Source organism: Carcharhinus amblyrhynchos, chromosome 1, assembly GCF_965287045.1.
Source record: "Carcharhinus amblyrhynchos chromosome 1, sCarAmb.v2.hapA, whole genome shotgun sequence".
In the NCBI taxonomy this organism is placed as follows: domain Eukaryota; kingdom Metazoa; phylum Chordata; class Chondrichthyes; order Carcharhiniformes; family Carcharhinidae; genus Carcharhinus; species Carcharhinus amblyrhynchos.
This window is the reverse complement of record NC_137324.1, coordinates 164,589,684-165,166,399: the sequence shown is the minus strand read 5'-3', so window position 1 is coordinate 165,166,399 and position 576,716 is coordinate 164,589,684. Positions and strand designations below refer to the sequence as shown.

Genomic DNA, 576,716 nt, shown 5'->3' with positions numbered 1-576,716 from the left:
GCACAATGGTTAGCACTGCTGTCTCACAGCACTGGGGACCGGGTTCAATTCCAGCCTTAAGAACATAAGAACATAAGAAATAGGAGCAGGAGTAGGCCATCTAGCCCTTCGAGCCTGCCCTGCCATTCAATAAGATCATGGCTGATCTGTCGTGGCTCAGTTCCACTTTCCCGCCCTCTCCCCATAACCCTTAATCCCCTCTCTTATCAAAAACCCATCAACCCGCGTCTTAAAAATATTTAGCGAGGCAGCCTCCACCACTTCAACGGGCAGAGAATTCCAGAGATTCACCACCCTTTGAGTGAAGAAGTTCCTCCTCAACTCGTTCTAAACCGCCCCCCCCCTTTATCTTGAGGCTGTGCCCCCTAGTCCTACTGTCTTTTTTGAGCGGGAAGAGTCTCTCCACCTCTATCCTATCCATCCCATTCATCATCTTATACGTCTCAATGAGATTTCCCCTCATTCTTCTAAACTCTAACGAGTACAAGCCTAGTTTATTCAGCCTCTCCTCATAGCTCAACCCCCTCAACTCCGGTATCAGCCTAGTAAACCTCCTCTGCACTCCCTCCAAGGCCAAAATATCTTTGCGCAGGTGCGGTGCCCAAAACTGCACACAGTACTCCAGCTGCAGCTTGGGTCTCTGTCTCTGTGAAGTTTTCACGTTCTCCCCATGTCTGTGTGGGTTTCCTCCGAGTGCTCCGGTTTACTCCCACAGTGCAGAATGTGCAGGTTAGGTTGATTGACTATACTCAATTGCCCCTTAGATGAGTAGGATAAATACATGGGGTTACGGGGATAGGCTTGGCTGGGATTGTTGTCTGCGAGCTTGTTGGGCCAAATGGACTCATTCCTCACTGGAGGGATTCTATGATTCTAGGTTGATTTGAGCATCGACATACTTGGAAAATGAAATGCTAATTTTTCTAAACCAACACCTAAAAGAATCACTTTAAAATGCATTGCTTTTCAGTTCCTTAAAATTGCTGTAGGTTTTACTGCAAATGGGACAGCCAATAAATAGGACCTAGAATAAAATGCCATTGTCACACGGCAAGTAAGCAGTGAGAAACGGCAAACTTTAAAATAGGAAAAAGAATGACAATAAAGTGCAGGTTGCAAAAGCCCTGAGCCAGCAGACACTGTGTAATATAAAGAGATCCATTTGTGCATGATGTGAAATAGCATTATTTTAGAATACTTGAAATTCAAAAAGCATTAAGGACAATCTGTAAAAAGACAAACTTCAATGGATAAAACCTCAGACTGTAAGAGTTTCAAAAAAAAACAATTACACTGCCTCCCCCTGCCCCCCACACACCGCTCCCCCTTCCGCCCTCTCCTTTGCATGTTGTTTCGCTTCTTTACTTGGACCATTATTTGCACCTGGAAAAGTATCTGTCCAATCTTGAGCTTGTGAGCTTGCTGTTTCTACCATCTGCACAGACAACATGAAGAATATGAAGATTTAACAATAGTCGCATGATTTTTAATTTATTTTAATTATACATAATTTCACTCTTCAAGTCAATTTTACAGTTCAGTTTTTATTCAAAATATCTCTAAGCTTCTCTCCTTCTCATCTGTTGATGTTAATCCCCCCATTGACATAATTGTCCACCATTATCACACCCAAATGCTTACCATTCATGTCGGTAGACTGTGTGACTACAGATAGCGTTCCCAGCTGAACCTGATCTTACCTTTATCTTGCATCTCTGCATAGACAGTTGGCTGGATTCTCCAACCTCACCTGCTTCTGGGATTCTGCAGTCCCACAGCCATGAATGGAGATTTGACTGAACGCCAAATTCTCCATCCTCACAGCAGTAGAGGGCCGTGCGAGACTGGAGAATTCTGGCCAGTTCCAGCAGTGACTGTTGGGTACCAACAGGGAGTGGGTGTCTGGCTAATTTTTTCTTCATACACGGGCTGTCAACATTCTGGCTAGGATCAGCTAATTCAGCACAAACTGTGCACTAGGCCTGATTAGTACAGTTCAATTGTTTTTTTAGAGACAATACTAGCAGATCTAATGCAACAAATCACAAGCACTGTGGGATTTGACACGGTTGGGATGTTTCGCTGCTAACTAGGCCTGTCTCTTTATAAAGCAACGGTCAAGAGTAGCACGGTGGTGCAATGGATAGCATTGCTGCCTCACAGCGCCAGGGACCCATGTTCAATTACCAGCTTGGGTCACTGTCTGCATGTTCTCCCCATGTCTGCATGAGCTTCCTCTATGCGCTCTGATTTTCTCCCATGATCCAAAAATGTGTGGGTAGGTGCATTGACCTGCACAGGCGCGGGAGTGTGGCGATTAGGGGAATTTCACAGTAACTTCATTGCAATGGTAATGTAAGACTTACTTGTGAACTAATAAATAAACTTTACAAATGGAAACATGGTTTAAACAGGCAAATTTAGTTGCTTGCAAACATTGATATCAATCACAATAAACATTCAGAAGAACCTATCATTCAATGACTGGCATTATTTTATCACTCCTTTAAAAACTATTTTGCCTCTTTAAGAACGTGTGACAGTTTAAAGTGTGATATCCAGGCCTGCAAAGCAATTCAGATTTGGAACTTAAAACTTCTAATTGCTGACTGCTCATTTTTCACTTCCAGCATGGGTGACAGGCAGATAGAAATCTGATGGGCATTTGGCCATCTGAATCAATTTAAAGGAGGCCTTCTGATTAAATGGGTGCTCAGCATCCCTGCCCAAAACCAGCAGGTGGCTGTTTAAATCTAAATTGAGTCCTACACATGTTGTATGACACCGATTGCAGCTTTCATTGGTATTAGCTGTGCCTCAGTTGGCAGCACCCTTGCCTATAAATTTGAAGGTTGTGAGTTTAAGTCATGCTGAGGAGACTTGAGCACAAAACCTAAGCTGTCATTTCCTGGCAACAGTGTTAAAGTTTATTTTCACAAGCAGGCTTCCATTAACATTGCAATGAAGTTACTGTGAAAATCCCCTAGTCGCTACACTCCAGTGCCTGTTCGGGTACACTGAAGGAGAAATTTAGCATGGTCTACCTACCTAACCTACATATTTTTTGGATTGTGGGAGGAAACTGGAGTACCCGGAGGAAACCCACGCAGACATGGGGAAAATGTGCAAACTCCACACAGACATTGACCTAAACTGGGAATTGAACCTGGGCCCCTGGCGCTGTGAAATAGCAGTACTAACCATTGTACCAGCGCGCTATCCTGGCGTTAGAGGCGTTGGCGAGGATCCCCCGATCTCACCAGTGGTTTGAATTCTCCCGTTTGGCTGCTGTGAATGGAGCTTTGGGTGCGTGCCAAACTTTTTGTTCTCGCTGGCAGCGTTACAACTTCAGAGAATCATTGCCATTATCCTTTGAGTGAAATGTTAAACTAACTCCATATCTGCTCTCTATAGTGGGTCCAAAAGAATCCATTGTGTTATTTCGAAGAGTGGGAGAGTTACACCTATTGACTGGCCTTCTTCTTAAGCAATCCCCTAGGATTGAGGGTGACTTGCTTCCACTCCAATCCAATGGGATCTGAAATAGCTGATAAGTCTAATGTGTAATGTGCAGACTCTGCCGCATGCGGTGCAGGTGGGTATTGAAGGTTTGGGTTGTTTGGAGGCTTGTGCCCTCTATCTGGTGCCTCAACTTCACCTTGGCAAGTTCCTGACAAAGTCTCTCTCTGTGTCCAGTACCTTCCCGTTTGAACCTTCTCCATTTGTCTCGGTCACAGACCCGGGACTCCCATGAGTCAGTGGCCGTGTTTGACCTCAAAAGAGATGCTTTGAGGACATCCCCTAAGTGATTCCTTTCTCCTCCCTGGAGTTTACTGCCACAACTGAGGTCTCTGAAGTTGAATGGTTGCCTACAATGTCCTGGCCAATGTTTATTTATCCCTCAATCAACATGGGAAAAACAGATTTATCTTGTCATTATCATATTGTTGTGTGCAAATTGGCTGCTGTGTTTCCAACATTGAAACAGCGACAACACTTCAGAGAGTATTTAACTGGTTGTAAAGTGCTTTGGGATGGCCTGAGGTTTTAAATGGTGCAATTTAAATACAAGATTTTTTTTCCCTAAATGGATGAAGGATGATTTTCCCCAAGCCTAATTGGAGGTTTAAATACCTCATCCAAGAGGTGATCTTTTGTCTTTCTGATATTTATCCAGACTGACCCCATTTGACACTTTCCAATTATCCTCACTACTGCTGACATCAGAAAATTACATATGGTAAAATAAAACTTCAGAAACAGGGAAGACTACAGCATAAGTAACAAAGCTGTTCAATAATAAATATTTTTCAACAATGTACAATCACTTATCCTTGTTACCATTATTCTACCTGAATAATTATAGAGTGTGGTAAAACCTAGCTGCTTCTATTGCCAGGCATAGAAACGTAGAAACTAGAAACAGAAGTAGGCCATTTAGTCCTTTGAGCCAGAATATTCTCTAGAATATTCCCACACAAAATAACAAAAGCAATACAATAATAATTCCTATCACATGCTTACTCCCATAAAGGGGGGCATCTAAAATTCAGCTATGAACATGCAACAACTATCTTAAATAAAAATGAGAACTTTGCTCCCATTACTGTGCCTGGAAAACAATTCCAAATATTGGTCATCAAATGTTATTTGGTAATACAGAACTTGAGTATTGCTGAAATGTACTCACTAGGAATCTTCGCTGATTCAATGCCTAGGGCAATGGTTTGACCAATCAGGGTCAAGCTGTCTGGTTTAAAATCCAACAATGCAGTTAACTGTCAGTCACCATCACCTGGTGCATTCTCCATGGCAGCCCCTGTACCAGCCAGAGTTCACCTGCAACCAATCAGCACTCTCTTCTCATACAAGTTGGGTGGGATTTTACAGCCTCACTCGAATGAGACCGGAAATTCTTGTCCAAGGTCAACGGACATTTCTGTTGTCTGCCCCTCTTCCAATCTAATTCTTTGGTGGGCAGGGTGGTAAAATTGCAGCGTATAAGTTTTTGTTTTACTGGTTTCTTGTGAAATGTCCTGATGGGTACTAGATGGAAAGCTTTGACATGTTTTTTTTTCAGTGACCTTGGTCATTATTTATAAAAATGTTCTTCCTGTTGCCTACCCTAAATGATCCTTTTACTAATGTTAACTTGCACTACTTACCAGCTATATGTTGAATTAATACTTCAGATATACCTTATTTATTTTTTGATTCATTCATAGGATGTGGGCATTTCTGGCTGGGCCAACATCTATTGTCCGTACATGCAACGCCCAGGCACAAACACAAACTTCTTTCTCTCTTCAAGTGTACATTCAATTCCTTTTCAAAAGTTATTGAATCTGCATCCACTATCCTTTCAGTCAGTGTATTTCAGATGAAAACAATTCATCATGGTTAAAAAAAGGTCTCATCTTGACTGTTTGTTAATTATCTTAGTATCCTTTAGTTACTGATCCTATTGCCAGTGAAAGTAGTTTCTTCTCATTTACTCTACCAAAATCCTTCATAATTTTGAACAATTTTCTTTACCTGCTATACTTGGAGGAAACCAATCCTAGCTCCTCAACCATTTTCAAGTTCTAAAAAAAAAGCTAAAAATGTTAATTTTGTCTCTGGCTATTTCTTGTACCAAACACGTGGTTCTGAATGTGAGTGTTGGAAACTCTGCCCGTGTTTCCCTGGTCATTACAATGTGTTTTTTTAAATTCATTCATGGGACATGGGCATTGCTGGCTAGCCAGCATTTATTGTCCATCCCTAGTTGTGCTTGAGAAGGTGGTGGTGAGCTGTCTTCTTGAATCACTGCAGTCCATGTGCTGTGGGTTGACCCACAATGCCATTAGGGAGGAAATTCCAGGATTTTGACCCAGCAACTGTGAAGGAACGGCGATATATTTCCAAGTCAAGATGGTGAGTGGCTTGGAGGGGAATTTGCAAGTGATGGTGTTATAATTATCTGATTAGGACCCCAATTTGCACTGGAAAGAAGGTTTCCAATCTTTTCAGGCAGATTCTTGGACTGCCCAGCTGTCAATCTCTATGAAGTTGTTGTGGTTAACAGGCGACAATCCTGCCAGTTCCACTTTAGATTCTTGCCACCCCATTCATAGTAATTAATTTTCCCAAATGCAAAGCATCACCACTGAGTTCAAAGGTGGAATAAATGACAGCAACTAGATCACATGGTGATATGTATTTGTCTTTACCTCATGATGGGTTAGCTCACTTAAACCTTGTCACAAGATGCATTCTGCTGAATTACCAATGAGGTGCAGAAAACAATGATTTACCCCATGATGTTGACACACCTGATTTAAATCAAAGAATCCCTACAGTGCAGAGGAGGCCATTCAGCCCATCGAGTCTACACTCATTCTCCAGTAGAGAATCTGGGCCTCTCCCCCACCCTATCCCCGAAATCCTGCATATTTACCATGGCTAATTCATCCAACCTACACATCTTTTGACGCTAAGAGGCAACTTAGCTTGACTAATTCACCTAACCTGCACATCTTTAGACTATGGGAGGAAACTGGAGTATTCAGACGAAATCTATTCAGACATGTGTTGAACATGGGGCACATAGTCAATATCTTTTCCCAAAGGTAGGGGAGTCTAAAACTAGAGGGCATAGGTTTAAGGTGAGAGGGGAGAGATACAAAAATGTCCAGAGCGGCAATATTTTCACAAAGAGGGTGGTGAGTGTCTGGAACAAGCTGCCAGTGGTAGTAGCAGAGGCAGGTACAATTATGTATTTTAGAAAGCATTTAGACAGTTACATGGGTAAGATGAGTATAGAGGGATATGGGCCAAATGCGGGCAATTGCAATTAGCTTATGGGTTTAAAAGAAAGGGTGGCATGGACAAGTTGGGCTGAAGGGCCTGTTTACATGCTGTAAACCTCTATTACTCTATGACTCTATGAAGTCAATTAACTTTTCCATGGTAAGTGGAGCTGAGTCCACGAAAAGATCAGCCATGTTCTTATTGAATGGCGGAGCAGGCTCGAGGGACCAGATGGCCTACTCCTGCTCCGAGTTCTTATGTTCTTATTTGTCCTGCCCGGCATGATTCCCGGAAAAATCTCGCCCAATGTCTCCTTATGTGGCCAACTTCTATCTTGATTATACTCCTCTGAAACATCTTGAGATTGTTTATTATGTAAAAGGTGCTACATAAATTCATGTTGTTGTTCACAATTCATAATACAATAGGGGTACACATTCAAAAATAACATTTATTCACTCAACATTCTCCAAAATAACGTCACTTAAAATGGACGTAATGAATCCTCCAAAGTGTGCCAACTTGTTGTTAATGAATTCATCATTAATTGATGGCATCTTCCCAAAAATAATCACATTTTTAAAGTAAACCTTTTTCTGTTTCTTATGATGATAACAAATGAGATTCCAATTTATTGGTTTGTGCCGGTTGAAATCATAGAATCCTAGAGTTCAGAAGGAGGCCATTCGGCCCATTCAGTCTACACCGACCACAATCCCACCCATGCCCTATCCCCATAACCTCATGCATTTACCCTAGCTAGTACCCCTGACAGTAAGGGGCAATTTACATTGACCAATTCACCCAACTTGCACATCTTTTGACTGTGGGAGGAAACCGGAGCACCCGGAGAAAACCCACGCAGACACGAAGAGAACGTGCAAATTCCACACATACAGTGACCCAAGACGGGAATTGAAACTGAGTTGGAACTGCTCTGTGACGGACGTTTGGTTTCACACTAAAAATTGTTCATTTCCAAAACAGTTACAAAAGTGAGATATTTTAGAAGGGAGAATGGCTGTGAAATTTGCCAGTGGAAGCAGATGGTTTCTTTTCTAATCTCATTCATTTATTAATATGCAGGTGGATGGCCAACAGAAACACATATCAAACTCATATAACTTTATCTGACCTGACAACCCTTCTAACCAACATTCCTAGAGTGTTAGCTAAAACTGCTTTGCTGACACATACATGAAAATCTAATATCCTTACAGGACTCACGTAATTTGCAATATTCTGCTCGACAGGCATTTCTTAGCAGCAAGTGACTTCTAATGATAGTCTCATATGTGGAAACTGGAAGCTATAAAACACCGACTTGTGGTTTAAATGGAGCCAAACTGTATCAATTTTGCATTAACCGTTGAGAAAGGACTCTTTGTGGCTATGGATTTCGTAGGCAGCTATCAGTGATGAGGAACACATTTCCTGTCTCACAAACGCTGTGCTTCACATCCACAATTTGTGCTGAGAATATGCCTCTTTGGCTGAAGGGGAGCCAATTTACGGCAGTTTTTGTAAACATGATATTTTATTTCTGCGGTCTTCGTTACTGAATAAGTCGTGGAAATTTTGAATCAAAAGCAGTGCAGTTTGTAGACCGCAACATAAGAACGTTGACGAAAACCAAATTTATTTTTCCCATGAAGAGTGGTGATTATGATTTCCAAGCAGGTGAAGAATTTGGAAAATAATCCGTCTATAACTCTTACGCACGCCTTTAACCCTTGTTTGCTATTCTCTTTCTGACTGTGTCTTAATTCATCATCTTAAGATTGCATTTCGTACAGTGAGGAAGCCGAGCAATTCTGTGCGTCTCAGCATCATATGTAACTTGATGCTGCATGCAATTCTGTCCCCCTTTTTGTTCTAGACCTGTGTGCCAATTGTTAAAAAAATGTCATTTTTGTTTTGCCTGTATATTATCTTCTCTAATTGTCTGTGTCTTAAGTGCGTGGCATGTGAATGACGTAGCGCTTAAATTTTAGGAGGTGAATGTATGGGTAAATAATGCTCTTTATTTAAACCCATGAAAGCTTGCTACAGTGGTTCAAAATGACTCGTGGGAGAAGGGAAGTTAAGGGCGGCATGGTGGCTAGCACTGCTGCCTCACAGCACCTGGGACCCAGGTTCAATTCCAGCCTCGGTCACATTCTATGTGGAGTTTACACATTCTCCCCGTGGGTTTCCTCCAGGTGCTCCAATTTCCTCTCACAGTCTAAAGATGTTCAGGTTGGGTGGATTGGCCACACTAAATTGACCCTAGTGTCAGGGGGATTAGCAAGGTAAATGTGTGGGGTTACAAGATTAGGTCGTGGGTGGGATTGTGATCAGTACAAACTCAATGGGCCGAATGGCCTCCTTCTGTACTGTAGGGATTCTATGAAATGCATGTCTTGACCTTTTAAAAGCCACAGTGATTATGGACAATAAGGGAAGTAGGGAATTCAGTTTGTCTCGCCTCCTCTGCCCATAACAGAGGATATTAAGGGAGATGAAGAGGGAAAATATCAACTTGTTGAACGTGGAATTAAGCTTGGGATGGCAGGAAGAGAGCAGGAAGTTTGAGGAGTACTGATGGGTTTGGATTGGGAATTGGGAGGGAAGGAAGCTGAGAGGAAAGAAGGGAAAGATGGTACCATGGCAATAGAAGAGAAATGCCAAGCAGAGGCTAAAAGAAAATAAGAATAAGAAGGAAAATAAAGTGGAAACAGAAATGATGAACTAGGTTCGGTTTGGGGGTCCAAACATTCAAACGAATGGACACAGGGAAAGCTCACATTACATAGGCAAGGCTACAAGACATTGTTAGATATAGATCTGGAGCAAAAGGAATCAAAGGATATGGGGGAAAAATGGGAGCAGTTGGATGATCAGCCATGTCGTAATGAAAGGCAGAATGGGCTCAAAGGGCCGAATGACCTACTTCTGCTCTTATTTCCTATGTTTTAATGAGCCAATCCACCACAGTTCCCCATTATTTTACCACCATCATCCACCTTCCCCCCTTCCCACCCTCACCTTGTCCCTGCTTAGGACTGATGGTTAAAATTCGGCCCAGTAAGTCTGGATGTTACTGTTTCTTCACACAGATCTGTCTTGCATCAAATAATGCACAAGCTAAAAACACACGACGTGATTCAACCCAGGAAGGTCTTAGTGACAATGTATGATAATTGTGTCAATTTGTTCTGCATATTCCTTTGCCAGTGAGTATTTTGGTGATGTAAAGCACAAGTGCAAGGAAGTGAAGAGAAGACAATTTTTTACTCAGCAATAATGGCAGTACATGGTCAGAGAAATGTTCTGTCAAATCTGCCAACCCACTTGAATCCAATTGCTGTTAATTGTTTTGCCACTGTAAGTCTCATTAAAGAATGAGAAAAAGGAGAAAAGAGAAATATCTATCCACCTCAGCTTAGCCCATTCCTTTTTCATTTGATGTGTATGGCATAATCACCTTTGAATTAACCTAGTCATTCTCATGGTGCAGGTCGCTAATTCTCACAAATCAATATCGTTCAAGTTTCCCCAAAGGATCGTTAAGCAAAACCCTTAGAATATTAATTGAAACTGACAACTCACAATTAGAGATTTGACTAGTCACATTCCACAGAAGTATCTTTACTAATAGCCATGATGTAATTAAATGGCACGATTGCCTTGAGGGGCTGAGCGGTCTACTTATGTTCCAACAATTCTGTTATAAAGAAAGCTGTCTCCCTTCCTTCATCTCACAATCTCCAATCCCATTAGATACTATTAATAATAATCACATTTATTCAGTTCGTTGAGGATGTAACAGTGAGGGTGAATAAAGGGAGATCAATGGCAGATACATGGGAACACCATCACCTGGAGGTTCCCCTCCAAGCCACTCACCATCCTGACTTGGAAATAGATCGCCGTTCCTTCACAGTCACTGGGTCAAAATCCTGGAATGCCCTCCCTAACTGCATTGTGCGTCAACCACAGCACACGGATTGCAGTGTTTCAAGAAGGCAGCTCACCACCACCTTTTCAAGGGCAATAATGGGCAATAAATGCTGGCCAGCCAGCAACGCCAATCTTCCATGATTGAATATAAAAAAGACTCCACAAGTGTCTCCACTTCCCATTGTATCAACATGCCAGGACTTAGCTGATGAGGCAGGAGTTCTGCAATTGATGTCAACCACTGGGCAAACTAGTCTTTGAGATTACAACCAGCACAGACAACTTATTCCATGAGGCGCAAAGGTCTATTCATCCAGAAGCCTCTTAGGTTGGACATGAGCTGCTACTGTAACATCAAGACTGGATCCAAAAGCAGACCTCAACTGATTTCTACCCCAACTTTTATTTTCTGAAAAAATATTCGTTGTCTGTAACATTATATCAGGTCCCATTGTTTTTCCAGTTGACGACAAGATATCATCCATTATCAATTCTGGAAGATTTACCCAACATTTAAATAAGGCTCACAGGTCTGAAGGATCATTCTTTACAAGAAAGAGTGTTCCCATTCTAAAATGCAGTCCATATATGAAAGAGAGGAGTGGTTAAGCTGATCAGCTATTTTACCTCTGATTTGGAGTTGCTGGTGTTGGACTGGTGTTGACACAGTAAGTAGTCTCACAACACCAGGTTAAAGTAACACTCACCTGATGAAGGGCAATGCTTCGAAAGCTCGCGCTACCAAATAAACCTGTTGAACTTTAATGTGGTGTTGTGAGACTACTAGCTATTTTACCTGTCATGCTTTCATTTAAAGGAACAAGTATTGAGTAAGTATTGAGTAACAAGTAATGCTGGTTTAATTGAAGCTTGAACCTTGCTTCTTTTTCTGTACTGGTGACACCTTTTGGCACTAAACATGAAGTTGCAGTTTAGTAGGTGTTCTGATCTCTTCAGCTGCTGCACAATGTTGGTTGCTGGCAATTTAAAGAGCTTAGTGCCACTTAGCTCAAAGTGCGGGTTTTGTTGGGCAATGGCCTGTAAGGAGTTTTAGGGATAGTCACATTCTTTCAAACAATTGGCAGTTTCTGAGCTGGGTTTCCAACACACACTCACCGATGCAGGTTTAACCTGAAACTTTAGCAAGCAGGGTTTGATCAATCCATTTGCAATATTGCTATGAGTGTATTCCATTGCATTGCTTTGCTTTGCCTCCCAGTCTTAAGTGTCAATGCAGTGACATCAGAGTGTTCATCCTGGATGGAATGGTGGGGCAGCAGTGCAAGACAGGTGAAGTTGGACTGGCCTGTCATCATAAATCTTTCAGCCAGCACTTTGGTTAGGATTTTCAAAGCCAATGCCAATTTTGCCTTCATTCGTACAAGTCACTGGTAGGAACGTGGAGCTAAGTTTAATAAGTTAAGTTTATGCTTATTTATCAGTGTCACAAGTAGGCTGACATTCTGCAATGAAGTTACTGTGAAAATCTCCTAGTAACCACACTCCGCCGCCTGTTCGGGTACACTGAGGGAGAATTTAGCATGGCCAATGCACCTAACCTAAGATTGTCATCAACTTCGGGAAGCATAGTGGAGAACATGTCCCTGTCTACATCAGTGGGGATGAAGTAGAAACGATCGAAAGCTTCAAGTTTTTAGGTGTCCAGATCACCAACAACCTGTCCTGGTCCCCTCATGCTGACACTATAGTTAAGAAAGTCCACCAGCGTCGCTACTTCTCAGAAGACTAAGGACATTTGGCATGTCAGTTACGACTCTCACCAACTTTTACAGATGCACTATAGAAAACATTCTTTCTGGTTGCACCACAGCTTGGGCTCCTGTGCTGCCCAAGACTTCAAGAAACTGCAAAAGGTTGTGAATGTAGTTCAATCTATCATGCAAACCAACCTCTCATCTGACTCTGTCTACACTTCCTGCTGTCTTGGCAAAGCAGCCAGCATAATTAAGGACCCCACACACCCCGGATATTCTCTCTTCCACCTTCTTCCATTGAGAAAAAGATACAAAGTCTGATGTCACGTACCAATCGATTCAAGAACAGCTTCTTCCCTGCTGCCATCAGACTTTCACAGGAGGCTAAGGAAATTTGGCATGTCAACTATGACTCTCATCAACCTTTACAGATGCACCATAGAAAGCATTCCATGGACCTAACTCGCATTAAGTTGATCTTTCTCTACACCCCAGCTATGATTGTAACACCACATTTTGCACTCTCTCATTTCCTTCTCTATGTACAGTATGCGTTGTCTGTATAGTACACAAGAAGCAATACTTTTCACTGTATACCAATTCAAGTGATGATAATAAATCAAAACATATCTAACCAGCGCGTCTGGATGGTTTATTGTTCTGAAGGCGGAGATGACTGTAACTTCTTTGTCACTTTGGTTGAAGTCTGTCAACTCATTTCAGGATGTGGAGATGCCGGCGTTGGACTGGGGTAAACACAGTAAGAAGTCTCACGACACCAGGTTAAAGTCCAACAGGTTTATTTGATAGTAAACGCCACAAGCTTTCCGAGCGCTAGCTGCTCCTTCGTCAGGTGGGTGGAGAGGTGAGAACTCTCCATCCACCTGACAAAGGAACAGTGTTCCGAAAGCTTGTGGCATTTACTATTAAATAAACCTGTTGGACTTTAACCTGGTGTTGTGAGACTTCTTACTAACTCATTTCAGGCCAAGGACTGAACTTCATTAAGGATAACAAGCTGATTTGCAAGCCAGTATCCAACTGTGGCCTCTAATCTGCATGAATTGAATAGATAAGCAAATCTGTGTGTGTTTCAGCCACTTGATTTTAGCATGAACTAAACATATATACATATACCACCAGGTGAGCTGCTTTCTTTTCCTTCTGAAATCTTTCTCCAGGAATAAACTTACTCAAAAATATTTGATTGGTATTTGACTGGTATTTGACCAGTTGGAGTGCCACTAAAATGTAGATTAAAATTAGGTAAAAATAAACTTGACGGTTTGGTTTGTCCATGTTACATTGAATTTACAGACTGGTCGTGAATTCTGGAGAAAATACAGAGCATGAAATTCTAAACAGGAGCACCATCCCAATTATCCTTTCGTGGGGGTACACGGTATCTCACCACTCCTTTGGCATAATCCGTGTTGCACTACTATATCCTTTAAGGCTTCCTTGCCCTCCATAGGACCAGCTCTCCTCCTATCAACCTCCATTGCTTAACATGCTATCCAAAATTTACCCATATACACAACATTACACCAATCATAAAAATTCACTAAGACCTGCTCAGTATCTGTTTGGACAGGTAGAAGGATAATGTGTATGTTTATGTAGTTAAACACTTGCATATCTTTGCATCACAACACATTGTGCACAGACAATGCTTATTATAACTCATAGTTTGCCAAAAAAAACCTTTGAAATGTGCCACAGACACATCAATGATTTCATTTACTGGGGGCTGTCAGTTAAGGACAGGATCTGTATTGTTTCGATATTTTGCACAAGGGGTTTAGTATAATGCACATCACCATAAGTCTACGGCTTGTACCAAATTATTAATGTTAAACCAAAGGATAAACTTATTTTAACTGTCAGCCCCTGCATCAAGGGGTAGTGGTAATGTTGATGGACTAGTATTCCAAGCTAACACTCTGGGGACACGTGTTTAAATCCCACCACTGCATCACTTCATTTCAAGATATTTCTGCCTATACAATTACATTTAACTGTTGGACTGTTGGGGTTAACTAACAAAACTAATTTGATTCCATTTTTAAACTCAGAAGGCATGCTGGGTTAGATAAAAACTGACTGCATTTTTGAAGGGTACACAGCAGGCAAACAATCGCAGCTGCAAGGATTGTTTTCCAGACAAAGACAGACTGCGAAAGACATTTCCAATAACGAGGTATATTGTGGAACTGTGTGTTCAGTTTGCAGTGTGCTTTTAGTGTGTTCAGTGTGATCAGTACAGAAGCTGACAGTAAAGGCCAGTCCCTTCAACTTGCTTTGCTTTTACTTCTTGCTTCTGTAATAATTTCAGAGAATCATAGAATTCCTACAGTACAGGAGGAGGCCATTCGGCCCACCAAGCCTGCACCGACCACAATCCCACACAGGCCCTATCACTGTAACCCCACACATTTACCCTGTTAATCTCCTGACACGAAGGGTTAATTTAGCATAGCTAATCAACCTAACCCTCACACCTGAGGGGTGTGGGAGGAAACCGGAGCACCTGGAGAAAACCCATGCAGACACCGGGAGAACGTGTAAACTCCACACAGAAAGTCACCCAAGGCCAGAATTGAACGCAGAGCCCTAGTGCTGAGAGACAGCAGTGCTAACTACTTTTCTGTTCAATAAAAGAAATTCATTTAAAAATTGTACCGAGTGCTGTCCCCTCGTCTGTTTAAAGGAACGAAAGGACCCGACAATTAATGTCCCTTCAGGGAAGGAAATCTGCCATCCTTACCTGGCCTGGCTTACATGCAACTCTCAGGTGCAACATAGCAATGTGGTTGACTTTTAACTGCCCTCTGAAATGGTTCAGTTGATGGTCAATTAGGAATAGGCAGTAATGCTGGCTGGAGGCAGGCAGGCAACCAGAGAGAATCCCATTCCTTCCAATTCACCGTCCCCCCCACCTCTGCTTAAAAACCCTCTGATGGGGGAGCGTAGAATTTCTGGGAAGAAAGCAGTGTAAGTGGTACAGTAGCAATACGGCTTTGATACCGGACCACTAATCCAAGGGCTTGGATAATAGTCTCAAGGATACAAATATAAGCTCTGACAAAGAGTCATATGGATTTGAAACGTTGACTTAGTTTCTCGCTCCACAGATGCTGCCAGACCTGTTGAGAGTCTTTCCAGCATTTTCTGTTTTTATTTCAGATTTTCAGCATCAGAAATAACCAACTCAGTGATGCCCCGTTCGGTTTCATCTCTTGACATTTAATGGTGTAACCATCACTGAATCCCCCACAGTCAACATCCTTGGGGGTCACCATTGAATAGAGACTCACCACATAAACACATTTGCTACAAGAGCAGGTCAGAGGCTAGGAATACTGCAGCAAGTAACTCACCTCCTAACTCCCCAAAGCCTATCCACGATCAACAAGGCACAAGTCAGGAGCGTGATGGAATACTCCCCACTTGCCTGGATGGGAGCAGCTCCAACAACACTCAAGAAGCTTTGTTAAGCTTTTATTCAATCAAAGCATGACAGTTTGCAAATTTATATTTAGTTTAAGACAAAGTAGATAAAATTGATACTGTGTTGTCCTTACCTGCTCTACCTTTCTGAATTTGCATTGAACATCAATGTCCTCACTATCCTCTATCCTTAGTATTATCTATTTTTTCTCCCCTTGTCCAGTTGCCTCCCACCTACATCCATGACTATTCCAATACCCCTCACCATTTTACATTTCCCATTTCCTAGTCCTTACTATTTGCTTTCACCATGGGAGTCCACATATTCTACATTTTCATTTCCCACCAGGAGGGTTTGAAAGTTCATGTCTTCTTCCTTCAACAGAGGTCGATCCAGTCCCTATACAACACCACCCTGCTCCACCACACTGAACCTGTTCTCATACTGAACAATCTTTCCTTCAACACCAATCAGTTCCTCCAAATAAAGGCCATTTGGGATTGATATGAGGAGAAATTTCTCCACTCAGAGGCTGGTGTGAAGTAATGGAATCTACCATACAAGGCTGTGGAGGCAAAGTCACTGGATGTATTTAAGAAATCAATAGATAGATTTTTAGAAACTATAAGGCATCAAGGTGTAATGGGAGAGGGTGGGAGTATGGTGTTGAGATAGAGAATTAGTCACAATTACATTGAATGTGGAGCAGGATTGATGGGCTGAATGGCCTACTGCTGTTCCAATGTTCTACGTTTCTATAAAAAGTGTTGTTCTGGATTCCTGCATGGGTCCTAGTTGTACTTATCTTCTTGTGGGGTATGTGGAACATTGTTTGTTCCAGTCCCAATCAGGTATGCTGTCGCTCACCTCTTTTTCTGCTCAATTGATTGTGGCATTGACATCATTTCTGCTCATGTCCCGAAATGGACATTTTCATTGTATTTTCTTTCCATATCTATGCCACTTCCTTGTCTTCACATTGTCTATCTTTGACCCTTTCCTTCCCGGATTTCTCTGCCTCCATTTCTGGGGGGAGGTTATCAATCAACTTCCAACTAGAAGGTCAATGGCAGCAAATACATGGGAACACTATCACCTGCAAATTGTCCTCAAAGCCAAGTCATAGTCCTGACTTGGAAATATATTGCCATTCCTTTGCAGTCACTGGGTCAAAATCCTGGAATTCTCTCCCTAATGGCACTGTGGGTCAACTCACAGTGCATAGACTGCAGCAATTCAAAAAGGCAGCTCACCACCACCTTCTCAAGGGCAACTAGAGAAGAACAATAAATGCTGGTCTAGCTAGTGACACCCATGTCCCACGAATGAATTTAAAAAAAACGATATTCATGTATACGCTCATTGATTCCAACAACACCACCTTCCGTACAGATTCCATTCCATTTTCTCAGTGTCTCCATCTCCAACATATCTGTTTGAACAATGCAACCTGCTTCTCTCATCTTTCCTTGTTTTGGGCGGCAGATATTCAGGATTCACGATCAGTAGCAAATTCCATCATGTCTGAGCAAAAGTCACAGACCTGAAATATTGAGTGGGATTTTATGGCCTCGCCTGGCTTGAAACTCTAAAATCCCGCCTGACATCAATGGACTTTTCCATGTTCCGCCCCTTGCGTAGACCTTCTCAGACTGGTAAAATTCCAGCCATTTCTCTTTCTCTCTCCACAGATGCTGCCAGATCTGCTGAATGTGTCCAGCAATTGTCTGCTTTTAATTCCAGCCATTCACGCCTCCTCTAGTCACATTTCTTTTCATTGCTTGTGTGACGCTTTAAGAAATGTATTTTTTTTAAATCATGCTCTCTGCAGTTAAGCAGCTTTGGGTTTTTTTCATTGCTGGCAGGCTGTCTGGTTAGAAATCCTTTTATTGCTGCTTCAATGGTTCAAATGGGGATTTGTTTATTTTGACTCTGGGCCTCGGGTACTTTCTGGGATCTTTTATGGCCCTGCATTGTGAGAGGGAAGATTGACTGACAAGTCAAAGTCAGGTGGTTCCTCCCCAGAAAAATCTAAGGATTCATTTTCAGTTTTAGTTTTGAAGGGGTGTGGACACCAGATTGAAAAGCAATGTTTTGCTCTCTCTCCCTGTTGTTGGGGGACATTGATTGGCATAGAGGATGTAGGGAATGTGTGTATGTGTGTACGTGATGGATGTGTGTTGAGGGGTGTGAGGACTGAGGGCTGTTTTATGTTTTAACACATTTTTACAAAATCTTTGACAAAGTGTTTTTGCACCGAGGCTCCTGCTCAGCCTGCCTCTTATTTGGCAGCTTCCACACTTATTCCGTGTTTGCCTGAGAACTCCCAGTGAACCTCGGCACCCCAGAACAAAATTCCCAACTTCTGAGGCATTTTGCCCCAGGTCCAAAATGTCCCAATCTGCATTGACAAATTGGGAATGAAAACTCAGGCCTTTGTCTTCAAATAATAACATACCCTGCAGTAAAATCAAGTGTTAGTGTGACATTCATCCATCATTGACCTGCCATGCGCAATTCAATGGCTTAGTTCAAGAAAAGTTCATTATTGTTCTTCAATCGTAGCTGAGTCACCATCTTGTTTTGCGATCTTCAGTGACTTTTACCTCACTTGAATGGTGCACTGGTAATCATTGGCAGTAGTTTTCTTTTAGTGCATCTTCCCACACACCTTTTCTTATCTTTGGGGAATGGTTGGGCAGTGACGGAAGGATTTCAGAGCTGGTTACTAGCCCATTGAACCATGTTATGAACTCTCCTTCTGTGGCCAATGAGTCCTGATTTGGACTTGAAACTGGAGCTTCTGCTCCATAGTAGGGGGCGCTACCACTGTGCCTATGGTGGCAGAGTAACATTCATGGAAATTACTCCAGCGCTGATAAATTTATGAAGGAACTAACTGACTCAACAAAGTACTACAAATCATTCAATCCATAACAAAATTCAAACACTCTGGTCAAATTGACAGTATGGAGATGTTTTAACTGATGAACCATCAGGAATTTTCCACAGTAAGAAGTCTCACAATGCCAGGTTAAAGTCCAACAAGTTTATTTAGCATTGCTAGCTTTCAGAGCGCTGCTCCTTCTTCAGGTGAGAAAGTGTGTGATCTGAGAATCAGCACTCTGAGAGCTGATGATTCCAAATAAACACGTTTGACTTCAACCTGGTGTTGTACAACTTCTTACTGTGCCCACCCCAGTCCAACGCCGGCATCTCCACCTCATGGACTTTCCCCCAAAATTTAGTTCTCCTATGCCCTGGGCCTCTGCACATCAGCCCATGTCTTATCAGACCTACCTGGCGAAACACATAAGTGATTTATTTTATTTATTTATCCTGTGCTGATGCTCATAGCTTATAGGATGTTGGTGAGACCACATCTGAGCATTGTGTCCAGTTTTGGTCTCCTTACTTGAGGAACAATGTGGTGGCACTGAAAGGCAGCTCAGAGGAGTTTCACCAGATTGATTCTGGGGATGAAGGGGTTGTCGTATGAAGGGAAATTAAACAATTTGTGTTTGTACTCATTGGAGTTTAGAAATATGAGAGGGGATCTGATTGAGGTATATACAATACTAAAAGTGATGGAGTAAATGTAGACCCAATGTTTCCTCTTATGGGGCAATCTAGAACAAGAGGTCACAGACATAGATTGAGAAGCAGTAGATTTAAAACTGAAATGAGGAAGAACTACTTCCCGCAGAGGGTGGTGAATTTGTGGAACTTGCTGCCCCATAGCGGGGTGGAGCCTGAATCATTAAATGGTTTCAAGAAGGAGATAGACATATTTCTGATAAGGGGATATGGGGAACATGTGGGGAGGTGGATTTGAGACCATGAAGTGATCAGCAATGATCTGAATGAATGGTGGAACTGACTTGAAGGGCTGAATTGCTTACTTCTGCTCCTAATTCCTACATTCCAATGTTCTCACTAATTCATAGCTATTCTCATTTACACCTACCCTACAGCTTGAAGTATGGGTTGTTAATTGCACAACACTTGATACCAAGGGATATTAGTGAAAGATACATTTTATTGCAAGGAGAAATGTTGGATTCCATAGTTGTGAAGAATAATTCGCCATTCAGCCTAACAGTAGTTTATCAACTACTGTCTTATCAGTGTAATACTTGAAGACTATCATCCATCAGTGCTTTTTAAATACAAAATGAAAAAAGTGAATTAGTTTACGTTCACGGTGAACAAAAGCTTTACTGTTAGCAAGAACTTCTGTGAAGCAGAGCATTTAGTAAAACTGTCTTGAAAGTTAAGAGCATATTTCATTTTATACAAATGCTTTGGGGAGCACAACTGTACAAAAGTGCTTCCACACTGAAGGAGCAATCTATAGTCAAATATTTAATTACCCCGATGGCAAGAATTTGGCCACCAGTTAATTATATAATAAGCCACATGTTAGAAATTAAAACTGAATTTGTTCAGTAATATATGGAATTGAATGGTGATTTAATGGTGGAGAGTAGGAATGGAAGCAATTAAGTCATAAAGGGATAATTTGTAAATAATGTATAGTCTAACTGTCATAACTGTTCAATAAAATCTTACATCATTAAAGAGTCTGAATGGATTATGTAGCTAAGGACTGTTTCCACTGAGTTGGGAAAGGAAATCTGCTGACATAGTCTAAATACAACTCAGACATATTAATAGTGTAATTGGCAAAGGGATAGTATAGCCTGTGCCTGAGGTATGTACGTGTTGGATGTTGTACAATAATTCCAGCTTCTTTCCCAGAGTGTGCCCTCGTGGTGTTGGTGACTGGAGAGTTGGCTCATCAAATCCTACTTACGGTAAATGAAGGGAAAAAATTCAATTGTTTCCTTAAATGCCTGAGAAAGAGGAGATGAGAGGTTGAAAATGGGAAGGGAGGAGTACCTCTTAACACCCAAACGTCTACTTCATATGATATTCAGACTGAGTCTGGAGATGGGCAAGCTGCCTAACATGACTGAAAAACAGATAGGTTATAGGATACTGATTGAAATTTAAACACAGATGTACTCAGTTGTACAGAACTTTTTTAAAGTTTATTTATTAGTATCACAAGTAGGCTTACATTAACACTGAAATGAAGTTACTATGAAAATCCCCTAATCACCACACTCAGGCTCTTATTCAGGTACACCGAGGGAGAATTTAGCGCGGCCAATGCACTTAACTGGCACATCTTTCAGACTGTGGGAGGAAACCGGAGCACCTGGGGGAAACTCACACAGGCACAGAGAGAACGTACAAGGCATCTTAATGAACGATAGGACTAACAGTCCATCTCTTTACCAATAAGATATAAGGTTGAAAAATAAATAGTGCAAGGACAGTGTTGGAAGACAAATTAAAGTCAAACCAGTTACAGAAAGAGAAATAAATGGATTGGATTAAGAAAGAGAAAAGAGGCAGAAAAATTCAAATTTTAAAATTGGACATCATTAAAATCTCTAACAACAATTGATTGTGCGCCAGAATGAGATTATTTGAAATTATTTCCATTCTAGGCCAGGGAAGTTGATTGCCAGTGCGTTAATAATGACCACAAGTTATTTAAGCTGTGAGTTGTTAGGTTTAACTTTCTGTAGCAATTTTAATGAGCGCTTATTGAGAAAGTACAATTTTTGAAGTAATGGGGAGACTACACTGGGGATGCTGCTTTTATGTGATCTAACTTTTAGACCCGTTCTGAGATGCCTGCATACGCACTCTGCGTGCAAAAATATCAGTAATTCCGTATTGCACTGCACAAGCCTGTGGCCGGGGCTTAATGCAACCGAAACCCTACAGCTCCAATCGGCGCCTCTGCCTGCGCATGTGCAGAAAAAAAGTGATAGAATGCTGCTCCACTGCCACATCCCTCCCGAGCCAGATACTGCCTCCCTCTGGTCCCCACAGACATTTCCCCACACCCACAATATTACTGGCCCCTTTATCCCCCCAAGCCCTCCACCACCTAGACCAATCGCGGGCCCTTCGTCTCCCACCAATCTCAAGCAGTGTGGCAGTGAACCCACCTCCCCCTCCCAACCGATTTCAAGCAGAGAGCCGTCAGACACACCCCTCACTAACCCTCACTACTGGGGCACCTGAATTGGACTTGTATGGAACATGCCTGTTGCGCACTGATTCTGGATGGATGAACATGGCTGTAAGGAGGCAAGTACTGGTAAAGTTGCGTGTGCAGTCCATTAAGTCAATTTAAATGGCGCTGTCCCAATCAAAGCCATTTTCAGGCGTTGGTAAAGAGGGAGCTGGCGCGGAGGCGGGCGCAGATCATGCTTCTCGTCTCACGCCCAACTTTACCAAGTTTTTGCCCCTGAAAACGGGCGCAACATGATGGTAAAATCAAGCCCTGGATGTATTTTTTTTTACTGAGGAATCCAGATCTGGAAGGTACCTGGTGTGATCCCAGGTCTGTGCTGAGTTAGTTCATCCCAGCTGAGATTAGCATGCAGGAGCACAACAATTGGAATCAACCAGCCCCTGGGCAAGGTAATAGAATATCATGGTTCCAAATTCAGATCATTGCACAGTGATCCTTATGAGAGAAAGTAGGTATAATTGTTTGCTTCGTCAGCCAGCTAAAGTTGAACAGCTTGTTGACAGTCAATGTAACTTAAGCACAATGAATAGTGACTTAGTTGGATGGTATCTTGCACCTACAAAACCATAGCTCACAAATAGCTAGTGACCGCAGATGAGGAAGGAGAAAAATTGAGGGAAAAGTGTATAGTCGTGCAAGGCAGTGATGCAGATTGCAACTATTTTTGATGCTGTTTAATAGTAGAATGTAATATTTTGACTGACGATATTATGCATTAAAGTGAATTGCATTCTGTTCTTGTTAATGCCATGTAATGCATTGGATTATCCTTAGTTCTTGATAATGCAACATAATTAGAATTTAACTTAGATCTGGCATTCTTTGTTCCAGCCGTTTCTTTCCAGTAATGACATTGCTTCATTTGAAGTCCATCAGGGATTAGAGTAGATAGGTGCTAGATGGCCTACATGGACATGATGGGCCAAAGTTCCTCCTTTTGTGCTGCAAAACTCTTCGAGGCAAGAATGCCAGCCAAATCTATCAGGTTTGTTTTCTGAATTTGTGCTGCAGTTCATGCCTTATGTAACAGAGTACACACACCTATTATGTACTCTGGCTGTACATAATAAGGAAACACATTTTCATCCATTAAAGTTAATGTAGAGAAAGCCATGAGTGACATATAAATTCCTCATGTTGTTAAATGAGAATCATAAAATCCCTACAGTGCAGAAGTAGGCCATTCGGCCCATTGAGACTGCACTGACAACAATCCTACCCAGGCCTTAGCATAACCCCATTTATTTACCCTGCTAATCCCCCTGATACACTATAGGGCAATTTACCATGGCCAATCAACTTTACCTGCACATCTTTGGAGGCTATTTAATCTTATGAGAGTTTGGAAAATTATCTCTTATATTAACCTGGAATCCTCCCAACAACAATTATGCAATTCAATCTTCAAAGGAATCTGCATCTTGATTTCTTGCAATCGATGAATTCCAACGACAGGGTCAAAGAAACACAAGAGATTGATTAATTTACTCATTGGTAAAGCTATTCTTTCCTGCAATATGAAAACGACTACACTTCAAAAGTACTTCATTGGCAGTGAAGTACTTTCAAACTTCCAGTGAATGCATAAATGAAAACCTTTCTTTTTATAGTCTGACTGACTGGATGAGTGGGAGTACACAGGATAGGAATCCAGAGGAGTGGGTGAGGTCACAGGGAGGCCATATGGCCCATTCCCAACAGCTGGAAAATTGCCCCCCATTCATGGGTTGATGTTGGGAACCAGCTCATTGACTATAATTAGAGCAGAAAATACTGGAAAATCTCAGCAGGTCTGACAGCGTCTGTGGAAAGAGAATAGAGTCAAGCTTTCAAGTCTAGATGACCAGAGATCTGACGAAGCGTCAACCAGATTTGAAACATTGGCTCTATTTTTTCCCCACAGATGTTGTCCGACCTGTTCAGATCTTCCAGCATTTTCTGTCTTCATTCTAGCATCCGCAATATTTTACTTTTATCATTGGCTAATTAGTTTCATTATTAATTTACTTAAAGGCCATTATCCCTCAGCCCACCAGGATCAAGTGATGGCTCAGGGATCAAATAGGAGCCACATCTCTTTCTTGTTGAAGGTTGTCCCACAAATCCTGTCAGGTTTGCCAGCAGCCTCCGGGGGATGGAGTGGACCTTTTTGCCTGGCAACTCTTGGGGATGGTTTTCTGCCCTACTGGAGTCTTAATTCAGTGGGAGGCCTAACCATGCCCACTTAAGTGGTTGAATTTAAATAGCATTGGGTACTGCTGCGAATGGAGTCACTAGTTTCCTACTGATTTGCCAACTGGTGGGCTGCACCTGCGTCATCTACAGTAAATTCTGCCCATGGAATGTGATCACCATGGCTCTGGAATGATTTTTATGGATTAAAAGTATGTTCTTTGCAATCTCAGATCAGGGCATTTAAATAATAAGGAAATTGTTGTGGAGTTCCCTGATGGCCAAGTGGGTGAATATAGTGGGTGGTGTGTACTGACTCATACAGACTGGAAACGCCCTGATCTAATTACTACTCTCTGCTGAATTAGCTATTGTTCATTCCAGAAGATGTACCAGTTTCTTGCTGTCAGCAACAGCTGTTATACTGGGAAACTAGGATTGTTTCGAGGCAGTTTAGTTTACGCAATAACAGGAACTTGCAGTTAAATATGCCTTTCCATTCCCAATCTCTTCTCGCACCTAATGTTGCACTAAGGCAGACTATTGTCTGCTTCCATTGTTCCATCAGCAGGAACTCCTCAATTGTAGACAATTAAAACAGATCAAAATTAATTCCAACTTCTAAATCAAAAAAAGGGTTTAATAAAGAAATATCATTATTCCAGACTGGGGGCCTCGCCATGGGCCAATCCAAACCCTCACAATTCTCTGCAGGTTCTTACTATAGTAAGTCAGCAGGTCAGCTGACTATTACATCATTCTATAATTGGGTTACTGGGTCAGCTGACCCTAACAGCTTGTTGCCATTGGTTAACTTACATCTAATAGAAAGTTGTCACCAGTTCCATTCTAACATCCATACTTAGTTATTCCTGGAACAGTCGCTAATCTGTCACCAGAGGCTTATAGCTCGAGGGGGCGCCACTCCACACCAAACGTGGCTGACCAGGAGTCTCTCCTGCTCGTACCTCCAGCCATTTCTGTGTTTGGAAGGATTTGCAGGTTGACAACACAACCTGTTTGACCACGTTATGAATACATCTTCCTTGGCTGTCAAGTCCTGGAATGTGACTCGAACCTGGAATTTCTGGCTCCAAGGCAGGGACGCTACTCACTGTGCCAGAAGACCTCCTTAAATAATGCCTTTTGTAAAAATATCTCAATAGAGTATTATCACCATTCAATACCAAGCCACAATGAGGAGATGTTAGGAGAGTTAACCAAAAGTGCGGACAAAAGGTAGGTTTGAGGAGCAACTTCAAGAAGAACAGAGGAGTGCTGGATGGACTGAATGGTCTGTTTCTGCACTGTAGGGATTCTATTCCATTCTAATATCTCAAGATCACAGATTCAAAACCTTTGGCAAAGGGAGATGAGGAACCATCTTCCACTCAGAGTTGTTCGAACCTGGAATATTCAACCTGAAAGGAAATGTTGAATGGCAGAAGCTGATTCCATAAATAATTTTGAGGTAGATAGGAATTTTGAGGGGGTTTGAGGATGAGGAACTCATAAGGTTACAGGACTTCACTCCATGAGCCAGCACAAACCTAATGGGCCAAGTGGCTTCCTTCTGTGCTGTGGATTTCTGTAACCTGTATGGAAATATTTAACTAATTAACTGTTTTGTTGAAATAATATAACAGAGGAACTTCAGCCTGCTGTGATGACAAATTTAATAAATAACACAGAAGAATTTCTACTTGCCGTCTTTGGGTATGGTAGCACGGTAGTCATGTTACAAAACTGGCAATCCTCAGGCCTGCACTAATAAACCATGAGATGTGAATTCAGATCCAATCATAGCTGTTGGGGAATTTAAATTCCCCTAACTAAATTTGGAATAAAAATCTAGTGGGAAATGGTGAGCATTAAATTACCGGATTGTCCTTAAATTCTAATGTCCTTTAGAGAAGGATTTCTGCTTTCCTTACCCAGTCTGGCTGATTTCAGACTGAAAGCAAGGTGCTTGACTCTTAAGTGCCCTCTGAAGTGGTTGAATAAGTAACTTGATCATATGCAAATTGCTGCAATAGACTTCAGTGTTTCAGGAAGGTGACTCACCACCACTTCCTCAAGGGTTACTCGAGATAAGCCATGCCAGGGATGTGGGCGCCACTGACTAGGCCTGCATTTATTTTCTATCTCTAATTGCCCTTGATAAGGTGGTGGTGAGTTGCCTGTTTGAATTGCTGCAGTCCATGTCATGTAGGTAAGAAGTCTCACAATGCCAGGTTAAAGTCCAACAGGTTTACTTGGTAGCACAAGCTTTTGGAGTGTCACTCCTTCTTCAGGTGCGTGAGGATTTGTGTTCACAAACAGGGCATATATAGACACAAACTTGATTTACAAGATAATGGTTGGAATGTGAGTCTTTACAGGAAATCAAGTCTTAAAGGTACAGACAATGTGAGTGGAGAGAGGGTTAAGCACAGGTTAAAGAGATATGTATTGTCTCCAGCCAGGACAGTTAGTGAGATTTTGCAAGTCTGGGCAAGTCGTGGGGGTTACACCCACAGTGCTGTTAGGGAGATTCAAGATTTTGACCCAGCGACAATGAAAGAATGGCAATATATTTCAAAGGCAGGATGGTGTGTGGAATGCATAAATAAAGAAAATTATGCTCACAAATGAAACGTAGTCATTGAACCCAGGCCCTGGTGCTGTGAGGCAGCAGTGATAACCACTGTGCCATTGTCCCTGATACATTTGCCAGACAAAACTTCCCATCATCTTGAGAACCTCTATTAAGTTATATCTTAACCTTCTCTGGCGAACACCTCCTACAAACTATCATCATATTTGAACTCTCTCAACCCGAAAGGTCTCTCCCGTACCCTTTCTAAAGGCTTTCCCTCTGTTCTAAAGCGTGGTGTCCAAAATGGTCCACGAGACTCCATCTAAGGCCTAACTAACAGTTTATGAACTTCTAGCCTGACCTGTTTGGTTTTATATTAATTCCTCTACTTAAAAACCCAAGTTTGCTGTTTTAATTACCTTATCAATTTGCCCCACCATCCCTAATGTTCTCTCTGTTCATTCATCTACACTTCTCAAAATTCTGCCATCAAATAGTATACTGTCTTTCCATATTGATACCCCAAAGTACATCATTTCACACTTCTGTGCATACAAGTCCACCCTGCCAAGCCAAGTTTTCATCGTTTTATTAAGATAGGTTCCAAGACAGGTAACCAATTTAGAAATCCTACAGTGCAGAAAGAAGCCATTTGGCCCATCAAGTCTGCATCAACTCTCCTTCAGAGTGTTTTATCCAGGCTCTCTCCCTAGCCCTATCCCCACAAATCCACACTTTTACCTGGGCTAACCCAACCAAACCACACATCTTGGGCACCTAAAAGGCAATTTAGCATGGTCAAATCCATCTAACCTGCACAATTTATTGAACAAATTGCACACAGACAGAGTTCTCTTCCTCAGGAACCCTGGCTGTTTCCTTTAACACCCGGAGGCATTGAAACGTCTTACTGGCTGCCCTGGCTGAAATAAAGGAAATCAGAGCAAAGTTTAGTTCCCATCCAAGGTTTTGAGGTAGGCCCTGTTTGAAGGAACCTCAGACTCTAATCAACTCTGTCTCCTTTCCTAGCAATAAACTGCTTGGGAATGATTCTTACAGATGCAATGGAATTTTTCTTCACCGCACTTGCTATTATGGCTATTTTCCTTATTTTTGTTATTACAAAATTGCTGCCTACTGAATTCTATTGGCAGCTTCATCTGAGTAGTAAAATAAATGTGGTGAATTCACTGCATGATATCTGCATGGGTATTTTGATGGAAAATTTTGCTGAATTGAGAAAACAATAATCTTACCTTTACATGAAAAGTGAGGAAGGGCTGTCTACAAATAAGTGGCAGGATTCAATGTGCATTGGATCCACGTGTGACAAGGTTTATTCCTCTTCATCAAATGCAGTGAATTACACATCACCTCTGTACCTCTGGATTGATGAATTGATGGCAAGCACAGTGTCGTAGAATTGTGTAGATAGGGGTTTTTGCTGTAATTCAGATTATTTCTCTCTGGCACCTATCAAACCCTAACATTATGGGTGGGATTTTACAGCCTTGCTCGTCCCAGAACCATAAAATCCCGCCGAAGGTCAACGGACCTTTCCATGCTCCTGCCCCTTGCCTGCTCCGATTCCCATCGTGGGCAGGCTGGCAAAATTCCAGCCTACAGCTTCACAGGTCTGTAAGAAGAGCCCCATTTTTAACTGCTTGTCGCAGTGATGCTTTCCCATTATCAGTATCAATCAATGGTAGCATGGTGGCACAGTAGTTGGCACTGCTGCCTCACTGCGCCGGGTCTTGATTCCCGGCATTTTCCCTGTGTCTGCATGGTTTCGTCTGAGTGCTGCGGTTTCCTCCCATAGTCTGAAAGACATTCTGGTTAGCTGCATTGGCCACGCTTAATTCTCCCTCAGAATATCCAAACAGGTGCCGAATGTGGCTACTAAAGTTAAAGTTTATTTATTAGTCACAAGTAAGACTTACATTAACACTGCAATGAAGTTACTGTGAAATTCCCCTGGTCGCCACACTCCGGTTCGGGTCAACTGGCATTGGAGGGGGTGCAGAGGAGATTCACTAGGTTGATTCCAGAGTTGAGAAGGTTGGCTTAGGAGGAGAGACTAAGTTGACTGGGGCTATACGCTTTGGAATTCAGAAGAAGGCTGGGAGATCTTATAGAAACATACAAGATTATGAAGGGAATAGATAAGACAGAAGCAGGGAAGTTGTTTCCACTGGTGGGTGAAACTAGAAGTAGGGGGCATAGCCTCAAAATAAGGGGAAGCAGATTTAGGACTGAGTTGAGGAGGAACTTCTTCACACAAATCTGTGGAATTCCCTGCCCAGTGAAGTAGTCGAGGCTATCTCATTGAATGTTTTTAAGACAAGGATAGATAAATTTTTGACTAGTAAGGGAATTAAGGGTTATGATGAGTGGGCGAATAAGTGGAGCTGAGTCCACAAAAAGATCAGCCATGATCTACTGAATGGCAGAGCAGGCTCGAGGGACCACATGGCCAACTCCTGATCCTAGTTCTTATAATGCACCTAACCAGCATGTCTTTTAGACTGTGGGAGAAAACAGGAGCAACAAAAGAAACCCACGCAGACATGGGGAGAACGTGCAAACTCCACATAGGCAGTGACTCCAGCCAGGAATGGAAGCTAGGACTAGGGGATTTTCACAGTAACTTCACTGCAGTGTTAATGTAATCCTACTTGTGACACTAATAAATAAGCTTTAAAAAAAACTTCAAACAATACTGGCACTGCTACACTCTCCCCCACTTTGGGGCTTGTATTCAAAATGATGACTTTTGGTTATGTGACACACAGAAAAAGGAGATCTTAATTGTGCCCGTCTCAGTCGCCAACCCAGGAGAAGATTGTAAAAACGGTGGGAGTTCACTTAAAAGCAAACGCTCCGAGATTTATAGATGTGATTGATTCCGTCGCTGTTGGGGTAATGGTCCTGTGATGAGATTTCTGCGAGAGAGGCATGATGATTAGTTGGTGTTTATGGCTGAAAAGCTAAATTAAAAGAGAAATAAAAAAGAAGGGGGGGAAACACCAGCAGAAGAAAGAGGTCCGGCTTCGGATTGACAAATGTAATGGATTAGCGGTGTTAGTTACAATTTAGCTGCTCCACACTGCGGGGGCTTGTAACAAGGATATGATGATGCCCCACAAGGAATCCGTGGACCCATAAAAAGGCCGACCTTATAAATCTTTAGTTTTATCAATTCCATACAGAAATCACTGCCCGCGGTGGGAGTAAACCAGCATCTGATAGCCGCACAATTTATTCCACCTCCCTCCCCCCACCCCACACACCCCACCCTAAAGAAAGCTCATCGGGTTAGATTAATAAGTTTAGTAAAGAATTAAATTCATGTTTGGGGCTGAGGGAAAAAAATAAGAGTTCGCCTGCATTAACAAACTTAACAAAAAAAACAATTTCGCGTGGAATTAAATCATAGCGGCTTTCCGTAGGAAGGAAGGATTCAATCACTGTGTTTGTTACTGTTGAAATATTACTAGGGTAATAAGCTAAGGCATTTACCAAAATGCTTCTATGCTTCACTGCATTGGGGGAAGGGGGGGAACTGCTGAAATATTATGGGCTGCTGACACCAGGAACGAAACCACAAGGCACCACGAAAGACTTTTCTAATTGATTTAATTATTTATAATTACTCATCTGGGGTTTATGCGCACTTAAATGTGAGCGAGGGAAAACATGCTAGTCTGCAGCTAATGATGTGTTCCATCATAATTTGCAGCCGCCAGTACTGTAATTCACAGCCGAAGAAGAGTGAGGATCTCCCTCTCCCCCCTCCAACCCCAGCCCTAGCATTAGATTGGAGCCAGTGGTCTTTTTTTTTGTTTTTGGAGAGAGCCCCCCTTCGAACAATAAGCGATTCTTCATGGAGCAGAATCAGTACAATGGGATGCCCTTTGATCTGGCCTTTCTCTCTCTCTCTCTCTCTCTTCCCCCACTCCCCTCCCCTTCCCCACTGTTGTTGCTGATTGAAAGTTGGTCACTGTCATACACAAGGGAGCACATTCGAATGTGGCAATCTGCTGTAATTTACCAGGAGGCTGGCTGGATCGCTTTGTAGTCATGATGTGGGTATGCCGGCGTTGGACTGGTGTAAACACAGTAAAAAGTCTGACAACACCAGGTTTTAGTCCAACCTATTTATTTGATAATATACTCGCAAGCTTTCGGGTTAGCCCCTTCACCTGACGAAGGGGCTAACCCGAAAGCTTGCGAGTATATTATCAAATAAATAGGTTGGACTAAAACCTGGTGTTGTCAGACTTTTTACTCGCTTTGTAGTGCCAGCATCCGTTGAGATTGTGTGTTAAAGGGGAAAGGATTTTCTTTTGAGGGGACGATCCGGCGGCATGGGGTGGGGGGGAATCACTCCAAGAAGTTGTTGCAACATCAGTGGGTCTTAGACCCTCAAAATATTGGAACCAGGGGCATTAAGCAAGAGAGAGAGAGGCCTCCCTGTAGTACAAGTGTGAGCGATGCTTTTATTCCATAGGTATCCTTCATTAATGTCTACTTCAAAAGAAAAGTTGGAGGACTTCAGGACTGACTCTTTTACACATTATGGGAAATAGCTTCAAGCGGGACATGTGATTGGTTATGGAGCTGAATTTAAAAAAGTAGGGGGGGTGGGGTGGTGGGGGAAAGCACCCTCTTCCTCCCGGATGACACATTGTAAAGTGAGGCCCAGTAATTGAAACAAGACGCCTCAAATGGCTTTCACATTGCGAAAGAAAGGAGGGAAAAAAAAGTTGTGTCCAATGTGGTTATTATACACGGCGAACATGTATCACACAGCATGTTTTACAACCACTCATCCCTCCACCCACCTCCCCCCTTTCCTCTCCAAATTGCTACTAGTCTGAAATAACTAAATGAAAACATTTTTTATTGTGTACTAACAGGACTGGGCTAAAACAGGAATCAAACAAGATGGCCCAAAACTCTTGTTAAACCTTTATGACACTTGTTATGCGATTTAAAAGAAGGCCAGGTCGAGGGTGTGAAATAGTCCTGAAGTTGTTTGATCAAGAAGTATAAAAACAACCTTGTTTTTTGCCATTGCTATTTAAAAAAATGTTGACTGTTCTAATAATGTGAAGATTAAGCAGTTGACTTCCTTTTACTAGCTCTTCCTCCCCCCCACCCCTCTTCATCTCAAACCCCTGCCTATACGCTTGGCAGGGAAGCAGACTAGCCATGGGCAAAATGGCTGAAAACCACTTAGTAAACCACAAATTTCAGAGCCCTGGTCACATCTGCATTTTATCAGCTTTTTCCGGATAGTATTACGCCAAACAATTGTCTGCAGATCTGCAGACAGCTGAGACTTTAAAGTGCTGAATTACTGGGAAAATGCAAGAGATAAAAACCAACACATGTATCCTATCAATGTAATGAAACCAACCTGCTCCTTGTGGCATGGCGCTCAAGGACAGTTTCGTTTATCACAAAGTAAAAGGGTGCTATCTCATTTTAACCCCTAATTTGCTGAGGGCGACCGTGATATATTAATGTATTTTACACAATTGTTTTGTTCCCTCAATGCTCCAAACTTCTTTCTGGTTCACACTGTGGTTCGTTGAGTGTCAGCCATTCTCTGACAGCTTGCTCAAGCAACCCATTCTCTGTGCACAAGGCTACATAGCCACCTCAGCTTGGCTAGTCAGATTCAGAGGGCATTGCAGGGTAGACCAACTAAGACCATGCCTGATTTGCAAATCACCCCCCTCTTTCCAAAAGGGACAACAATCTGGATTGTGGGAGTTAACTTGCTTCTCTTTTCCTTCGTCAACCCAGAGTTTGAAAGGCCAATTGTCACCCTCCTTACATACTGCCACCCCAGTTATCTCAGGGACTTGAAGCTAGGGCATTCCTAGGGAGTGAGCCTGAGTGTTATAGATATCAGTACACTTAACCAGCTGAATTATCAAGGGAGTCTAATCATCTCCTTTAATATCCATGTGCAAATCATGTAGTACAACTTCCCAATTACTTCTGTATTGATTGTTTTTTTCAGTGGAATTCTTGAGGGGCAGCATGGTTAACACTGCTGCCTCGCAGTGCCAGGGACCCGTGTTCGATTCCCGGCTTGGGTCACTGTCTGTGTGGAGTTTGCACATTCTCCCTGTGTTTGCGTGTGGGTTTCCTCCAGATGGTCCGTTTTCCTCCCACACTCCAAAGATGTGCAGGTTAGATGGATTGGCCATGCTAAATTGCACCTTAATGTCCAAAGGTGAGTAGGTTCGGGGAATTAGCAGAATAAATAATTGTGATTATTGGGATAGGGCCTAGCTAGAATGTTGTGTTGGAGAGTCAGTGCAGACGCGATGGGCTGCGCTGTGGGGATTCTATGATTCTAATCCTCCTGTGCAGTGTCTGTATCTAACCAACTAAAACAAAGTTAGGCAATGGTACGAGTCAGCTCGTCATTGTTACAACTTGATTGAATTGATCAGCTTGGATGCGGTTTTTAAATTTGTGGGAAATGCAAATTGCTATCTGTGGGAATTGTCATCACTGCCAGTTTGTCTTCTGGCAGATCTGAGCTTGCTTAACCAATCTGATGCTTAGTGGCCTGGATGCTGGCCGCTCTCTGGTGGTGCTTGTGTTTGAATCCAGCGCAGATGGATGGAAAATAAGTCACGTCTGAGAGCCATTGAAAATGTATTTGCCTAGCTTGATCTCAATTCTTAATGGGCACGAGTCCATGACAAAAGAAACTGGCACTAATTGACCATATCATTCAGAGAGGCTGAGGTGGCACAGTTGTTAGCACTGCTGCCTCGCATCACTAGGTTTGATTCCTGACTTGGGTCACTGTCTGGCAGAGTCTCCAAGTTCTTTCTGTGTCTGCATGGGTTTCCTCCAGGTGCTCCAATTTCCTCCCACATTCTGAAAGACATGCTGGTTAGGTACATTGTCCATGCTAAATTCTTCCTCAGCCTACCTGAACAGGTGCCGGAATGTGGTGGCTAGGGGATTTTCACAGTAACTTCATTGCAGTGTTAATGTAAGCCTGCTTGTGACTCTAATAAATAAAATTTAAGACTTTAAGGATTGGTAGATTTAATTGGGTTGCTGTTAATTTCCAGCATTTATTGTCGCTTTATAAGTATGGTCTCCCTGCAAACTCAGGGGATAAAAACATTTTATCTTATTTTGGAGGCAACAGGATCATTTTGCAGGTATGAGGTGAGAGTCAATTTCACACTTGTAGTGGAGGAGTAATACAGCTAATTGTCTTTTACCTTCAGCAAGTTTATTTTATTATTTTTGCAAAAATATACACTAAAAACACAATATTCTGATACAGACCCAGAAGGAAAAACAGTAAAATGGCGGAAATAAGAATATGGTCTTGTATTCTTTAAAATGGAACAACAGTAAAATGGGAAATAAGAATACCAAGCGACCTGAGATTAAAGCAAAATACTGCAGATGCTGGAATCTGAAACAAAAACAGAAAATGCTGGAAAATCTCAGCAGGTCTGACAGCATCTGTAGAGAGAGAACAGAGCCAACATTTCAGTCTGGGTGACCCTTTGTCAGAGCATCCAGACTCGAAACATTGGCTCTCAGACCCGCTGAGATTTTCCAGCATTTTCTGTTTTTGTTACGGCTCTGAGCTGGTCTTGCATATTTTAAATTGGAACACCAGTAAAACAGAGAAGTAAGAATATTGGTCTGAACTGATGCTGTATACTTTAAAATGGAACACCAGTCAACTGGGAAAATAAGAATACTGGTCTGAACTGGTCTTACAGGTTTATCTGGTATCACGAGCTTTTGGATCGCTGCTCCTTCATCACTCACCTGTTGTGAGACTTCTAACTGTGCACACCCCAGTTCAATGCTGGCATCATGAACTGGTTTTGTATAGTTTAAAATGGAACACCAGTAAAACAGGGAAATAAGAACACTGGTCAGAACTGTTTTTTCCTTCTGGAGAGATAAGAATGCGAACAAGTAGTCAAACACTGTGCATTTGAACATGTTCTCTTCTTACTTAAGAACTTCAGCATTAGCTGTGTATAAAAATATTTATAATTATCAAGAACTGATATTCTCATTTTTTTTCAGTCATGGGACATGGACATCACTGACTGGTCAGCATTTATTGCCCAGCCCCATTGCCCTAGAAATAATTGGCTTGCTGGGCCATTTCAGAGGGTATTGATGTGGCTCTGGAGTCAGACGTAGGTTAGATCAGATAACGACGGCAGATTTCCCTCTCTAAAGGACATTAATGAGCCAGATGGGTTTTTCCAACAATCAACCATGGTTTCATGATCATCAGCAGATTCTTAGTTCCAGATTTTTTTTTATTGAATTCAAATTCCATCATCTGTCATGGCGGGATTCAAACCTGGGTCTCCGAAACATTAGCTGAGTTTCTGGATTAATAGTCTATCAATAATACCACTAGGCCATCGCCTCCCCTGAAGCCAAGAAATGATATAATCCAACCAAAACCAGGCAGTTGGGATATTAGGATGCTTCTCAATGTTAAGTGTTTCGCACAAATCCAAACTGCTGTGTTCCACATTACAAAAAAGGGGATTGCTTGTTTGCAACCCATTTGCTTGAGCTACAGGGCACTATTAGTCTCATCCTCTCAAAGAGTTTACCCAGTGCAGTTGAGGTAGCCATTTTTCACATGGGTGTTCAGCTTTGTGTGCCGATGAATCACCCAAGAGATGTTATTCGAAAGTGATGAGATATGAGCAAGTTGTGTAGATTTCTTTTCAAGTTTCTTCCTGGTTCAGTGGGAGGGAGGCTAATTGTGATATCCCAAATAATGTAGCAGAGCTCACTTAGACATTGGGCATGATGGGGGCAGGGGCAGTGTGGGAAATGATTCACGCTGCAAGCTGGCATGAACTGGACACAAAGAACAATCTCTAACACAACAAAAATAGAAAATGCTGGAAAATCTCAGCAGGTCTGACAGCATCTGTGGAGAGAGAATAAAGAAATAGAGATGCTGTCAAACCTGCTGAGATTTTCCAGCTTTTTCTGTTTGAAGTTAAAAAAAGTTTATTTATTATCATGAGTAAGACTGACATTAACACTGCAGTGAAATTAGTGTGAAACTCCCCTATTCCAGCATCTGCAGTGTCTTGCTTTTATGTTAGAACAGTGCCTGTGCTGGAACAGGTAGACTCAAGACTTGATCCATATTTTAGTATGAACAGTGAACCGTGTCAAATTATTACACAACCTCAGGCAAAATAATGGTGAAGTGTTGAACATGTGACACTATGCTGCCAGCAGCATCACTCAAGGAGGGGCAAGAGGTGATCAAGAGATGGGGGGGGATGATAACTGGGGGCTAATGTTTGCAGTGGGCCAGCAACAATCTGCAGTAGTGTTAAGAAAAGGGAAGGATCTTTTTAAAACATGCCCCTTATTGCTGGTCTTTTCTATTGGTCCCTTTAAGAATTGCTATGGTTAGGTTACATGTATACCCTGAGCGTAGCAGGCCTGATCTGCTTCAACCAGTGTAAGCAAGTTTCTGAAATAGAGCCTAGATCTCTTACCACCTTATTTAAGGCGCTAAATGCATATTTTAGACTGCACTTGGGCACTTCTACATAGCTCAAAACAATATGGTTTGGGATATGTTTTACACTGGGATCTTCAGCCCTGCAGCAACTGCTGTACTTGACTGTGCACTTATGGACCAGACCATCCAGAGAGCTGACCTTATAAACTTTCAAAGTGAGTGGAATTTTCACCATCAACAAGATGCCAACGTCCTGAACTTCATGTCCAGCAGCATTGTATGGAGCTCTGCTTCCCCCTTTTCAGATGGTGGGTTAACCCACTTATATTGCTGATTTTTTTATTCAACGCGCTTGATACTGCATCACTTGGGGCAGTGCAACTGGAGAATTATAAATGACTCAGACTCTCAATCTGAGGTCAGTAAGACTCACCCAGGGTTAGTTTTCGTCATGGGAATTTTGGTAACATGAACTAGCACAGTGCACTCTCCTCCAGGTTTCCTAACTTTTCCTGCCCCCTTATTGAGTGACACTTTACCCTACGACCTTTCCCTCTCAGAGCCATACCGCTTTCTTTTGTTATTTACATGGCCAGCTGGTTTTTTCTGGTCTTGTTCGTTCCTATGTTTGCTATATCCATATAAATACAAACCCACACTGCATCAAATGTTCTGAAGTTCATGGCAGGCTCATAAAAGGTAGAGAACTAAAATCAGATTGCAGGCTCCCAGAAACAGTCATCCCTCAATGCCAAAGGTAACTTCTAAGTACTACTGAAATTTCAACAGGTCCATTTTGTAAGGATGTCAAAATTGACAAATAACGAGTAGTGTCAGACTAAATATTATAACTGTCTAACGAGTTAGCTTGATGACAGATTGACAGCCACTTCCATTAATGGGAACATATGCCATTTGCCAAACAGAAATCATCAAAACAGAACTGCCACTGACTTTAGCATCTGCTGGTTTATTTCTGATACTTTTTCAAAGGTTTTCATTTTAATGTCTAAAAACCCCTGGATATAAAAAAAAGACTGGTACAACTTATTGTTGTGAGGCCACAAAGTATTAGCAACACTGTGCTGAAACATTATGCCATCAATTGACAATATGTTTTCATTTCCCAGCCTGTGCCAAAACTATGTTCATAAACTTCGTGAATGACATGTTACTACAAGGGTAATAATAAATGTGGGAAATTAGAGGATAATGAATTATATCTCTATTTAACTCCTACACATTCTCAAACAAAAAGTTACTTGCCCAATTGCACCTGGAGTCTTTTTTTAAACAAACATATTTTACACAATAGTGAAAGAAATATCCAAATGAGATTATTATTATTAACAATAGCCCTTTGTGAGAGATTCTCAAAAGAATGTGAGTTAAGTTTGTTGTTTTTTTTAAAATCAGGAATATGATAATTCAAGCTTAGTTGTTGCAATTCAATAACCACTAAATTGCACAACCAATTATTTTTGACGATGCTACTCCTCAAAGTAGAGGCGGAATGGTACAGTGGTTAGCACTTCAGCCTCACAGCGCCAGAGACCTGGGTTCAATTCCAGCTGTCCCCTTGTTTGCATGGGTTTCGTCCGAGTGTTCCGGTTTCCTCCCACAATCCAAAAATGTGAGGGTTATGTGAATTGGCCATGCTAAATTGCCCCTTAATTAACCCTTAGATGTGTAGGTTAGGGAGATTAGCAGGATAAATATGTGGGATAAAGTCATAGAGGTTTACAACATGGAAACAGGCCCTTCTGCCCAACTTGTTCATGCCGCCCTTTTTTTTAACCACTAAGCTAGTCCCAGTTGCCCACGTTTGGACCATACCCCTCTATACCCATGTAACTGTCTAAATGCTTTTTAAAAGTTAAAACTGTACCTGCAATTGTACCCAGATGCTCTGTCAAAGAATTGGTGCAGACTTGATGGGTCTCCTTCTGCACTGTAAGGATTATACAATGATTCCATGCATCATAATAAGTAGGGATTGTGGAACAATTAGTCAGTCAAAAGCAGACAACCAGAAACAGAAATAAATCCACCCTCGGTGCACGTCAAAATGGAACAATCATATCCACCTGGTAGGCCCAATGTGTTTTTTTCTCAGGTTGATGTGGTAATCTGTATCAAATTTAAACAAATCTATGTCCCTTTTACCAGGAGTAAATAGATACCAGATGATTTCTTCCACATCAGAATCCTACAAAAGTACGGCAAATGTGTTCTTTAATTATTGATGTCCTTGACCGTGAGTGGAACCAAAGAACCTGAGGAAGTCCACAGCAGATTTGAAAACATGTTGCAGCCCCCACGCTCAGGGAAACAGGGGAAACCAAATTTTTAAAACAAACTTTGTGATTGTTTTTATTAAATCAATGATCTCCAATATTGCGGGGAGGCAGAGATAATGAGCAAGCATTGTCAGAGTCTGTACCCCAGGGAGATTCAATGTAACACCAGTGACAGCTCCTTCTTATTTATTGACACTGGTGTGACAGATATGGTCATGTAAAGCCAGGAGGTGACATATGAGCTGTGGTTGCAACTGATATGCTCCACAATATCTTCATGTAAATATTCAATTCTCATGTGCGAATGGCATCTCCCATCTGATGATCTGGGTGTGAATTTGAGACTCTGTGACCCATATAAGCAGCTCAATGGGAATCTCTGATTTGTAACTGAAGGTTGACTGTAGGTACGTGAACTGGGTGGATAATGGAATACCTCCCAGTGGCACAAGAACCTACTCAAGATCAGTTCTGCGATCACATTTAGTTCAGGTCGCTCTTACCTGGGGCGGCACGGTAGTGGAGATGAGGAGAAATGGCTTCTCTTAGAATGTCATATCTTGTGGGAACTCTCTTCCCCAGAGAGGGATAGAAGTAAGGTCAAATTTTTAAGATAGAGGAAGATAGAATCTTGACTAACAAGGGAGTCAAAGGGTATTGGGGGATAGGCTGGATAGTGATGGTGTGCCCACAATCAGATCAATTATGGTCTTGTTGGATGGCATCGAAGGCTTGAGGAGCTGAATGGACTACTCCTACTCTTAATTCATTTGTTTGTTGGGAAGATTTATTTCCCAGACCAGAGAAGTGAGCGTTACTCCTAATATTCAATGCAAATTTTTGGCCTGATACAGGATGTAATGATGCAGAAGTAGAAGTTCCTGAGATAAATATGGTTCTACAATCTACTATTTATTTACTGGTGTCACAAGCAGGCTTACATTAACACTGTTATGAAGATATTGTGAAAATCCCCTAGTTGCCACACTCCAGTGCCTGTTTGGGTACACTGAGGGCAAATTTAGCATGGCCAATGCACCTAACCAGCCCATTGGACTGTGGGAGGAAACCGGAGCACCCGAAGTAAACCCATGCAGACAACATACAAACTCTGCTCAGACAGTGACCCAAGCTGGGAATTGAACCTGGGTCCCTGGAACTGTGAGGCAGCAGTGCTAACCACTGTGCCATGGTGTGACATTTGAGGACTCAGTAAGGAATAGAAAAATAACATGTACCACTGCAACTAGATAATAGTGTAGTCCATGTATTACAATAATTAGAGATCATGGAGTAATTAGTTACTTAAAAGCAGATAGCTGGAAACTGAGTGAGTATCCCAATCTATTTTACAACCAATGAAATATTTTTGAAGCATAATCACTGCTCTAATGTGGGAACCACTGACACCAATTCGTAGATGGCAAACTCCCAGAAACAGCAATGTGATAATGACCAAATAATCTGTTTTTAGATGTTGATTCAGGGGTTAATATTGGCCAACACACTGGGGAGAACTCCTCTGCAATTCTTAGTGTCAGGGGACCTTTTATGTGAGAGCAGATTGAATCTGCCCACTCTGGGGTCACTATCATATTTCTCTTTATCAGCATCAGCATAATGAGGGCCACTTGCTTACTGCAACAGAATGAGTTAGAAGTTCCTGTGAGTGGAAAGATAGAAATTGGGTACAAGACCTCCCCATCTTTCTGCCTCCGCTACAACCCCAACCCGTTTTTCTTGGTCAAAGGCCATTCCAGATACAGAGCCGACCCTCGGGTGGAATTACTGTCAGAGAGTGCCACTGTAAATGCTGTAGCTGGAGCATGCCCAATGGTGAAGTGTGAATAAGCTTATTTATTAGTGTCACAAGTAGGCTTACATTAACACTGCAATGAAGTTATCATGAAAATACCCTAGTTGCCACAATCTGGTGCGTGTTTGGGTACACTGAAGGAGAAGTTAGCATCACCAATGAACCTAACCTGCACATCTTTTGGGACTGTGGGAGGAAACAGGAGCATCCAGAGGAAACCCACACAGACAAGGGGAGAATGTTCAGACTCTGCACAGACAGTGACCCAAGCTGGGAATCGAAACCAGGCCCTGTGAAGCAGCAATGCTAACCACTATAAAGACAACTTCAGCAATCCAAGAAGGTGAAAAACAACCCAAAAAGAGAAGGCAAAAATGTTTTTTATTCGACTTGGACTGAGCCGACCGCCATGATGGTGGGAGGTTGGGGAGAGGAAACCATTTGGGAATGAGAGGCCAAACACCTTTACTCTTACCATTTGCATGTAATGGGTGGACAAGAGTCGATGATGTGATGGTAATGGCGAGGGAGTGGTGATAGCCTCACTATCCTATTTCACCCACAGTTTGTGGCACAGTCTTGCCAAGTTCTGGACAGGATGATGGAAGAGAATTTATTCCCCGTCAGTCAAATTCCATTTTGCATCCTACGGAATTATTATTGGTTCAAATTCTGCAATTTTGCCAAATTTCCCCCGAGGGCCATAAATCATTGTCTGGATCACGATCATCTATTGCTTTGGTGCATTGCATCATCCTTTAATTGTCGCTCAGAGGGCTTCAGTAGTTTCCTCATCTTTGGAATAGCCAATGCTGGAGGCAAAATCTAATAAAACAAACACTCGTGATAACCTCGCATTGCAGGCTTCCCTGAGACCTCTCCATCGTAACTGTTTTTCTTTTCATCCTTATCTCAAATAAAATGATTTACACAAACCTACTGCTCGCTCAGAGAACGCAGTAATTCAGCGTCTGATAAACATCGTATGGAATGGCAGCTTGACTGGGAGTTTGTGATCAGTTTGATAGGGGAGCTCTAACCCTGTATCATTTGTGTTGGACGGGGACACAGTGAAGTGATCATCTTTGAGTGTGGCTGCTTCCAAGAGAGGCTCCCTTATTCCGGGTCACCTACTGATTCTTGTTTTGTCTCGTTATATCATGGTGAGCCCAAGAAAAACCCTTGTGGTAAGAAAGTCATGGAAACAAAACGCAGGGAACAGCTCCGCATTTAGACATCAGATCTATCATAGTACCCTGCAGGTTATAATTATCCCCATTTCACTTACCCAGGGGGGAGGCTGTGCGTAATATTTCTGGGACTGTGAAACTAAGCATTTCTTTAAGTACATGATTTACTCAACATCTCATTTACTTTTTTTGGTCAAACACAGTTATTTAAAATATAAATCAGCAAAGCGTCTAGACTCTGAGGGAACACAACAGGCCTAAGGGATGGTTCAGTGTCTTAACCCTTTAGACACTGGCCTTCTCATAGAAACCCTACAGTACAGAAAGAGGCCATTCGGCCCATTGAGTCTGCACTGATCACAATCCCACCCAGGCTCCACCCCCCTATCCCTACACATTTACCCTCTAACCAACACATCTCAGGACACTAAGGGGCAATTCTTTTTTTAGCATGGCCAATCAACCTAACCCGCATATCTTTGGACTGTGGGAAGAAACCGGAGCACCCGGAGAAAACCCACTCAGACATGAGGAGAATGTGCAAACTCCACACAGACACTGACCCAAGCTGGGAATCGAACCCAGGTCCATGGAGCTGTGAAGCAGCAGTGCTAACCACTGTGCTACCGCGTCGCCCATACTGGTTGCTTCTAAATGATTGTCATTTTTTTGCAATCTCCTCTGAGGGGCTTGGAGACAAAGAAGGTGCAATACCATCACTCAGGTATAGCTTGCCTGATGTGTGTTTTGACTTTTGAATATTTAAGATTCAGAAGGGTTCTGACCACCTCTGTCTGTATTTCAGTGACAAATGAGCTAACTTGAAATAGTATCATTCTGCAAGATCAGGTTTGACCTTTGTGCGGGTTAGTTACTCCGCTAGGGATTCATCAGACCGGACTCAAACCATTTGACCTTGACTTGGAGATCGCCGGGACTATGAAGTAGGAGGTTCATACCAGGCTGTTGTATGTGGTCGCTGTGCACCTTCTGCCCTTCTGTTCGGGATAAGAACGCTCAGCATGTGGGTTGCCCTGATAATTTAATACCATCGGCACATCGACTAGGTCTAGTGAGCTCCAAGTAGAAGTATTGGAAGATCACATTCAGGTTTGGGTCACCCTGGTTCAAATTGAATCCTGTCCCTGCAGTGTGCGGCTGGAAGGGGGTTGGGTAGGGAAACAGTTGGAGCTATAAATTCCCCCTTGAAGCACACTCTTAAAAAAATTACAACTTCTTGTGGCTCCTGAGTATTTTATAAGTGTGCTTGTATTTAAGGGCAAAGGTCATAAGGTGGGTCAGGGGAAGATCTGCTTTCATAGTGATTTCCCCCAGCATGAATTTTATGTTTTTTTTAACATTTATTTTAAATTGTACTTCATTTCAGATTTTTAATAGTCTAACGATACAAAGTGGATTTGACTTCCTAATTTTGTCCCTTGGTGTTAACTCCAACAGTCTTCAAAATGGCCGCTGCGTGTTTTAATTTAGGCAGTGATGTGTTTGTAGACAATCTGCCTAATACCATATTTATGTGGTCATTTATCTCGTTTGACTCACTCGACATTAGCTGGGAGATGAAGCTGCCATAGCAACCCCTTTCATCTCTTATGAGTTTTATTCCTCCCTCTGTTAGCTGCTTAAAAGTTCTGCCGTGGTATTCCATTTATCTCTGAACCCTGCTTCCTGCCAGTTCCCATCTTTGCATTCTTCCGATGGTATCCTCTCGGGCAGCCCTCCTTAATTCCCCTTTGCCATTTGTGCCTGTATCTTTGCCACTCTGAACGCCTTCCCTTTGTATCGCACTGCTCCCTTCAGACTTCTTTGACCCAGCTTTTGTAGTTACTTGTCCTTCTTTGGCTCGGAATGTTCTGCAAGACGGCTGGTTTGGAGGTTGCACGTGGGTGTCAATGCTCAGGCAACAATAGCTAATTCTAGTTCTGATCTCCTGATGAAGGTGAACACCTCGCCAAGGTCATCCCCACACTCCCACTATTTGCCTTCAAACAACCGTGCAACCTCAAACAGACCATTGTTTGCAGCAATGTCTACCCAGTCTTCAGGAGAACAGTGACCCACGACACCACACAACCCTGCCACAGCAACCTCTGCAAGATGTGAGGATCATCGACATGGATACATACTCAGGTGACTCGGCCAACATTGTCTACATCATATGCTGCGGGAAAGGATGTCCCGAGGTGTGGTACATCAGCGAGACCATGTAGACACTACGACAACGGATGAACGGACACTGCGTGACAATCGTCAGGCATGAGTGTTCCCTTCCAGTTGGGGAACACTTCAGCAGTCAAGGGCATTCAGCCTCCAGTCTTTGGGTAAGCGTTCTCCAAGGTGGCCTTTAAGACACATGACAACACAGAATCGCTGAGCAGAAACTGATACTAAGTTCTGCACACATGAGGATGGCCTCAACCAGGATCTTGGGTTCATGTCACACTACCTGTAACCCCCACCATTTGGTCTGGACTTGCAAAATCCTCCTAACTGTCCTGGCTTGAGGCAATTCACACCTCTTTAACCTGTGATTATCCCTCTCTCCACTCGCACTGTCTGTACCTGTAAAGACTTGATTACCTGAAAAGACTCGCATTCCAACCATTATCTGGCAATTGTGTCTTTGACTACATATGCCCTGTTTGTGAAACATACCTCTCCACTCACCTGATAAGGGGCGCTCCAAAAGCTCGTGATTCCAAATAAACCTGTTGGACTTCAACTTGGTGTTGTGAGACTTCTTACAAATTCTAGCCTGACAGCCTTCCAGGATCTAACCATTCATCATTCTTTCTGTTCTTTCAAAGAATTGTGAAACCAATATTTTGAAAGCATCTGACAAGCTGCTGGGATCTCAAGGTCCAAAGTGCTTCTCAGCCAATTAAATACTTTTGAAAGAAAAACAGAGAATGTGGGTGTGGTAGCGTGGCCTGTTTAAAGGGGCATTCCCTGGAGGCTACATGACCAGGCTGAACCCTATGGAGTATTCAGGCGGGAAGATGAGCTAATTGAGTGTGAGGTTTTGTAGCCTGGGCAGGGGTAGGATCCATAGTTGCAGCCAGGGAGCATTTGAGTACAGTCATATGGTTATTCTGTCTGACCCTGTTGTCCTTATTGGCAATGAAGCCTTTTATTCTGGTGCCTCATTGAGTCACCCTTGACTTATTACAGCTGGAAAAACTCAGCCGGCCTGGCAGCATCTGTAAGGAGAGAGAGCAGAGTTAGTGTTTCGAGCCCTTTGGTTCTTTGTCAGTTCTGACTCAAAACGTTAACTCCGATTTCCCTCCTTACAGATGCTGCCAGACCTGCTGAGTTTTTCCAGCACCCTCTGTCCTTGTTTCAGATTCCAGCATCTGCGGTATTTTGCTTACTTGCATACTTGTGAAGTTGAGTTAATATTGTAATATTGGAAACAAATGTTAGCTCCACATCATGAAGGCAGAGATTCCTGACTACCTCCGGAAATTCCAGGCCTTCCTTCTCCCATATTTCTATTATGCTGGTGGGGAAGAACAAAACTAGAGGCCATTGATAGTAAATGGGCAATTCAGAAGAAATGCCTTTAGCCAGAGAGTGGTGAGAAGATGGAATTCGCTGCCACGTGGGGTGATTGACTTATATAGGTGATTTACAGTGAGGCTAGATAAGTATCTGAGGGAGAAAGAAACAGAGGATTGTACAGATAGAATTAGATAAGGGAAGAGGTTTCAAGGGGAGCCTAAACGCTGGTTTGCTTTGTTCCCTGTGTCTTTCCTTCTCTGTTACACTAGCCCTGTGTTTCTTTCTCCTTGATTGTGATTCCGTCCATTTCTCTGTCTATAGCTCACATGATCTCTCAGCTCTCCTATCTGTATCCATCTCTCATAGTGATCTCCACTGCTGCCTTTTTCTATAGCATTGTCTCCCAACTGAACCCACTCAGCGGGGTGATCAATGAATACAAGAAACTGAAGCTCCTCCAATCTTGTACTGCTCTAGAGAATTGATTGGTACATTTCAGAGGAGACCTCGCTCTCTCCGGCTGCCAAGCTCACTGAACAGTTGAAGAGTGCGCGTGTACCAGGCTTATATAATTGAAATGATCAATTTGAGCCATACAAGATTGGGACCGCTCATCACTGGTATCTGAATCTCCCTGTAACTGCAATGTTAAAGTGGCCTTCTGAATGTCCCCTGACGTCTCACTGATTTACAATACAGGCTCATCGTCTGCTGCCATCCTTTTAATGATGTGGAGATGCCGGCGTTGGACTGGGGTAAGCACAGTAAGAAGTCTCACAACACCAGGTTAAAGTCCAACAGGTTTATTTGGTAGCACAAACTTTCGGAATGTCGCTTAATTATCTTGTAAATTGAGTTTGTGTCCATATATGCCCTGTTTGTGAACACAACTCCTCACTCACCTGAAGAAGGGGCGACACTCCGAAGCTTGTGCTACCAAATAAACCTGTTGGACTTTAACCTGGTGTTGTGAGATTTCTTACTGTGCTTACCCTTTTAATGACCATGGCACTCCACGTAATAAAACAAATTCAATTCCTTACTTACTGCTTCCTCCAACGATTTAACTAAACTTCTTAGAAAAACCTCAACCTGCCTGTGAAATAGGGGCCACTGCAAACGTGCTGCTTAGTTTGAATGGACCGGATAGTTCTCCTCCGTGTTCCTGGCCAGTATTTATTCCTCAAACAACATCACAATCTGATTATCTGGGTTTTATCACTTTACTTTTTATAGGGCCTTGCACAAATTGGCTGCTGCATTTTCCTACATTACAACCAGCACAAGAACGACTTCACTGGTTGTAAAGTACTTGGGGACTTCCTAAAATCGTGAAAGTTTCATAAAAAGATCAAAAGGCAATTTCTGCTGATTTTGGCAAAAACTGCTGCTGGCAACATCTAGAAAATATATTAGATTTCAATAACAAGTAATGAATTTTCCTGGTCATAAGAGTCTAAAATATTACAACTGACGGGTGAAGAAATGTCAATTTTCAGTGTATTTTTGTGAATGATTAAACATATGAAAGTTGTGCAAAATCAGACATCTGCTTTGCTCTGGCGGAGCCTGGGTGTTGTCAGATCATATTACAGTTTATGTTAAGAGCTTGTTATTGGTCCATAATACGAGGTGAAAGAAGAATGAATGTGTCAACTTTTAAGGGAATCCTTTCTTTTGGTGTATGATCCAAATGAAAGCAACATTAACTTCACTCTCTAAAAGAACTCCAGCCTCAGGATAGTGCGGATTATGTGGAGACACCATTCCGAGACACTCATTTAACTTTATTAATTGCTCTCGTGCCAAAGTAAAGCTCATGTCTGGGAACTGGGGGGAAAAAAAGTCTTGAATGCTTTTTAGACTTTTTGGTTCCAAACTGTATTCCTCTTTAATTCTAATTCTGAGCAAGCAAACAAAATTAATGGGTGGGACTCTCCCCACCTCCCACTATGATAGTCAATATCCTTTCCCAAAGATAGGTGAGTCTAGAATTAGAGGGCATAGGTTTAAGGTGAGAGGGGAGAGGTACAAAAGGATCCAGAGGGACAATTTTTTTCACACAGAGGGTGGTGAGTGTCTGGAACAAAACTGCCAGAGATAGTAGTAGAGGCAAGGTACAAATTTTGTCTTTTAAAAGCATTTAGACAGTTATATGGTTATAGAGGAGTATGGGCCAAAGGTGGGGAGTTGGGACTAGCTTAGTGGTTAAAAAGGCGGAATGGACAAGTTGGGCTGAAGGGCCTGTTTCCATGCTGTTAAGCTCTATGACTCCTCTATCAGCTAGCTGGATGAAAGCATGGCCACTAATGGTTATATTCCTGATAGCCAATTTGTGAAGGAAGAAACAGAGCCAGCCTATGCTGTGAATAGATTTATTCACAGACCAAAATACCAAATGTATACACCTCCTGATTCCACACTTATCTCCTTGTATGTGCTAAAGTAACATCCACTCCACCTGTATGTACTCAATCCCCGGTAGATAGAATTGACACCAATGATGGCGCAACTGAAATGGAGTACACACAAGAAACCAAACTTGGAAAAACAGTGGAATGTTCCTGTGCTGCCCACCACAGGAATCTTAGGGGTGGGGGCGGACCATGCGACCTCAGGAGGCCACTCCCTACTTTGTCGGTTTGGTAATTTTCCCAAATTTACCAATTTACTTTCACCTGCCTGCCTGAGATGTCAACTTATTGTTGGGTTCTACTTGTGATGTTTTAATGACAATTTCACTGGATCATGCAAAGGCAGTTCACAAAATGTTTGTTAAAGTCAAATAGTTTGAATTCTCTAAATTCTGCGTATGAGTGCAGTTAAAAGTAATGATTAGCCTGAGCTCCGCTGATGATTCAACAGCTTTTGTGGACGGCCCAGTAAGTCACTGAGTCATAAGGACCAGTCTAGTTCCAATTTTAACTCCTGGTTATAACTCAGCGATCGTCAAGATACACATTTGGCTGAGGGAAGAGAAAGATTAACCAGAAACCCTGCTTAAAAAAAGAATGAATGCTTGCTTAGATGTTTGGGTGTGATCCCCTCATGCTTTTTTCTCTCTATTCTTGTCAGAGGTGTCTATTTTACTTTAATTCAAACTTTCCCAGAGAAGCCTGGCTGAGATCTCAAACTCCGATTACAGCCATGGATCCATACCTTATTAATTCATAGTTCAGTGAATTCAGGATCCTGTGTTCTATGCAATTGAACCATCCCGTGATAATCTGTTCTTCATTTTGCCATTTTATTCTGATGACGTTTAGCCAATAAAGATTGGCAAATTTGTTGGCATTTATAAAGACCTTCCCAAAATTCAGCTCAAGGGGCAGCATGGTAGCACAGTTGTTAGCACTGTTGCCTCACAATGCCAGGGGACACAGGCTCGATTCCCGGCTTGGGTCACTATCTGTGTGGAGTTTGCATGTTCTCCCCATTGTCTGCGTGGGTTTCCTGCAATTCCCTCCCACAGTCCAAAAAGTGCTTGTTAGGTGCATTTGCCATGCTAAATTCTATCTCAGTGTACCCGAAGAGGCGCCAGAGTGTGGTGACTGGTGGATTTTCACAGTAACATCATTACAGTAATGTAAGCCTATTTGTGACTAATAAATAAACTTTACTTTAAATATATGCTGTTCTATGCTGTAAAAAGAACCATTCAAGATATGATTTAAAACAATCCAAACTTACATCCACAAACTGTAATAAAAATGTTTCATTTTCATGGTTTCACCAAGGATGCCATTGCCATCATGTGCATAAAAAAGATAAAAACACATTGCAAGGCATTTTATTATTGCGATAACGCTTTCCTTAATATATACAGAGATAACACCATGTGGGCAGGAAATTGTGTGATAAAAAAAGCAGGTCATATTCAGGTCATCTCCTGTAACCTTTGACATTTGTCATGTTGATTGCAACAACCTTTGAAGACATGTTTAATAAACATCTAAACAGACCTGTGGAGTTTCTTAATGAACTGCAAAATGGATAAGCTACACTTTATGGCCAGTATGTCCAGAGCTATCCCATGGATAACTGTGCAGGCTTGGTCTGTAAACAGCTAACCTTTGTTGCATATAGCACAGAACAAATCAAAGCACCTCTTCAAACAGCAGCACATAGTGCCTATTTTTATTCATTCATGGGGATCTGGGCACCGCTGGCTGGGCCAGCATTTATTGCCCATCCCTAATTGCCCTCCAGAGGACATTTAAGGGTCAACCACATTGGTGTAGGCCTGGAGTCACACGCAAGCCAGACCAGGTAGGGATGGCAGATTTCCTTCCCTAAAAGGACATTAGTGAACCAGATAGGTTTTTACAACAAAAAAAATCTGGATTTAAAAGTTGAATGATGACCATGAAACCTCATTATTAGGTTTCTAAATCCAGTTATTTTAAAATACAAATTTCACCACCTGCTGTGGTGGGATTTGAGCCTGAGTCCCCAGATCTTGCCCTGGGACTCTAGATTACCAGTCTCGTAGCAATACCACTAAGCCACCTTCCTGAAATGGTCAAAAAGCTCACTGACTTCAATCTGAAACAGAAGCAACAAAATTCAGGAATGGTCAACATTCAAAAAGTGCAGCTTTAATAGATTCATCACCACAGCTGCTGGTTGAGGAGAAAAATGATGTCCATTCCACTCCTTTCTCAACTTCTTCTACTTCTATTATTCAGCCTCAAACACCACTACCTGACCAAATGACAGTTCTTGGTTGCTGAAAGCTAGGATTGCCAACTGTGATTAGATGTATCCCTGGAGTTTAATCTCATGAGTTAAAGTGAATTTATTAGTGTCACAAGTAGCTTACATTAATATCGCAATGAAGTTACTGTGAAAATCCTCTAGCCACCACGCCCCGGCACCTGTTCGGGTACACTGAGGGGGAATTTAGCAAGGCCAATGCACCTAACCAGCACGTCTTTGGGAGGAAACCAAAGGACCCAGAGGAAACCTATGCAGACTACGCACAGAGAATGACCAGGAATTGAACCCTGGCACTGCGAGGCAATAGTGCTAATCACTGCGACTTTTCCCTATCCAGTGATCAGTCGGCTAAAAAACTCATTACTCAATTGGATGATACTTGACCATCAGCTAATCATTTTCAATATTTTTAAATATCTGATAAAAAAGATAATGCTCAAAAACAGACACAAAAAATATGTTTTAATACCCTGGTGATTTTCCTCCAGAATGTCTTGGAAATTGATCCTCAATTCCTGGGGACTCCAGGCCAATGCTGGTGGTTAGGCAACCCGACTGAAAGCATAATGAAATTTGGTCAAAATTGAAGAGAGAAACAAGAGATGCATTGTTATACCATTGGCTGTGTAATAGACAGGAGTGGGATTCATATAAACGACCCAAATTTCTCCTCTCACTATCATCTGTAAACAGAAAGATGTTAATGATTTCCCCCTTTTCCAAGTGGCTGGTGTATTTTCCCCAACCCTTAAGTTTGGAGTTTTCCAATCCAAAACGAATAACTCACACAGCAATCTCTAAATAAGATATCTCACTTCACTCACGCACAAAATGAGGGAAAAGAGTTTCGTAACATCTGCCCCTTTATGCACTCATACAATGGAAGAGGGATAAGGGAAAGAAAGGAATACAGGGCCAAGCTACAATGAAACAAAAACAAGTTGTTATGTGAGTCCAGAATCAAAAGTCGAATGGAAGGATTCTTCAAGAGGTAAGTTGGGTGATCTACAGAGTCATAGAGGTTTACAGCATGGAAACAGCCCTTTCGGCCCAATCTGTCCATGCCGCCCTTTTTCTTGACCACTCAGCCAGTCGCAATTGCCCGTGCTTGGCCCATATCCATCTACATCCATTTTACCCATGTAGCTGTCGAAATGATTTTTAAAAGACAAAATCTATTACCATCTCTGGCAGCTTGCTCCAAACACTCGTCACTCTCTGTTTGAAAAAATTGCCCCTCTGGACCGTTTTGTATCTCTTCCCTATTATCTTAAAACTACACCCTCTACTTTTTGTCTCCCCCTATCTTTGGGAACAGATGTTCACGATCTAGCTGTTTTATGCCCCTCATTATTTTATAGACCTCTATAAGATCCCCCCAAGTCTCCTATGCTCCAAGGAAAAAAGCCTCTCTTTATAACTCAAACCATCAAGTCCTGGTAGCATCTTAGTAAATCTTTTTTGCACTCTTTCCAGTTTAAAATATCCTTTCAATAATAGGGCGACCAGAACTGTACACGGTATTTCAAGTGTGGCCTTACTAATGCCTTGTACAACTTCAACAAGACATCCCAACTCCTGTATTCAATATTTTGACCAATGAAACCAAGCATGCTCAATGCCTTCTTCACCATCCTGTCCACCTGTGCCTACACTTTCAAAGAGCTATGAACCTGTATCCCAAGATCTCTTTGTTCTATATAACTCTCCCCAATACCCTACCATTAACTGACTAAAGCCTGGCCTGGTTCAATGTACCAAAATGCATCACCTCACATCTATCTAAATTAAACTCCAATTGCCATTCATCAGCCCATTGGCCCAATTGATCAAGATCCCGTTGCAATCCTAGATAATCTTCTTTTCAGAAGTGAGACTTCCATGAGGGGAGAAAACACATTGTGTTGAATTTGGCTTGAAGCCACCAGTTCCAGTGTTCTAGCAGGTCACAGTGCAGATGAGGGCCAGGAAGTTGTACCTGGATAGAGCTCCTGTTGTTACCTGTTCAATGATAAGATGGTTGAGAGCAACAGTCGGCTTGCCTGGAGTTGCTATTCTCTTCAGGGGTCAAACAGAAACGGAAGGTGAGATTGAACAGCTTTTGAATTAAAGGAACTAGGCAGCCTCAGTCTCAGTCATGTGACCGTGTGGTTTCCGGTTGACTAATGAGGCCCCTAGTTGAAATCCATTGTGTTTTGGAGCAGGTAATTGTCCAAGCATTAACCCCACATCAGACTTTAAGCAATCCCTTTTGTCCTGTTCAAAGAGGTTTCGTGCAGCTCCAGGTCAGGGCACTAGTGCTTTTTAAAAGATAAGAAGAATACTGGTTTGTGTGAACATTCAAAATGCCTCTGGGAGGAGTCATGGCTATTGAGTATAAAGCTTTGTCCATTTTTAAACTAAAAATGGTCATTTTCATGGAGTAGCCCAGTTGATGTAGATATGTGTCTATTTTCCTTCCTTCATAACAGGGTTATGCAATGAGGGTGAAATGGACATTTGAGAAGGTGCATGAGGCAGGAACATACCATCATTCAAAAATTTCAGTTTCACCTTAGGCCGCAGTCACGACCACTCCAACAATGGCCTGCACTATCTCCTCCATCAGAATGATGGCATGCAGTTATAGAATAGCTATAGCGCAGAAGTAGGCCATTCGGCCCATCGAATATGCACCAACCACAATCCTACAGGCCCTATTCCCATAATCCCACATATCTACCCTGCTAATCCCCTGACACATGGGGTCCATTTAGCATGACCATCAACCTAACCCACACATCTTTGAACTGTGGGAGGAAACTGAAGCACCAGGAGGAAGCCCATGCAGACACGGGGAGAATGTGCAAACTCCACATGGATAATCACCCAAGGATGAAATTGAACCTGTGTCCCTGGTGCTGTGAGGCAGCAGTGCTAACCCCACTGTGCCACCGCACCTATCCCCAATGGTTAACTGTTGCTGCCACTAATGTGGACCACCTTGTTCTGCAAAAGAAAAGAAAGTATATCAGTGGGTGGGATTTTATGCCCATTTTTGCTGACGGGATCTTCTGGTCCTGCAAGTAGCGACCTCCTTTTGCGGAATTCCTGGTGGGGAAAGGTGTGAACAATGGGAAACTCCGTTGACATCAGCAGGACCTGACGATCCCACCACCAGCCAAAGTGGACCACCAAAGGGCAGCATGGTGGCACAGTGGTTAGCACTGCTGCCTCACAATGCCAGAGACATGGGTTCGATTCCGGGCTTGGGTAACTGTCTGTGTGGAGTTTGCACATTCTCCCCGTGTCTTGTTGAGTTTCCTCTGGAACATCTGGTTTCCTCCCACAGCCCAAAGATGTATGGGTTATGTGGATTGGCTATGCTAAATTGTCAGGGGGTCTAGCTAAGGTAAGTACATGGGGTTATGGGGATATGGCCTGAGTGGAATTATGTTCGGTGCATAATCAATGGACCAAATGGCCTCCTTTTGCACTGTGGGATTCTATGATTCTACCTTCACTGCAAAACATGCTGGGTGTGCTTTGGAAAATCCCATACAGTGAGTGCAGTGAAAGGTAACACAGATGCCAGTGGGTGTGTTATTTTCAACAGTGCTAACTGCGAGGGGGGTTGGTGAAGATGGTGAATGTAAGGTATGAGTCATGGTTGCTACAGATTGTTAAGTCAGTGAATGATGGGGATTTGGTGAATGGAGCAGTGTGTGCGATTATGTTTTGGATTTCAGGATATGTGAGGATGCATTTATTGATCTTCACCATGTGTGTGAGGTCATTCGGTACTGCATCTAGGTCTGGTTTTGATGGCTGGTATTGACCACAATGGTTTCCTGTCCCCATTGGCTTCCCATTATGTTTCTATAGAACCAATGGACCCTCTGGGGTAGGGAGGGGGAGGAAGAGATCCTCCTGCCCTGCTGCTGCACCATAACCTCTAAAATGGCATCCATAGAGTCATTGAGGTTTATAGCACAAAAAGAGGCCCTTCGTCATCCAAGAACCTTCGGTCATGTTTCTGGCCCCTTGTTCCATTTTTCTAGTTTCTTCCTGACCTTTCACTCTCTTTTAACCAATTTGAGTCCCTGTTGCAGTCAGAATGCACTTCACACTTAAAACAGGTTCTGTCTGGCTTTAGGTAGCACAGGCTTGTCTTAAGTGGTGCTAGCTTCATATGAACTTAGGCTTTCCGGTTAGCCATACAGCCTACTCAGCAACCTGTCTAGAGCTGGGCTGCATGGTGCAATCATAGTCAGCAGGTGAATCAAAGTTTGCCTGTGCCTGCATCACTTTGAACAGGTGTGGGCTAATCGCACTACAAGCCTGTACCTGATTTGGGGACTATCCAATCTCGCTTTCAAAACTGGACTTTGTCCTAGGCCCCAACCATCTTCAACTGCTTCGTAAATGACTTTCCTTTCATCATAAGGTCAGAAGTGGGGATGTTTGTTGATAATTGCACAATGTTCAGCATCATTTGTGACTCTTCAGATACTGAAGCAGTCTATGTCCAAATGCATCAAGATTTGGACAATATCCAGGTCAGCTTAGGCTGACAAGTGACAAATAACATTCGCACCACATGAGTACCAGGGAATGACCATCTCCAAGCAGAGAGAATCTACCCATCATTTCTTCACATTTAATAGCATCACCATCACTAAATCCCTCACTACCAATACCCTAGGGGCTATCATGAACAAGAAACTGAACTGGACTAGTCAGATAAATACTGTGGCTACAAGAGCAAGTCAGCAGCCAGGAATCTTGTGGCGAGTAACTCACCTCCTAAGTCCCTAAAGCCTGTCCACAATCTACAAGACACAAGTCAGGAGTGTAATGGAATACTCTCCCCTTGCCTGGATGAGTGTAGCTCCAACAACAGTCAAGAAGCTTGAAACCAGCCAGGACAAAACAGCCTACTTGATTGGCATCCCTTCCACAAACATTCACTCCCTCGATCATTGATGCACAATAGCAGCTGCATGTGCACCTACAAAATGCACTGCAGGAACTCAGCAAGACTTCTTAGACAACACTTTTCAAACCCATGACCACTACCACTTAAAAGGACAAGGGCAGAAGAAACATGGGAGTATCACCAATTGGATGTTCCCCTCTAAGTCACTCACCATCCTGACTTGGAAAGATATCACTGTTCCTTCACTGTCATTTGGATCAAAATCCTGGAACTCTCTCCCTAACAGCACTGTGGGTGCACCTACACCGCACGGACTGTAGTGGTTCAAGAAGGCAGCTCACCAACATCTCAAGGGCAATTAGTATGGGCAATAAATACCAGCCGGGCCAGCAAAGATCCCATGAATGAATGCATAAAACATCCTTGAAGAATTGCTTCCAAATTGTCAACACAGTCAGTCTGAAACAAAGAGAATGTAACTCTGCAGGCAGAATTTTACAGTCACCCACCAGTGAGTTTGAAGGTAGGAGTCTTGTAAAATCCAGCATGTAGCCTGCTTGCTGCCTAATTGTCTGCCCCGAACCTGTGTCCAATTTTAAAAGAGCTTGGCTTATTACCTGTTCAATTGAGCTAGTTTGGGCAAAACATTGGGCTAAATAATTCTGCGGAGAACTCACACAAACTGTGTTGGTAAGTTAGCTTGAGTAACAATTTCTGATGGGAATTTAAATTCAACATTTGGATATTTAAAAGGGCCAGTGGAGGTTTTGGGAAACCTTTCCTCCTTTGGCCCGATTGAGGTACAGTTATTGGACAGTTATTGGCAAATTTAGTGCCTCATCCTACTCCTGCCGCTATTTTACAGGCAGCAGAGGAAGGCCCATATCAAACCTGGGCTGGTTTCAGTCAGAGACAGGGACACGTACTTCCTTTAGGAGTCCTATGTGCTCATCTGAGGTGCCCCCCACCCTGTTCCCATCTCAAAGTCATACTCCCTTTTAACCCTCCTTACAGCCTCTCAAACCCAGCCCCCCAACCTCCCTCATTCCCCTAGTTGCCAGCCAGGCACCACTGATAATCCTGCCTTGCTTTGAACCCTCTTCTTCAGAGATTGCCTATAGTTCCAGCAGTGGCCACCACTCGAACCTGGCACTTTTGAGATTACAGAGCTGCCGGCCATCTGTGATTAGCGGTTCCTTAAAGGGGAACTTCCTTCTCAAATGCGAAGAAGTGGATGGGTGGAGGGCCTGACCCATAGTCAATTGATGTCCCACCAAATGTTAAATGTCTGTGGAGCAACTGTATTAGCGGGGATGGATTCCCTATCAACTCTGGTACCATCCAAAAAATCTTGCCCTATAAGTGGGCAACTGATCTTGCCAATAGTCTGACATTTCAGATGGCCCCAGAATTAAAAAAAGGCAAAAGTGGCGCCATGGCACAGTGGTTGGCCCTGCTGCCTCACAGTGCTAGGAAACTAGATTCGATTCCAGCCTTGGGTGACTGTGTGGAGTTTGCACATTCTCCCCCAGTTTGCGTGGGTTTCCTTCAGGTGCTCTAGTTTCCTCCCACAATTGAAAAATATGTGGGTTAGTTGATTAGCCATACTAACTTGTCCCTAAGTGTCAGGGGGACAAGCAAGGTAAATATAAGAGGTTACGGTCATAGGCCCTGGGTGGGATTGTTGTTGGTACAGGCTTGATGGGCCAAATGGCCTCCTTCTGTACAGTAGGGATTTTATGATTCTATGATTAAAATAAAACAAAGCAGAATGTAAAAGATGAGAATGAATAGAATTTTCAAGAGGCTAAAATAAATAAATGGTTAATTAATTAGCAATGGGCACAGACTCTAATCAAACTAGGGGAGGAATGATGTACAATGAAATGGAGAGATGAAGGAAGTTCCACATCTGGGGCAAGATTCTCTGATCTCATCCGTGGCTGTCTTACTGCCAGCGAGAATGGAGAATTTGGCACTCAGTCAAAACTCTATTCACCGCAGCAGCAATGAAGAATCCCAGCCTCAGGTGAGGCTGGAGGTTTTTAACCCTAAAGTTTATTTCGTTTGCAACACAAATCGCAGAAGGTCTAATGGGAAAAAAAAATGTAAAATGCTAACTCAAATGTTAAATTAGCAAAGGGAGAAAGCATTGAATGGTCAAAAAGTAGTTCTTTCTTGCACCAATTCAAATGTGAAGGCGCACTGGGGAAAATGAGACACTTGTTTAAATGACCATTTAAAAGTGGGGTGGAAAACACAAACAATCTGGAATCAAAAAGCCAGGAGAGTCACATAAAGGAACCATTATGTTACCTACTGAAAGCTAATCCTTCCAAACCACACTGGCATCATCAAGCCTGGTATACAAGTCAGAAGCTATTACCCCTTTCAAGGTTGGGTAGAAACTCCAGCTTGTGGTTTGGGTGCCACCATACTTTCACAGTAATGTCATTGCAGTGTTAATGTTAGCCTACTTGTGACACTAATAAACTTTAAATTAAAATTTACATTTATGTGACCTGACAATGTAAACCTCACAGTTGAATGCATAACCTTACAAACAATTTCCATCTGAGTGTTGGTGAATTATGTCACAATTGTAATTTATTTTTCTGTCCCATGTTTTACACCTGGCAAGTTGATTGGTTACATTTGTTTGGTTTAACTAACAAGGTTAACATGGGTACGTAGAAACCCTTCAGTGCAGAAGGAGGCCATTTGGCCCATTCAGTCTGCACTGACAACAATCCCATCCCAGGCCCTATCCCCACAACCCCACATATTTACCCCACTAATCCCTTTAATCTGCACATTCCAGAACATTATGGGCAATTTAGCATGGCCAATCACCTGACCCACACATAAGAACATAAGAAATAGGAGCAGGAGTAGGCCATCTAGCCCTTCGAGCCTGCCCCACCATTCAATAAGATCATGGCTGATCTGTCGTGGCTCAGTTCCACATTCCCGTCCTCTCCCCATAACCCTTAATCCCCTCGCTTATCAAAAACCCATCAACCCGCGTCTTAAAAATATTTAGCGAGGCAGCCTCCACCACTTCAACGGGCAGAGAATTCCAGAGATTCACCACCCTTTGAGTGAAGAAGTTCCTCCTCAACTCCGTTCTAAACCGCCCCCCCTTTATCTTGAGGCTGTGCCCCCTAGTCCTACTGTCCTTTCTGAGCGGAAAGAGTCTCTCCACCTCTATCCTATCCATCCCATTCATCATCTTATATGTCTCAATGAGATCTCCCCTCATTCTTCTAAATCTCCCCTCATTCTTCACATCTTCGACCCTTGGAGGAATCTTCCTTAATTTTATTTGATTTACTGGGTTTCATGTTAATCACAGTAGCTGAAGCTCTTCTGGCATCATTTTTAAAAAAATCCTTTCACTTCCCCAGCATATCTGCTTTTTTATGTTGCCATAAATTACAAATGAATTGCTTTTTAAAAAAATGTTCCCTCTTCCACACAACTAGGAAGATCACCGCAATTAGACAGAAAGTCTTCAGCCCGTTTGTCACAGGCAGAAAGCTAGCTGTTCGCTTATTTTGAGTATAATTATATTTTCCAGTTCAATGAACAAGGACACAGCTCGGTCACAAAGATCCACAGCAAGCGGCCCATTCAAAAACCCAGGCCCCAGGTTGGGTTTGAAGTATTGGGCTGGCCTTCAGCAACAGAAAGGATTTTCCTCTCCCCCGCCCTCCCCCCCTCTTGGGTAACTTACACCACTCTTAAACGTGTAAGTTTGCCCGCAGACCCTTTCATTGGCGCGCTAATCCCATTACTGACAAATGAAGACGTAATCACAGTTTATTCAGCCTTCATTTGCCCCTTGTCTTCCGTGACAGAATTGGCTGCATCTGACTTGCCATCCCCCCTGTGGCGATATCAAAAGAAAATAAAAAAATGGAAACAAAAGCCGGAGGATAATGTCAGAAGACATTATTACCAACAAAAAAGAATTTATTTCACAACCCTTAGCTGCAATTTGGCCCCAAGCCAATGAAGTGACGTGCAACTTGAATTATGTGAAACATTTTTTTCTCTCCTCTTTAGTGTTACAAATATCATGAGCTGCTTCGTGGACAATAGTGATTTCTTTTCTCTCATGCGTAATAATCCACAGGGTATATTCTTCAAAGAAAGACTTGCCTGTGTTTGCTAGGTAGTAATTTTGTGGCATTAGGGCTGTTCTAACTCTGAATTCTCCGATTGAGTTAATAAGACACAAATTACATGATGTACATGCTAACGGCTCCATTATGTAGCACCTCTGGCTTTTTTCTTAATCCGGTACCTCAATACCCTCAAACGGAACTTTGATGTCCTAAAATTGTTTCGGATTTTATGCCTTGTGGAGATGAGGAATCTGTACTGAATTAACTTTAAGCACTCTGACTTTTTTTTCAAAATCTCTTTCTTTTGAGGCCATTTTAGAGGAAGGTACTGCAATTAAATATCAGAAAACGGGTATAGTTAAATATAGTCTGAAAACCATAATGGGAAAGGTACTTTATGGAACAAAAAAAATCTTCAAGCACAGACAGCACCACCCGACTTGCTGCATAAAGCAACAATTAGCTCTTCAAGGCACTAGTCTTCATTATAATAGATTTCATTATCATTTTTTTTCTTTTGAACAATTATCAGATTGAAAGTTAAGCCACTCTTTTTTGTACCCAGGGTTACTGGCTGCACATATTAACCATCTGAATCAGTTTTTAGGTCAAGTAGTTGCCATCTTAATTGCCATCATGCATTTTTTGGTTTTCTACTAAGCACCTACAGGTTAATGAACAAAAAAAAACAAAAGCGCTTTGAAGGACATTGTTATGGGGTTAACCAAACTGCTGCCTTTTCTTTAGCACCAGAAACCACTTACATCAACAGGGTGAGTTGTATAGAATCATAGAATCCCTACAATGCAGAAAGAGATCATTTGGCCCATTGAACCTGCACCAACAACAATCCCACCCAGGGCTATTCCCGTAATCCCACATATTTACCCACTAATCCCCCCCGACACTAAGGCACAATTTAGCATGGCCAATCCATCTAACCAATTTCGGCCTCTGGGTTGGATTGTGGTTAGTGCGGACTTGATGGGCTGAATGGCCTCCCATCTGTACTGTAGGGAGTCTTTGTTTCTATTTTATGAAGTGATATTTTTAAAAAATGAAGAAAATGTCAACATCCTTGGGGTTACCATTGACCAGAAACTCAGTTGGACTCACCACATAAACACAGTGACTACAAGAATAGGTCAGAGGCTAAGAATACTGCAGCGACTAACTCACCTTCTGACTCCCCAATCCCTGCCCTGCCCACCATCTACAAGGCACAAGTCAGGAGTATGATGGAATACTCCCCACTTGTCTGGATGGGTGTAACTCCAACAATACTCAAGAAGCTTGACACTATCCAGGACAAAGCAACCCGCTTGATTGGCACCACATCCACAAACATCCACTCCCTCCATCACCAACACTCACTAGCAGCAGTGTGTACTTTCTACAAGATGCACTGCAGCAATTCATAAGAACATAAGAACATAAGAAATAGGAGCAGGAGTAGGCCATCTAGCCCTTCGAGCCTGCCCCGCCATTCAATAAGATCATGGCTGATCTGTCGTGGCTCAGTTCCACTTTCCCGCCCTCTCCCCATAACCCTTAATCCCCTCTCTTATCAAAAACCCATCAACCCGCTTCTTAAAAATATTTAGCGAGGCAGCCTCCACCACTTCAACGGGCAGAGAATTCCAGAGATTCACCACCCTTTGAGTGAAGAAGTTCCTCCTCAACTCCGTTCTAAACCGCCCCCCCTTTATCTTGAGGTTGTGCCCCCTAGTCCTACTGTCTTTTTTGAGCGGGAATAGTCTCTCCACCTCTATCCTATCCATCCCATTCATCATCTTATACGTCTCAATGAGATCTCCCCTCATTCTTCTAAACTCTAACGAGTACAAGCCTAGTTTATTCAGCCTCTCCTCATAGCTCAACCCCCTCAACTCCAGCATCAGCCTAGTAAACCTCCTCTGCACTTCCTCCAAGGCCAAAATATCTTTGCGCAGGTGCGGTGCCCAAAACTGCACACAGTACTCCAGCTGCGGCCTCACCAATGCCCTATACAGCTGCAGCAAGACCTCCCTACTTTTATATTCAATCCCCCTCGCTATGAAGGCCAGAATCCCATTCGCCTTCCTGACCACCTGCTGCACCTGCAAGCTGGGTTTTTGCGACTCACGCACAAGGACCCCGAGGTCCCTCTGCACCGTCGCCTGCTGCAGTTTTTCGCCACGTAAGTAATAGTCCTTCCTACCATTATTCCTACCAAAGTGGACCACCTCACACTTGCCAACATTAAATTCCATTTGCCATTTCCTGGCCCATTCGCCCAGCCTATCTAGATCCTTCTGCAGACTCTCCACACCCTCCGCACAATTTGCCGTTCCCCCAATCTTGGTGTCATCAGCAAATTTCGACACCCTACACTCGGTTCCCTCACCAAAGATCCTTAGACATCACCTTCCAAAGCACGACAACTTCCATCTAGAGGGACAAGGACAGCAGAGACATGGGAATGCCACCACCTGGAAGTTCCTCTCCAAGCCACTCACCATCGTGACTTGGAAATGTATCACCGTTCCTTCGCTTGGTCAAAATCCTGGACAATGGCATTATGGGTCAACCCACAGCTTGTGGACTGCAACATTTCAAGAAGACAACTCACCACCACCTTCTCAAGGACAACTAGGAATGAGCAATAAATGCTGGTCAGCCAGTGACGCCCATGTCCCACGTATGAATAAAAACAATGTTAAATAATGTACACGGGATTCAGAGTTAACATAATGTGAGACCTTTGGCACAAATGTTTAAAGCTAAAGGCCGGAATTTTACTGCTCACGTCCACCACAGGAATCAGAGTGGGTGAAGAGCGGATAATGGGAAAGTCTACTGACCTTGAGTGGGATTTGACAGTTTTGGAATGAGTGAGGCCGTAAAATCCTGGCCAAAATGTTTCCTCTTTCAAACAATGAGTGGCCTATTTTATGTCTCTTTTTCCTCCGTGCTCCCATTCCAACTTGAATGATTGTATTTTGGAGAAGGCTGCTTGAAAGGAAAAATTAGATTCTTTAAATGTTTTAGAGTGTGATCTTGCAATGATTGCACTTAGTTTTGATGGCATGCACCCAATGACCTGACAGGGAGAGTCAATAGAAAGCATAAAAGGATAGATTTCAATGATTGGTGGTTTGGAGAAGGCACCAAATCACCTGATCTGGATGGGCTGATGGACGGACAGCAGACATCAATTAGATGCCTCACTGCTGTTCATTCGCTCTGTCACCATCACAATATACCAGTTCACCTGGCTCCACATAATCAATTTCTATTTTACCTTTTTGCTCCTCCTTTGTCCCTCCCAGTTATCGCTCTTTTTCAAATGACACAGTAAGAAGTCTCACAACATCAGGTTAAAGTCCAACAGGTTTATTTGGTATCAGGAGCTTTTGGGGCACTGCTCCTTCATCAGGTGAGTGGAGAGTTGGGTTCACAAATAGGGCATATATCTCCTTACATGGCTTGGTGTCAAATTTTGTTTGAAAAGGGCTCTTGCGAAGCAACTGGGCATGTTTGAAATGTTAAAAGCATCACATATATTTGTTTTTATTCATTCATAGAATGTGGATGTCACTGTAACATGGCTACTGCTTCTTACCCACCCATGAATAGTAAATCAGTGCCCCACCCCTGCTATTTTCTTTGTGTTTCTACTGCCTTCCGTCAAAGTGACTGTGGATAAGCGGAAGATTTCTATGGAAGTTTGGCATTGCCAATATTTTTGAGGATGAGGATAATAAACTCAGGGAGCCTAATCCTCATTAATCTCTCACTGTATTTTCTCACCATCTCTCAATTCCTTTCCTTGCCAAGAACCTATGGGGTAATTTTCAACAAGTAATGATGGAGCATAAAATTGTGATCTCTGGCAGAGAGCAAAGTTGGGCAGTTTCTATAGTGGGCACCTGACTTGCGACCCTCAGGGTTATGCTACAGCAATCAGTCAAAAGCCCACTTCACGCTCCCTGCTTGGAAACCTCAGGAGTAAAGGGCACAAAGTGGCGTGGGGAACTATAATATTGCAGAGGGGGAAGAAAGTGACTGTGGGGAAGGGAGCTGATTCAGGTCAGGGGTCGAACTGTATATCCTGTGACTTTGCCATGAGGTGCCAAAGAGTGGACGTGATGAAAGTAAGACCCGAGGTGTTTAAGCACTGCCGGGAAACAATAAAGGGGTTGATTGACAGATTAACTAAAGCTGCTCAGGTAGAGTACTGGTTGTGTGAGATTTAAAAAAAACGAAATAGGAAATCAGCTCGGGTGGTTGGAAAACTTAATTCTGCTAATTGCTTCAAAGTTGATTTTCTAGTGCCTGAATTTGGAATCTTCTGAACCTGAAGCCACATTCTGAATGAAGATGCTACAATTTGCCTGTCAAAATATTCAATATGCTTTACACAGTCTGCCTATAGTCACAGCATAAATATTACCGAGAATGGAAAGAAGTCCTATTATTTTGGTGTGTGTATTGTTCCTGTCTATAATCATTGTGAAGCCTTCCTTTAATCCTCCCTTCATAATAGACCACCCATGTTCCTGAGAAAGATATACATACGAGGTCAGTTGTAGCCCAGTTGACAGTACACTTTCCTGTGAGTCAGAAGATTGATGTTTAAGTCCCATCGAAGGATTTGAACAGGAATATGAAGCTGCCATCCTAGTGCAGTACTGAGGGTGTACTGCACAATAGGAGATGCCATTTTCAGATGGTATAAGACCATAGGTCGTAGGAGCAGAAGCAGGCCATTCAACCCATCAAGTCTTCTCTGCGTTCAATGAAATCATGACTGATTTGATGTGATAATCCTCCCCCACCTTATCCCCATAAACCTTGATTTCTTATTGATTAAAAATCTGTCTATCTGAGCCTTGAACATACTTAATGACTCTAAAATTCCATAGATTCACTACCCTCTGAGAGAATAAATTCATCCTCATCTCTGTCTTAAATGAACAACCCCTTACTCTGAGATCACATGCCTTTGTTCTAGATGCTCCCACAAAAGGAAACAACCTCCCAGCATTTACCCTGTCAAGCCCCCTGAGAATCCTATATGTCTGAATAAGGTTGCCTCTTATTCTTCTAAATTCCAATGAGTACAGGCCCAACTTACTCAATCTCTCCTCATAAAAAAAACCCTCCATACCTGGAATCAAAGTAATGAACCTTTTCTGGATTGCCTCCAATGCCAGTATATCTTTCCTTAAATAAGGGGACCAAAACTCTTCACAACATTCCAGCTATGTTCTAAATGGTCCCTTGCAAATTCTTAGTAAAACTTCCAATCTCTTTAAAATAAAGACCAACATTCAATTTGCCTTCCCAATTATGTGCTGAACTTCCATGATAGCTTTTTTCATTTTATGCGTGAAGATCCCTAAATCCCTCTGTGTTGCTGCTTTCTGCAGTCTTTTTCCATTTAAATAATATTCAGCTCCTTTATTCTTCCTATCAGAGTACATAACTTCACATTTTCCTACAATGTATTCCATCTGCCAAGTCTTTGCCCACTATAAGATATTGACTTAACCTGCTAGCCTCATCACTTGCCTTCCCATCTATTTCTGTGACACCCACAAACTTGTCAAGAGTACGTTCCCTTCCCTCGTCCAAGGCACTTGTATATGATGTAGATAACTGTGGCCCCAGCACTGATGTCTGTGGCACTTGCGACAGATTGCTATCGTGAAAGTACCCTTCTTACCCTAACTCTCTCTTCTATCAGTTAGCCAATTCTCTATCCATGCTAATATCCCACCCCCAACAACATGGGCTCTTATCTTATTAAATAGCCTTTTGTGTGGTACCTTTTTGAACACGTTTTGGAAATCTAGGTATATTACATCTATTGGCTCTTCTTTATCTATGCTGTTCATTCCCACTTCAAAGAATTCTAATGAGTTAGTACATGATTTCCCTTTCTTGGAGCCATGCTGACTCTATGTAATTTATTTCTAAACGTTTTGCTATTATCTACCCTGAATCTCAACTTAGTTTCAGAACTGGATCACGTCAACCTACAATTGATATTGAGGTGCACACATCACTCTTTTGCAAGTGACACAACACCAGGTTAAAGTCCAACAGGTTTATTTGGTATCAGGAGCTTTTGGGGCACTGCTCCTTCATCAGGTGAGTGGAGGGTTGGGTTCACAAATGGGGCATATATAGACACAAACTCAATTGCAAGATGAATGCAAATGGCATTCATATCACTAGGCAATGGGAGAGCCAACCCGCCATTAATCTGCTGTTGGGAAAATTTCAAACTGTTTTTATGTTGGCAGGTTTTTGACTTTTTTGGCTCCCTTTGAATTCTCCACCCCCTCCACCATGGGAAGGATGGGAGATTTCTGCCCAAAGGGCTTTGCAGGCAGCAGTTTTTGAGAAGTTATTGGAAGTACTCCAATCTGCAGTACAGGGTGGCATGGTGGCACAGTGGTTAGCACCCTGGTTCAATTCCAGCTTGGGTCACTGTCTGTGTGGAGTTTGCACATCCTCCCCGTATTTGTGTGGGTTTCCTCTGGGTGCTCCAATTTCCTCCCACAGTCCGAAAGATATGCTGATTACATGCATTGGCCATGCTAAAAATCTCCTTCAGTGTACCCGAACAGGCGCCAGAGAGTGGCAACTCGGGGATTTTCACAGTAATTTCATTGCAGTGTTAATATAAGCCTACTTGTGACACTAATAAATAAACATTAAAATTTAAACCCAACAATATATTAATATTTGCAATTGGGCAGAATAGAGACTTGTCTCCCACCATTTTAGCCTCATCTCATATCCAACCTTGAGTAAATCTTATTGGAGGTCTTAATTGGTCCCCTGCCTTTTCTGTTGCAATGGGATCTGTCCCATCACAATACCAGTGGAATTATCATCCATGCTGTGCTGGTCTTCCACTTGCTAATGGGGATGCTACTGAGAACATATATAGTGATTCTGATCCAGGGAACTGGATCAATGGTCATAGAAGACTTTCGCAGAAGGCTTAATCTGACCCAGCCCCCTGGAGTAAAATAAGGTGAATACAACCTTGAGTGGCAGTGAGTTGTGGTAACCCAATCATGCCACTGCTACTGGGGTCTCTGGACAGTGTTTAGGAGAGGGAACCTGTAATAAGTCCTCAGAGGCACAAGTCCCTTCACCAAAATTCCTTTATGTGCAAGATCCAACAACACTATACAGAGTGCTCTCAGTGTACAGTCTACACCCGGAGTACCAGAGGAACTGACACTCCTTTTTAAGTACAGAGCATGAAGCTTCCAGATTGGACCATCAATTTAATCAGGGAGTTCAGATTCAAGCAGACCACCTCAATTGCCTGATTTAAATTGTTACAAAACCCTAACCATGGATCCATGACATTGATATCCGCTAAGCCAGCACAGTCCAATGATCAGGTACATTATATTCCTCATCTTCATGCCTTAGCGACATATCATAAGTTACATTTATCGAGAAACACAGTTGCTGTCCCAGATTTTTCCATCAGGGAAATCTTCACAGTGGGGACGGAAAAGTTGATGGATTTAGCAAACTGTTAGTTGACTTTGGGCAGGAATTCCTGGTCCCATGGTGTGGAAAATCTCAGCCAGTGACATTTTACTTTTATATAAATTAAGATACAGGAGGGTAAACATATTCCCAATAAACCCTCCCTGCTCTCAGACCGCAATGCTTACATCTTACATCTTAGAAGATTAGCACAGTAGCACAGTAGTTCGCACTGCTGCCTCACAGCACCAGGGACCTGGGTTCAATTCCAACCTTGGGTGACTGTCTGTGTGGAGTCTGCATGTTCTCCCCATGTCTGTGTGGGTTTCCTCCTGGTGCTCTGGTTTCCTTCCACAGTCCAAAGATGGATAGATGAGATTGACTGGCCATGTTAAATTGCCCCTTAGTGTCAGGGGGATTAGCAGGGTAAGTACTTGGGGTTACGGGGTGAGGCCTGGGTGGGATTGTTGTTGGAGCTTGCTCAACAGGCTGAATGGCCTCCTTCTCTACTGTAGGGATTCCATTTTGGGAAAGATCACTGCAGATTATCATATAAATAACAAACAAGACCTAGAAGTTGAATTGCGCAGGGTATTGTTTTCTCAAGGAGATCGGTGACGATCCAAAGTTGCAACAGAAGTGGACCATTAAAGAAAAAGCCCAAAGCAAGTGTTTTGCCACCGGCATACATCACTGGAAAGAATCAATGCAGGTTAACCCATTAAATGCTGAATGTCTTTGTAGAAATCATAGAAACCCTACAGTACAGGAAGAGGCCATCCGTCCCATCGAGTCTGCACCGACCACAATCCCACCCAAACCCTAACCCCATATCCCTACATATTTACCCATTAATCCCTCTAACCTATGCAGGACACTAAGGGACAATTTTAATACAGTCAATCAACTTAACCCGCACATCTTTGGAGTGTAATCTTTGTAACGTGCACATTTGCTCACCTCCAAAGAACCCAAAGCAGCACATGATACACATATTGTCCACATTAAGCTCCAGGTCTGTGCTGCGTCACATACCAGTGAGAGTGCCCTGTAAAATGTTTACTTACTAAGGCAAGGCTGATCCACCTCTTCACCACCACAGTACTGTCTCTCAGGGCTCCCAGCATTCCATCCACCTGATTCTGTAAGAGGATTAGCTTTGAGTGGCCTTCTTGCCTTCCTAGTTTTGATGTGAAGGTCTGTGGCAAGCAGTGGATCAGTGCCAAAAGTGGGATGTAAGAGTCGATATTAAGAAAACCACTTTGCAGGCCAAAAAGTCTTCGTGGAATCTCTCCCCTACCCTCACTCTTAATCAGCAGCCTTTCAAATAAAGCTCAGTACCTAAGGGTTTTGGTTAATAAGCTCCCCCAAAGATGTGCGGGTTAGGTTGCCCGGCGATGCTGAATTGCCACTTAGTGCCCCAGAATGTGTGGGTTAGCGGGATTAGTGAGGTGAATATGTGGGGTTATGCGGATAGAGCCTGGGTGGGATACTCAGCTGGAGAGTTGGTGCAGACCCAGTGGGCCGAATGGCCTCCTTCTGCACTGTAAGGATCCTATTCTATGATTCAACAAATTGTGCTCAGGAAAAAGAAATACAAAAAACAGGGAAAACTACAGCACATTGAGTGAAAGGGCAGTTGCTTCTGAGCCAGCCTTGCCACTTTTATTTAGTAGGAAATTTAAAAACAAGTAATTCAGCTTTTATTTGCAAAAATTAAGTGGAATTAAGATGACAAATAAAATTTGCTTCACTGATAAAATAAAACTGGATGCCTTTTTATAAGTCCGAGAAGAGGTCACTGCTGAACTTCTGCAACAGAATAACTTGGTTACAACCCTATTGATATCTCCAAATATGACTTTAGTTTAAGTTTTGTGCTACTTAAAGCAGCGACACTGTGAGAAGGGTTGGCACAGTGGACAGACAGAATGGTGGCAGAGAGCAATGGCCATTATTTGGTCCCTTAATAATGCAAATGTTGTGATTATTCTACTGCATGGACCAAAACTCAGTTCAGAAATGAGTGCAGTGCACATTAAACCACTGTAACTGCACTATCAAAGTTCAGCACAGCACTGGGTTTGTAAGGGCTGATATTAGGAAGAAAAGTGCCAGCCCTTTAAGACATCTGGTCCAGAGCCTCTGGTGTGCACGCACTCACAGAGGTCATCAGGTTATACTTATTAGCTGTGACCTGATGGTTTTATTGTCCCAAACTGCATCTTCCTCTCACTGCGCCCCATCCCACAACACGCCATAAAGTAATTTCAATTCCATTAGCTGCCCTCTCAAACAAACAAACAAACAGGCAGTGGTTTGTTTAAAAATTCCAACATGACTGCCATTAAAAAATGTTAACAGTTCCACCCTTTTGAAAAGTTTTTTTTAAACCATAACCCTTTTCTCAGCCTTAAAGGGCAATGATCTGTTTAAGGAAGCTTGCCTTATGAGGAGGCAGAAATTGTGGCTTCATGTTAAAATGTGTCTTTTTTTATGTATAATTCCCTAACTACCCCTGGGTCCACTTACATCACTTGTGTGAAATATCTTCCGTCACAGTTAATTACAGACTATCATGGTCCATAGCCTCATATGTCTGACTATTTATGTGTAGAACTCCTGAAATTGCTTTCTGGTCACTGTGAGTTAAACTGGGGACAACAGCAACACATCATATCCAAAGTTAGTTGAAACTAGATTTTTTTTTGCAAGGTTGAATCTCAATCTACAGCCCAGGAACTGCAATGTCACAAATCATTCATTGTCCACACTTGCACCAATCATCTGTAGCTGTTCATATTAAACAACAGCTTGTTAGAAAATAGCAGTAGTAGATAAAATGGCAGCAGTGAGTAGAGGGTCATAGGTTGGGATGGAGGATATAAGGAACCAAGTGTAGAGGGCATAAAGTTTAAAGTTTATTTATTAGTGTCACAAGTAGGCTTACATTAACACTGCAATGAGCTTACTACGAAAATTACCAAGTCACAACACTCCGGTGCCTATTCGGGTACGCTGAGGGAGAATTTAGCATGGCCAATGTATGTAATCAGCATGTCTTTGGGACTGTGGGAGGAAATTGGAGCACTGGAGGAAATCCACGCAGACATGAGAAGAACGTGCAGACTCCACACAGACAATGACCTGAGCCGGGATTCAAACCCAGGTCCCTGACACTGTGAGGCAGCAGTGCTATTTGGTCTGTAACAATATATGTGAACCTGGAATATCTCTATTCCTTGTACTGCTCTCTCAATTTATGCCCTCTGAGATTAATGCAAGTTACTCAGATTTCCGTTAATCATATAATTGAGTCCAGAGGTGGGTTGAGTAGAATTACTTTTAAGCAGCAAGTTCTAATGATCTGGAGTGCATTGCTTGAAAGAGCAATGGAAGTAGATTCGATAGTAACTTTCAAAAGGGGAATTGGATACATACCTGAATGGGAAAAATCTGTTGAGTTATAGGACAAGGGCAGGGGATTAGGTCTAAGTGGATAGCTCTTTTAAAGAGCTGACACAGACTCAATGGGTCAAATGGCCTCCCTTGGCCTGATAATATGCTATGATCCTACGTGGAGTGGCTTTATAATTTCCACTACATTGTGAGACCATTAAAAATAATTATAGTTTGCCCTTCCTAATAGATGAACTAAAGTAAGGCTATTTTGTTCAAAGATACTGCTGCGTGGTATTTTGTACGAACGATTGAAATACTTTAATTCATCCGAAACATGTCAAATCCTGATATGGAGTCATTTGTGTCCCTTTAGCTCTGAGGCCGAACAAATTTCAAAACAAGTTGAAAGATTTATTAGGTTGCAAAAGAGATTATACAGCACAAACGGGGATTACAGGGTTACTCCAAAATCCCTCTTTCTATAACGCAGCTATCTCATTAACTACCACATGCAGAGTCCCGTAAATCTGTGGTTTACAGCTGTTGTTATTAAAAAGAACTACTTCTGATGCTTCTGAAAAAATAGTGTCAGCGTTATACTCTTACCAGCATTGCTCGGTCATTCTCTCCCATATTCTCATCCTAAAATTCACATGATGGTATTGGTTGCATTTTGATCCTGCCCTTACTCATTACTTGTGGAAATAACTAAAAAAAGCTTCTAAAAGACTGGATGATTTTAGACAATTTTACAGAGCGTTAGCCATACGATATCCTTAAATTCCACAGAGAGATGTATCTTGAGAAGTATTGACATTTTTAGAATGTTTTCACCCATTCCACGTTCACCTTTTGAGCATTCGGCACAAGTTCTCAAACCCAGCATTAGCGAACCTGCATCCGAGCACCTTGTGGCCCATTATATTGACACACCAATCCACTGGCTCACCTGGCCATGAATACAGTATTTGCCTTCCATTGCCATTAACAGATTGCCTACAGTTTGTTACAGTGAGTTGGGAAAACACTAGTGGCTGGAATTTTATAGTCTTGTCGCCCCGGAATCTTGAGTGGGCGAGACTTGCAGAACACAATTCCCGGTTGGCCTCAGGCAGGATTTTATGAGCCTCGCCTGAGCGAGGTCGTAAAATCCCACCTATGTGATCACAGTTGTGCTACACCATTTAGCATCATAATTTAATCTCCCAAAGCCATTATTGTGTCAGCTTCTTTTCCAATCGCTTTCTGCTGCTGTATTTTACCAAGTACTGTTTTTTTCAGACATACACAACCACTTCCGGACTATCACCTCCCATTCAGCAATGTGATTCCCCCAGAGTATATGTTTGGGATTTTCTGGCCTCGCTCACCTGGAAAATCCTGCCAGACCTTTCCATGGTCCGTCCCTTACCCGCTCTGATTCCCGTGGTGGGTGGGAGGGTAAAATTCCAGCCTATTACTCCACTCCCCCCATCCCTTCCACCGTCAGCTCCCTGCCTCCCTCCACTGACATCACCCAGCGTGGAGATAACTTGGGCAGTTGGGTGCAAAGGTGGGGATGGGAGTTAAGAAGCAGGACTTGGGTTGTACGGCAAGAAGGAAGCACCATATTCTGCTTAGATCATGAGACTGGTCAGAGGGAATGATGTCCTGAGCGTGGGTGCTGAGGAGTAAAAGATCTCAGAAGAATCATGGAACTGCTGGGAGTTGGGAACGCTAAGAATTGTACCACTGGCTTGGTCATTCCTGCAGCTTTGCAGGAACTGAATTTTATGGATCCCCAGCTTACTTTACCTCAGTTCTGATGATTATACCTTCAACTGTTAGGATGCAAAGCTCTGGGATTCCATCTCTAAACCTCTCCATCTATGTATTTAAGAAAGAAATAAATACATTTCTAGACACTAAAGGTGTCAAATGGTATGGGGAGAGAGTGGGTGTATGGCATTGAGAAAGAAGCTCAGCCATGATCACACTGGATAGAACATAGAACATTAGAGCGCAGAACAGGCCCTTCGGCCCACGATGTTGCGCCGACCAGTTGAAAAAAAAACAATGACCCACTAATCTAAACCAATCCCTTTTAGTCCATAAACCTATCCACGGATCTCTTAAACGCCCCCAAACTAGGCGCATTTACAACCGCAGCAGGCAGGGCATTCCAATCCCTCACCACCCTTTGGGTAAAGAACCTACCCCTGACATCCGTCCTATAACTACCCCCCCTTAATTTAAAGCCATGCCCCCTCGTGCTAGCTTTCTCCATCCGAGGAAAAAGGCTATCACTATCCACCCTATCTAAACCTCTAATCATCTTATATGTTTCAATAAGATCCCCTCTTAGCCGCCTTCTTTCTAGCGAAAACAACCCCAAATCCCTCAGTCTCTCCTCATAGGACCTCCCCTCCATACCAGGCAACATCCTGGTAAACCTCCTCTGCACCGTCTCCAAAGCCTCCACATCCTTCCTGTAATATGGGGACCAGAACTGCACACAGTACTCCAAGTGCGGCCGCACCAGAGTTGTGTACAGTTGCAACATGATGCTGCGACTCCTAAATTCAATCCCCCTACCAATAAACGCCAAGACACCGTATGCCTTCTTAACAACCTTATCTACTTGATTCCCAACTTTCAGGGATCTATGTACACATACACCTAGATCCCTCTGTTCATCCACACTATTCAAAGTCCCCCCGTTAGCCCTATACTCAACACATCTGTTATTCCTACCAAAGTGAATCACCTCACACTTCTCCGCATTAAACTCCATCCGCCACCTCTCGGCCCAGCTCTGCAACCTGTCTAAGTCTCCCTGCAAACTATGACACCCTTCCTCACAATCTACCACACCTCCGACTTTGGTGTCATCAGCAAATTTACTAATCCACCCAGCTATACCCTCATCCAGATCATTAATAAAAATTACAAACAGCAGTGGCCCCAAAACAGATCCCTGAGGCACACCACTCATAACCGAACTCCATGACGAATATTTACCATCAACCACCACCCTCTGTCTCCTATCTGCTAGCCAATTCCTGATCCAATTTCCTAGACTACCCTCAATCCCATACATCTGCATTTTCTGCAGAAGCCTACCATGGTGAACCTTATCAAACGCCTTACTGCAGGTGGAGCAGGCTAGATAGGTCAAATGACCTACCCCTGTTCCTATTTTCTGTGTTTCTATCTCTCTCCCTCTCTTCTTTCTCCTTTAAGGCAATCCTTAAAATTGACTTAGTGCCTACACATGACAACCCCATGCTCCCCCACCCAGCACCTGCCATGCCAACTTACCTCGTTTCCACTATGGGCAGACCTCAGGACCCATGCTGAGAGTAAATAGAATTCTTAACTGTCAATTGATAAATACACTATATCAAAAAAAACACGGTCATTGATAAAAACTCATTTGGCTAATAGGTACCCTGCTGTGATAATTAGATGTTGTGAAATAAGTCATTCAGCACTAATCATGTCATGACAACCCTCAGGCTTATGTCAACATACAAAGTGAAATAGCAAGCACTTTTACTTTAATATGCCAGCAATTTTGTAATATTTAAAGGCATGAAATTTTTTGGCAGCTCTGGTAACAGCTGTCTTGATAGATCCTTTTGACAATTCTTTTGATAGTTCTAATGAGCTTGATAGTTCCAATAAGTTTGTGCACATTTTATACACATTATGTCTACGTCTGATAATCCCAAAGTGAACCTTACTTCTTCCAAAGAATAACTTATGTCTCTCAAAGGAGCCCTGTCCTCCATGTAAGGTGTCACATATCCAAAAGAGCACCCTGCCACGCCAAAGACCTCTGCCACCTTTATACCTTCCCCTATCAGGTCTAAAGTGCAAAGTTGCATTTTGGACATCTCACTAATGAAAATCAGATTAATCTGAGATACCATCCCACAGAAATGGTAGGTGCCATGTTCTGGGGTTGGATTTCTGGATTTGCCCTCTGCCACCATGTTTGAAATGATGAAGAGATTCTCCATGTCTACAAAAATTCAGTCCTTGATGTCCATTTTTCTTTAATAATGCTCCTGTGAAGCACCTTGTGACAATTTGTTACCTTAAAAGCTGTGTATAAACACAGGCTGTTGTTGTTGTAGACTCTGGCAACATACTCATGCTGGGGGCTGGTTAGACAGGGGTGGTGGGTGGGGTGTCAATGGTGAAACCTGGGAACTACAGGAGAGAGAGCACTAGAACTTGAAAATAAAATAAAGTAGGCTTAGATTAACACTGCAATGAAGTTGCTGTAAAAATCCCCTAGTTGCCACACTCTGGCACCTGTTCAGGTACACTGAGAGAAAATTTAGCATGATCAATGCACTTAAACCAGCACATCTTTGGACTGTGGGAGGAAACTGGAGCACCCAGAGGAAACCCATGCAGGCATGGGGAGAATGTGTAGACTCCACACAGATAGTGACCCAAGCTGAGAATCAAACCTGGGTCCCTGGCATTGTGAGGCAGCAGTGCTAACCACTGTGCTGCTGTGCCACCCAAAAATGGAGAAATGAGGAATCAGAGACAATACTGAATGACCAAAGAGACTTTGAAAATTGTTGTAATTCAGGGAGAGAATCTTGAGCAAAGGAGATGCAAGATTCTTGAGAAGGTTGCTAGGAGGGGTTACTTTGACATTAGTGTTGGGAGAATGGTTGGGGCATGAGAGGATTACAGAGTCAGCAATCTTCCTGGATTGAGGATTGATTGTCCAGGCACTCCTGTCTGCTACCTCATAAAAAACCTGCAAAATTGGCAGAGCTTACCTGATGACAACTATTGCTGTATCCATTTACACCCAACATTTGTTATTATCTGCATGTTAGTTGAGTAGGGAGGATAAAGACACAAACCTTATTGTGGGGGAGGGATGGATGTGCTGAGCACGAGGATTTAAGACACTGATCATGTATTGATTCCAGCCTCATTGGCATGCATTAATTTTTGCCCTCCTTGTCTATGTCATACAGTCCAATAGGTAAGATAAAGTCAGTAAGAAGTCTCACAACACCAGGTTAAAATCCAACAGGTTTATTTGGTAGCATAAACCACTAGCTTTCGGAACGCTGCTCCTTCGTCAGGTGAGTTGGGTTTCAGTTTTTGCCATGGTCTGAGAAGACTACAGAAAATGATTGGTGGTGATTTAACCTGAGAATCACCACACCTCAGGCGAGGGACAAGGCTAAGAAGGGGAGGTCTTCATGCATAATCTCAGCCTGGTACAGGAATTGGACCCGTGCTCTGCATCACTAACCAGCTGTCCAACCAACAGAATTAAACTGACCCCTTATTTATTTATTAATCCAATGGGACCCAAATCATAATGAATGAAAGCAACATCTCTGGTAATCTTCCGACAAAAAAGATATTCAATTTGATTTCCAGCCAAATGGTTGTTTTTAGTTTGAGGTGAAACAAAAAAAAAGGGTGAATGGAAGAAGGAAATAATAGGAAGCAAATGCAAAGAGAAATTATTTAGGGGCAACATGAATTCAAATAAACCATCTTAGTTTAGTGAAATCCTTGTCAAACATACCTTGGTTGCATTATCCTGGTTATTAACTTAAAACTTAAAAGAATAATCCAGGTTGCTTGTATTATATATTTTAAACTTCGGTATGTAATTAAATTGAATCAACATTTTTCTCTCTCAAGTACATTTCTTAGGCTTTGGTCTTATCAACATTTTTAACTCAGAATCTCAGAATTGTTATGGCGCAGATGGAGGCCATTTGGCCCATCATGTATCCATCATTTCTCCAAATGAGCAAAATGGCCATTCCCTTTTCCCCATAACTCTGCACAGTGGTACTGCTCAACTAATTATCTAATGCCTCTTGAATGCCTCAATTGAATGTGCCTCCACCATTCTTCCAGGCAGCGCATTCCAGACTCGTACCATTCGCTGTGTGAAAATGTTTATTTCCTCACGTCACATTTATGTCTTTTGCAAATCACTTTAAATCTGTGTCCTCTCTTTCTTGATCCTTTTACGAGTGGGAGCAGTCTCTCCCTATCCATTCTGTCTAGTTCCCTCTCGATTTTGTAATGTTTCATAACGTTTCACTAGATTAATTCCTGGAATCTTTTGAGTGGGACTTGATTTGATTTGATTTGATTTATTATTGTCACATGTATTAGTATACAGTGAAAAGTATTGTTACTTGTACACTATACAGTCAAAACATACCATTCATAGAGAAGGAAACAAGAGAGTGCAGAATGTAGTATTACAGTCATAGCTAGGGTGCAGAGAAAGATCAACTTAATGCGAAGTAGGTCCATTCAAAAATCTGACAGTAGCAGGGAAGAAGCTGTTCTTGAATTAGTTGGTACATGACATTTTGTATCTTTTTCCTGAAGGAAGAAGGTGAAGAGAGAATGTCCAGGATGCGTGGGGTCCTTAATTTTGCTGGCTGCTTTGCTGAGGTAGCAGGAAATGTAGACAGAGCCAATGGATGTGAGGCTGGTTTGCATAATGAATTGGACTATATTCACGACCTTTTGTAGTTCCTTGCGGTCTTGGGCAATGCAGGAGCCATACCAAGTTGTGATACAACCATAAAGAATGCTTTCTATGGTGCATCTGTAAAATTTGGTGAGAGTCAGAGCTCACATGTCAAATTTCCTTAGTCTTCTGAGAAAGTAGAGGTGTTGGTGAGCTTTCTTAACTACAGTGGCAACATAGGGGGTATTAGGACAGTTGTTGGTGATCTGGACACCTAAAAACTTGAAACTCTCAACCCTTTCTACTTTGTCCCCATTGAGTAGACAGGGGCACATTCTCTAGTGTACTTCCTGAACTCGATGACAATCTCCTTATTTTATTGACATTGAGGGAGAAATTATTGTTGCTGCACCAGTTTACCAGTTCACCAAAACTTGAGTTTTGAAGAAGGGTCTTCATTGACCTGAAATGTTACCTCTATCTCTCCATAGTTACTGTCTGACTTATTGAATATTTCTAGCATTTTCTGTTTTTCTTTTGAATTTGGAACATTCTGATTCAGAGATGAGAGTGTGCAACTGGTACTTTAATATCGGAGCACAGATGGTGAAAGTAATTTTATGAACTTCCTCTTCTGGCATGAACTTTGGACTCTGCAATCATACTCAGAATTCAGGCATGGAGGTCAATGAGGCAAGCAGGACTTCTTATCAATTAAAGTGAATGGATGGAAAATCTAGTTTGGCCTGCTGATTTCTTGTAAAATGTACCTCCATGTTTAGACAGCTATTCTTCCAGAAGAACAGCCTAAAATCTAGACAAGGGCATCTTCCTTTCAGGGCGACTAGTTAGTGGTCAGGCCTAAGTACCCTGGCAGATTGTCCTTCACAACTAACCTAGATACGTCAAACCCTGGGCAGAATCATGTGCTATCCTCCATGCCACGTTTGATGGTGGGGGAGGGCCATATAATTGGATGGGAGGCTGATGGCTAGGAACCATGTCATCTCCCACTTCCACCCTGACTGCCTCCATGGCAGGAATGCTTGTAGATGGCAATTAATGCCCACTTAAGATCACGCACCCCAGGTATTTAAATTAACCAGTGGCGGGAGAAGGGCGGCTCATGCTTGCCATGTAGGACGAGCCCTCCTCCTACCAACAGGAAACCTGTAGGCAAACACTCTAGGGTTTTCTTGTCATGCCCACCATATAGGACAAGGAAACCCTGAAGTATTTGCCTAAAGGCTCCCTATTGGTAGAAGGAGGGCTTGTTCAAAGGCACTCAGTACCTGAGCAAGAGGCCTGACACCAGGAAGGGTGCCCCTCCCCCTCTTTGAACCATCATTCTTCACTTGCCACAGGACTCTACCCACAACCCACTTTCTGTCATCACTCACCTATGGCTTGGTCCCTCTTGCATCCTAGGCCTCAGGTGGGTGCGATATCAGCAACAACCACCACCTTCCAAGAGGCATTGCTGAGTGCAGAAGAGCAGCCGGTCTCTGATTGGCTGGTAGCCCTTGACAGGCAGAACGTACCTCTTTGGAGTCCTTGAATCTGGTGAAGAAGTGTTGCCTGTCATTTGCCCGCATCCCGAAAAGTGGCAACGTGGGGTCTTGCCAGCTCCCTAACCAGCAGCTAAGAACCCCAACATCTCCTCAACATTCTTCTCTCTCTTGTAGTGTTATTGATTGTAATTAAGGTCTCAAATGTACAAGGCATAGATCATGTCAGGGCAAGTATTTCTGACAAAGCTATCCACTTGTACTCATGAGCTGACTTGCATAACTTTTAAATCCGCCAGATTATGTCAATTAATTTAAATCGGTATTTTTTGGCCCGTGTGTTTGTGCACCTGGGGAACTCAAAGGCCCAAGTGTTTAAAACAATCGTCATCTTTTAAAACAAAGGGTGAAATTTTTCCATCTTTCTGCAGAGTGTTGCAACGCAGCTTTCTCATCGTAAGCCTGATAGAAATAAAATCACAAGGAGTAGGTCCCACAATGTCATGCTGATGGGATGAACTCTGATTGAGCCTGCAAAGCCAGCAACTCAGCTTTTTAAAAAGATCGTAAAATATAGACTGACTTAGGCCATTCAGCCCATCGAGTCTGCACCACCATTAAATCATAGCTGATAAGTTCCTCAACTCTATTCTTCCACCTTTTCCCTGTAACTTTTGATCACCTTACCAATCAAGAATCTACCTATCTTTGTCTTAAAATGCACTCAATGACTTGGCCTCTACAGCCTTCTGGGGCAATGAACCCACCCTCTGGCTGAATTCCTCCTCACCTCGATTCTAAAGGGTCGCCACTTTATTCTGAGGCTGTGGCCTCGGATCCTTGTCTTTCCTACTAATGAAATATCTTTCTCATGTGCATTCTATCCAGGCCTCTCAGTATAAACACCGGGGTGCCATTTTTAAAGGCTACTCCGATACAAAATAATAAAAACAGAACAAACCATCCCCAAGCAATCCTCCTAGATACCTCCCCCGGACGCCCCTCCACGCACAACCCTCATGCACTCACCTTCTCATAATAACTCTCGCACAACACGTACTGCCTAGATTTGTTTGTTAAATCCACAATTGAAATGCTCTCACCAAGATTCTACTCAAACAGGATATCTAATGGCATGAAAGTCTCGCCCTTGCTGATTTCATCATTTTACTTTTGAGCATGGCTAATTGTAGGAGCTAGTGGTGGTGCGGTGATCAGTATATCCAGGACATGAGAGACTGTATCTCTTTAACCAATCAGGAAGAATTGAGAAATTGACAAGGATTGAAAAATAAGTTTAAACCAGATTGGATGAATCCAAGGATAAATCAGATACAGCAAGTGAAATAAAGGGAGGGAAAGAAAGATTGTAGAGAAAAAGAAAGAAGAGTAAAAAAAATTTAAAATATGCATATCTAAAATCTCCAACAGCAATTTAGACCAGCAAGTTTGAGACTCCATACTTGTAAAATTTAATTTTCAGTGCCGAAAGATTGTTTGGCAGTAATTAACACATAATACATTATTAAAAGGCAGTTGGACTGAAATAGATAATACTTAATTTTCTTTTGTGAATTTAGTTTATATCTACTGTGTAAACCCTTCAATGCATTTCACAGTCAATGAGGTGCTATTTTCAGGGCGGTAATTGTAGTAAGGCTAAAACTGGAAAGCAAATTTTGGATATTCGGGGTTAACCAGGCAACGGCCCTCTGCCTGAGGTTGTTGTACTACTTGCAAGTAAGTAAACACCTTATCTTCATTTTGTCAGGAAGATTTGGGTCCTTGGCCCAGTTGAATCTCTAGTAATTCAACAGAGTAGGTCAAACATCAATGCACTTTATGGTTTGTGATAGAAGATAGGACTTCTCTCCATAGGGCAGCTTTCGTGACCTTAACATATCTCCGAATGATTTGCAGCCAATTAAAACAGTCACTATTGGAAATTTTAAAAATTATTTTTTATTATTCATTCGTGGGATGTGGGTGTCGCTGACTGGCCAGCACTGATTGCCCATCCCTGGTTGCCCTTGGAGGGCAGTAGAGAGTCAACCATGTTGCTGTGGCCCTGGGGTCACACATAGAGCAGACCAGGTAAAGATGGCAGATTTCCTTTCCTAAAGAATGTTAGTGAACCAGATGGCTTTTTTGACAATTGACAATGGTTTCATGGTTAAAGGGATCATCCAGACTCCTTTCTTTCCTTACAGATGCTGCCAGACCTGCTGAGATTTTCCAGCATTTTCTCTAATGGTTTCATGGTCATCAGTAGATGTTTAATCCCAGACCGTTTTTTTATTGAATTCAGCTGCTGCGGCGGGATTTGAAGCCGTGTCCCCAGAACACACAGCAGCCAATTTGTTCAAGGCAGGCCACTACAAATAATAAACGGAATAAATGACTGCGTATCCCATCTGTTAGTAGTGACGTTTGATCAATCTGAAAATATTTCTAAAATTGGCTGTCTTGCAACTCAATGGAAAAAAAGGGCGGCTGCAATTTTTTTCCTCTTATGCTTGTAGTTGAAGGCACTTCTCCCTCCAATAGATAAAATTACACCATTTCGCAATCCAGCAAGTCCTCATACAGTTAACAAAACCACAATTGCTTGGAAATTGTGTAATTCAGCCTGATGTTAATTGTTGTAATGTACAAAGGGCACATCATTCAAATCAAAAGGCATTAACTGTGGCGGCGTCTGCATTATATTTCAATAATAGTGCAAATCATCACTCCTTGACCTCCAGGCTGCTTTTTAATAAACAAAGCAACTGCTATATTTTGAAGCCAGAATCTAATTACTGTGAAGCAGACTTTATTCTTTCATTTATTCCGACTTCAAACGCAGCATAAGTGCAGCTGCAAAGGCGCTTAACTTATTGGGGACATCAATGAAGTTAATACTAAAAAAAAAGTGAATTTAAGAGCTTTTGAAGAAATCCTAAACTGCTTGCAGTTCCGAGTCAGAATAGCATTTATACTCTTGCAGGATGTTAATTATAGCACTTTAGCTCAGTTTAGCATAGTTTAGCTGAGATGACAGCAGTGAGTTCAAATTCCAGGCTGCAATTCTTATGTTTGTTATATTTGGTTGCTATTGGGGCAGCACGGTGGCACAGTGGTTAGCACTGCTGCCTCACAGCGCCAGGGACCTGGGTTCAATTCTGGCCTTGGGTCACTGTCTGCTTGAAGTTTTCATGTTCTCCCCGCGCTTGTGTGGGTTTCCTCTGCATGCTCCGGTTTCCTCCCATGGTCCAAAGATGTGCTAAATTAACCCTAGTGTCAGGGGGATTAACAGGGTAAATATGAGGGGTTATGGGAATAGGGCCTGGGCGGGATTGTGGCCAGTACAGACTCAATGGGCCAAATGGCCTCCTTTTGCACTGTAGGGGTTCTATGATTGTTAATTACGCTCAATAATTCCATCAATACAGATATGAGAAAGGTGCGGATTTGGGAGTGAATTTCCCAGAGGATTTTCTTGTTCTTTAATCATACCCCTGTTTTGTGGCATTCCTGGAGTTATTTTCACCAAGCTTCTGATCTACAATTGAAACAATCCCCATAGAAATTCTAAACAAAAATGGTTCTATAATAATCCAGTACTGTCAGTGTGGAGCCTTGCTTGAAGAGCTGAAACATCAGGCAGGTGGGTGTTTCGTCCATTTGGGTCCAAGCTGAATTGAGTTTGGGGGAGAGTTTCACTCAGTGCCTGGTAGATGTAGGCTTAGGTAGCCTCCAGTTCATCCCAATAGCCAATATATTCTCCATGAGATATTGGGTATCCCAGCCAGAGAGACCAGAGCATTGCAAATGTGAGCAATGACTTTTCATACTAATGTATGATGGTTTGATGTCGGAATCCAATCTAGGATCCAGTTGCAGAGGGAGGAGCCGAGCCCTAGGTCACAGAGTTTGGGTGTGAGCTTTGTTGGGAGAATCATAGAATCCTACAGTGCAGAAAGAGGCCATTCGCTCATCAAGTCTGCACCAACCACAATCCCACCCAGACCCTATCCTCATAACCCCATGCATTTACCCTAGCTAGTCCCCCGACACTAAGGGGCAATTTAACATGGCCAATCCACTAACCTGCACATCTTTGGACTGTGGGAGGAAACTGGAGCACCAGGAGGAAACACACGCAGATACTGAGAGAACATGCAAACTTCACACAAGCAGTCACTCAAGCCAGAATTGAACTCGGGTCTCTGGCACTGTGAGGCCACATAATGTTGGGATAAAATAAGAAATGCCAAACAGAAGAATGCAGTTCTTGCAGGGATCTCTTCCTTTGTGACTGTGATGTTGAGAGGGAAAGTCAGAGTAGAACAAAGCTGACACGAATTTGTTAGGAACCCGATGCCCCAAATGGTCATGCCGAGGACTAAGTGAGGAGCTATGGCTTTAGTAACTCTGCTTCACTCAGCCTTCTGGACAGACTACACTACCATCTGCATGGTGCTCTATAATCCAGATCTGGTTTTACCATACCTATAGAACTGACGCAGAAGGCAAGGCTTTTCATGAACCGTGGTGTTGACAGTTCTTTTGTGTCAATGGGGTAAAAGTTCACCTTCACCTTCCATCCACTAACCAGGCTGTGGGAATTGACTGACCTTTATGGAACCTGTCTGACTCTCAGTCCAGGATGGCTTGGAAGTCTAGCTTTATAAAGATTGCGCAATCCATCCAGCCATATGAACAGCCAAGGTCTGAGGAGGGATGAAGATGAAAATCGAAACCCAATTTATTTTCAATACAAACAGCACTGCCTCTTGTCAAACTTCATTTATTTAACTTCCTTGTGCAAAACAAACATGTTTAAAACCATGTGATATGATTAACGTAACATGTTGAGTGTCATCCTGTCAAACACACCCTTCCTTACCTAATACCATTTGAATAGCCTCCAGGTGGAGAGGTTTGTTATAAAATTAGCAAGGGAGGCAATGGTTACTAATTGTTTGGAAACTCAAATTTTATGTACATAATTTCCCAATCTACATTGACCTGACAGTTTTAATATTGACTAATTGCTTTATTTCACAATGATTATTATTACTCTTGTACCAGTAAATGCAACTGAACCTGTTCAGGTTCAATGAAAATAAATGAGTGAGTCACAGCCATAAACAAAACTAGTTCAGATTGTGGCCAAGTTTGAATATGATTGATCTAAAAGTACCTCCTTTTCAGCAAAGGCAGAATACAACATTCACACCTTTTCCAAATTGATCAGACTTCTTAGTTTAGTTTATTTATTAGTGTCACAAGTAGGCTTGCATTAACACTGCAATGAAGTCACAGTGAAAACCCCCTACCTGCCACACTCTGGCGCCAGTTTGGATACACTGAGGGAGAATTTAGCACGGCCAATGCACCTAACCAGCACGTCTTTCAGACTGTGGGAGGAAACTGCAGCACCTGGAGGAAACCCATGCAGACACGGAGAGAACGTGCAGATTCTGCACAGACAGTGACCCAAGCCAAGAATCGAACCTGGGTCCCTGGTGCTGTGAGGTGGCAGAGCTAACCACTGTGCCATCCTTCTCTCATTATCATTGTTCTTTTATTATTGTTACAATTAACAGTATAAATCAAATTCACTACAATGTACAATACTGACCCAAAGACATGGGAGCATCTCTGATTCAGTCTCAAATCAATGTTGAGTTAATTGATCTTGGGAAGAATAAAGAAGCATAATATTACTTTAAATGGAGAAAAACTGCAGAAAGCTGCAGCTCAGAGGGATTTGGGGGCCCTCAGGCGTCAATCACAAAAAGCTAGCATGCAAGGTCATAGAAAAGATAATTGGAACGTTGGCCTTTATTTCAAAGGGAATGGAGTATAAAAATAGGAACGTTTTGCTGAAATTACATAAGGTACTAGCTAGACCATACCTGGAATACAGTGAACAGTTTTTGTCTCTTATTTAAGGAAAGATATGCTGGCATTGGAGGCAGTCCAGAGAAGGTTCATTGGGTTGATCCTGGGTATGGAGGATTTTCTTCAGAGAAGAGGTTAAGTTGATTGGGCCTGTACTCACTGGAGTTTAGAAGAATGAGTGGTGACCTTATTGAAACATATAGGATTCTCAGGGAGCTTGACAGGGTAGATACTGAGAGATTGTTTCCCTTTATGGGAGAGTCTAGGGCCAGAGGGCATGATCACAGGCTTAGGGGTCACCCATTTAAAACGTAGATAAAGAGGAATTTCTTCTCTCAGAGGGTAGTGAATCTGAAGAGGTCATTAAGCATGATCAAAGCTGAGATGGATAGATTTTTGATCAGTAAGGGAAACAAGGGTTATGGGGATAAGGCGGGAAAGTGTTGAGGATTACTATATCAAATCAGTCACAATCTCAATGAATGGCAGAGCAGACTCGATGGGCCAAATAGCCTACTTCTGCCCCCATGTCTTATGGTCTTCTGATCTTTTAGCGCTCAGTGTTCTTAACCTATTGTGGAGAAAGATTCACTAGGATCACTATCCTGTCAGCAAGGCATGACTACTGAAGTAAGTGTATTTGTGCAATCTTTGAGTGAGCTCAGAGTGAGGGCTCATTATGAGAAACACCTACTGGGGGCAAGTTAAGAGGGCTGCCAGTGCCTTTAGAACTATATATGAGCATGAGTCATTGCCACTGCTAACATGGGAGGAATAGGAGGAGAAAGCCACAAGGGAAATTGCAAAATAAAAATAACTTGGCCGGACTCCTAAAAAATCATATCACCTGCCAGCTATCTATCATTTCGTCATGGATTAGAACTTGCAACAGTATTCACAGGTTGTTGTCAAATGAGCAGCAAAGACAGATGGAATAGTTAAGCAAAGAAAGAGCTTGCATTTTTAAAAAAAGTTTATTTATTAGTGTCACAAGTAGGCTAACCTTAACGCTGCAGTGAAGTTACTGTTTTTTATAGTGTCTTTTGTGAATTGAGCTCATGCCCCAATGATTCCCAGCCATTGAAGCAACTTTTCTTAAATTGTAGTGTAGCCACTGATATAATATTGTGGATGATAACGCATGCACCAAGGCTGCCCTTCTGTCCTGGTGGAAATGAATGTTTGGCTATTTAGTTGGATGGCTGGCTGGAACGAAGCAGTGGAAAGCGCACAGTGAAGAGATTTGTTAAAACATTACCAGGAATGAAATGGTATTGTCATGAATAATTGGGGCTATATTTTTCAGTAAAGCGAACAGTCCATGGAAAAGCCCTGTTATGACAGATACCCTATAGGAGGGAAGTATAGAAACTTCAGAAGCTCCTGAAATGCTGGCCCCTATTGTACAGATCGTAGAATCATAGAATCTAGTGCAGAAGGAGGACATTCAGCCCATTGAGTCTGCAACAACAACAAGCCCACTCAAGCCCTGTTCCTGTAACCCCACGTATTTACCCTGTTTAGTCCTCCTGACACTAAGGAACAATTTACCATGGCCAATCCACCTAATCTGCACATCTTTGGAATGTGGGAAACCAGAACACGGGGAGAACTTGCAAACTCCACACAGTCAGCCAAGGCCGGAATTGTATCCAGGTTCCTGGTGCTGTGAGCAGCAGTGCTAACCACTGTGTCACCTTCACGTTGCCAATGAGCAGCTTAGTTCCAGCAGTAGTTTCTATACTCTTCTGCTAAGAAACTCTGTGATCCTGTTTTACATCTCGAGTTCACCACACTTTCTTAAATGTTGATTTTAATAAAACATTCTAAGTAATACATCCGTCAATGCAAATTAACTTATAATTAGGTTTCACTTACCCCTTTTCTTTGGAATCAACATGACTTAGAATGCAGTGAGCACAGTGATTGTGAAATTCTGGTTGATATGTACAAGGTGTCACTTGTTCTGGGTTCATATTCCCTAATAGATACTTAAATCCTACACTATAAAGTCTGCAATGTGTGACATTAAAATCTGTGGAAGAATACAACAGAATGAAGGAGCATTAGACCCAGATTAACAAAGTTTTGTTGCATGCTAAATTGCTTTGCTGCTAGCTCGACCATGAGAACTGAACCTGGAAAAGTGGAAGCTGCCATATTTATAAACGAAGGCTGTGCTGCCATAGAAACTATCTTCAAGTTATTATTTTCTTATGCATTTGTCAGCTAAAGAGCTGATTTTTCAGCCTCAGTTGACATTGCAGCCTGTGTTTTAGTGATTTCCAGCAAATAGATGCCAGAGGGTCATGGCGCCTTGTTTTTTTCTTCTGCCTCTTTATATATAGTTACAGCACATTATTACCAATCTGTGAGACCAAACCATGATTAACATTCCAAGATCATCATTCATTTTGACCAATGGCAATCAAGAGCCTTGTTGGCACCAGGTGATAATTGTGTTATGGAGACACATTGACCAATCAGTGCAGCCAGAGTCTGGGCGTGGGCAACAATGGACCACAGGAATGCCGTAAAGAGTGGTGTCACAGAACAGACCATTTAAAGAAGACCTCTGCCTAATATCGGAGGGCAGAAGATTACAAAAATAGCACTCACATCGATGATCATAGTAATAACACAATTGCGCTTGACCTTTATAAACATTACCAGCCGTGAAGGACTAATTATAGTCCCCACATTTTGCCCAGGCTAGTAATGAGCACTTCAGGACCAGTAATGATCGTAATAGCTTGCAAAACAATGCTCTGGAGGTTTTACCATGCTTGTGATTTATCCTAGGTTCCAGCTCACAGCTCAGGGCCAGCAGTTGGCTTGTTGAAAACTAATTGGATGGCAAAGCCCCAGAAGGTGCCAAGTTGAGACCACTTTGGGGCGAAGACTTCACCGTATGTTAACATTGCAGGCGTAGCAAGGAGAATATGCTCGAAATAGTGTGGCATTCTATGTAAAACAATAAACATGGGAAATCATTCCTTTGGAAAATCGCTAACGCAATGGGCTAGAAATTTGGGTGGTTAAAGTACTTTGGTTAAATTTTTTTCTCTTAGCTATTTTAGTGGGTGTGATTACCCTGTGAATTTTAAATGCTCTAGTATTCAATAGCCGTGTGTTAACTATTTGTAGGATAATATGGCTGACAGTAATTTTTCTCATGTGTAGGAGCTGTTAATATAACAAAAAACAGCCCAGCTGATGAGAGAATAAGAATAAGGATGTTTATTTTTGTTATCCTTATAATGAATGATATCCATGTACTTCCAGAATACAGGAATGTATAGACACTGGAATAATTAGCCATTCAACCCTCCCAGCAAAGGTAGTTCAGCAGCAGTTTGTATCCGAGTCTCACATGGATGGAACTGGCCAGCTGCTCATCCTAAATATGTGTCATGGAAACGTAGAAACCAGGAGCAGGAGTAGGCCATTGGGTCCTCCGAGCCTGCTCCTCCATTCAAAATGATCATGGCTGATCCTTGATCCCAAGGCCATTATCCTGCTTTCTCCCCATACGCCTTGATGCCATTAAAATCTGAACAAAATCTACCCCTTGCTTGGAGAGGGGGGCACTTTGTGCGGAGGCTGGTGGGGTGAAATGTGAGAACAAGGGGGACTCTATCCTTGTCCTAGGAGGGAGTGGAGGGGGTGAAGGCCGAGGCGCAGGAGATGGACCACACGCTGTTGAGGGCCCTGTCAAAAACTGTGGATGGGGAAACCACAGTTGAGGAAGAAAGAGCGCATATTAGAAGCACCACTTTGGAAAGTGGCATCATTGGAACAAATGGGAGGGGAAAGAATTTTTGCGGAGACTGGTGGGGTGAAATGTGAGAACAAGAGCAACTTTATCCTTGTTCTGTAGCCTTCTGTGGTAGAGAATTCTACAGGTTCACTACCCTTTGAATGAAGCAATTTCTCGCTCTCAGTCCTAAATGGTCAACCCTGTATCCTGGGACTGTGGTTGGATTTGCCAGTCGTTCATGCCAGCCGGACAAAACAATCCTGAGCGCCAAGTTCTCCATCCTTGCTGGCAGTGGTGGGGCGTGAAGGGCCAGAGAATTCCGGCCTGTGTCTTCTGGTTCTAGATTTCCCATGATGTAGAGATGCCGGCGTTGGACTGGGGTAAACACAGTAAGAAATCTCACAACGCCAGATTAAAGTTCAACAGGTTTACTTGTAGCAAACGCCACTAACTTTCGTAACTGGCTGTTCCGAAACTCCCACCCACCTGACGAAGGAACAGCCAGTTCTGAAAGCCAGTGGCTACAAATAAACCTGTTGGACTTTAACCTGGTGTTGTGAGACTTCTCCCTGGGAAGTTGGCAGGGCGAGCTGGGGAGTTGTTGGGAGCAGAGCTGTGTCGTGTTGCATTGCAAATAATTAAGTTGTAAATAGTATCTTCTCGTTCAATAGTTTTTCTTGCTTTATACCTATCATTGCGAGTCGCCTCAAGATATCACAGTATCCTTTTCTTCAGATAAAACATCACAATGGTGTTGATATGCTGTCGTCACACCAAAGCTTTCCAGGAAGCCCCAAGCTGAAATATCTGCGAGTTTATAATTGTGATAATGAGGTCCATGTATAAATGAACAGTAATTCCACACTCCCAGTAGCAAGTTACATTTGCAGAGTCAAAATCGCTGCCAGGATTTTACCGCCTTGCCCACCCAAAGCTCGTAAGATCCCGCCTGAGGCCAATGGAGAATGCCATTCTGCGACCCAGGCAGGCATGCCAGTAAAATTCCAGCACACATCTTTGTAGACCTATCCCCGATTTCATTCCCTTTAACTGCAGCATACCCGCAAGGGCCGTGACAGTAATGAATTATCTGTGATCCTTATTAAAATGGAGTTTCATCGTACAGTTATTAAAAACAGAAAAGATAATCTGAGAAACCATTAAATATGATTCATATCTCAATAATGATGGCATCGCAAATTACACACGCAACTCTAACTGATGCTTTCTGTTAATACTATAGAGAATTAGGATAAAATGGATGTCACTGTCTTGAATCTAATGTCTGTCTCTCCAGTGATTTGTGGTACTGGGTAATCAACTCATGAGTCACAAGTTCAAATCCCACCACTGGCAAATAAACTAAATAGATGAGTAATTTACATATTACCTCCAGAAAGGGTTAAGTTGTCAACCTTCTCACCGTGGGACACACTGCATGTCTGATTGAGGAAAACTAAGCAGATGTTTGGATCTATGAGGAGAGCTATTCTTAAAGGCAGCATTTATTTTTATGTGATGAGAATGTTGGCAGCAGCATCCACTTTGTCTGAAGTTCACAACAATCCCAGGGGATCCAATTTGAAATGTGGCTTTGCAACAGGCCGGAACTCTATCACACTCTGTTCAAAGTCCAAGTAGTGAAAAACTACCTACTCAAGGCAATGACAAAACTTTTCAGTGTGTTTGAGCGTGAGTTCCCTTTCTGAATTCTGAGGTACATAACCATTCCAATGTCAGTGTGTATGCAAAAAAGATCACCGTAAAAGCACGAATACATTGGGAGCTGCAGTAAAACATTTGCCTCATATTGCCATGAGTTATGTAATAAAATGCATGAAATCGGGAAAATATTCCAGGGAGATGCTGAGGTCAACCTTACTTCGGGAAATTGTGCAAAATATCGGATCAGTCGCCTGTTACACACATTTTGGTTGATCAAAACTGGGAAAGATGATAGGCACAGTTACGCAATGTTAGCACTGTTGCTTCACAGCGCCAGGGGCCCAGGTTTAATTCTAGCTTTGGGTGACTATCTATATGGAGTTTGCATGTTCTCCCTGTGCCTGCATGTGTTTCCTCTGGCTATCTGATGCTGATTGCCGCTTCAAGAAAGTTATGGCCCATCTGTTAAAGGCTCCATATCTCTAGAAGTTGTTGTTGGTGTTGTTGGTGTTTATGGAATCTTGCTGGGTACATAATTGGCTGCACAATTTCCTTCATCACTGTTTTGATTCTCCACAGGTAGTACCTCTGGATTTTTGCTACTCAGGGCCGTATGCTCCATAACAACACTACACTTCAAAAGTATTTGATTGGCTGTAAAATGCTTTGTGGTTGTGAAAGGCAGTGTATAAATGCAAATTATTTATTTCCTTACCTGCTATCTTTGCTTGGGAGAAAGTCCTCCAGTTGGTAGAGGATTGAAAATGGAGCCTGTAGGTATAGCAACAACCAACATGTGTGTAATGCACAGCAACTGCCCACTGGCTAAATCAGTTTTCAAATATAATTTGTTATTTGTCCCCAAGTGACCAGTAGACAATTGAGAAGGTGCCATTTATGTCCTTGGATCACTCAGTGCAAGTTCTTTATCAATGCAGTTGTGATTAAAGCTTTAGATCTTCATCTCTCAGAATGATTTATTTCCATTCAGATCCAACCACAAAACCACCTGGTGTATCTTGTGTTAGTATGAAAAGCCCCATTTATATAGTAACGCTTCACCCTGTATTTTACCTCAGTGGTGACAGTGTATAATGTTGATGCTGAAAGAGACTTGGCCATGCTTGTACGAGGAAAGCAGGAAGTTAGCGTGCAGGTGGGGCAACTAAAGGGCATGTTGACCTTTATCACAAGGGATTGAAGTACAAGAATAAAGAAGTCTTGCGACAATTGTACAGGGTTTTTGTGAGACCACGTAGAAACATAAAAACATAGAAAATAGGAGCAGGAGGAAGTCATTTGGCCCTTCAAGCCTGCTTTGCAATTCATTACAATCATGGCTGATCATCCAACTCAGTAGACTAATACTGTTTTCCCCACTAACTTTTATCCCATTCACCCCAAGTGCTATATCCAGCCACCTTTTGAATATATTCATCTTGGATCTTGTCTGCAGTTTATGTCTCCACATTTGACAAGGAATACTGCATTGGAAGTAGTACAGCAAAGGTTCACTAGATTCATCCCTGGATTGAGGGGGTTGTAAGATGAGAAAATTGGGCTCGCTGGGTGTAATACTTCCAAAAGTTTTCAAGGTGTGGTCTCTGGTAGAAAACGCAGTGTGATCCCAGCTGGTGAGTTGGCATGAGCCTGACTGCGATCCACCTGCACTGTTTTATAGGTTGAGGTAATTTGTAGCATGATTGAGATGTGTGGGACCAATAGACACTGGCAAAGACAGCTCAACAGAAATGGGGTGCCTTGATATCAGAAAAATGCTTCGCACCCCCCAGGCCCCCCAATTACTGGCACCAAGCTTCCCTCCCCAATCGCTTGTACCAGCGACACCACCCCCCCCCCAACCAGCAAGTGAATGACACCCCCTTATGGGTTGCCAAAGGCCTTATTCCTTCAGGCACTGCTCCTGAGCAGTGCCAATCTGGCACTTCCCCCACGGCATCCCGGCTATGTCAATTTGACACTGCATGGGTGCCAGGGGGCAGTGCCAGAGCACTGTCCAGCCATGTCCCTCACCAGCCAGGGGTTACAGTGGCCTCCAAGCTCCCTGTGGTGGTCATCACAACTGGTCTATATTTTTGGAGACCAGTAGTGATTCCCATTGGCTTCACCTTGTTCCGAAGGGTGGGAGAATCATAGGAGCTGAATAAATTTGGCTTAAAGCCAATTTTGAATATGTAAATTAGATTTTAAATATGTTCATCTGGTTCACACTGAGAAAGGGCATTAACCAGATTACATTGTCGACTAGGGGTGGGGAGAATCTCAGAGTGAGACCTGACCATCACAAATCCCATTGTGGCTCCTTTCACTAGCGGGATTTGTGACTGTGCAAGTGGGGACGGAGAATCGCAGGTTTGAAGAACGGGAGATCTTCGCATTGAAACCTACAAAATTCAGAGGGGGCCTGATAGGCTGGATACTGAGAGATTGTTATAGCTACTTTGGGATCTGAAACATGGGGGCACAATCTCAGGATAAGGGGGCGATCGTTTAGGACTGAGGTGAGGAGAATTTACTTCACTCAAAGGATTGTGAATCTTTGGAATTCTCTCCCCCAGAGGGTGGTGGATGTTCCATCATTGAATACATTTAAGCCTAAGGTAGACAGATTTTTGATCTCTGAGGGAATTAAGGGATACGGGAAGCAGACGAGGAAAAGAAATTGAAACCCAAGATCAACCATTGTTGCATTGTATGGTGGAGCATGCTCAATGCGTATTTGGTCTACTCCTGCTCCTATTTCTTGTGTGGTGCATGGCCATTTTTCAGAGTGAAAAATAAAATGAAATCTCACCTCCAATCATGTAATTAAAATGATACCCTACCAACGTAATTTAACCAATGGGTCTGCGAAGAGTCTGTCCTCTTTGTTCTAGAGGGAGTGCAGAGATGGTTTACCAGACTGATTCTCCAGTTTATGAGGAGAGATAGAGTCAGTTAGGATTGTATTCGCTGGAGTTCAGAAGAATGAGGGGGGACCTCATAGAAACCTATAAAATTCTAACAGGATTAGCCAGGGTAGATGCAGGAAGGATGTTCCCAAAGGTGAGGGTGTCTAGAACTAGGGGTCACAGCCTGAGAGTAGACCATTTAGGACAGAGATGAGACATTTCTTCATTGGTCAGCCTGTGGAATTTGCTACCACAGGAAGTAGCTGAGGCCAAAACATTGTATGTTTTCAAGAAGCAATTAGATATAGCACTTGGGGCGAAGGGGATCAAAGGATATGGGGGGGAGGGGAAGGCAGGATCAGGATATTGAGTTGGAAGATCAGCCATGATCATAGTGAATGGCAGAACAGGCTCAAAGGGCCAAATGGCCTCCGCCTGTTCCTATTTTCTATGTTACTATGAAATTATTCATCCTGTAGTCCATCTGACTTGGCCAGGCTGTTTATTGACTTGTACTCGAAATGTTATGATGCAGTGTTGCACATGACATCACCCCTAACTGCACGCACACATACACTAGCCTTGAAATGACCATTCTCTACTACAAATTATAGTTGCTAGCTTGCTGTGGTTAAATGTGCTTTAATTCAGAGCAGAAGGATACAATTCACATTAGTGGGAATGCAAATTGAGTCCTTGCTGTCTGTGTCAATGAAACGTCAAGTCACAAGTCTCGACTTAATAAGTAGTACAGGTTTCAAAAAAAGTATAATAGCAGCTTGTGACAGAGGCATCGGAATGGGATCTGGTACAAGCACAAACAAACTGACATTTAATTGGACTCTGTTTATTCATCTATTAGTAAGCTCAGAATTTAGACACTTCCGATGGTTCAGTTATGGAACACACTTCCTCATATGCTGCTGAGCTTCAGAGCAAGATGTTCATAAATTCAGTTGCCAACTCTTTCCTCCATTGGATCTTACAATTCTCCATCACAATTACCCCTCAAATGAATCTAGGGTCTTAGCTTCCACTCTGCCTGGCCAGAGAACACTGTTTGTACGAAGTGCTTCCTAATGTCAGTCCTGAACTTATTATATACCAGTTTCTATCTACGTCCTTTTGTCTTAGACTACATAGAATGCCTACAGTGCAGAAAGAGGCCATTCAACCCATCGACAACAATCCCACCCAAGCCCTATCCTTGTAACCCCATGTAATCCCCCAAACACTGAGGGGAAATCCCACTCAGACCTGTTGCACATAACTCAAGTATTTACTCTGCTAATCTCTCTAACCTACACATCTTTGGACATTAAGGAGCAATTTAGCATGGCCAATCCACATAACCAACACATCTTTGGACTGTGGGAGGAAACCACAGCATCTGGAGGAAACCCAAGCAGACACAGAGAGAATGTGCAGACTCCACACAGACAGTTACTCAAGGCCGGAATTGAACCCAGGTCTCTGGAACAGTGAGGCAACAATGCTAACCACTGTGCCACCATGCCACCCATTATCAGAGCCACATTTGTAAGGAATGTGATTGATAATAAGACAACATTGTTGTAGGCCAGAATCAGCGCTTATATGTAAATCCCTGCAGGGAAGTGGTGGGGAGAAGATGGGGAGAAGAGCATCCGACATGAGTGTGATGTATCCATAGCTGACCAGCCTGTGGACATCCATTGTCTATATTCACATATCAAGCATGATTGCATGGAAGTTGCTTGACGGCAGACTTGCTCTCCAGCAAAGGCAATGGCTGGAATATTACCAGCACACCTGCCTGAGAGGCTCAGAGAACGGCATTCTCCGTTGGCCTTGTATGGGATCTTACGAGTCTCCGGTGGGCGAGGCGATAAAGTTCCCCTAAATGTCTTCAAGGTAACACAGGAGAAAACTGAAGGTTGAAAACCATTTTTCAAATTGTCATTCATTCTGCCATCCTTCTACTTTTGACTGAAAGTCAGAAAAGTCTGCATTGCTGAAGAAGTATGCAGAACATTTTGTGGTTGCAATTCTGCAGTAGATGTTCCCAGGCAAAAGGTTCTATCATTCAAAGCATTTGGTGTCCCATTCAATAGTGTGGATTGTCAAAGAAAAGCTGGCAGGACCTGTGTCAGATTTGATGGGGCACATGCTCTGCACAAAACACTTACTCATTTTAAAAATAAGCGATTGACAAAAAGTTGTGTCTTCGAGCCAGACAGAGAGACTGCAGCCTTGATGTTCAAGTTGATGTCAAAGTGTCGGCGCAAATGGATCTCTAGTCAGCGAGAGCTAGAAAATAGGATGGAACCTAATTTTGTCTCGATTCCAGCCCTTTTGCTAACTAATGATTTTGTCAAGGGGAGGTCATGTCTCACTAACTTGTTCGAGTTTTTCAAGGAAGTGGCAAAGGTGATTGATGAGGATAGGGCAGTGGATGTTGCCTACGTGGATTTCAGTAAGGCCTTTGACAAGGTCCTTCATGGCAGACTGCTGCAGAAGGTGAAGCCGCATGGGATCAGAGGTGAGCTGGCAAGGTGGATACAAAGCTGGCTTGGTCAAAGAAGTCATGGTGAACAATCACTGAAACAATTATATGACAACATCAACAAGTTTCATCCCACCATCAGACCCACCATGGACTATTCTCCGGAATCAGTTGCATTCTTGGACACATGCATTTCCATTAAGGATGGTCACTTCAGACCTCACTGTACCGCAAGCCCCCAGATAACCTCACGATGCTCCACTTCTCCAGCTTCCACCCTAAACACGTTAAAGAAGCCACCCCGCCAGACAAGCCCTCTGTATAGACAGGATCTGCTCTGATGAGGAGGATCGCAACAGACACCTCCAGACGCTGAAAGATGCCCTCATAAGAACAGGATATGGCGCTCGACTCATCATCGACAGCTCCGACGCGCCACGATGAAAAACCACACCAACTTCCTCAGAAGACAAACACGGCACACAGTGGATAGAGTACCCTTCATTGTCCAGTACTTCCCCAGAGCGGAGAAACTATGATATCTTCTCTGGAGTTTCAACATGTCATTGATGAAGACGAACATCTCGCCAAGGCCATCCCCACATCCCCACTTCTTGTCATCAAATAACTACACAAACTCAAACAGACCAATGTCCACAGCAAACTACCCAGCCTTCAGGAGAACAGTGACCACGACACCACGCAACCCTGCCACAGCAACCTCTGCAAGACACGCCGGATCATCGACATGGATGCCATCATCTCACGTGAGAACACCATCCATTGTTCATTTAAGTTCAACCAATTGGTTTGTCTGGAATTGAAAGCTAGTGACAGCAACATTCCCTCTAAATTGTCTTTGCTTTGTGCAGCCTGTTTATTTCGATGCTTGTGTGGTGATTGTCCCTTTAAGGGCAGCACAGCAGAGTAAGGGTCGCCTGGTTTGGGTGACCAATCGGGACTTAGGGCCCCCATGGTGAGTCAGGCTCCTTGACAGAGGTATTTTGGGAGTTCACTACAGGCATGCAGCTGCTGTACAATTCTTATTAAATACTTTTATTATTGTTCACTAATGATGTTTGTGGAAGTACATTATTACAGCTTGGTTTTTTTTGCATAGATGAACATAGATGCAGGGAATGTCCCATGTGTTATTGACCAGATTGTCACAGGACTGCACGAGTGCACAGCATAATAGGAACGCTGAAGGGGGAATTTTCTCATCCCATCCACCATGGGAATCATAGCGGACGTGGGGCGGACCATGCAAAGGTCCATTGACCTCAGGCGGGATTTTCTGGTTTTAGGGTGAGCACAGCCAGAAAATTTCACCTTGAGTGTCAGCAATGGTGGCCGTAGCCACCTGATTGTTATAACTATCTACCAAAATGCTTAATGCCCTTTAGGGAAGGAAATCTGTTGTCCTTATGCTGCCTGGTCTATATGTGACTCCAGACTCACAACAATGCGGCCTCTTAATTGCCCACTGAAATAGCCCAGTGAGCCACTCAGTCCAAGGGCAATTAGGGGTCAACAGTTGGTACTGCCCTTGCCAGCAATTACCATATCCAGTGAATGGCCGAAAAATAGGTTCTATGCAAGACTCTCTGGCCTTAACTTTAAAGTTAAATTCTGCCTTCATCTCGTTAAATGAGTATTTTGGTTTTAATTGTACAAGGCCATTTAATTCTGGACTGCAGAGAGTGAGTTTTGAGACGTATTTTTCTCCATAACTTATTTGCACTTGCAATAATTTTTGTTGATGTTGTACGCAAATTCTCCGATGTTTGTAGCTCTTTTTTTATTATATGACAAGCAGAACTGTGCAGAGTGTTCAAATTGTGGTCTGACCAGCCCATTGTATAGCCTCAGTGGCGACCTCAGGAGATTTATAACTCAGTGTTGGAACAATATATTCCAGGATTCAATTAGCTTGTTTAATTGTCTCGTCAAATTGTCTAGACAGTGAAGGGCAGATTTTCCTCCACTTTGTGATGGTTCACTGGGCACAAAAGAGAGGGAAAAGGAGCGTAGACTCATATTGGATTTCCCCATCCGCAACAGCCCCAGCTTTTCTCCCTTGTATTGTCCTGCGGGGGGTGGGGGGGGGGGGGGGGGGGTGGGGGTGAGGGTGAAGGGGGGTGTTGGTTGGTTCCTAAGGTGGGGGGGAGGGGGCAGAATGTGTATACATCCATCAGAAGCAAACACCGGACTACTATGAATACAAGTGAAAGGGGCCTAACCACCTCTTGGGGCTTGCTTTCCTGTCTCCTGATTGGGTGAGTGCCATTTGGAAGGTGACCTTGAAGAAATGGGTCAGATCCAGTTGTACATTTTGGCCATTCAGACAGTAATTGTTCTCATTTTGCAAGGCTTAATGGTTTTAAGACCTTCTGGCTGGTATCCAGGGGTAAAAACAAACAGCCAGTGACCATTTCTGCTGTTTTAAGCTAGATTTCTGTTCCAGTTTCTAAGCGTAGGACTATGTTCCAACTTTGATGCCCTTGTACCCCACTAAGGATTAGTCAGGTGAAGTGAACTTTGGGCATTGTAGTAAATTCGAAAGCGGCTCGCTGTGGCTTCAAGTCATAATTGATTTATTAACAATAAAAAACATATGCGAGATAAGGGTCTGATTGAACGTGCACACAGGTCTACTCTCTTCCTGGTTCCAACTGAGGTTCCACCCCATCCCAAGATGTGCACCGCTACTCCTGATTGGCTCAGCTTCTTGTGCCGCTTCTCCAATGCTGACAGGATTTGCCAGACTAAATTTACCACATGATACTTAAAAGGACTATTTGACCTACTCAGTGTTCATTTTTTGGTAAACCGTAAAGTAGTGCAGGTGCTGAAAATCTGGAACAAAAATGGAAAGTGCTGGAAAACACACAACTGGCCAATTCACATTTGATGCATCGGAACACCACCGCCTGCAATTTCCCTTCCAAATCACACAGCATTCTGACTTGGAACCATATTGATCGTTCCTTCACTGTCGCTTGGTCAAAATCTTGGAATTCCCACCCCACCAGCCTTGTAATATGGACTGCAGTGGTTCAAGATGGCTGCTCCACATCACCGTCTCAAGAACAATCATGGATGGACAATAAATGCTGGCCTGGATAGCGATGCCCACATCCCGTGAGAGAGTAAAAGCAAAAACGTGTGGAGAAAGCAACCATGCTAATGTTTCACATGCTTTCTTCGGGATATCTGTTTCCTCACCAACATAATGTATCACAAAATGGTGGACATGGAATGTAGTCTCTTGTGTAGCCGGTTTGGCTCACCTGTAGCCAATTTGGTGTAGAGAGATTCTGAGCAAAGTTCGAGTATTTCCCGATAGGAAGAATAGGAGTGTAAAATCAAGGGAAGCAATATCTGCAACCTAGATTTGTGCAACTCCCACTGGCAAGATTTAGATAGATAGTGACAGAGTCTTGAACGGAGGTCTCCTAGTTATCAAAGTTATGTATGACAGAAAGACACCCCTAGCAAGAGCAGGAGAGAAAATACTTGATAAAAAGAGAATCTCTTGTCCTAGTTCACTATTTTTACAAAATGTGCATCTTGGTTTCAATTTTTCTCACCTGCTTATCTGTTTTTGTGCTTGCTAGACACGTTCAAAGCACTGTCTGCCTTGCGTTTTTCAATTCTTCTCAATAGTCTTTGAAATTAGGTGTAGGAACCTATATGCAACCCAAATATTTTAGCCGCTGTTTTAAAAGAAGATTTAATCACTATCTGTCTGTGAGACAGGGTACATGTTTCATTGAAAACCCGCTGCAAGTGCATGCAGAACACATTAACTCATATTATGAAAGGTATTTCAAGTGAAAGGTGGCACAGTGGTTAGCATTGCTGCCTCACAGCGCCAGGGACAGCGGTTTGATTCCCGGTTTGGGTCACTGTCTGTGTGAAGTCTGCAAGTTGTCTGCTTGGGTTTCGTCTGGGTGCTTCAGTTTCTTCCCACAGTCTGAAAGATGTGCTGGTTAAGTGCATTGGCCATTCTAAATTCTCCCCCAGCGTACCTGAACAGGCAGCAGACTGTGGCAACTAGGGGATTTTCACAGTAACTTGATTACCGTGTTAATGTAAGCCGACTTATGACACTAATAAATAAACGTTTAAACAAAACAGCTGTTCTTTTATAGTTAGGATATATGAGCTTGCTACCACAAAATGCTCAAATCTCTTTCTGAATAGTGTTTTGGTGATAATTTCATTCAGCAAATAATATTTCTTAAATCTAAATAAGGGTTTAAATAATTGTTTGACAATGTAGAATAACATATTCCACATTATTCCTTCACTAGATGGCACGGTAGCACAGTGGTTAGCACTGCTACTTCACACCTCCAGGGACCCAGGTTCGATTCCTGGTTTGGGTCACTGTCTGTGTGGAATTTGCACATTCTCCTTGTGTCTGCGTGGGTTTCCTCTGGGTGCTCCAGTTTCCTCCCACAGTCCAAAGATGTACCGGTTAGGTCGATTGGCCATGCTAAGAATTGCCCCTTGGCGTCCTGAGGTGCGTAGGTTAGAGGGATTAGCGGGTAAATATGTGGTGGTGGGGCCTGGGTGGGATTGTGGTCGGTGCAGACTCGATGGGCCCAATGGCCTCTTTCTGCACTGTAGGGTTTCTATGATTCTATGATATTCCACAAGAGCTTATACCTGTGAATACATCTGACAGTTCCTGCAGCAACTTAGTGTGTGAGAGTGAAATAAATGACTGTTTTTATCAAATGCACTAGCTGTGCTTTTGTTTTGTTCTGCAAAAGTTGGAAACTGTGTTCAGCTAAGGAAGGAGATGTTGAGAGACATGAATCACAGAGAGTGAGGTATTCAGTAATGTTACTTCAATTTTCAACAAAAACACCAGCTCAGTTTTAAAAGCAACTAAATTATACACCTGTGGATAACATAGAATTACATAGATTGTGCAGCATATAAACAGATTATTTGGCCAACATATCTATGTCAGTGTTTATGCTCCACATAAATCTCATCCCACTTTTTTTTCACCTGTCAACATATCTCCATCAAATAGCTTCCTCTTAAATGTTCCTATCATCTCAACCACTCTAAAACATTTCATATCTAACCACTTCCTGAATGAAGACATTTCTCCTGAATTACTTAGGGGATTTATTGATAACCATGTTATTGTCTGCTAGTTTTAAATCCCGCCCAGAAGTGTTTGTGTCATCTCTACTTCAAGTCTAACTTCACACTTGTAATCAAGTCACCCCTCAGCTTTCTCTTTGCGAGGTTAAAGTGAATTATTTTACTTGAAAAAATTGATACTAATCAGTTTAGAGAATGATTAGAGATTCCTATTTTCAATACCTTGGAGAAAGAAAGAAAGAAAGAAAGGAAGAAGGAGGGCTGGACAAAAAACATATACAGTAAGTAGGAAGAAAGGCTGATAAACAACCTCTTTCCTCATCTTAATTTGAGTTCTGCTTTTAGAAGTTGAATTTTGAAGATGAAGAAAGCCTTGTATGGGAGGTATACAGGAACGGTGAGTTGGTTGGTTAGAGGAAGGAATCGTGTTGAAGTGTAGGAGAGAGTGTAGGAGCACCGATTAGTAGGTAGAGGATAGAGGGTGCAGTGAGTTACAGAAAGAAGGGGATGCAAATGATGTAATGGCTGAATGGGTCAATCAAAGAAGAAGGGGTAGGGGCTGTGAAAGGAGGCAGAGGAAAGTGGGAAGAGGAGAGAGAAACAAAATAAGGAAATATGAGGAAAGAAACAGGAGAGGGAAAGAAGCAGACAAAATCACAAAAGCGGAGTTGTGAGTCAGAAATATGAAGACATTAAAGACAGGTAAGAAAATGGCCATTTTCTCCAAATTACTGCTTGGACCACTTCAGGAAATCAACTAGTCTGTAATGAAAGACAGCTCGCTGCTTCAGTAATCTATATTCAAATCATAGTTAGAATTTTTAAATATTAAATGTTATTGTATTTGAGTTTATCAATGATATTATATGAAACTGTCGCAATTTGAATAATTCAGTTTTAAATTTTATGGTATCTAAATTTATAGATGATATTATGGGACGCTGTCACCATATGAATAATAATAGGCCAGAGGTACATTTAATTAAACCACATGTCATATTTAACAGAACATGAATATATTTTCGCTATATATATATTTATGTAAAAAGCAGCAGAACAAACAAATTAAGTGACAAAAGAGACCATTTAAAGAGATCATATTACTGAGAACATAGTCACATCATTTGGTCTGCTTTTATGCTATGTTCACTAATACAACATAATGTGGTTTACTGTATCATAGCATAAAGTAACCAAAGTATGTATTTTGAATTGCCATTGGCATTACATAACAGTTCCCGTAGGGCACCAAACCTATTCCAAACAAGCCTGGTACTGCACAGTGTGCTTTATGAGCAATTTTGGCTGATAAAATTGGTAACATATATGGAAGAACAGAAATGCATGCCAGATGTTTACCAGGATTTAAAAGCAACTGGGATTCATAAATTACACATCCACCTTTCAATTTGGGCAGGAACATACAATTTAAGTAAATCAAGCGCTGAAACGAAGAAAAATGAGGAACGTTTAGTAATCGATTCCAGTGCAATTGAAGACTGGGCAAAGTTGGTGATGGCAATACTTAGCTCACTGTTCAGGAAAAGGAGTATAATTTGGTTAAGCATTTGCGATCTCACGGGGAAGTAGTCAAGTCCTTCATTAAAAATTTCCCCAAGTCAACAAGAGTAATGAAAGGCTGTCTGAATGTTTGATACATGATGCAACTTTTGCCAAGATTACAATGTAGCTGCAAAAAAAGGGGGGATTTGTGTACTTTATGGAGAAATTAGATTTATTGACCTTGAAGGAAAGTATAATAGCGCTTTTCTTGCCAAGGAATGTTAGATTTTTGCGAAGAAAATATTTCAGTTTTAGGGCCCTTAGAAGGCTGACTGTGCTTTCATTTTCAAAAATTGCTTTTAACAACATGTATCATTAGGAAATCTCTGAAGCAAAGAAAACAATAAACTGAAAAAATGACTAATTCAGATGAGTACCCTGGGACTTAAATAAGTATGGTACGAAGAAACGTTGATGCATTTTTGATGAGATTGAATCAAAATCCTGCCAGAGTTTTAGAAAGTTCAAAGTTTGAAAGTATAAAAAGTTAAGAAGATGACTTTGAGAAATTCAGGTTGAAAGACAATTAACTTCAAACTCGACTATCAGTGGAATAAAGCTTTCTCTCTCTATGGAAAGCGGTAATTTTCCGGTCAAAATTTCAGTTTTCTTGATCGGTTCAAAGTTAAAAGTTCTGCCTGTCAAAGCTGCATCCCTCCCATCTTAAACCATGGGGATCATGAAAATACGGGAAGTGCGGGGGCGATAGTGGGGGATTGATAGCAATGCTGCCCAGGGGAGTTGGTGGGGGAACCAGTCTCATTTTCAAGGGCCACCCTCATTAGAATGCAGTAGGCACACTGCCAGTGCAAAATACGCTAATCCTAGGCAGCTCAGTGATTAGGAGCAGGAAGCCGGGGGCTGCTTAGTTTATTATGCCTTGCAGCAGATCAAAGTGGGGGCTGAATTTTTGCTTGGACCCAATGGGAGCTGCAGGAAATTTGGAGGCGTGAAGAGCTGGTTAATGGACCCCAAGGTTTTCAAATTCAGCTGTGGAGATGCTGGTGGGATAAACCTGTGAGAGGAGGGAAGCCTTCTTTCCCACAGCTGGTCAAGGAGCGCTGGGGTGACCTGGTGAATGGTGAGAAGCAACACAGAATGTAAATGGGAGCAGCATTTGCATCAGAAACTGACTCCAGATTAAAAAGAAATTCAATTTTCTCAGCCAGAGTACCGAGGGATAACTCCCCTTCATATACTACCCTTGAGGCCCTGCTACCTCTGCCTCAGAATTCTTGACCTTTGCTTTTGCCACAGGCCATGGTTGATCATAATTTAGCAGGAACAATCTCACTGTACTATCTTTCTGCTATGTTGCACATTGGGAATAACTTACAGAGACACACGCCAAGATTCAGGAGGAGATGAGAAGGAATTCCTTCAGCCAGAGAGTGGTGAATCTGTGGAACTCTTTGCTGCACAAGGCTGTGGAGGCCAGGTCATTAAGTGTCTTTAAGGCAGAGATAGAAAGGTTCTTGATTGATAAAGGGATCAGGGATTATGAGGAAAAGGCAGGAGAATGGGGATGAGAAAAATATCAACCATGATTGAATGGCAGAGCTTGATGGGCCGAGTAGCCTAATTCTGCTCCTATGTCTTGTGGTCTTATGGTCTTATTGCAAGATCACATGTTTGATAGCATCATCACGCACTAAGCATACTTACATGGAATACATTACATAGTAGATTACATTGACTCCTATTTATTGACTACAGCTCAACACAACACCATTATTCCCACAAAACTCATCTCCAAACTCCACAGTCTGGGCCTTGGGACCTACATCTGTGCTGGATCCTGAACTTCCTAACTCACAGACCATAATCAGTAAGGATAGGCAACAACATCTTCTCCACGATCGCCCTCAACACTGGTGCCCCACAAGGCTGTGTTGTCAGCCCCCACTATACTCCTTATATACACCTATGACTGTGTGGCCAAATTTCCCTCCAATTCAATTTTCCAGTTTGCTGGCGACACCACTGTGGTGGGTCAGATCTCAAACAACGATGAGACAGAGTAACGGAATGAGGTAGAGAATCTGACGAACTAGTGTGGCAACAATAATCTCTCCCTCAATGTCAACAAAATGAAGGAGTTTGTCATCGACTTCAGGAAGCAGAAAGGAGAACGTGCCCCTGTCTAAACCTGGTGTTGTCAGACTTCTTCCTGTCTACATCAACAGGGACAAAATAAAAAAGATCGAGACCTTCAAGTTTTTAAGTGTCCAGATCACCAACAACCTGTCCTAGTCCCCCCATGCCGACACTAAAGTTAAGAAAGCCCACCAATGCATTTACTTTCTCAGAAGACTAAGGAAACTTGGCATGTCAGCTACAACTCTCACCAGCTTTTATAGATGCACCATAGAAAACATTCTTTCTGGCTGCATCACAGTTTGGTATGGCTTCTGCTCTGCCCAAGATCACAAAGAACTACAAAAGGTCATGAATGTGGCCCAATCCATCATGCAAACCAGCCTCCCATCTGTTGACTCTGTCTACACTTCACGCTGCCTCTCTAAAGCAGCCAGCATAATAAAGGACCTCATGCATCCCGGACATTCTCTCTTCCACATCGGGAAAAAGGTACAAAAATCTGAGTTCACATATCAACCGACCCTACTGCTGTCAGACTTTTGAATGGACTTACCTTGCATTAAGTTGATCTTTCTCTACACCCTAGCAATGACTGTAACACTACGTTCTGCATTCTCTCATTTCCTTCTCGATGATTGGAATGCTTCGCCTGTTTAGCACGCGCAAGAAACAACACATTTCACTGTACGTTAATACATGTGACAATGAGAAATCAAATCAAATCATTGCTAATAAATTATTTGCAGTAACTATACAATTTAAAATAAGTCTCTATGAATATGCATACTCGGCAATATTTCAACTGACTTTTTTTTATCCTAACCAAGGCCGGAATTCGCCAGTCTCGCATGCCCTGCTACCACTGCCAGTGAGAACAGAGAATTTAGCACTCAGCCAAATCTCCATTCACTGCAGCGGGACAAGAAAATCCCAGCTACAGGTGAGGTCGGGGAATCCCACTCCAAATCTACAAATCATGTCTAACAACAAAGTCTTCCTGACTAATTTTGGTGTAAAGGTTGACATTCAGGTCACACAGGAAATCTTGCTTCTTTATTTTCCAGACGTCTGCTGCATTTGCTTTCTTTTAATCCACTTTTATATCTTTTTTTGTTCATTGATGGGAAGTAGGTCAGCATTTTTCACCCTCGAACAGAATGGCTCATTCAGGACATTTCAGAGGGTAAACCCTGTGAGTCTGGAGTCACATGTAGGCCAGACGAGATAAAGATGGCATATTTCTTTCTCTAATAGTCATTAGTGAATCAAGTGTTTTTTTTGATAACAACTGGTGATAGTTATCATGGTCACCGTTACTGAGGTTTATCAGTTTCACATTTTATTAGTTCAATTTTAAATTCCATCAGCTGCTGTTCTGTGATTTGAACCTGTATCTCCATAGCTTTTCCCTCTGTTACTAGGTTAATGACTGTACCACTTCGCCACTGTCTCCTTCTTTGGATTTCAAAATTTCAGGAAGTTTCTTTATTCAGCCAATATTTCCTATGTCCATTCCTGCTTCATAGAATCCCTACAGTGTAGAAGGAGGCCATTTGGTCCATCAAGTCTGCACTGACCACAATCCCATCCAGGCCCTATTCCCATAACCCCCTGACACTAGGGTCAATTTAGCATGGCCAATCAACCTAACCCGCACATCTTTGGACTGTGGGAGGAAACTGGAGCCACTTTCCTCTGGCTCCTTTGATAGGAGGTCCGGCAATCAGAAGGCACAGATTTAGGGTTATTGGCAAAGCAACCAGAAGCAAACATGCCCCAAAGCAAACATGGTAGCTCAGTGGTTAGCACTGCTGCCTCACAGTGCCAGGGAGGCACTGTGAAACCCATGGAGACACAGGGGGCATGTGCAAACTCCACAAAGAGGCTGGAATTGAACCTGGGTCCCTGGAGCTGTGAGGCATCAGTGTTAACCACTGTGCCACCGTGCTGTTATCTGTTTATAATTTAGTTTAAATCTTTTTCCTTCTCTTGGTTCACTTCCAGTTGCAATCTATAATTTCATTTTTACAAAATTCTCTGTGTACTCATTGAGATGGACAACTTGTCCATGACCTTGATTGTAAAATAGTTATTGGCAGCTAATTTTTGCAGTGCTAGCAGATGCTACGTTTGCTAACCAGTAATCACAACCCAGAACAGGCCAATAAACTAATCCTCAAGATCTCATGCTAACATTCCTGTGTGCTCAGTGTAAGCTTTGGTCAGGATCTTATCTCTTAAAGAATAGGGTACCACCACTCTATGACCTCACTTCATTCAGTCCTGTTCACATGAAAACTCATTATGTTGAGCGTGAAATGATTTCAGGTCTGTGAGAGAAACAGAATTTCACTGGTCGAACTCCATCCAATCATTCAAAATCTGTTCATCGATTCATTAAAGGCGACAGTTCTATGGAGTTGGGGCAATTCTGGAGCCATTAAAAATCAGCAGGTAGGAACAGATACCAGGACTCTTGCTCCCATATGCAGCATTAACAATTTTCACCAGCATGGCCATGCTAAATTCCCCCTCAGTTTTCCTGAACGGAGTGTGGCGACTAGGGATTTTCACGGTGGGTGGGATTTTCTGGAACCAAAACCGGAAAATCCCACCCAAGGTCAATGAGGTCCGTCTGCACCTCACCCATTACCATTCCCGTGATGGGCAGAATGGGCGACTTTGTTGCAGTGTTAATGTTAATGTAAGCCTACCTGTAACTAAATAAAAATAAAAAAAGAGATGAGAAGGAGGGTAGCAAGCCTGAACCCAGCGCTCCCAACCTTGCTGGTTCCATTCTGGGAATAAATATCTCACAGCCCTCCCACTACTTTCATGGAGTTGAGTCAGCGCTCCATTACTCAATGTTCACATCTCATTGGAGGAATAGCGAACCATATCTAGATTCAGGAACCTTTTTGAAAGGTACGATTTAAAAGGCCCTATACATGCTCTCCCCCTCATCCCTCAACTGCCCTCCCCCCCACACTTTAATACTCTGTAACCCCATGCTCTTTCCACAGCCTCCATGCTATCCAAGCCCCATTCCGTGGCCTTGTCCCTGAGTTTCAGTTGCAACAATTGCCATTACAGTGATGGGAACTCTCTCAGCGACCACTCCTGTTGTGAAGGTTGCATCTTTGTGACCTACTTTTGAGTCTCCATGAGACAGTGTGTCAGCTGTAGCATTTCCCTTTGACCTATGATATTCAATATTGTAATCATTTTGTGAGAGAGGTGTTTCGCTGTATTCATGTTGTTGCTATCATTGATATTGCAGACTTTGGACCTGGAATAGCTATTAGGAGTTAATGATATGCAACTAGCATGGAGTTTTTATGAAAGTAAAAACACAAAACCTTTTGTTTCTGAACAAGTATTTTCCTTTCTATCTGCATGTAGTTACATTCACTCTTGGTCAGTAAATGCAACACAAATGTTATGGGCTTCTCTTGACCATCATCCATTACTGCTTCTTCCTGTTATCATTCAGACAATAGTGAGCAGCTTGTACATTGTCAAGGTTGAAAATCCTTATCCACTTCTACCTCTTTAGGATGAACCCAGCACAATCTGTCTTCCCAGTACCTCCTTCCTTTTAATATTTTATAAAGTTTATTTCTTAGTCACAAGTAGGCTTATATTAAGACTGCAATGAAGTTGCTGTGAAAATCCTCTAGTTGCCACACTCCAGCGCTTGTTCAGGTATACTGAGGGAGAATTTTGCATGGTCAACGCACCTAACCAGTCCCGTCTTTTGGACTGTGGGAGGAACTGGAGCACCTGGAGGAAACCCACGCACGGGGAGAACGTGCAAACTCCACACAGATGGTGACCCAAACTGGGAATTGAACCCGGGGTCCCTGGCGCTGTGAGGCAGCAGTGCACACCACTGTGCCACCATGTTGCTTTGGGGCATGTTTGCTTCAGGTTGCTTTGCCAATTACCCTAAATCTGTGCCTTCTGATTGCCAAACCTCCTGACAAAGAAACAATTTCTCTTTACTTCACCTTTTGTAAAACTCACATTCTTTGAGTTTAGTTGGGGCTCTACCCTGCTCCCCTCATCGCCCCCTACCCCCCTCCATTGTATAGGTCATGGGAGCCCACAAAATGCTCCTGCTGTGTTCGGCAACAAGCCTGTTTGCTGGCACAAAGATAATTCGAGCAGTGGAAGGAGCATTCCTGTTGCAGCCTGCCAACCTATTAATCAGTCCTGCGAATCCTTCCACCATTGCACACTGTTCACTGAGGGGTGACTGGAAAAGATCCAAAAGGCACAACAATTGTGCTGAGTCACAGTGGGCCGCTTGAAGGGCCACTGTTGCTGCGAAACAACACACAGCATCAATCAGCATCCTTCAGGAGAAGAGAAGACCAAAAGAGGAGAGAGAGCATTGCAAAGAGTAAAAGAAAAAAGTAGGACGGACATTGGTAGGTAAGGCCCCCTCCTTCAGGAACTGCAATGGGTTTAGGGGTGCAGTGGTTAGCACTGTTACCTTATAGCATCATGGACCTGGGTTCAATTCTGGCCTCAGGTCACTGCTTGTGTGGAGTTTACACATTCTCCCTGTCTCTGTGTGGGTTTCCTCCAGGTGCTCCGGTTTTCTCCCACACTCCAAAGATGTACAGTTTAGGTTGATTGGCCATGTAAAATTGTCCCTTAATGTCAGGGGAGATTAGCAGCGTAAATACATGGGGTTACGGGGACAGGACCTGTGCGGGAGTTTTGTCAGTGCAGGCTCGATGGGCTGAACAACTCCTTCTGCACTGTAGGGATTCTGTGAAAGGTGAAAGACATAAAAGTGAAGCAACTGCGGCAAATTTCTCCCATAACGAAAATAAAAGCCGGAAGTCAAATTAAAGCTTGCCCTCATTAAAGCTTGCCTTAATTAAATTGAATTTAATTAAAGGGATGTTGTTGAGTATGATTTGAAAATAGTCATTTTACCATTTGGAAAAGGAACAAGCTTTGAAACTGCAGACTTGCAAAATGAAGATTGTAATAGAAAACGCAAGCAGCTTAGACACATCAAACTGACAGGGGATGATTTTAACTTAGCCCACCATGCAGGAAACCTCCACGACTGGGTGTCTCATTCTAATCTTCACTCTCATCATCATTTTAACTTTGCCGATTGGGCAGAATCCCATCAGGTTTTACTTTCAACAAGATATTAATTTCAACAGGAGAATAAAATTGAGCAAGGTTTAAAAACAGCACTCTACACATTCCTGTGGGTACGGTTAAAATTCCCCTGACAGTTTCAGACACTTTTTTTAAATGGTAAGAAGTATAATTTTAACTTTGGGTGATGATATAGAAAAAAAGTTGGAAGTTTATTTGAGTCACAAGTAGGTTTACATTCACATTGTGAACGTGGCCTTCATTAATCGAGGGATTGAGTTTAGGAGTCGGGAGGTAATGCTGCAACTTTACAGGACCCTTGTCAGACCCCACTTGAAGTACTGTGCGCAGTTCTGGTCGCCTCACCACAAGAAGGATGTGGAAGCTATTGAAAGAGTACAGAGGAGATTCACAAGGATGTTGCCTGGATTGGGAGGCATGCCTTATGAGGATAGGTTGAGGGAGCTAGGTCTTTTCTCCCTGGAGAGATGAAGGTTGAGAGGCAACCTGATAGAGGTTATAAGATGTTGCGAGGTATAGATAGGGTGGATTCTTGGAGGCTATTTCCCAGGGCTGAAATGGTTGCTACGAGAGGTCACAGGTTTAAGGTGCTGGGGAGTAGGTACAGAGGAGATGTCAGGGGTAAGTTTTTCACTCAGAGGGTGGTGAGTGAGTGGAATTGGCTGCCATCGGTGGTGGTAGAGGCAAACTCGTTGGGGTCTTTTAAGAGACTTCTGGATGAGTACATGGGATTTAATGGGATTGAGGGTTATAGATAGGCCTGGTAGGTAGGGATATGATCGGCGCAACTTGTGGGCTGAAGGGCCTGTTTGTGCTGTAGTGTTCTATGTTCTATTGTAACGTACTGTGAAAATCCCCTTGTTGCCACACTCCGGTGCCCCTTCGGGTACACTGAGGGATTTGATTTGATTTGATTTATTATTGTCATATGTGTTAAAATTCAGGGAAAAGTATTGTTTCTTGCACGCTATACAGAGAAAGCATACCATTCATAAGGAAGGAAATGAGAGAGTGCAGAATGTAGTGTTACTGCCATATATAGGGTGCAGAGAAAGATCAACATAATGCAAGGTAGGTCCATTCAAAAGTCTGACAGCAGCAGGGAAGAAGCTGTTCTTGAGGAGGTTGATATGTGAACTCAGACTTTTGTATCTTTTTCCCAATGGAAGAAGGTGGAAGAGAAAATGTCTGAGGAAGAATTTAACATGGCTAATGCACCTTACCTGCATATCTTTGGACCGTGGGAGAAAACCGGAGCAAACCCACACAGACATGGGGAGAATATGCAAAATCCACACAGACAGTGACCCAAGCTGGGAATTGAGCTGCCTGTGAGGCAGCAGTGCTAACCACTGTGCCACTGTGCCACCCGTCCCAGCTGCTGCCTCTAGTTAGGGGACTGGTTCCTGGTAATACATTACGCCTGTGCAGAAGCACCGCAAGTCTCCCTTCTTGTCTGCAACTGGGATTCTCCGATGCTGCTGAAAGTGAATGGAGTTTTGCTGGAACGCTAAATTCTCCCTTCTCACTCGCACTGGGGCAGCCACAGAGGAAATTGGAGAATCGCACATCTGACCATTCCTTCCATTGGTGTAAATGGAAAATTGGGTTAGGTACATAATGGGTATTGTGGCACAGTGGTTGGCACTGCTTCAAAGTGCCAAAGAACCAGGTTCAATTCCGGCCTTGGTGACTGTGTGGAATTTGCACTTTTCTCCCCCATGTCTGCATGAGTTTCTGGTTTCCTCCCAGAGTCCAAAGATGTGCAGGTTAGGTGCATTGGCCATCATCAATTGCCCCTTAGTGCTCCAAGATGTGTAGGTTTAGTGGATTGGCGGGGTAAATATGAAAGGTTACAAGTATAGGGCCTGGGTGGGATTGTCGTTGGTGCAGGCTCAATGGGCCGAATGGCTTTTTTCTGCACTGTAGGGATTCTATGTTTCAATGAATATCATGCATAGTTACCCATCTCTTACCCACCCTGACCCCCACAATGTATAAGCATTTTTCAGATCTTAGAAACAGCCCCAATTTTAATGCAGTTCTAAGTTAATTAGTATGGATGTACTTTCCTAAACTAGAATATGCTCTGACATTGGCCATCATAAAAATTTGTTTATGGTTAAAAGTGAAAACTCAGAGCAGTGCTGTTCCAAGTTTTGATAATAGCCTTGTTGAATCAGTATAGCAAATAGTAACATTCTCTGTTCTGTATTTTAATACCTCACCATAGTTAAAAACCCTACTATTTTCTTCACTGAATGTCCACATTGTATATTTTAGCAAATTATTCTGTTTGGATGTGCTGAAACTAGGTATAAATTCCAATTGTACACAGTATACATTCATAAACACATTTTTATGCTGGCTAGTTTTGGACAAAGTGGTAGTGATTAGCAGAGGAGTTACACTTTAGATTGAATTTAATGGCTGATTAGGCAACAGTTTATTCCAAAAAAAGAAGAGCAGTTTTCATGAAGCCTTACTGAAAAGTAATGTTCTGCTTCAGGGGGGTGGCATGTTGGCACAGTGGTTAGCACTGCTGCCACACAGCACCAGAGTTCAGTCCCAGCCTGGGGTGACTGTGGAGTTTGCACGTTCTCCCTGTGTCTATGTGGGTTTCCTCTGGGTGCTCCGGTTTCCTCCCACAGTCCAAACATGTGCAGGTTAGGTGGATTAGCCATGCTAAATTGCCCCTTAAGGTGGGATTTTCTGGCCATGCTCGCCCTGAAACTAGAAACCGCACCCCCCCTCCCCCCGAGTCCACAGACATTTCTATAGTCCACCCCCCGCCCCACTCCCCCCAGTACGATTTCCATGGTGGGCAGAATGGGAAAATTTGCTTCACAGTGTTTAAAGATGTAGGTGGATTAACCATGGTAAATGATTTGATTTATTATTGTCACATGTACAGTGAAAAGTATTGTTTCTTGCGCACTGCACAGACAAAGCATATAGTACATATAGAAGAAAAGGAAAGAGTGCAGAATGCAGTCATAGCTAGGGTGTAGAGAAAGATCAACTTAATGTGAGGTAGGTCCATTCAAAAGTCTGATAGTAGCAGGGAAGAAGTTGTTCTTGGTATGTGACCTCAAACTTCTGTATCTTTTTCCCAATGGAAGAAGACAGAAAAGAATGTATCTGGGGTTCATGGAGTCCTTGAATATGCTGGCTGCTTTTCCGAGGCAGCAACAAGTGTAGACAGGGTCAATCAATCACGCAAATCAGGGAAGCTGTTTTGAGTGATGCATTGGGCTACGTTCACAACATTTTGTAGTCTCTTGAGATCTTGGGCAGAGCAGGAATGCTTTCCATGGTGCATCTGTAAATGTTGGTGAGAGTTGTAATGGACGTGCCAAATTTTCTTAGGCTCCTGAGAAAGTAGAGGCGTTGAATATGCTGGCTGCTTTTCCGAGGGCTTTCTTAACTATAGCGTTGGCATAGAAGGACCAGGATAGGTTGTTGGTGATCTGGACACCTAGAAACTTGAAGCTGTCAACCATTTCCATTCCATCCCTGTTTATGTAGACGGGGGCATGTCCTTCAGTACACTTCCTGAAGTTGATGACTATCTCCTTTGTTTTGCTGACATTGAGGGAGGGATTATTGTTGTCGCAACAATTGAGCAGGATTATGGGGTAAGATGCTCTTTCAGAGAGTCAGTGCAGACTCGATGGGCCGAATGGCCTCTTTCTGCACTGTAGGTATTCCATGATTCTATTCTATGGTAACAATGTCAGGAAATTCTCCATAATTTCACAACCATAAGTTCAGCAAATTCTCTACTTATTTTCTGGAAGCTTTGATATAGTGTTACTCGGCAGTAATATCAGGCGAATCTCCACAGTTTTGCAACCTTTAATGTGGAATGCATGGCCATAAGCTGAGAAAGTGCAACAATTTCTCAGGAGATAAATTAAAACCATTATATCCACTGACAATTAAACCAGGAATAAGGCAACAAGAGAAGATACCTTTCGGTTATTTTTCAATAAAGGGTTAATGACCCTTACTTCTTGGAGAATTTAATCCCTGCCAATCAAAATGGCGGCTGAGAGAAGATTTTACTCTGGATGATTTTTGTGCAGCACAAGTTTATTAGTGGGAATGACAGAAAGTCGACTAGTCATGACACAACTGTTGTAACATTCTTTTCACACTTCTCAAGCAGCTAATGAGCCACCTGAGCAATATAAATGAGGAAAATATCTATTCATTCAGCAGCAACAAAACCTTTCAGTAAAGACTCAGTGTCAAATTCAAAATTGCCTTTTTCCCTGAGTCCACCGAGGCAAAGATCTTGGCAGAACATCACAGAAAAAAGCTGGGGCTTCATTGTCAGGAAGAACTGGGAGAAGATCTGTAAGACGTTAGGAGAGTAGGAACAGAAATTGGCCATTCAGCCCAAGACTGTTTTGCAATTCAATTACCAGATCACGGTTAATCTGTACCTTAGCTACATTTTCCTGTCATGGCTCCGTGGCCGGGGTTCTCCAACCTTGAACTTGGAAGGTCAGCCGTCGAACTTGAACATAATAAGATTAACCAGTAAGCCATAAAAGCTGTTATGAAGGTGTACATGGATGTAAAATATTCTACAAATGTTTTCCAAGCTGGCGCTGTGAGTAACTTGCTGCTTGGTCAGAAGCCTTGATGGATCAGTCAATTACATGGGATATGAAAGCAGTTAGTACTGGCCCCCTCTCCGCTGGAGAGTCGGCTGAGTGTCAAATTCTCTGTTCATGCTGTACAGCACTGGAGAATTCCAGCTCATATCTCTTAATCATCCCCTGTCTAACCTTCAATTGACTTGTTACTGAAGGTTGGGCAAGCAGAGAGCTCCTGATTTCCACTGTCTTTTTTTTTAAGAAGTACTTCCTGATATCACCCCCTAATGTCTTGGCTCTAATCTTAAAATTAAACCACTTGCGCAGCATCCCCCCCACTCCCATTTTAATTGGCAGGGATTAACTTCTGCAAGGAAATGGGGTAATTAATGCTTTGTTCTGGATTGCCACACGAAAGGAAATATCTTCTCTCCATCTACCTGATCAAATCCTTTAATTAACTTAAAGACCTCAATTATAGTTGCACAATGTTTAAAAAAAGAACACAAGGTGGGACAAGAAAAGTTCACTTCAATTTATATGGTGTATTACTATATCATTGAAATGTTGCAAAGCATTTCGCATAGTAAATAAGTTTATTGTACAGTCCCTACAGTGCAGAAGGAGGCCATTTGGCCCATCGAGTCTGCACCGACTGTCCGACAGAGCAACTTACAAAGGCCCTATCCCCGTAGCTCCACATATTTACCCCACTAATTCCCCCTAACCTACACATTTTTTGACACTAAATATCAATTTAGCAAATCCAATCCAACTAATCCTCACATCTTTGGACTGTGGGAGGAAACCGGAGCACCCAAAGGAAACCCATGCAGACATGGAGAGAAAGTGCAAACTCCATACAGTCACCCGAGGCCAGAATTGAACCCGGGTCCCTGGCGCTATGAGGCAGCAGTGCTAGCCACTGTGCCTCTGTGTCGTGCCAATTTATGGCCAATGATGACATTTTATACGTTTGATAATGTGGCAACTATTTAGCCCTCATGTGGGATTAACAGTTTAGAAACTTTTGCAATCCCTTGCAGTACCCACAGAGGTCCTTCAGTTATATTATTACGTTATTGAATAATCTCAATATTTTCTGGGGCCTGAATGAGAATTGTGTACATGTCCTCTTTGTAACATCCCAGTGTTCCAATTGCTGGTTGGCTGCACCATAGGACGTTAGGTACATTGGACGCCAAGTAAGCTTTAAAGCAAGTTACTCCAAGAAATGGGGAACTGATAATTGTCTCTCACACACCCGCATTCAATGACTGGATTCAAAACACCTCAATTGCTCTATCTGCACAGAGCAAGTGTTAACAAGTAGTCTGCACAGCTTAGTTTCAGAGCATCCTTCAGCAAGCACGAATATTTATCATGTAAACTTGAAAACACTGATGTACATAATCCATGATGCAAATGAAATTTGGCAAAGTGCAGGATACTAATGATGCAGGGCTCACAAAGATATGAGTTGAGTGAGGGATGAATAGAAATAATAGAATGTGTCTCGGTCAGGATGGTTGCATGAATTGAAGGTTATGCTGCTCCCATGATGTTGCTACTCTTGCTCTTGTTGATAGCATTGGTCATAATGGTGGAGGTTCCCCCAATGGAAATAATAGCACATACAGCAGTGGTGGGTGAGGGTGGATGTTTCATGAAGCAGAAACCAATAAGTGAACTTCTCTGTACTGCATGATGTTGAGCGTCTTGATCTTAATCAAGATTCCATCAGTTCCAGGCAAATGGTTAAGATTAAGCCACAGTCCTGACTCAATGATGTTTGTGTCACACAACACAATAAAGGGTGTCCTCAAAGTGAAGATGGGCTTTGTCTCCGCAAAGGCTATCACGACTAATATCAATACTGTCATGGACAAAGCATTCAGAACTGGCAGGTTAGTGAGGACAAGATCAAATTGTTTTTTTCGCTTGTTGTTGGCCTTACCGCTTGCCACAGACCCAGCCTGGCAGCTACATCCTTCAGTATTCAGCCAGTCCGTCAGTAATGGTGCTATGGAGCCACTCGTGCTGATGGAGATTGAAAATACATTCTGTGCCCTTGCTACCCTAATGCTTCCTCCAATTAATCGTAGAATCCGACAGTGCAGAAGGAGGCCATTCGGCCCATCGAGTCTACACCAACCACAATCCCCCCAAGCCCTCTCCCCATAATTGCATGCATTTACCCTAGCTAGGCTCCCTGACACTATGGGGCAATTTAGCATGGCCAATCCACTTAACTTGCACATCTTTGGACTGTGGGAGGAAACTGGAACACCCAGAGGAAACCCACGCAGACACAGGGAGAGTGTGCAAACTCCACACAGGCAGTGACCCAACCCGGGTTCCTGGCATTCTGAGGCAACAGTGCCAACCACTGTGCCACCTTGGGAGAATATTGAGTCATTACCTGTGGGGTAAGATAGGAGGTGGAGGGAGGTCAGTGAGGGAGTTCCTACCAAACCCATGACAACTTCCATCTAGAGGACAAGGGCAATAGATAAATGGGAACACCACCACCTGCAAGTTCCCCTCCAAGCCACTCACCATCTGGATTTGGAAATATATTGGTGTTCATTCACGGACACTGGGTCTTAATCCTGGAATTCCCTTCCTGATGGTAGTGTGGGTCAACCCATAGAATATGGACTGCAGCGATTCAAGAAGGCAGCTCATCACCACCTTCTCAAGGACAACTAGGGATGGACAATAAATGCTGGCCCAGCCAGGGATGCCTATCTCCCACGAATTAATAAAACATAACTTAATGTTGAATAAAATAGAACTGTGTATTGCTATATAGAGTGTTGACTTTCATTGCAGCACACATTGTATACTGTGTGCAGTTTTGGGCGCCGTACTTACGCAAGGATATTTTGGCCTTGGAGGGAGTGCAGAGGAGGTTTACTAGGCTGATGCCGGAGTTGAGGGGGTTGAGCTATGAGGAGAGGCTGAATAAATTAGGCTTGTACTCGTTAGAGTTTAGAAGAATGAGGGGAGATCTCATTGAGACGTATAAGATGATGAATGGGATGGATAGGATAGAGGTGGAGAGACTATTCCCGCTCAGAAAGGATAGTAGGACTAGGGGGCACAGCCTCAAGATAAAAGGGGGGTGGTTTAGAACGGAGTTGAGGAGGAACTTCTTCACTCAAAGGGTGGTGAATCTCTGGAATTCTCTGCCCGTTGAAGTGGTGGAGGCTGCCTCGCTAAATATTTTTAAGACACGGGTTGATGGGTTTTTGATAAGAGAGGGGATTAAGGGTTATGGGGAGAGGGCGGGAATGTGGAACTGAGCCACGACAGATCAGCCATGATCTTATTGAATGGCGGGGCAGGCTCGAAGGGCTAGTTGGCCTACTCCTGCTCCTATTTCTTATGTTCTTATAACCTGGCAATGTACTTTAGTCATAATCTTCTTGCTTAGCCTGAAAATTAATATCACCTGATTTTATGTCACACCCAAATAGCAGATCCTGGTACAGAGGTCTTTTCCTTTGAATTGCTTGTTCTGGGTGTTGATTCCCTCCTTTCTGTCTAAGATCTTGGATCATCCTTCGTCTCCTGTCTTGTGCTTTAAGGAATATACAGTGATGACTACTGTACCAATGTTGTCAGGCTGGAAATACCTCCATGTTATTCATTGCTAGTGCGAATTTTTGTTCAATTAACTTTAATTCTGATTATGAATTTAGAGCTCGATATAATGCTGCACAAGTCCATCATGCTTCAACTAGGATTTAATAAACTTTAGGATGCAGATTAGCTATATCAATAGAGCACATTTTCTGGTCAAAGATTGAAGGTTGTTCTTATTGTGCACCATATGTGTAATCTTTCAAATAGCCGCCTGCATAAGATCATGCTAATATTACAGTGCCCAGTGTAATGATAAAAATCAGCACAACTGTAATATACTGAATTCCTGAGCTTTTCCTACTATAGACTGAGTAATCGATGTCAGGCGTGTCCTGGAACTCCTGGATAGAGCACAGGCAAACCACCTCTGGATGTTTAATTGCAGCATAAATAAAAGTGGATTTTAACACAGAATACATGAGTGCTGCATTGCCCTGCATGTTTTTTAAAACCATTTTTTATGAAATGTGTTGCCACAGAATTTTGGCAGCCATGGTGTTTTATTACTATAATCTGGAAGTAGGAATAGAATCATAGAATCCTACAGCGCAGAAGGCCAATCAGCCCATCGAGTCTGCACTGACCACAATCAAACCCATGCCCTATTCCCATAAACCCACATATCTCCCCTGACACTTGGGTCAATTTAGCATGGGCAATCAATCTAACCCGCACATCTTTGGACTGTGAGAGGGAACTGGAGCACATGAAGGAAACCCACGCAGACATGGGGAGAATGTGAAAGCTCCACACAGACAGCGGCCCGAGGCTGGAATTGAACCTGAGTCACTGGCGCTGTGAGGCAGCAGCGCTCACCACTGGGCCTACCATTCCACACACCCCCCCCCCTCCCCCCCCACATCCCCTTACCACAATTCATGGTGGCACAGCAGTTAGCATTGCTGCCTTACAGCACCAGGGACCTGGCTTCAATTCCCAGCTTAGGTCACTGTCTGTGCTGAGTCTGCATGTTCTCCCTGTGTCTGCATGGGTTTCCTCCAGGTGCTCCAGTTTCCTCCCACAGTCTGAAACACATGTGGTTAGGTGCATTGGCCATGCTAAATTCTCCCTCAGTGCACCTGATCAGTTGCCGGAGTGTGGCGATTAGGGGATTCTCACAGTAACTTCATTGCAGTGTTAATGTAAACCTACTTGTGACACGAATAAATAAACTTAAAAAAAGATAGTCCATGCAGATAGTCACCTGAGGCTGGAATTGAACTCAGGTCCCTGGCACTGTGAGGCAGCAGTGCCAACTGCTGTGCCACCCTGCCACCCTGGCTAGAACTGATTGTTCCAGCCGTCAGCACAGAGATTAGCATTTTCATAATTAGAGTCTTATAAAAAATGCTGGAAAAAAAAAATTAGCCCTATTTGTAGACCTGGGTGCCTTGAGATAATTTACATATAAAATATGAAACATTTACAGTAAATTGTGTGTGCATTTGCAGAAGGCTTATCTACATGTTTAGAAGAAAATTTGACTGACGGCAGGTATAAGTTGCACATAAGAAGGAAGTGTTTTGAACACTGGAAAATGTGACACTGACCTGTGTAAAGAGAGTATATCTGAACTGAGGTACAAGATATAGCACAGATGTGCAGATGTGTACACACATATACTTTAGACAGAGAGGATTGGAATGGCATCTGGACAGTGGAAAGTATAGAAATTGTAGCAGAGCAAAGCTTTCTTGGGCAGGGATTTCACGAAACAGTCCTGTAGCCAGCGTTTCCCAGGATCATAGAACAAGTTGTTTTTATTAATATTGAGTTTTATCTTGTGCTTGTTTTGTGAACATTCAAAAATTGTCCTTTGTAATATTTTAATCTAGCAAGTAGATGAAGTGTAAGAAAAGTGCAAAATCATAAATGAGCAGAGCGGAAACACTGAGTATATTCATCAACTGAACCAAAAGATTTTAATTTGTATTTATTGAATAAGGACGTCAGAATGGTTTCTAATAGCTATGATCTGCCCTTTTTTTATTTAAATGTCCAAGCTGTTAGTATGATCTAATTATTATTCAAACCACTCGCAACATTTTAAGTGTTTCATTTTATCTTGTCTAAAAAATGAACAGCAAGTTTTCAAAAGCCTATATTTTTCATTTGCCTTTAAATTTAGTCGCAATTAATCTGCCCAATTTGATTAAAAACTGCACAAATTAAACAATAAAAGCCTGTCTAATGAGGAATTAATTATGAAAAGTAGAAGGAGAGCTATGCTGAATAAATGCAATAAGTTATGGCCTGAGGCAGGATGTGTCAGAATCTGAGGGAGACAAAAGGCTTCTTCCTCCATGTGTGCCTATGCTGATAGGGCTCATCACAGATCAGTAGATCCAGAAGCCATAACAGTCCAGTAATTGAAACTGCCAAAATCAATAGCAGTGACAGGCTTAATTAAATTAAATATGTCTCTGATGAGCTCAAACAGCATGGCAGTGGACCACTTGACCCCTTCCCCAAGCAATTCTTGAGAGAATGCAGCAAGCCGCTTGATGAATATTGCCCCTGAGGATATTCTGTGCACTAACTGCTGGGGAGACCTCTCCAAGAGTTATGGCTTGCTTTTTGGAATGTAATTGTATCTCGGATTCAGACCGTATCCCTCCCCCACTACCCACTACGCCCCTCAGCCCCCTCAACAACCCCCATCACATTTGTGTTTCGCTGCGCAAAACATTATACCGGCGCTTTCGAATGAAAAGGACGATTCCTTTTTATTTCGGGTACGTTCCTTTTCCCTTGTTGGAAATTCGGGAAGCACGGTGACTATAAGCAACAGGGTTTTGCAAATTCTGCATGTCACTGCAAGGAGCGTGAATATTTGATGGTCGGATGTTGAAAATGTCACCGCTGCTTTATCAATAACATACATGACAGAGAATCTTGATTTAGCGCACCAAGTCCTTTTTGTGCCGGCTGTTATATAATTTATTTTTATCCCTTTGTTTCGTGTTTTCTGTCTTTTTCTGCCAGCAGTGTGTAGTCACCGTTTTACAAACTGAGTTCACCTTGACTACTTTTGATGTTGACCTGTTGGGTAACAAGGAATAAACAATGCACTTCACAGTGCCTTGAAATGTTTTGAGTCAGCTTGAACAATCTCTCCCTTTAGAATAAGCCCCTTGGGGATTAGAGACACCGATTATTGAAACAGATTCCGTTTGAATGCTCGAGCTGTTACTCTGACAACAGAGAGGGAGATCAGTGGGGCCTGCTGCTGGCAACCGCATTGAAGGTCCCTCGCTGGTGCCAAAAACTCTGAAGATCTCTGCCTGATGACTTGGAAAGTGGCACCGGTCTCAGCAAATAACGTGCTTACCTCTGGCAGGGAAACAGAGTCAATGATGCAGTGAGCTTATATTGTGTTGGAGAGGCAGCATCTCTGTAAACATGGATTGTTCCAAAGTACAAAAAGATCAAGGAACAATGTTATGACTGTGGGTTCAGTGTCAATAAATAATCACCACCCACGCACCCTGCACCCCGTCCCCCTCATTTCTGTTGCATTTGGATCAATTTGTGCTGTTTAGTAAAGTAAATACCTCTTATGATGTACTTGGGAGTCTGTTACTTCAGCCAATTTGCCAATGCCCAGCAGAGCAACTAAATTGTCTGGCTTGCTTATAAATCAATCAAGAAGCAACAGTTGCCAACTCACTTGTTTTCTGAGATTTCTGTTTTCCATTACCGTTTGCATATTTGAACACTGGGCTAATCACATGCATACTTGGAGATGCTAATATTTTGCTGTAACTCCTGTTATTACCATTCTACCCTTTCTCCCAATCAACTCTGCCTGTGCCTTGCGCCATTTTAGCAGATCTGGCCCCAGGTTTCTGAAAATGCTGCTGTAAATACAGCTATCAAGATGTGCATTGGATCGCTCCAAGGGTGGTCATTACCCATTTTTTTTCCCTCTCACTAACTGTGCGTAAAACTTGGTGGCACAGTGGTTAGCACTGCTGCCTCACAACGTTAGGGACCCAGGTTCAATCCCAGTCTTGAGTGACTGTGTAAACCTTGGTGGCATGGTGGCACGAGTTGTTAGCACTGCTGCCTCCTAGTGCCTGGGACCCGGGTTCAATTCCAGCTTTGGGTGACTGCCTGTGTGGAGTTTGCACACTCTCCATGTATCTGCATGGGTTTCCTCCTAGAGCTCCAGTTTCCTCCCACACTCCAATATTGTGCAGGTTAGGCGGATTGACCATAGTAATTGACCCTTAGTGTCAGTGGGATTAGCAAGGTAAATACATGAGGTTAAGGGGATAAGGCCTGGGTGGGATTGTTGTCAGTACAGGCTCGATGGGCCAAATGGCCCACCTGATATTTCCAGTGGCAGTGAGACTTGAGATTATTAACTCATTGATTGTGCTGCATCTGAAAAAAATCCTAGCAATTTAATGTTTAAAATTGATGTTTATATTGTATTGAAAATGTGATTGGTGTGAATCTTTATATTCTATTTACAGTGCATAAGGTTAAAAGTCCTTCACTGCATCATTTTAGTGTTTAATGTTACACTCAGTTATTTTGATGCAGCATGAACTCACTTTTTTGTTCTAGCCCTTCATGTCAATAATCATAGAATCCCCACAGTGCAGAAGGAAGCCATTCGGACCTTTGAGTCTGCGCCAACTCTCTGACAGAGCATCCCACCCAGGCCTGCAACCCAACGTATTTACCCAATAATCCCCCTAACCGAGACATCTTTGGGCACTAATGCCAGAATTTTACCGGCATGCTCACCCCAGAATGGGGGCAGACGAGGCTCACAGAATGGAGTTCTCCATTGGCCTCGGGCTGGATTTTATGAGCCTCGCCCGAGCAAGGTTGTAAAATTCCAGCCTAAGAAGCAATTTAGCATGGCCAATCAACCTAACCTGTACATCTGTGGTCTGTGGTCAGAAATTGGAGCACCCAGAGGAAACCCATGCAGACATGGGGAGAATGTGCAAACTCCACACAGTCCCCAAGGCCAGAATTAAACCCAGGTCCCTGGAGCTGTGAGGCAGCAAAGCTAAACAATGCGCCACAATACCATAGTGGTATGTTCATTTCTTTATTCAACAGTACCTTTCATTTATATGTCACTATTAATATTCAAAACTCAATAAGGCACTTCAAAGAGGGCAACAATTGACCCTGAACTCAAGAAAGCGACATTATGCGGAGTGATGAAAATCTTGGCCAAAGAGAAAGGTTTTAAGAAATTGTAACAGAGGAAAGGAGAGTGAGTGAGGCAGAAAGATTTAGGAAGGAAATACCAAAGGGTAGAGTCTGGACAACTGAAAGCACAGCTGCCAATGTAGGGTGGGAAGGAGGGTGGTGGGGGATGATGAAGGGAGTGGAGGATAAGTAAGAGACTAGGATTGGAGGGTGTTGAATTCTCATAGGGTTGGAAGTGATTTATTTTGATCCCCATAAAGACTGATAATCCAGCTATTTTTTAAAGTTTCCAGTGACCAACTGGAAGATCACGCAAGTTTTCAGGAGTTAAAACTTTTACTGTAACAAACTAACTAAAGACAACTTTCTTTAAGCATTATTCAGCAGGCAACATATACTTTAAACTACAGACAAGAAATTCCCAATCAGCTTTTATCTCAACCAAAAATATCCTGTTACAGATGTAGTCCCCTTAAGTGGACTCTTCATTCTCCAGGATCCTGTTCAACATTATTCTCCGCTCCTAATGGCTTGCTTTCTTTTCCCTTTCCCAATAAATGAACTTCTAATCCTACAATGACTTTGACCATCACGTTTACACTATAGACTCCTTCCACCTGGGCTGCAGCTTGATGAATCTTCCAGCCTTCTTTAAATCCTCATTAACTCAGTCTCTAACTCCCACCTGTATTCTGTTTGGTGAACTATAGTCAGCATTTTCTGTGCTTCAGATCCAGAATTGGCTACATCTAACTTCTGCTCCCTATCTGTAAGAGGACTGTAGACTGACATGTGCCTATAAATTTCAGAGATATCTTAGAAAGCTCTGAACCTGATACTACAATGACTTGTTATTGACTTTTCTATTTGTAAAGCATACCTCTATTGCAAAAGGAATTACATGGCCTTGCATCCAGGTAGCAATACTAATTAGAATATCTTCTAGACCCTCAAGTACATTCCATCTGGGTGTTAAACAGATAGTTTAAAATAAAGCTGTTTATAAAGCCTGATATTCCTAACACCTTCCTGTGAGAATCTGAGGCCAGCATGCACCATGGTCAGTATAGCTGTCCTTTCTTTTGTCTGACAACACCAGGTTTTAGTCCAACCGATTTATTTGATAATAGACTCACAAGCTTTCGGGGTTAGTCCCTTCGTCAGGTGATAAATCGGTTGGACTAAAACCTGGTGTTGTCAGACTTTTTACTGTGTTTACGCCAGTCCAACGCCGGCATACCCACATCTTGCTTTTGTCCACAGTATTGAAGATCTTGCTGCTTCTTCCCAGTCAGTCAACCTGGGCCCCAGTGTCTGCACAACACCAAGACACCCAGGCTTGTTGCCAGGGAGAATTTGGAGCAGCTCACATGACCACCCTTCATTCCTTTATTGTACCTTCAATTAAAGAGGCAGTACAAAATATTACAAACTTACACACTTCACATTGATAACAGGTTAAATTTAGGCAAAGGCAAGATAATGAATGGTGCTGAAATTTTTAAATTTGATTCAGTGGTGATCAAGGAGAGTGAGCACAGAGGTGACAGATCAGTGGGTCTTGGTGCTAGTTAGGATGTATCAGATAAGGCATGTAATAGACAGTCAACCAACAACCAGCAAACTCCTGTTCTTGTCCTATTAAAGTATAAAGTGGTGCTGATAAGCCTCAATTTGTTAATCGATGGCAAACCAATATCCCTATCTTAAAGTGACATGGCTTTTTCATGATAATGCGCAGATATCAGATTAAGCCAGTGTGGAGTTTGTCTACTTCATGTTATGCTGATGAGTTTCAACGAGTTCAGGGGAAGTGGAAACTCTGATATGGGAACCTAGAAAGAAGTAATATCTAGAGTGAGACTACCACTGAAGACAAAGAAGTGTTGCCAGATGATGAAAAAAAGTGTCTGAACACTTTCTCTTATGTTTTATTTTACTTCTATGAGGGCTGAGGAAATTGCAGAGGATATGTTGTCTACAATGAATGGCAGTTTTGGAATACTTTTGGATTGATTCTTCCCATGCTATACAAGAGATATCCATGGAGATTGTCACTCCCTGGTTGATTACAAGTTGGATAAGGCATAAGACTTACAGGAGGCATTGTGCTGAAGGTTATTACTGATGTGGCACAGCAGAAGTTCTTCAGGAAAATGGAGAGAGAAAAGGAAGGAGGTAAGTGCAGCTTTAGAAAAGGCAACTGCAGCACTGCAGCATAAAGGAAGTTAAAACTAAGAGAAAAATTGAAACCACAGAGTAAAGATTGGCAAGGAACGACAAGTGGCACGGTGGCACAGTGGTAGCGCTGCTGCCTCACAGCACCAGGAATTCAAGTTTAATTCCAGCCTCGAGTCACTGTCCGTGTGGAGTTTGTAATTTCTCCCTGCGTCTGCGTGGTTTTCGTCTGAGTGCTCCGGTTTCCTCCCAAGTATATGTGGGCTAGGCTGATTAGCCATGCTAAATTCAGCCTAGTGTCAGGGTCAATGTAGGGGGTTAGGGGAATAGAGCCTGGGTGGGATTGTGGTCCGTGCAGACTCGATGGGCCTAATAGCCTCCTTCTGCAGTGTAACAATTCTATGATTCTAAGAAATACAAAGATAAAGAAAATAATCTTAAGTTGAAAATGCTGCTTTAATAAACTTATCACATGTGTAGTATAAATATATATAACTTTAATTGTATCTCTGTTTGGAGATATTATTCACCAAAACATACTGAGATTTGAATATGTAGTAATGAGGGGAACTGCTTTTGATGAAGTGTTGTTCTTTGGACCAAATTGATTGTTGCATTTGCTCAGATGTTAACAATTCCACGGCGTTCTTCAAAAAAGTGAAGCAAGTCCTAGCCAGCGTTCCTCCCTCAACCAATATCGCCAAAAACCTGGATAAAGCCATCAAAGACATTCTGTGGCATTACCTTCTAGTATTTTTTTAATATAACAGGAAACACAACATTTTGAAAAATAATTAAATCATGCATTGCGTGAAGGATTTTTTGGATATTTCATTGTGAATGGTAGGTGTGTTATTATTAAGTTGGAACTTAGGAACATACGTTGGCCATTTAGCCCTCTCACTTCTGGCCTTCCATCCAGTTAGATCATGGATGATCTGCTCCATATTATTAATAAATTTGGTTAAGAAATGTCTATTAATTATTTCCTCTTTATCATTTCTGCTTAATGGCTGAACAATTTCAATTAAATCACCCCTTAGCTTTCTAAATTCCAGCTGTACTCCTGAACAGCTCACATTACTCCAGGTGTGATCTAATCAGGGCTCTGGAAAGCCAAGCTAACTTCTACCTTCCTCATATTCGAGTCCTCTAATTAGAAATGGCAGTATTCCAATATCCACTTTGACTATTTTCTGTACTTGTTCATAACGTTTTAATGATCTATGCAGCTGGACCCCAAATCCCTTTGAACTCCATTGTTTTTCACCTTTCATAATTTAGAAAGTGGTCTTTTCTATCATATTTAGGTCCAATGTGGATATTCTCACCTTGTCCCACATTGAGAATCCATTTGCCACACTTCTGCCCATTCATTTAATCCGACAATATCTCTTCGTAATTTTATGCTTCCTGTTTATAATGCCACCTTTTTTTGTCATCACCAAACTTGGGCACGAGGCTCGCTGTCTCATCACCTAAGTCACAAATAATTATGGAAAATAGTAGATCCATGTGGGACACTACTAGTTACATTCTGCAGTTAGAGTACCTACCCATTATCCTTACTGTCTCTTGTCTCTCAATTAATTCCCTAACCAGATCCATAATTTGCCACCATAATAATCATGGGTTAGTTTAATCTGCATATAGATTGGATGCATTAAATTGACAAAGGTGGCCTGAAAGGTGAGTGTGTATTCAGGACAATATCTTAGAGTAGTTCATGCTAGTGCCAACCAGAGAACAAGCTATGCTAGATTTCATAATGTGCAAAGAGATAGACTTAATTAATGGATAGAAAATGCATTAGAAGTAGTTTAGAGAAGATCCCTTGATTAATTCCTGGCATGAGGGAGTTATCTTTAGAGAAAATGTTGGACACATACACGTGGCATGTATCCACTGGAGTTCAGAAGAATGAGAGGTGATCATATTGAAACATAAAAGATCCTGAGGGGGTTTGGCAGAGAGAATACTGAAAGAATGATTCCCCTTGTGGGAGAGACTACAACCAGAAGGAAATAGATTAAAAATAAGGGGCCTCCCATTTAAGACAGAAATGAGGAGAAATATTTTTCCCTCAGATAGCCGTGAGTCTTTGGAACTCTCTTCTGCAGACAGTGGTGGAGGCAGGGTCATTGAATATTTTTAAGGCTGGTTTAGATAGATTCTTGATTGACATGGGAGTCCAAGGCTATGGTAGGTAGGAAGGAAAGTGAAGTTGAGGCCACACTCGAATCTATAATGATCTTATTGAAAGACAGAAAGCAAAGTACTGCATATGTGTTGGAAATGGAGTACTCTGCGTTAATATTATGTAAGTAACTAACATTAACACTAGTCCATTGTAAGTTTGGTAATGTGTTCATTTTTCTTATTTCTTCTGGTCAATTTTCTCCATTCTCCTCTTCTGAAGAAATGGTTCAATGTGGGCTATCGTTCAATGTGGAGTATGGTTCAATGGGGGCTATGGTTCAATGTGGAGTATGGTTCAATGTGAATAATGAAACATCGTCCACATTGGACCAGTCTCTACATTGAACCATTCTCCATATTGAACCAGTTTCCACATTGAACCATTCTCCATAATGAACCAGTCCCCATACTGAAACATTCTTCATACTGAATCATAGCTCACATTGAACTTTACCTCACATTGGTTCAATGAGGGCTATGGTTCAATGTAGGGTATGGTTCAATGTGGGGTATGGTTCAATGTGGGCTATGATTCAATGAGGGCTATGGTTCAATGTGGAGTATGGTTCAATGTGGCTATGGTTCAATGTGGGTTACAATTCAATGTAGGGTATGGTTCAATGTGGGCTGTGGTTCAATGTGAGCTATGGTTCAATGTGGGGTACAGTTCAATACGGACCATGGTTCAATGTGGGGTATGATTCAAAGAGGGCTATGGTTCAATGAGGGCTATGGTTCAATGTGGGGTATGGTTCAATGTGGGTACAGTTCAATATGGGCCATGGTTCAATGCGAGTTATGGTTCACTGAGGGCTATGGTTCAATGTGGGGTACAGTTCAATATCGGGTATGGTTCAATGTGGGCTATGGTTCAGTAAGGGCTATGGTTCAATGTGGGGTATGGTTCAGTGTGGGCTATGGTTCAGTGAGGACCATGGTTCAATGAGGACTATGGTTCAATGAGGGCTATGGTTCAATGTGGGCTATGGTTCAATGTGAGGTATGGTTAAATGTGGGGTATGGTCCAAGGTGGGGTATGCTTCAATGTGGTGTATGATTCAATGCGGGCTATGGTTCAATGGGGGGTATGGTTCAATGGGGGGTATGATTCAATGGGGGGTATGGTTCAGTGAGGGCTATGGTTTAATGTGGGGTATGGTTCAATTTGGCTATGATTCAACGTGGGCTATGGTTCAACGTGGGCTATGTTTCAATGTGGGCTATGGTTCAATGTGGGCTATGGTTCAATGTGGAGTACGGTTCAGTGTGGGCTATGGTTCAATGTGGACTATGGTTCAATATAGAGAATGGTTCAATATGGGGAATGGTTCAATGTGGGCTATAGTTCAATGTGGGGTACAATTCAATGTGGAATATGGTTCAATGTGGGATATGGTTCGATATGATATATGGTTAAATGTGGGCTATAGTTCAATATGGAGTGAGTTTCAATATGGGCTGTAGTTGACACAGCATCCATAGTGGCACAAGTTTGGTAGTGGCCATTAAATAACCATCAGGATTGGACAGGTCAATCAATATTCCTTTACCCTTAGTCTATTTATGGTGTTCCTGGTGATGCCTTGGTTGAGATTAGCATAAGTCAAGCATTAAATGTGGCACATTTCTAGTATAAATAGCTTGGCTATTCATTTACTGCACACTGGAAACAATCTCCATAGTGATCATTATTTTCCTCATATATTCTCATTAGGTTATGGCATGATGTCCCATTTTTTGGGCAGCTCTCCATACCCTAGACCCCAATATCCCCACTGCCTCGTCACTCTATTACTCTTCATCCTAACTAAAATACTGCGACAGCTCAATAGACTTGGGACAAAGGGGGCTTATGGAATTAGGTTAGGGACCAGACATGGTCTTGTTGAATGGTAGAATAGGCTCGAGGGATGAAGTGGCTTATTCCAATGTTTCCAACAAGCAAGATGTGGAGACAGGATTTTTTAAACATAATTTTTTGTTTCTAATTTTCTCCTTCTCCACTGTGGAGGTTGTGGCTTATGCAGAAGTTTGGTTCCGGAGATAATGGGCAGGATTTAAAGCCTCTCTGTAAGTGAGATTACTAGTGAAGGCTCAAGATCGGGTGAAATCCAGAAATTGTGAATCACATCGGTGAGATCACAGTTTCCTATTTTTGCCACCCCTCGTTGGTGAAGTAATTAAGCTCACACCCATTTTGGGCGTGAAACTGATTTTAACATATTTCAATAAATTTAAATGTGATTAAACACACCCCTTACCAGATCTTCCCCTTCCTCATTAGATTTTTGTATCTTTGTTCACGTGGGTGAAATTTACACCAAGTACACCCAGATGTGAACCTGTTGTGAAGATCTGTCTGGGGACGTAATGGTCACTATAGCGCTCAGAGAAGAGGGACATGGCCATGGCAATCTGGCAGTGCCAACCTGTGCTGGGGTAGTGCTGGAGGCTTGACACGGCAAGCCCTATTGGAAGCCTCACGTGCGGGAACTCATTTCTTTGTGGTGGTGGGAGGGGGTGCACACAAATCCACAGATACCTCCTTTGTGGAAGGGCGAGGAGAGATTATTTTTTTCCCAGTGGATCTGGGTTCTGGCTCTAAGAACTCCCGCCTCACCAGACTGACAGCGCAAACCCCACTCACTCTTTTCTCTTGCAGTTAAAAATCTCAAGATCCAGAGGAAAAACTGGCTGGTGGAGTTGGATAGTTCTTATCAGTTTGCTCATCAGAACTGACACGCTACCAAAATTTCCAATGGGACTGTTACATACCTGCATTGAGGATCTAGGAAATTAGGTCATTTAGCAAAGACTAGGGAATAAACCTTGGACATTTCTGATCTGCATAACTCAACAGCACACCAAGCCAGTGGTCAATTTGGACTGCAGTCATACTGAGAAGTGCATACCTTCCAAGAGTCAGTTCTAGAATTGGCCTAACCACACTTATGGAATTGTAACACTCTATTTGTGGACTACTTTTACAATATCTCACCGGGAAGCTGTAGCTAAATGTCTGACCTACAATCAACAGTAAATAACATAATAAAAGTTTCTGAGGCTGGGGTTTCTTTATTTCCTTTGACAAAAGAAGGCTAAGTGATTGTGTCTCGATTTTAAAAATGTTTTCCAAGCGCAGTTTCCAACCAACAACATTAGTCATTTGTCCACAATCAAAAACAAAAACATAACATTAAGTAACCTTTTCACTTGCCCAAACTCATAATTAAACCTAGGCATTCTGCAAGCTTTCAAAACTCACACATGGTTCCCATCATACAGAACTGCCAAAAATGGTTTTCTGTAAATTTGTACTGGGGAACATTATGAAGTATAATTACAGAAATGTAGTGAATCATAAAACAATTCTTAATTCAAAATATTCTCTAAATATACTGCAGACATGCAAACCTCCAGCAGTTTGGCTAAACGACATCTGAGACCAATTTGCGAAGGTTTTGTGTTTCCTTGAGTGACAGTTCAGAGTTCTAAGTTGTTGACTATCTACCACACAGTTATTGACTCTTCTGAAGAGCCTGCACAGGTCAGAAAAAATTCCCAGTGGATGCATAGAATAATTTAATTTTATATTGCTATGTGTAGCAATGGAATTCAGTCATCACTTGAGGCCAGTCTCCGTACTGGTGCATTCATGGTTGTGAGGCAAGCAGAACCCCCTGAAAGAACTTAAAATTTTGTTCTGTTCTTACCCTGTTCTTCCTGAAAGTTTCATCCATGATGCACGCACAACAAGTAATTTGGAAAGCTAATAATATTATCACTGATGGGGAGGCAATGGTCTAGTGATATTATGGCTAGGTTACTAATCCAGAAACTCAACGTATATTCTGGGAACCAGATTCAAATCCCGTCATGGCAGATGGTGGAATTTAAATTGAATAAAAAGTATCTGGAGTTAAGACTCTATTGGTGATCGTGAAACCATTATCGATTGTCAGAAAAACCCATCTGGTTCACTAATGCTTTTAGGAGAGGAAATCGATCTTCCTTACTGATTTGGCCTACATGTGATTCCAGAGCCACATCAATGAGGTTTGACTCTCAACTGCCCTCCAAGGGAACCTAGGGATGGGCAATAAATACTAGCCAGTCAGCGATGCCCATATCCCACAAATGAATGAAAAGAAACTTATTGCATGGGAAATTGAAGGGAGGGTATCGTTCAGATCTGCAGGGCACTGGTGAGACCACATCTGGAGTACTGTGTATAGTATAGGAAATAGTTCAGTGAAGATCTATTAGACTAATATCTGGTGGAGAGGATTGTGTTATGAGGATAGGCTAGCCTTGTGTCCGCTCAAGTTTAGAAGGGACTTGATTGAAACATATAAGATCCTGAGGGTTCTTGACAAAGTGGTCGTGGAAAGGATGTTTTCTCTTGTCAGAGATTCTAGAACTATATGTCATTATTTAAATGACAGGGATGAAGAGAAATTTTTCCTCTCAGAGGCTGATGTGTGTCTCTGGGATTCTCTTCCTCAAAATGCGGTGGAAGCAAGTCTTTCAATATCTTAAAACAGAGATAAATAAATTCTTGACATGCAAGAGGGTGAAGTGTTATCAGGGGTAGGCTGGAGTATGCAGTTGAGGTTACAGTCAGATCAACTATGATCTGATTGAATGGTGGAACAGGCTTGAGGGGCCAAGTGGCCTACTCCCACTCCTAATTTGTATGTTTGTATGATCAATAATGTGCAGTTTGAAGCCATTGCATTTATGGCATTTGTGTGTTCTCAAATTGGGAACAAGACTCTTAAAAGAAACCTTTTTAAAATCATTATTCTTCAAAAGAATTTCCAAAGGGTTGTATGTGTTAACTCTAATGATGATGAAGCTTCTTGAATTATGAGTCCCATTTTAAGTTTTTCACATTTTCCCTCCTTTCTCCTGTGTCACACTTCCTAATGAACAAAGCAGGGAGAGAGCCTATTCCCAAATCCCTGCAAACTATTGCAAATATAGCCCACTCTTCAGCTATTCACCAGAAAGTGCACAAGAGATGCTTTGCTGCCGCTAATTTTACCCTCCTTTCTTAGAGGAAAATCCTTTATTGCCCACTAGCTGATGCTATAGTTAAGAAAGCCCATCAACGCCTCTACTTCCTCAGGAAGCTAAGGGAATTTGTCATGTCTGCTACAACTTTTACCAACTTCTTCAGATGCACATTGAAAGCATTCTTTCTGGTTACTCCTGCTCTGTCCAAGATCTCAAGAAACTACAAAGGGTTGTGAACAAAGCCCAGTCCATCACACAAACCATTCTTTCATCCATTGACTCTGTCTAACTTCCCGCTGCCTCAGAAAAGCAGCCAGCATAATCAAGGACCCCCACGCAGCCCGGATATACTCACTTACACCTTTCCTGTTGGGAAAAAGATACAAAATTCTGAGATCACGTACCAACCACCTCAAGAACAGTTTCTTCCCTGCTGCCATCACACTTCTGAATGGACTTACCTTATATTAAGTTGCTCTTTCTCTACACTCTAGTTATGACTGTAACACTACATACTGAACTCTTTCCTTCTCTATTAATGGTATGCTTTCTTTGTATCGTGCGCAAGGAATAATACTTTTCACTAATATAAATACATGTGACAATAATAAATCAAATAAAATCTATGTTAAAGATTTAACCCACGTTTCACCATTCTATGGCACAAGATATTAGGCAAAATTACTGAGAAAGAAACAGCATATTAACCATGTATGATATTATTTGTGCATGTGCCGGTTACCAAGTTCAAGCAATGAAGAGATATGCCTCGAGTTGTGCATCTTCACAATTAACAGATTGGTTCCACCATTCTTCTGTTTGTCTTGCACAAATGACATCTTGCTCTTAATATCCCTGCTAGTTTTAAGTATTTGTTCAGTTTGTAAATTAATTACCCATTCAGCACACCTCAAAGTTGGTGCTTAAAACTAACAAGCTTAATATAGTAATATGCTCATTGTTAATGTAATGCCAATCAGCCTCTTCAGCCTAGAAATTGAACAAGCTAAACTGTTGCATCTCATTCATGCATATAGTAAATTGCTGTTTGAGAATTTTAAATATTCAAATACTAAGTATTAAAAATAAGTCATAGTGTTCAAGGCTTTGGCCTGAGTGCTGGTAAATGGGACTAGGTAGGAAGTCAGGTGTCTCTCAATGTAGACTTGATGCGCTGCGCTGTATGATTATATGAATCTAGGATTTAATTCTAAATGTTTTTCTTACTTTTTCCTTCTGTCTTTTTTATCTCTCTTTCGCAATCAAATTTGTTTTTTCCTCTTATTTATTTTTCTGTATCTGATTTGGCTTGATTTCATCTCCTTCTCCATTGTTCCGCTTGCTTCTTTCTCAATCCTTACATCTAATCAGTTAAGGGCAGAGATTTTTATTCACATTTTTAAGTTAAGTCCCAGATGCCCCAAGGTTCTTACCATGCTGTTAATAACTCACATTTCCAGGAATGTATAGGGCGGAAGCTTATCAAGCAATGAAGGAAAAAGACGAACTAATGGTGCATGCCGTGAGGACCATGATCCAACAAGGATGTCATCAAACTGCAATAGCTATCGAAACCGTCTTGCTGTTCCAGGTGTTGCTGGCTTGCCAAAAGATGCTCAGTCCATCGGTGTTGACTATCCCTCAGGACCTTGTACATTATGGTGGCACAGTGGCTAGCACAGTTGCCGCACAGTGTAAGGGACACAGGTTCAATTCCTGGCTTGGGTCACTGTCTGTGCGGAGTCTGCACATTCTCTCCGTGTCTACGTGGGTTTCCTCTGGAAGCTCAGGTTTCCTCCTACAGCCCTCCCACATGCTGGTTAGGCGCATTGACCAAGCTAAATTCTCCCTCAGGTGTCGGACTGTGGCAGCTAGGGGATTTTCACAGTAACTTCATTGCAGTGTTAATGGATGCCTACTAATGACAATAAATAAATAAGATTTCCCAGTGCTTTATGTATTAGGCTGGATATTGGTTAGAATCATAGAATCCCTGCAGTGAAAAAGGAGGCCATTCGACTCATTGAGCCTGCACTGACAACAATTCCACCCAGGCCCTATCTCCGTAACCCTAGCTTTTACCCTGCCAGTCCCCTGACACCAAGGGGCATTTTAGCATGGCCAATCAACCTAACCTGCATGTTTTTGGACTGTGGGAGGAAACTGGAACACCCGGAGGAAACTCACACAGGCACAGGGAGAATGTGCAAACTTCACACAGACAGTCACCCGATGCTGGAATTGAACCTGGGCCCCTGGCGCTGTGAGGCATCAGTGCTAACCACTGTGCCACCATGCCAAAATCGAGCAATATCTAGGATTGAACTTGGGATTGTTCTGTCTTTGCAACTTAATTACATAAGCTGCCTTACTAACTCAGCTTTCCAGGCAGCATTCATTCTGTTGTAGCAAAAATGTGAGACAGATTGTTATTTAAAATTGCATTTTGTTCTTTAAATATATTAAGTGGTTTGTCTTTCATGCTTCTTTAATCCTACTTTGTACCTCTTCAAAAATAAAGAAGCTGTTGTTGCACTGGCCAATAAGTAACGTCTTTCCTAACATGGCATGGTTAGGTGGATTGGCCATGCTAATTTGCCCCTTTGTGTCAGGGCACTAGCTAGGTAAATGCGTGGGGTTATGGAGATAGGGCCTGGGTGGGATTGTGGTCGGTGCAGACTCGATGGGCCAAATGGCTTCCTTCTGTACTGTAGGGCTTCTATGAATTTGCATTTATGTAGTACCTGTAATGTAGTAAATCATCACAACTGGTTCACATGAGCTTATCAAATGGTATTTGACATTGAACCACATAAGGAGACATTAGGAGAGATGACGAATAGCTTGGTTTTTAAAGTTAGGCTTTAAGGAATGTCTTAATGGAGGGATGAGAGGTAGAGAGACAGAATTAATGTGGGAGTTCCACAGCCATAGAGACAGCCATTTGAATACATAGCCACCATCATTAAATGGGCATTGAAAAATGGGTTGTGCAAGGGACAAGAGGTAGAAGAGCACGGAAACACGGAGAGTTGTGTGGAAGAGGTTGCAGAGATGTAGAGAGTTCACCAAGAGCTTTGGAAACAAGGACAAACATTTTAAAACTGACCTGATGCTGGCCAATGTTCATGCGATTTAGGACACGGGCAGTAGAATTGCAGATGAGTTCAAGTTGAAGAAAGCTGAGAGGATGGACACAGGCCAGGAGATCATTGGAATGTATGGATCTTGGCCCTGAAAGTATGGCACAGATGAAATCCCAGGATGGTGGGAAGGATTGCCTTCTGAGTTTATGCTATTCCCATGGGCATTCCGTATGCCTCCTGCTCCAGCTCTGTCAGGGGTTGGTTTCCATGGCTTTTGTGTTTAACATACACTTACTGTTGTCACCCTTCCAGTGTTAAGCTTTTGTACTAACACTTTTGTGGTAATACATTATTGATCCCCTTAAAGTTAGACAGCTACAAATTGGTACTGAATAAACTCCAATCGAGAGTCCAGGAAAGCGGCATCAAAAACTGTCAGTGAGAAACCAGCCACCAGCACTTACCAATACAAAAAGATTATTTTAAATAAAAAGTGAATTAACAATGCACTTAACATAATTTCTGAAACAAAAATTTCATGCAACATTTATTACAGTAATTGAAGTTTCCAAGAAAGTTTTAAACACATTAAATATGTATTTTACAATAATATAATCATATTCCCATTCTGAAAACATTTTTGAGTGCTGCAATAACTTCATTAAATTTCTTTCCTGAAGGTCTTATTCTCCCACAAAAGCCTTCGCTTGAACTTGATAGGGCAGATATTCCTTTTATTACACATAAATGGATGGGAAATCAGACTGTCTCGTTACTTGTGTTTGATCCTCCCCAATAGATTTTCTTCTGTGTCCACAGATGCTTTATACTGATGGACAATAAAAAGAGAATGTACTCTCATTGTTCCATCCGGAGTTGTGACTCTGTTAACTGAAAGAAAGTGCTGCTGTCTAAGGAAGTACTGTGCACAATTTCTCAAGAAGCATCAATCTCAAATAGTTCAATGGCTTGAAATCTTTCCTTTAGTGTGTTTGGCTATTCTTGAAAGAAATGCTAAAAGACAACTGTCAAAAGCATTATTCAGCTAAAGTATGCAGGGAACATATTTTTAAATGGAGAGGATATTTGTGTGCCTGTGCGTGTTTCATGTGTGTATGCGCAGGGGAAGAGATCCTTTGCCAATCTGACAGATGGAACTGATTATATACCTATTGTGGTTTTTATTTGTGTCGAATTATAAATATTTGCATCATTTATTTTTTGCAATAGAAAGGAATATTTTTTCTTTTTGCATTGAGAATGAGGCAAAAATCATGTTTCTAAATGACAATGGAAAAGTCAAGTTGGAAGCACTGAGATAGATGCAGGGGATAATTTGAAGTACCTTGGCTTGGTGATAAATACCTAAGTTCCATCCAAGAAGAAACCAGGTTAGATGAACTATGGCATGAGGCATGACCAATGATTTAAGTAACATCTGGAAGTCCAAAAACATTAATATGAAATGGAAAGAAAGTCCAGTGTAGCAACTAATGTGAAGTGTTGCAGTGTATGAATATGAGAGTTAGACTCTGAAGAAAGAGGGGGCTAACAGCTTTTCAACTATGAATATAGAGCAGAATGCTCAGAATGAACAGGGAGACAAGTGAATGGGTTAGATCCAGAGGAGAAGTTCAGGAACTTAAGAAGTTGCAAAGTGGTTAGAGAGAGAGACAGATAACCAATTATGTACATTGGAAACCAATAACACACAGCTTTGTCCTGACAATAATTGAAGGAGAAATTGAGAGTAAAAACAGAAGACAAAGAAGAAAAATCTGAAATATTGAGATGTGGATTGAGGGAGGCTTGAAGAAAGCAAGATAAGCAGCAAGATGATGCTAACAGCTCTACTAAGGCTATGGTGAAAATGAGCAAAGATAGAAATAATACTCCGGTTTGTGTGTTTTTTGAAAATTAATTGAATACAAATTGGATGTTCAACTTGAGTAGGTTTTTAAAGAAAAGTTATCCAACTCTTCCTTTGATTGTTTCACTGTTTTCCACTCATTTTGCTTCTTGATGAAACTTAGTTCTGTAACATCCACTCAAGCCCAAGTTTCTCACCAAAATCTCTTCCCTCCTTTTCCTCTTAGAGCCTTTGCACTGATTGACTCCTCATTCTTCATGATTTCAACACACGTTTAAAGTTTATTTATTAGTGTCACAAGTTGGCTTACATTAAAATCACAACGTAGTTACTGTGAAAATCCCCTAGTCGACACACTCCGGCACCTGTTCGGGTATATTGAGGGAGAATTTAGCATGGCCAGCATGTCTTTGGACTGTGGGAGGAAACTGGAGGAAACCCATGCAAATACAGGGAGAATGTGCAGACTCCACACAGACAGTGATCCAAGCCAGTAGTCGAACACAGATCCCTAGCGCTAACCACTGTGCCACCGTGCCGCCCTGTTTCCTGAGTTCCTTGTTCTCCTCCCTTCCCTTAGCCTTTTTTCTTGGCATTGCTATCAATTTTGACATCTCACCTGATTTCAGTATTTCTATCACCTCAGTTACAGCCAAGGTAATTAATGACCACTTCCTTGTATCCCACACTGCTCATACTCTTTGCTTGCCCTCCTTTTTTCAACCCATTTCCTTCTGCATCAACCTCTGGAAAACATTGTTCCCTATGTTATGTACAACTGTACCTTCAAACTTTCGAATGTCTAGGCCTTTGGATCTCCAGCCACACAATAAACCTGAAACTGTCTATCTGCTTGATCACTCTCTGACCTCAGCCTTTGACATCCTTCCCAACCTGGTCACTTTCTGGTCATTCCTTCATTCCTTCATGCAAGGGAAATAGACTTGAATATATCTGACATATATTTGGAGAAACCAAATGTTGCTCAATCTCACTCAACCACATTAAAACAACTGGGCCCTATTGTCCCCTGCCAAAACTGTTCACTGCTTCAGGGGATACTAAAGATAATATCCAGCTTCTTTTCACCACTACCAACAGACTCATTAAACCTTGCTCCTCTGTCCATTGCCCTCTCACATCTAACAAGTACAAAGAGCTCATGGATTTCTTTGCTGTTAAGATTGAGACCATTCGTTTAGCTGCATTTCCACATTTACTATGTTCATTAATTCCCCCTGAAAATACCCTGAACTGGTTTCTTTCTTTGTTTCTGCCTCACAAGCCTTATCAAAGTTCATCCTGTCCAAGAGGCATACATGCAGCATTCTTAACCCTATTCCCGCTAAACTGCTGTCCACCCAACTTCAATGGGCAGCACATGAACTATGGTCAGCGCTGCTGCCCCACAGCTCCAGGGACCTGGGTTTGATTCTGGCATTGGGTGACTGTGCAGAGTCTGCATGTTCTCCCTGTGTCTGCATGTGTTTCCTCCGGGTACTCCGGTTTCCTCCCACAGTCTGTAAGACGTGCTGGTTAGGTGCATTGGCCATGCTAAATTCTCCCTCAGTGTACCCAAATATGGTAACTAGGGGATTTGCACAGTAACTTCATTGCAGTGTTAATTTAAGCCTACTTGTGACATTAATAAATAAACTTCAAAACTTTAAAAGATGTAGCCTTCCAATGCTTGCAAATGGTCAGAGCTCAAATTTGAAATATATTTCCCAGTCTTTCAGAGAAGGAGTATGTAGAAATCTTCATTACCAACTGAAAAGGAAACTGTATGTCAGACTGAAAAGGAAACTGTCTGTCAGAATATTGAATATAGGAGTTAGAATGTCTTGTTGAAGTTGTACAAGATATTGGTAAGGCCACACTTGGAATACTGTGTGCAATTCTGGTCACCCTATTATAGAAAGGATATTATTAAACTAGAAAGACTGCAGAATAGATTTACTAGGATGCTACTGGGACTTGATGGATTGAGTTATAAGGAGAGGCTGGATGGACTGGGACATTTTTCTCTGGAGCACAGGAGGCTGAGGGGTGATCTTATAGACATTTATGAAATAACGAGGGGCACAGGTCAGCTAGATAGTTAATATCTTTTCCAAAGGTAGGGAAGTCTAAAACTAGAGGGCATAGGTTTAAGGTGAGAGGGGAGAGATACAAAAGTGTTCAGAGGGGCAATTTTTTCACACAGAGGGTGGTGAGTGTCTGGAACAAGCTGCCAGAGGTAGTAGTAGAGGCGGGTACAATTTTGTCTTTTAAAAAGCATTTAAATAGTTATATGGGTACAATGAGTGTAGAGGGATATGGGCCAAATGTGGGCAATTGGAATTAGCTTAGGCGTTTAAAAAAAAGGGAGGCATGGACAAGTTGGGCCAAAGGGCTTGTTTCAATGCTGTAAACTTCTATGACTCTATGTAGGTACAATCCACAAACACATCAACCTATCAAAGGTTCCCACTTTTACAGCTTCTCTCTTTCATTAATTCTTCATCTGGCCACCTTTGTATTTCAAATTCTTCTCAGATGAGAAGCTAAGTTCCTACTCCTACATGTCAGTGCTTCAATATGGGGGGACTGTAAAGTTAATCACTAGGATTGCATCCCCAGCCCAGGGAAAGATAGCTGGTTCCTCATCATCCTGTCCCATTGCTCCTGTTTTGATGGTGTTACATGTTCATTTATGAAATACTCTACTTCACCAATAACATGCTTCTGAGTGGGTGTACCTGGTAAAGTTTAATAATAAATTCAGGGAACTAGGTGCAAGAATGAGTGTTTTGTAGCTTGTCAGTGCCTTCCTTCTGTCCATGGCTTGTTCCTGTGAAAGACAGAAAAGTTGTTCGTTTTAAGAGCTTAGACTCACTGGTTATTCAGAAGATCTGTCTGAGAATTGATAGGATGTCTCAGTTAAACAGAATACCTGGAAACTACAGTATCTTCAGCTTCTGGGTTTATTAATAAGGAAGTGGCAGCCCACATGGCTGGATCTAGCTCCCGATATGTCTCCTGCTTAAGAAGGAACTTCACCCACTGGAATGACTATCCAGTCTGAGCCCCAGTTGATCATCCGAGAGATGACCCTTTTCTGCATTGTTGCCCTTAAATGGACAACCACCTCACTTTCCTTCAACTGTTGCAATTTTGTGGCACTGTTATGGTTATCTTTTTTTCATAAACAGCGGGTAGATAGAGAAGTGGTTCATGTTAATTTGAACCTGAAATTCCCCAAACGATACCTGCACATTTTGGGATGATACATTGGCACAGTGGCTAGCACTGCTGCCTCACAATGCCAGGGACCTGTGTTTGATTACCGCCTTGGGTAACTGTCTGTGTGGAATCTGCATGTTCTCTCCATGTCTGCGTGGGTTTCCTCCAGTTGCTCCACTTTTTTCCTACAGTGCAAAGATATCCTGGTTAGTTGGATTGACCATGCTAAATTGCCCCTTGGAGTCTAAAGATATGTAGTTAGGGGATTAGTGGGGTAAATATGTGGGGTTAAAGTTTAAGGTAAGAGTTGGGTCTGGGTAAGGTGCACTGTCAGTGAGTCAGTGCAGACTCGATGGGTCAAATGGTTTCCTTCTGCACTGTGGGGTTCTATGATCATTAAGTTTATTTATTAGTGTCACAAATAGGCTTACATTAACACAGCAAATAAGTCACTAGTTGCCACACTCTGGCGCCTATGCCTGTTCGAATAAACTGAGGGAGAATTTAGCATGGCCGTTGCACCTAACCAGCAAGTCTTTTGGGCTGTGGGAGGAAACTGGAGCACTCAGAGGAAACCCACACAGACACAGGCAGAATGTGCAAACTCTGCACAGTGACGCAAGCTGGGAATTGAACCCTGGCACTCTGAGGCAACAGTGCTAACCACTGTGCCACCGTGCCACCCATGTTTCGGGCATAGGTTATGCAGACTCTTTACTTTTCAATAAATGCATAATGCCATTGATCTTAAAAAATTAGACAAGGGAAAGTGAGACAGTTTGATGTGGCTGTGGAAAGGGAGTGGTGGAGCACTGAGTGCATTTGATGAACAGCACTATCTTTTCTTCTTTGGGCTCCTGAAGTTTTTTCTTTACAACTGTGCTGTATTTCCAAGCAGTCTGCTGAAGAGTAAGCAGCTTTATTTAACATGCCACAGAAGGCTACTGTTGCATCAGAAAAATGGAATGCCTCTCTCAAACAGTAATGCCAATAATTGCCTTCGGATTTAACACAAAGAAAGTTTTGGTCTCTGAGCAGTCTGAAATGATTTGGCAGTAATTGCTCTAATGCCTAAACTTCCTTACAAAGAAAATGGGAAATGACAGATATTTCACAAGTTCAATTAGAATATTGCAAACAGCCTTAACAATTATCCACAATACTGAATGACCTTTCATCCAATAGTGTTCAGCACCAAGGAACCAACAGATAGTTCATCTCTTACACTCAACAATTTGGCCAAGGGGTCATTTTAAATAAGGCACTGCCCCTCTCCCTTTCAAATTTGTTGTGATCGACTGACTGCCTCCTCGAAATGATTCATCTGTCTACACCTCAAACTTATCTTCAAGGTCCTTTAAGCTGCTATAGGAAACTGTAGATACTGGAAATACAGATAGAAAATGCTGTCAGTTCAGGCAGCATCAGTGGACAGAAAAATAGAGCTAACGTTTCCAACTAATGACCTTGATTCAGAACATTTCTGTTTCTTCCTCTGTAGATGCTGCCTAACGTGCCGAGCATTTTCTGTTTTCTTTCCATGAAACTCTCGTTGCCTCATGGCTCCATTCCCACCTTTCCCACAACTCCCACAATTTCCGATTCAAATCCCGTCAGTCTGGCTTTTATTCTTTTCGTAGCACTGAGATCACGCCAGGTCAGATTTGCTAATATTTTCAGTAACTGGGACCGCACTGGTTCCCTCAAACTTCTCCTTTGCATTTGACATATTCCACTGCACTATCTTCCTCCATTTTTGACTTGCTGTAAGTGGCAGCATGGTGGGACAGTGGTTAACACTGCTGCCTCACAGTGCCAGGGACTCGGGTTCAATTCGGCTTCGGGTGACTGTTTGTGTGGAATTTGCATGTTCTCCCCATGTCTGCATGGGTCTCCTCCAGTTTCCTCCCCCAGTCCAATGATGTGTGAGTTAAGTGGATTGGCCATGCTAAATTTACCCTAGTGTCAGGAGGATTATGGGAGAGGGACCTGGGTGGATTGTGGTCAGTGCGGAGTTGATGAGCCGAATAGCGTTCTTCTGCACTGTACGGATTTTATGATTCTATGACCTTTACTGACAGTTTACTATCACTATTGTAACATTGCCTGTCATCACCCCAACCTGACCATTCTTGTCACCAAAATATTTATTTACACCGTCATTGCTAGATCTACTCTAGGATCCCTTGGTGGTCTATTTCTTCCTCTCACCAATGTTCTCCCCTTTCTTCTCATGAAATCATTGAATTATTTTGGGGTATTGTTCCACAGACGCTCGTCACCCTCTTGTGCCTTGTTCAATTGGTGAAAGTAAACAATCCTGAACAGTAATGATTGGCAAACTATTTAACTACAGATATATCAAAGTCCATTCCTATCCTCACTGCAATACAGATATATATCCACCAGAATTTCTGGGTGACAATTGGAGTAGGAACATTTTTCCCATTCTCCTTCACAATGGGATAATGGGAACAATTATAAAGCTTCACACTTGCCTCAGCCATGAGTTAAACCTGAAACTTCCCTAGATTGTGTGGGTCAGTAGATAAACTCGCATGAGAAATTCTTTGTGACTGTGGTTGTGACTCTGAAAACATTTCCCTTCTTGCCATTATTGACTATCTGCAACTTCTAACATAGTTCATCATATCATTCTTCGCAAGAATTTATCTTCTATCATCTCGTTGGGTGCCCAGCCCCTGCCTCACCACAACAGTATAAATCTTATCCTATTTCCAAGTGTCTTTAGCTCCGCCAAGGAGTCATCCAGACTGGAAGCATTGGATCTGTTCTCTCTCCACAGATGCTGTCAGATCTGCTGAGATTTTCCAGCATTTTCTGTTTTAGTTTCAGATTCCAGCATCTGCAGCACTTTGCTTTTAACCAGACTTATTTGCTTTATTTATAAATTATTCATCATAAGTATTCGGATGTTCACAACAGAGATGTGTCAGTTAGAATTATATTCATTGGAATTTAGAAAAGTGAGAGGGGATCGCATAGAAATGTATAAAATTCTAACTGGGTTAGGCAGGATAGATTCAGAAAGAATGTTCCCAATGGTGAGGAAGTCCAGAACATAGTTTGAGGATAAGGGACTGAGAAATCGCTTCACCCAGAGAATGGTGAATCTGTGGAATTCACTACCACGGAAAGTAATTGTATGATTTCAGGAAGAAATAAAATATAGCTCTTGGATCTAAAGGGATCAAGGGATATGGGAGGAAGGCAGGATCAGGATATTGAATGTGATGATCAGCTATGATCAAAATGAATGGCGGACCAGGCTCGAAGGGCTGAATGGGCTACTTCTACTTCTATTTTCTATGTTTCTATAAGATCTCTTTCATTTGCATAATTAAATGTAGTACTAAGGATTGAATTTCCTTGAGGGCAGAGGATCTGCAGAAGCCAACCTGGGAAATTTAACTCCATGAATGATTACTGCTGCACAGAAAATATTTGTCTAAAAATAGATCTGACATTTGGTCAAAGTAAACTTCTGTAACTACATTTTAAAATTGATTTAGAAGTTCAATAGACCAATTTTGCAACATATTTTGCCTTGGATGTTGTAATAATAAAATGTAGGTATGTTTAAACTGATAAACAAAATTAGTTTCTGATATTTTTCCTTTATTAACACTAGCCTGAAGACTCGTGGTTTAAAATAGAGGCTCAGTTTGGTGTCCTTACATTTTATTAGATATGATGCTAACTACCACTTTCTTGTAGATAGTTTGAGTCATGTTGAGATCAAAAAGGAGGAGGTATTGGGGTTATTGAGAAACATTAAGGTAGGCAAGTCCCCAGGGCCTGATGGGATATAACCCAGAATACTGAGAGAGACAAGGGAGAAAATTGCTGGGGTCTTGAGAGAAATCTTTGTATCTTCACTGGCTACAGGGGAGGTCCCAGTTGATTGGAGAATAGCTGGTGTTGTTCCTTTGTTTAAGAAGGGTGCCTGGAATAATCCAGGTAATTACAGGCTGGACAGCCTTACATCAGCGGTAGGGAAATTATTGGAGAGGATTCTTCGAGACAGGATTTATTCCCACTTGAAAATAAGTGGACTTATTAGTGAGAGGCAACATGGTTTTGTGAAGGGAAAGTCGTGTCTCACGAACTTGATCAAGTTTTTCAAGAAAGTGACAAAGATGATTGATGAGGGTAGGGCAGTAGATGTTGTCTACATGGACTTCAGTAAGGCCTTTGACAAGGTTCCTCATGGCAGTCTGGTGCAGAAGGTGAAGTCGCATGGGATCAGAAGTGAGCTGGCAAGGTGGATACAAAACTGGCTCGGCCAAAGAAGACAGAGGGTAGCAGTGGAAGGATACATTTCTGAATGGAGGGCTGTGGCAACTGGCATTCCTCAGGGATCAGTGCTGGGACCTTTGCTGTTTGTAATATATATAAATGATTTGGAGGAAAATGTAACTGGTTTGATTAGCAAGTTTGTGGACGACACAAAGGCTTGTGGATTTGCAGGCAGCGATGAGGACCATCAGAGGATATAGCAGGATATAGATCAATTAGAGATTTAGGTGGGGAGATGGCAGATGGAGTTTAATCAGGACAAATGTGAGGTAATACATTTTGGAAGGTCTAATACAGATAGGAAATATACAGTAAACGACAGTATCCTTAAGAGTATTGAGAGGCAAAGGGATCTGGGTGTACAGGTACACAGGTCACTGAAAGTGACAATGCAGGTGGAGAAGGTAGTCAAGAAGGCATACGGCATGCTTGCCTTTGTCAGCCATGGTATTGAGTGTAAAAATTGGCAAGACGTGTTGCAGTTTTATAGAACCTTAGTTAGGCCGCACTTGGAATATAGTGTTCAATTTTGATCGCCATACTACCAGAAGGATGTGGAGGCTTTGGGGAGGGTACAGAAAAGATTTACCAGGATGTTGCCTGGTATGGAGGGCATTAGCTACGAGGAGAGGTTGGAGAAACTTGGTTTGTTCTCACTGGAGCAACAGAGATTGAGGGGAGACCCAAAAGAATTTGACAAGATTATGAGAGGCATGGACAGATTGGATAGTCAGAAGCTTTTTCCCAGGGTGGAAGAGTCAATTACTAGGGGACAGAGGTTTAAGGTGCGAGGGACAAGGTTTAAAGGAGATGTACAAGGATATTTTACACAGAAAGTGGTGGGTGCCTGGAACTTGTTGCCGGGGGAGGTAGTGGAAGCGGATATGGTAGTGACTTTTAAGGGGCACCTTGACAAGTACATGAATAGGATGGGAATAAAGGGATATGGTCCCCGGAAAGGTAGGGTGTTTTAGTTAAGTTGGGCAGCATGGTTGGTGCAGGCTTGGAGGGCTGAAGGGCCTGTTCCTGTGCTGTAATTTTCTTTGTTCTTAGTTATTTAATCCATGTCAAATCTGCACACATACAGTTCCGAATATACATGTTTGCAAGAGGTAATATAAAAATAGTTGACAAAATTATCTGGAATTCACTTTTATCATTGTATAGTGTCCTTGTACTGGGTCTCAAATGACATCCCATTTGAATGTAACGTTCCTCCTCATTCTTCCCTATCCCTTTGCAACCTTTGAAATGGCTGACCATACCATCCTCCTTCAATGTCTCTCTGCCTGTCATTCAGTTGGGTGGGACTGATCTACCTGGTTCCGTATCACATGCAATGGCTATATTTTCCCCTCTCACAGCATTACCTCTTGGCTCCCGTTCCAGCAACATCCTGAATTTAAAAATCTCAATATTTTCAAATCCCTTCATGGCCTTTCCCCTCTCTCGATCAATAATATCGATCATCTCCAAAGAGCCCCACAACCCTCCAGACTGGCTCTTGAGCAGTCCTCATTTTATTTCACTATCGGTGACCCCACCTTCAGATGCCAAGACCCTAAACTCTGGAGCTTTCTTCCTGCAACTCGCTGTCACTTTTCTCCACTGGGACACTATTTAAAGCATACCTTTCAGATTAAGCTTTTGGTCATCTGCCCTAATGTCTCCTTATCTGTGTTTTCTAATTCTCCCATGAAGTGCCTTGGGACAATTTATTGCATTAAAGGCGCTACATAAATGTAAGTTGTTGTTCCTTGCTCAAGGCCCATTAGTGGTTCAGGGTTGAATCCACTTTGCGCAGATCAACCCTTCCTAATGATACACTGGCCCTATTTTAATCCACCACACTTTGTGTCCAATCTCCTTTTGTATCACAAACCTCCTCAAAATCCTTTTTGGACCACATCTGGAGTACAATTTTGGTCTCATTAATTAAGAAAGGATATGAATGCATTACATGCAGTTTAGAGAATGTTCACTCAACTGATACCTGGGATGTGTGGGACGGGGTTTGCCTTATGAGGAAATGTTACACAGGTTGGGTCTGTATCCATTGGAATTTAGAAGTTTGAGAGGTGGGGCATACTTTTCCAGTCCCGTTTGCCATTGGAATTTTAGTGGGCGGAACAGGACTGTGCCAAAGTTTATTGATATCGGCAGGATTTTCCAATCTTGGGGCGAGCGCGGCTGGAAAATCCCATCAGTGGTCTTACTGAAACATCAGATCCTGATTAGACTTGGCAGCATGGATGCAGAGAATATGTTTCCCCTTGTGGGAGAGACTAGAACTAGGGGACACTGAAAAATAAGGGGCAGACGTTTTAAGTAGGCAAGGAGAAGGGGGAACTTTTTTCACTCCAAGGGTCATGTGTCTGTGGAACTCTCTTCCCCAAAGAGCCATGGGGAGCAGAGTCATCCAATATTTTTAAGGCAGAAATAGATAGGTTCTTAATTAAAAAGGGAGTCACAAGTTGTGTAGGTAGGATGGAATGTGAAGCTAAGGCCACAGTCCGATCAGCCATGATCTTATTGAATGGCGGAACAGGCTGAAGGGAACAAATGCCTACTCCTGTTCCTAATTCCATTCCCCCCAACTGCACCCCCCCCCCTCCCCTAACCCCTCAATCCTGTCAGAGGGTTGCAGAAAGTACTGGAAATACTCAGCAGACCTGGCAGCATGTCTGGCAGAGAAAGATTGTTAGCATATCTAGTATAAAGAGAGTGACAGACATGCAAGTCGATGTTATAAAGTCATTTTAACCACTTATAGAGTGTAAAGAGCTATTGTTTTTTGGAGAGCTTAGATTGGCCCAATTTCTGCCCTTAAAGTTTTCAAACTTGCCATTTATTCATTAATGGAGCAAACTAGCAAATTTCCATCCTCCCGCCTCACTATTGTGTTTGTCAGCTGTTAAATATGTATGTGCAAAATCTTCCTTCTCAAAATCAAAGGAAAATATTGTTTTCTGTGTAAATATTAGATTTTATTTTTAAGAATCCCAGGCATGGACAGAGTGGATAGTCAGAAACTTTTTCCTAGGATAGAAGAGTCAAATACTAGGGGGCATAAGTTTAAGGTGCGAGGGGCAAGTTTTAAGAGAGATGTACGAGGCAGATTTTTTTACAGAGAGTGGTGGGTGTCTGGAACTCGTTGCTGGGGGAGGTAGTGGAAGCGGATACAGTAGTGATTTTTAAGGGGTGTCTTGACAAGTACATGAATGAGACGGGAATTGAGGGATATGGTCCCTGGAAGTGTGGGGGGTTTTAGTTAAGTCAGGCAGCATGGTCGGTGCAGGCTTGGAGGGCCTGTTCCTCTGCTGTAATTTTCTTTGTTCTTTGTTCTATTAGATAAAGTGGATAGTGAAAATGCCCAAGATAGTGGGGATATATTGAGGAATCTTTTTTAAAATGTATATCTCTCTTTCTCCCCAAGGCACTGGGGGTGGGATTACGCTAGTGCAATGGGTTCAATGGATTGATTGACCAAAACACATTCCATTGCTGCCAGTTCTGTGTGGATGGGCACTCACTGAGTTGTTGAATCTGAGATGATCCCCACGGATTTCATGTCCAATGTCCCATTGCCAGATTTCCCAACAACTGCAAAATGCATTATTCAGCTAAGCAAGTTAGCGACCAATCACAGGCAACTTGCTATTTTAGAAATACGTTACTGATAAATTATCTTGCCAGTTCTTTCTATGGTTGTCAGCTCGTTTATATCCTGCTCTCGTTTCTGTTTCCGCTTCTTTGATTGAGTTGCCTTCTTTCCATTCAGACCGTTAGATCTGTACCTCATAGCCTAGGAGCACTCATACTTAATACCCCCAGTCCTTTCAAATACACATCTCAAAACTGCCCCAGTGGTTCAAAGGAGCAATAAGAAGATTGGTCTGTCAGTTTCAAATCCCAAAAGGTGCAAGAACCCCCCCTCACCCACCAATATTAAAACCCAAATGGTTCAATCGCCCCTCCTTAAATATGTTCCTTTCATGATGTGGAGATGCCTGCGTTGGACTGGGATGGGCACAGTAAGAAGTCTCACAACACTCGGTTAAAGTCCAACAGGTTTATTTGGAATCACAAGCTTTTGGAGCACTGCCCCTTCTTCATTAAGTGAGTGGAGCAGTGGGTTTCACAATCACAGCATATTGGAATGTGTCAACCATTATCTTGCAATTGTGTCTGTCTATATATGCGTGTTTGTGAAACCTACCTCTCCAGTCACCTGGTGAAGAAATGAGTGAAGAGATAGGTTGCACAATCACAGCATATATCAGACATTCCAACCATTATCTTGCAATTGTGTCTTTGTCTAAATATGCTGTGGTTGTGAAACCTACCTCTCCACTCACTTGATGAAGAAGGAGCAGTGCTCCGAAAGCTTGTGAATCCAAATAAAGCTGTTGGACTTTAATCTAGTGTTGTGAGAATTCTTACCATTCCTTTCAGAGTTAGGTGGGGACTGGGGTACTAACTTGGGGCATTTAACTAAGTGTTCCACAGTGGAAACTCCCTTGCAGCAGCATTAAAGTTCATTCTAAAGGTGTAAAAAGGAAACACTTATTTCATAGTAGGTTTGTTTTTCTATGGCCTTCGCCTCCCGGTGCTCCTGTTTCCTCCCACACTCCAAAAGATGTGCTGGTTAGGTGCATCCGCCATGCTAAATTCTCCCTCAGTGTACCTGAACAGCGCAGGAGTGTGGCAACTGGGGATTTTCTCATAAACGTTACACATGTAAGCCTACTTGTGACACAAATAAACTTTGCCCTCCTCTCGATATTGGCCGGGGAAGTAATTCGGAGCTAGTGCAGCTCGCAAACATGTACAAAAAAAGGATGAAATTTCACCGACTAGGTGTTATCATTCTCAGATGTGTGATACACAGGGGGGCCGCCAAGATTTACAAACCAAGAAGTTACCAGAGGCAGGGGCCCAGTCAAAAGGGCAGCTTATCAGTCCGCTTATTAAGTTCTCCTTCTCCTAGCAATAATCGCGTTTTTGCCCTTCACATGGTGGTGAAGCGTTTGGAGGAGCTGGAGCCAGCGAGGGTGATCTGAGAGATCAGAGGAATTCTGTGGCTTGGGTCCAGGTTTGGTGTTAGTCAAATCGGAGTGCATCCTGATGCTGAACGTTCATCCCACACCTGACATAAAACTAAGCATAAATGACTTAGTCTCATTCAAATCAGTTACCCAGAATTTGATAATGGTTTGCAACGCCGCAACGGTGATTTATGCTGAAATGTTCTTAATCTTTCGCCGTTATTCTGAAGGATAACACTTCTCCAATGTCTGTTAGCTGTTTGGGATCAGTCTGTGTTCCAGAGATACACACTTAACTCATCACCGAGATTCCTCTTAATTTTAGAAAACGCTCCTGAACTGCCCTGTCATTTCCAATCTAAGCCAATGTGTATTAATAATCAGATCTTGTCGTGCTGGTATAATGATTCTTAACTAATACTTTCAGAATATATTCGTACATAAAGTAAAAAAAACACCCGCAGACAAAGCACGGTTACAGTTTTCACTTCAAGACAGAGTTTATATTGTACATTTTGTGAAAGGGTGTGGACATCATATGTTAAAACCCACTAGAAACCTTCAGCAAGGAACGAAATCCTATTATTAAACGAAATGATTCACTGATGGGAGCAAGGCGGGGGAATAAAAATATGGTCTCACACTGTTAATGGACAATTAAACCACGAATATTAAAAAAATCTGTTTCCACCATGACTTGCAGTTATAGGTTGTACCACTCTCAACCGTCTGGTTTCTAAACACTAAGACACCCCCGTTCTAAATAGAACGAAACAAGCCGGAATGCTAGTTTCATAGGAACTGCCTGCCATTGTACTGAGATAGTCAGAGCAACATAATTCCGCGTGCACCGAATGCATTGGCGGAAAGCTAAAATGATTGAGTAATGAGAACAGAAATATCGCTCTCATTATAATCAAACAGCAGCAAAATCGTTCGACTAATATTTGAAACAATTAATCTTGTAACATCTGTGCGAAATGTACATTAAACTCACTTTATAAATCAGTAATTGGAGGAACAGATTAGCTGCAGCAAAATAGCGCCACTGCATTAGTGTTCAGTCTTTCTATCGATCCGCAGAACTGCCCTAAGCCTAAACCTTGTATTCTTAGCCCTGGGTTGTCCGCCCATCATTCGTTATATTGTAACGCGCTGGTGGAATTTCTAACACTGGTCGGAACGCTGATGAGGCTAAATTTCACAAGTGTTTTGACAAGAGTATTTCCACAATACAAATCCCATGCTGGTTCGAGTTGCCGGCACGCCTGATAGATAAAGCGCAGTTTATCTCTAATATTGATTTACAAGGTTGGCGGTTGACATGTGAGAATAATTAACGGGAACCTCTCCGAGGGATGTGTGTGCTTCCCCACTGAGAGGGGAGTGTGACGGGAGACTATTGCCGGTGACCTTACTGTCCCCAAGGCGCTAGGTGCTGGACATGTCTCCAGAGAGTAGACTGCACATGGGGAGGGCGCCTTGCGTCCTATTTGGATAGCGTGCTGTCAGCATTTTCCGCGTGGCGCAGTCTTGTATAAGCAGTTAATATATAAGAAAACTCCGCCACAATGAAAAAAAAAGCATTGACTATGGAAAAGATAAGTGTTGCCATAAGAAAAGACTGGCCACTCAAACTTGGATCCAAGGTGGAATAGTTCGGGTTGCTTTCTGCCAGTGTAATCTCAGATTGCTTTGGAATTAAGAATTATAAATATTTGGAAGTATTTTCATGCTGAAATCATTATCACAGTGTTTGCTGTATCGCTACTTTTTTATCTTTGATTATTTTATTGCTTACATTTATTTATTTATATCTCAGGCGCTGGTGCGCTGGTTGAGTATGGGGAGTGGGGGAGGGGGTGCGGTGGAAGTGCTACCTGCTTTAATGTCCTCTGCCTCTGTAATGCAATGGAATTATAAATATTTCAGATGGGGAAGCTACCAAAAGCGGAGCCGAAGTCAGGAGTGCGCTCCGCTCATCGGCAAAGACTGTTCAGTGTTTTATTCCTGGACACGATATGGGGGTCACTGGTTGGAGGAGAATTTATAAGTCATCCCTGCTTGTTCTGAGAAGACATTGGGGGGGGGGGGTGCGGTGAGGGGAGGTGACATAACGGAGTATCTCGCCCAGAGGGAGGACAGTGTGGAATCACAGAAGGGCCAGGCTGAGTAAGGACTGCAGATTCCCTTCATGCAGTAACTAATTGGATCACTTTTACTGATAGCAGTCTGCTCATCTCACCCCCACTCGCCCACTCCCCCAGCACCGTTTTGAACTGAATTTCAATTTTCACACGGTGCGGGTGAGGTTTAAACTCTTATCTTCTCCATCATTAGTCCAGTAATACATCCATTGGGTATGGGGACATTGCAAGGTGAACACTGTCAAAATTTTAACAGAAAGAAACAGATGCAATGTAGTATTTATATTTACTTGTGGATATGGCAGTCAAAGCAGAAAAAACTGCATTTATTTAGGGTTTATTTAAAATGTATCAAATCGTTTTACCGAAATGGGCAACCTTTAAAGTATAGTCACTGTTGGAAACATGCCACACCTTTGAGCAAAGCAAGATCCCACAATCAGCAATGCGATAATGACCACAAATAGACTGTGTAACATTGAGAGATAATGTCGATCAGGACACCAGTGGTAATTTCCATGAAATAAAGTGGCGGGCAATCTTTTACACCCATCGGGAAGGCAGGCAGGGTGCCGGTTTAATGCCTCATCCCGAAAGATGGCACTTCCGACAATACAGCGCTCCCCAGTAGCACACTTGTCAACTTTGACATCTGGGCTCAAATCCTGCAGTGGGGTCTTGAACCCGCGACTTTAGGGCTCAGAGGGTAGAAGTGAGCTATGGCGGCGTTGATTCATTTCATTCTGGAGCCAATAATGACATCGAAACCGCGGCCCCCTCTAAATATTCTGCTGTCATATAAAACCCACATATGAAAGCCATCCCAGAAATAGAAGCACTTGGCAAGATGCAAGCGTGCTGGGTTTGATTAAGTGATGACTTAAGCACACCTCAATCGCTTCTTGATCGCCACAACATTTGGTGTTGGACAAAACCTGTTGTTGTGACACTTCTTACTGCAACTTTCAAAACGACTGTGTTCCATCAGAAGCTTCGTTCTGCATTTTTGTGCCACCCGGTCCGTCCTTAATGACAAGTCGATGCTTCGCTGTATTCCAGTATGTGTGGGACTGGGTACAAGTTTCCCCTGATTTTTTTTTTAATGGCATACAGGGAAGAAAACATGACTTCATTTCGGCAGTGTAATCTGCCTCCCATTCCAGGCTAATGATTAAAAAAAAAGTTCCACTATAAATTTTGCGGGAGGAAATAATGTTTGGTGTAATAGACTGTAGGTTGGAAGTGACACGAAGATGTGCTCAGTAATGATCACTCATAGCTGATAGATTAAGCGAGGAAGAATGGCGTGCATTACAAACTGTACTCCAGTAAACGCAACGGCTGCCCTATCCAAACACCCGCACAAACGTGTTTCACATTTAAAAATGTCTTAGATATATGATACCTCTTTATAATAATCGATTCTGCGTGTTTGATCGTGATTGTTAAAAATTAAATTATTTTTAAAATGAATTTCATTCATTCCAACCAGGTCCGTCATTGCGTTGTGTGTATGTCTGTGTGTGTGTGTGTGTTTGTGTGTACCATACAGCAATATTCAAGAGAAAGGTAGCTTCCTCTCTTGCTGATCACCTCAATATTAATCATTTCTTACCTTGCAAAGATCAAAGGATTCAACAGAAATATGATAACCCGGATGATGGCTTGGAGAGGGATGAGTTAGTGTCATTTTTACACATGACATCAAGACGGCAATAAAACAACCCAATTATAACCCGGTTATCAAATAACCCAAACAGCACAAAACTATAAAATATGACGAGAGATATTTCTCCTGCAACCCGTTAGCTGATTTTGGGAACTTTTGTCCGCCAGATCCTGATGTAAACGGTGGCGTCTTGTAAACTTCCAATGGATTAAATAACAAATTGGGAAAGACTTGAGTACATTACAAGCTTTTGGGACCGCATAGAATGTTTCCATTATAATTCCCCGGAGATAAAAAGGGGTTGCAATAGTTTAAATTTATCAGCACCAATCTACAGAATGTATCTAGTAGCCTGAACAGAGCAACCACTGTTTTATGTCAGTGTTGTGCGTGGTATTAACCAGGTCCATAACTTGATAAGCATCTTGCAATAACTATGGCCGCCGTGGAGTTAAGTGGCACCTCGCGTCCCTTTTGAAATGTAGTTTATTTTTGAAAAAAGTACTATACTATTCTTTCCGGCTCCTCTAGAAATAATGCGGTCGGGATTATAAAATGCTGATCTTATCAGGCGAGGCAGTATAATGATGTTAGAAAGAGAATTGAAATATAGCAAATTCCCACCAGGACCTATCAGCCTCTGGAAGAGAGTGGCAATGAACCAACAACGCACCTAATAATATAAGATCCAAAAGAGAAAATGCTGGAAAATCTCAGCAGGTCTGGCAGCTTCTGTGGTGCGAAAAGAGAAAATGCTGGAAAATCCAACACAGTTCTCCCTCTCTTTAACTCTGAAGAAGAGTAGTGGGGTGGGGGTGCTAAATGTTATGCCCCCTTCACGGAGGTGGGGCTAGAAAATGCGGCCAGCCATTCAAAAGTCCATTGACTTCGGCGGGAGCGGAAAATCCTGCTGACGGAAAATCCTGTTTCTTTCTCCACCGACGCTACTAGACTTGCTGAGTGTCTCCCCCTCCCCCACCCCCCAGCACCCCCACCGCCCCCAGTACATTTTTCTATTTTCGTTTCCAGATTTCCAGCGTCCGCAGAATTTTGCTGACAATTGTTTCGGAAAACGACTTGGACAGAGCTTGGAGCCAAATTCGTTGGCGCCGCGTGTGAGTTCGCTCGTCCGGTTAAGTGCATTGGCGAAGGTTATTTTTGTGTGAGGAATATATAGTTTAAACGTTTATGCTTTATTATTTAGGTCATCACAAATATATTAAATGGCATTTCCGGGCACTTATCGCAAGTGACAGAGAAGTCGTGTGTAAGCTTATCGGCCTCTGCAGCATGTCTTCAAAGCGCGGACCCAGCTTCTAATTACCGCCAAACGCTGCTAAAAACGGCGCTTGTCATTTTGTGCGGAACCATTAAGACATAAAGCATCTTAACTCTTTCATGCAGCAGTTCAATAAGTCTCGCATGCGAATGGTCTTTTTGTTGTCGCCTTAATTACTGGACACAAGGAACATAATTTCTGAGCCTGAAAAATAAAGAAGATTGGGATAATTTTAGGATCCAAAAATGAGACACAGCCAACTCATTAGACGGAGGGCAATAATAATCTAAGCATTGAAAACAAATTTGTGAATGGCATGTCCTTGCATTACGAGTCGAATGGCTAAATTATGCTAAACGGTCAGATTTGCCCCAGCTAATTTGATGTTGCGTTTGAGTTTTTAGGAAGGCTGGTCATTTGGAAATAAACGGCAATCATACAGTGGCTGTGGGGAAAAGCATTTGTCTCGTTCATCCTAATTAAAATACTTGAAATAATCTCCCCAGTTGAATGTCCATCGCTAAGGTGTATGTATGTAGTGGGGGCGAAAGGTCACATTCTGGTTATCCCACACATCCCGCTTTGAAGGCATCTTTCGCCTCTTGATCCCTCTTTAAGTTTTGCCCATCTTCGTTGCAACACTGCAAGTGTTGGAAAATGAGAGGCAATCAGATCGAAAGAGGCTTTGAGACTCAGGCGATAAATCGGATTCAGATCGAAACAGTTTATACAGACACGGTGCAGGAATGGTTAAGTCACCGGGATAAGTTAAATAATCGACTTTAAAAAAAAACAGGGGATAGTCCTGTAGTTAGTGAGAAGAGTTAGGGATTTGTGAGGTATTATTAGCAGAATCGCCGGTGTCTGTTCCTTCCCGGAGTACGAGTATGTATGTGTGTTTTAGTGTACACAACTCAATAATGGGACTTTTTTTTGGATTAAATTGCTCGGCACACCCATCCACAATCGCCCAGAACAAAAGTTCATTCGCTCCCCCCACACTAGTCACCGTCCCTCCAGCTTGTTCAACGAACCCAGTGGACCTGTTCATTCTCAGTGTGTGGGGGGAACATTGCGCATCTCCTCATGAGATGGTCATGCGAAAATGATAAGAGGCGAGATTGTATTTCACGTAATTCGGCCTCGCCCGTTATCTCACTCATAGAAGTTGTGTTTACTTCTACTTCAGAGGAGGGACTAATTACTATGTTTGCGAATTCTGGGTTGTTGGGGGGGGGGGGGTGAGGTTGTATTCATGTAAGAGATAGGAGGGGAGAGAAAGCGTTTACTTCGAATCTCTTGATAAAATAACATCAAATGTATACCGTCAGTCTATAATACATCACAAAACCCCGGGACATTAAAGGGAATACAGCTTGATTTAATTGTAATTACTGTACAGCGACAGCAACAAAAAATAGGGCCCTCTTGTGTAAATTAAAGGCGTAGTTTGTTTACTAATTTTCATTTATAATTATAGCTTTGCGCCGTTGCGGGGCCAGTAAATGATACAAAGCATGAAATCTCCCAATCCTACAATCTACAAGTCATTCTTCAATGTTCCCTTGTCCTTCAGTCGACATGAAATGAAATGTTTGTGTGGAGCGAAGCTGGAATGGTGTGTTTGTTTGTGTGTGAGTGTGTGTGCAATTCCTTTCTTAAAAACCAGAAAATCTTATCAGGGCAACGTTTGACTTCGAGTTTCCCCCGGCAGAGCCCGGGCAAGCCACAAAGTGTTCTTGTACGCTTGACATCACGAAGCTTAAATAACCGTGAGGCATTGTTATTCGCTGGCAGCAAAGTGCCTCGTTACGCCTGATTGAACTAATTGCTTTGAAATAGGATATATTATCTATAATTATATAGATCTTAGGAGACGGGCCAGCCTTTTTTTCTTTCATCTTCTCCAAATGCATCATAATTTCGCGATCAAATTAATTTGTGTGTGTGTGTGTGGAGGGGTCGGGGGGTGGGGAGGTTGAAATATTGCATTCCTTTCCCCGGATCCCAACTCCAAAGGGTTGGACTCCACTTTTAAGGAGACAAGTATCCGTTCTGCTGACCTGCGTGGGTTGAGATTTAAATAGGCTCAAAACAACTGGATGAATACTTCGTTTATGGTTTGAGGCCACACGACCTGGCGCATTATTTATTCCTGGAATATTTGCCAAGCATCCCCGCGATTTGCGAAACATGTCAAATAAACTTGTCCTTTTTCTTTAATTTAAAAGGACCCCCTTCTCGGATGGAAACACATAACTGTTGAAGATAAAGATTAGCAGATCATCTCAAAGCTGTATTAAAATCGCCATCGTTTTTTGTTTCGTGGGACGCCAGAGTTGATAATAAGTATTTCCATTCGAAACATTAGGCCGCCCTCGAAGGATGGTTTTAGTCTATCCTCCCGTGGAAAAATCCAATCCTGTGTCCAGTTCCACTTTAGGAAAAGCTCCCATCTCTGTCCACTAATTTGAGTGTAACACTGACAGAGGAACATCCCCCTAGCGAGCTCCCGGCTCCCTCTTGCCCCGCACCAAAGGGTATTTGGTTGCGTGGTAATTAAGATAAAAATAAAGATGCCACCTTCTCTGTCACCTTCATTACATTCATTCATCGCCTTGTTTGGGACGCTAATTTGCGCAATATCGTTATCTGGTGTCACGGCTCCCACTGTATTTATAATAAGATTAACCTGAATACCGAGTAATCATCCCTGAGAACCACACGGGGCGTCAGCTTGGAATTTTCTTTGCGAGGTTTCCTTGAGGAGGAAGTGACTGTGGATTTCTTCAGCCGCTTTGGGTAAAGTGACTGCAGACTGCCCGGGACCAGGGAACACATGAGTCACGCCATGTAATGGTTATCGAAGACAGAGAGAGAGAGAAAATAACATGTTTTACATCGGACTTGTTTGCAAATTGCACATTTTGCATTGTAATTTAATTATACCATTAGAAATACTCTAAGCATTGAGAATGCACACATATATGTCATGTACTCAAGAGCAGCTCCTTTGCTGCTGCCATCAGACTTTGAATGGACCCACCTCATATTAAGTTGAGGAACATCCCCCTAACGAGCTCCCGGCTCCCTCTTGCCCCGCACGAAAGGGTATTTGGTTGTGTGGTAATTAAGATAAAAATAAAGATGCCACCTTCTCTGTCCTAGCCATTACTGTAACACTATATTCTGCACCCTCTCCTCTATGTACCATATGCTTTGTATAGCGCAAACAATACTATTCACCGTGTATTAATACAAATGACAATAATAAATCAAATCAAAAATATATAGCCTGCATCGATTGCAAAATTGGCGATTGTTTTGTTCCGTTTAGTTACAAATGCACTTTTTTTAAAATTTTGAAATTAATGTTAACTGTGGAATGATTTACAAAATGCTCAGAAGTGGCGTGCGATCGTCTAAGAACCATCATTTTTGTTTAAACTCAATGGTCTGATATCCTAGGGCTAGGGCGGGCTGCTCTCTTCATGCCGAGTAACTTTTTCAATACTCCGCCTGAAGTTGGGTGCCTTTGATCGCGCCGCCGCTGGCGCCTAAAACAACATAACTTGTCTGCCTATTAAAGGCAGTGACTAATCGTGACAGATTGCTGAGAATCACAATTAGCAGCGTGGATATTCCTCTGAGAAACGGAGGCAAGAAAAGAGATCTCCAGAGAGAGAGAAAGAGGGAGAGAGAGAAAAGTAATGATTAGAATCGATTATTTTCTTTTTAAGAGAGGAGAGAGAGTTATTTCTTCACTAATTTCCGTGTAAACGCCTGCAGCGAGCCCCCCCCCCCCCCCCCTCCCCTCAAAGCTTGTATGGCTCCAGTTAAAAGGGAAATTGAACTGGCTGTCAATGCACCTCCCCCCCCCAACCAGATCATTATCCTTAAATTGCTGGATGGGCACTTGTGTTTATATGAGATTAGAGCCCAAGGGTATCAATAAACTCTTCCCAGCAAGTGGCCAATCAGATTAAGTGCTAATTTATTTCGAAAGATTATTGATGGCGGGCACAGAGAGGCAGCCAATGGCAATTCTCAGACCCACCCCTGGCAGTGCTGATTGGACAGCACCCAGTAAAGTCTCGCTTCTTAACGCCCCGCGGATCATTGGCATCAGGAAGTTGGGATTGTTTTGAATAGGAGTGGAGTACAGGGCAGCGGACCATCAGGTTGGGAGGGGTGGGTGGGTGGGGGTTTGTGTGTGTGTGTGTGTGTGTGTGTTTTCTGTTTGTGATTTGCTGTGAATGCTCCAGTCGGAAAGGGATCCACTCTATATGGCCCCTTGCTCTGTCATGACTGCTCTGCAAGTGACGACCGGCGGCGTGAGAGGCGACGAGTCCCGCTCGCTGGGCAATGCGAAGCTGGCGGCCGCCGAGGAGATGGACAGACCCAAGGCGCCCCCTACCCTGCTGCCCTTCAGCGTGGAGGCGCTCATGTCCGACCGGAGACCCAGCCGGGAGGCGCCCGCCTCGGAGACGGCGCTGGTGGGTACCTCGCGGAGCCGGAGCCCCCGGACGGCGGGGCAGGAGACAGCGGCCACCCCGCTGGCGGCCAATACTTCCTACACCGTGGAGGGACTGTTAAAAATATCCGAGGAGGCGCTTGTGAAATCGGAGGGCAGCGAGAGACAGGATCGGACGCCGTGGATGCAAGGTTCCCGGTTTTCCCCGCCGCCCAGTAAGTGAGAATGTTCTTATTAGAATCTGTGTATTTCTACCTCAGTCTGCCAAATAGTTTCTAGCAATACTGGAAGGTCTGATTGAATGGTGGAGCAGGCTCGAAGGGCTGAATTGCCTACTCTGCTTCTAATTCCTATATAAGGTCAGTAACTCTTGTGAGACGAAATCTAAGTCACAACGTCCATTAAGCTGCACTTTCCTAGAAAAGCTGCAACATCTAAAACCTCCCACTGGAGAGTTAGTTCCTGTTCAGCTTTTCAGTTTCGAATTTAAAAAATAACTTTTTGAGTTCTAAATGTTAAGATTGCTCCTGAAGGGAGAGCACGACATTGAATTAACTGACGCTTATGTTTATTTTTTTGTTAGGACGAATGAGTCCTCCTACCTGCACTCTCAGGAAGCATAAAACCAACCGCAAACCCAGGACTCCATTCACCACCTCGCAGTTACTTGCCCTGGAGCGCAAGTTTCGTCAGAAACAGTACCTGTCCATCGCCGAGAGAGCGGAGTTCTCCAGCTCTCTCAACCTGACAGAGACTCAAGTGAAAATCTGGTTTCAGAACCGCAGGGCGAAGGCCAAACGACTGCAGGAGGCCGAGTTGGAGAAGCTGAAGATGGCAGCGAAGCCTATGCTGCCCCCGGCTTTTGGCATTAGTTTTCCCATCGGGACCCCGGTGCCTGCCACATCTCTCTACGGAGCCTCTCACCATTTCCACAGACCCACTCTACCCGTTTCTCCGGTTGGACTATATGCTGCCCATGTCGGATATAGTATGTATCACCTAGCTTGAGATGGGGGGAGAAAAAGGGACCCGAGAGGGATGGGGTAAAAAGTATTCTTGAAAAAAAACAGCAGAAATTCTATTGAACTTTTCTTCCCCCTCCCTCTCCACGTCTGTTTTACAACGATCCTCCATCGGAAGGAGGGGTTTGTGTACCATGTAATATACTGTATATTTGAAGTTTTATCATTTATATTATGCATATATTTGTTAAATAAATGTAAGTGTTTCAAGTAGTTTCTAAAGCTGATAGTGTTTTTATTTGAAGTGGACGATGAGAAATTTACACTGAAGTCGACATAACAATCGCAGCCCCGTGTGTTGGCTCCAAATTTGACCTGTTGACTATTTCTGCCTCTTGAAAGCAAATTAAAAAGTCTCAACACCAGGTTAAAGTCCAACAGGTTTATTTGGGTTGGACTTTGACCTGATGTTGTGAGACTTCTTACTGTGCTTACCCCAGTCAAACGCTGGCATCTCCACATCTTAAAAGCAAAACCAGTCCTTGGCCTATTAACATCATCCTCCATGTTTACATACCCTGATTGTTTATAAACAGCTTTTTGTCTGCTAGGTTTCTACCAGTCGTTAATATATAAGATTCTTAAATGAATGAGGCATAACTATAGTTGCTTTGATGTTCCGTCCTGTCAGTTGGTCAGAATCAATTGAATTAGTTTAAAAGATATATATAATTTGGCTTCAGAAGTGGGAACAGACCTAAACGGAGCAAGTTGAATTTTACACTGCTATTATGCATTACGTTTTCCTTTTTTGTTTATACCTTGTGTTTACGCTGCCGTTTATGTATTTGTCAGTTGGTAAAATATTTCTACAGCTGGTACCTATTGCTTTGAAGAATTCTCTGTGTAGTCTTTTTTTCGTCGGCGCCGACCTGCTCACCGCTGTTTTGCAAACCTGAATGTTGTAAAACAACCTAACCAGAGTGCTTCTCTGATTATTAATATACACTCTCTGGCTTATTAACCTTAAATAATATTGTGAAAGCCATATTCGCCCATTTTGTTTCGTATCAGTGCCTGTCATAACTTTTTTCATTATCGTTTATGGAATATTCAAAATTAATCCATAACCTTCCCCCGCCCCCCTCCGCGCTTCCCTCCCCAGCACCCTGTATATTTCCATCGTTCTGTTGCACTCTAAGGGAAGGTTTCTCCCAGTCAATATTTAACGCAAATAGTCGGTGTTTACTCCACCCCCGAACACCTTTTGTTCCCCGCCGGTTTTCGAAGTAACTGCAGAGCCCGTCTCACCTCTGTTTTCACCCGCCCCGAGGGGGTGGGGGGGAAGAGACGCAAGTGACCCAAAACTTTTGTTACTAGTGACCCTTTCGAGAGGATCTCTGGTGGTTTAATCTTTTACGCTTTGTCTTTCTTAACTCTCTGGCCGGGGGAAGTCATTGACACATAATTGCAGCAGTGGGGGAAGAAGCAATCTTCTACAGGCGCGGTGTGGTTCCAGTTTGACTGTAGCTGGGGGGCAAAGTGGACCCTTTTATCATTCCAAAAAAAAACTGGACTGACTTTTCCCTCGCCCACTAGAGGCTCAGCGACATTCCCTTTATATTTCTGCCATCATTTCCTGCCGCAAATAATGGGACTTAATGAAATCCTGTGACAACGGGATTATTTCCGGACCGTACAATTTTTTTTGCTTCTGAAAGTGTGGTTAGATTTTGAACGCCTTCTTGTTGATAGTACTGAAGGGCTTGGATCAGGCGACCTTCTTAAAGGACAATGCCGACCCATCAGTTAGTCATTATTATGCCCTTGAGTGTCAGCGATGGTAAGTGTTCTATTGGGATTATTACCCATTACAAAGCAAGACAGGACCCAGAAGAGTCCCTTTTAACTTCAAGAGGGGAAATCCCAGAGCGTGACCCCCAGTAAAAGTCTCCCTTGTTGTTTAGGAGCCGATTTTTCACGGGTGGCTGAGGCAGCGAACCCCTATGTCCAACGGCCCCTGTCGATTTTTATATGTACATATAAATATAAAACTACAATTGCGTTGGGAAGAGTGACAAGACAAAGGTAAAGTCCCTTATGTAGCCGCACGCCAATCCCACATCCCTTTGGTCTGCCCCGACATTGCTTTTGATGTCGATATTCTAGTCTAACGAACGAGTCTGGTTCTCAAGCCGACGCTTGAAGGAATTCTGAAGGGAAATGTGACATTTACTGGACTCTTCTCTCTGAGCACCGTTTTCTCTTTTTTTGGGTTGTGTGTGTGTTTTGTTTTGCACCCCCGAGGCTTGAGTCTCACTGCTCAATTACACCCCATATGTCAACAATTAATAAATAAGTAATGACAATAAGGTGGGAATCATACGGATGAACGCTCCGACTGAAAAGGAAAGTTCACACAAAAGACCAAGAGATTTGCCGGTCCTTTTCATGGCTGATCGTAACCCCCCAACCCCCTTCTCTCTCGCCCCGGGGTTAAACAGCAAAAAAAAACTTGACTATTTTTTTCATTTCGAGGATCGCAACGGGTAGTTGGAAGTGGGGATCAGTGTTTGCTTTAGACAAAAGTGTGGTGGCGCCACTCAGCCTGGCCAACAGACATTTAATTATCATTCCTCCTTCACCATCGCACTGATAGACATGGAATTACTAAACACTGTTTTAGCTCCTTCAACTTGCCAAATGTGTCACTCGCTGTTCTTCCTTCTTGTTCATTATTGTTACTTTTTTTTACTCCAGAATTGTCAACTTGAGAACTAGGTTAACTTAGCAACTCTGCCACGCCGTTCCAAGTCAACCTCCCCTTCTATTTTTATCTTTAAGGCCACTTAACGTTGCTTCGAACACCCCGGGGAACAGTTGAGTGATTAAAGGGTTAAAACGCGGTTGTCTGAACGCACCCAAGGAGCTTTATTTTGTAGCCAATTCAAAAGGGCAGACACACTTAATCACACTACAAAGGCCAGGTGGAGGTAAGACCAAGCTCCGATGTTTTTGATCGATGGAGAAGCAATTCTCTTTATTAGTCCTTTTAGCTCGGGAGAGCATTCTGGTCACCACTTTCGCTAGAAAACTTTGGGGCGGATGACTTTTGTTTTCGCAAAACAACCTACTTGTTGCAAATAGCGGGATCAGTGCACGGAGTGGCGGGTGGGGGGCGTCCTGCTGGGTACACAGATAACATCAGTTCCATGAGCTGGGTGCAATCGGTTACAAAATGATGGGGTGGTTGGAAAGAAATAGGCTTAAGACGGTACATTTCTACGCTGGTCAGCTTCTCGGACCAGACACCTAAAGAAGCAAAGTGCAAATGTGTGAGTCGGCGCCCTATGTATAAAGCTCCTATACAACTCACAATCCTGCCAGATGGGAGAATGATTAAAATATAACTTAAGATTTCTCGAGTTATTCACCCGGCAAAGTAACGTCTCTCATTTATCTGCTATAAACCCAAATCGTATTTTCTTTCAAGTATTCGATAGGTTTTAGTTAAACAGGGAAAATAAACCCATTCAATATCTCTGAATAAAACTTAGGATATTGTTAGAAATTGCTCGAGATGGTTGTTAATTATTTCCAAACTTGGCAACCGATATGACGATTTATCAGTACATAAATATATGAAGAGCCTTCAGTTAATGGCCTGGGGTTAAACGGATACGGATTTTTTTTGTGTGTGTGGTTAGCCACCAGTATCTGAAAGGGAAAGTATACGCAGCGAATCCCGCTTTATTGCTCATTCCTCGGGGTTAATTTCGAAGTATCCCGACATTGAGTAAATACTTTCAAATTCCAGTTAATTTTTGCCCGATCTTTATTGGGGGAGCTCGTCCAATAAACACCCTCGGCGTCTGAACGTTTCCAGCGAATGTAAACCTATCCTTTCCAAAATATACATGTTGGAATATTTACTGTTCCAAGTCCCGAGGGCGCTTTAAAACGGAAAGAATTACTCTCGAGCTTCGAGAACTGCCCAGAACTGTCAAAATGGCAAAATTCACCGAACATTCAAAAATCCAAAGACAGGTAATGGGAGTGACAAAAATGCGTTTGCAGAAAGCCAGTCATTGAAATAGCAATCGCTTTTGTATATATTAATCAAAGTTTAACGAAAGGGAGATTTTAACATATGAATAGGCGACTACCAAGCCTGGTTTGGGGCGGGGGGGGGGGGGGGTGGGGTGGAGGGGGGGTGAATAATAACAAGTGGTGGTGAAAATAGTGATTGAAATAAGGATGAACCCAACATATTTATGTAAGATATTACAAATCGTTGTATGTTCATGAAATGAAACGAAATGAAGATGCCCAACTACTTCTATCTGAAATGTGGACATATCATTTGGTGGAACTACCTTCTTGATATGTTTCCATTCTGAAATATATAGAAAGCGCCCAGAAATAATGGAGTTGGCACTTGAGAGTTTTTTGTGTGTGAACGAAAGCGAGATGGTCTAGCAGTCACAGAAAAAGATTTTTTAATTCACATTTGAGTATATGCATGTATTGAGTCAAAGCTGCGAATTGTTATTGCGATCGAGGCGGCTTGTTGTAAATGCGAATTCGACTCAACTTTCCAGCAGATTTATGTAAAGTGTCATGTTGCCCTTGTAAATTGCTTGGTCCACGTCAAATTGGCCATAACGAAGTTTATTTTATGTGTCATTTATTGTACCACTGTAAACGTGGGTGAAGGCCATTGAGGGAGGGAGGGAGGGAGCGAGAGAGAAGATTGAGGGAACAGCAGGATATACAGTAAAGACATCTTCTGTCCATTCCTCTCCCAACTCTCTCCCAGAACAGAATACACGCCGTTCTTGTGAAGAAAATTCTCGGAACTGTTCGAGGTTGTGTTCATTTTCAGGGATTCCCATGTCATCTGTTTACTATATGGATTCAGGTCAGTCTTCCATTAACATTAAATCACGTTCTTCCCGAGCTTTGCCGATAGACTTGCCAGGTCTCGTTCTATATGTTGTCTTCAAGTATCTCAAAGACCAGCTTGCTTCCATATTTTTTAAATGCCATTTTCTTAGTCTCTCGAGTGACCAAGAATAATCTTGAAAGGTTTTAGTCGGGACTTTCTCGCAGCTTGAGAACTCAAACGCCGGATGCAATAAATGCCATCTTAGATTTGAAACTGTGAGCAATTTTTGTAGAAATTGGGAACGTGTAATGACTCTTATTTCAAATTTACAAAAGTATGCTTGAGCTTTTTTTTAATCATCTATAAATATATTCTAAAGCTGGAGCCCTTAACCCTTTATCGTCTTTTACAATCCCCTCGTATTTGGAGAATTCTTGCACCCTCTGCAGTTAGCGAAGAGAATCGTCCCTAACTAATTATCAATACCTGTAACTCTCTTCAGGATATTTTCCAAGACCATTGCCTCTAGTCAGTGCCAGTAAAATATTGCACCGACATCTCATCCCTCTAACTAAGGTTTATCCAGATTTGAAACTTTGGCTGTATTCTCCCTCCACAGATGCTGTCAGGCCTGCTGAGCTATTTCATTCTCAGTCATTTGCTTTTATCCTTTTCAATTTTTTTCTCGCAGTTTAAGTGGTTTGTTTGAATTGTTAATAACTAGCCCGGCTCTCCATATTGCTTTATTCTGTCAGATGATAAGCCAAAGGTTCAAAGAAGAATGTGTGTTATTAGGGGAAAATTATAGCCTATGGGGCGGAGCGGTGGCACAATGATATGCACTTCTGCCTCGCAGCTCCAGGGACCCATTTCGATCCCTGGCTTGGTCCACTGTCTGTGGGAGTTTGCACGTTCTCCCACTGCCTGCATGGGGTTTCCTCCCACAGTCCGAAAGCTTGTTAGGTGCATTCTAAGAAGTCTCACAACATCAGGTTAAAGTCCATTGCAGTGGTGCATTGGCCATGATAAAATTTTCCCTTAATGTACCCGAACAGTTGCCTGAGTGTGGCGACTAGGCGATTTTCACAGAAGCTTCATTGCAGTGTTAATGTGACACTAATAAAAAAAGCTTTAAAAGGAAAAGAAAGACATATGAAAATGCTTTTCTCCTTGACAGTTATGTATATGTGGAATTGTAATAACTTATATCACAGCTTGCTATACCTGATTGAATGTAATTAAATAACTCCCAGTTAGTCATATTAAATAGCCTTAAACCTTTTCAGCTAGATACACACACCATGTATAAAATGAACATTATATATGTATATATAAATATAATGTATTAAACATGGAACGTTTATGTATTGTAGTATTTTAGGAATTGTACTTTATGTGTACAAACTCCGATAGATACACACATTTATCCTATCGTTATTGCTGAGCTGAACGACAAAAATTTAATGGTAGTGATGGTTTATATATCCACACAAATTACATTATATATATATAATTAGTGTGTGTTCAAGCATGCAAAATGTTATTAGCATAGTTCAGAGTTTGCTGGTGTAGAACAGAAAGAACCTCATGTGGGTGTAATCTAGCGAATAAAACCCTATTTTAATCGTGCGATAAGAATATAATCTGTTATGGGGCGCTTGTAAAGTAATACTTCTAAAAACAAAATAATCAATTGTGATATCATCTACTGCTTTAAAAATATTATTCCGTGGCTGCTCGCTTTTCTAGGTTGCAGTTATAATTGACTGGTATCTAGTGAGTACGAATCCTAGCCAAGACCTGAGTTATGCTGTGACTTGTTATCGATCAGGGAACGTTCTGGGTTTGCAGTGGTGTATTCCTTCTCTAGATATTTTTGAAACGTCAGAGCGGGCAAGGCTCCAAATTTCTATAACATCAAAAAACAAAATACACTCCTTGAGGTCCAGGCATCATCAGCTAAGCACATTTGTCCCTTTTCCAACTTGGCTTCGCCCCAGCCTGGTCACCTGTGGTTAGGTCCACGGGATATGGGACAGACAGCCTCCTGGCCCAAGTCTCAATGCTTTTTGATTGTAATGTATTGGATAATCTGATTAGGATAAAACTGCTAAATTAAACAGCGTTTGAGCACTGGCATGCATCCGAAATCGTTTAGGCTGATCACAGACATGGTAGAACCGGAGTTTATCAGGATTTGAAACCTGTGGATAATTTTCAACTCTGACTGAACATGGAGTGATCTCTGACGAAGGGTCACCCAGACTGGAAACGTTGGCTCTATTCTCTCTCCACAGATGCTGTCAGACCTGCTGAGATTTTCCAGCATTTTCTATTTTTGTATCTTCCCGCCCCGGTTAATGAGGACAGAGATGATTTATTCTAAAATAATTATACGAACCTGATTTTTACTTTGCAAATATGTACTTTATTCACAAAATATCTGAAAGATCATTTAAAAACATTTCAAAATGGCCATCAGCTTTCTACACAAATCCTGTTGCAATCTGAGATATTACAATATAATCAAAGTAACGTTACAGACATTTCAAAATGGTCATTACAGAATTTAACCCAAAGTCCTCTTGATTGAGTAAATGGGGTTCGGACACAGCAACTAATAGGCTGCATTGATCTATCTCCTATTCACGATTGGAGTCAGCTAACGTGAGAGAGAGCTGGGTTTTAGCGTCGCACTTTCCCACTCGCCTTATCTGAAAGTGCTTCATTTCTCGCTATTTTTATCCCTCTTGTCGTCGTTTCCTCGTTTGAAAGAAACATTGACACAACGGAGCAGTGAACATGTTCGGATAAGTGAAGTTAAGTCATTATTTCAGGACAGTTTCAGAAAGATATCTTCAATTCTATCTTCTTCACTGCGCCTATTCGCTTTCTCACCACATCCTTCAACTCCCCCCTCTCCCCCAAAGTACACCGACTGGTGATCTCAGTTTTTTTGTGCTTGATAGATTTACCCTGTGTATTGATTCGAAGGCATTATTTCCCTTTGGGCGAATCTGTTCCGCCTGTTTAATCTCTTTTTTTAATGTCCTAATGTCTAATCAATCATAGAATCCTACAGTGCAGAAGGAGGGCATTTGGCCCATCGAGTCTGCATCGATCACAAATTCAACCCAAGTCATAATCCCGTAACCCCATGTATTTACCCTGCTAACCCCCCTGGCACAATTGGGCAATTTAGCATGGCCAATCCACCAAACCTGCACATCTTTGGACTGTGTGAGGAAACCCACGCAGACATAGAGAGAATGTGCAAACTCCACACAAACAGCGATCCAGGCCGGGAAACGAACCCGGGTCCCGTGCCGCCCCCAATGTCCCCTGATCAGTTTTATCAAGAATGTCCATGATCCTGAAAACTTTTCTCTCCAGAGAAAGCTGGTTCAAATCCCGCCCCCTGGCGAATCCTGCTATCTACAATGATCACACTTACCAAAGTTAATCAATTGCTTGTCTCTGTGTATCTCAGGTGACCAGAACTGTACACAACTCTTAACAGAGTACCCGCGCAATCTCAGGTAAAAGCCATCTTTTGCGAAGGCAAAGTATAAAATTGGACTCGGAATGGTATCTCCTGTTTCTCCTGCTGAGTTTTCCAACACTTTATGTTTTTTTTCTCTCCTTTGATGTACATTCTTTTGCTGTTAGTAGCGTGTGCAATAGGCTCCAATTTTCCAATCGGATATTACGGTCAATTCTGAAACATTAGGCAAGTTTATCTTTATACCCAGAGACCACAGCTAACATTGCCAGATCAACTAGCGCTTTTTTTAAAAAATAGAAAATGCTGGAAATACTCAACAGACTCGGTAATATCTATAATAGGAGCAACACAATCAACAGTCCTGATCCAACATCAGAATCTTTCTTCCGGATTTTCAGTATCCGCGGTATTAGACTAATAGTTTAGACGCAGTTACAGCACAAAACATATCCTCCGGCCCAGAAGCTTGCATGAACTTTATTCTCAAGTCTTGAATTTTAAATTGAGACAGATCCTGAAAAAGTACGTTTCTTAATGAGTTAATGCACTAGAATCTCGTCTGGGAATCGCTGTTATCTCTATGAAACACAGACAGGTTTAACATACAGACTAAAACAATTTCTTAAATTAATAAAAAAGACCAAAAGTACTGGAAATACGAGACAGGTCAGGCAGTATCTATGGGGAAGAAACAGAATTCACGTTTCACGGCGTGTGAACTTGGTAACAATATTTTACTTGTTTGCAATGACAATTTCATAGTGCTAGAAATCTGCAGGTCTAGCTAAAAGCTGTGTGTGGTATTGAGGCCTAGCCCCTGGCCCGTTATCCTGTTTCATCGCAGCAAATATTTTAAATTACAGAGAGCATTCTAAAAGTTTGTGAACATGGAAATTAGCACCCCGGTCTGCATAAGCCTTTCAGAACGTCGCTATTATATTGTTCATTCGAAATTAGGAATATTTTGCGTGCTCGAATTAGTAGTTACTGATGTTTTCTGGCAAATAACCGTGATATTTTGTGTTTAATAATAAAGGCTTGGTTTACGAATCTACAACATCCAGCAAGTCATAGAGCGATGAATCCAACTGTCCTCAGTTATTTTGTAAGATTAGGTACTTGACTATCTACATGCTAAGAGCGCTATCACAATTAAAAAAAAAACACGCCATTGGTTTTAGAAGACTTTGATTTCATTTATTATTGTCACATGTTTGGGATGCAGTGAAAAGTATTATTTCTTGCGCGCGACACCGACAAAACATACCGTTCATAGAGTACATGTGGGAGAAAGAAAGGAGAAGGTGCAGAATATAGTGAACCTTTAGAAACCTGAGACGGTACCAAATGCAAACCTTTATTTAATCGATATACAGTCCGAACATTTGTCTGTTCCTGTGGATTTTCCCCTGTGCTTGTGTTTTTCTCTGAGGTTCTGCGGGAATTTTACCGGCGTGCCCGCCCGAGGCTAATGAGATCGGGCCCGAGGCCAACGAAGTATGCCGTTCTGTGAGACCCGCCCCCTCCGATTTCACGGCGGGCGTGCCGGCAAAATCAGCGTCTCATTGTTGCCCGGTATCCCTTTCTCTATCAATCCCCCACTTTCTCTCTCTGACCTTTATAGTTCTGCAACCCACCCTGTGTGTATGAGTGTGTGTGCCGCCCTCATCCCTGTATTGCTGCATCTTCTATGTAGTCTTAACCAGGATGTCAATGGTGGAACCCATCAAATAAACTGGGGATAAAATTGAACTGGATTTGGCCTATCATGGGGCACATTGATTCTGTTGTGACAGGGCTGTCAGCTAGATTAGAGGACAGCTAACAGGATTGCACTGAGAGGTACCAAAATAACTGCAGGGAATCCCTCAGTTTTGTTTTGTGTAATGAGCGGTGATCTTTACCTGTGGCATCTTTCCAAGTACTCGGGCGGATTTCAAACTTTTGCAAAACAGTAGCTGACTAGATAAGAAAGTAAGCGGCCCAATACCGATGTACACCACTGAATTCGAATTCACTTTCCCTGGCCAAGAACATAACCCGGGTTACTGGAACGGCAGAAACTATGCAGAATATTGTAAATGATTCAGAACAATGGAATAACAGCTTAGAAGTTTCAAATAGGATTTCGAAGGTGCAGGATGCCTTTATTTATGTTTGGCCAGACAAGCGGGCTGGGGGTGGTGGTGGTGGTGGCACACATCTGGTGAACTGAACAACTGGAAGGGATACTTAAGCGCAACATGTCCCCATGTCCCTCCCCCTGCACCCCCCCATTGCCTCCTCCCCGCAAGCGGTGTCACCCATTGTCGTCTTTTCCTTCCTTCCCCTTTCTCAAAATCGACCCTGTAGTGGCTCAAGTCAGATAGAGACGTGTGATAACGAATTTTGTGTTAAGCAGCACCAAATCCGAACGATATAACGACCCCTGGCTGCTATTGCGATCTACTAATGCAAAGTTACTAAACATGTCGGGCAAAGCTCAGCTGGCGTCTGTCAGAGAACACTTGTTTAATGTGGTGATATTCAGTTGTCTGAAAATATATTATAAAACTTTTAATGTATCAAACTCATTGTGACAGTTTTAAATTCCCAAATGTAATGTTTGTTGAGTGGCGACTCGTGTTTCCATATACATAATATATATTTATATTTGATTTGATTTATTATCACATATCTTGGGATACAGTGAAAAATATTGTTTCTTGCATGCAAAGCAGACAAAGCTTTTTTTTATTATTTTACAGTTTATCTGTTAGTGTCTCGAGTAGGCTTACATTAACACTGTAATTAAGTTACTGTGAAAATCCCTTAGTCGCCACACTCCTGTTTGGGTACACTGGGGGAAAATTTAGCATGGCCAATCCACCTAACCAGCACGTCTTTGGGCTGTGGGAGGAAACCGGAGCACCCAGAGGGAACCCACGCAGACATTGGGAGAATGCTCACAGACAATGACCCAAGCTGGGAGTCGAACCCTGGAGGCTGGTGCTGTGAGGCAGCAGTGCTGACCACATACCGTTCATAGAGAAGGAAAGGAGAGAGTGCAGAATGCAGTGTTACAGTCATAGCTGGGTACAGAGAAAACTTAACTTAATATGTGGTAGGGCCATTCAAAAGTTTGATGGCAGCAGGGGAGAAGCTGTTCTTGGAATATAGTGAATTATGGCATGTTAAAAACGGTACCATTTAAAAACCGGCTTTCTGTGCAGACACAGGTTGCTGTCCCACAATCACACATCTGAAATGTATCTTGTTGTACACATTTGCGGCCTCTGTGATCTCCTCCCGCCTGTCAGTGACAAGGCTCCACATCTGCATGGACAAGTGTAGGATCAAACGGGGTCCGGAGTCTGTCACGCGCGTACAGGACTCTCTCACATCGCCCTCTTGCTTTTTTCTCTCGTACAAAATGCGTTGCTCCAATTCTGGTTCCTCCTCTCGGGTTGTTCCCAGCACAGCAGCACCGCCCCCCTTCTCTCCCCAACCCCGCCAAACATACAAAAGATTCCTGTATACAAACAGCGCCTGTGATGATATTGTCGGAAGTAAAGCATGCGAAGGAAACGCATCTCTTGGCAATCGAATTCTACCTGGGCCAACTATCCATGGCCACTTTTGTTGAGAGCTTTAAGTTATTTTAAAATGGGGAACAGGGGAGAAAATCTTGATGCTGGGCATGGATTTGGATACAGGCTGGTGCCCATATCATTATTCTCCTAAAATATGGCCGTGCCCAACTGTTGTTAGTGGGCTGATAGCTTCATAGTGTTGTTAATAATAGTGGTTGTGAAAGGGCTGCGGGGGTGGGGGCGAGTGCGGAATCTGTCCATAAAGCTGGGATTGGATGATTTACTGACTGCTCTATTAGCACGATTGTACCTATTACCAGTTATAACAAGAGGCTGCCCTGCATCGGGTCTGGATCTTATTAGCCCGTTCAGCTCGAGTTGCCCGAGAAAGCTTCTGCAGAACAAGAACAAAAGAGGGCATTAAACATTAAAGGTGACCCCCGAAGGCTGTGTTTGTTACAAGGTAATTCTGTGCAACGCACATTTGGCGTGGGGGGTTAAAGGTGTGCGGAACAGCTGTCCGAAACTCTCACACGCATTTTTTTCCCCAAGAGTCTGTGTAGTAACATTATTGTTCAAGTGAAAGATTACCTTATAACCAGGGCATGAGATAAAACAATTCGCTGCTTGAAAACATTCCCCTGGAAATATTTGGCAATTACAAATAAAACACGGTGACTACTAATCAGAACAGTTCGTCACTTGATGGTCAATGTTTATTTTTGGATACATTTTTTTCAGCTGACTCTCCTCAGAAACTTATTATTTCATTTCTGCTTGAAAAAATACTGTCTACATAATAGCAGTTTATTTTTGCACTCAGTACAGTTCATTGTGTGTAAAACACGTTTGTGCGATATAAGTACAAGCCTTATACCAGACAAAGTGCATCAGCTATATTGGCATTTTCTGCCTTCACCCTTAGACATTACATGGCAAACTACAATGAGATACGTTTCATTCACAGTGATTAGGCTACCCTCGAGTTGCCTTGCATATTTGTGCAAATCTGTCTAGGTCTTTACGAAAGCAAAATGCTGCGGATGCGGGAAATCTGAAATAAAGACTGAAACTGCTGGGGAAAAAAAACACATCAAACCCGGCAGCATGTGCCAAGAGAGAAACACGAGTATAGCTTACAGATCAATAAAATAAACGCCATTGACATTGTCCGCTTCACACTTGCTGCCAGACCTGCTGTGTGTTTCTAGCATCTTATTTCTGCCTTGGTGATTGAATAATGATGAATCAGCATTGTGTGCAACGCTGGTATCAAACTATATCAGTCCAAGCTCGCTCCCACTTCTATATAGCAACGTGGTCAATTGTGGAGATTACGTTTGGGATCTATGCATATATTCGACACATTGCCCAATTCCACCTTGTTTACGTCGATACATAACCCAGCAGAGAAGCCGAATGGAAACATCAACATTACCTGGAGGAGGAAGGCGATGAGTGGCGAATCAGGAGTCACGGTAACAAATGTACATTGTATTTAAGGGCTCCGTGGGGGAAACAATAAAGGAAAATGACAGCTGGTTTGCAGTAGCAGTATTCTCAATCAAAACCCTGGGCGAGAGGAATTCCATGTTAATTCAGAATGGTTGGCTTGGTTTGCTTCTAATGGTATGGACTTAAAATGGACTGACCGATCCTTTAGGTTGAGTCACTTTTGTGTGTTACTGTAACTGGTGTGTAACAGGAATGAGAATGTAACTGAAATGAGATTCTGAAATGACTGAACAGAATCATACGTTTCATATGCAAGGTATCCTAATTCAAATCACGTTGGATTTGTGTCTAACTGTGTGTTCAGTGCAGGGAAATAGATTTTCCTTATTATTGGTGATGAACATGTGCAGAAGGACGAATGTTCAATTAACACCTGTAATCTGTGTCCTGTGACCAGCAGAAAAAAAAACAGCTGCTAATTCATACTTATGGACCGTGTCATTGAAGGGAGCTGTTGGTTTTTGTCAGATAACTACCTGTCAGGGTTGTTTTCCTGGTATCTGTTTCTATGGAGGGAGCAGTTCAGTCAAGGTGCCTGATTCCTGACTGTCTAGTGGAGGTGTATGATCCTTCACAGTGTACTCACATATTGCGGGCAGGTAGGGGGAGAATCATAGAATCCCTACAGTGCAGAAGGAGGCCATTTGGCCCATTGACTCTGCACCGACTCTCTGGAAGAGCATTGTACCCAGGCCAACTCCCTACTCTATTCCCCTAAATCTATGCATTTACCATTGCTAATCCACCTTTAATACATATCTTTGGACAAGGGACAATTTAGCATGGCCAATCCATCTAACCTGTGAAGATGGACTTAGAAGATGACTTTACAGATCTCTGGTTGCATATTAACAATAACTGATCTCTTTGTGGTGGCTGATTCCTGTCAGTTTAGAAGCAAAATATGTATGTGTATCTTGATGACCTATCTGTGAGTGATCCACTTTGTTTTCCTAATATCTTGCTAAAATATTTCAGGAAAATAATAAATTTACACAGCACTTACTGTGCAATTACTTTTCATATATTAACAAATAAAATTTAAAATTGAGTCACCATATTGTCCATACTGTTTTTCAGGACCTCACTGTCAAATTAAACACAAAAGTAGCAATATTGAAAAGAATTCTGAGGTGATTTTACATTTATGTTATTTATGAACTGTAAGCAATTATTTTTTTCTTGATCAAGCATTTTAAATACAAGCCATGTAATAATTATCATATTTACTAGTTATTAAATAATCCTGAACTGTTGTATATTATTAGTGAGCTGTTGATAACATCTAAGTTCTGGAAGTATTAACAGCAAAGGAACAAGGAAATGTGTTAAACAAGTATATATTTAATAGCAGATCTTCTTGTACAAGAGCATTACTCTCCTCTGACCCATTATTGCCTTATAAATGTTTTAAAGCTTATTTATTAGTGTCACAAGTAGGCTTACATTAACATTGTTAATGTAATTACTGTCACCACACTCCGGCACCTGTTCTGGTACAATGAGGGAAAATTTAGCACAGGCATTTTACCTAACCAGCATGTCTTTACGACTATGGGGAAAAAGTGGAGCACTGGGAGAAAACCCATGCAGAAATGGGGAGAATGTGCAAATTCCACACAGTGACCCAAGGCAAGAATCGAACCTGGGTCCCTGGCACTGTGAGGCAGCAGTGCTAACCACTGTGCTGTGATTTTCCCAAATGTTACTTGTTAGCAAGGCAGTCACCTGATGAAGGGGCAGTGCTCCAAAAGCTCGTGCTACCAAATAAACCTGTTGGACTTTAACCTGGTGTTGTGAGATGACTTACTGTGCCCACCCCAGTCCAACCTGGCAACTCCACCTCATTAAGTAAGACTTTAAGATCGATATATAATCTGTTGAAGTATCTATCAAGTGTTTCTGTTTAGCACAATGAAAGTTCAATGAATGCCTGATGGCCCCCAGTTCTGAGAGTGCATGCAAATCTATAAGACTGAATGCCAGCAAAGGTGGGATAAGGTCCTTGAGTGATCATTAATTGCCCACTTAGGGGTCTCAATTGGTCTTCAAGTGGGAAGCCTTTCTGTGACCATCCTGTCCCAGGCTTAGTCAGCTTAGACGTGGGAAGATGGCAGTGGGCCCTCCAATTAAATGCCCCTCCCCCCCGCCGTTTCTGAACTCACCTCAAACATTTTGTCTGTTGTCTCTGATGATGTGGTGAAGGTAGAATTTGTCTGTGCTCTTTGTTGCTCAGTGGGTGCTTATTCTGGTTAATTGTGGCTTGGGTCAAATGTTTTGCACTGATTTCCTTCATATCTGAATTATTCTTCTTCCAAAGGTGATACCTCCAAAAACTCAAACTTTCTGTATTCATAATCTTTGCAAGTCTGCCGGTATAACAAACGTTTAATTTTGTTTCATCGCCTGTTTAGACAAGAAAAGGAATAAGGGCCCTGAATGGCATAGCAATTTAAAAAGTTCCCTAAAAGGATCCTTAATTTGAATTCAACTTGCACAATTGAGCTGATATCCTTTATCTGATGACTATGAATGGTACTATGTGAAATGAGATTGGATAAGTTAACCACTTGTGACTGGAGATAGGTACATGACACAAATTTAAAGTTCGTTTGTTAGTGTCACAAGTAGGCTCACATTAACGCTACAATGAAGTTACTGCGAAAATCACCTAGTCGTCACACTCTGGTGCCTGTTCGGGTCCACTCAGGGAGAATTTAGCATGGCCTATGCATATAACCCGCACTTTTGGACTGTGGGAGGAAACCGGAGCACCTGGAGGAAACCCATGCAGGAATGTGCAAAACTCCGCACAGACAGTAGCCCAAGCCATGGATCAAACCCGGGTCCCTGGTGCTGTGAGACAGCAGTGCTAACCACTGTGCTACCATGCCACCCCAAAATGACCTCACACTTCAAAAAATTGCCTTTAAAAGTAAAATATATTCACACTCAGCAATAGAACTATTTCCAATTTTTAGGCAGTCAATGCCACCTTTAAGAACTGTCATCTAACTGCAAAATATTATTCTCTCTATCTTCAATAATGTTCTTTAATTCTGATCACAGCAGACCTCCTATTCCCATATTAGCTTATGAGATTTAAACTTCCACAAAAGCAATTTTTCACCATTACTGAGTAAAGTTTTTACTTAAGGACACATTTAACAGTATGTTATACTAAGGGACTGGGTTAAAATCTGCAAAGGAAGAATTTACCCCATCAGCCTGACTGAGTTTGAAGCTACATGCCAGAGATGAAAAGACAGTGTGCTAATATGCTCTGTCACCTTCCTCCCCTACCACCTTCTTGCTCATTTGACAATTTCATTCAAAATAATTTATAATAATGGTCATAAGGGTATACAATGAAAATGAAACTTCATGTTAGTGCTGTTGGAGGTGCTGCATCGAGGTCATCCACCTGCATATATTTGTTGGATCTGCATAAATGTGATGTATCCTGGAACCAGTTTTTGATAGCAACATGTGCAGAGTTTCCTGTTTCACTAGAATTCACCAGTTCAATATCAACGCAACCTTTAGTTCTGTGGCACTGATCAGTTATGGCATTAATGACCACAAAGGATTGAGAATTGCGAATCATTACTGATATCTTACAAGTTTATTTATAAAAGGACTAAAGACTAGGAAAATATCTTGGAACCAATTTAACAATAATATAGCAAGTTTTCATAGTATTTGGTGGCATGGTGGCACAGTGGTTAGCACAGCTGCCTCACATTGCCAGGGACGGGGGTTTGATCCTAGGCTTCCGTGACTGTGTGGAGTTTGCACCTTCTCCCCGTGTCTGCGTGGGTTTCTGCCAGGTACTCCAGTTTCCTCCCACAATCCAAAGATGTGCAGGTTAGGTTGATTGGCCATGCTAAATTGCCTCTCAGTGTCCAAAGATGTGCAGGTTAGGTGGATTGGCCATGTTAAATGCACGAGGTTATGGGGATAGGGTGATAGGTGGATTGGTGGGGAGTCAGTACAGACTTGACAGATGCCATGCAGCTGATTTTCTAAGGATTGCAACTGAGCCTCAACTGAAGCAGCAGCACTTTTGACATTAGGATTCTATCTTTTGCCTCACTGAGCCTTTCGCCAGTACTCTGCAATTTACCGAATAGGCATTATTATAAATATTCTAAGTCGAAACACTGAGTTGCTCATCTATAACTTTGACAATGTTTGAAATAATCTTCAGCAACATCTCCGAGAGGATCAGGCCTAGACCCTGTTCCCCAGCCAGGCCGCCATGTTAAGAGCCCAACTCTGCCCCAGGTACCTCCAACTGCTCCTCTTTCTCAAGGATTTTCCTGACTCTTTTCAGCATCTTGTCATCAATACTCCCCCAAAAATGTTCCGAGGACATAGCATGGAGTATGCACTGAAGGATGAAGTGACTATGAGCATGAGCATCTGGATAAAAAACAATTCTAATACCGCATGAATATGTTTGTGCAATGAGCACTCTACTAAGCCACACCAGGATTGTATCATGTGGCCTTTTTTTTATTCATTTGTGGGACATGGATGGCCAGCATTTATTGCCCATCCCTAGTTGCCCTTGAACAGAATGGCTTGCTAGGCCATTTCAGATGGCAGTTGAGAATCAACCACACTGCTGTAGCTCTAATGTCACACATAGGCCAGACCAGGTAAGGATGGCAAATTTCCTAAAGAACATTAGTGAACCAGATAGGTTTTTTCAACAATTGACTGTAGTTTCAAAAAACAAAGAACAGAGAAGTGTACAGCACAGGAACAAGACCTTCAGTCCCCCAAGCACATGCTGATCATGATGCTGTAACTAAACTAAAAAAAAACCTTCCGGCCTTACGTCGTCCATATCCCACTATTCTCTCCTTATTCATCTAGATGCCTCTTAGATGTTGCTAATGTGCCTACTCCCACCACTTGCTCTGGCAATGTATTCCAGGCGCCCACCACTCTCTGTGTGAAAAACCTCCCCGCATCTCTCCCTTAAACTTTCCCCCTCTGATCTTGAACCTGTGCCGCCCTGTGATTGGCATTTCCACTCTGGGAAAAAGCCTCTGACTATCCACCCTGTCTATGCCTCTCATAATTTTGTACACCTCTATCAGGTTTCCCCTCCGCCTCCGTTTTCCATGAAAACAATCCTAATTTCATTAATCTCGGCAACACCCTTGGGACCAGGCAACATCCTAGTGAACCTCCTTTGCACTCTCTCCAAAGCTTGCACACCCTTGTGGCAGTGTGGCGACCAGAACTGCACGTCATACTTTCATGGTCTTCAGTAGATTCTAAATTCCAGATATTTTTATTGAAATCAAATTACACCATGTGGCATGGCAGAATTCGAACCTGAGTCCCAGAATATTAGCTGAGTTTCTGGATTAATAATCTAGCAATAATACCACTAGGCCATTGCCTCCCCTAAATGTGACTCAGAGCCACAGCAATGTGGTTAACTCTTAACTATCCTGCCAAATGACCTTGCAAGCCACTCAGTTCAAAGGCAATTAAGGATGGGCAGCAAATGCTGACCTTGTCAGCAACACCCATATCCCATGAAGTAATAAAAAAACTTCCAGAACAATTGCCTCAGGGCTTGGGGTAAATACAGTGGGACCTGACAATGCAGTTTCACTGAGCTGAGGTTTCCACTGTCTGGAAAAATTTACTTGAACTAAATTAAAACCACAGAAGATTTTCAGCTTTATGGATTGCTTCTAAGTCTGCGGGATCAAAGTAATTATTCTTCCTTTAACTTAACTGGATATAAGGTTAGTTTGAGCAATTATTGCAGAGAATGTGAAAATGTTGAATGGATATTTGTCTCCAGGAGAAAAAACAAAGATGAAAACCTATTTGACCAGATCTTGAGACAGCACGTGGTTGATAGAATAAATGAAATAGATTGAATTATCTTTCTTATTCTGGTATTACTATAGTCTCGCATGAGCTGCTGTAGTGAGTCTCTGGTTGCCCATTGTTGTAATCCTGTGGGAAGCATTATGTGCAAAACATTTGATTTTGTGGAGGAACTGCTGTTAGATGCTTGATGTTCTTTGATCACACAAGTTAAGACATTTTCAGTGCACTGATGGGAATTACGTGGCCCTTCAATAGACATCTTCCCCAGTTTGCGTCAGTAAAACTCATTTGGTAGCACAGGCTGGAATTTTGGCAATGGATCAAAGAGATGGGCTCCTCTCTTTGTGCAAACACATGCTGAGGAAATGATAATGATGATGGTAATGATACCATTCCGCTGAATATGAAGCAGGAATCTAACAGCCAAACAGAGGTGCCTACAGGTTTATAATGTATCATGCCAGCTGCAACAAGGAATCTTTATTCACACCATCTGCGCTGTAATATGTATATTTAGATATAAAACAGGAATTGAACAAGTGAACTGAAAGAAAGAACAAAGAAAAGATGAAAGAAAATAATAAGACAATAAAGACATCCGGCAACAAAGATAATAGATAGTTTTGTCTATGAGATCTACGTGTGAATACAGCCGAGACACACTCTTAGCAATAAGATTCCTATGTAAAATGAGTTTGAACGATCTTGGTCTAACTTATGTTGGGACTAGTCCTTGGCACAATGTTGCTGAATATTTGGCACATTCTGATGTAAACTAAATTAATTTGTTTTTGTGCTCTTTCAGTCCACATATTTATCCAGACAATAGTCTAGGCTTTTTAATAACTTTCCCATTTATTACATTGCTTTAATATGGTACACAAAGAAATTTATCTGAACATTTGAATCCATGTGCTAAAAGTAACACTCGTTGAAGATTAAACATATACATTGGCATTCTTACTGAATGAAGTGGGAGAGAAGGTTGACATGAAAATATATTGTGATATATTGAACAGGAGATTAAATCCACATTGGTACAAACAGACATCCACCGACCCCATGGGGTGGCATGTTGGCACAATGATTTGCAATGCTGCCTCACAGCACCAGGGACCCGTGTTCAATTCCGGCCTTGGGTTACTGTCTATGTGCAGTTTGCACATTTTCCCCATGTTTGCGTGCATTCCTGAATAACCTGGTTTTCTTCCATCATCCAAAGTTGTGTGGGATAGCTGGATTGGCCATGCTAAATTGTCCCTTAGTGTCAGGGGAATAGCAGGGTAAATACGTGGAATTATAGGGTTTGGGTGGGATTGTTGTCAGTGCTGGCTTGGTGGGCTGAATGGCCTCCTTCTCTACTGTAGGGATTCTATGATAACATCTATGGTTTTCCGCCATCATCTCACTTTTTTTTATTCATTTGTGGGACATGGGCTTCACTGTTGGCTAGCATTTATTGCCCATCCCTAGTTGCCCAAGGGCAGTTGAGAGTCAACCACTTTGCTGTGGATCTGGAGTCACATGTAGGCCAGACTAGGTAAAGACAGCAGATTTCCTTTCCTAAAAGACATCAATGAACCAGATGAGTTTTCATGACATTTGGCAATGGTTTCATGGTTATCAGTAGATTCTCAATTCCAGATATTTGGATTGAATTTGAATTCCACCATCTGCCTTGGCAGGATTCGAACCCATGTCTTCAAAACATTAACTGGGTTTCCAGATTAATAGTCACAGTTCAAGAGCAAGATGACATCTAAATATCAGAGTAAAATATTGCACTGAGCTCTAGAAGGTTAGGCAAATCAATGAAGAACTGGCGAAAATAATTAACATTTATTTAGTCATAAACTGTTTGCTAATCTAAGATTCTGCTGCTGTTATAACTTCTAGTATGATTTAAACAAGTAAATTACTTTAAAGCAAAATCAGCCATCAGTAAACACATTCCAACCTTTTGCTCACCTGTCTTAATCACCTCAGTATCTAATTCAGTCTCTAAAACTCCTGTAAATCTTTTTGCGATATGAAAGTGCTATGCAAATATATGTTGTTGTTGAAATTTACCACTTTCCTCCACTTTGACTGAAAACTTGATGAAAGTATACTGATGAATTGCATCATGTATCAAGTGGTCTCTGATCAGACTAAACAAAGTTTACAGTGGGTGTAAAGGTGCAAGGATTAGAATTACGCTAAAATGTTTTACATCTTTGCCTCGTACAGTGGTGCAAAATTGATTCCAGAATAATCTTCTGAAAATGGTTTTGATATTTATTCTACAATCGAAAGAAATGTCTGCCAGATTTGCTGATTGTTGGATACGAAAACATTGTGATTTCATTCAGAGACTGTTATTCCCAGCGGGTGGGATAGTGCCACACTTTTGAATGGGTTGCAGAATGCGCTGCTGTTGACTCTGCCATTTCTCAAGTGATTTAAGTGTAAACACTGGATAAAACTCACTGCCACTTCTCTTCCAGGCATGCCCACCCTGAGGAAGTACTGCGCTTCTCTCCGTCGCAGCTTTGACGAACGGTCATCAGGAGTTGAAAAGTCAGCTCTTTTCTCTCCTTACAGATGCTGCCAGACCTGCTGAGATTTCCCAGCATTTTCCCTTTTGATATTAAGTATGAACGCTGCTCTTTAGAATTATTCCCAGCAATTTTACACAAATTCTGGTCATACATTTCAAAACACAAAGATTGTGAACAGGATTTCTCCGTTTCCTCAGCTGAACAAGATTTGAAAAAGGTGAATAAATTTTGAAGTTTATCAACGATGATGGAAATTTTTGATTCTCCATTATGCCACTGAATGAATAATTCATGAGAGACCACGTTGCAGATGAGAGTAAAAGCTGCTTAGTGATTTGAAATGAAAAAAGAAACCTCACAGGAAGCATTCACTGTCCGTTTGCAACACATAGTGGTTGAAAATTACGCCAATTTCAGGCTTTTATCCATGTATATTTAAGGTGAAAGTTGAGTAAGCAGTCGAATGGACATCCATACTGTGGAAGTGCGATTTTTTAAAATTTTTGCCAACTAATTATTACAGTGGAGTTAAATAAATGAAATGTAATTATAACCTAAGACTTAGTCAAAAGGAGTCAGTAACTTCTGCTGTGATCCTTGCAAATTCTACTGCTTATAACGAACATAGCTTGAAACGGTAATTTCTTGAAGAAGTTTGCTTTGGTTTTTATTTAAATGTAAAACACTTCTGTGCTTTGACATTTCCATAGTTCAGGGTCCACCATATATCGTACCTGGGCACTCGTTAACAAAATATACAGGAGTTAACAACGATTATAAGCAATGGAGAAAATATTCATAATTCTGACTGGCAATTGAAATTTTAAGAAAGTTTTTTTAAAGTTTATTTATTAGTTAGAAGTAGGCTTACATTAATGCTGCAATGCAGTTACTGTGAAACTTCACTAGTCACCACACTCCCGCACCTGTTCGGGTACACTGAGGGAGAATTTAGCATGGCTAATGCACCCAACCAACTGTGGGAGGAAACCTGGTGTTGTGAGACTTCTTACGGAGGAAACCCAGACAGACATAGGCAGAACATGCAAACTCTACACAGACAGTGACCGAAGCCAAGAATCGAACTCGGGTCCCTTGAGCTGTGAGGCAGCAGTGCTAACCACCGTGCCATCCCTGAACATACAAAAATACAACCTCAATTAATAAATGATGGTCTGGAAGCTTAAAATTCATTTATTAAACCTTAGGTTTTGCAGGTCAGCTATTAGCTTCTTGAAACATTGAGTACAGTGAGGATTATGCAGTAGGAATTCCATTTAGGAGGGCTGATTTTAATTCTGTGTTTGTGGATTTCTTTTGAGTGAGTTCAAATCTCACCCACAATGTTAGATATATGGGAATAAATGCCTTGATGCATTCCAGTAGGGAGAATTCCATGTGAATGCTTCAATCAGGATAGGTAGCACTTGAAATGAGTCTTTGGTCACTTATTGTTGGAGTAACTGCATCATAACTCCCATCTACAATATGTTAAATTTCCATTCAAAGAATAGTGTAACAGAATACAGTATTTCTATAGATCCATGTCAACCAGTTCAAGTTCATCAGCAGCTGAATTTTTTGACTCCTTTACATTGACTTCTTTCATTTCTGTTAGTAATCACTAGTAATTAGTAATCACTTCTCATTCTGAATGATCTCCTTTGAAATTGGATTCCCTTTGAATTCATGTCTCCAGCAAACTTAAACTTTTAAGCTTGCCTTCCAACATTACAATGTGAAGGTTAAAGTTTATTTATTAATGTCACAAGTAGGCTTACATTGACACTGCAATGAAGTTACAGTGAAAATGCCCTAGTCACCACACTCTGGTTCCTGTTCAGGTACACTGAAGGAGAATTTAGCATGGCCAATGCATCTAATCAGCATGTCTTTCAGACTGTGGGAGGAAACCGGAGCACCCGGAGGAAACCCACACAGGCATGAGAAGAACGTGCAAACTCTGCCCAGACAGTGATTCCAAGCCAGGAATTGAACCTGGATCCCTGGTACTGTAAGGCAGCCGTGCTAACCACTGTGCCAACATGCCACGCAATATACACGTGGCTGTTCTTTATTTCTGTTACTATACATAAGAACAGAAGAACATAAGAAATAGGAGCAGGAGTAGGCCATCTAGCCCTTCGAGCCTGCCCCGCCATTCAATAAGATCATGGCTGATCTGTCGTGGCTCAGTTCCACATTCCCGCCCTCTCCCCATAACCCTTAATCCCCTCTCTTATCAAAAACCCATCAACCCGTGTCTTAAAAATATTTAGCAAGGTAGCCTCCACCACTTCAACGGGCAGAGAATTCCAGAGATTCACCACCCTTTGAGTGAAGAAGTTCTTCCTCAACTCCGTTCTAAACCGCCCCCCCTTTATCTTGAGGCTGTGCCCCCTAGTCCTACTGTCCTTTCTGAGCGGGAAGAGTCTCTCCACCTCTATCCTATCCATCCCATTCATCATCTTATACGTCTCAATGAGATCTCCCCTCATTCTTCTAAACTCTAACGAATACAAGCCTAGTTTATTCAGCCTCTCCTCATAGCTCAACCCCCTCAACTCCGGCATCAGCCTAGTAAACCTCCTCTGTACTCCCTCCAAGGCCAAAATACCCTTGCGTAAGTACGGCGCCCAAATACATTGGCATGTACTGCTGAATTCCAGTTTGTGTATGCCGCAAGTGAAGGAATTTGTTTATAAATGATGATGCTTTGCCCTAGAAATACAAATTAATGTCGGTCAATGATTTGATTTGATTTATTATTGTCACATGTATTAGCAAACAGTGAAATGTGCTGTTTCTTGCATGCTATACAGAAAAACATATCGTTCATTGAGAAGAAGAGGAGAGTCTGCAGTATATAGTGTTATGGTCATAGCTAGGGTGTAGAGAAGGATTAATTTAATATATGGTAGGTCCATTCAAAAGTTTGACGGCAGCAGGGAAGAAGCTGTTCTTGAGTTGGATGGTACATGACCTCACATTTTTGTATCTTTTCTCTGATGGAAGAAGGTGGAAAAGAGTATGTCCAGGGTGCAAACCACCAGTGATGCATAACCTGACAGGAGCCTGGACATAATTGAGCCCTGCAATATTGCTGGAATTTAAAGGAAAGTTTATTTTATTTGATTTAATTTATTATTGTCACATGTATTAACGTACAGTGAAAAGTATTGTTTCTTGCATGCTATACAGAAGAAAACGAGAGAGTGCAGAGTGTAATGTTACAATCGTAGCTAGGGTGTCATCGTAATGCAAGTAAGTCCATTCAAAAGTCTGACAGCAGCAGGAAAGAAGCTGTTCTTGAGTCGGTTAGTACACGTCCTCAGGCTTTTGTATTTTTCCCCGAAGGAAGAAGGTGGATAAGAGAATGTCTGGGGTATGTGGGGCCCTTAATTGTGCTGAATGTTTTGCTGAGGCAGCAGGAAACGTAGACAGAGTCAATGGATGGGAGGTTGGTTTGCGTGATGGATTGGGCTACATTCATGATATTTTGTAGTTCATTGCAGCCTTGGGCAGAGCAGGAGCCACACCAAGCTGTGATACAACCAGAAAGAATGCTTTCTATGGTGCATCTGTAAAAGTTGGTGTGAGTTGTAGCTGACATATCAAATTTCCTTAGTCTTCTCAGAAAGTAGAGGCTTTGGTGGGTTTTCTTAACTATAGTGTCGGACCAAGACAGGTTGTTGGTGATCTGGATACCTAAAAACTTGAAGCTCTCGACCCTTTCTACTTCATCCCTATTGATGTAGACAGAGGCATGTTCTCCTTTACGCTTCTTGAAGTCAATGATAATCTTCTTCATTTTGTTGACATTGAGGGAGAGATTATTGTTGCTGCACCAATTCACCGGATTCTCTCTCATTTCTGTACTCTGTCTTGTCATTGTTTGACATCTTACTCACTACGGTGGTGTCGTCAGCAAACTTGAAAATCAAATTGGAGGGGAATTTGGCCACACAGTCATAGATGTATAAGGACTATAATAGGGGGCTGAGAACATAGCCTTGTGGGGCACTGGTGTTGAGGATGATCGTAAAGAAAATGTTATTAGTCACAAGTAGGCTTACACTAACACTGCAGTGAAGTTAATGTAAAAATCCCCTAGTTGCCACATTCCTGCGCCTGTATAGGTACACCGAGGGAGAATTTAGCAAGGCCAGTGCACCTAACCAGCACATCTTTTGGACTGTGGGAGGAATCCAGAGCAAAACCCACGCAGACACAGGAGAACATGCAGATTCTGCACGGACAATGACCCTTGGGAATTGAACCCGAATCCCTGGCACTGAGTGGCAGGGACTGTACTGTGCATTCTTCCTCTATGTGCATGGGCTTCCTCCCACAGTTTGAAAGACATGCTGATTAGGTACATTGACCATGCTAAATTTTCTCTCAGTGCACTTGAACAGGTGCCGGAATGTTGTGACTAAATTATACTGTGCCACTATGCCACCCTTAATGGAATATTGCAAACTGGTACCAGTCTGGTCCCCTTACCCCACCAGTACAGTAACTTATACTATTTCTATTTAAACTTCTGTTGGCTGGTCCATGAAAAGATCAGTGTGTGTATTTGATCTGCTTTGCTTTGAAGCTCAGATCCAAGAAAAATTCACGGAATAGCCCAAACCCACGTGCATGCTCCTTTGTGACCTCTGTCTCTGTCAACTAAAAGGCTTATGGGATATTCGCCTCAAATTTGGCTGTCCTCAAAAATTAGTCACCAACTTCTACCTACTCCACAATGACAATCAGGCCATGGGTGGAATTCTCCCAAAAGAGTTCTAAGTGCTGAATTCGTGTAAAAACTGGAGTAAATCCAGCTGGTTTTTCCAATGGGATTTTCAAAATGAATCTCCCTCACAGCGCTAGCGTGAACCAGGTTGAAAATCGGTGGGTAGGGCCTATTCCTGCTGAAGAGGCTAGAAACAGAGTGCTGAGCTGGCCACTGTGCGTGCGCTGATGGCAGTATCAAGAGGGCATTATCAGACACCGCCTGGCCATATACCTCTCCTCTGTGGGCTATACTCACCTTTTGTCTCTGGGCAATACCCAGGTCTGGATGAACTGCGCCAATGTAAGTTGGCGAGGTTTGAAAATACTGCGAGGGGGGAAATATGATTGGGAGCGCGTAATGATACTCAAAATCTATTAAAATCAGGTTCACGCCCAAGGGGCGGCAAAAATCAGAAATTCTGAACTCACCTGCAAGATTTGCAATTTCCAGGTTTCGCCGGATCTTGAGCCCCTGCTGCCAGTGCCACGGATGGAGAGTGCGGGTTCAAGCTCACCCCCAACGTTTTTAAGCTAAGGAGGTGGGCAATCATCACTACTCAGTGTGTCTTGTTCAGATATGTCTGGGCATTGAATAACGCCAGGATTTGTTTTGGCAGTGATGCCTCTATAATTCAATAGACTATGAATGCTCACTCTCTGGGCTTATCTGGATGTGGTGGCATAGAGCTAATCATAGAATCTCCACAGTGCAGAATGAGGCCATTTGGCCCATCGAGTCTGCACTGACAACAATCCCACCCTATTCCCATAGCCCCACACAATTACCCTGCTAATTCCCCTGACACTAGGGTCAATTTATCATGGCCAATCAACCTAACCGCATATCTTTGGACTGTGGGAGGAAACCGGAGCACCCGGACGAAACCCATGCAGACATGCGGAGAATGTGCAAACTCCACACTGTTAGTGACCCAAGGCTGGAATTGAACCTGGTTCCCTGGCGCTATGAAGTAGCAGCATTAACCACTGTGCCACTGTGCTGCCCAATCTGCAGAAGCAATCTAATCTAGTAAGAAATCTCGCAACACCAGGTTAAAGTCCAACAGGTTTATTTGGCAGCACAAGCCACAGTGGCTTGTGCTACCAAATAAACCTGTTGGACTTTAACCTGGTGTTGAGACTTCTTACTGTGCTTACCCCAGTCCAACGCCTGCATCTCCACATCAATCTAATCTAAGCATTGCTGCTGTACATACGATTCAGGGCCAGGTTTAGACCTGAGTAAGTACGCTGACAAAATTAATTTATCCCAGAGGAGTTTGTTAACTCTTTAGGATTAAAAGCATACTTACTCAAGAGCATTAGGAACCCAATGCAAAACTGACACCCTTATTTCTAAAATCATTCCTAGACTTTAATTCAGCCATTGAAAGAGGCATTGGGGCGTGTTATGAATGGACTAAATACATAAAAATATTTTTCTTCAATATGGAAAAATGTCTTTTCACCTTCACATAATTTAAATTATATTTTCACCTTGAGGGACTCCTTTTGGGAAAAGTAACATCAGGTATAAAGCATGGTTTAGTAAAATAAAATTATTATAGAATATAAAACTGACATTAAGATTACCTGTTTAAGCACAATTTAGAATGGATATAATAAATAACAATGAGGAAAAATAAAACCTTATGACTCCCCAAAATGTTTACCCTCTTGGAAAACAAAAGGCGTACCTTAGCCCTTTAATGAAACCTTATATGCTCATTGTGAAATCAGACTTGTCAACTCCCTTGAATGGAACAAGCTATGGTGCAGCACATGGTTTTCTCTTGTGGTAAGGTTAGCCTTTGCAGGAGCAGTTTGCCCATAAGTAGAAGATGGTGAAGTAAGAGATCAAGAAAGCCAGCCTTCCCTCCACCTGGTTTAATTCTGAAAGGTTTTTTTAATTTTTTGAACCACACCTCTCGAGGCCACTGCTCACCAACAAAAGGGTTTGTCAAATCCAACCCCGGGATTGATAAATGCTCCACTTGTTCTCTTTCAGTGTCTTTCATGTAGCCAAGTTAATTAGGCCTTCATGCTGTCTGGAGCCAGGTTCTGCATGTTGCTATGGTGACCTGTCCTTCTTTTGGGGTCTTTAACCAGGTGTAATTAAACAATCCTTTCTCTTTCAGCCTGCTGGGAGCCAATTCTCTCTTTTATGTAACTTCCGCTTATCCTTCACCACTGATGGGAAAGTGCCTCTGATGTACACTTACAGGCTTCACCTACCTAGCCACACTTTTAAATGTCCAAACCAGAATTTTCAAGCACAGATACTGAATAGGAATGCAGGCTAATCTTTTGTACTCTATCCCAGCATATTAAGGCAAGATTTTAAAGTTATTTATTAGTCACTAGGCTTACATAAACACTGCAATGAAGTTACTGTGAAAATCCCCTAGTCAACACATTTTGGTGCCTGTTTGGGTAAACTGAGGGAGAATTTTAGCATGGCCAATGTGCCTAACCTGCACGTCTTTTGGACTGTGGGACGAAACTGGAGCACCCGGAGAGAACAGGGATAATGTGCAAACTCCACACAGACAGTGACCCAAGCCAGGAATCGAACCTGGATCCTTTATGCTGTGAGGCAGCAGTGCTAACCACTATGCCACTGTGCCGCCCTATTAGTTAACTTGCCCCATATATGCTCAAATTGTTGCGTTATTTTGATGCAGGTGCCTATCAAGATAGACAAAAGGCTTATCAATTTAAGAGCATTGGGTCGATATCAAAATATATGCTTAAGTAATCTGCTCAAGGATCCCTATTTCAATGTGATGCATACTAGAGCATTTATGTAGTACATACTTTGGCACAATGGGTCATATCTGTGTCAATGGTGGTGTCAGATCACACTAAAACTTGTGTGAAACTTGTTTGAGGTTCTCAATATGCATTGTTGCCTATTTTCCTAATCATAGAACCCCTGCTGTGTACAAGAAGGCCATTCAGCCCTTCGAGGCTGCACAACAACAACACTACCCATGCCCGATCCCTGAAACCCCATGCATTTACCCTGCTAGTCCCCCTGACACTGAGGCATTGGATGATTGCAAAGAGGCTGCAAATAATACAAACAAGCAATGTCCTCTCAGAACAAGTTCTGCAACTGTACTAAAAAAACCCACATAATCCAACAACGCGGTTCCATCGGAAACATTTAGGGCTAAACTTGATTAGAAGATTTGCGGTTTGACTGATGTATAAGAACCACAGCAAGCCATCTGAACTTTATTGCAAATAAAATAGAAGAGTAACAGTAAAATTAATATTTAACCGTGGTATTGAGTATTGATGTGCATTTGAAAGTTAGTCTTCACTGCAAAGTTTTTAGTGGGCTTAAGCAGTACATTCAAAAAGCAGACATAAAAGAAGGTTGGCGTTTGTTTGAGACGTATGGACTGTTTTTCGAGATAAGGTAACTGCTGCCATAAACAATTCATTGACTTGACCTGGAAATTTTTCCAGCCATTGCAGAACTAATGACTCATAGAAAATTGTTACATTATGGGAATGCCTAACATTGAGTAACACATCAGGAACTGTACGTAGAAGCATTTTGCGGTGCAACCTTCATAACAAGAATATAAAAATAAATTTCCAGTCGTCAGAGGTGATCAAAGGATTAGTTGCACTCACATCAAAGATTAATCACATAACTGAGTAATAACTAATGTGAGCTGATTAATAACACAATGAAGCCTTTTTAAATGAAACTTGAATCTATGCTGGTGACAGATGTATTTTCTCTGTACATTCAAAAAGTGTAAGTAGGAGAAGTGCTGTTGGACGGGATTTTCTGTTCCTCCCCTTCCTCAATCCTCTCCAGTATGTTTTCATGGTGGAAGCAGCCCACCAATGGCTCAGCCGCTATCAACGGAGATTCCCATTGTTCACACCCTCTGGGGTCCTGCCGTCAGCAGCAGTGGTGAGCAAATCCTGCCTATTTATTACAAAACTGGCAATTGAATATTAAAATTTATAGGAATGGAACATCCTTCAAATCTTCCAATGTAAAAGAAAAGAATACCTGCTTTTATATATCGACCTCCAAGCATCCCAAAGAGTTGATGTTATTTTGAAATGTAGAATGTAGAAAATATTGCAACCAATTTACACACTGCAAGACAATTATGCAAAGCAATGGATATTTTTGATTTGATTTATTATTGTCACATGTATTAGTATTCAGTGAAAAGTATTGTTTCTTGCACGCTATATAGACAAAGCATAACATTCGGAGACGGAAGGGAGAGACTGTTGAATGTTGTGTTACAGTCATAGCTAAGGCGTAGAGAAAGATTAACTTAGTGCGAGGTAGGTCCATTCAAAAGTCTGATAGCATCAGGGAAGAAACTGTTCTTGAGTCGGTTGGTACGTGACTTCAGACTTTTGTATCTTTTTCCTGATGGAAGAAGGTGGAAGGAAATATGTCTGGGGTGAATGGGGTTCTTGATTATGCTGGCTGCTTTTCCAAGGCAGTGGGAGGTGTAGACAATGTCAAGAGATGGGATGCTGGTTTGCGTGATTGACTGGGCTTCATTCACTACTCTTTGTAGTTGCTTGTGGTTGAGCAGTGCTTCTTCACTCATCAAAACATGTCTGTATGAATAATTGCCTTGTGAAATCCAAGCTCACCTTCAGTCTGAATGATGATAAATATTGTGAGGCAAGGTGATCAAACATGGAACTTACCTTTCACATATACAACAAAATTAAACAACACAATTTGGAATGTGCCTTTTTTTGTTTGTTTTCTGAACATAATCCCCTCAAACCAAGTCCAGAGATGTGTGGGTTAGGTGGATTGGCCATGCTAAATTGCTCCTTTATACTAGGGAGATTAACAGGGTAAACATGTGGTGTTATGGGGAAAGTGTCTGGATGAGATTGTTGTCAGTGCAGGCTTGATGGGCTGAATGGCCTCCTTCTTAACTGCAGGGATTCTATGATTCTATGAAACCTACACACTCAATATGATCCCCTCCAATTTTCTCACTGTGATTTCTCCACTTGCTTTCATAAAATCCTTTTGCAGCTGTTTTCTCAATAATGCAAATCTATGCTAAATAATCTGTCTAAGCGCACTTCCCTCATTCATTCACTTAATGAGAAATTTTAGATCCAAGCACTCAGTGAGGTACTAATAGAGCTGCTTTCTCAATAAAATCCCTCAACTGAAACCCTCAAACCACTTTTGATATGAGATCTTGCTGTCAGATCATTCACATGAAATGTCTCAGAGCAATTCTGAATCACATCCCCTCTGAATTGTTGTCTCTGAGACCCCCTCAGATTCAGATTTGAGGAAGGGATTCCAAAGACTCATGACACCCTGGGAGAAAAAAATTCTCTTCACTGTCTTAAATGGGTGGACCCTTATTTTTAAGTAGTGACACCTTGTCCTATGCTCTCCAGGAAGAATAATCCCTTCCAAAGCCATCCTGGCAAAATCGTTTAGGATGGTAAATGTTCCAATTGAGTCACCCTTACTCTTCTAAACTCCAGCACATACAAGTCTATCAGTTGGAATAATGTGTTTAGTTCTGATCACCCTATTATAGAAAGGGTATTATTGAACTAGAAAGAATGCAGAAAAAAATTACTAAGGTGCTACCAGGAGTTGATGGTTTGAGTTATAAGGAGATGCTGATAGACTGGGACTATTTTCTCTGGAGCATAGGAGACTGAAGGGAGATTTTACAGAGGTCTATAAAATAATGAGGGCATAGATCAGCTACAGAGTCACTATCTTTTCCCAAAGGGAGGGGAGTCTAAAACTAGAGGGCATAAGATTAAGATGAGAGGGGAGATGTACAAAAGCATCCAGAGGGGCAGTGTTTTCACACAGTGGGTGGTCAGTGTCTGGAATAAGCTGCCAGAGATAATAGTAGAGGCAGATACAATTCTGTCTTTTATAAAAATCATTTAGATCATTACATGGGTGAGATGGGTATAGAGGGATATGGGCTGAGCGCAGGCAATTAGGACTAGCTTAGGGGTTTAAAAAAAAGGGCGGCATGGACAAGTTGGACTGAAGGGCTTGTTTCCACGCTGTAAACTTCTATGACTCTGTGACACCCAGATCCATCTCCATCTCAGAGTTCTGTAATCTCTCAAATATAGATAATAAGCTTTTTTATTCTTTTAGTCAAAATGGGCAAATCACACATTTTTCTCATTATATTCTATTTGCCTGACCTTTGCCCACTCACTTAACCTTTCTATATCACCTTGTAGCATCTTTATACTCTCTTCACAATTGACTTTCCTACCTACCTTGGTATCATCTTCAAAATTTAGTTACCATATCTTTGCTCTCTTCATCCAACTTACTTATATAGTTTGTTAGAAGTGAATTCCCAGCACTGATCCCAGTGGCACACCATTCATTGCATCTTCCCAACCAGAAAATTACCCATTTAAGTCCACTATCAGTTTCTTGTTGGTGAGCCAACCTTCTATCCATGCCAAGCTGTAGTCCGTAACATGGTGAACTTTCAATTTCTGCAATAACATTTGAGGTGGCACCTTATCAAATGCCTTTTAGAAATCTAAGTACAGTGCTGCCACAAGATCCCCTTTATCCATAGCACATGTTAATCCCCTTTATCCATAGCACATGTTACTTTTTCAAAGAACTCCAGGAAATAGGTTAAACATGATATCCCTCTCACAAAGCCATGTTGACTCTGCATGACTATCTTGAATTTTTCCAAGTGCCCTGCTATAACATCTTTGACAATAGCTTCTAGCATTTTCCCTCTGACAGATATTAAGCTAAAGGGATTATAATTTCCTGCTTTCCTTCACCCTCCCTTTCTGAATATAGGAATTACGTTGGCTGCTTCCCAACCTAATGGAACCTCCCTCTTAATTTCAAGTTTGAGGATCCCCTTGGAACTAGTGTTCACAATATGATAGAATTTAGCACTCAGCTTGAGTGTGAGAAAACTGGGACCAAAATACCAGTGTTAAAGTGTAATTGCCAAGGTATGAGGATGTAGTAAATTAAAGTGAACTGAGGGGCATGTGATGTGTTGTTTCTGTACGATGTGGGAACTGGTGGACCCCAGGGTCCTTCCCAGTGACCATGTTTGCAGCAAGTGCAGGTTGCTGGAGGAGCTCCAGCTCAGGGTAAATGAGCTGGCCTCTGAGCTACGGACGCTGAGGCTCATCAAGGGGAGAGAGGGTGCCATTGTCAATGGGGTGCAAGTGACATCCACCCCCCCCTAGACTGGCTAACTCTAAGGGTCAGGAACAAGAGGGGGCTGCTGAGAGGAGGAAGGAGGGTGGGGAGAGGAGGAAGGAGGGTGGGGAGAGGAGGAAGGAGGGTGGGGAGAGGAGGAAAGAGGGTGGGGAGAGGAGGAAAGAGGGTGGGGAGAGGAGGCCTCAGCCTCTCAATCTGCATAACAGGTTTGAGGCTCTTGCTTCCAGTGTGGACGAGGACGAGGGAGGTGAGGTTGGTGAGCAAACTGCACACAGTACAGTGATGCAGCAGGACATAGGCAAGGAGAAGGTGAAAAGGAACGTAGTAGTGATTGGGGATAGTGGGGTGAAGGGTATTGATACTGTCCTTTGTCACAATGACAAAGTGCACAGAAGGGTGTGTTGTCTGCCTGGTGCTCTGGTCCGGGATGTCGCATCTGGGCTGCAGAGGAACCTGGAGTGGGAGGGTGAGAATCCGGTCGTTGTGGTACATGTGGGTGCCAACGACGTAGGCAAAATGCGAACTGAGGATCTGGGGAGGGAGTATGAGAAGCTGGGAATGGAATTAAAGAGTAGAACCGACAAGGTAGTTATCTCTGGGCTACTGCCTGAACCGAGTGCAGATGGGCGTAGGGTAGATAGGATTAAGGAAGTGAATGGGTGGCTCAGGGACTGGTGTGGGAGGAATGGGTTTGAATTTATGGGGCATTGGCATCAGTATTGGGGTAGGTGGGACCTGTTCGGGCGGGATGGGGTTGGTCTGAACCGTGCTGGGACCAGAGTGCTGGCGAATAGAGTAAAGAGGACTGTAGACAGGGCTTTAAACTAATTAGGGGGGGGAGGGTGCGAGGGTAGGTGACGTTACGGGGGCTAAAGTTGAGGAGAGGGTACAGGTAAGGGAAGAGGCCGAGGATGTCCCAATAATAGAGGGAGTAGGGGGCGTGAGTATGGTTGGTGGCGTTACGGCAAATAGGGTCCAGGTGAAGGCTGGGATGAAGGCACTTTACCTGAATGCATGAAGCATTCGGAATAAAGTGGATGAGCTGGTGGCGCAGATCAGCACAAATGGATATGATCTGGTGGCCATTACAGAGACGTGGCTGCAAGGTGACAGGGACTGGGAGCTGAATGTCCAGGGATATCAAGTGTTTAGGAAGGATAGGCAGGAGGGAAAAAGGGGGGGTGTAGCTCTGCTGATTAAGGATAGCATCAGGGTGGTAGCAAGGGATGATATTGGAGCCAAGGAGCAGAAAGCGGAATCGTTGTGGGTAGAGATTAGGAACAGCAAAGGGAGGAAGACGCTGGTGGGTGTCGTCTATAGACCCCCAAATAATGATCTGGAGGTGGGGTGGGCTGTTAACGCGCAAATAAGTGCGGCGTGCAGGAATGGGACGGCCGTAGTTATGGGGGATTTCAATCTACATATAGATTGGTCGACCCATGTTGGACGCGGTGGGCTCGAGGAGGAGTTCTTGGAATGCTGCCTGGATAGTTTCCTCGAACAGTGTGTGTTGGAGCCGACGAGGGAGCGAGCTATCTTGGATCTGGTGCTATGTAGTGAGGCGGGTAGAATTAGGGACCTTGCGGTGAAGGATCCTCTTTGGGAGAGTGATCATTGTATGGTGGAGTTTCTGGTGCAGATGGAGGAGGAGAAAGTGGGTTCCCAGACGCGCGTCCTTTGTTTGAACAGAGGGGAGTACGGTAGGATGAGAGAAGAATTGGCGAATGTGGACTGGGGGAGCACGTTGGAAGGTAGGTCTGCTGAGGAGCAGTGGAGGATCTTTAAGGAGATCTTTCTTGGTGCTCAGCAGAAATTTATTCCGATGGTCAAAAAGGACAGTAGGAGGAGAGGTAATAAGCCGTGGATAACGAAGGAGGTGAAGGAAAGTGTTAAATTAAAAGCGGAGGCGTTTAGAGTAGCAAAGAGTAGTGGGTGAGAAGAGGATTGGGAGAGGTTTAAATGTCAACAAAGATTGACAAAGAAGATGATAAAGAAGGGTAGGAGAAACTATGAAGCTGGGCTTGCGCTTAATATAAAAAAGGATAGCAAGAGTTTTTATAAATATATAAAAAGGAAGAGGCTGGCTAGAGTGAACGTTGGTCCCTTAGAGGATGAGAAGGGGGACTTAGTGGTAGGGGATGGGGAAATGGCTGAGGTCCTGAATAACTTTTTTGTTTCTGTCTTCACGGAGGAGGACGTGAATAATTTGCCGGGTGTTAGAGATGGAAAGGTGGTAGGACTGGAGGGTCTTAATGACATTACTGTTACTAGAGAGGCGGTGCTCGACAGACTGGAGGGACTGATTGTGGACAAGTCGCCCGGACCGGATGGAATGCATCCGAGGGTTCTGAAAGAAATGGCGGAGGTGATAGTGGATGCCTTGGTGGTTATTTTCCAGATGTCGCTGGATTCCGGGGAAGTGCCGGAAGATTGGAAAGCGGCTAATGTTACGCCGTTGTTTAAGAAGGGTGCCAGGCAAAAGGCAGGGAATTATAGGCCGGTTAGTTTAACGTCTGTTGTAGGTAAAATGTTAGAATCCGTCATCAAGGAGGAAATAGCGAGGCATCTTGAGGGGAATTGCTTGATAGAGCAGACGCAGCAGGTTTCGTTAAAGGGAAGTCGTGTCTGACAAATTTACTGGAGTTCTATGAGGATGTGTCTAGGGCGGTGGATAGAGGAGAGCCGGTGGATGTGGTCTTTCTGGATTTTCAGAAGGCGTTTGACAAGGTAACTCACAAGAGGTTATTGCAGAAGGTCAGGGGGCATGGAGTTGGGGGTAGGGTGTTAGCGTGGATAGAGGGTTGGTTGTCAAATAGGAGGCAGAGAGTGGGGGTCAATGGGTGCTATTCGGATTGGCGGATGGTGACTAGTGGAGTGCCTCAGGGGTCGGTGCTGGGGCCTCAGCTATTTACCATTTATATAGATGATCTGGAGGAGGGAACCGAGTGTAGAGTGTCGAAATTTGCTGATGACACCAAGATTGGAGGAAAGGCAAATTGTGCGGAGGATGTGGAGAGTCTACAGAAGGATCTAGATAGGCTGGGCAAATGGGCCAGGAAATGGCAAATGGAATTTAATGTTGGCAAGTGCGAGGTGGTCCACTTTGGTAGGAATAATGGTAGGAAGGACTATTACTTACATGGCGAAAAACTGCAGCAGGCGGCGGTGCAGAGGGACCTCGGGGTCCTTGTGCATGAGTCGCAAAAACCCAGCTTGCAGGTGCAGCAGGTGATCAGGAAGGCGAATGGGATGCTGGCCTTCATAGCGAGGGGGATTGAATATAAAAGTAGGGAGGTCTTGCTGCGGCTGTATAGGGCATTGGTGAGGCCGCAGCTGGAGTACTGTGTGCAGTTTTGGGCGCCGTACTTACGCAAGGATATTTTGGCCTTGGAGGGAGTGCAGAGGAGGTTTACTAGGCTGATGCCGGAGTTGAGGGGGTTGAGCTATGAGGAGAGGCTGAATAAACTAGGCTTGTACTCGTTAGAGTTTAGAAGAATGAGGGGAGATCTCATTGAGATGTATAAGATGATGAATGGGATGGATAGGATAGAGGTGGAGAGACTCTTCCCTCTCAGAAAGGATAATAGGACTAGGGGGCACAGCCTCAAGATAAAGGGGGGTGCGGTTTAGAACGGAGTTGAGGAGGAACTTCTTCACTCAAAGGGTGGTGAATCTCTGGAATTCTCTGCCCGTTGAAGTGGTGGAGGCTACCTCGCTAAATATTTTTAAGACGCGGGTTGATGGGTTTTTGATAAGAGAGGGGATTAAGGGTTATGGGGAGAGGGCGGGAAAGTGGAACTGAGCCACGGCAGATCAGCCATGATCTTATTGAATGGCGGGGCAGGCTCGAAGGGCTAGATGGCCTACTCCTGCTCCTATTTCTTATGTTCTTATGTTATGTTCTTATGTTCATATAGACAACAGATGAGCCATGGTAAACGTTTAGAAAGATAATTCATGACTCCTAGCAAAAATACATCCCAATGAGGAGGAAAGACACTAAGGGGAGGAAAAAAGCTACCAAGGATAATTGAGGAAGTTAAGGACGGTACTGGGTTGAAAGTGGAAACATCTATACGGCAAATATCAGTGATGGGCCAGAAGAATGGGATAGATTCAAAATAGAGCGAAGATGGAGCAAAGTATCAGGAAGGAGAGAATAAACTATTAGGGCAAGCTAGCAAGAAACATATAAACAGACAATAAGAGTTTTAAAGTACATTAAAAGAAGAGAGAACTAAAAGAAAGCATTAGCTCCTTAGAGAATGAAGCTGCGAGAAGCCATATTGGGGAGCAAAGAAATGGCAGAGGAATTAAATAGACATTTTGAAAAGATCTTTACTAGAGGAGTATCCCAGAAATAGTGAAAATTACGGGGGAGGAATTAAACACAGTCACCGAAATCAGATAATTAATTTTAGTCAAACTAACAGGGTTAAAGGTTGACAAGTCCCCTGGACCTCAGTTTGCACCCCAGGGTCTTAAAGGAGATAGCTCTAGAGATCGTGGATGTAATGGTAATCATTTTCCAAAAATCCTTGGATACTGGAATTATGCCTAAGTATTGGAAAACTGTCCTTGTTCAAAATGGAAGGAAGCAAAATGCAAGGAATTGCAAGTTAGTTAGTCTAACTTCAGCTATTGGAAATATATTAGAATTGATAATTAAAGAGAGAATAGCAGTGCACATGGAAAGTCATAACCTGAATAAGCAGAGTAGACATGGTTTCATGAAAGGGAAATCATTTCTGACAAATTGATTAGAGTACTTTGAGAAGGTATCAGCCAGAGTAGGTAGGGAAGAAGCAGTTGATATTGTATATTTGGATTTTCAAAAGGTATTTGATAAGGTGCCACACAAAAAGTTACTATGCAAGATAGAAGCTCATGGTATGGAAGGTAATATCCTGGCATTGATGGAGGATTTGTTAACTAACAGGAAGCGGTGAGTAGTGTTGTGGGGGTCTTTCTCAGGCAGGAGGACAGTGACCAGTGGAATGTCACAGGGACCAATACTGAGACCACAATATATATTAATGATTTGGAGGAAGGAACAGAATGTACTGTGACCAAATTTGTGAATGACACAAAGGGGGGAGGGGAAGCAGGTTGTAAGGAGAATATAAAGTTTACAGAGAGATATTGACTGGTTAAATGACTGGGCAGGAAACTGGCAAATGGAATTCAATGTGGGAAAATGTGAGATTGTTCATTTTGGAAGGAAGAATGAGAAGGCAGGTTATTATTTAAATGGAGAGAGACTGCTGAAAGATTTAGCACAAAGGGGGTTCCTGTTCAGGAAACCAAGAAATCTAGTATACAGGTGCAGAAGGTAATAGGGAGGGCAAATGGAATGCTGGCTTATATTTCAAAGGGTTTGGAATGTAAATGTAAAGAGGTGTTTTTGCAACTGTGCAAGGTAAGCAGTAAGGCCACATTTAGAATGCTGGTCCCACGATTTAAGGAAAGATATAAGAACATAAGAACATAAGAAATAGGAGCAGGAGTAGGCCATCTAGCCCTTCGAGCCTGCCCCGCCATTCAATAAGATCATGGCTGATCTGTCGTGGCTCAGTTCCACTTTCCCGCCCTCTCCCCATAACCCTTAATCCCCTCTCTTATCAAGAACCCATCAACCCGCTTCTTAAAAATATTTAGCGAGGCAGCCTCCACCACTTCAACGGGCAGAGAATTCCAGAGATTCACCACCCTTTGAGTGAAGAAGTTCCTCCTCAACTCCGTTCTAAACCGCCTCCCCTTTATCTTGAGGCTGTGCCCCCTAGTCCTACTGTCTTTTTTGAGCGGGAAGAGTCTCTCCACCTCTATCCTATCCATCCCATTCATCATCTTATACGTCTCAATGAGATCTCCCCTCATTCTTCTAAACTCTAACGAGTACAAGCCTAGTTTATTCAGCCTCTCCTCATAGCTCAATCCCCTCAACTCCGGTATCAGCCTAGTAAACCTCCTCTGCACTCCCTCCAGGGCCAAAATATCCTTGCGCAGGTGCGGCGCCCAAAACTGCACACAGTACTCCAGCTGCGGCCTCACCAATGCCCTATACAGCTGCAGCAAGACCTCCCTACTTTTATATTCAATCCCCCTCGCTATGAAGGCCAGCATCCCATTCGCCTTCCTGACCACCTGCTGCACCTGCAAGCTGGGTTTTTGCGACTCATGCACAAGGACCCCGAGGTCCCTCTGCACCGTCGCCTGCTGCAGTTTTTCGCCATGTAAGTAATAGTCCTTCCTACCATTCTTCCTATCAAAGTGGACCACCTCACACTTGCCAACATTAAATTCCATTTGCCATTTCCTGGCCCATTCGCCCAGCCTATCTAGATCCTTCTGCAGACTCTCCACACCCTCCGCACAATTTGCCTCTCCCCCAATCTTGGTGTCATCAGCAAATTTCGACACCCTGCACTTGGTTCCCTCCTCCAGATCATCTATATAAATGGTAAATAGCTGAGGCCCCAGCACCGACCCCTGGGGCACCCCACTAGTCACCAACCGCCAATCCGAATAGCACCCATTGACCCCCACTCTCTGCCTCCTATTTGACAACCAATCCTCTATCCACGCTAACACCCTACCCCCAACTCCATGTCCCCTGACCTTCTGCAATAACCTCTTGTGAGGTACCTTGTCAAACGCCTTCTGAAAATCCAGAAAGACCACATCCACCGGCTCTCCTCTATCCAGTGCCCTAGACACATCCTCATAGAACTCCAGTAAATACTGGCATTGGAGGCAGTACAGGGAATGTTTATTAGGATGATCCTGGATATGCAGGGGCTGCCATATGAGGAAAGGTTAAATAGGTTTCTTCTTGGAACTCAGAAGAAGAAGAGATGATATGATTGAAGCATATTAGATTCTTAGGGGAATTAGATAGGGTAAATGTTAGAAGGATGCTTCCACTCATGGGGGAGCGTAGGACCGGAGGGCAGAGGCACAGAATAAGGAGGTGCTCATTTAAGATGGATTTGAGGAAGAATTCCTTTGTGAATTGTGTTGTGAATCTTTGGAAGTTCTTTGCCTTAGGAAACTGGAGGCCGAGTCCTGCAACATTTTCAAAGCTGAGGTCAACAGGTTTTTAATCAGTAAGGAAATTAAGGTTTACAGAGATAAGGCAGGAAAGAAGACATAATAAGTGTTAGATCTGCCTTATTAAATGGTGGAACAGGCTCGAAGGGCTGAATGGTCTACCCCGTTCCTATTTCATATGGTCTTTGTAAAATTAAAACCAACACATCTCGCTAACAACTTCTTTTTGGACCTTAGGATGAATTCCATCAGGACCTGAGGACTTGTCAATCCACAGATCCAACAATTTGCTCAGTACTACTTCACTGCTTATTGGAATTATTTGAAGTTCCTCCTTCCCTTCCAATTCCTAATTTACAGCTATCTCTGGGATGTTAATAGTATTCTCTATAGTGGAGACAGATGTAAAATACTTGTTCAATTCATCTGCCGTCTCCTTAATTTCCATTATTAACTCCAACTCCCTAGACTTACCCCCTACAGGACCATTGCTGAATTTGTTAACTCCGCGTTTTGAAATATCTATAGAATATCTTACAATCTGCTTTGATATTTCTAGCTAGCTTGCTTGTGTACTCTAATTTTTCTCTCCTTATGCTTTGCTATTTTTATATCCTGTCCAAACTGCTGACCTGCTACCCATCCGAGACTTTTCTTTTAAGTTCAATACTATCTTTACTATTTTTAGTTAGCCAAGGTTGGTGGGTTCTCCTCTTTAGTGCACTCTACGTTTTGTTCGATGATTTTATCAACAAGCACGCAAAAACAGACATGCATGTGCCATGTGAAATTGAAATCAGATGTCTATATCGTCATCGCTCAATATTATCTTTCTGGTCAGAAATGTATTTCACCGCAATTGGATTCCCAATTCACCAGTGTGGTTCATGACTTATCTTTGGACAATGTTGTAATGTGTTGGGCAATGACCTAGACAGTGACTATTGCGAGGTTATTTGTCATTTGGGAGCTTCACAGCTGCTGCCTACCCTCAGAGTTTATAAGCTTGCATTTTCCAGCACTGACCACTGAATAGGCTTAGGAGTGGGAAATGTATCTATTTTTTCTTATTCTATCCTAGGGCATTGTGGTTCTTTGCTGGACACCCCCTACAGCAAAAGTAAATGCAAAATACCATGGATGCTGGAATCTGAAACTAAAACAGAAAAATGCTGGAAAGTCTCAGCAGGTCTGACAGCATCTGTGGAGAGAGAATAGAAGCAATGTTTCGAGGCTAGATGATCCTTTGTCAGAGCTCTGATGAGGGGTCATCTAGACTCAAAAAGTTGGTACTACTCTTTCTCCACAGATGCTGTCAGACCTGTTGAGATTTTCCAGCATTTTTCTGTTTTTGTGCCCTCTATTGCAACCTGTTGGAGCTGCTTTAATTCAGCCCACACTGGAAATTGAGTCTTCCTTCCATGCATAAGGTTGAAAGAGTGCAGAGAAGGTTCACGATGATGTTGCTGGGACTTGAGAAGCTGAGTTACAGAGAGAGATTGAATAGGTTAGGACTTTATTCCCTGGAGCGTAGAAGAATGAGGGGAGACTTGATAGAAGTGTATAAGATTTTGATGGGTATAGATAGAGTGAATGCAAGCAGGCTTTTTCCACTGAGGCTAGGGGAGAAAAAAACCAGGGGGCATGGGTTCAGGGTGAAAGGAGAAAAGTTTAAAGGGAATATTAGGGGGAGCTTCTTCACACAGAGAGTGGTGGGAGTGTGGAATGAGCTGCCGGATAAAGTGGTAAATGTGGGGTCATTTTTAACATTTAAGAAAAACTTGGACGGGTACATGGATGTGAGGGGTGTGGAGCGATATGGTCCAAGTGCAAATCAGTGGGACTAGGCTAAAAAATAGTTTGGCACAGACAAGAAGGGCCAAAAGGCCTGTTTCTGAGCTGTAAATTTTCTATGGTTTCTATGGTTTCATTTAAACATTTCCTTTACCAACGAAGACTTGTGACGCACACAACAAATTAGAACTAATTCTTGACTTATGACACTTCTTCAGCCTGTGAGGTCAAATAGAAATGTGTTCTTCCAAAATATCATGCTCTACTTCACTGGTCTGTAAATATCTAACATTGATTGTGAAGTAGCTGAAACTTTTGAAATACTTGCTGAATATCCCCTTCCAAGTTTCATTAACAACCTTGAATTATTTCTTAAATCTAATAGGTTTAGGATCAAATCAAATTCCACATTTCTCTTGAATGGAACTCCGATGAATGGGGACAAATCCACTTCCAACCAACATTCAAGTCAGGATCTTATCCCGAGAGTTCATTAACTCAAATCAAAATTTGATCAGTGTCAGAGCTGAGTGAACCCTGATTAACCTCTGATAAGACCTAATGCATTAAGTTAAATGGTGAGATCAGTTTCTACCAGCATCCATATTGTGCCTTTCATGTGGTAAAATGTTCCAAGGCCCTTCACTGCAGTGTAATCAGACAAACATTTACACTGAAGCAAAGGCGATCGAGCGGTTAACTAAAAATTTGGTAAGGGGGTGGGTTTTAAGGAGGATCTTAGAAGAATGGAGAAAGGTAGAAAAGCTGAGAGGCTTGTTTTGGGAATCTTTGAGCCTTGGTGATTGAAAGCATGGCCAACAGTGTGGGGGGAGGGGTGGGGGAGAGGAGGGGCAGGGAGGGGTGCAACGAGAATGGAGAGGCCCGAACTGGGAGAACACAGTATATTAGGGATTTGTCAGGCAGATAAGGATTACAGAATTAGAGAGGGATGAGGTTGGAGGTTGGGGGGAGGTGGGTGAGTGATTCAAATATGAGAATGAGAACTGGGAGCTTATGTAGTTCAGCAAGCACAAGGGGTAATGGTGAATAGGACTTGATGAAACTTAGAATATGGACAGCAGATGTTTGAATGAGTGCAAGTTTATGGAGAGCAGGAGTTGGAAGTCTATCCAAAGATGAGAGTGGGGTGGGGACATTAGAATAGTTAAAGGAGGTAACAAAGGCAGGAATGAAGGTTTCAGCAGCAGAGAGGCTGAGACAGGGCAGAGTCATACAATGCTACAGAAGTGGAATTAGGCTTCTTGTGTGATCGGGAAGATACTGAATTAGAAGCGGAGTTCAGAGCCAATCAGGACTTTATGATGGTGAGGTAGAACTGAATGTTGTCAGTGTTCACATGGAACTTGACACCATGGGCGGGATTTCTAATCTCGTTCACTCCACCACCACTGCTAGCGAGAACGGAGAATTTGGCACTCAGCCAAAACTTCATTCATTGCAGTGGGGCTGGAGAATCCCAGCCATGGGTGAGGTCGGAGAATTCTGGCCCTCAAATTTGGATGATGTCACCAAAGGGGACCATATTGCTTATAAACAGGAGTAGGGCAAATATGAGTTTGTGAGGGCTGCAGAGATAACAGTACATGAGTGGGATATTTGAAAGTTAAAGAAATAGTGTTTGAGGCGTTTACAATGTAAGCCAACATAAGAGATAAGGAAAATTGAGTTGTGAGCAATTTAGTGGGAATATGGTCAAGAGAGCAGGAATATAATCTCATACTGAAGATGAACTTGAAGGGGGCATTTAGGAAGATAGGAGAGAAACTGGAGAATGATGCACATTCAGGCTAGCAGAACAAGAAAATAAAAGTTCTTTAGCTTCTGAATCTATGGGCAGAACCTTACCAGATTTTCTCAAAGTGTCATGCTCAGATTGAAAGCTGATGTGTCACTACCCAGCCCAATTTTGATAATGACCTCAACAAGATCCATGAGGTGGGACTCTTTGAGTATGAGCTCCCTGACTGAGGTAATGATTAGCTGCCCAATCAGGGAGTCTGACCTGTGCATATAAACAGGATTGTCAGAATGTCAGAGGACTGACCTTCTGGATTCTGGCTCTGTTCCTGAAGCACTCTTGGGAGTGGAGATAATTTTGTAAATAAAAGGGAATCTGGTGAAGGGACACCAGCCTCTGAGGAGTTATTTCAGTTTTCAAACCAGATTATGAACCTCTCAGACCGACAACAACTAGTGGGCAGTGTTTGCGCTGTCAATCTGGCTGTGTGAGGCCTGATAGAGTCAGCTAAGCTGGCTCCACAGGGATCGGGATGCTGTTTTTAGAGGGCGCCCCAATCAAGGCCTGAAATAAACATCCCACCCCATGGAGGAAATGGCGGTTTCCCCCGCCCCTGACGCATCAATAATTAGTGGGGGGTACTCTCTGATGGTGAATGCAAGCTGAAAAATCACCCCCTATATCGCTAAATATCTACCAGACTGACTGTGCTGACAAAGTTTGCCAAAAACCCTGGCCCATTGTGTCTTTCCATCTAGAGTTGCCTTGTGCTGAGTCTTTTTGACGGTAATCCTATCTCCCAGAATAGCAGCAAGCTCCACAATTCTAGCCTACATTAGCTTCAAAGCTTGGGTTGTTTATTGTGATTTGCTCATATACTAAGCCACCATTGAAACAAAATAAGATAATAAGATGTTAAAGTTAAAGCAAAATACTGCAGCTACTGGAGATCTGAAATGAATTCAGCAAGTGCTGCTGGAGATAATCATTAGGTCTGGCAGCATCAGTAGAGAGATACAGAATTAATGTTTGGAGTTGACTTTGGCTCTTCTTTAGAACCAAGAAGAATTGTACTTGATTCGCAACAACTCTGTTTCTCTGCATTGATGCTGCCAGACCTACTGAATATTTCCAGTACTTGCTATTTTTACTTCTGAAATAAATACTGCCACTTAAAAAAAGAACAAGGATTTTGTTTTTGACTAATAGACATCCATTATTAATGTGTGAATCGGCAGAAATGTCTTAAATAAGCAAGATATTGCAGATGCTGGAATCTGAAACAAAGAGAGAGAATGCTGGAAAAACTCAGCAGGTTTGACAGCATTTGTAGGGAGAGACATGCAGGTCATAGGTCTTAATCTACAACCAAATCAAATACTGTACATCATCTAAAGATAACTTTTAAAAATGGAATGCAGCCCAGGAGCTAAACCATAGAGAGTAGTTAAATTTTTTCCTTAAATTAGATTCCAAACATCTTTAACCAAGTTCAACTAATATCCTGCAATGTGCAAGTATGTTGGGTAAAGGCAGTCAATACCCTCTTTGAATTTAGTCTTAAAACTATTTGTTTGTTCCATTCAGAAGTTGCTTGAATGTGTAGTTACAGAAGGTACAGATAACACCAACAGCAAAATGTTAATATAACTGGCTGTTGCAACATTCACATTATTATTTTGTATTTGAATAGTCGTTTAGCTAGATGGGAGTAATAGAGGAACAGCCAGCTGCGCGAAAACTGCCTTTGAAGAGATCCCACGTTTTGAAAGCTGAGTTGCAACAGGAAATAACATCAGCACTAATGCACTTAACAGCTCTGTAGTATCCCGCAAGGGAGTTTGGGCATTTGGATCATTACTTAAACAGCCAGGAACAGCCTATGGCTATTCCTAACAGTAATCCATCCTTTTGAAGGAATTGCAAACATCACAGAACTTGTGTGCGCATGCAGCAAATTTATGATGATACCATGTTTTTTGTGACAATGCTATTGTGTTGGATTGCGTACTTACTTAGTTTCACTGCAACTAGGAAACAAGGCATTGGAAATAGAGTAATGAATAAGGCTTATCATTGTGCAAGTCTTAGATGTAAATAATGATAAAGAAAAAAACAATAGCAATGTTGGCAGTCAGAAATAAAAACAGCAGATCTATACCTGAAGGTGAAATATAAGATAATGGATTGGATGTAATTCTTTATTGCTATAGAGGCAGTACAGTGAAAGTTTACCAGGCTGATTCTTGGGGTGGCAGGTCTGTCATATGAGGAGAGACTAAATTGGTTAAGATTATATTCACTGGAGTTTAGAAGAGTGAGAGGGGCTATCATAGAAACTTATAAAATTCTAACAGGATTAACTTCAGAAAGAATGTTCCCCATGGTGGAGGTGCCTAGAACTAGGGATCATAATTTGAGGATAAGGGGTAAATCTTTTAGAACTGAGGTGAGGAGAAATTTCTTCACCCAGAGGGCGGTGAATGTGTTGAATTCATTACCACAGAAAGTAGTTGAGGCCAAAACATTGTGTGATTTCAAAAAGAAATTAAATGTAACTCTTGGGGTTAAGGGATCAAGGGATATGGGGGGAAGGGGGGATCAGGATATTGAATTTGATGATCAGCCATGATCAAAATTAATGGCGGAGCAGGCTTGAAGGGCCGAATGGCCCTTCTTCTAGTTTCTATGTTTCATCAGAATTGCCCCTCATTTCCAGCACTTACATTTTATTTAATACTAAATCTGTATCTATTCTAGAGTAAATACTAATTTTAAGATGGGAAATAACCTTCACCTTCTTGTCTCGGGGGGTAAACTAGTAAGAGCTGCTCAACCTCCTGTTTTCGAACCTGTCAGAATTACATTGTTATTGAAATGGTTTAAAATGAGCAGGCAGTCCCTGGATAATTATCTCTGCTAATTAACAAATATCCCAATAATCGATCTTAGGTAGTTCCTTGTCAAACTCATCCAGACACTTCAATGCAGTACCCTGGGAATGCTGCGTTGTCAGAGGTGCTGTTTTTCAGATGAAACAATGGAGACCCTGGGTGGGATTTCCCAGCCATGTTTGCCCCAAAACCAGAAAATCCCGCCCGAGGTCAACAGACCATTTCATGGTCTACACCCCTGCCCCCTACAATTCCCATGGCAGGCAGGATGGGAAAATTCCAGTGACTGCCTGCTCAGGTGGACATGAAAGGTCTTATGGCATTCCTCTGAAGAAGAGGACCTTACTTTCCAATGCCCAGGCAAACATTTATCCCTCAGTCAAGAGGTTAGCTTATTATTACCAAACTACCTTTATGGGATTTTGCTGTATACAAATTGGATATCAAGTTAACTGTATTACAAAAGTGACTTCACATCAACAGTACTTGCTATACTTTCCTCTACATGTGAAGAAAAATATTTTAACTGAATTGCCAGTATAAAGGAGTGAACATTTAATAAAATTCTTTATCTTTATACAGTTAAATATACCCTATGCTGTCGTGCAGTCTTCATATTGTCATGCACCAATGGTGAGACATATGAAGGGGAGAATTTTCCCAGACGATTCCCGTAGCAGATGGGGGCGGATGGCAGGAGGGCAGGGACATCTAGACCATTCAAAGGTCCATTGAGTTCGGGTGTGACTTTCCAGTTTTGGGGAGAGCACTGTTGGGAACACCCACCCAAAGGGGTACGATGTTACTGGCCTTTCATGCCCCACTGTCACTGCAAATGAGAATGGAGAATTTGATGCTCAGCTCAACCAAATCTCCATTCACTGCAGCGGGACCCCCACCTACGAGAATGGCTGGTAAGATCACAGCCAAGGTATTGAATGTATTAAAAGCAGAAAATGCTGGAAGCACTCAGCAGATCTGGCAGCATCTGTAGAGAGAAAATCAGAATTAAATGTTTCAGGTTAATGATCTTTCATTAGAATTGGAGAAAGTTAGAGATGGAGCAAATTATGGGCAAGTACAGAGGCAGGAAAAGTAGGGGAAGAGGAAGGGAGAGTAAAGAGGAAGGTCTGAGATAGGTCAGCAGCAATGTTCCTTTCCTATGTTGTGAGGGTGCACAGACATGTAGCAATCTGGAATTCACCATACAATGCAACAAACATGCTGCGCGCAACTAATATTCCCTTGAAGACATCTGAGTAGAAAGCCCTGAAGCTATCTTAAAGGAACCACACAGTATGACAAAGAGGTCATACACAACAAAGGGAAATAGGGGGAACATTTGGGTCGAAGGCAGGAGTGATTAAATGACAAAAGGGATGACGGTGCAAGGCAAAACATAATGGTAATGGGTAAGAGAAAAGGTGGGTCCAGAAGAGCTAAAACTGACAAAAGCGTAACTATTACCAGCAACTGCAATCTAAAACAGTGGGGACTGTGGCTGTGATCTGAAATTGTCAAGCTCCATGATGCATCCAACAGACTGTGAAATGCCTAATCAAAAAATGAGGCGCTTTGCCTCAAACTTCAGATAAGCTTCATTGGAACAGCATAGGGAGTCAAGGACAGAGAAGGCAGAAGGGAAATACAGCAGAGAATTGGAACAGCAAGCAACTGAAAGCCTAGTGATTATGCTTCTTGTCTGATTGGAAATGTTGCACAGAACGATCTGCCCAATCTGTGAATGCAGCATACTGGCCTGAAAAAAATATAAGTAGATGCTGGTTTCACCTGGACAGAGTACTTGGAACCTTGGAATGTGGAAATAGAGGAATTAAAAGGACATGTGTTGCATCTCCTGCGCTTGCATGGAAAGATGCCACTGGTAGGTAATGGGGATTGTTGGGGTGGTCAAGAATGGACCCGGGCATCATGGAGGGACCAGTCCCTTGTGGGAGAAGATGTAGTGGCATCTTACTGAGATTGGCAGAAATGGGGGAAGATGATTTATTGAGTATGGAGGCTGATGGGGAGGGGTGAAAGGTGAGGACAAGCAGAGCCCCGATGTGGTAATGGGAACGCGCAAAGGGTGAGAGTGGAAGTGTGGAAAATGGGATGGGCACAGTCGCAAGGCCTGTCCGCAAAACAGCAGAGGAATCTTCGTCTGAGGAAGAAGGGAGACAAATAGGAAGCACTGGTATTGAAGGTAGCACGATCAGAACATAGATGACAGAGATAGAGGAGCCGGGAGAATGGAATAATGTTCCTGCAAAAAATAGGGTGAGAGGAATTGTATTCAAGATAGGTTTGGAATGCAGTGAGTCTATACTAAACATTGGTCAATATCTAGAAATGGGGAGAGAAGTCAAGGAAGGGGTGTCAAGGAAGAGTCCGAGATGGACCATGTAAAAAGCAAGGGAGAATTGCAAGTTGCAAGCTAATTTACTCACAGGGCCCGATTTTACCATTGTGTCGTGCCCGTTTTCAGGCGCAAAAACATGGTAAAGTCGAGTGTGAGGCCATTAGTGTGATCCGTGCACACAAGTGCACAGATGGCCTCTTTACCGAAACCTGCAAATGGCCACGATCTGCTTCGCACCCGAAACAGCGCAATGGTGATTTAAATGTATTTGTATGTATTTCAATTGAAATAATGAACTGCCCGCACAATTTTATCAGCATTTCCCCCTTCACCAACACGTTCGCCAATCTGCAATCGCACCGAAATGAATATGCTGAATAAAAGTTTGAATCAGGCACTCCAACTGCTGAAGAGCGAGTTCTGAGCCCCCAGTGGCTGTCTGACTCAGAGTAGTGGTGGTGGTGGTGGTGATGGTGGGGTAGTCAGGTCAGATCATTTTCTGGTTGGTAGGGGTGGGGGTGGGGGAGGGGAGTGTGGCCAGACCATTGTCTGGTTGGGAAGGGGAGGAGGAGGAGGCGGGAGATGTTTCTCTGGTGGGGGTGGCAGGGGGGTGGGGGGGGGGGTGGTTGGTGGAGGGAGGCCTGATTGTTGCCTGGTGGTGGTGGGGGGGGAGCGGGGGCAGCGAAGGCCGATAGGTGTCTGGTGGAAGGGGGTAGGGCCAATTGTTGTCCGATGGTGGAGGGAAGAGGATGGCTGATTGTTGTCTGGTGGGGAGGGAGGAGGAGGTGGGTCAGATGTTCCTCTGTGGAGGGGGAGGAGGGTAGTGAGGCCAGATTGTTCTCTGGGGGGGGGGGGAGAAAGTGAGGCCGGATCATTCTCTTGGTTGGGGGGGGGGGGGAGTGAGGCCGGACCATTCTCTGGAAGGGGGGGGGGCGTGGTTTGCGGGGGGAGAGTGAGACCAGATCGTTCTCTGGGGGGATGGGGGAGTGAGGCCAGACCATTCTCTGCGGGGGTGGGTAACATATATCTCTGGTGGTGGTGGAGGGGAAATCCTGATCACTCACTGGTCGGGGGGAGGGGGGTGGTGGTGCAGATGGATCTCTGCTGGGGGAAGTGTCCATTGCCACTCTGCGGGTGATCGGTGGGGAGGGGTGTGGAGGGGGCAGGGAGTTGCAATAGGTCTGGGTAGTGGGGGGAGTGGTTAAGGGGACAGTGATGTCTGTGGGGGTCATTGCTCCCGCTTTTCACCCCCGAACCATTTTCTCTGCTTTTTGCGGCTCGGGAGCAATCTGACACGGATGGGCTTTTTCAAATTTTTTCCTAACTGCGCATGCGCAGCTCAGAGCTCCGATCGTTTCAGGCGTGCTAAGCCCCTCCCACAGCGTGAATGGGATTTGCAATTTTCTTTTCAGGCCGAGTGCTGATGGGGGCACCTGAAAGCAGATTTCTAAGTCGGATCTGAATTGCGCCCAGATTCAGCACTTAGAATGAAAATGGTAAAATCAGGCCCTCAGAATCCCTACAGGGCAGAAGGGGGCCATTCAAACCATCGGGTCTCTACTGATTCTCCAGATAGTGGACCCAACCCAGGCCCTTTCCCATACTCAACGTATTTACCCTGGTAATCCCCTTCACCCACACACCTTGGGATACTTAAGGGCATTTTAGCATGGTCAGTTACCTAATCTGCACATCCTTGAATTGTGGGAGGAAACTGGAGCACCAGAGGGAACCCACACAGTCATGGGGAGAACATACAAACTCCACATAGAAAGCCACCTGAGACCAGAATTGAACCTGGGTCCCTGGCACTGTGAGGCTACGGATGCCATCATCTCACATGAGAACATCATCCACCAGGTACACGGTACGTACTGTTGCAACTCGGCCAACATTGTCTACCTGATATGCTGCAGGAAAGAGTGTCCTGAGGCATGGTACATCGGGGAACCACGCAGACACTACGGCAATGGATGAATGAACACCACTTGACAATCATCAGGCAAGAGTGTCCTCTTCCTGTTGGTGAACACTTCAGCGGTCACGGGCATTCGGCCTCTGATCTTTGGGTAAGCGTTCTCCAAGGCAGCCTTCAAGACACACGACAGCACAGAGTCGCCGAGCAGTGACTGATAGCCAAGTTCCGCACGTATGAGGACGGCCTCAACTGGGATCTTGGGTTCATGTCACACTATCTGTAACCCCCATGACTTGCCTGGGCTTGCAAAATCTCACTAACTGTCCTGTCTGGAGACAATACACACATCTCTTTAACCTGTGCTTAACACTCTCTCCACTCACATTGTCTGTAGCTTTAAGACTTTATTAGCTGTAAAGACTTGCATTCCAACCATTATTTTGTAAATTGAGTTTGTGTCTTTATGTGCCTTGTTGGTGAACTGAAATCCCACACACCTGATGAAGGAGCAGCGCTCCAAAAGCTAGTGGGTTGTGCTACCAAATAAACCTGTTGGACTTTAACCTGTTGTTGTGAGACTTCTTACTGTGAGACAGCAGTGCTAACCACTGTGCCACCGTGCTGCCCCTATGAATTCTTCCAGTTTAGGGTGTTGGTTGGGAGCAACACCAACACAGTTCTCAATGTTCAGGGAATGAAGGTGAGAGAAGTGACCTGTGTGAGAATGGAACAAGTATATCCCACATATCCCACATTAAGGCAGGTATAGCCAGAAGTATATGGGTCTCACAGCACACCTTTTATTTGGTGGGAAGTGAGTAGAGGCAAAGGAGAAGTTGTTCAATGTAAGGACAAGTGCAACCAAGGAAGATAATGGTGGATGGGAAATCTAATCAAGGGAGAAACCTAGGGGTCCTGAGGGCACCCTGGCAGCAAGGGGATGGAGGTGTAGAGGGACTGGGAATCTGTAATGAAAAGGAGTCACCGAGGGCCAAAAAATTGACATTAATTGATGCAAGTTGTTAACGTTATGGTGATTTCTAATGGCAAGAAGTCTGTTCCAAATCGGAACAGAATTCTCACACAAAATCAAACAGTGTTAACTCCAAGAAGGAAAAGAAAACATTCAGGAATTTCACCAAGACCAAACTTCAGCTGCATCAGAGCTCAGATGACAGTTAGAAATGCAAATCCCTTAACTCAGATAAGTACCGTGCAATTGCTCCTGCGCATATTGTTTTCCATTTGCTCAGCACATAGCAATTTAACCAGTATGTGCATATGCCGTGACTAATCATATTGGAAGAGATTATGAATGACTCTATTAGTTTGAGTGGCTGCAGGAAATTGAAATATTTAATTTTTCTTCCTTGAAATTTCAGGAAAGATGTAGATGAGGTTTACTCACTGATCCAGAATATCATACAGCATTATGTCTTTTTAATAAGTGTAACATACTCTGAAGGCTATTCCAAGTGTTAATCATTCCTTGTGTGAAAATGTACTTTCTGTCAACAGTCTTAAATCATCCAGTCAAGTTAACATGTTTTTAATACTCCCAGGATATTTTGGAGTAACATAACTTCATTTAAGCGAACACATTTTTAGCAGGCGGCACAGTGGTTATTGCTGTTGCCTCACAGTGCCAGGGACCTGGGTTTGATTCCCGGTTGGTCACTGTCGGTGTGGAGTTTGCATGTTCTTCCCATGCGTGTGTGGGTTTTCTCCAGGTGCTCCAGCTTTCTTCCACAGTCCAAAGATGTGCAGATTAGGTGATCAAAGCAAATTACCACAGATGCTGGAATCTGAAATCAAAAGAGAAAATGCTAGACAATCTCAACAAGTCTGGCAGCATCTGTGAGGAGAGAAAAGAGCTGCCGTTTCAAGTCCAAATAACCCTTTGTCTGGGCTTGAAACATCAGCTCTTTTCTCTCCTTAGAGATGCTGCCAGATATGCTGAGGTTTTCCAGCATTTTCTCATTTGTGCAGGCTAGGTGAATTGACATGCTAAATTCTACAGCAGTGTGCCCAAACAGTCACCAGCATGTGGTGACTAGGGGATTTTCACAGTAACTTCATTGCAGTATGAATGTAAACCTACTTGTGACTAATAAGTAAACTGTAATCTTCTTTCGGTTCCCAACTTTTAAAGAGTAATAGGTATAGTTGCTCCAGTTTTCCTTCATGAGTCAATCTTTTAACCCTTAAAGATCAGCCTCATAATGCTTCTAAGAACATAGAAACAGGAGTTGGCTATTCAGCCATTTCACCATGCTGTACCATTTGTGGCTGACTTATGACCTAATTACACACACCTGTCTTTATCCCACATCCTTTATTTAACAATTTAGCCTCACAAGAATTCATCAATCTCAGTTTTGAAATTAACAAATTGATATCAGTTGTCATTGGGAAGTTAATGGCTTGTTGGTATTATCGCTAGGGTATTAATCCAGAAATTTAGCTAACGTTCTGGGGACTTGAGTTCGAATCCCACCATGGCAGATGGTGAAATTTGAATTTAAATTCAGTAAAAGAATCTGGAATTAAGAACCTACTGATGATCACAAAACCATTGTCGATTGTCAGAAAAACCCATCTAGTTCACTAATGCCCTTTAGGGAAGGAAATCTGCTGTCCTTACCTGGCCTGGCCTACCTGTGCCTCCAGAACCACAGCAAAGTGGTTGATTCTCATCTGCCCTCTGAAGAAGGGCAACTAGGGATGGGCAATAAATGCTGGCCAGCCAGCGATGCCCATACCTCACGAATGAGTAAAAATAAAATTGCAATAGAAGATTTCTGCCCCATTTTGAGTGAAAACACGTTTGCTAACTTAATTCACTCTTGAAAGTTCTGGCTATAAGTTTTTGATGATGTCCCCCAGTCCTGAACTTCCTAATAACCAGGAATGGTCTCTCCCAACATACCCGATATGTCCCTTGTAATATTTTGAAAACCTAGATCAAATCATCCTTTAACTTTCTAAATTTCAGGGATGACCTTAGTTTATGTAATCTCTCTTTATAATCTAAGCTTTAGAGTCCAGGTATCATTCTGATAAATTTCCCTCTGAGGCCAATATAAGATGGGGTGTAAAGAACACAGTGCTCCAGACCAGGGCTTTATTTGGCTGAGGTATGACTCCATGATTTGAATGTTTTCTGGTCGTCTTTCCAGTTGCAGAACAGACATGCATAAGTCATGAAAATATGGTAAACAGTGAAACAGAAATAGAAATAGTGGCTGAGGAAATTTCTTTTGAAAAAGGATGAAGGTTTCCATTTGGGATCACTGCTAAGTATGAAGAAACCCGTCCGGAACAAAAATAAGTCTTATCAGTCATCATAGAAGTCATTGCAACACAAAAAATATTGTTCTAACTGCCTTCCTTGATGTCAGAGGAGGAATATCAAATGTCTTGGTCACCAAAACTGAAAGCATAATTCAAGATGCAATCCCAGGACATGTTTTCACTACTTACGAATGTCTGTTCAGCAACTGGAAAAAGAGACAGAAAGCATTCAAATCATGGTATCTAACCTCAGCTATATAAAGCCTGGTTAGGGCACTCCCATTAGGGCACCGCACAACTTCAATTTTACAAAATTAGCATGTGCATCCTGATCTGAATCATGATTTTAAACCTGTAAAGTATTCTTAACATTTTTGCTATTTTTGCAAGTGTCTCAGGATAAAAAAATTGGAAAATAACCAAGTTAACACACACAATATGCGTGAAATTTGGGAAGTGTATCGCCAAACCAGACAGACTCAAAGAAAAACATAAGGATCATCTTATTCCGATCACAGCTTACTTCCGAGGCCAAGTATGTGTGAGACACATTACAGTTGGGGAGCCTATGTTTTTGCAGGTCAGCACATTAAGAGAAATTATGAATGTGTTCCTCTTACCAGATACGTTATTTTAGATTAATTTGCTCTCTATTAACGATCCAGCATTCTGCTCCATAAAAGCTAATGGTTTTAAAGTTTATTTATTAGTGTCACAAGTAGGCTTACATTAACACTGCAATGAAGTTACTGTGAAAATCCCCTGGTTACCCGACTCCGGCATCTGTTCGGGTACATTGAGGGAGAATTATACATGGCCAATATATCTAACCAGCACATCTTTCATACTGTGGGAGAAAACCAGAGGAAACTCATGCAGACATGGGGAGAATGTGCAGACTCCACACAGACAGTAGGCTAAGCCAGGAATTGAACACAGGTCCCTAGCACTGTGAGGTAGCAGTGCTAACCACTATGCTATAGCAATGCTAATCACTGTGCTGTAGCTGTGCTAACCATTATGCTGCAGTTGTGCTAACCACTGTGCCACCATCACCCTGGGACACTTGCAAATGGATAAAGAAGTGTTTCACTGGCTTCAGTGTTGCTGTTCTAATAAGGAATTTGTACAAAATTATGTAATCAAACCATTGATACATTAAAACGTACATGAACTTCTTTCACAAGAACAGCAATGCTTTTTAAGCATTTACATAACACAAAATTCAAGTATGCTATTTTTCCAGCTGAATTTGTTTTTAGTGGCAGAAAACTTCTGACAACAACCTCTCTGATCTCTGTGATGTGGCTTGCCTCCAACCCATACAGATTCTTTCTGGTTCCTTGGCACAACAGTTTTCCTTCAAGCATGCCTTTCTCCTGATAGTGGTTTCCACATGACTCCCAAAGGGAGTGTAATAATGTGGAGCTACACTGTGTTAAAATGGACTGACGCAACACAAAAATCTAACACACTACATTGTAAGCAAGTAAGTCAAGGTTTGATGTGTGTTTTCAAGTTACCACCGTGGGTCACTTCCTGCTTATAAAATTGTTAATGCGTTTCATCCATCTTCTGATATTTAAATGCAACAAGTAACTATGACACTGCAGAACTTGCTGAAGAATTCTGGAAAAGTGAATCAAAATTACTGAACATCATACTCTGAACTCATAATTAAGATGATTGCAAAACAGAAAAAAAAGTGATTCACAGTTGCTTTCTTTAAAGAACTTGTGTGTTTAACTTATTTTGGGAATTTTCCTATCATTGAAGTGTGGGATTTCACCACAGGGAAAACATACCCTTTCCCATTTCAGCACCTCATGTCAGAATCGAGCTATCCTACCCACAGGCAGGTGTTGACTAAAGTTCCCTTCACTCTCTGACAACCCTGTGCTGAAGCATTAAAGGACATCCTTTGACTTGACTGGAGAGATATTCCCCATTCTCCATATCAGCCGTCCTGTGGCATCTGTAAATAAGATTGTCAATCTACTGCTAAGCTGGATGCATTCTTTTCCTTTGGTGCCACATTTACTTGGATTGAGTTGAAATTGTCCAAACTCATCTTGGTTTACATCCCTGCAGCCCAAGAAAGAAAAGACTTTCACCGAGCCATTCTGAGTTTGATATAAGAATAGTTTCCAGCCATGGAACTCAGTGTGCAAACCCTCTGTACTATGCAGTATTCATAGTAGGGAGTATGGTGGCACAGTGTTTAGCGCAGCTGCCTCACAAAACCATGGATCCAAGTGTGATTCCTGGCATGGATCACTGTATGGAGTTTGAACATAAGAACATAAGAAATAGGAGCAGGAGTAGGCCATCAAGCCCTTTGAGCCTGCCCCGCCATTCAATAAGATCATGGCTGATCTGTCGTGGCTCAGTTCCACTTTCCCGCCCTCTCCCCATAACCCTTAATCCCCTTGCCTATCAAAAACCTATCAACCCGCGTCTTAAATATATTTAGCGAGGCAGCCTCCACCACTTCAACAGGCAGAGAATTCCAGAGATTCACCACCCTTTGAGTGAAGAAGTTCCTCCTCAACTCCGTTCTAAACCGCCCCCCCCTTTATCTTGAGGCTGTGCCCTCTAGCCCTACTGTCCTTTCTGAGCGGGAAGAGTCTCTCCACCTCTATCCTATCCATCCCATTCATCATCTTACATGTCTCAATGAGATCTCCCCTCATTCTTCTAAACTCTAACGAGTACAAGCCCAGTTTATTCAGCCTCTCCTCATAGTTCAACCCCCCCAACTCCGGTATCAGCCTAGTAAACCTCCTCTGCACTCCCTCCAAGGCCAAAAGGCCATTCTCCCCGTGTTTGCGTAGGATTCCTCCGGGTGCTCCGGTTTCTCCCAACAGTCCAAAAGGCGTGCTGGTTAGGTGCATTGTCCATCAAAAAAGGTAGGTTACAGATTGATCGATCTAAATCTGCAGTAAGTATATTTCAGAAAACGGAGATAAAGTGGACGGGTGACAGAGTTCGGAGACTGAACAACCATGATCTCATTATCTAGCGGAACAAGACTGAGAGCGGCACGGTAGCACAGTGGTTGGAACTGCTACCTCAGAGCTCTGAGGACCTGGGGTCAATTCCTAGCTTGGATCACTGTCTGTGTGGAATTTGCACATTCTCCTCATGTTTGCTTGGGTTTCCTCCAGGTGCTCCAGTTTTCTCCTACAGTCCAAAGATGTGCAGCTCAGGTTGATTGGCCATGCAAAATTGCCCCTTCGTGTCCTGGAATGTGTAGGTTAGAGGGATTAGTGCGGTAAATGTGTGGAGTAGTGGGGATAGGACCTAGGTGGGCTTGTTGTTGGTGCAGACTCCTTCTGCACTGTAGGGTTTCTATGATTCTATTATACTTTGCGTGAATAATCTACTCCTGTTCCTATGTTTCCACAGCCAAGATCCTACTCCCACCCCTGCCATCAATCCCCCCACCCCATTCCCCTTCAAGCCTGGTGGGATATTTTGATCCTACCAAACTGAATGGAGATTTAAATGGCCCATTGTGGGGGAGATTTGCCATGGTGGGGCCTTAAGAACCTGGCCTACTTGTTCCTCCAACCACGCATACGGGAAAACCTAGCAGACAAGTACAGTCAATGAGCTGACACAGACAGAAGGCATGATTATGAAAAGACCCAGACAACAGTGCTCAACTCTCCCACAGTGGTTTTAAACTGTCACCTTGTTTTAGAGAAGCTATATTTATTTATTTTCAAAGTTATCTCAGAAAGAATTAAGAATCTCATGCTTCACATTGGTTCATGTTTTTACTCAAAAGCACACAATTCCTTTAAAGTATTCACTGCTCCTAACAATGGCTTCCCTGACTTTTCTTTGCTGTCACTATTCACTATAGGGGCTATAACTCACAAAGAGCAGGTCCAGGAATGCTCTGACTGGCCAGTCTTCCATTCAATCTTAAAAGAACAAGTCTGTCAAATATTGAAACTAAGGTGTTTTTACATACTGTTAGCTCACATGCACGTCACACCTTAGATCTATGATTCGATTTGATTTGACTTAATGTATTATTGTCACATGTATTAACATTCAGTGAAAAGTATTGTTTCTTGCATGCTATACATACAAAACATACCGTTCATAGAGAAGAAAAGGAGAGAGTTTAGAATGTAGTGTTATTGTCATAGCTAATGTGTCAAGAAAGATCAACTTAATGCAAGGTAAGCCCATTCAAAAGTCTGATAGCAGTGTGGAAGAAGCTGTTCTTGATTCGCTTGGGACATGACCTCAGACTTTTGTAGTTTTTTCCTGAAGGAAGAAGGTGGGAGAATATCCGGGGTGCGTGGTGTCCTTAATTATGCTGGCTGCTTTGCCGAGGCAGTGGGAAGTGTAGACAGAGTCAATGGATGGGAGGTTGGTTTACCTGGTGCATTGGGCTACATTCGCGACCTTTTGTAGTTTCTTGCGGTCTTAGGCAGAGCAGGAGCCATACTACGCTGTGATACAACCAGAAAGAATGCTTTCTATGGTGCATCTATAAAAGTTGATGAGAGTTGTAGCTGACATGCCAAATTTCCTTAGTCTTCTGAGAAAGTAGAGGCATTGGTGGGCTTTCTTAACTACAGAGTCGGTGTGGAGGGACCAGGTCAGGTTGTTGATGATCTGGACACCTAAAAACGTGAAGCTCTCAACCTTTTCTGCTTCAATATCAAGATATTGCAAGGGTTCCATAGCTGGAGGTTGAACTTGAGTGGGATCAGCACTAAGGACTGGAGGCTGAAGACTCTTTCAAGAGGATGGATTTCAAGGGGGTGATCACCTTCTCAAGGGCAACCAAAAATGTGTGGATTGGGTGAATTGGGCATGCTAAATTGCCCCTTAGTGTCAGGGGGATTTGCAGGGTAAACACGTGGATTTACAGGGATAGGGCCGGCTGGGATTGAGGGGGAGAGAAGTGTAGCAGAAGAGATGGAATTAGAGAGGGGTGGTGTTCAGTGTATGTGGACAAGATGACTGAAGGCCAAACCACTGTTTGTAGAGTGGAATGAGAGAGGTAGTGTGAAAAAGAAGGCATGAATGAGGCACTGAATGAAGTCAGGCGGAGTGGAGATGGTTTTTAGAGGTGATGAGAGGTGAAACCATGGAGGGGTTTAATAAATATTTTATGAGTATCCATTGCGCTCTGGATATTACAGAATCAAAAGAGTACAAAGGGGAGACATTCAAAACTGAGTTTGAATATTGGGAAATTTCTGTTGCTGGGATGGTCTGAAGATAAACCCAGCCACACAGTATGAATAATAATAATCTGTGTGGCCCGTGTAGTATTCTTGACAACAATACCTCCCTAAGCTCCCCTTGCAACCTGAAAATGACTACACAGTTTCCTCACAATTTATTCCATTTGAGATTCCACTCATTTTCCACTGTATGGGAAGAAAATTGAAGTGCACTTAAATGAACAGATGGCAAACACCAAAATAATTCGAGGACACACAGGCTGGGAAGAAATCGATGACTTTGAACCTGAGGTTTCCAAAGCTTTTCACTCCTCGAGGTTTTCCTTGCATCATGCCTGGGAATGTTGTAGCTTAATTGATTGCTATAATCAGTCAAGAACTTCATTATTATGTAGTGTGACTCTAAGGATGCCTGTAAGTGAACTACTTTTAAGCAGATACAGATTAACCATGATCTTATTGAATGGCGGAGGAGGCTTGAGGAGCTGAGTGGCCTTCTCCTGCTCCTAATTCATAAGTTTGTATGAACTAAATGGAACTTTGTCTTTTCATCTAGCAATTCCTGTTTACCTGGCACGCTTGCATCTGTAATAGCAATTTACCTGGACCTTGCTGATGGTGCCCGAGCAGCGCCCTTCAAGGGTTATACCAGGTGAGCAAACAGAGAAACAGACAGCATAGAATCATAGAGTCCCTACAGTACAAAAGGAGGCTACTTGAGCCTGCACCAATGTCATTCTCAACCAGGCCCTGTCCCCATAACCCCACTTATTTACTCTGCTAATCCCCCTGACACTAAGGGTCAATTTGCATGGTCAATCAACCTAACTCATATACCTTTGCACTGTGGGAGGAAGCTGGAGCACCTGGAGGAAACCCACAAAGACCTGAGGAGACTGTGCAAACTCCACACAGACAGTGATCCAAGACCAGAATTGAACCCAGTTCCTTGGTGCTGTGAGGTAGCAGTGCTAACCACTGTGCCTCTGTGCTGCCTCAGTACATGAGCAACTCAACAAAATTCAATGGGAGTAAGTGAAGAGAGCACGGTGCTCCTATGCAATAGGGGCAGCTCAGTGGCACAGTATTTAGAACTGCTGCCTCACAGTGCCAGGGAACCCAGGTTCAATTTTCAGCTTGGGCCACTGTCTGTATGGAGTTTGCACGTTCTCCCTGAATGTGCGATGGGTTCCTCTCTCAGGTCCAAAAGATGTGCTGGTTAGGTGCATTGACCATGCTAAATTCTCCCTCAGTGTATCCAAAAAGGTGCTGGAGTGTGGTGATTAGGGGATTTTCACAGTAACTTCACTGCAGTGTTTATGTAAGCCTACTTGTGATTAATAAATAAACTTTATTTTAATTTTACTTTCATTAGCATTGCTGTCTCACAGTGCCAGGGCCCTGAGTTTGAGTGACTGCCTGTATGGAATTTGTACTTTCTCTGTGTGTCTGTGTGGGTTTCCTTCAGGTGCTCCATTTTCCTCCCCCAATCCAATGATGTCCAGGCTAGATTTATTGGCCATACTAAATTTGCTCTTAATGTCCCAAGATGTGTAGGTTAGGGGGATTAGTGGGGTAAATACATGGAGTTACTGAGTTGGTTCTGTGTGGGATGCTCTGTTGGACAGTCGGTGCAGATGTAATGGGCTGAATGTCTCCCTTCTACACTGTAGGGATTCTATGAATTCTATGAATAAACAAGAATGCTAAACAGCTCAGATTATCAAATATGTCTCTCTACTATGGGGAGAAATAACCACGTACTATAAAGTCAAACTTAACCTTGAAGGAACCTTCCGCAGGAAATGAAACCTTTTCACGAGAGAGTTTATATGAGTTGCTCACATTAAAACAAATAGATGGAAGGTAACAGTTCTTTCTTCACATTTTACCATTGTGGAATTTTGGTGGTGATTGGAAGCTAATTGGTTTTGTTTTGAGTTTGCAAACCATTTTGTTGATCTTAGAGGGTTGAGCCTACCCAGATCAGAGCCTATGCAGGATCTTCTTGGAGAGGAGGTGCAGCGAAGAATTCTATGCCATCATGCAGGAACCCAGATTCCAGAGGGGGAAATGCCTTTCTGATTGACTTTTCCAAGCAATCTCTTGACAGTCTCATTCTAAAAACCACCTCTAATAAGCCACACAATCCAAAGTCTGAAGCTAAGAAGGATAAATTGCAGGCCCGTATATATAATTCTCCATACGGCAAGAAGCTAATCTCGGCACTATGGACATGGGAGCTGTAAAGAGTCACTGACTATTTGAGGAAGAGTCAGAAGCGGAGGTCATCAAAGGTTGACACATCTGTTGCTTAACAACCTCCTCAAGGGCACCATGTTTAGAGGCCTGAAAGCAGATTGTGTGGCTACCTTTTGAAATGTGGAAATGCCAATGATCTAGCACAGCCTGTGGAGGATGTGATGCTAAATAATTAAAACAAAAAGACATAAAGTTGTTGATACAGGGACTAGGAGACACAGATTTAAAGTTTTGAGTATGAGATGCAGGGGGAAATGTGAGGAAGAACAGTTACTACCCTGGAACTTATTGCCAGCAAGGATGGCTGAAGCAGAGACAATCAATAATTTCACAAGGACATAGTACAGGCATTTGAGAGAAATAAACCTGCAGAGCTACAGAGATTTGATTTGATTTATTATTGTCACATGTAATTGTTCCTTATGTGCTATACACACAAAGCATACTGTTCATCAAGTACATAGGGGAGAAGGAAAGAATAGGGTGCAGAATATAGTGTTGCAGTTACAGATAAAGTTTATTTATCCAACCTGATGCATGAAGCACTCATGTAATTTTATTTATTAATTTATTCTCACAAGCAGGCTTACATTAACACCGCAATGAAGTTACTGGGAGAATCCCCTAGTCGCCGCACTCTGGTGCCTGTTCGGGTACACTGAGGCAGAATCTAGCATGGCCAATGCACCTAACCAGCAGGGCTTCCTGACTGTGAGAGAAAGCTAGCGCACCCAAAGGAAACCCATGCAAACATGGGGAGAACATGCAGACTCTGCACAGACAGCAACCCAAGCCAGGTGCTGCGAGGCAGCATTGCTCACCATTGTGCCACCATGCCACCAAATATTCTGAAATGCTTGCTACATTATTGTAGGGTGAAGAGAAGGATTAGCTTAATATATGATAGGACCATTCAACAGTCTGATAGCAGCAGGGAAGAAGCTGTTCTTGAGTCGGTTGGTACGTGTTTGCAGACTTTTGTATCTTTTTCCTGATGGAAGAAGGTGGAAGAGAGAATGTCTAGGTTGAGTGGGGTTCTTGATGATATTGGCTGAACAAAGAGCAAAGAGAGTTGCAACACAGGCCCTCCAAGCCTGCACCGACCATGCTGCCCAACTGAACTAAAACTCCTTACCCTTCCGGAGACCATATCTCTCTACTCCCATCCTATTCATGTATTTGTCCAGACACCCCTTAAAAGTCACCATCGTATCTGCTTCCACTATCTCCCCCGGCAGCAAGTTCCAGATACCCATCACCCCCTGTGTAAAAAACTTGCCTCGTACATCTCCTTTAAACATTGCCCCTCGCACCTTAAGCTTATGTCCCCTAGTAATTGACTCTTCTATCCTGGGAAAAAGCTTTTGACTATCCATTCTGTCCATGCCTTCATAATCTTGCAGACTTCTATCAGGTCATCCTTAACCTCTGTCATTCCAGTGAGAACAAACCAAGTTTCTCCAATCTCTCTGCATGGCTAATGCCCTCCATACCAGGCAACATCATGGTAAATCTTTTCTGTACCTTCTCTAAACCCTCCAAATTTTTCTGGTAGTGTGGCAATCAGAATTGAACACTATATTCCAAGTGCAGTCTGACTAAGGTTCTATAAAGCTGCAACATGATTTGCCAGTTTTTAAACTCAAGCCCCGGCCAATGAAGGCAAACATGCCATATGCCTTCTTGACTACCTTCTCCACCTAGTTGCTACTTTCAGTGACTTGTGTACCTATACACCCAGATCCCTTTGCCTATCAATATTCTTAAGAGTTCTGCCATTCAATGTATATTTCCTATCTGTATTAGATCTTCCAAAATGCATTATCTCACATTTGTCCAGATTAAATTCCATCTGCCATCTCTCTGCTCAAGTCTCCAACATATCTATATCCTGCTGTATCTTCTGACAGTTCTTATCGCTATCTGCAAATCCACCAACCTTTGTGTCGTCTGCAAACTTATTAATCAAAACTATTACATTATCCTCCAAATCATTTATACATATTACAAACAGCAAAGGTCCAAGCACTGAGCCCTGAGGAACACCAATTGTCACAGTCCTCCATTCAGAAACATACGCTCTGCTACCCTCTGTCTTCTATGACTGAGCCAGTTCTGTAAGCATCTCTTGCCAGCTCACCTCTGATTTCATACGACTTCTCCTTCAGTACCAGTTTGCCATGAAGGAACTTGTCAAAGGCCTTATTGAAGTCCATGTCGACAACATCCATTGCCCCACCCTCATCAGTCATCTTTGTCACATCCTCCAAAAAGTCGATCAGATTACTGAGACACAACCTCCCCTTCACAAAAACATGTTGCTTCTCGCTAATACTTCTATTATTTCCAAGTGGGAGTCAATCCTGTCTCAAAAATCCTCTCCAGTAATTTCCCTACCACTGACGTAAGGCTCACTGGCCTGTAATTAACTGGATTATCCTTGCTACCCTTCTTAAAGGAACAACACTGGCTATTCTCCAAATCTCTGGGACCTCCCCTGTGGCCAGTGAGGATACAAAGATTTCTCTCAAGGGCTAAGCAATTTCCTCCTTTGCCTCTCTCAGTATTCTGGGGTATATCCCATCAGACCCTGGGACCTATCTACCTTAATGTTTCTCAAGACTCCCCAATACCTCTTCCTTTTTAATCTCAACATGACTCAAACTATCTACATACCCTTCCCCAGACTCATCATCCAGCCAGTCTTTTTCTTTGGTGACTACTGACATAAAGTACTGATTTAATATCTCGCCCATTTCCTCTGGCTCCACGCATAGATTTCCTCCCCTGCTTTCCCAAGGCGGCAGGAAGTGTAGACAGAGTCAATGGACGGGAGGCTGGTTTTCATGATGGACTGAGGTACATTCAAGCCCTTTGTAGTTTCTTGTAGGGGAGTGGGATTGGCTGGATTGCTCCATGGAAAACCAGCATAGACTGATGGACCTTGTGTGGTAATGACTCAACGGGGCAAAAATCTGGAGCTCCCTACTGAATATTATTGTTAGTGTACCTTGACCATGTGGACAATGGTTCAATAAGGTGACTCACCACCATCGTTTGAAGGGAGGCAGTGATAAGCTGATCTTACAGGTGACACCCACATTATGATTTTATTTAAACAATTCAGAGGCTGAAATTAATGGGTACTCTCAGTTTAACCTGAAACGCAAAAAGCCACTAAATTTTAACTAGATCTCTGAACACTTGTTTACATGACTGTCCATGTTCAGTGTTCCAGGTGTTTACATGCTCTTGCTTTTTGAACTATCACAACTTAATGTGTTCTGTTTGTTCTCAAGATGTTTAAGTATAGTTATATATATAGTAATAATCATTAATTCTGTCTTCTGTTCGTAGTTTGAGCCTTTTACCAGTGAAACAGCTTCCCTTTATCACTTGAAAAAGACTTGGTGTAAAGATTTAAATGGCTTTGTGTCTACAGATAATTTAGTTTGACAAATGCCAATGATGCTTAATACAGATTGATGTGTAGTTGCATTGATTTATTTCATGACATCAACATTCAACCTGTCAAATGTGGGTCAGTAAGACATTCTCTTTACAAAGTGAATTGTACAATGGTTAACAAAGAATTCAGTGTTCTAAACCTGGCAGGAGTTTTATTTTAGTGTGTCCTGATTGGCTGGCCAAGGTAGAAAACAGCTAAAGGGCATTTTTTAACTTAACCCCAATTACTTTATAATCTTTTTCAAATTTCACTGCTACAAAAATATGTTGCTCTTCTGTAAAGAACATCATTCCTTGTTTTTTTTTAGAATAACTTGTGTTTCTCATGATCTAAATTTTCCTTGTCGAAGCACAAAGTCTGCCCATTTTTACAATTGGATGTTAAGGTGGCCTCAGCAAAATAAAGCCCCAGATGACGCATAATGTACTTTCTCTGGCTGTGTCTGTGTAATAGTTTCAGCTAATGTTGGCTAACAAGTTAAGCAGAAACATTGGCCTGAATTTTACCATTGGGGTGTACCCAAAGTTGGTTGGGGTGAAAGCGGATGTGAAACCCTGTCCAAGGTGGTGTTGTCAATGCTATTATGCTGGGTAACTGTTAAGGCCTGCTCAGTGTGTAACATGCCTGCCCGTTGGTCTCACACTGAGTGGGGGTGGGAGTGATCAGGTTCCAAGTTCAATGGGGGGGAGGGAGGGGAGGGCTGACAAGTGAAAAACAAGAAAGTACATAAAGGAAACCAGTCTTCCACCATTCCAGAGAGGATGGAATTGCTCCAGTTCTGACATGGGGATTTGAACCATTTCTTTTCGGTAACCGTCTGCCAAACCAGTTCTTTTGGTTTCATTATGGAAGTCATTCAGGAGGAAAAGGCAGAAGGAGGCAAATCCCTGATTCTGCCAGGAGTGAGGGAGAGGCTGAGGGAGCTTTATTCAATCAAATAATAAAATCATACAGTGCAGAAGGCCCTTTGGCCCATCGAGTCTGCACCAACACACAAGGATCACCTGACCTCCCACCTAATCCCACTTACCAGCACTTGCCCCATAACCTTGAACGTTGTGATGTGCTAAGTGCTCATCCAGGTACTTTTTAAAGGATGTGAGGAAACCCGCCTCTACCTCCTGGGCAGAACATCACCATCCTCTAGGTAAAAAAGCTTTTCCTCACATCCTCTCGAAACCTCCTGCCCCTCACCTGGAATCTGTGTCCCCTCATGACCAACATTTCAACTAAGGTGAACGGACGTTCCTTATTCACTCTGCCCAATCGCAAGCCGTCTTGTAAACAGTAATGGCGTCAGCACCAGGAGATCATGAAAGACAGGTGGGCGAGTTGGGGGGGCTATGTGCACCACCCCCCCGACCCCCCACCCCCATTTCACCGAAACGTGCCTAGGTGTCTTAGTTCATGAGGTCAGTGCCAGGGGACACACTCTGATGCCCATGGATATCTGACAAAGAAAGCCTGGCCAGAGGTTGCCACCCAGGTCAGTGGGCATGACATTGTGTGCAAGAGATTCAATGATCTTCTGCAGACAGGGGCGGCATGGGCTCGTGTGGAGCAGTGTAGTCAGGTGCCCGATCCCTTGTGCGCTTAGGTGTCTGAGTCTGTATGCCAACTAGCATGGAAACCTGCTCTGCTGAGGGTGAAATGTCAGTACATTCAACCTCATTACATCGGAGGTAGAGGTTTGCCATAGTGAAATAGTTCACTTAATGTCTGGATGAAGGAAGGAAAGGGGCGTCTGAAATGGACCTTAAGGATGATGGAACCCTAATAAGGCATCAGAAGAAAACAAGTTACAATGCAACAGAGCACTGCCGAACCAGTGGGGGAATCCCAAATCTTCTGGTGCTCACAAAGAATCAAAGTGATGCAATGCAGTGCCAGCAACCAGCTCGCTCGTGCTGGGGCAGGGTTCTGGGATGAAGGTAAAAGTGTAGATGTCAGATGTGTGTGTCACAGGTACGGGAAACCTCTCGGACTCCTCTTATCTGAAAGTGAGCTGTCACAGCCAGAGTGCCCAATGCAGATGGCACCATGCAGCACATCTCCATTGTCTCCTCAGCCTGTTTAGTATGCATAGTGAAGACGATGATTAAATTCACCAGTGTTGTACCTTCCTTTCACAGATGTGCCATCCATAGGAGCAACAGGCAATCCCACTAAGCAGCAAGGAAGACTTTGCTCCTGCATCTAAGTCACACTGTCTCAGATCCAGGCATCAGTGCCGATACTCACATATCAATGGGCATCAGTTGGTCATCTCCATGCTGGCAAGGTGCATGGTGGCAAGGGCAGACTGCACTCCTGTGAGGAGATAGCAGGTGCAGAGGTCCCAGAGCATTGACAGTGGGAGCGCTGCTGGAGACCAGGCCCGTCTGGAGACCAGGCCTGAGTCTGGGGCCGATGGTGAGCCTGTGGAGATGCCCATCAGACTGCAGATGCTTTATGTCCAGCGGGATGCGGGGGAGATTTGGTGTAAATCCGCGAGGGCCTGCATGCCACAGCTTCTGTCATGGAGGAGTCCATGAGCATTGCGTTGACCCCGAGCACTGCGCACTCATTGAGAGAGTGGTGACCCTCATGGAAAGGCAGCCCAGGAATAGAATCAAGGGTTCCAGATGTAATGCTCGGACCTGCAATCCAACGCACTTGTCCTGACCTCTGGAGGCCACTGCCAGTCTGAGAGTTGGGTGAGGCACGTGGTCACTTTGCTCTTTGCCTGACACTTTGCACTGGCAAGCAGGGAGGTACAAATGCTCCTCTCGCTGGTGGACGAGCTGCCTGTCATCTCTGTGTCCTCCTCTCAGGGTGCTGTGGACGAAGACACCATCTCCTCTGCCCCCCTGTCAGTGGCCATTGCATCAGGTGATGCCACAACAATTGGCAGAGGCAACTCAGTCTCTGGTGGCCAGAAGACGACTGTCAAGATCACGACAGCTGCCAGGAGAGAAGACGCACCAGGCTGCCTCTCGTAACGCTGCCAGCAAGGGGAGGGGGCACCAAGACACAGCACCCACAGATATAAGCTTAAAACACCTTGAGCACAACAGGGGCACGTAATGCTGTGATACTATTTGTCTTTATTATTTTGAAGTTTCTGTTGGGTTTGGAAAATTTGTGTGCTTTTTTCCTGTTAATTTAAACTAACGTAAACATTTTCTTAACTTTAATGGGCTGAGTTGGCTGGATGCTTTGAATAGTTGCCAGATGTTGCACAGGCTTGTAATTGTGCAGTGCAGTGTGGTACTGGGTCTCATTTAGTGATGTTTTGAAAAGTAGACAGTGCCGTTGGCTTGAGTAAGCATCGATATCCCGGATGCTTAGTTAAAGGCTTGCTGGATCAATGCATCCCTTGTGTCTCTCCCTACCCCCACCAAATGTTCCTATCATTTGCCTCAATGTGCATTTCCAGCAATTCTTCACCCAACTCTTCACTGGAGTCATCCTCCCAGGCCTGTGGAACTGCCTCGCTTTCCTCTGCCTCCACTGGGTCCCCCTTGCCAGAGCCAGGTTGTGCAAGATGCAGCATGCTGTATAGAACGTTAATTTATAATGTTGTCTGCTGGACATATGAATCATAGAATACCTACAGTGCAGAAGGAGGCCATTCAGCCCATCAAATCTGCACCACCACCAATCCCACCCAAATCGTTTAGCTATTCTGCTAATCCCTCTAACCTATCACATCCTGGGACACCAAGGTTTAATTTAACATGGCCAACCTACCTAACCCGCACATCTTTGGACTGTGGGAGGAAACTGGAGCACCCAGAGGAAACCCATGCAGACATGGGGAGAACATGCAAACTCCACACAGACAGTGACCCAAGCTGGGAATTAAACTGGTGCTGTGAGGCAGCAATGCTAACAACTGTGCCACCGTGCCACCCATATAGGACCTTTTGAAAGTTACATTTTATGCTAAACAAAGGACACTGTGCTGCTAGACCAGCCACAAAGTTGCATTTGTGAAGGCCATAAACCACTTTAAGAAGACAGAAGGCAGGGTTTTTGTCCCAAAACCGTAAAATCCCGCCTGAGGTCAACGGACCTTTCCATGGTCCATCCCTTGCCCGTTCCAAATCCTGTAGCAGGCGGGGTGGTACAATTCTGGCCAGAGAGTGTATGGAGCTCTAAGGTACAATGATTAAAATAAGCCCCAGATTGAAACCAGAGAGAGGTCACTGGATCCACATCTTGGATGTAAAATGTACTGGATTTGAACTAACAGACAGCGGCTGTCATGGAAACAGTAAGGAAAACAGCCTACCCTCCCATCCCTCCCCATCACCTCTCAACAAAACTGTGAAATTGAAATCTCGGTAAAAAGTCTGACAACGCCAGGTTTTAGTCCAACCTATTTATTTGATAATATACTCACAAGCTTTCGGGGTTAGCCCCTTCGTCAGGTGAACACCTGACGAAGGGGCTAACCCCGAAAGCTTGTGAGTATATTATCAAATAAATAGGTTGGACTAAAACCTGGTGTTGTCAGACTTTTTACTGTGTTTACGCCAGTCCAACGCCGGCATACCCACAAATTGAAATCTCACCAGAAGATCTTATTGCTGCAAACCAAGAGTTCTCAAAGGAGAATTCCAACTCAACCCAAACATCTTCAGGAGAAACAAGAACCAACTCACCACAACTACAAACTGACTGCTTCAGCCTAAAACCACAGCAGTCACCATGGAAAGTGACTCTCTAGCTGTGAGCAACATTTGGATAATTCAGGAATAATTTTTCAGACTTTTACCTTTTTTTGAAACTTGGCCAAAGTTTCGACATCCAATACTTTGTAAAATTTTACTTCATCTTGTCCATGCATGGGAAAGTTGTTTGCATTTTGCACTTTGAGGAAGTTGGGCGTATTCATACATGTCAAATGTTTTGTTAGTAATTCCTGTTTCTGTACCGGACTGAATTTTAATAATAAAATTAATCCCTTCCTTGTTAACTCAAGGAATCTGGTTGGCGCAATTCTTGCACTAAGCTATATACAGTTCAGTACATATTGAATTGCCAATATCACATTTTTAAAAATAATCAAACCTTGTTACAATCAGTCCAGGAGTGGGACAGAGAGGCGCCAGCTCATCTCTCCTAACCTGGCCATAGAACAGTAGTTAGTGCTAAATCACTTATTAGTACTGAAGATTACTATGAAATTAAGATGCGGAGATGCCGGCGTTGGACTGGGGTGTACACAGTACGAAGTCAAGACACAGGATAACGCAGAATCGCCAAGCAGAAACTGATGGCCAAGTTCCGTAATCATGAGGATGGTCTCAATCGGGATCTTGGGTTCTTGTCACACTACATGTAACCCCCACCATTTGGCCTGGGCTTGCAAAATCCTATTAACTGCCCTGGCTTGAGACAATTCCCATCTCTTTAACCTGTGATTATTCCTCTCTATGCTCGCACTGTCTGTACCTGTAAAGACTCGCATTCCAACCATTCTTCACATTCTAATCTGTAATTATATTGCAATTGTGTCTTTGCCAATATATGCCATGTTTGTGAACCTACTTCTCCACTCACCAGATGATGGGGCAGCACTCCGAAAGCTCGTGATTCCAAATAAACCTGCTGGATTTTAACCTGGTGTTGTGAGACTTCTTACTATGAAATTAAGATTTCATCATTATTTCAAGTGAGTTAAGGCTTATATGTGACATTGGACCGGGCATTGAAAATATCGTCACAGTAATGAAAAAATGAAATGTTGGAGTGTTGCACAGAATGTGACTCCAAGGTGGTGTTACTGAAATGTTGTATTAAGTGTACATGGCACCACAAATTGTACAATGCAGTCAGTTTATTTAAATATAATGAAGATGAAAAGATGGTCCCAGATTTTGAATTGAATTGTCAGCAGAAATCAAACAGCTTATTGGATAAAAAGAATATACTTAATTTCCTGCCCCCTCCACAGTTCTCTCCATCCCTTCTAAACACATAGTAGTACTGTTCTCCAGGCACCAAATGCTGATGCCAAGTAATACCTTGTAGAAAAAGTCCCCTGTTAACATGTTATCCCAGGATCATACTTGAATAATGGCCACTCAAGCAAAGATATTGAACAGTAGCTTTTCATTTGTGAACACAATTCATTTAGACAAATTATACATTTAGGTATATGGTGTGACAAGAATTGGTTAGGCGTAAGGTGTTGTAAAATGTGTATGAACTAGTCTTTCTTCTCACGGGAAACTATTATATATCGAAATGAGTTACCATCAAACGTAATAAATTGTGTCCAAGGAAACTGGAGAAACTAATAATGTCGCAAGATATGTAGATTAACTGTGACAAGTTGCTGACAGAAAATCGTTTGGTCGATGAAGAACTGAGACGGTAACAACACATTGACTGCCCATCGCCCTCGTCTGTTAGTGAGAATAAACCTGACAGAATGAACGGCTTTTAAAAAAATTCTAACAAACTCAATCTTAAAACAAATAAATTACATTTCTTCTTTAAGCACTTCTCATTATTTCACACAAGCACAAAATTGGACAAAAGCACAAGCATTTTTCAGCACTTAATATGACGGTAAATGTTCTTAATATCTCAAGATATTGCTGCTATTTGTTTTAACAGTTACAAATGTTTTGCCAGTCTTTCTTTTTTGTGTTAATACCCTATAGAAACCAGGATGACAATCTCAGTCAACTCTTCCAGCACCATTAATAAGATTTTACAAGGTGCTGCTCACAGCAATGTCATATTTCAGATTAATTTGATCCCTACTGGTCGCAGAACACATATTCTGCTTTGGCACAATTGCATGAACTGTAAACTAGATTCAGTTCAATTTGTAGTTAGATCTATTAATCAAAATATCATTTAGGGCCTTTCTGCCAATTTTGGAAAGAATGAGATGATTGACAGTTACACAAAAACAATTTACGAGTCGGTGTTTTGGCAATTCCTCCAGAAGAATATTGATCCAAGGTGACCTGTAAATGTCAACTGATATTCAAGATGGCACCGGAGCGTGGTGACTTCTTGCAAGCTTTCCTCACCATGACCTCTAATTCTATCTTTTACTCTCGTTCTATGCTTTTAAAGCTGTACTCTTACAAACTCTCTAGCATTGCTCTACTTCAATCTCTTACAGATTTGGCGACACCCTAGCTATGACTGTAAACTACCTCTCCTTTCCTTCTCCCCTCTATGCTCTATGTACGGTATGCTTTTCACTCTATACCAATACACATCACAATAATAAATCACATCAAATCAAAAATTAAACTGCATTTCACTTATGATTTTAACTTAATGTATTCATCCATACATTCTTATGAACTCTGACAGCTTGTGGAACTGCAGCAGTTATACGCAACATATTATTTTAGATTTATGTCTCTCGCTTTAAGTAAATTTCAATTGGGATAGCTACCAGCCCAGTGCAGAATATGTTACTTGGATTTAAAGTTCTCCACCAGTTTTGAATAATATTCGGTTCACTACCTATTAGTTCATGCTGTGTGTTGTTACTGCCCTATCAGTTTGCTGCTTTCAAGCAACACTGACCTTCGACTTGGAAAACCAAAAATTAATTGAAAATCACCCCGGTTATTCTGGGAAACAGCAGTAACTTTGAGGAGCGCAAATCAAGATTCCTGTCTCAGGATGACAATACCACCACCGCCTCCCTGTCAGGGCTCCTCCAATTGTCTGTCAGCCAACACAAACTGCGGTTGCATGTGTTGAGGTGATGCGATCCAAAGATGGGACTTCTAGGTCCAGAGCTACTCAAGGTCATCCTGCAAAACCATCTGGAGTGGAAATGTGGCTGATCCAATGACACTGTGCCTTCTCTGTTCAATCTATCTGCCATTTTGGAAGCAAGGTGGACAGTAACTCCAGCATTGTTGACTGGGAGTGAATGGCCAGACCAGAACTGGCAACACGGTGGCAGAGTGGTTAGCACTGTTGCCTCACAGTGCCAGGGACCTGGGTTCAGTTCTGGCCTCTGGTCTGTGTGGAGTTTGCACATTCTCCCTGTGTCTGCGTGGGTTTCCTCTGGGTGTTCTTGTTTCCTCCCACAGTCCAAAGGTGTGCAGGTTATGTTGATTGACCAGGCTAAATTGACCTTTGCGTCAGGGGGACTAGCTAATGTAAATGGGTGGAGTTATGGGGTAGGGCTTGTGGGGGATTGTGGTCGATGCAGACTCGATGGGCTGAGTGGGCACTGTAGGGATTCTTTGAATTCTTAAAGTCAGAACCAAGACCTTCAGTGCTTGCAAAACCACTCCCTGTCAACTTCACCAGTAAATAGTAATAGAAAGCTCACAACACTTCAACAAACTCAGCAGCCGTCAGTGGAAATCAATCTGTAATAAACCTGAAAGCATTCGGCGATGGCTTTAATTAGAGCTGGTCCTTGTCCACATTCGGCTGCGTGAGGTTAAGGGAGGGCATCAGCTGAAGAATCAAGTTAGCATTACACAATGCTAATGCCACAATTTGCAGAATCCACACACTTCCAGTTTATGTTCCTCACACCTGTACCAATGCCCACTTGAAAATGGCATCTGGTACAGTCTACGCAAGGAGTGTATGCTTTGTTACAATTAGTCCCAGATGAAGGTTCCCCAAGTATATTAAGCTGGGCAAGATCCCTTGATTTGTTACCATCTGTTGGGATATTGCCAAATTGTTATGCCCCGGGGGCGGAGGGATGAACTTCCTCTCAGATTTTTGTATCTTTTGCCGATGGAAGAAGGTGGAGGTGAGTATTTTCAGGATGTGTGGGGTCCTTTGTTATGCTGGCTGCTTTTTCTTCAAGTTTAAAATTTATTTATTAGTTTAACAAGTAGGCTTACATTAACACTGCAATGAAGCTACTGTGAAAATCCCCTAGTCGCCACACTCCAGCCCCCGTTTGGGTACACTGAGGGAGAAGTTAGCATGGCCAATGCACCTAACTGGCATGACTTTCAGATTGTGGGAGGAAACCAGAGCACCCGGAGGGAATTCACACAGACGTGGAGACTGTTCAGACTGGATACAGGCAGTGACCCAAGCTGAGATTCGAACCTAGGTCCCTAGCACTGTGAGGCAGCAGTGATAGCCACCATGCTACTGTGCCCAGCGGGAAGTATAGACAGAGTCAATGGATGGAAGGCTGGGTTGCATGATGGACTGGGCTACATTCAGAACCTTTTGCTGTTTCTTGCGTTCTTGCTTGGCTACGTCTGACATGTGGAGGTAGTGAACCTAGCTGTAATTGCCCTTTATAATTGAAGGTCTGCATGTTTTTGCGTAATCTATACCTGAATTTCACACATCTCTGGCTATGTGCTAGTGGCGCTTAAAGAAAATGTGCTTTGGCCATGATTACACTGAGTTACATTTGCACCATCAATTAATAGCAGGCAGTAAGCATTACTGTTCAAGTAGAAAATCAGTAATTAAAGCAACGATTAAGGTGCGGAGTGGATTGAATCAAGCCCAATAAAGTAGTTTGCATCACTTTCTTTTCCAGTGCTAAATGTGTGTGCTATTAAAGCAAATTTGAAGCAGAGTTTAATTGTTCCCCTCTGTGAGAGAAATGCCTAGCCATAAATCTGCACTATATCTATACTACATATGAAAGTGGTTTAATTTATAGAACCACTGGAATTCATTAAGAATAACTGACACAATTGTTGGTTTTAGATTTATTGGAAATCAATGATGTTTTTACACAAACTGGCTAAAACAATTATATTGTACCATGCATAATATACTTAAAAATGCTGCAACGTACATTATGCGGGTTTAGATGACACAGAGTCCAACCACGTTGACAAATTAAATGTAATAAAAGAGCCCATTTGCTGCATGACTGAACGCTTCCAGTAAGAAAATGAGTACCCAATGGATAAAGGCACAGAAAACGTGCCATTAAGCTCAAATCAGGCCAGCTGTAATAGGATTCAAGGCGATCTGACTATGAAATTTCCTGATATACGTTGAGATCAATTGGTACTTGATTGTCATTTTTTAAGCTGTTTGATTTCTTGTGGTATTTCTCATAGATAGCTTGAGAACAAAATGCCCCCTTCTTCCTTCCTGTAACTGTACTTTCATTTATTTCCCCCTTTAATACCTTTTCCTTCTTTCTGTTTCTCTCTTTTATGCTCCAGGCTTTCTCTCTCCCTCTTCTTGCTCTCTGAAGTTTATTTATTAGTGTCACAAGTAGGCTTACGTTAACACTGCAATGAAGTTACTGTGAAAATCCCCGAGTCACCACACTCCAGCGCCTGTTTGGGTACATTGAGGGGAAATTTAGCATTGTCAATGTACCTAACCACCTTTTGGATTTGTGGAAGGAAACCAGAGCACCCGGGGTAATCCCACACAGACACAGGGAGAATGTGCAGACTCCACACAGATAGTGACCCAAACTGAGAACTGATCCCAGATCCCTGGCACTGTGAGGCTAACCACTGTTGTGTATGCACCTTTCCCCTTACTATCCTCCTTTCGTTTCCCTCTTTGTCTATAATTCTTGTTTTCATTCAGACTTACTCTTCCCGAAAGAGGGACCCAGGTTAGAAGTACAATGGAAGCAGTTGTGATACTTGCTGTAAAGATTCATATATGTTTCTCCATCTGAATTCATTCCTGGACATTACCCTGCAAGCCAGCCTGGGGAGCTGATGAGCATCTAAGCCGTAGGGAGATATCTGTTTTATTTTAACTTTGTTTTTGATTTTCCTTGGGAAAGAGATATTCTCAAACATGGGCTAAAGCTGGAATGTTTGTATTGACTGTTTGAAGTGTGCCTTGTTGCATATTCACAGTGCCATTTATTCTTTGCAGGATAAACATTCATGTACCCTTTTGGATTTTGCTGTCTACTTGTCATTTTATATGAAAATATTTAAATTATTTTCAAATAATCACTGATCATAACCCTTCTCCCTAAACTCTTTTCCAGCTTACTTTACTGAATCCAGGATATCTCAAATCCAATGTAACACTCTCCAGTGATGCCACAGTATAAGAGGAATACTGGAAGCATTATTGCATACTGACTATAAAGTTTAACATACCAAAGTTATATGGTAGCTTTTGTGTTGTGTTCCAATGCCAATACTAACATGTAATCAGAGTTAGGTAGTTCTTAATTATAAAGTCAACTGGCTGGTAGGATTACCAACTGTGATTAAATGTATTCCTGGAGGTTTCTTCACACGACTTTGCGCTAAGCCATTCATGGAGCGGCATGGTGGCACAGTGGTTAGCACTGCTGCCTCACAGTGCCAGGGACCCAGGCTTAATTTGGCCTCCGGGTTTCTGTCTGTGAAGAGTTTGCACTTTCTCCCCGTGTCTGTGGTGGCTTCCTCCAGTTGCTCCGGTTTCCTCCCACAGTCCTAAGATGTGCAGGTTAGGTTGATTAGCCATGCTAAAGTTGACCCTAGTGCCAGGGGGATTAGCAGGGTAAATGTGTGGGGTTAAAGGAATAGGGCCTGGGTGGAATTGTGATTGGTACAAACTTGATGGGCCAAATCACCCCCTTCTGCACTATAGAGATTTTATGAAGACTTCCATCCTTGTGACACTCTACCTTCCGCTCTCAACTAGAAAGCAAAAAGAGTCATTACTCAATGGGATGATGGTTGACAGTCAGCCAAAGAGCCATCCCTCCCCCTTTCCCACACGCCACTGATCAATATTTTTACATTTGGTAAAACGTTCGAATGTTTTGTAAAAACCCTTTGATGTTTTTCCAGGATTGCATCCAGAAGTGTGCTGGGGATTGACCTTCAAATCTTGGAACCTCCAGGCCAGTTCTGGTGGGTTGTCAAATCAAGTGGCTCAAGTGGTAGGGGTCTCAAATGCAACTCGCACATCCCTTACCCAGTGCACCCCTGGCCACTTTGCATCATCAGCTGGCAATTCTTTGAACTCATGACATCGCTGGGAAACTGAGTGAGTTTGAGCTGCCCGTAAAGGTTGTCATTGTGAAGGATGGGAATAGCTTGCACTCAGAAAGGACTTTGCATGATCACGGTGTGAATTACAGCTGACTAGGTTACTGTTGCAATATCGGCAGAAGTGTGTCCCATTGATCAGAGGGCGAGGGAAGCTGGGGTACAGAGCAGACAAGGGGAAGAGAGCTAATAAACATGGTGGGAGAAAAAGCACAACAGGAAAGAGAATGTTGAAGTGGAACTTTGCACTGGGGGAGATTAGAAAATAGAGTCCCATGAGGGTGCAGGGAGAGGGGTATTAGGGATAGAATTCTGATATAAATCTTCGATAAAAATAAAACTTATCCATTTATTAATGACAACTTATGTGATAAATGCTGATGACAGATGTAATGCCCAGATCTGATTTCCAAAATAAAACCAGATCTGAAGAATCAATTTCCTTCTTCAATCACAATATTGTCTTTAAAGCAGCAGATCTTTTTGTTACTGACTGACAGCATTTACAGAATGAGACCCAATAGGTGATGGTCATTATACTGCTACACGTGTCAGTATTCATAGGCTCTGGGAACTGTAGGCTGTCAGTGGGATATACACAAAATGATACTCACACACTCTGGGGGCTTCTTCCTCTTCTCTCAAGGTCTGGTAAGATGATAGCTTGTGCTATGGTTGTCAGTTCTGTGTTAAGTATTGTCTGGTGTAGCTCAGGAGCCCACCCTGAGCCAGCAGTCTCTGCTGTATATACATTCATAGAATCCCTACAGTGCAGAAGAAGGGTATTGGACTCATTGAGTTAGCACCAACTCTCTGACAGAGTGTCTTACCCAGACCCTCTCCCCCACCTTATCCCCATACTTGGCATATTTATCATGGCTAATCCATCTAATCAACACATTTTAGAAAGCTAAAAGGCAATTTAGCATGGTCAATCCACCTCACCCTTACAGCTTTGGATTTGATTTTGATTTGATTTTTTGATTTATTGTCACGTGTATTAGTATATGCGTAGGTTAGAAGGATTAGCGGGGTAAATATATGAGGCTACAAGATAGGACCTGGGTGGGATTGTTATCTGTGCAGAATCAATGGACCAAATGGCCTCCTTCTTCTCTGTAGGGTTTCTATGATTCTATGATAAGGTTAGAAGTGGAGATGTTCGCTGATGATTGTACAATGTTCAGCACCATTTGCGACTCCTCAGATACTGCAGCAGTCCATGTTCGAATGCAGAAAGATCTGCACAATAGCCAGATTAGACTGGCAACTGACAATCATGGCAAGTGCCAGGCACTGACCATCTCCAACAAGAGCGAATCTAACCCTTGATATTCAGTGGCCTTATCCTTGTTAACTCCAATATCCTGGGGGTTACCATTAGCCAGAAACTGAACTGGACTAGCCATATAAATACTGTGGCAACGGGAGAAGGTCAGAGGCTGGGAATTCGGTGGTGAGTAACTTACCTCCCGACACCCTAACATCTATCCACCATCTACAAGGCACTGGTCAGAAGTATGATAGAATACTCCCACTTGCCTAGATGAGTGCAGCTCCAACAATACTCAAGAAGCTTGACACCATCTAATAGAAAGCATCCAACTTTCTAGCGACAGTGAAGGATCAATGCTATATTTCCAAGATGGTAACTGGCTTGGAGGGGATGGTGTTGTTGCCATGCACCTGCTGCTCTTGTCCTTCTAGGTGGTTCCAGTTGTGGATTTTAGAAATGCTGCCTAAGGAGCCTTTGTATGTTTTGGATGGTATACACGGCTGCCATTGTGCATCATGATGGAGCGATTGAATGTTCGTGGAAGGGATGTCGCCCGACCCACAGAAACTGACATAAAAGTATAAATGCTGGTTTTACTCTCCATTTGAGTTATGGAGCGTAATATTGGATGGCTTGTAAACCCAACGGTCACCCAATCACATGACAAGTTAGATGAAAATTGTGTCAGTGAAGGAGATAGTATTTGATTAAATAGATTTCTGAGGAAAAATACTATTTTTGTGTGTGAAGGACCTGTCTGTCACTAGTAAATACTGGATCATGAAACTACTTTATTCTGTAACTTTCACCAGCCCTACAAAGTTCTGACTTCTCTGGGTTCGTCTAATTTTGGCTTCTGTAACATCCCAGGTCTTAATGACTCCATAATTGTGACCATGATCTCTGCTGCCACACCTCCATGTTGTGGGATTCCCTCTGCAAACTCTCCGCCTCCTTATGGGAAGATTTTGTTTACTCATTTTATGGGACATGGGCATCTCTGGCTGGGCCAGCATTCATTGCCCATCCCTAATTGCCCTTGAGAAGGTGATGGTGAGTTGTCTTCTTGAATTGCTACAGTCTATCTGGTATAGAGGTACATCCACAGTGCAGTTAGGGAGGGGATTCTGGGATTTTAAAATTGCGCCCACTATCTCTGAGTATGTTTCTGACTCATTGTAGGCCGAAGGGCCTGTTCTGCGCTGTAATGTTCTATGTTCACCTGCTCAAAACTCATTCACTTACACAGAAATGAAATCAAGCCCCGTAGAGTGAGCCTGACAGAATAGTTTCTGATAGAAGTCTATTGTCTTTTGTTTTTATTCCAATTTAATCAAATCAAGTCCAATTCAGAGTCTGAACAAGTTGAGACATTCCTGATCCAAGCTGACAAGACAGGGCCCTCACCTCCTTCTTGGGCTTGATCTACATGATCCAAGCTGATTGGAGTAGGCATAGCTCCTCCTCCAAAGCTTGATCTCATTTGCATCTTAGCCAAAAGGCCAAGATGTCCACCTTTACAAATTGCTTCAAATGAAGCTAAAACGTAATCTAATCAGTTCAACCAAGCACAGCATGTTGATACTACACTTGATCTTAGCCAAAGAAGTCTTTTTTTAATTCTTTATTCCAATTCAATCGAATCAAATTAAATCCAATTCAGAGTCCCAACAAGTTGGGACATTCCCGATCCAAGCTGACAAGACAGGGCTCTCACCTCCTGTCTTGGGCTTGATTACATGACCCAAGCTGATTGGAGTAGGTGTAGCTCCTCCTCCAAGGCTTGATCTCATTTGCATCTTAGCTAAAAGGCCGAGATGCTGCTTTAAAAAATTGCTTCAAATGAAGCGAAAATGTAACCTATTGACTGCAACCAAGCACAGCATGTCGACACCACACCCAAAGACATCTATAAACTTATGAGATGCATAGATAGGGTTAACAGTCGGAATCTTTTTCCCAGAGTTGAAATGTCTAATACTAGGGGCCCGCACTTAAGGTGAGAGGAGGTAAGTTCATAGGCATTGCGAGGGGCAAGGTGATTACACAGAGAGTCGTAGGTGTCTGGAACATGCTGCCGGGGTGGCGTTGGAGACAAATACAATAGGGGCATTTTAAGGGGCTTTTGGATAAGCATATGAATATGCGAGGAATAGAGATATGGACCAAGGGTGGGCAGAATAGATTAGTTTAGTTTGGCATCATGTTTGGCACATGATATTTTGGGCCAAGGGTCTGTTCCTGTGCTGTACTGTTCTACGTTCTAACCCTATAAGATCAGGTATCTCCCCAGTATCGCATTTATTTCAGTTCTGAGTCTTCATTCTCATGATGGAAGAGTCTTTCCTTGTCCGTTCTTAGCTGGGGTTAAGCCACCAGGGTCCAGATTAGTTGTAACAATGTACCCTCTGCTGGCAAAACATGGAACAGCATACAGATCAAAACCTTGTCATTAACCCTCGGAAAGTATTTTCTTGTGTGTTATAGTTTTATTGAGAAAGCAGAATTGAGTATAAACGAGCGCACTGCTGCTAGTGAAAAAAAAAACAGGCTGCTCGCACAAACAAGAGTCCTGATCCAAAAAAAGAACCCAGGCTTGGTAAACAGTAATGGAAAGTGACAAGTGCCAAATTAACTTGTTAGAAGCTTGTTCAACTCCATGCATGAACAGCTCACACAGAATTGACCACAATGCTAATTAATTGCAAAGGGACTATTTAACTCTGGATCAGAATTGTACAGAATGGGGTTCTACATGGGTGCCGAGTTTTAGCAGTCATTTGCCCAGCTGGGTGTTTCGCTGAGTACAAGTGGTGGCACCAGGAGAAGGAAAGGATAACTTTGTAATACAGAATATATGATTCACAGCCAGAACTACCCTGGGCAGTATGTCCACTGTAAACATCTTAGCAGTCTAGGCATGATAAAGGAAGAGTGTTGTATGTAAGGGTAGGCTTAGTAAGGAGACTGCTTACTAAACTGTTGTTTTTACATACTCACATACCAGACAGGAGCTGGAGTAGGCCATTCTGCTGCTCTATCCTACTCTGCTATTTAATAAGATCATTGCTGACCTGATGGTAATCTCAATTCTTCACTCTGCCTACTCCCGATAACCTATTACCCCCTTGCTTATCAAGCATGTATTTACCTCTGTCTTCAAAATATTCAAAGACTCTGGGCATGATCCTACCAGCCCGGGCACTGGTTGATCAAGCCAAGAAGAAAGAGCGAGTGGCCACAAATCTGGTTCACGCCAGGAGGAAACCAATTTGGTGCCGAATGCCATCTTCCTGGCCCTGTTCATAGGTTCATAAGATATAGGAGAAAAATTGGGCCATTCGGCCTATTCAGTTTGCTCCATCATTCGATCATGGCTGGCATGTTCCTCATCCCCATTTTCCTGCCTCCTCCTCATAACCCTTCAACCCATTACTAATTAAAAATCTGTCTAACTCCTCCTTAAATTTATTCATTGTCCCAGCATCTTTCGCACTTTAGGGTAGAATTCCACAGATTCACAATCCTTTGGGAGAAGTAGATTTTCTTCAACTCTGTTTTAAATTTGCCACCCCTTATCCTAGGACTATAACCTCTTGTCCTGGAATGCCCCACAAAAGGAAGCATCCGTTCCATGTTTACTTTATTCATACCTTTTATTGTCTTGTATAACTCTGTTTTGATGGCAGGATTGACTTCACACTCAGAAAGGGCTCTGTATGACATTAATGCATCCCGCCGGCATCTTCCAGCCTCACGGACCCTTCTCCAAGAGGTTTTGCTAATGAGAAGCACTCATAGTCCCCACCAGCAGGGATCTGGCAATGCTCACCAGGCACCATAACTGTGCTGGGGCAGTGCCAAGGGAGTAGGGTCTGAATGGGGAGTGGTGCTATGAAAGGGGGGTGGTATGCAATGGGGGGGGGGGAGCTTGAAGGAGCAGGAATGCATGTGGGGAGCTGACGCAAAGAGGCAAACTCTGGATGAGGGTGGATCCGGAAAACGGGGGGGTGATTGGTAAACATAGGTGGGGGATTTGCAGGGGGGAGGCTGCAAAGCGGGTAAGGTGACCCTTTGTTGCTATGGGGGGGATGGGTTTACATTACCACCAATGATGGGGGGGAGGGCGGGTGGTCTGTCCAATCTCCATGATGGAGGGAGGGGTGGCAGGAGGTCTCCTGGTGCACTGGCAGATTGGGGCACCTGCACAATGTGCCCAGTGCACTCTGAAGATGGCTTCACAGTGTGCATAAACTCCTCCACCTCCCCACTGGCACGAATCTCCCAACTGTTAGAAAAATTGACAGAGCGTGGGAGGATTGTGCAGTCCATCTCGCTGAAACGGATGTGAAACACTCTAGTTTTCAGACTTATAACGTAAGATTGCACCGTCTGTTTTTACAACCATTCCAGGAAGAACTCAAGACCCTCTGGGTGAAAAATGTTCGCCTCATCTCTGTTTTAAACAGGCCACCCTTTATTTTTAAACAGTAGCCCCTAGTTCTAGATTCTCTCCCAAGAGGAAGTATCCCATCCACATTGACTCTTGTCAAGGCCCCTCAGGATCTTATTTGTTTCAATCAAGTTGCTTCTTATTTTTCTAAACTCCAGCAGATGCAAGCCCAGCCTGTCCAATCTGTCTTCAGAAGACCACCCATCCTTTCCATGTATTAGTCTGGTAAACCTTTGCTGAACTTCTTCCAACACATTTATATGTGTAACGGACTGTAGAGGCCTTGGGGTGGGGGATGGGGGGGGAGGGTAGAAAGACTGGAGGGGATGCAGTTGCAAGGAAGGGGAAAGGCCAGGGAGGGATTTACAAACAAGGATGATAATGTAAAAATTTTTTCATTAGCATTAAACTGATGGGATAGATTGACAGCCCATTGCAGGACCTGGATAAGTTTTACTTCCCTTGTTGCTCCAAAAGATTGTATCAACATTCTTAATCATACAATTAATCAGATCATACAATCCCTACAGTGCAGAAGCTAGCCATTCAACCCATTGAGTCCACACTGACAACAATCCCACTCAGGCCCTATCCCTGTAACACCATGCATTTACCCCCTAATCCTTCTAACCTACACATCCCGGGACACTAAGGGGAAATTTAGCATGTCCAATGCACCGTGTGTCTTTGGACCTGACTATCTTTGTGGGAGGAAACTGGAGCACCTGGAGGAAACCCACACAGACACAGGGAGAATATGCAAACTCCACACAGACAGTGACCCAAGGCTGGGAATCGAATCCAGGTCCTTGAAACTGTGAGACAGCACTGCTAACCACTGCGCCACCATCGTGTCCCTAGTGCAGTGATATACCTGACATGTCCCCGTAATTAAAATGGGACTATTCCTAGCTCAAAGTCAGGACTGTTTAGATCTGTAACATGTATAGGTTGGTGACCAATGGAAGCACAGTGCAATCCTCTTGAGGTCCTGCAGGAATCCTCCACCCATCATTTAGGGATTTACTGTACTTTTTTTTGTCTTCTCTTTTGTATGAACAGAGACTGTGTTAACTTGTGCAGTCTTAAACCATAAGGACAAGGTTCAATTCCACATCAGCCCTGTTCCAGCTCATGACTCCCGACCATGTTAACATTTGGGATACCATTGCTAGAGCTCTACCATCTAATCTGACACAAGATTTGGAGTAGGTGAGGGGCGGACAATGGAAATGTTCGTTGACCTCGAGTGGGAATTTCCAGTTTCGCTCGAGTGAGGCTGTACAATCTCACTCTATATACTTCAGCGTATATTTTTATTGGTCTAAAAGTGCATGTGCCAAATATATTTACTATTATTGAATGTCACATTGTCTTCTTATACTATGTGCTCTTCCTACCTTGAAATAGGAGAAGGGGTGGAGAATTCCTGCAGAATCCCCAGAGGATTGCATTGTGATTCCACTGGTCACCAACCTTTATGTGTTACAGACCTAGACAGCCCTGATTTTGAGCTGGGGTAGTCCCATTTTAATTATGGGGTCTTATCGGGTAGTATTACACTGCACTGGGGGTGGCACGGAGGCACAATAGTTAGCATTGCTGCCTCACAGCTCCAGGACATGGAAATGCTGGCGTTGGATTGGGGTGGGCACAGTAAGAAATCTCACAACACCAGGTTAAAGTCCAACAGATTTATTTGGTATCATGAGCTTTAGGAGCGCTGCCCCTTCATGAGGTGCGTGACGAAGGAGCAGTGCTCTGAAAGCTTGTGATTCCAAATAAATCTGTTGGACTTTAATCTGGCATTGTTAGACTTCACAGCTCCAGGCAACTGGGGTTCAATACCAACTGTGGGTCACTGTCTGTGTGGAGTTTGCACCTTCTCCCAGTGTCAAGTGGGTTTCCTCCGCAAATTCTGGTTTCGTTCCACAGTCCAAAGATGTGCAGGTTCGGTAGATTGGCCATGCTAAATCGCCTCTTATGTCCCAAAATGTGTAGGTTAGATGGATTAACCATGGGAAATATGTGGGGTTCCAGGGAAAGGGCAGGGGAAAGGGTCTGGGTAAGACATTCTGTTGGGTAGTGAGTGCAGACTTGTTTGCCCAATGGTCTCTTCTGCACTATTGGGATTCAGTCATTCTATGATTCTATGAAGATAAGGCACTGAGCTTCTTCCCTTGAGGAATAGAATTCAAAAGCAGAGTACTCACATTAGTAATTATATTGAAAATTGCATAAACTACACTTAGGAGCATCAAGCACAGCTTTGGTCTTCGTATTATGAAGAGGATATAGGGGCAATGGAAAAGAATAAGATTTACAAGGATGATACCAGAATCAGGAAAGATGAAAAGAAAACAAAAGTCTGACAAATGACCAGACAGAGGTCTTTAAAATTCTGCGGGAGTTTAATAGGGTAAATGTACAGATCTTTCCATGTGGCTAGGAATCCAGTATTAGCAGCCTTTAACATAAATTAGTTGAGAATAAATCCGATAAAATATTCAGGAGAAACTTCTTTACCCAGAGAGTAGTTAGAATGAAAATGGCAACTTGATAGAGCAGTGAGGGGATTAGCAGGGTGGCACATTGGCACATTGGTTAGCACTGCTGCCTCTCAGTGTCAGGGACTGAGATTCAATTCCAGCCTCGAGTCACTGTCTGTCTGAAGTTTGCACATTCTCCCAATGTCTGCGTGGGTTTCCTCCGAGTGCTCCAGTTTCCTCCCACACTCCAAAAAGATGTGTGGGTTAGGTTAATTGGCCATGCTAAATTGCCCCTTAGTGTCAGGGGGACTAGCAAGGTAAATATGTGGGGTTATGGTGGTAGGGTCTGGGTGGGATTGTTGCTGGTGCAGACTTGATGGGCCGAATGGCCTCCGTCTGCACTGTGGGGATTTTATGATTCAATAGCATTAGTGGAAGCTGGAGAGAGGAGAAAGGAATAGAAGCACAAACATGAGCATATACCTGTTGGGTCAAATGTCCTGTTTATGTGCTGTAAATACTATGCAATATTACCTAGCTGTGAGTTTTATATGCTGTCTTGTCAATTGATCAGGGCATGTATTATCATTTTGACTGTAAGGTTCAAGAACTGCTTATATGTTATTGTGCTTCCAATTGGTTGGTGAGTGCATAGTCCTGTCACAGGTTACTAATTTCTGGACTGCACCATTGTACTGTCCCTAAATTCATCCTTTAAGATTGTCTCAAGTATGTTTCTAATGTATCAAGCCCCACAGCCTCTATGGCATTTTGAATTTTACACCTTCATTCCTCAGAATCATCAAGAGGGCTCGCATGAGAGATTCTCCAACTGAGCTGATTCCTTGCCCCAGTACAATATTTTAACGGGTGGTAGAATCCGTAATTGTTCTTAGACCAGCTTTCACAGTCTAACACAAATTGGCAAGTGACTCATTCATCAGTTCAGATTGATGAGTTATCTTTCACATTAGGTAAGAATCACAAAACAATTAGGCTCAAGACTTTGTCACAATTTTGGTTGACAGGCGGACACAAGGGCTGAATTTTGGAGGTGAAGTAAGAAGGACAAGCCACTGCTGTCGATGAAGTCTTCAACTCACTGTGGCACCAAGGAGACCTAGCAAAATGGGAATCATTGGGAATCAGGGGAAAATATCCTGAGAGGAGAGGGGGGAAAGTCCCTGTATAAATGATTGATGTGGAGGTGCTGGCATTGGACTGGGGTAAACACAGTGAGAAGTTTGACAACACCAGGTTAAGTCCAACCGATTTATTTGATAGTAAATTCACAAGCTTTCGAGGTTTGCCCCTTCGTCCGGGTTGCTATCAAATAAATCGGTTGGACTTAAACCTGGTGTTGTCAGACTTCTTACTAAATGATTGATACAGTCAGAAGTCTCACAACACCAGGTTAAAATGCAACAAGCACAAGCCACTAGCTTTTGGAGCGCTGCCCCTTCATCAGGTGAGTCCTGTGTTTACCCCAGTCCAACGCCGGCACCTCCACCTTATAAATGATTGATGTCAGTCATGTGTGCAGCTTTTAATGGAGTGAGCAACTGTTTATCTGGAGAAGTGGGGGCAGTCACATTCTCAACACTAGGTGGTGCAATCTGTGCAGAGTAGCGGACACATATAATGGGCATTGCAAACAGCACTTCATGAACATCTATTTTTTATTAAATAACCTGTCTTTACTCCTAATGTATTGCTCAGTAAAATGTTTATTCTGAAGATCTTTGCCTTGGTGTCTGAGTTAACCGTTTTTTTTTAGTTATATCCAATCAAATTCCAATCAAAGTCCCTACAAGAGAGACACTACAGATCTGAGCTGACAACTCAGGTTCCCCATTTCCTGTCCTGGGCTCAATCAACAAATCCAAGCTGATAGGAGCAGGCTTTGCACCCCCTACTGGGCCTCATCTGAGCTTCATCTTGGCCAAAAGGTCTAGATGGCATTTTTAAAAATTGCTTCAAATGAAGCCTCAGTGTAACCTCATTGACTTCTATCAAGCGTCGGACCAAACCACTACATTTGACCTTAGCTGAAGGATTGAGAAGTAATTTATTTAGTCTTGGCCCCCTTCTATGTTATAACCATTCTGTGAAAATTGAAAATGTCTCTCTGGTGATCCTCCCACACAAAACTTCACTGCTCATATCCTAGCCCATAATGAGTCTTGTTCACTCTCCCACCCTGTACTAATGCTTTCACTCTGACCAGCAAAGTATCATTTCTAAAATGTTATCATTATTTTCAAGTTCCTCATGGCCTCACTTCCTCCAGCCCTCTGAGATCTAGGTGCTCCTCCAAACCTAGTCTTTGAAGCATGTCTGATTTTAATCGCTCCACTAATGGTGGCTGCATCTTTGGCTGCCTCAGCTCTAAGCTCTGGAATCCTCTCATTAGAGTGCTCTGCCTCTCCATTTCCTCTCTCTACTTGAGAATCTTTTAAAGTTTGCCTTTTGTCAATTGCTGTTATCTTTCTTTGTGGTTGGTATCAAATTGCATTTGATAAAGACTTCGTGGAATGTTAGAATGATGTGATCCCTACAGTGCAGAAAGAGGCCATTGAACCCATCGAGCCTGCACCAACAACCCCACCCAAGACCTCTCCCCATAACTCCACATTTTTACCCTGCTAATCTCCCAGCACCAAGGTGCAATTGAGCATGTTCAATCACCTAAGACACACATCTTTGAACTGTGGGAGGAATCGATTCCCAGCTTGGTTCACTGTCTGTGCGGAGTCTGCATATTCTCTCCATGTCTTCATGGGTTTCCTCTGGGTGCTCCAGTTTCCTCCCACAATCCAAAAGACATCAGGTTGAAGAGGTTAGGTGCATTGGCCATGCTAAATTTTCCCTCAGTGTACCTGAACAGGCACCGGAGTGTGGCAACTAGGGGATTTTCACAGTAACTTCATTGCGGTGTTAATGTAAGCCTACTTGTGGCACTAAATAAACTTTAAAACACTGAAGGAGGCACATGCAGACGCAGGGAGAATGTGCAAACTCCACACAGGCAGTCACCCAAAGCCAGAATTGAACCAGGTCCCTGATGCTGTGAGGCAGCTGTGCTAACCTCTGTGCCATTATATCGCCCAGTTTGAAGATATATATCTTTCTATATATATCTAGAAAAAGGAAATTGGCCATTTGTTGCTTTCCACCCGATAACCTGGTATTTCCTGAAGGACTGACAATCTACAAGATCTCCCTCAACAATTAGCTCCTAATTGACCTCAGAAAATATCTGTTTAGATCACATCCTTTCAGGAAAAACATGTATGCTGTCCTTAAAGGGATAGAGGTTCTTATTATCAGCTGAACATTATGCCATCTCGCTATAATAATTGCAGACCTGTGCGTTTCTTTAGTTGGTAAGTCGTTTGTTTGCATTAATTTTACACTTGAGTTAGTTTCTGTGCTGCGCTATTGTATTCTCACTGAATTCTTCCTTTATGATTATCTCAAGCATGTTTCTAAATCAAGTCCCACAGCTTCAATAGCATCTTGGATTTGACATCCCAATTCCTCAAAATCGTTAAGAGGGGGCAGTCATGAGAGATTCTCCAGTTGAGCTCAATCCTTGCTCCAAATTCTAACAGGTGGTAGAATCTGTTTATATCCAAAGATCTTGCAGTGGAAATTTACGCATTCATAGACTGATTAGTCTAAATTTTGTAGTTCTGGGAAGTAATGAATATTTGACAATTTTTTTTGTACTTTTTGGTACTTCATTTCCAATCAAAAATCCAATTTGGCCCAATCAGTGTCCCCACAAGAGAGACAAAACAGATCCAAGCTGACATGACAAGACATTGCATCCCATCTTGGGTTCGATCAAACAAGATCCAAGTTGACGGGATGAGGCATAAACCCCCTCTCGGGCTTGATCTGAGCTTCATTTTTGTCAAAAGGTCAAGATAGCTTGAAAAATTGCTTCACGTGAGGCCTTAGTGACAATAATTGCTGAAATTAAACCATTGAATGCATTTTAAAAAAACAATCAAAGATGTCCCAGCAGTCATCATACTCCACAGTCTTTTTGGTCAGGGTTAGACCATGATGGCATGTGCAGAATAGAAGGATACCTTTAATTTTTCTGCTTCTGTCTTTGAAAGCATAAGCATAGGCCTCTAGCTGGACTTTAATTGTATTAACTGGTCTGCCACTTTCCATCAGGCTGACCAATCAGCTGACAGTTCCTAGGCCAGAACCAATTCTGTTTGAAGAGAGGGGAGCCCAGATCTTCCAGTTTCAGGGGATTTGAGTGCAGGAATAAAGAAGTCTTGTTACAATTGTACAGAGCTTTGGTGAGAATACTGTGAGTAGTTTTGGTCTTCATCTTTCAGGAAAGGTATACCTGCATCGGCAGTAGTACTGGATTGCTCCATGGGATGAGAGAGTTGTTCTATGGTTAGAGGCTGTCTGGATTGTGCCTCTGATCTCCAGAGGTTAGAGTCCAAGATGATCACAGTGAAATATACAAGATTCTGAAGGGGCTTGACAGGATAGACACTGAGATTGTTCCCATTGGCTGGGGGCTTGCGAACATGGAGGATGGTCATTCAGGACTGAGATAAGGAGTAAGTTCTTCACTCAAAGGGTTATGAGTCTTTGGAATTCTCTATACCAGAGGGCTGTGAATGCTCCATTGTTGAATATATTAAGGCTGGGATAGACATCTTTAGTCTCTCAGGAAATTGAGGGATAATGGGGAGTAGGCAGGAAGTGAAATTGAAGCCCAAGGTTAGCCTTGGCCATATTGATTGGTAGAGCAGACTGAAACTCTGGTGATTGAGATTTTTTTTCTTTATTCTTTCATGGGATGAGGGCCTGTAGTCACATATAGATCTGGCCAAACAAGGTAAAGGAAGTAGTTTTCTTTCTCTAAAGTGAAGCAGATTTATGGCAATGACAATAGTTTCATGGTAATCATTACTGAGGCTAGCATTTCAAGTCCAGATTATTAATCAAATTTAAACTCCACCAGAGCCATGGTGGGATTTGAACCCTTGTTCCTAGGACATTAGTCTGGGCCTCTGGATTACCAGTCCAATGACATTACCACTGTGCCACTGCCTTCCCCATTCGTGATGCATTCATCCAAGGTCTACAGTCTGACAAAGGAAACATAGGCAAATATGTCTCCCGTGATGCTCAATAAAGCATTATCTTGGTAATTATTGCAGTCATTGCTGTCGCCCTTGTTCTGGTGCAAGGTCAAAATCTATGTAAATGTTTGAGGCAGAGGCAGAAGGTTTGTGGCAGGTACTTCGGGAGTACCAGTTTCCTGTCTTTGGTGAGTTCAGGCCATAGAGAATCATTTACCTAGAACTTTGCCAATGACAAGCAGGTCATATCTTTGCTAAGCTCCACTGTGGGTTCAGTATTACCATCTTCCATGATAGCTAGGCCCTCTGTAGTGTCCAGAACTTTATTGTTGACAACATTTTCCTTCTGAAAGACAACTTGAGGTAGTGGTCCACCCATCTTTGGAGGCAGTATTCCACCTGGTTTTGGAGAGAGTACAGAAAAGATTTATCAGGATGTTGCCTGGTATGGAGGGTATTAGCTATGAGGAGAGGTTGAATAAACTGGGATTATTCTCCCAGGAAAGACTGAGGGTTAACCTGACAGGAGTTCATAAATTTAAAAAAGGTATAGATAGGGTAAACAGTTGCAAACTTTTTCCCTATTATAAGGGAAGCACAAGTTCAAGATAAGTGGGGGAAGGTTCAGTGGAAATGTGAAGGAAGGGTCGTGGGGGCCTGGAATGCATTGCCAAGTGAGGTGGTTGAGGCAGTTATGTTAGCAACATTTAAGACTTACCTGGATAAACACATGAATAGACGGGGAATAGAGAGACACAGGCAGTTGGTCCAGATAGGACGTGACCGGCGCAGGCTTGGAGGGCCAAAAGGCTGTGCTGTACTGTTCTTTGTTCTTTCTGTCTATTTATTACAGTTGGTGATGAACTTGGCATCCTAAGTCACTTTCATTTGAACCATGTTCATGAAGAATGAACCACTTTCATTTGAACCATATTCATAATAAAAAGAGCTCAATCAGTGAGTGAAATGCAATTTAGAATTATTCCTTATTCTGAGTGCATATTACTGTTTGCTCCACTTGTTTGAGAGATGATAACTGTTTTGCATTTCAAGAAAGATTTGTGATGCCCTTGAAATCTGTAGGCCATTAAGAATATGCAGTTTGAATATCAAAACACCATGATCAAGTATTAATAGATTTCTGTTTTAAATCCACTGACCTATGCAAAAAATGCTAACATGAAGTTTTCCATTTTCTTAACATTGTTAAAAGATGGTGCATGGATATTTGCTTTTGAATGATTGATGTGTTTTATTTAAGTTAATGGCCCTACTAATTTAACTGAAGCATTAATCTTGCACAGTGGTTGGCACTGCTGCCTCACAGCACCAGGGATCTGGCTTCGATTTCTGGCTTGGGTCACAGTCTGTGTGGAGTTTGTACATTCTCCCCATGTCCACGTGGGTTTCCTCTGGGTGCTCCAGTTTCCTCTCTCAGTCTGAAAGACGTGTTGATTAACTGCATTGTCCATATTAAATTCTCCTCAGTGTAACTGAACAGATGCCAAGTAACTTCATTGCAGTGTTAATGTAAGTCTACTCGCGATACTAATAAATAAACTTAACAAAAAACTTAATCGTAGGCATTTTTAACATCTCATATGCCCCAAACACCTGCAGAGATTTACATCAGGGCATAATTGTGCTCTCCATAAGTCCATAAGACCAAGATATAGGAGCAGAATTAGGCCATTCGGCCCATCGAGTCTGCTCCGCCATTCAGTCATGGTTGATGAGTTTCTCAACCCCATTCTCCTGCTTTGCCGTGTAACCTTTGATTCCTTACCAATCAAGAACCTGTCTATTTCTGTCTTAAACACGCTCAATAACCTGGCCTCCACACCCTTCTATGGCAATGAATTCCATAAGTTCACCACCCTCTGGCTGAAGAAACTTCTCCTCATCTCTGTTCTAACCCTTTACTCTGACACTGTGCCCTCGGATCCTAGTCTCTCCTATTAATGGAAACATCTTTCCCATGCCCACTCTATCCAAGCCTTTCATTATTTTGTAAGTTTCAATGAGATCCCCCTCATCCTTCGAGTACAGACCCAGAGTCCTCAGATGCTCTTCATGCATCAAGCTTTCCATTCCTGGGATCATTCTCCTGGACCTCACTGGACCCTCTCCAAGGCCAGCACATCCTTCCTTATGGGGCCCAGAATTGCTCATAATATTCTAAATGTGGTCTGACCAGAGCCTTATTCAACCTCAGCAGTATGTTCTTGCTTTTGTGTTCTAGTTGTCTCGAAAGGAATGCTCATATTACATTGGCTTTCCTACCTGCCAACTCAACCTGCAAGTTAATCTTAAGAGAATTCTGAACTAAGATTCGCAAGTCCCTTTGTGCTTCTGATTTCTGAATTAAGAGTAAAGCTACAAAAGTTGCACTGGCTACATTAGCTACATGGAATCTGTGAAACCACCTAAACTTGGCAATAACCTTTAAAAATGTTAATGTGGATTTTCAGGGAACAAGGAAATTACAGACCAAGAACAAGCTCTTCAGCCCTCCAAGCCTGCACTAACTATGCTGCCCAACTGAACTAAAATCCCCCACCTTTCCGGGGACCACATCCCTCTATTCCCATCCTATTCATGTATTTGTCCAGACGTCCCTCAGAAGTCACTATCGTACCTCCTTCCACTACTTCCCCTAGCAACCAGTTCCAGACACCCACCGCCCTCTGTATAAAAAACTTGTCTCATACATCTCCTTTAAACCTTGCCCCTCACATCTTAAACTTATGCCCCCTAGTAATTGACTTTTCCGCCCTGGGGAAAAGCTTCTGACTATCCACTTTGTCCATGCTCCTCATAATTTTGTAGATGTCTATCAGGCTGCCTCTCAACCTCTGTCGTTCCAGTCAGAACAAGCCAAGTTTGTCAAACCTCTCCTCCAGGCAACGTTCTGGTAAGTCTTTTCTGTACTCTCTCCAAAGCCTCCATATCCTTCTGGTAGTGAGGTGACCAGAACTGAAAACTAGAATCCAAGTGCAGCCTAACTAAGGTTCTATAAACATGCAATATGACTTGCCAATTTTTAAACTCAGTGCCCTGGATGATGAAGGCAAGCAGGAGATGTTGATAAATTTCACAAGGCCAGTTTGACTTCATGTATACAACACATGTATTACCTACAGCCTGCACTCAGGAAGAGTCTGATCATTGCCTACATCACCAGTCTGCACACCACCATGATAGACAATGAGGAAAACTAGTGCTCAGGTGAGAAAATAACTTAAATTTCTTCAGACTTCCTGTTGCTAGGACTTAAAGTTTATTTATTAGTGTCATAGGTAGGCTTACATTAACAGTGCAATGAAGTTACTGTAAAATTCCCCCAGTTGCCACACTCCGGTGCCTGTTCAGCTACACTGAAGGAGAATTTAGCTTGGCCAATGCACCTAACCAGCATGTCTTTCAGAGTATGGGAGGAAAATAGAGCACCTGGAGGAAACCCACGCAGACACGAAGAGAACATGCAGACTCCGCACAGTCACCCATGTTGGGAATCAAACCCGGATCTCTAGCACTGTGAGGCAGCAGTGCTAACCATTGTGCGACCATGGCTTCATCAAAAAGTTATGATTTGGCGTCAATCTTAAATTCACCTTAAGTATCTAAATACTGGGAGAAAAAAACTAAACAATTATGAAAAGGGCAATAAGACCATGATAATATCAGCAGGAGAGAATGCAACTTCATATTGATTACCCCAAGATCTACAGCCTAATCAAAGCATTAGGATGGGGCGGAATGTTCCTGTCCCGTCCACCACAGGAATCATAATGGCGATGGGACAGATCATGCAAAGGTCTGTTGACCTCGGGTGGACTTTTCTGGTTTTGGAGCTAGTATGGCTGGGAAATCCTGCCCTATGACTCCATCATACATTGATCATGAACTCTCCAGTGAATTTCTGAAGAAATATTGATGTACCCTGACATGACAAGCACCTCCTAACTTCCCATAAGTGGTTTGGAAAAGGTGAAGTCACCTGATTGAGGTGTTCAAACTGTTAAAGGGATTTTAATGGGGAAAGTATGTTATCTTGGGAAAAATTTGCATGTCTTACGCTTTTCTGTGATCAAAGTGTTTGCATGAAAGATTGAGTAGGTTTGCATTGTTTTCGTTGGAGCAAAGAAGACTGAGGGGCATGGACAGGGTGGATAGGAGCAGCTGTTCCCCTTAGTTAAAGGGTCAGTTATGAGGGGCCACAAGTTAAAAGTGAGCGGTGATTTGATTTGATTTAATATTGTGACATATATTAATATATAGTGAAAAGTATTGTTTCTTGCGTGCTATACAGACAACACATGCTATTCATAGAGAAGGAAACGAGAGAGTGCAGAATGTAGTGTTATGGTCATAACTAGGGTGTAGAGAAAGATCAACTTAGTGCAAGGTAAGTCCATTCAAAAGTCTGACAGCAGCAGGGAAGAAACTGTTCTTGAGTCAGTTGGTACATGACCTCAGACTTTTGTATCTTTTTCCCGAAGGAAGAAGTTGGAAGAGAGAACGTCCAGTGTACATGGGATCCTTAGTTAAGCTGGCTGCTTTGCTGAGGCAGCCGGAAGTGTAGATAGAGTCAGTAGCTGGGAGGCTGGTTTGCTTGATGGATTGGATTACAATCACGATGATGTGTAGAGAGGAAGGTTAAGGGGGGAATTTGAGGAAAAGCATTTTTACCCCGAGGGTGGTGATGGTCTGTAATGAGCTGCCTGGGAAGGTGATGGAGGCGGGATGCCTCACATCCTTTAAAAAGTACCTGGATGAGTACTTGGCACACCAAAACATTCAAGCTATGGGCCAAGTGCTGGTAAGTGGGATTAGGTGGGCAGGTCAGGGCATTTCATGCTTTGGTGCAGACTCGATGGGCTGAAGGGCCTCTTCTGCAGTGTAGTATTCTGTGATTCTGTGCTGTGAAGTGTATGTCTTTTCTTACCTTCAGAGTGGTTGTTCCAATTTGAATCATTCTGGCAGCAAGCTTTTATGGGAGTTTTAAAATAATGAAGGATAATTATTATCCTACACTTGCCCCACAGATTTCTCACTCATTCAACTCATACACAATGTCGCTCACACAATTACTAGATACTGATTTAAAAAATAATACGATTGTAATTGTCTCAGTCTCTCTTTCATGGCAGGCCTGCAGATTCTTGGTGGAGTTGAATTTTTTAGTTGAAGTGAAGGCCTTGTAAGCAGAGGTTTCTCAGTAAGCTTCTTGTTGTTGAATGTCCAGGATGTCCATTCTCAGGTGAATTTGAAGGCAGAACAGATTGGGGAGGGCTCTTCTCTGAATTTCAAGGTATTGCTGTTAATTACTTTGGCTGCATAGTTGACGGTAATGGGTTCAATGTCTTTCTGAGCAGCTGTCACTGCAGATACGCTTGCTGTTTTAAACGGGGATTTAAAAATGGCTGACTCATCCCCCGCCCGCATTCCCCCCCTCTCCCCCGACTTGCCTTTGTGTTGTGAGGTTCTTTTATTCATTCATTGGACATGGGTGTCGGTGGCTGGCTGGCATTTATTGTCCAATTTGCTGCCCATCCCTAGTTGCCCTTGGAGGACAGTTGAGAGTCAGTAACATTACCTTGGCTCTGGAGTCACATGTAGGCTAGACCAGGTAAGTATCGCAGATTTCCTTCCCTTAAAGACGTTAGTTAACCAGATGGGTTTTTCTGACATTTGGCAATGGCTTCACAGTCATCAATAGATTCTTAATTCCAGATATCTTTTACTGAATTCAAATTCTACCATATGCCGTGGGATTTGAACCCAGGTCTAGGCCACTGCCTGGAGCTGGGGCATGGGACGGATGGGGTTGAAGTGGGGTGCACCTGTCCTATTTTGTGTACCCCCCCTGCTGAAAGCAAGCCTGCTGGGTCATCTAAACCACAGCTCACATTCTCCATGGGATTGTTGCAAGGCAGTCTTGAAGTAGAAATTGATTCTGTTCAATTTCAACTCCAGTTTCATTCACCAGGCGTGGGATCAGGAGTGGGTGTGTAGGGAGTGAGTTACAATTTCCATTTTGGAATCAAATGGAAAGCAAACATGCCTCCTTGATCAATGTCAATGCAAAGATCCTGCAATTTGAGCTTAGCATTAACACAATATCTGGAAAGTCAAAGACAAAATAAATCTCTTACCTACCTCTTTATTTATTAGCGTCACAAGTAGGTTTACATTAACACTACAGTGAAGTTACTGTGAAAATCCCCTAGTCACCACACTCCAGCGCCTGTCCAGATGCACTAAGGGAGAATTTAATATGGCCAATGCACCTAACTTGCACGTCTTTCAGACTGATAGAGGAAAGCAAAGCATTCGGAGGAAACCCACGCAGACACGGGGAGAATGTGAAAACTCCACACAGTGACCCAAGCCAGGAGTTGAACCCAGGTCCCTGGCACTGTGGGGAAGTAGTGCTAACCACTGTGCCACTGTGTTGCAGAACATTCGCTGGCAACATTTCAAAATTAAAGCACATAAGTGAAAACAGTGTTTTCATAAACAGTAGGTTGCTTTGCAATGTATAGCATGGTTAAGTCACAGTAAAAAAGTTATCTCAGGACATCTAATTGCACAATAATATTTTTCTTGCGTCTTGCTAGATTAACTCAGTAATTATGTTTAGACGTCAGATTGAAATGACAAGCCACCATGAAGTAAAAAAACAATAAAACAGTGGATCACGCTAGAATGTTTATATTAGTTTACATGCCAAGAGACAGCATATAAAATCCAGTGAAACACACTTCTGCACAGTCTGAATGTGCCCTTGATCACAGAATCATTACAGTGCAAGAGGAAGCCATTCGGTCCGTTGTGTTTGTACTGGATCTCTGAATGAGCAATTCATTTGGTGCACTTTCCCTACAAATCTGCACATTCTTCCTTTGCAGATAACAGCCTAATGGTTTTTGGAATATTTTGATTGAAGCCGCCTCCATCACTTTCTCAGGACTAAATCGCTTGCTGCAAGAAAATCTTTTCTTCTCAAATCGTTTCTCTTCCTTTGCCAATAATTTTCAATCTGTGACCTTGATCCTTTCACCAGTGGGCTCTGTCCAGGGCACCTCATGATCTTGAAAGCTTCCATCACATCACCCTTCAGTCTTCTTTGCTCCAAGGAAAACAGCGCCAAGTTTTCCAATTGATCCTCAACATTGACTTTCCCTGCAATCATTCTCATGAGGGTGGCACAGTGGTCAGCACTGCTGCCTCACAGCCCCAGGGCCCAGGGTTCAACTACTGGCTTGAATCATTGCAGAGTCAGCACATTCTCCCTGTGTCTGTGTGAGTTTCCTCTGGGTGTTCCGGTTTCCTCCCATAGTCTGAAAGACATGCTGGTTAAGTGCATTGGCCATGCTAAATTCTCCCTCAGTGTATCTGAACAGGAGTGTGGCGACTAAGGGATTTTCAGAGTAACTTCATGTAAGCCTACTTGTGAAACTAACAAATAAACTTTGAAGTGTACCTTTCCTGCACTCTCTCCAATACCTTCGCATGCTTCCTAAAGTGTGTCAGCCAGAACTGGTCACAATGCTCACTCAGGTTGAACCTATACAAGTTCAATATAACTGCCTTACTCCAATTGTACGTATGTCCCAATTAGTAAAGCGTAGGATGCTGTTTGCTTCATTAATTACTCTCTCAACCTGTCCTACCATCTTCAATGCTTTACACACATATACATCCAGGTTCCTCTCCTCCTGCACCCCCTTTAGGTTCATATCCTTTATTTTATATTGTTTCTCTATGTTCCGCCACCTGAAATATATCACTTCTCATCTCCCCGCAGTGGACATCATCTGCTACCTGTCTGCCCATTAAACCAACTTGATTATGTCCTTTTGAAGCTTGACGGTACCCTCCTCACAATTCATGTTGGCTCCAAATGTTACATCGTCCCCAAACTTTGAAATTGTGCCCTCCCTGCTGAGGTTTAGGTTGTGAACATAAATCAAGAAAATGATCCCAGTACTGATGTGTGAGAAATTCCATTCCACACCTTCCTCCTGCTCAAAAAACATCTATTTATCATCACTCGCACTTATCTGGTCACTCAGCTGACTTTGTATCCATTTTGCCATTGTGGACAGATTTTACAGCCTAGCTCGAGTGAGACTGGAAATTCACGCCCGGGGTCAACGGACATTTCCGTTGTCCACCCCTTGCCCACTCCTATTCCATGGCGGGCTGGGAGGTAGAGTCCCACCGCATCTCTTTTATTCCATGAACTGTACTTTGCTCACAAATCTACTGTATATTGGAAGTCAATGTAAGCCACATCAACGGCATTGCCCTTATCAAATCTCTTCAAAAAACTCCAGCAACTTCATTAAACCTGATTTTCCCTTTAAAAAAATCCATGCTGGCTTTCCTTAATTAACCTTTAACTATTAATTTTGTTGCAAATTATTGTTTCTAGAAGTTTCCCCACCACCGAAATGAAATTGACTGGCCTGTAATTGATGTCCTTTTTTTGAACAAGGTTATAGCGGTTGCAATTCCCCAATCCTCTGGGACCACCCCTGAGTCTGAGGAAGACTGATAAATGACAAGCAGTGCCTCTGTAATTTCCACTCTCACTTCCCCCAATATCCTTGGATGCATCTTAGATGATCTGAATCACATTTAAAGCACTCAGTGTTCCCTTATCACTTAAGTTGAATATCTGCTAGTTAGATTTATGTTTCTATATAAAGATGCTCTGAATATGTGCAACCATAGTTGTCAAATTACCTTGAACTATGTTTCTGTGTAATATGCATTAATAAGTTTGTATTATTTTATTGTACAGATTAGATTGGAAATTAGTCTTAATTGAAACACATGCTAGACTATTAATTAAGAAACTCAGCTAATGTTCTGGGGACCCAGGTTCGAATCCTGCCACGGCAGATGGTGGAATTTGAATTCAATAAAAGATATCTGGAATTAAGAATCTACTCATGTCCCTGAAACCATTGTCAATTGTCGGAAAAACTCATCTGGTGCACTAATATCCTTTAGGGAAGGGAATCTGCCGTCCTCACCTGATCTGGTCTATATTTGACTCCAGATCCACATCAGTGCGGTTGACTCTCAACTGCCCTCTGAATGGGGACAACCAGGGATAGGAATAAATGCTGGCTAGCCAGCAATGCCCATGTCCCGCAAATGAATAAAACAAATTGATGAGGTTTCTAAAGTATTTTAAAATATAAATACGTTGTCATAGAATCGAATCGCAGAATCCCTACAGTGCAGAAGAAGGCCACTCAGCCCATCGAGTCTGCACCGACTACAATCCCATCCAGGCCCTACCCCCGCAATCCCACATATCTACCCTGCTAATCCCCTGTCACTAGGGGCAACTTAGCATGGCCATTCCACTAACCTGTGCATCTTTGGACTGTGGGAGGAAACTTGAGCACAGAGAGGAAACCCATGCAGACATTGGGAGAATGTGCAAACTCCACACAGACAGTGACCCGAGACCAGAATTGAACCCGGGTCCCTGGCACTGTGAGGCAGCCGTGCTAACCACAAAATGTTAATTGACTGTAATTAAGTTTTGTGTCTTAATTTTTGACTATGAATTGATAAACTTGAAGTGATTTTAACACAATGATTAATCCCTTAAAGTGGACATCATCAATATCAGGAGCATGTATCAATTGATAGCTGTAATGTTACCCATGTTAGAAATAAATGCCCCCAAAGCCAAACATAAATTCCAGTTGGCTTCTGACAACATGGATAGGCCATTAGGTACCCTCAATTGGCAACCCACCCACCACCTGTGAGAAGGTGGCCCTTCCCGACATTGGTCCACCTTTGGGAAAATGGCGTGAGGATACCATGATACCAGGAAAGCTGCACAATGTCCAGTGATTCAAATATTGGGCGCAGCAATCCCCATACTCATCCACACTTTGCAGCAAAAAGCTTGCCCTTGGTATTGAATGGCATTTTCTACTGACCAGCATTAGGGCAGTCACAGGTAAAAGAGAAACATGATAACAGGTTGTGTCTAAAGATTGAAGCTTACAGAAGCAAGGCTGAAATCTTTCATTCTCAACCGAGGCTGGGATTTTCTGGGGCCGCTGAAAGTGAAAGGAGTTTCGGCTGGAATGCCAAATTTTCCATTCTCGCTCGCAACAGGTCCCTTACGGAACAGTCCAGAGAATCCCAACTTCTTAGAAAAGATTGAAAACATTTTTGGAGAGATATACAACAGATTACATTGGCCGGATCTTTATCACCACGCCCACCACAGAATCTGAGTGGACAAGTTGCAGACAAGATGCGGACAATGGGATTTTACTGTTTCGGGATGAACAAGGCCACAAAATCCCACCCATATTATCTGGGTGTGAATGTTATCTAAAGTTTTTGTAAAAAGAGGGTCGGGAGGAAAGCAGAATTGAGGCATAATCACATTAGCCATGATCTTATTGAAAGGCAGAGCAAGCTCAAAGAAGTAGACAGCCCACCCCTGCTCCTAATTCACATGAAGATGCAGTTTTCTGGTTAAGCAGTGAGTCTGCAGGAAGACTGATTGAGAGGCAAGACTCACAGGACTGCCCATCACTCCCAGAATGGAAGAGAGGCTGAAAGGCCCTTCAACGCCATCCACCTTCACTCCTCAAATGAAACAAATCAGCCATTAGAAACTGGGGTAAAGAGGAGAGGGAGGTGCCAGCAACTGCAGAGTGTCGTGCTGGGGAAGCGTAAGATGACCTTTCTCACTGCTCTCATACAACTTATTTAAATTGCGAGCGGGTTGATGTTGATTTGATTTGATTTATTATTGTCACATGCATTAGTATACAGTGAAAAGTATTGTTTCTTGTGCACTGTAGAGCTACACTGGTTGAGGTTATTTCATGGAGGTCAGTGGCTTTGTAAAGGAAATAACTTCTAGTTAAATGGGAAGTTCTTTACCCAGTGTTTGTAGTGCAGAGAAACCACTCTACCTCTGGATCGGATTCATGAGACCATTGAATCCCAGAGAGGGATGCAGCTATGGGTGCTACGCAAAGAACTCCCCATTCAACAGAAGTCATTCCTTTCATAAAATCTGCTAACACTTCACTCTGATCTACGTGCACACATCTGGAGACAGAAAGGAAGCAAAGTGAAAGGGATGGTGCCATTGGTCCCTATCTTGTGATACAAGCACTTTGCAAAAGGCCATGTGCTGTGTTTTAAATTGTAAATGAACTTGGGGCATTGATTTCTGGGTTTGTAATTGCAAATGTTGTGGTTCAGAGTGCCTTTTCTATATTTCATTACAAAGTTTATACAGATTTCTCAGTCCATTTCCATTTTATTCTGAAGTGTTTGTTATAGAAGTTTTACTGTACTTCGCCCCAGTGTTGGATATGGCCTTAAATCTAACTTTACAGTGGTACTTTAGTTGTATAAATGGCCCCATTATTTGCAATGAACTCGTTTTTTTCAATTAACTTATGGATGGTGGTGAATCCTGTACTAGACAAATACATTTTCCTGACTGCACAAATAATAAAACATTATAATATACCTCAGGGAAGTTATTTATTGGGGCTACTGGTACTTACTTACAACCACAAGATAGCACAAGTGAATGCATGTTACAATGGCCACGGGGATCATCAATAGATCTCTCCGTTCGTCTAGTAGAATACGAGTGCCTCTGTTAGGCAAGTAGAGGCTCGCTCAATAGAGAAGGAACAGCAAGGTGTTTAAAATGAGCCAACTCCACTCAGATTCGGAGACTGACCTGCACATTGCAGTCGCTGAGGGGCCCTTTGAGCACATGGTAAATAAAGGGTGATGGAGGCAGAAAGCTGGCTTCAATAAGATTATATCACGAGAATAGAATAGAATCCTCATAGTGCAGGAAGAAGCCAGTTGGCCCATCAAGTCTGCACCGATTCTCTAAAAGAAAATCCCACTGAGGCCTTCCCGTCCACCCTATCCCCACGTATTTACCATGGCTAATCCATCTTTGGATACTAAGGGGCAATTTAGCATGGCCAATCCACCTAACCTGTAGATCTTTGGAGTGTGGGAAGAAACCGGAGCATCCAGAGAAAACCTGCACGGAGAGAATGTGTAAACTCCACACAGACAGTGACCCAAGGCTGGAATCGAACCCAGGTCCTTGGCGCTGTGGGGCAGCAGTGCTAACCCACTGTGCCACCCAAACTGAGCTAAATAAAACACTGTTGTTGAACGTGGTAAGTTGGAGGTACAGCCGCAGGGGCGGGTGAGGGTTGACAATTCCTTGTGTCAATGTTTATTTCCACCACTATTTTGAATCACAGGCAAGTTACACTTGTACCTCATACTGGATATTCATAAGTCATGTTCAATTAACAACAACTTGTATTTATTTTTTACTTTTCAGGTAATAAAACATCCCAAGGTACTTCACAGGAGTGTTACAAAGTAAAATATGACACCAAGCCACATGAGGAGATATTGGGGCAGGTGACTGTGAGGTAAGTTTTAACGAATGTCTTAAAGGGGAAAAGTGAGATAGAGAGACGCAGAGATGTGGGGCAAGAATTCCAGAGCCTGGAGTGAGGGCAACTGTGGGCATGGTCTCCAATAGTACAGCAATTAAAATCTGAGCAGTATGGTCGCACAGTGGTAGCACTGCTGCCTCACTGCGCCAAGGACCCAGGTTCAATTCCGTCCTGGGGTCACTGTCTGTGCGGAGTTTGCATGTTCTCCCTGTGTCTGCGTGGGTTTCCTCTGGGTGCTCTGATTTCCTCCCACAGTCCAAAGATATGTGGACTAGGTGGTTTGGTCATGCTAATTTTACCATTAGTGATAGGGAGATTTGCAGGGTAAGTATGTGGGGTTATGGGGATAGAGGCTGGATAGGATTGCTGTCTGTGCAGACTCGATGGGCCAAATGGTCTTCCTCTACGTTGTGGGAATTCTATGATTCTATGAAGAGGCCAGAATAAGTGAAGGGCAGACATCTCACAGGGTTGTGCGGATGGAGGGATAAGGAGGAGCGAGGCCATGGGGGGAGATTTGAAAACAAGGATGTTGCTGACTTGGAGCCAATGTAGATCAGAGTAATACAGGGGCAATAGTACAGAAGTAATTTCGAAATGGGACTTGGTGACAGTTTAGACATAAGCAGCAAATTACTGGATAGAACCAAATTCAATCTTTGTACATGTTTCTGACAATCCATATATGATAATAAATGGAATTGTAAATATACGACTGTGGATATATGTCTTTTTAATGGATTAAACTGGTAAAACATTAAATAGTTGACCTGTAATAGCAGAAATTTGGTTTGCGATAACTATCCTTTTGCTTTCAATACATGGTGCCACTTTATGAGGAAGAAACAGGATGAGGTAATTTAGGGGAATAGTCTCCAATGTAAGCACATAGCCGATACTCCAATGGACTCTGCCTTACCATTCGCAAATTCGATAGTGATTTCCTCACGTTCTCACCCTAAAAGTAACAAAACGAGAAGTTAAGATGGAAACCCTAAACTTGTGGAAGATTTATTACCTTACTTCCCATTGTACAACTTAACAAGCAAGTGGCTTTATTAGACGCTTGGGGTCAAATCTTTTGAGGATGGGCAATAGCTGTCGGATTACTGCTCCACTCCTGTTTGTTTACCTTACACCGGAGCTCCACATTTCTCACCTGGACTCCCGAACCAGACCTTCTCAGAAATGTGGAGCATACCTGCTACTGGAGTCCTTCCTTCATGAGGCAGGAGCTTGTAGCGGAAAGGTGTGGGGTTTGGAATGGGAACCAAGCCAAGCCTCCCTTTTTCAGCATTCGCTTCCATATTCTGGTAAATTTAACTGTCCAAAAAGTATTTTGAGAAGGTCATGAGTCCAGTGCCGATTTGGGGTCCAGTGGTATTGTTACCCAAGAGATGAACTGGTTTTAATCCTTCTCACGTTTCCTGGGTAACCATTTTGGTAAGAGGCTATCATCTAAAGTCTCTGACATTAAATCGGAGGGTTCCAGATATGAGAATTGCCCATCAGAAGTCCAAACTTCCAGAGAAATTCTCATGTAGTTAGTACATGGGGACTTCTGAAGGTACACTTAGCACATCTTTGTGATACCTCTGACTATTCTGGGACCCCCGAATGAACTGGGAGACATGACAGGCAGTCATTATCAACTGAGAGCTACTGACTTTCTAACAGATAAAAGAACAAAGAACAGTACAGCACTGCAACAGCCCCTTCGGCCCACGAAGCCTGCACCAATCTTGTTGTCCTGCGTAGGCCAACCGCCTGTGTCCTCTATACCCCACCTGTTCATGTGCTTATTGAGATAAGGATAAGCTGTCAGAGAGTGATCTCTGGATGTTGCATTCCAAGTTGACAATTTTGGCGCAGTTATTTTTGGAATGGATAGAATAAAATTACAATGATGCTGCTCACTGCCAGATTAAAGGAATCTTCACTCCTTCACATCACAAAACCAAGTGCTGCTCTTAGTTTAAGAATGTATTTTACCAGTTTGTTAATTGCTAAGCTTTCTGTACGTAAAGAGCCGTCAAGATACTTAATTTCTTTCCTTTTACATTATCTTAGGCCAAAATTGTGCTTCTGTTTCCTCGATGCCATTTGGGAGCTTAGTAGGCTAGATAGAAATTGGGCCAGTGGGCTGATGGATGGCAGATAGAATTTAGATAAATGTGAGGTGATGCATTTTGGTAGATCAAACTAGGGCAGGATTCACTCAGTAAATGGTAGGGCATTTGGGAAAGGTACAGAACAAAGAGATCTAGGGATACAGGTTCATAGCTCCTTGAAAATAGGGTCACGGGTAGACAGGGTGGTGAAAATGGCATTCAACATGCTTGGTTTCATTGGTCAGAACATCAAATACAGGAGTTGGGACATCTGTTGAAGTTGTACAAGACATTGGTAGGGCCATACTTGGAATACTGTGTACAGTTCTCGTCACCCGATTATAGAAAGGGTATTATTAAACTAGAAAGAGTGCAGAAAAAAATTACTAGGATGCTACTGGGACTTGATAGTTTGAGTTGTAAGGAGAGGCTGGATAGACTGGGACTTTCCTCCCTGGAGCGGAGGAGGCTTATAGAGGTCTATAAAATAATGAGGGGCATAGATAAAGTAGATAGTCAACATATCTTATTCTAAAGTAGAGGGCATAGGTTTGAGGTGATAGGAGAGAGTTACAAAAAGGTCCAGTGGGGCAATTTTTTCACACAGAGGGCGGTAAGTGCCTGAAACAAGATGCCAGAGGCACTAATAGAGACAGGTGCAATTTTGTCTTTTAAAAAGTATTTAGACAGTTACATGAATAAGATGGGTATAGAGGGATATGGGCCAAACGTGAGCAATTGGAACGAGCTTAATGGTAAAACTGGGTGGCATGGACAAGTTTGGCTGAAGCGCTTGTTTCCATGCTGTAAATCTCTAAGACTCTGTGAGTCTAAACCACTCATCATACGACTCTATAAAAGTCAATTGCGGGGGAAACCAACATCACATCGACCGCAGCCTTTTAAAAACATAGTTCCCCGTCACCATTTAAGTGTATCATGGATGAGCAATAAATGCTGGCCTTGCCAGAAATGCTCAAAATCCCAAGAATGAAGAAAGCAAGGATTGGCCCAATGGTACAGTAGTTAGCACTGCGGACTCACAGCACCAGGGACCTGGGTTCGATTCCCGGTTTGGATAGCTGTCTGTGTGGAGTTTGCACCTCCTCCCCGTGTCCGCATGGATTTCCTCTGGGTGCTCCGGTTTCCTCCCACAGTCTGAAAGACGTGCTGGTTAGGTGCATTGGCCATGCTAAATTCTCCCTCAGTGTACCCGAACAGGTGCCGGAGTGTGATGACTAGGGGATTTTCACAGTAACTTCATTGCAGTGTTAATGTAAGCCTACTTGTGACACTAATGCATAAACTTTCCAGCCACTGTACTATTTCAACAGCAGCGGGTAGGTGGAGGATGGCTCTCCTGCTCACAGGGATTTTCATTGCAGTGTTAATGTAAGCCTACTAGTGACACTAATAAACTAAACTAAAAATAACGTATTATTAAAGAAACTAATTTTCCATACTTCAACATTTACATCCACGTGCGAGACCGTGACATTTGCTTGTTTCTTCTTTCTTCTTTGGTGTTGATACTGTTGAATACGACGCTGTAGCTTCAGTTCCATAGTTCTGCTTTTAGAAACGCTGGACCTTGGGGAGAAAACAGTTATCCGAGTTAAAACACCTAGACCATACCACTCACAGTCAAAGGTTCATTCACAGAAACTGCTGGAAGCGAGTAATGTTATTTTTAACATAAGTTCATCTTACGTCAGAGTGAACAAGTGATTGGGGATTAGGGATGTGGTTTGGGAATAAAGGAGGATCGCATTGGGGGGTTGAAGGATGAGTGTTTGCATAAATGGAGGAAAGTGAATGAGTAAAACGGGATGAGCAAGTGTGTGTGACTGTGAGTGGGCAAAGACAGTGAGGACAACGCCAAAATTGAACTGGAAGTGTAGTTGAGGGAAAGCGAGGGGAGATGGTTAATGGTATCTTTTTGAAAGTGATGTGTATCTGTTAATGGAAGGGGGAGGGGCTGGCATAGCGATTGTTAAGGTTGTAGTTGGGACAAAAAAAAACCCAACTTCTATTCATCTGGCATCGTCAACATCAGGCAAAGCCTCAAAAGGGTTTCACAGAAGAAGTCTAAAACAAAATATGAGACCAAGCCACATAAGGAGATATTAGGGCAGATCAATCATTTAGTCAAAGAAGTCTTAGAGGAGGAAAGCGAGATAGAGAGGGGGAGATATTTAAGGAGGGAATTTGACAGCTTGGGGCCTAGTAACTGAAGGAATAGTTGCCAGGTTGATTGGTCTGGATAAATTGTCTCTTAGTGCCTCACAGCATGTAACTTAGATGGATTAGCCATGGTAAATGTGCAGGGTTAAGGGAAAGGACGGGGAAGAGGTAAATGGGCCAAATGGCCTCCTTTTGCACTGTCAGGTTTCTATGAATGCTGAAGTAATTAAAATTGGGAATGCGCAAGCAACCAGAATTGGAATATCCAAGTCTCGAGGTAAGAAAGGCATGCTGCAAGTAGTGATACAGATGATCTTTTAAATATGGAGCAATGTGAGTTATTTCTCTATAATTTTATTAAATAAAATCTGTCAACTGTGAGGTATAAAGTCTTCAAAATGAACCAGAACAAGTGGGATTTTATGGAAAAACGTTGACCTTTTCAAGTGATTGTAAAAGATTGCCTGACACCATTTGAAGAAATGCAATAAAATTGTTCTGTCTAACATCTACCTCTAAAGCAATACCACCCCACACAGATTATCTTGCAGTAAATATGTCACGTTCTCCCTTTGTGAGGCCTTACTATTTACTATATTTGTTTGTGCAACAACAGTGACCACACTTCAAGATTAATTAGTGGCTGGGGAGTTTTTGAGGATACGAAAACGTGAGAACAAATTTAACATTTTTCCTCCTCTTTCTAGTTGAGGTAGTAAGTTTTCCCAATCTAAGAAAATCAGATTGATGTCTTTCTTTTGTTTTTGCTAAGTAGGACATAATGACAATGGCTGGAATTCTCTGATTTTGCACACCCCACCACCACAGACAATGAGAATGGAGAACTTAGTGTTCAGCCTCCACCTTGACTCCATCTCCAAGAATGGAGCAGTACATTATATATGCCACCACTTTTGGGGGGTGCCAATGCCCTGTTTCCATCTAGAAGGTGATCTTACCTACAAGTGACAGAGCTGGGAGAATTTCATTGGTCTGTGCGCTGGGTATTGCAAGGATTTGTAGCGAGGTTTTGATCAGTTGATGACTCAAATATTCAATAGCACATATTGTGTCATTTGAGATTATTTATATATTGAAAATTATGATTAACCCGACTTTGAAAGAGAAATCCAATCTTACTTTGCTTCTTTTGCTTCTCCTTCTCCCGATTTTTTCTCAATATTTTCTTCCATTACTGAGCTTGGATCTTCCTCATGCTTTTCCTGCACGGTGATTATACAATTGATATCTTTATCAAACAGAATTGGATTCTCCCCTGGGATTCGAATTGAAATTAGCCAGGTTCTACACAGAGAATAATAGAGTATTTGGGCCGTGAGGCTCCCTAACATCTCCCCATTATAAGCAATATTTCCTTCCTACCACCCGTGCCAGTGCTCCTGTTGAGGATGCTTGGCCTGCCTGGCAAATGCAAATTGAGATGGGTTGGAGAGGTGAAATAAAGCTGAGACTCAGGTTTTCGCCACAATGGAGAGACCTATGTCATGGGGAAAATAGAGGAAGTGCCTAAAAAAGCAGAAATCCTGCCCCTGAACATAGCACTTCCCACTTTGGTGGGGAGGGAGGAGGCATGTTCTTGAGAATGCACGGTTTACAGAGGCAGCTGGCCATTCAAATCATCAGCTGCCTCCACTGTTTTAGTAGGCCTGGTGTATGAAACCGATGTGTATAGATTAGGCCTGGTCAGAGCTGGTCTGAATGTGGTGGATCTGTTTGGGTAGCCCTTTGGTTCTAGTCCATGGTCATCTCTGAAGGGGCCAGATGCCCCTTGTTAGGTACCTTTTGTAGTAGGGCAGGTGTCCTTTGGAAATGTTAAAAGTGGGAATGAATGTGTATAAAAAGTGTATAAGCTCATTATTTTCTAGTTTATTGGAACTGTCAACAGGCTTGTCAAAATCAACTGTCAAAACTGTCAGTAGCACTTGTCAAAGGGAACTGTCAAAAGTGTCAAAAAGATCTGTCAAACAGAGCTGTCAAGGCATTTAACAATCCTGCCCTTTAAATCTTTGAAAAAAAATTGCCTGGAGTATTAAAAACGATTTCTTGTTATTTTATTCTATCTGCTGATGTAAGGCTTGTCTTACTGAAATATTGCTGCATGGTGGATTTCATAACCATTCATTATCACAGTAGGGTGGCTTCCATGTCATAGTATGATCAACAGTGTTTATAAACTCTTTATTGTGGGACTATGAATTTCAATGCTTGTTGTTATAAGGGATTGTGTACTTGAACAAAATGTGTGCAGTTACAAAGCTTTATTTAGTTGAAGTAATACAGTAATGGGCATTTATGAATGAGAGTGTTATTTTCAATATAATGAAATCTGCAATTGACAATTACAAATTTACTTTAGAAAGTTTTAATATTATTTTATTTACATTTATTTGTTTCATCACTAGGTCCTGAAGTCTGACCATATTGGATAATAGACCTTAGCTTGTTAACTCACCTGAGGGCAAAAGGTGCTGGTTGGGCATTGGTTTGCATGAGTTGGCACTAAGTTGGCAGAGAGGTAATAAAGTGCCCGTGGGGTTAGGTGGACTGGCATAGGGGCTGTAACGGCCATGGAGGAGAGGCGGACATCCTTGCATCAGTGGACATTGATGGAGTTTGGGGATGAGAATTGGAGGGATGCTTTATGCTTTTTCAGAAAACATTTTTTGACACAATACTGGATCTTTGGAGCAGGCATTCTGCCAATCCTGCGTCCACACCCAACATCTCCATCAGCTCTTCCCAGATCACCCGCCCCTAATCTAATTTAACCTGCACCGTCAGACTGATAATCTGACACCTGTGCAGCCACTCTTAGGGGTCAGGTTCACAGAGCCAGGAAAATCTTCAGTCTGCACACCTGACCCAGGGGCAGGAATCTGGACTGTAAATGTCTCCAGTGGATTTCCTTCCCATTCACCCCACTTCCTGCTGTATGTATTAGCTGCGGTTCAGTCGGCAGTCACAAGTTTGTGGGTTCAAATCGGCCTCCAGAGACTTGAGCCCAAATCTTGGTTGACTCCTCCATGCAGAGCGAGTGCTGCACTGTTGGAGGTACTGTTTTGCAGATCAGGCATTAAACCTGTGTGCTTGCCAAGGTCAATGTAAACTGTCCCATGGCACAATTTTGAATGGAGGTGGGGACAGGGCCAGGTTTTCCCATTGCCCTGGTCAATACCTGTCCCTCTCCATGTTCTTCCTACCAAAGTGTGTCATCTTATGCATTGAAACTTCACACAGATCCAGCCCATTGTTAATGCCACCAGTTGATATCACTGACATAATACTTCTCCTTTATATAATCTGAACTAGCCAGGAAATAAAATCTTCTGTTTAACTTTAGACCCAAAGCAACAAAGCAGAACTTGATGCCATGTGTAGCTATCATTTTACCTGACTATTCACTGGTGGTAGCTGCTCAAAATCTTCCTTATCACATTGTGTGTTTGGCTTCTCTGATTGTTCCTTCTTCCTTTAATCAAAAATATATGAAACTAATGATTAACACACGATAGCAAGTATGCCGTTAGAAATGCCTTTCAAATATTCAATTACATCCCTATGACAGAGCTCAGTAATATTGGATTGGTTCAAGATGTATGAATCATGGCAAGCACCATGCATAATTCTGAATCATTGGTTCAATACCATCAGCAAATTCACCAACTCTCTTTACTTGTTTTTATAGAACTGCTGAATGCTGCCCAAGTTTAGAGTTTATTTATTAGTGTCACAAATAGGTTTACATAAACATTGCAATGAAGTTACTGAGAAAGTCCCCCAGCTGCCACGCTCCGGCGCCTGTTCTGGTACACTGAGGGAGAATTTAGCATGGCCAATGCACTTAACCTGCACATCTTTCAGAATGTGGGAGGAAATCCAAGCACCTGGAGGAAACCCATGCAGACACGGTGAGAATGTGCAAAGTCCACACAGTCACCCAAGCTGGGAATTGAACTCGGGTCACTGGCACTGTGAGGCAGCAGTGCTAACTACTGTGCCATTGTGCCATCCAAGTATGACCATTACCTCAAAAAGAGCAAACAGCACATCAGGTCCTTAGGTGTTGAATGATTCCACGTACAAAACAATACTTTACATTTTGTTTTCCATTTGCATTGCCTGGAGGCTTCCATAGCATAAACACTAATTGCAATCTTTAACTTGACTTCCTGTAGAGAGGGCAGTACAGGATGAAGACTATCATAACAGTATGGTATTCAAAAGGTGGCATGGATCAGAAACCACCTCTTGGCAATGCAATGCTCTCCATGAGGGATGACTGCCTGTATATATGGCCTAAGAAATAGTTAGCATGGCAGGTCGATCATTTTCAATGAAGCCTTTTGCACCGATTTCCTCTGTGCCTCCTATCGGGAAATGGATAACACGGACACTGCAGATAGAAGACTCATCAGCCAGCGACACCACAATGTTGCTTTTCAGCTCTTGAGCCTCAACCTGACAATCCAGTACACCAAAGGGATGCTGTGCTTGGGAAGGAAGGGCAACACCAATTCTCCTGATTTGCACTGCTCAGGGACATTTCTATTAATGCTCCCCCCACTCCTAGCATGGACTTCCCTTGAGATCTGGGGTAGGCCGGAAGCAGCTTAAACCTTAGGGCCATGGCTCGACCTATGGCGGATTCTGACACCAGCCCCACCATTTGCACAGCCAATGGGCAGGAGAGGAGGCGAGCGAGTGGTAGGCCAGGTTGTTAAACATGTTTTAGATGATGCTGCACCTACTCCCGGAAACTGCACGGCAGCATATGGTGGGAGTCTCTGGTCCCATAACCTTTTGCTGGTCCGTCACATTAACCAACCCTCCTGCTACGGTTCCCGTGACAGGCGAGACTAGAAAATTCAAGAGACCAGACAAAATGAATCTCCATTCTCCCTCTCTCTGGACTACACCTGGGAACTAAACATTGATGAGGGAAAGCATCAAGCTGAAATAAAGTCAAGAATAGTGGGCATCATCGAAACATTTATTGCATCCAAAAAGATACAATATCATCCTGTGTTAGGAGCTACAAACAATCCCTTAGTTAAATGATTGGGTGGTAGATAATAAAACACTGCCAGATGTGAATTCTGACAATCCTATTTTCACGGAACAAAACCCTGATGAGTTGCCACAAATGCCAACTGGCATTTCTTTACCCTTTCCTTGGCTTCCCATCACTTTGAATGTGGAACTTCATTGTTGTTAACAATGGGAAACACACCCCATAGTCAAAGAACAAAGAAAATTACAGCACTGGAACAGGCCCTTCAGCCCTCCAAACCTGCACTGACCATGCTGCCCAACTGGACTAAAATCCCCTACCCTCCCGCGACCAGATTCCTCTACTCCCGTCCTATTCATGTATTTGTCAAGACACCCCTTAAAAGTCACTACCGTATCTGTTTCCACTATCTCCCCCTGCAGCGAATTCCAGGCACCCACTACCCTCTATGTGAAAAACTTGCCTCGTACATCTCCTTTAAATCTTGCCCCGTGCACCTTAAATCTAGGCAACAATGAAGGCACAGGAAATTTTAAATAGCGACGACAACAGTACCCAAATTAACACTTCAAAACAAACTCGGAAAGTGGGATAAAAGGGCATACATGGAAATTGACAAATAAACATCTGGAACAGATATAAAAGAAATCCATCTTTTCCCAATTCTCTTGAAGATACAGCATCATCTGTATCCCTATTAACAACTGTTTTTATTTACTATAGTTCTTAATGGGAATCTACCTACTGTTCCCTACAGATAGTACAGAAGATACAGATAATGCTGTGTCATTGTTCCAGATGTGTCAGGCATACATTGTGTCTTTGTCCCAGGCAATAACTGTGTGTGTATTGTGAGCACAGGTTTGACAGACCATTCAACCATGCGGGCCATCAAATCTAATTACCCAGTGGCCATTTATACATTAGTACTTTGAGTGAGGTTCTCTCTTTGAAATTAGCAGGAGGAACATTGACTGAGACCCTTTCCTTCACTTGGGATGTCAAGAGCAATTGTTACTGTTATCAATTGTCCATTCTTCTGATTGTCCACTGCTACTTCAGTTAAAGAGTTGTGGAAAGCTTAAACAGTGTAAACACCGGTTTCCTGGAATTGCAGTGGATAGTCAAGAGATACTTGTGGAATTCATCCACTTGGAATTTTCCATTCCCCGTCCTCTCCAGAGACTGACAAAATGAAAAGTCAACATAACCATAACCATAAAGAAGAAATATAATCCAAGGCAGATGACAAACTCAGCAAATTTCAATTGGGTATATGACATGTGTTAAAAAAATACCGTTTAAAGTAAGGCACAAGGGGCCAATGTGGCGAGCTCTGCTAGGTTACAAATAAAAAAAGGCATGTTTAATAATCTGTTTACCTTTCTGTTTGCTCTGGATCATTTTGCTTTTTCACCAATTCCGGTAAGACAGCAAACATTTTTCCACTGACTTTTCTATGATGTGAAGTACGAGTCCGGTCCCTGGTGTTTGTATTTATTTCAAAGTTTTGCTTTTTCTCAACACTGTGAATGGAATACATAATTTCTTTACACAGGAAACTTTAAATACATCAGGTGGAACAAAACGAGTCAGGTGAGCTTTCAAGCACTCTAGGGGGTGAAACTGATTTATGACAAGAATGCAAAAACAGGCGGTTGTGAACTGCCAGTCCATTGGCAGGTATAAAATGTACTGTCTAATGATCGCTGTACATCAATGTCATCCCCTATTAACAATTGTTTTTATTTACTATAGTTCTTCATGGGAATCTACCTACTGTTCCCTATTGGTACAGCACTGATAACTTTAAAGCAAACATTCAATCATCAGAACAGAAGGAATTTGTGCAAAAAGCCTCATTTTTGCAAGTTTCCCACAAAATCGCCTATCGTGACATGTGGAATCTTAGAATCTCTACAGGGCAAAAGCAGGCCATTCAGCCCATCTGCACCGACTCTCCAAAAGAATATCTTACCCAGACTCTATCCCTGTGATCTCATGTATTTACCCGCTAATCTCCCTAACCCAAAAATCTTGGAACACAATTTAGCATGGCCAATCAACCTAACCTGCACATCTTTGGACTTTGGAGGAAACTCATGCAGAAACATGCAAACTCCACAAAGTCACCCGAGACCGGAATTGAACCTGGGTCCCTAGCACTGTGAGGCAGCAGTGCTAACCACTGTGCCACCCTCAGAGTCATTCTGCTATTATTTTGAAAGTAACACAAAAGAAGAGTTTTAATATGTAGCAAAACATGAGAAGACATTTGGAAAAAAAAGCTGCCTTTGATTTGAGCATTATATCTGATGTTAGGCTTCACCAAGAAGACTGCATGGCTCCCAGGGGATAAGACGTCTCTTGGTGTGATGCATCAAGCATCATAACTGTGTGACACAAGCTCAATGGACAAGTTGGTCTTATCCTGTCTGACGTTTTGGTATGCTTGTATCTTCATAATAGAAAACAAGCAATTAAAAAGGAGAAAGATCCTTGGAGGCAGGAAACACTTGGTGTTCAATTGCCACAAACCCACCTCCCCCTGCATAAAATCAAAGGCAGTTTTCTTCCAAATGTCTTCACATGTTTTGGCCCATCTTAAAACTCTTTTTTAGTGTTACTTTTAACATGGTAGCAGATTGACGCTGCAGGTGGCATGTTGGTACAGTGGTTAGCCCTGCTGCCTCACAGAGCCAGAGACTTCTGTTCAATTCCAGCCTCAGGTCACTGTCTGTGTGGAGCTTGCACGTTCTCTCCATGTCTGCGTGGGTTTCCTCCGGGTTCTCCAGTTTCCTCCTACACTCCAAAGATGTGCGGGTTAGGTTGATTGACTCTTAATGTTGGGAGATTAGCAGGGTAAATATGTGGGGTTATGGGGATAGGGCCTGTTGGGATTGTTGTTGGCGCAGGGTCAATGGGCCGAATGGCCTCCTTCTGCACTGTCATGATCCCATAAATCTGACTTCCCCTCCTGATTGTGCTGGAGTATCAGGGTGGGGTCATTTATAATTAATCTTAAGACGGGCAATCAAGACAAATGTGGATGGAGAGGGGGGAGGTGGGTGGCGAAGTGGGGAAGGTTGAGTACCAGACCAGTTGCTTACCATGGGGACTCACAGTCTCCCACCCTAAGTTAAAGCTCTCCAGCTGACCAGCCTCTTTAAGAGCCACTATGAAAACTACTAGGCACCATTTCCATCGACTTGCAGGCTATAGCGGCAGCCCAAATATATTTATGGATCTCATTGTCTCCCCAGAAATGATCTGGTGGTTTGGTGTTGTGAGAAGCACAGATCAGTGGCCCTTTTCTTTCCCCTCAGCTCCTGATTGATCTGCTGAGGCTTTCCAGCATTTTTCTAACTTTGTCTCAGTCTTCCAGCTTTCGCTGCTTTCCTCGCTAGATACAAATCTATCTAATTAAAAAAAGAACACAGGTTAAGTAATGCGTAACACTTCCCCCGGTGTCTTTTGTTTCTTGCTCTGTGGGTCAAAGAATGGTCAGTTTGTGCCAGAACTGTCAGGGACAACAAATGAGTAACAATCAGGAACTATTCGACATCACAGAAATGAGGTGGAGGCTATACACTGGGGGGAAGCGAATTTTATCATCCCGGTGAGGTCCTGATGATGGCAGCAAGGGGCCGATGCCGCCTCGGCTGTTTGCAGGATGCCTGCCACATTTTACAAGCAACTAATTGGCTGCTGACAGGGTATCTGCCTGCCACAAGGATCTGCCAGCCCAACAGAGGGCTGGTAGCTCAGCCATCTCAGCAGCGCCACCTCGAGTGATGGCTACCTGCAGGATTGCACCTCGAAGAGGAGGATGGGAAAGCAGAGTGTGGAGGTTTGTGGGGCCAATCAGATACACCCTGGAAAAGGGGCAGACCTGGGGAGGGGGGGCGGTCTGTTGTTGATGAGAAAGATGGAACCTTTGCCACTGGGGTGGTCACTGTCACTGAGGGCTTCATCAGGCCAAAGAATGCCAAGTCTGTGGGGAGGCTGCCATCCGTTAGATGCCAACAGTGGTAGGAAGAGACCCTTAATTGATCAATGAAGTGGATCAAATGGCTTGTGGGCAGGAAGGCAACTCTCCACCTTCCCCACTACTGTTGAAATGGTATGGTGGCTGGAAAGTTTAGTTATTAGTGTCACAATTAGGCTTACATTAACACTGCAATGAAGTTACTGTGAATATAATAATGATATAATCATATAATAATAATATAATAATATAATAATGATCTGGAGGAGGGAACCGAGTGTAGAGTGTCGAAATTTGCTGATGACACCAAGATTGGGGGAGCGGCAAATTGTGCGGAGGGTGTGGAGAGTCTGCAGAAGGATCTAGATAGGCTGGGCGAATGGGCCAGGAAATGGCAAATGGAATTTAATGTTGGCAAGTGTGAGGTGGTCCACTTTGGTAGGAAGAATGGTAGGAAGGACTATTACTTACGGGGCGAAAAACTGCAGCAGGTGACGGTGCAGAGGGACCTCGGGGTCCTTGTGCATGAGTCACAAAAACCCAGCTTGCAGGTGCAACAGGTGGTCAGGAAGGCGAATGGGATGCTGGCCTTCATAGCGAGGGGGATTGAACATAAAAGTAGGGAGGTCTTGCTGCATCTGTATAGGGCATTGGTGAGGCCGCAACTGGAGTACTGTGTGCATTTTTGGGCGCCGCACCTGCGCAAAGATATTTTGGCCTTGGAGAGAGTGCAGAGGAGGTTTACTAGGCTGATACCGGAGTTGAGGGGGTTGAGCTATGAGGAGAGGCTGAATAAACTGGGCTTGTACTCGTTAGAGTTTAGAAGAATGAGAGGAGATCTCATTGAGACGTATAAGATGATGAATGGGATGGATAGGATAGAGGTGGAAAGACTCTTCCCGCTCAAAAAAGACAATAGGACTAGGGGACACAGCCTCAAGATAAAAGGGGGGCGGTTTAGAACGGAGTTGAGGAGGAACTTCTTCACTCAAAGGGTGGTGAATCTCTGGAATTCTCTGCCCGTTGAAGTGGTGGAGGCTGCCTCGCTAAATATTTTTAAGACGCGGGTTGATGGGTTTTTGATAGGAGAGGGGATTAAGGGTTATGGGGAGAGGGCGGGAAAGTGGAACTGAGCAGCGACAGATCAGCCATGATCTTATTGAATGGCGGGGCAGGCTCGAAAGGCTAGATGGCCTACTCCTGCTCCTATTTCTTATGTTCTTATGTTCTTATCCCCTTGTCGCCACACACCGGAGCCTGTTCGGGTGCACTGAGGGAGAATTTAGCATGGCCCAATGCACCTGACCAGCACGTGTTTCGAGACTGTGGGAGGAAACCGGAGCACCCGGAGGAAACACATACGGATGCATGAAGAATTAGCAAAGTGCACACTGACAGTGACCTGAGGCAGGAACTGAACCTGGGTCTCTGGTGCTGTGAGGCAGCACTGCTAATCACTGTCACATCTTGCCACTCTAAAGATCATGGGCACTCCCCTCTCCGCTTTCCCTTGTCATTTGGAGCAGCATGGTGACACAGTGGTTAGCACTGCTGCCTCACAGCGCCTGGGACCTGGGTTCAATTCCAGCCCCAGGTCACTGTCTATGTAGAGTTTGCACATTTTCCCTGTGTCTGCGTGGGTTTCCTCCGGGTGCTGTGGTTTCCTCCCACAGTCCAAAGATGTGCAGATTAGGTTGATTAGCCATGCTAAATTAACCCTAGCATCGGGAGGATTAGAAGGGTAAATAGGTGGGGTTGCAGGAATAAGGTGTGGGAGGGATTGTGGTTGATGCAAACTCGATGGGCTGAATGGCCTCCTTCTGCACTGTAAGAATTCTATGATTCATTCTATGATTTAAAAGGACCCCAGCCCATCCCACCTCCCAGTCCATCCCTAATTTATAAAACAGTACCACATTTGGGTTTGTTAAGCTATTATAAGCCATAGTGTAGGCACATCTCAAGTGTATCCATTTAAACAGTGATCTGCATTTGGCAAGTTTGAAAAATTACCCTTTGATTTGCCTTTCTTTGTCATCTCCGTTGCAGGATTCAGTTACAGCGGCCAAACATTTACACGATAAAGCAATCCATACCTTTGTAAAAAATTATTTCTGATGTTATTTATGTTGCTGCGAAGTGCAGGTTTGTGCAGTGACTTATAACAGAATGTGTGTCCCTGAACTGACATGAGTGGTTCCATTGCTCTTTGTAGCTTTCTTTTACTCTGGTTCCCAGAGCAATTGCCCAGTGAATCTTGTATCCTCATTATTTTGTGGGGCTGCTTTACCATTTTAATGGGATGAATCGAATCTGTTGAACACATGGAAGAAACAAACAGAAAATAAGAAGAATGCATCTGCAATTAGAACTAATAAATGAGGAACTGGCTCTTAGCAGCCACAAAACTTTTCTCTCTTGCGGTGATTGTCTGCAAGAGTTTTGCACAGTACTTAACACTCACCACAAAACCTGTAAAAGATGGTGTCAGTGAAATGCTTTAAATTCCCAAAGCAAACACTTGCAGATGCATTAACAAACCACTGTATCTCCTCCCAGCAGGGAAAATAAACCAGTTCAGACCTGTATTCTCATGTCCCAGTTTTTACTGGCGTTCGATTTTAAGGTAACAAGATTGGAACGGGCCAGTATTTTTTAAGTAAAGTAAAAGTAAAGTTCATTTATTTATTAGTCACAAGTAAGGCTTACTTTAACACTGCAATGAAGTTACTGTGAAATTCCCCTAGTCGCCACACTCCGGTGCCTATTCGGGCCAATGCACCTAACCAGCACATCTTTCAGACTGTGGGAGGAAACCAGAGCATACCCATGCAGACACAGGGAGAATGTGCAAACTCCATACAGATAATGACCTAAGCCAGGAATCGAACCCAGGTCCCTGGCGCTGTGAGGCAGCAGTGCTAACCACCGTGCCACCGTGCCGCCCATTTCCCCATTTTCACTGTTTTGTCCTTCCGCCAATGCACAAGAGGGTGGCACAGTGTTTCCTCCCACAGTCCAAAAATGTGCAGGTCAGGTAGATTGACCATGCTTAATTGCCCCTTAGTATCCAAAGATGTGTAGGTTAGGGGCATGAGCCATAGTAAATGTGTGGAGTTTATGGGGATTCAGCGTGAGGTAGGCCTGGGTAAAATGTTCTTTCGGAGAGTCACAGCAAACATGATGGGCCAAATGGCCTCCTTCTGCACTGTTGGGATTCTATGGAAGATGTCGCCAACACCAGCCTGAATGTATGCCCAGGTCCACCCTCATGCAGAAATCTAATCGTGCCAATCGGGTTGGTGGAACAATGTCACAGGGATCCAGAGCCAACGAGAATTAATTCCAAGAACACAAAACCCCCTCCAGTTGTCTGTGAAAATACTGCCAGTGATCTGTGCTGTGTGTTGAGCTGGGGAAGCCATGTGGAAGCTCTAGTCAAGGACAGTGAAATTAATGTTGTGGTAGAGGGAAGAATGAGGTCAGGAATCTGGACTATGTTAGGGTCAGATGCAATTACACTATTATAGACCAACATTCCCATAACTGTAAGTATTAATTTAAATGTCCAATATATTATTTCCCTTTCTTGACTATATACAAGAATAACTACCGGCAATCAAAGACAGTCCAAAAAATCCATGCTTCCTGGTTTCTGGACTACAATCTTGCCCTTTCTCCCAATGGGAAACAGTGGATTTCCTCCGGGTGCTCCGGTTTCCTCCCATAGTCTGAAAGACATGCTGGTTAGGTGCACTGGCCATGCTAAATTCTCCCTCAGTGTACTCGAACAGGCGCCGAGGTGTGGCAACTAGGGGATTTTCACAGTAACTTAATTGCAGCATTAATGTAAGCTTATTTGTGACACTAATAAATAAGATTTTTAAAAAATTGAGAGGGGGGAGTTATTGGGAAGACATATTATGCTTGGTGTGTAGAAGTCATATTGGTCTGGGTGCCTTGCCTCCCAGATTTCTGAACGTGGTGTGGAGGTGGAGATAGCAAAAGGACTTGAATTAATCTTTCAGTCTTCCCTGGACGTGGATTGAAGATTGAAAAGTGGCAAATGTGACTCACTTGTTCAAGAAAGGGTATAAGGACAATCCTAGCACCCCAGGCCAATTAGCTTAACAGCAATAGTGAGTAAGGTTTTAAATCCATAATTCGGAAAAAAGATCAACAGGCACTTGGAAAGGTTTGAGATAATTAATGAAAGCCAGCATGGTTTTGTGTACAGAATATTTAGATGAAATACTAGAGAAGGTAGATGAGGTGGATGTTGTCTGTATGGATTTTAAGAAAGCATTTAGCAAATACCACCTAGAAGTCTGATTAACAAAATTGAGGTTTATGGAATAGGAGGGTCAGTGTTCATTGGGATTAAAAAGAGTCTAATGACAGAAAAAAGTGATTCATGGTCATGATTGTTTTCTGGACTGGAGGTAGTAGGCAGTGGTGCTCCCCAAAAGTCAGCACTGGGACCACTATTTTTTTTGCTGCATATAAGTAACTTGAATCATGGAATGCAGAGTAAAACTTCAAAATTTGCTGATGATAGTAAACTTGGAGGAGTGGCAAATAGTGAGGATGATACAAATCAACTCCAGCAGGACATAAGCTAGCAAAATGGTTAGACCAGCGTCAGATGGAATTTAATATAAAGAAGTACATTTTGCCAAATTAGATAGGGAGAGGCAATATAGACTTAATGGCAAAGTTCTAAAGAATGCACAGGAATAGAAGGGACTGGGGTGCACATACGTCGATTTTTGAAGGTGGCAGGACACATTGAAAGAGCACTTAGTGCAACATATGGGATCTTGGGATTGTCAAATAGAAGCACTGAGTACACAAGTGGGGAAGTTATGCTGGACCATTATAACACATTTTCATGTTCTTATATAACGTGAAATAAAGAATCCATTGAGATTCCTGCCATAATATCATGTGACACACTAGGATTCCATTGTACTTGGAATAATAATGGAAGATACAAGAAGTGGTAACATACGTTATAACAAAGCAAAGTAATAAATAGTCCAAATTCCTACCTGTTTCTTGAGTTTGAGCTTCAGAAACAAGTCCAGTGCCATGCTGCCTAAGAAATGAAAGAATGATTTGGGTGCCCAAATTTACTATATCCAAAGGTGGAAACTGCAGTGGACAATTCCTCAGGTTAAGTGCTTTAAGAGATAGTACATTTCCTGAAAAATACAGTAACATGAACTTAATATCTCAAATTCTGCATACAAAATTATTACTATTTGCTTGTTTATGAAATAACTCTAATAAATTGGTATACTTTAGCAAAAGATTCTTTTTTCTACTAAATTCAAGTAGTGGATATTAAAATTAATATTTTACTCTCATCAATTATATGATAATCCTTACCTAGTTCAATCGGTAACTCTCTGAGTGGATTTGTTTCCAACAAAAGCGTTTTAAGGCATCTGAAAAATTAAATTCCTTTACTGTCTTCACTTATTTTAGAAACTAAATTCTTTAATTATCTTATTACTTGTATAACTTCTAAGTTTATAGAGCAAAAAAAAATTTACAGCTAACTACAAATAGTTTTGACAGTTTTAACATTTAACACCCTGTCCCAGGTAGCTTTTTGGGTCACACTCTGGCCCAGGAGTGAGACTACAGCCAAACTGACACAAATAATTGCATATTCATCCTGAAACAATCATTGATATTAACAACAAACACAGGGATCATTGGTACCAAGTACACATTTACAACAAGGTTAAACCAAAGCTGTGCAGTTGCAACAATATTGTTCACATGAAAAGTACATATTCTTCATGGATAGTAACAAGTGTTCCAGCATGTTTTTTTCTCCCTTCATTCTTTCTTGGGATGTAGCAAGGCTAATATTTGTTGCCCATCTCTAATTACCCCTGGGAGCAATTAATGAGTCACATGCAGGCCTGACTGGGTAAGGACAGCACATTTCCATTAGTAGAATAGAATCCATACAGTGCAGGAGGCCCATCAAGCCTACACTGACAACGATCTCACTGTAACACAATGTATTTACCTTACTAATCTCCCTGACACTAAGGGGCAATTTATCATGGCCAAATCACCTGACCTGCATAGCCATGTACTGGCTGTGGTACCTGATAGAGGTCTCCTCCTCTTGCCACACATTTCTGGATTGGTGCCCCTCAAACTATATAGAACCAATTGTCTCTGTCTAATGGCAAAAGATGCCTAGGGTCCTTTGTGGCTAATTACTTCTGCAAATTCCAAATTGTGGGAGGAAACCAGAGCATCCAGAGGAAACCCATGCAGACATGGGAAGAATATGCAAACTCTACTGAGACAGCCACCCAAGGCAGGAATTGAACCCTGATCCCTGGTGCTGTGAGGCAGAAGTGCCACCTTGCCGCCTTTAGTGAACCAGATGGGGTTTTATGGAAAATGGCTTTATGGTCACCATTAGGCCAGCTTTTAATTCCAGATTTTTATTTACTGAATTTAACTTTGGACCCGCGTCTCCAGAGCATTAGCCTTTGGACAACTATTCCAGTGATGCCATAGTCTCCCTCTACATGATGTACTGCAACATTTTATATTATTCAAAACCTGAGCTCATGACAGATCCTATCTTTTTAAGTAATTATAAAAATCATTGCTAGTGTTCATTATGATCTGGGATGCACGGTCTGAAAAGATGGTGAAAGCATTGGAATTTGCAGAAGTAATTAGCCTTTGTCCATGCAGGACCCCAGGCGTCTTTCACCATTAGACAGAGACAATTGGTTCTATATAGTTTGAGGGACATCACTCCATAGATGTGAAGCAAGGGGAGGAGGCAGCCCTCCATGAGGTACCATAGCCAGTACATGGATTGACCCCATGCTGTTTACATCATTCTATATCACACTCTAGCCATCAAGCCTCCCCCAGCTGTCAAAAGGAAATTGGATACGTACTTAAAATAGAAAGATCTGCAGGGAAAGAGCAGGGGATTGGGACTAATTGGCATTTTCAAGGACTTTAATAATGGAAATATTCAAGCTGCATAGAAATCGAACAGGAAATACACCAAAGAAATTTCCCTTTGTACTATCCAATATCACAGACACAAGATTGTTCTTAAGACTGGAAATGTTAAACTGTGAATGATCGCTGCTAATTGCTCCAGAGAAACCAAATCCATTCATTATTGGAAATAACTTAAATCTATTATTTCATTTCACCCTGGGTGAGGCCATAGATTTTGGGCAGAACCTGGTTATGTGGCAAACCTGTCCCATTTAGATTGGCAATTTAAATTCTTCAGAGGAAAAGTGAGTTATGCATTTGACTCCTACCAGCCCTCACCTTCACTAACTGCCATCACCTCTCCCCATCCATGTTAGGGCAGTGACCCAAAGGAAAATCCTAGCTTTTCCGGGAAATTTCACCTATTATATCTTCCATGGGCCTCAGCGACTTTCTAAAAATTATTTGATGGAATGTCAGCACTGTTGGTGTTGCCCATCCCAAATTGCCGTTTTATTCAAGTGTCCAACTAGGTCATTTAAGAGGACAGTTAAGAATCAACCACGTTACTGTGGATGTGGAGTTAAGGCCAGACCAGAAAAAGATGGCAGTTTTCATTTTATTTAATTTTTAACTGTTCTCTACCTTTTATTTCTTTATTGCCTTTCTTTATTTTTCTTCCCCCACTCTTTCCCCCTTTTCTTACCTTCTTCCCCCTTTGCTTCCTTTTTCCCTTTTACCAATTTTACCTCTCTCCCACGCATCTCCTCCCTACCCCCAAATCTTCATTTCTGATTTCAGCTTCTCTGCCGTTTGGCCATTCACACCTTCTATTCTCTTTATGGACTGCCATTAGCCTTTCCCTTTTCTTTCGTGGCTATAGTAATAAGTCTCACAGCACCAGGTTCAAGTCCAGTAGATTTACCTGTAATCATGAGCTTTCGGAGCATTGCTCCTTCATCAGGTGAGTGGACTTTTGTGGCTATGACTCATCTTTCATTCCCTCACCCTACAGTGTAAATATCTCCTGCTTTCTATGGCTTTTGTCAGCTCTTTTCTCCCTTAGAGATGCTGCCAGACCATGCTGAGATTTTCCAGCATTTTCTTTTTCAATGGTAGATGTCCTTCCCATTGTGAACCAGATGGATTTTTTACAACTTTCGATCATACTGAAGCAAAGCACAGAATTTTCCAGTCCCGCCCGCCATGGGAATCATAGCGGGTGGGACAGGCCATTTAAAGGTCTATCCACATTGGGCAGGAATTTCTGGTCTTGGGGCGCTAGCAAATGGAAAATCTTGCCCAAAGTTTCAATTGCTTAAAAGATTATTAATTGAATTTAAATTCCATCGGCTCTGTGGTGAGATTTGAACCCATATTGCCTAATCGGTAATGTGGGTTTCTGGATAACCAGCCCAGTAACATTACCATTACAACACTATCATCCCAAACTCTCATATTCATGAGTTGAATGTCCCATTGAGGTTTGTAAACAGACCCAGATAATTACTATGGAGTCATGATGTGGAGATGTCAGCATTGGACTTGGGTGGGCACAGTAAAAAGTCTCAGAACACCAGGTTAAAGTCCAAATGCAGCTCTTTCCATAGTAAGAACTCTCACAACACCAGGTTAAAGTCCAACAGATTTATTTGGAATCACGAGTTTTCGGAGCACTGCCCCTTCATCAGGTGATGCATCTGATGAAGGAGCAGTGCTCCAAAAGCTTGTGATTCCAAATAAATCTGTTGGACTTTAAGCTAGTGTTGTGAGACTTCTTACCATGAAAAGAGCTGCATTTGCTCCAATAACAGCAGAAGGTCTGAACAAGACCAAATTATTTGTGGTCTAGCTTGGTGGACCCTTGCCACCCAGGCAGCATTGAGCCACTTTGACATTCAGGACGACAATTTGGGGCGAGCGCTGCAGATGTCCACTCCTCACTCATGCAAATTATCCTCTTCTTGGTGTTAGAACCAGGACCAGCAGCTTGGCGGTGAGCCGGGATGGGGGAGAGAGGAGGGGAGGGTGGGGGACAATATTCCCCTCACTGTATCTCGGATCAATCAGAGTTAGGATCCTGTAGCCATACCGGTGATTTCCAATTTTAGCAGGTAGCTTCTGCAGTCTGTTCTTTCTTAAGTCCAGCCACACTAACTGTGGCAGATGATCAAACAGTTCATCTGGCAACTCCTGAAGCAGGTTACCCTCCAGGTACAGATGCTGTAGGAAAGAAGAAGCCGGACATACCAAGAATTGTCAAAACCAGTTCAAATGTTTACCATCTTATAAAGTCTAATATACCCTACGTTCACACAGATTTGTCTAAACTTATGTTGTGTTTGACAAAAAATATCCTATCGGACAACATAAATGCAAACAAAAATATACAAAGAGATAGATAAATGAATTGGAAGTAAATTTGACTTTGGGTGATATTGGATGATACTGATTTAGGCTCCCTTTGTGCACCTCTTCAACTTCAATGGAAATTACCCCCTCCTTCTTCCTAAACAAAAACACATATCTATTCTAGAATTATTTACATTATTTAAATTTATTCATCCATGGGATGTGGATGTACTGTCTAGGCCAGCACTTATCACCCATCCCTAAACTCCCTTGTGAAGGTGATGATAAGCCACCGTGTTGAATGACTATGGCTATACTAGTTTGAAAACGCCTGATCTCAGAAGCTAAGCAGACTCAGGCCTCGTTAGTACTTGGATGGGAAACTGCCTGGGAATACCGGGTGCAATAGGCTTTAGGGCGGCACTGTGGCACAGTGGTTAGCACTGTTGCCTCACAGCACCAGGAACCTGGGTTCAATTCCTGGCTTGAGTCACTGTCTGTGTGGAGTTTGCACATTCTCCCTGTGTCCGTGTGGATTTTCTCCGGGTGCTCCGGTTTCCTTCCACAGTCAAAGATGTGCAGGTTAGGTAAATTGGCCATGCTAAATTGCCGCTTAGTGTCAGGGTAACTATGTGAGCTGACGGGAATAGGGCCTGGGATGGATTGTGGTTGGTGCAGACACGATGGATCGAATGGCTTCTTTCTACATTGTAGGGATTTTATAATTCTATGACTGCAGTCACTGCTGTTATGAAAGGAGTTCCAGGATTTTGATCCAGCAACAGTGAAGAAATAGGGTTATAGTCGCAAGTCAGGATGGTTGTGTGTCTCGGAGGGGAATTCACAGGCGATCACTGATGCAGCAGCTGAAGATAGTTTGGCCTCGGACACTAGCCTGAGTAACTCCTGCAGTGATGTACTGGGACCGAGATAAGTGACCTCTAAGAATCACAACAATCTTCCTTTGTGCCAGATATGACTCCAATCAGTGGACAGGTTTTTCCCTGATTCCCATTGATTCCAATTTTGCTGGGGCTCCTTGATGCCACAACCATAAGACCATAAGATATAGGAGCAGAATGAGGCCATTTGGCCCATCAAATCTGCTCCACCATTCAATCATGGCTGATAAGTTTCTCAGCCCCATTCTGCCACCTTTTCCCTGTAACCTTTGATCCAGTCAAATGTTGCCTTAATGTCAAGGGCAATCGTTCTCATCTCACCTCTTGAGTCCAGCTTTTTGCTCCATGTTTAGACTAAGGCTGCAATGAAGACAGGAGCTGAGTGGCCCTGGCAGAACCCAAACTGAGCATCAGTGAGCCTATTATTGCTGAGTAAGTGCTGCTTGATAGTGCTGTCATCAACCACTTCCATCACTTGCTGATGTTCAAGTAGACTGATAGGGTCGTAATTGGCTAGGGTGGAAATCCTTCTTTGTGTGGAGATGAATAGACTTTTAAAAAGTTGTCAGTAGTTCAAACAGCACAATATTTTATTTGTTATTTAATTTCAGACCAAACATATTCCAAACACCTTGCATTCACATTGGGAAATGCTGGGTGGAATTCTCCAGCAGCGCTGGTCTAAAAACTGGAAATTCCTGCCTGATGTCAATGGGGTTTCACGTTCTCCCACAACCTGCTCACTAAAATTCCAGTGGTGGGCAGGATGGGAGATATAACATCAAAAGTTGCTCTCAGACCCTGAAAATGTGTTAATGAAGCAGCTCATGGAAGATTGCAACTAATCATTTAATATGTTGTTAAGGTGATGACCAGGTACAGCAGACACATTTGGATAATATTGTTTGTCTGAGATTGAGAACTCCTGTTGATAGGAGACTGGAAGCAATGGAGCCTGGTCTTTTTTCTAACTGAAGATCACCAACAGTGCAGATAGGTGCAAATCCCATCAAAGAAGGCCCCCCATTGAGACCAAACAGCCACCCAAATTCCTGGGACCCTACCTGAAATGAAGCAAGAAGCTTGATGGCACCTGGAAACCAACTTGCCTTTAACTGGACTTTTAAATATCTTTACTTTCCAATCTGGCCTGTAAAAAGGTTACTTTGAAAATCCTCTAGTTGCACACTCTGGCGCCTGTTCAGATACACAAAGGGAGAATTTAGCATGGCCAATCCACCTAACCAGCACATCTTTGGGCATTGGGTGGAAACCAGAATACCCTGCGAAAACCCACGCACACATGGGGAGAATGTGCAAACTCCACACAGAAAGTGACCTAACCCAGGAATCGAACCCAGGTCTATGAGGCAGCAATGCTAAAAACTGTGCCATCGTGCTGTCTGGAAACTGTTTTGGGGGTTGGATGCACCCACCTAGCCTCCGATTAGAATGTGGTTACAACAATTGAAAAGTCACAGAATAACAGTGAAGCTTTCCAAATGCTCTGTGTATTATATTTGAGAATAAGAATGCCACAAAGTACATTTGCCCACTTCTTCCTTAAAAAAGTGCAAATTTTTGAGACAATTTTACTATCAGTGCAAGACTAGCCTAATGTGCAGGATTGATCCTAGGGGTAGGATTCTGTGGAGGTGATGAGGATCCCTGATGCTTCTACTAGTTTTACGCCCTCCGTTACTTTCAGTCAATATTTTCACTATCACCCCTCTTTTTTTTATTCACTGCCTCTTTTGGCAGTTTAATTTCAAGATCGCTTTTCCTCCCTGTTGCTTCTTGATGGCCTGAACACTCCCACTGTACACCAGTGAGATTAGAGTAGTTGTTTTGAATTGCGTTCTATGCAAAATTAATTGCAGGGTGAAGATTGTATAGTCATCTATGGTAACCGAAGCAGTTACTGGAAAAACCTGTAACAGCCATGACCATTTCTGCAGCTGAAATACAGAATGCCCCACTTAGTCATGTGGGAATTATGAACCAAAAGGACAAAAACATACTTGTTAACTTGTATATAACAGTGCTGTCAGATTAGATAGGTTCTTTTCCGTGAAAGTTTGAACTGCTGACAACTTTTGAAAAGTCTACTTATCTCCACACAAAGAAGGATTTCCACCCCAGCCAATTATGACCCTATCAGTCTACGTGAACATCAGCAAGTGATGGAAGTGGTTGATGACAGCACTATCAAGCAGCACTTACTCAGCAATAATAGGCTCAGTGACGCTCAGTTTGGATTCTGCCAGGGCCAGACAGCTCCTATCTTCATTGCAGCCTCAGTCCAATCATGGACTAAAAAGCTGGACTCAAGAGTTGAGATGAGAATGATTGTCCTTGACATTAAGGCAACATTTGATTGGATCAAAAGTTAAGGGGAAAAGGCTGCCAGTAGGCAGCTTCCTAACCACAACATCACGACCTCCACCATGGATAGAGTCTCCACCTCAGGCAGAACAGAAATTGAACTTCATGCTGTTAGCACCAATCTGATCCATCCCAGCCATCCAACCATCCCACCCCCTAAAGGAATTTGCATGCATGTTGTAACCTGGAAGAATGATGGTAAAGGCTCTAATTTCCTTTATTCTGACCAGGAATTTCAGGGTTTACAAGTTGATATTCTACCTGTTTGACCGCATTATAAACATGCATTTCTTGGCCATCAAGCCCTGAGGTGGGACTTAAACCCAGAGCTTCTGGCTCAGAGCATTACGCACTGTGCCACAAGATTAGACGATTATGACCAGACTAATTGCCTTTCTCTAGATTACACAACAATTAGAATCATTTTCTTGTTGGTGATATCAGTGAGTGACAACATATTTCAAATGGTCAGCTGAAGGTTATAGGGCTACATGAGGTGTTGTGGGTGGAATGAAACATTGCAAGGTTAAAGTTAGAGAAACAGAAGTTTGAAGAATGCACATATGTTGTCCCTTGAAGTGCATGTTCACAAACAGGTGACTCATGTAGTACCTCCAAAACACAAATCCATTTCATGAGATTATGTAGAAATAGTTGACAATATTTGTCACATTACATATGCAGCCAATCATTTGGTGAAGTTTAGAAGATTCAAACTATGTTTTACTATTAGTTGTTAGCAGTGCTATCCCACAGTGCCCAGATTCAATCCTGTCCTTGGGTGCCTAGATAGAGTTTGCACATTCTCCCTGTGTCTGTGTGGATTTCCTCTGGGTTTCCTAAGAAATGCAGTTTAGGTGGATTTGCCATGTCAAATTGCCCTTTAGTGTCCAAAGGTGTATGGGTTAGAGGAATTAACCATGGTAAATATGAAGGTTATGGAGATAGCTTAGAGAGGAGGGCCTGGGTGGGATGCACTTTCGGGGAGTCAGTGCAGACTCAATGGGTAGAATGGCTTCTTTCTGCACTGTAGGGATTCTATGAATCCCAGGATGGTCAAACAGTGTGGAATATCCAATGGAATCTCAGGTTATTCCCCCCATGATTGGCAGATTGGTTTTAGTCTTACAGTGCTCCAATATAGTCCCAGCCATACAGTGCTCCAATATAGTCCCAGCCATACAGTGCTCCAATATAGTCCCAGCCATACAGTGTTCCAATATAGTCCCAGCCATACAGTGCTCCAATATAGTCCTAGCCATACAGTGTTCCAGTATAGTCCCAGCCTCAGGGTGCTCCATTGTAGTCCCAGCCTTACAGTGCTCCAGTATAGTCCCAACCTTAGATGCTTCATTATAGCCTCAGCCTTACAGTGCTCCAGTATAGTCCCAATCTCAGGGTGCTCCATTGTAGCCCCAGCCTTACCATGCTCCAGCATAGTCCCAACCTTAGATGCTTCATTATAACCCCAGCCTTACAGTGCTCCAGTATAGTCCCAACCTTAGACTGCACCAGTCCCAGCCTTATAGCGCTCCAGTATAGTCCCAGTCTTACAGGTTTCCAGTATAAACCCAGACTTACAGTGCTCAAGTATAGTCCTAGCCTTACAAGTGTTTGAGTATAGTCCCAGCCTTACAAGTGTTTGAGTATAGTCCCAGCCTTACAGTGCTCCATCATAGTCCCAGCCTTACAGTGCTCCAGCATAGTCCCAGCCTTGCAGTGCTCCAGTATAGTCCCAGCCTTGCAGTGCTCCATCATAGTCCCAGCCTTACAGTGCTCCAGTATAGTCCCAGCCTTGCAGTGCTCCAGTATAGTCCCAGCCTTGCAGTGCTCCATCATAGTCCCAGCCTTACAGTGCTCCAGTATAGTCCCAGCCTTACAGTGGTCCACCATAGTCTTAGCCTTACAGTGCTCCAGTACAGTCCCAGCCTTACAGTATTCCAGTATAGTCCCAGTCTTACAGTATTCCATCATAATCCCAGCCTTACAGTGATCCAGTATAGTCCAGTCTTACACTGTTCCAGTATAATCCCAGCCTTACAGGGCTTCAGTATAGTCCCAGCCTTACAGTATTCCAGTATAGTCCCAGCCTTACATTGCAGAGCTCCAGTATAGTTCCAGCCTTCCAGTGCTCCAATATAGTCCCAGGCTTACAGTGATTCATTATAGGCCCAGCCTTACAGTGCTCCAGTATAGTCCCAACCTTATAGTACTCCAGTATAGTCCCAAATTTCATGCTCTAACCTGCCTGCAGAACCTGAATCACTGAAGACCTGAGTTTACATTGCAGTTTTGCAACATTTGAATCTGAGAATGCCGGAATGCTGGGACAGTATAACTTTCAGATCTGCGGCTCAAACCAACACCACCAAATGTTAACCCCCTAACTATCTGTAGCAGAAACCTGACTCTTCCGCAATGTTAAAATGGAGTGTGAATGAATCCTCACAGGATGAACAATTAGAACAATAACAGGGACGATAAGGAGCGAATGAGGGTTGGATTGGAAGGGCTGCCAGAACTGGTGTCAAATTAATGGAGTTGTAAATTGGGAAATGCGTTCAATTTAAGAATTTAGATTTCGTAGAATCATAGAATCTATAGTGCAGAAGGAGGCCATTTGGCCCATTGAGACAACAATCCCACCCAGAACTTTTCCCCGTAACCCTATACATTTACCCTCTTAATCCCCCTGACACTAAAGGGCAACATAGCATGGCCAATCAACCTAACCGGCAAATCTTTGGACTGAGGAGGAAACCAGTGGGCTAGATTGAATATTGGACCCTTGGAGGACGAGGGGATTTAATGGTGGGAAATGAGGAAATGGCTGAGACTTTAAATAAGTTTTTTGTGTTGGTCTTCATGGACGAGGACACAAATAGCTTACCAAATATTAAAGATAGAGGGTTGGTAGGAGATGAGGTCCTTAATACAATTACTGTTACTAGAGAGGTAGTGCTTGGTAGACTAATGGGACTGAAGGTATACAAGTCCCCGGGACCGAATGGAATGCATCCCAGGGTTCTGAAAGAAATGGCAGAAGAAATAGCAGATGCGTTAGTAGTTATTTATCAAAATTCGCTGGACTCTGGGGAAGTGCCGGCGGATTGGAAAGCAACTACTGTTACGCCGATGTTTAAAAAAGGTAGCAGACAAAAGGCAGGTAACTACAGGCCAGTTAGCTTAATGCCCGTAGTTGGGAAAATGCTAGAATCCATCATTAAAGAAGAAATAGCACAACATCTAGAAAAGAACCGTTCGATCAAGCAGACACAGCATGGATTCATGAAGGGGAAGTCGTATTTGACGAATTTACTGGATTTTTATGAAGATGTGACTAGTGCGGTAGACAGAGGGGAACCGGTGGATGTGGTGCTTTTAGATTTCCAGAAGGTGTTCGATAAGGTGCCTCACAAAAGGTTGCTGCAGAACGTTAGGTTATACAGAGTTAGGGGTAAAGTGTTAGCGTGGATTGAGGATTGGCTATCTAACAGGAAGCAGAGAGTTGGAATAAATGGGTGCTTTACTGGTTGGCAGTTGGTGACTAGTGGCGTGCCTCAGGGATTGGTGCTGGGGCCTCAACTGTTTACCATATACATAGACGATCTGGAGGAGGGGGCTGAGTGTAGGGTGACGAAATTTGCTGATGACACGAAGATGAGTGGAAAAGTGAATTGCGCGGAGGATGCGGAAAGTCTGCAGAGAGATCTGGATAGGCTGAGTGAGTGGGCGAGGACCTGGCAGATGGAGTATAATGTTGGCAAACGTGAGGTTATCCACTTTGGAAGAAATAATAGTAGGATGGAATATTATTTAAATGGTGAAAAGTTGCAGCATGCTACTGTGCAGAGGGACCTAGGGGTCCTTGTGCACGAATCGCAAAAACTCAGACTGCAGGTGCAGCAGGTGATCAAGAAGGCGAATGGACTGTTGGCCTTTATCGCGAGGGGGACAGAATATAAAAGCAGGCAGGTCTTGCTGCAACTGCACAAGGCACAGGTGAGGCCGCAACTGGAGTACTGTGTGCAGTTTTGGTCCCCTTATTTGCGAAAGGATATATTGGCCTTGGAGGGAGTACAGAAAAGGTTCACCAGGTTGATACCAGAGATGAGGGGGTTAGCTTATGAGGAGAGACTAAATAGACTGGGCCTGTACTCATTGGAGTTTAGAAGGCTGAGGGGGGATCTTATAGAGACTTACAAGATAATGAAGGGGTTAGATAGGGTAGATGTAGACAGATTCTTTTCACTTAGAAAGGAAACCAGAACTAGAGGGCACAGCCTCAAAATAAGAGGGGGGCAGTTTAGAACAGAGCTGAGGAAGAACTTCTCTCAGAAGGTGGTGAATCTCTGGAATTCTCTGCCCATTGAAGTGGTGGAGGCTACCTCGTTGAATATGTTTAAGTCACGGGTAGGTAGATTTCTGATCGATAAGGGAATTAAGGGTTATGGGGAGCAGGTGAGAAAGTGGAACTGATCCACTTCAGATCAGCCATGATCTTATTGAATGGTGGGGCAGGCTCGAAGGGCTAGTTGGCCTACCCCTGCTCCTATTTCTTATGTTCTTATGTAAACCCACGCAGACACGGGGAGAGTGTGCCAATTCCACACAGTGACGCAAGCCACGAATCAAACCCCGGTCCCTGGCACTGTGAGGCAGCAGTGCTAACCACTGTGCCACCCAATTGTTGAATATTCTTATAATAAAGTAGACAGCAAATAGTTGGATTTCCTGTGAACTTTGTTTGACTCTCACCTTAGTCTGAGGTTCAGAACGATTGGGAACAACATACAGAACAAATTAGCCGCTGGGGAATAACCATTTACCTCGATATATCTCGGCATATCACACATCAGACAGGTTAGGTCCTTCCTGCAGAGATCGAGTGATTTGTCACTGCACCAGACATCACATAACCTCCTCTCGCCGTGGTATGAAATGGGGGTGCAGAAGTGTCCAGCTTCACTCGGGAAGTGGGGCTCAGATTGCTCCATGCTGCTTCCCATTAGAAACTCACACCGCTTGCAGTTTCCAGTCCACTGATACTAACACAAGCAGTCAGCCATGTGTGAGAGGGGCTGTGAGTGCATGGCATTGAATTCACCCAGCTAACCGCACAGGCCAGAACAGCAGAGCGGTCCCAATTCTGGGCTCAAATGCATCTCGGGGGTGGAGGGAAGGGGGTTAATATTGTTCGGAGGTTTGCTGAAGTCGATGTTGTGAAGCATGAACTCCAGCGTTTAATCTTCCCTACAGCAGTGTAGGCAGTTTCCCTCCCTTCCTCCCAAATCCACTACAGTGTTGCAGTAACCATGGAGATTCTTTGTAACGTTTGCCTGTTGTCAAACCTCTTGCAGGTGATTGGTGCGCATGAGATACCGGGCGTGTTTTTAAAACACTCATTCACTCACTCGCCAGTAACCCTGAACTTGGTGAAAGAACTAGCGGGGGGTTGGACCAAAGCGGTTCATCCATCCCCTCTCACCGACTCCTCCAGAGAAACGCCTCAACTCGCCTCCAACCTGTGATAACATCACAATCAAGTCTGTGTGTGTGTGTGTATGGGCGGGGGCGGGGGTGGAGAGAACTTCAAATTATATTTATATAGCACCTTTAGTGTCATGAAGCGCCATAAGGAGCTTGACAAGGACATGATGATGAAACAGGAAAGAGTGATCACCCAGTCGCAATAGGAGATATCAGGTCAACCAAATGGTAGGTCTTAAAGCGGATGGAGAGTTGTAGGGAGGCTATTCCCTGCAGGGAAGGTAGGGTAGTTAGGGGATAGAATTTGACGTTAAAACCAAAAACAATGCTTCAAAGAGATTTTATTTCTTTGGAACTCACAGTTTGATGACTTTCAATTCAGTACAGTCTGTGGGGATCCCAACAACATATCCTCTGGAGAAGAGTAGAATCATTGACAGTGACTTCTGGATTTCTGTGTTTAACTGTATTTGTGGGTGACACGGTGGGACAGTGGTTATTGTTGCTGCCTCACAGCTCCAGGAACCCAGGTTTAATTCTGGCCTTGGATGACTGTGTGGAGTTTTGCATCTTCTCCCTGTGTTTGCGTGGGTTTCCTCCAACAGTCCATAGATGTGCAGGTTTGGTGGATTGGCCGTGCTAAATTGACCCTTAGTGTCCAGGGATGTGTTATTCAGATGGATTAGTTATGGTATATGCATGGGGTTATGAGAATTGGGGGTGTTGGTGTTCAGGCCTAGGTAAGATGCTCTTTTGGAAAGTCAGTACAGACGCAATGGGCTGAATGGCCTCCTTCTGCACCGTAGGAATTCTCTGATTCTGTGCACCCCAGAAGTTGATGTCAGTTTCTGAAGAGTAATGACCAACATTGCTAACAGTTTTGCAATCAGTATGCTGCAAAATCCAGACCATTCTCACAGACAGGAATGGGCAGGATTGGTTAAGTTTTAGGCATTTCCCTATTCTTCATCTTTCTCATGCAGCCAGCAATTAATGCAGCATTTTTTGAAAAGTATCCTGGTTTAAAATCAAAAATGAATAAAAATATAGATGACTATTAAACAAAATCAGTTGTTGCTTTGATCTGGAACACACATACTTTACTCCATTTGAAACACAGCCTTCCTTTCTCTTTCTTCAGTTTTTCCCCCACTTATCATAATATCTGCTTATGTGGCTCAGATGTCAAATACATCTACAACCATAATAAGTACTGGCATTCGTATGACACCTCTAATGTACACATACTTTCTCTGTGATTCAAAGTTATCAAACAAAATGTGACAAAACTGCTGTATCAATATGGGTAGCTGTCAAAGTCAGTTATGGATATTGTTGTTTTGCTACTGGTGACAAAATTCAGTTAGTCAAAGGTTCTTAAATGCCTAATGATATTTTAAAAATAATCTGAATCATGGAATATGTAAATGTAATGAGCTATGGAGATATTGCATCTGTTAAACTTTAATTTCTGAAACTATGTTGCAATAAGATTGGCATTACAAGATAATGTAGATATAAGTATTCAAGTGTAGTTGATAATGTACAGTATAGCAGTGTAGTAGATAATGTACAATATATAAATGTATACTGTACAGTACAATATACAGTATTGTACAGTATACAAATGTAATCAATAATGTACAAGACAGGTGTGGCAGATAACGTAGAGTATACAATTGTAATCAACTGTATAGTATAGAAGTGTAATCTATACTGTACAGTATACAAGTGTAATAGATAATGTATAGTATACTAAGTGTGATCAATAATGTACAAGATACAGGTGTGGTAATGTACAGTGTACACATGTAATTGATACTGTATAGTATATAGCTGTAATAAATACTTTACAGTATACAAGTGTAATTTATAGTGTACAGAATGCAAGTGTAATTGATACTATACAAGCTGCAGGTATAATAGATAATACATAGTATACAAGTATAATCGATAATTTACAAGATACAGGTGTAATTGATAATGTACAGTGTACAAGTGTAATTGATACTGTACAGTATACAAGTGTAATCGATAATGTGCAAGATACAGGTATAGTCGAAGGGTTGGAGGAGGGAGCGAGATACATGTGCTGGAAGAAAACAGGCTCAGGAGGCAGACAGGTGATGCTGCAGCTCTTAAACAAATAGTTATACAATTTCAGAAGCAAATCTCAGAAGCAAATCTCAGAATTCATCTCAAAACTACACTTGCAGTTTTCTAAAGCGAACTGGACATCCAGCTGAAAAGGGGAAAATGCAGAAAAAGGGGGAAAATATAACTCTGGAAAGAGCAGTTACTGGGCATACTGGTGTTAAATTCAATAATAATGTTGGTATAATATGGTACACCGGTTCCTTAGTCTCGCTTTATAGCCTAGACAGGAATACAATACAAAGAGAAACATTGTCATTGTGTTATCTTGTTTATTTTTGTATACTACAGCACCAATCAGAAAGTCAAATCTAGCAAAGACCAGCACCCCATTCCTCCTCAGCCAATGCAGTAATGCACTTTTAACTAATGTAACCATTGCATACAAAACATTAAACCATTATTCGGCAAAGACATTGCCATCCCTACCACACATAAAGCATGCCTTTTGGTTAAAATAATAGGGTTGGTTTCTATTCTCGCTTGGATGCGGGGAAGGGGGGGGGAGGTTTATTAACAATTGTGGCTCAATTTAAATCCACTGGAAGTTTTCATTTGAGGAGCTCATCCTGAGGGTCAGGTGAAGGAGGCGGACGTTCCAGCGCTGCGCAGTCATCAGTGAAGAACACGAGATCCTGCGGGAGTGACAAAGGCAGTAAGTGAGACTGGGGTGAGGATATTGAAGTGAATGTGGGTGCAAGGCTCGCCTCCACGCTGAGTCAGCAACCCTCCCTCCCCAGCCCCACTAACGAGGATCCGTGTACCCAGAGAGTAGAGGCTTGTTGGTGTAGAACTCCCCACATCAGCAAATGTAAAACATAAAGTTTATTTATTAGCGTCACAAGTAAGGCTTGTGCAATGAAGTTACTGTGAAATTCCCCTATTCGCCACACTCCGGCACCTGTATGGGTCAAAGTGTCTAACCGGCATGTCTTTCAGACTGTGGGAGGAAACCGGAGTTTGCATCGACCACAATCCCACCTGGCCACTTATCCCCATAACGCCATTTATTTACCCTAGCTAGTCCCCCCTGACACCAAGTGACAACTTAGCATGGCCAATCCACCTAACCCGCGCATCTTCCAGTCTGTGGGAGGAAACCGGAGCAAACCCAGGCAGACACAGGGAGAACGCGCAGATTCCACACAGACAGTGACCCAAGGATGGAATCGAACCCGGGTCCCCAGCGCTGTGAGGCAGCAGTGCTAATCACTGTGCCACCCCATCCATCTATAATCCCAGCCTGGATAAGAAAAAGATCAACTGTACTTTACCCGGTAGCAGAGCCGGTTAATCATGTTGTACAAGCGCCTGATGCGCACTTTCAGGTAGTCAATTCTTTTCTGCTTCCTGCACTCCGGGGTGATGAGGTTCTCCAAGGCGTAAAGGTGGTCCCGGAGTTTGATCATAACACAGGAGTTCTGGAAAGTCAGTAAACGCAGGATAAATTAATGCAGACCCCAACAACAATCCCACCCAGGTTATTCCCTTCTTCAGGTACTTACGTGCACATTAATGTAGAGCTTTGGCAAGTTCTCCAGACAACGCCTCTGTGGAAGGAACAGAATTCATTTAACCGCCAACATGCAAGCTCAAAATGAGGAATCAATCAAGAAAAGCCGACCGGGGCTGGGATTTACCGTGGTGGAGAAAGTCTCGAGTCTGCCCAGAGAATCGGTGATCCCCTTGCCCAATCTCAACACAGCCGAGTAGCAGGTCGGCGGGGCAGAGTCGCTAATCACCAGGAGGGTAGAAAAGATGAGGATTTTCCCGAACAAATCCATCACTTGCCGTCTCCACAGCCTTGAGTGAAGTTGCCCCCGCTGGTGCCTCGCTTCTTATAGTTGCAGGAACTGAAAACGCGCACAGACTGAAACATGTTCCAAGTTATGAAGCATACTTATTATTATCCCCCCGCCACCCCTACCCAGCCTCCACCTCCAGCCAAACCCCAGCCAGCCAGCCCCCAACTAGCCAACCCCCCCACCTCTAGCCAGCCCCCACACTCCCAGCTAACAACCTCCCCTCCCAGCTTCCAGCCCCAGCCAGCCAGCCCCCAACTAGGCATCCCATCCCACCCCCCAGCCAGCCAGCCTCCCTCCCTCCCTCCATCCCTGGCCCATAACCTCCTCCTACCCCCAGCGAGCAAGCCAAACTCCCCTTCCAGCAACTCCCCCCTCCCCTCACTCAGCCTGCCAGCCCCTACGCTCAGTCAGGCCTCTTCACCGAATTGAAGTCGACTCTTGCTGGCATCAGTCTGGCTGAAGCTCAAACCGGCACTGATGCGAATCAGATTGAATTAATGGAGACCTGCCATAGATTCCCAAAGAAACCCCAGCGCGAAGCCACTGCTTGCACGATGTTAGGAACAGCCATATTTGTGATTTAATGAAGAACACTGTTTCAGATCTGGGGCTTGGCATATAGCCAAGAGCAGCTACCCCACGATGGGTCGCATCCAGTCTTGGCTGGTACTCAGTTCTGTCCTGTCTGTGTGTGTGTGTAATCTCACACAGGGCTAGCTCCATGTGCACCCAACACTGGAGAAAGCGCATTGTCGGCACTGATTTCCAATTCTAACTTTTCACGCTGCTTTACATGTCAAATATAAACCAAATAAGAGTCCAGATTTTTCCTCGCAGCATTGAAAATAAAGTATGAGAAGAATCACAGGACAGGAGTAAGCCATTCGGCCCATTGAGTGTGTGTTGGCTCTTTCAAGGATCAATCCACTTCGCCACTTCCCCATATTCCTGCAGTTCTTCCTGCTTCAATTGTCTATCCAAAGTTACTATTGAATTTGTTTACATCGTTCATTCAGATGTGCCTTCAAAATCCACATTAATCCCTCATCCCTGATATCATGATAGTAGAACCGCGACTGGACCTCGTTATGTGATTCATAGAATCCCGACAGTGCAGAAGGAGGCCATTCGACCCATTGAGTCTGTACTGAGAACAATTCCACTCCAGGCCCTATCTCCACAACCCCATACATTTGCGCTGCTAACCCCCCTCTAATCTACACATCCCAGGACACTAAGGGGAAATTTGGCGTGGCCAATCAACCTAACCTGCACATCTGTGGACTGTGGGAGGAAACCGGAGCACCCTAAGGAAACACACGCAGACAAGGGGGGAATGTGCAAACTCCATACGGACAGTGACCCAAGCCGGGAATCGAACCCGGGTCACTGGAATGGAGAAGCAGAAGTGTTAACTACTGTGCCACAGTGCTCCTCCCGATCTCAGTAAATGGGGTAAATTCACTCAACAGGATAGCAAAGGCTAGTCAGGACAAGAGATTGTTTCCTTTGTGACCACTTCCACTTTGGACTTCTGCAAACTCAGAAAACTGAAGACCAAGTCACTGATCCTCTCCCAGTTTTATTTGTTGGAAATTGGCTAGTTCCCTGCGATAGACAATCCCACCTACTAATCCCCCTAACCCACACACTTTGATCCACAAGGTACAATTTAGCATGATCAATCCACCTAACCTGCTCATCTGTAATGTGGAGTTGCTGGCATTGGACTGGGGTGGGCATAGTAAGAAGTCTCACAACACCAGGTTAAAGTTCAACAGGTTTATCTGGAATCACAAGCTTTCAGAGTGCTGCTCCTTCACCAGGTGACTCAGTGAGATAACTCACCTGATGAAGGAGCAAAACTCCAAAAGTTTGTGATTCCAAATAAACCTGTTGGACTTTAACCTGGTGTTGTGAGGCTTCTTACTGTTCTCATTTTTGGACTGTGGGAGAAAACCGGAGCACCCAGAGGAAATCCATGCAGACATTAAAGTTAAAATTTGTTTATTAGTCACAAGTAGGCTTACATTTACACTGCAATGAAATTACGGTGAAAATCTCTCGTCACTATGCTTTGGCACCTGTTCGGGTACACTGAGGGAGAATTTAGTGTGGCCAATGCACTTACCCGGCACATCTTTGGACTGTGGGAGGAAACCCACGCAGACACGGGGAGAATGTGCAAACTCCACACAGACAGTGACTCAAGCCAGGAATCGAAACCGGGTCCCTGGCACAGTGAGGCAGCAGTGCTAACCACTGGGGGGGAGGGGGGGGGGAGGAGAAGAGGGGAGAGGGGGGGAAGAGGGGGGGAAGAGGGGGGGGGGGGGAAGGGGGGGGGGGGAAGAGGGGGGGGGGGGGAAGAGGGGGGGAGGGGGGATAGGAACGTGCAACAGTCCACACAGACTCACGCAAGGCTGGAATCAAACCTGGATTCCTGACACCGTGAGGTAGCAGTGCTAACCACTGTGTCGCTCCCATTTATAAGTTTAATGTATGTGTTGACCGTCATGCATTAAAACCTTGAACTGATTCCACTTATTCCAAAAGACGCGGGGTTTGTTCAGTTCGTGGTGTGTGCTGAATATCCAATAATGGTACTTGTGTTTTATCCCCCACAGGCTAACCTCATACTTGAAATATTCTGCTTTATTTATTTGGGAAAATAATATTTATATTAGGAGCTCCAAGCTGCCTGTGGTTGCTTTGTACTTAAAAAAATATGCTTGAAATTTGAAGATCAAGTTTAAATTATTTTCTGCTGTTTTTTGAAGTCTCTCTGTATCCAAGGGACAACATTTTATTATTGCATAGTTTGAATGCTTCATTCCAATAACAAGAAAGGAGGATAATCTGTTAAAATATATAAATAATGTATTTGTATAACTTCTATAAATATTTGCACTATAAATATTTATTAATAAAATTCAGTGGAGTAACTTAAAGGCTATAAGTGCTAAAATAACTTAATGTTTGTAAACTGTTATGCTTTGTGACAGATTAAGAACTTAACGTCCGTGTGTATGTTTTAATCGTGATGCTAAAAGCTGTTGTTATTGCATTACTTGGCAATTGAAATCATTCTAGGGGAATTAACATCTGCTCATTAGTTTTCACTGTTTATTTGCTTTCTGCAGCTGAATTGTGTGTGATAGACTTTCCATCTACCAGGCAGATCAATGGGACAGTACAGGAATAACAACGCTAAATTAGCAGTTAAACCCTTGTATTTGGTTAGGACAAACAGATTGACCTGACATCTTCGTTCATGTTTAGAATATTTAAATCTAAAAACAATTAAATGGAAATTAATTAACAATATGGCCTTGATTTTAACTCGGACAGGATACCAAAGTGGGCAACTCGACCAGAGAGCAGACATTGGAGACATCTAGGCAATTTTAACATCCAGAACTCACTTACATTCGCTTGGTAAATAGGTAGGGGGAGATGGTGTTGTAGTGGTATTATCACTGGATCAGTAATCCAGATGCCCAGGCTAATGCTCGGAGAACATGGGTTCAAATTCCACAATAAATCTGGAATGAAGCTAGTTTCAGTAATGGTGACCATAACAGATATCATTGATTGTTGTAAAAACCCATCTAGTTCACTAATGTCCTTTAGGAAAGGGAAATCTGTCTTCCTTACCTGGTCTGATCCACATGTGACTCCAGATCCACAACAATGTTGTTGACCTTTAACTGCCTTCTTCAATGGCTTAGCAAGCCACCCAGTTCAACAGCAACACATTTCTAGCCATGTTAGAGATATTACCATGCCAGAGATACCCATATCTGATGAGACAATATAAAAATGTTTGAACACCTAATCTGTCCATAGGTGTGCAGATTAGGTGGATTGGCTATGCTAAATTACCTCTTAGTGTTCAAAGATGTGTAGGTTAGGTGGATTAGCCAAGATAAATACGCAGGATTACAGAGATGTTGGAGAGGGATGGCCCTACGTAAAATGCTCTTTCGGAAAGACAGTGCAGACTCGATGGGCCAAATGGCCTCCTTCCGCATTGTAGGGATTTCATGCTTTGCCAATGTATGTTTTGAGTTCTTCACCAAGAGGCAGATTCTATGGAACCAAGGCAGCAGAGTGTGCTAACAATTTCCAGTGGGGTATTATCAAAAGCGGAGATGTGTTATATCCATGGTTTCTGAACACGTACAGTAAGGGAAAAGAAATTACAGGCATCGGGGAGTCAACCCATGCATCTTTGTAGCTGAGATTCTCTGTAACTAGCATGGCAGTAATAGTCTTCCTGCACTGTAGGGATTCTATGGATTACTGGATCAGGAAAGGTCAGCACATAGCTTCCTCCCGATCTTTTACCTTGTCATGGTGACTTGCGCCTTGTGTAGGTCTGTCACACTCCCCAGGATGCTAATAGCACCACTAGTGCATCATATGTAACCAGACACCAATACAAGAGAATTAAGTAGTCAAGGTAATTGCTTCTTATTGAGGACTTAATTTCTAACTGAACAGCTGGTCCTGTCCGAAATAGTCAAAACACTTAATTTGCTTTGACATCTATGGAAAAGACAAATGACGGGTATTAATTGCTTCGTGTAGACAGTTGACCATAATAAGTGTAAGCAATTTAGTTGGTGTGAACTGTATTTATATTTTAATTTGTTTGTTGCAATTTATTTAAACCTTTGGACACGTGTTCTTTTCTTCCAGCGTTTCCCAGACATATTACGTTACCCCTTTCCCTTCCTCCCCACCATCGAAAAAGACGAGTTATCTGAGCTCCCTCCGATATTTCCTCTGGCTAGCTCAAATGCTTTTATTTTGCATGAGTTCAAATGCTCTCTAACCTAAACCTTGGTTGCCTTTTATCTTTGCGGTTTATCACAAGGGACATACGTTATTTCGAACAACATTTAAGTTTCGCTCAAATATTTCTGACGTAGCCAGCCAGTTGCAGTTATTCATTAAGTACAATTTATGTTCTGTTCGTTTTGTGCCAGGAGAATAGATCCACTGTGCGTTTTTAGTACAATTTCATTGCTAAAAGGAGCAAAGTTTAGCAAATTAACATTCCGTCCGTTCATCAAAATTCCTCAAATTGCCACATCCTGGCAGTTATAAATCTATGTCATGCTATTTAAAATAAGAATCTTTTTGTGTTTACAGTTAATAAGAAACAGAAAATATAATTTTCAGCAATGAAGTACCAGGGTCTCTGTCAAATCATAACACTGATCTTTACTTATTAAGGAATGACAGACATACAGTGCTCATAACAAGTTTCAGCTCTCAGAAGGAAAAAGAATAAACTTGCATTTCTATGGTGCATAGCATATCTTATATCCTCAGGAGATGCCCAGACCACGTCACAGACAATTAACTACTTTTGAACTGTAGTTATTTTCTTCTTATAGTGAAACGATACTTTGTACACAGCAAGGTCCCATAAACATCGGAATTCTTCGACAAATAAAATGGCCAAAATTCATCTAAATCATCCTTTATCATCCAGGTTGCCATATAATACGACAGCGATGAAGTTATTGACTAATCATTGCACTCAATCCTGATCAATTAATCAACAGCACACGGCCACACCAAGCGCTGAAAAAGTAGGGAACAGTTTTAGGAACCACCGCTGGAATTCTACCTCTCCGCCTGTTATGGAATCGGAGCAGGCGAGGGGCGGGCAATGGAAATGTCCGTTGGCCTAGGGCGGGAATTTCCAGTCTCCTTTGAGCGAGGCCGTAAAATCCTGCCCCACAAGTCCAAAATCACCCATTTCTCCCGAACTTTGCTACACATCCAAATGTCATGTCTAAAATTAATCAAAAGCTGATTCCCCAAAAGGCTGACTTTCTGAAACACACCTACCTAATTAGCATTTGAATGAATCAATAACAAGTTCTTCCACCTTGTTCACAACAACTTGGATTTATGTAGCCTCTGGAACGTAGTAAAATGCCACAACTAAATGTATGCGCATGCTCCATTGTCTTTTGATTTGATTTATTTTTGTCACATTATTAGCATACAGTGAAAAGTGTTGTTTCTTGTGTTCGAGACAGACAAAGCACATCATTCATTGAGGAGGAAAGGAGAGAATGTAGTTTTCCAGTCATAGCTAGGGTGTAGAGAAAGGTCAACTTAGTGCGAGGTAGATCCATTCAAAAGTTTGAAGGTAGCTGTCCTTGCATAGGTTGGTACATGATCTCAGACTTTTGTATCTTTTTCCCAATGGAAGAAGGTGGAAGAAAGTATGTCTGGGGTGCGTGGAGTCCTTGATTATGTTGGCTGCTTTGCTGAGGCAGTGGGAAGTGCAGACAGAGTCAATGGATGGAAGGCTGGTTTGTGTGATGGACTGGGCTACATTCACAATCTTTTGTAGTTTTTGGGGTTCCTTAAATAAATGTGTTCCTGTTCAGCCTACTCAGCTTATGGAGGTAGAATGCAATGTTTTCCACATTGCTTCCCACTGCTTTTTAGACAGTTGTTTCTCCATACTGCACCATTGCACTTGGATCCATAATTTATTGTTGAATGTTAGAATTAAGGTGACTTGAGCAATGTGCTTAATTTAAGGGAAGTTCATTCTTCATGAGGCCAGCTACTGAAAATCAGTATTTGGTTTACTGCTTTTTCTGTTTTAGGAGCTGAGCAGAAAGTATTGTGTATAAAAGAAATCAACAATATTCTCTTTTTTTTCAGATTATACTAGGGCTCAACGTCTAAAACAAATCAAATATTGCAATGGTACTCATGGTAGCATTCTTTTCCTGAACTTACTATTGCTTTGGTTGCTTTCATTTGCATTTGACTCCTTATTCCTGGAAGCAACATAAAAGGACAGAGATAATGCCATGAAAATGTATGAGTGGATGACTTATAATAATGGACATCCCAGCTGTGTCCACTAACCACTGAAGTAAACTCTGATAGTTTGTTATATAACAAACTTTCATCTGTACTGTCTGATGGAGAAAAGAAAATGCTAATTAATGGATAACTTTATAATACTTTGATGTATTTTCATGTCAACAACATCACAGGATATTCAGAAATTGATAAAAAGTTAAAGGCAAAATACTGCTGATACTGAAAATTGGAGATAAAACTCAGAAAATAATGGAAAAATCCTGCAAGTCTGGCAGCATCTGTGGAAAGAGAAATTTAAGTGTTTCAAGTCCAATTTGAAACTCGAAGTTCCGTTAACTCAATTTCAGTCTCCACAGATGCTGCCATACCTGCTGAGTTTTTTTCAGAATTTTCCGTTTTTATTTTAGTCCTTTAAAAAATGTTTTTTTTTTAACTCTCTTCCTGCATGTACTAACAACCCAGGAAGAAGATAACTTGATTACAGACAAAGCAGCCCCAGGTGAATAGAATAGACTGATTTTGAAAAATCCTGCACAAGAAACATGACACAAATACATTATTATTGGTATGTTTTGTGCTATCAAGGAAGGATGTGCTGGCCTGAGAAGGGGTCCAGAGGAGGTTCACAAGAATGATCCCTGGAATGAAGAGCTTGTCATATGAGGAACGGTTGAGGACTCTGGATCTGTACTCGTAGTTTAGAAGGATGAGGGGAAATCTTATCGAAACTTACAGGATACTGCGAGGCCTACATAGAGTGGATTGGGAGAGGATGTTTCCACTAGTAGGAAAAAATAAAACCCGAGGGCACAATCTCAGTCTAAAGGAACAACCCTTTAAAACAGCGATGAGGGAGAATTTCTTCAGCCAGAGAGTGGTGAATCTGTGGAACTTTTTGCTGCAGAGGGTTGTGGGGATCAGGTGGTTGAGTGCTTTTAAGACAGAGATAGAGAGTTTCTTGATTAAGGTGACCAGGGGTTATCGAAAAAGGCAGGAGAATGGGGATGAGAAAAATATCAGCCAAGATTGAAAGGCGGAGCAGACTCGATGGGCAGAGTGGCCAAATTCTGTTTCTATGCCTTACGATCTTATGATGCCCCATATGTAGATATATGGACTGAAAAGATGTGACAACATGTACTGGCAGCTTAAGTTCAAGAACTTAGCTTTTCAATTTGTGTTACTGTACTAGGTTACTGTGTTCATTGTCAGCCATGCACAGTGGATAATACTCTTGCCTCTGTGATGATACTGTGCCTTTAAGAAATGTACTTGTGTCATGTTTCTTGTGCAGGATTTTAAAAAAAAATCAATCTATTCTGTTCACCTGGGGATGCTTTGTCTATAATTGGCAGCCAATACTGATACTACAGAAACATATTTATCCTGATTGCTAAAGTGTTTGTTTAGCAAAGTGGAAATGCAGGTGGAAAAGGTAGTCAAGAAGGCATACTGCATGCTTGCCTTCATCGGGCGGGGTATTGAGTTTAAAAATTGGCAAGTCATGTTGTAGCTTTATAGAACCTTAGTTAGGCCGCACTTAGAATATTGTGTTCAATTCTGGATGTGAAGGTTTTGGGGAGGGTACAGAAAAGATTTATGAGGATGTTGCTTGGTATGGAGGGCATTAGCTCTGAGGAGAAGTTGGATAAACTTAGTTTGTTCTTACTGGAGTGATGGAAGTTGAGGGATGACCTGATAGAAGTCTACAACATTATGAGAGGTATGGACAGAGTGGATAGTCAGAAGCTTTTTCCCACGGTGAAACAGTCAATTACTAGGGGGCATAGGTTTAAGGTGCATGGGGCAAGGTTTAAAAGAGATGTACAAGGCAGATTTTTTTTTTTTACACAGTGAGTAGTGGGTGCCTGAAACTCATTGCCAGGGGATGTAATGGAAGTGGATATGGTAGTGTCTTTTAAGAGGCATCTTGACAAATACATGAATAGGATGGGAATGGAGAGATATGGTCCCCGGAAGGGTAGGGGGTTTTAGTTCAGTCGAGCAGCATGGTTGGTGCAGGTTTGGAGGGCCGAAGGGCCTGATCCTGTGCTGTAATTTTCCTTGTTCTTTGTTCTTAATCTGGACTAATAAATTCTGTTATTTTAGTGTTTCTCCCTGGGTCTTTTCAGAGTGGGGCTTGATTAGGTTGAGTGACAGGAAAAACCACGTGACTGCGTGAAACTAGGCATTTGCAGAAGAACAAGCAGACGAGGCTGGAAATTGCTTGAGAGAAGTAGCTCTCTCTCTCTCTGGATTTGGAGACTGGGATCTGCCAGGAAATAAGTCTCTTTCTCTGAAGTTCTCCTGTTTGAAGATAGATCTTGCTATGGAGACTGCTGTATGGAAGTCAGGAGTCAGATGTCTTTCTGTATCTCTATCCAGCAATGTTAAAAGGCTGGAAATCTAGCATTCACATGCACATATGTGTTATTGTGCTAACTGATTCATGAGATGAATTTATGTCTGTGGGGATGTTGCTTAAATTGGAACTATAGAGATAGCTGTTAAGAATTATACTTTGTCATGTTCAAGTATTTCAATTGGGAAAGTTATACTAATTTTTTTGTTATAGTTAACTATGTTGTTAAATAAAGTTTGGTTTAATAAGAGCTTCCTAGAGGGTCAATAGAATCACGCCTGGAGTGAAAATCTTGTGCTCACACTCATGCCAAAATAAAAAATATTTGGGGTCTGGGCTATCTGCATAATATATACTTTGAAGTTTCTGGTCTGATGCCTAACATATCTGAGCCCAGAAGATTGTGGGTTCAATTCCCAGTCCATGACTTGTACACAAATACATAAGCTGATATAGCAATGACTGAGGAGTGCTGTGTTCTTGGAGGTGTTGCATTTTCATATGAGACATTAAACCGAGACCCTGCCAACACTCTCAGGTGTATTTAACAGATTGCAGGGCACTATCTTAAAGAAGAAAAGGAGCATTAACCCCAGTGTCCTCGTCAACATTTATCCCTCAATCAACATCACAAAAAGCAGATTATCTGGTCATTATCACACTGCTGCTAATGGGAGTGTGCTATGAGAAGATTAGCTGCTGCATTTCCTACATTACAACAGCAATTACACTTCAGTTTTGGATGTCCTCAATTTGTGATGCTCAGCAAGGTTCCACCAGAGCCCCTTGGTGTCTGACCTCATTACAGCTTTAATCCAAAAGAGCTGAATTCAAGAGGGGCATTTGACCCAGATGTGGCAGCAAGGAGCCCAAACAAATTGGCGTCAATGGAAATCAGGGGAAAACTCTCCACTGGTTGGAATCATACTTGGCACAAAGGAAAGTGGTTGTGATGGGAGGAGGTCAATCAGCTCAGCTCCCGTGCTACACAGTCCATGAGTCCCTCAGGGGAGTGTCCCGGGTCCAACCACCTTCAGCTCCTTCATCAGTACCTTCCCTCCATCATAAAATCAGAAGTGGGGATGTTCGCTGACGAGGGCACAATGTTCTGCACCGTTTGTCACTCCTCAGATACTAAAATAATCCATGTCGAAATGCAGCAAGACCTGGACAATGTTCAGACTTCAGCTGATGAGTAACACCAATAACACAATTGCCAATAATGACCATCTCCAACAACAGAGAATCCAACTATCTCCCCATGACATTCAATAGCATTACTATTGCTGAATCCCCAGCAATCAACATCCTGGACATTACCATTGACCAGAAACTGAACTGGGCCAACCATATAAATACCGTGGCAACAAGAACAAGTCAGAGGCTCGGAATTCTAAGGAGAGGAACTCACCCCTGACTCCCCAAAGCTTGTCCACATCTTGAAGGCACAAGTCTGGAGTGAGATGGAATACTCTCCACTTTTCCAGGATGAGTGCAATTCCAATAACAGTCAAGAAACTTGACACCATTCAGGAAAAAGCAGCCCACTACATTGCTAATCCATTCACCACTGATGCACAGCAACAGCACTGTGTATACCATCTATAAGTTGCACTGCAGCAACTCACCAAGGCTCCTTTGACAGTACCTTCTAAACACAAGATGTCTACCATCTAACAGGACAAAGGCAGTAGATGCATGAGAACATCATCTGCAAGTTCCCCTTCAAGCCACTCACCATGTAGACTTGGAATTGTTACCGTTCCCTCACTGTCATTGGGAACTGGATTCTCTCCCTATCAGCACTGTGCATATACCTATTTTTTATAGAATTCCTACAGTGCAGAAGGAGGCCATTTGGCCCATCGAGTCTGCACAATCACAATCCCTCCCTGACCCTATTCCCGTAACCCCACATGTTTACCCTGTTAATCCCCCTGACATTAAGGGGCAATTTAGCATGGCCAACCTGAACATCTTTGGACTGTGGGAGGAAACCAGAGCACGCAGAGGAAACCCATGCAAATACGGGGAGAACGTGCAAACTCCACACAGACAGTCACCCGAGGCTGGAATTGATCTGGGTCCCTGGTACTATGAGGCAGCAGTGCTAACCACTGTGCCACCGTGTTGCCCTATACCACATGGACTGCAGCGGTTCAAGGAGATAGTTCACCACCACCTTCTCTAGGGCAATAAGGGATGGGCAACAAGTGCTGACTTAGCCCACATCCAATGAAATAATAAAAGTAAGTGCGATTAGTTATTTTCCTGCAGAAAGACCAGTCTGTTACATGCACGATTTTATACTGTAATTCTTGACAGTAAGGTTGAAAATCAAGAGAAATGTGATCGAGCAAATTTAATCAGGTTGCAAAGTAACACTTCACAAAATCCGAAATAAAAACAGAAACAGTTGTAAATGCAGAGAGAAAACTATGGCGACAGAGCGTGATTCCAGTGGCTGATTACTTTAATGCATTGGGATAGGTTTAAAGACATTTTAATTAAACCTTTGCAATAAGGTAAGTTTCTTCTTGCCATCATTCATTTGTATGTATTTTGGTGAGAATGCGGAATGTACCCGAAGTGAGTTTCCTTCGTGAGGGGGGTGGGGGAGGTGGAGTAAATAATTCTCTCTGGCAGGTACCTGGGTGTTTAAAAGCACCCTTGTGTTTGACTGACTCCGGAGAGGGTGCTCGGTGTGCCTGCTGCCTGCGGGTGTTGTAATGCTGAATGAATCCGCGCGAGGGCGAGGGAGACTGGCTTTTGCTCTGTGTCTAAATGACAATGTGCCCACAGCAAAACAGCAGCTAGCACTGACTGCGCAGAGCAACACTGTCCCCACAATAGGTCCCTGTCAGCCGAGATGGTAGCACATAGTAGAGGCGCTCACTGTTAGTTCTGATCAAGTCTAATTATGGTTCAAGAAGCCGCGGGGAAAGAAATCAACAAGGAATCAAAATCCAGAGGTGTTTGGGGTGAGATCCTATAGAAAAACAAGATAGATAAGAGCGATTTATTTACACGGCATGTATCTCTTCTATTGAATCCATTCACTAGGACTATAAGGTGCTCATTTTGTTCCTTTAAAACTAAAACCCCACAGAGATCAATCGTATTTTAATGAAATAAAGTTTCTCTAATTTAAAGAATAAATTTATGAAAATAGTAGAACAATTCACATATTCAGAAAGAGTGGAACACACACACACATACAACACGGAGAGGTACAAGGAGGTTTGCATTTGACTTTATAAATCAATCTCCCACTCACTGACGGAACAGTCACCCAGACACGAAACGTTGATTTGATTTATTAATGCCACATGTATTAATATACAATTAAAAGTATTGTTTCTTGTGCACAATACAAACAAAGCATACCATTCATAGAGAAGGAAACCAGAAAGTGCAGAATGTAGTGTTGCAGACATAAGTAGGATGTAAAGAAAGATCAAGTTAATCTTGGGTCTACTCTCTCTCCTCAGATGCTGTCAAATTTGCTGAGATTTTGCAGCATTTTCTGTTTTTGTTTCAGATTTCAGCACTTGCGGTCATTTGCATTTGTCTAGTTACTAACCTTTCTTCTCCCCCTCCACCGCCCCCCGCCGCCTCACAGACAGACACACACATACACGAAGTCTACCCAATATAGTGGTCAGTGCTGATACTTTGATCCACTGCAGCTACTGGAGTGTAGTTTCAACCCTTGGCTGGGAGGCCAGTTCTGATGCGGGAGGATGGAGGTTTGCTGAACCCTCCTCCCCCCCACCCCTTTCTAGCTGCAGTTATAAATGTGTAGCAAAATGGGCAGTTGGGAGTTTCCAAGATTTCTGAACATTCAAAATAAACTTCAAACAGGTTTTAGAATCATAGAATCCCTACAGTACAAAAGGAGGCCATTCAGCCTATCGAGTCTGCATCCACCACAATCCCACCCTATTCCTGTAACCCCACACATTTGCTCTGCTAATCCCCCGACACTAGGTCAATTATGCATGGCCAATCAACCTAACTCACACATCTTTGGGCAGTGGAAGGAAACCAGAGCACCTGGAGGAAACCCATGCAGACATGGGGAGAAAGTGCAATCTCCACACAGACAGTGACCTGAGGCCGGAACTGAACCTGGGTCCCTGGCACTGTGAGGCAGCAGCGCTAACCACTGTGCCACCATTTCCAAGTGGCCCAGATTCAGCGGGCACACATTAAATCCAGTTTGATCTCATGCTGGGGCTGAACTCTATGTTTTAACTGTGGCAGTGCTGCAGGGCAAATGTTGGTGAATGATCTCAGGCTGTCAAATTGCTTCTGTTCTGCATTGTGTTTATGCGGACTGGCTCCCAATAGAATTCCCTATTCCCTACAGCTAGCATCAAAGCCCAGGTTTGCAGCCAAAGTTTTTTTGGTTCGTGGACCATAGAATCCTGACAGTGCAGAAAGAGGCCATCCAAGGTCCATCGAGTCTGCATCGACTCTACGAAAGAGCATCCCACCTCTCTTCCGTATCCTCATAACCTCATGCATTTGCAATGGCTAATCCCCCTAATCTAAACTTCTTGGGACACTAAGGTGCAGTTTAGCATGGCCAATCCACCTAACCCACACTTCTTTGGCCTGTCAGAGGAAACCTGCACAGACACAGGGAGAATGTGCAAACTCCACACAGAGAGTCACCTGAGGCCAGGAATCATACCCTTGTCCCTGGATCTGTGAGGCAGCAGCGCTAACCATGCCATCATCCTTTGATTAATTTCTTCTCCCAGCCTCCTAGGAATGTAGGAACAGGAAGGAATGGGCCAGTCAGCCCACTCAGCTGGTCCTGTCATTCAGTAAGTCTCTGGCTGATCTGTGTCCCAAAACTATCCACACCATTTGCCCCCATATTTCCCCTGATGCCCTTAGAAAGCACAATTCAGATTTTAAACTGGTAATTGAGTTCACTTCTGCAGCTTTTTGTGCAGAAGGTTTCCACAATTCCATCATGCTCGAAGAAGTATTTCCTAACCTCTCTTCTGAATGGACTAGCTCTGATTTGAATGTTTTGTTTCTTGGTTCCAGTCTCCCTGACTATCAGAAAAAGTTTGCCTCCTACTTATTTTACTTTGTTTTCCTACACATTTGTTGCAATCTCTCCAACTAATCACTTTTCCAGCTGTTTGCACTGCTGCCTCATAGCTCCAGGGACAATTTTGGCCTTGGGTCACTGTCTGTGTAGAGTTTGCAAGTTCTCTCTGTGTTTGTGTGGGTTTCCTCTGGGTGCTCCGGTTTCCTCCCAGACTCCAAAGATGTGTGGGTTATTTGGATTGGCTGTGCTAAAGTGATCCCTTAGTGTCAGGGGGACTAACAAGGTAAATATTCAAGGTTACGAGGATAGGGCCTGGGTGGTATTGCTGTCAATGCGGACTTGATGGGCTAAAATGGCCTCCTTTTGCATTGAAGGCATTCTATGGTTCTATGTTCCACCCCCTCTTATACAGTATAACATCCACCACCATCATCATATAGAATGGTGGAGCAGGCTCGATGGGCCAAATGCCCGACTACTGCTCCTATTTTCTGTGTTTTTATGCATATCTAGTTGGTAAGTTAAAGATTAGTTATTAGTCACAAGAAGGTTTACATTAACACCGCAATGAAGTTACCGTGAAAATCTCCGAGTCGCCACACTCCGGCATCTGTTCGGGTATACTGAGGGAGAATTTAGCATGGCCAGTGCACCTAACCAGCTCGGCTTTCAGATTGTGGAAGAAAACTGGAGTACCCAGAGGAAACCCACACAGACACAAGGAGAACATACGGACTCCGCACAGACAGCGACCCAAGCCAGGATTTGAATCCAGATCCCTGGTGCTGTGGGACAGCAGTGCTAACCATTGTGTCACTGTGCTGCAATTGTTCTTTGCAATGTAATCCTTGGAGCCTTGGTAATATTCTAATGGATATTCAATGTATTTGTTTTAAAGTTGTGATGTGTACAGTCCACCAGTTGTGGTTTAACCAGGGCTTTGTGTATCAATGCCAAAACCTCTCTTTATAGACTGGTCCTACAATTATAAAAGCTTATATTCCATTAGCTTTTTTTGATTACTGTTTTGTACACTCTAGGGATCCATATTTGCAGATCTCCAAAGGGCAGCATGGTGGTAAGCACTGCAGCTTCACATCACCAGAGACCTGGATTCAAATTCAGCCTTGGGTGAATGTCTGTATGGAGCTCCCACGTTCTCCCCGTGTCTGCATGGGTTCCGGTTTCCTCCCACAGTCCACAGATGTACAGGTTAGGTGGATTGGCCATAGTAAATTGCTCCTTAGTGTCCCAAGATACGTAGCTTACTTGGATTAACCATGGGAAATGTGCAGGGTTACAGGAATAGGATGGAGAAGAGAGACTAGGTAAGATACCCTGTCAGAGAATGAATACAGACTTGATAGGCCAAATGGTCGCTTCTGCACTGTAGATTTTATGATTGTAACCTATTTGGAGCTCTCACTGGAATAAAAGCAAAATACTGCGGATGCGGAAAACCTGAAATAAAAACCAAAAATGCCACTCGCTGATGAAGAGTCATTTTGGACTGAAAATGTTAACTATTGTTTCCTTCTCCATAGATGCTGCAGAACAGCTGAGTTTTTATAACTTTTTCTAATTGGATTGTCACTGTTCCTGGCTTTTCACCATTTAATAGATACTTGGATTCATCTTCTTTATTGTTGCAAAATGAATAACCTTATACTCAGCTACATCAAGATCCATCCATTGTTATTTCTGTCCACTCAATCTATTAATGACTCTTTGCCACTTTGGGCTCTTGGGTTAGGTCAGGACCCAAGAACCACTGTAACCATTCACACCTACAGCACATCAACTGTTTGGTAGCAAGCAAGCAAGCAGGAACGGAGGCCAAGTGGCCTCTTTAGTCATTGCAACAATCAATGGAAATACAATAGTGCCATGTCAAAACGTAAAGAAATGAGAATGCTGGTGTATAAATCTGTACACAGTTTGAACAGGGCTGATTCAGCGGTTAGCACTGCTACCTCAGATCAGAGACCGGGTTCAATTCTGACCTTGGGTTACTGCTTGTGTGGAGTTTGCATGTTCTCCCTGTGTCTATGTGGGTTTCCCCTGGGTGCTCTGGTTTCCTCCCACAGTCCAAAGATGAGTGTTAGGTGGCTTGGCCGTGCTAAATTGCTCCTTAGCACCAGGGGGTTTAGCAGTGCAAATATGTGGGGTTATGGGGATAGGGCCAGTGTGAGATTGTTACCAGTGCAGGCATGCTGGGCTGAATGACCTTCTTCTGCAGTGTAGGAACTCCAGGAGAAGAGAAACATGGAGTGGCTTCTTTGCACCAAATACTGAATGGGTTAGTTCTAACCTCCTGCACAAAATTGTAAGACATCACCAGCATTCCAGAAGAAATGGTTTCCATCCATTTATGCAGGGGGGGGGGGGGGGGCTGGTGGTTGTTTGGCAATCGGCAAAGGGCCCCCAATATTCTTGATGTCCAAGCCTCAAACAGTTCCCAAATGGAGGCCTGCCTGCCATTCTCCATATCCACACACTCCGCTGATATGAATGAAAAGGACCCTGAGCTACACTTCAATTACACTAATATTTAAACAGCATTCACTATCTGTCCCACCTACATCATGGAATTACACAACAACAGCAGCAGAAACACAACAAAAAACAATGTTTCATTTATGATGCAAAGGGTAAAATGCAAATTGCAATCAGGATCAATGGGCGGGGGAGAGAAAAATCAATCTCAGGAGAAGCAAAGGACTAAATCCCTTTTCTCCAGTTCAAGAGATATGTCTTGCGTGGCTGAAATTTGTTGCAATACCCACCCACCAGCCTCCCAAAATATTGTCCTTACTGGAGACCAATATTCATGAGATTGGAGCCACCCTCAACGTTTAACCAACAAAACCTCACCTCCTGACTCCCCAAAGCCTATCCACTATCTACAAGGCACAAGTCAGGAGTGTGATGGAATACTCACCACTTGTCAGGATAGGTGCAGCTCCAACAAAACTCAAGAAGCTTGACACCATCCAGGACAAAGCAGCCCACTTCATTGGCACCACACCCACAAACATTCACTCCCTCCACCACCATTGCTCAGTAGCAGCAGTGTGTACTAGCTACAAGATGTATTGTAGCAATTCACCAAATATCCTTAGACAGCACCTTGCAAACCCATGGCCACTTCCAAGGGCAGCAGATAAATAGGAACACCACCACCTGCAAGTTCCCCTCCAAGCCACTCACCATCCTGACTTGGAAATATATCACCTTTCCTTCACAGTGGCTGGGTCAAAATCCTGGAATTTCCTCCCTAGTGGCATTGTGGGTCAACCCACAGAACATAGACTACAGTGATTTAAGAAAGCAGTTCACCACCTTCTCAAGGGCAACAAGGGATGGGCAATAAATGCTGACCCAGCCAGCAATGTCCATGTCCCACGAATAAAAAAACGCCCTGGCAACCCAACGGATCCGACTACCATGTGTTATCCCGCCGCGGGACGGAAAATTTGGCGGATCATTTAACGGTCCCTTGCCTTAAGGCGGGCGGGACCGATTGTTGGGAGATAAACCTGTGTCTTTGGAAAAGGGCTATGCATTATTCAGTCACCATCCACGCTATAGACCGACCTACTGATGCGGCAGGTGTGAGAGTATCTCCTAGTTATATGGTTATAATGTAACCCCTACTGGTACACCGGTTTCCAATTGAAGAGTAATTGCATTGAAGCTATTTCCCAGGGACAGGCTCCCGTTGGGCACCGCAGGGGCTGGGGTGCGTTAATCATCACATTTTAATTTGACGTTTTTTTTTAAGTTTACTTTGTTTTTGTTTGGGCTGTTCCCCTTCCTTTTGGGGGGCTGCCCCTTTTACTTTGTCCTGATTTAATTTGCATTTGGTTCGACCTTAAAAGAGGCCCAGGGACAGGCTGGACTGAGTTGTTATCACCAGGCATGGAGGGGTAGAATTGACAAATGCTCCCAATTGAAACCAATCTCCTCGGCGCCTCATTCTAATCCAGCAAGGGATATTTTAATAGTTAATAACATAGTGTGAGGGCCCCCACTGCAGGTGGTTCGGGATATTGCCAGGAAAGGAAGAATTTAACAATATCCACCCTTTCATATTGTGCACTGAATGTTATTGTTCACACAAAACCAGGGTTTGAGCAGCTAAATCTCAAAAGGGGTCTTTCTGCGTTCTTTAGAATAGGAAATTGCTTTGTATTCTCCCCTCGCCTAACATGTTTACTGGTGGCCAGTAGATGTAGGAGAACGGGCTCTGATATTTGTGTCTCTCACCGCCTCTCCCTCTCCTGCAACTGAGTACAGTTGGTGTCAGCATCTCCTACTGCTGAGGAGGTGCAACTTGTCCTTTTGACTAGCAAGGCGGACTTGTAACAATAGGCACCTCTTTGGCTCCAGTCACTATACATAATATATATAAATCTCTTGTACTGGATATGAAACCACACTGGCTGTAACCTAGAAATGGTCAGTCGCAGACGACTTGCTTTCAATGCCTGACTCGCAGCGAGATGATGTAAACCTACCGTGTACAAGTAGTTATCACTTGGGCACATCTGTGGGGAAGGGATGGACTGGAGCGATGCGCGGGACCCTGGCGTTTAAAGGCAGCAGCAAGGACGCGGTCGCACCCTCCTCTCGGAGCAGTGTTGGGGAAGGATCTACTGGATGGGCCATGCTTGCGGCTGACACCGTGTCCAAGCTGACGGGGAATGCGGATGAGCAGGAATATGGGCGTCAATCATTCCCATAAAACACCGGTGTTTGACGAAAACGAAGACGGTAAGTCAGGTCTCCTTGCATTTTTACTTGTTTTTTTTAAAAGAAGTGTATTATCAATTCCCGCACCTGACAGCTGGCATACCTTCCCACCTCCACTAGCCCTCCCAGGTTGCTGTTTGAAGTCTTAACTTCTTTGCAAGGCTGAATTGGAAATAAGACCATGTACTTTCCTGTTAGAATTCTCTCCACGGCAACTCTGACATACTTCTGATTTAAACTAAATATAGTTTAAAGTATCTGAAGCACCACTTACTAACTGATCTTCCTAAACTTTGCAATACAACCTGAATGCATTAACTTCAGGGAGAATGTGATGGTGCTGGGCTATCTGTCAATGCATCTTAAAAACTAAGCTGGGACATTGATACCATGTTCAGAAACTGATCCCTTAAAATGCTACTGAACGGATAGTTAAATCCACAAGTGGTCAGGCACTTCCTTCTCTTCGGAACTGGTCGTTGATTTAGGTTCAGTCAGTTCCCGCTCTTTCAGATGAATCTTCCAACAGGGATATTTGATATTCAAAATAACTCTTGATGTCTTGTTTTGGCGTTGGCATCTTTTGTTCTGAACAGTTAGAGAGAAAGACGTGATGGAGAGGCTGAACAGTGATCATCAGAATTGCACCTGGCTGTTAAATTCTCGAACAAGTAAAGCCACGGCATAGAATTTCAGTTGCAGTTTATTCGGCTCACTGTAGATAAACTCCGCTCTCAAGTATTCATTCTTAAAATGTCAGTGTTGTGTTTAAACCATTGCCTCTTTTTTTGACCACTTGGGCAGTTTCTACTGAAATACCAATGGTTTGGTATCATCCACGCGCTGTCATCTGTGGGTATTACTTTATCCATTCATTTTCCACTCGATTTATGACCTACAGACTAGACTCTGAATGCGATTCCTTAATCTTGGCTTGGTTATTTTCGAATTGGAGTGTTGACTGGGAGTCGCAAATGCTAATGGCTGTCACTGAATTCAAAATATATCTGCTAGATATTTCGTTTTGTTCATGGTCATTGAGTTTATTGCTGTTCTGGAATATTGTGCGGTATTCCAGTCGTCACTGGGAAGGTGAAACATCAACCGTACTTAATTGTAATCCAGTAGATCATATATTTGTGCCCGAATTTGAAAGGAAAGTCAGTCCAGTCTGTGGCTGATTGATCATCTAACAATAACATGTTCCTCCATTCGAAGAGTTGCCATAAGATTACTATTGTGGACATTTAAAGTCTTAGGCTAGAGAATAGTAACAAACACTAGTTTAAAGTTTATTTATTAGTGTCACAAGAAGACTTACATTAACCTTGCAATGGAGATACTGTAAAATCCCCTAGCTGCCACACTCTGGGGCCTGTTGGGGTATACTGAGGGAGAATTTAGCATGGCCAATGCACTTAACCAGCTCATCTCTCTCCTTTTCTTCTCTATGTACTTTTTCTGCTTTGTATAGCATGCAAGAAACAATACTTTTCACTGTATGCTAATATATGTGACAATAATAAATCAAATCAAAAGTCTTTCAGACTGTGGGAGGAAACCAGAGCGCACAGACTGAAAGAGAATGTGCAGAGTCAGCAGACAGTCACCAAGATGAGAATCAAACCAGGGGCTCTGGCACTGTGAGGCAGCAGCGCTAGCTACTGTGCTGCCCTAACAAGCACTAACGATCACTAGGAACTAGTACTTACAAACATTAATAATAACAAGCACTAACAAACACCAATCATAACAAACACTAACTAACACTAATAATAACAAACGCTAGTAACTAGCACTAACAAACACTAGTAAACAAGCACTAGGGAGCTAGCATCTCTGGAGTTTGAGCCCCACCGAGAACTTGATGACCAAGGGTGATGTGCTTATAATGTGGACAACAAGTTGAGTGTCAACCTGTAAAACACTTCTAACACACCTATGGCTGGCGGTAAGAGTGGGAGAGACTCCTGGTCAGTTGGTGCAGTGTGGCACCTTCAAGCTATAAGCAACAGGCTAGCAAGTGGTTCCAGGAAAAACCTCACTAAGGAATCCAATGAAAGTCTGCCTTTTGCACTACCAGGTGCGGGAATAAAAATTGCAAACGCTAAGTAGTTTAAAAAAAAAACACTCATAGACACTGCCAGGATGGGATTCTGTCTTTCTCTCATTATGTTCATGAAAGAATCCCTTTAATTCAAGAATCCAAACAGCTCTTAATATGAATAATGACACAGGAAATTTCTTCCAAATAATCCAGGGAAACTATGAATTCAAATGGCAAATATATTTAATTTAACAATGTTTTTGACATAATCTCTAACCCTGACTAATGAAATAATAATTTAGCATCCATTGAAATACAAAACCAATCTGCAGGCTTATTTTTAGACTATTATCGGCAAACTCATTTATACTTGAAACAGACAAAGCACTGGCATTAACAGAATATATCATTGCAGTATCAATTTTCAAACAAGCCTCTAAAGAGAAACTCTGCACCCTCATGCAAAACTGCTGGCAGAATTAAAGAGAAAGACTGCTTATGTAATTATTTTGTACTCCCATTTGGTGTGCAGAAGTAAAGCAAACTGTCCCTCCTCATCCTACTCAACCTATCCACAGCCTTTGACACAATTCATCAGTCCACCCTCCTCTTAGGTCTCTGCACCATCATACAGCTGGTTCGAACTGCCAGTGCTTGAATCCATTCATATCCAATCACAAGCAGAAAATTGCCATCAATGAGTTTTTTGATTTGATTTATTATTGTCACATATACTAGTATATAGTGAAAAGTATTGTTTCTCATGCTAAACAGACAAAGCTCGCCATTCATGGAAAGGAAAGAGTGCAGAATCTAGGGTGTAGAGAAAGATCAATTTAGTGCGAGGTAGGTCCATTCAAAAGTCTGATGGCAGCAAGGAAGAAGCTGTTCTTGCATCGGTTAGTACGTAACCTCAGACTTTTGTATCTTTTCCCGACAGAAGAAGGTGGAAGAGAGTATGTCTGGGTGCGTAAGGTCCTTAATTATGTTGGCTGCTTCCCTGAGGCAGTAGAAAGTGTAGACAGAGTCAATGGATGGGATGCTGGTTTGTGTGATGGATTAGGCTGTGTTCATGGCCTTTTGTGGTTTCTTACTGTCTTGGGCAGAGCAGGAGCCATACCAAGCTGTGATACAACCGGAAAGAATGCTTTCTATGCTTCTCTTCTCACTCCTGCAAATGTTATCTATGGGTGTCCCCCAAAAATCTTTCCTTGGCCCCCTCCTATTTCTCATTTAGATATTGTCCCTTGATAACATGGTCTGAAAACACAGTGCCCATGTGTACATTCAGTTCGACCATACCACCTCTTGACCACGGCATTGTCTCTGCATTGTCAAACAACTTTTCCAGCATTTGGTTAAGCAGAAGTATCTTCACGTTTATATACTAGATGAGTACAGTCGCAACTCTTGCCTCTGATTCAGCCCTCTCCTTGGAAGCTGAAACCAGGCGTTTGCACCCCCTGTCTTGTATTTAGTCCTGGGCTGTGCTTTGCATTACATATTCATTCCATTTTGAAGACCACCTATTTCCAGCTCTGTAATATCACCCAACTCTACCCCACCCTCAGCTCTTCTGCATCTGAAACCGTCATGCCTTTGTTAACCTCTGGGCTTGGCAATTGTACTGCACCCCCAACATATCTAACATACAGTATATGAATCAGGAGCAGGAATAGGCCACTCAGCCCTCAAGCCTGCTCCACCATTCAATAAAATCTTGTGCAATCCAATTGTGGCCTCGACTCCAAAGTCCACTTACACTCAATAACCTTTGACTCCCTTATTGGTCAAGAGTCTATTTAATCTGCCTCAATAACCCTGCCTCCGCTGTTCTCTGGGAAAGAAAGTTCCAGAGGCTCATGACCCTCATGAGAGAAAAAAAATTCTCCTTATCTCCATCTGAAATGATGTGGAGATGCCAGTGTTGGACTGGGATGGGCACACTAAGAAGTCCCACAACACCAGGTTAAAATCCAACAGGTTTATTTGGAATTGCGAGTTTTCAGAGAGCTGCTCCTTCATCAGGAGACTCATGGATTATTTTAACCCGTGTCTCCTAGTTCTAGTCTCCCCCACAAGGGGAAACATCCTTTCATTATCCACTCTGTCAAGTCTCCTCAGGGTCTTGTGTGCTTCAACCCTCCCCCCAGGCTCCTATTGATTTAAATTTTACTGGGGCTCTTTGATGCCACAGTTGACCCGTTGCTGCCTCAATGTTGAAGGCAGCCATTCTCACCTTCCCACTGGGACTCAGCTCTTTTGTCAATGTTTGGACCAAGGAGGGAATGAGGTCTGGAGCTGAGTGGTCCTGGCAGAACTTAAACTGAATGTCAGTGAGCAGATTAATTGTTGGCAATCGCTGCTTGATAAACTGTCAATGACTCCTTCCATTATTTTGTTTATGATTGGGAAATTCCTGGGGCAGTAGCTGGCTGGATTGACTTCATTCTGCTTTTGTGGACAGGACGTAGCCTGGAAATTTTCCACTTTATTGGGTTGACGGCAGTGCTGCAACTGTATTGGAACAATGTGCCGAGGGAGTTTGGCTAGTTCTGGAGCTCAAGTCTTCATCTTTCTAGCCAGGCTGTTATCAGGACCCACAGCCTTTGCTGCATTTAGTCAGCCTAACCATTTCTTGCCATTATGCCGGGCACATTAAATTGGCTGGAGACAGGTGTCTGAGATACTGGGCATATCAAGCAGGGCCAATATTGATCACGCGTTATGGGGAGGTGATGGCCTAGTGCTATTACCGCTTAGCTATTAATCCAAAGACTCAACTAATGTCCTGGGGATCTGAGTTCAAATCCCATCATGGCAGATGGTGGAATTTAAATTCAATAAAAATATCTGGAATTAAGAATCTACTGTTGACCATGAAACCATTGTCAATTATTGGGTAAACTCATCTGGTTCATGAACGTCCTTTAGTGACATTAGGGAAGGGAATCTGTCATCCTTACCTGGTCTGGCCTACATTGATTCCAGGGGCACAGCAATGTGGTTGACTCTCAACTGCCACCTGAACAAGGGCAACTAGGGATGGGCAATAAATGTTGGCCAGCCAGCAACATCCATGTCCCATGAATGAATAAAAAAAAAAATTCACTCTATATTTTTGGCTGAAGATGGTTACAAATAGTCCAGCCCTGTTTCTCCGCTGGCCTACTGGACCCTTGTATCATTGTGGATGGGAATATTGATGAAGCCTGCGCCCCCTGCTGGCTGTTTAATTATTCATGGCTGGATGTGGCAGCACAATGGATTTGGCTTTGGTTGTGGGATCGCTCTGCTATAGTAAGCTGCCCCTGCTGTTTACTGTGCATGTGGTCCTGTGTTGTAACTTCACCTGGTTGGCACTTTATATTTAAATATGCCCTCTAGCACTTTTTCTTCACTGAAGCAAAATTGCCCCCCAGACGGTGCTAGTGGCAGAGTGAGGGGATATACTAGGCAATAAAATTAGAGATTGTGGGGGTGCAATATTTTTATTTCAAACATATACTTTATTCATAAACTCTCAAATAAACCATTGCAAACTGACATCTAAAAATTACAAACAATGCAAAGAAACGTCATTTTTACAGTCCTATACAATGCTTATTTACACAAAATTACATTCATTACATTTCAAAACTTAAAACTATGTACATACATCAGATGTTACTGTGTGCTGTTATTTTTCAGATTGGCACACAGTTATGCAGACCAAGAGTATTCTGTAGTGACCGGGCTCTCGGTCTAACCCCGTTGAAAGGCTTTACATTGTGCCTTTGCAGCGGCTGCGCCAAGCTTGAGCGTGTCCCTCAGCACATAGTCCTGGACCTTAGAATGTGCCAGTCTGCAACGCTCGGTCGAGGACAATTCTTTCAAGATCAGCAAGCTTCGGGCGAGCTGAAGTGTGTCCTTCACCGAGTTGATGACCCTCCAGCAGCAGTTGATATTTGTCTCGGTGTGCATTCCTGGAAACAGCCTGTGGAGCACAGAATCCTGTATCCCTGAGCTGCTCGGGATGATCCTTGACAAATACCACTGCATCTCACTCCACACCTTCTTTGCAAAGCCACAAGGAGGTGTGCGACCGTCTCATCACCCCCGCAGCCACTTTGAGGGCCGCGTGCGGAGATGTTGAGACCTCGAAAGTGCATAAAGGATCTGACAGGGAGTGCCCTTCTCACCAGGTCTTGGTGCTTGTTCGTGAGCTCTAGTGATGAAGCATTCTGCCAGATGGCAGTGACAGTCTGCTCAGGGAACCATCCGACAGGATCCACCATCTCCTTTTCTCTCAATGCCTCAAGGACGTTATGCGCTGACCACTGCTTGATCGCCATGTGGTCAAAGGTGTGCTTCTCAATGAAGGACAGCGTTGCTCCCACAAGCCCAATTTTTGCCTGGCTTTGATGTGCTCTTCCCAGGAAGTACATAATATGGTGTATCTGGAGCCATATGTAAGCAGATATCCTTCCCTGCAGGATACCAATGGACCAGATGGGCTTTTACAACATCATTACAGAAACTAGTTTTATTGAATTCAATTTATTTTAATTAAATTAATTAAAATCCTTCAGCTGATGCGATGGCATTTGAACTCCAGTTTATGGATCATTACAGCAGGCCTCTGGAAATGAAACCATTACGTACCTGTGCTTGAATTTATATCAGTTTATCAGTTTATTTATTAGTTTCACAAGTAGGCTTAATGAAATGGAGGCTGGAAAGTTTGTGTTAGTGTCGCAAATAGGCTTATATAAACGCAGCAATGAGCATCCCCTAGTCGCCGCACTCCAGTGCCCACTCGGGTACACTGAGGGAGAATTTAGCATGATTAATGCTCCTAACCAGCACATCTTTTGGACTGTGGAAGGAAATCAGAACATCTGGTGTTATATAATGCTGTTTATGACTTTGGGGCATCCTAGATGTTTCACTCTAAAGCCTGATGTTGACGTTAGTCCGCATGAGTCCGTCCACTACAGTTATGGAGTCCCATGCTTTTACTGCCAATGAAGTACGTTGACAATGATGTGAAAAAGAACCATGGCAGGCAATTTATATTGCCTGTTCTACAGTGAGGCCAATTCACCTTCTGATATTATCCATCACGCCAATTACACAGCAAAGAGGTAGCAGCAACCTGTTATAGTGATGGTGGATGATCGTGTTGGTCAGAAGGATAGGGAGACCCTGCTCATTTTAAAAATGTTGTCAAGGGATCTTTTGAGAGGAAAGATAAGGGGTGAAATCTTCTGGCTCCTCATGCCGGTTGTATCTTCTGGTCCCGCTGACAGCGCACATCAGCCGTGTGTTTCCTGGCAGTGTGGGGTGGAATTAATAGGAAATCCCATTATTAGAGGTGGGACCAGAAGATCCCGCCACTACCAGTCTCTCAGGAGGATAAGGAAATTTGGCACATCCGCTACGAATCTCTCCAACATGTACAGATACACCACAGTAAGCATCCTTTCTGGTTGTATCACAACATGATATGGCTCCTGCTCTACCCAAGACTGCAAGAAACTACAAAGAGTCATGAATGAAGCCAAGTCCATCACTCAAACCAGCCTCCCATCTACTGATTCTGCCTACATTTCCTGCTGCCTTGGAAAAGCAGCAGCATAATCAAAGACCCCTTGCACTCCGGACTCTTCCACCTTCCTCCATCGGGAAAAAGATACAAAAGTCTGACAGCATGTACCAACCGACTCAAGAATGGCTACTTCTCTGTTGCCATCAGAATTTTGAATAGACCTATCACATAATAAGCTGATCTTTCTCTACACCCTAGCAATGATTGTAACACTACATTCTGTACTCTTCCTTCTCTAAAGTACAGTATGCTTTGTCTGTATAGCGTTCAAGAAACAATGCTTTTCTCTGTATACTAATACGTGTGACAATCAATCAAATCAAAAGACCGTTCAGCTGCCACTGAATGATGCTCCACCTCCCAGCACCGAGAAGCATGCCTGGGGAGGTTAGAGAATCTCACCCAAGATCTCATTTTGACATCTCTGACACTGCAGCATTCCCTTAGTGCTGCACTGGACTGTCAGCCTGGATTTTGTGCTGATATCTCAGGCGTTTTGATTTGATTTATTATTGTCACATGTATTAATATACAGTGAAAAGTATTGTTTCTTGTGCGCTACACAGACAGAACATAATATTCACAGAGAAGGAAACGAGAGAGTGCAGAATGTAGTGTTACAGTCATAGGCAGCGAGTAGAGAAAGATCAACTTAATACAAGGTAGGTCCAGTCAAAAGTCTGACAGCAGCAGGGAGGAAGCTATTACTGAGTCAGTTGGTATGTGACCTCAGACTTTTGCATCTTTTTTCCGATGGAAGAAGGTGGAAGAGAGAATGTCCAGGGTGTGTGGGGTCCTTGATTATGCTGGCTGCTTTGCTGAGGCAGCGAGAAGTGTAGACAGAGTCAATGAATGGGAGGCTGGTTTGTGTGATGGATTGGGCTACATTCATGACCTTTTGTAGTTCCTTGTGGTCTTGGGCAGAGCAGGGGCCTTACCAATCTGTGATACAACCAGAAAGGATGCTTTCTATGGTGCATCTGTAAAAGTTGGTGGGAGTCATAGCTGAACATGACAAAGTTTCTTAGTACTCTGAGAAATTAGAGGCATGGGTGAGCTTTCTTAACTAACGTGTTGACATGGGGAATCAGGACAGGTTGTTGGTGATCTGGACACCTAAAAACTTGAAACTCTCAATCCTTTCTATTTCATCCCCGTTGATATAGACAGGGCATGTTCTCCACTAAGCTTCCTGAAGTTGATCACAATCTCCTTAGTTTTGTTGACATTGAGGGAGAGGTTATTGTTTGCGCAGTAGTTCACCAGATTCTCTAGCTCACTCCTGTTCTTTGTCTCATCATTGTTTGAGATCTGACCCACTACGATGGTGTCATCAACAAACTTGAAAATCGAATTGGAGGGGAAAGAGGCATTGAACTTGAACCAGCAACAGCCTGTCTCAGAGGTGGACTACTGGGTCACAGTGAATGAGTTATTTTTAAAATAGGCAAAACAGTGTTTTATGGCATTCATTGCAATCTTCTTGACAAAATGAGAGGAGAATGTGAAATGCACCTTTGCTTCATTTGTTCCAGGCGATATGTGGCCTATCCAGTGGTGCTTAAAGGGACAGCTCGAGGCAGCTGCAAAAAGATTGCCTTTCTTTTAAAGATTCTTATGAGGCCTAATGTAGTTCTCAAGCTTTTTCTACCCCCACATCCTGTCTAATGTTGATTCCTCATCCTGTTTGCTTGAAGCACCATGCAGATGTGAGACTGCTTTCTGCAACATTGCCTAAAGCCTCGGACACTTGCCGATCAGCATTCCGGTTTTTGAGTCCAAACTGAGAACTTCCCACAGAGTTGTAATTAAATGATCTTAAAATGCGCAAAGGACACCAAATCATCCAAAACATCCCTAATATTTTAGTGTTTCATGTTTTCTTCCATTTTTCATTTGTTTTACCATTTGGGCGGTACAGTAGTTAGCACTGCTGCCTCACAGAGCCAGGGACCAGGGTTCGATTCCTGGCTCGGGCCATCGTCTGGGTGGAATTTGCAAGTTCTCCCTGTGTCTGCTTGGCTTTCCTCCGGGTATTTCGGTTTCCTCCCACTGTACAAGGATGTGCTGGTTAGGTGCCTTGGCTTTGCTAAATTCGTGCTTAGGGTACCCAGACAGGCGCCAAAGTGTGGCAACTAGGGGATTTTCACAGTAACTTCATTGCAGTGTTAATATAAGCCTACTTGTGATTAATATTTAAACTTTTCACTTTAAATGTGTCACGGGGTTATGGAGGTAAGGCGGAGTGGGAGGACTTGGGTATAGTGCTGTTTCAGCAAGTCAGTGACGGCTCGATGGGCCAGATGACCTTTTTCTGCACTGTAGGAAATCTATGGCTCTGTGCTTCAGGCATTTCATAGAATCCTTACAATTTAGAAGGGGGACATTCGGACCATCGAGTCTGCACCAACCAAATTCCTATTCCTGTAACTGCACATATTTACCCTGCTAATCCCCTGATATTAGGGTTAATTCAGCACAGCCAATCAGCCTAACCCACATCTTTGGACTGTGGGAGGAAACTGGAGCACCCAAAGGAAACCCACGCAGACATAGAGAAAATGTGCAAACTCCACACACGGTGACCCGAGGCTGGAATTGAATCTGGGTCCCTGGCGCTGTGAGGCAGCAATGCTAACCACTGTGCCACCATGCTGCCCCAAAAGTTTATTTATTAGCGTCACAAGTAGGCTTACATGAACTATACAATTAAGTTACTATGGTAAAAATCCCCTAGTTGCCACACTGTGGAACTTGTTTAGGTACACTGAGGGAGAATTTAGCATGGCCAACACATCTAAGCAGCATGTCTTTTGGACTGTGGGAGGAGCACCCGGAGGAAACCCACGCAGACAAGGGGAGAACGTGCAGATTCCGCACAGACAGTAACCCAAGTTGGGAATCAAACCCGGGTCCCTGGCACTGTGAGGCAGCAGTGCTAACCAGTGGGCCATCATGTTTATTTGTGACAAGTCTTCCATTTAAACAGATTCCATAAATTTCATTAGCTCTAATGATTCTGTCCATGCAAAACCGAACTTGCAAAACACAGCACATGTAAGGTGCACTTTGCAAGTAATGATTCTATGTTTAATAGCAGGTTAGAAGTTTGGATTTCAATAGGCTAGCTACCCATAACTTAGCAGCGCGTTAACAAACAATGCGGAGCAAAAATGTTTTATTACGTAATCCAAAAGCATATTTGTGCTACAGTTGTTGCAAATAAAGTCTTAAGTCAAAAGTACAATGGGGCTTCTAGCACAATCGCAAATGACACCCAAATGTATCACTGAACACTTTATGAATGATGGATTTAACTCCACCATAACAACAAATTCCACAGTAGAGAAAAGAAGCATTCATAATGCAGTATTATGGTGTTGCTTAATAAATTATGTTTTTAATATTGAAATTGTCTTTAACATCATAGTTCTTAGTCACCATTTCTGAAGTCTTTAATCATATCCAAGTAATGTGCTGTCATCTGTGACCTTTAATGTTCCATTCTTATTGTAATATTTTTAATCCTTAATGATAAGTCCGCATTATTGTGACCTTTATAATTTTAATTTCGATATGTTTCGCCGATTAAGAACCATATCCAAATGTCATCAGTGAATGAGTAAATGTGACACCACCATACGCATTCTCCACTTCTCATTTTTAAAAGTGCCATTGTACTAAAGTAATTCCTTACTGTTGACAGTTTTATATTCACTTTGCTTCAATGAACTTTATCCAATAACGTGTTAATGACAGGCATTTAGCACAATTTAAAAGGTAGCTTTATTTCACTTTACTTCTTTACGTTCAGTGGTTACCAAGGCTTAGAGTTGAATTACTTTGGTTTTAACTCCAACCCTCCACCTCAATTTTTCAATTTTAAGTAGCACTTGGTATTGCCTTCCTGTTCAGGACAGCAGACTCAGAGCAACTAGCCCAATCAGAGGGTGGCACTGCTGTGGAAAGCAGGGACCATGCAGCCGACAGCAGGTACTAATAACAGTACAGGCACAGGAACAGGCTGTTCGGCCCACCAAGCCTGTGCTGACACATGATACCTTTCTAAAGTAAAGATCTTTTGCCTCCATGCGGTCCATACCCCTCAATTGCCTGTTCTTGTATCTGTCAATTTGCTCCTTAAATGTTGCTGTTTTATCTATATTTACCACCACCACCTCCAGCAGCACATTCCAGGCACTTACCACCCTTTGTGCAAAAAAAAACTTGCTTCTCACATCTCCTTTTAACTTGCCCCATTTTACCTTAATTCTATGTTCCTTAGTAATTGGAAATAGATCGCACTGTATGTTAATGCTTCTAAAGATTCTGCCATTTACTGTATATTTCCCTCCAGAATTAGACTTTCCAAAATGCATCACCTCGCATTTGTCTGGATTAAATTCCATCTGCTATTTCTCCACCCAAGTCTCCAGTCTATCTATATCCAACTGTATCCTGCGGCAATCCTCCTCACTATCCGCAGCTCCCCTTAATCTTTCTGTCATCCACAAACTGAACAAAGAATGAAGAACAATACAGCACAGGAAACAGGCCCTTCGGCCCTCCAAGCCTGCACCACTCATTGGTCCAACTAGACCATTCTTCTGTACCCCTCCATTCCCAGTCTGCTCATGTGACTTTCTAGATAAGTCTTAAATGATCCCAGTGTGTCCGCCTCCACTACCCTGCTTGGCAGTGCATTCCAGGCCCCCACCACCCTATGTGTAAAATACATCCCTCTGATATCTGAGTTAAACCTTGCCTACCTCACCTTGAACCTGTGACCCCTTATGTTTGTCACCTCCGACCTGGGAAAAAGCTTCTCACTGTTCACCCTCTCCATACCCCTCATAATTTTATACACCTCTATTAGGTCTTTCCTCATTCTCCGTTTTTCCAGGGAGAACAACCCCAGTTTACCCAATCTCTTCTCATAGTTAAAATCAGACCACCAACATTCTCTTCCAAATCATTTAACAACAGATAGGCAGAAGAAAATTTAAAATAAAATTCTGCCACTGGAGGGAAGCTCCTCTGAACAGATGAGGGCTATGCAGTGGCACAGTGGTGTGGTTAGCACTGCTGTCACACAGCACCAGGGACTCAGGTTCATTTCTGGCCTCTGACTGTGTGGAGTTTGCACATTCTCCTCGTGTCTGCGTGGCTTTCCTTCGGGTGCTCCAGTTTCCTCCCACAATCCAAAGATGAGCGGTTTAGGATGATTGGCCAAGCTAAATTAACGCTGGTGTCAGAGGATTTTTGGATAAACATGAGGGGTTACAGGAATAAGGCCTGGGTAGGATTGTGGTCGGTACAGACTCAATTGGCCGAATGGCCTCCTGTAAGGATTCTATGATGCCTGCCCTGTCCTGCAGACCCTTAAAAATTAGTATCTTCTGGGCTTCTGCTTGGAGGCTACCTTCATGCTCTTGATGGTCCCCCCACTCAATGGAGTTAGATTTGGATTGCATAGAAAATGGCCCTTAATTGGGCCTTTGTTTATTTAAATCGACTTGTCATCTCCCAGAGATGGAATATCTGTCTGGATATGTTCCCGCGGTCAGTAAAATTTCCCAACATTAGGGCATGTTCAGGAAGCCAACCTGCTGTGTCACCCTGTTACGCATGTAACGGGCCAGTCAAATTCTTCCCTTTTGCTTACTCCTCACAACTTGCCCTCCGACCTATCTTCGTAGTGTCAGTAAATTTGGCTGCAATATGTCTGATCCCTTCAGGAAAGTCATTAATAGAGATTGCAAATAGTTGGGGGCCCAGCACTAATCCCTGGGGCACTTCACTGATGACCTGAAAATGACCCACTTATCTCAAATCTCTGTGTCTTGTTAGTTAGCCAATCCTCTATCCATGCTAAAACAAAAACAGAAAATGCTGAGAGATCTCTGTGGGTTTGACAGCATCTATGCAGAGAGAACAGAGTTAACATTTCATATCTGGAGAGTGATCCAGATTCGAAATGTTGGCTCTATTCTCTTTCCACAGATGGTGTCAGACCTGCTGAGATTTCCCAGCGTTTTCTGTTTTTGTTTCAGATTACAGCATCCCCTGTATTTTGCTTTTATTCTTATCCATGTTAATAGATCACCCCAACACCATGTGGTCTTATCTTGTGTGAAATAACTTTTCCTGTGGCATTTTTTCAAATACTTTTTTGGAAATTCAAACGCTGGATGTTATATCTTCTTGTTCCACTTCATCCACCGTACTTGTTACACACTCAATGAACTCATATAAATTTATCAAAAATTCATTCCTGTTCAGAAAACCAGGTTGACTCTGATTGCATTATGGTTTTTTAAAAAAAATCCTACTATGATACTTCCTTAATACATATCAGCATTTTCCCAACAACAGATGTGAGGCTAATTTGCCTGTAGTTTCCTGCTTTCTGTCATCATTCTTTCTTGAAGAGAGGTGACAGATTTGCAGTTTTTCGAACCACTGGGACCTTTTCAGAATATTGAATGATTTCAGCTAATGTAGCCACTGGCTGGAATTATCCGGTCTTGCATACTCCTCCAATGTGGAGAATTTGACGCTCAGCCAAAATTCCACTCATAACAGCAGGACTGGAGAATCCCAACTCCGTTTGGGTCAGAGAATTCCAGTCACTATTTCTGCAACCATCTTTTCTCAGACCCTAGGATGCCAGCCACCTGATCCAGGGGACCTGATAGCCTTTAATCCCATTAGCATTCCTAGTACTTTTCCTCTTGTGGTAGAACATCTAACATTCCGTTTTCCCTTTGGTCCTTTGATTTTCTATTATGCTTGGAATGCATTTTGTATTTGTCATAATGTTGAATAATTAGTGTCACAACTAGGCTTACGTTAACCCTGCAATGAAGTTACTGTGAAAATCCCCGAGTCGCCACACTGTGGTGCCTGTTTGGGTACACTGAGGGAGAATTTAGCACGGCCAATGTGTCTTTCGGACTGTGGAGGAAACCAGAGCACCCAGAGGAAACCCACGGAGAGAACGTGGAAACTCTGCACAGACAGTGATCTAAGCTGGGAATCGAACCCAGGTCCCTGATGCTGTGAGGCAGCAGTGCTAACCACTATGCCTCTGTGCCACTGTGTAAAGACAAATGCAAAATACTTGTTCAAATACATTTTCTTATTTCTTACTATTAATTCCCCAATCTCATTCTCTAATAGACCTACATTTACTTTGGCCAATCTTTTCATTTTTTTTAACATGGTTGTTATAGTTCTTTCTGTCCGTTTTTATATTTCTAGCTATTTAGCTCTTCTAATTTCTCCCCCTTTTTAATTAATTTTTAATCATCCTAGCCTATCATTAACCTTGGTAGCATTGTGCATCTTTTCTATCATTTTGATAACACCCTTCAATTTCCTTAGTTAGCCATGGATGGTGCATCTTGCTGGTATAATCTTCCTTTCTCAATTAAATATGCCTTTTGAAGGAGTTGTCATATATCAACATTTGAACTGTGGTCTTTGGGAATTTAGCTGTCCCTGACTTACTTCTCTGGACAATGACAAGTCGTAAGGGAACCACTTTCCAAATTGTCTGCCTAGACATTGGATGGACACTGGATACTTGGCTGAGGGTCTCATGGGTTCCTCAGGGATGTGACCCTGTTCTAGGCCGCAGAGTCCAGGGCCAGTTGAATGTTGCGTGAGAACCATTGCAGAAGATTTTGAGTGCCTTCAATATTCTTGGGAGGGAATGGGATGGAGGATGGGTAGAGGAGTGCTGGGGCAGATCTTCCCAGTTGAATTTCTTGTTATCCTCCCAGGACATGGCGTATTCCTGTTTGTGTTTTGTGTGCATGTGTAACAGTTGTAGCAGAAATTTCCAGGGCTTTGGAACATGAGCAAAACAGTGGCAATTAGCTTTACATCGTCAAAGAACTAGACTGGTGGCACAGTGGTTAAGCACTGCTGCCTCATAGCTCCCGGGACCCGTGTTCGATTCCTGGCTTGGGTCATTGTCTGTGCAGAGTCTGCATGTTCTCCCCATGTCTGCATGGGTTTCCTCCGGGTGCTCTGGTTTCCGTCCGCAGTCTGAAAGATGTGCTGGTTAGGTGCATCGGCCATGCTAAATTCTCCCTCCGTGTACCCAAACAGGCGCTGGAATGTGGCGACTAGGGGATTTTCACAATAACTTCATTGCAGTGTTAATGTAAGCCTACTTGAGACATTAATGAATAAATAAAAGATGCTGCATTGGTGGGGAAGAGGATTTTAGGATCTTTTAGGATTTTTCTAGATGAAGCAACAAATGTGAGCTTAGTGGCTTTCATAATTCGTAAATATTATGTGATTTTGTAATGGCTCGTGCCATACAAATAACAAAATGGGAATAATATCAGTGCTATATATATGTGTCTGTGTGTCATATCCATGTATTAATAGGAACTGCTTTTTAGAATAACTCTCAAGTTCATGAATTTCACAGGAATATACAAATTGGTATCAGTTCGTTTAGTCTCGTATGATTTTCCGAACAAAGTTGTACGCTTTAAAAAAAGACAGTGCTTGATAAGTTTTTATTTTTAGACTGGAAATTGTGAGCTTTTGCACTGGCACTGTGGTTCTCACAGAATTAAATTGAGTAAAAAAATAATCTCTTCGTCCACCCCAAATAAGAGTCCTTGCTCTTCCCTGAGAAGGTTAACGAGATCCATCCGTGGAATCGACAGTCCTGTGAGTGTGAATGAATCCACAATGAGTATGAATGTTTATTGTGATTCCAATCATCTGCATCATTCCATTCCCTTCATCCCTCTCTATAAGAAGCTCAGCAGCTTCTTAAGTTCAAAGTAGGACTGAAGCATGGAGATAGTGCGAGACAAAATAAAATTCATCTTCGTAACGTAAATAGTTTTTAAAATGGCTGCACTCAGTTTAACGTTCATTTTTTTAGTGTCACAAGTAGGCTTACATTAACACCACAATGACATTACTGTGAAAATCCCCTCGTCACCACATTCCGGTAGCTGCTGAGGGAGAATTTAGCACAGCCAATGCACCTGACCAGCACATCTTTCGGGCTGTGGGAGAAAACCGGAGCATCTGGAGGAAACCCGGGGAGAACGTGCAGACTCCGCACAGACAGTGACCCAAGCCGGGAAATGAACCCTGGTCCCTGGCGCTGTGAGGCAGCAGTGCTAACCACTTTGCCACCACGTTTGCTGAAAGAGGTGAAAGCTTATTATCATTTTAGAAAGGGACTGTTTTGTTGGACAAGGCCATTTGTGGATCATGAAGTTAGACAACAGTTGTCAAGGCTGCATGCTATGCACACATCTCCCCCTGAACTAGCTCAGCAGCAGAAATCTAGATCCCGCAGAATTCAGATTTGTCCCTTCGCATTTACATATTTTGATAGGCAGTTCTGTGAGCTAATGCTTCTTGTGAACTGAATTCATTTGATTTGATTTATTATTGTCACATGTATTAGTATAATGTGAAAACTGTTGTTTCTTGCACACTATACAAAGCATACCGTTCATAGAGAAGGAAAGGAGAGATGACAGAATGTAGTGTTACAGTCATAGCTAGGGTGTAGAGAAAGATCAACTTAATGTGAGGTAGGTCCATTCAAAAGTCTGACAGCAGCAGGGAAGAAGCTGATCTTGAGTACATTGGTACGTGACCTCAGACTTTTGTATCTTTTTCCCAACAGAAGAAGATGGAAGGGAGTATGTCCAGGGTTTATGCATCTAGCTCTGTTTGTGCCTGATGTTCCTTTCAAGTAGCGTGTAATATAATTGGGACCCACACCTAGATGTCTCTGGATCCAAGCAGGGCAACTTTACTGTAATCCCTTGGAAGGCTATGCCTTCCTCACAGAGCAGTTACTTTGCAGGTAGCAGTAGGCACAGCTCATGAGGGTGATCTTCAGCTGAATAAGATCCCAGCTCCACACCAAATGGCATTTGTCATCATGGTTTGCAGAGATTTTGATTTGATTTATTATTGTCACATGTATTGATATACAGTCAAAAATATTGTTCCTTGCACAATACAGACCAAGCATACCATTCATAGAGTACATAGGGGAGAAGAAAGAGAGGATACAGAATATAGTGTTATGGTCACAGCTAGGGTGTAGAGAAAGATCAACTTAGTGTGAAGTAGGTCCATCCAAAAGTTTGACAGCAGCAGGGAAGAAGCTGTCCTTGAGTCGGTTGGTATGTGATTGCAGACTTTTGTCCCTTTTTCCCAATGGAAGAAGGTGGAAGAGAATATGCCCAAGATGTGTGAGGTCCATAATTACGCTGGCTGCTTTTCCGGGGCAGCAGGAAGTGTAGATGGAATCAATGGGTGGAAGGCTGGTTTGCATGATGACCTGGGCTACATTCACAACCCTTTGTAATTTCTTGCCGCCTTGAGCAGAACAGGAGCCATACCAAGCTGTGATACATCCAGGAAGGATGTTTTCTGTGGTGCATCTGTAAAAACTGGTGAGAGTCACAGGGACATGCCAAATTTCCTTAGTCTCCTGTGCAAGTTTCCCATTTGGAGACCATTCTGTGGGGAAAATCTGCCCATTTTCTCAAACTATTCCACAAATTATCCATCAGAAAAGAAAGATCTCAATTAAAATGGATCCAACAATGTTCCTCCAATTTAAGACTAGCTGCCTCCCTCGTGTCTATTCTTTGTGTGCCCTTTCGATCTCAGCCTCTTACTCTAACAGTGGCAGGAGGTCCTGAGATGGAAGGGTGGCGATTTACACCGTTAACCTTAAGAGTCTGAGAGGTGTCTCCTGGCTTTTGGTTGTGAGCTGCTCCCCCTTTAAGAAAAAAAGTGGAGAGTTAAGATACTCCATGTACCATTATGTGGACTGCAATCCAAACTTCACAAGGTATTTCCTAATAGGGATGGGGTGAAACTACTAAGGTCACCTCTCTCCATGAGTCGATGAGTTTCGTTGTGAAACTCCCTTCCTCGGGTTCAAAAATGTATGTCCTCCATTGCTGGCAGGATGAATCTAACTTGAGTATTTAAATATAAGGTTTAGGTATGCTGACACAGCTACAATCGCAAGATATTAATGTATGTCATGTTGGTAAAGAAATAAAATAACTAAGTTGAGCCTTCCAGCAAAGCAATAGCATTGGATTTTCACATTCCCTCCTTCTACCTGAGGCAGACGACTGATACTAGGGATCAATAATACCTGGAGGCCCATAAAAGTGTAATGAAAGTATTATGGAAGGAAATTGAACTGGCTTTTGGTGACATAACAACAACAGATGATACTCCAATTGTAATGTATTTCTGGTACTAAATCCACTGATAAGGAAAATCCAGACAAATCGCTTTCCTCATCCTAATTTAATTTATTTTTCTTTGCCCAAAGTAAAGGACTCAGGTACCACAATATTTTCAGAGTGCGCAGGTATTCTGAGAATGACTTGAGTGGAAAAGAGACATATTGCCAAGCACCTCATTCATCCTTTTAAAGAGAGTATGGGATAAAATGTAAATGCATAGGTGGAGAAATATATGTACCAATAGCTATTATTTATTAAGTAAAGCCAGTGATTTAGTTTCCAAGATGAATAATTGTAATGGAATTCAATCCCCAAAATACTGATTAAAAATCTCAGCTTTGCATGCAGTATAGACCAAAATGATTTATTGTCACAGTAAATCAATGGCCCTGATGATACATTGCGGTGTTCCATGACATCCATGTTTTATATTTAAAAACCTTCTGAATTACCAACAGCAATGCTGTAATATGTTTTGATATATACACACAGATTCACAGAAACTTTATAGTGCAGAAGGAAGCCATTCAGCCCATCACTCTGACCTGGTTCTCTGCAAGAGTATTGTACCTGGTCCCCTACTCCCCTGTCTTACCCCTGTAACCTTGCACAGTCTGTCTTTTCAGATAGCAATCAAATTCCCTTTTGAGTACCTTGATTGACCCTGCCTCTACCACCCTCTCAAGACCGTTCTGGATTCCAACCACCCTCTGGATTATTTTGAATCTGTGCCCTCTAGTTTTGGTGCAAGATGTGATTATATAGGTGTGTGTGTGTGTATATATATATATTGGGCACATCTTACTGGACTCCTACTCCCCCAACACTGAGTTGGCACCCAGTTCCCCCAATCCAGTAGCCATCGTTGGCACTGCTAGCTCCTCTGTCCACTCCCAGCACCTCCACCCACACTCCCCATTGGCTCCTACTGGGCCCACCCCTCCTTGGTACTGCCAATTTGGCATGGTGCCAAACTGGCAGTGCAAACTGCCTACAGTTCAGGTGAGAGAAGGCATCTCCATCTCGAAGTGCCCCTCTGCACATTTTAGAAAATCCTTGACAGTGCCAATCTGTGCCAAGGGGCTGTGCCAGGAGCATTGCCTGGCCATGTCCTTTTCCTCCTGGGGCTATAATCGCCTTTGCGCCCTTGGGGAGACCCCCACAGCAGGGTCAGCCTGTTTTTCAGAGGCTGTCTGGAACACTCCCCCTCCACAATACTGGTCCAAGGATTTTCTAAACTGTGCAGAGGGACACATCATGATGGAGATGTCTTCTCTCTACCACTCTTACCTGAACTGTAGGATGTTGCTCCTTGTTACATAACTGAAGGTTTCCTACTTGCTGCTCAGTTTGAGAGCCTATCCATTGCCCTCAATTGAATCTTGACCTTGCCCTCTGGCCACTAATAAGCCAAATCAGCAGAAAATCACGGCCAGGTGACTGCTTCCCACACATTGCAAGGTCGTGATCCTGGAGTTCCGGCCTCGACACAACAGGCAAATCCTGACCATTGTTGGCGTAATTTCTCTTTATGCATTTGTGGAGCATGGGCATCGATGGTAGTCATGATGTGGAGATGCCGGTGTTGGACTGAGGAAAGCACAGTAAGAAGTCTCTGCTCTGTTTGTGATCAGAACTCCCAATCACCTGATGAAGGGGCAAACCCCGAAAGCTAGTGGTGTTTACTACCAAATAAACCTGTTGGACTTTAACCTGGTGTTGTGAGACTTCTTACTGTGCCAGCATCCAGCCAGCCGATCCCTAGTTGCCTGAGGGCAGTTGAGTCAACCACATTGCTGTGGCTCTGGAGTCACACGTAGGCCAGACCAGGTAAAGACATTAATAAATCAGTTTTTACAACAACCGACAATGGTTTCAATAGATTCTTAATTGCAGATTTTTTTTAAAATTCAAATTCCACCTTCTGCCTCTGCAGGAGTTAAACACTGTTCCCCGGGACGTTAGTTGAGTTTCTGGATTAATAGTCTAGTGGTAGTACTACTAGGCCATTGCCACCTATGTCAAATCATTGTATTAGTCACACAGCTGATGTAAAAATGATGGAAAATTTATTTTTGAACAATTACTGCGTACAGAATATTAATTTGAAAAGTTCACTTGAACATCTCAGCCAGATAATTCTTGGTTCACAGTATGGAAATTATCCTAATGAGCTCAACTAAAATTAATTTTATCACAAATTATTTCTCATAGTTTCTCACTTCAGGGAAACATCTGACCACCATTTGTAGAAAAAATATTAGATATTTCTTCTCTAGGCAGAGGATATTTTTTGGTCAACTTTGGCGAAAATGTTCATCGAATAATTTAGCACAAGAAGGATTTGCATTTTTATTAACTCTGGCCCTAATTTACTAAAAGTGACTTAAAATGACAATCAAATAACAGGTTTGACAATTTGATTTAAAGATTGAGGTATTGCCGAGGAAAAGAGACACATTGAAGCTTTTTGTCTTGCGTTCATCAGCACACTTTGAGAATGCCAGTATAAAGGGAAATTAACAACTTATACTGTACGAGAAGAAAGTGATAATTGGTTGGCAAGTGGACTCTGATTGGTAGAGGTATTGCCATGGAGAATGTACCAGGTGACTGACTGACAACTGCCAAGCATTGTTTGTATTTCAAACTGACACATTTCAATCAGTGCTTGGCAGTTGTCAGTCAGTCACCTGGTACATTCTCTATGGCAATACTTCTACCAATCAATCAGCAATTTCTTCTTATTCAGTATAAGTTATCTGTATCTGTATTCTTGAAGTGTTCTGATGCATGCAAGATGGAAAGTTTTGATGTCCTTTTTCAGTAAAACTCAACTTCTGTACTTAACCAAAAATTTCTCATCTTCATTATTGTTTACACGTGGTTAGGTACCTTTTCGAGTATCCTGGTGGTGAGTATTCAATGATCAATTGCATTTGCCTGAGAGACTTGCAGCAGAACAAGTTTTGTAGAAGTTTCAGATCAGATCATGTCCTGCAATGGCCCATTTGGCCCATTGAGTCTGCATCAACAAAAATTCCACTCAGCCCCTATTTACCTTGCTAATCCTAAAGAAGTAATTTACCATGGCCAATCAACCTAACCTGCACATCTTTGGACTGTGGGAGGAAACCGGAGCACCTGGAGGAAACCCACGCAGATATTGGGAGAATGTGTAAACTCCCCAACGCCGGAATCGAACCCAGGTCCCTGGCACCGTGCTTGTCACTGTGCCACATGATATGTTCAGGGGCTCCTTGAGAAGAACTCTGATCTGAATTATCAGGAGGTCCAGGGACTCAATTTAACTCCACATTCACTCCTTCCCTCATCAGCCTTTACTCTTTTTTTTCTGTGAAAATCTCTGGTGCCTAGCTTCCCTTCTCTTTACGTCAATGTTCTTGAATGTTTTTCTTTCTGTGAACGTATAAATTATAAAAGATTTTCCATGAAATTATTTAGCAATAGAAAATTAATCAAATTCTCCAATGGGGCAGCCTCTGAGTAAAAAGATAACAGACTTGGGTTTTATCACTAGTTACAAGCAAACAACCCTTTCATTACACTTGCCCACAGATTTTTCAAAGAGCTTTGCACTGCATCTTGGGATAATTCAAAATCCGAAACAGCATGACACCCTCTCGAGTTGATTTGGGACCTGCATAAACAGGGAAGAGAACCGTTTATCTCCTTTAATCTAGACACACGGGCCTTCATTTTCATTGAGTCGGGTTGGCTTGGGAGCCCTTTATGGTGGACGGGTCCAGATTCCTGACCCCAATGTCAGGCTGTCTAATTTTCAGGACTGCCTTTTAAAGGGTGCAGACATGTTCCTGCTGAAAACCTGCACTCAGCACTCCCGAACTGGCTGTCTCTGTTCTGCAATTTTCATGGAGTGGGGCCAGCTTTTAACACAGTCCTGGTTTGCACCCCCTCGGAGGAGTCATCCTGTTCTGCAGGAAGTGAACTTTGAAGAGTCAAGTTCAAAAGGCCCTTCTTGTGCCCACTTAACTTAGCTCAGTTCTGCCCTCCCATGCACCTCCCATGGCTCTTCATGCCCCCTCAGCAGAGCTCTCCCCTCCCGCCCATCCCAATGGGTGGCATGGTAGCCCAGTGCTTAGCACTGCTGCCTCACAGTGCCAGGGACCCGGGTTTGATTCCCAGCTTGGGTCACTGTCTGTGCAAATTCTGTTCTCCCTGTGTCTGTGTGGCCTTCCTCAGGGTGCTCCAGTTTCCTCCCACAGTCTGAAAGACATGCTGGTTAGGTGCATTAGTGATGCTAAATTCTGGATACATCCAGTGAGGGAGAATTTAGCATCACTAATGCACCTAACCAGCATGTCTTTCAGACTGTGGGAGGAAACTGGATACATTGAGGGAAACAGGCACTGGAATGTGGCGACTAGGAGATTTTCACAGTAACTTCATTGCAGTGTTAATATAAGTCCACTTGTGACACTAATAAATAAACTGAAAAAGAAGATGGCTCCCGATGTCTGTATGCCAAGCTCTGCCACTACCCCCCCCCCCCAAAAAAACTCCTTATGCTCCCTTTGCCAAGCTCTGCCCTCCCACCTTCCCCCAAAACTCCTCATGCTGCCTTTGCCAAGCTTTGCCCTTCCACCCACCCCTACGACCCCACATCCCATCCCCTCTTGGTAAACTGTTAGACTGCACACTTGTTGGGGTGGGGTCTCTCCTGCCATGGGTTAAATTCTAATGGTAGCAGAAGGAGGAGGCCCTTAAGTTGCCAATAAGAGACCTCTTAAGGGCCTCAATTGGCCCATGGGTGTGCAGACCTCCCAACTCCTCCCCTGCCGCTGGTAAAATTACGGCATGTGTGGGCAAGGAATGGTACCCATGGCAATTTTATAATCCCTTCCTGGCAGCCAAAGCACCCCAAATCCAGCCTATAAAAAAAGATACCAAACCAACAGAAAATGGACAGTTTCTAACTGGAAACCCCCAATATTAATTCTGTTGGAAAAAGATTTAGTGAGAAATGAATGTTGTGTATAAAATTAGTACAGATTATAATATGCCAGAGATATCCAACAAATGGTGCCTTATCCAAAAATAAATCAGACAGAACCATGAACTAAAGGAAGAATTTGGTGCCTGGAAACACTATTGACAAAGTTCTTGTTTACACATAACATATAAATGAAGCTCTATTTATCTGCCCTTCCATACTTGAATAATAACTCAATTATTCTTGGATTTCTCTCCTTCCATGTCAAATCTTTACTTTTGTTTCAGAGACGCACATCAGTACACATGAATGGAAAATATTCAATTACCCTAAATCCTCATTATCATGTTATAAAATAAGCTAAGAATCAATATTTCAAATGCAAAGCAGTGGCTGATGGCTCCAAAGTGAGTGATAGAATAGAAAGTTTCATTAGGTATCAGTCAAACAGGCACCAATGGGAACCAGTGTATACTGTGCCCATCCCTTCAGCAACCAGCCTGTGGGTGAATCATAAAATCGCTACAATGCAGATGGAGGCCATTCAGCCCATCGCCAACAATCCCACCCAGACCCTATCCCCGTAACCTCTCATATTTGCACTGTTAGTCCCCCTGACACTAAGGGGAAATTTAGCATGGCCAATCAACCTAACCCGCAGCACATCTTTGGACTGTGGAAACCGGAGCATCCGGAGGAAACCCACACAGACACGTGGAGAACGTGCAAACATAAGAACATAAGAAATAGGAGCAGGAGTAGGCCATCTAGCCCTTCGAGCCTGCCCCGCCATTCAATAAGATCATGGCTGATCTGTCATGGCTCAGTTCCACATTCCCGCCCTCTCCCCATAACCCTTAATCCCCTCTCTTATCAAAAACCCATCAACCCACGTCTTAAAAATAAACTCTGCGCAGACAGTGACCTGAGGCCAGGATTTAACCCGGGTCCCCGGCGCTATGAGGCAGCAGTGCTAACCATTGTGCCACCCAAAACAAATGGGGGTTCGTTGGGGGATGGATCAGGGAGTTCTCCACAATCTCTCTGTTTGCAACACCCAAAGCGAAAGTCGTACACCCTAGACCAACAAGCTGCTGAACTTTAGCTTCTGAAAGTTTGAGGAAGTTGGGAGGAAGCCTCACTGAATTGAGTCAAATAATGAATGTATGTTTTTCCCTCTACTTTTGTCCACACTTTTGTAGTGTCAGCTTTGAAATGCACCAAAACCATCTCCTTGCACCATCTCCTTGCTGCCAACAGGAAGATCAATACAAGCCAAGCAGTGGAAAAAAAAGCCCCATGACCAAATGGGGGAATATATCTCGAATAGTCCCTGCTCTGTGCAGCGTGTTGATTTTTTTTTAAGCTAAATTACTACTTTATTAAATTACACAATATAATCATTATAGTTACAGAAGTAAAATTTTATAGCAACAATCAGAAGAAGTTCTGAAATGGGATCAGCATTTGTGAAGAGTGGTTTTGCCTTTCGTCCAGATTGGGCAAGGCAACAATAGAAATTCACACAAACTCCTTTTATTGTTGTTGGTCTCCATTATTATTTGTGTCTGTAGATTCTACATTCAGGACACCAAAGAATTGCCATGCCACTTGCAGTCTTTATGTTTACAGTGCTTTATGCAGACAGTCATCCGAAAGCATCAAAGTACTGTGAGGGATTTGACATCTCGGCAAACCAGATGTACTTGTTTATATTCTGGACCGAAAGGCAGAATCTTCAATTATCAATAAGCAATTCATGTTGCTGTCTGCATACGTGTATGTCCCAACATAAATTAAGGTGAAATACAAGTTTTCTTCGTCCCCAGATTCCCTTTTCCTATAGACAGAACAAGATCAGACTAGACCTGTTTTGGCAGCAGTCTATCATATCCTTTTTTTCTGTTCATCTTTCTTCTTTGCATTCCACTGCTGGGATTGAAGCTTCTGATGTCCATGGGCCATATTGTGAGTTCAATGCCGGCAATTTCATTCACTCGCACTGCTTCACAGTAACTGTGAAGAGAGCGCTGTTATGACTTGAATCTCTTATTCACACCCTCAGTATTGTTTGTGCACTGCTTCCAGGTGCAAATATTTTGTGTATCCTTACCTTGCCAATGCAGTGGACTTTTAGATTCCATTTTGATGCTCTAGCAGAGACTTCTAGGTTTCTGAACCTAGTACTTAAAAACTTAGGTACACAAATGTGCAAAGTAAATTGCTCACCTAAAATAAACTCGGCTTTGCATAGTAATTATTGATCTAGCTCTCCATCTAAAATAGCCCATCCTGAGCAAAAATGTGATTGTTCTTCATAGCAGGACATCACCTCTTAGAATCCATACTGTGCAGAAGGAGGCCATTCAGTCCATCGTGTCTGCACTGACTCTCCGACGCAGCATCCCACCCAGGTCTTATTGTTGTAACTCCATTATTTACTCCATTAATCTCCCCCTAACCTACACATGCTGGGACACTAAGGGGCAATTTAGCATGGCAATCCATGCACATCTTTGGACTGTGGGAGAAATCTGGAGCACCCAGAATAAACCCATGCAGATAGGTGGTGAATGAGTAAACTTCACCCAGAATTGAACCCGGGTCCCTGGTGTTTGAGGTGGCAGTGCTAACCACTGTGCCAAGATGAAACATAATTGAATGAAATGTAATTGTCAAGCATGCAACTTCATTGTTAAGGTAAACTAAACTTATTTTGTTCCATCCTTAAAAATTGCGAGTGGTTAATTTTAAAAGATAAAGCCCATATGTTGGAAGTTACCTACCATTTTACGAAGAGTGAAGGATTGGGTATTGCTGTTTGAAGAGATTGACCCTGAAGAACTGTAAGGGGGTTTCCAGTTATAATCATGATGGAAACCCAGAGAAGGGATACATATGGTGGTGGGGAAACAGGGTGGGACGGTTGTGTGCTAGGGTGCATAGATCCATAGCTTATAGTAGAAGATTGGGAAAGCTCACATAGAAACTCAAAACTCTTGGGAAGATTTCCTCTTTCTGCTGATTGGACCAAAATTATAAATATCAAACAAAGTGTTGAGCCAGACAGAGCTTCCCTATAAATAGGTATTTGTGATTGCCACACTTAACATCAAATTACAGGCATATGCAGGGGGTTTCCTGCATTCTTTTAACGCGTAAGTTACTGACCATTGGTTGTTCTAATGTTACGCCGTTGTTTAAGAAGGGTGCCAGGCAAAAGGCGGGGAATTATAGGCCTGTTAGTTTAACATCTGTTGTAGGTAAAATGTTAGAATCTGTCATCAAGGAGGAAATAGCGAGGCATCTTGAGGGGAATTGCTTGATAGAGCAGACGCAGCACGGTTTCGTTAAAGGGAAGTCGTGTCTGACAAATTTACTGGAGTTCTATGAGGATGTGTCTAGGGCGGTGGATAGAGGAGAGCCGGTGGATGTGGTCTCTCTTGATTTTCAGAAGGCGTTTGACAAGGTACCTCACAAGGTCGGGGGCATGGAGTTGGGGGTAGGGTGTTAGTGTGGATAGAGGACTGGTTGTCAAATAGGAGGCAGAGAGTGGGGGTTAATGGGTGCTATTCGGATTGGCAGATGGTGACTAGTGGAGTGCCCGAGGGGTCGGTGCTGGGGCCTCAGCTATTTACCATTTATATAGATGATCTGGAGGAGGGAACCGAGTGTATGGTGTCGAAATTTGCTGATGACACCAAAATTGGTGGAAAGGCAAATTGTGCGGAGGCGGGGGGGGAGAGTCTACAGAAGGATCTAGATAGGCTGGGCGAATGGGCCAGGAAATGGCAAATGGAATTTAATGTTGGCAAGTGCGAGGTGGTCCACTTTGGTAGGAATAATGGTAGGAAGGATTATTACTTACGTGGAGAAAAACTGCAGCAGGCGACGGTGCAGAGGGACCTCGGGGTCCTTGTGCATGAGTCGCAAAAACCCAGCTTGCAGGTGGTCAGGAAGGCGAATGGGATGCTGGCCTTCATAGCGAGGGGGATTGAATATAAAAGTAGGGAGGTCTTGCTGCAGCTGTATAGGGCATTGGTGAGGCCGCAGCTGGAGTACTGTGTGCAGTTTTGGGCGCCGTACTTATGCAAGGATATTTTGGCCTTGGAGGGAGTGCAGAGGAGGTTTACTAGGCTGATGCTGGAGTTGAGGGGGTTGAGCTATGAGGAGAGGCTGAATAAACTAGGCTTGTACTCGTTAGAGTTTAGAAGAATGAGGGGAGATCTCATTGAGACGTATAAGATGATGAATGGGATGGATAGGATAGAGGTGGAGAGACTCTTCCCGCTCAGAAAGGATAGTAGGACTAGGGGGCATAGCCTCAAGATAAAGGGGGGGCGGTTTAGAACGGAGTTGAGGAGGAACTTCTTCACTCAAAGGGTGGTGAATCTCTGGAATTCTCTGCCCGTTGAAGTGGTGGAGGCTGCCTCGCTAAATATTTTTAAGACGCGGGTTGATGGGTTTTTGATGAGAGAGGGGATTAAGGGTTATGGGGAGAGGGCGGGAATGTGGAACTGAGCCACGACAGATCAGCCATGATCTTATTGAATGGCGGGGCAGGCTCGAAGGGCTAGTTGGCCTACTCCTGCTCCTATTTCTTATGTTCTTTAACTAGGCCTCATTATTCTGACAGCTACACTTACTCTGGTGGCAATTATTGATCAGGCTGAGTAAATTGTCTCACTTTGCTATGACTGGTTTTAAATGCCTAATCAGCAGCTGGTTGTGAGAGTCCCTGTTTAAAATCAGTACAATCATTTCAGCCTTTCCTCCTGGGTTGGTGCGATACTTCCTTGAGGTTTTTTAGAGAGGTGGGCAGTGGTGGTGAAGAATCCTAGATAAATAAAAACAGAAGTACACTGCTGCCTCACAGCATCAGGACCTGGGTTCAATTCCCTGCTTGGGTCACTGTCTGTGTGAAGTTTGCACGTTCTCCCCGTGTCTGCATGGGTTTCCTCCGAGTGCTCCGGTTTCCTCCCACAGTCCAAAGACGTGCTGGTTCAGTGCACTGGCTATTCTAAATTCTCCCCCAGAATAAGTGCTGGAGTTTGGTGACTAGGGGATTTTCACAGTAACTTCAGTATGAATGTAAGCCTACTTGTGACTAATCAATAAACTTTTCAATTATTACTCCCACTTTGGTAGCTTAAAAGCAATTATTCACTTGTGTTGTGAAATTAGTATTCGTAAAATTATTAAAAGAATTCTAAAATGCTAAGAGTCGTAAAATTGCATAGCCTGTTAAAAAAGGTAGTTTTTTTTCTGTACTGATGAGATCAGGTGTATGCAGTACACAGACTGAAACATTATTTTGAGAGACCAGGCAGTAGTGCTACCAAGACTAGAGGTTGTTTTTAATTTTAACCAATCAGTTTAAACTAGGCATTTGAATAACAGCAGCCTATCAGATTTGAATCTGATGTTTTGGTAACCTATCCTATTGTGGGGATTTTGGTATGTCATCAGGTTTAACAGCAGCTCCCAGCTCCAGAGAGCCAGACCACCTCTGCCGACCAACCTCCACCGTGGTTTACAGCTTGAGAGAAAGAGAGACAGCCAGTAACTGTTTCTGCTAGCGTAACAGCCACATTTATGTCTTAAAAGAGAGCCTCATCTCAATAGTGAAGTCAGAAGAAAAAGCAAAGAAGGCAAAAGATCCCAGAAGATGACAAACCTGGTTGAAATTTTGAGTGACTAAGAATTCTATTTTTTTGTTAAGTGGCAATTGTATTCATCAAAACAGCATTCCAATAGAATAGTGTTTTATTCAGTTTGCTAATAGTTTAGTTAACCTGTGCACCATTAGTTAAATAAAGTGTTGCTTTTACAAAGAGCCTCAGGTAGTTATTTTGAATTAACCACAAAGTTGCTGAAGAACAGATATTATTCCTTCTCTCACACTAACAGATTATGAAGAGAGGTACTTCTCTTTGAGTGTTTGCGTGTTAGTTCTTAACAAAGAAATCAACCTCCCCTTCACAACACTTACCTGTTGATTTAGAAACAATACCTTGGCATATAGAATACTTGGTTACAGGAGCAGTTGAAGTTTTTCAATTCAGTGTTAACCACACAGTTGTAGCCTGATGGTACTCAGAGAATCCCTACAGTGCAAAAGGAGGCCATTCACTCCATTGACACTGCACTGACAACAATCGCACCCAGTCCTAACTCCATGTTTACCCTGCTAGTCCTCTTGATATTCAGGGGCAACTTAGCATGGCAAATCCACCTAACCTGCACATCTTTGGAGTGTTGGAGGAAACCAGAGCACCCAAAGAAAACCCATGCAGTCACAGGGAGAATGTGCAAACTCCATACAGATAGTGACCCGAAGCTGGACTTGAACCTGGGTCCCTGGTGCTGTGAGGCAGCAGTGCTAACCACTGAACCACTGTGGCACAGCGTACTGTGTCTGATAATAGTTTAATTCATAAAACTGATATCACTGTTAATGCTATGGCAGAGAAAGTGAAAACAGTAAACTTACTCAATGGTAAATAATACATAGGGAAAAGAATACTGCGCTCAGATATTGGGTGCTAAAGCCTTGTTGGTACTGATGCTCCTGTGGCCCTATGGTCAAGGGATTACTCTGTTTAGAACATAAGAACATAAGAAATAGGAGCAGGAGTAGGCCATCTAGCCCCTCGAGCCTGCCCCGCCATTCAATAAGATCATGGCTGATCTGTCGTGGCTCAGTTCCACATTCCCGCCCTCTCCCCATAACCCTTAATCCCCTTGCCTATCAAAAACCTATCAACCCGCGTCTTAAAAATATTGAGCGAAGCAGCCTCCACCACTTCAACGGGCAGAGAATTCCAGAGATTCACCACCCTTTGAGTGAAGAAGTTCCTCCTCAACTCCGTTCTAAACCGCTCCCCCCTTTATCTTGAGGCTGTGCCCCCTAGTCCTACTGTCCTTTCTGAGCGGGAAGAGTCTCTCCACCTCTATCCTATCCATCCCATTCATCATCTTATACGTCTCAATGAGATCTCCCCTCATTCTTCTAAACTCTAACGAGTACAAGCCTAGTTTATTCAGCCTCTCCTCATAGTTCAACCCCCTCAACTCCGGCATCAGCCTAGTAAACCTCCTCTGCACTCCCTCCAAGGCCAAAATATCCTTGCGTAAGTGCAGCGACCAAAACTGCGCACAGTTTTTATTATCAGGTACAAAAGGACTATGAGGCAGGCCTGTAGCACGTACAAAGGAGCAGTTTATTTCAAATCTTTATAGCTTCACAGTCAATCCTAGACTGACTCCCCAAGATCAACCCAGGGTGAAACCAGCCCCTGCAGTTACCTGACCCACAATCTTAAAGGGGCAGCACACAATCGAACCCACATACATAACAGAAACATCACTCAAATCTTTGCCAATCAACCCTTGTACTCTGTCTAGGGCACCCTGACTTACAGGGTGCTAGCATGGGTGCCATGCAAGCAGCAGAAGCTTGCCTGGTGGATGGAACAAGATGTCAACTTCCTTATGCTGAGTAGAGGCATAATCTGCCATTCCTAATCACTTGGGTCCAGTTAACATCCCTTAATCACTCCCAGCTGAGCATGCGTTCGACTGCACAAGGAAAACTTGTTATTTAAAGGGGCAATCACCTAATTTTCCGGTGGGGTGCTTTTCACTGACTTTTGCTGTTGCAGAGTTATTGGAGGTACTGCGTTCTATGTTGGTCACTGAATTGTGTGACATCCTGCATCCTGCACTGCATCCTGCACTGCAGCCTCACAGCAGGCTGGAATAATGCTGTCAGTGGCTGCCAAGGTCATTACACTCGTGAATCCTTCAAAGCAGATGCACCATCTGAGGGTCTGCCGTCCATTGCTGCATCAGAAGGTTAACAGAGGCCCTGAATGTAAGAAGAGGGTCCACATCACACTTTTCCCGAGCAAAGAGAAGCAGAAGGAGAGTGTACGTAGATTTGTCAAGTTAGTGACGTTCCAAATGGTACAGGGTACAATCAATGGCACATATGTAGATCTAAGAGCACTACATGTTGTAGGGACACACTCCATAACTCAAAAGGGTTACCATTCTATTAGTGTGAGAACCACTGCATGGTAAACTTCGATCATTGCTTTGAGACAACACGCTCTCTCCAAAGCCAGAGAGTGAGTCTGCTGAATGCTAAGCTTTTTTGCCAGATGACTGGGGGAGTTTATCATCCAACATTATATTTTTTTCAATTCATTCATGGGACATGGGTGTCGCTGGCTAGCCAGATTTATTTTTCTAAAGGACATGAGTGAACCAGATGGGTTTTTATGACAAACAACAATGGTTTCATGGTCAGATTCTCAATTCCAGATATTTTTCATTGAATTGAAATTCCATCATCCGCAGTGGCAGGATTTGAACCAGGTCTCCAGAAAATTAGCTGAGTTTCTGGATTAATAGTCTTGTGATAATACCACTATGCCATCACCTCCCCTAGGAGAGGATACTCCTTAGATAACCAGAGCTTCTGAACTAAGTTAAAGAGTGTAATGTTGACTGTGACTATTGGGTCTTGGAGAATGGCCAATGGCAGCTTGCTGCAAAAGGACTGCATTTTCAAGGCTTGAATGAGCAGTCAACATGCAGCTGGCTGTCCTTCTGAATGTCCAGTATGTAAGCTGGACCCCATAACATGGGTGAAAAAATAGCTGCAGAGACCTGAATGGAGAAATCTCTGATTTAAGCAACTGCAGGAGAACAGAATCAAGTCCTTAGAGGGCTAATGAACACACTACAAATGCAGTGTCTTCATTCACCCCTCCAATATTGGTCTCCTATGGAATAGTCGCAATTGGATTTGCAAATTAGGATTTGGGATGTAATTTTTCAGGCCCCCCGAAGCCGATGGAATTTTGAATGTTTACCACTTTTTATGGCCTCCCTCGCTGGCACAGTTTTCCAGTCCCATCAAAGTGAATGGTGCTTTGAATGGTTCGCTGCATTATCTGGTCCGTCCTCTCCATGACAGGCTGTAAAATTCCACCCTCGGTTTAGCATCAAGTATGAGATGACACTAGTCCAGACAATGAACAATTGATGTCCTTCTTGAACACTCATTCGTTGAGGCAATGCAAGAAACCCATCCATTATCGTCACCAGATGGTGTGTGATCCTGCCCAGAAAATTCTCTTGGTGAATACCCACTGTCCTGGCAACAGCCATGATGCACTCATGCTGTGCCAGTCAGCTGTATATGCCGTCTGTGCCCCCTACCATGCAAAACCAAAGACTGGGTGACAATGATACCTGACTCATAGTTTCGTGGCTTAGATATAACTTAAACAATCTGCTTTATGTTCCTTTCTCAATTCCTGTTTCACTGTCCTCTCCTGACAAAGCATGCTGTGATTTTTGACCTTTTGAGGTGTTTGTGAACCTGCAAAGAGAAGAAGCTGGCATATCTGTCTCTGTGATGAAACATAAGGGAGAAAATATCTGGAATAAATTAACCCCATTTAAGATCTGCAGGTTCTTGTCATTTCTCATTGTCTCCATTGTATTTGTCACATTCTTTGACTGCCCTACAACTTGATGATCTGATGGAACAAATGAATAAGTGGACAGAGAAACAGCTTTAAGTCTGTGGTGTGAAATCTGGTAATTTGGATATAAATTAGCCAGACTAATTCCCCCTCGTGTCTTTGGACTATTGACTATTTGGTTGTCGATGGTTATTGTAAAGTTTTCGCAAAGAAGCAGGATATTTTTAACCAAAGAGGATCGCAAAAAAAGAATATGAACAAGTTAGAGAGACAAAAAAAATGAGGAAAGCAAAGACAAACTGCAAAGTTAAAATATCAAAGAATATAAAAAGCATTGATATTCTACATGTAAGTAACAGAAGAAAATCAGCGACCCCTAAGGGATGCACAAGGTGGACTATAAGTGATGAAAGCCAAATGGTAGAAATGGAACAATTATATAACATTCCTGGTAAATATTGGGCAAACTGTGGCATAACATTAAAAGAAGTTGTCAAAAATATACCAATACATTTAAAATAGAAAAGGTGCAGATCATTCTTAAATGAATCAAAATTTAGAAGTATGAATTCCTGGTTTGAATGAATTACATTCTGGTTCATTCAAATAAATTGGGGAAGCGTTAGTAGACACTTTCTTACACTCACACACGTGATTGGAAATAGTGCAAGACTATTGGTGGACAGCTAATGAAATTCCTGTACAAAAACCAGTAGATAAAGATGATGAACTAGGCCATGAAAACTTTATTCAAAGATACAATGGGGCGCAATTCTTTGGGGCCATTCGCTGGCAGTGCAAATTCTGCCCTGGCCATTAATTCTCTCTCTCTCTTTTTGAGAGGGTCAGAACGGGATTTGCGGCAGTGAAATCTCAGTTTGAGATCTTCCCCACCCTCGCTGGCAACATAATTAGGTTCACTCCGAGAAAGGTTTGCACCCAATTTCTCACCTCTCGCGATTTTGCCAGCTGCGTTCTGCCAGCGAAATCAACAGGTGCGAGGCTGATTTCAATATCAATGATATGCTGAGTAGATGGCTTAGGCCATATAGCCTGTTTCAGTGCTGTGTATTGTGTGTAATCTATTGTAGTTTAGTGAATGATCTTCCCAGGGCAGGGGTGCTGAGAAATAGAAAATTCAGTGAGAATACTTATAGACAAAAAGGAGCAAATTGTACAGTTGATTTGATATGTTTTTATAAAAAATGTTTTTCTTTCATTTAGCCACAAGGTTTTGTTAAATCAACATTGTTAACCTTGGGGACCATGGGGTGGCACACTGGGGTAGCATGGTGGCACAGTGGTTAGCACTGTTGCCTCACAGTGCCAGGGACCCAGGTTCGATTCTTGGCTTGGGTAACTGCAGCGTCTGCATGTTCTCTCTGTGTCTGATCAGTCCGAAAGACGTGCTGGTTAGGTGCATTGGCCATGCTAAATTCTCCCTCGGTGTACCCGAACAGTGCTGGAGTGTGGCGACTAGGGGATTTTCACAGTAGCTTCTTTGTGGCGTTAATGTAATTGTGACACAAATAAATGAACTTTATACTTTAAAACAAAAGCTCTTTACATTGAACAAGTTTATCTCCCTCCTGCAATGAAAATAATTACATTTGAAACAGGAATGTATATGGCATTCTACATTCCATATTATCTATTATAATTGGCTGAAATGTCTCCCGTTTCCACTGATGCAAGAACAAAGATTACACTAATTAATTTTATCGCTTTCAAGTACTAAGGAAGAGGACCTTTGACTGTTCAATCAAATTACTCTGGTACATTTGGAGTGAAAAAAGCTTTTTCTTTTCCCCCTCAATTTTAGTTTTTTCTTGTCTCTTCATGGATGAGAAGAGGAAAATAATAGCAGTGTTTTGCCCTAGAACTGCCATGCATTATTTCAGCATAGTTATCTATTGATGATAGCAAGTATTGCAACATCAAATACTTCTGTCTGATTAGAGTACAACTATAAAAAGACAGAAGATAAAAAGATGTTACTTCAGGAGATGCCTCCGAATCAAGCCTGTTTCCAATTTGTCTGCATATTAATTGCCTCCTTGCTTGAGGGAGTGCTCGTGAATGCTATTGGACAATGTAGCTTTCCTAACATGCATGATATAGGAATTCTTATTTATAGTCAGAATAGCCTGCATTCAGTTGAGAATGCTCTATAAGATGCCTATCAATAACATTCACTGACTCACTTACAAGCAAGAGAGTTTATTAATGCAGAACCATCCCTCAAACCAGAAGGATTGATTTTGGGGCAGATTTGAGAAAAAAGGGATGGGGTTGGAAACCATTTCTTTGCATGGAAGATAAATTGCAGCACATTGAATTGCGAGGAAGGATTGTTGAGGTCACTATTTTAGAAGCGTTGTAGAAAGGAGGTAGAGTTGTAATCCTGGAAGATTGAGACCAAAGATTCTCTTTTGTTCAAGCCTAAATTGCAAACATTGGTGATATGTTCAAATTACAATAAACTTTTGTAATGAGAGTGTTGGATGCAAGGGGATGAACTTTAATGGATTAAACAGCCTTTTGCACAGTGGTTCGTGGTGATTAGCACTGGCGGTTATGGTTGGAGAGCAATAGGGAGTACTAGTGGGAGTACTTATACTAAGGAGCAAATGTCTTGTTGTAAGTACAATTGATCTAATTTGTTTTTATAAATATCTTTCTCTTTCATTTAGCTACAAGGTAGCAAACTTTTGTTTTAAACCATAGTGTTAACATTGGGCAATATCTCTTTATATTGAACAAACTCATCACTCCCCACCCCTCCCTCCCCACCAGACAATGAAAATAATTACATGGTTGGCACTGCTGCCTCACAGGGCCAGGGACCCAGGTTCATTTCTGGCTTGGGTGACACTCTGTGCGGAGTCTACACGTTCTCCCCATGACTGCGTAGAATTCCTCCAGGCACTCTGGTTTCCTCCCACAGTCTGAAAGACATTCTACCTCAGTATACCCAAACAAGCGTCGAAGTGTGGTGACTAGGGGATTTTCACCGTGACTTTATTGCAGTGTTAATGTAGGCATACTTGTGACACTAATAAATAAACTTTATCCTTGACTTTTTTAATGAAGCACAGTGCCTGTGAGCCTGACTCTCCATTCGCCTGACGAAGGGGCTAACCCCGAAAGCTTGTGAGTATATTATCAAATAACCAGGTTGTACTAAAACCTGGTGTTGTCAGACTTTTTACTAGCCTGAAACAGAACATGACTGTTAGAAACACTGTATTTCCACCATCATGGAAATAATGACACTGGCATTTCATCGGCAGACACAGAAAAAGTAAACTCGTTATGTTTCTATCCATAATGATGGATCATTATGAAACTTCTGAGAAATTTATATGAATATCAGATCTGGATTTTATGGATTAACTCTCCTGGCATGAGGTCTGCAATTGGGAGTACACAATGAGAATTCAGAGATACAGGTTATTGTGCTTAACACACATTTCATTCATTTTAATGGATGGGTATCTGTAAGGGTGAACTAACCTCTCAGCTCAATTTCTCAAATTGTGCTTCTGCTGCATGAAATGATAGTTAACAGAGCGTGAATTCACAAGATACGAACCATCATTGTCAGTGAATGGTTATTTAGAATGAGATGTTCTACCCAGTCTTCAAGTTAGTATTTTAAATATTGAGATCAAGCATCATAGATTATTAAGCATATAGTACTCAAGCGTACACAGTGCGTATAACCCACATCAAATTATGGTTAGGATGGAGTGCTTTGAAATTATATATTTTAAAATTAAGAAGCCTTCCTTTTAAGACAGAGATGAGGAAAATCCTTTCCTCCCAAATAGTCATTTTTTTGTGGAATTTTATACCCCAGAAAGTAGCAAAGACTGGATTTTGAATTTGACAGATTTTTGGTAGGCAGAAAAGTTAAGGGATATAAGGGGCAAGCAGGAGAGAGGAGCTGAGGCTACAAAGATCTTACTGAATGGTCTACTCCTGCTATTATGTTCCTATTTAACCCCATTATATGAAATCAAGCATTGTGATGTCAAGCAAGGTGACAAAATGTGGAGAGTCTGCAGAAGGATCTAGATAAGCTGGGCGAATGGGCCAGGAACTGGCAAATGGAATTTAATGTTGGCAAGTGCGAGGTGGTCCACTTTGGTAGGAATAATGGTAGGAAGGATTATTACTTACGTGGAGAAAAACTGCAGCAGGCGACGGTGCAGAGGGACCTTGGGGTCCTTGTGCATGAGTCGCAAAAACCCAGCTTGCAGGCGCAGCAGGTGGTCAGGAAGGCGAATGGGATGCTGGCCTTCATAGCGAGGGGGATTGAATATAAAAGTAGGGAGGTCTTGCTGCGGCTATATAAGGCATTGGTGAGGCCGCAGCTGGAGCACTGTGTGCAGTTTTGGGCGCCGTACTTACGCAAGGATATTTTGGCCTTGGAAGGAGTGCAGAGGAGGTTTACTAGGCTGATGCCGGAGTTGATGGGGTTGAGCTATGAGGAGAGGCTGAATGAACTAGGCTTGTACTCGTTAGAGTTTAGAAGAGTGAGGGGAGATCTCATTGAGACATATAAGATGATGGATGGGATGGATAGGATAGAGGTGGAGAGACTCTTCCCGCTCAGAAAGGACAGTAGGACTAGGGGGCACAGCCTCAAGATAAAGGGGGGGCGGTTTAGAACGGAGTTGAGGAAGAACTTCTTCACTCAAAGGGTGGTGAATCTCTGGAATTCTCTGCCCGTTGAAGTGGTGGAGGCTGCCTCGCTAAATATTTTTAAGACGCGGGTTGATGGGTTTTTGATGAGAGAGGGGATTAAGGGTTATGGGGAGAGGGCGGGAATGTGGAACTGAGCCACGACAGATCAGCCATGATCTTATTGAATGGCAGGGCAGGCTCGAAGGGCTAGATGGCCTACTCCTGCTCCTATTTCTTATGTTCTTATGTGTCTCACTGTTGCAAAATTGCAAAAGAATCTTTACAGTGCCTTGCTAGCGATGTAGGTTTCACTTGTCAATGTGTCCTTGAAGCACCGGACGCTTCTCGTGTAAATGTCGGTAAAACCATTGCAAACTCAATGGGCCAAACAGCCTTCCTCTGCACTGCAACAATTCTGTGATTCTGTAAAACGTTTTGGGCCGGATTCTGTGACCTCGTCAGAAGCTGGGATTTTCCGATCCTGCTGCAGTGAACAGAGATTTGGCTGAGTGCCAAATTCTCCATCCTCACTGGCAGTGACTGCGGGGTGTAAATGGCCATAGAATTCCAGCCTATATGATTAAAGAAATGGGGGGGTGGTGATTCTCCCCCCAAAAATTCCAAGTGTCGAATTCACATACAAACTGGAACAAATCCCACTGGTTTTTGTAGTAGGATTTTAAGAAATAATCTACCACACTGTTTGCTCTGTTGAGTGCATTGCATGAATCGTGTTAAAATTCAGTGGGTGGGGCCTATTCCTGCCTGAAAGACCAGCAGTATGATGCTGAGCGGGCTGTTGTGCATGCGCTAATCTGTCGGTGCTGAGATCGGAGCATGTGCAGTGACCCCTGCCTGCCTCCTCCTCCTCCCCTCCACCATCGATCGTTCTCTTAGAGGCCCCACCCACATTTGGCCCTGCCCCCTTGGCTATGCCCCTTTCCTGGTGGGCAGTGCCAACGTGCCCCCGGGCATTTGCACTTTGTGCCTTGGGCAGTGCCAGGGTCCCCAGACTGGCACTGCCAAGATGCCAATGCCCAGGGGCACTTTCCTACCTGCCACCCAACCCCAGTTGCCCTGCTTTCACTCCAGTGGTATTGGGCTATTAGCTCCCTATTTGCAGGGAGTGATAGTAATCCCCACTGGAGTGAACCACTTCAGGCTGATTTGGGGGGTGGGGGGGGGGGGGAGGGTATGCTAGCAGGCCCTGAGATTTCAGTCCCAGGCCCGCTAATGGGATGCTAATCACGATTATTATTATTTATTCAGCTCCACGCTGGATATCCAGAGCTGGGAGATACACTCAAGCCTGGACATCCAGTAGGGAGCCTGAAAAACATCCCCGACTTGAGTATCCTGGCCCGTTGCACTAAAAAAGCAACACAGCAGGATGGGAGAATCGCCCCCATGCTTTCTCCTTTTATAAAAACCATTTAATCTATAAATCTCTTGAATTGAAGTTTTGAAGTGTCTTAAGGAGTATTGACAATATCCTTCCAGCAGCAATGAAGTTAATCAGAAATAATAAAAAAAGGAGGGGAGGAGTAAAAAGGAATTTGCAAAAAATGAGGCTTCAGCCTTTTTTCCAGCAACTGCAAAAACTCTAAACTTGCTGATTTCACTTTACCACATCTTGAATAAGGAGGTCACCTTTAAGCGATCGAATGATATTACTCACTATTGTCCATAACAACCAGAAGGAGTTTGTCTTACTAATTGCTGAAATTGCAAATTAGTTTCTATTTTTATGAGATTACATAGAATTGACAGCACAGAAACATGCCATTGGCACAACTTGTCACAGTCAATGTTCGTATTCCACGTGAATCTCTTTGTCTTTACGTCATCTATCAGCGTATCCTTCTATTCCTTTCTCCATTGCTTATTAATCTCAATCTCCTTAAATAGATCTAAGCAATGCCTCAACCATTCCATATGATAGCAGTTTCACGTTAAAGGAATTCCAGCAGGACAGATCCACTAGGCAAGGTTGCACAGTGTTATGCAGTTGGAAGGGAGTGATTCTAAGCACCCTTAGCATTGACTTTGGACTCAAAGTCTCATGGCATCAGGTCAAACATGGACAAGGAAACCTCTTGAAGATTTTCACTAGCACTCTCCCTCAACTGATAATCCATGCCTCTCCACTTGGAAGAAGCACTGAGATTGACAAAAGCCTAGAATGTACTCTGCGTGAGGGACTTGATAACATTGCTACTGACAAGCTAGCAGAGCATTGAAGTCATAGATGTGCAGGTTATGTGGATTGGCCATGCTAAATTGCCCCTTAGTGTGTAAGATGTGGAGGTTAGGGGGATTATCGGGGTAAATGAGGGGGATTACAGGGATGGGGGAGTGGGCCTGGGAAAGATGCACTGTCAGAAAGTTGGTACAGATTCGATGGGCAATCCTGCTCCCTCACTGTAGGGATTCTCTGATTCCAATGATATATGGGCCTGCAGCAGATGGTGACCTAACAGATTCACCTACTTGATCTCATTCTCACAAATATAACTATGACAAATGCATGAAAGTAATGGTAGGAGCGACCATTCTACAGTCCTGATGGAAACAAAGTTCCAACTTCACACGCACAACACCTTCCATCGCATTGTGTGGCATTATCACTGTGCTATATAGATTCAGAAGAGATTTAGAAGCTCAAAACTGGACCTGCACGAGATGCTACATGTCATCAGCAGAATTGTATTCCATCACAACCTTTAACTTCATTGTCTGGTGTATCCTTCACTCTACTATCACCATGAAGCGAGAAAACCAATGCTGCATCAATGAGGAGCACAGAGGGCAAGCCAGGAGGTGCACTAAATATAGTGAATAATGAGGTGCTAACCTGGTAAGCTGCAACACAGGACTAACCCTGTGCATAGCATGATAAACAGTGGAAGAAGCACGCTATGCACAGAGTTCAGTAATCCCACTGTAAACGGGGAGGAGTTTTTAAAAAAATGTGCTTTGGGGCATGGACAACGGTATCTCAATCTCTGTGGAGCTGGTGTTTCAAGTTCTATCAGGCCCTGGCCCACTAGAGTGATGGTGGAAATCATGCCCCCCCACCCTGATTCTCTGCGCACTGAACACTGGAGAATGTGGAGAGAAAACTTGGTTTTGCGACTGGAAAAATAAGCCAGTTTTCAGCACGAAACTGGCCGGAATTCTCTGGTTGTTCACGCTGGTGGGATTCTCTCGTCCTGCTAGTAACATATGGGGGTATGTCACTGTGTGTTTACTGGCAGCGTGGGGTGGCACCAGTGGAAATTCCCATTGATGGAACTGGGGAATCAAACCACCAGTGAATGACTCCATGAAAACCAGTGAAGGGAGGCCAGAGAATTCCATCCTATGACCGACTCCGCTGATCCCACCCTCATGTTCTGGTGCTCCCAGTTTGGTTTCCTCCAGAGCCAGCCAGCCTTAGATCTCATTACACTCTTGGTCCAAACATGAACAAAAGAGCTAATTCCAGAGGTGAGATGAGAGTAAACACTTTTTAATGAGACTGTACTTAACTGACTGTGGCCTCACAAAGCCCAAGTGCAATTAAAGCCAGTGGAAATCTGGGTAAAACTCTTCAATGACTGGAGTCATACTGTTGTGGCAGTTCTCAATAACCTTGAAGAGTCTCAGAAGCAATGGTTGATCGATCTTTATCTTACCAATAATGGGAGAATCCACACAGTCTTTCAGCAGAGAGAATTCTAATTTACTAGCAAGTTACACATGGTTTTATCCATTTACAGATATTGAACCAGTTCCATAATGACATTATTGGGTTATCAATGTCTGCAGGAAGGGAGATGGTAGAGTGTGTTTTTACCCGAGACTACCTTCTTCATTTATCTCAAGTTATCCAATCAGCAACTACCGTATATGGGAACTGTCCCAATCTAATCACCTTGTTTCTGTCTGTTGCCGTGGGTTACGCAGCTCTTGTCTGGCTTGCCCATGGCTGTGCTTACATCTTCAGAGATTGCTTGGCCTATTGTTGGATTCAATTTCATGATTAGAGCTATAGTGCCTGATGTAATCAATTCATGTAACCTCATTAACCGTGTTGGTTGTTCCATGTCTGAAGTTCCTGCTAACACACCATCGCGCTCACACTGGAGAGGGGCCACTCACTTGTCCTGACTGTGGAAGGTTATCCGGCCTCACTGTGCACCAGATTGTTCACACTGATAAGAGACCTGTTCATAGTTTTGAAAGTGATGACACATCAATTCATTTGGGGGAGAGACCATCCACCTGCCCCAAGTGTGGGAAAAGATTTGTCCACTCTAACAACCTTCTTAGACACCAGTGCCTTCACACTGGGAAAAAGTTATCTACCTGCCTTGTGTGCATGAAGCAATTCACCCAGTCATCACGCCTGCTGAGGCACCGAGTTTATTTATTGGTGTCACAAGTAGACTTATATTAACACTGCAACGAAGGTACTGTGAAAATCCCCTAGTCGCCACACTCTGGCGTCTGTTCGGGTACACTGAGGGAGAATTTAGTATGGCCAGTGCACCTAACCAGCACATCTTTTGGACTTTGGGAAGAAACCAGAGCACCCAGAGGAAACCCATGCAGGCACGGGGAGAAGGTGCAGACTCTGCACAGACAGTGACCCAGGTCAGGAATCAAACTCAGGTCTTTGACACTGTGAGACAGCAGCGCTAACTGTTACGAATGGGTTAACAGATCTTCCAATCAAGTCCTACTTTGATTCAATTATTCAATAGATGCCTTTGATATATAAAGGGGCTACAAGTGGCACTGGGTGTTGAGGGAGAATTGTACGTGAAGTTGGACGAAAGAAATAGTTTATGAAGAAGCAGAACTCTTATCTCCTTTATGGAACTGCAATCTAGAGATTCGAGCACTGTGTCACTTTACTGCAGTCCCAGTGGGGGTGACTGCAGTGGTGGATTTTGCAGTTAATCACATCCAGAACTGAACCATGTTTATCCCGACAGTTGGGGTTTGTTTCTGTTGATGTTAATAACTGGGGTGAAATTCAGTTTTCCAATCAAATAAATCCTCTGCTGTCAGCATAACCTCATTAACTGTATAACTCCTTTCAAACCTGCAGCTCCCAGCTAACTTTTAAACCATGTCAGCTGTAATGTCAAACGATGATGTGATTTAGGAATTGCAACAATACCAATCACAAAAGAAGATGGCTTTGATTGTCGGAGGTCAAGGATCTCAGTCCCAGGAAGTGACTGAAATAATTCCTCAGGGTAGTTTTTGAGGCTCAAACATCTTCAGTTGCATTATCAACAGCCTTCTCTCCATCATAGTGTCATAAATAGTGTCATTTACTAATGACTGTGCCCTGATCCATTTCATTTGTGACTCTTCAGTTAATGAAGTGATCCACGCGTGTTTGCAGCAGGAGCTTGGCTGACAAGTGGCAAGTAATATTTGCACATCACAGTCACAGGCAACAGTAATTTCAAACAAGCAAGAATCAAACCATCTTACTGAGAAATTTAACAGCATTACCAGACGCATTATAGAAAACAATCTTTTTGGTTGTATCACAGTTTGGTATGGCTCCTGCTCTGCCCCCGGACTGCAAGAAACTATGAAAGGTCTTGAATGAAGCCCAATCCATCATGCAAACAAACCTCCCATCCATTGACTCTGTCTACACTTCCTGTTGCCTCAGCAAAGCAGCCAGAATAATTAAGGATAATTATGCACCCCGGATATTCGCTCTTCCACCTTCTTCCATTTGGAAAAAGATACAAAAGTTTGAGGTCATGTACCAACCGACTCAAGAACAGCTTCTTTCCTGCTGTTGTCGGACCTTTGAATGGATTTACCTTGCATTAATTCGATCTTTCTCTACACCCTAGCTATGACTGTAACACTACATTCTGCACCTCTCGGTTCCTTCTCTACAAACAGTATATTTTGTATAGTGTGCAAGAAACAATACTTTTCACTGTATAGTAATACATGTGACAATAATAAATCAAATCAAATCAAATCAGTGAGACCCCACCATTAGTATCCTGGGAGGAGTCATTGCCCAGAAATTTAACTGGGCTAGCCGTACAAACACCATTGCTACAAGAGCAGGCCAGAGGCTAGGAATTCTGTGGTCACCTCCTGATTTCCAAAAGTCCAGCTATCATTTATAAAGCACGAGTTAAGTTTAAGTTTTTATCAGTGTCACATTACCACTGCAATAAAGTTATGGTGAAAATCCCCTAGTCACCACACTCCAGCGTCTGTTTTGGTACATTGAGGGAGAATTTAGCATGGCCAATGCACCTAACCAGCACGTCTTTCTGACTGTGGGAGGAAACCGGAGCACCCAGAGAAAACTGACGCAGACACAGGGAGAACGTACAGACTCCGCACAGACAGTGACCCAAGCCGGGAATTGAACCTGGCTCCCTAGCACTGTGTGGCAGCAGTGATAACCACTGTGCCACCGTGCCCTTTGAAGAAGCACAACAAAGATTGATTCCTGGAATGAGGGAATTATCTTATGGGGAGAGATTGAGTCATCTAGGCTTATATTCTCAAGAATTGAGAAGAATGAGAGGTGACCTAATTAAAGCTTATACAAGTTTTCAGGGCATAATGGGGCAGGTGCATGAAGAATGCTTCACCTGCCTGGGGAGTCTGAGACCACCGTCTAGGAATAAGGGATCAAATTATGTGGGACTGAGGTAAAGAGAAATTTCTTCACTCAGAGTTGCGAATCTTTTGGATTCTCAGCTCCAGCGAGCTATGAACGCTCAGCTGTAAAGCACATTCAGGTTTAAAGCTTATTTGCGTCACAAGTAGGCTTACATTCACATCACAATGAAGTTGCTGTGAAAATCCCCTAGTCGCCACACTCTGGCACTTGCTGAGGGTGAATTTCGCATGGCCAATGTACCTAACCAACATGTCTTTTGGACTGTGGGAGGAAACCGGAGCACCCGGAGGAAACCCATGCAGACACAGGGAGAACATACAGAATCTGCGCCGACAGTGACCCAAGCCGGGTCACTGGCACTGTGAGGCAGCAGTGCCAGCCACTGTGGCATTGTGCTGCCCCTATTCAAGACAAAGATTGGCAGATTTTGCTTACTAAAGGGATTGAGGGAATGGGGGAACAGCGCAGGAAGTGGAGTTGAAACAGAAAATCAATGATGGAGCAGGCTTGGCTTGAAGGGTTCAATGGCTGACTGCGACTCCTATTTCTTATACTTTCGTCTCTTTAAAGTGTGATGTTTGGAGAAATTCTCTGACAGAATTCAAAGCATTTGAAATACATGGTGAGGATTAATTGTCGAGTGGTGTCTAAAGCTCGCACAGGACACATATATAATAATCAAAGCATTTTCTTTGCATTTGTTTTTATGACATGTTTGTTTCAGTTTAGAAGGGATTGGCCATAATCTTCCATCCTCTGTTTTGTTAAAATACTGATTTGTTATTATGTTGACTCTCATGACCCATTGCTACATTTAGCAAATTGGCACCTTGGCTTTCTTTTTGATGGGTTTAGTGTTAAAGCTGTAACGTTGGCTTTTAAATTATTTATATTCTAAGGACTTAAAATTTTCTCTGAACTCAATGGCCTGCAGGGATAATTCCCAGCGGGGAAGAGTCAGTCTAAAACATTGCCTTACGAAGTAATAATTCATATCCTGCTTTAGTCATTGTTACCATCTATATTCAGTTATTAAAACTGGCAATATGGCCTTGGGGAAAACATGTGCCGTTGCTCTCAGTTTGTTACAGAATTTATCTGAATAATCAAAAACTCTACGAACACGGAGCTTGACACGTTTTCCGATTCAATCCGGACCCAATCCGTCACATCTCCTGTCACCAGTGTGGTTCGTTGCCGTATGTAACACCTACAAGATTCACTGCAACAACTTGCTAAGACTTCTCGAATAGCATCTCTCAAACCCAAAACCTCTACCACCTAGAAGGAAAAGTGAACTAGACACAAAACAAAAAAATGCTGGAAAATCTGACTGGGTCTGACAGCATCTCTGCTTTTTTTTAAAAGTTTATTTATTAGTGTCATAAGTAGGCTGATTGTAACATTGCAGTGAAGTTACTGCGAAAATCCCGTAGTTGCCACACTCCAGCACCTGTTCGGGTACACTGAGGAAGAAGTTAGCATAGGCAATGAACTTAACCAGCACGACTTTTGGACTGTGGGAGAAAACTGGAGCACCCGGAGGAAACCCACACAGACACAGGGAGAACGTGCAAACTCCACACAGATAGTGACTCAAGCTGGGAATCAAACCTGGGTCCCTGGCACTGTGAGGCAGAAGTGTGAGCCACTATGTCACACCTCTGTGTGGAGAGACAGTAGAGCTAACATTTCAAGTCTGGATGACCCAGACTTGAAACATTAGCTCTGTTCTCTCTCTACAGATACTATCAGACCCGCTGAGAGTTTCCAGCATTTTCTGTTTTTGTTTCAGATTCCAACATGCGTACAAATTTATTTTGATATCAGAGAATTAGGCACATGGAAATACCATCACCCATAGGTTCCCCTCCAAGTTACACACTCTGACTTGGGAATACATTACTGTTCTATCATTGTTGTTGTGCCCAAAATCCTGGAACTCCCTTCCCATCAACACTGCGGGAGTACATTCATCACACTGCCTGCAGTAGATCAAGAAGGCAGCTCACCATCACTTTCAGGTGGGGCAATGAGCATTAACTAGTAATTAAAGCTTTGAGCTTTGACAGAGGGTCATCCGGACTTGAAACTTCAGCTCTTTTCTCTCCTTACAGATGCTGCCAGACCTGTTGAGATTTTCCAGCATTTTCTCATTTGATTAACTAGTAATTACTCTTAATGTAACACCGTTGTGTTATCATCATCACTACCTTATTGAAAATGTTTATACCTGTTTATTTTCCCGAGTGACTCATAATGAATATTAGAAATATTTCACAACAATGTGATTACGTTGGTCCTTTGTTTTGTTTAGATTTTTTTATTTGAAGGATACATCCTCTTTCAAAAACCTGGATCTGATGTATTTTGTCCCGAGCTACAATTTAATTCATTGAATTTCAATTGTACAGCCTGAGCCTGTACTGCGTGAATAGTTCTCCGGCCATTTCTGTTCATAGAATCCTGACAGTGCAGAAGAAGGCCATTCAGCCCATCGAGTCTTCACTGACCGCAGTCCCACCCAGGCCCTATTCCCGTAACCCCACATATTTACCTTGCTAATCACTCGGGTCAATTTAGCATGTCAATCAACCTAACCCACAAAATCTTTGGACTGTGGGAGGAAACTGGAGCACCCAGAGAAAACCCATGCAGACACGGGGAGAATGTGTCCACACAGACAGTGACCCGAGGCCGGAATTGAACTTGTGGTCTCTGGCATTGTGAGGCAGCAGTGCTAACCACTGTGCCACGCCTTTATCACAATGAGTTGAAGAAAACCTCCAAGGCAAATTTCAAAATTGTTCAGGCCTTTCCACCTCTGTATTTTCTTAAAAACCTGTTACATCTTGTAATGATGGATTTTAGTGAACAATAAGGGATTTATTTAGCGATCTTGCATGTTTGCAGCTAGCTCTAAAGTGCCTCTGTCTTGGAGAACTCCTTCTCCTGGGGGAATTCCCCACTCTGAGTCACAATTGGTCACCCAGACCAGGTAACCCTAACTCTGCTGTGTGTTTCTTAAAGAGACATTCATCACACCTCTTTAACTTTTTCTTATGTCTGGTGAAAGGTGTGACTTTTTCACACTTCATAAATGTTTCCTGTCCTGCTGAGTATTCCCAGTATTTTTGGACTTATTTCAGATGGCCAGCATCTATGGTATTTTACTTTTCAAAACCTTTATTTGAATAACGTTTACATTGTGCATTTAGAAAACAAATGCTATGTACTTGGATGTGTCTGTATGCATCTATGTGAGAGAGATTTGGAAAGAAAAGTGCTGATTGGCATTTGTTGTATCTTGTTTTATGTTCTATAAATTGCAGAAAGAGCATTAATCTCAGAGGGAAGAGTTTCTCATTATAACTGGGTTTTTTTTTCAAAAAATGTTGAACTTTGAAACCATTTCTAATTATCTCATTTGTTAATGCTTAGAAAATAAAAACATTCTAACAGCTGCCAGGAGCAGAGGCAGAGAGATGCATATTTTCCTCACATTTTGTTTTTTTTCAAAATAAAAAGCATGGAAATGGAATTTTGAAGTATCTAAATGCTGAATTAACTTCAGTGAGGAAGCAGTGCAAAGTGCATGGTGGTAATGCCACTGTATCAGTAATCCAGAAGCTCAGGCTAATACTATGGGGACACAGGTTCAAATCCCACCATGGCAGCTGGTGGAATTTAAATTCAATTAATAATATCTAGAATCGAAAAGCTGGTCTCATTAACGGTGACCATGAAACTATCATCAATTGTTGCAAAATCCCATCTGGCCCATAGATGCCCATTAGGGAAGGCAATCTGCCTCCTTGCACAGTCGGGCATGCATGTGAGTCCAGACCCACAGCAATGTGGTGGACTCCTTTCTGCCCACTGAAATAGATGAGGAAGCCACTCATTTAAGAGGAATCAGGGATTGGTAACAAATGCTGGCTTTGCCAGCCTTGCCCATATCCCATAAAATAATTTTTAGAAATGACTATTGAGACACAAAGGTCGGAATTCCCCCACTCCGCCCATTACAATAATTGTAGTGGGCAGGGTTGCCGACAAAGGCAAATTGACAGTCGAGTAGGAATTTCCATCAGGAGAACTCTGTTTGAAGGCTGTGAAATTCAAGTAGGCCTGAAAATAGACACAGGATTGTCCTTAAGCTGAGTGGTTTCCATATCCATTTCAGCCGGCAGATTAAAAGTCAACCACGTTGCTGTGGATCTGGACTCACATGTACGCCAGCCCATGCAAGGAGGCAGATTGCCTCCCCCTTAATGGGCATCTATGGACCAGATAGGATTTTGCAACAATTGATGATGCATGTTTAAACAATGCTGGTCCCTTCTGATGCAGGCAGCATGTAATCACTCATGGTGACTGCTTGTGTATATAAGTGTAGTATGCAGTTAGTGCAGTTGAGTGGCCTTCATGCCACTCCAAACCATGGGCAGAGTTTTATATTGCCCTGCAGGTGAGTTTGCAGGGCCTGTAAAATGGCATGGCATCTTTCCTGGCATCTACATGGATATGTTGGATGTTGGATATGATAGATGTTGGATATGGGCAAGGGATTTGAATACAAGGCTGATAATCTTTCCATTCAATTCATTGCCTTACTGGGAAGCAGTGTATTTCAGCAAGCACAAGGGTGCTGGGTGAATGGGTCGTCTTGTAAGTTGAGGCAGAGGCAGCAGAGTTTTGGACGAGCTGTGTATTATGGAAGGTGGAAGATCAGCTAAGAGAGAAGAATTGTTGGCTGGAGGTAACAAAGGCATGTATGAAGCTGACACTGCAGTCTGGCATTGAGGCAGTACCCATTTTTTGTCATGTCATCTTCCAGATGAGACATTAAACCAAGGCCCTTTCTGTTGTCTGAGGTAAAAATAAAAAAAAGCATATGCCACTATTTTGAAGAGCATGGGAGTTATCCCCAATGTTCTGGCCAATATTTATCCGTCAAGTATTCTCCTGAAAGTAGTTGATCTGGTCATTATCACATTGTTGTTTGTGGGAGCTTGCTGTGCACACAAGGTCTGCTGTGTTTCCTCAATACAACTAAGACTACATTACAGCAACAGTATTGATCTGGAATCTTTGATGTTAAAAAAAAAATCCCAGGGCACTTTGCAGGAGTATTATAAGACAAAACATGACATCAAGCCACATGAGGAGATATTAGGTCAAATGATCGAAAGCATGGTCAAAAATGTAGGTTTTAAGGAACACCGTCAAGGAACAAAGTGAGGTAAAGAGCTGAAGAGATGTATGGAGGGAAATCCAGAACTTGGGGTCGAGGCAATTGAAGGCATGGTCACCAATGGTGGAGCAATTATATTTGAGTATGTAAAAGGGGCCAGAATTAGAGGAGCACCTGTCTCTTGGAGGACTGTAGGACTGGAGGAGATTACTAAGAATGGGAGGAGCGCTGTTTTGGAGGAATTTGAAAAAAGGGTAAGAATTTTAAAATCAAGTAGTTTCTTGACCCAAAACCAATATATTTTGTAATATTTGTCAGATCAGAATGACAGGGAGTGGGACATGTTGCAAATTATCAGCAGCTAACAAGTTGAGGCTCACTGCTGACAGATATCAAGAATCAACAAAGAAGCCAAAGCTTACATCTAACCCCCCAGCATTAGACAACTTCTCTCAGATGTGATCATATTTATTTAATATGTACGTTTTTTCTCAAAGGAAATTTGATAAGAGTAAGTATTCAACAGCTGGTAGTTAGGATTTAGTTGGTGCAGGTAGTAGGGGAGAATGTACAGTGAGAGAATGCTGGAAAGGATCGCTGAGATGGTGAATGACTGACTGGGTGGGGCTATGTCATTATGTGTAGAAATAGTAGGGACACGGTCCCAGAGAGTGGTAATATTTGGAATCCCAGGGCCTGAGAAGATTGGAAAAGACATCATGGGGGATTGGAGAAATTATAGAGCGTGGAATGAGAAGGGATGAATGAATTGGGAAGAGTGATTGTATTATCTGTGAGAACTGGCGGGAGTTGGGGTTTGGAAGCACGTAAAAGTACATTAACTAATGTAACTGGAGTGGGAGAAGAGGTTTCAAGCCATGGGGGGGAATCCAGAATGCAGAGGCAGGAGAGGAGCCAGGATGTGGAAAAACTGGGATGGAAATCTCTGTGATGAGTGAGCGACGTGAAGCTGTTCCCTTTCGAGGATATTGGGCATGTCTTCCATAACTGTGCTCTAAACTCCCTTCAATAGTTGTTGTTGGTCTTCTATTTTGGCAATTACCTTAGTTTAAAGCACGGCATTGTTTAATGACTGCACACATTACAGTTTAATAATTCTGCCTCTGGCCGCCTTGTCTGAATTTCCAATATGCACTCTTGTTTAAAAGGGCTGTGTGCTTGGAGTATGGAGTAGTGAATCCATCTTATTATTTTTCTCAGTGGAATTTTGTGCCTCTCACAGTGAGGTGTGATCATAGTGAAACATGAAATACCTGTGCCACTCAGTGTTAGAGTCAAGCATTCCCAGATGAATGGTAGCTCAGGAGAATCATAGACGAAAGGTCACTCTTTTTCATTGCCACAATGGGTAGAGCTTTACAGCCCCTCCTGCTGATGGGATTTCCTGCTCCCGTCATAGAGGGGCTGGGGGTGGGGGAGCCTCAACATGCTGGCAAAATTCACCTGCACAGAGATCGGGATGCCATCTTTAAAGGGCAGTGCCAAGGGGCATTGCCAAAGCACTGTCTGGCCATGTCCCTCTCCTCTGGGGACTATACCTACCTTTACGCTCCCCACAACACGTTCACATCTAAATGACTCTGTTGGAAACTGTGCCAATGTGACATCACATCAGCGCAGTGTCAATATACGGCGTGAAGTCGCTATCTGCCGAGGGGGGAGGGTTAATTATATCAAAATCTATCCAAGTCTGTGTAAAACAGGTTTGTGCTTGTTAGGGGCATGAACTTGATGTTGCCAGTGAGGGATGGAGAAGGTACAAAATTGTGTTCTTGCCGGCGGGGACTGTGACTTCCAGATCCCGAGCTCCCGCCGGAATTCGCATGGATGGCAAACACGGGCTCAATATCACCCCACTGTTGAACCAATATGAACTTTCCAACTTTCATATCTATGGTCTTTCAGAGGAATGTGCCAAATGTGTGGCATGCTACGGAGGGGGGATTAGCAGGGTAAATACATGGGGTTGGGGGAAGAGGGCCTGGGCGGGAATGTTGTGGGCGTGGGCTTGATGGACCAAATGGCCACCTCCCGTACTGTGGGATTCTGATTCTGTTTTGCACCAGTCTATCCGTATGTTCGGAAGTTTCTGGGTTGTTTACTACATGTCTCTTTAAGACATCTCGCAACACCAGGTTAAAGTCCAACAGGTTTATTTGGTAGCAAAAGCCATTAGCTTTTGGAGCGCTGCTCCTTCATCTGGTATGTCCCTTTAGACATCATTCGCTAATGCAGCGAGTACTAACATCTGCACTCAGAGTTAAAGAATTTTATTACTGTCCAGTTCCCGGTTGTGTGGGACACAGGTTGCATTCTGGTCTCTAAGAAACCATTCCCAAAGTGAGTAGATAACTGAGAGATATTCTGCAGCTATTAATAAATCTGAAAATTTATATCAGATCTGGAAAAAACCACGCAGGTAAGCAATAAGTAGAGATGGTCATACAAATGTCAGATCTGATGTGCTTGCCAATTGTTATCCTCCAGTTATGATTCTAATGTGCTCTGTGTATTCAGGACTTCACAATTAAGTCGCAGATGAAGCAGTTTCAATTATTACATTCTCTTATTTTCTTGGGTGGCACAGTGGTTAGCACTGCTGCCTCAAAGTTCTGCGTTCGATTCCTGCATTGGGTCACTGATTGTGTGGGGTTTGCACATTGTCCCTCTGTCTGCGCAGGTTTCCTTTGGGTGCTCCGATTTTCTCCTGCAGTCCAAAGATGTGTGGGTTAGGTGCATTGCCCGTACTAAATTGGCCCTTAGTGTCCCGGGGTGCATAGTTAGCAGGATTAGTGGGGTAAATGTGTGGGATTCGGGAATAGGCCTTGAGTGGGATTGTTGTTGGTGCAGGCTTGATGGGCCGAATGGCCTCCTTCTGCACTGTAGGGTTTCATTCCACTGTTTGCTTATTTTATTTATTTTTCTGCTGTGTAAAGCATGTCTACATTTGTAAGTGATAAATGGATTAAAGTTATTGTTGGTTTCTGATTTATCACAAATTTTCCATAAACAAAAATAGGGGAACAATATGTATGTAGTTGACAGGTTTTGTTGTGGGCCAATAGCGAGAAGAATCTGTCTCAAATTGTTCGCTGATGTGCAAATCCTTCCAATATTTTGTACAATTTATCTGAATATTATATTTGATTGCACACATTATGGTAATTCTATTCCAAATCCTTCTGAAAAAACATAGGTTTAATAATGTTGAATTATTTGGCTCAATCCAATACATAAAATATGTAGTCACTTCAAGTGAAAAATTACTCTATTCAATTTAAGCATATTGTGCCAGCAACACCCACAACCTGTAAACAAATAAATTAATTAAAAAGTTTGTTGGTCGTTTCGTGGTTACCATTACCGATACTAGCTTTTTATTCCAGACTTGTTCAAATTAATTGAACTTCAAGTCCCCAGATGTTGTGGTAGGATTTGAATTTAAATCTCCAGATTATTATTCACATTAGTTCAGTAACATTACCCCTATGATATGGCACCCTTAAATGTTGAGGCAGTAGATGAACTTCTGAATTAGGAGATCCAATTCTCCAAGTCTAGGACTCCAGTACTTCAGTCCCGAAGATGTGCTTTAGTGTTGGAGGAGCCAATCTAGGCATTCCCACTGTCCGCTAACCTCATGTACTCTTTACAGTTTCCATCCAACTCCCAGTTACACCCCCTCTGCCACCACCACCGCCCCCCCACCCACCTCCTCAACCAAGTCACTTTCACCAAGAGCTTCAACTAAATCCTGCCTGAATCAAGAGATTGCCTTTTACTTGTGTTGTCTTTTGGCTTGATGTGATTTCCCTTACTTGGAGTGATTTGTAAATTGTCAGAATTAAATTTCCTTGCAAGTATTTATTTATATCCAAGACCACGTGTTGAGTACATTATTCTCTGAACTCACTATTCTGCACCTTTCTTTGAGTCTCTTTGTCATTTGACTTGTTGTCACACTTGCATTGTCATCACGTTATAGAATCATAGAATCCCTGCTGTACAGAAGGAGGCCATTCAGCCCATCAAGTCTGTTCTGACCACAATCCCACCCAGGCCCTATTCCTGTAACTGCACATGGGGTGGGTATCCTGCTGCTCCACTGACACTAGGGTCAATTTAGCATGGCCAATCAACCTAACCCACACATTAGTGTCTAATTCACATAACCATTAACCCTCTACTCTCCATCTCTCTCCCTCAGCCCAGTATAATCTCAGTTACATTATTTTGTTAAACTATTGACATTATATTCACACTGTCTGCTAACCTCATGTACTGTTTACAGTTTCCATCCATCCCCAGACTCCCTCTTTCAAGTCGCTTTTGCCGAAGGTTTCCAGCTACCACGGTGTTCTCAGCTCTCTTGGAGGACATGTAGGACGTATGTATTCCCTTATCTCCTCCTTGGAAGGCAAACATATTATTTGGAGTGAAATGGCAGCTTCTCACAGTAGTTGGTTCCTTGGTTGTGACTCTTAAGATGACAAGGAAGATGACTTAAGATGACTTACCACCTAGCCTCAGGGTAGGGATTTGATTTTCTATACAAAGTGGTATCATTTCCATGCTTGTTTCAGCATGAGGCTGTCAGTGCAAACAATGGTATCTTGGGATCAGCAGGAAAAAGTAGGATTGCACCACCACCAAGAATGAAATCAACTTCTGGACTAAGATTTATAAGAAGTTTCTGCATAGTAGTCTGGTCTGCAATCTTGTTTCATTATCAGCATGTTAGCACAAGAACCTCAGTACTAATAGGAAAAACAGCCACTGTCAGTACTTACGATAGTTGCTCTGTAGCCAACTCTTTTGCTTGATGTTGTGGTAATTTCCTTCGATGCGGAATAGCATTTATGCACTGGTTCATCACAGTATGTTCCCTTACTTTTTCCTGCACTGTTTCTGATATACAATTCTTTCTCTATGGTTTGATAGTGCTGTGCGACTACTAATGGCTGGATTTTAGTTCAGCATTCTCTTTTCAGTAGTCAGATTTCTCCAGCTCTTGGTTAATTTCAACATGGGTGGCACAATGGTTAGCACTGTTGCCTCACAGCGCCAGGGACCCGGGTTCAATTCCCGGCTTGGGTCACTTGTCTATGGGGAGTTTGCACATTCTCCCTGTGTCTGCATGGGTTTTCTTGGGTGCTCTGGTTTCCTCCCACAGGCCATGTTAAATTGCCAATTAGTGTCATAGGGACTAAGAGTAAAAGCATAGGGTTATGGGAATAGGGGCTGGGTGGGATTGTGATTGGTGCAGATTTGATGGGCCAAATGGCCTCCTGCACTATAGGAATTATATGATACTATGTTCAAGCTTCACTTGATGTGCAATTTGAACTTCTGAAGCTTTTTTTGATGAGTTACCATTATGGTATGTTATTATTTATCGTACAAGAGAAGGCACCAATCTCTTATAAGAGATTTGATTAAAAAATGCTATGATTCATTTATTAAGAGTTTTTATCAGTGTCACAAGTAGGTTTACATTAATGCTGCAATGAAGTTACTGTGAAAATCCCCTAGTCGCCACACTCCAGCACCTATTCGGATACACTGAGAGAGAATTTAGCATGGCCAATGCAACTAACCAGCACGTCTTTAGTGCTGTGGGAGGAGATCTGAGCATTCGGAGAACTCCACAAACATGGGGAGAACATGCAGACTCTGCACAGACAGTGACCATAGCCCAGGAATTGAACCTGGGTCTCTGGTGCCATGAAGCAGCATACTAACCACAGTGCCACCTACTGGGCACGTGAGAACAATTATACATAGATATAATGCTTGAAGACATCAGAGCTGTGTGTATGTGCTCTGCTCAAAGCAAAAGTGAAACTAAGATTGGATCACACAATATGCATTTCTCTTCTGCTGATAATATGCTGATATTCTTGGAAGGCATACAATAACGCTCTTCAGTTGTAGAAGCTCTGTAGTTTGAACCTCTGCTTCTTTACTGAAATAACGCTTACGCATCTCCATAGCTTGCTGATGAAGTCTAAGTCCAAACTCCAGATTACATTTGTAAAAATTAATAAGCTCTGAACCTTCAGTATTGGTTTGAACATCTCATTCAGCCTGTTCTGCCTGCTGGCAATTGTTGGTGCACATCATCAGTGAACTCGGTGGAATCCGTAGACAAATTTACCCCTTTATTAGTGTCTTCAACAACAGGAAGATTGAGACAACAGAGACTTCACGATGATTGGAAGTGGAATCAGAGAGCTCTTCTTCCAATGGATCAGCTATCTCTGTAGCAATTTCATTCTCTTGATCTCTGACCTGTAAGAGCAAGCTGAGGTCTAGAAGCTCCTCATGGTCATTGTTACTGTTGCTGCATCCTGTTTCTGTCTCTCCCGGCCTGTCTGCAAAGAGAAGTTCAAGATCTGCAATCTTCTCCTGTGATGAAATGGATGGTCTTCAATAAAAACTGGCTCTCTGCGTAATGAGTTAACTTCTACAACAGCTGCAGTTTTGAACTTTCACAGTCTTCGGGACAACTGTACAAATTCATCGCCCAATATTGCTCCACTGTCATTGATTGTAACCTCATCAATCCTTCATAGGAGATCGACTCTCTGAATAGAGAGATTTGCTGGTTCTGTAAGATATCAAGAGAATTGGTAACTTATTTATCTTCACATCTCAGGGCTGTTGTGAACTGATCCTGTAATAATGCTGAAGTGATACTATTCCTTAATGAAAAGAGACAGATAAGGCCAGCTGGCTCCTCCCAATCTTTAAAGGGTACCCAAGATAAGCCTACATTGGTACAGGTGCCAGTTGATTTTGGTGTCTCTGCTCTGATCCAAATAATTTGTTAGGGTCATGAGTGGGGGCCTATTCTGTGGTTTTTCCATTGTCAAAGTGAGACAATGGGCCAAATTTTACATTTCCTGGGCAGATGTGTACCCAGAAAAGCATAAAATGGTATGTAATGATGTTGAGCGTGCAACCCTACATCATCTTGCACTCGCACAATATTTTTGGTCAGTGGGTGCAGATGCAAATTGGCAGCATGCCCGCTGACAATTATGGAGCCAATTGAAGGGATGATTGCCTGGAATATTACATTGCCCGCGCGACTTCTAGGTTGTCGAACGGGGAGGTTGGCAATCCCTTTTTCCACTTTTCTCTGCCACGGGCAGGATTCAGCTTTGGGGTACCCTACTCTCTGGGATCTGGGAGCTCTGCCTCCCCACCTGGCTTATGCTGCAACCACCCACTCCTCCCTGCAAAATATCTCTTGGGCATCCCCAATCATTTTGCCGCCTGAGAAATAACTTGGGAATTGTCCTGGGGCTTGATTCCAGGCAGAGCGTTGCAGTATCTCTTCTGGCCATGGCAATGCTGAGCCCGGAGAGTTTGGCGAGCAGTCAGCCCATCAGATTGGCTGACAACTCTCCAAAGGCAAGGCTTCCCTCCAAGGGTGGCCAGAAGTCCTGCCCAATGCTCAGTTGAAACAGTGGACATCTGAGAGTCAGTGAGAGCATGTACCTGATGCTCGACTAGATATTCTCCCCCCCAAAAAAATCTAACTTTAATCTGGTTCAATTTGTGTACCATTTTGCTGCATTTATTTAGCTTTGAAAATCATCATGGATAAAAAATATACAGATAAAGAAATATCAGTGTTTTTCTTTCACGGTTTCACAGAGTAATTGAGAGTCACGCAGCATTATCCTTAAAACACTGTTCAAAATCCCAGAATAGTGTAATAAAAATGCAACTGAACTTATTCATTCACCCTGAAATCTATGATCACGACGATACTTCAAATTTGAATAACACCCCTATCATTATAAAATAATACATGTACTCTGACTCACATGAACAATGACACAGGTTGTATTTGAAAAATGTTGAGCAACTCCTGCCCATCACTTTTATGTCACACTTTCAAAAATAAAAAGACCAATGGGGGGAACTTTCCAATTCCGCCCACCACAGGAATCGTAGCGGGTGGAGAGTGGACCATGGAGAGTGGACCATGGAAAGTTCTGTTGACCTCAGTTTTGGGGTGAGTGCGACTGGAAAATCCCTGCCCAACATATAGAGAAACTCCCAGAACAGAACATCTGGGAACCAAAGTATTGGACTGCATTTGAGTTCCTCATCAATCAGCCTAGTTTTGTGCTCTCCAGTGTAAATGATAATTCACCTTTAATTATTTGTAGATTTTATTCATTTAATAAAAACGGCACAATGGTTAGCACTGCTATCTCACAGCGCCAGGGTCCCAGGTCTGATTCCCAGCTTGGGTCACTATCTGTGTGGAGTTTGCACATTCTCCCCATGTCTGTGTGGGTTTCCTCCCAGGTGCTCCAGTTTCCTCCCAAACACCAAAGATGTGCAGGTTAGGTGGATTGGCCATGCTAAATTGCCCCTTAGTGCCAGGGGACTAGCCAGGGTAAATGCATGGGATTATAGGGATAGGGTCTGGGTGGATGCAGACTCAATGGGCTGAATGGCCTTCATCTGCACTGTAGGATTCTATGATTCTACTTTGTTGTAGAGGAGTTAAAATATACCAGCTGGTATCGAGCAGCCACTTGTCATTCTTGCCAGGTTAAGACCGGAGGCCTTCCAGGATCATGGTAATACAGCCTGGAAACCACACCGTCGCCATTATGGACTCTTTTTAAAATGGCAGCCTAGAATGTTTCACCCATGCCTCAAGTTAAAAATCAAGGCTGAAGCTTTATTCTCAAATCGCATGCAAACAATGATCGTTAGTGCCACTGAGAAAACTCACAGCTGGTTAGTCATTTCCGGAGAGTTCTATTTCTCAGAATCAATCCGCCGTGTTAAGGAGAATGACCGAGGATTAGTTTTGAAACATTCCTTCGTTATTTTTAATTTCTTCGCAGACAGGTGCCCGTGTCTCCGTGGGTTTCCTCCGGGTGCTCCGGTTTCCTCCCACAGTCCAAAGGTGTGCAAGTTAGGTGGATTGGTCATGCTAAATAGCCCCTTAGCATTAGGGGGACTAGCTAGGGTAAACGCGTGGGGTTATAGAGATAGGGTCTGGGTGGGTGCAGACTTGATGGGCTGAATGGCCTTCTACACTGTAAGATTCTGTGATTCTACCTTGGAACAGAGATGTTAAAATATACCAGTCAGGATTTTTTAATGCATTGACATACTATTGAGAGTATTTAGGACAGAAAAGATTCCAATTCATTGTACTTTTCCAGTGAGAAGATTAGATATTGTAGTGGAGTTTGAGTGGATATATATCATACAGATATTCCTGCTATTTCCATAGATTAACACCAGACTTGCACCCATTCATTTTAAAATGTCCACAACAGCTCGGATTGCGATGGTACTAACAACTGGTCTCAATGGATGAGCCCTGAGTGTTGCTGTGCAATTTTAGTGGAGTATTGTATTCATTCCAGGAAACCATTATAGGGCAGGCTATTAGAGCCAGATGGATAGTACAGTGATGATTCACCAGAATGATGCGGACAATAAAAGGTTATATCCATGAAAAAAGGCACAAAACATATATCTTTCAAAAATTGGAGCAGAGAAAATGAATGAGAATCCGACAGTCATTCTCAAATTGCGAAGGATTTTGAAAGCGTCAATTAAAATTGGTGGCTCTAGGGCATAGACTCAGCGGTGCAATGAAGGGCTAGCTCACATTGAGAGAGTTTTGTGAAGTTCTTTGCTGCTATTAGACTTTAACATGATTTTGATTTTAACTTGCAATGCTAATTTTGATTTGATTTATTATTGTCACATGTATTAGTATACAGTGAAAAGTATTGTTTCTTGCACACCATACAGACAAAGCATACTGTACTAAGAGAAGGAAAGGAGAGAGTGCAGAATGTAGTGTTACAGTCATAGCTAGGGTGTAGAGAAAGATTAGCTTAATGCGAGGTAGGCCCATTCAAAAGTCTGATGGCAGCAGGGAAGAAGCTGTCCTTGGTACGTGTCCTCAGACCTTGTATCTTTTCCCGACAGAAAAAGGTGGAAGAGATTATGTCCAGGGTGCATGAGGGTCCTTGATTATGCTGGCTGCTTTTCCAAGGCAGCATGACATATAGACAGTGTCAATGGATGGGAGGCTGGTTCGTGTGATGGACTGGGCTTCCTTTACAATCCTTTGCACTTTATTGCGGTCTTGGACAGAGTAAGAGCCGTACCAAGCTGCGATATAATCAGAAAGAATGGTGCATCTATAAAAGTTGGTGAGAGTCGAAGCGGACATGCCAAATTTCCTTAGCCTCTTGAGAAAATAGAGGCATTGGTGGGCTTTCTTAACTGTAATATTGGCTTGGGGGGACCAGGACAAGTTGTTGGTGATCTGGACACCCAAAAACTTGAAGCTCTTGACCAGGCATTAGACAAAACTATTTGGAAAGAAAGACCATGTGGTGGTAACGCATATGAATGGATAGCTTTATTGGAAGAACTCAAACAGGAATGAGTTTACAAGAATGGTTCCAGGTTTGAGAAGCTTTGGTTGTGAGGAGAGGTTGGGATTGTTCTCCTTGGAGAGAAGAAAACTAAGCGGAGATGTTCAAAATAATGATGGGGCTGAGTGGAGTAGATGGGGAGAAACTCATGATCATAAAAGGATCAAGAACGAGAGGGCGCAGATTCAAACTGATTTACGAAAGAAGCAAATGTGATGTGAAAGAAAAAGTTCTTTCGCACAGGGAGCAGTTCAGATCTGGAATGCACTGCCCCAGAAGTGTGGTGGAGGCAGGTTCAGTTGAAGCTTTCAAGAGGGAATTAAATGATTATTTAAAATAAAAATAATGTGCAGTGATATGGGGGGAAAAGGCAGGGGAATGGCACTAATTCATGACGCTTGTTTGGAGAGCTGGCACAGACACAATGGACTGAATGGCCTCCTTCTGCACCATAACAATCTGTGATTCAGTGAATTAATCTCTTCCCGCAGATTTTTTTTTAGTGTGTCTTCACACTTGCACTCTTTTTTCCCTTTGGGAAATTATGAAGGAAGTGATGGGAAGATTCCTGAGCTGATTATCAGCCTAAATTTCTGATATCAATCAGCATAACCTAAATCATTAGTCTGCGCTGTGTTGAAAATTCACTGTCAAATTCCTATTCTGACCAACCCCATTATAGAAGCATCTATATTTGTCTTGAAGCACATGTGAGATCTGCAGACTGCACTGCTATTGGACAGTTAACGCGGGGGCTGCCACACACAACGCCTGTTTTATAGTGGGTGCTTTGAAACAACTATTCGAGTCTGTGTGCAGTTGCTGGCTCCCTACACTGGGTGGCACCCGGGTGCAAACTTCTGAACTGTTTTTGCCCACCGGATCACCATGTTGGTTTCCCCTTTTGAACAGGCTTCCTGCGGAGATGGTGGAAGCAGTTTGTGTTCATTCATTCAAAATGCACGCAAGATGGATTTCTTTCTGAAAATAATTTAGGGCAGAGTTTTTTGAGACATAACTTGAGAAGAATAAGCGGTCCAAAAGCTATGGTTCCCAAGCTCTCCACCACTAAGGCTTTTCATGCTTTGTGCTTGGGTTTATTGTAAGTTCATAGATCATAGAATCTACAGTACAGAAGGAGGCTCATCGAGTCTGCACTGACCACAATCCCACTTAGGCCCTATCTCCATAACCCGATGCATTTATCCTAGCTAATCCCCCTGACAATGAGGGGCAATTTAGCATGGCCAAATAGTTAATTCCAGTAATTGTGTGTTGAGGAAGAATGACTCTCAAGCTAGCCCGTACCTGAAAAACCTAGTTTCTTTCCAAGAAAACTACATTACTGACACTCCTGATTTTCCCCAGAGACTCAGAGTGAACTGTTTTACGTAAAGGATGTGCAGGTTAGGTTGATTGGCCATGCTCAGTGTCAAGGAGATCAGCAAGCTAAATACATGGGGTTATGGGGAGAGGTTCTGGGTGGGATTGTTGTTGGTGCAGACTCGGTGGACCAAATGGCCTCTTTCTGCACTGTGGGGGTTCTATGATATACTTTTACAGTGATTTCCTAGTCCTTCCCCAATTGGGGATAACTGTGCTTAATGACTAATTAAAAGAATGCAATCAATTGCGACAAAGATTGAGCATTAACATTGTCAATTAATTGATAGAGATTGATTGCTTTAGTCAGTCAACAACAACTTCACGATTTGCATTATTTACCTATCAGAATGTGTGAAGGTGAGCTGGATGGATCATTCTGTTTCCATCGATCAGTTCAGATGCTTCAGTGGGTTTTTAATATTTTGTCTCTTCTTCCAGTGCTGGCTTCCTTTTCAGGGCTATTCCATCATTGCTCTAATATGATGCTCTTGAAATTTGAACACAACTCAATATACTCTTCCCCACACCTTTTCATATCTTTCTTGCCGCTTCTCCCTACACTTCCAGCTTCAAAGACAGTCCAAAGACTGTCTCTCATTAGGTGGGATTTTCCAGTCTCGCTTGCCCCCCCAGGTCAATGGACGTTTTCATTGTCTGCCCCTCACCTGCTCCAATTCCCATGGCAGCAGGATGGTAAAATTCTGGTCATTGTCTCTTCAATATGTGCAGACAAGGAACAGCTCCAGTAAAAAACCATCAAAATGTCTCTGTGCAGACAAAATTAGTAAGAATGTACTAGATCTCAAGAAGTAGCATTATAGCATCCCTACAGTATAGGAGGAGGCCACTCAATGCACTACACCAACAACAATCCCACCCGGGCCCTATCCCCGTAACCTCATGTATTTACCCTGCTAATTCCCCTGATACTAAAAGGCAAGTCAGCATAGCCAATCCACCTAACCTGCACATCTTTGGCGTGTGGGAGGAAACTGGAGCACCCAGAGGAAATCCATGCAAACACAGAGAGAATGTGCAAATGCCACACAGTGACCCGAGGCCAGAATCGAACCTGGATCCCTTGGCTCTGCGAGGCAATGGTGCCAACCACTGTGACCCCATGCCACCTGAATTACTAAACCAACAAAGTAACCCGCAAGTACAAACTAAAAGCAAATTACTGCGGATGCTGGAATCTGAAACCAAAAGAGAAAATGCTGGAACATCTCAGCAGATCTGGCAGCACCTGTAAGGAGGGACAAGAGCTGACATTTCGAGTCCAGGTGACCCTTTGTCAAAGCTTTGACAAAGGGTCATCTGGACTCAACATCAGCTCTTCTCCTTACAGATGCTGCCAGACCTGCTGAGATGTTCCAGTGTTTTCCCTTTTGCTGTAAGTACAACATGATGTCTTTGAATAGAAGTGGCGAGTGAGCGGGGGCAGGGGGGTTCCTCAGGATGGTTATTGCCACACTGTTGTGTGAGATCAGCACATTGGCTAGTGAATCTCGGAGAGGCAGTCCATCTATCTGCAACCGGCTAAGTTAATTAAGAGGGCAACACAGCTCCCAGCAAAAGTTCCTGCGTGCTGCTTTGAAGATCTAGCCATCTCGCTTTTGAAAGTTGTGGTTAAAAAGTCAAATTCTTCAGCCAATTGAAACACAAAAGGCTAACAAACCGAGTAAAATATTAACCCCAACATACATTAAGAACATAATTTATAAATGAAGGCTGCTGTATTCACCACAGAGCTAAATGAGCTGCTGCATAAAATATTTGACAGGATACTGTTGAATTTAATCATTTATTGCACTTTGAAGTGAAGTTTTAGATTTAGCTCTGGTGGCTGAACAATATTTTAGGTCTGTGGGCCGACACAACAATTATTTGCATTACTTAGAGAAGGGCTTAAGTCATTTCTGCTGACATTTGGCACAAGATACTGATTTAAAGGAATTTCTTCAAACTTCTTATATCATACAACGTTCAGAATAAAATAGAATTCTAGATAGTCATCTGGTGGTGCAGCACCTGACTACTGCTGAAAAAAAAGACACGTTGTCGAAGTTTTTCTTCCTGCACTCACCAGGACAAGAACACCAAGTCTAAAGGGAACAACAAAATCGAATTCTTCTCCTTTTCCAGGATTTGTATGAAAAGTTTGCGGTAATGTTTTCATTCCAAGTTCTTGTAGTTTACAGCATGAAGGGGCAGTGTAACTAATTGTAGTTTTTGCATCTTAAAGTGATGTACACAATCATACATTGATCCAGTCTTCCTGTTAAAGGGTGTATTTTGTTGAACAGCACAAGAAAGAGAGACTTAACAGTTGCTGAACTGCTGAGATTGATCTAGTTTCTTTCTTAAAATCTATGTGGAAATAATTTAATGAGGCACATTTTTGGAAGGAAGACAAATCCAATTCCATTGAGAGAGATAGCACAAACTTTGATAGTATATTGAATAGGGGACTTAGTAGTGTGAATGGTTAGAACAATGCACAGTTAATTGAGACATTTTAAAGGCAGTCTGTCTCCAGGTGACCTGTTGCGTGATGGGAACTGTTGTAACCTTTTCTGAAATACTTAGCTGGATGGAAGAGCACAGCAAATGAAGCAACAAGCAAATGAGCGAGAGAGAGAGACATCCCTGAAGTTTTTTCTGATGCAGATGTGAAGAGACGAGTGTTTGAGGTGGAAAGGAGAAAAGGTACCATTTTCCTACAGGAGACCTTGAAGCAAACCCTGAGAAGGGAATGAGAATAGGTGACCAAAGAAGTCAATTTTCCAGTGTTTGGCATTGAGGATCTGGTTGCAGTACTGGGAAAAAGTTTAATGATCTCACATGGCCTGTCATGGTCAGTGAATGCAGTTCCACATGAAGTCTCCTACCCACCACTTCACCAGCATTTCATGCTGCTTAATGCAGCAGACCACCATTACCCACCCATCAGCAATGGAGCATTCAGATATTCCACCTCATCCTTAAACAAAAACCATGCTGCTAGTTTTGTAGCATTCACATACCTCCAGTTATCCAGCTATTTCTCAAATCTGTTACCCTCCCAGTTGGTCTTACTACTGGACAGGAAGATTCCAGAATGCAATCCTGGCTCAAAAGATTGTAACTTTTACTTTTTTAAAGAAAACACAGAGGACCATGCCACAAGATCACCAACTAGTTTAAACAACAAGCAAATGTTTATTAAACATGAAAAGTTTTATTATAATGCAGTACTCCTTTACTCCCCCCCCAGCTTGACAAATATATACAGTTTTCAAAGATAACTCTGAAACCAAACAGTTGATGCCCCTCAACTGACCTTCCATGGATTTTTCTTACAATTCCCCCCTCTGATGATGATTACGTGAGTTCTTCTAAACTCCACTCCCAAAACGACACACTTTAAATTTTTCTTTCAAGCAATGCTTTCCATCAGCTGTTTGCATTTAACATCCACTCCAGGTTTTGCAAATTCTGTGTCAAACAAAGATTCTGCTTCTCTTTTTAACAAGGAATCCAACACCAGGTTTTCTACCTCTCCTTTTAGGTTTCTTTTGTTTTAAATGCTTTCATACGAACTTTTGTACACAGACCCAACAGAATACTATTATTTCTTCAAACACTGGAAATCAGGACACCAAACCTTATGTTTGCTTCAGATTTGTTGCTTGTTTGTAGTCAACCTCATCTTTGTTTCTTTTCCCGGGTCTGACTTAAACTTCCATAAACATTGTCCTATTCCCAAAGGAAGTATCTTAACTTCAGATTTCTTGGCAATCTCTCTCTCTCCATTTCTCCTTAACTAACTGTCTCCTTAACTAGTTATGCTTTAAGTTGCCCACACTCGTTTTCTTAATCATTACTCCATAGTGTGTCTTTTCTTCTAGCAGAATTCAGAGAGATGTTTCCCCTCTAGTCTTCTAAAACCAATTGCTAATGGTTCATTTAAAACTATACTGAAAAAACATTCCTAACCTAAAGCCCCTGGTTGTTAAGAAACAACTTTATACTTCTCTCAACTCATTTACTTTTCACACTGCAAAACCCTCTAAGCAAAAGAATAGTTTTAACTGAGCCAAATCCTCCAAACACACAAACACCTTTGTCCAGCATGTATTTAACTATAAGTTTATGGTTCCTTACACAGAAACATTAAGTAATCCAATTTAAAACAGCCTTATTTCTAACAATACAAATATAGATCATGTAAAACTACCTCTGTTTTCCCTACAGTTCCCACCAAACTCTTCCCATCTGGCAACAAGTGTAAGGTACAGACTGCGTGACCATAGATCTCTTGCTTTCTGCCCCAAATCTTGTATATCTGTCGATAGCTTTTTTTTCTTATTTCTTATTAAACCAGTGTATTGTTCGGATACCTATGTGACTCCAGACTCTCAGCAATGTGATTAACACTTAAATGCCCTCTGAAATAGCCTATTAAGCCACTCAGTTGTATTCAACTGCTACAAATGGCAGGGGCTGCAGTGATTCAAGAAGGCAGCTCACCATCACCTTCTCAAGGGCAACAAGGGATGGGCAATAAATGTTTGTCTAGCCAGCAACACGCACACCCGATAAATGATATTGGGAGGAATTATTTCTCTGAGGGTCATGAGTCTCTGGAACTCTCTTCCTCAAAAGGTGTGAAAGCAGAATATTTGAATAGTTTTAAGACAGAGCTTGATAGATCCTTGATTAACAAAAAGGTGAAAGGTCATAAGGATTGGCAGGAATGTGGGGTTGACAGATCAACCATGATCTTATTAAAGGGTGAAGCAAAACAAATCCTCGACCTCTGCCAGTTCTCCCAGTTCCATCTTGTGTAAACTCTGGGGCTAATTTTTGTTGCTTCAGCCAAGCTTCTAAATCTTTGATTTTTTTCTTAATTCTGTTTTATTTTCTTACTGTTTCTCCTAATATATAAAATAATTTTTGTCATTACTCAGGGCAATGATGAAATGTTACATAATGGAGGCAATTGTAGGTGCTGCAGTGACACAGAGGATAATGTCCTTTCGGGAAGGAAATCTGCCAGCCTCATCAGGTCTGGCTGAAATGAGACCCCAGACCAACACCAATGTGGTTTCCTTACAAATGCCTTCTGAAAAATCTAGCAAGGCATTCAGCTGTATCAGACCACTAAAAAAAAAAGCCAATTAGGAACGAAACCCAGCAAACAACAATGATACACCCAGATCTTAGTCCTCTTTCATTCGCTGGAGGATAGCGAATGTTGTCCCATTGTTTCTGGAGGATAGCGAATGTTGTCCCATTGTTTCTGGAGGATAGCGAATGTTGTCCCATTGTTTCTGGAGGATAGCGAATGTTGTCCCATTGTTTCTGGAGGATAGCGAATGTTGTCCCATTGTTTAAGAAGGGGAATAGAGACTTCCCCGGGAATTATGGACCAGTGAGTCTTACTTCTGTTGTGGGCAAAGTATTAGAAAAAATTATTAGGGATAGGATTTATAGTTAGAGAGTAATGAATTGATTGGAGATAGTCAGCATGGCTTTGTGAAGGGTAGGTCGTGCCTTACTAACCTTACTGAGTTTTTTGAAAAAGTGACCAAAGAGGTGGATGGGGGTAAGGCAGTTGACGTGGTGTATATGGACTTTAGTAAGGCGTTTGATAAGGTTCCCCATGGAAGGCTTCTGCAGAATGGGATTGAGGGTGATTTAGTTAATTGGATCAGGAATTGGCTAGCTGATAGAAGACAGAGGGTGGTGGTTGATGGAAAGTATTCGTCATGGAGTTCAGTTACAAGTGGTGTGCCTCAGGGATCTGTTTTGGGGCCACTGCTGTTTGTAATTTTTATAAATGATCTGGATGAGGGTATAGAAGGATGGATTAGTAAATTTGCTGATGACACCAAAGTCGGAGGAGTGGTAGATAGTGAAGAGGGGTATCATAGTTTAGGGAGAGACTTGGACAAGTTGCAGAGCTGGGCCGAGAGGTGGCAGATGGAGTTTAATGCGGAAAAGTGTGAGGTAATTCACTTTGGTAGGAATAACAGATGTGTAGAGTATAGGGCTAACGGTAGGACTCTGAATAGTGTTGACAAACAGAGGGATCTAGGTGTATATGTGCATAGATCCCTGAAAGTTGGAAATCAATTCGATAAGGTTGTTAGGAAGGCATACAGTGCCTTGGCGTTTATTGGTAGGGGGATTGAATTTAGGAGCCGCAACGTCATGTTGCAACTGTACAAAACTCTGGTGCGGCCGCACTTGGAGTATTGTGTGCAGTTCTGGTCCCCACATTATAAGAAGGATGTGGAGGCATTGGAGAGGGTGCAGAGGAGGTTTACCAGGATGTTGCCTGGTATGGAGGGAAGGTCCTATGAGGAGAGACTGAGGAATTTGAGGTTGTTTTCGTTAGAAAGAAGGTGGCTAAGAGGAGACCTTATTGAAACATACAAGATGATTAGAGATTTAGATAGGGTGGACAGTGATAGCCTTTTTCCTCGGATGGAGAAAGCTAGCACGAGGGGACATAGCTTTAAATTAAGGGGTGGTAGTTATAGGACGGATGTCAGAGGTAGGTTCTTTACCCAGAGGGTGGTGAGGGATTGGAATGCCCTGCCTGCTGCAGTTGTAGATGCGTGTAGTTTGGGGGCGTTTAAGAGGTCCGTGGAAAGGGATTGGTTTAGGTTAAAGGGTCATTGCTTTTTTCTTAATTGGTCGGCGCAACATCGTGGGCCGAAGGGCCTGTTCTGCGCTGTAATGTTCTATGTTCTTCTATGTTTTACTAACATCTTTATGGGAGCTTGGGCTTGTGTGTGATTTTTCCTTCGGGTGCTCCAGTTTCCTCCCACAAGTCCAAAGGTGGACATGTTATGTAGATTGGCTATGCTAGATTGCCCTTTTGTGTTCAAAGGTGTGTGGGTTAGGTGGAACGGCCATGCTAAATTGTCCCTCCATGTCCAATGATGTGTGCTTGGGTGGATTAGCCATGGTAAAATGCATGGGGTTATGGGATAGGGCAGGGAGGCTGAGGGTGCGCAGGGGGCAGCTGCGTACGATCCTCTGTTGGTGTGTTGATGGGCCAAATGGTCTCTGTCTGCATGGTAGGGATTCTAAATAATAGCCACTGATGTTTCAAGCTTAACTTATTTTTATGACATTGGATTTCAATAGCTTTGTAATGGTCTGGCATCAGATTCCAAAATTTGGTTTGATTTGCAATGAAAACTGAGTCACTCTTGATCCCCTAGCCTTACATAAATACAAGTTAAGGAAAGGAAAATGTTCTACAAGCCTCAAAATGTCCCATAAGGACCACTGGTTTGGCTGCTATTGAAGCGGGAAAAGTAAAGCTAGCTGTAACCTGTATGACTGCCAGTTGTTCTCGTTGCTCAGTGGTCAAAACTTGTCAATTTGAGGGGCCACTGCAGGTTGCGCAAAAAGAAGCCAAAAGAAATGTTTCAATTTAAAAAAACCACCTCCTACCCTCTAATCCAGCCTGCAAGCAGTAAGCTGGTGGCCATTTGGCACCCCAAGTTGATCAGTGGCATTAAAATGAGCTTCCAAACCAGATCTGACCGGGACCTCAGACCAGTAATGATTATTCTGCAGAGATACCGTTCTGCTGACTTCGCACTGTTCAGGGTGCAAGGTGAATTTCTGAGCCAAAGAATCAGAGGAAATGATACCAATTGATGCATCTATAACGTTAAGTAATAAAGTGATATCGTCCTGACAACTTTTCCGTTATACCAGACCATCATTTATAATGGAGGCTCTCTTCATAATCTAGCCGTGCCTCAAATTTGAATATCTCATTCTTGGTGTTCAAATGCCCCCCCCCCGCCGATGTACTTTCCAACAGAAGGTGGTGAATGTGTGGAGTTCACTACTGCCGAATGTAGTTGAGACCAAAATATTGTTCGATTTCAAAAAGAATTTAGATATAGCTCTTTGGGCTAAAGGGGCCGAGGCATATGGGAGGAAGGGGGGGGATCAGGATATTGAATTTGATGATCAGCCATGATCAAAATGAATGGTGGAGCAGGCTCAAAGGGCCAAATGGCCTCCTGCTAGTTCTAGTTTCTATGTTTCCACCCTACAACCCTCCAAGATCACGGTATTGCTCTGATTCTCACTTTCGCACATCCTTGGCTTCCTTCATTCCAGTGTGTGTGACCATACTGTTAGCAGCCTCTATGACTAAGCTCTGCTATTTAGTTCCTCAGCCTCTATTTTTCCCTTCCATTAAGGTACTCCTTAAAATCCCACCTCTGTGACCAAGCTCTGCTATTTAATTCCGAAACCTCTCTCTCACTCTGTCTTTCTTTTCCATTAAAGTCCTCCTTTAAATCTGATCTCTCTGACCAAGCTTTCGGTCATCTGTCCCTTTATCTCCCTATGTGGCTAACTGTCCGTGTTTGTCTGAAAATACTCCCTTGAAGTGCCTCATTTTTACTGTGGCAAAGGTGCTATATAAATGCAAGGTGGTGATGTTGCTGTGATCATGTTCTCCCATCAGTGCAGAATAACCAGTGGTATAATTACAAAATGACAAATTTTATACGGACGGTTTTCATCATAAATGTGAACGTGGAAATTTAAAAATATGGACAAATTATAAACAGGCTATATTATCAAGAATATGGCCTAATCCAATAATCCTTCTATGGAAGGCTATTTTTAGTTTTGATTTCTTGTAACTTATTAAGAGTCTGCACACTTTTTGATCTACTAAATTCTACTTGTTATCACACCCTTCATCACACTTTTGTGCCTTTGCTTTCATTTATAAATTCCGATGTTCATGTTTATAATTGTAAGCACTTTATAAACCCTTTAATTTCATGATCTGGCCACCAGATGGCACTATCCTTGCTCCACAAATTCCTCTAAATACTTCGAGAGAAATGTTCAATTCCCATTTATTTTCCCTTAGTAATTGAAATTTCTCATGTCCAAAATTAGGGTTTAAACTTTTTGTTTTAGAATGAAATGGCATATTTCCCAATGAAGTAATTAATGTTAGACATTAAGTTTCTGAAAAGAGACATGGGATCGATCTTACCATGAAAATTCTAAGTCGAGGATGGACGGGAGAACGGGAGAGTTTCAGATCTGTCTTTTTTTGGGCAAGTTCAAAGCTGGTTTCTTATGCATTTAGTGCATGGCAAATCAGCAGAAACAGTTTCTCGCCTATAGGGGGAGGTGGTGGGGTTAAGTCGCCTGAACACTGGCTGAGAGCAGCAAAGGGCGTCATTGCACATGCGCAGGTCTTTAGCAGCAGAGATCTGTCAATTAGCCTCTGCTTTTAGCCAACCTCCATGGATTAAAAACAGCAACCACACCACCTCCGACTCCCCATAAACTAAAGTGGGGGCCCACGGCATTTTGTGAGCACTCCCCATCTGCCATGACTGATCCCCCACTATCATCTGCCCCCCCCACCCCCCCACCATGATCGGATGCCTGACTCTCTCCTCCCACAATCATCTGCATGACTCTGTCCCCGTCATGGTCAGCCCCAATCGTCACCCTCCCTCTCCCCCACAGATCCCAATGCAGAGTGGCAGCAGGTCCGCCCTTCTCATACCATTCCCAACTGCAGAATGTGCAGTGCTCGCCCACCAGCCGACTGGCCCTGTAGTGGGCCCCGCCCCTTGGCACTCTGGTGCCTGGTGGGCACTGCCAGGCTGGCACTGTCCAAGGAGCACCCCCCCCCCCACCCCCTTGCCTCTGACCTCCCTGGGAGGCTTCAATGGGCTCTGGTTCTACCAACGGGGCCATCATGACTGGTTTACATTGCTGGGGACCAGCTGTGATTCTCACCACAGAGAACCTCTCCCGGCAAAGCCCCAGAGGCAAAGAGCCCAGACAATAGTGTCCCGGACTCATTAACTCCGTGCAAAACATGTTTTAAATAATTTATTCAGCTCTGTGCCAGAAATGGGCGTGAGGCTGACCTCGCTGGATATCCGGTGCTGGTAAGATTGCAAGGGGTGAGAAATTGATTTCTTAGCTCTTGCATGATCTTACAGCTCAATCCACCTGTCGGCCATTGGGTGTGCAATGCTAAGATTGCCTCCATACCATTGAAGCTTTCCATCCTACGCTCATCAGGACTGACGCAAGAATGCTATTTTTTTAAGATGCGTGAGAAAAAGGTGCTGAATGATTGGCAAGTCAATTCTGATTGGTTGAGATGTTGGCATGGAGAATGCAATAAGAAACCCGTGTCCTCCTCGCTCTTGTTCAGTTCAAAAAAATGCGCAGTGCCTGGACATGTTCCTTTTGGCTGCAGCGGACAGGGCCCTGCATATGAATATAGTAACTTCAAGGAAGCATGAGTAGCTACATTGTGAGCCCAACTAATTAGGTTGTTGGTATGATTCCTGCACACTCAGGATTATTCAGCAAGTGCTATACATTCGCAGAATCACATCTAATGTTAGATGTTTTGTTCTGAGTTGAGTAGATTAATTACTCTCCTTGTTCTGAGCAGCCAAAGGGGTATGCTGTTAGACATGTTCCGCTGGTTGTTGAGATCTGATATTGCGAAGAAACAGAAAATAGGAGCAGGGGTAGGCCATTTGGCTCTTTGAGCCTCCTTCACCATTCATTACGATCATGATCATCCAACTGAATACTCTTATTGCCCCCCATATCCTTTGATCCCCTTAACCCCAAGAGCCATATCTTGAAGTCACACAATGTTTTGGCCTCAACTGTTTTCTGTGGTTCAATGCAATGTTTGAGGCTTGTACCGCTCTCCAAACCCACACATTGAAAAACTCCTCAGTTGAGATTTTACAAGGGTGTTAGACATTTCCTCATGAGGGAAGAAGACTTGTGGAGGGATTGATCCAAACCATGGGAGGAAGTAGTTTGAGTGCCACTTCACGTAAAGAATGTCTTCCGAAAATTGAGTTGCATAAGAGCATTTTCCCATTTGTGGGAATTGTAGTGAGTGGGACACGGACCATGCAAAGGCCTGTTGACCTTGGCTGGGATTTTCCGGCATTGTGGTGGCCGGAAAATCCCATCCTAGGTGACTTCACTCTCACTTAAAGGGAAAGGGCCCAGAGTCAATGACGGGGAAGGAACATTTCAATTGCCCAAGGTTCCTGCTGCAAATCCACCCTAGAACCTCCTGCACTGTGGAAGTAGATGGTTAACTGAAAGGATGCAGAGGAGTGGACGTTAAGGGAGCGACAGTTGGCTTGAGTAATAGGGAGACAATTATATATTTTTTCAGTGATGCATTTTGCATGCAAACATTTGGTAAATTAGGAGAACGTCTACATGAATGAATAACAAGAAACAATCTCCAAATTCAAACCTTTATGATAAAAGCAAATGCCTGCAGATGATGGAATCTGAAATAAAAACTGAAAATGCTGGAAAATCTCAGCAGGTCAGATGGCATCTGTGGAGAGAGAATAGAACTAATGTTTCAAGTCTGGATGACCCTTCATCAATGTTTCGAGTCAGGATGACTCCTGATGAAGGATCATTCAGACTTAACACTGGGGCCGATTCTCCCAGAAATGCTGAATTGGTAGGAAAGCTGTTTGGGGTCGCAACTGTTATTTTCAGTGCAGTTTCAGACCTGAATCTCCCCACTCTGGGCAATGCAGAGGTCACAATCATTAAAAACCCAGGGGGTCAGGGCCTATTGCACCGGAGTCTGACAGTTCTGGAACTCTGCGCATGCGCTGTGGCTCCGACCTGTCATTCTCCCTGTTTGTTGACCAGCTCAATTGCTGGCCAGCCCGGGACCACCTCAGTGCTACCCTTCCTGCCCCCCCCCCCCCCCCCCCCCCCCCCCCCACCCACTGCACGGCTTGATTGCGGACCCCATAGCAATTCCTGGGCCAGCCTTGACCGCCCCCCCCCCCCCCCCCCCCCAACCCCACACCAGAGCATCCTGATGTCCAGACCAGCCCACCTCCTGAGCAATGGCAATTACCACCCCCGGGGTCAGAACCCCCCTGGGAGGCAGACCATCCCCTGCTCAGCCTGCCTCCAGCCCAGACCGATCGACATGCAGAGTGACGGGGGACACCCCCCACCCCACCAATTGTGTGGCCCTGCCCACAATACGCCCCACTGCCTTGGCACTGCCTGATGTCCAGTGGGCAGTGCCAAGGTTCCCCGGGCATGGGCACTTTGCCCCTTGGGCACTGCCAGGGGCACAGGTTGGCACTGCCAAGATGCCCATGCCCAGGGGCACTATTCCCCACTATCCAACCCCCTGAGCGGCCCTGATTGCCCTTCATTCCGGTGAGGTGTTGGGAACTAGCGTAAACCCCATCGGAATGGAGTGCCCCTGGTGGGGTGGGAGATCAGGCTCGGCAAGTTCCCGATAATCACCATGCAGAACATATTTAAACTACATTAAAAAAGATTCAAATGACTTACCTACCTTCCCGCCAGTTTTGAGTGTGGTCTGGGCTGCGACTGTTCTCCAGTTCTCTGAGACGCGCACGCATTCCTGGATGCTTGCGCAAATCCCGGCAAAAGGCCGACGATGTGATTTACCCGACCGGACCCACCAGAAAAGTTGTGGGTCACGATGGGAGAATCGGGTCCATTAGTTCTGGTCTCTCTCCACAGATACTGTCAGACCCGCTGAGATTTTCTAACATTTTCTGTTTCTGTGTCTAGCCATTGTGGTTGTGAAGAAGAGCTAAATGTCAGCTGATACTTGAATTAAGCGTGTTCCCAAAGGGAGATTGTGATTTAAGAATCAATTCAAGGGCAGCTGATGGTTTTCGTTGAGAACAAGCCTCAGACAGGTGATGCAACTCAATTGCTACAATAATGAAGGACCTTGTAAGCTTTGTCTAGTGAAGTAGCCCAGCCTGCACATGCAATTAGACCTAGGATACCAGGGAGCAAAGGCAAAATGTTGCCTAATGGTCATATTCAGCCTGGCATACCTTTGTTGGTCAGCTCAACCTCCTTTTTGCATCGGACTGGAGGAATGAGGGTCTTGGAATCGATTGAAGAAGGTTCTTCTTAGAGAAAGTTGAAAGAAGATTTGAGGGAGATATGCAAGACTACATGAAGGACTTGGTAAGAGTTGATGGGGAGCAATTGTTCCCATTAGTGGAAGTGTCAAAAACCAAAGGGCACTAATTTAAGGTGATTGGCAAAGTTTATTTATGTATTTGTTTATTCATTAGTGTCACGTGTAGACTTACATTAACACTGATAAAGTTACTGTGAAAATTCCCTCGCCGCTACACTCCTGTTTGGGTACACTGAGGGAGAATTTTAGCATGGCCAATCCACCTAACCCACACGTCTTTGGACTATTGGAGGAAACTGGAGCACCCGGAGGAAACACACGCAGACACAGGGAGAACATGCAGATTCCGCACAGACAGCAACCCAAGTCAGCAATCAAACCAGGTCGCTGGCAGTGTTAGATAGCGGTGCTAAAATATTCAAGGCCGTGAAGGATCTACTAAGAGTTGATGGGGAGAAATCCCTCCCTTTGGTAGAAAGGCCGAGAACCAAAGGACACGAAGTTAAGATGATTGACAAAGGCACCGTCAGTGACATAAGGAAAATCTCTTTTTTATGGTAGTAAGTGTTTAGGATCTGAATGCACAGCCTGAGAGTGTGGTGGAGACAGAGTCAATCATATCTTTCATCCTTCAGTAAAATTAACACATTGTCCAACTGTCAGTGCATCTCTGATGTAACCATGCGAAACATCTGTCTCTGGGACTTAGAGGGTTTATAATCCATTGAAGCATATTTTAAAAAATATACTGCTGGATTAATTTGTTACACCTAATTTAAAAACTGCCGCAAGCAATTTTACAATACAGCATTGATATTCCCAACTCAGGATATAAAGTACCTGCTTCATCTGAATAAAAAAAACTTATCATGCAATTTTTTTCTATGTGTTAATATGTGTGATTAATGTTCACATCATGCTTGCAAGTTTGTAAAATGATAAGTGTTAAAAACTCAAGACTATAAAATGTAATATGTCATGGTAACTAGCAAACGGAGTGTTAAAAATCAACTATTTATTTCCGGTACTTAAAAGTGGGACATAAACAAAATGCTGGAAACAGGTTGGCCGACACCCTTGGAGAGAACCAAGATAAATGTTTCAGATCAATGACCTTACATCAGAACTGAAACACAAACTCTGCTTTTCTTTCCACGGGTGCTGTCTGACCCGCTGAGTGTTTCCAGCATTTTGAACTTCTGTTCCAGATTTCCAGCAGAGTTTTTTTTTGCTTTGGTCCTTAGTATTTCTGGTGTAGGTGAAAGTTGCAGTTATTCAGTTAAATTGGTCCACAATGTTAGTTGCACTGTTAGCAAACAGACAAGATATAAGCTACCCAGTTCCTAGCAAAGCTATTACACCTACAATTCCCAAGGAACAAGGCACCTTTTTGGTAGTAGCTTGCTTGAAAATATATTATAGTTTCTGACAGCCATTTCATCCATCGTGTCCTGATCTTTTACAACAGTCAGAGTATAGAGTCCCTACCATGCGGATGGGGGCCATTCGGTCCATCAAGTCTGCACTGACTCTCCAATAGAGCATTTCACCCAGGCCCTATCCCTGTTCCCTACAACTTTACCCCACTAATTTCCCTAACCTACACATCTTTGGATACTAAAGGGCTATTTCGCTAATTCCCCTAATCTGCACATCTTTGGAGGGTGGGAGGAAACCGGAGCACCTGGAGGAAGCCCACGCTGACATTGGGAGAATGTGCACACTCCGCACAGACAGTCACCCAAGGCCTGAATCAAACACGAGTCCCTGCATTGTGAGGCAGCAATGTTAACCACTGCGCCACCATGTCACCACAGTGCAACAAAAGATTCATAAAAAGTAATGAAAAAACATTAATCATGGAAAATATTGACAATAACTTTTACAATATATACAGAGACAATGATTAACCTGTACAGTGAGCTTCAAGTATTTATTCATTACGAAGGTAAAATAATGCTCTTTTAGTACAGACTCAATGGGCTGAATGGCCCCATTGTGCATTGTAAAGATTCTATGATTCTGTGAGAGAAGAATTGGAATGTCATCTGAGAAATTATTTGGAGGACAGAAAAGATGAGGAAGGTGGCAATGAGGGATCTGAGCTACTCTTGCAGAGGTTTAGCATTGACACACCAGGCCAAATAGCTTCCTGTGGTGTTGAACAGTTGTGTGATACCATACAAAGATGCCTAAAGGAAATCCCCTTAGTCTCAGCGTAAACTATAAAACTTATATAAGAGATAAAAAATAAACTTCAACCATGATTCATAACAATCCATAAAAATGCTTGGAGAACTTTTTGCAGAAAATCCCTCAAAACATTTTGAAAGTCACTAGTGAAAAAACAAATGTGTAAGAAGTGAAGACTCACTTGTAGGTTTCCTCTTGGTGGCTTGGGATTTTTAACTGTCAAGTGAGTTTGACACACCAGAAGCAGGCCCCAAATGTGGGGAGTATTCCATCATATCCCTGACTTGTTTTTTGTCAGTGGTGGATAGGCTTTAGGGAATCAGGAGGTGAATTACTTGCCACAATATTCCTAGCCTCTGATCTGCTCTTGTCGCCAGTGTGTTTTTGTGGTGAGTTCAGTTGAGTCAATGGTAACCCCAATGATGATGATAGTCGGGGATTCAGCGATGGTAACACCACTGAGTGTCAAGGGACGGTGGTTAGAGTGTCTCTTGATGGTGATGGTCATTGCCTAGCATTTGTGTGGCATACTTGCCACTTGCCAGCCCATGCCTGGATATTGTCCAGATCTTGTGGCATTTGATCATGAACTGCTTCAGTGTCTGAGGAGTCATGAATAGTTCTAAACATCGAGCAATCATTGACGAACTTCCAAAGCAATAATGATGTATCCATTCTCTTCCATAAAATTAAAGCAATAATGTGATAAACCAGTATATTCATTGCGTGGTATTGAGTCAAAATGAGCAATGGTTTTCAGGTAGAAGACAGAGGGTAGCGGTGGAAGGGTATTTTTCTGTGTGGAGGTCTGTAACTCGTGTTCCACAGGGATCAGTGCTGGGACCTCCGCTGATGGAAGTATACATAAATGACTTGGAAGAAAACGTAGCTGGTCTGATTAGTAAGATTACTGGAGTTGTGGATAGTGATGAAGTTTGCCAGAGAATACAGCAGGATATAGATAGGCTGGAAAAATGGGTGGAGAAATGGCAGATGGAATTTAATCCGGACAAATGCAAGGTGATGCATTTTGGTGGACCCAATTCAGGGGAGAGCTATAAAATAAATGGCAGAACCATCAGGAGCATAGACGCGCAGAGACCTGGGCATGCAGGTCCACAGATCCTTAAGTGGCAGCATAGGTGGTAAAGGTGGTGAAGAAAACATATGGTATGCTTGCTTTCATTGGATGGCGAATCGAGGATAAAGCTGGCAAATTATGTTACAGTTGTATAAAACGTTGGTTAGGCCACATTTAGAATGTTCAGTTTTGGTCACCACACTACCCCAGAAGGATGTGAAGGCTTTGGAGAGAGTACAGAAAAGGTTTACCAGGATGTTGCCTGGTATGGAGGGTATTAGCTATGAAGAGAGATTGTTTTCCCTGGAAAGACAAAGGCTGAGGGGTGACATGATAGAAGTTTATAAGATTGAGGTGTATCAATAGGGTGAACATTTGGAAGCTTTTTCCCAGGGCGGAAATGACAATTACAAAGGGGCACAAGTTCAAGATAAGGGGAGAAAGGTTCAGTGGAGATGTGCAAGGGAAGATTTTTGCACAGAGGGTGGTGGGCGCCTGGAATGCACTGCCAAGTGAGGCAGCTATGTTAGCCACATTTAAGACTTGTCTTGATAGGCATATGAACAAATGGAGAATAGAGGGATATAAGCGGTTGGTTTAGATAGGACAACATGATTGGCACAGGCTTAGTGAGCCAAAGGGCCTGTTCCTGTGCTGTACATTCTTTGTTCTTTGTATGATTGCTAGTTTATGCTGAATTAGTTGATCTCAAGTCAAACCCAGTAGTTGAGATGTTAATATTCGCCTCAACATCTCCTGGCTGAACAATGGTACAAACGAGTTGATTTGAGTTTCTGTTCAATAGCATAATTTAGGCCTTTATGTAAATAGGATTAGAATTGGCTCTGATGATATCTTCCAACACATCTCCTCCAGCAAAAATCAGTGTTTTGAGCAGAGTTGGTTTAAAAAGAAAGGAAAGTAAAAGTAAAGCTTATTTCCAGATGATTCTGAAATTGAAACTTGTCCCACAGCGGAAAGAGGAGGATGATTTTCTATGAAATCTTGCAGCTTTCTAGAATTTAGATTTTTTTCTAAATTATGTTTAGTGCAGTTACAGAAGCTTCTCAAATGTTTTTGGAAAATTACCATTACATCTACATGATTTGCAATAGTTATTGCAAGATTAGCTTTCTACATTTAATAAACAAGGTCAGATAATTGTTTTTGATTTTTCTCTTTGCACTCGATTATATCTGATGAATAACAAAACATTATTTAAGGGCGGCATGGTGGCACAGTGGTTAGCACTGCTGCCTCATAACGCCAAAGACCTGGGTTTGATTCCCAGTTTGAGTCATTGTCTGTGGGGAGTTTGCATGTTCTCCCCATGTCTGGGTGGGTTTTCTTCAGATGCTCCAGTTTCCTCCCACAGTCCGAAAAAGGTGTTGGTTAGGTGCATTGGCCGTGCTAAATTTTCCCACAGTGTACCCAAACAGGCACCGGAGTGTGGCAACTAGAGGATTTTCACAGTAGCTTCATTGCAGTGTTAATGTAAGCCTACTTGTTTCAAGTAAACATTAAAAAAAAAGAGCAACATGTCTCTCCCAGTGTGACCAAGGCCTTCAACCTTGGCTCCATTCCAAATTTACATGTTGCCCTCGGCAACATCAGTAGCAAGTATGCAATCTCCTTCATTAGTACGTAACTTTAATTTTGTCTTCGCCCTCTATTCCACAATTGTCACTATGCCGTTCAATTAACTGTCTAATATCAGGCTCTGAGGAAGCTGGAACACTCTAGTGTTTAATATTGGCATGGCTGAAGCTACCCTGTTTGGACCTAATAAGAAAAGTTGTGCCTCAGGTCCTGATTCCATCTCCCTCCCCGAACCTGGGACCCTGAGCTGATCTTTGAATCCCACATCCGATCCAATGTCAAGTCGGCTCACTTCTACCTCCGGGATGTTCGCCTCCCTGTACCTCTGCCTCACCACCCCGCCCCACCCAATGCTGAAAGCCTAACTTTTGAACCAAAAGCTTTCCCACTCCTCCATTAATGTTGAAAATGCTTTCCAAAGCTTACATTTTCAGTTATGTCTGCTGTCACTTCTTCTAGCTTCATCTGTGACACCTATCACTCCTGCCGTAAAGTGCCTTGAGACATTTTGTTGCATGAGAAATTCTACTTAAGTGTAAATTGTCTGTGTGGCAGCTTCAGTTACCTCGGGCAATAGTAATGAGGTAAAGGTCTTCAGAATCTCTTTGAATTGGCTCATTAAGTTATATGTTTATATCTTTCAAAGATATCTAAAAACCAACTTCAATTGTAATGATTGTGCTAAGTTTGTTTCTTGTGCTTTTCCCTCTTGCAGTTAACTTTGACCACTTTCAGATCCTTCGGGCGATTGGGAAAGGAAGTTTTGGAAAGGTAAATTTATTTTTAATGCTCTTTGACAAACAATAATTGACAGTGCTATTTAATAATCACATTTGAACGAATGCAAATAAAGCCTAGTCACAAAATAGAATGATCTAGTTAAAGATGCTTCATTGAAAACATCCAATCTCGTTATGCGCTGTTAAGTTGGATGCGTCTCTGGAGAAAATATATTATTTTACCCGTTGTAATTAGAATAACGCAAAGTTCAGTATGTTAGCAGCTGGCCCAGTATGGCTATTTGGGAATCCAGATGAGACTTAATTACATTTTTGATTGATAAACAAAAATCCCTGGTAGATTGTCACAGTAGGGAATGCAGTCTCAATGCTAATATTCATATGTTGAACGAATAGTCTGCCCTCTTTGTGCATCTGTTGATAAAATGGTAAACCAGAAAGCAGAGTGGAAAGCGTTTTCTCATCAGTTTGAGCACTTTACTTTCTTGGTCAGTGCACACTGGTTATCTACTGCCACAGTGCATATCACGATTGAGGAAAAACTCTTGACTTCAGCGCCATGGAAACAGCAGCAACACTGGATCAATTGGAATAAGCGCCCCAGGCTAGCAGAAGAAAACAAGTCCAATCAATAACTAACTGCTCCAAAGAACATGGGAACATATTACGGAGGAGTAGGCCGTTTAACTCCTTGTGCCTGTTCTGCCATTTGATGAGACCACAGCTGATCTCCGAACTATTGTGGCAAAGTGCAAACAGCATTAAAACACCTTTGGGATAGAGAGAGAGGCTGGGCACATCTCATTGTGAGAGTCAACATTCTCACTAATCACTCTGATGGATCTACCACTCAACTGCTGGACAAGAGCCCAGAAACTGTCTTAAGATGTGCTGCATCTTATAAATCCATGCTGAATTCCAAACTTTGATAATTGGGAAAGAATGCAAACTTCTGCGCTGAGTTCCTAATGTTCGTGCTGTAGAACTTTTTGGGATATTAAATCCAGGTCAGATTTTATTGGCATTTGGAAATGTGTGAGTCAATAAATGCAAGAGAGCATTGATTCGTTACAGGTCACTTGTGCTTGACGAATTCAATTGCGTTTTTTGATGAAGTGATAGGAAGGGTTGATGAGGGTAATTGTTATGTATTTACACTGAGTTTTTAGTAGTTGCACTAAGCACTATGTATTCATTCTTTTTTTCATTCATTGGACATGGCTGTCGCTGGCTGGCCAGCATTTATTGCCCATCCCTAGTTGCCCAAGGGCAGTTGAGAGTCAACCTCATTGCTGTGGTTCTGGAGTCACATGTAGAAACATAGAACCTACAAGCAGGGGTAGGCCATTCAGCCCTTCGAGCCTGCTCCGCCATTCCTTATGATCATGGCTGATCATCAAATTCAATATCCTGATCACACCCTTCGCCCCCTTATCCCTTGAGCCCAAAGACCATTATCTAATTTCTTCTTGAAATCAGACAGCATTTTGGCCTCAATACTTGCTGCGGCAGTGAATTCCACACATTCACCACTCTCGGTGAAGAAATTTCTCCTCATCTCAGTCCTGAAAGATTTACCCCAGTTTTAAAAGTTCTATCCCTTATCCTCAAACCATGAACCCTAGTTCTGGACTCCCCCACCATCAGGAATATTCTATCTGAATCCACCTTGTCTAACCCTGCTAGAATTTTATAAGTTTCTATCAGATCCCTTCTTACTCTTCTAAACTCCAATGAACATAATCCCAAAGGATTTATTCTCTCCTCATGTGACTGACCTATCACGCCAGGAATCAGCCTAGTAAACCTTGGCCGTACTCCCTCCATAGCAAGGACATCCTTCCTCAGATAAAGAACCAAAACTGCACACACTACTCCGGGTGTGTCCTCACCAATGCCCTACACAGGCCAGACCAAGAAAGGCCCATCGAGTCTGCATCGACTTAGAGTATCTTAGCCTGGCCCTCTCCCTCATCCTATCCCTGTAACTCCACACATTTATGATAACTAATCCATTTAATGTGCTGTTCAAAAGGATCGAGATAAACAAAGCAACTCTTGGTCTGAGGACAAATTATCACTGAATATGCTAGCATTGCTAGTGCTATGAATATATACAGGGTCCTTCCACTGCTAGATGGACAGCCAGTAAAGATGGATGTTGACACTAGTGCAGCAATCTCACTGATGCCAGAAGCTTTAAGGGAAAAACTCTGGCGTATTCCCTTAAAAGCTTCAAGAATAGTGTTGAAGACGTACAAGTGACATGAAGTGGTTCTGCTAGAGGACCTTCTTGATGTAGCGGCATGGTGGCAGAGTGTTAGCACTGCTGCCTCACAGCACCAGGGTCCTGGGTTCGATTCCTGGCTTGGCTGACTGTTGGTGCCTGCATGGGTTTCCTCGGGGTGCTCCAGTTTCCTCCCAAAGATGTGCTGGTTAGGTGGATTGGCCATGCTAAATTCTCCTTCTGTGTATCCAAACAGGTGCCGGAGCATGGCGACTAGGGCATTGCAATGTTAATGTAAGCCTACTTGGGACTAGTAAATAAACTGCATGGGTGAACAGCAGGTTTGTCTTTACATGTAGTAAAGGACAATTATCCAGTATTGATGGGTTGAACGTGGTTTGAGGCAATTTGAACTAGGTCGAAGTCAATGTGACGACTAATCGAAAATCAGGTCTCACAAAAAATCTAAAGAGACACACTGTTGTGTGTTTGATGGAGAAACATTCTCCCCAAAAGACATCGCTGTTAAATTGAAGATTAAGGAAAGAAGCCAAGCAAAATGTTTGAAGATAACATCTGTAGAGGATACTGCGAGACCTGAATAGAGTGGACGTAGAGAGGATGTTTCCATTAGTCGGGATAACTAGAATCAGAGAGCGCAACCTCAGGCTAAAGGGACGATCCTTTGAAACAGAGATAGGGATGAATTTCTTCAGCCGGAGGGTGGTGAATCTGTGGAACTCTTTGCTGCAGAAGGCTGTGGAGGCCAGATCATTGAGTATCTTTAAGACAGAGATAGATAGACTCTATAAAGGGATTAGAGGTTATAGGGATGAGAAAAATATCAGACGTGATTGAATGGTGGAGCAGACTCGATGGGCCGAGTGGCCTAATTCTGCTCCCATGTCTTATGGTCTTGCCCTACACTATCAAACTGAAAATGGAGGCTGACTTCAAATGACTGGTGAAGACAGGAGTCTTGGAACCTGTCAGCATTAGTGAATCAGCTATACTAATAGTGCCAGTCATCAAAAAGGATGAATTAGTACAGATTTGTGAAGACTTCGTCACCCTTAATCCTGTATTCTGTGAAAAACAATGGTCAATACCTCATAGATAATGGATCAGATCCTGAGTGGACTGAGTGAAGTCCAGTGCTATGTGGATAACACCCTAGTCACTGGAAGAATTGAAGAGGAACATCTTCAGAATTTGGATGCTACTCTTCAGAGATTGGAAGACTATAGACTGAGTGTCTGCAAGGGCAGCACCGTGGCATGTGGTTAGCACCGCTGCCTCACAGCTCCAGAGACCTGGGTTCAATCTCTGGCTTGGGTCACTGTCTGTGTGGGATTTGCACATTCTCCCCATGTCTGCGTGGGGTTTTCTCTGGGTCTCCACTTTCTTCCCACAGCCCAAAGATGTGAGAGTTAGGTGCATTGGCCAGGCTAATTTGCCCCTCAAGTGTCTTGGGACGCGTAGATTAGAAGGATTAGCGGGTTATTTGGGGTTAAGGGGGATTGGGCCTGGGTAGGATTGTTGTCAATGCAGACTGAATGGCCTCCTTCTGCACTATAGGGTTCGTATGATTTCTATGAAGGACGTGTGAGTTCTTTCAGTCCTCTATTCAGTATTTAAGAATTGTGATTGATGCCACGAGCCTTCACAAATCTCCTTCAAAGGTCAAAGACTCCTTATTTATATATTACATACCTACTTGTAAAGTTTACAATTCCTAATGCCTGTACCCTCCCACTCAAGGATGTATAATGTTCCTTAGCTTCAATTCTCTTACTGCCCTAAGGTAATATTAATCTTTTTATACCACGTGACCATTCTGAGTAAGGATGTTAAGTAGGAGTGGCACAGTGGTTAGCACTGCTGCCTCACAATGCTAGGGACCCAGGTTCAATTCCCAGCTTGGGTCACTGTGGTGCGGAGACTGCACATTCTCCCTGTGTCTGCGTGGGTTTTCACCGGTTTCCTCCCACAGTGCTGGTTAGGTGCATTGGCCGTGCTAAGTTCTCCCTCAGTGTACCCGAACAGATGCCAGAGTGTGGCGATTAAGGGATTTTCACAGTAATTTCATTGCAATGTTAATGTAAGCATACTCATGTCACTAATAAATAAACTTCAAACTCATTCTGAGTAAGCAACAAAAGCACCAGCTTGAAAAGAAAAGGGTCTTATTCTAAGTATGGAAATTGGAGTTCAGTGATATCATCAATGGAACAAGCCATGACATGGTTTAACACCTTGGCCAGAATTTTAACGGCATTCTCCATTGGTCTCAGGCAAGACCTTATGAGCCTTGGGCTGGCACGGTGGTAAAATTCCAGCACTTTGAGAAGTCTCAGGCCAACTGGGCCACAGGAAATCTCAGCATGCTTGAAAAAATACAACTTTGGCCAAAGATCAGGTTTGCTTGATTGAAGATCTTTCAGAATATTAAATCTCTGCGGGCCATTCGGCCCCAATCTGTAGCTGGAATTGGTGCAGACGCCGTGTAAACCCGGTAGGCGAGGTGGAGAATGGTGCCTAAAGAAACATGGCAGTCAAACTTGCGTCTGGAACAATCTAGCATATTGGATCCACAGAGGTGGAATGCAAAAGAAAATCCTACGCAAGTAATGTATCCCTCTTTCACCAACACCCTTAAACTGCATGGTTCAAAAATGGAAAATGCTGGAAAATCTCAGCCAGTCTGACAGCATCTGTAGAGAGAGAATAGAGCCAACGTATCGAGTCTGGATGATCCTTCGTCAGACGTCAGCTCGAAATGTTAGCTCTATTCTCTCTCCACAGAGGCTGTCAGACTTGCTGAGGTTCTCCAACATTTTTCTGTTTTTTGCTTCAGATTCCAACTGTATTTTTATCTTTTATGGTTTTGTTGGTCGCTGCTTTCCAGATCCTGCAGCAGATGTCCGGCCCATCTTCGGGCCTCTTGGGGCTGAACTCCTAGTTTCTCTCCTATTTTTAGGTAACTCTGCCTGCAGGGATCAGGAGTGCGCACAGGCCAATTCAGGAGGAGAGCAAAGGGGACTGGAGAAGGACTGTTTCTTCTGCTTTGCAGTTCTTACTCCTGGGTGCGGTTGCACTTAGGAATGGAATATTCCCCGACTGGAGCTGAGAAGCAGCCCAAAGTCAATGACACCTCTCAAGTGGAGATAGTCCAACAAATCATGTGACTCTCCCCTTCCAACAATTATGAGCAGTCGAGGGAAAGGTTCCGGATGAGTGAAGGATGCCAGGCTAAGATTTTCTTTTCCACCTCATGCTGCTTTGGTAAGCTTTCCGACAATCCATGTAGGCATGTGTAGCCCATGTTGCTGAAGGGTCATCTTGTTGCAATGCAAAAATATAATGGAACATACAAATCTTGCTTGTTGGAGCACCGCCTGTCCCGAGGTTCCGTTCATGCTGTGTATCCCTGGACTCGTACAATGGGCATGTGTGCTTAGCACTTTCATGGAAGTATTGTTCCTTGTTCTTTCAAAAGTGAATGTATAATTAATAAAAGCAAATTACTGCGGATGCTGGAATCTGAAACCAAAAGAGACAAAGGGTGTCCTGGGCTGGGAATGTCAGCTTTTTTCTCTCTTTACTGATGCTGCCAGGCCTGCTGAGATTTTCCAGTGTTTTCTCTTTTGGTGAAATATATAATTGTTTTTCATCTGTTTCCAGGAAAATGCTGCTGATAATAGGCAGGGACAAATACAAATCAAAGTAACAGTCAGTCATTAATTCCCAACCGCTGAGGCAATTTGTTACTAGCTAGAGGACGTCAAAGGCTGAGAGAAAATTTGCCAAAGGTATTCAAAAGCACGAGGGCTCTGGAGAGAGTAGCTAGAGTGAAACTGTTCCTGTTGGTGAAAGGATTGAGGACCAAAGGTTACTGATTTAAGGTGATTGACTCTTAAACACCCATTGCTTCTTTTGCCAATCACATCCCTGTGACTCTGGAGTCGCATGTAGACCAGTCTAGGTAAGGATGGCAGATTTCCTTTCCTACAGAACATCAGTGAGCCAGGTAGGTTTTCTGACAATTGACAAAGGTTCCACAACAGCAAACATTTGTTTACAGAGCGAGTGGTTAGGATCTCAAATGCACTGCCTGAGATTGTGGCGCAGATTGGTTTGATTGCTTTCCAAGGAGAATTGGATGATTATCTAAAGAGGAAAAGTTTCCAGGGCTAAGGCAGAAGAGAAGCATTAGGTGAGCTGCTCTTGCTGAGAGCCAGCACAGACATGACTGGCTGAATGGCTCCTTCTATGCTTTAACCATTCCATGATCATTATATGATTCTATAACTTGCTTGGAGAGGCCAAAGGCGAAGGAGGCTGGCTGGCAATTTTTAATGCCCTCTCAGGATAATTTAAATGGGTTGGGGCCTTCCGATAGCTGCTGCCTCAAGCATGGAACTCCACTATTGATCCTTACTTAACACGCAGGCCCTGGTCTCAGTATCGACCTATGAATTCTGAAGGGATTTGTTTATTTATTTCTTCACCTATCACTTTGATAGGCAAGAGTCTACCTGATCATGGCAAAGGTATGATTTTGTTTGGGATTCTGCACAACTGATTTAGAGATTTAAGGTGAGTAAAGAAGAAACCATCAACTTGATTATGTTGAAGCTTTGGAGGATTGGCAGTGATGACATACTCAGTGTGGAAGATCTCAGCATTCCATTCATCAGTGTAGAGAAAATCTTTAATCTGAAAATTATGGTGACGATGTGGACTTTGAGTGCTGACACACCAGGTTGCTATTAGAACATTGGTTCAAGCATCACTGTTCTTTCCAGTGACTGAGCTCATTGCAACTACGTGCTGCTGTATCTTTCCAGAACATCGTTTTAAAAATTATCACCAGCAAATTATTTTGTTTAAGTTACAGGGTGGTGATGGCATAGCGGAATTGCCCAAAAGATATAGGAGCAGAACTAGGCCATTCAGCCCATCAAGTCTGTTCCACCATTCGATCATGGCTGATTTTGTTTCTCAACCTCATTCTCCTGCCTTTTACCCATAACCTTTGATCCCCTTACCAATCAAGAATCTATCTATCTTTGTTTTAAATACACTCGATGACTTGGTGTAATAATTCTGTGGATCCCTTCAAAGCAAAGACTCCCTGATTGGCCCATCAATTGGATCCTTTATCAGGGAGTTTATACTCCAATAGGCCAACCTCAATGGCCTGATTGAAGTCATTACTCTTGGCCTCCTTTGATTCGCCACCTTCTGGTTGAAGAAAATCCTCCATCTCAGTTGTCACTGGAAGAGTAATCCACAGCCACTGGATAAAGCTTCAGAGACCAGGGTTCAAATCCCATCATGGCAGATGATGAAAATTGAATTCAAAATCAAAAGAAAATCTGACTATGAAACCATTGTCAATTGTCAGAAAACCCATCTGGTTCACTAATGTCCTGTAGGGAAGGAAATCTGCCATCCTTACCTGGTCTGGTCTACACGTGATTCCAGGCAAACAGATGTGGTTGACTCTTGAGTACAGTCTATCAAGCCAAGGACAAATAGTGATGGGCAATAAATGTTGACCTTGCCAGAATGACCCAAGTTCCATGAATGGGAGTGGCACAGTGGTTAGCACTGCTGCCCAACAGTACCAGGGACCTGGGTTCGATTCCCGGCTTGAGTCACTGCCTGTATGGAGTCTGCACATTCTCCTCCATGCCTGTTTTTCCTCTGGGTTTCCTCCCACAGTCTGAAAGACGTGCTGGTTAGGTGCATTGATCATGCTAAATTCTCCCTCAGTGTATCTGAACAGGTGCTAGAGTGTGGCAACCAGGAGATTTTCACAGTAATTTCACTGCAGTGTTAATGTAAGCCTACTTGTGACAAAAATAAATAAACTGTTCGAAACTGAATAAAAACAAAGGCCGAAATTCTCCCATCCTGCCCGCCACTGAAATTTTAGTGGGCGAGTTACGGAGAATGCGAAATGCCATTGACGATCGGGCAGGAATTTCCGGCTTCTAGACCAGCGCGGCTGGAGAAGTCCGTCCAAAATATTTCAACATCTTTAACTGCTCTTAAGAAAAAACTTTCGCTGCCCCCATCCATTATTTGTGTTCTCAGCTGTGTGAACTATTCCGATAATTGTACTTCCTTTAAGTGGTGACTTGCTCCTAATTAGAGTTAAAATGGGATCATGCTAGTGTGTTAGTGAAGCTGCAATGAGCACAAATCCAGCTTTGCATTTGCCCCATTCAAGATGGATTATTATTTGTCCATGTGGAAAGCATTGGTACTCAGATGCACAAAGATAACAATTGACCCGATGTGCTGGCCCAGCAGCCAGTACAAATAAATCTGTCACAAAATCCACATGTGGTCCAGAAAGCAAAAACTCAAAAGCTGTTATTTTCTCATCTGTGGTGTGTAATAATGTACCGAATGATTGATATATCAAGTCATGCTGCAGCCTAATTTTTAAAAAATATTTAGATATATTGGTAAAGGGATCTCAAACGTGAAATTATATAAACCCGCAATGAAATCTAAATTTAATATTTCACTCATCCGACCTTAAATTATGATTTTATTTAATTGGACAATTTTTCCCTCAGTTGGGATGCTGTTTTTTTTCATGATTTTGTATTAGAACAATAATCGGGTAGCTTTCTTTAACCCTAAAGGAACTGATTTACTCATTGGCCTAGAACTCCATTGGTATAAAAGGCTACCGGGAAAAGGTGGGAGAATAGGATTGAGAAACATATCAGCCATGATCGAATGGCGGAGCAAGCTGGGTGGGCTGAATGGCCTAATTCTGCACCTATATCTTATGGTAAACTGGATAGTTAAGCATCCAAAATGATAGTTTGTGATGAGGCTGAGAGGGGGTTTTCAGGGGGCTTTTTTGTGGGAGGGGAGGGGGGGGTAGTCTGGGGTATGGTCTGATGAGCAAGGATAGCACAGTGGTTAGTGCTGCTGCTTCACAGCGCCAGGAACTTGGGTTGGATTCCCGGCTTGGGTCACTGTGCGGAGTCTACACGTTCCCCCCCGGCTGCATGGGTTTCCTCCCAAAGTTCCAGTCTGAAAGATGTGCTGGTTAAGTGCATTGGCCGTGTTAAATTCTCCGTCCGTGTACCCAAACAAGCGCCAGAGTGTGGCGACCAGGGGATTTTCACTGAAATCTCATTGCAGTGTTAATGTAAGCCTACATGTGACAATGATAAATAAACTTAAAAGGAGCTTGAGTGGGGTGCCTGAGGGGGAGGGGGCCTGAGTGGATTCTTGGAGGTGAGGGTGGCTAGTGGGAGGGTCACCGTCATGCCTGCATGGTCTGGGGGATGGTTATCTGTTGTGTGTGGGGTGGAGGATACCCTCCTTGGTGAGGGGTTAGTGGTGCCCCCCCTGGTCAACTGGGGTCACCATTAGTGCTTTTGTGGGGAGTGGGGGGGCAGGTGGTAATTGAGTATGGGGTTCGGGTCACCATTTAAAATGGCGGCTCGGTCTTGGAATGATGGGGCTGGCCGGCAGGTTGTCTGCCAGGAATAATTTAGCATCCAGCAGGTGGGAGATTCCCAGCCGATAGACACTTCTAATTCCAATGGGAAATCTCCAGGTTTCCCACTGGCGTGGCCACATAGTCCCAATTCGGGAGAATCACACCCATGGACTGTATGTTCATGCAGAAGTTTCTGGAAATGTGTGTTATTCAAACTAGAGATGGCTGCCTTGGGGGCTAGATGACTTTGGCTTATTCAGCAGACTATCTCGAGCCTCTGGAAAGTTCTAATTGAATCACTGTGGGTGGAAGACCTGCCCCTGTAATGGAAATATCCACACAGCATCCTTCTGTGGAATTCACACCTACCATTATTTTACTCTAACAACAGGAGTCTGGCAACATCTGGGGGTAGAATACAGAGTTGACATTCCGAGTCCATTATGGCTCCTTGGAACTGGAGAGAGGTAGTTAGAGGTTGTATTTTAAGAACTAGGAGGCAGAAAGTTATTTTAAACAGGCCCCCAGCCTGATCCCATCACTCCCAATTCTATCTGTTCTCAGCCGAGGGCTCAATTTCTGCCCCACCACCAAAATGGACTCCATTAGTCTCGCAGCGGACACAGAAGAATTCATTAGTCAAATGAGGCTACATGAGCTTTTCCACAAACCCCAAGAGGCCAACAGCGAACACAATGAGACAGCCAATGAACTTGGACAGCCAACAGAGAGATCCACAGTGCAGCAACCGAAGAGGAAAGAATCCAACTGGACTCCTCCAGAAGGCTGCTGCCCTTGACATGTATGCTCAAGCCATCAGGAGGTGCGTCAACACCAGATTCGGAAGCCCTAAGAAACTGGCCTCATAAATTCTGCAATAATCCTCCTGGTCGACTCCAGCTAAACTACAATTCAAGAATTAAAAGATTGCTCTTTACCAGATCCACACTGACTGACTTCTGCAACAAGTGAAATATGTGAATTGTTAACTATTCTTTTGGTTTAACACTTGTAGAAGTGCACTATCATCTTTCATTGTCTCTTTCTTGAATGTGTGGTGTGTGAGCAATCTTGTGTTTAGACATTTTCTGCATGAGTCTCTGAGTAAATAATCTCCTTTACTTTTAAACCTTTGACAGTTGGCTGTTGCTTCTTTAAATTAACCACGGGCTAAAAGGGGGTTTAGAAACACATACCTACATTTCCAAAATCACCACTGAATGCGGACAGTAGGGGGAGGGGACAGGATATTTTGGCTTATTTCTTGTTTTTAACAGGCCCCTAAAGATTATATCAGGCCCCCTTTTCAAAATTGAGTAGTGATTGCTAGTCAGGAATTTTCCTAACCAAGAATATTTCTGGATATGACTTTAGGGTGGAAAGTCTTATGGTGCAGTTGATAGTGTCCCTATCTCTGAGCCCAGAAGCTCTGGATTCAAGTCCCACTCCACGACTTGTTGGCCACAGAAGATACATTCATATTGTGGCCAAACAGATTAATTGTCAACCTGCAAATCCTTCCAAAATACAAATGGCAGGTGGTAAGATGGTTAGATTTTCTTGCTCAGCCATGTTTGGTGTGCTGTACAACCTTCAAACTATAGCCTCTGGCAACCTATTCCAGGAACAGACATAAGCTTTTTCTGACCCATCAATCCGGGAAACCTCTTAAGTTTTCAAGTTGCTCTTGAGATTTAAGGACCAGGAAATTTGGCTGTTGAGTTCTTGACTCTATTATCACCCACAGTGGAGACTGGCTTCCTAAAGGTAGGTTTGGATTATTGAAACTTTATTGTGGAGCCTGGAAGAGCAGGCATTTTCTTCCCAGCTGCTGCTGGCAACTACCACACATTCCCCTTCCTAATAGTCTCCCAGCTGCCTCTTTTCTTGGATGCTGGAAACCCCCTTTGCCTTGGCATCTAACATGGCCAATCTTTGGTCCTTCCCAAAACTGGCATCTGTTCCTCTGGGTTTGCAAAAATGCCAACAATTCACCAGCAGTAAACAACCGAGCCTGGCAGGCAGTTCAGGTTGTGTAGGTCAGTATCATAGAATCCCTACTGTGCAAAAAGAGGTCATTCAGCTCATCAAGTCTCTGATAGGGCATCTTATCCCCACCTCATTCCTGTAACCCCACATCTTTACCTCACTAATCCATCTATGCTACACATTTTGGGGCAATTTAGAATGCAAATCCACCTACCCAACACAACTTTGGAGCATGGGAGGAAACCAAGGTACCCAGAGGAAACCCTCACAGAAACAGGGAGAATGTGCATTCTCCACACAGTCAGTGACCCAATGCTGGAATCGAACCCAGGTCCCTGGAGCTGTGAGGCAGCAGTGCTAACCATTGTGCCGCATGCTTCATTAGGGGCTTCCAGCATGCACTGCCAAGGAATTGTGTGCTGATCTGAACATGATCCAAATTCTAGGCCTCTGTAAATGGAGCTCTTTGAAATAGCTGACGAGTATAGCCACAATATTTTGGATGCCAGGAGCTTTGGTGGAAGTGCCTGCGAATGTTTGTAGCAGCTGTGTTGTGTCTGTATATCTCTGGCAACAAAACAAAAGGGACTCCCAACAATCTATGCAGAACTCCAATGTTATTAGTTGTTACAGCTTCATGATTCACAACAGTGCTTCTATTTCAGTTTGTAATTAACATGATTGACTCTCAGCCTGAATCTCCTAAGTGCAATCTCTCAACTTATCATCAACCATACCACCAAAAAGTATGATGATGCCTTTAATCCTCTTCCCACATTCAAAGCAATAACTAGAAACTTTTTGCATTCCATGCTGTAACATGTGTCACTTGTTCCCACATCTGCATCAACGCCTCTTTGCAAATCAGTGAGTGTCCTACTGTTTCCCCACTGTAACTTTCACCTTCCAAACCCACGACCACTTCCATCTAGAAGACAAGCAGATACATGGGAACACCACCTCCTGCAAGTTCCCCTCCAAACCACTCAGCATCCTGACTTGGAAATGTGTTGCTCTTCCTTCACAGTCGCTGGATCAAAATCTTGGAATTCCCTCCCTAACGGCATTGTGGGTCGACCCACAGCACACGGACTGCAGTGATTCAAGAAGGAAGCTCACCACCACTTCCTCAGGGGCAACTTGGGATGGGCAATAAATGCTGGCCAGCCAGGGACGCCTGTGTCCCACGAATGAATAAAAAAAAAATTTTTAAACTCTGAAAAGACTGCCAGACTCCCAAGCAAAATGTTTTAAAATGGCTGCTGCTGTTCTTCCTCTAAAGTCCATGGGCCAGTTTCCCACTTGGCTAAGATCAAATATCAGATCAAGCCCAACATGGTGTCCAATGCCTTTTCTCATCAGATTAGATCTTTAATGCCCCCCTTATGGGGACAATAAATTGGATTTAATTTGAATTGTTTTTTAGAACAAGGAAGGGGATGGATTAAGGGCTTGCCTTGTCTGCTGTGTGCATTGGCTTTGTAACTTCAAGAATGGATTAAAAATTTTAAAATGAAATTAAAAAAGTTTCCCACTTTATGGGCGTTAACAGAAATTTCGTGAAACTTCCTGGTAATGTAGAAATAAGAAAGACCAAGATACATCTAGTTTGCTTCCATTATCATAATGGGTTTTCTCATGGTTCAAATGTAACGCTATTGTTGACTATTCAGTCTCTATAAATGAGTGATATTTATTGGAGGCAGTGGGGGTTTCGCCCATTGGCTGGAGGGCCAGCAAGAGCCTTGCATCACCTCCTTTAGCGAAGACCCACTGAATTAAGTGCCACACAGGCACTTAACTGGTCAGCAACAGGCCTTCCCCAGGAGTAAAGACCCCCAGTGGTGGGAGATCCTGCCACCAAGAGCTGCCAGTCAATCAGAGGCTGACACTCTTGATGCTAATTAGCGCCAAGGATCTGCAGTGGCTGCTGAAGGTACTGCACGAGAGATCCTGGGATCAAAACTGGATCTCAGGCCAACAGGTAAATTAGGGTATGATGGGATTTGCAAGGAGGTTGTTGCCAGCTGATGAACCTCATTTAAAGATTTTAAACCTAGTAAAGTGTTCAATTTGTTATGAAAATAAACCCGTGATCAATAACCACAGGACTAGTCCTTCATTAGCCTCTTTAAACAGTAAATCAAAATGTGTGTTCAGCACCCATCCCCCTGCTGAGATAAGTGATTTTGGAGATTTTGAAGCTCAAACAAGCATTCGTGATTACCTCAGCTCTAATAACAGCCCTTGGGAAATGTCAACAATGAACTTCATTGAACCTGCAGGAATAGGTGACAACTTTTTTTAGCCTACACCAGTCCAGCAACAGTTGTTTTTTAACTCTAACTACAAGCTTAAGCCTGTTTGTTTTCATTTTTAAAGAAGATACAAATTTAAATCATTTCAGATCATGAAAATTAAACGGGTCTTATTTGCTCTTCAAGAGTGTTTAAGTTTACTGCAAAATTTGTGACTCCTCCATTGCAGGTTAAGACTCTTGCAACAACAAAAAGGAGTTTGTTTGAACTCAGCAGCAATTTCAAATGGACCTGATGAGTTCAGTAAAATACAGAGGGATCTAGGTGTGCAGGTTCACCCTTCCCCCAAAAGTGGCAACACAGGTGGCTAAGGTGATTAAGAATGCATACGGCATGCTTGCCTTCATCGCCTAGGGTATTGAGTAGAGGAATTAGGAAATCATGTTAGAACATAAGAACATAAGAAATAGGAGCAGGAGTTAGGCCATCTAGCCCTTCAAGCCTGCCCCACCATTCAATAAGATCATGGCTGATCTGAAGTGGATCAGTTCCACTTTCCCACTTTCTCCCCATAACTCTTAATTCCCTTGTCTATCAAAAACCTATCTACCCGTGACTTAATATATTTAGCGAGGTAGCCTCCACCACTTCAACGGGCAGAGAATTCCAGAGATTCACCACCCTTTGAGTGAAGAAGTTCCTCCTCAACTCTAATCTAAACTGCACACGCCCCCCCCCCCCCCCCCCCCCATCTTGAGGCTGTGTCCTCTAGTCCTGCTGTCCTTTCTAAGCGGGAAGAATCTCTCTACCTCTACCCTATCCATCCCCTTCATTATCTTATACGTCTCTATAAGATCCCCCCCCTCATCCTTCTAAACTCCAACGAGTACAGACTTAGTCTATTTAGTCCCTCTTCATAGTCCTACCCCCTCATCTCCGGTATCAGCCTAGTGAACCTCCTCTGCACTCCCTTCAAGATTGTTGCAGTGATACAAAACCTTGGTTAGGCCACATTTAGGGTACTGCGTGCAGTTCTGGCCACCATGCTACCAGAATGACAGGGAAGTTTTGGAGAGAGTGCAAAGAAAGTTCATCAGGATGGTACCTGGCCTTGAGGGCGTTGTCTGTGAATAAAGTAGTATTGTTTTCATTGGGAGGACAGAGGCTGAGGGGAGACCTGATAGAGGTCCAGAAAATTGTGAGGGACATAGGATGGAGAGTCAGAGGCTTTTTCTAAAGGTGGAAGTGCCAATTACAAGGGGGCACAGGTTTGAGGTAGAAGGGGAGACTTTAAGTGAGATGTGTGGGGGAAGTTTCTCACACAGAGTGGTGGGTGCCTGGAATGTACTGCCAGAGGAGATCATGGAAGCAAGCACATTAGCAACATTTCAGAGGCATCTGAATGGGTACTTAAATAGGGAGGGGATGGAGGGATAAGGAGCAAGTAAGGGCAGAAGGCTTTATTGAGTTTAGTTAGGGCATCATGATCTAAATTGGCAATGAGGGCCGAAGGACCTGTTTCTGTGCTGTACTTTTCTTTGTCCTTTGTTCTAGGGGTGGAATTCCCTCAAAAAAAAATCTATGCATCAGATCTTTGCAGTTGGGAATAAAGGTAATGTGGGACTAAACAATTAGGCAAAAATTAGAATTAGCAATTCCACTGAACACAGCTGTAAGCAAATTTCCCCACTGGTCTGCTGAGGATCTTAGAGTCATAGTCACAGAGTCATAGAGGTTTACAGCATGGAAACAGCCCCTTCGGCCCAACTTATCCCTGCTGCCCTTATTTTAAATTCCGAATCTAGTCCCAATTGCCCGCATTTGGCGAATATCCCTTTATACCTATTTTGCCCATGTAACTGTCTAAATGATTTTTAGAAGACAAAATTGTACCCGCCTCTACTACTACCTCTGGCAGCTTGTTCCAAACACTCACCACCCTCTGTGTGAAAACATTGCCGCTCTGGACACTCTGTACCTCTCCCCTCTCATCTTAAATCTATGCCCCTCTAGTTTTAGACTTCCCTACCTTTGGGAAAAGATATTGACTATCTAGCTGATCTATGCTCCTCATTATTTTATAGACCTCTATAAGATCATCCCTCAGCCTTCTATACTCCAGAGGAAAAAGTCTTATTTTATTTATCTTATTTTAAATTGCGCAGTAACTAACATTACTTTTACAAAATGTATGCAGTGAAATCTTCACCTAACTCCCCTTTAATGAACAGAAAAGTGGGTATGACGTGAAGTGCTGAAAAGGGCAAGTATCTGTCACAGTGATCAACTCATATGTCCATGATTTCCACTCCTTATTAAAAATAGTAAACTTGTCAAGACATTAAGGCCAGGAAAATTAGAAGTATTATTACCTAGGGTAATTAAATCACGCAAATTGGTTTGAAAAGTGACAGAAATGGAAGAAAATGAGGTCAAAACACAGAATACGATATTCAATTTAAACTGTGAATTGAACCAGCTCAGACGATTTTGAGAAGTGATATAATCGCTGGGATATATTTCAAAGTCTCATCAAATATTTAAGGTTTTGAGTGAATCTCATAAAATGACAAAAGTTTAACACAAAATTTTATACCGTTGAAAACAATTATATATCTTAAATAAAACATTATAAAAGGAGCGAGAAAAATCATGGGTTTGAAGGTGGTAATTTATAAGACATCAGGTCAAAAATGTGTACTTACCAAATCAATCATTTCTGAGATTCTTTTATTTGGAATCGCATGGAACAGCTTAGGTGTGCTGCTGCTAAGGTGACAATACTTTAGAACAGAGATCTTCCAAACAGAGGTTGACGACAAATCAGCCTTTTGTGAGGCCAGAGTTTCGGCAACCCTTTTCAACGCACACTTTCTTTTTAACACAGTTTGTGCGTTAGGGATATTTCTCACTCAGCATTGCCTTCATTTTAGTTTTAGCGTGGTTACACGGGGCTGTAGTTTTTGTTTGTTTTCAGTGTTGGCTGAGGTGAGAAAAACAGTGTGTAGCTTGTCGGCTGCACTGTTGGCTTTTTCCGCCATATTTTTAAATACTTTGAAAAACAATGCTGGAGGTGTGTCTCACACCATCACACTGGCAGTGTGGGGCTGGACAAAGCTGGTAACTGGGATTCCCAATCAGGATGCCCTTTTTAAAGATATCCGATATAAAAAAGGAACCTCCCCCACCATCACAGACAAGGGGAAATGGGGAACCCTGGCACTGTCATTGGGGCACCCTGGCACTGCCATCCTGGCAGGCATGTCCTTAACCCCCAGGAGCTATAATCAGCTGTTCACCCCCAGAGGATTCCCTTTGACTGTTTCACATTCATGAAAAGCCTTGTAAACCTTGCTGACGCCATGTCGACTGGCAGTGGGGGGAGGTTGGGGGGAGAAAGGGTTCCAAAGATGGGGAGATGAAAAGACAGGAAGACCACTAATCTTATTAAGATGTATGGAGATGAGCTTCCTGCCCTTTCTGGGTAGAAGCCTCATTACAAGGGATAGGGAAAATTGAGAACAAGATCTCGTTTGTGGCAGATGGGAGGGTTAAAACATTTGCGCCTTGTGCAATTTTTGTCTTTTTTTTAAAACAAGTTGCCGCTTCCATTCCCCTACCCTCCTGCTCAAAGCTTACACAAAATGACAGAAAACAAGTGGTTTTAGTTGCTCCAGAATGGCCTCAAATCTTCAATTTCATTTCCGCTCTCCCAAGCGTGAACAACTTCAGAAAATCTGGCGATCAGGCAGAAGAATGTTTCTGCCAGAGGTCCGCTTGTTCAGTAGGATAACTTGAAACACAGTTGTTGCCTGGAGAAATATTTCAACATGCCGGAGGGTAACGAGGGCCTGGAAACTGAGCAGGATAGTAAAATCAGGAAATAAGAATACAGGTCTGGGCTGGTCTTGTGTACTTTAACATGGAACACCAGTAAAAAGGGAAAATAAGAATTCCGGTGTGGACTATTTTTCCATTCTGGGTGTGGCAGAATGGTACTGTGCCTTAGGCCTCTTAGTTGCCCAGATCAACTCACCATTTTGTTATCAGGATAAACTAAATAAAGTTGAGGCAATTTTCTTGGGAGAAATATAGTCTTTTGATAGATTTTAAAATTAGGAAGGAATTAGATTCGGTGCAGCTGTATAAGTTATTTGAGATGGAGAGAGGGGGTGAACCGGACAGCATTTTAAAAATAATTAGGTGCTTGGTTAAATATTGAAAGTAATCGCCCTCGAGAGCAGGTTATTTAAATGTGTGCTGAGTAGGAATTCCTTTAAAAAGTGTGTGACAAGTTCTTGTGAGAAGTGGACCTAGAAAGGGTGAAATTTACAGGTTACTGTGGCCTCCCAATGTTTATTTGATTGCTTCTGGGATTGCAAAAATGCTTTGCAGTTTTTTCTTCAATTGGCCTTGGTTTCTTTTCTGTTTGTTTTTATTCTCCTGGGAAATTACATGATTGGGGACAGGCCCGTGCATGCCTGCAGCATGTGTGGTTGGGTTGGATTTGATGAGTGAATTATCTCTTTCCTGTGTGCTTTTTCGTAAGTCTGCAGTTGATGGAAATGATGTCTTGCATTTCATGAGCACTGAATACAAAAGAGGGATGTGAAGCTGAACCTTTATATAACTCTGGTTTAGGCCACAACTAGCATGGAATTTTCCAAAAAAAACCCAGAATTATCTGGCCATACAGACCCCAAGGACACTGCCAGTGAGGGTGGAGAATGTGGCATCATAGCTCCCATTCAGGCCCCTCCGCCTTGGCACTGCCCTGACACACTGGCACTGCCAAGGTGCCTTGGAAGCATTTGCCTATGTGCCAGATGGGCATTGCCAGTGTGCCAGCTGGAGACTGCCCAGCCAAGTCCACGACCACCCAGGAACTTCAATGGCCTCTGAGCCACCCAGTGTGGCCAACGCGCCTGGTCTCACCTAATGGATACAAGTAGTCCTTCTCGCTAGTCTGACACTGCAGCCAAAGGGTGGAAGATCCTGGAGGCTGAGAGAATTCACCATGAAATACTACTTTGAATATGCTAATTGGCCTCACAGCCTTTCTGGGCGCAATCCAGTTTATGCCATTCGAAATTATGAATGATTTGTTAAGGAAATTGTACGGGCGCTTGAAGGAAATAAACTTGTTGGGCCATAGAGACAGAGAAGAAGAATGGGACTGACCAGATCATGCCACAGAGAGCTGCCTTGGAGTTAATGGGCCAACTAATCTCCTTTTGTGCCATAAATGGCTGTGTGACGTGGGCATATCCTTCCTTTCTTTTTTAACTGTCATTCTGGACATTGCTGCTAATTATTTGACAGGCGAAGGCTGAACACGTTTACCTGAAAAGCTCTTTTAATGGAGCATTACATTCCTCAGCAGTTCTCAATTCCCCACAAAATTGACTGTGTTTAACTTCGCCTCAAGATCTGGGTGAGCTTTCAGTGATCTGTTTCTGATGATAAAATAGAAAACCATAGCACAGTAATTCAACTCACTGGCATCCATTTTTCTGATGTGAATTCAGCGTTAGACCTTCAAATTTTGCACCTTTATCTGACGTTCCCAAACTGCACTTGGCGCCATATTGGTTCGGACAATTTCTTTGTCGTCCACAGAACTCAGCTGAGGCAGGTTATCCATTGGAATCATTTTTAATGAACCAATTAACCATAACACCTTTGGACTCATTTGAAGTTTAAACTTTATTTAACAAAAGAGAAACAATAAATAACATAAATTTGATGGTTATAGATTTTCTATTGTTGTGTGTCATCTGACTCCTTGAAGAGACAAAGTCATTCGTGCGGCTCTCTCAACATCTTCTCGTGACTTCAATGAAAGATTGACAGAAACCCTGGAGAGAGAGTAGATATGGCCATTCATACAGTTTCTCTGGGGTTTACACTGTTGTTATGAAGGAAAATCTGAAGAATAGCCACAGCAATTGCATACGCATAACTTTAAGAACTAAGCCATTTGCCTGGAAATAAATTTCACATACACACAGTATTTCTTCTTTCTTTCTGAATTGTTTCAAATGGGGTGTGTAACAATAATCAGTCCCATTTTCTGCAATTGGCCACAATACAGTATTAGTCTCTTTATCAGAATCTTCAAGTTGATTCTTTGAACAGTAAAACCTTTCCACAACGAAAACGGAAAATGCTGGAAAATCTCAGCAGGTCTGACAGCACCTTGGAGGAAGAATAGAGAATATGCAAATGCCACACACACAGTCACCTGAGGCCGAAATTGAACTCAGATCCTTGGCACTGTGAGACAACAGTGCTAACTAGTTACCACCGTGCCCTTTAGGCTATAAACTTTGTACAATGCCCCAAACAACAGAAAAAGTGTAGATAGAGAGAAACTATTAGTTCCACTGAATGTTTTATAAAATTTAATCAAATTGCCTAACCTTATAAAATTGCATTGAATGCAACCCTTGGTAGTATAATTTTTCCTCATTACTTAACCTTTGGACTCCATTCTGGTAAATCCAAACTGATTTCCTCCTAAGGCCAACATATCCTTCCTAAGGCATGACTTTCTCTTCACTAATATTGTAATTACGTGTGGGTACATCTAAGTGCCCCATAATTCTTCAGCCACATAATTAGGAAAAGGAAAGAGAATTTTTCTAATGTTTTGTAGGAAATGGCTTCGAGTGAGTCTTGCTTTTCCTTTGGCTTATTTAGGCAAATTTCCAGTTTCTTGAGTAACAATCCCAACCCTAATCTTTAACCACCAGAGCTATCTACGTTGTTTAATGGGTACAGGAATAGCTCTCGTGGAAAAGAGTGGCTAATTGAGAAATCATTTCAATTTAAAAGTCACAATGAACATGAAAAAATACAGAGAGGCTCCCATAGATTACAGGATAACTTTATAAAACATTAATACAGCCTACACAGGCCCATTAAATTAGCAATACCAATATTAATTAGCTGTTGGTATACTTTATTAAAGCACATATGAACTTGATTTAAAAATAAAGCTCAGTGGGTTTTTTTTTAATAACAATTAAATTTTATGATGCTGCATGGTTCATTACCATGCTCAAATATATGATTATCCATGTTGTTTTAAGTTCTTATTCAAATAATTCGACTCAAGAACAGCGTCTTCCCTGCTGCTGTCAGACTTTTGAATGGACTTACCTTGCATTAAGTTCTCATCACCTTAGCCATGACTGTAACACTACATTCTGTACTCTGTCGCTTCCTTCTCTATGAATGGCATGTTTTGTCTATATAGCACACAAGAAACAATACTTTTCACGCTATGTTAATACATGTGACAATAATAAATCAAATCAAATCAAAAATTTGTTAATTTTCACAATTAAAAAATATTTCCTGCCGGAGGCTAATGAGTTGAAAATTTGATGAGGCCAGATCAGTCAAGTCGAAGTTTCTATAGCTTACAAAATCTTAGGTGCTCTGTAAAAATGCTGGATCGTTTCTATGTGTCACTTTTAACACATTGCAAAGCAATGTATTCACAGAATAGAATCATAGAATCCCTACAGTGCACAAGGAGGCCATTCGGCCCACCAACCACAAACCCATCCGGGCCTTATTCCCATAACCCCACGTACTTACCTGCCAATCCCCTGATACTGAGTGGCAATTTAACATGGCCAATCAACCTAACCCACACATCTTTGGACTGTGGGAGGAAACCGGAGCACCTGGAGGAAACCCATGCAGACACGTGGAGAATGTGCAAACTCCACACAGCCATTAACCTGAGGCTAGAATTGAACCCGGGTCCCTGGCGCTGTGAGGCAGCAGTGCTAACCACTGTGCTATCCAAAGAAAATAATACTACTTAAATCTGGTTATCTTACTAGAAATGAGCAGGATTTTTGTCTCAATATCAACTTTTACATCAGTTGAAACAATAAAAGTTGATAAGAATGAGGGTTGCTGACTTATCTGCTGTACACATCTGAGCCAGCATGTTGTCATGGCGATAGGCCTCTACTGTGGAATCCCACCGCTATAGGCTGCATATTATTCCTTTCTAACCATTGTTTTCTTTTTCTGGGAATGAAAAACTTGACGTATGAGGAGATTTTGAGGACTCTGTGTCTGTACTCAATGGATTTAGAAGGATGATGGGGGGGATCTCATTGAAACTTACAGAATATAATGAAAGGCCTGGACAGAGTGGACATGGAGAAGATGTTTCCATTAGTAGGAGAGGCTAGGATCCAAGGGCACGGCCTCAGAGTAAAGAGAGAACCCTTTAGAACTGAGATGAGGAGAAATTTTTTTCAGCCAGAAGGCGGTGAATCTGTGGAATTCATTGCCACGGATGGCTGTGGAGGCCAGGTCATTGAGTGTATTTTAAGACAGAAATAGATAGGTCCCTTGACGGGTAAAGTGATCAAGGGTCACTGGAAAAAGGTGGGAGAATGGGGTTGAGAAACTTATCAGCCTTAATTGAATGGTGGAGCAGACTCGATGGGCCGAATGGCCTAATTCTGCTCCTATATCTCATGGTCTAAAATCTTTATATCTTGGGTTAGACTTTTAAAAGGCTACCAAAACTTAGTAGGAGGAGAGAAAACTTACTGGAGTGTCACCAGGCAGTTTTGTAAAATCTTGCTACTCTTGAGTTGTTTAAACTACAGTCTTCATTACAGATCAGTGGTAAGTTTTTCAAATGGATGGAAGAAAACATTAACAATAGCTTACAACTCTGATTTAAAAGAAAACATTCTGACAGAATGCATTGAATTACAAATCCCCTTTCCTAAGGACTGAAATATTATAGGCTTATTCCTTTATGTGACAGGAGAGATTGTGAATCCCCATTTGATATTTGTAACTATGATTGTGGGGCTTTTGGCATTAGGGCCCAATCTGCAATATCATCCAGGGGCCTGGGTGGATGGACTGTTAGTTCCCCATTCAGCAAAACCTGCCAGGAGCCAGTCCCTGAACCTGAGGTGATGAGGAACTAAGTTGAGAATTAATTTTTTTTTTGTAGATCAGGAATGCTGACCAAGTAAGCCTTGGACCTCACTTGAGGTGGGCTTTCAAAGCTTTGATCATTTAAGGCAATGGTCCCCAAATGTGCCCAGTTGCAGCCCCTTGCCACGAGTACCCCCTCTTGCCCGAGGTGAGAGGCCTCCAAAAAATATTGGTGGACAAAGGGGGACCGGTAGTTGTATTTGGATTTCCAAAAGGCATTTGGTAGACTGCTCCGTAATAAATAACTGCGCAAGAGTTTAGAAGAGTGAGAGGGCATCTCATAGAAACTTATAAAAATTCAAACTGCATTTGACAGGGTAGATTCTGAAAGAACGTTCCTGATGGTGGGGGAGTCCAGAACCAGGGATCATAGTTTGAGGATAAAGGATAAACCTTTTAAAATTGAGGTGAGGAGAAATTTCTTCACCCAGAAGGTGGTGAATCTGCAGAGTTTACTACAACAGAATGTAGTTGAGGCCCAAACATTGTGCAATTTCCAGAAGAAATTAGATATAACTCTTGGGGCTAAAGGGAACAAGGGATATTGGGGGGAGAGGGGATCAGGATATTAATTTGATGATCAGCCATGATTATAATGAGCAGGCTCGAAGGGCCAAATGGCCTAACTCCTGCTTCTATTTTCAATGTTCCTAAGTTTCTACCTCTTCCCCACCTACGTTGGCTCGCAATCACAGACATTTGAGTAAATTGCACTATTATAGTAATTTCTATGGTGATTTTTGCTTCTCCTTTTCATCCCCCAACTCTCATCATCTTCCTGATTGAACAGATAACAAGGAAATGGCAAGTACAGAATATTACGCAGCTCACTGACAAATGAGGAAAGTTGAATTCAGATCCCGTAAGATTTCAGGTGAAAGAGAACAAAAAATGAATCAAACAATCAAAAGATTCTCAAAGGAGCAAAAGCTGAGGAAATGGTTGTGAGCAATTAGAACGTTGCAATCAGGATATATTGCGCCGTGACAATGTTCTCATTACTTGCCATTGTGGGAAAATTAGAAGTGAGGAAAATTTTGGAAATGAGCAGTAATAGCTAAATTTCCATGCTGAGAACCCAGGTCCAGGCTTTGATCCTGAACTCCATCCCCTGGTGGGGCTGATTAATACCATTGTACAGCCTGCTCTGGCCAAGCACGTCACTATCAGTGATCTATCAGATGCTTCTAAAACTGGTCACATGTAATGCCCTCCCATTGGGAGCCTCTGCACCCCCCTACAGTGCTGTCAAAGGTAAAGTCCTTTACTGAACATAGAACATTACAGCGCAGAACAGGCCCTTCGGCCCACGATGTTGTGCCGACCAATTAAAAAAGCAATGACCCTCTAACCTAAACCAATCCCTTTCCATCCATAAACCTATCCACGGATCTCTTAAATGCCCCCAAACTAGGAGCATCTACAACTGCAGCAGGCAGGGCATTCCAATCCCTCACCACCCTCTGGGTAAAGAACCTACCTCTGACATCCGTCCTATAACTACCACCCCTTAATTTAAAGCTATGCCCCCTCATGCTAGCTTTCTCCATCCGAGGAAAAAGGCTATCACTGTCCACCCTATCTAAACCTCTAATCATCTTATATGTTTCAATAAGATCCCCTCTTAGCCGCCTTCTTTCTAACGAAAACAACCCCAAATCCCTCAGTCTCTCCTCATAGGACCTTCCCTCCATACCAGGCAACATCCTGGTAAACCTCCTCTGCACCCTCTCCAATGCCTCCACATCCTTCCTATAATGTGGGGACCAGAACTGCACACAATACTCCAAGTGTGGACGCACCAGAGTTTTGTACAGTTGCAACATGACGTTGCGGCTCCTAAATTCAATCCCCCTACCAATAAACGCCAAGACACCGTACACCTTCCTAACTACCTTATCTACTTGATTCCCAACTTTCAGGGATCTATGTACACATACACCTAGATCCCTCTGTTCATCAACACTATTCAGAGTCCTACCGTTAGCCCTATACTCTACACATCTGTTATTCCTACCAAAGTGAATTACCTCACACTTTTCCGCATTAAACTCCATCTGCCACCTCTCGGCCCAGCTCTGCAACTTGTCCAAGTCTCTCTGTAAACTATGACACCCCTCTTCACTATCAACCACTCCTCCGACTTTGGTGTCATCAGCAAATTTACTGATCCACCCAACTATACCCTCATCCAGATCATTTATAAAAATTACAAACAGCATTGGCCCCAAAACAGATCCCTGAGGCACACCACTTGTAACCGAACTCCATGACGAATACTTTCCATCAACCACCACCCTCTGTCTCCTATCTGCCAGCCAATTCCTGATCCAATTAACTAAATCACCCCCAATCCCATACATCTGCATTTTCTGCAGAAGCCTTCCATGGTGAACCTTATCAAACGCCTTACTAAAGTCCATATATACCACGTCAACTGCCTTACCCCCATTCACCTCTTTGGTCACTTTCTCAAAAAACTCTAAGGTTAGTAAGACACGACCTACCCTTCACAAAACCGTGCTGACTATCTCCAATCAATTCATTACTCTCTAAATAACTATAAATCCTATCCCTAATAATTTTTTCTAAAACTTTGCCCACAACAGAAGTAAGACTCACAGGTCTATAATTCCTGGTGAAGTCTCTGTTCCTCTTAAACAATGGGACAACATTCGCTATCCTCCAATCCTCTGGCACCATACCTGTGACCAACGACGACCTGAAGATCAGAGCCAGAGGCTCTGCAATCACCTCTCTTGCCTCCCAGAGAATCCTAGGGTAAATCCCGTCCGGCCCAGGGGACTTATCTATTTTCAAACCCTCAAGAATATCTAGCACATCCTCCTTATCAACTGCAATACTATCCAGTTTACAACCCTGTAACCCAGTGTTCTCCACAGCTACATTTATGTCTCCCTGCGTGAATACCGAAGAGAAATATTGGTTCAATGCCTCTCCAATCTCTTCCGGTTCCACACATAACTTCCCACTGCTGTCTCTAACTGGCCCTAATCTTGCCCTAACAAATCTTCTGTTCTTAACATATCTATAGAACGCCTTAGGATTCTCCTTAATCCTATCAGCCAAAGTCTTCTCGTGTCCTCTTTTAGCTCTTCTTAACTCACTCTTTAACTCCCTCCTAGCCAATCTAAAGCTTTCCAGTGCACTACCTGAGCCCTCAAGTCTCATCCTGACATAAGGCTCCTTTTTCCTTTTAACCAGCGAAACAACTTTTTTAGTGCACCACGGTTCCTTTGCTCGACCATTTCCTCCTTGTAAGACAGGGACATACATATCAAGGACTCGCAGTAGCTGCTTCTTGAAAAAACTCCACATTTCAGACGTTCCCAGCCCCTGTAGTCTCCTAGTCCAACCTATGCTTCCTAATTCTCTCCTAATAGCCTCATAATTACCCTTCCCCCAGCTAAAACTACTGTCCCGAGGTTCATGCCTATCCCTTTCCATCACTAAGGTGAATGTAACCAAATTGTGGTCACTATCACCAAAATGCACACCAACTTCCAAGTCTAACACCTGGTCTGGCTCATTTCCCAGCACCAAATCCAATATAGCCTCACCTCTAGTTGGTCTATCTACGTACTGAGTCAAAAAACCTTCCTGCACACTTTGTGCAAAAACTGACCCCTCTAATGAGCTTAGAGCTATAGCTATTCCAATCAATATTAGTAAAGTTAAAGACCCCCATAACAATTACCCTATTACTTTCACTCCTATCCAGGATCGTCTCCGCAATCCTTTCCTCAACCTCTCTAGAACTTTTAGGAGGTCTATAAAAGACTCCCAACAGGGTGACCTCTCCTCTCCTATTTCATAACCTCTGCTATGAAGCCAGGACCCAGCTTTCCTCTTGAGTTACAGATTTCTGGATGATAATCCTGCCTCATTGCTCCCTAATCCCACCTGGAATAAAGCACTTGAAGCACTGTTTTGACAACTAATGCAGCCTTAACAACCTCTAATATTTATAGCCAACATGGCACCATCTCACTAGTTGAGCAGTTCCAGTATCTTCTGTGTTCATTTCCAGTGTTTACTTGGATAATATGAAAATTGAAATTGTGGGCAGCGAGGTGGCACAGTGGTTAACACTGCTGCCTCATAGTGCCAGGGACCTGGGTTCGATTCCTGGCTTGGGTGACTATCTGTGTGGAGTCTGCACGTTCTCTTCATGTCTGTGTGTGTTTCCTCCGGGTGCTCCGGTTTCCTCCCACAGTCCAAAAGACGTGTTGGTTAGGTGCATTGACCATGCTAAATTCTCCTTCAGTGTACCCAAACAGGCTCTTGAGTGTGGCGACCAGGGGATTTGACAGTAACTTCATTGCAGTGTTAATATAAGCCTACTTGTGACACCAATAAGTAAACTTTAAACTTTACTGAGTTGTAGTGGAATTGCACAGAAAGCGCAGTGTTGTGATGTACTTGTACCTTTAAGGGAGTATCATAAACTGCTTTCCACCCACTACGAGGCAGGAAGAGATGTATAATCTCCCTACCCTGCAGACAGGACAAAGCAACAGTCCTACAGTTCAGGCTTGACTACATAACCTCCCAACTACTATTATATGTGCATCACCTTATCCTCCAACAAAATAGCCACTGTTTTACCAATCCTTGTCGAATGTTTGGGATGGTCGCAGTTTAGAGAAGGACGCAACAGGCTGCAGGTTTTTTGTTCACTTGTAACACTAAACCTAACAAGGAGGTTGCAAGATAATGTGTGTGCAGCCCACAATACTTTGAACCGATGTGAAGCCTGTTGTCTCAGTGCACCTCTTAAGTCACCACTTGCGAAATAAACGAGGTGAGTTGAATCCTTTTGAAGTGCAGCGCCTCGATGTCATTAATAAAGCAGCTTGCAGGCTACATGGTGTCACTTATGTTACCTTTGTGCATCCTGAACTGACGATGGAAGAAAAAGTAAGGATTGTCACTACCTTGCCATCCGTGTGTAGTGCTGTCCCTGTCCTGGTTCAGGATTTCACTTGGTACTGCAGTAGATGGCACAACTCAGTGGCGACCTACCTCATAAATTTCTGCCGCACCAGGCCCAGAGCCTAGGAAAGGCCTGCAGCTGGCCTGTCAACTGCCAGCTAAGATTGTACCACCAGGAAAGGCCTGTGATATTGTCACTTGGCTAGTAATCCGGAGACCCAGGGGACCTGGGTTCAAATCCCATCATGGCAGATGGTGAAAGTTGAATTAAATAAAAATCTGGAATTGAAAGTCTAATGATAACCATTATCGATTGTCACAAAAACCCATCTGATACTTTAATGTCCTTTGGGGAAGGAAATCTGCTGTCCTTACCTGGTCTGGCCTACATGTGACTCCAGACCCACAGCAATGTGGTTGACTTTCAAATGCACCCATAAAGGGGAATTAGGGATGGGGAATAAATGCCAGCCCAACTAATGATGCCTATGCCCCCTAAAATGAATTTTTAAAAAGTGAAGTTGCCTCAGGCAGAATTGTGAAATAAATTAGGTTCTTAAATACGAGCATAGCTTGTGCACTCACCCCTTCTTTCTCCTATCCTGGTATCTCCTCGTCTATGCAGTCCTCTTTTCTGTAGCTGCCCCTCCATGTTCCAGCTGCAACAAAGCCCAGCAGGAAACCCATGATAAAAACAATGGATACAAACCTGTGCCCTCCCCTGTGGCACTTTTGGTGGCAGGAAAGGCATTTCATCAGTCGGGAAGCTGTTTGGTGGGGACCGCACTGTGCCTCTCCTGCATCCCAGTCAGGTCTATGACAGGGAGGCTGGTAGACAGCTTTCTCATCTTACTGACAGTGACGTCTAATTAATGACCACTTGAGGGTCTCATGCTGTCGTTGTTGATTTTAACCCATGGTTGGCATGGGGCTCACCACGTGACATGCACAAGGGACCCAGAATTGGGAAGGGGGCCTCGCTAAGAGCCAACCCCCTGCCTTTGCTGTTGACTCCTCTACAATCCCTTACCCATAATTCTCACCACTTGGCAATCCTGGGCCTTTAGTGGGTTTCGCTCTAACAGTAGCCACCAATTCCCCTGTGGCGCTGCCATTCCAGAGAGCTGTGAACTTTTGATTGGCTGGTAATTCTCAGTAAGCGTGACTTCTGCCCCATGAGGCCCTGATCCTGGGGAAAGACCCATGGTGGCCTGTCAACTGCCTGATTAGCAGGTATTACCCAGAAAGAGACAAAGAGGTGGTCTCACCCACTCTGCAGTCTGAGGCCAAGACTCCTGTCACTGGCATGAGATTCCACCTAATGTTTTGATGTCAGCGGATGAAATATTTCAGGTTTCCCGAAGGTGGCAGGGTGTCTTTAAAATGTTTGTTATATTTTTGCCATCAATAAGCAGCTTAATTGCCAGGCTGGTGGAAATCATCCAGCAGAAGGCCACTGCTAAACCGACTGAGGCCAGAAAGGCCTGGTAGTGAGTATACCCAATCACACAGGGGTGCCTGATCATGGCAGGTAGTCGATAGAAAGCTATTGGAATCGAGGTGGTTGTGGGGCAAAGGTGATTGTCAGGAGTGGGTGGACACAAATATAGAATAGGTCAGAACATTGAATACAGGAGTTGGGACGTCTTGTCGAAATTGTACAAGACATTGGTAAGGCCACAATTGGAACACTGAGTACAGTTCTGTTCACTCTATTATAGAAAGAATATTATTAAACTAGAAAGTGTGCAGAAAAGGTTTACTAGGATGCTACCGGGACTTGATGGTTTGAGTTATAAGGAGAGGCTGGATAGACTGGGACTTTTTTCCCTGGAGTGTAGGAGGCTTGTAGGGGTCTATAAAATAATAAGAGACATAGGTCAGCTGGATAATCAACATCTTTTCCCAAAGGTAGGGGAGTATAAAACTAGAGGGCATAGGTTTAAGATGAGAGGGGAGAGATACGAAAGGGTCCAGAGGGGCAATTCTTTCACTCAGATGGTGGTGAGTGCCTAGAATGAGCTGCCAGAGGCAGTAGTAGGGGCAGGTACAATTTTGTCTTTTAAAAAGCATTTTTAAAATGGGTATAGAAGAATATGAGCCAAATGTGGGCAATTGGGACTAGCTTAATGGTAAAAACTGGGCATCGTTGAGGTGAAGGGCTTGTTTCCATGCTGTAAACTTCTATGACTCTATCTAATCAATAGTTCTTACAATGATAATTACTAGCCTTAACTAATGTGTTTAATGGACTATCAAAGTCAGATACAACAAATTAACAAAAATCACAAAAGGGATCAAGGCGAGAAGCCATTTTGGCAAAGTTAATGGCAGCACAGTGCAAATTGTCCATCAACAATGGGAAGTTTGCAGTTCACGGATATCTTAACCTCACTACAATTAGTTGGCTGACTCGCACTAGCTGGGAGGGCACCATGAACAGCATAGACCAGTTGGGCCAAAGGGCCTTTTTCTGTGCTGTATTGCTCAATGACTCTATGGCTAATTGAAGGTGTGTGTTATTTAAATGCCATCATTAACTTTTGCAACAAAATCTGGCCATTATTTTCCACAGAATGACATTTGTAAGTATGTAGCTGACTGTTGTATTTTTCTCACTTTTCAGAAGTGGATACCCTATTATCTTGTTGCCAATCTTTTGACACTTTCCCAGTTTCCGACAACTCTTATCATGGAATAAACATTTTGAGATAATAAACAGTTTGAGTGAAATATCTTCGAAACCAAGGGATTTATTTCTTTTAAACCCTTTCAGCTTATCTAGAACTTTCTCTCTTACTGAACTCTACATTTTGTCTTGAGAATTTAATCTTTCAGAATTGCTGATCCACCTAACCGACACATCTTGGGACTGTGGGAGGAAAGCGGAGCACCCAGAGGAAACCCACACAGACGTGGGGAGAACGTGCAAACTCCACGGGGAATCAAACCCAGGTGTCTGGTGCTGTGAGGCAACAGAGCTAACCACTATGCCACCGTGCCACCCTATTTACTTCCCCATTCTGATCCTTTCTTTAAAGCCCATTTCGAATTTTTAATATTCTAGTTCTGCTCTGACGGTCCAATGTTGAAATACTGAAAAAGATTTACAGTAAGGTTTTGCTTTTCTAAAGCTGGAATCTTTTCAAAAGGATGGAATGCAGGATTTGAACCTGAATTCTATGAAATGGTTGCCGTTTTATGGATGGCGGCCACTTAAGAGGTGGCTGCTGCTGGGATTGCTGTCCAGCTGAGGATTGGTGGCCTGTGTCCCAGAACTGTCAGTCCTATAATCAGACGGCTAGCAGCATCGTCAATTAATGTAGTTGGTTTTTATGCTGCAGAAAGAAGTACAAGGCACCCCCCATGCTAAAGGCCTTAAAGACCAAATAATTTTTAAAAATTTACCATATGTGCTCCCTGGCAAAAGGTGGGAGTATCCACAAAATGAGACAGAGCACAGGAATGAGATAGAGAATCTGGTGAACTGGTGCCACAACAATAATCTCTCCTTCAATGTCAACAAAACGAAGGAGATAATCATTGACTTCAGGAAGTGTAGTGGAGAATGTGCCTCTGTCTACATCAACGGGGACAAAGTAGAAATGGTCAACATCTTCAAGTTTTTAGGTGTCTAGGTCACCAACAACCTGTCCTGGTCCCCCCATGCAGACACTATAGTTAAGAAAGCCCACCAATGCCTCTGCTTTCTGAGAAGACGAAGGAAATTTGGCATATCAGCTATGATTCTTGCCAACTTCTACAGATGCACCATAGAAAGCATTCCTTCTGCTTGTATCACAACTTGGCATGGCTCCTGCTCTGCCCAAGACCACAAAAAGCTACAAAGGATCATAAATGTAGCCTAATCCATCACACAAACCAGCCTCCCATCCATTGACTCTATCTACACTTCCCGCTGCCTTGGAAAAGCAAACAGCAATATTAAGGACCCCACGCACCCCAGACATTCTCTCTTCCACCTTCTTCCGTCGGGAAAAAGATACAAAAGCCTGAAGTCACATACCAACCAACTTGAGAACAAATTCTTCCCTGCTGCCTTCAGACTTTTGAATGGACCTACCTTACATTAAGTTGATCTTTCTCTACACCCTAGCTGTGATTGTAACACTACATTCTGCACTCTTGTCTTCTCTATGAATGGTATGCTTTGTCTGTACAGCGCTCAAGAAACAATACTTTTCACTGTATACTAATACATGTGATAATAATAAATCAAATCACAGCCACAAGGCAGCCATTACCACTATACTGTTATAATGGACCTTAGAGTGGTCATAAAGGATGGCTGACTGCCCGCCTCTCCTGCTGAGACCCCTCTGGAAAGTGGCCAGGGTTTATCTGGCGGTGTCTCCGTGCTGCGGTGGCCCCTGCCAATGCCGGTTAAGTGCCGGCAGAGCCTGGAAGCAGCTGTTAGTTGACCATAAACAGTTGGTTTAATTGGCCACCTTCCTCTTGTGGGCAGATGACCATGCTGCCAAGGTTACTGCTGCTGTCTCCCTTCCCACAACTTCTGCCACTATTTTAAAAGTCTTTCTACCTTCATCTAGGGGATCTCTTTGATCTAAGTTCAGTGTGTTTGTATGTGATCATTCATTTACCTATAGAACAAGCTTTTGCTAACCTGCTGATATTTCTCTTTCCCTGGCTGTCCATCTACTCTTTCTTATGCCAGTATAAATCACTTTGGAACGGCTTCCTATTAAAAAGCATCATATAAATCCAAGTTATTATGAAAATGCAATTGAGATGCTGTGGACTTTTGACTCCAGTCCTTACAGCTGAATGGAGGGCAGAGTCCATACTGCTAATTTAGAATAATACTGTTTGCAAAAGTACAGGGTCACTAAAGTAAATTAGATTTAATCTTATGAATTACTGTGTGCTGATTAAGTGATACAGTCACCAGCTCATTACCAACATTGTTTTTTGCCATGTTTAGCACCTCTCAATTTGGTTGTAATTGTAGGGCAACTTTATTAATGATTGCAGTGCACACCTTGGGAGTTTGTGAAGGCAATTCTAATTGGTTCTTTTCAAATGATAAAGTGTCTATTTACCTTGTACAATAATTAATATTTTGCCTCAACCTTCTGCAAAATATACAAAGCTATTCATGTCAGCCTCCTTCATTGTAATTAGATAGCAATCATTAAAAGTGAGAAATCCTTAATACTCTCCAAAGAGGAGCTACACTGTTCCATGGAAGGTGAATTCAAAATATTTATTTTGGTTTTCAGCTTGGGAAGTAAGTACAAATTGGCCGAAGCAATTCCTAGTGACTTTTGGGGTGGTATGGTGGCAGAGTGGTTAGCATTGCTGCCTCACAGTGCCGGGGATCCGGATTTGATTCCTGGCTTGGGTCACTGTCTGCGGATTCCGCATGTTCTGCCCACATTTGCATTGAGTTTCCTCCGGGGGCTCCAGTTTCCTCCCACAGTCCAAAAGACTTGCTGGTTAGGTGCATTGGCCATGCTAAATTCTCCCTCGGTGTACCCGAACAGGCGCAGGAGTGTGGCGGCTAGGGGATTTTCACAGTAACTTCACTGCAGTGTTAATGTAAGCCTACTTGTGATACGGATAAATCAACTTTAAAAAGCTTGATCTTAGCTAAAAGGCTGTATTCCTGAAAGATTCTTATGTTTACATGGTTGTTTCATTTGCTGCTTGGTTCAAGCTTGTCCTCAGTACATTCTTTCTAACTAGGCAAACTCCTCCCCTTTGAGAGATTCCCCATGCTAAGTATTGATTGCTTGTTCAAACCACATGACCCTTATTCTGTAAGATTGGACTTAAAGTGACAATCACCCCATCCCTCCCCATTTAACTCCTTTTTATAATCCTTTTATTTACTTCATTCTTTGGATGTCAGTGTTACTGGCTGGGCCAGCATTTATTGTCCATCCCTCATTGCCCTTGAACTGAGTTTTCAGAAGTGTTTAAGAGTCAACCACATTGCTGTGGATCTGGAGTCTCACGTAAGCCAGATTTATCAGGCTCTCCCACTCTGGATGAGAAGCTGATTGGGCTGGGAGACTTGCAAAGGGATTTGTAGCCCGGCAAGAATCCCAACTTGGCCTCCACTTCCGATTCAACGGGCTGTCGGGAATCCTGACTGGGGCTAGCGGCCTCAGAGAATCGTTCCCTGTATCTTGTTTGTCAGCTGCCCACCTGAAATTTGTGGAAATGAGCAACGAGACAACTTAAGGCAGGTCAAAATCAATTAAATCAGAGGCGACTGAATTATAGGCAAAGGGATTTTTTTTGAATACTCGTTCATGGGATGTGGGCGACAGGGACATTTTCTATACAGGGAAGAGAGAAGAGCCTAGGCCAAGCTGTAGTTCTGGGCATATCTATGGGGCCTTGATAGGTAATAGTTCATGTGTTTGATAATCCTACCCAAACAATTCTCAGTTTCACATGTCTGATCTTGATCTCTTGTATATAACTAAGTAGACTCCAGAGTGAAACTGATTCACTAGTGAAACAAACTTAATGAATTTGACAGGAAGTACAAACATGACTCAGTAGTCAAGGTTTTCTGTGCAATAAATGTAAATGTTGTTGAAAACTGCTTGACTTCTTCATGCAATGTTCATTTATTCAATTAATTTTCTGTACACTGACCAGGTATGCATTGTCCAGAAGAGAGATACGAAGAAAATGTATGCAATGAAATACATGAACAAACAAAAATGCATTGAGCGTGACGAAGTGCGCAATGTTTTCAGAGAATTGCAGATAATGCAACGACTTGAGCACCCCTTCCTTGTGAACCTCTGGTAAGCAACTTCTTGTAATAATTAAATGTGTTTGTAGAATGTAGAGATGGCAATGCATGGACCTTTTAGACAAATTATAACGGTCTATAAAGTGCAAATACTTCTAAGTGTTAATCATATTTAGTTGTTTGAGTTTAAAGGTATTTGCATATTATTTATTTCGCAAATGCAAAGTTCCTAAACCAAGCAGTTTCATAAGTTCATTAGATATAGGAGCAGAATTATGCCATTTGGCCCATTGAGTTTGCTCTGTCATTCGATCATGGCTCCTCACTTCTATTTTCCTGCCTTCTCCCCATAATCCTTCAACCCATTACCAATTAAAAATCTGTCCAACCCCCCCTTAAATTTATTCACTGTCCCAGCATCCATTGCAATTTGGGGTAGCAAATTCCACAGATACACAACCCTTTGGGAGAAGTAGTTTCTCCTCAGCTCTGCTTAAATTTTCTACCCCTTATCCTAAAACTATGACATCCCTTCCTAGATGCCCCACAAGAGGAAGCATTCACTCCATATCTACTTTATCCATCCATTTATCATCTTGTATACCTCAATTTGATCTCCCTTCATTCTTTTAAATTCTCCAGAGCATAGGCTTAAAATGTTCAATCTCCCTTCACACAACAAACCCCTCGTCTTTGGCATCAATCTAGTGAACCTCCTCTGAACTGCCTCCAATTGCCATTAGATCATCTGCCCTGCTGTGATTAGTGCTGATGGGCTTCTGTGGATTGGACAGTCTTCTATGATGTGGTGTACATAGGGATTTGGACACTAATGCCCCATCTGTGGAAGCTGGGCAAGCAGGAAGCGTGGTTGGTCCTGAACCTGTTAAGGGTGGTACCCTCTTTCCTTGGACGGTTGAAACCAGGCAGATGTTGGGTTGGGTTTGAGATCAGGTATGTGTTTGTCATGCCCAATAATTCCCATTCATTTGTCCAGGTGGAATTTGCATTAAAGTCCTGTACAGGAGGAATTTTCTAGAGCGGCCTTCTTGTTGTGGGAGTGATACTTTGGGTGGGCTGAATAGATCAGCATGAAGTGGCAGGTGGGGGGGCATTCCAAACTTTTTGTATCATTTTGTGGGTTGTTGCAAGTTGGTAGATATGTGGGAGAGTCCTGTTTGCCAGGGCAGGGGGCTAAGGAAGTGGTGTTAAGTGTAGTGTTCCGGTAATGGTGCGCATGGTGGCATTCAGCTGGAAGTGTGTGATGATGATGATCTTAACCAAACGGGGATGCAGTATTCTGCTACTGAGTATGATGGTGCAAGTGCTGAGGTTCAGAGGGTTCTGGTAGCATCACTTCATGTTGAGTCACTAGTTTGACAATCAAGTTGTTTCTGGACTTGACCTTGCTGCCATTGTTTTTAGGCGTTCCCAGAAGCTTAATATCCTATCTAGAGCCACAGAATCATAGAATTCTACAGTGCGGAAGTAGTCCATTCGGCCCATCAAATCTGCACTGACCACAATCCCACCAAGGCCCTATCCCCATAACCCAGATGCATTTACCTTAGCTTGTCCCTTTGACACTAAGGGGCAAATTGCAAGGCCAATCAACCTAACCTGCATAGCTTTGGACTGTGGGAGGAAACCAGAGCACCCAGAGGAAACCCATGCAGATACGGGGAGAACGTGCAGACTCCACACAGACAGCCACCCAAGGCCTGAATCAAATCCAGGTTCCTGGCGCTGTGAGGCAGCAGTGCTAACCACTGTGCTACCATGCCGCTCACTTTGAGGTATGTTGGATTTGGGTGGCGCTTTAACTTGTGATGTAGATATGCCGGCATTGGACTGGGGTAAACGCAGTAAGAAGTCTTACAACACCAGGTTAGAGTCCTCTTACTGTGCTTTAACTTGTAGCCGTTATTTGGGTGCTGACCTGTTTCTTGGTTTTTGCATTGTGAAGGCGGAATAAGTGGGATGCTTTCTTGCAGGGGTTGGCTTGAGTCACCAGTGTAGTTACAAATTTGACAAGTCTCATTTAGGGAGTCAAAGTCAGGAGCTTGAGCTGTGAGTCAGACGTTGTTGATCTGTATGAACTTTCAGGAGGTAGTTTTTGAAAGTTAATTTGTGTATAAGTTGAACAGAGTTGGAGCCAGTACTGAGTCTTGGAGACCAAAAGAGAAAATGTTGGAAAATCTCAGCAGGTCTGCCAGCATCTGTAAGGAGAGAAAAGAGCCGATGTTTTGAGTCCAGCTGACCCTTTGTCAAAGCTTGAGCCATGGCCTTTTCCATGTACTTTTTGCCTGCCCATGGTGAACTCTGAACCTCCGGTTGTTCAATGGTATTTTAATGCTTTTGGTCGCCCCGTGTTTTCCGGGTATGTTGATGACTTTTGCTGTCTGCCATTTCTTTGGACTGGTGTTGAGAATCATGTGAAACTGGGTCAGCGAGGCACTCGTTCATGCCACACCTCCTGCCAGTACCCAGGCTTGCTCAGCGAAGCTAATGCTTTGACCAGCGGACTGAATTGCAAAGGAAACTTCATGCAAAGAGTCCACAGGAGAAATCCTAGTCAAAGTCCCAAAAATTAAAGGAGTAATGCACATTATTTGCTCGTTATAAATAAAGGACCCAGAATTGAGTATGGAGTGTGCAATTTTGAAGTTTGCAGTTGATGCAAAACTTGGCAACTGCAGTAAGTAGTAAGCATGAGAGCTGTAATGATAAGAGGGGCATCGATAGATCAGTAAAATTAGCAGACACATGACAACAGTAAGTGGATGAGGTTTTAAATCCCTCCATGGCCCCAACCCTCCCTATCTGTGTAATTTCCTCCAGCCCTCTGAGATATCTGCATCCCTCCAGGCCTGGTACGTTATACAAACCCCGGCCCAGTTGACTCATTGGTGGACATGCCTTCAGTTGCCTCAGCCGTATGCTCTGGGATTCCCTCTGTCTATCTCTTTGCCTCTTGACCTCCCTTTCCTCCTTCAAGGCACTTCTTTCACCCAACTTTTAGCCACCTGACCTAACGGATGAATTGACTCCCCACACCTTCCTGCCCCTCTCCTCCAACTGAGAAGTGATGAAGGTGCAGGCTCTCTGGCAGGAGTCTTTATAGTGATGTGAGTGCAGTCAGTAGCTCCCTGCACCCTGGTGAAAACTGCTGTTGATGTAAGTTCTGAGGCTGTATCCAGTTGACTGTGTGAAGGGGATGGAATTCCTTGTCTTTTAGAACATTGCCTCTGAGGAGACCTTAATGCAGTGGTGTGCAGCAGGCTGTGTGATGCCTGCCTGGGAGGAATCTGTTGTAAAGAGGTTCTGCATCAAAGTAACCTTCAATGTGACAAACCGCTAACACAGCTGTAAGAGATCTCCACTGCGAGCAAGTCATAGACTGATGTGACCTGACTCTTTACAGCCTGACTCTTCTCCTGCATTGAATCTCTGACAATTGCAGACAGCTCAGCCACTGCCTGTAGAGTCAAAGGGTAGCGTAAGACTGCCTGTGCGTTCACTGAGGGTGTCTGAATGTTTCCTGATCCTCGAGGCCCAGTCTGTTCACTTTATGCAGCAATGCTGCATCCTGACCATCCTTCTCTGTCCTATTCCCACTTACTTACCTCCTTTTCTTTATCCTCCTCTCTACCTCACTGGAGATTGCGTCTCCCACAGAAGCCACAATGGCCAACTGCCTCAGAGAACTTAGAGCTCTGGGAGGCGGCCAGGCAGAAAAACAAGACGCTCAGCAGTGCACTTCTGCCTCAAGTATGTATTAGTGTCATAACTAAGCGTATATTGACATTGCACTGAAGTTGCTGTGAAAACCTCCTAGCCGCCACACTCCGGTTCCTGTTTAGATACACGGAGGGTGAATTTAGCATGGCCAATGCACCTAACCAGCATGTCTTTTGGACTGTGGGAGGAAACCAGAACACCTGGAGAAAACCCAAACAGACACGGGGACAATGTGCAGACTCCACAAAGACAGTGACCCTAGCTGGGAATCGAATCTGGGCCTCTGGTTCTGCAAGGCAGCAGTGCTAAGCACTGTGCCCGTAATCTCAACATGGATAGTCTGCTCCTTCAGATGAGCACTCCCTGCCATCACTAATGTGCTAACTGCAAAGCTGAGACTCTAGTCTCAGCTGCAGCTTTTAAACCCGCCCAGACAGCTTGGTATGACTCCTGCTCTGTCCAAGGCCGCAAGAAACTACAAAGAGTTGTGAGCGAAGTCCAGTCCATCACTCAAACCAGCCTCCCATCCATTAACTCCGTCCACACTTCCTGCTCGGAAAAGCAGCCAGCAAAATTAAAGACCCCACGCATTCCAGACATTCTCTCTTCACTTTCTTCTGAGTCTGAGATCACGTACCAACCGACTCAAGAACAGCTGCCATCAGACTTTTGAATGGACCAACTTAATAAATCATATTAAGTTGATTTTTCTCTACACCCTAGCTATGACCGTAACACTACATTCTGCACCCTCTCCTTTCCTTCTCTACGTACAGTATGCTTTGTCTGGATAGCATGCAAGAAACTATGCTTTTTACTGTATACCGATATATCTGATGATAAAAAAATCAAATCAGATCAAAGAAACAAGTGTATCATTGTAAAACAGATTCCCCACATGGCGTGATTATGATCCTGAAGGCCTGCAGTCCATAATATGGCTCTCAAATGGGTCCTTAGTGACTTAAATTACATGTTTAATTAACATTTAAATAACGCAGATGTGTTGTTGATTTTTAGCCGTGCCCACATTTTGGATTATTACAAGCCAGCGTGATGAAGTGGCAAATGCCGCCTGATGTGATCATTGTTGATATTACGTTTGGCACTGGGAGGGTATTATTCAGACCAATATTTCTTAATGCAGTTGGCTGTTGTTTATTGTTTGTTTTCTAATGCTCCTGTGAAGCACCTTGAGATATTTCATCATGCTAAAGATGCTATGTAAATATAAATTGTTGTTACATAGAAACAGAGAAATTAGAAGCAGAAGGAGGCCATTCAGCCCTTTGAGCCTGCTTTGCCATTCATCTTGATCATGGCTGATCATTTAGTTTAATATCTTGATCCCTCCTTTCTTCATTTCTCTTGATCCCTTTAGCCCCCAAGAACTATATCTAATTTCTTTTTGAAATCAGACAATGTTTTGTCCCCAGCCAGATTCTGTGGTAGTGAATTCCACACATTCACCGCCCTTTGAGTGAAGGGATTGTTGTAGTTGTAGTAATAGTAGAAATAATAGTTGTTGTGCACTTGGGGAGGAACAGCATGGACAGGCAGCATACATCAAAAGACTGGTGGAGCCAGATTTCGTAGAAACTCCCAAAATACTCTTGTAGATGCCCTAGAGGAGCACGCGTTTGCATATTTATGGGGAAAAGGCTGAGGCGTGGGACTAAATCTAGCAGCTCGTTCTAAGAGCTGCCAAATGGACCTCCCCGCTCTTCTGCTTTCTATCATCCTATGTTTTATTCAAATTGTTTCTCAATGAGGAAAGATGAATAAAAGTCTCCAGTGTAATCATTTGAAATGTACAAAATGCAACTCGCTGTCAGAAAAATGACAGCGTAATATTGTGTGCCTTTTTTCACCAATCTAAAGTTCATTCAGGAATGCCAGGCAAACGAATCAATAAAAAAGTGGAAATATCTCCTAACAATGAGAGCAAGTATAATAATAGGACAGAAGAAAATTGAATGAAGAAATGATGTTCAGAGTGCTCAGTGATAAGTTATTTGGAATTTAGTCTTGTGCATTGTTTTGGAGTTTAGTGATAGCAACACAATTACTCCAGTTATTTCTGCCATAACATAGTCTTTCTGTTGCACTATCTTGTGTTTATTGTCAAAATGCTTTATTTGGACGATTTATTTCTCAGTTGTTTCATTTCCCTGCAACTGCCTGCAACCAAAGCATCAGGCAGTATTCAAATCTGTGGCATAAAATAACAAATGTAAATCACTCAAGCTTCAGCCTCATGGTTTGCTGTCCCTTTTGATTGAATTACTGCTATGAAAGTGTTTATAATGAGACGGTATGTTCATGGTGGGATGTACTTAGGGCTAATATTTCCATGGTGTGATGGCAGGTGTATGTTATTTCCTATCTGTCACTGTAGCTTCTGTAGGCTGAAGCTAAAATGACCTCAATGAGGCCTGAGAGGTGAACCTTTTTGGAGTATGAGCTCCCTGATTGAGGTAAGGATTGTCTTGTGCCCATTGATACTGCACAGAGGCGTTTCCTGTACGGGCTGTTGCTGCACATCTCCTAATACCACTTCCTCGCCCTCGCCTGGATATACCTTAGCGTTGCCACTTGGCAGTGGAGGTCCCCAGTGGATGTCCTTCTCTCGAGGGATCCTCCCCTACTATCTTGGGGCTGTGGGGTGGAGAGTGGTGCAGTTCCATACAATAAATGATTAAATTGGTTCACAGACTCCCAAGCAACCTGCCCTTTTTACAATCTTGTGGAGCCTGTGAGCCATGTCTATGTTGAGTGTTATAGCTGCATACACTTTTTCGTTTCCTCAAAAATTTTTTGTTGATGTTTTGTTTGCACTTCAGTCCCATGCTCCTGATCTATGGACACCCAGTGCGGAGAGAGGGGCAGGGAAGACAGAGGACCTGCTCCTGGGCCTGGCAAAACTTGTCATAAACAGGTCCAGGCAATGGGTGACCGAGGGGGTTATCCGACCCGACTGTCTGCCCCTCTACTGCGGCTATATTAGCGGTCGGGTGTCCATGGAGAGCGAGCACGTGGGTCCGAGGGTACCATTTAACACCTTTCATGCCCGCTGTGCACCGAAGGGACTGGGGTGCATTGTTGACCCTTTTAGTCACATTTTGGTTTCATGTTTTAAGTTTCCTTTTCACTCTGTCCTTTGTCTCGAGCGGTTCCCCTCCTTATGGGAGCTGTCCCTTTAAATTTGTCCCCTCGTTAATTTGAGTTAGTTTATTTGGTTGGCCAAAAAAAGCAGCAATGATTGCCTTTCCAATCAGAGAGTATCGCCTGTGTATATATTGAGGAGAGTCAGGGCTACTGCCACTCTGGATTTTTTGTATCTGAAGCATGCTTAGGAGTGGAATTGAGTTTGTAAATAAAGTGAATCTGGTGAAGGAACACCTTATTTCAGAAGTAAACTCCATTAAAAAAAAAAGTAAACAGCTTTGATAAGTAAGTGGAATGAGGGCTATATATCCATAGAGAAAATATTTTAATGGGCTCAGTTTTCTTGTATGGGTCATTAAAAAGCAAAACAAAATCATGTGAATTGTGGAATTCAAATAGACACTTGTTTTAAAGTTTGTTTTTCATCAAGTCATACTAGACCTTTTCTGTTCATTAGTCCGGATGAAAACAGTGATACTTTTTTAAAATATAATTTGTTAATGCTTCTATTAGTCATCAATAAATTAAATATTGAAACCTAGTGTTCCATTCTTTAGCACTGTCATATTTGGGAGGGTAAGTATTCACTAAAAGTATAGAAGCAGCATATACTTACATAGGGGGCTATGTCATTTGCGGACAGAAGGAGCAGGTCCACACATTGCACCCTTTTCAGTTTTAAAAAAAAGCTTAGGGATCAGCCATACCCTTATTTGGTCAAGGCATTGGAACGCAGAATGATCAGTCAATTTGCCTGCTTTGGATTTAACAAAGGCCGTAGTTTTCTGATTGCTCACGGAAGCTTCTGGTCCCACTGACAGCGCATCCCTGCCATGGGATTCTCGGCAGCATGGCGTGCAATCATTGGGAAACCCCACTGACAGTGGCAGAACCAGAAGATCCCACCGCCAGCGAACAGTGCGCTGCCGCATGCCGTGAGATGCACGCTGTGGGGACAATTGCCCCCAAAAGCTTGGCAGATAATTGTTCCTTGGAGTCTTTTCCATGACAACACCACCATCAATGAGAGTCCGCTTGCCAACTGTCAGTATTCTCTTCTCTTGCATTATAAATTGTTGTTCCTTTTGAAATTTGGTATTCTCACATCTGTCCCTATGAGTGCCAGATAGAAAGCTTTGATAGCATGCCTCATTTCAGTAATATTCATGCTCTGTACCACCAAATGACAAAAAGTATAAATGCAAAAATAATTGGGGTTAAAGCTGAAGATAATTTCAGGCAAATGTTGAATATTTACCTTGAACTAATTTCTCAATGAGAAGCTGCTTGAAAATAATCACAATTACAATTGAATGTTTGATCCAAGGACCAAATGTACTGTTACCTGTTATCAATTGTTTTTTCACATGCCCTCAGCCAGGCTACCGTTCCCCTGAGTTAGCTGAGCTCAGTCTGAACTTGGACTGGTATCTTAATGCTCTATTGGGCACCCAGCCCAGATCTATTAATCTTCAATTAAAGTGAAACACTTACTCACAAATATTTGGGATATTCATCGCATCTTCCTGTTATATCAGAGAGCAGAAAGGTCACACCATTAGACCACCTCACACAGACGAAACTAATTGATCAGAATTCTTTATGGATGAGATGACATATTGAATCAATAAGATACATGATGGAAGTGGTGGCACTTTATGGAAAAATGCTGGGCAGGAAAAGACTTGCTCATCCATGTGTTACAGTGATAGGAGCATCTTAACCCAGCAGGGCACTAGTATATAATAATAATCCAAATTAACTCAAATAATTATACAATGGATCAATTCATGAGCAGCCTAGTATGCTTTTTGGTTGGAACAGATCACTTCCTGGAGGAAGGATGTAATTAAACTGGAAAGAAAGTAATAAAGATTCACAAGAATGTTTTTGGGGCTGGAAGGTTTGAATTATAAGAAAAGGCTGACTAGGTTGGGATATTTTTCCCTGGGATGGAGGAGTGAGGGGTGACTACATAGAGGTTTATAAAATCATAAAGGGCATTGATAAGGTGAATAGCCAAGGTTTTTTTCCCCCCCACAATAGGGGAGTCCAAAATTAGAGGGCATAGGTTTAAGGTGAGAAGGGTAAGATTCAAAAGGGACCTGGAGATTGAAATGAGCAGGACTTTCTGGCTGCTCCCACCAGCGGGATTCTCCAGTCCCGGTGATAGCGATTTCCCCCACCCCCCAGCCCCGCATGTTCCTTGGCGGCAGAGGGTGCGACTAATGGGAAACCCCATTGACAGCGACTGGACTGGGTTAGCCCACTACAGGCCAATGGCAGATTGCTTCTGTCACCACAGAGGGTGGTGTACATGTGGAATGAGCTGCCAGAAGAGGTGATATAGGTTATAACATTTAAAAAACATTTGGACAGGTACGTGGATGGGAAAGATTTAGAGGGATATGGGCTAAATTCAGGCAAATGGGACTAGTGAGACAGGTGGCACTGGCATTTAAGTATGTTAAATGATCAGAAGCCACAGCTTCACTTAAGAATTCCTACTTTAAGGACAAGATTTCCAAGTTTCCTTCCTCACCAGTAAGACAAGGTGATAGGGCAGTGGGATTGACAGAGATGAACCATTGACAGACAAGAGAGGTTTAAATACTGAAATGTGACAGCTGTTTCCTTATCTAAGTGAAAGTCTGACAGAGTTTGTTCTGATAGCATGCATTAATTTGCGGCTGAAAATTCCAGGTTACTGATCTGGTGTCAGCCTCCCCTACTGCAAGGGGAGGGGGGCTGGTGTGAAAATTAAAAAACCAGACCCAGAGGAAGCCCATGCAAACACAGGGAGAATAACCCAGGGGAATTGAACCTGGATCCCTGGTGCTGAGATAACAGTGCTAACTGCTGAGCAACCATGCCGTCCTCCTTGTATATAGCATTGAAAAAAGATTTTATTGAGTGACCCTTTGGTGCCATAGAGAGAGAAGTTGGCCATTTGTAGTTTTTAGACAGACACCATCGAGTCCATTATCCATCCATCCCCTTGATCCAAACACCTACCCCTGAATCAATACACATTCCTCTAGCCCAACTACCCATACTCTGACCCAACTCTCGCACCCCAGCCACTCATTCACAAATCCCCCAACAATTCTATATAGTCTGATCCCATCACTCAATCAATCACTCACCCCAAACCCTGTGAAAAACTTGAGACCTTTAAGAACTCACCTGAATGCAGCGCCAGATGTTGTAGAAAGGGAAGGTGTCCCCTCTGGTGCTCCCCTCTGCCCGTCTTTTCCGAGGCTATGCCCAAGTGTTTGGTGTTACCACCAGTTTTGAAAGTCCCAGCTCAAAGGGCACACAAAGGTAAGCAATGATCACCGTTGATCTGAGTGTCTTCACATCCCACGTCCATTGGCCAATGTTTAAATAAATAAATATATAACTATATTCCAATTACAAATTAGTTCAATAAATGTCTTGCATTAAATTCATCTCCTTAAGATGAGCATTTTCTCATTAACTAAATTACTTTCCAAACACATCATCCAAGCTTGCGATCATTAAATCAGTAACACTACCCAATTGACTTTCCAAAAATAATGCTTTGCTATTCATTCTGTTCTGGGCACTAATTATGTCTCTTAGATTTCACAGTTCATTCTCTCTGCTTGCTTACAGCTTCTCTTCAAACATTTTGTAAAATAAGCCGATTCAACACAAGTGTTCCTTAAAACCTGGCAGCAAATAGAGAACAAACTTAATTGTTTTTCCCCTCCAGCGTAGGGTCAAGTACAAATACTAATTGCACCAGTTTTTGATTGCTGATGGCAGCCAGCATCATTCCATTTTTCCAATATCAGTAGTGTGGGTTGACCTCTGGCTAATTTGGGAGTACTTTGCTCCAATTCACAAGGCTGGTTGACCGTCGCCTGATGTTATTTTTTTGCTCTCATTCAGGCACAAGAAGAAATCAATGCAAAAAAAAAAAAATCCCTGAGAATGTTTGCACGATCACTGAAGGAATTATTCATACAGAGAGAGGAAACTAAACAGCTGGCACATATACCCAAGCTCCCTAAGAGACAGCAGCCCAGATCAAAATCTTTTTTTTTTCAGTTAATTGTGTTGCAACAAAAAAATTACAACAAAGATCGAGGGCTGGATTTTCCAGCCCCGCTCACTCCAAAACCAGAAAACCCTATCTGAGGTTCGTGGATCTTTGCATGGTCCATCCCCCCATCCGCTACAATTCCCATGGCGATTAGGGTGGGAAAACTGTTCCACCCCCCCAACCCCAATGTTTAATTTGGGGCATAAGTGGTTGTCCAGGCTGGGTAAATGCACTGAACAATCTCAGGATCGTAGAAGTCCTATAGTGCAGAAGGAGGCCATTCAGCCCATCAGGTCTGCACATCTTACCCAAGTCCATCATGGAGCTGGAAAATCCTGTCCCTAAGCTCCACGGTGCCAATATTTATGAGAAAGTAGGGAATGAATGGGGAAGTGTGGTATTACAGGGGAAACCTTACCATTTTGTGTTTATTGCTGGGCAGCCAGTCAGATTAATAGGAAATAGCTCTGAGATCAGGGTTTGGCGGTTGGCAGGAGATGGTCAGAATGAAGGAAAATGCTTGCAATCAGGATTTGTTTCATGGCCAGACGCAAGCACCAATCACCACAGTGAAGAGAGGCCGTGTTTGGTGAAGAGAGGTTGCAACTTTTGGGACAGCACTTCTGTTCCTCTTGCCGCACAACAAGTGCTGTAAAAAAAAATGCAATAATCACTCTGCTGCTTGGGATCCCGAGCCCGGAAAAATCTGAATGCCAGCAGTTCAAATTTAAATCATTGTAGGAAGTAATGATAGAATCCCTACAGTGCAGAAGGAGGCCTTTCGGCCCATTGAGTCTGCAGTGACCCTCTGACAGAGTATCTTATCCAGGCCCTCTCCCCCACCCTATCCTCGTAACCCTATGCATTTAGCATGGCTAATTCCCCCTAACCTATGTATCTTGGGACAATAAAGGGCAATTTAGAATGTTCAGTCCACCTGTCCTGCACATCTTTGAACTGCGGGAGGAAACTGGAGCACCTAAAGGAAACCCATGCAGACACTGGGTATGAGATTTTACAGCCTCGCTTGACCCAAGATCGGAAAACCCTGCTCAAGGTCAATGGACGTTTCCATTGTGCTCCAGTTATGTGGCAGGTGGGGTGGTAGAATTCTAATGGGGGAGAAAATGCGAACTCCGCACAGACAGTCGTCCAAAGCTGGAATTGAACCCAGGCCCCTGGTACTGTGAGGCAACAGTGCTAACCACTCAGCCACCGTACTGCTCTGTAAATACGATAATGCCATATTTTGCCTTGCCAATGTGTGGCACATTAATAGCATGTGACCCACCACTGTCAAATGATGACAGACATGTATATGGCAAGATTGGTGACACAATCTCCGTTTTCAATATTTAACCCCTCTCCCACAATCTCTTCCATTTTTTGAATGTAGCCGGTGACAACTTTGTATCGGATGTAATGTGACCAATGATAATAAGCTGTAATATCTGCTGGTCCAGTAAGCCATGGAACCAATTACAGAATGATCTAATAGTCAGCTGCCTCACTGTAAATAAGAACCTGTTTGCAATTGTGGAAAGCTTGGAGTGGCCCAGGATGAGGCCCCAAGTTTGGAGTAATGAAGTTTTTTTTATTAAACTCTTTCTTTGATTTATAAGTTGGAGTAAGTTTAGTTATATTTTTATTATCTGCATTTGAAGAGTTCCTTCTGAAGAAACATACTGCCCATTGCGTAGGCGCTGGATGTTTAACTCCATGAGTTTACGAGATCGCAAGTTGTCCATCTCACATGAGAGAACACATGGAGAGTGCAAACCCGACCATTCTATTTAGAGGAAGTTGTTGTTCATTTCTACAGAAGAGCCACATCAAAGAAGGATGAATTAAACAACAAAAGAAAAATTCACAGCCATTTCGCAATCTTATCAAACCAGATCCTTAAGTGCTTCAGAGCTCACGAGTTACTTTCTGAAGTGTAATCCCAGTTATTAAACAGGCAAAGTCAGCAGATAATTTATTTACAGCAGAGCCTTGCAAATGTTAAATGAGGCAAGTGGCCATTTAAATCGAATATTGGACAGAGTTTTAAATGAATTGTTTACTTGTATTATTGCCCATTTTGCCAAAGCCCAGCCTAGTCCCGACACCACAATATTCCTGCCACGCTCCATCAATTTCCCACAGGAAATTGACATAATCTCCTTAACATGTAACATTTTAGATACTGATGGAGCTCCCAAGAATCCTTCATGCACCATAATGTTAGAAAGAAGCTCCTGTTATAACTAAGGATATGCAGCATGGTATGACTGACGTGAAGAAATTAATTATCAGGATAGCAGATTTGCAAAGCACAGAAGGAAAGTTGTTTATGCCCAATACTCCATCTAAAGTGTTTGGTAATTATAATAAGAGCTACAGTTTCAATTTCCATAGAAGGTTATAGATCCCAGTGGAAGTTATAAGATAATTGAAGAACTTCTTAGAAAAAAATGAGCTGAAGAATATTGAATGTTTATTCCCCGAGTGTGGATGACCCAATTTCTTTTTCCAACCAACTACACTGTTCATTTTTAAAAAATTGAAGCGTTATCTGTCAAATCCTTGAAGCGAGCTTTAACTCTATCGCTTACTACTTTAAGGCAATGCTTATTGTAAGTCTTTTCATGAGCTAGATCATATTTGAGCTAATAGGCATAAGTGAAAGCTGCAGTAAACTTGCAGCCACTGGCCTTGTTGTGGAACACAGTATGCAGATTGGAGTTATACTACCAACTACACATCCTCTAGATGGCAGCACTGAGGTCAGCTACCCTTGGTAGGGAAACACAGATAGGAGTATGCAGTTTGCATTCTATTAGCTTAATCAATTTAATATAAATTCATTCAAGCGTCTGATGGCAGCAGGAAAGAAGCTGTTAACTAAAGTTGAAAACAGCTAAGAAGTAATACCTGGTGAAGTTGGTATGTGTCCACGGGCTTTTTATCTTTTTCCTTACAGAAAAAGGTGGAAGAGAGTATGTCTGGGGTGCATGGGAATCCTTGATTATGCTGGTTGCTTTTCCAAGGCAGCGGGAAGTGTAGACGGAGTCAATGGATGGGAAGCTGGTTTGTGTGATGGACTGAGCTATGTTCAGAACCCTGTGTAGGGATGGCTCAGGAGAGGCACAGTGGTTAGCACTGCTGCCTCACAGTGCCAGAAACCCTGAAGTTCAATTCCTGGCTTGGGTCATCGTCTGTGTGGAGTCTGCGCATTCTCCCCATGTCTGCGTGGGTTTCCTCTGGGTGCTCCGTTTCCTCCCACAGTCCGAAAGATGTGCTGGTTATGTGGATTGGCCATGCTAAATTCTCCCTCAGTGTACTCAAACCGGTGTTGGAGTGTGGTTTTCTTCATTGCAGTGTTAAAGTAAGCCTACTTGTGACACTAATAAATAAACTTTAGATTCTTGTGATGAATAAGGACATGGAAAATGCAGGTTTGCAAATGCCCCATGTCCAACAACATCCTAAATGGTGTTTTTGCACTTAAAACACGCTACACCCAGTGTAAATGCAAAATAGTAAGAGACAGTATTGTAAAGGATCTGACACATTCATTCTGCTGCCACTTTCACTTTGATGCACAGCTGAAACTCAATGGAAAGGTGTTATTCTGTCTAGAGAGGCAAGCTTATACAGAGTCTCGAAATCTGTTGGGGCTAATTATTCTGTCCGACTCATAACTCATATTTCAAGAGTTTATTATTCTTTAGGGAGTATTGAAGTTCAGTAATTTGTGCTAAATATTAAAAATATTGTCCTGGTTGGCATGTATCTCATAAACAACAGCACTTTTACCTTGTTGCTTTTTCTAGGACCTTGTTTTGTGCAAATTGGTTGCTGCGTTTCTCATGTTGCATCAGATTCAAAAGTACATCAACACCTGTGGAGGCTTTTGGGAAACCTGAGATTGTGAAAGGTGCTTTAGAAATACATGATCTTTAATTAGGGATTCATTATTGCTAAAAATAGTTGTAATGTTGTGCAAAAGTGATAAATGTCCATTTCTGTGCAACAGTAAAACTCTAGTTAGATTAATGAACAAAGATGTTTTCTGTCTGGGGTTTTGGTTTCATTCCAAACTGTCTCTCTATTGTGCTTAAGAGAGTTTATGGTGCAAGAAGCAAACAGATGTAAGGAACGACTGAATTGTTGCCTAGCAACCAGGGGCCACCTTTAAGTTAGAAAAACCTTCTGAGTTTAGTTTTCACTGGACCCAAGGCAGCTGGAGCTAGGTAGTGAGAGGGAAGGCAGCTCTCACCACTTTGCCAGAGCCATAACAATTGAATAACGGACAAAAGAAAAGTCCCAGAAAGTAAAGAACGGCTAATTCTAGAAACCAGGGAATGAAAAGTGAAGTTCCAGGATAATTGAAGTCAAAGAAACAAAAGGAAACTGGTATTTCAACAAAGTACTGTTAACTAAAGTTGAAAACAGCTAAGAAGTAATACCTGGTGAAGTTAACCAGAGAGAATCCGGAGATCTGAAACAATCCTAAGATCAGTAACCTTAGTATGGCCCATGAAACAGTATTGTGCTATTGGTGGCTGGAAATCTGAGAGATTGTGTGGAAACTTGAATGCAAGTGGCAATTCAAGACAGCAGAATACTGAAAGGAGAGTTGGAAATTCTGGAAGAGGATCCTTGCTGAAAACAGCTGTTGAATATAAGATGTTATGTGCAAACTCTTTCTTTACTGATGCAGACTTTGCAGAAATTGAAAAATGTCCCTTTTATCAATATTAATGTGCTCACCTTCAAGAAAGTAACAAATCACCAATTGAAAATGATTCTGTCCAGCACATTGCTGCAATTAATGGCCTTTCTTCTCATTTTCAACAGCAGTATGAGAATAAGTTTGTGCTTTTTTCTTAGGATGATCTCTAATGGAGGAATGAATAAGCCATTATGGCAGATATCACTTGTGAAGCCTGCAACTCCACTGCTCCATTCCAAAAAATAAACAATCAAATCCATTTTGTTATGATGGTCCTGAAGGGCACGGGGATTTTTGCTAGGTCGCCTCATGAGCTTCATGGAGTATGAGCTCCCATACTGAGCGAGTGGTTGCTCACCCAACAGGAAATGAGCAGCAGGAGGTTAAAACCCATTGCTTCGACCTGGACCGTCCCCCAGTTACAAACTTGTTTGCTGTAAGCCATGGGTGTGTACTTTGGCTTCCAGTACAGGGTTCTTCGGTGATGGGAGACTGGCCTTAGAGGAATTATTAAACATTTTATTCTACTGGTAGTTCTGAATTCACAACTCAGCATTATTTTGTCTCATTACTGTGGAATACCTTGGCGTGCCGGCAGTGGCCACAGCATGATACTCTTCCTGAGTCAACGGCACTTTGTAATGTAAAATCCCTGACCTCCTTTTATCTAATGGCAAGTACAAAGAATCCTGCATTTCACAATCGTCTCTTGATTCTCTTTTTTTCATGTAGGCAAGGCCAGAATGCAACACTTCTTTAGCATTTAATTATAAGTCACTCACTCTATTGTTTGAAAAAGTTTCTTTCTGCTAATTAGCATATTTATATCTTCATTTGAAATGTATTTGAGACTGAAAAATGAAATTTATTCGACCGCTTTTTCCAGTCTAGCTGAATATTCAGGGATCATTATGAATGTGAGTGCAGATTTCACATCAGTAGAGTTAGTGATCTGTCATTTGTTTTGTTCTATCGGGGACCCAGGGGATGGGGGAGCCATGAGTTTTTTAAAAAAATCCCCTAAAATGGCCGTGAGTCTATTTTTCATCCTTACCAATTACTTCTAATAAACTTGTTCAGTATTTAAAACTTAAACTATGGTCAGGGAGTCACGGAGTCATAGAAGTTTACAGCATGGAAACAGGCATTTCAGCCCAACTTGTCCATGCCGCCTTTTTATTTTAAACCACTGAGCTAGTCCCAATTGCCCACTTTCAGTCCATATGCCTCTCTAACCATCTTACCCATCTAACTGTCTGAACGCTTTTTAAAAGACAAAATTGTACCCACCTCTACTACCAGCTCTGGCAGCTTATTCCAGACACTCACCACCCTCTGTGTGAAATTATTGCCCCTCTGGACACTTTTGTATCTTTCCCCTCTCACCTTAAACCTATGCCCTCTAGTTTTAGACTCCCCTACCTTTGGGAAAAGATAGTAAGTATCTAGTTGATCTATGCCCCTTGTTATGTTATAGACCTCTACAAGATCACCATTAAGCCTCCTATTCTCCAAAGAAAAAAGTCTGTCTGTCCAGCCTCTCCTTATAACTCAAACCATCAAGTCTCAGTAACATCTGTGTAGCAAGGGTTTGTTCCTTCACTATCATGTCTGAATTCCTGTGGGTTTTGAGATCCTGATGTTGGGATGAAATGTGTCTCATTTCCGAGCAGCGGGGCATGCTCAGCTGTTTTACCTGAGGTGAATTGCCTGAGGGCCCACCATCCAATCAATGTTGTCAGGCATGCCCATGATGTAGTGAGCTCAGCCAGAGAGAGAACTGGCAGCTCCAGAACCCAGGAAGGCAGATTATTATTTGAATGGGTGTAAATTGAGAGAGGTGGATGCTCAGCAAGACGTTGGTGTCCTCGTGCATCAGTCGCTGAAAATACGGGCACAGGCACAGCAGGTAAACATAGAAAAACGACAGCACAATACAGACCCTTCAGCCCACAAAGTTGTGCCGAACATGTCCCTACCTTAGAGATTACCAGGCTTACCTATAACCCTCTATCTTACCAAGTTCCATGTACTTATCTAAAAGTCACTTAAAAGACCCTATCGAATGCGCCTCCACCAGGTAGTAAAGAAGGCAAATGGTATGTTGAAATGTCTGATACCAGGGGCCATGCACTGAAGGTGAAAGGGGAGAAAGTTCAAAGGAGATGTGAGGGGTAGGTTTTTTACAGAGTTGTAGGTGTCTGGAATGTGCTGCCAGGAGTGGTGGTGCAGGCAGATACGATGGGGGCTTTAGATGAGGAATGCAAGAAATAAAGGGATATGGACCAAGGGCAGGCAGAAGGGATGAGATAATTTAGGGTCATGTTCAGCACAGCACTGTGGGCCAAAGGGCCTGTTCCTGTGCTGTACGATACTACGTTGACCTTCATAGTGAGAGGATTTGAGTGTAGGAATAGGGATGTTTCACTGCAGTTGTACTGGACGTTGATGAAGCCACACCTGGAGTATTGTGTAGAGCTTTGATGTCTTTATCTGTCCATGCTACAGAGGGAAGGTTTACCAGGCTGATTTATTTTGGATGGCAGGTCTGCCGTATGAGGAGAGACTAAGTCAGTTAGGATTATATTCATTGAAGTTTGGAAGAGTGAAAGGGGCTCTCATAGAAACTTATAAAATTCTAACAGGATTAGACAGGGTAGATTTAGAAGGAATGTTCCCTATGGTGGGTCATTGTTTGAGGATAAGGGGTGAACGTTTTGGGACTAAAGTGAGGAGAAATTTTTTCACTGAGACTGGTGAATGTGTGGCATTCACTCCCACAGAATGTAGATGAGGCCAAACTATTGTGATTTTGAGAAGAAATTAGAGATAGCACTTGGTGCCAAAGTATCAAGGGATATGGGGGCAAGGCAGGATTTGGGTGTTGAATTTGATAATCAGCCATGATCAAAACGAATGGCTGTGAAGGGCCGAATGGCATACTCCTGCTTTTAGTTGTGTTTTCTAACCTCAGCAGCACCACTGGGGGAGATGGACACTGGCCAGGTCAATACAAAGCACCCTTGTGGAGGTAAATACAAATTGAAATTCAGGATGGATGAGAGGGAAAGCTTGTCAGTTATAGCGTAAAACCTCCCCACAGGAATCACTGGGGCCTAGGAAGCTGCCTTTTTTGCCAGCGGTCTTCTCTGTGAGGTTGGAATGGTGTCCCAAACAAAGCTAGCGGTGTAGGAAAGGAATTCACTGCCTCAGCCGGCTAAAAAATTGACCACCAAAGTCGCAATGATTAAAACTGAGGATGCTCAGGAGGCCAGAACTAGACAATATCTGGAAAGGGTTGTGGGGCTCAAGTAAAGACAGAAGTAGGGTGGGAAGAGATAGTGGAGAGTTTTGAAAATAAAGGTAAAAATTTAACATCAAGTTGTTGCTTAAATGTAAGCCACAGGTCAGTGAGCACAGGGGTGATAGGTGAAGAGGCATGAGAGGGAGGTGCATTAAGTAAAACCCCATGGAATTAGAGGAAGTGGGTTGGCATGGATTGAAAACAGAGAGTTGGAATAAATGAGCCCTTTTCAGAGTGGGAAGATGTAAGTAGTGGGGTACTGTGGGGATCTGTTCTTGGCCAGCAATGGTTCACTGTTTACATTGGTGGAGGCTGCCTCGCTAAATATTTTTAAGAAGCGGGTTGATGGATTCTTGATAAGAGAGGGGATTAAGGGTTATGGGGAGAGGGCGGGAAAGTGGAACTGAGCCACGACAGATCAGCCATGATCTTATTGAATGGCGGGGCAGGCTCGAAGGGCTAGATGGCCTACTCCTGCTCCTATTTCTTATGTTCTTATGTTCTTATTAATGACCTAGAGAAAGGAACAGAATGTAAGCATTCTAAATTTGCTGATGATACAGAGATAGGTGGAAGGGCAGTTTGTGATGAGGATGTTGCGCAACAGGATATAGATAGATTGGGTGACTGGGCGAAAACCTGGCAAATAGAGTGTAATGTGGAGAAGCGTATGGTTCTGAACTTCAGTAGGAGGAATCAAGAGGCAGATTATTATCTAATTGGAGAGAGACTGCAAGTGAGTGAAGTGCAGAGAGTTCTCGGCGTTGTCATGCATGAATCACAAAAAGCTAGCAGACAGATCCAACAAGATGGCAAACAACATTTTGACAAAGGGGGTTAGAATTTAAAAATAGTGAGGTTTTGTTGCAGTTGTACAGGGTATTGGTGAGGCCTCACCAACAAACTGGGAGTAGGAGGTTTGTTTTTTTGGCATGCCTTGGAGGAGAAGAGACGTTTAGAAATATTGCATACAGCTTTGGTCCCCTTACCTAAAAAAAGGGATATAGTAACATTGGAGGCATCCAAAGGAGATTCACCAGGCTAATTCCTCACTTGAGAGGGTTGTACTATCAAGTGAGACTGAATAGTCTGTGTCTGTATTCCTTGGAGTTTAGAAGAGTGAGGGGTGACCTTCAAACATTTAAGATCCTGAGGAGGCTTGACAGGGTAGATGATATGTTTTCACTCGTGGGAGAGTCTCAAATAAGCATCATAGCTACAAGATAAAGTGCCGGTCATTTAAACCTGAAGTGCATAGAAATTCCTTCTCACAGAGGGTCGTGAACCTCTGAAATAATCTGTCCCAAAGGGTGGTGGAGGCTGGATTATTAGAAGTATTTAAACAGGAGGTGGATAAATATTTGATAGATAGAGGGTTATGGGGAAATGACAGAAAAGTAGTTGAGGCTAGCATTGATCAACCATGACCATATGGAATGGCAAGGCAGGCTTGAAGGGGTTGGTGGCCTACTCCTGATTCTATTTCTTGTGTTCTTCTGAATGGTATTTGGTGCTGGTTAAGACCAGAGTTTTGGATGGCCTCAGGTTTATGGAGGGTCGAATGTGGGAAACAAGCCTGGAGAGCAAGAGTATAGTAAAATCTGGATGTAAGAAAGAGATGAAATCAACGTATTATTAACTTCTGTGGCCTTTCGCACATGGTGCAATAAAATTATATTAATATTATATTATTATAATAATATTCAGATTCTCTACTCACGATTCAATATTTCAAAGAAATATTATAGACATTTCAGGATGGCCATTATAAATGGTACAAACATGTTAAAAGTTTTCTACATTAATCAGATTGCACTGAGATGCTCCTGTGTAATCAGGATACACGGACAACTTCTTGTACCCGAAGACCAATTTCGGGCTGACCAAAGAGTGTCTTATACCAAGCTGATGATCCTCAAACCTTGACAATAATTAAATGTATGCAGAAAAATATATGCTTGGTTAGTTTTTATTATATTCTGTAACTTGCCTTTTGGCTAATATTTGAAAGACACACAATGGGTTTCGGGATGGGAATTTGCCATTACATGAGAGACTTGGGAGAGAAGAATAGCTGAAGGCTGCAATAGAAGACAGATGAGGCAGGCAGTATCAGGGGAAGAGTCAGTCCAGCCCATTACTCATCCAGCAGGAGGTATGATCCCAGGCACACTTTCTGAGACCGTTCAAAAAGCTCTGTCTGAAGAGGCTGTATCTCCTAACCTTCAGTCCCATCACCTTCACTGCTGTCCAACCAATTTCAATTCATTCTTTCTTTCATAGTAAAAATGCCATTATTCCTCACCTTTGATGTCTATGCTAACCTGCACAGAGTCAGTGGAGTGCTGTGTTGACACTGCGCCTCAGAATGGTAACCTGGGGTTAGTAAGTGAATCCACAAGTATTATTTTCTGCCTTTGGAACAGAAACGCAAACCTTTTCTTTTTCTGTGCAGCTGGGGTCATGCATCTTGCTTTTCAATGCTTCAGGCTTCCTGAAGTGAAAGCATGAGGATCCATAAGCCAACAAATATTTATCTTGGTATCAAATGAAGTCTTAACCACTCAGCTTCTGTTTAGAGTTTACCACCTGGCAACAAATGATAGATTTCACTCACCAAACTGGTTTATATCAACCGGTTTGAATTATACACCTTAGCAACCTTCAAACCAATAAAACTCCACACAAGTGTGAATGCATTAAACCTCTCTTGCCAGATTTTAGACCATGAAACTCTAGAAGTAGGCCATTCAGCCTATCGAGTCAACACCACCATTCAGTGGGATCATGACAGATTTGAGGTGATAATCCCACTTTCCTGTCTTATCCCCATAACCCTTGATTCCCTTACTGATTAAAAGCCTGTCTATATCAGCCTTGATGTGGATGTGCCAGTGTTGGACTGGGGTAAACACAGTAAAAAGTCTGACAACACCAGGTTTTAGTCCAACCGATTTATTTGATTGTAAACGCACAAGCTTTTGAGGTTTCCCTCTTCGTCAGGTGAATGGAGAGTTCTGGCCTCAGACAGAGCATATAAAGCACAGACAGTTTAGAGATTACTGATTAGAATGCGAATCTTTACACCTAACCTGCTGTTCAAGTCCTAAAGTAGCCGACAATGTGAGTGGAAGGAGCACTGATCACAGGTTAAAGAGATGTGTATTGTCTCCAGACAGCACAGTGAGTGAGGTTTTGCAAACCCAGGCAAGTCACGGGGGTTACAGATAGTGCGACATGAACCCAAGATCCCTGTTGAGACCATCCTCATGTGTGCGAAACTTAGCTATCAGTCTCTGCTCAGTGACTCTGCGCTGTCGTGTGTCGTGAAGGCCTTCACTTTAGGACTTGAACAGCAGGTTAGGTGTAAAGATCCGCATTCTAATCAGTAAATTTACTGGAGTTCTATGAGGATGTGTCTAGGGCGGTGGATAGAGGAGAGCCGGTGGATGTGGTCTTTCTGGATTTTCAGAAGGCATTTGATAAGGTACCTCACAAGAGGTTACTGCAGAAGGTCAGAGGACATGGAGTTGGGGGTAGGGTGTTAGCGTGGATAGAGGATTGGTTGTCAAATAGGAGGCAGAGAGTGGGGGTCAATGGGTGCTATTCGGATTGGCGGTTGGTGACTAGTGGGGTGCCCCAGGGGTCGGTGCTGGGGCCTCAGCTATTTACCATTTATATAGATGATCTGGAGGAGGGAACCGAGTGTAGGGTGTCGAAATTTGCTGATGACACCAAGATTGGGGGAAAGGCAAATTGTGCGGAGGGTGTGGAGAGTCTGCAGAAGGATCTAGATAGGCTGGGCGAATGGGCCAGGAAATGGCAAATGGAATTTAATGTTGGCAAGTGTGAGGTGGTCCACTTTGGTAGGAAGAATGGTAGGAAGGACTATTACTTACGTGGCGAAAAACTGCAGCAGGCGACGGTGCAGAGGGACCTCGGGGTCCTTGTGCATGAGTCGCAAAAACCCAGCCTGCAGGTGCAGCAGGTGGTCAGGAAGGCGAATGGGATGCTGGCCTTCATAGCGAGGGGGATTGAATATAAAAGTAGGGAGGTCTTGCTGCAGCTGTATAGGGCATTGGTGAGGCCGCAGCTGGAGTACTGTGTGCAGTTTTGGGCGCCGCACCTGCGCAAGGATATTTTGGCCTTGGAGGGAGTGCAGAGGAGGTTTACTAGGCTGATACCGGAGTTGAGGGGGTTGAGCTATGAGGAGAGGCTGAATAAACTAGGCTTGTACTCGTTAGAGTTTAGAAGAATGAGGGGAGATCTCATTGAGACGTATAAGATGATGAATGGGATGGATAGGATAGAGGTGGAAAGACTCTTCCCGCTCAAAAAAGACAGTAGGACTAGGGGGCACAGCCTCAAGATAAAGGGGGGGCGGTTCAGAACGGAGTTGAGGAGGAACTTCTTCACTCAAAGGGTGGTGAATCTCTGGAATTCTCTGCCCGTTGAAGTGGTGGAGGCTGCCTCGCTAAATATTTTTAAGAAGCGGGTTGATGGGTTTTTGATAAGAGAGGGGATTAAGGGTTATGGGGAGAGGGCGGGAAAGTGGAACTGAGCCACGACAGATCAGCCATGATCTTATTGAATGGCGGGGCAGGCTCGAAGGGCCAGATGGCCTACTCCTGCTCCTATTTCTTATGTTCTTATGTTCTTATGTTCTAATCTCTAAACTGTCTGTGCTTTATATTCTCTGTCTGTGGCCAGAACTCTCCATTCACCTGACGAAGAGGGAAACCTCGAAAGCTTGTGTATTTACTATCAAATAAATCGGTTGGACTAAAACCTGGTGTTGTCAGACTTTTTACTATATCAGCCTTGAACATACTTTACTTGGGCGGCATAGTGGTTACTCACAGCGCCAGGGACCCGGGTTTGATTCCGGCTTGGATTACTCTCTATGTGGAATTTGCACATTCTCCCCGTGTCTGCGTGGGTTTCCCCTGGATGCTCCAGTTTCCTCCCACAGTTCAAAGATGTGCTGGTTAGGTGGATTGACCATGCCAAGATTGCCCTTTAGTATCAGGGAACTAGCTACAGTAAGTACATGGGGTTATGGGGATACGGCCTGGGTGGATTGTAGTTGGTGCAGACTCAGTGGGCTGAATGGCCTCCTTCTGCACTGTATGATTCTATGATCTATGACCCAGCCTCTACAGCCCTCTGTGGTACAGAATCCCACAGATTCACTACCCTCTGAGAGAAGATGTTCCTCCTCATTTTTCTATCTTAAATGTGCAAACCCCTTACTCTGAGATTCTGCCCTCTGGTCTGAGACTCTCCCACAAGGGAAAACAACCTCTCAGCATCGACCCTGTCGAGATCCTTAAGAATCTCATGTTTCTCAACAAGGTCGACTCTCATTTTTCTAATTGTGAAAGACAAGCATTAGCAATTGTTCATTAACTTCAGAATCATAATCAGCAATACCAAACTACAAACCGTGAATGTACGGCTAATTAATAGACAGGGTTAACTATCCAAATGAATCAGAGGTGAAAAAGGGGCAGTTTGAGCTCCTTCACAGTAAATCAACATCAGTTGCATAATTGTCAATTTAAAGTCAAGAGACTTTTGCAAAAATATACTTTATTCACAAAATATCTGAAAGAACATTACAAACATTTAAAAGTGGTCTTTCACACACAGTGCAATATTATATTAATATTATATTATTATAATAATAATATTCAGGTTCTCTACTTATGATTCAATATTTCAAAGAAATATTATAGACATTTCAGAATGGTCGTTATAAATGGTACAAACGTGTTAACGTTTTCTACTTTGATCAAGTTGCACTCTGAGATGCTTCTGTACAATTAGAATACATGTAATATTCCCTATATGCATTCATACAGCCATGGGGGCGGTGGGGGGGTGATCTATAGAATTCCACCGTTTATCATGACTGAAAGATCTTAGTCAGCGACCTTCCTCATTGTGCCTCTGTGGTGACTGCCCCAAGCTTCAGTGCATCCCTCAGTCTGCAACATTCGGTCAGGGACAACTCCTTGTACTTGAAGACCAATTTCAGGCTGACCAAAGTATGTCTTATACTGAGTTGATGATCCTCTAGCAACAATTGATGTTTGTCTTAAGGGGCGTCTGGACAAATACATCAATAGGACGGGATTAGAGGGATATGGCCCCCGGGAGGGGGTTTTAGTTCAGTCGGGCAGCACGATGGGTGCAGACTTGGAGGGCCGAAGGGCCTGTTCCTGCGCTGTAATGTTCTTTGTTCTTTGTTCTTATCTCGGTGTGCCTCCTGAGGACCAACCCGTAGAGCACAGAGTCCTGTGCCATGGAGCTGCTCAGGATGAACCACAACACTTTATCTCTCTGCAGACCTTCTTTACAAAGGCACATTAATAAGGATATGGATGACAGTAGCTTTCAAATTCTCCCTCAGTGTACCCAAACAAGCAACTAGGGGATTTTCGCAACAACTGCATTCAGTATTAATATAAGTATACTTGTGGCACTAATAAATATACAACATAAATAAGACATAATAGTCGTGTAGGCCCCATCATTGCATTTTATTCAGGTGGTACTTTTAGTACAAGTGATTCAGTTATACATTTCCTTCAAGTAAAATATAATTGAGCTGTGACTTTCAAATTTTGTTCTTCATTCCATTGTCACTGATTTAAGTTTTGGACGTACATTCCATGTTTGCTTTTTGCCAGTACTTCCCAAATACACACCTTGATAAGCTTTCCAGGAGAGTCCCACAACACCACTCTGATGCGCTCGTAGAGTCATAGAGGTTTACAGCATGGAAACAGGGCTTTCAGCCCAACTTGTCATGGCACCCTTTTTTTTTAAACTCCTAAGCTAATCCCAATTGCCCGCATTTGGCCCATATCCCTCTATACCCATTTTATCAACATAACTATCTAAATACTTTTTAAAAGACAACATTGTACCCACCTCTACTACCACCTCTGGCAGCTTGTTCCAGACACTCACCACCCTCTGTGTGGAAAAAATTGCCCCTCTGGACACTTCTGTATCTCTCCCCTCTCACCTTAAACCTATGCCCTCGTTTTATACTCCCCTACATTTTGCTGATTTTCTTTTATTCATTTTATGTGGGAGCAAGACAAACAGATTAGATAAAGGTCACGATCTAGTGGCCATGTTAGCTTCAGGCTCAAATCCTGTAAAAACTGCTAAATCTTGCAAACGGCCAGAAACGGGATTTGCACTGGTGAGATCGCAGTTTGGGATCTTCCCGGCACACCCCCATCACCCATTGGTGACACAATCATTTTTACAAGCAGGAAGGGTATCAACCTGATTTCCATATATTTTGATTAATTTAAATCTAATTACTGAGCTTCACACCGTAGTGTCTGCCCACGATGCGTTGTCTGCCCTTGGCATTGGGCAGGATGGCGCACTGAGGTGAATCGCTGCTGGTTTTCAAAAGTAAAGCCCAATCGAGATGACCACGCCAGGGAGGTACCCGTCAGTCCCAAGGATTGAAGGACAAGACTGGGTATTACCCCCTGGTAGTGCACCCAGCGAGGTTCACTAAGCTTTTCTCGCCTGATCCAATGCTCCGTACAATTTTGAGAAAAATCCCCCACAACCTTATAATGTTGGGCAAAAAGGCTGTTGCTATGGAGTTCACAGGTAAGAAAGTATCTGAAACCAAAGGAGAAAATGCTGCAAAATCTCAGCAGGTCTGGGAGCATCTGTAAGGAAAGAAAAGAGCTGACGTTTCGAGTCCAGATGACCTCTTTGTCAAAGCTGATACTTTAAGAAAGTACCTGGGCTGCTGCAGAATGCAATCTGGCGTGTTCTTGCTTTCAATTTACCTGTACATTTTTAAGCTCTTAAGAAGCTTACAAATGTAAAATCACTTTGCTTAGTTAGAGTAGGGAATTAGACCAATTCCCTTGTCCCACTTCACAAAGGCTTCCCTTTGTGTCTTTCAACTGCACCAAAATCAATATTTAGGGTTTATTTGATGTTTGCTTGTTTTGAAAAAAAAACAAATCTTCCAAATCAACAGCTAAATTAAAATTGGTAAATTATGCAAATTGCAAAAAAATTGCCCTGACATCATTTTCTGTGAAACATTTGCAAAACCTAATATCTCAAGTTATGTTGTAAATGAATGAAAACCATTAGGAAAGTGTTTAAAATAATTATTTTACACTCCATCCCCTTGAATCCCACCTTAAACAAAAGTGATATTTAAATATTTTCGATATCACAAAATATTAAATGCTTTCCTAATTTCGAGTAATTTGTCGCTGAGTTTTCATCTCATTCTTAGTTTATGTTAGAGTGGGAACCTCTGAAATATTGGGCTGGATTTCACATGCTCCCCATTGGGCATATATTTTGGCATAAGGCCCCGTAAAATAAGGTCGGTGCCCAGCCCAAAACCTTCCTGCCCATCCTGAACTCTCATGCTAGGTGGTCGGGTGCCAGATACTGCAGTCCACATGTCATATTTCCAAACAGAATTAAGGATCATTTGAGCTGGTTGACAGCCAGTTAACCCTGATTATATGCTTCCTGAGCATAATATAGTTGGTGTAGGCAGGTGGACGGATTAGGTAGGCCATTTTTAAAAAAATGTTTTTTGGAAGGCCAGTGAGGAAAGGCGAGAACTATCTTGGGGGTGCGGACTCCCTTTGCACATGGGTGGCATCCATCCCCTCACAAAAGATTGTGCCACCCACTTGCTAGCTTGCTTCCTATCTGCCTATTCTCCAAAAGCCGTTCCCCCTCCACCTCCATCTCTTCCCTAAGCTGACCCATATCTTCTTTCCAGACTTAACCACACTCCCGGATCCATTGGCCGTTCTTTCTGGTTCAGGCCACAGTCCAGACAGTCCCCATTACTTGGTGAGGTCTTAGTGTGGCCTGGACTGTTGAAGCCACTGGCCAATCTGATTGTCTGACAGCCCCTAAAGGTGGGGCTCTCTCCGCAGTGAGGGGTAGAGGGGATATCCAACTGTGACCCACTTTAGCATGTCCACAGTGTGCTATGGCTGCAGGGTCGACTTCCAGCCAACTTTTCTTCAGGGGGACGGGGGGTGGGGGCAGGGGCAGGAGGTGGGTGGACCAGCTGTCCACTGCACCTCCCCATTTCTGGTTGCATAGTGATATTGTCACTGGACTAGTAACAAAGGGTCATCTAGACGCAAAACGTTAGCTCTACTCTCTCCCCACTGATGCTGTCAGACCTGCAGGGATTTTCTAGCATTTGATGTTTTTGTCATGCTCTGGGGGACCTGGTTTTTGTCTAAAAATGACAATGGAACTATTGTCGGAAAAACCCATCTTGTTCACTAATGTCATTTAGGGATGGAGATCCACCATTCTTACCTTACCTGACCTGGCCTACGTATGACTTCAGATCCACAGCAACATGTTCGTCCTCTGAAATAGGTTGTGCTATTTTGATATATTTTGAGCGTAACGCGGTGGGGTTGCTTTCAGAGGCAGTGCTTTGTTACAAGAGTCGATTTCCACCGTGGATAGAACTGCTGCCTCTCAGTGCCAGGGACCCGGGTTTGACTCCCAGCTTGTCTGTGTGGAGCCTGCACATTCTCCCTGTGTCTGCATGGGTTTTCTCCGGGTGCTCCAGTTCCCTCCTGCAGTCTGAACGATGTGCTGGTTTGGTGCATTGGCCATGCTAAATTCTCCTTCAATGTACCCAGACAGCTGCTGGAGTACGGCGACTAGGGGATTTTCACAGTAACTTAATTGCAGTGTTAATGTACTCATGACTAATAAATAAACTCACTTACAGCAGATATTAAGAAAGCAGGAAAATAACTGATTTTAGCAAGGAATATGTTACTTTGTGGAGGTAAGGGACCTCTTGTTTATTTAAATTCACCCAGGATTTTAGACCAGATATACAGACTCATGTGAGTCTTTGATTAGGTTGATTGACAGGGGCAGAGAGTTATGTGATTAATGGGAGAAGCTAAGCTTGCAGGAAAGCCAGTTTCATTTTCATTTCAAACCAAGCACAGTTGCTGCCTGGGCCTGCTAGAAGAAACTGGTGTCTCTCTGTTACTCTCTCTCCAGAGATTTTCTGAAAGCTCCAAGCCTGGTAACCCAAATCAAAGTAAGTATATCTGTAATTGCTAACTAATTTAAAGAAGTTTAGGTCTATAAGTGAAAGATCGCTTGATTGGAATTCAGTGATAGGTTAGCTGTTCAGATTTGTATCTTGTCATGTTCAATTGTTAAAGGTTAAGCTAATTTATTTGTTATAATTAAACTGTGTTCATAGAATTCATACAATCCCTACAGCGCAGAAAGAGGCCATTTGGCCCATCAAGTCTGTAATGACCACAATTGCACCCACTCCTAGCTGCATAACCCCATGCAATTACTCTAGCTAGTCCCATTGACACTAGGGTCAATTTAACATGGCGAATCCACCTAATCCGGTATCTTTAGACTTGAGAGGAAAGCAGAACACAGGGAGAACGTGCAAACTCCACACAGACTGTGACCCAAGACAGGAATCGAACCCGGGTCCCTGGTACCGTGAGGCAGCAGTGCTAACCACTGTGCTGCCATATTGTTAAATACAGTTTGTTTTGATAAGAGCTCCTTAGTTTGCCTGTAGAATCATGCCTGGAGTGAAATATCTTCACCCAAATGCAAAAATAGAAAACTGTTGGGTTCTAGTCTGGCTTCAGAATAGAAAGCTTGAGGTTTCTGATCTGGTATCTTAACAGAATTCTCAGCCACATATTCCAGGAGACCTCAGCAGACCTGATAGCGTCTGTGGAGAGAGAATAGAGTCAACATTTTGATTTTGGATGACCCTTTGTCAGAGTGGATTCTCAGCCATTTGGTTCAAGGGCAATTAGGGATGGGTAGTAAACGCTGGCCCAGCTAGCGATGCCCCTGTCCCACAAATGAATTAAAAAAACAATGAAGCCCATTGATGTGTAGCTCCTCGAGTCTTAATCTAAATTGTGTACGTTTGCCAAGTAATTTGAAAATGTCATTTCAGTTTGTGGGAGGGTTAAATAAGTCAAGCTTGACATCTGGGAAGAAGATTGCTTTTAAATTGTTCCGGAGCCAATGAATAAAAATAAATCCGCTCAAAGATTTTGGTAAAAGTTATATTTACTAGAGGTTTCTGAATAATCCATTCTGTATCTCTGAAATCACAATCCCAGCCTTACGAGAGGGCACATAGATTGCAGCAGTGTGTAATATACCCAGAGGAATTCATTGTTTTGAAGCCAAAGACAGAGTGTGTTTTATCAGTGAAGGATTATTATCGCTGGAAGGACACCTTTTGAACAAAAGTTCAGCTTCTGTTGAGCAATTCACGGTTTTGCTCGCTTGGTGCCGTTCCATATGTGATGTAAACTGGAGATGGAGCTTATCTTCAACCATCATGACAGCTTCATGAGATTAATCTTGCTTGGGAATCAAGTTTTTGTGCAAAGTTGATTTCTGAGCGTCCAGATATTAGAAACACATTCGACAAAATAAATTGCGGGAGATTGTATCTGATCTGTACGTGTGTTCGAAATGTATTTTCCCTACATAATTCAGTAAACTAGGAGATTAAAGGTATTCCGAACCCAAAGCCGAGGTGGAAAACTTCTTTTTTAATCAATATGCACATAGTAGATGTCTTAAGGTATCATCATTTAGCTTTACTTAAAATTCCTTAGTAAAACACCAATATTGATACTGTAAGAAGTCTCACAACACCGGGTTAAAGTCCAACAGGTTTGCTTGATATCACGAGCTTTCGGAGCGCTGCTCCTTCCTCAAGAGGGTCAACACTCACCTGATGAAGGAGCAGCCCTCCAAAAGCTTGTGATACCAAATAAATCCGTTGGACTTTAACCTAGTGTTGTGAGATTTCTTATTGTGCCCACTCCAGTCAAATGCCGGCATCTTCACGTCAAGCTCAGATGAGAAGGAATTTCTTCAGCCAGAGAGTGGGGAATCTGTGGAACTCTTTGCTGCAGAAGGCTGTGGGGGCCAGGTCATTGAATGTCTTTAAGACAGAGATAAATAGGTTCTTGATTAATAAGGGGATCGGGAGTTTTGGGGAAAAGGCAGGAGAATGGGGATGAGAAAAACATCAGCCATGATTGAATTGGAGAGCAGACTCGATGGACCGAGTGGCCTAATTCTGCTCCTATGTCTCATTGTTTTACGTTAATACTACAAGTGAGTGACATTTAGAAATTTTAGATTTTGTCAGTATCCTGGTTAACATATTTGCATTAAAGTCTCTTTATACTGTTGTGGAAAATGTCGATCAAGATGGTAGACAGTGGTGTTTCCTAAGCATCAGTACATGGAATACTGCTTTTTAAAATATTTTTCTATAAACGACTCCAATTTTGGAATACAGAGTAAAATTTTGGAAATTTACCAAAAATGCCAAACTTGGAGGTTTTTCTAAGATAGTGAATAACTATGGGCAAAGTAAGTGGCAGTGCTTCTGCAACCTTAGAATTGCACAATTTTGACTATATTGGGGTGGCACGGTGGCACAGTGGTTAGCACAGCTGCTTCACAGCTCCAGGGACCTGGGTTCGATTCCCGGCTCGGGTCACTGTCTGTGTGGAGTTTGCACATTCTCCTCGTGTCTGCGTGGGTTTCCTCTGGGTGCTCCGGTTTCCTCCCACAGTCCAAAGATGTGCGGGTTAGGTTGATTGGCCATGCTAAAAAAAATTTGCCCCTTAGTGTCCTGAGATGTGTAGGTTAGAGGGATTAATGGGTAAAATGTGTAGGGATATGGGGGTAGGGCCTGGGTGGGATTGTGTTCGCTGCAGACTCGATGGGCCAAAGGGCCTCTTTCTGAACTGTGTGGTTCTACGATTTGATTGCCTCTCCCTGTTGTGACAAAATGCAATACTTCTCTGTATTAAATGCCATCTGCCAATTCCCGGGCCATTTAGTTAGCCTATCAATATCTTGTTACACTCAATAGATGTCATAACCACCATCTGCTTCACCTCCATGTTTGGTATTTTTGGTAAGTTTTCAAAATTTTACTCTGTATTCCAACGCTGGAGTCCCAAAGTTTTTCAATGTGTTAGTGAATAGAAGATTTACCAAAATACGGCAGTTAGTGTCATAAAAAGGGGTCATTGTTTGGTTTCCTCCGATGATCCCACCCTTGGAGGAGAGTAGTGGAGTTAGCAAGGTAAATATGTGGGGTTGCAGGATAGTCCCTGGGTAGGATCTTCAGTCGGGGAGTCAATGGGCTGAATGGCCTCCTGCACAATGGGGATTTTATGATTCTAAGAGGAAGGAATCCAAGAGCAGGTATGCTCCACAATCCTGAAGAGTCTTAGTTCAGAAGTTCAATTCAGAAAGGCAGAGCTGCATGCTGTATAAAAATAACAGGAACAGTCACATTCAGGCTTTGATTGCTTCTTCTTGGAAGATTCGGTCCATTATGAAATTGACAGCAGAGATCAGAGATTCAGAATTGTCAATCAAGCAATGTTTTCCTTCGAACTCGGTGTTTTAGTACATTACTAGTGTCTGGCCTCTGAGCCAAGAATACATGACAAGGCTTGGCTGAAAGCCCAGAAATCCATTAGACTATTAAAACACCTACACCCAATGGAAAACATTGATTAACAGCTCTGGCTCGCTGATCTCTGCTGCCAATAGCACAATGTTGGCTTACGTGAGATTAAGAAGTATCAAGTGCAATTTCAACTTTTGAAACTTTAAACATTTTTGGTGATTGGCACCTGGATTGCCCTACACTAAAAGGAATTGCCTTTAAGAAAAGGCAAAGTTATCAACAAATGTCTTTTTTTTGAAGCTTTCCTTTCTATTGTCAATGTAAGGTTTGTTGCTTCTATATGATATAGTGGGTGAATAGGAAGAAGTGCCAGAGCTTGGCATGGAATCATGAAGGGTCACAGGGGATGTGTTCAGGTCATACCTTGCAGTAGGGGTGCATGAGGGGCACAGATTGAACCTATCTTTTAAAAGATGTACTCATGCAGATTCCTCTGTGGTGATGTGAACAGAGATTAATTGAAAGCTTGGCTTGACTCCATGAAAACTATCGAGTAATAGGCAATACCAATCCTGATATGATCCCAATGGATGTTACTACTGGGTAGGAAGATCCCAGATTGTAACCCTGGCTCAAACATTTGTAACTTTTACTTTTTTTTAGAAAACATGGAAGAACAGAGTCATAGGAAGGCCAGTTAGTTTTCAATAAAAGAAAATTATTAAACATGAAAATTTTGACGACAATACAAGACTTCTTCACTCCCCTTTATCTTCACAAATATACATGGATCTTAAACTCCATTCTCAAAAAGACACACTTTAAAATCTTCCTTAAAACAATGCTTTCCCTGTTTTCAGCAAGGATCCACCTCCAGGTATTCCAACTCTTCCTTCAGTATTCCTTTGTTTTGAATTGGTACAGCATCCAAACTTCTGTATAAACTCAGAGATAGTCAGTCCCCAACAGAATTCTATTGTTTCCAAAGGCTGAAAATAATAACACCAAACCATGGGCAGGATTTTATGGCCTCATTCCTCCCAAAACTGTAAAATCCTACACGAGGTCAACAGACCTTCCCCTTGTCTGCCCCTCACCTGCTCCGATTCCGTGGCAGGTGGGGAGGTAAAATTCCAGCCCATGTGTTCTTTCTATGCTCCCTGGTGATATAATCTGACTGTATGATATCAAGCGAATCTCAGTTAGTACACTTATAAATTGTAGTATGGAAACAGGTATTGGCATTATTTTGCAAAGCACCATTGACTGGCTAGAACTTTACTGTGGTTGAGTGAAGATCATGAAACTGGTACAGGAGCTGCTTCACAGTTTGCCATACTTCATAGCCATATACTTCATAGTTTATGGTTAAAATAACTGGGCACATGAGAGTTATATTTACCTGTATTTTCTGTGTATATTAAGGATTTTATGTAAATTTAGCAATGACACTAAAAATGTATACTCATAGCCACTCCTTTGGCCAGTTACCAATTTCTTTTGGATGATGCTGATCTATTCTTTACTTGTATCATATATGTAAGATTTATAATGGCACAGCGGTTAGCACTGCTGCCTCACAATACCAGGGACCCAGGTTCAACTCCAGCCTCACATCACTGTCTGTGTGGAGTTTGCATGTTTTCCTCGGGGTGCTGGGGGTTCCCCCCATAGTCCAAAAACATACAGCTTGGGTTGATTAGCCGTGCTAAATTGCCCCTTAGTGTCAGGGGGATTAGCAGAATAGATATGTGGGGTTACGGGAATCGGGCCTGAGTGGGAATGTGATTGGTGCAGACTCGATGGGCTGAATGGCCTCCTTGTGTACTGTAGGATTCTATGAATTCTATTAGTAATATAATGCCATAATGCGGTGGTTATTGAATCTCTACCAGTGTAATCTCAAGTAACATCAAAAAACACGTTGGGCAGAATTTTCCCATCACATCCTCCCATGGGAATTGCAGCGGGCAGGACGGACCATGCAAAGGTCCGTTGACCCCAGGAGGGAATTTCCAGCCTTCGGGCAAGTGTGGTCGGAAATTCTCGTCATTAGAACAGCACCAGCATATGGGCTTTAAATACATATGTGATATTTATGCGATCTCTAGTAATATAGTGCCTTTGATGAGGTACAAACTATCATGTTTGGGTCTGTAATCTCCGTTTCTAGCAAATATCTTTATTTTGATTCTTTTCATAACTCCAAATAATCTGAATTGTCCTTTATAGAAACAGTGAAAATAGAAGCAGGTGGAGGCCATTTGGCCCTTCGAGCCTGCTCCGCCTTTCGTTATAAGGATGGTTAATCATCAAATTCAATATCCTGCCCCCCCCCTTTCCCCCCCATATCCCTTGATTCCTTTAGCCCCAAGAGCTATATCTATAGAACATAGAAAATATCAACTCTGCACAGCACACTTCTGCAATAAATGAAGATTGTTTTGATTTTTTGTTAATGTTGATCATTTTGCTACAAGTTGTGTATAAGGGTGACCAATTTCCTTGCATTTAGAAATCCATATCACTGTACAGGTACATGTTGATTCAGTAAAATAGCTCTTAATTTCTGTAATCATATATTGAAACTTAGAAGAGCATTGCCATTATGGTGGTATGCCTGGGACATTGTATCAAGCCCCTTTGCAGGCAAAGGGTGTGTTTGAGATATTATTCTGAACATAAATGTTACTGTGACATTCTATGGTAGATCATAGCTGGCATTGCCTAACTATTAACTCTTTTATTAGTAGCTGAAAAGGTGAAAAATATTGTACGATAGTTGTACGATAGTTCATGCATCTCCTTTTCAAGCATTGTATTTTTTTTCTTTATTCATTCATGGGCATCGCCAGCTAGGTGAGCATTTATTGCCCATCTCTAATTGCCCTTGAGAAGGTGGTGGTGAGCTGCCTTCTCGAATTGCTGCAATCCACGTGAATTTCTGCAGTGTAAATAGTACACACTGCTGCTACTGAGCGTTGATAGTGGATGTTTGGGGATTTGATGCCAATCAAGTGGCCTGCTTTGTCCTGGATGGTGTCAAGCTTCTTGAATGTTATTGGAGCTGCACCCATCCAGGCAAGTGGGGAGTGTTCCATCACACTCCTGACTTGCACCTTGTGGATGGTGGGCAGGCTTTGGAGAATCAGGAGGTGAGTTACTTGCCGCATTACTCCTAGTTTCTGACTTGCTGTTGTGGCCATTGTGTTTATGTGGCGAGTCCTGTTGAGTTTCTGGTCAATGCTAACCTCAAGAATGTTGACAATAAGGGATTCAATGATGGTAACAAGTGTCAAGGGGTGGTGGGTAGGTTTTCTTTATTGCTGATTATTATTGCCTGGCATTTGTTTGGGCAAATGCTACATGTGAAATTCTGGACCAATGTTGTACCTATGAATGAAGTGCTTAGCTTAAGGCTCCAGGATGAGTGCAGAATGTGTTTCCTCCCATGGAGTAGATAAAAATCCCTTTATCATTTTTTTTGCCATTCTTGCTCATCTGTTGTTACTGTGTAAAATGCAAGTGCCTGGAATGGCTGCATGCATTCTCTGGGTGAGAGATTTGCACATCATCTTCAGAAATGGCATGAGTGACTAAAAATGGCTGTTGCTGTTTTCCTAGGAGCTTTTGTGACTTGCTGCCAAAGGTATGCCAGGGGATCAGGAGAGCCCTGCAGCAATTCAGGCATCAGAGTCAGAAGATGTAGAATAATTCAGGCATTTTCAGGTTTTCTGCATTAAAATGAGGAGCACGTTTTGTAAAAGAAAGTTAACCCCCCTTTGTACGAAGAGAATCTAACAGTTACTTGTTTTTATCTCTTTTTTTAATTTACAAATTTGATCAATAGCTTCGCAATAACCAAACATATATAAAGACAACTTATAGGCCTCACACCCAGGCTCTACATTTAAGATGATTTAATTATGTGGCTAGAAGCCTTAGCAGTTTGGTACTCATTGTGGGAATTAAGGAATGCATTCCCAACACCCTCATGATTCAGTAACATTTTCCTCGTACAGTAATAAATCAGCAAACGCTATCATTTTTATCTCGGCCGCAAGCTCCAAGAATGCTTTAGCATTAACAACTAAGGATATGTTTCAGTAGATTCATAAAAGAGCTATTCCAAAATCTGTTTGAATAATTTTGAATGCTAGTTTACTCATCTGATGTGAAAATAGCATGAAGAAGGCTCACATAATCATAATCATAAGTCTGATCCATTGCTTTAAAATTTCTCCTACAAGTTCAGCAGTGACTTTTCTGGACAAATACATGAGTAGGATAGGAATAGAGGGATATGGTCCCCGGAAGGGTAAGGAGTTTTAGTTCAGATGGGCAGCATAGTCGATGCAGGCTTGGAGGACCAAAGGGCTTGTTCCTGTGCTGTAATTTTCTTTGTTCTTGTTCCTTGTAAGCTTGTCTTCATTACGGTGGCACAGTGGTTAGCACTGCTGTCTCCCAGCACCAGAAGCCCAGGTTCAATTCCGGCTTGGGTCACTATCTATGCAGAGTCTGCACATTCTCTCCATGCCTGTATGGGTTTCCTCTGGATGCTTCTCTTTCCTTGAAAGACGTGCTGGTTAGGTGCATCAGCCATGCTAAATTCCCCCTCCGTGTACTCGAACAGGAGCTGGAGTGTGGCGACTAGGGGATTTTCACAGTAACTTCATTGCAGTGTCAATGTAAGCCTACTCATGACAATAATCGATAAAGTTAGATAAGCAAGCTTACCGTTCACATTCATGTTTTAAAAGAAGTGTATTTTTTTTTTCAGGTATTCATTCCAAGATGAGGAAGACATGTTTATGGTGGTTGATCTTTTGCTGGGTGGAGATTTACGCTATCACTTGCAGCAAAATGTACATTTCAATGAAGAAGCAGTGAAACTCTACATCTGCGAACTTGCTCTAGCCCTTGACTATCTGCAGAGCTATCATATTATCCACAGGTTAGTAACATTTGAAATAGGTACTAAAAGCCTGCCTTGTTGATTTAATTTTCAGTTTTGAACTAGCTTTGTATGCCAATCAGTTGGTAGCACTCCTGCCTCTAGTTCAGCAGTTTGTGAGTTTAGGTCCATTCTTGGACATTAGGACAGAAATCTAGGCTGACACTACCGTACTGAACTTCCATGTTGGAAGTTTCATCTTCTGGACAACACATTAAACCACGGCTCCATTCCCCCTCTCAGGTAAATGTAAAAGACTTTATGGCATTATATTAAAGAGGATTTATCCACATGTCCTGGCTAATTTTAATTTTATCCTCACTCAGTTTTATTAAAGTACTGAAAATTGGTATTCGTACATTGTGTTATGGGAGTGTCTTTCCTACATTGCAACAGTGTTTCATTGGCTTTAAAACACTTTGGAATGTCCTGAGGTTGTAAAAGATATTTTATATATGCATATCTTTCTATTGTGTGAGGATCAGACTCAGTAATAATGAATATCCAGCGTACTACACACTCATCAAAAGCTATAACATGAATTGTGCGGCATGCAAAATGTGTGTAAACTAATTTTCTTCAGCAGGGCTGGTTTTAAGAAAACATTAAGTTCCAATTTTATTATTTGATGCTTCTGGATGCATCTTGAAATCTTCCTCAGTTCTCCGCCCAAAGGGCAGGTCCAACCCACGATGCCACGATCTTCGCTATGGGAAGGGCAAGGAGACAAGTCCTTAATCCAATTCAACCAAAACAGGTATCAAGCCCCATGCTTTCGACACCTATCTGATCCATACCAACCATTCAGCTACCATTCCCACCATGCTCTCTAGGAGTCCAAGTTGCTACGGCAACATGTTGTCGCTCAGAGCTATGGATTGTGATGGTAGAGGCTCCAATTTGTTCCATCGCATAAAATCACAGAATCCCTACAGTACAGAAGAGGCCATTCAGCCTATCGAGTCTGTACCAACCACAATCCTACCCAGGCCCTATTCCCGCAACCCCGCACATTTACCTTGCTAATCCTCCTGACACTAGAGGTAATTTACCATAGCCAATCAACCTAACTTGTACGTCTTTGGACTGTGGGAGGAAACCAGAGCACCTGGAGGAAACCCATGCAAACACAGGGAGAATGTGCAGACTCCACACAGACACTGACCCAAGCTGGGAATCGAACCCAGGTCCCTGATGCTGAGAGGCAGCAGTGCTAACAACTGTGCCACCTTGCTGCCCAAATAGCTAATGAGTAATCAATCCCATTCTTACCACTTACCAGTGGCAGATATTGGATCAATTTGCAAGTTGATTCTCAAACCTGTTTGACTGTGCAGCTCTCAAATACTGAAGTGGGATTTGAAACCAGAGCTTCTGGCTCAGAGGCAGGATACTACACGCTGTGCTACAAGACCTCCCCATACTGAAATATACCGTGCGAAATAAATGGAGGCTTTTGCAGTAATAACGATGAGTTACTTCATTGAGTTTGCCATAGCTGAAGAAAGCAATAATTGCTGGAGGTGTGAACGGTTGTGCAGTTTTTCTTATAAGGGAAATAAATGCTAGCTGGTAGTGAAGTATTCTGTTCAGTACATAATGGGAGAAATATGTTCAGATAGAACCACATCTAGCTGTGCTAAGCAGGCTATGTTGATTCCCTGGTGGCGTGGAGCACAGTGGGTTACTATCTATGCGATCCACATTCTTCAATGATATCATGGTGCATTGAAACTGCATTGAAACTGTCATAAATAAGTGATTCAACTTCACGGCCCTGGAGCAATAAAGGCAAAAATATGTCCCACCAGCAAATTATGGGTTCAATACTTCTGTATTTTACATCTTATTGTGCTACATTTTTCTTGTTTAGGTAATGAAACTGCTGCCGGGTAATATTTAAATAAAGATCAAATGTGTGCTCTAAATACTTTATTTTAAAGCCCTACTGTTCTGTGCATTGTGCTTAGATGGGTACAGTAGCAATGGATGTTGTTTAGCTCTAAATAATGATGTTAAAATCCATGACATTCAAAGGCTTTCAGAGCACTTGAGCTGTATAAAAGTTGCACTCAATGGAATCCGCACATTACCAAACAGAATGTCGACATTAGTAACATGACTTGGCTGTTAGAATGTTTTGTAAATGTTCAGGCTGATATTATAGTTGTTACATTGGAGATAATGAGGACACTGTTACCCAAATGTTGCACTCAGAGTACTGTAAGTGTAGAAAGCATACTCAGATATGCATCTCATCCATTGAACAAATAGACCCAATCACGCATATACAAGATGTCAAATTCTGTGAATCCCAAAATGATTTTGTATTTTCCACCGATGCATTAGATGAGTAGTAGGCTTGTGGTGTAATGGATAGCATCCCTACTTCTGAGCCAGAAGCTTCTGGTTCAAGTTCTACTCCAGGACTTGATATCCAAGGAAAATAAGTTCATAGCAGGACCAAACAGATTGTCATTCTGCAAATTCTTCCAATATGTGGCAGGTAGTAAAAACAGGAGAGGTATCTGGTTAGCCATGTGATAGAAAGGAATGGCGAGCCTCTTCTATCACTATCCATAGCTCCAATGAACATGTTAAAAATGCATATTGCCACAATGAAATAGACTTGTTGAGTGAACTGTACCGCACACTGCCATCATATTTTTATTGGTTCATGGGATGTGAGCATCACTTGCTGGGTCAGCATTTATTGCCCATCCCTAATTGCCCTGAACTGAATGATTTATGAAGCCATTTCAGAGGGCATTTAAGACCCAACCATATTGCTGTGGGTCTGGAGTCACGTGTAGGCCAGACCAGATAAGGGTGGTTGATTTCCTTCTGTAAATGATATTAATGAACCAGATGGATTTTTACAACAATCAGCAATGGTTTCATGGTCAACATTAGGCTTGTAATTCCAGATTTTTATTGAATTCGATTTCAACGTGGTTGGATTGGAAGTAGGGTTCCTAGAGCATTACACTGGGTCTCTAGAATATTAGTCCAGTGACAATACCACTACGCTTTCGCCTCCCCTAAATGTACACATTGAATTATATCCTTAAATTTCATTCAGTGTTACTCAAAACTATCTCTCATTGAATTTCCACATGTTTTCTAATTTCTTAGTTTTGCCCAGCAGTTTAAACAGACGTGCCTCGGGGTATTAGTGCTGTTTACATTCTAAACCTGAGATTATGAGCTTTTTTACCACGTTGTAATTTAATTCAGTGATTGACTTTTCCTTTTCACACTACTGTTGCTGCATTATATTTTTCATATTATTTTATCAAAACTCTTTGCAACTTAATGTACCCAGTAGAATTCCCTTCGTACAAATCTATAGTCGCAATATTATTGTTCTGATTTGATTTATTATTATCACATGTATTAGTATACAGTGAAAAGTATTGTTTCTTGCACGCTATACAGACAAAGCGTATTGTACATGGAGAAGGGAAGGAGAGGGTGCAGAATGTCGTGTTACAGTCATAGCTCGGGTGTAGAGAAAGGCCAACTTAATATGAGGTAGGTCCATTCAAAAGTCTGGTGGCAGCAGGGAAGAAGCTGTTCTTGAGTCGGTTGGTATGTGACCTCAGACTTTTGTATCTTTTTCCCGATGGAAGAAGATCTAGTTTTGTAGCACAGTGGGGTGGGAGAATCTCATGTCCGGGCATGCACAGGATTCGTGCATACATTCCCCCAGCCCCGGATTTCCGGTGTCGTCACTGGAAGCTGGCAGAAAGAAGGATAAGTTATTTTTATCTAATTTTAATGTCTTTTTAAATGTGATTAGTGGACCTGGGACTGAAGTCTCTGGGCCCGCTAGCCTCTCCCACCGCGCCAGAGTGTTTCACTCGAGTGGGGTTTACTCTAGCTCCCCACTTTGGGGGAACTACCGGGATGACCCTGTAGGAGTGAAGAAGACAATTGTGACCCCCTCCCAGGGGGTTGGGTGGTGGGGGGGTGCTCTCTGGGCATGGATACTCTGGCTGTGCCAGCCTTTGCTCCTCAAGGGCAAGGTGGCCATGTTAGGGGGCACTTTGGCACTTGCCATCGGGCATGGGGCAGTGCCAAGGAGAAGGCCTATTGGAGCAGGGCCTAGGATGATCAGTGAGGGTGGGGTTCCCGCTACCACTCTTACATGGGGGTAGGATGAAGGCCAGTGATCAGGGGTGGGTGGAGGGGGTTCAGCCAGGGGATTGGGTCTGCCAGGAGGTCTGCCTGGTTTGGTGGCGGGGGGGCTGACACCGCTGAGGTGGGTGGGAGCTATTTTGGACGGGGGCTGGAGATCAGGGTGGCCCAGGCTGGAGTCGGGGGAGGGGGAGTGCAATTGGGCCGTGGAGAGGGGGTAGGGGGGGTGGGGGGGTGGGGGGAGCAGCAGTGTGGGGACCCTAGGCTGGCCAGTGATCAAGTTCACCAGCAAACGGGATGCTGATAGTTGGGGCCACTGCGCATACGCTGAGACCCACTGGTTTCAGCCTCTCCAGTGTGAATAGGCCCCGCACGCTGAAATGTAATGATATTGGTGGCCTCTGAGTGCACAGAGTGTTGATGATTCTAGTATGAAGTCTCACTGAGAAAAACAGTATGAATTACTCCAGTTTTCCCGCGAATTCGGCACTTTGAATTTTTTTTGGAAGAATTCCACCCAATATGTCCAAGGCGCGTGGGGTCTCTTATTCTGAGGCAGCGGGAAGTGTAGGCGGAGTTAATGGTTGGGAGGCTGGTTTGTGCGATGGACTGGGCTTTGTTCATGACCCATTGTAGTTTCTTGCGGTCTTGGACAGAGCTGGAGCCGTACCGAGCTGTGATACATCTGGAAAGAATACCAATGGCTGAAATTACACAAGGCAACATAACCATTTGACTGGCTTTTTCAATGGTGGTTAGAAATGTGAAGGGCAGCAAAGGAAGAAATGTGTTCCCCTTTCGAAGCTTGCTGCCCACTTTTATTTTCCCAGAACTTTAATATTCCACTTCCTGGAAGAAAAGAGACCGCAGTTGTTTTTCCAGGTGACATGACTCTTTAAAATACATTAATGGCACACATTTAATCATCGAGGCTTCGAGGCAACTGCCCCATGGATGTAAGAATAACAAAGGCTTTTATTCCACCAATGGAAAGATGGGTTTAAGACCACAGGAACATAGGCAAATTAATGATGCCATGCCCACCCCATCCCATGGACGGAACGGTGACACAGTGGTTAGCTCTGCTGCCTCACAGCGCCTGGGACCCGGCTTCAATTCCCAGCTTGGGTCGCTGTCTGTGTGGAGTTTGCATGTTCTCCCCGTGTCTGCGAGGATTTCCTCCGGGTGCTCCAGTTATCTTCCACAGGAGAATTGATTATGCTAACTTACTCTTGGTGTCAGGGGGGACTAGGTAGGGTAAATACCTAGTTATGGGGATAGGGCCTGGGTGGGATTGTGGTCAGTGCAGTCTCAAATGGCCTCCTTCTGCATTCTTGGATTCCATTCTGTGATTTTTTAAAAATAATTGCAGTAACTTCCCCAGCTGCCTTGGGAGGATTTGAACTCGTGTCACTGAATTATTGGTTCAGTCCTTTAAAAGTTGCTAGCAATTTCCCCTGTAATCATTAAATTGCTATTGGTAACCATCCTGCTATCATTTGCAATGCTGTATATATCCTTTATTGCTGTCTTTGAAACTTGGAATAAATAGAAGTTTCAATGAAAAATGCATGTGGAATTCAAAAACCGAACGTCATTAACTAAATGGAATTTTTCTCGATATAGGCTCATCTCCGAGGTCAGATTGAGATCCTTAAAATAATGAAGGTCTGGTGTCAGTCCACATGAATGGATTACTTTGTGTTGGAAGATTGGAGAGGAACCTAGAATATATATACTTGCACAAGCATTGAGCTAGATTCTGAGCAAAATTCTAATGAAAGATCATCAACCTGAAACATCGGTCAGAATTTTATGTTGCTAGGGCGCCCAACCACAAAACGCATAAAGATCACGTGGGAAGACATTGGCCGCGCACCCCCATGTCATCACCCCCTCATGCAATATCTCGGTTGGCAGGCGCATATGTGAGTCAGAATCGAACCCACTGACAATCAAGAGGCCAACTTACAATAATTATAACAGTTGAGTAGGAGTTTACATTGCCCATCTGCCTTTCTGGTTGGCAGATGGGCCGATTGGCCAAACAGCCTGTATGTTAAAGCCACAACCTCAATCCAGGGCAGGATGGAATTCAGGACTCAAATAAAATTGACAAATGTGTCTGCGGTCTGTATGTGATTGCTCAGATACTTGTGGCTTAGTTTTTCCACTGTTATTTATTTTTTATAGGTCAGCACTCTCGCTGACAGTTCACAGTGCTAGCCCCCCTGAGGGAGCATATTGGAAGCACCACCCCCACCACCGTTTTTCAGTGCCTGCCCTCCCCCCCCCCCACACCCCCCTACTGTTCTCAACGACTCCCCTCCACTCCCCTATCCCCACTTCCCCCCCACTTCACACTCCCCCCACACTCCCCACGTGCCCCCATTCCCCACTTTCCACTCTCCCTCCCTCCCTCCCCACTCCTCCTCCTCCTGCACACCACCCCCCCCCCCCCCACTTTTGTAGGCTGTTGACTTCACATTTTCCATCTACACAGCTGGCTAGCAGCAATGTGAAAGAGAGAGCCAAGTGTTTAAGCCTCTCTCTGCCAGTACACAGCCTTCCCATCTGCAACACCTCAGCTGTGCCTCCTTGTAGCCACACATGGAATGTCAGTCTCTAGGCTAAAGCTTTAGAGGATTGTAGAGGCAGTTTGGTTGGCAGGCGTGCAGTGTGCAAGCCCAATGGCATGTGGACATGTCATGGCACTCTAAGCTATGGATGAATAGCTCCACTGCCTTCTGGATGCCTCGGGAAAGTTGAAGGCGAAAAGAATAAATCCTGACTAGAATCCTGGAGTCCAAAGGTGGACTAATAGTCTAAATATGCCATCTTTCTGGAAAATCCTGCAACCAAACCAGAAGATTACTCTCCGAGCTAACGCTTTCTGTTGATTCAGAGATGCTGGAGCAGGCTAATTCTGTCAGTACACACTCACTGATAAATAAGCCAATGCGGTTTGTCCTTCTGGAGCCTCTTCATAGAATGAACAATGGCTGTATATCCAAAGGCATTCTCTACAGCTGCATTGGCCAATGTACCATGACCTCCTGAGTGTCCAACATTCTGCCAGAAGGCCAACTGGTAGTGAGATTGAAAGATGTCTGACATCGCCACTGACAACTGGAAGGCAGTCGCTGACGGCCTGCAGGCTTCCAATCCGGAAAAAGTTAGAATAGGTGTGCAGAACTGAAAAGTGCAACTGGAGGAGAAGAGGATCCAGAGCAAAACAGAGGACAGCATGCAGCAAATGCAGAGACTGCCATGCCTGAGAGATACTCCAGATGATGCCTCACAGAGTTGGCCACCAGGGTGCAAACCATCGTCTTATGAGATGGATGTCTGCCACAGCTGGAAGCTAGAAAAATATCACTGCTTTTTTGCTATTAAATGTAATACATTTATTTCCATTAATTGTTTCTAGTTAAACATCATCAGTAAATTATTACATCATAGCAGAAACAACAGTACAGATAGTTTCATAATTATAAACATTAATATTGTAAGACCATGTTTATTTGATATATTCTTCTTCTGAGAAACTAATCAGCAATAACATAAATCTTGCTTATGAAACCACAGTGTTGTCGCACTTGTCATAACTCATGTCACACATGGGGGAGCCAGTCTGGATTTGTGACTTCCCATGAGTGGGGAGGCTAAGGGTTCTGGCCTGTCCTCTTGTGCGGCCTCAGCTGTGACTTTGTCAGTGAGTTGTGTTGTGGACCAGCCCACTAACCATTTGAAGGGTCCTCCTGGTCTACTCTTGATCACTGGACCACACTTGGAGAGCCACTTGCTTCCTGGGTATTGAGGCACGAAGTAGCTATTGTACATGACACTCCACAGACTGGGGCCTTATTGCAGGTAAACATTCGCTGAAATCTTGCTGCCGTGCACACCAGCAAGATCTTACGACCCCACTGATGGTGCACCCGATCCCCGCCATGTATTTCCCAGCAGCAAGGGGTGCGTTCAATTGGAAACCCTGTTGGGAAGGGTGGGACCATAAGATCCCACCACCAGCGAGCGACACACTGCCTCCTGCCACCACCAAACCCAATATGGAGAGGCAGAAAAAACCCACCCATAGGGACATAGAAGCAGGAGTGGCCCCTGGGGCCTACTCCATCATTCAAGTTGATCGTGGTTGATCTACCTCATCACTATTTTCCCGCACTATCTCCATAGGCATCATGGTGGCACCGTGGTTAGCACTGCTTCCTCACAGCGCCAGGGACCTGGCTTCGATTCCTGGCTTGGAGTTCACACATTCTCGCTGTAGTCTGTGTGGGCTTCCTTTGGGTGCTCCGGTTCCCTCCCACACTCCAAAGATGTGTGGATTAAGTGGATTGGCCATGCTAAATTGACCCGTAGTGTCAGGGGGACTAGCTAGAGTAAATGCATGGGATTATGGGGGTAGGGCCTGGATAGGATTGTGATTGGTGTGGACTTGAAGGGCTGAATGGCCACCTTCTGCACTGTAGGGTTCTATGATATCCCTTGCTGTCATGTGGACATGCGAACAAACAAAATAGGAGCAGAATTAAGCCCTTTGAGCCCGGTCTGCCTTTCAATAAGATCATAGTTGATCTGCCTGTTTCACATTCCTGTCTTTCCCCAATGATATTTGACGATTAGAAATCTATCGATCTCTGCTTTGAACATACTCAGTGACTGAGCTTCCACAGCCCTGCGGGGCAGAGAGTTCCAAAGATTCACTGCATTCAAACCTGGAATTTTCCATGGGTCTTTTGCTCCATAGTGTTTCTAAAGCGGTTAGCAATGGCCAACTCAAAGAAATAATTTCAGGTAACTGTTCGCAATTCCTGGTGTGTTTCCGTTTCCACAATGAGCACAATAAGCTTCAAAAAGCAGTGTAATTTGCATAAAATTACAAACATTTTCCAAAACTGGCTGATTTACTGTGAGGAAATTACCACTTGTCCTGTACTTTGCGTTTCTTTTATCAGCAGAAACCCTTAACTACGAGAGTAATCTTTCACTCCTAAGTGGTTGTAAGTCTATTTTAGGATCTCTCATCTCCAAGGTTTCATTTTGTACGAGAATGGACAATAGAGCAGTTAAATGCAAGTGCGCAGTAAATCTCTGCTTTTCATGCTAATTGCGTGCAGGTACTCATTTGAAGGAAATAAAGGATTTTAGCCTCACACCACCCAAGCTTTTCCTGCATAATTTCAGTTTAATCAGAGCAAGTAACATTTCTTGGTAACATAATGGGGCAGTAACTGTTAACACTTTTATTGCCTCAAAACCAATTTCTCCTCACCCCTACCAAATGGGTAGGCAATGGCCTAGTGTTATTATTGCTAGACTATTAATCCAGAAACCCAGCCAATGTTCTGGATTGTTCTGGACCCAGGTTTGAATACCACCGCAGCAGATGGTGGAATTTGAATTCAATATAAAATGTCTGGAATTAAAAATCTACTGATGACCACAGAACCATTGTCAATTGTCAGAAAAACTCATTTAGTTCACTAATGTTCTTTAGGGAAGGAAACCTGCTGTCCTTACACTTTGCACCTTTTCTTGAATTGCAGTGAACAACGCAGAATCTATAGTTTCCTATTGCTTTTTCTCTGGCAATGCCTAAGTCAATCAGAATCAATTTGCCAACCAATCAGAACCCTTTTCTCTTGTAGCATAAATTATGATTGTTTGAAATTTGGTGTTCTTGCATTTGTTGAGTTCTGTTGAGTGCAAGATGAAAAACTTCAGCAGCATGTCTCTCTTTTCAATAATATTCCAATTCTGAACTGTTGAGAAACAGCTTTCAAAGCTCCTTCAGTAATTTGCAACGAAGTTGTTCTCTTAAAATTGCAGAAACAGGAATTATACTGAAAGATTTTTGTTTCATATAGGTGTTGTTACAGACAGGAGGGAGATAGTGGAATAACTCTTTCTCCTCTCCTCATCTCTCAATTGTCTGCAGCAAGTAGTGTATTTTAGCTGGAGAGTTTAAAAACATTTTGGTGTAGTGAATTTTAATAATAGGCACAAGACGTGTTTTTTGGTAAGTGTAAATCAGAAGAAAAGATAAATGTCTATTTATACAACTCCCTGAATTATAAACACAACGAAAGCATGCACGCACGCGCACGCAGAGACACTCTCAGAGACATACAGTCACATGGGCACAAACACTGCCAGGCACATGCACAAAGAGATATACATACAGATAATTAATTACACATGCATACACATAGACAGACACACACACATACACAGATACAAGCATGCATACGACACAGGCAGATACAAGCATTCACGCATACACACTCATAAGTAGATACAAACGCGCAAACACACACACACACACACACACACACACACGCGCACACGCAAACACACACACACACGAAAAGAGATTGTTAACGGAATAACAAGCAGCAAATTTCAGCCATTCCTTTTTAAGGTAGAGGGGTAAAGTTTCTCGTTCCATGCATTGCAGGAATCATTCTGGGTGGGATAGAAAATGTAACAGACCATTTAAAGACCTTGGACATGAGCTTCCGGTCTTGGGGCAGATGCGACCAGAAAATCCCACCCGCAGTGTTGCAAACCTGGATGGGTTCCCTCACGTGGTTCTTTGAAAGTGAATGAAAGTTGGAAATCTCTATGTTGCCAGACAAAGTTGGTGAAGACAAATTAGCCCCTTTCTCACTGCCCAAGTTTATTAGTTGTATTAAACATGGTTCCTTTCTTCTAGTTGGTCTCCAGACTGACTTGTCTCTGGTTGGTCCATGGAATAATATTACTATCTGAAATCAGTTTCAATCATGTGACCACATGATCAATACTTCTATTGCCCACACAGTTCAAAGTTTGAGGTGATTACTTCTCAATGTGGGATGAATGGTGGCAGTTCACATTTGCTTGTGATGAACCGATTTCTCTGCAACTTTCTTTGCTAAAATTTGAACTTGCTGACGTGTAGTCTGTGGGAGGCTGGGTAGGAAAGTAAGGAGGAATCATTGAATTAAAGTTTTGGAGATATTAGACACAGATGTAAATTTACAAATGGTTTTGCATTTTGAATGTCTTTTCAAGGGATGGTCTTCCACTCACGGACATTTGTCTGAATGACTTTCCAGAAGCCTTTTCAGACATGAGTAAAATTCTCTTTTTGTCTTAAAATTACAAAAATCATCTGACCTTCAGCAGCCATCTTTGAGCACATTAAAAGGAAGAGTTAATTTCCAAGACACCACCTTGAAAAAAGTCTGTATCTTGAAGGTTAGGAATACGATCTTTCTTGACTGGGCATGACAGTGTTCAGTAACCAATTTTATGCTATTAATGTGTCCCTAACTCACTGCCTTCCACGAAAAGAGCAGAATACTTCCCTCTGAACTTGATTGCCTCCTCCTCCCCTTGCCTCCTGAGAAATTTGTCTGGTGGCCATCTCTCTCCAAAGTGTTGTCTACCATTCACCTCCATAATAAACTATCCAGCAATTGAGGACACTGTGGTACGTGGTGTGACAGATGTAAGATGGAACACTATGTTAAATTGAGGCTTTTAGTTTTGTGCAGGTCAGAATCTGCCTCGAAGAACAATAGGTAGCTACTGTACAAGATCCAATGAAAGTGTCCCCCTAGATCAAAGTGCATGGTGAAGGGTTAATTGGACAATTTTTTCTCAGTTGCTGAATTTGGGAGAGTTAAGGGTGTATTATTTAAGAAGTATTTGGATGTGCACACTGGATGCCAAGGCATCCAGGCTATGGGCCAAGTACTGGAAAATGGGATTAGAATAGTTGGGTGGTTTGCCATTGACCAGCACAGATGCAATGGGCTGAAGGGTCTCTTTCTGTGCCGATATCTCTATGACTATGACTATTCCCAAGGAAAATAAGTAGACTGGCCAGTAGGATGATTCACCTGACCTGGTAATGTCATTGAACTTTCATGCCAAATATCTGTTGGAATGTGTGTCTGTGGAATTAAATAAATAGTACTCCGTGTCAATGCCACTTCGACTCATATGTCACAAGTGACATTTTTGGTCAGAGAAGTATATAGCACAAAAGAAGGCCTTTCAGCCCATTGTATCTGTGCCAGTCAAAGGCAAACCACACAACCTTTCGAATTGCATTTTTGGTAAATTTACCATCAAAAATTGTCAAATATCTTTACCTTCTAAATTAAGGTTAATTGGAAAGTACTGCACATTTAATCTTGAGCAAAAAAGCATCTTTCTCTCTGTCTCTGTGTCTTCCCTTATCCCCTTATATGACAGCCCATACTAACTGTTCCTCTATTAGCTATTTCTGTGAAAGAAGGTACATAGTAACTAAACATGCAGTGAATTAGCTGATTGCCAAGTGAATTAGCCAAGTACTTTGTTACTTCTTTCTCCCCCATCTTCCGTGACAAGCTTTTCAAAGCCTGCACCAGAACCTCCAAGTTCTATTATGTGGGTTTTACGCCAGGCACCAGTCTAATGAATATCCAAATGAGTGAATCCTGGAAATTATGCTGTGGACATTCCGCCAGAACATTTGCAGCTCATTTCTCATTGGCATCACATCACTGCGGCTCACCACGTTGTAATTCAGGGCTCTCAGCTATAGGGAATGAAAGGTGTCGGAATATTAGAAGGCAGCAAAACATATCTCGAAGCACATTCTGCTGTAAGAGAAAGCAAGCCGAATAATCCATTTTGCTGCCTCTGGCTGTATGAGGTCAGGGGTCGGGTACATACAGTCATGGATGTTTACAATATGCCATTAACTACAAGGAAACTATAACTGGTGTGATCCTGGCAGGTTTGGAGCAGAGGTACAAAGGTAAAAAAATCAACTAACTCCAAAGAAAGGAACTAATGGGATTGGTTTTCATGTGGAGTAGCTGCTTGACAACATTGGCAAGCGGCTCAATGAATTTTTATGGTTAGTCTTCATTAACTTTCAACAGACGTGCTGCCAGCACTAATCGCACTATTCATGGACAGTTCAGCATTTGGGAAGGGGGGTAATTAACGGGACAGGGGCTAATCCTTAAAGTTTATTTTATTTATTAGTGTCACAAGTAGGCTTACATGAACACTGCAATGAAGTCACTGTGAAAATCCCCTAGCTGCCACACTCCAGCACCTGTGCGGGTACACTGAGGGAGAATTTAGCATTGCCAATGCACCTAACCAGCACTTCTTTTGTACTCTGAGAGAAAACCAGAGCATTCGGAGGAAACCCATGCAGACGTGGAGAGAATGTGTAGACTCTGCACAGACAGTGACCCAAGCCGGGAATCAAACCCAGGTCCCTGCTGCTGTGCAGCAGCAATGTAAATATCTTCAGAGTGGGAAGAGTAAGTGTGGTGGCAACATCCTGTTTTTCAATGGGGGCTTCTCAGCTAAGCTGAAATCATTGAATCCCTACAGTACAGGAGGAGGCCATTTGGTCCATCGAGTCTGTACTGACCACAATCACCCCCAGGCCCTAATCCCGTAACCCCACACATTTACTCTGCTAATTCCCCGGGTCAATTTAGCATTTAGTATTTCAACCCTTGTGCTGGTTGGATGCTCCTGTTCACTGACTCTTCAGTTGTTCTTCTACTTAAACAGTTGAACTGAGAAAATGGGGCTTTATTCTAAGACATTATTGCCTCATTTACACCTCTTCTTGACATGCTTCAGCGGCTGGGTGACCTTTCCGATAGCCAAGGTTCTGTATGGCATTGAAAAATGTTAAATATGTCATCAAATTTCAAAGGCATCTCCCTGGCCCTGCATTCAACCCTGGAACACCTAAATAGCAAAGACACCTTTGTCAAACTTCTATTTATTAACTACAGCTCAGCCTTCAACACCATTATACCTATAAAACTCATCTCCAAACTCTGTGGCTCCTCCCTCTGTGACTGGAACTTCCTAACCCACAGACTACAATCAGTAAGGATAGGCAACAACACCTCCTCCACGATCATCCTCAACACTGGTGCCCCACAAGGCTGTGTTCTCAACTCCCTACTATACACCTTATACACCTATGACTGTGCAGCCAAATTCCCCTCCAATTTGATTTTCAAGATTGCTGACGGTTTCCAAGTTTGGGTCAGATCTCCAGCATTGATGAGACAGAGTGCAGGAGTAAGATAGAGAATTTGGTGAACTGGTGCAGCAACAATAATCTCTCCCTCAATACCAACAAAATGAAGGACATTGTCATCAACTTCAGGAGGCATAGTGGAGAATATGCCTCTGTCTACATCAACGGGGATGAAGTAGAAATGGTTGAGAGCTTCAGGTATTTAGGTGTCCAGATCACCGGCAACCTGTCCTGGTCCCATCATCCCAACACTATAGTAACAGAGCCCACCAACGCCTCTACTTGCTCAGAAGATTAAGGAAATTCGGCATGTCAGTTGCAACTCTCACCAACATTTAGAGATGCACCATAGAAAGCATTCTTTTTGGTTGTATCACAGTTTGGTATGGCCCCTGCTCTGCCCAAGACAGCAAGAAACTGCAAAAAGTCGTGAACGTAGCCCAATCCATTACGCAAACCAGTCTCCCATCTGTCTACACTTCCTGCTGCCTCAGAAAAGCAGCTAACATAATTAAGAACCCCCCCACACCCCAGACATTCTCTTTTTCATCTTCTTCCGTTGGGAAAAAGATACAGAAGTCTGAGGTCGTGTACCAACCGACTCAAGAACAGCTTCCCTGCTGCCCTCAGACTTTTGAATGGACCTACCTTGCATTAAGTTGATCTTTCTTAACACCCTAGCTATGACTGTAACACTACATTCTGCACTCTTTTGTTTTCTTCTCTATGAATGGTATACTTTGTCTGCATTGCCACGAGAAACAATACTTTTCACTGTATGTTAATACATGTGACAATAATAAATCAAATCAAGCCAGAACTGAAAGTATCCACTAAATTTGCACATTTCATCTACAGAACAGCAGTTATAATATCTTAGTTACAAGTTCCAGGGCAATTAGGGACGGGCAATGACACTCATGAATGAATCAGAAATATATATACTTGCAAAAGAAACATTTGCAGGGTTGAAAGTGAAGAATTAGGGAGAGGACAAATTAGATAGCTCTGACAAAGAACTGATACAGGCGTAATGGGCTGAATGGCCTTCTTCTGTACTGGCCAAGTTACAAGTGACAATATTAAAAGCTATTGGTTTCAGAAAAAGAGAATCAGATACTGAAAGCTGTATTACCTTCCAACTAATATTTTGAGTTACTTCCAAAGAAACCAACCAAAATATTTTAATGATGTATCATTCATATTACATCAAGATCTTTACAGAAGGGCAAGTTATAGCTTTCCGATTCTGACTTAAAGCAGATTATTGTACCTTGTTCTTCTTTCAGTGTCAGTGTTTCGTTAATAAGATGTTTGACTTTGATACCTCAATATATGCAAACTGCAGCAAGAATAACGTCCATCCTTAATCTGTAGAAGCTTTCTCATCGTGGATAAATGTGTAGAACTGCAGCCATTTGTGAACAGTATCTATCTGGCTCAGTCTTTGGTGGCATCTCATTCCTAATTTATAACAGAGAGCTGATTTTTCAAAGTGGCTTTGTACATTTGCAGTCTTGCCTTCCTGCTGGTAAACCCGCCTCGACTACAATACAGGTCAACTCAAACCAACTGGAGAGGTAAAGCCACGACCAAAGTGTAGGATGGTTTCACTCTCCTGTCCAGCCACCCCATCCCCTCCCATTTCTAACTCTACTGCAATCAGAGCCATCATTGGAAAAATTATTTTGCTTTGTCCTCTTCAAGAAAGTATCAAAAAAAACATTAAACAAAAGTGATGCAATCTGCATTTGGACCTGCAAATTTTCTAACTTTAGTTTTTAAAAATGTTAATCTCCCATTGTATTAATCACAAAAAAAGTCTTAAAAATATATAATGGACCTGAAATTCTACAGGGGTTCTACTAGTTTTTTGCCAGAGATCTCACAAGACCCCCCGCAGAGAAACAGCAAGAATGGCAGTAAAAATAGTTTCCTTTTGACGTTACTCTCCTGCTGAAGTTAGAGTGGGTGACTGGCAGGACTGCAATAGCATTTCAGTATCAGTTGTCATTGTCTTCCATCTCCTCCTGTCTTCTTAAATATGGGCTGCGATTCTCCCAAAAGCACTGAATTGGTGCGAAAACTGTTCCAGATCCCGACTATTTTCTCAGTTCAGCCTCTCACCTGAATTTTCCCGCTCTATGCACTGCAGAGGTGAATATTATTTCATTAAAATACTGGGGGGAGATGGGTGTGGGAGCTATTCATGCCGGAGCTCTGTGCACGCGCAGTCGTCTCCATCTGTCAGTCTCCGGCACCCGAGACCCCCGCAGTGCTGCCCCTCCAGCCCCTCCCCCACAGCCCCATCACAGACCCCACAACAATCTCCAGGCCAGCCCTGACCCCCTCCCAGAGCACCTCAATGCACAGACCACACCCTCCCCCCAATCGCTGCCATCCTTCCATCCCAGACTGATCCTAGTAGTGGGTTATCGTTGATATTTGCTTACAAGGCAGAGTGGCAGCAGGATTCCCCCCAACCCCCACCGATCACCCTAGGCCCTGCCCACAATAGGCCCCACCCCCTTGGCGATGCCTGGTGAGCAGTGCCAAGGTGCTCCCGGGCATGGGCACTTTGCCCGTTGGACAATGCCAGGGGGCATTGGCTGGCACTGCCAGTGTGCCCATGCCCAGGGGCACCACCACCCCACTGCCTGAGCACCCCCCTTCATTCCGGCGGGGTCTCCCGCTAGTTCCACAAACGTGGGGAGCTAGTGTAAACCCCACCGGAATGAAGTACTAATGCAGATTTAGTCAGGACCCAAAAGTTCCTGATAATTACATTTAAAACATATTTAAAATACATTTTAAAGAGATTCAAATTACTTATCTGCCTTCCCGCTGGTTTCCAGCATGGTCAGAACGATGATTGTTCACCGGCTCTGGGAGATGCGCATGCGTTCCCGGCACATGCGCGAATCCCAGTGCAAGGCTGGGGATACTAGACCTGCTGGAAAAGTTGTGGGTTGTAATGGGACAATCGCGGCCACGATTTCTGTCTCCTTTTATGTTTTTCCTTGAAGTCATCCTTTTCCCGTTTATGGCCAGCATTCTCTGGCCATTCTTACTGGCGGGAGTCTTTGGAGAAAGTGCAGAAATTATTCACGAGTGTGGGCTCAGAGATGAGGGACTTAGCTTTTGACAGCACGTAAATGTGTTAGGTTCCTGAAATACTGATGACAAGGACTCATCTCAAAAGATTTATTCACTTGCTATTTTGTGCTTGCACCCTTGCCACGATCCAGGGGACAGCAGTCGCACTCCCGACACATGACCCCATTGTAGCCGGGCTGTGGTGTCATCACGTGACCACTCAGTCTACAAGGGGCATCAGTTTTGTGGATAGATTGGAGAAGCTGGGATTGTTCTTCATGGGGAAGAGTTGGTTGAGCACAGATTAGGTAGAAATATTCAAAATCATGAGCAGTCTAAGCAGAGTAGAATCATAGAATCCCTACAGTGCAGAAGGAAGCCATTGACTTACTGAGTCTGCACAAACCACAATTCCGCTGAGGCCCTATTCCCATGGAAGGAAAGAAACTATTCCCATTGGCAGAAAAGTCAAGAACCACAGAGTGCTGGTTTAACATAATTGACAAAAGAACCAAGATAGACATGACAAATATTTTTCACAGCGAAGTTAGGATCTGGAATGCATTGCCCTGAGAGTGAGTTGGAGGCATGATTGATTATTGGAATCTAAAGGAAATTGGAGCTGGAGAAAAATTAACTGTAGAATCCCTGCAGGGCAGGAGGAGGCTATTCGGCCCATTGAGTCAGCACCAACCACAATCCTACCCAGGCCCTATTCCCGTAACCCCACATATTTACCCTGCTAATCCTCCTGTCGCTAGGGTCAACTTAGCATGGCCAATCAGCATAACCTGCACATCTTCGGACGGAAATCGAAGCACCCGGAGAAAACCCACACAGACACAGGGAGAATGTGCAAACTCCACACACACAGTGATCCGAGGCTGGAATTGAACCCGGGTTGCTGGTGGTGTGAGGCAGTAGTGCTAACCACTATACCACCGTATCACGAGGGAGAAAGAGTGGAGCTTGCTGAATTCCTCTTGCAGTGAACTGACAAGACCATGACAGGCTGAATGGCTTCTACTCAATGCACGTAACCATTGTCTGACGCTATGGTTTGAGACTGGAGCACTGTCTCTTTTACCTGACAATTTTGCTATCTGAATCAGGATGTTCCCCCTGCACAGTGTTGTAAAATAACTGCAGCCACAGGTTGCTTCCAGGAAATAAGCCGAGCAATATCCAGGTCAACCATACAGCCTGCTGATTTAAACAGAAAAACCTTGCAACCTTGTTCCTAATTAACAGGGATTGTTAAAAAGCCACCTGGGGAAAAGTAAAGAGCAAGGACAGAATAAAAAGCAGAATGCAAAGGTCACACATGTTGATAACAACGGGTTTTCTTTGGCAAGTACCAAGAGTATATTGTCTTTGATGTGGATGGATGGTGCTCAGCATTATCAATGAGCTAAGTTTCCATTTCACTTTTCAAAAGTTTAAATAAGCCGTTGTCTTTTTTTCTATTTAAGACTTGCATCTGACAAATTGAAAGAGGTTAAGTTTCTTGCAAAGTGCACTGCTCATACATTTCATATTTACAAACAAAATGGTGAAAGAATGGATGAGTAAATAAAGATTTAATTTGTACTTCAAAAGTCTATATTGAAATGTGAAGTAAAAGGTTGTATATAGTTTTTTGTGATTGCTTATGTGTTTGATAGCTATGATTTGACACTGGAGATATAAGTTCATAATATCACACAACTTTGAAAATACCTTCTTGATGTTTCCTAGACAAAACCATTGATTTATAGATAAAGCTATTCATGAATTCTGATTTTTCATAAATGCATGTCATAAAGGATTTACAACTGATGTGTTGCCAAGAAGTGACTGGGAGAATTTGCAGATTATTGTTGAAAAGAGACACGCTGTCAAAACTTTACATCTTGCGCGTATCAGGACAAATGCAAGAATGTGACAAAATATACTTTGAGGAAAGGGTGCTGGTTGATTGGCAATCTCACCAGTGCATTCTCCAAGGCAATGCCTTCACCAATCAGAGCCGTGTGGCCAACCAATCAAGACCTTTTTCCTCATGCAGTATAAATTATTGCTCCCTTTGAAAATTGGTATTTCTGTGTATATCCTGATGAGTGCAAGACAAAAGCTTCAACGGCATGTCTCTTTTTTCAGCAACACTCAAGTTCTGTACTACAAAGTGACCATCGAAGCATTCTAGGAAGAGATGAATTACTGGAGATCTGGAGCAACTTAGTTATAAATTAGACAACATTTGCTGATATTTCTATTGTCCTGTATTGTCTACTGACTCTATTCTTGAACCTGGGAAAGCAGAGAATTCTGTTTGTATATCTACAATATAAAGGTCTCGAATTTATTTGGAGTTTTGGCATAAATACGATGTAAGGACAGTTTTATTTATTTATTGAGAAAACTTGCAATGGGCTTACAGTGAATTATTAATGAAGGAGTGTCATGGATTTGCCTGGTAACAGCAGGATATAGAATTAATAAAGGGTTTGATAGGATGTAATCTACCCAGCAACAGGGGAAGTGTCTATGCCTGGCACAACAGTAGCCAACATTCAAAGGATCTGATGAAATGCAACATTTTCCCAGTAATGAGATTAGCAGACATCTAGATAAGATCAGATGTCAGTCACGTATCATCAGGAGGTAGTTAACCGAGATGACTAAAGATGAGTGGAGGCATACAGGCACTAATTTTTGAGTCAAGCAGTATGACCAATATACAGTCAGCAGAATCAAAGTGAGAACCAGGTATAATTGCCAACTTGTCTAACTGCAAGCCAGCTATCAGTAGAGGCCACTTTTAAAGTATTACAGCCAAACTAGCGCAAAAATCTTAGTGAAGGCAGTTTAAGTACCTTCACTAAGCCAGGCACAAACTGATTCTTATAGAGGATAATTATAGGCTGGTACAATGGTTAGCACTGCTGACCCAGTGGGTTCAATTCCAGTCTTGGGTTCCTGGTGCTATGAAGCAGCAGTACGTGTGGAACTTGCACATTCTCCTCGTGTCTGTGTGGGTTTCCTCTGGGCGCTCCGGTTTCCTCCCACAATCCAAAGAGCTGCAAGTTAGGTGGGTTGGCCGTGCTAAGTTTCTCCTTACTGTCCAAAGATGTGTAGATTGAGTGGATTAGCCATGGTAAATGCACGGATGATGGGAATAGGGCAGAGGGAGAAAGCCTGGATAAGATGTTCTTTTGTAGAGTTGGTGTAGAGTCAATGGGCTGAATAGGGCACCTTCTGCACTGTAGGGATTCTGTGGATTTGACTTTGTTTGAGGTGGATGTTGTTTGGGAATACGGATGTCTTATGCATTTGATTTTGATTGCTTTTCACAGTTGGATGGAGGCAGATACAAAATCAAGGTTGATGCAGAATATAACATAAATTTTGGTGGAACTTCTGTGCGTGGTATCATTGATCCGGCAAATTGAGGATTGTTCTGCTTACTGGCTATCAGTGGTGAAACTTTAAAATTAGAAAAGGCATGAGTAAGCTTAAAGACCAATTCAGGAGACAACGGAGGTCTTGTGGTGCAGTGGGTAGTGTCCCGACCTCTGAGCCAGATGCTCTATGTTCGAATCCTGCTCTAGGCTTGATGACTATGGGAGGTGTGCTGATAAGGTGGCCAAATGGGATGATCATCAATTTGTAAATCCTTCCAAAATCTTAGGGCAGGCAATGGGAACAGAAGAGACAACTGGTCAGCCATGTTTGATGCAGGGTGATCAAGCTATGGCATCAGATGATAGGTTAGTGACAGTTCCAGAAGCAAACGAGCCACAGAAACAGATATAAGCAAAGGCTTTGTCCGCCTCATGTGCCACTCATGGGAAGTCTAAGTAAGTAAGTCAGGAGACAGCCTAAGTACTTCGATGTTGTTTCATTATATAAATTGTTATTAAAAGTTGCAATGGTGGGGGTTGGTTCCTCACTGGCTGAAGTGCCAGCAGATACTGGGCGGAGCAATAGCAGCACACTCTTCCCAATCCTGTCCTAAAAATGACAATAGGCTTTCTCAATAGGAGGAGTTCTATTTGCAGGCAGCACGGTGGCACAATCATTAGCACTGCTGCCTCGCAGCGCCAGGACCCAGGTTCGATTCCCAGCTTGGGTCGCTGTCTGTGTAGAGTTTGCGCATTCTCCCTGTGCTTGCGTGCGTTTCTTCTGGGACCTCCACTTTCCTCCCACAGTCCAAAGGTGTGCAGGTTAGGTGGATTGGCCATGCTAAATTGCCCCTTAGTGTCAGGGGACTAGCTAGGGAAAATGCATGGGATTATGAGGATAGGACCTGGGTGGGATTGTGGTTGGTGCAGACTCGAGGGGCTGAATGGCGGCCTCCTACACTATAGGATTCTACGATTCTCTTCGTGTTCATAAATGGGCTAATGGCCTGACTGAAGTAGGCTGTCAATCTCAGCAATGGTAGGAATGGGGGAAACTGCCACAACCACAGTGATGACACAACAGGACCACTGTGTTGACAGCTATCAAGATGGCCTATCCCACAGTCTTTCAAGGGAAACCACAGCTCTGCCTGACTTTCATATTCCAAAGTGTTATTCAAAGAAGAGCAGGGAAGCCCTCCTGCTGCACTGTTCAATCCTTTTCCCTCCACTCATGCCACTAAAATAGATAACCTGATCATTTACTTTACTGCTGCTTGTGGGATCTTTCTGTGCACCAATTGGCTGCTCCAATTTTCTGCAGTGCTTCAATGGCCACGCTTCTGTGGTACTTTATTGCTGTGATGGCTTGAGGGCCTGAAAATATGAGTGTGGTTTATTTTCCTTTTGGTATCACGCTTGGAATTTTATAAACAGCCTGGGCTGGAATGAGAGTAGCAAAAGGGAAATCAAATGCGTCCAAAAAATTCAACCACTCACTGAATTGTTTGCCATTTTCTGCTTCTTCTGTCAGCTAAGGAAAACAGCTTGACTGCCTTTCCCTACTCTCTTTCACCATCTCTTTAGAGTCCACTTCTTACTGTCTGATTGGGGTTAGCAGTCGGAATCTCTGTCTCACTGGTGTACACGATTAGCATTGACCTTTTCTGGCAGCGGAATACAGATGAGATTAAATGTTAGCTTCAATATCTATTTGAAAGTTAAAGAAAGCACGTGTTCAAAGCTTAAATTTCTCTCTCCCTCCCACGTCCTGTCTCTGTCTTTGTGTCCCGTACCTGAAGACACTTTCTGAAATTCAGAGACGCAGAAAAGCCACAATAAAACTGTTTTCAGAACACTGTCACTTTTCTCTTCCACACACAAATTCCCATTTAATTTTTCTGGTTTCAGATGTCCAATTGCTCTTTCAAGGTTATTACAAAGAAGGTTCCTGGGTGGAAAGTGTGCATAAATAACTGAATATCTATTGATGTAACCAATTGGAGGCATTATTGCATATTAGAGAACTTAGATAAAATGCCTTTGCTTTGATAACACAATCATAGAACCACAGGATTCCTATTGTGCAGAAACAAGCTATTTGGCCCATCAAGTCTGCACCTACTCTCTGCAAGAGCACCACCTAGACAACACCATCGTCACAATTATGAGGTTGATATGAGAATGATCCCAACTCGTTCACAATGCCCTCGTCTCATAAGAACATAAGAAGTAGGAGCAGGAGTAGGCCATCCAGCCCTTCGAGCCTGCCCCGCCACTCAATAAGGTCATGGCTGATCTGAAGTGGCTCAGTTCCACTTTCCCGCTTTCTCCCTATAACCCTTAATCCCCTTGCCTACCAAAAACCTATCCATCCGTGACTTAAATATATTTAGCGAGGTAGCCTCCACCACTTCAACGGGCAGAGAATTCCAGAGATTCACCACCCTTTGAGTGAAGAAGTTCCTCCTCAACTCCGTTCTAAACTGCACCCCCCTTATCTTGAGGCTGTGCCCTCTAGTCCTGCTGTCCTTTCTGAGTGGGAAGAATCTCTCCACCTCTACCCTATCCATCCCCTTCATTATCTTATACGTCTCTATAAGATCCCCCCTCATCCTTCTAAACTCCAACAAGTACAGACCCAGTCTATTTAGTCTCTCTTCGTAGTTCATAAGAACATAAGAAATAGGAGCAGGAGTAGGCCATCTAGCCCTTCGAGCCTGCCCCGCCATTCAATAAGATCATGGCTGATCTGTCGCTGCTCAGTTCCACTTTCCCGCCCTCTCCCCATAACCCTTAATCCCCTCTCTTATCAAAAACCCATCAACCCGCGTCTTAAAATTATTTAGCGAGGCAGCCTCCACCACTTCAACGGGCAGAGAATTCCAGAGATTCACCACCCTTTGAGTGAAGAAGTTCCTCCTCAACTCCGTTCTAAACCGCCCCCCTTTTATCTTGAGGCTGTGCCCCTTAGTCCTACTATCTTTTTTGAGCGGGAAGAGTCTCTCCACCTCTATCCTATCCATCCCATTCATCATCTTATACGTCTCAATGAGATCTCCCCTCATTCTTCTAAACTCTAACGAGTACAAGCCCAGTTTATTCAGCCTCTCCTCATAGCTCAACCCCTTCAACTTCGGTATCAGCCTAGTAAACCTCCTCTGCACTCCCTCCAAGGCCAAAATATCTTTGCGCAGGTGCGGCGCCCAAAACTGCACACAGTACTCCAGCTGCGGCCTCACCAATGCCCTATACAGCTGCAGCAAGACCTACCTACTTTTATATTCAATCCCCCTCGCTATGAAGACCAGCATCCCATTCGCCTTCCTGACCACCTGCTGCACCTGCAAGCTGGGTTTTTGTGACTCATGCACAAGGACCCCGAGGTCCCTCTGCACCGTCGCCTGCTGCAGTTTTTCGCCCCGTAAGTAAGAGTCCTTCCTACCATTCTTCCTACCAAAGTGGACCACCTCACACTTGCCAGCATTAAATTCCATTTGCCATTTCCTGGCCCATTCGCCCAGCCTATCTAGATCCTTCTGCAGACTCTCCACACCCTCCGCACAATTTGCCGTTCCCCCAATCTTGGTGTCATCAGCAAATTTCGACACCCTACACTCGGTTCCCTCCTCCAGATCATCTATATAAATGGTAAAAAGCTGAGGCCCCAGCACCGACCCCTGGGGCACTCCACTAGTCACCATCCGCCAATCCGAATAGCACCCGTTGACCCCCACTCTCTGCCTCCTATTTGACAACCAATCCTCTATCCACGCTAACACCCTACCCCCAACTCCATGTCCCTCAACCCCCTCAACTCCAGTATCAGCCTAGTGAACCTCCTCTGCACTCCCTCCAAGGCCAAAATATCCTTGCGCAAGTGCGGCGACCAAAACTGCACACAGTACTCCAGCTGCAGCCTCACCAGTTCCCTGTACAGTTGCAGCAAGAGCTCCCTGCTTTTATATTCTATCCCCCTCGCTATAAAGGCCAGCATCCCATTCGTCTTCTTGATCACCTGCTGCACCTGCAGACTGGGTTTTTGCGACTCATGCACAAGGACCCCCAGGTCCCTCTGCACCGTAGCATGCTGCAGCTTTTTGCCCTTTAAATAGTAATCCCTCCTATTATGGATTTCAATGTCTTGCACGACTTTGACATCTGTGTTCAGTCTGCGGAACTATTTTCTAGGAAAATTTTATGAGTATTTTGCAGTTCCTGGAACTCTCAGTAAATGATAATTACAGTTAAATAAAAGCAAATGTATTCAGTATTATAAAATATATATCCCCTGAATGCCAATTAAAATGTGTGCCAAATATGACTGGAAACACATCAATTTTAGCCTCTCAATTTCTTAAAGTGGATTTTTGTGTTCATTAAGATTGATCCAAGAAATGGAACATGTTCCTGTAAGCAGCAAGTATTCCAAGATCAGATAAAGCTCCTACAATGCTGGCATAACTATGTGCATTAGCCATCATCTCAGAAGAGGACTTTCCACTGTAATCTTTTACACATCAGCTCAGTGGTAGGATACTCACTCCTGTGTCAGAATTTTGTAAGTTCGAGTCTTCTCCAGAGACCTCAGGCCATAATCCAGACTGACACTATTGCTGCGTCGCAATGTTGAAGGTTCTCGCTTCAGACGAGTCATTAAATTGATGCTTCATCTGCTGTCTCCATTAAGAAAACACGCACAAGGAGGACCAATTTCCACCCTGCTGTTATAACATCTCCGTAGAGAATGATCAGTTTTAAAAGCAGACACTCAAACTTCCAGTGACTGGCTGAAAGAATGGCATGGCAAGATTTAAGTTTTAAAACTTTTACTGTAACAAATGACTAAGACCCCTATTAACTAAACATTATTTTCTTTTTGGAGGCAATTTTAACTTTAAACTACTGAATGGAAGCTTCCCCTTTTATACTTACCACACAGCACACTGTCCATGGAACTGCAACCCCAAATCAAAAGGTCTTCAATTGCGTCCAGATTCCAACGTGTTCCTGTATCTCCATTTTGCTGGGAGGTAACTTCAAGTGACCACCTCCAAGTACTTTCTTCAGCTTTCAGAGCATTTCTTAAAACCACCACCAGAGGTTAAATCTGTCCTGATAATTCTTCTTTCCACTGGAGTCCAGAGAAGGCTGTGGGATGTATCTCTTTGACAAGAAGTGCCTCTTTGACTAGAGACTGTCTCCCTCCTACATCCACCTGTGATAGATCACAAAATTGAATTGATTCTTCTTCCGCTGCCTACACAGACTTTAATTAATTGTTTGGGAAGCCTGTAACCTGATCTCAAAAATGGCTTCCTCTTCCCTTTCTCTTATGGCAATGTGAAACACATTGACCTTTCATCCATATTGAAATGTTAATTAACTATCCTTGATCCCAACTCGTTCACAATGCCCTCGTCTCATTAAAACAATCTAAGCTTTGTGTTGAACTCTAATAGTCAAACCATCCAGGCTTGCTGCCTGGCAGACTTCAAAACATGTCACACGATCCCTTTCATTGACTCTAAATTTAAAGCTACAGTTCAAAGAAAAATAATAGTCTTAACCTCATAATTGTGACGATGGTGTTGTCTAGGTGGTGCTCTTGCAGAGAGTAGGTGCAGGCTTGATGGGCCAAATAGCCTGTTTCTGTACAATAGGAAGCCTATGGTTCTATGATTGTGAGGATCTGGATTGTGTTATCAAAGCAAAGGCATTTTATCTAAGTTCTCTAATATGCAATAATGCCTCCAGTTGGTTACATCAATAGATATTCAGTTATTTACGTACACTTTCCACCCAGGAACCTTCTTTGTAATAACCTTGAAAGAGCAATTGGACATCTGAAACCTGAAAAATTAAATGGGTATTTATGCATGGAAGAGAAAAGTGACAGTGTTTTGAAAACACTCTTATTGTGGCTTTTCTGTGTCTCTGAATTTTCAGAAAGTGTCATCAGGGTACGGGACGCAAAGACAGAGACAGGACATGGGAGGGAGAGAGAAATTTAAGCTTTGAACATATGCTTTCTTCAATTTTCAAATAGATATTGAAGCTAACATTTAATCTCATCTGCATTCCGCTGCCAAAAAAGGTCAATGCTAATCGTGTACACCAGTGAGACAGAGATTCCGACTGCTGACCCCAATCAGACAGTAAGAGGTGGACTCCAAAGAGATGGTGAAAGAGAGTAGGGAAAGGCAGTCAAGCTGTTTTTGTTTCTAGTTTGGTTGTTTGTTCTTTATAAAGAAAGATTTGAATTTTGGAAGTAAACATATCAAAGCAAACTGGTTGAATGTGAGAGGAACTTTATCCTCTTCATGATTTTGCCATTGGGTGAACGACTGAGAATGAGAATGTGTGGGTGTAGAGTTAAGGGAGGAAGGAGGGGGGATAGTTACAGGAATTAAGTAGGTCATACAGAGGGAGTTATAATGATGGGAATGAGGAAGATTTAGGAAGAGAAGGATGTGGGAAAGGTAAAATGTTAGGAGGCAAGATGGACCAAGCTTGGTTCTTTAATCTATTATAGCAATATTAAATTTTTCATAAATCTCCCTTTTCTGTTTTAGTTTAAACCATTTATCTTCAGCCTTCCAGGGAGTTCTAGCTTTTGATGCCCTTCCTTTCCCAGTTATGGAAATGTATTTACTCTGTTCCTGAAACATCTTTTCTTTGGAGACCTCCTGCCTACCAATTTTTAATTTCAATCAACCTGGTCCACATTCCATTTCAAGTCACTGACATGACCCTCTCTTCTCTGACATATTTGAGTTATTCTCCATTACTTTTGTCAACCGTGATTATATTGTGATCACTGTTGCCTAAATGCCCCCTCACTGAAACAAGCCCCATTCACCCAACTTCATTCCACAGAACTAGATGCAGTGCTGCTTCCTTCCTCATTTCTGGAAGCCAAATGGTCCTTTACACATTTCAGGAGTTTCTTCCCCCTTTTTGTCATTTACCTTGTTCCCATCCAAGTCTAGAATAATTGAAAGTGCAGCACGGTGGCATAGTTGTTAGTATAGCTGCCTCACAGCACCAATTCTGTCCTCAACTGATTGTCCGTGTGGAGTTTGCACATTCTTCCCATGTCTGCATGGGTTTCCTCCAGGTGCTCTGGTTTCCTCCCATGGTCCCAAGATATGTGGGTTAGGTTGATTGGCCATGCTAAATTGACCCTAACGTCAGGGGGATTAGCAGGGTAAATATGTGGGGTTATGGGAAGAGGGCCTGGATGGGATTGTGGTCGATGCAGACTTGATGGGCCAAGTGGCCTCTTTCTGGAGGAATTCTATGATTCTAAGTAGCCCAGTATTATTATTTATAGTTAGAGTGCATCTTTCTATTACTTGGCTGCAAATTGCTCTCCTATTTCTTTCCCACAATTTGGTGGCCTATAGTTTACGCCCAATATCATAATAGTTTCTCTGTTATTCCTTATTTCAAACTAAATATGTCTTTGAACCTTCACCCCTTTCTAGTGCTACAATAACTTCTTTGATCAGTACTGCTGCTTAATTCTTTTCTTTTTTCTGAATACATTGTAGCCAGGAATATTAAATTCCAAGTCCTCCTTTTTGTTCAGTCAAGCTTCAATTATTGCCACTACATTGCTTAACTATTATTGATGTAAAGTCAATAAAATGCCTTAAAGTTTATTTAATTTTCATTACCCGAGTCAAATAATAATTCATTTGAATGTACTATGAGCAGTGCAAATTGTCATCTGGAAGAACATGTCTTTGGGCAAGATTTTCCAGCCGCGCTCACCCCGAGTCCGGAAAATCCCTTCCAAGGTCAACAGACCTTTGCACGTTCCGTGTCTCACCTGTTACGATTCCTATGATGGGCGCGGGATGGGAAAATTCCACTCTTTGTTATACTGTAAAGTTAGGAATTAAACACCCAAGAAGATTAAATCATTCAGAAATGATTATTATCCGATTAGTCTGAAATTTCGATGGTTCCATTTTTATTTTGTCAACTGCCAGCCACTTGAATCGGATTTGCTGGTTGATTTTGTTCCCGTTGTCCAACTTGCATAACTGCTGTTGGATTTTATCATTGGAGCCAATCTGATCAAATTGCTGTGACTGAAATTATCTTTGGTCTAATCTTGCTTTTCAACTGGGAGACTCAAGACCAGGAAAATATCCAGGCCTCAGTCCTCAGCAGCAAGGTGGCACAGTGGTTAGCACTGCTGCCTCACAGTGCCAGAGACCCAGATTCAATACCAGTCATTCCATGCAAACGGTTTGAACACCAATGGAAAGAGTCAGGTAGAAACAACAAAACTGAAAGCAGACTTAACATTATTAATAATTAAAGACAAAAATTTGGATTAATATTGTATCCAGCATGTTTTACTTTTCGCCATATTCAAAATAAATTCCAGGCTTCTGCATTTCACTTAAATTATTTTCCTTAAGGATCAAAAGGCTCTTGTATAACTTGTGGTTTTACCAACTTTAATTTGCAAAGTAGCTGTTTGGTAATTTAATAATGCAGCTTTAAGTAAGGAACGTGCAAAACCCCTTGGCTTATTGCCTTCCATTATTACCACAGTGTCAACTCAGGATAATCTCCAAACTGAATTTGAATCTTAATCATGAATTATGATCCAATTTCAACCATCCAGACTGCAGACAGCCCTGTCTCCTTTAGGAAAATAGAAACTTATATCCTCAGTGCAAACAACTTACAAATTATACTGAGCTCATTCAGCGTACTTGACAAATGGAATTATTACTCTGACACTTGGCACACTTTGTGACAAACAAGATTCTGCTAATATGTATTGACAGAGGACCAACCTCATTTATTTTCTGCCTCTTCCACCCACCTCACTGCCCACTTGGACTTTCCTACGAGATCAACAATCATCCCCTCTCCTACATTTCCCCCGCAGAATGTTTATTAAATTGCAACTGAACAAGACACATGGTCTCTATAATTGCGAATGATTATAGTGATATTCTGTCTTTGAGAGTAAGGTGGATTAAGGATGGTGACACTTTTTGGGGAACTTTTCCCGTCCTATCCACCATGGGAATCGTAACGGGCGGGACAGGACCGTGCAAAGGTCCGTTCACCTCGGCTGGGATTTTCCGGTTTTGGGGTGAGTGCAGCCGGAAAATCCCAACCTTGGGGTAGGATTTTATGGCCTCGCTCATCCCGAAACCATAAAATCCCTGCCTGAGGTCAACGGACATTTCCATCGTCTGCCCCTTGCCCACTCCAATTCCATGGCAGGCAAAATTCTGGCCTCGGTATCTCCACCTGGCGATTATTTTCTACAAACTGCCCTACCAACTGCTTACTTGATTTCTCCATCAACTTGGGGAACCTTTCCTCCTCCTTCACGTTCCTCATCACTTTCCATCATTTTTTCCATTTTCCATCATCATTTCCCTTCTTTTAAAAAGAAATATCATAAGAAATACATTTTTACAATGCCTGTGGTGAGCTCAGGACATCCTGAAGCGCTTTACAGCTAAGGATTTACTTTCAAAAAGTTGTAATATAGGAAAGGTGACAGCCCAGTTTCACAAGCAGTAATGTGACAGTTACCAGAGAATCTGTTTAATGATGCTTACAACTACTGGCCAGAATGGCAGGGAGACCCCTCACGGTCAACTTTCAAATGAGAAAACAGGAAGTGGAAGTGAGCCGCTTCCACCATTCAATGAGATCATATCTGATCTAAGAGCTAACCTTGCCCCAAATCACTTAATAAGTTTGATGGTGATGATGGCATTGCGGTACTGTCACTGGAACAGTAATCCAGCGAACGAGGCTAATGTTGTGGGGACCTGGGTTCGAATCCCACCACGGCAGATGGTGAAACTTGAATTCAAAATAAAATCTGGAATTAAAAGTCGAATGATGACCATGAAACCATTGTTGATTGTCATAAAAACCCATCTGGTTTGTCCAAAAGACATGCTGATTAGATGCATTGGCCATGCTAAATTCTCCCTCAGTGTACCTGAACAGGGATCAGAGTGTGGCAACTAGGGGATTAGAGTTCATAGAATCCTACAGTGCAGAAGGAGGCCATTCGGCCCATCAAGTCTGCACTGACCACAATCCCACTCAGACCCTATCCCCATAACCCCATGCATTTACCCTAGCTAGTCCCATGACACTAATGGGCAATTTAACATGGCCAATCTGCCCAACCCGCACATCTTTGGAATGTGGGAGGAAACCAGAGCATCTGGAGGAAACCCATGCAAACACAGGAAGAATGTGTAAACTCCACAAAGACAATGACCTAAGCTGGGAATCAGATCTGGGTCCCTGGCACTGTGAAGCTCAGTGCTATAGTGCCACCCTAAATTTTCACAGTAACTTCATTGCAGTGTTAACGTAAGCCTACTTGTGACATTAATAAATCAACTTTAAACTTTAATGTCCTTTCATGAAGGAAATCTGCCGTCCTTACCTGGTCTGATCTATACATGACTTCGGAGCAATGTAGTTGATTTTTAAATGCCACTCAGTTCAAGGGCAGTTAGGGATGGACAATAAATGCTGGCTCAACCAGCGACGCCCACATCCCCTGAATGAATAAGAAAAAAATCTTCACAGAAATCTACCAAACTCAATTTTAAAATTAATAATTAACCTGCAATAAATTTTGTTTTGTGGAAGTGTTCCAAAAGATTCACGCAAAAGTACTTCACTCTTAAAAGGTCTAATTTTGTTCTTTTTTTGGCTATGCTTCCTGTTCCTAGACTCCCAACCAGCAGAAATTTGTGGGATGACTTTAGAGCAACATGCTAGGGTGGGCATGATGGTGTCAGGGTGAGGGGCATGAGACCCAGGAGAAGTACCCATGTAGGAGTATCCATGTCTTATTCATGGCAGTGGGAAATCTTTCTTCGCTGTTGTGGAGGACAGAGAAGGGCTGGATGTGGGCATCCCTCCGAATGGGACTGGGATGCCAATTGAGCTCGTAAATGAGTCACTTAAAATCAGTTAACCCTGAGCCCACCAGAATTTAGCATCCAGAAGGAGAAGGACAGCAGATACCTGGGAACACCACCCCCTCAAAGTTCTCTGTCAAGCCACACACCATCCTGACTTGAAAATATATCACCGTTTCTTTGCTGTTGCTGGGTCAAAATCCTAGAAACACTCCCTAACAGCACTGTGGGTGTACCTACACCACATGGACTGCAGCAATTCAAGGTTGCAGCTCATCCCCCCACCTTCTCAAGGGCAACTAACATTGGACTGTAAATGTTGGCCTAACCAGTGATGCACATATCACAAGGATGAATTTTTTTTTGAAAGGACATGCAAGGTTCTCCTTTGGTTCCTGAAGGCCACCCAGTAAAAATGGACTGTGTTTACTTGCAGCCTCAGGTTCCCACAGTGGCACACAGTGCCTAAGTGAGGGGCCCAGCATTGGGAAAGGGCCTCTGAAACCCACCTTTGTGATCTGTGTCGGTGCAGACTTAATGGGCCAAAGGGCCTCTTCTGCACTGTAGGATTCTGTGATCTGCAACCCCTTCCCCCACTCCCCTCATAGAAGCAACATGGTGCTCCTACAGATTCCCAATGGGTGTGGAGATCCCTATTGCTGGGATTGAATTCTGCCCAATATCCCTCTTTCTCAAGTCTATCAATCCCCTTAATATCATAGAACTACCATTAAGTAGCCCCTTAATATTCTAAATTAAGGGAGTGAAACCCTAATTTGTGCAATCTCTCCATTCAATTTGACCCTTGCACTAAATGTGTGCTGTATTCTTTCCAAGGCCTGTATATGCTTCATAAGTTCTGGTGTTCAGTACTCCAGATATGGTCTAACCAAGGAGTTGTACAGCTGTAGCATTGCTTCTAACCCTTATTTTACTCCTCTAGAACTAAAGGCTAGTATTCCATTAGGCTTTCTGATTCTTTTTTTTGTTCTTGACATTTTAATGATCTGTAGTTTCCGGACTCAACTCTCTTTGGATCCCTGCTGTTTTCAGCGGCCACGGGCATTTACATTATGTAGCAGCCTGTTCCGAAACCGTTGAACTCCCAATGACAGACATAACGCCAGGAGCTAGCCCACCTTGTTCAGATGAGGTTGACCTTGATAACTCAGGTAGGATCAGCGTTCCTGAGATTAAACCAGCAGAAGAGCTGCCTCGCTGCACTCCCAGTCAGTCTTGGAGATTGGCAATAAATGAAATTGAAGATGCTATTTTGTTTAATGCGCGTATCTCCTGACAGCTGACAGATTTGAATAAACTCCGACGGATCCAAATAGGCAGATGCCACGTGCAGTTGGCGAGTCCATTTTCGCAGATAAAAGGGGATAATTCGTGGCTCACACGGCAATGTATATATTTAACAGGGGTAATCGTTTTGAAACAACTCCTAAATCCATTTGATGCTTCACTCTTGAGCATACATGCACAAACAGTCATAACTCTGCTGTTTAATATCTCCAGGGAGTGCAAGTCACAATGTGTTTATTCTGTCTACAGCAGATGTTCACTAAAAGAAAATCTGGTGTATCCCGGTGCTCAAAAATAGCCCTCAGTGGAAAGGCTATACTGTCCTACCAAATATTTGAACTGACAAAGATGTATGGCGAATTACATGTGTAACTAAAAATGGTTTTGACAGGCATTACCTGTGGGTTTACAAAGTGCCTTTGTGGCCTGCAATGTCAAATACATTTAATATACCTTTGTTAGTTCACAAACTAAGCATGGCGAAGAAATAGAGCTGCACATTTTATATTATTCGTGTGGGCAATGCGATCTACTGCTGGATGCCTTATAGATCATGCCTGCTTTTCCCCCTGAATTGTTTAAAGATGGGTGTGTTATCAGAAACATTTTTTTTACAATGAGCACCATTTTCAAGAAACTGCAGAAAGGAAACTGTGGGGCAACACGGTGACACAATGGTTCGCACTGCTGCCTCACAGCACAAGGGACCCCGGTTCGATTCCTGGCTTGGGTCACTGTCTGTGTGGAGTCTGCGCATTCTCCCCATGTTTGTGTGGGTTTCCTCTGGGTGCTGTAGTTTCCCCCCAGTGGCACGGTGGTTAGCACTGCTGCCTCACAGTGCCAGCTGGGGATCTGAGTTCAATTCCAAACTCCGGTGACCGTCTGTGTGAAGTTTGCACATTCTTCCTGTAGCTGCCTGGGTTTCATCCGGATGCTCCCATTTCCCCTCTCAGTCCAAAGATGTACAGGTTAGCTGGATTGGCCATGCTGAATTGCCCCTTGGTGTCAGGGGGATTAGCTACGGTAAATGTGTGGTGTAAGGGGGGTAGGGCCTGGATAGGATTGTGGTCAGTGCAGACTCGATGGGCCGAATGGCCTCCTTCTGCACTGTAGGATTCCATGTTGCTATGAAAGCTGTCTGGAACTGAAACATAAAGGCACTTTCTCATTGTTAACTCTGGTTCCTTTGGGGTGGAATTTTCCATGGGAATCATAGCAGGTGGGAATGGACCGCGCAAATGTCCATTGACGTCGGGCAGCCTTGGGACGAGCGCAGGTGGAAAATCCTGTCCTGAAAGTTGGGATTGGCAAAAAACCTGATCACTAAACCCTTGGGTCATGTAGATCCTTACATGGTTGGGGGAGATGGGGTGGCTAAGTTGGCAGGGGTGGGGTGTTGTGGGTGAGGAGTGAGAAGGAACAGGAAAATGTGCAGCACAGGCAGGTGAAGCTCCTATAGTGGAATGTAAATGAGCACATGAGAAGTAGCCCAATATTCTGAGGATATGCTATCACCAGAGGAAAAATAACTATTGCAAGAATAATTGATACGGAGTTCCTTTAATTTGAATCAACAACTTCAGTTGTTCTACGTCACTTTGGCAGCTCTTTGCCACGGCAGGTTTTGTGAATAGAAATATATTTTTGTGGCTGCAATTATATTTTAAAATATGAGCATGCTGATGGGTATTATTTTCTTCAATTGGACAGATGGGTGAGGACAGCTTTTCAATATAAGGGTGTATTGATAAAATGGAGGACTGGGCAAAAAGGATGGGATGCCCCACATCAGATGTTGGGCATTTTTGCTACAACATCCATTTTGAATTATTATAAAAACTCTCCATACCTCCATCACATTTGACCCATTACCGCACTTCTGACTTTAACTGTGGCCTCCCTCACATCTCCCCTCCATGGGACGGCGCAGTGACAAGATAGTTAGCACTGGTGCCTCCAGGTTCGATTCTGGTCTTGGGGACTCTCTGTGTGGAGTTTGCACATTCTCCTCATGTCTGTGTGGGTTTCCTCCATTTGCTCCAATTTTCTTGACAGCCCAAGATGTGCGGGTTAGGTTAATTGGCTGTGCTAAATTGCCCCTTAGTGTCAGGGTAAATACATGGGGTTATGGGCGTAGGGCCTGGTTGGGATTGTTGTGGGTGCAAGCTTGATGGGCCCAATGGCCTCCTTCTGCACTGTGGGGATTCTATAATTAATGGGGTTACGGGGATAGAGCGAGGGGTGGCACTGGGTAAGATGCTCGGTCAGAGAGTTGGTGCAGACTCGCTGAGCCACATGGCCTCCTTTTGAACTTTATGATTCGATTTTCCCTTCCTAACAGCACATTGGGCACACCTACACCATATGGATTGCTGCGGTTCAAAAAGGCAGCTTCCCACCACCTTCTCAAGGGCAATTGGGGATGGGTGATAAATGCTGGCCCAGCCAGTGATGTCCGCACTCCATGAACAAATAAATACAAAGCAATACCACTTCCATTATGGAGCTGGGAGCGCCACCTCTGTAATGGAGCAATATAATTGAGAAGATTTATTTCTGTTAGTGATGAACTCTGTTTCTATTTTTCTGTTTTAGGGACATCAAGCCTGACAATATCCTTCTCGATGAGCATGGTAAGTTGCTAAATCTTCTCTTACCTGGAGATGAAATATTAAAGAGGTGGCAGATAGCCAATCGCAATGATGGGGGTTTGGGGTGGGGAAGGATTGGCCCTCCAGTGAGCAACAGGATCTGGGGCCACTTTTTGCTGGTAGCAGCCACTTAATTCCCCAATATACTTGGCAGCCAACCTATCTCCTCCCCCCATCCCTCCTCTCCAATCAGAATGCAACAGCTCACCAGTGCCACCATGACTGGTGGCCAATTTTGGGGCTGCATGTAGAACGAGGATACGTTGATTGGACAGGTGCCCTCACAGTCAGGGCTGGAGATGCCAGGGGCCTATCAGGCAGACCTCAGTAAGGGGTGGGGTGTGCATGGTTACTCAGGATAGATGGCATTGTTGAATGCCCTCTCCCTCTGTCCTGACAAGGGTCTACTTGCAGGTCTGCCCAGGTGGAGGGCCCCTCGGGCCACTGGTAAAATGCCAAGGAGGCACAAAAGGCACTTTAATTTAATTTAATAATTAATTAAGTGTTTCAATTGGACTCTGAACAGGCAGGCTGCCCATCACTTTCCTGCTGGTGGCATAATCACATGATGACAGGAAGACTTTGGACGTCATGGTATCATAGTGGTTGGCACTCTGCTTCACAGCTCCAGGGACCTGATTCAATTCCCAGCTTGTGTCACTGTGTGGAGTTTGCACATTCTCCACATGTCAGTGTGGGTTTCCTCTCACAGTCCAAAGATGTGCGGGTTAGGTTGATTGGCCATGCTAAAATTGTCCCTTAGTGTCCTGAGATGCATAGGTTAGAGGGATTAGTGGATATGTAGGGATATGGGGGTAGGGCCTGGGTGGGATTGTGCTCAGTGCAGACTCGATGGGCCAAATGGCCTCTTCCTGCACTGTATGGGTTTCTATGATTTCTATACTACTCTGTACATTCCAATGTTGTTTTTCCCACCTCCCAGCCTATCTCCAGAGGGCTGATATAATTCAACCATTGACTTGAAAGTATTGAAGCTTGGGTGATGAATTTGGGCATTTACCACCATTGCCTTTCAAATTGTGAAGTAGGATAACAATAGATTAACAATGTTACTCTAATATCCATGAAAGGAACTGCAGATGGTTTTGCTATTATTCCAAATTTTAACTTCAAGACTATTTTACCTTATTTCAAATATCTGACAGCAAAGATATTGTTCTAATCCCTGTAGGGACCAAAATAATCAAATTTACTGAATGAGCCACAGATAAAGAAATTGTCAATGGGATCCCATCTTTTGTAGCTTTCAATTTATCATGAATTAGAACCAATAAGCAAACGAGACTTCAAATAAAATGGTAAATTTCACTTTAAATAGTCAACACAACAAAAGCATGCCTTAGGTAAGTACATACACCACGCTAGGGTGACCAACCATCCCAGACTTTCCAGAATTATCCCATAAGTTGGCCATTTGTCCCACGTCCTAGGTCATGCATCCCAAGGATGTGTTCTGTCCTGAAATTTATCCATGCCACTAGCCTTTGTCCATGCACAGGTCTTTGTGAAAGCCAGGCTTCAACTTGAGCATGTGTCTGAAGTCTTTTATCTGTGCATGCACTGACCATGGAAGTTTTGAGGTTCTGAGCGCTTGGCTGGGGGGGTTAGGGTGAGGTGTTGCAATGAGCTTGAGAGTCTGCTGTTTCAAGGTCAGCAGAACCCCCCCCCCCCCAACCCCCATTCTCACAACTCTTGGAGCACCAATTACCCCTCAACAACTACCTCTCACCCCCACCCCCCAATCTCTCGTGTTTACACTGATGCCAGAGTGTCACTTGAATCTTTCGCTGGCCCGCTCTGTATCACTCCCTCCACAAAGGCAAAACCATGTGCAATGTTAAAATCTCTTCCGACTTGGCCCCAATACACAGGATGTCTCACTTTTCCACTCAGCTGATTCAATCTTCGAGTTGTGTTCATTGGCAACTGTGCTCAAGCTAAGATATCTAGATACGATTAACCCTGACAGGGCATAATGTCTACAGACCCACTCTCACTCAGGTTATGCCAATCCGAATGTCATAATTTTCCAGAGTTTTGTTTCAACTGACCAACCAATAATACCTGGTTCATGATCTGGCCCTCTGATACAAACATCTAGCTTATTTGGGATCAGAAAGAGGAGCTGGGTGTTCATAAAATTATAAGATATAGGGGTAGAATTAGACCGTTCAGCCCATCCAGTCTGCTTCACCATTCAATCATGGCTGGTAAGTTTCTCAACTCCATTATCCTGCCTTTTCCCCTTACCAATCAAGAACCTATGCACCTCTGTCTTAAATACATTCAATGACCTGGTCTCCACAGCCCTCTGTGGCAATGAATTCCACAGATTCACTACCCTCAGGCTGAAAAAATTCCTCCTTATCTCAGGTCAAACGGGTCATCCCTTTACTCTGAGACTGTGGTCCCGGATCCTGGTCTCTCCTACTAATGGAAACATCTTCCCCACGTCCACTCTATCCAGGCCTTTCAGTATTCTGTAAGTTTGAATGAGACCCCCTCATCCTTTTAAACGCCAATGAGTACAGACCAAGAGTCCTCAAACGCTCCTCATAAGTCAAGCTTTTCATTCCTGGGATCATTCTCATGAACCTCCTCTGGACCCAGTCCAGGGCCAGCACCTCATTTCTTAGATACGGGGCCCAAAACTGCTCTCAACACTCCAAATGTGGTTTGACCAGAGCCTTGTAAAACCTTGAACTGGCAAGGGCAAGATGAGCTGAAAAGTAGCGTCCTGTGCTGCAACTTTTCTATGCTTCTGTGGTTTGCTTGTTTGAGCTATTCACACTACCTTTAGGATTCAGTCTTTTTCAGCTCAATTGGAGAGCAGTTCCCCAAGTGCTTCTGGAATTCTATTTTCTTCTTACTGCTAAACAGACAACTGACCTTTTGTAAAGAGCTTGGCTTATTCCGAAACACCACAGGGGCTCGAGAGCTGCATCCAGCAACATTTATTATGAGATGCACTTCATGCAATCAATACAAACATGTCCAGTTTAATAATACAAATAATGAACGTTCATGCTTGCTCACATCTGTTTGACCTCGACGCGTTTATTCGTCTACGTTTCCTTCTGCCTTGGAACAGCAGCCAGAATAATTATGGACCCCTCAATGCCCGGACATACTCTCTTCCACCTTGTTCCATCGGGAAAGAGATCACATACCAACTGACTCAAGAACAGCTTCTTCCCTGCTGCTAACAGACTTTTGAATGGACTTGCCTTGCATTAAGTTGATCTTTCTCTACATGACTGTAACACTACATTCTGCACTCTCTCCTTTCCTTCTCTATGTACGGTATGCTTTGTCCATATAGCGTGCAAGGAACAATATTTTTCACTGTATACTAAGATATGTGACAATAATAAATCAAATCCTTTCTGAAACTCTACTGCATTCCAGCCTTCCTGCAGGGTTTGTTAGAGATTTCTGCCTTTGCAACAGTTGTTGGCTTGCTCATCTGTATCTCAGTGGTTTCTTTATATCTCCCTCTATTCAGTACCGTAGAAGTAAGCCATTTGTCAACTAACCAGCTAATTATTTGCCTATTATTTACATGCCATGAAAGATTACAGCTTACCACGCTATCATTTTAACTGCATATTTCAGTTCTTCCATTAAAAACTCATCTGGATACAGCTTGCTTTTAAAATCCAACATTTTAAAGTACTTTTCTTCTAAATGCTTTGTGAAAAACTGTCCAAAATAACTTGAATTGTAACATATACATAGCATTGAACAATTAAGCTATTAGGAAAATGAATCCTTACATAATAATTTCAACATGTTTGCATATACTAAAAAAATTATGGTACCTTAACTACAAAACTTTCAAGCATTTGACTATCAATACCACCACAGAGACAAAATAATGCAAATGACAATGTTTTTTTTCTTCAGTATTGTCACACATCCAGTGTTTGCAAATAGGACATTCTTGGCTCCATTCTGATGGCTGGTGACTACTCCACAGCATCAATAATGAAGCGTGTAAATGGCATAGGGCGCTCTGGCAATCAGATATGCATCTGAACAAATCCCATTCAATGTTTGTATTTGGATTGAGTGGCTTGGCTTTTCCCTCAAGCAAGTTCTGATGTTCAAGCCACAGACCCTCACAGAATTCAGCTGCAATAATATTTTTGTAAGTTTAGGTTGCTTTGTCTCCTATGAACTTCAAGAAAAGTAAGACAACGGCAAGCTAAGTTGTCCAAGATTTCCACGATGGCGCCAGAGCGAAGCAACTTCTTGCAAGCTGTGCCTAGCATACCTTCTAATTCTACCTTTTACTCTCATTCTATACTTCTAAAACTTCATTCTAACTCTTTTGCTACATTCTGCACACTCGTTTCCTTCTCTATGAACAGTATGCTTTGTCTGTATAACACACAAGAAACAATAGTTTTCATTGCATGCTGATACATGTGATAATAATAAGTCAAATTAAATAGAGACAGAAAAGTTTTGAGTTTTTCTTACATAATCTCTTTTGGCAAATACTGTTTTGGAAAATAATTAAACTTTCTAGAATAAAACTTCTTGAATAGTCACTGTCTCCATCACCAAGCACAGCGGTAGCAGCAGTGCGCACATGTACAAGAGGGATTGCAGTAACTTGTCAAGGCTCCTTTGACAGCAACTTTTAAAACTCATGACCTCTACCACCTAGAAGGGCATGGGGACATCACCACCTGCAATTTCCCCTCCAAGTCGCACCCCATCCTGACTTGGAACTCCATCTCTACCGCAAGCCCACGGATAACCTCACGATGCTCCACTTCTGCAGCTTCCACCCTGAACACGTTAAAGAAGCCATTCCCTATGGACAAGTCCTCCGTAAACACAGGATCGGCTCACGTGAGGAGGATCGTAACAGACACCTACAGACGCTGAAAGATACCCTCATAAGAACAGGATACGGCACTCAACTCATCGATAGACAGTTCAGATGTGCCACAGCAAAAAACCACACCATTCTCCTCGGAAGACAAACACGGGACACAGTGGGCAGAGTACCCTTCGTCGTCCAGTACTTCCCCGGAGCAGAGAAGTTACGACGACTTCTCCAGAGACTTCAACATGTCATTGATGAAGACGAACACCTCACCAAGGCCATCCCCACACCCCCACTTCTTGCCTTCAAACAACCACACAACCTCAAACAGACCAATGTCCGTAGCAAACTATCCAGCCTTCAGGAGAACAGTGACCACAGCACCACACAACCCTGCCACAGCAACCTCTGCAAGACATGCCGGATCATTGACATGATGCTATCATCTCGCATGAAAACACCACCAGGTACACAGTACATACTCTTGCAACTTGGCCAATGTTGTCTACCTGATACGCTGCAGAGAAGGATCTCCCGAGGCATGGTACATTGGGCAGACCACGCAGACGCTACTACAATGGATGAATGAACAGCCCTCAACAATCACCAGGCAAGACTGTTCTCTTCCTGTTGGGGAACATTTCAGCATTCGGCCTCTGATCTTCAGGTAAGCGTTCTCCAGGGCAGCCTTTATGACACACGACAGTGCAGAGTCGCTGAGCAGAGACTGATAGCCAAGAGGACGGCCTCAACTGGGATCTTGGGTTCATGTTACGTTATCTGTAACCCACATAACGACTTGTCTGAGTTTGCAGAATCTCACTAGCTGTCCTGTCTGGAGACAATACACATCTCTTTAGCCTGTGCTTAACGCTCTCTCCATTCACATTGTCTGCACCTTTACGATTTGATTACCTGTAAATACTTGCATTCCAATCATTATTTTGTAAATTGAGTTTGTGTCTTTATATGCCCTGTTTGTGAACAGAACTCCCACTCACCTGACGAAGGAGCAGCAAGCGTTCCGAAAGCTAGTGGATTTTGCTACCAAATAAACCTGTTGGACTTTAACCTGCTGCCGTGGACTTCTTACTGTGTTTACCCCAGTCCAACACCGGCATCTCCACGTTGGAACTACTTCGCCATTCCTTCACTGTCACCTGGAACTCCTTCTCTAATCGGACAGTGGATGGACCTACACCACATGGACTGCAGGGATTCAAAAATCATAGGATCCCTACAGTGCAGATGGAGGCCATTTGACCCACTGAGCCTGCACCAACAACAATCCCAACCAGGCCCTATCCCCATCGCCCCATGCATTTACCCTGCTAACCCTTCTGAAGCTAAGAGCTTGATTTTACCATCAAGTTGTACCTGTATTTGGGCGTGAAAACTTGATAAAGTTGGGCATGAGGCAAATAGCGCGATCCGCGACCACCTCTGCACTGGTTCCTCCTGTACCAATGGCTGAAACTGGCTGTGATTGCGCCCGAAACAGGCATGACTGCAATTTAAATGCATTTAGATTGGATTAATGAGCTGGATGCCCAACGTTACCAGCACTTCCCCCTTTACCACCATGTTCGCCCGTCCAGATTGGGCACGAAACAGACATGGTCCACAAAGTTCCGATTCAAGTGCTCCAGTTTCTGAGGAAATAAGATACAGGTTCTGATGCTCTCTAAATCTGATTGGGGAGTCGGGGGGGGGGGAAGGCAGGTCAGATGGCTCTCTGGTGGGGGCGAGGGAGGGGCGGGGGGGTAAAGGGAGGTCTGCTGCCACTCTGCTTGTGATCGGTGGGGGCAGGAGGTTGAGATTGGTCTGGGTAATGGGAGAGGTGGGGCAACGTCTGTGGGGCCAGAATGAAGGGATTGTCTGGCCCAAGAGCGATGTGGCAAGGGAGCATTTTTCTTTTTTTTTACGTCACATTCACAGTTGAAGGCTCAGATCTGAGCAGCAGTGTTTCAGGCACAATAGCCCCTCCCTCACCCCACAGGTTTCTGCAGGGTGATTCAGAATCGCTGCTTTTCTTTTCAGGTACATTGCGTATGGGGGGCATCGGAGTCTAAAAGTCGGAACTGAAACACTCCCAGATTAGAGTGCCCCGCACTTAAAATCAAAATGGTAAAATAGGGCCCTAAGGGTCAATTTAACGCAGCCAATCCACCTAACGTTTGGAGTGTGGGAGGAAACCGGAGCTCCCGGAGGAAATCCACGCTGACACAAGGAGAAAGTGCAAACTCCACGCACACAAACAGCCACCTGAGGTTGGAATCAAAGCTGGGGCCCTGGTGCTGTGAGGCAGCAGTGCTAACCACTGTGCCACCAGGCTGCCCTAAGAAGGCAGCTTACCACCACCCCAGTGGCAATTGGGGATGGGCAATAAATGCTGACCCAGCCAGCAATGTCCACATCCCATGAACGAGTTAAAAAAAAATATTGAGGCAACATAATTAAGAAAAGGATTCAGTGGCTAGGTTAAAGTAGAAGGAAATATTTGGATGTTTGTTGTGTAAGATGGGAGCCAGAGCAGACATCTGTTCATCACTAATAACCAAAGCCGAAGCCTAGGAGATGCTGGCAGAGTGTGCTGGCAAGGCATCCTAGTAATTCATGGGTCATCTCACAAGAGGAGTCACTGTAATACTAAGCTTTGTGCCAGTGGTGTAATTTGCAAGCTGAAAACATTTTTGAAATGGCCAGCGCAAGGACTCTGAAGTTGTTGCCAATGTAGAAAATGCATTTTGGAAATAAAAATAAAATGAAATTTCTGGTCAGTCACAAGTGCTCTTTTTGGTGATATTCCTATGTTGCTTAAAGGTGAGAGGACGGTAACTAAAAAGATGAATGAGGGTGTGGCTTCATTCAGAGTTGAAGCTGACAACTGAATAAAGTAAAACTAGTAACGTAAGGTTCATAGCAAATGGAAATGATTGAGTTATCTAAAAGTCATGACCGGTAAGTAGAAATACATTCTGAAATAGAAAATTTCAAATTGTCAGGGGTGGCACGGTAGGCACAGTGGGTTAGCACTGCTGCTTCACAGCACCAGGGACCCAGGTTTGATTCCTGGCTTGGATCACTGTCTGTCTGTGTGGAGTTTGCATGTTCTCCCTGTGTCTGCATGGGTTTCCTCTCCCATTCTGAAAGACATGCTAGTTAGGTGCATTGACCCAAACAGGCGCTGGTCTCTGGCGACTAGGGGAATTTCACAGTAACTTCATTGCAATGTTAATGTAAGCCTTACTTGTGACTAATAAATAAATAAACTTCAAACTTAAAGTTCCTGTCCAAACTAGACAATCTTGGAAAGAGTGGTGGCATAGTGGTGGCCTTACAGCGCCAGGGACCTGGGTTCAATTCTAACCTTGGATGACTGTGTGGAGTTTGCACATTCTCCCTGTGTCTGTGTGGGTTTCCTCTGGGTGCTCCAGTTTCTTCCTCCACTCCAAGAATGTGCAGGTTAGATGGATTGGCCGTGCTAAATTGCCCCTTTAGTGTTCCAAGATGTATTGGTTAGGGGGATTAGTGGGGTAAATATGTGGGCTTAAGGGAATGGGGTGGAGGGACTGGGTCTGGGTAAGATGTTCTGTTGGAGAGTAGGTGCCGACTTGATGGGCTGAATGGCCTCCTTCTGCACTGTAGGGATTCTATGATTCATTTGTTTGTGTGAAAACTGATAGAATTCAATAAATGATTGGATTATTTGAACGATAGCAGAGATAGCTTGTGAGGTGAGGCACTACCTCACCTAGAATTGTGTGTGTAAGTGGGGAGTCGATGGCAGCTCCAAGCCTAGTTGAGTAGATTGGTCCCAAACAGAGGAGCATGCTCCACATTGTTGAGATTTGATAGCTTGAAAAAGGCCTCCAGTGGTCGTGAGGTTGACTTGGGGCGAGATGCAAGGATGCGAGGCTAAAGGCATCTTAAAGGTAAAATAAAGAGATGGATGAGGAGAAACAAGTTTGAGAAAAGAAGCTGACTTCAAAAAAGTGCTTGATGTCTCTCTCCCTCCTGTCTGTTTCTTGGAATCGCCCTTAATTTTCTCTTTGACTTGGTTTTCTTTGGATAGCGAGAAAGACAGCTACGGACAAGAAAATAAAGCATTGTGTGTACGAGAAGTGTCCATTGCCATGGTAACATGCTGGATGGTTAGACATCTACACTTATGCCTCACCTGTCAGAAAGGTCAACAGCCGTTGCTGATAGTGTTGACATTTAAGAAATAGAAGCAGATGTAATCCTATTGAAGAAAACAGCAATTGGATTAACTCGATGAATGCAGTTCATTAAGGTACGAGGATCAAGTTGCAGGTTAGCAGTGTTGCCAGAGGTAGAACATTTTACGTAGAGCACTTTGAACAGAGTAGATTTTCTGCTGGGAAAAGAAGCGATAGAGGAGGATATATCATGCATATTTTTCAGGAGTTATGGAAGAGTATTGCATCCGTTCCTCCGTGCCCCCAAAAATGTATTGTAGAATAATGGGAATTCTATTATATAATAGGAGAATTAGCATTCCCAGGGTGTTCCTTACATGGCGAGCCCCAAAATAGCTATAATTGACGTACCGGAGGAGGACGTGGAGCAGGAACACATACTTAATTGACACAATCATTTCTATTCAAACAGTATCGTTCATTAGTCACTGAGGATTGTTACATTTGTGCTGCAAGTTTAAACTTGTGATGCAAAAATGAAGGTGGATTTATTTGTTCAGCAGTGGGCAAGTAACACAATTAGCGCAAATTGCAGGGGGGGTCCAGTTAACTCAGTTTGTCAGATGGTGAGCGTGAGCTTTGATTCCCCGTTCTGTCTGAGCTGAATTGGGGTCTCCTGCTCCCCCCAACCTGTGCCCCCCCCCCCGCTCTCCCTCCCCCGTAAAATCGCAGCATTGGCTGAGTTTGGCAACCCTCAATTGTGGATACGACCTAAGAGGAAGAAGAATGCAAAGACAAACACAAATTGTTTAAGTCTTCCTGTAAGATATCAAATCCAACAGAATTATTGGCTGTTTTTTATCAGCCAAAGTAAACAAGAGGCCTAAACATGGAAGCCCTACAGTGTAGAAGGAAGCCATTCAGCCCATCAAATCTCCACCAACAACAATCCCACCCTGGTCTAATCCCCATAACTTCACATATTTACCCCGCTAATCCGTCTAACCTACGTATCCCAGGACACTAAGGGGCAATTTAGCATGGCCAATCATCGAATCCGCATTTCTTTGGAGTGTGGAAGGAAACTGGGGCACCCAAAGGAAAAACTTTCCCCGCATATCTCCCCTAAACTTACCCCCCTCATCTTAAATCTGTGCCCTCTTGTGATTGATCCTTCCATTCTGGGAAAAAAAACCTCTGACTATCCATCCTCGCTATGCCTCTCATAATTTTATAGCCATCCATCAGATCGCCTCTCAGCCTCCATCTTTCCAGTGAAAACAATCTGGGTTTATCCAACCTCACCTCGTACCTAAAACCCTCCAGACCAGGCAACATCCTGGTAAACCTTCTCAGCACCATTTCCAAAGCATCCTTATCTTTCTGGTAGTACGGCAGCCAGAACTGCGTGCAATATTCCAAATGCGGCCTAACTTGAAAGAAATTAAGCTTCTTGATATCGATTACGTTGATGTAAGGGTTAACCAACTTTCGATTTAGCTCTGCAAGATGTCGGCTAAGAAACAATTGGGTGGATATTGCTCTGTGCATTAATAATCAGCACATTGTACCATTTGTTACAATTCCTTTGGTGGTGTTTCAATTCAATGTAGCTGCTCCATGGCCTTGATAAAAGAACGGACAAAGGATTTTGATACAAATGCATCCATGCATTCATTACTAATATCACACACTGTGATTTCAATACCAGTGAGTTCTGTTGAAAGGTGAAATGCATGCTATACTTTTATGTAAAACAAGCGACTGATGGAATAATTTAATCGGGTATTAGAAAGAGAAAACTGTCAAGGAAAAAGGAGATTAGTTTTAAAGTACAGAACTTAAAAATATCAATTCATTTTGCAACAGTCGACCTCTAAGTTAAATAGAACAAGCTGGCTTAGGTTTACATCCTCTACTGGCAATACTCCAACCATTGATAGAACTTTGGCGGATGTATCTTCAGCTAACTATTGTCAGGATTCTTCGGCCTCCAAGGCACGTGTTTCCTGCCAGCGGGAGGTGGCGCATTGTTCGCTGGCAGTGGGATTCTCCGGTCCCACCACCGTCAATAGGGATTCCCATTGATGTCACCCCATACCAGCGGGGAAACCCGCAGGCGGGGAGCGCGCTGCCAGTGGGACTGGAAAATCCTGCTGGCATGAACAGTTAGAAAACTCTGGCCTGTATCTTTTAGAGGAAGAGTAATCAAATGAATGCATTTCTTCCATCTTATGGAATTGCTGGATGATATTTGATAGAATGATAAGAGTGGGGATTCTATTGATCTCATGTTTGTTAAAGCCTGTTATCAACTGGGCATATGAGAAGTCATCAGGTAGGCAAAAAAAAACACTTTTCTAATTTTTTTTGCTGAAAGATGTCAGTTTGATGACATGATGGTGTTGACATGTTCAGGCTTTCGATGTGTTCTTCCAGCCTTCAGCCAAATTAGTTTAGAGCAGATACGAATCCCTCTTGTTGCCAAGTTTGGATGTTGTGTTGGCACAGTTGAATTAAACACAGCAATGTACTTAATTGTGCAAAAGGCTTATTGCTCATTCCAGTCAAGGCCACAAGAGAGCACTCCACGCTGGAAGCAATTTCATCAATAGAGGCAGGAGGCCAATTTTAGCAGGCTGCGGTCGAAACTGCACATACTACGGAGCAGGCCGAGTTGAGATTTCAGGATTAGAATCAGATATTTCTCAGCTAGACCCTCGAGACGGTAAAAGCAAGATTTGCCTCATCTTTCAGCTCGAGAAAGAGACTGAGTTTGTCCTTGAAAGTTTTGATCAAAAGCCAACAGGAATGGCCACCTCAAAACTGTTGCCTGCCATCGTGACAGTATCAAAGCTGATGAGAGAGTGGGAGTAAAAGAACCATTAGCTCACTGCATTTTAGATGATTTTCTACCATTGCCCAACTAGTCAGAGGTTTCGTCAACTGAAAATGAATATCAGAAATTGAAGCAGGTTTTGTGTACAATGGACACCCAAAAGGCGAGTGAGGTGAAAAGAATTATCACTTTCAACCACAGAACTCTTTAGCTTTTGTCAGTTGACCTTCGAAAAACGTTAATTCTCTCCTACAAAACTATTCCTTTCCTATTCTAAAATGGGAAGGCAGTGGCACAATGGAATTATCACTGGACTAGCAATCCAGAAACCCAGGGAAATGCTCTGGGGACCTGGGTTCAAATCCCACCCAGGGCAGATGGTGAAATTTGATTTCAGTAAAAACCTGGAATTAAAATTCAACCATTGACAATTGTCGTGAAAAACCCATCTAGTTCAGTAATGGGGAAGGAAACCTGCTGTCTTTATCTGGTCTGGCCTCCATGTGACTCCGGACCCATATCAATGAGATTGGCACTCAAATGCCCTCTGAAATGGAAGGTAGTTAGGGATTGGCAATAAACATTGACCCAGCCAGCGACACCCACATCCCGTAAAAATGAATAGATAAATGTATATTGTTGTCTACCTTTCTAAAATTTCCCCACCTGAGTTTTCAAATCCAGCAGGACTCAACAACAACAACAACATGCATTTATTTATCACCTTCAATGTAGTACAAAAACCCAATATGCTTCATAGTAATGTCAAAATTTGACACCAATCACATGTGGAGGTTGAAGACTGATGACCAAAAGATAGTTTATAAGGACTAGCTTAATGAAGGAGACCGAGATGGACAAGAAATTCCAAACCTTGGGGCCAAGAAAGCCTAAGGCATGATCACCGATGAGGGAATGATTAAAATCAGGAATACATAAGGAGACAGAATTGGACAAGTGCAAAAATATCAGAGGATTATAGGGCTGGAAGAAATTAGAGACAGCTCAGGATGGGTAAGACCATAGTGGAGGGGGTGGATTTGAAAACAAGGATGATAGTTTTTAAATTGAGGTGTTGTTGGACCAGAAGCCAATATAGTTTGGAGAGTGCAGAGGTGATGGATGAACAGGACATGTGTGGGATAGGATATGAGCCGCAGAGTTTTGAAAAAGCTTAAGTTTAAATAGGATGCAAGATGGAAGGCCATGCAGGAATAGTCGGGTCTATCATTAACTAAGATGTGGAGATGCTGGTGTTGGACTGGGGTGGGCAAGTAAGAAGTCTCATAACACCAAGTTAAAGTCCAGCAGGTTTATTTAATATCACAAGCTTTTGGAGCACAGCGCTCCAAAAGCTCGTGCGACTAAATAAACCTGTTGGACTTTAACCTGGTATTGTGAGTCTACTTACTATAGTTAACAAAGACGTGGGTGAGTGTTTCAGCAGCAGATAACTGAGGGATGGGCAAACCGAGTGAAGCTACGAAGTAAAGAAGATTGTCCTGATGATGGAGCAAATATGTGTTTGGAAGTTTATCCTGGAATCAAATACCAGAGTTGGGTTTGGCCTGTTTTAGCCGCAGTCATTTACTATGGAGAAGAATGCAGTTGATGGTTGATGAACTGAAGTTGCGTTGGCAACTAATTTTGATCTTCTAATAGTTGGTTGGAGGGAATCTTTGCAGATGTGAGACAGGTAATGTGAGGGGTTGAGAGAGGTAGAGGTGAGATAAAGTGGGTGGCATCGATAAATATTCAGAACTTGGCATTGTGTTTTCATTGATTGAATGGTGGGTTTGGCTGTTTGCTACCTGTTTCAGTGAGCCCTGCCCCTGCCTAAGCTTCTGGGTCAGGCTCATTTGCACGTTGGAGACAGACTAAGTGCAGTATCTATGATCATCACCATAGTGACCTGTTTCACACAGCCAGGTGAGAATGAGCCCTGGTGTTTGCTGCAGTGTGGCATGGCTGATGGTACTAGCAGAAAACATGCGTAGAGCACTTTCAGTATAATCTCTTGCCTTGCTGTGATGTGGGCTGTCACCATAGCTTGGCCTTTGCTTATTTGGTCTTCTGGCTCAATGAGGTTTACCTTAATCTGAGTAATTTCGATAATCAGTGACTGAAATTCTCCAGCCATTCATGCCAGCAGTTTTCTCTGGTCCTACACACTCCTACCGCGATTTTCATGGGGTGGCTTCAATGAGAATTCCCATTGACAGGTGGTCTTGGCAATGTTAAACATGTTCACAAACTAGCTGCATGTTTAAGGTATGAAACTCTTTTCTGTTTGCAAGGGTTCCAGGGGGGTAATACAGTTAAATTTGTGGCATCAACAACAACAGGCACTCTTGAGAAACCTGCCACTCAGAATGAGTTGCTGCTTCAATGTGGAAGAAGATGAAGGAGTTTGCGCTGCATCTGTCACCAATTTAATGCATTGTTATACCAATTTAGATATCTGTCAAATGCTAAATATGGCACCCAGAAAAATGTAAAAGTTCAATGGAAGGGCAAAAGCCGACACAATTGAAATTTGTAACATAAAAATGTTACCATATGGATTGCTTCTGGAGTGTCAACTTGCGAAGGTAATAGTCACATGTATGTTTACGAGGGCACTCACCAAAACGTTGATGCATCCATCCAACATTGGTTAAAAATATGTGATGCATGCACAGTAAAATGCCATGGAAATGGTGCTACAAAACCATACAAATGGACTTCCAGAAGTGTTATGTATTGAAACGTTGGAATCGGGACATGGCTACAAGCTAAATTACTTCTAAATAGATGAGAGCTTGCAAACTTGCCAAAATTCTCCACCCCATTTCACATGATTGCCATCCATGCTGTTGATACATACAGGTCATTGGTGCTAAGAAGTAGATGCACAGGCCAACAACACGCATTTATCAATAACATTTTTATTCCCTCTCATTCTACCTTACTCTCTTTCCATTAGTGACCATTACATTCTAGTGACCACTGCATTATTTATTTCTGTTGCTGTAATAGTTCAGTTGTTCTCTATTTGTTGCATGCAAATACAGCATTAGGATTGGTGTGAAATTGTGACTTGTTTTGTCTAGAGAAATTCTTCATGTATAGACTTAAGAAACCTCACAACACCAGGCGAAAGTCCAGCAGGTTTATTTGGAATCATGAGCTTTTGGAGCACTTCTCCCTCCTGATGAAGGAACAGTGCTCCAAAAGCTCGTGATTCCAAATTAACCTGTCGGGCTTTCACCTGATGTTGTGAGACTTCTTACCGTCCCAGTCCAATGCCGGCATCTCCACATCAGACTTAATAAGATCTTAACAGAGACAATTACTTATTTTACTAACCTTACAAATATTTTTGAAGGAGGAACGAAGGTCAAACATTAGTTAAGGCAGATATGTTTGTTAGCATTTTCCAACTACATGTGTGCATTTTTAAACTTGCTGTTTTTTTCAGTTAATATTTGTGAAGGTTGTTACTTTGACTTTGATACTATGCGTCAACATCTGGAGGAAATTATTCATTAAGAAAAGAAACTACAGTTTAGATAAAGTTGGTATTGTTTTGAGCTGCCCAGATGATTGCAGTACTGGGCAAGTAAATGAAACAAGTGCTTTCAGACCATTTATTTTTTATATTATTCTTTTTACTCTTGTCCAGGCAACGTGATTCTTCAGAGCAGAGCATGCCTCAGGTGAAGTCACTAAAAGACTTTACCATTAAATGGTGTCTGCGTATCCTTTGTGGCTGTAGTTCTCTTACAGAAATTCTAATGACAATTTCTTATCTGTTATACCCCTAAATTCCCAAAATGTTGTGAGATAAGCAGATGCAGAGTTGTATTCAAGACATCAGAGCTTTAAAGCAGATCCATAGAACCCCTACAGTGCAGAAGAAGGCCATTTGGCCCATCTAATTTGCACTGGTTCTCCGAAAGAACATCTTACCCTGGCCCAGACCTCCACCCTATCCCTATAACCCCACGCATCTAGCAAGGCTAATCCTCCCAACCTACACATCTCTGCAACTAAGGAGCAGTTTAGTATGGTTAATCCACCTAACCTATACATCCTCAGATTGTTGGAGGAAACAACGCAGACACAGGGAGAACATGCAAAGTCTACACAGACAGTCATTCAAGGCCAGAATCGAACCCGAGTCCCTGTGAGGCAGCAGTGTTGTGCCGCCGTGCCGCCTCTGTTTAAAACGTCTTAAGACCTCCCAGAGTCTCTGTTCTTTCAATTCTTGGGAATTTAACTGGATGGTAACCTGCAACCTGAGAACAAAATGTCCAATCTGTCAAAAACAAATCTGCTATTGCCTCCAACCTGTAAGTTATTTGTTCAACAATTCTTTACAGATTTAACTACTGACCACTCTTCTGCAATATGATTCCGTTTGATTTTGTTGGATGAAATGTTGCAGTTTCTGCTTTGCACAACTTGTCTTTACAGAAAACTTCCTTTTAAATTAAAATTGTGTTTCCTTTTTGATTGAAGGACATGTTCACATTACTGATTTCAACATAGCGACTGTGGTGAAGGATTCTGAGAAAGCTCTGTCTATGGCTGGGACCAAGCCTTATATGGGTAAGCAGTGTAATAATCAATACTTAATTCTTATGAGAAGTAAGTAATAAAGGTAATGAATTAGAGATGATATCAGAATGAGAAATCATGGCTTTTAAGGAAATTTGAAAGTTACCAGCATCATTATAAAATGATATAGTACAACTGGCATTTCCCTTAGCTGCTGGAATGTAAATATATTGGAGGCAGTTAAGAGGGGGTTTACTGGATTGATACCTGGAATGAGGATAGGTTGGACAGACTTGGCTTGTTCCCACTGGAGTCCAGAAGAGTGAGGGATGGTTTGGTTGAAGTATGTAAGATCCTGAATGGTTCATGAGAAAGTGGAGGTGGAAAAGATCTTTCTTCTTGTTGAGGAGGCACCTGATGGAGGTTTACACGAGTGTGACAGGCTCGGATAGAGTGGATAGTCAGAGTCTTTTCCACAGGATGGAAAGGGCAAGGGTTGGATGTGAGAGGGGGAAAGTTTGGGGGAGTTGTGAGGGACGGGATTTTCACAGAGGATGGTGAATGCCTGAAACGAGCTGCCGGAGGAGGCGGCGGAAGATTCTATACCAAAGTTCAAGAGGCATCTGGATAGAAACATGAATAGGCACAGAATAGAGGAATATGGACATAGATATAGATAGAGAAGCAAGAAAATATTAAAGAGGCATCTGTCTCGGTACAGACTTGGTGGGCTGAAGGGCCTGTTCCTGTGCTGTATTGTCCTTTGATGACTCCAGAACTAGGGGGAGCTGTTTGAAAATTAGTGAACTCCCTTTTAGGACAGAGATGACAAGAATATCTTTTCCCTGAGGATTGTGCGACTTTGGAACTCTCAGCCTCAGCGGATGGTGGAGGTGGGGGTGTCACTGAATATTTTTAAGGCAAAGATAGATAGATTCTTGTTGGGCAGTGGAATCAAAGATAAGTGGGAATGTTGAATTAGAAACACAAATGGAGTGGCCATGACCTGATTGAATGCATGAGCAGGCTCAAGGGGTCAAATGTCCCTTCTGCTTCTATTTTGTATGTTTGTACCTCTGTGATGTACACCTTCACGTTGGGATGTTACCAATTGTGAAAGTCACAAAGGACATTATTCTGCCGAACACTCTTTGACTACAAACTGATTATTTCACTGGCTGTCTTTTAAATCCAAATTTGTCAGTCTCACTTCACTTTGAAAGAAGTTAACTTGAGTGCCATGCCTACGAATCATTATGAATGAAATACTGTTGGCTTATTTCCGACTTAAATGGTGATAGTAACGAGAATGGAAGCAAACGTAACGAGGCCAAAAATAGATGTGCTGACAGGAAGGATGAAGGTGACAACTCGTAACACAAGAGAATCTCCACATTTAGATTGATTTCTGATATTGTGAATGGTGAAATTCCTGCTAAATGCAGGGGGCACGTCCTCTATCGTGCCAGCTGGTGTAATTATATGTTTCTTCAACTTAAAAAAAGGCTAAGCACTTAATACCGAATTACATCCCATTTACTATCCTAACATCATTAGTAAAGATCTATTTTAAAGACTGCAAAGTAATTTCAAACTTATCTTAAATGTCTGAATAATGGCAAGCAATTATGGGGCCACGCTTAATCTTTTTTAGGCAATCATACAATTAAGAATATTATCATTTTGCCATTAAAATGAAATGATTAGGAATTGAAATACTGTGATCTAAAAAAAGAAAGGCACACCATTAATTCTTTGCCCTGCGGCTAACCTACATGTTAAGTGTGCATTAATGTGTAGTCATTTCCTAAATGAGCTTTCATTGATTGTTCCTCGCCTTCCCGGGCGTTGGTGGAAAGGTCAGTAAAGGGGGAGGACTTGCAGATCCCGGGTTGGGGGATGGGGAAGGGTACCTGATGTTGGAAGGAGGCTGCTAATGCCCCCTTCAACCCCCCGCCCCAACCCTCCATTCCTGTCTAAGCTGGGTACTAAGCTATTTTTCAGGCTTCCCTGTGACGGCCCTGTAGCCCTCCTGCTCACTTGAAAGTTGAGACTATACGGGAAGTAGCCTTTAAATGTTCAATAGTTGGCCAGTTAAGGGCTTCAACTGGGGCAAGGGAGGGTGTACCAGCCTTGACCTCACCATCCCAGCATAAAATTGCAGAGAATTGGATTAGGGTGGGAAGCCTGATGGGAATGCTCCACCCTGCACCCCCACCCCCCAACCCTCCCCCTACGACAAACGTGCCGGAGAGGAAACATAGAACGCTCAGCACATCAATGAGGTTTCCAACAAGTTCACCCAGACATGAAACAGGTCATGGAGATCCCCCCTCAGGAGTGCAAAGGTCATTTTGATCAGGGGGGGAAGGGGGACAATGTAGGTGATGATCAGTGTGGGGGGGGGGGGGGGGGTTGTTATGCTGAGGGATGATCGAAGGGAAGTCCAGAGGCACTTCTGGGAGCGAAGGACGGAAAGGTAAATTTTTGTTTCTGTGATTGGGGCGCCCTGGTCTCAGTGGAGCTGATTCCCCTTGTGACAGTGATGGCACAAACCACGCCCACTCAATTTGTTTTGGCAGTTGAAGGAACAACATCTGAGAGAAAACTGGCCACTGAAGCTGGAGAGTTCCAGGCCGGTTTTCTCACCAGAACTGACACACTGCCAAATTCTTGTAAGATTCCACCCAAATGTCACAGATGGTTGCGGGCAAATTAATAGAAATGTTCTTACACAGTATCAGTATCTGCTGAGTATATGTGTACATGGCCAGCAAGGAAAGATGGGAACAGGTAAACTGATGGTGTTCCCCATCATTGAAAAGACTATTGGCTGCCAATACTCACATCTGAGCAAAGAACTGGAGAGCAACTGGCTTCCAAGGAACTCTGGAAATAAGTTGCCACTTGTCTTCAAGTGAAAGGAAGGAGTTTAACTTGGTGACATTAACATGTTTTTTTTCTTCATAACATTTTTAAATTTTCTGTTTCAAATATTTACCTGTTTTCCTATTGAGAGTTAACAGATATTCTGCTTCCATCACTGTTTCTGAAAACATTTCTTATCCTAACAATCTTCTGTATAAAACAAAAATTCGAATCCTTTAATATAAATGGACAGCAATTATGTTGAAACTGGACTAAATTTAGAGAATCCGTACAGTGGAAAAAACGGCCATTCAGCCCATCAGGTCTACAGCAACTCTCCCTTCTGCTCAATCTCCATAACCCTGCACACTTACCATGATCATTCCACCTACACATCTTGGGACACGAGGGGGCAATTTAGCATTGCCAATCCACCTAGCCTGCACGTCTTTGGAGCACAGAAGGAAACTGGAACACCCAGAGAAAACCCAGGCAGACACAGGGAGAACGTGCAAACTCCACACAGTTACCCAAGGCCAGAACCGAACCTGGGTCCCCGGTATTGCGAGACAGCACTGTTAACCACTCTGCTGCCATACCCCCCATATATTCACTAGAGTGTTTTATACAGTAATGCACATTGGAGCTAACTCTACAGACTTGTGGGAGCTGGATTTTTCTCTGGGTCTCGAATCTTGACATCGGGAACAAATGTGGGTCAGAGCTCACACTTGCTAGCGGTGCAACCTTTCAGGAGGCGATTCCGAATTGGTGGCGTCCACACTCCAGGATGGTGGGATAGGTTCCAATGGAGCCCTGGCAGTCCCTTCAGCAGAGAAGGGCACTGCTGAGACAGGTTAGCCACAGATGGAGGTCAATGTGGAACACCTGCACTGAAGACTCTCAAAGCTGCTAGATACATTGGGATGAAGGGTAAACCCCTTCATAGATTTGGGCAGGGCTGTGATTAAGGCCTTTCACCCATGCCTCACAATATCAGGGACTCAGGTTCGGTTCTGGCCTTGGGTGACTGTGTGGAGTTTGCACATTCTCCCTGTGTCTGCTTGGGTTTCCTCCGGGTGCTCCAGTTTGCTCCCATACTCCAAAATGTGCAGGCTAGGTGGATTGGCAATGCTAAATCCACTGGGGCCTCAACTTTCTGGATCTAATCATACCAGCCTCAATGGCCCAGCGATCTCTGTACACAGTGAGTGGATAGGGGTGCTGGTAGGAGGCAGCACCCCTGGTGACAATGTTCCAGTGAGATTTCAAAACAACCATTAATTTGTTGCCCGTCTCCAGTCCTGCCAGCAGCCGTACCCAAGAAAAGCTTCCCAGTCACATAAAGAAACAGGAATGCCGCCCAAGCATCCTACCCCCTCATCAACTTCCAAAGTACGTCACCCAAAAGGTGACGAAGCCCACAACGCTCCTTTCAACAAGTTGAAGCCCACAGAAGTGTGGCTTTGGCCTTCTCAACCATTAACATAGAGACATCCAGCAAAGTGGGAGAGAAAGAAATACACAGAGGAACTGATCGCGATCAAAGCAATTCATCAGAACGTTCACTATAATTACCTTTTCACTAGTCAAGTCAGGCTCTGTATGTTATTTACTACAGGAAAAAAAATTGATATTAAAAAACAGTCCCTGGTGTTACTTTTCTTAAAGAAACAGGTGCTGTAAAATACCTTGTTGCCAAAGAATGGTATTTAATCTCCATTCTTAACTCCACATTTTGTCTCAGCTGTGCAGAGTATATCTGGCGAATGAACTTGTTGAAAGGAGCATTGCACAACAATTCAAGTCCAGAGATCTCGCGGAGTGTGGAAATTGAATTCAGTAAAAATCTGTAATTAAAAATCTAATTGTAAAAACTCACTGAGTTCCCTATTGTCCTTTAGGGAAGGGACCCTGCTGCCTTTATCTGGTCTGGTCTACGTGTGACTTCAGACCCACAGCAATGTGATTGATTCACATGAGCCCTCTGAAATGGAGGGCAGTTAGGGATGGTCAACAAATGTGGGCCAGCCAGAGATGCCCACATCCCATGAACCAATAAAATAACTGAAATTGCAAAATACGCCTTGATTTTATCGATACGGCTGCCTGAGGCTTGTAAGATCACGCCCGAGGCCAACGGGGAATGTGTCCTGTGAGCCTCGCCTGCCCCGATTTCAGGGCAGCCTTGCTAGTAAAATCAGAGCTGACTTTTACTATTTGATGTGAACAGCAAAGGGAAACATATTTGATATGCTGGTGTGGTTATTCAGATGGTACAAGGCAATCTAAAGCAGACTTTGTAGATTCTGGACCATCTGGAATGGGAACCATACAATGAATAATGAATACAATAGATAAATCCCACGACTGCAAGGGGCAGGATTGGAGTTTTAGAGCTTGGATCAGCACACATTGTGCCATCAATACGTATCCAATGACTGAGTACAGACCCTGAAGCAATAGGGAAAGGAATTGGCTAACCCATTCTGAATTACAAGTAGGCAGGTTGGAGAGAGAGGGTGGCCACTATTAGCAGCAAGTTAATCTCTAACACAAGAGTCTGAAGCAGCAGTGGGCAGTGCGCAGTTCTCCTGACTGGTTTTAAAATTCTGTCGATCCTGAGATCTCCCCGGCCCAGATCCCGTTATGGCTCTCTCGCAAGAGTTTCCAGGCACAGCGGGATTTGCGTCCACCATGAAGGGGGTCAGAAAATCACCCCCCCAGTAACTTCACACTTTTTTTTTACAAGCATAAGAGGTTTGAGGATAAGCCTAATCCTTTTGGGACTGAGGTGAGGAGAAGGTTTTTCTCCCAGAGGATGGTGAATGTGTAGAATTCACTATCACAGAAAGTAGTTGAGGCCAAAACATTTCAAGAAGAAATTAAATATAGCTCCTGGGGCTAAAGGAATCAAGGGAAATGGGGGGAGGGGGGAAGGTGGGATCAGAGTATTGAATTAGATGAGCCATGGTTATAATGAAAGGTGAAGCGAAGGTCCGATTGGCCTACTTCTACTTCTAGTTTCTATGCTTAATATCACAAACACCTAATAGCATTATGGCATTCTGCACAAATAACCTTTATGTTTTGTCTCATAATTACACATTTTGCATTATAAAGTTACACAGGTGTAACCAAAAAACACAAGCAAATACATGTAAAAAGGAAGGTTAGCAGGAGTTATGCAGCATAGAATTTTCATAACTCGACACTTGTATTTCTTTTTCCTCTTATTCCCAGTCTTTAATTCGGCAAACAATGTTTCATTTAAGTCTGCAGTCCATTTGTTATCTTTGCCATTAGCTGTAGGCGTAATGGCCTTCCAAGTTCATTTTCTGAATTCAGGCATGGTAAAACTTTATTTCCAAACAAAAAGGTGAAATGTCTTCTTCGTATTGTAACAACTCACTGTTTTTTCCACGTTAGTCACAAGTAAGGTTTACATTCACACTGCAATGAAGTTACTGTGAAATTCCCCTAGTCGCCACACTCCGGCACCTGTTCGGATCAATGCACCTAACCAGCACGTCTTTCAGACTGTGGGGGGAAACTGGAGCACCCAGAGGAAACCCACGCAGACACAAGGATAATGAGCAAACTCCACACAGACAGTGACCCAAGGCTGGAATCGAACCCGGGGTCCTTGGCGCTGTGAGGCAGCAGTGCTAATCACTGTTCTGCCCTTCTCTGATCAAAACCTCTTTCAGCCAGTTCAAGAATGCTGTTGAGGTGCTTCACATTAAAGGGTTTCATACCCTCGCTTGGGTTGATGTTTCAATATTTCAAGATGCTGTAGTTTCTCCTAACCCCATTGCAAATGGGTCTTATTTAGTTTGCTTTGAACAGCATCAGACATTTTCTCGCTCTGGGTTTTTATTGTTTGTTTCAATATGTCACAAGCCACGTCATTCCACTCCTCTGCAGGTTTTAAACGATCTTTTGTGAGCTGTCCACTTGCCTGTCCACATTGACAAGCACTTGTATTCAGTGTCTACAGTTTATTGACACTTACAGACCATTTTGTGATTTCAGTCATTTCAGCTGACAGTCTTAGTTTTCAGTTCTGCAGGCACTTCTGTACTGTTCATTCGTGAGTTTGATCTATTGGTACTGTAAGCTTGATTAGTTCTTCGCTTCATTGGGTTACAATTCAGCAAGAAATTTTTATTCACTTTGGAACTATGACACTCCATCCCCACTTGTAGAAAACTTGTACTGCCCGCTCTTTCGTTACCCAATTGTCATGATCCCAGTTGATGTTATAACTGAATGGGAAGATCCCAGAATGGAACCCTGTTCTCCCCATGTCTGCGTGGGTTTCCTCCAGGTGCTCCAGTTTCCTCCCATAGTCCAGTGATGTGCAGGTGCATGGTTAGCAAGTTTGCAGATGACCCCAAGATTGGTGGCATAGTGGACAGTGAAGAAAGTCATCTCAGATTGCAACAGGATCTTGATCAATTGGGCCAGTGGGCTGATGAATGGCAGATGGCATTTAATTAAGACAAATGCGAGGTGATGCATTTTGGTAAATTGAACCAGGGCAGGACTTACTCAGTTAATGGTAGGGTGTGGGGAGAGTTACAGAACAAAGAGATCTAGGGGTACATATTCATAGCTCCTTGAAAATAGACTCACAGGTGGACAGAGTGGTGAAGAAGGCGTTTGGCATGCTTGGTTTCATCAGTCAGAACACTGAATACAGGAGTTGGGACATCTTGTTGAAGTTGTACAAGACATTGGTAAGGCCACACTTGGAATACTGTGTGCAATTCTGGTCACCCTATTATAGAAAGGATATTATTAAACTAGAAAGAGCGCAGAAAAGATTTACTAGGATGCTACCAGGACTTGATGGATTGAGTTATAAGAGAGGCTGAATAGACTGGGACTTTTTTCTCTGGAGCATGGGAGGCTGAGGGATGACCTTGTAGAGGTCTATAAAATAATGAAGGGCATAAAAAGATAGTCAATATCTTTTCCCAGAGGTAGGGGAGTCTAAAACTAGAGGGCAAAGGGTTAAGATGAGAGGGGAGAGATACAAAATTGTCCAGAGAGGCAGTTTTTCACACAGAGGATGGTGAGTGTCTGGAACAAGCTGCTAGATGTAGTAGTAGAGGTGGGTGCAATTTTATCTTTTAAAAAGCATTTAGATAGTTACATGGATATAATAGGTATGGAGGGATAGGGGCCAAATGCGGGAAATTGAGATTAGCTTAGGGGTTTTTAAAAAAAAAAGGGCGGCATGGACAATTTGGGCCAAAGGGCCTGTTTCCATGCTGTAAATCTCTATGACTTTAGGTTAGGTGGATTGGCTATGCTAAACGATTCCTTATTGTCCCAAGATGTGTGCTTCGATGGATTAACCATGGGGGATAAGGTGGAGGGGAGGCCCTGTACGGGATGCTCTTTCGGTGGGTCAGTGCCATCTCAGTGGGCCAAATGGCTTCTTTCTGCACTGTAGAGATTCTATGGTTCTATTCTACTTTTGAAAATTAATGCCACATGATTTCCCACTGGTCCTTTGTGTTCCTCTGGATGAAAAAATTGCCAAATTTGCAAAATACATCACACAGATGTCTCAGGGCTGCTCCAATTCACTCATATGCATGTAGCTCATATTATTTCTGTGACTTTGCAAGGTCCTGAAATTTAGAAACAAAACAATTGGGAATTCGGGAAAAAAAAGTCACCCAAACTGTGTGCAAATTTGTGTTCTGCAACCCTATGAAATTGCCACATATTAATGGTGTACATCAGTGGGATCTTTAGTCACTGATTACGATTAGAAACGGAAGAGGATTAAATTCGAATGCATAAACTGTCATAAAAACCTTGTCACCTAATTGGTAACACTGTGTTTCATGTCACAGTTAAAAGTTTAATAGAAATTTCTGGAAACACTCAGCAGCTTTGGCAGTTGTGGACAAAAGAATCAGAATTAACAGGCTGGATTTTCAAAGTCTATGACACCAGGACCCAGCACGAGTGGGAATTAAAATTTATGGCCCCAGAGATTGGCTTGAGATCCAGATACCGGATAGTTAAGGATTTTCACAGAGGGAAACAGTGGTGGGGGGTGCAGGAAATGCACTCACCACCAATTTATAGATCCTTTAAGATCCTTAAGGAGCATGTGAGAAGGTATTTTAATTCAAGATTGGAATTTTTTTAATGTCTTTTGTCCCAGCAGGCCAAATCGTTGTATGCACATTTGTTCGGGGGCCCTGTTAAGCCTTTTATTGCATTAATTTTTAAATTAATGAACATTGACACAAGCGTGGCTCCTAGCCTTCTCATCAGTCACTGCTTTCCACATGTTTCACCTCAAGGAGTTGCCTGTTTTAATTGGCAGCAACAGTCCCCATCATGCCTTTGGTGTTGGCATCACACAGGCAGCTCTCCAAGCCACTAACTGGGCACTGAGTTCACTTTCTGTCCATTTGTGTTTAAACATAACATCTGAGAATCTGGCCCAATGTTTCTGATCCTGTGTTGTTAATTCTGTTTCTCTCACCATAGATGCTGCTGAATATCTCCAGCATTTTCTGTTTTCTTATTATTTCAGATCTCCAGCATTTGCTCTTGTATAAAAGCTTAAGAGAAACTCGGAGACATTTTCACAGTTTAATATGATAAAATTACAAATATTAGTATGATGAAAGTGTGCGAATGATATATAACATATGTACGTATAGTGTGTTTTTTATGTTTCAGGAGAATGTTTAAAAATTCAGCTTTATGCCACAGGTAGTCAGTATGTCTGGTAGGAATATAGCTCAGATGCTGAGAGAGCAGGATAATTATTTCAATGTTGCAAATGGTTTAGTAGAGATGTTGGACTTTTTTTTAACCTAAGTTCTCTAAAGATTTTTGCTTAGAGGGATTGATAGGATCATGTGATTATATGGTTGATAAGTAGGGCAAAAAGGCTTTTACAGAAAAGAGTTGGAGTTTGGCTGTTCTGGTTGTAGTGAGAATCTTTCAGACTTCTGAAAGCTCTCTATCTCTCTGAAAACTCACAAGGCTGACTATACTCATTTTAACAAATATATTTGTGATTGCTAACTATATTTAGATGGCCTTTAAGCCCTTTAAGAGGAATGCTACTTATTTAGAAGTGAAGCAGTGATACATTAGAAACTAAAGTTGTTTTCTTTCATTTTAAAATTATTGTTCAACTTTTAATGGTTAAGCTGCTTCATTTGTTAGCATTATAGTTAAACTGTGTTATTAAATAAAGTTTGTTTTTATAATAAAAGATCCCTAATTTGTTAGTGAAATTACTCTTGGAGTGGACCATCCTATCCTCACATTTATGCCACAATAGGAAAAATGTTGGTGTTCGATCTGGCTTCCTAATGTAATTTGGGATTCTGGTTCAGGGCCCTATCATTATTCTGAAATGATGAATAATGGACAGTTCAGAACTAGAGAAACTATTCTCCGAATGTTAAGGAATATGTCAGAAAAGATCTGTTGGCTTTATACTTAGAACTATCAGAGAGTAAGGTATGTTTTTTTTAAGTTCATCATCAGGATTTAAGTTAAGGAGCATGAGAGAAGCCAGTTTATTGCTGACATACAGCAGGTTGAGAATGAGAAAGTAATTGTGTAGTGTGAAGGATTGTCTCAGGATAAGGGATTGGTCACGTAAGATTGATAGGGTTGCAATCTTTGGAATTCTCTATCCCAGGAAGCTGTGAATATTCAGTCATTAAGTACATTCATAGAATTCCCATAATGCCAAAGGAGATCAACTCTCTGGAAGAGTATTTTACCCAGGCCCTATTCCCATAACCCCACATATTTACCCCACTAATTCCCCCTAACCTATACATCCCGAGAGACTAGCATGACCAATCCACCTAACCTGCACATCTTTGGACTGTGGAAGGAAACAGGAGCACCTGGAGGAAGCCCACACTGACACAGGGAGAATGTGCAAACTCTACACAGTCACACAAAGCCAAGTCCCTGGCACTGTGAGGCAGCAATGCTAACCACTGTGCCACCGTGCCACCCATTCGTTGCTGAGAGACAGATTTATGGGTACAAAGCTAATCAGGGGATATGGAAATTGGGCTGGATGGAGGGTGTAGGGGGAAGTGGAAGCAGATCAAAATTCACCCTAGATCCTATTGAATGAAGGAACAGGTTTAAGAGTGTATGTCCTACTCTGGTTCCCTTTTCTTAAGTAATTCATTGCTCCTACGTACAATAATTCATGAGTATAGGAATAAGATAAAATCATTGAATTTCTTCTCTATTAAGAGGTGAATTTGAAAGCTTCAAACTCTTTAGATTTCCAATTGGTATCTAGAGTCTCCTAATTGCCCCATTGAAAGAAATTGCATGGAAGTTCTTCCCAAATTAATCCCTGTTTTAAAGTACTCGGCCAGACACAATAGGGAAAATATAAGTGCTGGAAAGCATGGCAGGCAGTATCCGTGGAGAGCGAAGCAGGATGAAGCAAGAGTCAGCCAGCAGCCAGTGTCGCTGTAACACAGCCAGCCAGCCAGCAGGCTCAACAGGCTGAGACTGTGATGTCCCCCTTTAATGGGAGAAAATCCCACCCTCTAGCACCATAACCGAATGGTGGACACTAATGGGACTGCAAGAAGGCCCATTCAGAGCCTTGATGAATCCTGGAGCCAGATAGGCCCTTGCCTTTATAACAGGGAGGACTAAGTCGACCTCAGGAGGAAACGGTGAGGGAAGTGTTTTGAATGTCCAAGCAAGGAGGAACAAAAAGAGTAGTAACATCTACAGGATGGGTTCTTTCACATGCAAATCTGGGCATTCTGCCTGTTAAAGGGGTAAATCTTTTAGGATTGAGGCGAGGAGAAATTTCTTCAGCCAGAGGGTGGTGAATCTATGGAAGTCACTCCAACAAGAAAGTAGCTGAAGCCAAAAGATTGTATGATTTTAAGAAAAATTTGGATATAGTTCTGAGGGCTGAAGGGATTGAGGAATAGTGGAGAGAAAGCAAGGTCAGGATATTGAATTTGATGATCAGCCCTGGTCAAAATGAATGATAGAGCAGGGCCGAATGGTCTACTGTTTTTAGTTTCTATGAAGGCCTCCAACTACAATTCATCCCTATAGAGGAAGATGATCAGTTCTGTGGTTCCACAAAAAGCCTTATCAGATCCTTTAAAGGAACACTGAGGATAACAAACATGCAAGTTTTGATTTCATATGACACTAATAAATAAACTTAAACTTAAAAATTTTGAATTCCTCTACCACTGGCACACCATGGCTGTAGAATTCATTGCTGCAACTCACTAAGGCCTTGGAAACAATACCTCCCAAAGCCTTGACGTCCATCACCTAAAACAACAAAAGCAGCAAATACATGGGAACACTATCACCTTCAAGTTCCCCTCCTATAACCAAGCCCACGTACCATCCTGGCTTGATAATCGTAGAATCCCTGTGGTCCAGAAGGAGGCCATTTGGCCCATCGAGCCAACAATCCCATCCAGGCTCTATCTCTCTATGCCCCTGACTAACCCTGTTAATTTCCCTGACACCAAGAAACAATTTAATATGGCTAATCAACTTAGCCCAGATACCTTTGGACTGTGTGAGGAAACCGGAGCACCCGGAAGAAACTCACGCAGACATGGGCATAATGTGCAAACTTGAAGCAGACAGTCAGCCTGGCAGCAGTGCTAACCACTGCACCACGGTGCTGCCTCAATGGATCACCACTTCTTCGTAATTGCCGGGGGTCAGACTGCTTTTTTAAAAAAACATTTATTTATTAGTCACAAGTAAGGCTTGCATTAACACTGCAATGAAGTTACTGTGAAATTCCCCTAGTCACCACATTCTGGTGCCTACTCAGGTTAATTTACCAAACCAGCATGTCTTTCAGACTGTGGGAGGAAACTGGAGCACCTGGAGGAAACCCATGCAGACACAGGGAGAACGTGTAAACTCCACTCAGGCAGTGAGCCAAGCTGGGAATTGAACCCAGGCCCCTGGCGCTGTGAAGCAGCAGTGCCACACTGTCCTGGAATGGCTTCCATCACATGGCTTGCATTGGGTCAAAAATGAGATTCAGAATCACCACCTCAATGGCAATTAGGGATAGGCAGTGAACGATGAACGAGCTAGCAATACCCACAATCTGAGAATGAATTTTTACTTACAAAAGAAAAAGATGCGTTCAGTAGGACGCTGTAATAGATCAGCTGCATACAGATTGTTCTATAAACGGGAAAGAAAATTGATATTCTGCACAAGCACTCTAAAGCATCACTTGAGGTCGCAGTTTGTAAATGAATCCCTTAGAATGCTAAACGCAACACAGTTGAGCAATCAAGATCAACACCAGTTACCGTGGCTGCTGCTGCATATCATCAGGCATGGTATATATAGCTTTAGTGATTTCCATTTTAAATATCCATCATAAATGCAAATGCTTTCTTTGTTGGAGGGTTGGTTGCTTTACAACATCAATTTGGATTTATATCATTCCTTTAATGTAATAAACAGTTCCGAGGCTCGATACAGGAAAGTTATAAAAACTGAAGCCACGTAAAGCAAGATATTGGGGATAATAACTCAAAGCTCGATCAAAGAGCTCAATTTTGGGGCATCTTAAGGGGGGAGAGTCAGATCGAGAGGCGGAGAGGATGAGGGAGGGAATTTTGGAGATTAAACTTAAATTTAAGTTTATTTTTTAGTGTCACGAAAAGGTTTACATTAATACTACAATGAAATTACTGTGAAAATCCCCTAGTCGCCACACTCCGGCATCTATTCAGGTACACGGAGGGAGAATTTAGCACGGCCAATGCACTTAATCAGTACATCTTTCAGACTGTGGGAGGAAACCCGAGCACCTGGAGGAAACCGATATAGACACGGGGAGAATGTGCAGACTCTGCAGGCAGTGACCCAAGCTGGGAATCGAACCCAGGTCCCTGGAACTGGGAGGCAGCAGTGCTAACCACTGTGCTGCCATGGTGGCAAAATTAGAGATAGGCAGCTCCAGCATGGCGACCAATGATGGAGCAATTAACATCAGGGAGTGCTTACGGGACCAGAGTTAGAGGAACACAGATATCTCAGAGTGTTGTAAGGCTGTAGGAGAGTACAGAATTAGGGAAAGGCCAGGGTATGGAGGGATTTGAAAATGAGGATTGGGATTTTAGAATTCAGGCATTGTTTAACTGGGTGCCAGTGTAGGTGAGCCAACATAACACAGTGATGTTGGGTGAATAACATTTGATGTGAGTTAGGACACATCGGCTTTGGATGACTTCCTTTTCACAGAGTCATCCAGTTTCCTAAAGCCCAGAGCCCCATCATTGGCACCTATTGTGGATGAAGAGATTTTTCAGGGAAGAAACCCCCTCTTGTCTATCAGAAATTCAAAGGGATTCCTCTCCCAGATGGTCTCTCATAAAGAGTCCCAGCTGTCAATGCTGGATATGCTGGAAGTTGTCAAGTTGCATTCATCTTTCAAAAGTTAGCTCTTTCCAACTTCTTCAGGATAAAAATTTAAGGCAACAGAGGGCACTGAGGTGAAAAAACCTACCATTAATGGTAACCTCATCAAGAGTTACCCCAAACAGCAAAATAGGAGTGCTAAAACAAGACATGAACATCCACAACCTTGGTCTTGAGAACAATTGCGGTGGTAGAGACACACTTTCACTGTCTATGGGAGGGGCTCTGTAATATCCTCCTCAGAATCATCATAAAAACCATACAGTATGAAAGGAGGCCATTCAACCCCTGACAACAATCCCACCCAGGCCTATCCTTGTAACCCTGTGTATTTACCCTGAAAATCCTCCTGATACTAAGGGGCAATTTTTTACCACGGCCAATCCATCTAACCCACATGTCTTCGGACTGTGGGAGGAAACCAGAGCAGCCGGAGGGAACCCACTCCGACATGGGGAGAACATGCAAACTCCACACAGACAGTCACCCAAGGCTGCAATTGAACTCATGTCCCTGGCACTGTGAGGCAGCCCCACCATGCCGCCCATAGACATATGTCAAGACATGGCATGACGTCTGCCCCACAGTTTTGAAATAATGCTGGAACAGTCATATCGATTGATTCTTTTTTCACAATGCTGAAAGTGCTGAAACCGTTAGCTTGGATTACTGACCTCTCATCTGTCACCTTCTAACATAAATCTCTATAGGACCCAGCAATTTAGATTTAATTGTGGATAATTTGCAGATGATACAAAGATAGCCGGAGGAATAGATAGTATTGAGGGGCTCGGGTGGCTGCAGAAAGACTTGGACAGGTTAGGAGAGTGGGCAAAAAAGTGGCAGATGGAATACAATGTGGGAAAGTGTACGGTTAAGCACTTTGGCAGGAAGAATAGAGGTGTATACTATTTTCTAAATGGGGAGAGAATTCAAAAATCAGCAGTGCAAAGGGACTTGGGAGTCCTAGTTCAGGATTCTCTAACTTGCAAGTTGAGTTGGGTGTTAGGAAGGCAAATGTAATGTTAGCATTCATTTCAAGAGGACTAGAATACAAAAGCTTATACAAGACTTTATAAGGCTCTGGTCGGACCACATTTGGATATTTGTGAGCAATTTTTGGCTCCTGTATCTAAGGAAGAATGTGTTGGCCTTGGAGAGAGTCCAGAGGAGGTTCACAGAATGATCCCAGGAATGAAAAGTTTGATGTATGAGGAGCCTTTAAGGACTATGGGTCTGTACTTGAGTTTAGAAGGATCTCATTGAAAATTACAGAATACTGAATGGCCTGGATAAAGTGGATGCAGAGAAGATGCTTCCATTCGTAGGAGAGACTAGGATCTGAGGGCACAGCCTCAGAATAAAGTTTAGAACCATGATGAGGAGGAATTTCCTCAGCCAGAGAGTGGTGAATCTATGGAATTCATTGCCTCAGAAGGCTGTGGGGGCCAGGCTATTGAGTGTATTTAACACAAAGATAGATAGGGTCTTGATTGGTAAGGGGGTTAAAGGTTATGGGGAAAAGGCGGGAGAATGGGGTTGAGAAACTTATCAGCCATGATCAAACTACTCGATGGGCCAAATGGTCAAATCTGCTCCTGTATGTAATGATCTTGTGGTCATAATCAGTGACAAACTTGCAACCAGAATGAGACAAATATAAAGCTAAACTGTAGTTCTAATTCAAGCCTGAACAGTTCTTAATTATTCATTAGTTCTGAATTTCTATTCAGTGTGGCTCACAAAGGCAAGTTTCCTATTTACCTCCTTCCGTTCAATGGTCAGCTTGCTGCTTCCTTGCCATGACCCAGGTTAAAATGCAGTGGCTCCATTGGCAGTAACAGGGCTCCGATGTTGGAAATGTGTGCAGGCCACTGCCTGCTCAATTCTGGCAGTGCAGTGCAGGAGGTTCATAAGAATGATCCCTGGAATGAAGAGCTTGATGTAAGAGGAACGGTTGAGGACTCTGGGTCTGTACTTGTTGGAGTTTAGAAGGCTGAGGGAGAATCTTATTGAAACTTACAGGATACTGCGAGGCCTGGATAGAATGGACATGGAGAGGATGTTTCCACTAGTAGGGACAACCAGCACCAGAGGGCATAAGGATAAAGAGACGATCCTTTAAAACAGAGATGAGGAGGAATTTCTTCAGCCAGAGAGTGGTGAATCTGTGGAACTCTTTGCTGCAGAAGGCTGTAGAGGCCAGGTCATTGAGTGTCTTTAAGACAGAGATAGATAAGTTCTTGATTAATAAGGGGATCAGGGGTTAGGGGGAAAAGGCAGGAGAATGGAGATGAGAAAAATATCAGCCATGGTTGAATGGCAAAGCAGACTTGATGGGCCGAATGGCCTAATTCTGCTCCTATGTCTTATAGTCTCATAGTCACCTGCTGGGTAGACCACAGGCAGTAGGAAAGAAGCAAGTTCCACCTGGGTGACTGGTCGGGTTTTTAGCAGCAGAGTTTGGTTTGCAGTCAACCTCCACCTTTCTTTCAGAGAGCAGTCAGATATACGGTAATGCAAACAAATAATAGAAACTCACTCAACATTTCTAACTCTTGATTTAAATAAAAAAGCCCCAAGCAGGATTGCATAAAGTGAAATTCTGGAAAAGTTAACTGTTGATTAAAAAGCTAATCAATGAAATTCAGCGGTTTTTGCCTTTGCATATAAATATGTTCATTACTTGTGAAAAAGAGGAGGAATTGAATAACTTCACATCATCAGTGGATGCAAAACTAATCAATTTTGATTGACTGAGAATGCACCGAATTGTGACTTGTGCATTTGGCAAATGTCTCCATGGTCGGTTTACCCTCTTGTCAATCTGGCAGTAATGTATTCCTCTGCTGTTTTGCTTTATGCAAACGTATCAAAATTATATTTTAAATGTATTTCGTGGTAATCAAAGTTCTGGCAAAATGCTGATTTCCAGAAGGTGCTCCCATCTCTATAATTGCAGTTCCTTAATTCAAATGTCTTGTAATTCTAAAATCAAATTTGGAACATTTTACAACCTACAAATGGTTACCCGATTTACACATTTGCTTTGTTTGACTCTTGCATTCACTCAGTAAGTGCATGGTGACACAATGGTTAGCACTGCTGCCTCACAGTGCTAGGGAATCAGGTTCAATTCTCAACTTGGGTCACTGTCTGTACGGAGTCTGCACGTTCTCCCCATATCTGTGTGGGTTTCCTCTGGATGTTCCGATTTCTTCCCACAGTCCAAAAGATGTGCTGCTCAAGTGGATTGGCCATGCTAAATTCTCCCTCAGTCTACCCAAACAGGCACATAGGGGATTTTCACAGTAACTTCATTGCAGTATTAATGTAAGTCTAATTGTGACACTAATGAATAAACTTAAAAACTTATTATCATTCTCAGCATGCCAAGGGAATATTTCTGTTCTTCAGCTATTTTTCTTGTGGTAAGAATTACTGGAACTTATTAGGTTATTTGATTGTTATACCAACTATATCAAAGTAGAAGTAATTTGAGATATCATTTTGTGGAAAGTGTTTTTTTAGCTCTTCACTGTGTTCTCATATGCAGGAGTCACTGAGAGATCATGGCACAGAAGGGCTCCACACTTGTTCTGTGTAGAGCAATTCAGTTAGTCCCATTCCCCTGAATGATCTTACAGTCCTGCAAGTTTATTTGCCTCAAATATCTATCCAATTTCCTTTTAAAACCAATGGACATCTGCAATTCCAGCACACACATAGGCAGCGAGTTCCAACACATAATACTCACTGCATGAAAAAGTCCTTCTTTATATTCCCTCTATCACTTTCCCAAATTTTTAGTCTGTGTCCCCTAGTCCTTGCATTAGCTAAAGAGTCATGATGTGGATATGCCGGCGTTGGACTGGGGTAAACACAGTAAAAAGTCTGACAACACCAGGTTTAAGTCCAACTGATTTATTTGATAGTAAACTCACAAGCTTTCGGGGTTTGTCCCTTTGTCAGGTGAATGGAGAGATCTGGCCTCAGACAGAGCATATAAAGCACAGACAGTTTACAGATTACTGATTAGAATGCGAACCTTTACACCTAAGGTGTAAAGATTTACACCAAGCACCTTTACACCAAGGTGCTCTTCGTGCCTTCTCAATCCTTCACATACTCTTGAAAGTGAGATGATCAGAACTGGATGCAATGCTATAGTTGTGGACTAAGCAGAGCTTTATAAAAGTTACATACATTGTCCCTGCTTCAATGTGAATATTTTAATACAAAGGCTAAGATTCTAGGGGATGGGGTGGGATGAGAATGGTTTTGGACTTCTGGGTGGGGTGGGTGTGACCAGACTTTCGTGTGTAGGGGTCAAACCTTGGCAGGTGTGAAGGGGGTCAGAACTCAGGGGTGGGGGTTTGGTATGGCGGGGGCTCAAGGGGGCTGGGTTGGACCTGTGGGGTAAGGTTTGGGTCAAGACTGTGGGATGGGTGTTGTGTCGGGTATGGAGGTATTCGAGTTGAGTCAGAGGAGAGTTCGAGCCACAGCATCCCTACAGTACATGGTTGGCTGGAGTCTCCTGGGGGATCGGGGATGGGTGGGAGTCTTAAGAGGAGGTGGGCTTTGATCTCTAGAACAGTCACCCAGAAGTTAGAAGAAAAATTCTTCTATTGTTTTCTGAATAATTATTGGTGTAACTCATTGGAATCCTCCAAAGTTTGCAATTTAAATTACATTTTCAGATGATTCCCAGTACAAAGCTATTGCCCAGTGGAAGCTTGCTCTCCTGAGCAGTTGCCATGTAAACCCCTACCTGTGATACTCTGGGATGGATTTCTTCTTTGCTGAATCCCTGCATTCCGGTGTGAGGGAACACAGAGTTTATGGCCCACAGTTCATTATTTTCATTTTTGCCCATTATTATCAATTCTTCACAAAAAATCACAACAAAGCGAAATATCTGGATAGAATGGTTTGGTAGGGCCTGTTTACTTTAGGAGAGAGGTCAGTACCTGGGGCATGTCAGTTGGTAGAAGGATTCAAGGATAGCGGAAGAATTCTTTTTCACCCAGAGGGTTGTGGGGATATGGAACTGACTGCCTGAAAGGACAGTAATACCAGAAACACCCAACTCATTTCAAAGCAGCACGGTGACACAGTGGTTAGCACTGCTGCCTCACAGTGCCAGGGACCCGGGTTCAATTCCTGGCTTGGGTCACTGTCTATGTGGAGTTTATACATGCCTCCCGTGTCAGCGTGGGTTTCATCTGGGTGCTCCGGTTTCCTCCCACAGGCCAAAGATGTGTGGGTTAAGCGGATGGGCCATGCTAAATTGCTCCCAAGAGTCAGGGGGACTAACTAGGGCAAATGCATGGGTTTATGGGGATAGGGCCTGGGTGGGATTGTGGTTGGTGCAGACTTGATGGGCTGAATGGCCACCTTCTGTGCTTTAGGATTCTATGAAAGATGTCTTGCACTTCGATCATTGTAACCTGCAGAGCTACACAGCAAATGCTGGAAAGTGGGATTAGGCTGTGTGACTCATTTACTGACCAGCAAAGACACAATGGCAAAGTGGCCTCTTTCTGCACTGCAACTTTCTATAAAACTAACTTCTGGAGCAAGAACTGAAAGCTTGGTGCAACTTTACAACACGCAGGGATTACCTGTGATCTGTAATTACAACCTTCTGTTGTTCAACACCAACCAATGTCAACCTCGATATTGGCAAGTATTTTGTCAAGGCCATAGATTTATCTGTAGCATTGATGAACAATCCAAGCTTTCACTGGCAGGGAGCAAACTACCTTGCATGATGGTAAGTGCTTTATGATTTATGATGAATTATTAGACTTTGGCCGGCTCCTTAAACAGATGCTCGCAGCTTTCTGTTACGATGTTGGCAGTAGTTGATCCAAAAGAAAATTGGGCGATGATTTGCTCGCTTACAAATGAAAAATAAAGCAGCCTTACTGAAGGGATTTACTTACCTCTTTCAACTGAAGATGAAATTTCTCATAAATCTTACCGAGCTAGCAGTTTGGAGAAAGAGCAAATTCATTCTAAATAGATTTTTGATTTAGTCTCAATTTCCGCAAAATTTTACTGATCCGTCAAATGCCTGATAATTGTATAAAATATTCCATTATGAAGTGTAGGCATGAACTTGCTCTTTGTCCATGTTAGTAATGATGGATGTCTTACAAAATATACTGGAAAGTAATGACTGTCATTAAGATTTATGAATGTTTCAGATGGTTCATAATGAGGATTGATGAACGGGTAGCTATTCGTCTTGGGAATGGTGCTTCTTTTGGACCCAGTGCACTCAGTACATGTATAACTGAGTCAGAATTGATTTCAAGAGGATGTTATGAGTGTTCCAAAAAGAATACCCTCTATTTCCCTGATACATCAGTTGGCAAAGTCACTGTGCTGTGTGCAAGTGACTAAGAAGCACTTAGTTTGATCCTGAGTCTGTCCAACTCAGCAGAAGCCTAATAATTCAGCATTCCCGAGTTAAGGAGCGGTAAAAGCAGCTAGGATTCCCATTCCTCATAAGAACATAAGAAATAGGAGCATGAGTAGGCCATCTGGCCCCTCAAGCCTGCCCTGTCATGCAATAAGATCATGGCTGATCTGATAGTAGTCCAGTTTCACTTACCCACCTGCTCTCCATAACCCTTAATTCCCTTCTTGGTCAAAAATCTATCCATCTGTGACTTAAACACATTTAACAAGGTAGCCTTCACTGCTTCAATGGGCAGAGAATTCCAAAGATTCACTACCCTCTGGGAGAAGAAGTTCCTCCTCAACTCTGTTCTAAATTGACTCCCCCTTCTTTTCAGGCTGTGCCCTCTAGTTCTTGTTTCCATTCTAAGTGGAAATAATCTCTCTGCTTCTACCCTGTCTAGCCCTGTCATTATCTTACACATCTCTATAAAATCTGCCCTCAGCCTTCTAAACTCCAACGAGAACAGGCCCATCTCTATCCTGTGACACTTACCAGAAAATCCATGCATGAGGGTACGGAAGGCTTGATTCTCCTCTTCAGAGTGGATTCAACCCCAATCCCAATCCATTCTCTCAAGTCGAGTTGATGTCTCTTTAGATTTACATGGTGCTTTTCCAGTTCAATTTCTGCCTTTCCACCAGTTCCTCAGCAGAGCGGCAGACGGACTGAGACTGCAACGTCAGACGGGGCAGCAGAACGTTCATACCGGCAGAAGAGCCTGAAGATGTGGGTGGGGTTAAAGTTGGCTGTTTTATTTCATCCTCTCACCAAAACCAATATTAATCAATGCAAAATAAATTATTAATAGTGAATAGATTAATGATGATGATGAAATAAATTAGTCTAAAATGAATGAATAAGTGAAATCTCAACAATACAGAAATAGCTTATTACTACATTGTGTTTTTTTGCTCAGTAACAAAGCTGTAATGACTTCAACAAGGTCCATGAGTTAGACCTGTTGGAATATGAGGTCCCTAATTGAGGCCTGTTTAGGCTTCCTAAAACTGGAGCTCTACAGAGACATGTGAGGTGCAGTTTCACTGATATTCGGGGTAAACTCTCTATACCTGCTTGAATATTCCAAACTATTATAAACAAATGGTGAAGGGACACCTGCCTCTCAGAAGTTATTTCAAAAACACTTTTTAGTGATTAAATGAGCATTCCTTAAGAGGAATAGTGGACCATAACTCATTTCAACAGTATGAGTTTGCCATAGAGCTTTATGGTCACTGGTTAATATTGTGTGTCGGTTGATTCTTTCTCCTTCTTGCTTCTCTTTAGCTCCTGAGCTTTTTCAGGCCTTTTTGGAAGGTGGCCCTGGCTATTCCTACCCTGTAGACTGGTGGTCACTGGGCATTACATCTTATGAACTACTGCGGGGCTGGGTAAGATGTACAATTCAGATTTTTTTTTTGGTCATGCAAGATTTCAGGTAATCTCCCCTACTGATGACTTTCAGTAAGGAAGTAACATTGAATGAATTGTTAACTAAGAGCCGAAGAATGTACATTTTACATTATGCTTTTCTTTTTTCTATGACCATTTTGAATTTAATTTTACACAAAACCCAAAAGATCAGAGGGATTGTGAGGCCCCACTTCCATGCTCTGTATTCATATTGAAAAACAGGATCAAGCGAGTTTTTGCCCTTCCACTCCATGGGGGTGGCAGTTTCTGTCCTCCCTGAGTTCGCGTTTGGACACCGTGTTTTGGTGTGAAAGGTGGCACAGCGGTTAGCACTGCTGCCCCACAGTGCCAGAGTTCGATTCCGGCCTTGCGCCACTATCTGTGTGAAATTTGCACGTTCTCCCCGTGTCTGCGTGGGTTTCCTCTGGGTGCTCCAGTTTCCTCCCACAGTCCAAAGGTGCACGGGTTAGGTTGATTGGCAATGCTAAATTGACCTTAGTGAAAGGGGATGGAAGGGTAAATATGTGGGTTTATGGGAGTTGGGCCTGGATGGGATTGTGGTCAGTGCACACTTAATGGGCCGAATGGCCTCCTTCTGCACTAAGGGGATTCAATAGATTCTATTCTTTGATACAAAAACATGCCCAAAACTCATCACAAATATTTTCTAGTATGACGTTGAGTATGATATCATTATTCACAAAAGATGCTACCCAAACCATAGAATGTGCTGTATGGAGTCATAAATATGATAAACTCACAAACAGGAATTTTTTTTATTATCCATTTGTGGGACATCGGCATCACATATCTTCATCACTGGCTGGCCTGCATTCATTGCCCATCCCCATTTATCTCTGAACTGAGTGGTTTGCTAGACCATTTTTTTAAAGTAAAATTCATTTATTAGTCACAAGTAGGTTTACATTAACACTGCAATGAAGTTACTGTGAAAATCCCCTAGTCACCACACTCCGGCACCTGTTTGGGTACAGAGGGAGAATTTAGCAAGGCCAACGCACCTGAACTTCAAATGACAGTTAAGAGTCAACCACATTGCTGTGGCTCTGGTGTCACATGTAGGCCAGGTCAGGTAAGAATGGCAGATTTCTTTCCCTAAAGAACATTAGTGAAGTGGCAATTGCCAATGGTTTCATGGTCATCAGGAGATTCATAATTCCAGAATTTTTTATTGAATTCAAATTCTACATCTGTTGTGGTGGGATTCAAACCTGGGTTTCTGGATTAATAGTCTCACGATAACACCACTAGGCCATCACCTCTCCAGCTTTTCATTTAAGTACAAGAGACAAGAAGATGGTTGTTGTCTGATAAATGGTCCATCCCCACTCTTGTCTGAATGCAATGTTCTGAAATTATTTTGATAACTATCTTACGTTCATAACTAGCACAAACTGCAATTGTTATAATTAATTATTTCCAAAACCAATTAGCAGGAATTTTAATGGAAGAAGTTCAATAGTGCACATGTGTTAGTAGAAATATTGCAGATTGAGAACTAGCATCCTATCACTTGAAGGAAGGAAGAGCCTCTTTGCAGACATTTAGATGGACTTATCTAGTTAAATCACAAGTCATTTACAAATAGCTGATGTGGTATATTGGAAGAGTTACCTCGTCCACAAAAAGCAGGCACAACCTAACCCGATCAATTACTCATCTATTAATTCATACTCATTCATCAACAAAATGATGGAAGCTGTTATCCACTGTGTGATCAGGTGGCACGTACTCAACGACAATCCACTCATTAATGCTCAGGTTTAGATTTCGCCAGGGCCATTCAGCTTCTGAACTCATTACTTGATCAAATATTGACAAAACAGTTGAATAGTAATGGGAAGGGGAGAATGACTACCCTTGGAAATCACAACAGCATTTGGCAAAGTTTGGCGTCAAGGAGTCAAAGCAAAATTGGAATCACGAGGAAAATCTCTCCAATAGCCATACCAAGTACAAAGGAAGTTGGTTCTGGCTGTTGGAGGCCAACTATCTTAGATCCAGGACATCACTGCAAAAGTTCCTCAAGGAACCGTCCTCCTCCAACTATCTTCAGCTGCTTCATCAATGATCTTCTCTCCACCAGAATTGGAGACAGAATGGCGACATGTCAGAATTGGGGACATTCACTGAAGTTAGTGAAGTGTTCAGTACCATTTACAATTCCTCAGATACTGAAACAGTTTATGCCCACAAGCAACAAAACTTGGACAACATTCAAGTTTGGGCTGATAAGTGGCAAGTAACATTCGCACCACGCAAGTGCCAGGCAATGATTATCTCCAACAAGAGAGAACCTAACCATCTCTTCTTGCTATTCAATGGCATTACCATTACTCAATTCCACCTATCAAAATTCTGGGAGGGTTACCATTGACCAGTTGAACTGGACCAGCCATGTGGCTACAAGGACAGGTTAGAGGCTGGGAATTCTGAGATGAGTCATTCCCCTCCTTATATCCCCAAGTCTGTTCCCCTTGTCCTAGGCACAAGTCAGGAATACGATGGAATACTTTCCACTTGTCTGGATGAGTATAGCTTCAACAACAGTCAATAAACTCAACACCATACTAGACAAAACATCCTACTTGACTGATGCCTAATCTCTCGCCTTAGAGATTTACTTCCTTCGCCATTGCCAAACAGTAGCAATTGTGTGCACCATCTACAAGATACATTGCAGCAACTCACCTACAACTGAACCTTCCAAACACACAACCTCCATTACCTCGAAGGGCAAGGACAACAGCTTACGGGAACACCACCAACTGCATGTTAACTTCCAAGTCACTCGCCATCCTGACTTCGAAATGCATTGCCCGCTGTTCCTTCACTGTTGCTGGTTCAAAATCCTGGAACTGCCTCCCTGATAGCATTGGAGATGTATCTGCACCATAGTAACTGTAGTGGTTAAAGAAGGCTGCTCAGCATTACCTTCTGAAGGGCAAATAGAGTTAAGCAATAAATGTTAGCTTAGCCAGTGATTCTCACATCCAGTGCAGCATGCTGTACCTATTAATGATGTTGAAAGATGTTGATATCTTGATCGCACTCACAACCAGATATTAATATATCTTCAATAATATTGCTTGCCTTATTTTAAAGCCAATGCTTGCTTCACTTTGTTTTGTCGTTCTATTCACAGCATTTTCTTGCATTTCACTTCTGCTGTGAATAGAATGACAAACCAATTTTATACATTCTACAGCTGACATCTCCACGTTCATATTTCCACTATTCTAAACAATTGTGGTTCACTGCTCAGAAGTCACAATCTATTACCGGTAAGTTGGCTTCAACTTTCATTCTTCATTAATGCCAGTGCGTCTGTGGAGATAATTTTTTAATTACTGTGAGTAAAAGATATCAAAAGCATGTTGTGTACAGCAGGACTAATTTATTAAGCTATGTTTTAGTTTGGCGAGGACACAGCTTGCATGCAAAGTTCAAAGTAATGAAAAGCAATACTTGGGATTGGTTCAGTTTAACAAAATAATTATCATGCAACGCTGCATTCCATCTGCAAGAACGTGCCCTTGCAGTTCCAGCTCTTGTTTATCTTCCCTCCAGGGGAGATAATGTGGCACATCTCTGCCATAATATTTAAGGAACTCACTCCAAGCTTAGCTCATCTGCAGATACTTCTAAGGATTTAACAAATCACCGTGCTTAATCGCTGATTTTTGTTTCCGTCTCTGATTGTTTTCTCCTCCTGAGGGCATTAAGTCTTTCTTGGGAAAGGGTTGCACTCACTAGAGCATCCACTGACATGAGGTCAGTTTAGCTGGATAGCTGGTTAGCAATACAGAGCAATGCCAACTGTGTGGGTTCAGTTACCCTCCCGACTGAGATTATCCATGAAGACCCTCCTTCTTGATCTTGCCCCGCACCTAAGCTGTGGGAATCCTCATGTTAAATCACCATCTCTTTCCCCCCTCAGAGCAGCCTATGGTCATCTGGGACTATTTTACCTTACTTTTTTTAATTCATTTGTGGGACATGGGTGTCGCTGGCCCGCCAGCATTTATTGCCCATCCCTAGTTGCCCTTGAAACTGAATGGCTTGCTAGGCCATTTCAGAGGGCACTGAGGGTCAAACACATATGCTGTGGCCCTGAAGTCACGTGTAGGCCAGACCATGTAAGGACGGCAGATTTCCTTTCCTGAAGGACATCAGTAAACCAGATGGAATTTTTCAACAATGGTTTAATGGTCATCAGTAAATTCTTAATTCCAGTTATTTTTCATTGAATTCAAATTCCACAATCTGCTGTGGCGGGATTTGAACCCAGATCCCCAGAGCAATAGCTAAATTTGTGGATTAATTATCTAGCGATAATATCTTCAGCACCTTATCCAACAGTCCATTTTTTATATGTTATCCTAGGCAGTGATTACTGTTTGATTGCATGAGCCTAACCTTGCCATCACCCACCTTTTGCATTGCCACACACTTCAGGCAGCAGTCAACACATAATGAAATGAAAACCCTGGCCAATTATCCACTACTTGAGCCAGAGATAACACCCTATCTGTGTGGCTAAACCGGATAGACTTGCAGGGGGCCGTTTCAACTTGGAAGAGTGTAAACTGGAAGATAACAATTCAACAACTTTACAGCTCTTCCAATGTTTACTTTCACTGAACCTATATCGTGGGGAACCCATGAGTACTGGCATCGTTGGATAGAGTGAAGTAAAACAACTTTCAGAGAGCGAGCAACAGAGGAAATATGGATTGCTTGTGATCTTGCCTGGCTGCTGCAGACTGGGCTGGTGACCCACTAGACTGACACCCTCATTAGTGCTCTGTGGAGGAGGAAAAGGGAAAAAAAAACTCAAAGCACAGAAAGTAAATGAAGGATATAAATAAAATATTCCCTCAGTGCTTTGCTGGCGCCGATTGTAAACACAAACGGCTGGCCCAGAAGGGGAAAATAAGAACAGTAAAAATAAGAATACTGGTCTGAACTGTTTTATACCCTTCTGATTCCCGTCATTGCTTGTGCTTTGAGAAGTTCAGTAGGTAGATGAGCCGCTGCTTGTGTTAAGGCTGATCAGCTTGACAGGCTCTAACGAACAAAAGAACTGTGGGAAGTGACTTGGGGGGGATTTCACTGAAGAAGATCCTTGAAGGAGGAGAATTGAAGATGAGAGGTGAGCAGAGAAACGGAACTGCTATCAGCAAGGCAGGATAACAAGTGTAGAGATTAGGTTGGGGGGGGGGGAGGGGGTTAGTATTCAAGCAGCAAGGGGAAGAAGATTTGTTGATAAGAAGTGAAAAGGGCGGAATTTAAAGAACCAAGTGTAAGATGGTTTATCAAGCGCGCAGAAGACATGAATCTTCCAAGAATATTCATTAAGAATGTGAAGCGCAGCTGGGCTTGGAATGGCAAATACTGAAGGAAGATAATAAGTAATCATGAGGAACCACAAACTTAGATTAGAATATGATAAAGCAGCAATTACAATTCTGCGACTGATATCTGTGTAATGCAAAGCTCAAGTCAATAGACCCAAGTTAAATTTTTGGATCTGTGCTCAGCAGATCAACACCAGAGATTTGCATATTCATGCACAGAACTGTACTCCTGTACTTAATATTATGAGTGGGAGCATTGTTTCTCTTACAATAGTGGAGAAAATCCCCTACTTAAATTACATAAGTTCAGGAGTTCAATAATATTCTTCTAATGGCACCAGTGTAGCAAAATAAAGCAAAAAATCAGCAAAGTAATGAGCAGAATAAGAATAAGCCCATCTCTGTTAGATTCCCTGAAGGACTGCTGTGGCGGACGTGCCTTCCCAGTGAGCTGAAGGTACAGGGATCCCACTTGGCCTTTCCCAGTCAAAGCTGCTTTCCGTATATTTCAGCAGCGGAGTCAGAACCATTATGGGGCGGGGGGAATAACTCTTGATCCCACTTCACAGAATAACATTTCAAACTGATCTACTGTCACAGGTAACGATAAGATGAAACCAACTCACACTGTTTGGAAAGCGATATACAGCAGGAAAGACGGCTCCCATTCATACATAACTTTGAAGGCAGGAGGATGTCCCAATACACTTCATAAAAGTGTAATCAAACACAAATTTTCACCAAACCTTAGTAGGTGTGACTTAAAACTTGATCAAAGAGATAAATTTTATAGAGAGGGAAAGTAGAGAGAGAGGTGGATTGACAGAGTGGATCTGGGAAGAAATTCTGCAGTTTTGGATCAGGATGGTTTAAAAACATAACATTCAATGGTGGGGCAACATTGGTGATGAATGTGTAAGAGATCAGAATGGGAGGAACACCTAGTTCTTGGAAGGTTATTGGCCTGGATACGTTTACAGAGATAGGGAAGAATGGGTAATGAATGGAAGGTAACGACACAGCGGTATTGTCACTGAATTAATAACCCAGAGACCCAGGGTAATACATCTTTGGAGTGTGGGTGGAAACTGGAATACCTGGAGGAAACCCACACACACACGGAGAGAATTACAGCCTCTGCACAGACAGTGAGCCAAGCTGGTAATCAAACCCGGGTCCCTGGCGCTGTGAGGCAGCATTGCTAACCACTGTGCCACCCTTACTAAATAGAAATAGAAGTTATTGAAAATGCTGGGGAAAAGAAAGAGCCTTCGTGTTTCAGATGCGTAACCCTTCAGTCCAAAATATACAACAGCATTTTGGACTTGCGATGGCCAGCAAATTTCCATGTTTTAACTTGTGATGTTTGCTAATTCATTCACTTTATTGATGACTATTCATATTTTGTTATAACTCTTTACTGATATGGGGGAAAAAAGCCTTTACCGGTTGCTGACACTTACGGTCCAGTTTAAACAAAGCACACAAGGTAAGTGCGAAGTAATTCTCTTGTACTTTACCTCACAGAGACCATATGACATCCACTCCAATACTTCAGTGGAAGAAATACTGCTGATGATTAGTACGGAGAAAGTGCACTGTTCCTCCACATGGTCCAAAGGCTTGGTGGCATTAGTGAAAAAGGTAAAAGAATGAAAAGAAAAGGTCACGGCGTAGATTTTTACAACTGGCACCAAGGTATTTTTAGCCAAGAAAAATCAATCTGGACACGCTTCACTGTTACAGCAACCGAAAGAGAAATACTGTGTGAAATCTTTCTGTATTCCAAAACAAATTTTAACCCAGGCCATTCAGCAGAAACCGGGTCCTTCAAACACAGAAAAATAGAAAATAGGAGCTAGAGGAGGCCATTTGGTTCTCCAAACTTGCTCCACCATTCATTATGATCATAGTTGATCATCCAAATCAATAGCCTGATCCCACCGCCCCCCATGTTGTTTGATCCTCTTCACCCCAAGAGCTATATCTAGCCACTTCTTGAAAACAATCAATATTTTGGCCTCAACTATTTTCTGTGGTAGTGAATTCCACGGAGTGCCAAACCTTACTGCCTCAATCCTGTTGGAATCCTGCTTGTCATCTTTCCAATTGATCACAGAAGTTCAGTAGCTGAGGCTCCCAGAGAAATTAGGCCTTACAAATGTCTGCCACTGGAATCCCATCACAACAGTACAGTCCCCTGCTGGATTTCAGCTCCGGTCTGACTTGAAAAGCTCCCACAGATTCCAGGCAGGTCAGGAACAAAAGAACAAAGAGCAAAGAAAATTACAGCACAGGAACAGGACCTTCATCTCTCCAAGCCTGCACCATGCTGCCCGACTGAGATAAAACCCCCTACCCTTCCAGGGACTATATCCCTCTATTCCCATCCTATTCATGTATTTGTCCAGATGCCCCTTAAAAGTCACTATTGTATCTGCTTCCACTATCTCCCCCGGCAGCGAGTTCCAGGCACCCACTACCCTCTGTGTTAAAAAAAAACCTGCTTCATACATCTCCTTTAAACTTGCTCCTCGCACCTTAAGCCTGTGCCCCCTAGTAGTTGACTCTTCCACCCTGGGAAAAAGCTTCTGACTACCCACTCTGTCCATGCCCCTCATAATCTTATAGACTTCTATTAGGTCACCCCTCAACTTCCATCATTCCGGTGAGAACAAACCAAGTTTCTCCAACCTCTCCTCATAGCTAATGCCCTCCATACCAGGCATCATCCTGGTAAATCTTTTCTGTACCATCTCCAAAGCCTCCAAATCCTTCTGTTCATGTGGCAACCAGAATTGAACACTATATATTTAAGTTATTTGTCAATCAGAAATAATTTTGTTCTATACAAATCAGTATAATTCACTTGAATTCTTGTATGAGATTAGCAGGGATAACATTCACTGGTGATTCTTACTCGCCCTGAGAAAGTGTTGGTGGATCTTTTTCTGTTTAACACAAATGTGTAGCTTGCTCGCTGTTGGACTCTTTTTAAGTGTTTCTGAGCTGTGGAACAAACAATGCAACACAAAGTTTTCTGCAATAAGTTTCATTTCCTGAAAAATCAGCAGATTACGTGGAAGCATCGGATATTCCTATCATACCAGTAATTATAATAACAGTTGGTATCAGTTTTAAAATAACCATGAAGCTGTTGGATTGTTGTATAAAAACCTAAATAGATCACTGATTTGCTGCAGATAGAAAACCTGTCATCGTACCGTTCCAGCAATGCTCCATCTACAATACCACCAAACTAACGTAAAAGTGGGTGAAAATCATGCAATGTTTTTTTGGATGACTTTAAAATCTAATCTTACCTAACTGTCAAAAAAGAGGCAAACCTTGAAATTTGCCAGCAGGGGAACTGGGTAGGGTCAAAATCAGCCGAAAGTGGGCTAACAGCAGCAGAGGGTGCAATTGCGCATGTGCAGATTTCTGTGCTCTGAGCTCAGAAACCTGTCACTGTTTCTCCACCTTTATGGCTGAAAACCAGCACTCCCCTCCCCTGCTAATGCTGATTGGCCCCAGTTGGGGACTATAGCAATCACCACACCCAGCCACCCACTCCCCCAATTATAGCCAAAACCATCAACTCTCCTCGCCATTCACTGTTGCAAGGTGGCAGCAACTCCTAACCCCCCCCACCCCCTGCACCCAAAGGTGCCAGTGGTTCAAAGACCAATCCTTGAGTACCACTAGTCACTGATTGCCAATCAGAGAAACACCCATTTACTCCCGATCTTTGCTTTGTTAGTTAATCAATCCTCTATCCATGCTAATACATTCCCCATAACACGTGCCCCTTTATCTTATGTAGCAGTCTTTCATGCAGCACTTGTCAACTGCCTTCTGGAAATCCAGATACACCATATCCACAGGTTCCCCATTGTCCACTGCACATGTAATGTTCTCAAAGAATTCCACCAAATTAGTCAAACGTGACCTGCCCTTCATGAACCCATGCTGCGTCTTACCCATGGGACAATTTATATCCAGATGTCTCACTATTTCTCCCTTGATGATAGATTCAAGCATTTTCCCAACTACAGAAATTAAGCAAACCGGCCTATAGTTAGCCACCTTTTGTCCACCTTTTCTAAACAGTGGAATCACTGTTTGATTCTGAAGATGAGGGGTTTGTCGTATGAAGAGAGATTGAACAATTTAGGTCTATACTATTTGGAATTTAGAAGAATGAGGGGAGATCAAGTTAGAGTATACAAGATGATGAAAGATATGGATAAAGTAGACATGGAATTGATGCTTCCCCTGGTTGGGCATCCTAGGACAAGAGGTCATAGTCTTAGGATCAGGGGTAGCAAATTTAAAACAGAGAAGAAACTACTTCTCCCAAAGCATTGTGAATCTGTGGAATTCGCTATTCCAAAGTATGGTGGATGCTAGGACAGAGAGTAAATTTAGCAGGAATTAGACAGATTTTTTATTGGTAATGGATTGTAGGGTGATGGGAAGAAGGCAGGAAAATAGGGATGAGGACCATATCAGCCATGATCGAATGGCGGGGCAGACTCGATGGGCCAATTGGCCTTATTTTGCTCCTATATCTTATGAACAGCATAATAGCAGTTGCAAGGATTGTTTTTCTAGATGGAAACAGCCTGTGAAAAACACTTACAATAATGAGATAAGAGTTGAAACACATTTTTGACTTTTTGTGTTCAGTCCATTTCAGTTCTTAGATTAGAGACTAAAAGAGAAAATGCTGGAAAATCTCAGCAAGTCTGGCAGCATCTGTAAGGAGAAAAAAGAGCTGAGTTTCAAGTTCATGTGACCCTTTGTCAAAGCGCCATCTGGATTCATAACATCAGCTCTTTTCTCTCCTTACAGATGCTGCCAGACTTGCTGAGATTTTTCAACATTTTCTCTTTTGGTTTCAATTTCTAGCATCCGCAGTAATTTGCTTTTATCTTAGATTAGAGAGACTGGCTTAGAAGACAGTCTCCAAGTCTTTATTTTCACTTCTGTCATGTTAATCTTTTAAATTATCTTCAATAAAAGAAAACCATTTTAAAACTTGTACCAGTGCTGTCCTTTCATCTCTTCAAATGAATGAATGGATCCAACACTTAGAAAAAAGGTATCAAGGATGTTGCAGTCAGGAGGGCAGCTTGTATTGCAGCCAGTTAAAGAGAGTTCAAAATCCCCAGTGGACTGGGTGGGATTTGAACTCACTTTTTCTGGCTTGGAGCAAGCTGCTATTGAAATAACATAATCATCACACTACCATACCTATTAGTATGCAGCAACATTTTTTTATTTTTGACACTTTCTTATTTGACTAGGTATTTCTAAGAACCGTGGCACCGTTTCTTTTATCCACGTTATATTAAAATGCAATTATTTTATTTCACACCAGCTTCTTGTTAAAGATCCTGAGTGTCGGCTATCGAGTCTGAAGGACATCCAGAATTCTCCGTACTTGGTTGATGTGAACTGGGATGCTGTTCTGGAGAAGAATCTCCCTCCTGCCTTTGTTCCAAATGTGAGTTAACAGACAGCAAAATGTAATAATTTTGATTGAATAATACCCTGCTGTAAGTTATATTGCTGCATTTTATGAAATTGGTAGATGTTCATACTCTGAAACAGGGCATTTTAAAATCTGAAATCATAGAATCCTACAGTGCAGTCCATTCAGTCCATCAAGTCTGCACCAACCACAATCCCACCCAGGTCCAAGCCCCATAACCTTATATATTTACTCTAGCTAGTCCCTCTGACACTAAGGGGCAATTTAACATGGCCAATCCACCTAATCTGCACATCTTCGGACTATGGGAGGAAACCGGAGCACCCAGAGAAAACCCACAGAGAATTTGAACTCAGGTACCCAAACATTAGCTGAGTTTCTGGATTAATAATCCAGGGATAATACCACAAGGCCATCCCCTCCAGTCTGGGCATCAGGATGTTGTGATGTCAATCAGTCTGTAACACTGTTTTGAGACTGGCAATGTGTGTTGGAGCTTCCATTCTCCAGCTAACACCTTCATGAGCAGAAAGACACCCCCAGCCCATAATACTTAATGGGATAATAAACTTCTTAGAAACTATTTACTGATTGATTTCAACTGGCCTTTCTAGTGATTGTAGAAGTGTTTGATGGTTTCCAGAGTTGCTGAAATGTACCGAATGTTGTGTTGCACGTGCTAGAGTACTTGACACCAAGGATTCTAATACAAGGCAGTTGCTCCCAAAAATGGGGTTAAGTCACATGTATCATGATCCCTGTACCCACTCCCCTCGGCTACAATTCACCTGGCCATATTCTTTGATGCTTTCATTTCATATTTCTCCTTGATTCTTTGTTGTATTATTCACTTCTTCCCTGAAGTCATTGTTTCATTGCTGTAATCTTTGCAAATGTCATCAAATATAACATGTACCCTTTTCAGGTCAGGCGAGCCTCTACAAAGTGCCATCTGTAAAATGAATGATGAGCTGATAAATGGCACATTCAATTCAGTGCTGAACATATTAATAACTATGAAGATAGGTTTATTATACTGTTAATCACTTGTCCTGACTAAGCTGTCAAGTTCCCTTCCCTTATAATCATTCGATCCAATCACTTTGTCATCACTTCTAAACCATGCTAGAATAAGTAAGCAGCAAAGGTGATTGGAAAGGATCACGGAAGAGTATTTCTTTTCTCAAGGAATTTTCATGCATGCTAATTATTAGCTTTTCATGTTGATTGTCATTGTTTCAGGAGCCTGATGATGCAGCCTTTCCCCTCCAGTCTAGACTTCCTGAAGTATTCTAGCTAATATAAGTCCCCCATATTTGATTTATTTATTATTGTCGCAAGTATTAGTGTGTGGTGAAAAGTATTGTTTCTTAAGCACTAAACAGACTAAACATACCGTACACAGGGAAGGGTAGGAGAGAGTGCAGAATGTAGTGTTACAGTCATAGCTAGGGTGCAGAGAAAGATCAACTTAATGCGAGGTAGGTCCATTCAAAAGTCTGATGGCAGCAGGGGAGAAACTGTTTTTAAGTTGGTTGGTACGTGTCCTCAGACTTTTGCATCTTTTTCCCAATGGAAGAAGGTAGAAGAGAATATGTTCAGGGTGCATGGGGGTCCTTGATTATGCTGGCTGCTTTTCCGAGGCAGCGGAAGTGTAGACAGTGTCAATGGATGGGAGACTGGTTTGTGTGATGGATTGGGCTTCATTCATGACCCTTTATAGTTTATTGCATACTTGGACAGAGCAGAAACCATAACAAGCTGTGATACAACTGGAAAGAATGCTTTCTATGGTGCATCTGTAGAAGTTGTATCTGTACCTCGCCTCAATGCCACTCTAGATACTGATAGCAGAGATTGCATTCTCCGTAGACTGTAGGTAGGAACTTTGGAAGAGTGGGAGCTGCCACCAATAGTATTGGGAGGATACCATTCTAACCATTAGCGCTGAGATGAACACCATTTTCTCTCAATGGTATTGAGCAGTCTGCTTTGTTTTTCCTGTTTTACTTCAGAAAAAGCATAGCCCTGTTCTAGTGTATTGATAATTAGGCTCAGGTAGGACTAGACAGGGGCAGGGGAAAGGGAACTAATGGATAGAAAGATGGGAAAATGTATGGATGTTAAAAAGGGAGAAGACAAATGTAAGTAGAATTGAAGGAGAGCTAAGTGGCTATTTGTGAAGTGGATGGAAAAATGGGTAGAAACTGAAGCCAGGGAGATGGTGGCCCCCTGCACTGACTGGAAAGTCTGGGGTGAGACCACCCTGGGAGCCATAATGCCCCACCTCCAAAAGCAGCTGGCAATCAAAGGGCTTAGAGCTTTTCCGTTCCAGCAATGCCATCAGGAACAGACCATGCCAAAGATCTATAATCAGCAATAGTGTGGTCTCGCCTGGGACGGTCAGGCAGACCCTTCACATAGATAGTGTAGTGCAATTGAGAAGCTAGGAAAGGGTATTCAAAGAGAGACAGACCTTTCTGGTTGGGGGTGCTCCCTGAGGGGCATGGTGCCTAACCAGGTGGGACACATACCAATCCCGCAGATCAGCACCCCCCCCCCAAGGCATACCAGCAACTATTAACTGATCACTCAGGGGACTCAATTGACCCCAGTGTGGATGGGCTGTGCTGCCTAGCTCAACCCCCAGCAGGGGCAGGTAGTTTATGGGCACAGCCCTTTCCAGCACCCCAGACCATTTTAAACCCTGGTGCCAGATTGGGGGGGGGGGCGGCGGCGGGAAGGAGTGTAAAATTCTAATCTGAGAGTGGTGTTTACATGGAGAAGAGGACAGAAGTTACTTTGAGAGAAGTGGGAAAATGGATGTTGCATTAATGGGGCAAGAGGGTTGCCAACATTATACAGTGGGAGTGAGGAGGAAGATTACTGGCATGAACTGGGTGAATAAAGACTGCCAACATGAGCTAACTGGTCTTGATTGGGTTCATCAGGCAGGTTGATCAGGAAGGTTGGTTGAAGAATATCAGCTTAGCCCCACTGAAGAGGTAAAAGAGTTTCAGATTTGAAAAGGCAGTGGAGAGGAAAATGAACTGGGAGGCATAACAGAGACCAATACCTAAATTTATAGAATAGGACCTCTACAGTACAAAAGGAGGCCATTTGGCCCAGTGAGTCTGTACCTATCACAATCCCATCCAGGGCCCTATTCCCATAACCCCGCACATTTACCTTGCTAATCTCCCTGACACTAGGGTCAATTTAGCATGGCCAATTAACCTAACCTGCATATCTTTGGGAGGAAACTGGAGCACCCGGAGAAAACCCACGCAGAAATGGGGAGGATGTGCAAACTCCACACAGACAGTGACCCGAGGCTGGAACTGAACCTGGGTTCCTGGCGCTGTGAGGCAGCAGTGATAACCACTGTGCCACTATGCCACTCCTGGGCACCCTAAACTATTGAAAACTATGGTGGTGTGGACTGGATGGGGGAAGGGGAGCAGCTTAGAGATTATTTTGTCGGTGATGCTTTGGCGAGTCCACTGAAAATTCAAATAGAGTTTTACATTGGTCTGTACAAATGAAGTGATGTTACATACACCTGCCTATAATGTTACAAAGCTTGTGACATGACGCCATTGACAGTAGTGTTTTTGATTTGTCAATTACTTTTTGGAAAGTTGAATCAACCTTTAGTAGTTTCTAAATTGGCATGCTTGGCATACCCATTGCTGTTAACAACATTAATGTTCTGCAGATTTTGCATATTTCTAGTAACATTTTAGTTCCATTTTGATGCTCGAGGTAAACCTCATAGGAATGGAGGATATGCCTTCCACCATGCTGGTAATCACTTCATATAATGATAATGGAGTTGTTGACTTCTCTTAGTGTTCAGTCTTCATCAATTATTCACACAAAATCCAAACACAATGTGAGGAAAATCCCAATAGTGGACAGCTTTGGGAACCAGGGAGCCAAAGTTGCATGTTCCTCCCAAGTGTAGTACACCTACCATCTGTCATGTCCTTGAGTTAATCCTGTACTGTATCAAAAATAAACTACAACCCAGGTCTGAAATTACTCATTTATTGTTTACAAAAATGTTATTTTAATCCATCTCCTGTGACTGGATTCAATCTAATCCAAAGCAAGAAAGAACACTAGGTGAGCTAATCCATCCTATAGTTCATTTTTCATAAAGTTACAGCACAGAAAGAGGCCATTCTGCCCACCTTGTCCATGCCAGCCCGAGGACACCCAGGTGCCCTTTCTGATCCCACCTTCCTGCACCCAGCCGATAGCCCTGTACCTTACAGCACTTAAGGTGCAGATCCAGATACTTATTAAAAGAGTTTAGGGCCTTTGCTTCCACCATCAACTCAGGCAACAAAACCCAGGCACCCACCACCCTCTGCATAAAAAAAGTTCTTCCTCATGTCCCCTCTGCACTTACTTCCAGTTGTCTTGATTCTATGTCCCCTGGCTCTGAAACTCTCCACCAATTTTAAACAATTTTATCCTGACCACTCTACCTTTTTCCCTCATAATCTTGTACACCTCTATCCAGTCACCCCTCAGCCTTTTTTTGTTACAAAGAAAATAACAACAACCTACCCATTCTCTCCTCATAGCTACACTTCTCTAGCCCTGGCAACGTTTTTGTGAATCTCCTCAACACTCTCTCAATTATGTCCTTCATGTGAGAAATGTAGGCTGGTGTCTGCCTTGACAGAATATCACCACATTGAAGCTCTCTCATATTACCAACAGGAATACAACGTGCTCAATAGAATGATTTCACTCTAAAAGTTGGGGTGGCACAGAACTGCTGCCCCACAGCTTCAGGGAGCTGGGTTTGATTCCTAGCATGGGTCACGATCTGTGTGGAGTCTGCATATTTCCTCCGGTTTCCTCCCACATTCCAAAGACGTGCTGGTTAGGGTGGATTAGCCATGCTAAATTCTCCCTCGGTGTACCCAACCAGGGGCCGGAGTGTGGCGACTCAGTGATTTTCACAGTAACTTCATTGCAGTGTTAATGTAAGCCTACTTGTGACAGTAATAAAGAAACTTTAGAAGTTTTGTTAAGAATATAAGTTGCTATATTTTACCATGTTGTTTCTCATACTGATGGAAGTCGCTTCCAGACAGGATTCTTGCTTTGAATTTCTTTGTACAAAATTAAACCATCAGTTCTTGAAAACCAGATTCGCAGGAGCACAGATTAAATTAGTGAAATCTGTGATCTTTATTATTTGTGCACTGGTTGAAAGGGGTTAAGATGATTGATGGTAATTCTGTTGGGAGCACTGTTGTCTCTCAGTCACAACGCTCTGGGTTCAAATCCCACTCCAGGAGTGGGCGAGGGTCCGACAACGGAAATCTCCGCTGACCTCGGGTGGGAATTTCCAGTCCTGCCTGAGTAAGGCCGTAACATCCAGGCAGCACGGTAGCACAGTGGTTAGCACTGCTGCTTCACAGCTCCAGGGACCTGGGTTCGATTCCTGGCTTGGGTCATTGTCTGTGTGGAGTTCGCACATTCTCCCCGTGTCGGCATGGGTTTCCTCCGGGTGCTCCGGTTTCTTCCCACAGTCCAAAGATGTGCGGGTTAGATTGATTGGCCATGCTAAAAAATTGCTCCTATGAGTCCTGAGATGTGTGGGTTTGAGGGATTAGTGTGTAAATGTACAGGGATAAGGGGGTAGGGCCTGGGTGGGATTGTGATCGGTGAAAACTCGATGGGCCAAATGGCCTCTTTCTGCACCGTAGGGTTTCTATGATCCTGTCCAGTCAGTGGGAAGGTGAAGAGGACACTATTCAAGATGGTTGCTCTTTGTAACAAGTCACAATTTTAAAAAAAAGATACCATGTGTCGGCACATGTTGGTGGGCTAAAAGACCTGTTCTTGTGCTGTACTGTTCTTTGTTGACATTCATTATTAGGTCGTCTTTTTAATTCTTTATTGTTTCTTTTTCTTGCTCCGAGCAGAAAGGGAGACTGAATTGTGATCCGACCTTTGAACTGGAAGAAATGATACTGGAGTCGAAGCCTCTTCACAAGAAAAAGAAAAGACTGGCGAAGAATAAATCTAAAGATTCTGGGAAAGATAGTTCCCCGCTGGTAAGATGTCTTGATTGGATCTGACACAAAACTGCTCATGGCAGACTCATTCATTCAAAGAATAATCTTTCAGTGAAAATTATGACACCTCTTATTATTTTCTTGGGGTTTTGTAATGCATTATGTTTTTCAGCTTTTATGAAAATCATCTGATTTCATTTTCAAAAAAAAAAGCAAGTGTTTTGGTGATGGATATAACATAACATTGTACAAGAAAGAAATAAATAATGTTAATTTTTAGCACTAATCATTGAAACTGAGGGATTTAATCATTATCAAGGTTTAAGTGAGACACTTACAGGAGCATTGACGTCTTATTGCATTTTAAAATTTCTCCCTCGTATTTGCTTTTTTTCATGTTTTCAAGTACGGACATCTTCAACAGTGTCTGGAAACAGTCCACAATGATTTTACCATATTCAACAGAGAAAAGTAAGTGCATCGATCATCCCCGCTCTCTGCTTCACCTTTGTTTTATTAAACACCCCAGCACCCCAAAAATGACCGCTTACCTCAGTTCCATGTATCCTGGCAAAGCCCTCTTTGGTAAATCTCCTGACGTTTTTGCAAATTGTTTCCATGAGACAAGGTTCCGCCTCACCTGAAGTGCAGAATTTCTTGAAAGAGTGGAAGCTTGTGAAACAGGGAAACAGATGAGGGCTCTGTCTCTTGTGGTGGTCAACATCTGTCCCTCACATCAGCTTTCTTAGCAGACAGAGGAAAGAAATGGCTAACTTAATGTTGAACAAAATCTATGTTGTGCAATGTAGAGATAGCATCATAGGGAATAGTGTTTAAAATCATAGAATAGGGGATTTTCACAGTAACTTCATTGCAGTGTGAATGTAAGTCTACTTGTGACTAATAAATAAACTTTACTTCTCTCTACAGTGCAGAAAGAGGCCAATCAGCCCACTGAGCTCACTGACAGTGCATCTTACCCAGGCCCTATCCCCATAATCCAGTGTATTTATTCCACTGATCCCCCTAACCTACACATCTTGGGACATTAAGGGGTAATTTATCACATAATCATAAAATCCCTACAGTGTGGAAGAGGCTATTTGGCCCATCGAGCCTGCACTAAAAACAATCCCACCCAGGCCCTATTCTCCATAACCCCATGTATTTACCCTGCCTATCCCCCTGAAACTAAGGGTCAATGTAGCATGGCCAATCCACCTAACTCTCACATGTTTGGACTGTGGGAGGAAACACGCAGACATCAGGAGAATGTGCAAACTCCACATACTCAAGACCTGGGTCACTGGCACTGTGAGGCAGTGGTGTTAACCACTATGCTACCGTGCCGCCCCATGGAAGGGAGATAATAGGAGGGAGTCCATATAGCCATAGGACATATGGCAATCCACCTAATGTACACATCTTTGGACACTATTGGGCAACTTAGCACAGCAAATTCACCTAACTCGCACACCTTTGGACTGTGGGAGGAAACTGGAGCACGTGGAGGAAAGCCACGTGGACATGGGGAGAACATGCAAACTCCACACAGTCACCCAACCTGGAATTGAATCTGGGTCCCTGGCCCTATGAGGCAGCAGTGCTATCAACTGTGCCACCGTGCTGATAGAGTGGCAGAGCATATTATTTGCCTGTCAGGAAACCTGCTGAATTGAAATGAAATTTCAGGGCAGGGGGGAAGGTTTACAGGTCTTCATTAACAAGCTGACAGTCCAAGCTGTGAAGGTTAAAATTGTTCTTGGTGACTTTTAGAAATGATGTGCTGCAAATTTCAGTTTCTTTCTCCCTCACCATCGTTTCAACAGCTAGCCTTCACTAAGAACTTTCCAGAACAACCTACTCATATTGGAAACCTGTCAGTAAACCAAGGTGTTATCTCACCATAATAGTCAATGTTTTAAATTGCTTTCACAATTATAATGACATTCCTGTCTTAAGTAATCTTATCTACTTGCAAATTTAGTTGAGTCGTGATGATAAAAGTCACACCTTTCACCTTCTGTGATTCTGGGACACATTTTTCTTCAACCTTCACAATGCCTCAGCAATCTTTCACAAAGGTGACCTCCCCGAATCAATGCTGAACCTCCCACCATCAAGACCCTGGGGGTTACCATTGACCACCAACTAAATTGGATAAGCCATATAAACGACAAGAGCTAGTCAGATACTGCAAAGACAGTGATGAGTAACTCATCACCTGACTCCTGCTAAAGCCAGTCCACTGTCTACAAGGCATAAGTCAGGGGTGTGACTGAACGTTCTTCATTTGCTTGGATGAGTGCAACTCCAACAATGCTCAAGATTCTTTACACCATCCAAGACAAAGCAGCCGCTTGATTGACACCCCCATCCACTACCTTTAACATCCATTCCCTCCACCACCGGTGGCAGCAGTGTCTGTACCATCTACAGGATGCAACTCACCAAGACTCCTTCAACAGCAACTTCCAAACTTGTGACCTCTACCACCTAAATGAATAAGGGCAGCACACGAACGGGAACACCATTTAATGTTCTTATAATATAAATGCACAAATCACTCATAAGGGATTGGGTAAACATCTTGTCGGTTCAGTTGGTAAGAGATATACATGGATAGAAAGTTGTAAGACCTCAGAGCTGTGCTGTGTTCTGCTCACAGGCAAAAGTGAAACTAAAACTGCATCGCATGACACACTTCCCTTCCAGTCAGATCGTACTGTTGTTCCTTAAAAGCATATTACAATAACAACCACCTATAAGTTCCCTTCCAAGCCACACACCATCCTGACTTGGAACTGTACTGCTATTCCTTTACTGTATCCAGGAATTCCCATCCTAACCTCACTGTGGGTGTATCTACACCACATGGACTGCAGTGGTTCAAGAAGGTGGCTCACCCCACCGCCTTCTCAAAGCCAATTAGAGATGGGGGAAGGGGCAACAAATTCTGGCCTAGCTAGCAACACCACCATGCCACAAACAAATTTAAAATAAGCCATTTTTCCATAGACCAGCTCAGTGAGAATCAACAGAAATAGTTTCTCTTCTCACATTCCTGCTGTTATACCTGGAAAATCCCCCCAAAGATTTATCTACACCACATGCTTCCTTCTCATCTATGTGCTACATCTTGGTGACATCTTCCACTGGGTAAAAATAGTTCCGAGGAGGGGTTAAAATCAGGCAGGTCAAAGACAGCTGTTCTGGTCCTGCCTGGCACTGTTTCATCATTGACAATTTTCAAGCCAGTAATGAATGATGTAGAAGAACTCGAGAACTAAGAGCAGGATTAGGCCATTCAACCACTCGAGCCTGCTCCACAATTCGATAAGATTATGGCTGATCTGACTGTGGCCTCAATTCCAATTTCCTGCCTTAATCAGGCACTTAACTAGTCATAATGTTAGCTGGTCCTCCATCATTTGCAGTTCTGTCTCGTGTGTTATGTGCCTTCTATCAATTTTTGTCTAATTATGCTTCTGCCAGATACCTTGGGGATACTTTTCTGCATCATCACTGTAAATTGTTGTTATCTGTTCCCCTAGTAAAGTTTCTTTAAAAAAAAGTAGATGCATAAAACAAAGCTGCATCAATGATTCTTTCAGTTATGCAGTAAGTACTAATTAACCATTTTATTGCCCACACTTGGATTTATCTGTTAATTTATGCAGAATATTAAATTGCTTCAGGTTTAACATGTATTTTTCAGGGAACCAATGGAAAGATCACACAAAGAGGGCATAATGCTGCTAATATTGATTCTGAGCCGAATGAGAGGAACAGATGACTTTTATTCATTTATTTATGAATTATAATAGTCAAGCCAGCTTTACTTTATTGCAGGGTGGCAGGTCATGAGAAAGAAACCATCATATCCTGGGAAGCAATTACAACGTTCTCAGTTTCACCATAGGGTTGGAACATTCAGGCTGTTCACGTCAGCTAGATCTTCCGGTTCTGTCTACGGCACACCCCTACCATTGGTTTCGTAGCAATGAGGGGTGTACTCAATGCTTAAAAACCCTGGTGACAAAGCCAGCCAATGGCGGGTCACTTCCCCTTACCGCGAAACATGTGATGGATTACTCGATAAATCAGGAACTGAGATCTTCTTGTCCCGCAGTTATCACAGGGTTTCCCAATGAATGCACCCCTCACCGACATGAAACGCACAGCGGGAGTGTGCCATCAGCAGGGCCTGAAGATTCCACCACTGTGAACAGTCAGAAAATCTCACCCCACGTTCAGGACTGGGTAATGCTTTATGGGTGGCGCAGTGGTAGGCACTGCTGCTTCACGGGTTCAATTCCTGGCGTGGGTCACTGTCTATGTGAAGTTTGCACATTCTCCCCGTGTCTTCGTGGGTTTCCTCTGGGTGCTCCAGTTTCCTTCCACAGTCCGAAAGACAAAAGCTTTGACAAAGGGTCGTCTAGACTCAAAACATCAGCTCTTTTCTCTCCTTACAGATGCTGCCACACCTGCTGAGATTTTCCAGCATTTTCTCTTATGGGGTCCGAAAGACATGCTGGTTAGGTGCATTGGCCATGATAAATTCTCCCTCAGTGTATCCGAACAGAAGCTGGAGTATGGCAGCCATGGGATTTTCACAGTAACTTCATTGCAGTGTTAATGTAAGCCTACTTGTGACACTAATAGATAAACTTTTAAACTTTAAAATGGTTAACTTCAGCTGGTAATAATGGCCACTCCAATGTTGGTATCTCCAAGTAAGGGAGGGGTAGGAAATAGTCCAAAATCCCAATTTCAAGTTATTACTCAGGGATACTTGATGAGATAATTGCATACCTGGATGAAGAGGGGATCACACTGTGATACCTGTATGATTGAACAGCCCGCTGACGTGATTACTACGTTGACATGTTAAGAATGTAGACAAGTTATTCAAGAGCCCCTAATGTCTGCAGAATGATGAGTCGCTCATTTCAGAGGTAGAGGTGATGACTTTTGCAAAATAACAATAGGTTTGGCAGTGTGATAATTGACAGAATTTTACAGTCTCACTTATCCCAAAACCATAAAAATGCACCCCCCCCCCCCCCCCCCCACTTGAGGTAAATGGACATTTCCATTGTCCATCCCTTGCCCACTCCGATTCAGTGGCAGGCGAGGCGGTACAATTCTGGCCAATGTTATAGCAAAAAGATCAGAAATTTTTTTGTTTTTATATAATTGAAATATAATACAATATTTCAATGCGATTTATAGTGGGGACTGCAATTTTTTCTTCGTAAACAAGAGGTTTAGATCAAAGCAAGATATTGCGGATGCTGAAATCTGGAACAAAAACAGAAAATGTTGGAAAATCTCAGCAGATCTGACAGTGGTTAGCACAACGCCAGGGACCCAGGTTTGGTTCCCAGCTCGGGTCACTGCCTGTGTGGAGTTTGCACATTCTCCCCCACATCTGCATGGGTTTCCTCCCACAGTCCAAATGACGTGCTGGTTACATGCATCGACTGTTTACCCAAACAGGTGCCGGAATGAGGCACCTTGGGGGCTTTCACAGTAACTTCATTGCAGTGTTAATACTTGTGACATGAATAAACACAAGCATCTGTGGAGCGAGGATAAAGCCAACGTTTTGAGTATGGTTGACCCTTCGTCAGAGCTGGGTCTCTGGATTTGGATTTGAGTTGCTTTGAGACTTGACGCTGTAAGTTGTTATGTGCACACTTTACCACTCAATACAGAAAGCATGGTGCCTGCTGGATGAAGTGTGTCTCCTTCTTAACCGAACACAAACGCGTGGTATTTATTTTGCAGATTAAGAAAATCTCGGGCAGAAAGTGGACAAGCATCAAATAAGGAATGTGAAACTCGCAAGCAAACGCATGAAAAGATGCAGGATGGACACAACAACAATATGCTTGAAACTTTCTACAAATCAGTTCCTAGCTAGTTTCCCACAACTGGTCTGACTCTTCCAAAGACCCTAAAAATTCATTGCATTATAATGAAATTATCTCTGTGCATGCCTTGTAGTTTAAATATCCTTCTCCTTCCCAGGAATACAGCTTGGGCCACTTGTTTCCTAGGGGAAAAGGTCAAAAGAGAACTTTTCTTTTCATATGCTAATATGATAGGGTGGAAGGGGATATGTTGGTTGACGGCAGGACAACAGACCTACACAGGAGAGAGAGACTAAGTATACATCTTGCAACCATCCTGAGGTCTAAGTACCTTGAAGTCAACTTTTCACATTGATTTCTCTAAACTACTAAGAATGTTTAAGCATCCCAGCCAAGCCTTTGTGAAGTTATCTTTCATGCCTCCATGTTGTCTCTTGAAATGTGTACAGTGCTGAGCAATTTCACTGAAACGATTCATTTTCGCAAGAAGATAGTGCTTGTCTCCCTTGATATTCAGAACTAAGTACCTACAACATTTGGCTTGATAGAAATGTTTCACATCATTTGCATTTTTATATAACTTCTATGAACCAATCTACACATTTGAATGGAGGTTTTGTTTGTATGTGATGGCACTACATTGCTAAGGGTGAAGTTAATGTTGAAAAAGTTGAAAGGTTTCATCAAGAAAAATAAATCAATGTCAATGGATTCCAAATGAGAAAGTGAACATTTTTTGTTAGCAATAAACGCTAGGCTACATTTATATTCTGCCTTGCCTTATTGTAAATTTAATTTTCAACATCAATAGCCAGGTTCTTATTCATCATTATTACTTTAGAATAATTTATATCTCTCCAATTATTATTTTTTAAACTTGCTTTTGTACAAGTTGACAGGACTGTAAATATAATGTTAACGGCAAAGTTTATGTTTATTTATTAATGTCACAAATAGGTTTATATTAACACTGCTATTAAGTTACTGTGAAAATCCCCTAGTCGTCACACTCCAGTGCCTGTTCGGGTACACTGAGGGAGAATTTAACATGGCCAATGCATCTAACAAGCACGCCTTTCGGACTGTGAGAGGAAACCAGAGGAAACCAGAGCACCCAGAGGGAATCCACGCAGGCACAGGGAGAATGTTCAGATTCTGCACAGTGATCCAAGCCAGGTATCGAAACCCAGTCCCTGGCACTGTACAGCACCAATGCTAACCACTGTGTCACCGTGCCACCCATTCAGTGACTACAATTTACATAGGATATTAGTAATTCTGCACCAATAACAATGTTAGATCCAACATCTGATGGTGGCTGGAATTAGCAAAAGAAGTCTGAAATTTATAAATAAATCAAATCTATGCCAGGGAATTGATTGCATTAAAGTTATTTTTGCCCTCCTATTTAATCATATTGTGCTAATTGCTGTTAATTTGCCCTCAAGTAGAAGAGTTCGTGACCAGGGCACATCCTAACTCCAGGGCCCAATTGGGGGGTCTCTTCCACTGGCTACCCAATCAATGGGAAACCACCAGCAGTTCCATGATGAAGGCCCAACAGAATGATGTATCCATCAGGCCCTTCGTTCATAAGGCTCGTGGTGGGAGATATAGGAGGGATGTCCAAGATAGATTCTTTACTCAGAGAGTGGTTGGGTGTGGAATGGATTGCCTGCTGTGATAGTGGAATCAGACACTTTAGGAACTTTCAAGCGGTTATTGGATAGGCACATAGAGCACACGAGAATGACAGGGAGTGGGCTAGCTTGATCTTGAATTTAGGCATAGCTCAGCACAACATCAAGGGTCGAAGGGCCTGTACTGTGCTGTATTATTCTATGTTCTGTGTTTACCAGCCTTGGACTTAGTCTGTAATTGAGGAGCCTTGGTTGAAAATCCCACCCACTGGGGATATGAGGGGTGGGAGGGGAGCTTTGCTGGCCAAGAAGGAGGCAGCAGCTCCTCATTGCCGTCAGGGAGAGTGACAGCAGCTGACAATGTCCTCACCATAGACCCACGATCAACTTAAGACCCCCAGACCAAAGATGGTTGAGTGCAGGATGGGGGGGCGGGGGGGGGGGGGGGCGGAAAGCTGAAGGAGGGTGGGTGGGGGAGGTTTGATTTGAGAGTAGGGGCTGCAGGGGGACTTTCAGCAGCCTATTCCTGACGCCAGGTTCCTTCATCATGCAGACTGCCTGAAGGACTTGCGTTACCAACTCGGGGGGAATAGGAGAGCCGTGCACTTCCATTTAATCCCTGAGCCACCACCAAATTGTGGTGGGCTCAGGGATAACTGTCATCAGTTGGTTCATTAATGAGTCTAATTGACAGCCGACCACCGGTGGGTCGGATTCCCATTTTGGGCCCTTCCCACTTCTACCTTCATTGGGGACTAATCTCCTGATGCCAGGAATCTGATACGAGTATTCCTGCCCAATTTTCTTGCTCCCTCGCCTTTATTCCTGTTCCAAAGTGGGCTCCATTAAATTCCGACCCTGATGTCTGGGGTGGCTGTAGCCCTGAAAACAGGAGATGCACACTTGGAACAGGCTGGTAGTTATTATTGGACAATGGCACAATTCGATGGGTTGTAAACCCTATGCTCAAATCATTGTGAAGACTTGGAGTTGAATAGTGCAAGGAATTAAGAAGTTTATATCATTAAGTTAGCATTTTGTACAAACTAAGTGGATATATAATAAAACTATGACCTGCTTATAAATCAGTTGAAGTTCAGCAATGATAATGGTAGAAGCTTTAGGGGGAGTTACTCAGAACATTATGTAGTTATTCCAAAGGCAACATCATAATGTGTAAGATTATGGTAGTGCAAATATTAAATGATGATTGAATCATATTTATTGTAATTGATATCTGCTTATACGTTTCCTGAGTAATTATCTAATGAGTCCATTGGAATTGTCCGAAGTCTCTGATTCTATATCAGAGTCAGAGAGACATTCACAGAGGTTCTTTGTTAAGATTCAATTCTACCATGGTCCCAGGGCAGCACGGTGGCACAGTGGTTAGCACTGCTTCCTCACAGCGCCAGGGACCTGGGTTCAATTCCGTCCTTGAGTGACTGTGTGGAGTTTGCACGTTCTCCCCATGTCTGCGCTGGTTTTCTTTGGGTGTTCCAATTTCCTCCCACAGTCCAAAGATGTGCAGGTTAGGTTTACTGGTCGCGCTAACTTACCTCTTAGTGTCAGGGAGATAGGCAGGGTAAATAATTGGGGTTATGGGAATAGGGCCTGGGTGGGATTGTGGGCTCGAAGGGCCAAATGGCCTCTTTCTGCACTGTGGGGGTTCTATAACTCTGACAGGCAGTGATTTGTAACTCCTTATTTGAATAGCCACTAACCCCTGACTCTTACTAAGGAGTAATTGTGTTGTGAGTTAGATTAAGGAGTAAACCCATATCCCAGTCCATAAAGCAGCATTATTGCGATATAAAGTAGCAAACGTTGCAATTGGGTTGCAGAGGTAAGTTGTAATATGATTAGATTTACTTATTGGAGTGCGATAGATGCAATTTATTTGTAACAACTGGGCATAGTATAAATCGTTCCCAAACTCACAAACAGAATTGTTTCCACAATGGCTAATGCTGCTACCTCACAGTGCTGGGGACCTGGGTTCAGTTCTGGTCTCGAGTCACTGTCTGTGTGGAGTTTGCATGTTCTCCCCATGTCTGTGTGGGTTTCCTCCTGCTGCTCTGGTTTCCTCCCACAGTCCAAAGATGAGCAGGTTAAGTGAATTGGCCATGCTAAGTTGCTCTTTAGAATCCCAAGATGTGTAGGTTAAAAGAATTAGCCATGGTAGATGTGTGGGGATAGGGTGGAGGAGGGAGGGCCCAAGGTAAGATATATTGTGAGAGAGTCAGTGCAGATTCAGTGGGCCAAATGGCACTGCACTGTAGAGAGTTTATCCTACAATCCAAATCCACTGTACTGAATAAGGTTGAATTCATAAATAAATTGTTAATAAAAATGAATTGGCTGTAATTGGTCTACTATTGAGTTGGATACCTTTCAACTCCTCCCCATGTGTCATACTTTCCCAACCCTGGACAACTGTTCTTCTGAGTTTTGAGCAAACCACCCCCACCCCCCCCAAACCCACCCCCGCCAAACCCCCCAAACCCACCCCCCCCCCACCCCCCCCCCCCCCCACCCCCCCCCCCCCCCACCCCCCCCCCCCCCACCCCCCCCCCCCCCACCCCCCCCCCCCCCACAACCCCCCCCCCACACCCAAGATGCCTGTAAAAGGAGTGAAATTACAACTAGGACAGCAGGTTTTGCAAGGGTATTTAATTTGCATATTCTCTATTTGAAATAACATCTTCACCAAATGGGCAGAATTCTCCCATCTGGGGATACGTGGTGAGGACAGGAACAGGAAATGTTTCCTGTTGCAGAGGTCAGTTATTGGCTACTTAAGGGCCACTTCCTGCCTGGTCTCCATTTTGAGTTAGTGGGAGGAGTTCAGAAGTGGGTTGCTTGCCAGATCATCCTACTTAGGCCTTGGTCATTTCACAATAGTGTGTCCCTCAAGTCACCGCCCGTCCCTCCCCAACTGGTCTGTGCTCCCACGCGATGCTTTCCCCCCTTCTCCTGGAAAGACTCTTTCCGTTTCTTTGCACCGCACCTCCCCTCCTTACCATGAGATCCCATACAGTTACCTAATCCTGGATTTTGGGACGTTGAATCCGGGGTCCGTGTATGATCCGCGTCCTAATAACTGCTGCCAATGGTGCTGCTCACTAAAGCAGGACTTACATCCAAGTTTGGTGCAGCCATCCCATCTCCAACCAATTAGCGTTCCTATCCATAATGTCATTTGTGAGGGACAGCTAGGAGGCAATTGATAAAGTGGTCAAGCTTAGAGGGAAACAATTCATTTGCGTTGTATTCATGTTAAAAGGGGTTTATGTAGAATTAGTGAAGGCTAAATATAAATTTATTGGAAGAGGGAATGGTCCCAGACGATTGTCAGACAGCTAATGGTATCTCTATATTTGAAAAGGGAGCTAAGACCAGTCATGAGACCTGTGTTCCATTATTTTTACTTCAATGGAATCTTTACTCAGAGATGTCAATTAAAAAAAACAAAACAAGAAACTAGAAATATGAGTGATCAGCACAGATTTCAAAAGGTGAGGCCATGATTGGCCATTCTTCGTCAATTCTTTGAAGATATAGAAGAATAGATAAACGTGATGCAGTAAGTACCAGATATTTAGATTTTCCAAGTGCTTTCAGTAAAGAACAACAATGTATTCTCATGACTATGGTTTGCGTGTGAAATCAGAGGATGGACCAGAATGTATAGCAAGTTAGCTGCAAGACAGAAGACCAAGCGTAGCGACTAAAATGTAGCTAGTCAGACTGGTTAAATATGAGATGTGTGTCCCACAATGATCAGTGCTGGAATCCCTATTATTCACAAGTTACCTAAACAATTTGGTCTCGGAAATCAGAAGTATTCGGCTGAATTAATTGAGGCACCAAGGTCCCTGCCTTTTCCAGCTGAAAAGTTGGGGGTGGAGATTGAGGGAAATCTCCCCAGAAGATAAACATGGCCCTGTAGACATTTGGTCGGAGGTGGATTTTCACCCCTCAGACAGGAAGACCCTCTTCCCCTTAAAGAACTGCCGGCTAATCATAGATCAGCAGCTCTCAAATACCAGCATCACCACCTTGTCCCTCGGCCACTGCACTCGGGGCTTGAGGAGGCATTCAGCAATGGAGTTTTAATTTTGTGGTTGGGGAGGGTGTTGGCAAGGGGTGTGGGGGCTGGGATTTGAGAGGTTATGAGAGGAGGGGAAGCAGGGCATGGGGGATAAGGGGGAGGGTGCTACACCCTGGGGGAGGCTCCTTGCATCAGCCTAGGGAACCAATTAAGAATGAACAATACATCTCCCCACTTGCAAGTATCAGCTAACGCAGGGAAACCTGCTGGCTTGACCGTGTGGCATGAACCTCTCCTGCTGTCGGTTTAATTTCCAGCACCAAAGGGAAAAGGCCCTTACACAGGCATTAAATGCCCATTTAAGGGCCTCAATTGACCCACTGGCAGGAGGACTGCTGAACATCACCACTGCAGTGGGGGCAGAAGCGGGCAGGTATCTAACCACCGCCCAGATTTAATATGTCACCCCTGCCTTCCAACCCACTGGTAGAGGAGAATCTTCATAGAATCCTAGAATCCCTCCAGTGCAGAAAGAGGCCAACAACAATCCAACCCAGGCCCTATCCCCGTAATCCTACATTATTGTCCACTAATCCCGCTAACCTACACATCCCAGGAACCAAGGGGCAATTTACTGTGGCCAATCCACCTAACCGGCACATTTTTGGACTGTGGGAGGAAGCTGGAGTTCCAAAGGAAACCCACGCAGACATGGGGAGAAAGTGCAGTTTCTATAAAGACAGTGACCCGAGGCTGGAATTGAACTCGGGTCTCTGGCACTGTGAGACAGCAGTGCTAACCACTGTAGCACCCTTCATTTCAAAATTTGCAGACAATACCAAGTGAGAAGATTATGGTAAATACTGAAGACTGGACAGAATTCATGAAGGCATGAATATACTTGCAGAATGGATGTATATTTGGTCAATAAATTTCAAATAGGTAAGTCTAAGGTGGTGCATCTTTGCAGGAGAATAAGAAGGCTATGTCACATTTAGCTAATGAACCTAAGTGGGGTAGTGAAGTGTGGCTCCTTAAAGGGGCAATTCTTCATGAGCCACATGACCAGTTTGGAGCCAATGGAGTGCAAATGCATAAACCTGGGCCAATTGGGAGAAAGGATGAGCAGTCCCAGGGCTGGAGGGTTTCTGTTGAGTTAGGGTGTTGTTAGAAATAGACTTGTACTTGTTGTGCTGTTGAACTTTGTGTGTAGGCTGTCCTCCTTATCAATAAATCCTTTAGTTAACTGTTAACCACACCGAGTTGCCTTGAGTTATTACATGGAGCAAAGAGATCTGGAGTATACCCTTAAACACATCATTAAAAGTGGTGACACAGGTTAATAGGCAATTAAAAAAAAGCAAACCAATCACTGAGCTTAATTCCTCGAGGGACACTCAGAAGTGATGTTGAGGATATATTGAATTTTGAGTAGATCACATTTGAAGCATTGTGCAGAGTCGGGTCTCCATATTACAGGAGCGGTGCAGAGGAGAAAGTGCTAAGGAAAGCACAAGCAGGTTACATGAGGGCATATTGATGGGAAAGTCAAATAGGCTGGAGCTCTGTTCTCGAGAATAGCCAACGAGAGGTGAATTGATGAGGGTTAACTGATGAAGGTCTTTAACCTTGAAGAGCTTGATAGAGTGAAGACAAAGGCCAGTATTTTATACAACCTCACTCGGGCGAGGATCATAACATCCCGCCCAAAGCCAATGGAGAATTCCATTCGGCGAGCTGGTAAAATTCCAGCCAATGTTTCAATTCATGGAGAGGAAACAAAACTAGAGGTCGTAAACGTATGATAGTTACCAACATGTCCGATTGAGAACTTGGAGGAAAAAACATCCTTAATGGAAGGCAAGGAGTGTTTAGAGGCAAATGGCATTTCAGAAGATGTGATTTAAGCAAATGGGAGAGAAAGGATGCTGATAGGGTGATATGAAGAGTGGCAGGAGAAGGTTTGTGTGGTGCAGATGTTCCAGCAGACATCAGTTGGGACAAATGATTTGTTTTGGGGCTAAAAGGATCAAGGAATATGTGGGGGGGCCGGGAAAGGGGAATTCTTTTCTTTATTCATTCGAGAGACATGGGCATCACTGGCTGGCCAGCATTTATTGCCCATCCCTAGTTGCTCTTGGAGGGCAGTTGAGAGTCAACCACATTGCTATAGCTCTGGAGCTACATGCAGGCCACACCAGGTAAGAATGGCAGATTTCCTTCCCTCAAGGACATCAGTGAACCAGATGTTTTTTTTCCGACAATCGACAAAGGTTTCACGGGCACCAGTAGATTCTTATTTCCAGATTTTTTTTATTGAATTCAAATTCCACCATCTACTGTGGCAAGATTTGAACCCGGGTCCCCAGAACATAAGCTGAGTTTCTGGATTAGTAGAATAGTGATAATACCACTAAGCCATCGCCTCCCCAGGATATTGAATGCAATGATCAGCCAGGAGTTTACTGAATGGTGGAGCAGCTTTGAAGGGCTGAGTAGCCTATTCCTGTTTCTATTTTCCATGTTTCTGTGCTGTAGGATCTTTGTAATTCTGTGTAAAAAATGCTTTGGAAACCCTGTTAATCTGTAAATGTGTGTGCTTCCTTACATATAGTGGTCATTGTGCTCGCTATCAAGCGTATACAATAAAGTGGAACATTGCACACATGTTGTCCAATGATATTTTCTTTAGGACTCCAATGGAGGAGAAGTTCAACGTTTTTCAGGGATAAAGTCAGGGTTGGGCCAAGCAGCACTCTGTCAATGTCAACTGCCAGCTGACTATGTGAAACAAACAGGCAGCAAAACCAGATTTTAGTGAACCAGACAGAACATGGAACATTACAGCGCAGTACAGGCCCTCGATGGTTTCACAAGTCGGCGCAACAATCTAAAGCCCATCTAACCTACACTATTCCAATATTACCCATATATTTATCCAATGACCATTTAAATGCCCTTAATGTTGGCGAGTCCACTACTGTTGCAGGCAGGGCATTCCACGCCCTTACTATTCTCTGAGTAAAGAACCTACCTCTGACATCTGTCCCATATCCATTACCCCTCAATTTAAAGCTATGTCCCCTCATGCTTTTACAACTGACCATCACCATTAGCCTTTTTATTTCTTTGTTTTTATTAAGTTCAAATTTCACCTTCTGCCGTGATGAGATTTGAACCCAGGTCATAGAATCATAGAAATCATAGAAATTCTACAGTACAGAAAGAGGCCATTCGACCCATTGAATCTGCACCAACCAGAATCCCACCCAGGCCCTACCCCCATATCCCTACATATTTTACCCACCAATCCCTCTAACCTACGCAACTAAGGGGCAATTTTAGTATGGCCAATCAACTGAACCCGCACATCTTTGGACTGTGGAAGGAAACCGGAGCAGCCAGAGGAAACCCATGTAGACACAAGGAGAATGTGCAAACTCCACACAGTCCCAGAGCATTACTCTGGGTTGCTAGTCCAGTGACAACATCATTATACCATTGCCTCCTCATTAAAACATGCTCAGGCAAGTAACAGTTTGGGCAACCTCTGTGCAGGGACTTGTGTGAAAATCAATAGCATTAGTACCAATATGGTACTGATATCCAATGGTGCTGATACCAACATTGATACCAATATGGTGTGCAGCTCAGTCTTTCTTTGGGACTGGGGATTATTTTGATCTGTTTATGGCATTGCTGGCCAGGCAGCATTTGTTGCACATTCCTAATAGCCATTGAGAAAGGGACGTTGAGCTCCCTCCTTGTATCACTGTATTCCAGATACATCCATAATGCTGTAAGGGAGGGGATCTTGCATTTTGACCCAGTAAGAGTGAAACTGTCGAGGCTGGTAAAATTTTGTCTTTTAAAAAGCATTTAGACAGTTTCATGGGTAAGATGGGTATAGAAGGATATGGGCCAATTGCAGGCAAATGGGACTAGCTTAATGGTAAAAACTGGGC

At 43.0% G+C, this 576,716-nt stretch overlaps 5 protein-coding genes and 1 pseudogene across 5 annotated transcripts; 3 read left to right on the top strand and 3 right to left on the bottom strand.

Moving 5' to 3' along the window:
- The first annotated feature begins 158,130 nt into the window (after positions 1-158,130).
- On the top strand, positions 158,131-160,064 carry msx1a (muscle segment homeobox 1a). The gene is made up of 2 exons (XM_080199943.1): positions 158,131-158,588; positions 158,957-160,064. Exons 1-2 carry the CDS (start codon positions 158,156-158,158, stop codon positions 159,379-159,381), a joined length of 858 nt encoding a protein of 285 aa, XP_080056069.1. The 5' UTR covers positions 158,131-158,155; the 3' UTR covers positions 159,382-160,064.
- Positions 160,065-263,816: 103,752 nt separating this feature from the next.
- On the bottom strand, positions 263,817-268,554 carry LOC145350712 (uncharacterized). Its single transcript, XM_080199930.1, has 3 exons — positions 268,476-268,554; positions 266,615-266,741; positions 263,817-263,998 (listed from the first exon to the last, which is right to left on the bottom strand). Exons 1-3 carry the CDS (start codon positions 268,526-268,528, stop codon positions 263,873-263,875), a joined length of 306 nt encoding a protein of 101 aa, XP_080056056.1. The 5' UTR covers positions 268,529-268,554; the 3' UTR covers positions 263,817-263,872.
- A 9,857-nt stretch (positions 268,555-278,411) lies between these two features.
- LOC145342161 (uncharacterized) lies at positions 278,412-293,990 on the bottom strand. Its single transcript, XM_080187503.1, has 5 exons — positions 293,823-293,990; positions 285,447-285,577; positions 281,747-281,805; positions 281,407-281,559; positions 278,412-278,668 (listed from the first exon to the last, which is right to left on the bottom strand). Exons 1-5 carry the CDS (start codon positions 293,988-293,990, stop codon positions 278,412-278,414), a joined length of 768 nt encoding a protein of 255 aa, XP_080043629.1.
- Positions 286,010-286,118, top strand: LOC145351308 (5S ribosomal RNA; annotated as a pseudogene).
- A 2,750-nt stretch (positions 293,991-296,740) lies between the features above and the next one.
- On the bottom strand, positions 296,741-298,537 carry LOC145350704 (cytokine-like protein 1). Its single transcript, XM_080199913.1, has 4 exons — positions 298,278-298,537; positions 298,143-298,187; positions 297,912-298,058; positions 296,741-297,272 (listed from the first exon to the last, which is right to left on the bottom strand). Exons 1-4 carry the CDS (start codon positions 298,419-298,421, stop codon positions 297,189-297,191), a joined length of 420 nt encoding a protein of 139 aa, XP_080056039.1. The 5' UTR covers positions 298,422-298,537; the 3' UTR covers positions 296,741-297,188.
- An 18,751-nt stretch (positions 298,538-317,288) lies between these two features.
- Positions 317,289-568,134, top strand: LOC145350693 (serine/threonine-protein kinase 32B-like). Its single transcript, XM_080199906.1, has 12 exons — positions 317,289-317,518; positions 397,879-397,934; positions 432,456-432,607; positions 469,854-470,027; positions 505,574-505,611; positions 521,996-522,085; positions 544,131-544,234; positions 551,165-551,281; positions 555,021-555,146; positions 561,086-561,217; positions 561,585-561,649; positions 566,972-568,134. Exons 1-12 carry the CDS (start codon positions 317,449-317,451, stop codon positions 567,105-567,107), a joined length of 1,260 nt encoding a protein of 419 aa, XP_080056032.1. The 5' UTR covers positions 317,289-317,448; the 3' UTR covers positions 567,108-568,134.
- Positions 568,135-576,716: the final 8,582 nt, after the last annotated feature.

Bases quoted from the DNA above. Each gene is read 5' to 3' on its own strand.
- msx1a (XM_080199943.1), top strand. From the start codon at position 158,156: ATGCTCCAGTCGGAAAGGGATCCACTCTATATGGCCCCTTGCTCTGTC. The intron at 158,589-158,956 runs GTAAGTGAGAAT...TTTTTTTGTTAG, and splicing joins CCGGTTTTCCCCGCCGCCCA to GACGAATGAGTCCTCCTACC.
- LOC145350712 (XM_080199930.1), bottom strand. From the start codon at position 268,528: ATGGAAGAAAATATTGAGAAAAAATCGGGAGAAGGAGAAGCAAAAGAA. The intron at 266,742-268,475 runs GTAAGATTGGAT...TTTCTCCCCAAG, and splicing joins GGAGAAGCAAAAGAAGCAAA to GTCCAGCGTTTCTAAAAGCA. The intron at 263,999-266,614 runs GTATGGAAAATT...TGTTACTTTTAG, and splicing joins ACGTGGATGTAAATGTTGAA to GGTGAGAACGTGAGGAAATC.
- LOC145342161 (XM_080187503.1), bottom strand. From the start codon at position 293,990: ATGGAGCAATCTGAGCCCCACTTCCCGAGTGAAGCTGGACACTTCTGC. The intron at 281,806-285,446 runs GTATGGCTACAG...TTAATTTTTCAG, and splicing joins GCTAAAATTGGAAATCACCG to ATGCCTTAAAACGCTTTTGT. The intron at 278,669-281,406 runs GTAGGAATTTGG...TGTGTTCAACAG, and splicing joins AGCTCAAACTCAAGAAACAG to ATTCGATTCATCCCATTAAA.
- LOC145350704 (XM_080199913.1), bottom strand. From the start codon at position 298,421: ATGGATTTGTTCGGGAAAATCCTCATCTTTTCTACCCTCCTGGTGATT. The intron at 298,188-298,277 runs GTAAATCCCAGC...TTCCTTCCACAG, and splicing joins TCGAGACTTTCTCCACCACG to AGGCGTTGTCTGGAGAACTT. The intron at 298,059-298,142 runs GTAAGTACCTGA...CTGACTTTCCAG, and splicing joins AGCTCTACATTAATGTGCAC to AACTCCTGTGTTATGATCAA.
- LOC145350693 (XM_080199906.1), top strand. From the start codon at position 317,449: ATGCGGATGAGCAGGAATATGGGCGTCAATCATTCCCATAAAACACCG. The intron at 470,028-505,573 runs GTTAGTAACATT...TTTCTGTTTTAG, and splicing joins AGCTATCATATTATCCACAG to GGACATCAAGCCTGACAATA. The intron at 505,612-521,995 runs GTAAGTTGCTAA...TTTTGATTGAAG, and splicing joins TATCCTTCTCGATGAGCATG to GACATGTTCACATTACTGAT.